Raw genomic sequence first — 576,716 nt, 5'->3', positions numbered from 1 at the left:
TCATTTTCACAGTAAACAGTCTGGAAACTGAGAATCATAAAGAGATGACTGGCAACTCTTTTGTTGTAACCATGTGTTTGATTAAATGCAACCTTTGTCAGGCTTCCTCTTTGAGTTTTCTGCTCTTTTTGTAGCTGCAGAGCCCTTCGGTACTCCTGCACAGACAGGAGGTAGAGCCGTGGAATAGCCCTTTAACGGCTAAAAGAAGGACATCATGTAAATAAATACTGCAGCTAAATGCATGACTCAGACTGATATGATTTTTCTTTTCATGCTGCTTCTTCAGGACAAAAGTTTTTGTTCTGGAGCTTTTAGACCACAGTGAATAAAGCTGCTTCCATCTGACTGGGGAAAAAAAAAAAATCACATTTCAGTCTTTGTCTGTTCCTGATTGGAAGAAATCCATGTCTGGTAAATGTCTTTGTATCACTGAAGCCTCTAAAAGAGTACAGTTTATACCAAAAAGTGAGCCATTGATCAATATTGTTTTGTTTTCCTCTTTCATTTCCAAATGGAAAGATTCACAGAGCGATCTGGACTCTTTTCTGTGTCTGTATTACTTCCACTCACATTCATCTCTCCATACTGCACAGACGTTCTTCCGCAACAAAGATGATTTCTAGAAAACATCCTCCAAAGAAGTATGGGAATATTTATCATTTTTGTTATTCCACATGCGTTCATCCGTGGTATTGGCTTCACATTCTGATTGCTTGGATTTATTTTCAAACTCCAATCAGATGAATGAAATTTGTCTGCAGCAGATAAAAAATCATGAAAACTATACACATGTATCAAAGTACGGTTAAACGTCAGTTTTTGACAATCATACTTACATCTATTGCTGGGAAACTAAACCAAAAGAAGATGCTAGCCTGTAAAATACATCATAGACTTAAACCGGATACGCCCTACGGTTGCTAAGTGATTCAAAACGAGCTCCTGCAGTAACTGTGGCGTCACTAACCTGTAACTATTACATCATTACGTAGAACAGAGAGCAAATTAAAACATCATAGAAGAAGCTGCGTCTTGTGTTGACGTGTCCACAGCAGCACGCTTCTTTCAACATCTGGTTTATCAATTACATTAAATTCTGTTAAACTGCGTGAACCACATCCTGCATAGCCAGGGAAGTAACAAATCTTCTCTGGAAACGCTGCTTAGTCTGGATTGTAGAGTCAAATTAGAAGATCTATCTGACTTCACAACTGTAAAAAAAAAAAAAAAAAATTACTGAATAGCTTAATAATCTGTTCCATATTAGATTCATTGCTGTGAAACATGTATAAAAACCTTTTAAAAAATGTAACTAAATGTAGTTTAGAGTCATCAACTGAAGTGTCTTTTCCCTTATCACGATAATACAGCCGTGGAGAAGTGCTGGGTTTTAAGAAGAAGAGTGCCCTCTTGAGGAAATGTACGACAATTGCAAGAATTGTGCAATAATAATAATAATAATAATAATAATAATAATAATAATAATAATAATAATTCCAATGTCTCCCTTGATGTTATAACTTCAAAATACTATTTAAATGCCTATTAATATGTGGACCTATTAAGGACTAACATATCATGTCTTATAGAAAGGTCTTTGACTGCACATTGATTTTTTTACATTTCTAAATCAAATTCATGCAGTTTTCTCCGTGTCTAGCAGAGGTCAGCACTATCCTTAAGAAAACACAAATTTGTGCAGCATGCTGTTGGAAAGTTTTTTTGTTGTTGCTGGGTTTTGTTTTTATTGTTTTGTATTTTCAAACAATGACAGTCGTAGTCACTCTGTGGAAATAGATATTTTCATATTAATCAAAAATGTTGATTTCTTGAACTGTCAAGCTCGGAACTTCAGCAAATGCTGGAACAACGTTTTGTTCAATTTGATGTCAATATTTCATTCATGGCAGATTATGGGCCAAAACATTTTTTTTTTTTTTACACAGTTTAAATCACACTGTGAAACAGAAATACTACTGATATGTTTGAAGGCCTAGCTGCAGTAATTGACAAGTGAACAAGAGTTTTCCCTGAGTGAATAAAAGCTTAAACATCAAATCATGCAGGGAGGATACAACCTAACAGCATGACTCAGCATCGCATAACAGTAATAAAACATATACTGTGTCGGATTAGTTGGACCGGGTCCAGGCCGGGGACCAGAACGAGCTGAGTGAGTCCAAACCCGATCGATCACTCTGTCTTCAATGAGCCTCGTTGTCTATCTGCCATCAATCAGCTGATGCTAGACACCTCCCAAGGTCAGAGTCCGGCCTCCCAGAACGAGACATGATTTATCACTTTGTCAGCAGGCGCTAACATCGGTCAGCAGGCGCTAAAGTCCAGACGTCTCTTTCAGGCGTACAGCAGATTTATCTAACTGCAGCTGTCCACTTAGGGAGACAGACACAAAAAAACACCAGGGAAGTTCATAAGTAACAAACTGTAGATGAATCTCCAGCCAGCAGGGGGTGCACTTGCTGTATTTAATTTCTTCTGGATTATTCGGTGCTGCTTTTAGGCAACTAGAAGTTGTGGAGGAAACTGGTGAAGACCGGAGAGGTTTTAGAGGACATTTGGTAATTGGTAGCATCATTAAAACGGAGGAACAAACCGGAAAGGTCAGGTATAGAGTTAGCCGTGTACACTACAGATTAACTCTCCGTTTATGATAGAGAGAAAGCAAGTGTTGACGCAAACCCTTAATATACAACAAGTCATGTAGGGGAGACAATAAACATGGCTGTGGCAGCATTATCCTGTGGCAGGGTCAGGGAATCTGGTTAGCATAAGAATACAAATGCAGAGAGCAATCCCGGAATGAAAACGTTTTAAAGGCTGCAGAAGACTGAGGCAGAGTTTCACCTCCCAACTATGTTGCATAGAAACCAGACAATGGGGCAGTTTAGATTAAGCCAAAGTCAAGGTCAAAGTCTAGATCTGAATTCATCTCAGAATCTGTCGGCACGTCACATAAAACCCTAATATAAAACACTTTGTGTAACCAAACGGCCTGGGAAAGCATCACCCAGCACCCAGACAAACTTTGAAAATTTCCACCGAAGTGGGCGGAGCCAGGAGACACTGATGGCACTGTGGTCAGGACGAACAAAAACACTGCTGCCAATTTAATGACTTTACCTTACATTTAGTGACTTTTCAAACTCATCGAGCGAGTTGGGTTTTTTTTCTTCAGGAAAGCGACTTGTGACAAATCTAGCAATTTGTCTTTTCTTCTTAAATTTTGTCACTGATTTTTATTACAACATGTGGAAGCACCAATCGCTCTGCAGCAACTGACCTGAGTGAGACGGTTTCACACTCCAAAGTGGGGCTGTGACGTAAAAATCAACCAAGTTGTACCATTGTTACCAATAAGGAAAATTCAACTGCAGTAGCCACCCTTCAACCCAAAGAGGGCAGCAACCAAAACAGTTTTAGGCCAAAAAATTTCATAATGAAATAAATTCACACAGAACTGTTGCAATTTGCTCAAAAAATATAAAGATAGCACCTTTGAGGCTCAATTTGTACAACGTATCTACAAAAAAAAGTTGATCACGTGTTGGGTTTCTCTAAGTTTGATGCCGTATGTATGAATTTGCGCAGCTCTGGATGGTCGTTTTACAACACAAACGTTTCCAGTGAACAATGAGGAAACAAAACATTTGTGTCCCTGTAGTCGTTCAGCTGTGTCATATTAAAGATGATGGAGCTGCTTTTGTTTTCATCCTCTGGAACCTTCTGGAACTACACTCCGGGTCGGACGGTGGGTTTATCCTTAAGAGAAACTTGGATTTTACAAGATTACATCCCTCTAAGACGTTTCTCTTCCTCTTAAGTGACACGTCATGCAGCAACTGGCTTTAATTGATGAGCTTTGTTTTTGTTAAAGCTCATAAAATTCTCACTCACATGAAAACAGTGGTGAGTACACGCATGATTCTTCATCCAGATACCCTTCTAATTTCAAAATAAAATAAAAAATCATCTGAACCAAATCAGAACCAAAAAGTATTACATTTCTATCAAGTTAAATCTCCCAATATCAGCAGATTATGTTTTCAGGAGCCTTCTTCAGCACAGAAAGTCTGAAAAATGCAGGAAGTAAACGAAATAAAGTGAGGAGAGAACAGCAGTGTGGGCTTCGTAACAAAAAGAAAGATGAAAACAAGTTTTATATTATATTAACTCTAGAGAAAGTCAATGTTGTTTATAGCGGGCCCCTAGTCTGGTAGGTTAAAAAGCCACCAAAATAAAAAGCTTTTGTTATCACTAGTAGAGAAGGATTTAATATGGTCTGAAATTTGAGACTTAAAATGAAACAAAAATATAAATCAGCAAGTTTGAAGATGTTGATTAAAATGCTTATTTACTGTCCTGAAGATGCTGGTAACATTCTGATCTTGTATTGTGCAACTCTGTGTTTGGTAAAATGTTGCCATTCTCTATAATCTCAAGTCATAGGATCTTGTAGCTAACGAGTCAAAGTGGTGTTGAGATTGATGTCTGAAGGAAACTCACATTTGAGGATTTAAAATCGTAACCACTAAAAGACAGGAAGTAGTCCTGAGGTAAATAAGACAGACTCTCTTCGCTTATATAACAAATCTTATCTCAATGTGACAACCAGCAGGCGAAACATTCAAGAAAGGATTTGTGCCGACACCGTGTGACTGTCTTAGGCAGGAAAACCCGGCATGTGCTACTCCTGCTGAGGTGATGTATGCACAGCACTTTTTATCCCGGCTTTTTTAGAAGAAAGTGTAGCCTCAAAAGTCAGACAGCTGACATGGGGGATAAAAATGTAACATCAGCAACAGGAACTGAGAGAGGAGTCTGTCATCGCAGAACCCATCAGTTTTCTAAATTCAGCCGGATACATTGAGCCCCACCAGAGTGAATTTAAAGAAAATTCATCTGAGTCGTGTCGAGCTGTGATAGTCCTGTTGACTGGCAGGTGTAATGTGGCATAGTGAAGTATTTTAATATGACTAATGCCAAATAGTTTTACTAAATGAAGCGTCCCTGATTGTAAAATGAAACTGCCCCGCTCCAAAAGGATTTTTTTCAGACTTGTAGCTTTAAATCGAGGTCCATTGCAGTCAGTTTGTACGAACGTTATTATTTGCTAATAACAGTGATCAAACATTCTGTCAAAATGATACCGGACGCTCAAGGACGGCTGCAACAAACAGCAGCTTGCTGTGTGATATTAGTGGGGCTTTATGTATACATTTGAGTTTATTTTTATTAGCCTGAGCCAGCAGATGAAACCTTTAAGATCTTGTCTGCTGGCTCTGGCGATTTCTGCTGGCAAGATATCCCTCAAGTTAAAACGTGTGCTCTCAGTACGCGCTGGAATTGTTCTTACAGCTTCCAAAAACATGAGAGTATTTAAACTTCTGTCCTTAGGAAGTTTTAAATTCATGTATCTAAAGTTAAGGCCTTAAAATATCTTAAATCCATTTAGAAGGCCTTAAATACACTAGCCATAGGTCTTAAAAGTAGTCTGTAACTACCATACCCCTGCCAGCTAGCTTCTTTTAATACATTTTTTTCATATATTGTGGTGTATGTGTAAATGTATCATCATTTGGAAGACATAAACTTTTGCAAGTGCAACCTGTTGCAAGAAGCAATAAATCAATTAATCACATGATAAATTGAAATGAGCATTATTTTTGTTTTTCTATTTTCTCTTTCTACCTGAAACTGGATGACAAAACTCTTCAGTCTGGTGCTTTGGTTTTACTGAGCCATTTTTTAACTCCAAATTTGTTTACAGAGACTTCACAATTCATTTTATTTGTTATTATGTTATTTAGTTGATTTATTTTTGGATATTTAAAATGTCTTTCAGTTCCAATGTTAAACGTTAATCTGAACTTAAAGTTGATTGATCTTTGAGAATGTGTTCCTGCATTATAATGCCATTAACATAATATTTGAAAATTGTCTCAAAACAACATTATTGTTTATCGCAATAAATTTGAAGATAATTTATCACCCAGCAGAATTTATTACGACAGTCCTGGCAACTGGTCCACTTCTGTTGCCAGAACATGCAAGCTAGCAGGAGCCCACAAACACCCACTATTTTTCTTTTGTCTTAAATTTAATTTAGGTTGGCATTAAAAAGGTCTTTAAAAGTCTTAAATTTGACTTGATGTAACCTGCAGATGTTCTGCGTCCAGAACTGTAAGAGAGTTCCTCTCCTCGTGCAGACGGTAATTTTAGTTAACCAAAACATTGCTTCAAAACGCATCAGCTGGCATGAGCGAGGTTTCAGTGCTGGATTCCAGCGTTGGTACTGAATTTGGAGGCCGGTGTGAATTAAATTGCGAAAGGGGGAAAAAAAAAAAAAAAAGCAAGTGGCAAAATGAACGAAAATGACATCTTCATCCCCCAGTCACAGCGGCGGGGAGGAGAGACCGATGAGCACGCTTTTTTTTTTTTTTTTTCCCCAGCAACCCGTCTCTATCGGTCATCTCGTTTTAACCCAATCCGCTAGAGAGAACACGTCTCAGCCGTCAATTACAGCAGATTTTTACCACAACAAAGCTGGTCAGATGAAAACGCCGCCTGAGCTCGCTTTCCTCCAGTGAACATGTCAAGCCGCTCTCTCTGCTGTGAAGGAGGACTTTCAGAGCTGTTGCGTAACAACGTGTGGAGCAGCTCAGATTAGACTTATTTATTCATAACAGATGTGGGCTTATTTTTATTTTTTTTCTCTAGACTACAGTATGCGCTCAAATATTTGTTAGGCCAACTCTAGCTGTGTCATTACTCTAAATTATGAAGTTACCATTTTCACAGCTGAATCCCTGATGTTCCAGCTATGTTCAGTTTTAGTTTGTTGACCATTTTCCAACGTCTTTGGAGTGTGGGACACTTGTGGGCGTCATGGTTGGTTAACGCTGCCACCACCGTGCACAGTAAATCAGTGTCCTAAAATGTGAGATCCCCACCTTGTCTACTCCTGAATTTCCAGTGTTTTGTACCTAAACAAATAATGAGGGACGCACCATCATTTTGTTTTTGGGAACCGATAACCGATAGTTTTCTCATTCCAAAGGCCAATGAACGATACAAGCTGATAACATTCCTGGAACTAAGACAGGCCAGTGAGCAAAAAGACCAAAAACAGTTACTCTTTAAAGAAATAATATAAAAACTACTTTTGCTGTATCAGCAGAAGCCATATCTCAAATTGATATGTATTTAAGTAAAGGGCCTTATAGTTAAAGTGGGTGCATTTGTCCAAAAGCTGACTTTAGGAACAAATCCTGAAGTTCAACTATGCATAACAATTTATTTGAAAACATTTAATTTGAATTAGCTTCAAAACCCAATTAATTAGATGTTTACTGATCTGCTCCTAACTGGAGTCAATAGGATTTTTATATATTTTTTTTAGATGCATCAAGCCTTAAGATTTCTAAACATCTAATTGTAGCAAAACCAGCTGTAACATATATTATATATTATTATTTATAGGAATATCAAAGTGACTAATGAGCGAGTTAATGAAATCAGAAAAATTCTTGGGTTTGACTGCTGGAGGGAGTGGAAATATGTAAAAACACACCGACAACAGAACTAATGAAATGTATCGATATTTACAATATACACAGACAAGTTGTTCAAAGTAGTTCATGAAATCCAAGATGTCTTTTTCCTCCCTTTATCCAAGGAATTTTACCAGTTCAGCTCCAGATGGGAAGGAGAGGACAGGATGTGACGTTTGTTCTTGATTTGCTGTGTGATGTAGTTCTGGTCCACTTGGCAACAGAATCCAGAATCTGGATTGGGATCAGGAAACAGGAACTGGAACCAGGCTCGATTGATCAACCCTGGATTTTGTCTATCAAAATAATAATAATAATAATAATAATAATAATAATAATAATAATAATAATACATGTACATGTTTTTCTTCTGTAGTGAATGAGTTTGTTATAACAATAATTAAACTCATGTGAGTACTCACAATGAGTTTGTGTTTTAACAATTCAAAGTATTTTCAGTTTAAATGTTTCATCCAGGTGATAAAACATACTCGGACCAGTTTACACCGACCGAACCCGAACGATTTGGGAGCTAGCGCTTAGCATGCTAGCTAGCGCTTAGCATGCTAGCTAGCGCTTAGCATGCTAGCTAGCGCTTAGCATGCTAGCTAGCGCTTAGCATGCTAGCTAGCGCTTAGCATGCTAGCTCCTGCACAAAGCTAAGCAAACCAGTTCCCACTTGTCAAACCGTGTGATCAGAAGAACGATTTGATCCACAATGATGCAGCTAAAGGTCGAGAGGCATATGAGTGAAAGACATCACTATAGACATTTGCTAAAGGCCTACAAACAGATAGAAGCCTACCTGCAGCAGCGTCTCCTACCGAGTCTGGTGAGCAGCAGCTGTCATTAAGACACCGACGTGCCCGACAACCAAGCGATAACTGACACACTGAATGGTGTTTGTTTGGTTTAGTTTTGTGCTTAAGAAATTAAGGAAAGGAGGATTAAAAATAGCGGATGCACAGCCATCGCTATTTCCGTCATTTCCTGCAGTTCATCAGTTTAGAAAATGGAGAGATGGTGTTTTGTTCTTTTATGCATGTTGTGAGTCAACAGGACATCCGCTGGCGATGGTGGTGGTCTCGGCATGCCCTCCTGGCCTACAAAGAAAGAGACTAATGAGGATTTTCTGTGGAGCAAATTGTGCTGAAATCTGGCCACTTTGGGAGCTCACGCCGTTTTCTATTTGTAACGTTTTGCTGACTTCACCCTTTTAAATATTTTGACTTGGCTTCTGAAAATATCTTTGGAGAACATTTGAGTATTTAAAAGAAAAACATAAAGACAAATACATGTAAGAATATACAGAAAACAGGTTACAGTGGGTGGGTCTGGCAGCCCTTTACAGGGAGTTTCTTTGGGCAGTTTGGTGCCAGCTGTGCTTATCAATGCAGAAAATATCCATCGTCCTAAAAATTGTGAACAACTAATCCTTTCCATGAACTTTTGAAAAGCTAGAAAGAAGCAAGAGAGAATTCAAATAGAACACATTTTTGCAATTACTAAATGGATTGTTTTTCTTTTTGATAGATTACAATTTTCATTTTTATTATTTAACACGATTCCACCTCCACTGCATGTCATGTTTTACTCTGCACTCGTCAAATCTTTTTCCTTTTTCTTTTCCCCTCAGGTCGCAAGTTTAATTAGCACATTGAGAATTTCTGAACTTTCTCGTGACTCTTTCTTCACCAGCTACAAGTCTCACAAAAAACATCTGTGATATGGAAGAAAAACAAAACTTTTTTTTAATAGAAAAAGAATGAAACATCTTTTAAAAAATCTCATAAGAGTAGGATAACTAATCTTACAAACCTCACCAGCTTGTGTGTTACTAAAACGTTTTTACAAGTACTAATACAAGAGCACGGCGGAAAACGGGTAAATTACGGCAGTTTCTCGGACAAACCGGGAGACTTGACGGGCGAGGGAGGAAGTTGGGAACCATCAGGACTCTTCCCAGAGCCGGCTGGGTGATCTGGGAGGCGACCAAGAACCCAATCTGCAGGCATCATGACGTGATGTCATTTGAAGAGCTGAGTTTGACTTCTGAGAATCAGCACGGGAGTTAAGTCTCTGCGATTTCGCGTGTAAAAATTTGTAGTCAGTACCGCATCAGTTTGAGGAAAGTTTATCTGTCGTTTGATCTTTTTATTTATTTATTTTTTTTCTTTTGTCTGTGCTCCGTCTCTATCATGTGTTGCATGGAAAGCGATGATTTTCACCTGGCTTTCAGCTCACACCGGGTTTTGGTCCACAGCAGTTCGCTGCTGCAATTGTCCGAAGGCCTGGTCACACGAGTTGAGCCGAGCGCTTTCTGTCTGTCGGTGAAAGCTTCGGGAATCCAAGCCGTATCGCAGGCGGGCCACGTGGAGATCACAGTGAATTATTTATGTGTTTCCTGCCCAGTGACCCGTTCATCTCAGAACGGCATTGAATGTTTGAGCCGGGGACATGCCTTCAAGCTGTCATTACGACAGAGTACTACTAGGGCAGCTTTCACAGCAATCGATATGCTCTCTTTCCACTGTAGGGGTTTATAGAAACAGCTATATATATGTATGTATATTTGCTAAATATGTGTCTGGAATGATCACAGATGTGGTTTCAAAAGGAAAGGGAGCTCAATGTTGGATCTGAACATGTCGTGAAGAAGCAGCTTTGCCATTTATAGTTTATTTCCCCCACCTGACAATCCGTTGCGTCTCAAGGAACACTGGCGAACTCACTCCTCTGACTCTGGCAGTGACACAGACACATTGTTGAAGTGATTGGATTGCAGGAAGTGATCAAATTGGTTTGTTGTTGTCGTCTTCAGCGCCGAGCCGGAGGCCAGCGGCCCAGCGAAAAGGCGCCAGCATCTGATAAAGACCCGCAGCCGGAGGGGAAGCCGGGACGGCGCATGTTACGCCTGTTCCCATGAATCCCGCTAACACAGTTACTGTTGCCACAAGCAGCTTGCAAAGTAATGAGCTAGATGACCCCTTTGTGACTCGGGTCACATGGTATTCTGTTACCCAGCTGGGATTTTGCTCTGAGCAAGAAGTTGTTTATTTTGTTGAAAGGTATGAAACGCCGCAGAGATATTTATATCTCCAAACTGATGCAGAAAGATTAAGAGGCCTCCGGCGAACCTAGAGGACACGCAGTCACGTCTTTATGGTTCAGGTAGAGACATGCTCAGAAGACTGCGAAATAGTTTGTCACTAGTGAAATGTTAGAAAGAAAAGATTTCTAGACTTTTTTTTTTTAGCATGTTTTTATGCTTAGACCAGAATACAGTGATCCCTCGCCACTTCGCGGTTCACTTATCGCGGATTCGCTATTTCGCGGATTTTCATAATGCTTTTTTTTCTTTTTGTGCATTGTGCATTGTGCTCTGCATTCTGATTCGCTAAAAACTCACTCCCGCTTCTTGTATCAAAACATGCTACGAATTGTGCTATCATTTTGTCGTCTCGTGCAGTTATGTGTACGTACATAAAACAGCTTGGCAAATTAACATTAAGTTGGCCAAATTATCTTGTAATTTCGAAGAAGAGAACACTGCAGAGCGCAGTCAGGATGCAGCAGTCTGAAGAGCAGACACGTGAGTCACTGTATTTGTATACAGTACATGTAATAGTTGCTAATTGTAAAAAAAAAAAAGTTTTCTATTTCGCGGATTTCACTTATCGCGGGTCGTTTTCGGAACGTAACCCCCGCGATAAACGAGGGATTACTGTATACAAAGCAGTGCTGGTCTTAAAATACTGTCCTGATGTGAGATATGATCAAATATGCCCATATTCAGGACTTTTCATAGTATGTTTGGGGCTCTTTTAAGCAGGTGTGTCTGTTTTAGGTAAAATAACAGACTCAGAGGTGACTGTGTTGTGCAATCTAACAGCTTTTATCCATCTGTCCATCCATCCATTTTCTATACACCCTTCGTTCCTAATGGGGTCTGGAGGGTTGCTGGTTCCTCTCCAGCTGCGTTCCAGGCGAGAGGCGGGGTTCACCCTGGACAGGTCACGTCTATTGCAGGGCAACACAGAGACACACAACCATTCACACACACACTCACACCCAGGGAGAATTTAGAGAGACCAATTAACCTGACAGTCATGTTTTTGGACTGTGGGAGGAAGCCGGAGAACCCGGAGAGAACCCACCATGCACAGGGAGAACATGCAAACTTAACAGCTTTTAACTCCCAACAAATGATGTATCCATGATATGTTGCATGTCATCTAAATAAACTGCCACATTTCAACATTGACAAAAAAATTAATGACAAAGTATAAAATGTGTGGATACTGATTAGTAAAGGAGTTAAAGGTTACTCATTTAGATACACATTATTGTATTTATTTATTTTTTTTTGGGTGGGGAATTGCCTCATAAGAAAATGGGTTGCTAAGGATACTCTCTGATACTCCGCACCAAAGCAATGCAACGAAATGCAAACCAGTTAAATTTCATCTCCTGCGACGTCCAGAGAGCTTGCTGCCTGATTAAAATGCCTGTTTTTCCGTTTTCCTCTTAGACGCCTGCAGTTTAAACGTGAACATGTTGTCATATTGCAGAAAAGTTAATTTTAGCCTTTTCAGAGGAAGTGTGGCTGCTGTGATGCTTTCCCCTCTTCACTCACAGGTGAAACTGGAGAAATGTGACAAATGACTGCAGCCTGTCAGGAAGTATTACCTGGTTTATTGTGGTAGCAGGGAACTGATCGCTCTGATTGCGCAGAAAAGTCTCTGATGTTCAAACAACATTTGACTGAGGAAACAAAAAGAAATGAAGTCGCCCTCTGATTGATGCTCAAAGATAATAATTCTCTCCCGAATCGTCTTCATGTTTTTCTAAATTTGTCACAAAGGTAGAACATTTAGCAGCTGCCCACTCCCACAGGCACAAATACGCTCAGGAGGAGGTCGCAGTGAGTATTTTCTTTTCTTCACAGATTCCAAGAGGAAATCTAGTTTTTAGGAATCGGTTTTTAAAATCCCTTTTCAAATTCGGATAGCATGAGTTGTGATTACATCCATTTGGGATAAAGTGGTTTGATTGTACTGAATTGAATCAAAACTGTTGTGCAAACATGAATATTTGCGATCTGCAGTATTAATTGCCTGATATTAAAACCAGGAAGATGTAATTTTTCAGTAGAGTTGCTGCTTTATGACAGAAACCTTCATCGGTAGGATTCTCATTTCAGTCGAGATAAAGAACGGAAACATCCTCTCGGTGAACATGTGTGTAAAAGTGTGCACGTGTGTGTAAGTGTCCAGATCAAAGAACGACAGCCTGCCTTTGTCCCAGTCCAGATTCACTCTTATCCTGCGGAGCGTCCTCTGTACTGGGAGCGTAGTGGGAGGAGCCGGCGGCGACCGTGCTTTGTATTCGCCTTCAAAGAACCCCACAACAAAAAGTCCGGACCGGGTCTCTCCTTCCCTCTGAACCGACTCCGCTAACACACCGAGGGTCCAGAACGAGCTGTCTCCAACGTCCACGTCCCAGCTGTGACTCCCCGAGTCGAAGGCCGTGGAACTCAGGACGGACGACCAGCCGTTGATCCTCTCTGGGTTGTCAGGAAGATCCTGCTTCTCTCCCAGTCTCAGGCCGCTCAGGTCCTTAGACAGCTTGACGTCGACATCAGCCGTGTTTGGGTCCAGGACGAGAGGCGTGTAGCAGACAATGTCCCTCATGTTGCTCCAGATGCTGAAGGCCAGGTTGCCCCGGTGTTTGGCCTGGTCTACCAGAACTCCTGAGGGCAGCAGTGGAACCTCCAGCAGGGGGCAGCGCTTCACTCTGTCCGCTGTTGCCCTGTAGTGGCAAAGGAAAAGGACGTCTTCTTCTCCCAGCTCCTCTTCTATGTCTCTGACCTTGTCCGAAAGTGCGGCTATCTCTCTGCTCAGAGCCTCTATCTTCCTTTTCATCATTCCACTCTTCTGCTCCTCTTCCTCCCTCAGTGCTGCCAGCCTGTCCTCCTCTTCCTCTGCAAGAAACCGCCGAAGCTTCTTGAACTGCTCCTTAATCCGCCTCTCCGTGTGCCTGGCCTGGAACTTAATATGTTCTGCCGTCCGATCAAACTCGTCTCTAGCTTTCTTCCCGAGCGTCAGCCTCTTCTTTATGGGTTCCAGATTTTCCCGCAGTTCCCTCCGTTTCCTCTGCGCCGCCTCCTCGATGGGCCTGATCCTGTGGTTGATGTGCCTCGCCGAGTCTCTGCAGATGTGACACACTGGCTGCTCGTGGTGCAGACAGAAGAGTTTGAGTTTCTCAGAGTGCAGACTGCACAGAGCCTCCTTTGACCTGTCAGCCATTTAGTCATCTACCGAAGCTGAGAACAAAGCAGACAGGGAGTCCAGTTAGTCGTGGTTTCCTCCTCTCTGTCTCACTAACATTCTAGAGACTGAGTTGTGGTTTTGGTCAGACTCACCGTCAGCATGTGGAGTTTGAACGGCTAAGAGCAGAAAAGTTTTCTCTGTCCTGCATTTGGAGTCGCTCAGAGGAATCTGACAGTGTTTGTGTCACTCTGGTCGCAAAGTGCTTCCTGTTTGATTTCACCTGGGCTATTTTAAGGGTGGGTCTTAAACCTGTCTGTCCTGCTGATTCACCTGTTGAAGCCTGACATTTCAGTGTATTGTTTATCATGAACAGTTTAACAAGTTTTCTATTTTTTTTTTTTACCTGCATAGATCACCACCAGAGAACAAACATCGTCAGTTCTCGCATCCAGAATATTCCAGATGGAGTCTATACACGTAGAGTTCGCAGCCTTGGGATTTTTCCAGGTGTGTCAGAAAAGGGGCGGGGCTTAAACCTGTTAGACCTCATGTTTTAAATGCTGGTGTCCACGTGTCACTGAGATTCAGTGAATTCAGCTGATTTCCACACCTTGTAATCATTTAAGATTCGAATCTCTTTCACCATGTCATCCTCCACACATTCAGACTCTAACTGTGGCGAAAAATAACTGCATCCACACAGCAGCTTGTAGAAACAGAAAACCTCACAGCACCTTTTCAGTTTCCTTTTATTCGTTTCCCGTTTTTCGTTTTGTGGGCTCTAGTGTCCCTTATTCAACAGGAGGCTGACAGGAAAGTGGGGAAGACATGCGGCAAATGTTGTCAGGTCCGGGAATCGAGCCCGCGACCACAGCGTCGAGGACTGGGGGCCTCCAAGTGTGGGGCGCGCTAACCTCTACGCCACCGGAGCACGCCCCACCTTTTCAGTTTCACATGTCGCTTCATCCACTGCTGTTTTCAGCTGCTCTTCAGTTTATTGAGTTTTTTTTTCCCCCCAGCAGTAATCCATCAAGTAGAAGCCTGGACTTTGACAGGACCATTGAAACAACTTGATTCTATTTTTTTTTTTTTGTTATAAATTTGCTGCTGCGAATCGGCAAAACGATTCCAAATTATTAGAGACTGTCTGTGATTTCCTTAAGAAAAAATTAGTCAAAGTAGAATCAGACATTTTTTTTAGGCATTGAATTTATGTAGATTTTTATCCTGTGCAATTATGTATCAAATGCCGCATTTAAAATGTCGCCTGCAAAATATTTGCAGCTGCAAACTCGTCCACAAATTACGGTTACCTGGTTAGCGTTTTATCTACTTGTGTTTCTGATCAATAAAATTCAAAAGGTTTTGATCAAAATATTTCACAAAAGTATGAATGTCTGCTTTAGTAACAGAGTAAGACATAAAATTAGGCAACTATATGGCTTCTCATAAAAACACTGAATACAAAAACAATTTATTAACATACAAAACATCCAGTTTTGCAAAGTTAGGTAGAAATATGAGGCTCATCTCTGAGATGAGCTGAACCTCCCATCACTTCTGTCTTTGTTTCAATCAGGCATCTCTGAGAAATGAGCCTCCGTGTCTCAGTGAGATTTACCTGTACTTGGAAAGGTCAAATTAAATAAAGAAATCCAAATAAAATGCTGAGCACTTGATCAAATGACTGAACGCCAGTGAGTCAGCGGCTGAGCAGCCCGGTCCTCACAGAGACAGCAGCACCCACTAAGAGAGGACGACAGAGAAGGAGCAGCAAAAGTCAATAAACAGAATCATGAAACCATAATCCTCCCTGCACTTATAAACTGCAACAGCTGCTTCATCAAGGTCATGGCGGATTTCTTTTCCCTTCTTGTATTTGTGATAACGGAATAAAAAGTTTTTTGAGGTTTCTTAAATCGCGAATTGAATCCTAAAAATGCCCCACGCTGCTGATCCCCAGCTCTGTGATGAACTGATCCTTTACTAGTTTGAAGTTCTGCTGCCTTTACCTTGAGGTAATGTTTTATTTCTTTAAGAAAATCCCATCGCATGTCTGGTTCTTTTCGACAAAAATCACAATTTAAAGACTGACGACTCGTAAAAGGAAACAGGGAAACAAAGAAGAATCAAAGGTTTTCGTTTGAGTTTTTCTGTTTAACACTTTTACATTATTCAGCCTCTCCTGAGCACATCAGTTGCTGTGGAGGCAGGCCTAAACCGCAGCAAATTATTAGGCCTGCAGAGAAGATCATTAAGACTAATCTTCCCTCCATCTATGACTTGTGCAGATCCAGGGTCAGGAAAAGGGCAGCTAACATTGCTGCAGACCCCACACATCCTGGACATCCTACAGACCACTGTTTACAAAGAAACAGCTGCTACAGAGAGAGTTTCTACTCCAGACTGTCTTTTATTCTGATGTGCACTTAAAGCCAGGATGCTCAGATGGATACAAGGCAGATACACACCAGTCCAACTTTCTTACCTTTTACAAAGAATACTGTATGTACACATATGAACAAGACAGAAAACGTTTATGTTTTATTTTCCCAAGACAAAGTAGGCAACAAGACATAAAATTATGCAACTATAAGGCTAATATAGTTAGCCTAAAATATGCATATAGGGCTGATTTTTAAAAAATTAATCTGTTGAAAAGCAACAGCAAAGGAAATGTTGAAATGTACAGAACAACATACAAGGCAAAAACCCGTTCTTTTTCACTTTCTTAATGTATCTTTATGTTTCAAATGAGAGCAAAACAGATTTGAAGTCAAATTCTTCGTTTATGCTGATCATGATTCAGAAAAATATGAAAGGAGACATACAAAAAGTAGTTAGACTGTTACAAAATTAGCATTTGAAAGTCAGCTACACATTATCTACAATTCTCCCTGAAATGTATGAGTAATAGCTCACCAGACTTAACATCCTGTCTACTTGGGTATAAATTTATCCGTTGCTTTAAATTTGATATGCAGCGATGAATGACAAAATTCTATTTCTTTCTTTTCTGTAATTTGTTCTTTAGATTTGACACCCCTTTCATATGCCTGAAGCCTTTTTGGAGTCAAGATGCTCTTCTCATTAAACATGATTTAAAATCACAGTTCGAATTTCATTAGCCAAGAACATCCTAACCCCTGGATATGCAACCTCACACAAGAACGATACGAGCGCAGCACCACAGGGAAGAGCTATTTATCATACATGCCCTCAGGAAACAAACAAGGAAATGGATCTAGGCTGTTGTTTAGCACTCTTCTCCTATATTTATCCCCCCGAGGTCATGAGACTGGAGCATGCACTCCAGAGATGCTGGTCCATCCATGCGTGTTACGTCTGCCCACAGAGCCAGAGGTAATCGCTGCTGGGTGGGGAGGAAATTAGGATAGCAAAACATGAAGCAACTGGCAATCAGAGATCGAAAATGTACGCTCAGCAATGCACATTTGAGTGCCTTGAGTTTATTTTTAGAAACCTGAACGACATTTATAGACGAGGAAATGAAATATACAAAAGCTTTTTAAAAATGCTTGATCACAGAAATATGGAAAAAAATATGCAGTGGTTCCAAGAGAGAAAAACAAGCATAGTTTTTTGTTAATAATTATCACATTAGGTACAAATCTGCAGTGTCTGATTGAGAAAGGGGCTGTTGCATTCTGGGTGACCACTTCCTCCACCTCCTCAGTAAAAAAAAAAAATGTTTTCCATTTCCAATCCTCACAAAGGAGATTAGTACCTGAAGAAAGTATAAATATAATACAGATTTTTTTTTTCTTCTTTACTCACAATTAAACGTTTCTGACCGGCTGATTTCAACTTCAGCTAAAGATAACCTGAGTAAATTCAAAAAGCAATTTTCAAATGATTTATCTTCTGTTAAAAAAAATTCATAAACCAACTTGGTCATCTTGTTAAAAAACAATCCAGCTGTGGTTAGCCTATTTTTATTTATTTATTTTTGGTTCAGCTTTTCTTGGCACAAACATGTCCGGCTTTTGTCAGATCCAGGTAATCATTAAAAAATGACCTTTTTAAAACATATAACAAAAGATCTAAAAGGCAACACATTGCGCAATGATCTAGCTTGAGTAACAAAAACATTGAAATCTAGGAGACTTTAAAGAGTTTGTAAGGCTCCGTCAGACAGCCACCATCCTTCAGTACACAGAACATTCCTTCTCAGGTGTAACTAACCTACTAAAATGTGTCTAACAGGGAAATCCACAACTCATTCAGGTCAAGAAGGAACCCAGAAAATGTTAAGCATGCAGGTCTCAGTTAAGATTTGTTTTCATGATTCAACAACCAGAAAGAAACTTGGCAACAACAACAACAAAAAAAAAAGAAGCAAACGGCAGTAATTGGAGACAGGTCACACAGTTAGTTTTTGTTTTACCTTTTGGCCATTGTTCAACTTCTTTAGATGCCGTCGGGTTATTTTGTTTAACACATTTCCTTTAATCCTTTCAGACCATCACATCTGCAGTTATTTTCCAAATGCTGTCATAGGACGTTTGCTAATTTAAAAACTATACCTTCAGCTATTTTTTATATATATATATAACAAAAACACAGAACCTTCTAATTACTTATTCTCTTTGTGTAATGTGAAGATAAAGGAGTGTGCCAGCCATGTTTTAATAGACCAAGAGCCAATAAGGTCATGATCAAATTTATAAGGTTAGGGAATAAAAACATGTGCACGACCCTGAATGTCATCCTGGTTGTGTGTTGCATAGTTATTCTTTGAAAATGAACAAAGCACTTATTCTCGCACATTTTCCTGGCTAGTCTTGCGCTCTCCAAAGCCCTCATTAAACGCTGCTGTTTGATAATTCTGCCTACAATACTTTGAACTGCTGCATTATTGTGAGGCGCTAATAGGACTCTCTCTTTGCGTCTTTGTGCTCACTGCAGCAGCCTCATTGCGTTAAGGCTCTTAAAACTAGCAGACACTTGTAGGTGGTATTCTACTGCATTCATTGCTTTTCTGCTTACAGTATACCGCAACGCTGAAACACAGGCTGACAATATTTCTTCATTTATGAATAAGAGTCAAAACAAAGAGGACCAAGCAGAGAGAACATGACAACTTCCCGCTGCCTCCTCATCCATCTACCTCTCTAAATTAGATGACTCTATAAGCAGATGAGGGTGGGACTGATTCTGACTCATCCTTTTGAGCGCAGCTATTATCTGTGCAGCAACTTTATTTACTCTGCATATTCATCTTTGTGTCCCAGTTCGCTAACTGTTTTTTGTTTGCTTTTGGCATGGATGAGTACCAAAGCTTCACTGGAAACAAGCGGGTTGAGGAGTGACAATTCTTCATCATTAACAAGAAAGATTAGGAATAACTTTATTAGGTGGCTTCGCATACTCTTCGGTGAGCCGGTAATTCAGCACGTGGGTTGCTGCGAGGCAGAATATGAGGAGCAGACGCAACATTAAAAGCCCCTGCTAGATGCCCACTACTTGTCAGATCATGTACATGGTAGCTGGGTCATTGTCTTGGGGACTGAGACATTGGGACATTAGTAGCAATTCCTCCTCTTTGATGGTGAGCTTATTTCATTGAACCCATAGATGCTGTAAAGTTGATGTTTTTGTACTTTGGAGTCCTACGTGAGAGGCAAGAAAAAATCTAGAAGAATTCCAGCATGTGGTTTGTCTCAATCACTGTAGAAGACACAGAGGGTACTCTGTCTAGATCAAACCTACCGTAATATTTTAGCTTACCTAAATGGAGGATGGAGATTCATCTTTAGGACAATGGGTCTGAAAATACAACTCTTCCTTGTATTAAAGTTTGTTTGTGTGTTTGGATGGCCCAGTCAAAGTACAGACCTAAATCCAATTGAAAATCTGTGGGGTCACTTGAAATGTTCTGTTTAGAGACACTCTTCACTTAATCTGACTAAGCTTCAGTGCTGGAGAAACATTTCAGTCTCCAGATGTACAAAGTTGGTAGACACAACCCCCAAAGACCTACAGACGGGAATACAGAGCAAGGTGATGCTACATTTTATGAAAAGTTCAATTGAATTTGTTTTAATCCTTTAAATCATTCCCTGATATGGTAATTTCAGAGTCAGACTCTGTCAAGGTTGCGCCTTGTCACAGATTCTGCTCATAATCTTATGAACAGAGTTTCTAGGTGCAGCCCAGGTGTTGAGGGGATCCATTTTGAAGACCTCAGGATTGGGACTCTGCTTCTAGCAGATGATGTGGTTCTGTTGGCTTCATCAAACTGTGATCTACAGCTTTCACTGGAGTGGTGCGCAGCCGAGTGTGAAGCTATGGGGACAAAAATATGCACCTCCAACTCTGAGTCCATGGTCTTGAACCGTCAAAGGGTAAAGTGACCCTTCAGATAGGCACTTTACCCTCGTCCTGCCCCTAGTACAGAAGTTTAAGTATTTCAGATTCCTCTTCACAGATCAGTGAAAAATAGGTTGGGAAATTGGTAGATGGACCGCTGTGGTGTCTGCTGTCCTGAAGACGGTGTACCAGTCCATCATCAAGGGAGAGAAGAGGCTCAAGGCGAAGCTCTTGGTTTACTGGTCAGTCTGTGGTCCTACCCTCATCTATGGTTGTGAGCTCTGGGCAGCGACCACAAAAACAAGATACAAGTGTCCAACAAGACCTTCCTCTCAACTTGGGCTTTCTCAAGAAAACTGAATAAAAATGCTCACCTTGCAGTTTTGTTGTAAATCCTGTGTCATTCGCCCCTCACCAACATTTGTCATTATGTACTTCTTTGTGTCGGTCTATCAAATCCCAATAGAAGGCAATGCAGTTTATGTTGTGATCTGATAAACAATAGTTCTGTGTTTGAAATGCGACCTTGTGCACTAGTTAGGGTTTAATGTCATTTATTCTCCTTGCTCCGAGTTAGAGGTCATTACTGTTGAGGAAAGAAGCGCAACAGAGAGATTGAACATTTGAAAAGCAGTATTGATCGCATGCCTTTTGCAAGCCGCTGTCTTCTTTCTGTGTCTGTGTCTGTGTCTGTGTCTGTGTGTGTGTGTGTGTGTGTGTGTGTGTGTGTGTGTGTGTGTGTGTGTGTGTGTGTGTGCTTGTCTAATTACATAAGTGGAGTCAGGTGTTTTGGAGTTGGAGGATTGTCCCACCAGCTGCAGCCAATCAGTAATCAACTGCTTCAAACAAAACAGCCCTGCTGCATTCATTATGATCTGGGAGCATGAAATTGGTGCGAATGGAGATTTTCTCAGCTCTAAATAAAAGCGCAACCTTTCCAGCAAACCTGACACCACCTGATGGCCAACTGAATTTGATCCAGTATGTTCTAGAAATGGCTCTAATCACTCAACGCATCAGGAACACTGACCTCTCCTGGCAAAGTGCAAGACTCCAGTCAAACTAGGCGGGTTAATTGCTGGACAGGAGGCGTTTAACGACACACGCCTCAGTATTGCAGAGGCAACGTCACCTTTGTCAAAAAGGCCTCTTTTGGTTCCAGTACATCTTTGATTTTCATCACCAGGTGGTGTTTGAAAAATATTTTCTTTGAAAAAGGTTTGATTCATGGAAAATTCAGGATATGTTTGGCATGCCTGTGTGACGTTTTTGATTTAGTTTGTCGTAACTTGATGGTTTTCATGGCTTCATTAAATAGATGCCTAATTAATGAATGTCTGAGAGACTTTAGAGCATGATTGCATCTGACGTCATTGTTTCATCTGTCAACGTACTCACCAAGCTCAAGTCAACACGTGTTCAGTCCGTAGACTCACTGATTACATTATGATATTCACAGTTGTACAAGAAAACCTTTTTGTTGACTATTTGTCAGTAGAGCCATAGTCTCTGATTTAGCCACTAGTGTGGACATACCAATCGACTAAGTTACGGAAATTACAATGACCACTTACAGAGCACCCAACAGCTAATCTTTTATTAAAAGTTGTGAGTTCGAGTCCAGTTTCCTTGCTTGCAACATATAAATCTTCCCCTGGGCAAGGCACTTAATCCCAAACTCCCCACTCACCATGTATATGTGTGCGATCATGCCTACATTTAAAGGTTGTTCAGTTCCTTGATAAGTGACAAGTTCAGTTCCTTTACCATTTGTAAAGTGCTCTCAAGATACAGATCAACAAATGATTTACAGTAAGAAATAAAAGTAAAGAGTGTAAAAAGCAAACCTAAGACACAGCAGTATTTTGTGAAATCAAAACTGAAGTGAGTTTTGAGCTCCTTTTGAGTCCACAGATTTAAAGCTAAGAGAGTTGCAGAGTCTCAGAGCAGTGAAAGCAAAAGGCTGGTAAGATGCACAGCCAGCGGGCTCTGATCACAGGCCTTCAGGGACTGGCTACGAGGGACATCAGGATGAAAAGTCCTTTAATTTAGGCTGGTGCTTGTCCACGTAAAGCCCTGAAAGTAAAAACTAGAATAAAAGTGGACTTGGAGAATTGAGAGCTGGCCAGTGGAAAAGCAGGGGACTGAACTGTGCTTTCCAAAAACAGTGTTGTGAACGATCCGTACCAGTTTTATTGAGAAAAATAAACAACTAAAATGAACCACGGTGTTAAACGAGTGCATGGCTAACGAGAATCCAAAGAGTGAGTAAATTAAAAAACGTTTCGGCTCGCTTTGACTCTACATCCACAGACTTTTATCTCTACACTTGGTGAAGTTGGCAGGCGTCTGCCAACATGTGAGAGGCAGCAGCAGCAGCAGCAGCAGCGCCGTTATGGAAATAGCCACGTTTCTATACATTTCAACTCCTTTGACAAGTTTTTAATAGTTTATTTTTGTCTTCTGGGTTCGGCCCTGTCATCTATTAGGAAGGGACTTGATTTTTAGCTCTCTGTTCTCCGTCGGCTCCCGTCGGTCCCATCTCGGTTGCTCTGCTTTCATGGGGATGTTCAAAGCCGTCGGTGGGACGCAGAGTGGAAGACATCATTTGAATTTCAAGGGGCTGACAGAACACATTGCTTCTATCAAGTGTAAAGCTCCTTTTGACAAGAACGTGCCCTCGAAATTAATCATCTACATTGAGAGTTCTTTGCCGGCTGCCAACAGGGCGAGCAGCCAAAGAGGTTGTTACAGAGAGCAGGGAGATATAGCCAGACTTCATTAAAAGAAATATATGGCCAGAACCCTCCCACAGCACGCCGATTCCAGGCCCCAAACATGTTTTTACGAGGCAAGCAGCATGAGGTTAACTGGTCCCATTTGTGCTTCTTATTCACATCTGTCCATTTCTTCTGTTTAGCACAAAAAAAAAAGGTTCTTAAATTGTGTCACTACCAATGCACCCTGGGGAGGTGTAAAATGATCCATGAAAACACAAAGCTGGAGCTTCTCCTTAGGCCCCGTTGATGAGACATACGGCGTGCGATGAGCAGCAGACAGCCTCCAGTCATCGGTGCTACGGGCTAATTAGCCATCACTAATGTGTAGCAGCTTGATTTACGGGGCCTGTCCCTTTTATATCTCCATGGAGACAATGTAATCTCGAAGGACCGGTGTAGGCCCACTAGATGATGCCATAAAAAAGCACTTATGGCCACTTAGTATCCTGTCACCGCGTGGAGGAGGGAGTACAAGAGGGTGTGTGTAGAACCGTGGGATAAGGTATTTCAACATTACACATGCTTTCAGGTTTAAGTGTGCTAAAATAGAAATATCTTTGGAGCCAAAGGGATTGTGAAACTACCAGAGCACCACGATTATCCACCGCAACAATCTTTTGGCTAAAGAGCCACTTTTAAACAATCGAGTCCCAAATCCATATAGCAGTTTAATCGACTAGAACATTGAAAGAGTTATGATGATATACATATACGCTAAGAGTGTAGGGGAATATTATTATATTAATAGTTAAAAGTTATGTTAATTGGTTGGTTTGCACTAAAATATGTTTTAACCTAAAAGAAATGTATTGTGTCAAATAGACTGGATCAATCTGACCTAGAAATCAGGAAGAAATTCAGATTTGGAGAGATGTGGAATAACAATCACTAAAGAGAGGAAATACTTTTCATGGAGTTGCTATTCGCATAGGAAATCTGGCGCCGTAAAAGGTCAATTCAAACTAAACTCTCTTTCCCTTGCTTGTGTGCGAAGCACAAGGTTGGATGTATATGGCTTGGAAAGCAAACTGTTAGGATAAGATAAGAACAACACTTTGTGATAAATTGGCTTATTTGGCACTTTTGAAACAGAGCAGATGTGAGGTCAAGAGGGTCTGAACATTTCCAAGGAACTTCCAATACACAACCACTGTGAAATGGAGCCAGATGAACTACGCAAATGGAGGAGAGCAACGCCATTGGTCAAAGCTTCCCAGTACACACCAGTAGAGCTGGGACTCTATAATAACCTGATGTCAGAAGTAGAAGTTAAGAGATTTTGGATTACTGTGACGATGTTTATATGATGTTGTAGATCCGCAGATGTGCATTAAAAATCTGTTCTCGTTCTACTATGAGTTCCGAGTCTTGTGTAAATCTGTATATATAATTATGAGTTTAGACACCAATAAATTCTCTCACAAGAGACCTTAATGTCAGACATTCCTGGACAGTGAATGCCTGCCTATTTGTTGTTTAGTATTGGTACGTTTTTCTGAGACTCCAAATTACTTGTGAAAACTGTGCATATTTCTCTGTCTCTCTATGTATATATATAAATATATATATATATATATATATATATATATATATATATATATATATATATATATATGTATATATATAAATATACTGCTACTTGACATGTTATTGGTTGAATTTCTATCTCATGTGTAATTTTTCTTGACATTCATTGGCTGTACCCTGAAGATAAATAAGGCCGTTGATGTTAGCTTCTGTGGTAGTAGCACCAACATGGTTTTCACCGTCAATATTAATGCATATTAATTCATATTAAACTATTAAAGGGGCAGTATTATGTAGAATCAACATTTTGAGTTTTACATCGTGTCATGATGTTATTCCCTCATCAAAACCGATCTTGGAGCGTTGCCTTGATTCTTTCATGCATGTTTGAGAAATCCTTTCATCTCCATGGTAACCGTTCAGCTGTGTGAACCGATCGCCGCCTCAGAGAGGTTCTTAAAGAGACAGAGGTGTTTGGTTTTAACGCTACAGAAGCAGTCAGTGGTTCTGCTTTTTCTTTTTTAAAGTAAAACATGTTTAAGGAGGGATTTTGTCTTGAATGTTGCCCGTTGTATCAACAGTGAATGCTCCAATGGCGTCCGAGGGTAAAGGGCTATTTCACTTTTTTCTGCTTTTGCATAACGTTCAATTTCAATGGGCTAAACTACAAAGTCAAAAGTTCTAAGTCATATTTTATTTTAACAACTGAAGTTAACACAGTGTCTTGATTGTGCTGTAAAATGGCACCATGTGCTTGAAAACATGTAGTATTGCAGGATTTCTTTTCAGCGTTTATGTTTTCGATAAGCGGTCTGTTATTTTGTTGAAACAAATTGTAAATTTCCCCCTTATTAGAAAAAATACTCACATTAAAGAAAGTTTTTTTTTTCAGATATATTAGTGTGAAATTGTGCTGCTTGAATTAAAAAGGTGAATTTGACTCACATCTTTGTAATAAAACAATTATTAATGTTATTATAAATCTGTATATAAGTAAAAAATAAAATATGAATAAAAAAATATTGAAAGTGTCCAGAGAATGATTTTAGTATCTAATTCAGTGCTTTTGAACCAACTTAAAACTGTATTTACATCACTCTGCTGTGACTTTCACTGCCATCTTCAACTGCAAGTAGTTCAGGTCTGATTGCCAACGTGAAATATGAAGGTTAAATTTAAAACCTTAGAGAATTTGAAGGTCGAAGTCTCAAAATCTGCTTAACATCCATATAATCCTGCTTTCTGACGGCTTGTTGGACATTTAGAAGCTAAACTATCTGAGAAGCCTGTTTCCTTTGGTGCTTCATTTTTTAATCTTCCAGCTCAAGTGAGAGGAATGAACCAGCAGAACAAGCAAAAGGAGAGAAAAACACAGCAGCCATTACACACACACACACACACACACACGCACACGCACACACACACACACACTCCCTGCGCTCCTTATAAAAAGGAAGGACTGTATGACAGGACAGAAAAAAAGTGATTTGGTTGTGTCAGTAGCGGCCGGGATGCTGACAGAATGTCTCCTCTTTTACTTCTCTGATTGTCTCAGTGTCGTTTTGTGAAATGTCTGCAGTCTAATCATATTATTCTGCAAAAATAAAACCCGATCCCGCAGAGATCATGTTGAAATTCTGACAACACATGTGATCTCTAATTTCACTTCTATCATTTCATTGCTAAAGCTTCATGTTCAATATCATCAATTATTCCCTCAAAATAACCACATGAGCTGCTTTACCTGCTGCTTCATAAAACAAAAAATGTGTCTGGCTCACGGGAGAAGAATTTGCACTCCTGTTTCAGGAGGAAACGCTCCTTTTTAATATCCTGTCTTATGCAAGGCAACAAGTAGCTTAATGTTATAAGAGAGCAGCGTTTGCTGTCTGCAGCTCCTGTCTTCCACCAGCAGCAGTCCAGGAGCCCCAGCTGAATATCAAGTGATTTTCAGAGATGCTGACAGGCCAGAGGCCAAAAAGCAACACAAGTAGTAGTTTGTCTTGCGCTCAGTCACAGTACAAAGAACTTCAGAAGCTCCAACCTAATCCCAAAACGGCAAAGTCCTGAGCATCCGCTAGAATGTCTGTGGTTTGGATGCAACCGCGTAAAAAAAACAAACAAAAAAAACAAAACTGTTTGATATCAGTCCATAATTCATCACCCAGAAAGAAAAAAGCTGTTGGAAACTGCAAAGGCAGATAAACACAATTTTTTTCATCATGCAAACCCTGAGGAGCAGATTGGAGTTATTTGCAAAAAGCTAGTGTAAAACATACGCAGAAAGGTGTAAAAAAAATAAAATAAAAAGATAGAAATGTCAATGGAAAAAATACACCAAACTAATTCCACAACACAATGTGGAAACCTCTCTGGATGCTTGAACATAGATTGTTCATTTTGAACATAGATTGTTCATTTTGAACATAGATCGTTCATTTTGAACATAGATCGTTCATTTTGAACATAGATCGTTCATTTTGAACATAGATCGTTCAAAATGCTTGTGAGAAGATTAAATTCTGTTAAAGACATACTTCATTCTGTTGCTTTTCCAGCTGTACTGACTTGCTCTCACTTTCCGAAAAACTCCTAGCTTTGACTTTCCGAGCACACGGACAACTTTGACATCCTCATGTCCCTATCAGATCCCCGAGGTGCTGTGATCAGAGCCTGCTGGCCGAGCTTCACGGTAGGCTGAAGACTGAAGGAATCGAAGCAAACCGGGGCTCTGAGACTCTGAAACTCTCCAAGCTTCAAATCTGTGAACTCTGATCTTTTTTTTTTTTTAAGCAGTACAAAACTTGCTTGAGTTCAGGTAATTCTCTCATGTAGATGTCTTCTGCACAGCTTACTGCTTTAATATAAAGCACTTTGCAATGTTTAGTTTGAAAACTTCTGGAGAAATTACTTTTACTTACCTGCTTCCACTGTTCTGTTTTGAAATTTGCAAGCTACCTTTTTTTTCTAGCAAATTTCTCATTTGCGAGTCTTTTTACGATTCACTGACTTTTTCTTGAATCTCTTGGAAGAAAGAACTCTAACCCCCTTACTTTACCGTTTTAATATTTATTCCGTTCACGTTAGCTGAATCTTCACAGACGTTCAGCTAACGTGAATGTCTCTCCAGCAGAGAGAGAGAGACATGAACTGTATTTTGGGAAATAAGTTTTTATGAGGACATAAATTTATCTAATGTCTTGATATTTTTGTTGCCAAACTACAGACTTATTCTAACGCCTGTAGAGTTGTATGTTTTAAGTGATAAATGTATTTGTAGCCACCTATTGAGTGATGTGTTTGTGTGTTTAAGACTATTACTGCTCATTATTATATGTTTTTCTAATGTTTCACTTATTTATTTTTCCGACAGGATTAAAAAATAAGAAATAAAAAAAATCTTTATTTGCTCAAGATAACCTGCCGGCTCCTCTGTTTAGACTACAAATGGATTAGCTCGACATTGCATTCTCTTTAGTTTTCTCTGTTCTGTATGTAATGGAGCCTAAAATTAAACGCGCCATTTCTACCAAATGTTTGGGATGCTCTTCTGAACCAACACGCTGTCAGAAAGACGCATTTAGTTCAGCGCCCATGAGATGATATTCAGAAATGATTTTTTTTATTAATTGACTTTAGTTGCCTCTGCGATGAACTCTGTGTAAAGTCTACAATGTCAGCCTGTGTGCACCGGTCAAGGGTGTTAATTATAACTTGTCAGATGACCGACGGGCTTCAAATTTTCCCATCGTTTAAAAAGGTAACGGGTCAAATATGGAAAATATTCCGTTGACGCGACCTCTGCTACCTAGCTATCTAGGTATTTGTCTAGTTGGCTAACTAGATATCGAGCTAGATGGAAACCAACCTAGCTACCTAGGTAGCTAGCCAGCTAGCTTGAATCTAATGGAGGAAAGAAATCCAAGCTATCTAGCTGTCACCTATCTAGTTCTAAGTATGAGAAAACGTGTTCCTGGATCTAAAATTTCAAACTGAGCTTGGTGTGCTTTCTAAAAAAAAAAAAAAACATAAGATGTGCATAGAAAAGGAAAAAATGACTCAACATTGGAAAGAAAATGAAACTGTAAATTGATTAACCAGATAGGCTCTGTTCTTGTTTAGTAAAAATGCACAAGAAGTAGATAAGTGGCTTTCATTCATTGTTTTAGTGCAAATCAATGGAAGAAACACAATCAGTCCAAATGCAAATGTCTTTGATACTGAAATGTAAAAAGAAGGGGGAAAAAAAAGCTGAAGCAGACTTAAATCTAGCATGCAGATTTATTCATTTATGCCATTTGGTTTGTGGATAATTGTGTCCTTAAAAGTAGATAATGCAGCCGCATTGGTTGCCTCGAGATACATTTGTGAGTAGAAAGAGACTCTGGAGTTGGAAGCAGGGCTCGTGTCTCCGGGGAAGCGAAATGCCTCAGGGCGTAAGATAATGAAATGAAGAAACGGACTTAGCTTGTTGGCACCATTTTTGTTGTCAAATGTTAAGCTTAAAATCATTCACAAAAAAAACAAAATACATCTTAAAAGTTCCTTGCAGATTGTAAAATTCTGCTGCTTTGAATGTAAGAAACATTTAATTCCATATCCCCATATTTGTGTAAAATCAAATATTAAACAGAAATATATATATATATATACATATATATACGTATATATATGTATATATATGTATATATATATAACTAGAATGAAAATGTATTCATCTAGTTGGCACTATAGTGATTAAGTGTGACAAATGGAGAGTCCTGTTCCTCCCTCTGTTCTGTTATGAATGGATTCATCATGAAAACGTATCATTGAAGAACATCAGGTGATGCTTCCTGCTGCTGTGTTCATTGTCATGAAGAGATTTACAGTTTTGCAAAAGAAAAGAACACCATAACAGAACTGGTATCATCCCATTAACATGCTGGGAAAGGGCTTTAGCCTCGTTAGTACGAGATTAATCCAAAATGTTTGTCTTCTTTAGCTGCTAACAGTTTGTTAGCTTCAGTTTTTCAACCTGGAGATTTCCAAAGTTGCCAATTTGAGGCAACAAAAGTTATTTTAGAGGGCAATTAATCTAGTGCAAGCATTGATCCGTCTACTAGCCTTACGTTGGATGTTATTGCTAAGCTAACAGCTAGCCTGAAACCTGAATTCAGGGCTTTGCATAATCAGTTGGAATTAAATAAAAATAAAATGTAGGGTAAAATAATGTTTTGAAATGCTATGTGTCATGCTCCTCTTTCTGATTGGCTGCCAGTCAAAACCATCAAGCTGCTTTGCTCTTCAAGCTAGCGTAGCGTAGCCTGCTAAAGTCAGGAGGCAAGAGGCAGCACTTATGCTAAACAAATGTAACAATTATTGGATAGAGAATAAAAGTTGATGCTTCTTTATTTATTTTGTAATGTTATTTGTGGGTTTGCAAGGAGGGGTCTCCACCCTGACGCTAATGGAGGAAAAGTTTGGGAAAGGAGAAACACCGAATATCTTTACTGAATTCCTACCTAATGACCTTTCTGGAAGAAAAAGAAAAGACAGAATCTGAAACAAAAATCATAAAGGAATGAATGAGACTCCTAGAACCTTTTGAGATATTCAGACAAAATAATCAGGAATAAAAATTGAACCATTTACACATAATACCTTTTGTTACTATGGATAAAAAAAATTGTTTTTAACTGAAATTGTACAACGTCGCAATTAACGCACACAAGCTGACACGTGTAACATCCTTATTTTGACATGATTTCTACGGGTGATCAACTGCAATATTTTGACACTTATTTAGGGGCTTGATTTCTGCCCACCAAGATTATATCCACTCTTTAGGATTTCTTTAGGGGAAACTGGATTTTCTTTACAGGTGCTGCGTTAATGACGGCTGAATGAATCCGGCATCCATCGTCTTCCACTTCACAACTTTGCACCACTATGCGTCAATCCACACACATCAACGCTTTTTGTTGACAGAAATGGCGAAAACAATAAGGTGGCAGATATATTAGTCAGATATGAACTTTTATGAAAAAACACTTTGTTTTATAAAGCCAGAAAAATTTTCTTTTCTTTCCACCCTCGTCTAGACTAATTACCTGGTACTTTAACTCCCATAATTAGTTTTCCTTGGACACGCTGTATCTCTCCACAGCCACCTGTAGTCATGATGCCATTTGCATTTCTCACACCCATTGCTCGTGTGACTGCGGCAAGGTTCGTCCTGGACACACTGGGCACCTGTGGCAGCTCAGATAGTGTGACAAAAGGTGTCAAACCTGCAGGCGCTGACAATGAGACTTCTTTAAAAGTTACTCAGGGGATGAGAGGCGAGCGGTGGAGGGGGTGGTTCTGTTGTCAACAGCTGTGTTAAAGCCCATCTGCCGTACCGTGTAGTTTCTAACCTACTTTTAATAAAAGAAGAAAAAAAACCCTCAAACAATAGTTCCTCTCCTGGGGTAAAATCACATTGACTCTGGAGCTGGATGCATGGACAGCAGCTACTTTGTGTCCTTCCCCCAGGTCAGATGGAGGAGGCTGACAGTGATACTATTGATTGTCTCTGAGCGTAGAGTAGCTCTGTGCTGATGTAACAGCTATCAGCTCCACAGCCTTCATTTTATGAAGCGTCTCTTTGACCTGGATGGAGTGGAAAGTGGAGCTCCATACAGAGTCCATGCATCCTTAAGAAGTCTGAAACTCACCTATTTAAAAATATAGGATAAAGCTGCAATGTGTTATATTTGGATTTCATATGGTAGGCTAACACAAAGTAGCTCATCTTGTAAAGATTTTTGCTTCTTACAGCATCTCTACGATGGGCATAAAACCATTTCATGCTGGTCCTGTCTGTCCGGTGGATCTTCTTCCTTTGTGCTCTCTGTGGTTTTAGAAAACTAAAAGTGGGACTTGCTCATAGTTTTCTTCCAACAATGGATTTTCTCTTCCTCTCCTTAAATCAGGGGTCTCAAACTCCAGTCCTCGAGGGCCACAGTCCTGCAGTTTTTAGATGTGTCACAGGTACAAAACACTGGAATGAAATGGCTTAATTACCTCCTCCTTGTGTAGATCAGTTCTCCAGAACCTTAATTATTCTATTCAGGTGTTGTGCAGAAGAGGCACATCTAAAAGTTGCAGGACTGCGGCCCTCGAGGACTGGAGTTTGAGAAATCTGTACTTTGCCAGACTTGCAGAGCGCACAAATGTTAGCAATGACAGATCTCCTGTCAACAGATTCTTCCAACAAACTTCATTCTTTACCTTCCTGGTGTGTTTCTTAAAATGATTCATTTGGATAATGAAATGTGTTAGAAGTTATGTTATGTCAAGTTTATTTATATAACACATTTCAGCAACCAGACAAAGTGCTTTATCATAATAACTACTGACCAATAAGCATTACATTTGGACAGAAATCATCAATACACTTCAGGTATTTTGGTCAATGTTCCATTTACTACTAATAAGAGGCGACTCTAAACAGGTGGGGGGGTTTAGCCATGATTTAAAGAAATTCAGTGTTTCGGCTGTTTTGCAGTTTTCTGGTTTTGCAGATTTATGGTGCATAGAAGCTGAATGCTTTTACGTAATCAGCTTCCATGGATAGAATTTACCATAAATTTAGTTTAATCTATAATCCAAATTGAACGTTATGAGTTTATACATCCATAAATTTATGGATTCAACATAAATCCTACGGCTTTATGCTAAAGTCATAGAAGCTGAAAAATAGAATGATTCAGGAAGTTTTCTTTATTAAAAGTGTTTTAGCTTAACTGGTAGTTTTAAAGGCACAATCCAGGCTTTTTGAGGTAGGTTTTGTAAAGTAGTTATTAGTAGTCAGTACTTTACCTGTAGTTGACAGACCACAGCAATTTTTCTAAGGCTACTTCCTGGACTGAGGCCACCATGATGTTTGCAGTGTTGCCGTTTAATTGACTGTTGGTGCAACTTCCTGTGAGACAGAGGAAGTTGCAAAAAGACCGTGATTCAGTTTCGGCTATGAGGAGGGTCTTTTTCTGTTTTGCTCGAATGTTGACGTTTCATCACTGCATTACCTCTGGTTCGGTTCAGGAAGCCATGCTGTCAAAGATCTTATTGCTGCCATGTTGCTATCAAATGGGGTGGCAGTGTGCCCCCATTTGTTTCAGGTAAAGGTTACCTCCATCGTGAGGCAGAATTAATATCCCTTCGCTTGGAGCGAAATCATTTTGCACACATCGGAGCAAACAAGGCAGAGAGACCTCATCATTTGAATTACAAACTGCAGCTGTCTCCAACATCATTTTTCACCGTGACTGTTTTTGGTTTTTCCTGGAACGACATAAAGGTTAATTGTGTAATTAGCTAGCTGTTGCCGCCTTTGCCTGTTGGTGGCGATAACAAATTCTGAAATGCTGTGGAAGAAAACGTTAGAACAAATGAAGCCACCTATGAGTATTGCGTATCGACTTGCTTGGATTGTTCAGCATGTTCTAATATTATTCCCTCATCAAAAACATTCCTGGAGTGATACTTTGATTCTTTCATGCATGCTTGGGACATTGTTTAATCTCCCACGGCAACCATTCAGCTGTGCAAAACGGTTCCGCTCCTCCTCACTTGCAGTTTCAAAGCTTCCGAGCTTCCACATTACAGAGCCGCCGTCACTCCTTCAGACTAGCCTGCAGCAAATAGCAGACACCTGGTGGAGCTGCTGAGCTCATTATTCGAGCTACTTCTCAATGCAACACAGGTAAAAATGTTGCTAAAGGGTTAGTTGAGGAGCCAGGTTATGGTGACTTCCTGTAGGCGGAGTTTCAGAAAGAGCAGGAGTTTTTAAAGAGACAGAGGCCCCATGTCAAGACGTTAAATAATAACAACTGAATGTAACATAGTTACTTGATCATTAAACTTTTTCTGGCGTTGTCTTTGGTTTTCTAGAGCAAATTTACACAAGTAATAAATTTTTTCCCCCTTTTAACGTCAGTGACTTTCCATCTGCGTCAGAAACAGAGGTGTCTTTGGGACATTTCCCCCTAACATCTCCTTCTCCTCCATTCATCATGTTTGGCCTACGGGAATTTCAGGGTTCCTTGACACTTGTTGACGACTTTCAGGGCATCCCTCTGGAGACTGGAATAGCAGAGTTAGGAGGATTAGAATGGTTTTCCCAGCCATGGGGGGAAAAAAAAGGTCAAACATAGTGACTCAAACAGGTCGCGTGTTATCTTCCATTGAGTCTTAAGGTCACAGTCTCATAGCAACGGGTCAAGGTGAAAGGCTGCCAGCCGGCGGCCTCATGAATGTGGATGACAGATGCTCCATCTGCTTGGCTCCAGAATGCAAATGGCCAAGCCGATTCCGCTGCTTTTTGTTTTTCGTTGCCTTGAGAGGGGCAGACCTCGCAGACCTTAGCTGGTATCAGTTCCACTTGTCGGTTGCAGAAGGAAGATTTATGTTAAATCCCGACAGAAACATAGGAGACCGCTTCACGAAACGCCAAAGCCCATGAGCTCTCCACCCAAGCGAACTCTGGTGATATTCAGACGGCTTTACTTCTGGATCGGTTCTAACCCCGTTACACAATGTACGTGTTCCTGTGTTCTGTTGGCAGAGTGTTGATAAGTACATTTGCTAACAGTCCAAGGGAGAAAATCATCCCCTTGAATCTCAGTCCTTTCATCTCGCTGGCATAGTTTAGGTCTTTAATGTCCAAAAAGCATAAATAATAAGAAAAAAAATTATTTAATTATTTCACATTCTTCATAACCACAAGCTTTAATGTATTGGGGTTGTATGTGACAGACAATCACAAAGTGGTACATAACTATTATGTGGAACGTTTGAATTTTTGATTTTTTTGTTTGTTTGTTTTTATGATGTAGAGCACTTTGAATTACCTTATTGTTGAAATGAGCTGTAAAAATAAAATATGATTTGATTTGTAAAGAAAAGGATTGTCAAAATCTTAAGAAAATGGTTGGGGCCTTTTCATTGGACCTCCCTTACTTTGATACTTCTGGATAAACGTTTACCGAATACAATGTGGTTTTTTTTACACATTTGTTAAAACTCTCTCTGTGTTGTGACAGCATAATATGAGACAGAACGAATGCAGCTCCTCTGCCTCCTCCCAGTGCTAACAACAGAAAGATACAGCTTCGGCTAAATGGTTGAAATCAAAGCAAGTTCATTGTTTTAGAATGGCTTAGTCAAAGTCCAGAGCTTGATCCAATTAAAAATCTGCGACAGAGACTTGAAAATGAATGTTCACAGACACACTCCATCCAGTCTGACATAATTGGAACAATTTAGCAAAGAAGACCGGGCCAGACCGAGTCTCTGGACGGACAGAGACACACTAGCAAAGCATTGACTCACAGGTCAATATGAACTCCTTTCTAACTTTCAGATTCTTTTTTCTTTTTCAAGGAAACATTGAAATGAAAATTAGGTATCCTTTTCCTTCCACCTCACCATTAAGCACTATTTTGTTTTTGCCTATCACATGAAATCCAAATGGTTGTAAAAATGGTGTTAAAATTTTTATTTAAACCAATTAGAGATTAAATTATTGTCTTCATGACAACTATAGATATGTTGCAACATAACGTCACACAAGCAAAGTTTCTGCCCTCCAGAGGCAACCGCTTGCCGACAATGACTGCCATGACACTCTAAATCTTAAATGTACGGATGATGTCTAAAAGAGAAAGGAATGTATTGTTTTGCTGATAATTATCAAGGCTACAATTAGTTAACAAGATTCAAATGTATCACATTTCAGAAGTCAGTGAAAAGTTCTGATTAAAAGAAATAACAAGGGAGAGGAAGCTAGGTCAGTTATGCTAGCTTGACTTTGACAACCTTAACATGTAGGTGTGCTGACACGGAGAGAACGGAAAAGAAAACATATACAAGTGGGGCTTTTTTTGAGGCACTGTAATAAATTAGTAATACCTGCATCTCCAAGTTAATTTTTTTAATGAAATTTTTTCTACAGAGAGTATCCCTTGCTGTTCCGTTGACGGCAAGTAAGAGAATCGTCTTTTTGTCCTCCGGCGTTGTGCGCAGGTACAAATTTCCAGGTGTAGACAATGACTTGCCTATATAATTTCAGGGATTAATTGCTAACAGTATACTTCGACATTTATTGTAGAAATAAGAAACTATAAAAGACAAAGCCATCAGACGGGCAGACTGGAATAGTTTGAAAGCTGCATAACCTTCTCAGTGAAGACGACAGGTGAAATGTGAGGCTTTCAGCCGGGCTGCTGCTTGGTTGGAGCTTAAAAGCCCAGAGACTGAAAAGTCCGTCACCAGGGTGTGGAAGCTTAGCAGAGACACAATCCTCTTTTGCAAATGTCTCTTTAAAAAAAAAAAAGAAAAAAAAGCCCCATTTCACCCTGCAGGTGCCATCGCTGCGTCTGTGTTTTGGATTTCGGTGACTCCACCTCGGCAGGGGTTTTCTTTCCATCAATCGGTGAATGTATAATCCTCTACTTTTCTCTAGCAGACAACAGGAGGAACAACACAGAACTGAGAACTGGGCAATCTTGTTGGTTTTCCCCTCAGGTGCAGCACTAGAGCAAATCGTTTTCTTGTTCTTGTGCTGCCAGATTTGCAGTGTGGACCTGTTGATAGTAAAATACGGGATAATTGTGAATTCACATACGTAATTTGAATTTATGTTATGAAAAAAGTCTGTGCCACAGGAAAACAATGAAGAGTGAAGGCAACGAAACTGAATGCAGGAGATAAACAGTGATGAGGTATAGGCAGAATTTTCACATCCTGAGATCGTCACATTTGCTCCTTCAAGCAGTCAACCTCGTAAGATTTTCCACAAGAGTTTGATGCGTTCACTTGGCTCTAGTTGGTCTGATGAATCCTGCAGTCTGCGATCCCTCAGTGGGTCCAGTTGTTGAGTCTGATATCCAAAGCGTATCAGACAAAAAACAGAAACCTACTGAAACTAGTCTTTCGAAAACTTCGTTCTCAGCTGCTTTTAGATCTTTAGGAAGTTTCAACGGTGAGGGACATAACAAATGAAAGATCGGTTTTAACAAAGAACAGCAGATGCAGATAGATCCTGGAAGATTTGGAGCTGGAATTTGTTTCTGCAAAATGTTGGGTGTCCAAAAATGTTTAAGATGCTGATGGTTTTCTTTTCACTTCCCAGGAGCTGTGTTTCCATTGGCCTTAAAGATGCACAGATTGGCAAAACATGTTTCTTTTTAAAAATAAGAAAAAGTTTTTGCGCTAGTTTTTTTGCTGTATCAAAGTTACTCTATTTCTCAAAACTGCAACGGAAACACACATTAACAACCAGAAGTTGCCAATGGCGCAAACCACGACCAAGACGACCACAGGAAGTGGTTGGAGGCTCATGGACCTTCATGTTTTTAATGACACATCATGTGAACAAATTTATTCACGTGACTTTATTTGTGTTTCTTATTTCATGGAAATGTGGCGATTGCAAAATTGTATTTATTTTTTTCTAAATTAGTTGAATATCAACAGAGTTTTGCGCACATTTGTAATGGAAACTCATCAAATGATGCCCTTCTTTCCCCCCCATATAGGAATTCCAGTAAATTACAGATATTTGTCACCAAACAATTTTCAATACAGTCAAATACATTTCCAAAACAAAAATTATATAACAAACACTTTGTAACATTCGTTCTGATAAACGCATAAGATAGTTGGACCACGTCTCCTTTGGAGGAGGAATTCGTTTCCAGCGGGCCGGATCTTATGTACCCGTCCTTCCAGCTTCTTCCCCTCCAGTGCTAAAATTACCTCGCCGCTCTCAGACTGCAGGAGCCTCATTATGAATCTGAAAGGCGATTCCCCCGCAGTGTGGGTCAGGAATCATATCAGTCCATTCACACATCAGCTTCTCCTCCTGCTTCGTCGATCACAGGAGGACTTCCCCCTGCAGGACCGAGTACAAAGTGGGTGAAGCGGCGGTGAAGACGCGGGCAGATTATCCGCGAGCTCTCCGTCCGCCTTTGAAGTCGTCTCCCAACTTTCCTTCGTCTTGATTTTTTTTCCCCCCACTTCTCCTAAAATCCTCACATCTGAGTTGAACGGTTGACCTCTCTCTCTCTCTCTCTCTCCCTCTCTCTCTCTCTCTCTCTCTCTCTCTCTCTCTCTCTCTCTCTCGGAGCTTGACGTGTGTCTCCACCGAGTCCACGGGATTGGTTGCCAGGCAGATTTGATTAATATTTAAACGGTGTTTCGTGCATGTTGTGGCGCAAATTCACAGCTGTCGGTGGGCGCGCGCTCTCTCTCGGGACGACGGGAAGAAACCGCTGGAGACTTTTCTCCGCCGTTGTCACACCGAGCTGACGAGAGTACAGAGAAAGTCACTTTACTGCTCTGTTCGTTCTCTGAACCCTTCACTCGACTTAAAACGGACTCAGAAATGAACCTCCTGGTTACGTTGTTCTTTTCTCTCAAATTGATATTTTCCGTCGGGTTTTTAAGTGGGCGGTACACGCAAGCCTTAAAGTTGCAGTAGAATTTATTTAAAACAAAAAACTTTTCACATAGTTATTGGAATTATCATTATGTCGTGACAGTAGCTATAAGACAGATAATCATGAAAAAAATGAAATGCCTCTTCCACACAGTCGGAAACCACCAATCAGAGCCAGGAGGAGCGCTGTCAATCACTCTCGCCCCTACCCCTTTCTCTCTGCTTCACTACGGATTCACCATAACATAGCCTGCCATGAATGCTAATGCTAGTTAGCACAGCCACAGATGACGGTGGATCAACAGTATTCCTGGAATGGTAAGTTTATTCTCTTCCATTGGAACGTTGAACAGCATGCAGGAGGTTGATTGACAGCCCTAAGACCCGCCCCCTGACTCTGATTGGTTGCTTTTTGGTGGGAAGCGGTGCTTTTCTTCAGACGGCAGTAGCAGCACCGGGAGGATGTGGAGGAGTTCAATCTTTTCGTAGATTATCCGTCTCACGCTGTCCTGTCACGACATGGTGGCAGTTTTAACAAATAGGTAAAAAACATTTTTTTATTTTTACTTTTGCTTTAACGCTGTGCTTTGGGTGAAGACAGTGAGAGAAGAAGTGTCTGAGACTGAGTAATGAAACACCTCTCAAATCTGTTACATGCTGAAAAGCTCAGCTACATGGGGAGAAAAGAGGAGGAGGGGATGGAAGGGGTAAAAAAAAATGGGATGAAAAAAGAGGTAGTGAGAAACTGAATCTGTGTGAAACTGCCAAATCTGCCTGGTAACAATCTTCAGTTTAGCAACAATCAGCCGAGGAGAAGCTCAGCCGCTCCTGCTGACCTTTTCAATCCGGACTGTCAAAGTGAACGGAAGGTGCTGCCGTCTCCACAGGCAGAGAGTCGTAAACAGACTGCAAGGCATATATAACATTGGAGTATTTTTATATTTATATATATTTTTTTAAGGAAAATGGAGAGAGGGTAGGTTTTTCTTTTTCTTTTTAAATCCATTTTCAAACATGCCTAGGATCTTATCATTACAAACACAGCAGGGCAAAAACAAGTCGATGAACGGCTCAGTAAGACATAATAACGTTCTGAGTGAACAAGGTGTCGTCAACAAAAGGTGTGACGCGTTAAAAATAGAAGACACTGGTTTCGTTCTGGCACGGTTTTTAAATGGGGAAACGTTTCCAGCCCCGCCCACTTGCTTCTACCTCCCCCACACTGGGAACTCTGCTGATTTTAATTGAAGTGCCAAACTTCTGATGAGCGACTGAATTTTCTGAGCCTCTTCAGCGACCGCCTTCCCTCCGGCTGCTCAGACTGCAGGGGAGCTGAGGGCTTCAACGATCAGCATGCTGGACGTGTTGGAGCCTGAATCGGGAGGATATTTTTAACAAAACGCACGCACAGAAAATAAAAAACGCCTCCCAACAGATTTAGTTTAAAGGTTTAATAATAAAGCTGGTTGCTTTTGAGAGGTTTGGGTTCTGGGTATGACTCAGCATACTGAAAAGAATAAACCATAGCAAGGAATATTTGGGTTAAAATGAGAATGATTTTTTGTTTTAGTTATTAATGCAATAAATGTAATGACAAAAAACATACACAACAAACTAAAAAATATGATCCTTATTCTTTTGAAAAAACATTTTCACTTTTACAGTACGTAAAAATATTCAGTGAATACAGAAGGAAATAGAGGAAATTAATTAGCGCATGACTAAAAATCAAAAGTTGATTCATACAGAAGGACGTTTTAGAGAAAGCAAACTAATACAAAATAAGAAACAGATTAAAATAGCGAAATAAAATGGAACGGTAAATACAAAATATTAAATAGATACAAAATATGAAACAAATGAAAGAGGAAACCAATTAATAAAACAATAAGATTGGAAATAACTTGTAATATTAAATAATAGTGATCATTTTAAATGAATACTGTTGGAGGTGATAAACAAACATTAATCCACAGATATCACAGTGTGATAAGTTTGGGGATGTTTTTATTTTATTTTTTTGCACATCAACTATAATTACTTTCTCAAAGCATTTATTTATTTCTGTATTTATTGCCAAATTTTTGGCAGCATCAGTCCTCCATAGTGAGAGGAGTTCAGCTAAGTCTGCTCAGGTTGTTGTGTAATTCTAGAGCAACGAGGCTCCTTCTAGTCTCTCCTCTACCCAACAAACTGGGTCGGCGCTTTTGTTCTGAGTTTTTATTTTATTTAAACGGCGTCTGAAGACTCTTTTCCAAACATGTAGCAAAACTCCCCTTTGAAATCTGGCTGTCAACGTGGCGAGTCCCTCGCTCCAGATGATTAAAAGGAAAGAAATGCTCTGATTTGCTTGGTCTCTGCTTCAGGTAGAAGGCTGTAGGAAATATTGGGCCCATGCAAATTTAATCAAAGCAGGCAGAAACTCTGAAGCGAGCAATGCGCATTTCAGAACATCTTGCAGGCTGCAAGACGGATAACCGGTGGGCACAGAAACTGGAAGGAGATGGACAAGACGGAAAAAGTGTTGAAGCAGCTGATAAAAATGTGTCCTAAATCACACTAACCTCTGCGGCACGGTGGGCGAAAAGCGTTAACCCCCACGGCTTGATGAAAACAGCTGGATTCAGTTTTACACCTCGTGCAAATTTGGCTGGATGATCCGACCCGCAGTCATTTTCACACCCGACCCAAACTCTGTCAGCCAGAGTTTCTGCAAAGGGAGGAGGGAGAAGTGATGCTCAGACTTACAACAATTTCCTCACCTATCTTTTTGTTTTTTAACTCTCACCCCTGCAGATTGGACTTAGACTTAGACTGACTTTATTATCATTTTGAAAGCACAGGGTGTATACAGAACAAAATTTCGTTGCATACACCTCAGGACAATGTTTTGAGGTTCCAATGTTATGAGGTTACTCCAGAATAAAATAAAATACAATATAAAATATAAATATTAAATATAAAATGCAGGAATGACAGTAAAATAGAAGTTATTTAGCTATGTACATGTGCAATGTATGAAGTGGGTGCAGAGGTGTTGATTTATTAGAGTAAACATGCTATTAATAAACAATGTAAGGACAGATAAATACGATAAATTCTTTGAAGAAAAGAGTGAAAAACCAAAAACGTTCTCCTCCTTTTGGAAAAAAAATTAAAAAGCAGAGATCGTCCGAAGCTTAGCGGGCGCAATGCTTCACCCTGATGGGAGATGACAGGCGCTGATGAAGCGCAGCGTTTACTGCAGGAGTTAACAGAAGCAATCGATGGCTGCACTCAATACACCGAAAGGAAAACGAAGCGCGGTTTTATCACCTGGGCTGGTGAACAGAAGGTGAGGACTTGCTGGAAAAGAAGTGTGACATCAAGCTGTTTAACAAAAACAAGAATTTCTTTCATTATTGTTATTATTATTATTATGAAATGCTGCATTGCTTTACAGGACACAATGCAACTTCCATATGATAGTTGATCATTTCTATCTTAATCTTAAGTTGTGTCTGTCCCATAAAAGGAGGACGTTGTAGATCTGGATTTCCATAAGTATTTTTGCATGAGTGAAGCCAATAGCAGAAATAAAACGGACACCTGCACAGATATTTATTTGGAAGGCTGCATGTCCAGGTTCCCACAGAGAAACTGACATATGACTAAGAAGAAACTACGTCTATTTTTATTTTATATTCCCCTCATGGGGATGTGATGTAATAACCATTAAGCTGTTCAACACCAATAATCCTCCACTAAAATCTGAAAATCCTAAGTTGCATACAATATGTTTAGCAATACACTATTATTTGTATATTCATTCTATAGTTCTGTTTTATTTTTTCTTCCCTGCACCAGTAACACTTACATATCTATATGTTCTTATAGACACACTTACAGGTTTTTCTTTTTCTTATCCTGTGTACTTCAGTAGCCACGACATTTCGTTGTCAAATTCACTGTTGTGTCTTTGAGCAGTGTGTCTAACCAGTGGTGGGATTTTTTTAATTGAGTTAATTGCAGGGCTGTAATTAATCAGAATTAATCACATTTTTATCAGAAACCATATACTGACGAAATTAACAACATTCTCAGTTCAAAAACCTTTTTTGCTGCTAAATTATTGGATAAATATTGTTTTAAATCTGTTATTTAGGTTGTTCATCCATCAGATTGATGCAGTGTGCTTTATATCAGCTCTCATGTGTTTCAGGAACTCCTTTGAACAAATGTTTTGGAAATGTGGACCCTGACATCAGCGTCGGGGACGTCTGTGCTGCTGCGACACGTTTAGCATCAAGATGCTATTTTAGGTTTGAACAGCTTTACTGTTAAAGCTGTTTAATAGTGCTAAACTCCTTTTAGCTCAATCTGAACACAACAACAGTCCTTTCCAGCTTTCCATCAAATCGTCTTGCTTTTGTAAACACAAATGAATCCCTCCTGGCTTCAAAAGAAGAGGCTTTGTTGTTGTTGTGCATAGGAAATTACAGGTGTACCAGAAACCCGCAAATACAAAGGTTCCGCTACAGAAAAAAGAAAACACAATGAATTGCGCTAAAATTAATCTAAATCCGAAGCAAGTCAGTCACTGGTCTCCCTATGCATTTGTTACGGCCCCTGGCCTCTTGAGGCTGTACATGCTCCTTTTTCTTTTGTTAAGCAGGATCAGCTGTGACAACACTTATTCTGATTGGTTGCCTGGAAGCTGCAGGAGACACACACCCTTGGATCAGCAGATCGTGGCCAGCCAATCAGATGCTGATGAGCCTCACCTGTACCTTTAAAAGGCTCCTGGAACAGTCCTTCGTGGGGACAGCTAGTAGGAAGAGGTTCTGTAAAGCTGTTCCCCTACTTTTTGTTTGATGCTGCTTTGTAGAGCACTTGGAACTTTGTTTGCTACTGCTAAAGCAGTTTGATTGTGTGTGCTGCTACTAGCTTGTGCTAGGGAGGTTTGGTGTTCCCTTTGTGTCTTTTGATTTGGATTGTTTGAGTTACCTTTGGACTGATTTGTTTGAACTTTTGTAATTTAATTTGCACTGCTCAGTCTTACATTTGTTAGTCATTTTCTTTTGTTTCAATTGGGTTATGTTGTACTTTGTTTTGGTTCTGTGAAACCCTTTTTTGTAATAAATCACCTCTTTTATTTAATTCTTTTTCTCTGGACATTTTTATGTTACCGCCCCTGGACCCCTAGACCCTGGGGGCGTAACATAAGTGGGGGCTCGTCCGGGATCCTCGTTAAGAGGATTTCTTTGTCCAGAAAAAAAAGAAAAAAAAAGGGGGAGACATTTTGGGTTGTCTGTATCCAGCAACCATGTCAGTTTCATTTAGTTTGGAGCACTTTTTAGCCAACCCCTCCCTTGAGCTTATTGATAGCTACCACAAGTGTGAATTGCTGCAAATTGTGGAGCATTTTAAGCTGCAGGTCCCAAAACAGGTCCTTAAAGGTGACCTAAAGGCTTTAATAGTGGAGAAGTTGGTGGAGATTGGGGTGATCAAAGAGCCTGATCTGCCTGAGGCTACTTTAGTGCCATGCCAAAAAGCCTTGTTTGTGGAGGACCTCAGAGATAGACCTAAGGTGGAGGAAGCGGTGAGTGACCGGGGGAGGACACCTCGCACACTCCCTCGCTATGACCCACTGTCTTCTGGGAGTTCAGAAGGACGAGATGGAGCTCGTTTGAAGGTGAGGTTGGCACGTCTCCAGATGGAGGCTGAGGAAAAAGCCCAGGACAGAAAAGCTCAATTGGAGCTTGAGATCAGGAGGCTGGAAATAGAGGCTGATAAAGCTATAAAGCTGCGTAAACTTGAGCTGGAGGCCCAGATTCAAGCACCTTCTGCCTCTATCACACCTGGTTCCACCACCATGTCTGCTATGCCGTTTGACATTAGTAAATGTATTTCCCTAGTACCTGCTTTCAGAGAATCTGAAGTGGACTCATACTTTGCAGCATTTGAACGCATTTCTGGTGCTTTGCAATGGCCTAAGGAAACCTGGCCTCTGTTGCTACAATGTAAGTTTTCCGGTAAAGCTCAAGAGGTGTTGGCAGCGCTCCCTTTAAAAGATAGTTTAGACTATGATCTCGTTAAAGCGGCTGTCTTGCAAGCCTATGAGTTGGTCCCAGAAGCTTATAGACAGAAGTTTCGCCAGCAGAAGAAAACTGCTGGACAAACTCATGTTGAGTTTGCCAGAGAGAAAGGCATTCTCTTTGATAAGTGGTGTGCTGCATCTAAGGTGAACAATTATGACGCTTTACGGGAGCTAATATTGTTGGAAGACTTTAAGAAGTGCATACCTGATCGGGTGGTGTTGTATTTGAATGAACAGAAAGTGACCACTTTAGCATCTGCTGCTGTTCTTGCCGATGAGTATGTGCTTACCCACAAGTCCTCCTTTGTTGCTAATGAGAAGTCACATGTTAACTCTGTACCGCAGTCCCACATTGTTAAAACAACCATTCCAAAAGAAAGCCGTGAATGCTTTTACTGTCACAAACCTGGACATGTCATCGCTGATTGTTTAGCTTTAAAACGTAAAACACAGCCAAATTACCAACAAACAAAAGGTGTTGGTTTTGTAAGAAAAGAACCCCGTACTAAGAGCACTGATTGTGGTGACAAATTACCTGATCCCTGTTTTGAACCATTCATTTTTGATGGCTTGATCTCACTGACGGCTGAGCCCTCTGATTTAAAGCCAGTACGCATCCTGAGAGACACTGGAGGTTCTCAGTCAATTATTCTCGCTAATGTCTTACCTTTCTCACCTGAGAGTGCCTGTGGTTACAACTCTGTTCTGAGGGGAATAGAGATGGGCTACGCTCCAAGACCAGTCCACCGGGTTTATATAAAATCAAAACTTGTCACAGGGTTTTTCTCCGTTGCCATCTGCCCAGATTTACCCATAGACGGTGTGGCTATGCTAATGGGCAATGACATAGCAGGAGGTTTAGTACTTCCCAGTCTGGAGGTTTTAGAAAATCCATTAAATCAGCCAACCCCAGACTTTTCAGATCCTGGGCTGTACCCAGCCTGTGTGGTCACCCGTGCACAAGCACGCAAAGGCGCTGATATTTCAATCTCTGATTCTGTGTTGATGTCTCCATTTTCCAGTGAGGGGGATGCTGAGAATAACGGTAACAGCATGATGTTACTTCCAGATTTGGTGGAGCTGGAGGAGCCTGGTTCACTTTGGGAGAAAGCATCCATCCCTATGACCAGACAACACTTGTCATCTGCTCAACAAGCTGATGAAACATTACAAAGATGTTTCAAGAATGTGGTAAGTGCTGATCAAGCCAATAAAGAGAAACAAGCTTACATTGTGGAACAAGGTGTTTTAATGCGTCAATGGTCTTCATCAGGTGCGGGAAGCTCAGACTGGGGTACTGTTAAACAGATTGTTATACCAAACACATACCGACAGAAAGTGCTATCTCTGGCTCATGAAAGCCAGTGGTCGGGTCACTTAGGTGTTACCAAAACATACCAACTTCTGTTAAAGCACTTCTTCTGGCCTGGAATGAAACGTGATGTTTCAAAGTTCTGTCGTAGTTGCCATGTGTGTCAAATTGCTGGTAAACCAAATCAGGTGATACCACCTGCTCCATTGTGTCCTATTCCGGTGATAGATCAACCATTTGACCATGTCATAGTAGACTGTGTTGGACCTTTACCCAGAACAAAGAGTGGAAATCAATATTTGCTCACAATTATGTGTGCTGCAACGCGATTCCCTGAAGCAATCCCTTTGAACAAGATTACAGCCAAATCTGTGGTTAAAGCTCTGACAAAGTTCTTTTCTATGTTCGGTTTACCTAGAACTCTTCAAACAGATCAAGGAACAAATTTTCAATCAAAATTGTTCAACCAGGTAGCTAAGACATTAAACATTAAGCATGTTGTTTCCTCTGCTTACCACCCAGAGTCCCAAGGTGCTTTAGAACGATGGCATCAGACCTTAAAGTCAATGCTGCGCAAATATTGTCTGGAAACTGATAAAAGTTGGGATGAGGGGGTCCCATTTGTATTGTTTGCTGCTAGAGAAGCTGTTCAGGAATCCCTGGGTTTCAGTCCAGCGGAACTAGTATTTGGTCACACACCCCGTGGCCCTTTAAGAGCTTTAAAAGAAACCTTCTTGGTTCCGGCAAACGGTTCTAAGAAAAGTCTCACTAAGTATGTGCAAGCCTTTCGGGAGCGTCTGTGTCAAGCTAATGATCTAGCTAAAAAGCATTTATCTGACTCTCAAAGGAAAATGAAGCAGCATTATGATAAAGCCTCTGTCAAAAGAGTTTTTCAGGTAGGAGATCAGGTTATTGCGCTCTACCTATTCAGCTCGTCTGCCAAATTTGATGGCCCTTATAAAATCCTAGAAAATTGGGGAGAATAGTTATGTCATTGGTACCCGAACGGGGCGTAAAACTGTGTTTGCCATGTGAACATGCTAAAAGTTGTACCACTCTCGTCCTGTTTCAGAACCTAGTGGAGGGTGTTCTCCGGTTGCAGTCATAAGTCAACCAGAAGTAGATGAGCTAAGTAATGCTGATGGCCTAAGAATTAATGATTACCCTACACCCAAAACCCGCCGTGAGCTGCGTAGATTTCTGGGTATGGTTGGCTATTACCGGAATTTTTGCAGAAATTTCTCCTCAGTAGTGCAACCGTTAACAAATCTACTTAGCCCAAAAACTGACTTTGTTTGGTCAGATGAGTGCCAGAATGCTTTTGCAAGTGCTAAGTTTCTTCTTTGTCACACCCCAGTATTAGCTGCACCGGATCTGACCAGACCATTTAAACTAGAGGTGGATGCCAGCGCTGTTGGAGCTGGAGCTGTGCTAATACAGGAAGATTTACAGGGTTTAGACCATCCTGTTTGTTATTTCTCCCGCAAGTTCAACAAACATCAACTGAACTATTCCACCATTGAAAAAGAAACCTTGGCTCTATTATTGGCTCTTCAGCACTTCCACGTATACCTTGGTTCCAGTAGTTTACCTATTGATGTGTTCACTGATCATAACCCCTTAGTTTTCCTTTCTCGCATGTACAACCACAATCAGCGACTTATGCGGTGGGCATTACTTCTACAGGAATACAATCTAAACATTCAACATAAAAAAGGAACAGAAAACGTTCTTGCAGATGGCCTTTCCAGGTTGTGAGTATGGTTTTTGTGTATATATATGTATGTGACATTTAGTAGTTTACAAAACTGGGTTTTGTAATTTAAGGGGGGGAGTGTTACGGCCCCTGGCCTCTTGAGGCTGTACATGCTCCTTTTTCTTTTGTTAAGCAGGATCAGCTGTGACAACACTTATTCTGATTGGTTGCCTGGAAGCTGCAGGAGACACACACCCTTGGATCAGCAGATCGTGGCCAGCCAATCAGATGCTGATGAGCCTCACCTGTACCTTTAAAAGGCTCCTGGAACAGTCCTTCGTGGGGACAGCTAGTAGGAAGAGGTTCTGTAAAGCTGTTCCCCTACTTTTTGTTTGATGCTGCTTTGTAGAGCACTTGGAACTTTGTTTGCTACTGCTAAAGCAGTTTGATTGTGTGTGCTGCTACTAGCTTGTGCTAGGGAGGTTTGGTGTTCCCTTTGTGTCTTTTGATTTGGATTGTTTGAGTTACCTTTGGACTGATTTGTTTGAACTTTTGTAATTTAATTTGCACTGCTCAGTCTTACATTTGTTAGTCATTTTCCTTTGTTTCAATTGGGTTATGTTGTACTTTGTTTTGGTTCTGTGAAACCCTTTTTTGTAATAAATCACCTCTTTTATTTAATTCTTTTTCTCTGGACATTTTTATGTTACCGCCCCTGGACCCCTAGACCCTGGGGGCGTAACAGCATTGCTATGGCAGACACCTATTGTTCTACATCACAAAATAACTGCCGCTTCCTACTACCGTTAATGCAGCTCGTACCGCTGTGTGACCCCTCACAATATACTGTACATATCAAAGCGGGAGGCTCAATCCCATGAGGGGAGCTATTACTTTTGTTGACATTTCCAATAACTGTGGTGACATAATTAACCAAAAAGGAGCCAAATTCAACTCAAAACAAAAGTCTGACACAAAGCAGTGTCAATTAGACTCAAAATAGACATATGAGTTAGTCTGCCTCTCTGAGCTGCTCTAAAGAACCACAGTGATGGCAGAAAGTCAGAACTACAGAAATGGTGGAACAACTGCTATAAACTCATTGCATCTCTGAATGGTGCTGTTTATGTTATATCTTATATGTATATCATCTAGTGGTGGCAAAAGCAACATAAAACTGGTATGCTCTGAACTTAATATGGAGTACATGCACACATATTCATGATATACTTTGATTAAATTAATAAATGGACTTCCAGTACTGAAAAATTAACTTTATACCAGGTGAGTCTCTCTCAGCTGTACTGGGCTGCTTCAAATAATTTTAACAAGGCTCCTGTAGAAGATTCATAACTTATAAGTCTGAAACAGGAACAGGTCTGAAAAAAACAGTTTGTGTGCTGCACTTAAGAGAGAGATTCGTTTGATGCATCAAAGAGTGATGTCATCACTGCTGATGTCATGGTTACCAGTGGAACTGAACATTCTACTGGTGCATTCACACCAAACACGTTTTGAGAGTCAGGCGAGTCTGGTTGATATTCAAAGTCTATGTGGAGTGTTGGATGTGCATCTCAGCGCGCCTCCACATAGACTTTGAATGCAAACCAGTCGACCCTGATGCTCAAAATGCATTTGGTGTGAACGCACCATTATATGTCCAGTGTCACATTAGGTCATCGCTTCTCAATTCCAGTCCTCAGGCCCCCCTGCTCTGCATGTTTTAGATGTGTTTCTGTTTCAGACATGACCCCTTCTGCCAGGTGTGTGGCAGAAGGGGAAACACTTAAAACATGCAGGGCGGGGGGCCTGAGGGCCGGAATTGAGAAACACTGCATTAGTTCCATCATATTAGGACCAAAGACCGGTCTTAATATGATGGACTCATTGTTTTGGGTCAGGGGTAACATTTAGAGGTTAGATGCTAATTAAGTTTTAGTTAATGTTTGAATTAGGAATAAATTGAATAATAAATCGCAGCTACTAAATGAAGGAAATCAATCAATCAAGTTCTAATATGGATCGAAATAGTTTTGACAAACCTGAACAGCATTTTGTTTTCTACATCATTATAAACAATGATGTAATATTAGGGTGTTTTTCTGCCAATTGTGTAGCTGCAGTACATTAGTGGTCTAATGTGTTGAATGTGCTGAGACACATTCAACACATTAGAAACCAATCAGAACCAAAAGTTCATCTTTTGGTTCTGATTGGTTGTTTCTGGACAGTAGCAGAGCCAGAGGTCTTTTTACAGATTCTCTGTTTCATATTCTTCTGTCAGACACTTTTAACAAACATTCATCCATCCATCATCTAACACACTTATCCTTGCACACACACATTCACACCTTTGGACAATTTAGAGAGACCAATTAATCAAGTAATTAATGCCCAAACCCAGGTTTTAGCAAAACCTGGGTTTGGATAGTGACCCAGGTTAGTAACACCTGGGTGTGGGTCGGTGCAAAGGCCGAGCCGGGCATAGATTGGCCTTCATGCCATTGCCAACGTGAAGGCCCTCCATGCAACCAGTGGAGGTTGGTCGCATGGACGCCTGTCTTTCCTCACAGCCCCATGTTTGTGTGGAGGTTTGGCTTTGAATGGACTCCTCTCTTTGCAACCTGGGTGTGGGTCGGTGATAGGAGGTCTGCCTTTCCTCAGACCTCCCTGCTTGATAGGTCTGCCTTTCATCAGACCTCCATGTTTGATGAGAGGTCTGTCTTTCGTTAGACCTCCCTGGTGGATAGGAGGTCTGTCTTTCCTCAGACCTCCCTGGTTGATGGGAGGTCTGGTTTTCATTAGACCTCCCTGGCTGGCAGGAGGTCTGTCTTACCTCAGACCTCCCTGGTGGATAGGAGGTCTGTCTTTCGTTAGACCTCCCTGGTGGATAGGAGGTCTGTCTTTCGTTAGACCTCCCTGGTGGATAGGAGGTCTGTCTTTCGTTAGACCTCCCTGGTTGATGGGAGGTCTGTCTTACCTCAGACCTCCCTGGTTGATGGGAGGTCTGCCTTTCCTCAGACCTCCCTGGTTGATAGGAGGTCTGGTTTTCGTTAGACCTCCCTGGTTGATAGGAGGTCTGGTTTTCATTAGACCTCCCTGGCTGATAGGAGGTCTGTCTTACCTCAGACCTCCCTGGTTGATGGGAGGTCTGCCTTTCCTCAGACCTCCCTGGTTGATAGGAGGTCTGGTTTTCGTTAGACCTCCCTGGCTGATAGGAGGTCTGTCTTTCGTTAGACCTCCCTGGTTGATGGGAGGTCTGCCTTTCTTCAGACCTCCCTGGTTGATAGGAGGTCTGGTTTTCGTTAGACCTCCCTGGCTGATAGGAGGTCTGTCTTACCTCAGACCTCCCTGGCTGATAGGAGGTCTGGTTTTCGTTAGATCTCCCTGGTGGATTGGAGGTCTGTCTTTCGTTAGATCTCCCTGGTGGATTGGAGGTCTGTCTTTCCTTAGACTCCTCTGTTGGTAGGGAGCCTTCTGTATTCAGGGGGGTCTCTGGTTGGGTGGAAACTTTAGAATGATTGTTTTCTAGAGCAAGTTTTAACTTCACCCTCAAGTCTGCAACCTGACCCTGCAGAGATTTCACCAATTCCTCCTGTGCAATGAATTTGGAAGCTTGCTCAGTTTGACATTTGAGCTTCTCCTCATATTGAAGCCTCACTTTGTACTCTTCCATCATGACGTCTATCAGACCTTTGTTACGGGAGGCGTATTTTTCAGCCTCCCTTTTGAAGTGGTCCAGCTGCTGAAGAAGGCTCTTGTCTTCTGTAACTTTGGAAGATGAAGAAACCTTTGATAGATCCTTAACCTCTGCCACGTTTCTTTCATGTTCACATTTGACTCTCAGGTGATGTTCTTTCTCCAACATTCTTTGTAGTTTCCGAATCTCCTCCTGCTGTGATTTGACTTCATCCTCATAGTCAAACCTTCGGTCTCTTTCCACCTCGAGATCAATTATCGTTCTCTGCAATTCTTTTTTAAGATATTTTACCTGTGTTGTAAGATCCATGAGTTGTTGGCTTTTCTCTTCCACAACTTCTACTGGGGGGGTAATCTCGAGGCCAGCAGAGGGAGTTGTTTCCTGCTGGACTTCCAATGATGTTGAAGTCTCTAAGTTGCCGGAAGGACTTGATTCCCCCTGGATGTCTGGTGATTCATCTTCCGGCTCACTGTCATCTTCAAAAGAAAGGACAGCGTCGTAGTCCACTTGGACGTTGAGGTCCATCATTTGGATCCATGAAAGCTCTGGTGGAAAAGCTTCATGTTCACTGACAATCTCTTGTTGCTTCATGTTGATGTTCTGATAAATACTGGAATCGATATTCCGCTCGTTTCAATTAACTTCGAAAGTGCTCTGAAGAGTGATCTGCCGCGATAGAACCGAGGAACAGGTCTGAGAAAACTCTCTCTGTGAGCTACATTCAAGAGAGAGATTCCTTTGTGGTATCATAGAGTGATGACATCACTGCTGATGTCATTGATACCATTGGAACTGAACATTCTATCCACCTTATTCCTGGGAGGCGTACTGGGGAAACCACTATGGGTCTTATTTCAGGCGCCCAACAGAAGTAGCAGTATCTCTTTGTAATTTGGAGGGGTTTTGACTAATCTATAGTCATGATAGAAGTTACATCTCTCTTTTCAGTTACTGTACAATATTTAGTAAACTTGTTTATGGACTCACCGTCTACTATCAGAGAACTGTTCAGTACAGAGGATTGTAATTGTGTGTTCAATAATTGCAATTATTAAATTATAATAACTGTAATTGTTATTACACAGTGTTAAGTTTTGTAACTGAATTTCAAAAGAAAAGCCTAAATCAATCAATCAATCAATCAAATTTTATTTGTATAGCACATTTCAGCAGCAAGGCATTTCAAAGTGCTTTACATCAAATCAAACACAGAAACACAATGCAACATAGAATCAACAATAAAAACACAACATCAAGTCAGATTCCGTCAATAAATTTGCAATTGATTACGTTTCAAATACAACTCTAAACAAGTGGGTTTTCAGTTGAGATATAAAGGAAGTCAGTGTTTCAGCTGTTTTACAGTTTTCTGGAAGTTTATTCCAGATTTGTGGTGCATAGATGCTAAATGCCACTTCTCCTTTTCTCCCTTTGCACTGGCATATGCCTTTTTCATTATATTGGTAGCTCAGGTGAGTATATACCATCTACTCATAGTAGAAGAACAAAACAATTCAAACAACTCACTAAAACCAAGAAGATAGAGCACATAACACCAGTTTTAAAGTCTCTCCACTGGCTCCCTGTAGCTCAAAGAATAGACTTTAAAATACTGTTGTTAGTTTATAAATCACTGAATGGTTTAGCACCACAATACATTAAAGATCTGCTGTTGTTGTATCAACCTTCCAGAACCTCTCAGGTTCTGGTTCTGGGGATGCAGAGCAGAACCAGAACCAGAAGACCTAAACCATTCAGTGATTTATAAACTAACAACAGTATTTTAAAGTCTATTCTTTGAGCTACAGGGAGCCAGTGGAGAGACTTTAAAACTGGTGTTATGTGCTCTATCTTCCTGGTTTTAGTGAGAACACGAGCAGCAGCATTCTGGATCAGCTGCAGCTGTTTGATTGATTTGTTGGACAGACCTGTGAAGACACCGTTACAATAATCAATACGACTGAAGATAAACGCATGGACTAAATAAATGCATAACTAAATATTCCTCTCAGGGTAGTACTAACTAATATTAGCCTTTACTATCTTTTTCTCTCAGGTCATTGCACTGCCCTGATGCTCAAGACAGTGAATTAACATTAGCACAAACCTTAGCATTTCACTGCCCCCATTAGCAATAGCCTTTTCCCTAAAAAACGTTTTTAGCTATTTTTCTACTTATTAGCCACGCTTAGTACACTGAATGGAGTGATGCTCCACATGCTACTGACAACATTTTGGCTAACGTTAGCAATTTGGCTCATTTTAACTTGTACACTAATTTTAACATACAGAATGGCATGAGTCCATATTACTCTATATGTTTGAGTACATTGCTATGCTATTGAGTATACTGTACCTTACTTTAGCATTGATGCTAATTTGTAGCATCAGAACTTCCACGAAATGTGCCAACCGACAGGCACACTTTGGCAGGCCCCGTTTAAATTTCTTCAGAAATGTTCTAGTTGAAATATTAAAGTCTCAGTAATAACTGAAACTATACCAAGTCTGTGTTATTTCATAATTGAATTTGATTCAATTCCAAACTACTTTAGTAGGAGATATTAAATGTTACATAATTTTCTTTAGAGTTGATGTAGACGCTGTGGGCAGGAAGGATCTCCTGTAGTAGTCTGTATTACAGTCTGAATACACTCAGTTCTCATTTATTATTTTTTCCATATTATCATTCATAATCTCCTAAAATGGTGAAAATACAAAAACTCATGGCAAGGTATGTGAACTTGTGAGCATAACTATAACTTGGGGCGACACCTGAGAGGCTGTACACAAATTCTCAACAGAAGATTTTCTTTAAAAAAGTGTCGAGAGGAAGTATGTTGTCATAAACACTACTGCTGTCGCTCACAGTCCATACGCAGAGAAGTGAGACACTGACAAACTGCTTACAAATATAATTAGTTCTTTTAAAGGGGGCATTTATTTTCGGAAATAGCTGTACTCTGTTGTTTTAATTGTGCTGTTAAACAGGACGGCGCGCTGGGAGTTTACTTAAAATAAACTCGTTCTCGGTGGCGTGTGCCACTGAGAAGTATCTGCCATCCTTTGAAACAATATGTCTCTTTTATGTGCTTTTAATAGCTCCTGGTAGCAGTTTCGTGCCTCAGACACAAAGCGAATATGTTTCTGGGATTGGTTTTATTCTTGGAAGCAGATAGTGGGATCGTGGTGAGAAAGCGGCCGCGCTGTCAGCTGTGCTCACTCCAAAAGTTTCAACCTTAAATTTAACTTTTTTCTTGTTTTTTTAACTTGAAAACAGAACGAGGAAAGCTCACTAAATGCAGTCGGTGTCTGTAAAGCCAGTTAAATTGATGGATAAATACTGTGGAACGATTACATTATATAATCTCCTCACAATCCCAGCTGTGGCCCATTTTTTATCCTCATGAGACCCATATTTAAATATAAGCTTGATGTATTTATACTGAGACTAGAGTACACACTATCTGTTAAGGGCGGGCGATATGGACTTAGAATTATATCGCAATATTTTGTGGTACTATTGTGATAATGATAAATATGACGATAAACAATTTATTAGTTGTTTTTTTTAGGTAACTGGATGGCTGTGATTCCATGGCGCAGCGTTCACGGCACCACAAGCTCTTGAAAACCATTCCTATTTGAAATGGTTTCGTCAAGCTGCTGCACGTAACTTTTATAAAGAATATGTTGTTTACATATTTTCTAAAACAGTCACCGTGTCGTGACAGAATTATATGAGACAGACAATCTGGCCTCGGCCTCCTCTCTGAGCTACTATTGCAGTCTGAGGAAATGTCCCGCTCCTGACCAAAAACAACCAATCACAGCTAGAAGGAGGGTCTTAGAGCTGTCAATCAAACTCATGTACTCGCTGCTAAATGTGCAGAGAAACGACTTACAAGAGAAACCGCGTACCTGCCGTCATTAGTATCTTATGCTAACTAGCAGAGCAGGCTATGCTAGCTGCAGCGCAGCAGAAAGCAAAGGGGAGGTTGAGCAGCGCCATATGAGATAGTGATTGACAGTGGTAAGACCCACCTACTCGTTCTGATTCGTTTTTAGTTAGCACTTGGAGCAAAGGAGCTGAAATTTCTTTTTTTGTACAGTGATTTGTCTCTTACTATACTGTCACGACATTGTGAAAATTTCAACAAATATGAAAAATAATAAAATAAAGTTACACGCTGCAGCTTTAAATATCTTAAAGAAACGTTATCTGAACTGCACACAGTAACTGCATTTAATATTTTCTGAAATTACTGTTATTTGTCAATATTTGTGGAGAAAACAATAGAAATAACATTTCCGATAAAACTGCCAGATTTTTCTTTTTTACGTTATTAATTGAAATTTATCAAGACAACAATAAATCAAAAAGACTTTTTCACGATAAATGCTTAACGATGCAATAAACCGCTAATTACTAACTGTGGACTGTAATTGGTTGCCACTCAGTTTTATTTAGGGGTTTTAGAGTACATAGTGCCAACTACAAATAGCATCCCAAATTCTAGATCTTTCTCAGTAAAACATTTTTGAAGCATTTTCTTTGACTTCACAACACAAAATGACTTTAAAAATGGATTCATCTTGCTGTAAACACCGAGAAGTCCCGGTTCACAGCTTCGTATCTTTTTTTTTTTTCCTTCTCCGGCAGTAATGCCTTGCTCTTACAAGAGCAAGGCATTACCGCCCCCATGCACCGCCACCCCGCCGCCCTCCTCCTGCCTTTGTTCTCATCACAACAAGCCCGGAGCAGATGGTGCTCTGCTTTGCTTTTGGCCGGCGGTGACAGACAGTCGCTCTCAGCCAATGGCCTGCTGGGGAATCAGCTGACTATAGTCTGGACAGCGCCAGGTGTTTTCTGCCTCTTTTTTTTTTTTTTTTTTTTCCCCTGCCTCCCCATCTTGCAATCATTATTCCTCGGCATTCGCGGAGAAAGGAGCAGCAGGAGCAGCAGCAGCATCACCAGCAGCAGCAGTGCGGAAGAATATCATCTGAGTGACAAAGCGGTCTGGTCGCGCGGCAGGTTGGGGAAATCTGTCTCTGCAGACCGCATCATGCGTCTCTCTCCGAGGCGCTCTGGGGATCTGACCGACTGATGGGACGCGCCGTAAACAGCCAGAGCTCCGGAGGAGACAGGGATGTCTGATGAACCCGTTCACCTGCAGCTCTGTAGCGTTCCCCTTTTTTCTCTACTGAGGCGTTCACCTGGATAAAGGGGCCGCGCGCTTGGTGAACGTGAAGACCTGGAATGCCAACAAGGTGAGAGCGGCAAAGAATGGACATTCTTTACAATACCCTTGACAAAAAAATAAAATAAAAAGGAGGGGAAAGAAACCCTGAAATTTGATTTGTTTTTCTCAAAGAAAAACAAATCAAGTAGCGTACCGGTTAAAAGACAAACCGGTACGCTACTAAAACACAAGGGCGACGACTGAATACGCAGACGCACTCAAGGGCATTATGATTTATTTAGATAAACAGACTTGGTCGAGGACAGCTCCGTGATTTTTGTTTACATTTAACAAGCCCAAGTCAGCCTCTTGTAGTGCGTCAAATGCAATTCCACGGAAAGCAAACTTTGATCTCCGTTGCGGCAGGCGGCTCGCCGTGCCCGCGTGCGTGTGTGGTGATGTGATTTGCATATTAATGTTAAAGTAGAACCCAGCAGATGTCTCGATGCCTCCTCCGTTTTGAGCGACAAGTCGTCCGGTCTTCGCTCTTGGGGGAGGTGGAGGGGCAAGTGGTGGTGGCCGTATGGAGGGGGATAAAGCCGGGGCCCTTTCGCAGGAGATGCGCCGCTGAGAATGGGGTTGCGTTAGCGGGGGGTCTATTGTGGTCCGCGAACGCCGCTTCTGTCACTGCAGCTGTTGCGCTTTTGTGACGGCCGGGGGTCGGAGGGTGGAGGGCGGCCCCGGCTGCTGACTTGTTATCGGATCGGTTCTGGAAGGTGGATCGAATCTGCACTTCACTGCTTGGTTTCTGGTTTGGTCCAAAAGATTTGTGTTGTTGTTGTTGTTGTTTTTCTGGTTTAGTTGTACATTATTCCAAATTACAAATGTGGATAAAACTTATTCCGCTAATATCGGAAAAAAAACACAATTTCGCAATTTGGTGTTTCCAATAAACAAGAAACGCAAATAAAATCACACCCGAATGAGTTTGGTCATTATAAAACATGCTGCGCCTCATCTTCCTACCACTTCCTGTTTTCTTCATCTTTCCCAGCAGTGGTAACATCCGGCTGTTGATCACGTGCTACAGCCGAAAAACCACATCATCCTAGTGCTTAAACTTTTTATGGAAAAAACAGGAGTTTTCTTGAAATTTGCCTGTTTCCATTAAGTGAATTTATTTTCTCAATTCCAATTTGCACATTTTCGTGGTCGATGGAAACACAGCTAATGAAATTGTGGAACCTGCTTGTCTCTTGTTGTGTTTACATCAAATCAGTACTAAAAGAATTTTGGAAAGGTTAAATATTAGGCATTTAAATAATTATTTTAGTATGGCAAACATATTTTTAAGTGTAAAATTGCTAATTAGTCCAAGATTTTAGTGTAGTTAGACTAGTGGTGAAACTTGATCAAAGTTTTTAATCGAGTTGCATTGTTTGCAGTTAATCTTAGCAAATAATCGCAATTTAATTAAAACCAAATATTGACATAAAAAAGCAACATTATCGATTCAGAACCCCTTTTTACTGGCAAATTATTGACTAAATACATATGTGAACACAGCAACAAAGGTATTTACTGTCTTTCATCTGTTGTTTAGATTATTCAACCGTCAGATTGGTGCAATTTACTAATACAAATCAATCATGATCAGTAAAATCAAGGCTTTTTTGGCTTTTTGAGGAAAAAAATTACAACAACCCCATTTAATGTCAAAGTGAAATCTGATTTCTTCAAAAATGACAATTTTTTTTTACATAAAATAAGTGATTGCATTGATGTTCACCCCATTTAAAGTAGGTGACCTAACTCAACGAAGCTCAAGTTAATTGGTGCTACTGGTCTCCCAGTGAGTGGAATGGAGACCAGCTGAGTGCAGTGACTGTGTCTCGATCTCAAGTGATGGTGCTATAAAGACAGTTGTGTCTGGAAGGCCTATTCACTTTTATGTATAGTCCAACTGGGATCAACAATGTATACTTTGCAGGTAAACTGTAATAGCTGGAAGTTGGGGGAGCAAATTAAACTCAGTTTGTCAGTATTTATCTTCACAAAGGGAGTTAAAAACAAGTAAACAGCAATCCCACGGTGAGAAACAGAACCACAGAATATCAAGTTGAAAAAAAAAAAAAACCCGGGTTAACTAGACCCAACGTTCCACTACTTTTAACGTCTAATTTGCTGTTTAACATATAATAACACATACAACGCTGCACACTAATCCACTCTCTCTCACACGGACAACAAGTGAAATATTTTTATCTTGATACAGACGACTAAGCAGCCACTTTCCCCTGAGGTGCATCGCAGGTGTGCGGGGAGGGGTTGTTGGGGAAACAACAGAGCCGGTGGTTAGGAGCTTCAAGCTCCTCCCCCTCCCTTCCCAACACCACCTTTAGGTCCCAGCGGTGTGCAGCAGACTGGGTTAGCGAACCTCCACGGCTCCTTTAAGACGAATGGTTTAAGATATTAACCCTTTCCCCTGCAATAGGTTGACGCGTCATTATATCTAATGACGGCAACAGCAAGGCTTAATCTGCGACAGGTGTGATTTTTCTAGCAGAAAGAGCAGATTTTTCTAGAAAGTTATGCAGTCCCATTCAATGAGTTAGAGTATTATTAAAAAGTGAAACACATTACATAGATTAATTCCACACAGACGGATGTTTGGTGGCTTTTATTCCTGTTGGTTCCTGTAATGATTTTCCACTAAGGATGCGCCGATCCGATGCAGAAAAGCAAAGCTGAACTAACTTCAAATCTTTCCTCTTATGTAATATAATGTAATATAATCTTCAGAAGTACCGACAGGGAATGTTTAAGTGTGTGGGTATGAAATTATTTGTTTACAGGTAAGAAATTGACATTTCAAATCGATGAAATGGCAAAATGCCTGGAACCCACAGCGGAATGCTAGCGTTTGTTTTAGCCATCACTCTTTATACACATGCTCCGAAGCAAAGTTGTTATAGTTAACTAAAACTAGTGGAAAACAAAAAACAAAAACTGAAATTGAGAAAACTTTACTGTGCGTTTATGAAACTAAAATATACAGAAATGAGAGAAATAACATCCGTTTTGTGTTTATGAATGTATTTATTTATAGCCTTTCTAGCTGATGTGAAGTTAATTTTTTTCCCCTTCTTAAGCAGTTGTCGGTAAGTTACAACATTTCATTCTCCTCCTCTGTAGTCTGTGAAACGGCGACAGCAAAAGTTGAGATGAAACACCAAAGTCAGTTGGTTGTTCAACAATAATCGACTACATTTTTTTGAACGTGATATCCTCTGTTGAGTATTATAAAAATACTTTGGCCTTTTTGAGTACCTAAAAATTTACCAAACTATGAAAAAAACTTAAACTTACATCTGCAACCTGAAGTAAAACTAAACAATATTTTACAAATAACTAATAAAAACTAGCAAACACGCCACTGCTAACTGAATTAGAGAAACAAAAGCTCACAACGAAATAAAAACAAACTGTGACGAAAAACCCAAAACTATTATAACCCTGCTGTGAGGTCTTTTTGAACACACAAAGTCTTCCTCATGCTAGGAATATTCTAATTAAGCTCATTTCCTGGATCTCTCTCCTCATCTTTACTACAAACATATTTAACAAAATGCTCGATTTTTCCATTTTGGTCTCCCATAAGGACGATCCACGCTCGCAGGCATGGGCACATTTCCGAATGTGCACTGATTTTTACGGGTGTCGTTTTGGCGGTGATTAAAATGCTCAGCCAGATAATGTGTCCTGGCATCATTGAAGGGTTCTTTCCTCCATGGGAGGACACAGATGCGTTTTGTCAGATTGCAGGAAATTAATCACAATAGGACAATGCCAACATGTGAGTTGCCTGGAAAGTAAGTGCCAAGCTTCCATTAGTGTGTGCATTGGGTAAGTGTAGCAGGTATAAATGGATGAACCAACATAAGTGGGATCACCAGAGCATGTTTTTCCCAACATGATTATTTTGTACGTTTGTTTCGTGCCGCAAACTTGAAGAAAATTTGTTGCACAGATTAAACAGCAGGGTGCCGACTTTGACTTCTTGCTTTAATCTCGTCTCCGCTCTTCCGTCAGAACGTCGTTTTAAATGCAACTCTTTAGAAATGAACTAACCTCCTGTTTTCACTTACATAACTGTCATGTTTAGCATTAAAGGGATCAGTGACAATGCGACTCTAAATTCCATGAACGCGAAAGTAGACAAAGCCGTCAGCGTTTACCAAAATGGGGAAAATGTAAGATTAGCAACAGGATTAACCCTGTTTTCAGTGAACAGAAGAGCAGAAAGCAAAACAACAGATGATTGTTTACTGCTAAATTTGGCTTATGTTGTTGAATTATAGTATTTTCTGGAATTGTTTGTTGGTTTGTTTGTTTTTTATTACTGATAGATTGTTTGGTTATGATTTAATTTCCAATAGCTTTAGGGGTTATTTAGAAAGCATTTTCATAAAAGTTGCTATATAAACAAGAATACATGTTGAATTAGTTCTCTAGTCAGTTCTTCTGGTTTACAGGACGTCTCTCCAGAGAAATACACAGTTTCAGACGGGGATGTTCTTATCTGGCATGTTAAGAATTCTCTATCATCTCAAAAAGCACATCTTGAAATAGAAAATGCAGAATATTGATTGTTAAAAAGACAACATTTTCTTTACAAGAGTCTTCCAGAGTATCCTTTGGGGAATTGAGCTTTATTGCTCTGTTGCAGTATGATACCTTAATATGTTTTATTAAGCACATTTGAAACCATCTTAGCATTACCAGAGAAGCTAAAATCTACAGTCTTTCTTATGTCCGCTCTTACAGCCAATCGGCGGCAAGGAAAAAATAAATGTCACTTCTGGTTCCAAACACTAGCCAATAGTGTGTCAAGTAGTATTGTGCCCAGTTATTTCAGCTTCTTAAACTCCATTTCCTTTCAAATATTATAGATATTCCCTATTGGAAAATCCCTGACTGGGCGGATTATCTTCTAAAAAAAATGTAATCACGTTCTACAGAAAAGTCTATGGATTGCTGAGTCAGCGAATAGACAGGAGTCCACTGTAACTAATTAAGAATAAAATATTTTCCTTTCATTCCTGCTATGCAATTTGTGCTCCTTTCAGAAAGACAAAAATTTTAATGTTGTCCGTAAAGAGGCCCATTAAATTTTTGATCTGCTTCCCATGCATCATGTGTAAACCGTCATTATGGGACACTTATTCAGCTAAATTTCCTTTGCTACAATGTAAAACATTTTTAGTAGCCTTTTGTTTACAGTTCTGTGACAATCCTGTCCTGTAAGCCCGTGTTCTGGCTTGAAAACAAACAGGCTGGAATAATGTTTTGGTTTCTGTAGTCTCTAAAATCTTATTCCCTTTTTTACTACCATGACTTATTTTTGCTTTAAATGCAGCGGTCAGTATGAAAAATGACATCATGTGCCATAACCCTGAACTTGTTGTTTCCGGTTCCGCACATATGTTGCTTTCTAATTAAAGTGCTGAAGAACCTGTTTCGCTCCTCCCTGGGTCTGAATTCAGCGCTCTTGCTCCGCAGCTAATCGCCTCCTCAGCATCTCCATCTGCTAATCCGAACTGGCACAGCAATAGTCACAATATAAAGTGCTTTAGCTTAAAAACAACATCCTGCCTGCCTCTCAGACGCTCCGCCCCGTCTCGTAGGGAATCCCCGGAATAGGAGGAGAAGTGCACCGTTCTCCTCTCCCCCAGCGCTGTTGCCAGGCAGTTTATGTACATTCCCATGTATTGCCCAGCTTTCTGGGTCCAAAGCCTCTTAAGCGCTATCTTCTTGAGCTGTTGTTTACCCTTAAGAAGGTGGATGCCGCATGGCTCCGGACTAGGCGAGGTGCCTCCTAAATAGACCTAATTGAGTTAGGGATTGTCTTAAGTGTTGGCTTTGTGCTGCAAGTACTCAGGCTTGTTAAACACCTGCTGGCTTCCTAATCTTGCTAACGAGTGAGGCTGTCGCACAAAGACGGTACGTTTGGTCACAATATGCGGAAATAAAATGAGAAAAATTGTTTTGGGGCTTGATGAGGATCTGTTTCTTACAAAGTAAACAAGCTAGCTGATATTAGCTTCTGATAACTAATATAACTAGCTATTAAATTAGCTTCTATGTTAACTAATATTATATATTAGCTAATACATTAGCTGGTTGTTAGCTACCTAACTATTAGCTAATGTGTGTATAGCTAATATCAGCTAGCTTTTAGGTAATATTAGCTCATATTTATTACACATTAGCTGGAAAGCTTGCTGATATCAGCCTGTTATACACATTAGCTAGTTGAGATAGCTGCTCAAGTAGCTAGCCTGTATTCAGCTGCTTAAACTACTGGGTTGGAGATTTTTTCTTTTGTAGATAAAAACATTTGCATTGACTGGTGGTGACACAGTATGACATGATCATTTAGGTTTTATTTACGTCGTTCCAACAGTATTAGCTACATAAGACTGACTGTCTTTTAACTTGACATCATGTTATAATGTTATTACCTCAATAAAAACTTACCTGTAGCGTTGCCTTGATTCTTTCGTGCATGTTTGAGAAATCCTCGAATCTCCCATGGCAACCATTCAGATTTGTATAACGTGTCACAGAGCAGCCCTACCCTACGACTCCCCAATTTGGAGTTTCGGAAAGAGCATGAACTTCTTAAAGAGACGGAGTCCATATTTGAAGGCGTTAAATTGCAAAGTCAAATTTCTTTTAAGTCACTTTTGATATGAACAGCATTTCTATAACAACTGAAGGTAACATAATAACTTGATTGTGCTATAAAATGACACTACGTGGCTGGAAAACACATAATACCACCCTTTAAACACATTGCTGAATAAAACAGGTGTATATAATGTAATTCCATTTATCCATCAGCTGTTTTTTTTTCTTTATTTTTTTAGCAATTCATCCCAACTCTCAGCCACTTAAACCCAGTTTCGCTATTAGTTAGATTTTTGATGCTTCTTTCTGCACAGAAACATGCTTAGTTTAACATGCATACTTGGACCTTTGCACTGGCATATGCCCTTTTTCATTATATTGGTAGCTCAGGTGAGTATATACCATCTACTCATAGTAGAAGAACAAAACAATTCAAACAACTCACTAAAACCAGGAAGATAGAGCACATAACACCAGTTTTAAAGTCTCTCCACTGGCTCCCTGTAGCTCAAAGAATAGACTTTAAAATACTGTTGTTAGTTTATAAATTACTGAATGGTTTAGCACCACAATACATTAAAGATCTGCTGCTGTTGTATCAACCTTCCAGAACCTCTCAGGTCTTCTGGTTCTGGTTCTGCTCTGCATCCCCAGAACCAGAACCAAACCAGGAGAAGCAGCATTTAGCATCTATGCACCAAAAATCTGGAACAAACTTCCAGAAAACTGTAAAACAGCTGAAACACTGACTTCCTTTAAATCTCAACTAAAAACCCACTTGTTTAGAGTTGTATTCGAAACGTAATCCATTGCAAATTTATTGACAGAGTCTGACTTGATGTTGTGTTTTGATTGTTGATTCTATGTTGCATTGTATTTTTGTGTTTGATTTGATGTAAAGCACTTTGAAATGCCTTGCTGCTGAAATGTGCTATACAAATAAAGTTTGATTGATTGATTGATTGATTGACTGATTGAAAAGAAAGCATGAAGGAAGTGCTGCTTCACCAGAATATCAATACAGATTTGGTTTATTTTGGACCTAAATGGGGGGAAACTGGGAACAGACTGGACATATGTACTGTTATCATTACATCACATTTGTTTTACGTCCACCAGTCTGAGACAGATTGCAGCTTGAACTTAATGTGGACACTGTAAAAACATGCTGAGAAGCACATGTGAGGCCGGTCTTAGTTCACTCTAGTTCTGCTAGAAGACGAGAAATGTAACATTCATGGGTTACTGATCCACAACCAAATGAAAGAGGATGGATTTTTTTTTTTATTCTGTGATACCAGGTAGGAATCCATAGTAGATAAAAAGGCTTGTGTTGGTCTGAAACCACAGCTCAGGCTTTTGTCTGTGACTTTTAGTAACATAAAAGTCAGATTTTGCTCCGCTGTCTGAGATTTTTCATAGTTCATCTATTTTTTGTGCTTACTGTTTTGAGTCGTTTCCCCCCCCCCTATAGTTTCAAGTGTCTTTGGAGAGATTTTCATCAAGTTAGACATCATATTAAGGCCATTTATTATTACATTACGTAAAATACTGCATACATTTTCTCATTCGTCTATTATTTTTAGACACTCAATAGAATGATAAAAAAAAAACAACAACTAGACTTTCTTAAATCTTTCCACCGTCTTTAGCCTAATTTCTGAATGCTCACAATATGACAATAAAAATGTAGATGTGCAAATTATTGTTGCTTTCTTTAAGGTTTGGCGCTGACTGACATCTCATAATGTTTAATGATGTTCCGAAAAGGATAATGACGGCGTCCTTGTGGGCCTGGTGGGTAGATGAAAGCCCTCAATGCAACTTGATTTCTTTCCAGCCCAGGCCAGCTTTTTGTACACGGACTGTAATGAGCTGAACTTGCATTTTTGTGAAACTGTTGATGATGCACATTACTCAGTCTCACGAGAATAGCTCCACAGCTAAAGATACTGTTCCCTGTCAATTTTGCTGTCTTATTTAACACACATGGGTTAGGATGAGGACGAAATGTCATAAAATAGTAAAAAACACAAATTCAGGAGATTGGGCAAAAATGTGGGTAAGCGTTGGCTTATGTGTTTACAACAAGTGTGAGATTTTAGTATTTAGTGATTCACATACAACAGAGAATTAGGACCATACTAATAAAAAAAATTATGAGTATAAAGGAAGACAATTACAAGAACGAAGTCATGATATTGCGAGAATAAAGTCAAAATAATCTGAAAAAAATAGTCATTGTATTACCAGAATAAATCGTGCAAGTATAGAGTCAAAATAATATGAGAATATAGTAGAACTTTGAGAATAAAATAATATTACAAGAAAAAAATAATATCACAAGAATAAAGTCATGATGATATGACTTTATTCTTGTAATATTATTACTATATTCTGGTAATTTTATCTTTTTGTTTTCCTAACCTGGCTCTATTTCTCCGTCGTACACAGCAGATCACAAAAATGATCTTTCATAAAAACATTTCTAAATGTGATAAATCTCTGTAGGTACATTGTTCCATGCAACAGTTGTATATATCGGGGCACTCTTTGCTTTTCGATTATGTTCTCAGACAAAGCTCATAACCTTTTAACATTATCTTAGGGAATAGTTTGGAACATTTCCTAAAAATGTATTGTTTTTTATTCAATATTCTCCTCTTTTCCATCACCCTCCAATTCTAACTTCTTTGTTCTTCTTTTCCAGATAATCCTCCATCACCAGAATCCCTGCCTGTAATTTCTACCCCCGACTTTGTCTCGAGAACCTCCCATTTCCTGGGCTTAAAGGCTTAATCGGTAGCAAGTCTGGTTGATGACTGTTACAAACCTTCCTCCAAAGTCCACTGACCAGCCTCCTATCCCTTCCCAGTATGGCTAGATGGAAGATGGACAGCTGTGCTCAGGTTCTTGGTGGCTTGGTTCTGGCATCTGTAGCACTCTCTCTTGTCCAAAGCAATGACTGCCCTCAGCTGTGCGTGTGTGAAATCAGACCCTGGTTCACCCCTCAGTCCACCTACAGAGAAGCTACAACAGTGGACTGCAATGACCTTCGCCTAACACGGATCCCGGGAAACCTGTCCAGTGAAACTCAAGTTCTCCTCTTGCAGAGCAACTACATCGCTAGGACCAGCGAGGAACTGGAGCAACTCTTCAACCTGACAGAACTGGACCTGTCTCAAAATAACTTCAGTACAATTCGAGATGTTGGTCTCACCAACATGTCCCAACTCACCACGCTTCATCTGGAGGAGAACCAGATCATGGAAATGCCCGACTACTGTCTGCAGGACCTTAGCAACCTGCAGGAACTCTACATCAACCACAATCACATCAGCACCATTTCTGCCAAGGCCTTCTCTGGGCTTCATAACCTACTCAGGCTTCACCTCAACTCCAACAAGCTCAAAACCATCAGCAGCCAGTGGTTTGATTCTACGCCAAATCTGGAGATACTCATGATCGGAGAGAACCCGGTTGTTGGAATTATGGACTTTAACTTCAAGCCGCTGGGCAATCTGAGGAGTTTGGTTTTAGCCGGGATGGATTTGAAAGATATTCCTGGAAACGCCTTTGTGGGACTTGACAATCTCGAGAGCCTCTCTTTCTACGACAACAAGTTGGTTGGAGTGCCTCAGAGAGCCCTTCAGAAACTACCAAACCTGAAATTCCTGGATTTAAACAAAAACCCAGTACACAAAATACAGGAGGGGGATTTCAAGAACATGCTCAGATTGAAGGAATTGGGGATAAATAACATGGGAGAGTTGGTTTCTATTGACCGTTACGCTTTGGACAACCTTCCTGAGCTCACTAAACTAGAGGCAACAAACAACCCCAAGTTCTCTTATATTAATCGGCAGGCCTTTCGGGATGTCCCAGCTTTGGAGAGCCTAATGCTAAACAACAATGCCCTGAATGCCCTTTATCAGTCCACTGTGGATGCTCTGCCCAACTTGCGAGAGATCAGCATCCATAGCAACCCTCTGCGCTGTGATTGCGTCATCCAGTGGATGGGTTCCAACAAAACCACAGTGCGATTTATGGAGCCGCTGTCCATGTTCTGCTCGATGCCGCCAGAGGTCAGGGGGATGCATGTGCGTGAAGTGCTGCAGAAAAGGTTACTAAATCAGTGTTTGCCCCTGATCTCTCACGATACCTTCCCCACCCACCTCAGTTTAGAAATTGGAATGACCTTGGATTTGGACTGCAGGGCTATTTCACAGCCTGAGCCTGAGATCTATTGGGTGACACCAATGGGACACAAGGTTATGACTGACACTTTGTCTGACAAGTACCGCCTTAGCAAAGAGGGGACACTGAGAATTTCCCACATCCAAGTTGAAGACTCCGGCAGGTACACCTGCGTGGCTCAAAACTCTGAGGGAGTTGACACAAAAGTGACAGCGATAAAGGTCAACGGCACTCTGCTGGACAACACGCAGCTCTTAAAGATCTACGTCAAACAGACGGAATCGCACTCCATCCTCGTCTCCTGGAAAATAAGCTCAAACGTCATGGCCTCCAACCTCAAGTGGTCGTCCGCAACTATGAAAATCGACAACCCTCACATCACTTACACTGCCAGGGTTCCCGTGGACGTCCACGAGTACAACCTGACGCATCTTCAGCCGGCGACCGAGTACGAAGTGTGCCTCACCGTATCCAGCGTCCAGCAACAGCCGCAGAAGTCGTGTGTGAATGTCACGACGAAGCAAGCGGCCTTCGCGGTGGAAATATCCGATCAAGGGACCAACACGGCTCTGGCCGCAGTCATGGGAACGATGTTTGCGCTCATCAGCCTGGTTTTACTGGGCGTTTACACTGCCAAGAGGTGGAAGAGAAAGAATTATCACCATTCCCTGAAGAAGTACATGCAGAAGACCTCATCGATACCGCTAAATGAGCTGTACCCCCCTCTCATTAACCTGTGGGAGGCAGACAGTGAAAAGGAGAAGGAGGGCACCTCGGAGACCAAGCCCAGCCAGGTCGACACGACGCGCAGTTACTACATGTGGTGAATGAAGGATTTCATCAGGAGACACACAAACGTCATTGTTTAAGTAGCACAAATATACACACTCGCTTCTTTGTCTTAATATATAATGTTTTTTTTTCCATTGCTTAATTATTTCTCTCTTCTGTTTTCTTGGGCTGGATTGAACAATAAGCCAAGATTTTCACATCTAATATCGCACGCTGTTTTTTGACCTCACGTGTTTTTGACACACACCGTGGCAGCTTCACTTAGCCTTCTGAACTTCGTAGTCACGGCGCTTTACTTTTAGCACTCATTTTTATGAACCGGGCATGAAGCATCGTCATGGATACAGTGCGACAGAAAAGGCCAGGCTGAATCTCAAACTGGGTTTTTTTTAGCAACAGAACTGTTACCAGACTTCAGTTTTTCCTTTCTGTTGTAAGACAGTTTCACTATTGACTGTTGTGCACTCAAATATATAAATATATATATATATATATACTAATTTGTCTATCAACTCAAATGTAAACCGACAAAGTACATTTAGACTTGATATACTGTCTACTGAATAATGTTAGAAATTCTACTGTAATGTTGTATCAGCTATGACTTGATTTTACTTTTTGTACATTCAAATAAAAAGTATGTTTGATTTAGACTTTTAAGTTTGCAGGGTACTGTAAACCAGCAATAGAAATATGAATGTTATAACCTCGCTAAGTAGATGTAAGGCTTTTTATAATTCTTACAAAGTTTGTTTCTTACATTGCTAGAGTGTCTACAATCACTGTTTTCTTTCAAGTTTACACAAAGCGTGTAATGAGGAGCAACTCCAATAAAATCTTCTTTTAATCATGTTTTCTAACCTATGACTTCAAGGGAATATGTCATTATTGAAACCCATTCAATTAGACAGTTGTGATCAGAAGTTAAAATGCCTTTTTAGCTTTTAGAAATATTTTTGGACTGCTAAGCTTCTGATGGGAGGCAGATTTTATGTGCGACATCATAAAATGTTTTTTTTTTTTTTTTCATACATTCGCTGAAAGGCTGTTCAGAGAGGAAGAAGTCATTACTCCAAAAACGACATACAAATTCAGATCAGTCTGCAAGTCCATTCAGGGATAAATGCCTTATTCTTTTGGAGATGTTTCCTGTAGAAAGAAATTAAAATAAGTATAAAATAAGTTTTGGCTTATTGTTACATTTGGAGGGGAAAAAGGGAGAGTTTGAAATCTGGAGAACACCGTCCTGTATATTTTATATTTTGCCTTATTTTCCCAAATCTTTACATAGTTCTCGCCAATTCACAACAAATGCTGTCTCAAGAATCACTTCACTTTATTTATCCATACACTCCACTTGCATGTGTTATTGAACTCTTTCATGGTAATTAAACACTTCTTTTGTTGCCATCAATGAGTTTCTGGAACATTGACAGAAAGAGAATAGAGTTCATTTAAAAAATTTTAATGAAAGCTTTTTCAAGGTCATTCCAGATGTATGTCATTAGCTGGCACTATCCATCTCCCTGCACCAGTTTCAATGTGTTTGGGATCATTGTCTTGTTCACACACCCATAAGCATCACCGGCTGCTTTTCTGTTGCAAATGTGCGCAAAACGTTGTTGACATTCCACTAATATAAAAAAAAAAACACAAAACTTTGAAATTGTTTCTAATAACAAATGCAATAGAAATCATATGTGAAGAAGTTTGTTCCCGCAGTAAGTCATTTTATTACCGTTTGTTTGAACATTGTGCTTTTATTACCCTTCTTTATATGTCCTCTCTCTCTCTCTCTCTCTCTCTCTCTCTCTCTCTCTCTCTCTCTCTCTCTATATATATATATATATATATATATATATATATATATATATATATATATATATATATATATATACAATTCAGCCTAGAAAAGATTTCAAAAGGTTTAAAGTTTACCCAAACTACTCTTCATCCACATTCAGAGATAAATATTTTTATTTTTTGTACTTGTCTGGAGTTTCAGTCTTGACTTCCCATTGATGCCATTTGGAACTGATATTTCCTGACAGTTGTTCGATAATTGAAAACACTGCCATGTAAATACAGTATAACAATACTGCATACATACACCCTATTTTAGTTTATTCTAAACAGAGTTTCTGTAGATTATCATCAATATGCTGCTTCAACATTGATTAAATCGCTAAATGAAGCGACTGTAGTTTCCTGAAGGAGACATGGCTTTATTGTTAAACTCTTATCGTTCTCCTACAGAAAGATGTTTTCATACGGAGCAGTTTGCTGAAATGCTATGCTAACATTAGCATGTTCACCCTCTGTTTTGATAGGACTTGTTGATAAATCAGTTTGTAACATAATTTGGGTGGGTTCCGGTAAATTGAGTCTGAAGGAAAGTTCACCAGACAAACAAATCGGGATATGAAGGAGACTTTTACATGACAGTAACGTCATTCAACACATTCTCATGGTTCGCTACATTCAATAGGAAGTCACATTTTTGAACTACAAAATGGCAATTTATTCTTCTTTTCCGCTCATTTTTAGTTGCAAAATATCAGAAAAGGCTGCAGAAATGTGGCTTTTGTAGGCAGAGGAAGGATGACCTTTAGTAAACCTTCCACACTAAAACCTCAACTGTAATGCATCCACTGCCATGCTTTTATCTGCAGGAAACCAATAAGCTCTTTTTCCCTCAGACTCAGCAGGTAACCTAGTAACAGACCGGAAATCAGCTCGGCGGGACAGCTATCAATGAAAGCTTTTCAAAGCGTGTGCTGCTGCTGCTTGCGCTGTGTCCCATCCCAGTGGCTTGTTTCCATGACAACTCCCATCCACCTGCGAGCTTTGGCTGCTGAGTGAAAGACGTCCCCAGTGCCTGGGATCTAACTGACAAGGTTAACGCCCTGCAGGTGGGAAACCACAGAAAAATCTTGTCCATTTTCAAAGGTGTGAAGAATAAGCGGGTTCTGCAGCAAAGGCGAACCTCCCTCTGCTGAATGCAGGAGGAAGTTCCTCAAAATGAAAATAAAGTGGAATTTCTTGGGGGGTGGGGGGCGGGGGGTTGGATATGCTAATCTAATTATGCAAATAATAATAATCATGAAAAAAAACTGAATAAAAATGTAAAATTCCATTTTCAGAACATGAACAGATCCATCTTACTGGCTCAACCCCCCGAATATTGATTTCTGAACTCTTTCTGAGTTAAAACATTAGCATTGTTGTTTCTAAATGGACATGAACTTGTTTTCTTTGCTTTATTTGAGGTCTGGAAGTGCTGCATGTTTTTTGTTATTGTGACTATTTCTCATTTTCTGCAAATAAATGCCAAATTGTTGCTTGGATTTTCACAGACATGTTGTCAGTAGTTCATAGAATAAAAGAACAATGTTCATTTTTACCTAAACATTTACCTATAAAGAGTAAAATCAGAGAAATTGATCATTTTAAGTGGTCTCTTAATTTTTTCCAGAGCTGTACAGATAAACTACAATCCAGTAAAAGTGACCATAGTCAAAATACAGTCACCTTATTGAACGAATCAAGTTAATGTTATCCAAAATGCTAGCTTTAGCCAACATGATAGCAACAGCTGTTAAGCTAACATTAACTACAAGGCTAATGTTAGCTAAACATGTCTTATTTTTAGTTGTCAAAATACGTAAGTAACAAAAGCTACACAGAGTTGAGCCAAAAGTTATTCATAAGGCTGCGCAGAGGATCGCTGGAACACTTCCTTCGTTTATAGCAACAGAATTCCCAGGAGGGCTGGCAGCATCATCAGGGACTTTCCCCTCCCACTGAGTAGCTTCTTTATACGGCTGCCCTCCGGCAGCCGCTATAGGAGCACAGCAGGCGGAACATCCACGCCGAAGTACGGCTTTCTCCCAAATGCTGACAGGCTGGTAAACAAAACCAAGCTACACATATACAGCCTCGTTTATGCATGTGTTTGCTGTATATGTCAGGTTTTTTTCCTGGTCTTACTCTAAATTAGTAGAGAAATCCAAGGTTTTCTGCTGTAAAAAACACAAACAAAAACATGCAGGTGACACTGTGCTAATATAAACGTTGTATAATGTCGCGTTTGGGGTCTCTCTTTACTAACATGTATCTTTGAAGAGATCCATCCATCCATTTTCTGTTCACCCTTGTCCCTGATGGGGTCAGGAGGGTTGCTGGTTCCAATCTCCAGCTACGTTCTGGGCGAGAGGCGGGTTCACCCTGGACAGGTCGCCAGTCTGTCGCAGGGCAACACAGAGACATACAGGACACACAACCATTCACACACACATCACACCTAGGGAGAATTTAGAGAGACCTATTAAATCATATTTTTGGACCGTGGGAGGAAGAACCCGGAGAGAACCAGGAAACAACCCCTGCATGCACAGGGAGAACATGCAAACTCCATGCAGAAAGACCCCGGGGCGGGAATCAAACCCAGGGCCTTCTTGCTGCAAGGCAACAGCTCTACCAACTGTGCCACTGTGCAGCCCGAGAGTAAATACTAGTCGTTTTTAATAATTATTTGCATTATTTTCCTCTAGCTTATAGAAAACTTTCATCGCAGTGGGCTGAACGACTGAGAAGAGGAACCCAAGAAATCAGTCATTTTTGGGTCTCTTTAGTTTTTGGAACTCAAACCCAAATTTTTGCTGCTATCAACTTTAAAGAATGGTAAAACATAAGCCTCTACAGAAACACTTTTTATCACTGAAAGCAGAAATGTACTTCCACTTGAGAAAAAGCACAGCAGTTTTTTTCTTTCTCTCTTAAGCAAAGTGCCACCATCCACTGTCATTTGTAATCCTCACAAGAGCAAAGCTTTGACGGTTCACTTCCCTCTACTGTAACGAAATGTGACATATGAGGAAAGTAACCGCTGCCACTTTTTAGAGGGATCAGCGTCGGTTCTTCTCCTTGTTTCAGCGGAGGTGTGAGTTTACACCTCTTGATGGAAGCAGGCGGTTGTCATGCAGGGACAACACTGGTGAGTTTGTGTTGTTGTTCCAGATCCTCAAATACAAAAAAGTAGAGCTGTACTCCATTAGATAAACAACGTAATATTCTGTCATTAATATCAGCATTCTGGTATTGCAATAAAAATGTTAATTATTTGCCAAGTACCAACATTTTCCTCCCTCTTTTCTTTCTGTTGTAAATTCATTATGCTTCTGTACGGAGTTAAATTTGGGCCACAAAGTTTGTTCAAAAGAAGAAAAAAAAGAGTCGGAAACTGAAAATTTCCTTTCCAGTTTCAGATTTTGTACGATGTTCAAAACTGCTTTTCAGATTTAAGTTTTTCGATTTGAATCTGAAATCAGCAGATTCGAGTAAAAACAAAGTTTTCTCCTATAAAAAGTATTTTCAGATTCAGGTTGGTTTTTTTTTACTTGAATCTGAAAAGTAGTTTGAACATTATTTTTTTTTCAGTTTGAAGACTTTTATTCAGTTTCTGTTTCTTTCCAGTGTCACATCCCTTTTTCCACTTTCAAATCTTTTTAATTTAAATTAGTTTTTTCAGTTTCAAACTTTAAAAAAAATAATTTTATAGATCTACAAAACTAGTTTTAAACTGAAGAAAAGTTTGAAATTGAAAAAAGTTTGAAGCTCTTAAAACGTTTTTAGTTTCAGCTTAAAACCATTTTTCTCAGATCATTTATTTTCCTTTTGAACAAGCTTATTGGCCCCAATTTTGCTCCATACTTTTGCTCGACATACCAGAAAAATTCACCTGACGCTGCTGGTCTTATGCAAAGCTGCTGGAAGGAAACAAATAAAGGCATTTAGTTATTACTGATCCTCTTCACATCCTCAGCTCTTCTTCTACTGACTGCTTTGCTGATTTCTGAACCTTCTTGTCCCCAATCAGAATGTCAATAAAAGAAAACAAGGTTTACTTCCATATTCGATGCTTGCAAAGCTGCTCTTGACCTTCATCTCTCATGGATTTTCAGCCACTTCCCAACAGCTGCAGTCCATAATAAACCAAATAAACTAAATACAGCGTATTACCCACTAAGTCCCACCTGAGCTCCTTTAATTCCTCTCCTGCAAACCAAACGTTCTCACCAGAATCTGTGGAGTTTTCAACAATCATTTTAAATCGTTTGAAACTGTGTTCTCCACTGAGTCTCTTATTTTTTCCCCCCTACCTTGAGACAGTCAAGTTTACGTTTTTACTCTGACAGAAAATCCATCTTATTCCTGTGTTGGTAAAAACATGCAGATGCAACTTTTTAAAATGCAATTGTGAGAAATCGGAGTCTTCTTGTTCCCATAGTTCCTATTTTAAATGAGATTCACGTCGGCCTCGCCTCATCGATCCGGTCTAAAACCTCCCAGCCCTGCTTGTGCCGATACGGAGATAAAGCCGACGTCTTCAGAGACGCAGCAGCTGGGAGAGAAACCCGAGAAATAGATCGGCTACGACATCTGGAACAGACAGGAGTCCCAGTCTTATATTCTTTACATCTAGACTGAAAATCAGAATACAATATGCAACAAAAAGAAATCTAACTTATACTTTTATCATTAGAAAATACACATGTAATCAAAGTAAGGGAGAACAAACAACTCAAACAGTTAGATTTAACTCATTGTTTTTTTAAAAATTATCACGAAGAACAATTAATGCATCATTATTTAAGCTTCGTTCATTCATGCTCTGCATGTCTGTATTATATTTAGCAACACTTATTTACCACAGTGTAGAAAAGAGGTAAGCAGTTTTATTTTAAGAGTAGTGTGTCAAAAAATCTCCCAATAGACATTTCTCTGATCCAAACCGAAATTCTCAAAACTGCTGCAACATTTCAAGTTCTCTGCTGTTTCTAACGTTTTCACTTCCTTATGTCGTCTCAGTTAAAACGTAATCACACCTCTAAAGCCTGAATAACCATTCCACCTAAAACGAATCGTCTTTGATTTATTGCTTGAGTCATTACAGAGAGATGCATTGAACTATTTCTCAAAATCTGTCCATTTCACGTGGTTCTTGTTCTTGTTTAGATGGAACAACGCTGCCAGGACTTTTCATTTTGACACTTTCACTGATGTTAATATTTGCTTCTGAGGATCGAGTCATCTGTTCTGAGCAAAACTCGGACGAATGAGTCGATTGTGTATTTGGGGAAAATAAATAAAATACTAACGTCACTTTCACACAGAAGTTCCCACCAGTACCATTCATTTTGCTTGAAGAAAATAACTCAAAACTGATCCAATTTACTTTTGTCCTATTTTGTCTACATAATGTACAATAGATGCATTACGTTATAAATGTGAGTAAAAAGACGTCTATAGCTGTCCCCATCATAAAGGTATGCAAATAGTTTTACTCCAAGGGAAGCAAAAAGCTGTGAATGTGTGTGTAACGCACCTACACAATGCTTACAGCCAATGGAAATTAATCTGGATAGTTCCTGGTAGCATATTTCAAAATAAATAATAATAATAATAAAAAAATAAAAACAAAAGAATAAGCCGTACCCAGGCTTTGGGCCTGTAGCGTTTAAGAAAGTGGCGAAACACAGAGAAGCATGGAAACGTAGCACATGTCTGTGATGTTAATCATCTGTATGATGCATAATAAATTGTTCGGCGGATTGTTCTGGTGTTTTCTCTCAGGGCCCAATTAAAGGAGTGCTGCGTATTGCCTGGAGCACACTGCCAGGCTGAGTGTGTGTTCGGTCTCGGCGCCGACACCGACGCTCCAATCTCCTTTTTACTGTATTTTTAGATGGAGCTCGTTCTGTAACCGGCGGTGGCTTTTCTCCCAGCAGAAAGCGTTTTGTGTGAGCGTCAGTCAGACTGACAATCTAAACACAAAAAACAGTAGTAATAAGACTATTGAATATGATAACCACTCAGCTTCATTTGCTACTGTGGGACATAGCTGCAATGGTAGCGAAAGTAAAAAGTTATCGGGACAAAAGTAAAAAGTTAACGGGACAAATCAGTCGGTTTCCAGAGCGATTATTAAAAACAACTCATTGTTACCGTGACTACTTCTGCGAGCGAGCACAGCAACATTTCGACATATCTTGGTTTGATTCACCTCTCTGTGCTTCTGACTTCTCCTCCTGCAACAAGAATGACATTTGGAGCACGCTGGAAAAGGTCAGCCAACCAAACCCAAATGGGCCTCACCTTCATAGAGTTGCTCATTTACTTCACAGCATGAAAGATAACAAGTGGGGAAATGTTTTGGTTGCCCTGGTATCTTATTAGAAAGTTCTGTGGGGAGGGATTTTATTCTGCAAAATACAAAGTACAGTGAATTCAGTGAAGACAAACATAAATAATAGGGATGTGCTGATGTGAAAACGTGGGCCTACATCGATATCCAATATTGGTACCTCGACTAAAACGACCACACCGCTGACTGCATCACTATCGCTGTCACATGACCAACCTCCTCCAGAAACGGCAATAAGATGGAGATAAATATCAGCACGGTTTTATTTATTCGACCAACATCAATCTGTTAAAAGAAACAGGACTAATATTGTCCCATACCGATGTTGGTACATCGTACACCCTTAATAAATAAACTTAAAGTCTTGAACAACAGCAAAGGTCTGTAATTGTTCTTGAACCATTCAAAGATTTAGCAAACAGTCTGAGATCCCACACAGACACGCAAACACTGTTTCAATCCATTGTGATATTTAGGTAAATGAAAAGTGAGTAAAAGTTTGAAAAGTAGGATTTTTTTTTTATTTTAGCTGCGTAGAGTCTGGCTCTGTTATACATTTCTATTTTTCCAAAGCTCATCAGGAATCTTGCCTTTGGGTGCTGATGAACACCTCTGACTCCATGTTAGCTGACAGCCAACCTAAACTTCCTAAAGTGTCATGAGGTGACTCCTGCAGCGTAGGCGAATGCTGAAACCGTCCTGAACTGAACCCTGCTGTGTTCACCTACCTACAGTTTCTAGTAATTTCCATGTCTGCCTCCCAGCTCCGTTACGCGGCTAATCCTTGTAGCAACCCCTCTGGTGTTTCCCGGGTCACCGCCGTCGTTAGATTTCTCGAAGTTAGCAAAGCAGATGAGGGAAAGCTTTGAAATTTCCTTTGTTCTCTTCTGTCCTCCTCAACACAGCTCTCCTCCCTGCAGCCTGGGAGAAGCATCACAGCCAATTTAAGGCCAAGTCCATCAGCACGGTATCAGTGGGCAGTTGTTGATAATATCTGCAGAGAACGGCCTCTGATGGGCTTTGGTTTCATTATCTCTCCAACCAGTTGTAGCACAGCTTCAGAGTTCAGCATCCCAGTGTGTCTGTTGTCATCAAACTCCCAAGTATTCCTAACAAGTAAGCCTATTGAAGTCCTCCAAAGACATTCCAAACAAGAGCATAAGTATCACTCTGGAAAAGGTCAGTACCAATCTCACAAATGGGCCATCACCTAAATGGGGAGGCCATTACTTCACAGCATGAAAGATAACAAGTGGGGAAATATTCTAAAACATTCATGTGGGTTAAACCGTTTGATAATCTTAGTCCTTTTTTTTTAAAGGTTTCATTGGCTCTAGTGGTCTTTATTTGATAGTTAATTGACAGGAAAGTGGGTAATGAGAGAAGGGGGAAGACATGCGGCAATGGTCACCAGGCCGGGAATCGAACCTGCAACGGCCACGTCAAGGACTAAGGCCTCCTTATGTGGGTTGTGCTTAACCCCTGCGCCACCACAGCACATCCCCTTAGTCCTTTTTGTGATTGTGGTGCCTATCGGCAATAAGATGGAGATAAATTTAGACGGTTTTATTTATGACCAACATCAATTATGGAAAAGAAACAGGACTAATATTGTCCCATACCCACGATGCACAGGGAGAACATGCAAACTCCATGCAGAAGTCTTGAATCAACAGCAGGTCTGTAATTGTTCTTGAACCATTCAAAGATTTACAAACAGTCTGAGACCCCTGCCCTGCATGTTTTACTGTTTCCTTCTGCCATTGTGATGGATTTAGGTAATATGTGGGTGAGTAAAAGTTTGCAGCACTTGATGGTCATGCAGTCATTTGAATCAGCTGTTCTGGAGTAGAGGTACATCTAAAACATGCAGAGCAGGGGGGCCTGAGGACTAGAATTGAGAAGCGCTTTGGGTGCTGATGAACACCTCTGACTCCATGTTGAATTAGCTTTCATTACCTTGTGGTGTGGATAAAAACGTTACATGCAAAAATGACTGATTCAGCCAAACTAATTCAATACTAAAGTGTCATGAGGTGACTCCTGCAGATTTAAAGGTTAAACTGATTAATATCTCATGAACTGAACCCTGCTGTGTTCTACCCTACATGTTATCTTAATGTAATTTCCATTTTGTGTGAAGTTATTTTGGAAACCCAGTTATTTGCCAAATATGGACTGATTCAGTCCAGGGTTAATTTAACACAACAGGGTCAGGTTATCAACCCAAATTCAAATGTTAAATTGTTCTCTTCTGTCCTCCTCAACACAGCTCTCCTCAGGTAGCTGCCTAGAAAAAAAGGGCTAATATTATCTTAAGGCACATATGTCAGAGTCAGTGGGCAGTTGTTGATAATATCTGCAGAGAACGGCCTCTGATGGGCTTTGGCCCCTTTCATGATCTTGAACCAGTTATTAGAACAGCTTCAGAGTTGCAGCATCCCAGTGTGTCTGTTGTCATCAAACTCCGTATTCCTGAACAAAAATATCTTCCTCCAAAGAACTGTAAGTAGTTCTTTAAATGTTCTTGTCAGATGATGTACTTACCCAATGTATCCATACCCTAACTTTAGGCCATTAAAATATTGCGGAAATTATAAACCGTGAAATATTCTAAAACATTCATGTGGGTTAAACCGTTTGATAATTCAACCCACTAAAGGTTTCATTGGCTCTAGTGGTACTTTATTTGATCACATATTGACAGGAAAGTGGGTAATAAATATGTGACGCAATGGTCGGACCTGATGCCTTACCTGCAACGGCCACTAAACTAACCAATTTTTGGGTTTTGAAGTGTCGGCAGTGTTTGCGAGGACCACAGCACATAAATAATCCATGTGAACATTGTGGTGCCTATCCAAAATCGTCAAAATCAAGAAAATTTAGAGAGACCAATTTACCTGACAGTCATGATTATGGACCGTGGGAGGAACCTGGAGTACACGGAAAGAAACCCACGCATGCACAGGGAGAACATGCAACCCATGCAGAGTCGGGTGTGAGAATGGATCAAACCCAGGACCTTCTTGCTGTAAAGCAGTGTTACAATTAACCCGTGCCCTGCATGGAGGTGTTTCCTTCTGCAGAACACCTGGATTGAATCTGTGGGTGATTACGTGTGGCGGAATTGATGGTCTGCAGTCATTTGAATCAGCTGTTCTGGAGTAGAGGTACATCTAGCACATGCAGAGCAGCCAGCATAACTGTAAAATTAACTTTCTGCTGTAAAGCAAAAATGGCAAAAAGGAAGGTGTGCAGCACCAGAATCCGGGGTTTCAAACAAGGTTTAGAGTTTATAAATTTAGACTGATTCAGTTCCCAAACTTTAATTCAATACTAATATTTGTTTTCACTGCATGTTACTTTTGATGAAAGTGTTAAACTGATTAATAGATTTTTGCACTTTATTTTATTGTATTTCAATCCAATTATATTTTAAAAATATTTCAGTTGTGTCTGTTGAAAATTAAAGATTACTGACAGAGCCATAAGAAAATATTGCTTTATTTATCTGATCATATTGGAATATATTTGTTAGGTTTTCAGTAGGTTCAATTAGGTTCACTTTAAAAAAATTTCAATGAACATTTGATCAGTCCGGCCCTCGGCTTGTAGCTAAATTTTTTATTTGGCCCTCCGTCCATTTGACTTTGACACCCCTGTCTTAAGGGAACAAACTCTGACTTTGTGTAAAGTTCTTAACACAACCTACTGACAATGACATAATTATAAAACATATTACCATCTCCCTGTTTAGTTTTCCATCCTGTGGAAAAAATTCAGAGAAGTTTAGTTTTGTCTGACCTTCTAGCTTCAGGAGGTAAATATTTACTGCATTGTCCTCTCCTGGTTTATTCACTGTTGCAGTATACAAAATCAAAAGGTATTTGCATGCTGGACAGTTTACTACCCCTAGCACACAATTTTATTAATGGACAATGTTTTTCGTTATGCTGACTGGTTTGCATATTAAAGCAAAAAAAAGGCAAAAATACACTATTGTCCCTGTATGTTTGGTGTACTGATACTTTTGTCTTTAAGGTCTCAAAGAATAAGTGTTAAATTTTTAATTATCCTCAAAGATTTCTTATGTTTATACATTACCTTTAGCTAACCACAAATATTCCTGATTTTCTTTTTAATCCTCCTGTTATTCCTTCTTATGTGGAGAGCACGCCCCCTAGTGTTCAAAATACAGAGATGCAATCACTTTACCAGACTTTTGCAGTTTTGGAAAGTATGAAAATTTTCTTTTCCTGAAACTTTGAAAAAGAAAACTTTCTTTTTGTAACAATAATAACCTTCTATTTAAATTTTTTGATCGCACAATGTGAACAAGCAACAGTTACATTCAACAGTCAAATATTTCACTGAATGAATCGGAGGTTCATTTTCTGATATGAGTGGGGGGAAAAAATTGTACACTTTTAAAAAATAATTTTGTATAATTACAAAAATAAGTTTTAAAAAAACCCGCTGATTTTATGTCAGCCTCTTTTTCTCACCTTTACGTAAAGCCAATCCGATTTGTTTCACCTATAGTTTTTACAATGAGTCAAAAACTATTAGACTCTTTAAATAATAGTAGTAATTTTATTCTCCCATTGCATTATAACAATTATGTAAGTTTCCTTATTTTTAATTTACAGTATTAAAAATAAATTACCAGTTCCAATTTATATAGCTAAATTGTGTTTTCCTGAAATATTTTCCTTTGGACCATGTTATAACAGTAGAAGTTTCCTTATAGATTTATTTGTGCAGTTATTGTCCATTCCCCCAGTTTTTAGGGATCAGACATGATTTTTGATAAATTAAGCTTTCAGCCCGGCTATGTCCAGAGGAACGACTTTCACAACTGAGGCAAACTTTATATTTCACTGGAAAGCACTTATCTCTTTCATGAGGGTCGCATAAAGGTTACTTTAATCCTCAAAAAACTATGCAATGATGACTATATCTCTATCATTGAAAGCTTTTTTGTTTCCATACTATGTCTTTACATGGAGAAAAATTGTGCGTATGACACCGTTTCCAAAAGATTACAGCCTGCTTGATGAAACTTTGAGCGTTTTACAGGCAACTTAAAGACAAGTTGCAACTTAGCAAAACATTTAAACCGCTTCCATTTTAAATATGTGGTGTAGAATAAGATTCTGACATCTCAAAACACTTTTTTTGTCAATTGACCTTAAAGATGTGACGTCAAATTCTTTATTGAGACAAAGCATGTATTTTTTTTAAGGTGGTCTCATTCGCCACCTCTTATGAGGATGTAATGATTCCACCTTACCGGTAGGGGGAGATAGTCGTTATCGTCATCAGCGGAAGCTGCCCCTTCTAGTTTTGATTCAGAGGTTGTTGACATGCTGCAGGTAGACAAGCTGGTCCACAGCATGACGGAGGAGCACAGTGTGGATTTGAGTGGCGGTTTGGAGGATGTTCCTGTTTTATGTGAAGCTCTGACTCCTCCGACATTCAAGGTAATGACACCCAAACCCTTTCCGCAGGTGAATACCCACGGTAGCTAACAGTAACTGAATTTTTGCTTTGAGGTAGGAAAAGGAAAGCGCAGAATTGCCGTTTATCGCTCTCGGAAGTGTCATAACCGGAACAAAATTGCTTACAACTTAACGTTTATAGCTGCCGTTGTGAACACTAAAATAGTTTTAATATTTGCTTGGTCTGTGAATGAAGTAGACATTTACTGAGTCCGGGGGATTTCTATTTTATTTCATTGTTGTTATTATTTTATATGAACAATAACGCATAATGCCTTGTGGGTATTAGATTAAATGCTTTTTAAACTGCAGCCATCTGCTCTGAGAAGCCTCGCCTCCATCAGCTGAAATCCCTTGTTTCACCAGCAGGGGTCAGTAAATCATCGCTGCAAACAACCTGTCTACAACTTGTAGCGAGTCAAACAACGGCTGCCTTTCTACAGCCTTAGTAGGAGGATGTAGACTGATTTATGATGCCCACAGGTAGGGTTACGTATTCTGTAAGATGATTACAAGTGAATGACAGTTATAGCTACCGATTATGTTAAATAGTGATGTATCTGCAGATTTAGTTCCTTTTTTATTTCCTGTTGCCTAAAATCCCTAACAGTGACATCTGCGCTTGTCTGAAAAAGCATGTAAAACATTAGCACACCTTTTGTTAAGAAATAAGCTGTAACGTCTTTGAGCTATGAACCTGTTTGACGTATTCACTGACATGGAAATTCAATAATTTCATGAATCTTTATTCATGCACTCTTTTTACACGCATTGTGCCTTGCAGAAGTACTCAACCACAAACATCCACATATTTTATGTAACAGACTATCACAAAGAAGCATGTTATTGTGGTACAGTTGTAGCATTGTAGCCTTGAAGGTCCTGGGTTCAAATCCCGACCTTTCTGCTAGAGTTTGTATGTTCTCCCTGTGCATGCAGGGGTTGTTTCCTGGTACTCCAGGGTAAAACATGACAGCTAGATTAATTGGACTCTCTAAACTTCCCTTACGTGTGTGTATGTGTGTATGTATGGGCATGTGTGTGTGTACGCATGGTTGTTTGCCCTGTGATAAGCTGGTGACCTGTCCAGGGTGTACCTTGCCTCTCACCCAGAGGCCGCTGGTGATAAGCACAGAAGGATGTATCTTTTTCCATCCCTTTCACTTTTAAACACCACATTGTGTTAATCCAGTGTTTCTCAATTCCAGTCCTCAGGCCCCCCTGCTCTGCATGTTTTAGATGTGCCCCTATTTCAGAGATTGCCTTACCTGTTCTGCAGGCATCAAGTACTGCTAATCACTCATAGATTCAATCCAGGTGTGTAGCAGGCAGGGCAGTGGGGCCTGAGGACCGGAATTGAGAAACACTGCGTTAATCTCACAAAAATCCCTACAGAGCATAAATTTATGGATGTAAAAATTCAGAAATTATTCAAGCCATTTGAATATTTTTCCAATTTTTTTATTTATTTATTTTTTTATGAATCTGGTGCAGCTTCTGTAGTTTTCCGTTTTTTCTCCAGTATTCCACAGATAACATTCAGGGCGCAGGATGCTCCTTAGATCCAAGTGAAGTCACCCTTCCTGGTTGCTCCTGTACTTCCCATTCCTGCCACCCGGAGACCTGCTCTTGCCTTCAAACGTCCGGCAAGGCCTATGATGACACGGGCAGGCTGCTGAACCTCGACGCACCTGAATCCGGCTACTCTTCCCCCGTGTTTGAGTGCAATGCCCTTTGTACCTGCAGCGACACCTGCTCTAACCGCGTGGTAGGGAGGGGGCTCCGACTCAGGCTGGTGGTCTACCGCACCAAAAGCAAGGGCTGGGGAGTACGAACGTCGGAAGAAATCCCTCGCGGGACGTTTGTGTGCGAATACGCGGGGGAGGTGATCACTTTTGCGGAGGCCACACGCAGACAGCTCAGCCAGAGAGTCGAGGAGAACAACTACATCATCGCCGTCAGGGAGCATGCGGGGATGGGGTCCGTCACAGAGACGTTCGTGGACCCCGCTCGGGCGGGAAACGTGGGCCGCTTCCTCAACCACTCCTGCGCACCCAACCTGCACATGCTGCCTGTTCGCGTTCACTCTGCCATACCGAGGCTGGCACTGTTCGCCGGACGGGACATACACGCACAGGAGGAACTGACGTTTGACTACTCTGGAAGATATGGCGCCCAGAAGCCCGTAGAGGGCATATCCAGCGACGGACTGAAGAGGAAGCAGTGCCACTGCGGTTCCTTGAACTGCGCGCGCTTCCTTCCACTCGATTTATCTATCCTCAGCTGAAATAAAGTTGTTTTTAACGCAACTGTAAAAAAAGAAACAACAACAAAAAGCAGTTGGTTCATGATGAGTTTCCTTGAACCCTCGGTCAGTTCAGCAGCTCATTAAGACGAGACCGTGGAGCGTATCAGCAGTTTCCAGCACAATCGTTTGGATGAGTCATGGCTTTGCTCGTCACTGTTTCCTGTTTGGTTTTCTTCTGATTCTCCCCCTGTCTTAATGCTGCCTCCCACTCGCTGTAAAAACAGATATGAATAAGATAAGTAAGAATAATAATAATAAAAATAGCTTTCTTTATCTAAGGGAGTAAACCTGTTGTTATTCCAACCCATTTCACCTATCATGGGATATTTATTTCCCGTCCTGGTTGTGTCCCAACAGACTTACAGTCTGTCTCCTTCCATCTTTCACACCACAAGGACTGGTGTTTAATAGGTTTCTATAGATATTTATGTGTCTATTGGTTCAACATTTATCGTTGTGATGTGTAATTTCCTTTTTTCTTCCATATTCTCTCTGCTTCTCGTGGTGCTCGATCACGAGAGGTGATTTTTTTTTAAAGGGGGGGGGTGTACAAGTTTATATAGAAACCGACTTTATTCCCCCGGCAAAGGAGGGGCGAAGGTGTCCTACTTTAGCGTTAACGTGACCATTCCGAAATCAGGACCATCTCCTCTCAATCTGCCCCATTTCTAGTCTAGACCTGCTTTCATCTTATTAATATCCACATTTGGGTTAATTAGGATGGAGACCAGGTTTCATCCTGAAATGGGACCAGTGCTGCAGTCACATCGGGGTGGAGAGGAGGGTGGTGGTGGAGAGATGGCACTGAAAACCTTCTGTCGATCGGAGCGCTGTGGCGAGTTGACTGGATTCTACAATTGTGGTGTCGACCTACAGTAAATTCCCTCCCATCTGAGTTTTATCTGGGACTAGTTTAACACTTTCTAGTTTATTTGAAAGTAACATAAAGTACCTTGAGAATATTTTGGGGGTGCATTCACACTTGGGTTATGCTGCAAGGCAATGACCCAAAGCACACAGACAAGTCCAACTCTTAATAGCTTTAAAAGAACATTTTTGACTATCAAAAATCCTCCAGAAGTGTAGCTTGATGCTCTGGTCTTGTAGGGAAGTGGGGCAGGGAAATGGGAGAAAATTAACACCGAAACATAAGTTCCATCTCCTAATTCAGTTGTTGGATAATTCGGATCATTTTTAGCTCTTTTGTTCATTTGTATTTACTTATAATGAAGAAATGTCATTGGTGATAAACTTTATTTAGCAGGACACCTCGAAATGAGGAATATTTCCTTTTGCCTTTGGATGAATTCAATTCAATATTTCAAACATCAGTGTAAGAAGAAAAGCTTTTATTTTTTCTTTCTTTTTAATCCATGACTCATGTCATTCTTGAGTCAGATGTCCCTGGAATCCCCATGACAACCGGCGGTGTGTACAGGAGGTGATTTGGACAGAGACTGGCTGATTCGGGAGGCGCGCGAAGGCCGATCTCAGATCTGCCCGGCAGAACGGCTGCAAACGAGAGCGGCTCCTCTCCAGCACTGTCACCTAGCAACCGGCACTTAATCACATGAGGTGAACTTCCCTGCAAAACTCCCTGTGTACCCCCCCCCACCTCCCCCTGCCCAAAATCTAACAACACGGAAAATGAAACGTGTTCAGAGCCGGAGGGTGTTTTAGTCGGGATGTGATTGGATTTTGAGAGGCCTTTGCTAAAAATAATTTTCGATGAAAACACAATGTTTTCATTGTTGGTACTCAGTGGAGTTGTCGTAGTACAGTCTTCACACCAAAAGTGACAGGTACTCACGTTTTGCTGTGTTCCCTGTAATTTGAAAAACTGCCCAGAGCCTTTTAGTCATGACCCTTGAACTTTTCCACACTTTTTTTCCAGATTACAACTACAACCTTTTGTGTTTTATTAAAATTTAATGAAATAGACCAACACAAAGAAGTGCATAATTGGGAAGTGGACAGTTGTTTTCATAATTTGTTTTTAAAAGAATTAAAATCTGTGTGGTATGCATTTAAGTCAATACAGCTGTATGTGTTTTACCAGTTTAAAGAATGAAATCATCTTCTTCATAATATAAAGAACATGATGGACAACGCTGAGCATCCTCCTTATGAGACTTTTACACAATTATGTCTTCAGTCAGAGACTTCAGCGGACTTGCTGGAATACAGACTGTTACAGGAGATATTTCCTGCCCAACTTTAACCTTCTCCACAACTTTTTATACAGTGTGTTTTGTTTTTACGATGCTGTTTGTTCACTGAAGTTCTCTTAACGAATCTTTAAAGTCTTCAGAGTACACCTGGATTTCGACTGACATGAAATTACACCAACTCTATTCATTATTTAGGTGGCTTCTGATGGTACCGGATTAAATTTTATTAATTGTAAACCTAACTGAATTTGCTTGGAGCTGTAAGAACTGAAATCCAAGAATGGCCGCATAAAAAAAAAAAAAAAAGAGCAATTAATGCATCACATGAAAGGATTGTATTGCATGGTTAAATATTAATTGATTGAGCTTAATCAAACTTTGCCAGTGTGTCTTTTCAAACTACGTTTCAAAGGGGTACAGATGACAAGACGCAGCATTGATAAAGGGCCCAGACTATTTCGGGGTGAGTGACCAGCGGAGAAATTACTACTGGCAGTCGATTTGTTCTAAACTGGAGCACGTCTCTGATGAGGGAGCAGATGTCCTTGCCTTGAATCCTGCAGCCAAATTAAAAAAAGATTTTAAAAAAAACCTGAAAGCTTATTTTCAGGGTCTCGGCTGGCGAAGACGTTTTACACGTTCCAGTTGAAACATTTGCCCCACTTTTGTTGATTTATTTTATTTTATTTTTTATTTTTTTGTCAGTTAATACAGAATAAGACATCAGTCCATGAAGCACTCAACTGAATTTGTGTTTGTTTCTTTTCCTTCCACTGGGTAAGCTGTAGAGCGCCGGGTCTCTTCTCTGATAAGAGAGGATGGTGTGAAAAGGGTTTCTCACATCGACTCCTCCCATCACAGATGTTAAGTTGAATTTGGCCCAGGACACCTGCGCTGGGCCCAGCAGGAAGTTCTGGAGTGCAGGAGGCGCCCGCCTTCGCAGGCTGCTTTTCACGCTGATCGTTTCTTCCACATGTGAGAGTTTAGATACAGTGGTGTGAAGAAGTGGGTTTCACATTGTCAAAAAGATGCTAATACCGGACAAAAATGACCCGAGTTAAATATAAAATGCTGTTTTGAAATGATCATTTTTATTATTACAGGGGGTGGGGAAAATCAATCGAAAACCAATCTGGTCCTTTGTGAAAATATAATCTCTCTCTCTCCCTATTTTGACGCATGTTTCTTCAAATAATTGTTGTAATTCAGCTTGTCAGTTGGATCTAATGCCTGACTTTAACTTCAAAACTTTTTTTTTTATTCCCCTCCAGGGGGTCTTTTTATGGGCTCTAGTGTCCCTTATATGACAGTAGGCTGAAAGGAAAGGGGGAAGGAGAGGGGGGCAGACATGCGGCAAATGTCGTCGGGTCCAGGAATCGAACCTGCGACGGCCGCGTCGAGGACTCAAGGCCTCCAAACGTCGGTCGCACTGTCCCCTACGCACACCCCTCAACTTCAAAACTTTATGAATCATTGCATGTGGATTTCTTTCATGACCGAAAACGCTTCAGTTTCACTGGGTGATGGGCAGGGATTTTCCTTTTTGGACGTTCTGGAATAGAGAGCAGAATTCATTACTTTCTCAAATTAAATCAAAGTCGTCCGGGCCCTGAACCAACCCAGACCATAACAACAACCCCCATGTTTGACATTTAAGATGTCCTCTTGACTCTGTGGAGAGAAGTCATCTGGTAATATGGAAATTGTCATCTTGATTTATGTTCTCCTTGGTGAAGCACTTAGCCCCAAATTGCCTGCTGATCTGCATATTGGTGTCTGACTGTTTGAGTGCGATTGATGAATGTAGCTCTAGTGTAAAGTGCTTTAGTGGTCATCATAACTACAAAAGCTCAATATAAATTCAGTCCGTTTACCATTTCATTAATGTTCAAGCCCTATGTTAGAGGTAATAGGATGCTTTAAGACTCTCCTCTGGATGCTATTTTTCACATCCTCTTTCTTATGAACAATGAGCCCTAATCTCAGGGAATCTGAGGGAAGGGAATGTTGATGCGCTCTTGCAGGAGTTATGATATGCCGGTCATCATTGGTCCATGTTTTCTGTGGTTTCTAAACTGATGCCTGTCATTGAATTTCTCACCCGTTCTTAAATTTCTTCAGATTGGAGGAGAATGTGGCTATTTAAGACGTTTTGCGGACTTCGTGTTGTCAGAATGGTTCTATTAAAATTACTTCTTTTTTTATTTTTCCACAGGAGTAGGTGTAATCAGTTCTGGGTTCTGTTGGTGGAATTGGACCAAAACAATGTCCCCCTTTTTTGGTCTTGTGCAAATTTTGTTAATGTAAGTTCCTGGTTGTAAATTGAATATATGACTCTACAGTTAATTATGTGTTTAACCTAAAGTGACATTCTTTCATGTTGTCTTCCATGTTTTTTTGTTTTGTTTTAATAAACATGTAAAAACTTTTATTTAAAGACAGATTTTATAAATTTTTTAAATAAAAATGTTTAAGTCTTAGTGATGTAAATCATGTGGTATAAGAATAATGGCAGCATTCCAACAGCTAAATATGGGTGGTAGCTAAGCTATGCTAAAGTAAACTAAGCTAAGCTAAAAATTAACTTAGCTGAGCTAAGCTAAACTCAGCTAAATCATTAATCTGGCACACAGTTATAAAACCAAACTGATTAAAAAGTTTTTGCTGTACATTGTATTTACCACACTCCTGTTACCGTTTGAGCTAACACATCACAGGATAAGAAAATGTGTGACATAAATGCATAAAGTAGAATAGTGGAGTATTTTAAAAAATGTCAAAACAGTCTAATTAAGCTAACAATGCACCTAACTGCATGTAGTCAAAGTGAACCTGAGAGTCCTTTCTTCGCACTGATCCTTTTGGATTATCAGCTGTTAAAGCAGCTTATCGAACTGGTTGGACTCCAGGTTAAACAGATGACTTAAGGCCACTGCCTCCACCTCAACAAAATCAGCTCCAACTGCAACAAAAAATGAGTTTCTCGATGGGCAGCAGTATCAAAAAATCCCCACTCATGTCTGCCGTCACACATCCCGACACCTGTCGCCCCTATCCAGACACACACACACACACACACACACAGTCCCTCTTGGCATGATCTGTCACACTGATTATGCCGTAACCAAGGGGACGTGGTGAAGTGATCCTACGCTCTGCGGACATGTTTACGAGGAGACGAGCTGAATTTGTCCATTTATGTAAACATCTGCGCCGGGAAATGAAGGAAAGACGCGCACACCTGCAGTAATCACTTCACGAGAAAAAAACCTTCCCTCTCGAAACGCTCTGGCAAAAGTCTGGCTTCAGCTTACATGCAGCCAAATCCAACTTATTTTTCAAAGTTCTACGATAAAAATCAGAAGGCCTAATTAGAATATCTCTGCAGCTGCTCTAATCAGACTATTTCCACTGGGAACATGGAGGCCATTAAACCAGCATAATTGTATTTTATTTTTAGAGAGGTACATCATGCTACCTCATGCTGGATTGTCTGATGCCATGAAGGCAAGAACATGTCCCTTTTTCTTAGGCACTCAGATATGAAACAAAGTAATTTCCCAGTCATGGTGGTAAAGCTGTTCCCTTTCCCTCTACCTGTTGAGCAAAGATGGTTAGGATTGGATGACTGTAGAGGACAATACAGAGGGTTGAATAGACTTTTCCTTCATAAAGTTTTAGGCTAGAGGTAATTTCAGTTGACCTATCTCACACTATTTGTGTATGAGTGCGTAAATTGATGTTCCTCTAGATTGTATCTAAGGTGTGATGTCATGCTACTGGGGAAAGCTATGAGATCTAGTGTAAAAAAAAAAAAAAATCTGTAATTTGTCTTTTACATCACTTCGAAAGATTTCATGTTCCTCAAGCAATAGAAAACTTTTATTTCCACAGCTTATAACGTTTTCACAGTCCTTAAACTTTTCCAATCAGATTGCATGGACAACACCCAATTTCAAGTCTTCTCATAGATTCTCAGCTCGATTTTTTTTCTGGACTTTGAATAGTCCATTCTAACACTTAAACCACTTCTAGCTGAATGTTTTTGCGATTTTCCTGCCTATTTGTAAATGGTATAAGTAATTACATACATATTGCAAAGATATTTCTCTACAGCCGTCTGCCTAGCCACTCTGCTAAAGAAAAGCATCCCCATATAATGATTCTGCCAACACCATGTTTCACCATGAGGATGTTGTGTTCAGTGTAACATCAGATCAGAGCAGCTACTGCCACATATTTGCTGTTTCCTACTTAAAACCTTGAAATTAGTCCTCTTCTGACTTTCTTTCAACTTTGAAATTTTTTTTCCTCTTTATTTATTTTTTTTTTTTTTGAAGGAGCTTGAGGGAGTGCCTGCCTGATTGTTTTCTGGTAACAGATTGTCACATCAGATCAGTGAATCTCCTCAGCTTCTCTGGAATTAACTCGGGCCTCTTGATTGCTCCTCCTCTTGGCAGCCTCTCCGGTTAGGTGGACAGTCATGTTTGACAGGTTTCTTGTGTGCCATTATCTTTCTGTTTTGTGTTCCTCTGTGTTCATGACTCAGTTCATTCTCTAATGTTTTCCCAGAAACCTCTAAGGCTAGCCATGTCATTGCCTTCCTATGCAATCTGCTCGGTCCTGAACCCCCTTTAGTGCTCTGTGTGGCATTTTTCCCAGTGAACTCAATTTCCCCAGTAGAATTTCAACCAGATCAATCGGCGAACAGTAGCAGAAATTGTGAACGATGTCGTCGATTTTCTGCGCTGTTTTAGAATTGTGGTCTGCCTGTAGTTTTAGCAGTGACAGGAGAGGAAGTGAACGAAACCATCCAGTCTGCTTTGGCCACTCTTCCAAATATTGAATAATTTTTTGCAGCTTCTGCATTTGGCTCTGCACTTCTCTCTTTGCTGTTGGAGATGGTTGTTCACAGCGCAGGCAACTTCCTGTAAGCTTCATATAGTCGCACTGGTGCATCACCTACGCCATCGCTAAACATTAGCGATTGGGTGAAATTTAAAACTCCACACCTCCAGTAAGCAATCGTTTCTCATTAGCCAAGAGTCTAGACGCTCTGAATGAAGCAAAGTGTAGAACAAGGGGCAGGTTTTTACCAGTCAACTCCAAGGTCTTCACAGCTATATTCATACTAAGACTTTATTTAGTGACATCAGAATGAAGAGTGGGAAAACTTTTGAAACTTTAAATCATTGTCCTTCCACGTCACAATTATGTTCACCGTTTATGTTCACATGTAATTGTGTAAAATTTAATACATTTCCACTAAGATCCATTGAAGTTTGTGAGTGTATCATCATGACCAGATGTGACGAGTTCAAAAGGTACAAAAACCGCTGTGATTCTTTCCTCTATAATGTTTATTACATTTAAAGAAAGACATGCTGCAAATTGGAAAGTGAAAGAAGTTCTACGAGTATGACAGCTTGGTTTATAATTGCTAATGAAATATTGTCTCCGTATGGTGTTTGGAGCAAACGCCATACGTCTTAACATCAAAACGTTTGGGGCAAATACGTTTTCACAGATTTTACAGTTGCTCTCAGAAAACGACAGAACCTTCCATGTTCCCTCTTAACAAGCTCAGACTTAATATGGAGTGTCCAACGAATCATGATTCAGGCAATATTTACACAAAAAGATTAGCTTTGCACAAACTGGCCCACACTGAAAGCCATCTATGCTTCAAAGATTCAACTGTTTTGCCCACACAGAGCTGCCAAGGGAAGGGCCTCGGCCCACTAACTCTGGACTGTACGCGAGGATGACTCTCGGCCCGCTCTCCTACACAGATGGTTACAGCATTCTGTCATCCCACTGTCTCCTTAACATTACGAACATGCAGATGTGCTGTTGTTTGATGGAAGCAGCTTTCCGTGTCACTTTTATGTCAGAAGACCACTCAGGACGCGCCGTTGCTGCCTCCCACTAGGTTTGTGCTCATGTTCATGAGCCCATGCGGTATAAAGGAAATCAATTCGTTTTCACACTCCTCTCCTCATATGAGGCGCTGCTTCTCTTGTACTCATGCTTCATGCTAGGAGACAGCAGACATTGGGTTATGGTGAGCCACTGGAATAAAATGCTGATCATAATACCCTGAGAGGAAAGACCACAACAGGCTCCTGGAACCTCAAACCAAGTTTCACATCCATACTATTGCTTTGATCAAACACAGTAGCAGTAATGTCCAGTTTTAATCCTCTTTTTTTCTGTGTGGAAGCCTTATTGTCTGAGAAGTGTATCCATGACACTGAGTACTCAATAATCTGTATGCAACTACATGTCAGTTTTGAGCCTAAGTCTGGAAATAAAAAAGGTTTGCATGATATTATGACATTACACATCCCATTTAGAACAACAGAAACAAAGCATCTGTTTTCCAGCCTTCTTTCAACAAAGGCTGGAGCATTATCTGGGTTTTTAATACAAAAGCTTGTTGGAAATGTGGTTCCGATGTCCTCTACTGATCAATCCATTTTCTTTTTCTTTTTCAGACCCAGACGGGAGTCTACACTTACCAGCAGCGCAGATACTGGACAGGCCAACCACTGCTCACAAGCCCAAGACAGAAAAACGTAGCCCAGTTGTTACATTTAAAGGACTGATTAATGCAGCATGTTTCTTGTACAACAGAACCCAGGAAACCTTTTTTCTCAAGTGTCAGTGCAACGCTGCAAAGAAAGAAAAGAAATAAAAAGAAAATTTTACCAAGAATTTTGTTGTCTATTTTCTAGTGCAAATATCTTAGTACACTTGAAAAACTAGCTTGTGACTTTTAAGCAAAAAACAGGAGCTTGTTTTAAGTCAATAATTTCTTAAAGCTGTGGTATGTAGCCTTTATTTAAAAAAAAGTTTTTTAACGTGTTCGTTAAAACTGTCAGTATGTCGTGACAGTATGTTATGAGACAGAATATCTGTGAAAAAAAAATCAAACACCTCCTTTCTGTGCTACTATTGCTGTCTGAATAAATGCACCGCTCTCCGTCAAAAATAACCAATCAAAGCCGGGAGGAACAACCTTAGCGTTGTCAATTATATGCCAGTATGTGGGGCCCAATGTGCTGATGGCGGAGAAACAACTTACTCTCCACAAAAACCATTTATCCACTCATTGGTGGCTATGCTAACTAGCCTCTGCATTCATAACAAGCTCTGCTGACGGGACGTAGCACAGAGAAAGGGGAGAAGGGGGCGAGCAGTATGTGTACACGCATGATTGACTGCACTAAGACCCTCCTATGACCAAGCTGTGTATTTCTGTGTAAATCAGATTATTTCATTTATAGCTAGTACTTTCTCATCAATATTAAGGAATTATTAACTGTGGATTCAACAAAAGACTATGTTTTTGTAGGACATGGATACTGATGGCTGATTATCTGACATCACTAACAGTGTTGTTACCTGCATATTTATTGTTTTCCACTGGCTCATTCTGGCCCTGTGTTTTTATGTCTGCACCAGGAGACCTTTAAAACACACAGTGTCCACTACTGAAGGTTGTTCTGAACAGGAACACTTGGCAAGTATTAACATCTCAAAGAGAGTGCACAGTTAAAAAAAAAAAAAACATACATTGAATTTGGAAATAGGCCAGCTTTTATGATAATGGTTACTTATCATTTTTCAAATATTCCATTCTCACCATCTCTCTGGATCCTGCAGCTAAGAAACTAGAAAAAGAGCTAATTAGTGGGTCTGATGAATGCAATTGAGCCCATTTGAGGGAGGAAAGTGCTTCTTTCTTCCTGGGTGCTACTCAGTTTTCATTAATATTGTAATCATGGATGATTATGGATGATGAAGCTTTTATATATATGGTGTACTTCTGACTGTTTCAGTCATTCCTGAGTCTTTTCCCACTCCTCTAACTAAAAATGCCACGTTTACTTTGGCTGAATGGTTTTTGACATTTAACAGCAAATAAATGTTTTTAAAAGGGCAGTATTATGTATTTTCCAGGCACATGATGCCATTTTATGGCTCAATCAAGTAACTGTGTAACTTTCAATTGCTATAAAAATGCTGACCTAAAGGACATTTGAATTTGATGTCGTAATTTAAAGCCTTGAAATTGGACCTGTGTCTCTTTAAGAAGCTCCTGCTCTTTCTGAAACTCCGCCTTCAGCTAATCATCACAACAATGAAAGCAACAAGCATTACTCCAGGCATGTTTTTGGTGTGGGAATAACATAATAGCAGAATGTTAAGCTCAAAAAGGTCAATTTTACAAAATACTTGCCCTTTAAAATCAAATGTCTAATTACATTTTTTTTAAGAGTTATTTATTTATTAATTAAATATCTCTGAGGGCAACATAACTTACCAGATTCACAAATCCATTCCTGACTGCCAGTGTCTGAGTCAGTGTTTCTGACAGGAATGCTCCCTACAGAATTGTCTTTATCTTGTTTCTTTCACATGCACAGCTTGAGTCCCTATTCATGAGACAGTGTGCTTCTGGTTCTGACATTACATACATGATATAAAGTCCACTGACACATCCACCTAGCTAGGTATTTGAGACAAATCATGCTTTCTGTGTTTGCCAGCACACCTGCTAAAAGTTTACAAGAATAAAATGCATAGCTGCAGTGGGATCTCTACCTGAAAAGATTAGAAAAATGTAAAGAAAAATAAAATTTGAGTACGTTTGATTAATAATAAAAAAAAAATAACATAAGAAACAAGAAAATATAAACTTTTTTTGTCTTTCTTTTTTTATTTTTTTATCTAAGCATTTTTAAGACGGTGTCAATATTTTTTCTGAGTTGAAAAGCAGCCTTAAAGGTTCGGTTCAGAAATGTCAGAAGACCGAATTGATTTTTCATCCATTTTCTGTTCACCCTTATTCCTAATGGGGTCGGGAGGGTTCCGAATTGCTTTTGCAATGCCAAAATATTGTTTTGTCTCAAAGTGAAGCTTCAGATTCAGAACTACAGTACCCAGCAAGCTCTGCCGAATATAAATAGTAACTGAATGGGCGTTCCCGTGGTGACATGTGGAGGAGGTAAGAAGAGGATTGTTGCCGAGGACGCATTGAGCTGTCGGAGATAACGCCGCTCATGCGACTCTTACCTACCTGGAGTTTCACTGCCATGGACTTAACCGAGGACAGTGCTGTGGAAATTATCCCGTGCTGACCCACTTCTCGCGTTTTTCTCTCGTTGTCCTCTGACGCCTTCTCTCATTCCTGCCAGGTATGAACTCCTTCTCTATGTGTGTGTAGTTTTCCAGCTCGCGCATTGTTCATATTTTTTCCCACAGAGATGACAGCATCTCTGTCGAGGAAGTAGCCCACGCGCTCATTTGTTTCTGTCACTGGCTGCTGCTCGTGCGCTAAAACGGTGTGAAAAAAAAAAAAAAAAAAAAAAAAAATAGCCGAGGGAAAAATGTACACTGGCTTATGCTTCTGTTTACCTGTCCGCGGTTTAACGTTGTTCCCAGGCGTTTAAATGCACTCACGTTTACGTAGTTTTGTACGTAACAGAATGCAAAGTTTCTGTGTGTAAGGAGTTCAGTGGACCGTCGGGATATGGGTTTATGTGACCTTTACCGTAAGACGTACAGTTTCAGTTTACTGTTTACATGTTTTACGTGCTTTTGGTTTATCATATTGTATAATGTGTCTTAGAGTTCTGTTTATTAACACAAAGCTATTCGTAATTTTTAATTGAAGCCAAGTTATTTTGACCAAAGAGCGCTGTTTAAATGAAATAGAATATTTTTACCTGCATAACTACTGCTGGCTTTATGCTCGAAGCTTTCTGAATGGTGACCCAAATTTAGGATGAACTGGTTTCACGCAGATGACAATAACACAGTCCACACAGAAAGTAGCTTTCCATTTCCCAGCTGTTCTCCTTTAAGGGCTAATTTCTAACACTGGAAGATATTTTTGCTGGATGTCAAACCTGACTGAGCAGTTTACTTTGTTTTAGCTTGAGGGTTTTAATGAAGCCTCTACCACTTTGTTCCTCCTCTTTTAGTTATTACTATGTGAACGATGACAGTGCCTGTACTAATACCTTGCAGCTTGTTTAAAAGCAAAGTACATCTACCCTCTAGAGTTTCTAGTAGGTGGAAGTAAAATATATTTACTATGTACCATTTTGTTGCCTTGACCACTGTTTTGAATATAGTAGATGCCACGGAGAAACAAAAAACAAACAAAAACATTTTCAGTAAAATTATTTTAATTAATGTAGAATTAATTCTGACTCAAAACAGCTACTCTCTAAATTGTATACTTAGCTAAATTTTAGAAATGGTTTTAGCTTCTGATACCAAATTTGTGTTTTCTTGGCAGGCTAAAATTTGATTTCCATAAATTGAAAATATTAATGTCTCCATACATTTTCTTTTAATGGATGCAGCAATGTTTTAAAAAATCACTCAGAAATTCAAGGGACGCATCAAAATGTGTCTATACCCGCATTTGCATTTTACTAAAAAGGCGTCAGACGTGCTATTTGTTGTTGAGTTTGTGAAGAAAAAGTGTGGAACGATTCAGTTTAATGTGTTAAATGAACATGGGGGGTGGGAGTCATTCATTCAAGAGTGTCTTGTCCTGGAGGATTGATTTGGTACATCAATATGTAATTATCATTATTTATTATTTCAAGAGTTCTTGAAATGAATAGTTTGTAAGTAATTGCACTCTTCATTGCATGGTTGTACATTTAACATTCCTGATTTTTTTTTTTTTTTGTAGGAGAATTAACCCAGAGAGACCATGTCAGACAAAATGTCCAGTTTCCTCCATATAGGGGACATTTGTTCCCTGTATGCAGAGGGCTCCACCAGTGGATTTATCAGCACTCTGGGGTAAGAGCTTTCATTCACACATCACTACATCCACTTTCCTCTTCACAAAGTACCTGTAAGGATTCCTCCAAAGATAAAACCTTAGGCAGGTTGTGCAGAAAAGCTAGCACCGTCCATAGAAAAACAACCACAGTGACATGATGCGAGTAATAACACGAGTATATTTTCTTTTTTTTTTCCACTTGAATTACGTTTTAGTTAACGACAGCGTCTCTTAACCAAAGAATTCACTCTAACCATTAAGTTAGTGTGCTTAAAATTCTGGTTATTTAAAATTCTGTTGCGATTCTTCTTTGTTATGCTTCTTTTTCTTAGTTTTGAGATTCGAGATTGGCTTGCTGCTGTGTTCCTTTTCGTCCCTTAGATTACTCTGTGTCTGAATGGCATTTAGGTAGTTGGCATCTCCCCTCCACCCTAATTGTAGGCACAGAGTTAAAAGTGCGTCTCATTATGTGAAAATAGAACAAACCGTGTCATGTAATTACCGGTCAGAAGTAGCAACAAGGAGGAAGAGGGGGAGAGTGTGATTTACAATATATCTAGTGTCTTTCTTACTTCTTATCCAAATATTTTTTGTGTCTCTAAATTGCATTCTGCTTCTATATTGTCCTCCTTCACCTTCTTAAGGAAAGACAGGCATTCTGGTCTTTTTTTTTTTTCTTCCTACTGTGTAGCAATTTTATTTGTCACTCAGAGGTGGCCGCGCCGTGGCCCTATTGTTTGCGAGACTTCAGAAGCCACGCTCTTTCACAGTTTGGCGCTTTACATCAACCGCCATAGCAACAAAACGCGTTTACAGCTTTGATGACTGCTAACATCTCCCATTTGTTAAATTTACGTCCTCTGCTCTCGTGCTTGTGATCACCCACTGCTGCTGCGCCGTGTGTTTAAAGAGGAAAGCATAAAGGGCGTAGCTAAAAATAGCAGCATTGTTTCTGTATTCAATTTTGCTTGTGCTGTCAGCTCTCTGAATGTGACCCCTGACAGACACCTGGATCCACCTGGTGCACTCCTGGCAGCCTAAGCTTTGATGCAGAAAGCAGAAGCAGCATTCTCCTTGACACAGGATAACAGGGAGTCTTGAAACACCTGTTCCCTATTGGACCGTGGCCCATTGTTGCATCATTTTGATCACACACAATGGATCCATTTGTTGATGATACGTAAATTCTTTCAGCATTACAGAAGTGGTCTTCTGCACTTTGGTCAATGGGCTGCAAAAGGATGCAGCTTTTTGGAGTGTCCTTAAAAATTCTTTTAATTGTATTTATCTACCAACTGATATAAAACAATTATTACGTCATGCTAAAATGTAGTTTAACAGTAAGCATTTTGCCATGTACAGTTCGAACCCAATATTTGCATATAACACATAAAAGTCTGGACTCTTGGCTATTGAGAAAAGATTGCTTCATGGAGGTGTGGATGCCGTTTAAGTTTAAAATTTTTCCCAGTAGCTAATGTTTGGCAATGACATATTTAATGCAGTGAGAAGAAAGTGCAGAGCCAAGCCAAATGGCTGTTAAAGTGAATTTAATAACTGGATTGCTAACCTACACAACAGCGCAGAAAGTCAACGTCATCGTTCGCAACTTCTCCTTCCGTTCGTGGATTGGACCGGTTGAAATTCTCCGGGAGAAATTCATTTCAATGGGAAAAAGCCCAGAGAGAGCACTGAAGGGAGGTGAGACTCGAGCAGAATTGCATTGGAAGGCAATAGCCAGGCTCGGTCGGTTAGCTGCGTAAGAAATATCCTGACAAGATCCGTCCTTCCATCCTCCTGTCGTCTTTCAATTATCCAAGATGAGTCGTGGAAAACATATCCATTCCAGAATCTAAGGAAAGTACCTTGTTCTGACCCTGCACTGACATGGCCTCAAAGGCCTCTCAGAGAGGAAGAAGGCGTGTACTCTTGGACAAAGACCAAAAGTTCTGTTTGGTGTTAAAATGGGTTGGCCGTAGTGACCATCATTGCATCAGTAGGAAAAAAAGAGAGAACCTTGCAAGCGGTCATCCTGACTGAAGTACTGGGGCGCTGCAACATGCTATATTAAATGTTTTGGTTCAGGATAGACTGGTAGAGTCCAGAAAACTGACGATGATGCCATCATAAGGACAGAACATTACCTTGACATAATAAAGCAAAATTTCAAGTCACCACATGGCCAACTCAAACTACAATCGTCAGTAAACTCAACTCTTACCCTGCTATGTTTTTATCCTACATTAACAGTCATTTGATAGTTTGCTAAAGATACTATGTTTACACTCATTTTGTCTATGACTCATGAGTACTTAAATTTGTAACATGTTTCAGTGACGTTCCAGTTAATTGTGGGTGTGCAAAACCTTCTGGAGTTCTGTGCTACGTGCTGCTTCACTTTCTTACTTGTAAGTGGACTGGTCAGAGGTGGATCCCATGACAAAGACCAAACCTTATTGTAAAGTTTGTAAAGTGCAAAAAAACACTTGGTTTTTTTTTTAAGGGAAAATCCAGATATTTGATAATCAAAAACATTAAAAAATAATCAAAACATTCTATAAAACTATTTTGGGAGCCGTCCACAGAGTCGTAGACTGATTGTTAAAAGTCGGCTGTACAAAATTCAGCCGCTCCCAGCAGGTGTGGCTGACAAAGTCTAAGACAATACATTAACAGAAATTAGCTGGCCAACACCTGGAATCGGATCAGAACATCCCTACTTAGAAAAACAGCACAACAAGGGGAGGTAGTTGCTAAGTAAGTAACTTTGGTGGGGAAAAAAGGCTTGGTTTTAAGGTTGGGCCTTTATTGCATCGTTTATGATTTATCGTGATAAATTTCTTGTCAATCGCCTCTTTATTCAGCAGTAGCTGTGTTTACTGTAATGTCGAAAAAGCGCAATTACAGTGTTTCCACGAAAAAAGCACAATTAAAATCACACTTGGAAAAAGTTTGTTCACATGACAAGTCATTAAAAAAACATGCATCATCCTTCAACGACTTCCTGTCATCTTCTTCTTCGTGGTTTGCGGCAGTGGCAACATCTGGTTGTTGATCATGTAACTCGTGTGATGTGAAAAAAGTGCTTCCACTTCACTTTGGTAAATGAACCAACTTCAGTGCAGCCAAAAAAAAAAAAAAATCTCAAAAGAGTGTAGGATCAATGACTAGCATTGTCTTTGAAAGAAAATAACAACATTGCGGTGCACACAAGAATTGCTCCAGTTTCTGCATGTTCATATGAATTTTCCTGTCAGCAGAACCTGTAGGACAGGAAGAGGTCTCACCATAGGCATTCAGGATGCCTGAAGGATAAACTCATCTGGAACCGGCTGGACCTTGGAGACTACTCAGAGTTATGTAGCAGAATAAATTTTAGCTAAGCACGAAAATTATTCATTTATTCAGATTTATATTTCAAATAGTTTTCATTCAACAGAAACGCTACAGAAAGTGAGACACACCTCTTAGGGAAAAAAAAAGTAGTGTCAGCTCTGCTTGTAATATGTTTTATTGGAAAATTAAATAAAAAAAAATCTAAATAATTTTAGGCCTCAACTAACGAAGTAATTCGAACACATAACCAAATTAGGTTTTATATACATGCATAGTTGATAGATTTGAAACACTTTCCTGCATCCTGCTTGCTGATAAGTACATTTTTTATTTTTCTAGTGATTAAATCTGGCTTTCTACGCTCAGTGTGGCGGCGATTAAATACTGTATAAATATGTAAAAGATTGGCAGAAATTAGTTTTTGAGTTTGCCCATTGTAATTTGTGATGATGAGTCGGCAGTAAAGGATCTGAAAAGTTACATTTAATTGGATCATAACATTAAATGTTTAATATGGCTCAGCAGCAGTTCTCTTGTATTTTTTCAGTCCTTACTTGGTTTCTTTTGGAAAAGGAATTAGACTGAAAACAACGCACTGATGAAGCTGTCCTGAAACATTGTGGTTTCAGGACGTATTAAAAGGTTAACTGTCAAAATTAAAACCTGAACCTGACTAAAGACAATTACAATTATTACATTAAATAGAAAAGCAACCAGCTGTGAATGAGAGCTCTCTCCATGAATTAATTCACATGGATTTGAATGGGGACATGCATATATTTATATTGATGTTATATTTATTCTACAGTGAGCTGGCATTTAGTTCAACCTGTCGAACGTTATTCTGCATCATAAAAACTGTTTAGTGATTCTGAATGCGACCTACATGTTCACATGCATTAAAAACTGAATGTGTCAGCGCTCGTTTTATCAACCTGTCACATTCACTGTAAATGTCCGGCACTTAAAACACAAATTTCCAGTGGTAAATGTATTTTTACAGTAATCTATCCGGTGCTGTCGACTGATGTAGCCTCTGATCTTCAAGAATACAAATAAAAGTGCCATAAATATAAATCCTTATGACTGGAGATCATTCAGTCTCTAAAATTTAAACGTGTAGGAGGAAAAACTCTACTTTTCCACCGACATGGCGATTAAATCATGAGCTGTTAGTGAGCCTGTTTTTAATTTCTGGGGAGCTTTGCAACAATTATGATGCCATTATCAATATAATTGCGTTAAGTTGGGTGTGTCTTCGTTGGATTTGACAGCATCATTACCCGACAGTCATGTGATATCTCTGTGGTTCTCAAATGCACAATTCTGTGCGGTTTCTAATAAGGAAGAGAGAAACTACCAGAATCCATCTCAACATTTGGTTTGGTCACTTAACGGGTTTTGAGTTGCCTTCTTTCTTTTTTTTGGAGCTAGGGAAAAAAAGGATGTTATACATATTGTTACTTCACAAAATAGTTTACCCGTCTAAGCCTGATACATTTTCTGTTCACTTTTGTTGGTGAATTTTGATTAGTTTTTTTTTGTTTTTTTCCAGTTAATGCATCGTGAATAAAATATATTCCTCATAAAGCACAGCTGCAGAAGCTCAAAACCTTTCCTAACAAATAACCTTCATAAGAAATGCAGCCATTTGTCAAAAATAACTTGTATCCCGTCTCATTTGTAAAGGAAGTAATGCTACTTTAGAATAGACTACGGACTTTGTTGCCACATAGAGAATGAAATGAAGCGACATCAACCAGTGCAACATGCATGCAATAAAAAAAGTTCAAATCTGCTGGAAAAAAAAATAAAAAATACAGAAATCCACATAATACATGCATAGGCATGTACTGATTTATTAAAAATAAGTAGCTTTTAATGTTGTGTATACTCTGTCTTTGCCAGGTTTAAATAAAAACAGCATTTTATACAATCTTGCCAGAGGGGCTGGGCGATACGGCTTAAAAGTAATATCTGATATATATTTTCTTGTTTGAGTTCTGATTTTAATCGATTTTTTTTTTCCTCACATTTTTTCTTAAAAGAAAAAAGTACAAGTATCAGATAATATCTTTAAAAACTGTATTTTATCTCAGTCAGTCTTTTTGTGAGTTGACCTCGGTTCAAAGTCAGAATAAATGAAAGCTGTAAAACACGTTGGTCAAATAAAGGTAGTTGTTGGATGGGGCAACAAAACCAGAATATTGGATTTAATCAAAAAAATGTCTAAGTGTGTTGCCCAGCTCTACTTGCTAGCAGATTTCAGAACCACTGAAACTAAACAAACTGACACCCAGCACCAAGCAGATACTAATTTCTGGCTCTTTAACCAGCCTGACCAGAAGAGACGTGTAGAAATAAACTTGTAGGATCCTCTGGTGTTGTGGCGATGTGTTCTTTTGGCTTCTGTGTTTTGTCCTTCTGAACTGGTCCTCAGACTGGTGCTTTGGGAATTTGGCCAGGAAACTATTTCAGACTCTTGTCGTGTTATTTGACCCATTTCTCAGCAACTTTTGCATAACTTTAACGTGGTGCTCATATTGCGTAAATAATATCTCAATTCTTGCAGTGTTGCGATCCATCGCTAATATTTGGTTATTGAAAAACATAAAAAAGTGGCTAAAAGGTATTTTAAGCTTCATACCCTCACTCATTTCGAACTTGTAAAATATATTCACATTAACGTGTGTCTTCAGGCTGGTGGATGACCGCTGTGTCGTACAACCAGATGCAGGGGACCTCAACAACCCACCCAAGAAATTCAGAGGTAAGCACTCGCTCTCATTCATGTCTGAGTTTTTCATTCTTTAAGATTTACTGCCAGTTTTATCTGCTCTGCGATGACATTTGTTTGGCTTTTTTTTTTTTTTTTTTTTTTTAAAGGCATTCTGACAGATTTCATTTTCTTGTTTCTTTTCTTTTAGTTTTGGACTCTCATGCTGTTTTAAAAATGTACAAAGCAATCATTTAGAAACTCCACAAAAAGTCTCCCTTTTACATTAGGACCGCTTAGATTTCTCAGGACAGCTTGAGTTCTTTGATAACCTCAGACGTGTTTAGAGCTGAAAAGCTGCATTGATTCGATTCGTGCTGGTTCGATAGTTATAGACCTTAAACCTCACATTCATGCTGTGCAGGTCCAGTACAGCCTTTAGACCGTTGTTTTGTTAGAAAGCAGTCAGGCCCACTCTAAGTGTTTCTTTCATTTTGAAACCATAGTGACTTTCTAAAGGCTGTAATATGATATTACCTGGTTTGAGATCTCCTGCCTCCAAATATATTGCTTAGATTAGAAGGGAAAGATTTGTTTTATACCTGCTTAGTTTAGTAGAGAACCTCCTAAACGTTTGTGGGTCGTCCACAATGAAGTATATATGCTCATAACTGCACTCGGTTTTCATTGTTTCTGTTTATTTCTTGTAAACCGAGTATTACTCTCTTTTGAGAGGGTTCTGAGGGGGAAATGAAGTGTTGGTTTGCACCAAAATTAAAGTTGTTTTTTTTATTTCTTTATGGCCTAAAGCACTATAGTTTCTCCTTGGCATATTAAAGATGAAGCAAATACTCATCTACTTTATCCTTCTGCAAATTTCTGAGCTTAAAAATTGATTTGCAACACACAGAATCAAGTTGAATATCTCGATAAGAAACAGAAACATTTACTCTAACATTTCTCATTAAATGTCAACATATTTAACTGACTTACATCATTAAATATACCAAATCAATGGTGTAAGTCCTTAATTACATTACAGACATATTGAACATGGTTATGAATGATTTCTGCAAGGTCCACACTGATAAAGGAAATGTCAAAATGTTGTCTTTAAGTTTATTCCTATTCTGTCAGAATGTTTGCTATCAATAATCTAATCTTTATTGTTTTAGGGGCATCGTAATCTGGTGATTTGCCATGTGGTTTTTTTTTTCTTCTCATCAATCGGTACCAATATGTTTCTTCTGGCTTATTCACCAGAAATGTTTCAAAACTATCTGTGAAAGTTGAATAACTCTAAATGTAAAATTCTTTGGCAACTGATTTGGCTAATTATTTTTCATTCACTCCGCAAGTATATACTTTGTGTGTTTTTAAAATGTATATGCTTAGGATAGAAAAAGTGGACTTTGGGGCACTATCTCGACTTTAACGAAGTCTCATCTTGCTGCTTTCATGCGGCTTGATGAAGTGCAAGAATAGCATTAGCATGTTTACTGCGTTTTGTTTTTAATACAGCTCATTGGTACGGTCAATATGGTTTGGTTGTGTAAAATGTTCTGATTAGGTTTGAATGTCATAAACATAATGACTAATATTCCAGCTGTGGTTTGCTCTTTCTCCTACACTTAGGGGGTATCTGTGGATATCTGACCGCAGATCACATTGACACAGACAGACTGGCATTAACTACAGTCAATAATGCCTTTTTTCCTAAAACATTATTGTAATCTGTGTAAAGTGCTTTAATTCTATTGGGAAAAGCCATATTTCACAAACAAAATAAAGTCATGATTTTTATGAATTATACCAACAGGAAGTGTTGTAAGCTGAGCTTCGTCTGGGACTTTGGTCATTTAAAAGTGATTTGATGGGGAACCAAATACAACACATCTGATCGTATAGACATTATTTATGTTTCATGTTAATGAGTTTGGAAAGAAGAGATATTGAACTCAGCTTAGATGAATATTTGCTAAAGCTTTATTGACGAAATGATTTATTGTTTCATGAACTCTTTGACTAGTGATGAATTGGCACCTAAATTGAATTAAAAAAACAAGTTTGAGTAAAGTAATAAAGTTTACTTCAGGTGTCTAGTTGAAGCTGTGGTCCAATACTTGACTGGAACTCTAAATGTGACTCTCCTTATTTTCTTCTGATGCTTTAGATGTTTCACATTTTAAATTTGCTGAAGTTACGTGTTTATTGTGGTCTGGTTGTGGTTTCTAACGCGGGTATTTTCTGCTGCTCAGTGGTTGTTGAGTGGCTGAAGAAAGGCTTTTAGCTCACATGGATTTTTCCGGGAACTGAGACGACTTCATCCTGCGTATCGGAGAGAAACACAAATCCTTCCCAGATTTCAGCTCTAATTTTGACCAATTCTGCACCAGAAACTTTTTAACAAAATTATTATTATTATTATTATTATTATTATTATTTAGATTCTCTAACTAAAGGATGGAGTCTCCTCCCCAGCAGGCTAGTGCCTGAATAATTTAGCCTGGTGTGCTACAAGGTAATCAGAAGGTAACCTGTTATTATGGGGCAGCAAATCTAAACACAGTTGCACAGTCAAGTAGTGTGAAGTCAATAATGTTTAAATAGAGGACAACAAAAAGCTTGTTTGATTTAAAACAAGTTTCAAACAAGTTAACCTATTTTTAAGTAGATTACTACAGCAACCTTCTTGTCAACGGTCTTGTGATTTGAATGTCCTGGTCAAATTAGGCAAGGCAGGTTTCATTGCAAACCTTTAATACACAAGACAATTTAAAATGATTTACAGCAGATCAAAGGAAAGGCAAAAAAAAAACAAAAAAACAACAACACTATTTTGATTAAAGTTGTGTTCATGCTAAATGCATAACCTCCACAGTGTGACACAAAATGAAACGGTGTAATTTAATAAGCAGTTGTAATATCTTTCCAGTTTAATTTGAAACATGTTTGAGACTATGCGTTTAAGAGAGCTTCATTCACGCTTGATACGTTTGGAAAAATAACAGGGAAGAATAAAGTGGAGCTCTTTAGAAGGCGAGGAATCCTAAAAAACTAATTGCCAGAAAGGCTTATTAGGTTCAGGAGGTAATTAGTTTTTCATAGCACTACAAAGTCAGATTTATTATGTAAATGAAAAGTTTATTTCAGTAACTGTTCACTAATGACTTGCGGTTTAAAGTAACGCCACTCAGGAGTGTTTTCAGATCTTTATTTCATTGAAATATGATTTTCTGTTTACAGCTCATGAAAACACATTTCAGATTATAACATTACATCAGACCAACAAGCAAAACAATTTCTATTTTGAAGTGGTACTAGTCTCATCACCACAAATACTCTAACTCATTAGATAGCGTGTGCTGTGTAAGTTCATATCTGCTGGTCTCTATTGTTCATGAGACATTTTAAGGAACTTTTTGTTTTACTTGCATTTCAATGTGTTTTTCTTAAGCACAAATTATTTAGCATCATGTACTGTCGGTTTAAATGGTAAATGTAACATTGAGAAATGTTATGTCTTGTCAACATTTCAGTAGATTGACACAATTATTCTGATTCCGTTCTGTGGAGATGCATCTGTGAGCGATTAGTTTGGACTGGTCACTCGGTCAGAACCTTTCTGTTTGCAGACAGGTCGCCGTTTCACAAGGCCACTTCTTCCCAGTTAAAGATGCAGAGAAGTGACCTGCTCGCTTCTAACTGAGCTATTCAAATGATATTCAAAGGTGTGGTTTATCGCTGCACTGCTGTAACTGCAGAGCCACACTGACTGAATTTCTCACTGTGTTGACCTACTGCACGCTTTAGTCACTGCATCATAGTACACATAATAATAATTCATGTTTTGCAAATGTTGATCTTTGTCGCCAAATTGGTTTCCGGAAACGCATATCATTTACCTCAGCATTGTGAAGGAATTGTTAATCCGTCGACAAATAAGCTCTTTGTGTCCTCCACCGGAGTTAATCAGAAGCGTTGTGTCGAACCTCTTTGTGGAGTATTAGCAGCACTTGTACGCTATTTAAAAAGTCAGTTCTGCAGGGAGCCGAGTGCTTAATCCAGCTTGTCTCTGATTCGAGGGGCTGATGGAGGAAATGATCAGTTTGTGTTTTGTACACGCAGGTTGTATTTATTCTCAAAAGTACACGATAAACTGAGTATGAAATCAAAGTATCCACATTATGAGCACAGCTCCTGTGCAACTATATCACAGTTTCATGGTTTCATTGCAAAGATCAAGAAATGGAAAGAAATGTGAACTCTGAGAACATGCAGACTTGGGTGTTAATTGAAGACTGAATTGCAAGCAGAGAGCATAACTGCTTGCAACACATTTGAGAGTGTTTTTGAATTTATTTCATAAAGGACAGGGCATATTAACTAACATGAGTACATTAAAACAACCATGTAAATATGCCAGATTTGGCCTCAAGAGCTAATTTCCATTGGTAGTTCTCTGGCATGTTGATGGTAAAATAATAATAATAATATTGAAAATATTGTAATTATGCTTCTTCATTCTGTTTAAAAGATCCCTATTGGAGGCAAAAGACAATCCACAAGTTTCCTAACGCCTAAAGAGAAAATTACAACATGGTTAACTTTCAAAACTCATTGACCGGTTCATGTTCAAAACCCCCTTTTTTTATGTTGCATTAACAAAAAGGTAACTTGGATGTAAGCAAAAAGTGTAAACAGTGTTCACACCGAGGGCTGACAATCATTATTATTGATAGCTGATATCCATCGCTACACTGCTGTTACTGACTGAATTTGTCAATGACAAGTTTGGTTTGTCAAAAAAGTTAAAATGACAAGTTTGGTTTGTCTCTTTGTCTGTTTTTTGCAGTCGATCACACAGCCTCCCAGGACAATTTTTAAGGTGAAATCGACTAAATAAAAGCGATATCAGGCTGCAGGTGTTTGCTTTTTTTGACAGGCTTTACAGGAGCACATAGGTTGTTTTTACATCCATCATGGCGGAGTGGGCAGAGGTCTGAAGCGGTGATGTCACGTGTCTTTGGGTTTAATACACCACTGGACTCTCATTGGTTTTTCTATTTTTTTTCTGTTTTTATTGAGCAAATTTATTTTTGAAATGTCAAATTCTGGAATTGTGGAAACGAGGCTTTTGATGACAATGAGGTTGAAAGTCCAACAGGTGTTCATCTTTAGTAGATCTGTTGTGTGAAGATTTTTGCAGATACATACTGTCTACATTTTGCAATTAACTTTTTAGCAAATGCCTTTCTTCTATAGTAGTATCCCATGGTATTTTTCTGCTTTTAATAACCATTATTGCCCATTTGCAGCGGACAAATGTTCTTCCAGTGCCCCGTTTTCTTTTTTTGGGTCTTTGCCCCCTTTTTCCTGTCCTGCTTCCTCCACTCCAGGCTGTATGATGGGTAATCCCTCGACACTCTTTCCTTTGACCGCATTTCTGGGTACGGTAGCCTAAATGCGCATTTTTATCTCTGTTATTACTCAGTGAAGGTCTAGTTGACACTTGAAATGCAATAGTTCATAGTAAATATTTGAACGGATGAGTCAGTCTATCATTTTACAACTCAGAAAGTTTTTTTTTTTCTAGTTGTATCTTGTATATTCATCAGTCTCTACCAAATCTGATCCAAATCAAGTTTGTGTTTAGGACAGACTGAGTAGAGTAGGTCACCCAAACGTCTCCCTCTCTCCTTTGGAGCCGACACTGATGTATTCTGCTATAACATGTTTGAAACCTTTCCCAAAAGAGTGAGGTGGGCGTCTTTTTCTATATTCTCTGCTCCTTAAAATAGTTGTGAACCACTCGCTGTCCATAAGACTGAATCCCCATTTCAGTCTGAGTTTTTCTTCTATGTTGTGCACATCAGGACTGATTTAATCAATTAACAAAATGTTCTGTTTTTGAACATTTAATTCTGAAAAATCTGGATTTTTTTAATTTATTTTTTCTCCTTTTGAGTTTCCATAGTTCAGAATGTCGACCCTCCAAAGAGCTGCCATCTGGTTTGACAAACTTGTTTTACAGCTTCTTTTTTTTAATCCCTCTCCAACTTTCAATTCAGCTCAACTCTGAAAGATGGACTTCTTTTTTTAGACTATTTCCTCTCATTTGTCTTTTTTTTTTTTTCTTTGTAAGGAAAAAAAACATTGTAGATCATTTGTCAAGTCTGCATAGGAAACGGTCGGCATAAAAGAGCTTCTTGTTTCTTGTGGCTCAGCACTCTGTTGCATGTAATAAGCCAGTTTCCTGCTAAATTTTGTCTTCACTCATGAACAAGAAACTTCACCTCCACCACTCGAATCAGCAGCTCCCTCCAAACTTGGAGTCAGTTTTGTTTCGTGGCTGATATTGGTGCGTCTTTATTTCCATCCCACCAATCACCGTGCAGCATCAAAATCTGTCCTTACAGCTTAACAAAGATTTCTCAGCTATAACAGGGGCTACTGATTCTGAATTAACAAAAAAAACTATAACTGACTGTCATATGTATAGTGTATTGTGACATACACTTTTAATGTTCCAATCTATCTTCTTTTTTGTGAAAAACATTGAACAAAACCTGTGAAACAATTCAGGCTTATTCGATCTGCTCATGAGGTTGGGCTCAGTCTGCCCTCTCTCATGCCAGAGTGAAAAGAGTGTCTCATTTTCAGATGTTTATAGATAAGACTGGTGGATCAGATCGGTTTCATCGACCAATCACCGATTTCAAAAAATGAAGTAAATCAGAGCGGACTGATTGATCCGTTCACCCCCGATTTAAAAAGTCACAAATTGCTGCTTCCCATTTTTCTGTTTGCAATATGTACAGAGGTTTTTTTTCTTTTATTTAAATAAATCATATCAACTAAATTAAAAACAATTTTTCCTACTGAACTGTTAAGTTACGTTTCTTATTTAAATAGCATTCAGCTTCTATGCAGTACAAGTCTGGAACAAACTGCAAAACAGCCGAAACATTGACTTCCTTTAAACCAAGGAAGTCAATCTTTTCTAAAACCCACCTGCTTCGAGTTGCCTTGGATTAGTAGCAAGTGAAACATTGATCAGCATATTTAATGTTGATGGCATTTGGCAAAATTTTATTTTTATTTCATGTTTCACAGCTGGTGTGATATTTTTATGAGCACTCTGAACTATCTTGATGCCGAAAATAAACTTGATTTGACTTGCTGTCATCTATGAATAAAATATTTTCAGAAGATTATATTCCATTAATCCAGTGTTTCTCAATTCCAGTCCTCAGGCCCCCCTGCTCTGCATGTTTTAGATGTGCCTCTACTCCAGAGCAGCTGATTCAAATGATTGCATGACCATCAAGTGCTGCAGAAACCTGTTAATCACCCACATATTCAATCCAGGTGTGTGGCAGAAGGGAAACACCTAAAACATGCAGGGCAGGGGGGCGTGAGGACCGGAATTGAGCAACACTGCTTAAAGCTAAGTCCTGTTTTTGTTTTTTTTTTTTTTTTTTTTGCATGGCCAACATTTATTCTTCAAACCTGCTGCTGGTGAAACAGATTTCCTGCCATTTCTTCATTCTCCTAACTCTCATCTGTGAATCCGCACATATCCTAAACGTTTGTTATGAGCGAGACCAAGTAGAGGCCATTCCGCTTCTCAAAACGACTATTTTTAGTCCCAGTGTACCATTTTCCCCAAACTTGGCTGCGTTTGCCGAGGTCAGGACGCTGGGCATGAGTGCAGACTCTTACGATGAATTATGAAACGTGTCTCTTTCTGTTTGTGCTTTCAGACTGCCTTTTCAAGCTGTGTCCAATGAACAGATACTCGGCACAGAAACAGTTCTGGAAAGCGGCAAAGCCCGGCGGCAACAGCACAACGGACACGGTCCTGCTAAATAAACTTCACGTAAGATCTATTTCCATCCTCACAAACCATAATTGCAGTGTAACTACATGGCCGATTTCCCACCATGCGTGTTTGTGATTCCATCCGTGTGCTCTTGTCGTGACCTTCCAGCACGCCGCAGACCTCGAGAAGAAGCAGAACGAGTCTGAAAACCGCAAGCTGCTGGGGACAATCATCCAGTATGGAAATGTGATTCAGGTGCGCTGCGGCCGACGAGATAAGGGGCTTTGCTGAAATGAACTGCGGCGCTGTGCGGCATGCTTATAGGACGCTGAGCGCTTGATAAAACTGACCATAATTCTGTTTTTTAATCTGAAGAGTTTTAAATAATTGCCACAGAACAAAGAAGTCCTATAAGGTCACCGTTAAAAGGCCTTTTCCTTTCTCTCATTGCTCATGAAGGTTTTGCATTCATGTGCGTTCATCTGAGAAACTTGCTGTGTAACGTGCATAAGGGAGATAGTGTGGGATGTCCTGGCTGCACATACCTTATATAATTCAACTGCTTCTTGGGAAATATACATTTAAAAGCTAGTTAGGAGAAAACCAGCTGTGACTAAAGTTCCCAAAGTAACCCCTTGGATCAATTGTCAGTCTTGCATGGCCTAAAAAGAAAAGACAATATCAAGCATCTCTGCTGTAAAGTTCCTTTAAGGTGTCCCGGTGGCCTCTGTTGCACCAGTTTTTCCACATTTTTCTCAAGCTGTGCAACATTGCAGTGTTGCGTCTCCTGTAACCGTATGCCTTGTTGTGCCAACAGTTGCTGCACCTGAAAAGCAATAAATACCTGACGGTGAACAAGCGGCTACCTGCCCTGCTGGAGAAGAATGCCATGAGAGTGACTCTGGACTCGGCAGGGAACGAGGGATCCTGGTTCTACATCCAGCCGTTCTACAAGCTGAGATCCCTGGGAGACAGTGTGGGTAGCGCTGGGCGTGGGATTCCAGTTAATTATGCCCAACAGGAGGAATCTAGCGTGTATTTTTAGACTTAAACGGGGTTCGAAAACAGAAGTCACATGCACTCGCCACATCTGAGCCTCCAGTTCAGGCTCGACGACGTTTGTTTTGAAATGTTCAGCTTGTCAAGCATGAGGTACTGCTGATAAACAATGATCTGTTCATGAAGGAGAGTCTGTCTGGTTGGATTAGAAGCACTGCGTATTCAAAGTATTTTCCGGTGTGTTTTACAAGCTCAGATGAAAAGCTGGACCATGATGGCATCAAGATGAAGAACATATTCGATACAGAACAAAGAAACTAGGCTGGTTTTACTAAATACACTGCAAAAATACAAAAAGAAAATGGTTGTTTTAGTGAAATAATCTGCCAGTGGTTATTAGAACCTTTTCATCTATGTTAAAGAATTATATTCTTACAATTATATATAAGAATTATTGACTTAAAACATGTCCATAATTACTAAAACGCTACTTGTAAGTTAGCTTTGTCTTATTTCAAATGTACTAAAATATTTTCACCAGAAACTAGAGCAAAAAGAGTTTACGTTGTAGCAGCGTACAGTGAAACAGAGTCTATTAATTACATCGCTCTTAATACCTATGCTGCTATAATCCGATGTACTGACCTGCGGTTTGATCCAGAGAGAGCTGCAGGAAATGAGACGCAGTGTGAGAATTCATTTCGACTGCAGCCAATTTCCTCTGTTCTTGGGAAAAAAAGAAAAGAAAACCACAGGCTGTAGATACGGATGTACAGTGGCCAGCTTTACGTGTCCGGATGCATTGAGGTTATGTTCGTGTTGTCAACTTACAAACACAAAATGTAATGTATTTCATTGGGATTTGATGTGATGGAGAAACAGAAAACAGACCAAAATTATGAAGAGAAAAGGAAAGGATACATAAAACTATACATCACTTTCATTTCTGTCCCCAGTTATATGCCACAAAATATTATATATTGCTATATAAAATATAATGAAAGTATGTTAGTTTGTGATGGCAACACAAGCTCACTAGATGTGAGAAAGTCTCTGGTATGAATGAAAATGGTAGCTAGACACTTAGCTTAGCACGTCTGTTCTGAATTTGTCACAATTTTCTTTTTTTCTTGCAGCAGAAAACGCATTTTGTCTGGAGTGCTTATAAAAGCATCAAGTTATAAAAGAAAATATGGAGACTTCTTATTTATCTTGGTAACGGTTCTTATAAACCTACATTTGTTTAAAGCTTTTTGAAGGGAAGTCGGAGTGACTCGGGTAAATGGAGCATACATGAACGTAACCTCTGCTGCTGGAGCCGCAGTTTCTAATCGTGGCTAATGGAAGGTGATAGAGTTAAGCTGGCTGAATGGCTAATTAAGTTCCACCTAATTAATCCCTTTGGGAAGATTTGTCCTCCACATTTGATTCATCCTTTTAAAAGGACCAAGAGGCACCAGCCTTTCTTTCAGTCTGACCTGTGTCTTGGTCAGCAGCAACGACCGCAAAACTTCAAAATCTGTTTCTTTGAGAACATGCAGATTACTCTCTGTGGCACAAATGTTTGACTTTTGAAATCAAATATGTAAAGACGGTTACTTTTTAAGGTGAATTCTTGCACCGTTGTGAAAAGTTGAATTCAGCTTGTGGTGCATGTAAATAATCAAAGCTTTGGCTAAGTCACTGTTTGTCATAAATTAAGGCTTGAAGGGTTTGTCTCTCATGATGGTAAGAGACAAAAAAGGGGCTCTAGCTCCACCTGGTGTTCAATCGATGGCATCTATAGTTAGAAACAAATCCGAGCTCGTAGAGTTTTTATTTGATTTATAAAATTTAGGTCACGTTTGTAAAATGATTAATTTGTTTTTATCATATTTTAAGGTTTTCTGTGTTTATCTCCTGCTTCTAAGCAGTGTGTTCTTCCTCTGTAAATTTGCGTTGCTCCTGCAGGTGGTGATCGGAGACAAAGTCGTCCTCAACCCTGTGAATGCAGGACAACCTCTCCATGCCAGCAGCCACCAGCTAGTTGACAACCCGGGGTGTAACGAGGTACGACTCTTACTGCATTCATGGCAAAATGGAAACATTAGTAACAACTCTATAATAAATGTGTTAGAATGGTCAGACAGCATTTCTCTGTTTTTTTTTTGTTTTTGTTTTTTTTTTTTAATCAGGTTAATTCTGTAAATTGCAACACAAGCTGGAAAGTTGTTCTATTCATGAAATGGAGTGACAACCTGGAAACTATACTCAAGGGGGTAGGCACAGACACGATTGACATTACTTGATTTTTTTTTTTGTCTACAAGAGTAAAAATGGACATTTACTTGATCATGTCCTCTGGGCTTGTTTGTTTTTGTCTTGTTTTAGGGTGATGTTGTGCGGTTATTCCACGCAGAGCAGGAAAAGTTCCTAACTTGTGACGACCACAGGAAGAAGCAGTACGTTTTTCTCAGAACCACCGGTCGACAGTCGGCGACTTCGGCCACCAGCAGCAAAGCACTGTGGGAAGTGGAGGTTGGTGAAGCGTGTTCCCAAAATACAATCCATCCCCCAGTCAATTAAATGCTGATCCCTGATACAGAAACAATGTTAGCTTTACTTTAAATGCCGTTTCTTCTCTCATCACCAGGTGGTGCATCATGACCCATGCAGAGGAGGCGCAGGCTATTGGAACAGTCTGTTCAGGTTTAAGCATTTGGCCACTGGGTGCTATTTGGCTGCAGAGGTGGGTGAGGTGTGTGTCGGTGGATTACACCCTTTCTTTTTCTTTTTTTCTTTTTACGGTATACCGATTTAGACCAACATTCAATTTCTGAGCTGGCAGCAATAATTAAACACCAAGAGACATCTAATTTGCAGACAGTTTTTTAAAACACAACAAGAGCGACACAAAGTATTTTAGGGAAGATGAAAACAAAAGGTAATAAAAGAAACAAACATATGGCAATAATAACGTAAGCAAGGGTATTATGTGGAAAATATCTGAACTGTTCAGATAACGGAGATAACTGTTGTTTTGAAGGACTCTTGAAAAGGTCCTTGAGGGTTTTGTCTCTCATGTAGGTAAGAGACAAAAAGGGGCTCTAGCTCCACCTAGTGGAGGTGCTAAAGGTGGACATGTAAATATATGATGCACAAGTCCTGACGTTCTTTAAACAATTATAAAGTCCTGATAACTGTTGGTTTGTTGTGTATATTTATGTTTGTATTGTGTTGTTGTGCTTTGTTACTGTGCTGTAATATTTAGCAGGTGTGTTTTGTCACCTTCTGAAAATAATAACCCAAGTCTATTTTTGCCAAAAAAAAAAAAAGAGGTGATGATTCTGTTTTGCAAAAATAACTTCTGGGAGATATATATATATATATATTAGCAGCATGACTTTATTGGAAAAGCTACATATAATTGAATCTGCTCTTCTGGCAAAGTAACGTCTACATGTTCTGCTATGATAAGCAACTAGCATCACCAAATGCATATTATTGTTGTAGAGAGCCCAACATTTGGCTGATATTAGTTGTAGTTCCAACAATTCTTTGCAATGTTGTTGTGGTCAGTAATTTTGCAAAAGCAATACATTTTAGATAATTCTGCTTAAAGGGCATCAAAACCGCCTTATATCTGTTCTGAAATGTCCAGGAAGCAGCAATTTCAAAATTGCAGTTATTTATGTGGTATATATTTTATTTAAAGATAAGTACATCATTATCAAATGAATGATTCATTGGATAATGTTTTTCAAATGGATTTTCCAGGTGAATCCAGACTTTGAGGAGGACAGCGCTGAGCAGCGATCTTCTGTAAGTCAGATTTTCTCTCATTGTTGGAGCTTTGCCTCTGCTTCACTCTTGGGCTTTTAAAAAATCTGCTCTGGGTTTCTCTTTGCTGCTCTAGGTGGTGGACTTTACACCCTTCAATTTTCAGGTATTGTCACACCATCCACTGATGTCGTTTGGTTGCTATGTCAGTGTGAATTTGTATGCATATGCATATAAATTAAAATCTGTGCTGGAATCTGGATTTAGCAGAAAATCTCATTTGCTCTGTGTGTGTCAGTAGCACCTGACTACCACAAGGTGTCACTGTGTAATACCGTACCAGCTTTATTTATAAAGCACTTTAAAACAATCACAGTTGACACAAAGTGCTGTACAATCCAAAAACACAACAAAATAAAAATAATTCTAATTAAAAGTAGTTTAAAAACAAAGACATACACTTTAAACTAGATCTCACTGGTGTTGAAAGCCAAGTAAAATAGATGGGTTTTAAGACGAGCTTTAAAAATAATCATCTTAGTTGATGCACAGCAATGCTGGTAGTTATTGAATAAGAATATATTTTGTTTTCTTTAATAGCACAAATACAGCAGTTCAGCAAATTCCAGCGTCATCTTAGAGTAGAAAGCTTAAAAAACACAGAGGATGCTTGTAAATGTACATAAAATTACTTATCAAATTTAAAGAGCTTCAGTATGATTTACCTTTGCTCACCTTGTTGCCACTGATTCTTAACTCCTGTACAGATCTGTGCAGGGGGTCTTTTTACTGAATTTTTATTTTTGTTTTTAGCTGGATGCTGATAACGAGGCTCTACGAGGCCGCCTCCGTGCTCCACAGGAGAAAATCATGTACACCCTGGTTCCTGTACCCGACGGCATGGAGGTGTCCTCCATCTTTGAGTTGGACCCCACCACCCTAAGAGGAGGAGATTCGATGGTTCCCAGGTATAAACCAAACCTGGTCCAAACTGTGAATGAGTTCAAGCTTCTGAAATCTGAAACTCGTGTTACAACCAGGACTGGGCGACCTGGCTTAAAAACCAAGTGTTATATTTTTTCAATTTAAAATTTAAATCCAGTTTTTTTTCCCCTCATGTTTTTTTCCTTTAAAGAAACACCGACGACGGAATATATTTAAAAGAAAAAGAACAAGTGGATTTTATTTCCCTCAGTGAGTTGACCCGAATTCAAAGTGGAGATAAAAAGAAGTCGTAAAACATGTTTGTCATGATGGTTCTTGGGTGAGTTAACGTCCCTCTGGAAACCAAAGAAGTCCTTTGGTGACAAACAATTCCAGATTTTCTAAAAATTAAATCTTCAAAAAAACAAAGAAATCAATTTATTGCTCTCACCTAGTTACAAATATTTTACATTACAGCCAAGCTTGATTGTAATAAGTGAGAAATTATGTTATAAACAAATTTGGCATTTGTGGAACAGCAGTATAAAAAAAAAACATCTGGGGGGGACGGTGACCGAGACCTGCTTGTGATTTGCCATTATATGACAGCAAATATGTAGAATCAAAGAATATTCATATCTTAAATTGTCCCAATCAAGATCCAGCCCTAAATAGAATTGTGAAACTTTAGGAAGACAAATAGGTTTTTTTATGGATCCTCTCCAGCCAACCTGACTGAGCTGGAGCAACTTTCAAAGATGAATTAAAAAAAACAAAAACCTCCGGTTTCCTAAATGTGCAAAAAAGGGAGAGAGGAACCTTGAGAGACTTGCAGCTGTAATCATCTGCTACTAAAGAGTCCTTACATTTGGAGCAAAATCATTTAATAAAGGAATGAAAAGGAAGCAAAATTCAAGACACAAATTCCTCATAGTCATGAGTTCAACGACACTTTCAATAAAAACAATCTTAAAGTGTGGGGTAACAAAAAAAAACTTGGTGAATGACAACTATGTTGACGAAACACTGTCTCTTCATAAAGACCACAGTGATGTAAAAAAAGCAAAATTTCAAAGAGGAAAGACATGAGTCATGTGTTTTTGTGGAGGGGGAATTTAAAGCATCAGTCGAAACTAGTTTCTGTGGTATTGAGTTTAAAAGTGGGCAACTGTGGACATTTGTTATGAGCTGTCTGTTCTGAGTGTGCGATCGCTTTGTTTTGACTTTTAAACACAAGAATGGTATTGTAAAGACAAAACAGGAAATGTGTCAGGCTTGCCTAGATGAAAACAAGAAAGGGAGAAAACTCCCAGATTTCAAAATATTAACATAATTATTAATGTTTCTAGACAAGAATACAAACCACATATTATGTAAACGCTTTTAGTGGGGATGTTTTGTAATCTGATCTGATCTTGAGTCTTTGGTGGATTTAATAGAAGAAAGCTAATGGAAACTGTTCAAATGGTGGCTAATACGTAAAATTGACCCTTTTTTTTAGGTTTTTTAATTCAAAAAACTCATCAAAAACACACCTGCGTGCTTCCGCTTCGCAGAGCACACCTTCTCCACTCAGTTCCCCACTCAGTTCCCCACTCAGCTCCTCCAGACTAGCGGCAGCAGCATTTAGTAAACACCTGGCAGAGCTGAAAGACTGCTGACCTCATCATATGAACTACTTCTCATCAATGTTCCTAAGAAACATTAATGAGACGTATTTTGTGATGGTATCCTGAAGGCAGCGTGTCGGAAAGAGTAGAAGCTTCTTAAAGAGACGGCGGTCAATTTCAGATTGTGAAGTCTTTTATGTTCTGTTTGATATATGGAGCATATTTATAACAATCGAAGGCAGCATAAGCTTCGTTTCCATTGACTTTAAATTTCACAACTGGAGTTATAAAAATAAATTTACTAAATAAAAACACAACAAATTTGAAAAAACCTTTTTTTTGGCATCATGCCTGTTTGTATGCAGCAGCAAAGCTCTTACTTATGGGCACTTGAACAGTGGGCAGCTGGCTCTACCAGAGGTCTTACAGCAATCTACAGTTCATCAAAACTTGAGTTTCAGTCAAAAGTGGGCCGACTACAATTTCCCCAAAACGTCGCATACATATGTACAAAGATGTCCCAAAAATAAGAAGTTTGTTACTCAAACGCCTCGATAAGATGTCGACATCTCCTCTGATGGCTGATAGATGAGCTCTAGCTCCGTGGCTGAAATGTGAATATATCTCATGTAAATGTTTATATCTGTCACCGCCTTGATTTTTAATGACCTGTTAAGTGAACAAGCTTATTCATGGGTGATTTTAGTTGTGTTTCTTATTTAATGGAAACACAGCCATTGCAAAATTGTATTGTTTTTGACATAAGCAAAATATTGAAAAAAATTGTTTTGCATATTTGTAATAGAAACACAGTTGTAGTTACTTGTGCTATGAAACGGCACCATGTGCCAGGAAAGTATATTACGCCGCCCCTTTAAAAAGCAGTGTTCCTGCCTTTGTCATCTGTGTTCAGGTTTTGTTTTGTTTTTATGACTTCTCTTTAACTGCATGGTATGAGGGATGAATGTTTAGTTCTGAAAGTCTAATGGTGTACTTATCCGTGAAAGATGAAAATGGAGGCTACACAGTTTGATTAGAGCCTTTACAATGTCCTGCCCTGTGTGGGACTACCTGGCACTTCCAGCTGATACAACCCTGCCTCTCAGACTTTAGCCAGCCCAGCTAATTAGCGCCTGACAGAACTGGCACACAAAGGTTAGCTCGTTAGCCTCGGTGGCCAGTTACATAATCTTTGCTAAGAATGTGACTACTATCTGCGTGGTGCGCCTGAGGCCAGGCTGATGACACAGGCGGTCACACATGGGGCAGGCCGGGTGATGTTGCAGTGAAGCCAGCCTTTGGCGTAGAAGTTTAATACGTGCTTACAGGAGCAATAAGGCCACACAAGCCAATGCTAGCTATTCTCTACACATGCAACACAGTTCACCGGGGAGGCAATAAGGTTGCAACAGACACTGACTGATTATTATAGTCATTTGTTATTTATTAGGTGTGCCTTTTTATCACAGTACATTGAGCAATAAATCCTGTTGTGCACTTTCCTCTCTGTTTTACGTGGCACTGTTTCAGGGAGCTGCTTCTTTTTGGAGTTTGTCTGTTTTATTGTCAGGTGCTGCATTTCATTGCTTTAGAGGTAGTCGAACACTTGTAACATGTCTCGAGTTGTCTTGATTGACAACTCAACAATTCATAAAGCTATCTAGAAGATGCCTCTAGACCTCTATATGTGTGATTTACAAGTTTTCTCCTTCACACAAAAACATGATGCTTCAATTTAGGTTTTGAAATCAAAGGGAGACAGTTATTGTTGAATGTCTGAAGTAAAAAATGAAAGGAGTTTGTTCCAACCCAATTAGAATACGAGTTCTGTTTTTAGATGTGGCGATCCACATAGACACAAACATGTGGAAGAACATTCTCTGGTCAGATGTTGCATGAATTGACGTTAGGCCTTCAAAACAACATGCCGCCTTCAAATAACATCCCCAGCAATGATGGGAGGATAAATACATCTAAACGCTGAACAATCCTAGAGGAAAACCTGATGAAGGCTACAAAATACTTGAGTCTGGGGAGGAGGCTCAGCTTCCAGGAGGATGACCACAAACAAATCTATAACATATAAAAGATGTTATAGATCAAACCATATTTTCTGTGTTAGTGTGGTCCAGTCAAAGCCCAGACCTAAATCCAGGTGAGAAGTTTTGAAATTGTTCAGAGCTACTCCACCCAAACTGACTGACTGACCAGTTTTTGCAGAGAAGAATGAACAAAAATGTCAGATCTCTAGATTTTCTAAACTAGTAGAGGCGTACACTGCAAAAACACAAAATCTTACCAAGTGTTTTTGGTCTAGTGTCCAGTGAAAATATGATAACACACTTGAAATAAGACAAAACTAACTTACAAGTAACTTTACAGCAAGATATAAGAGCTTGTTTTAGGTGAACAATTCCTTAAAATAAATGATTAAAAACTATTGGTTTTCTCTTATAACATTTTCCCATTTTATAAGGGAAACAATCTCCCAGTGGAACTCGGACTTATTTATCAATATTAATAAATTTGACTTAAACAAGCTCCCATATCCTGTTGAAAAGTTACTTTTAAGTTAGTTTTGTCTTATTTCAAGTGTACTTGTTCATATTTTGTGTTTCTTGTGGGGTACTGGAAAGGCGAAATGTGTTGGAGATTAAAAACAAATTAATACTACCTTTTTGCCAAAAGTTTTGAAAAACTATTAATTCTGCTTTGTAATTATTCATAATTTATTTTCTTGACTTTGAATCATCGTCCTTCTGGTTTGTTTTTGTTTTTTCTTCAACAACTTTCTTGACTTTCAGGAGTTCCTACGTCAGGCTTCGACACTTGTGCACCAACACGTGGGTTCATAGCACCAACCTCCCAATTGACACGGAGGAGGAGAAACCCGTCATGCTGCGGGTGAGGGGTTTGCCTCCTGCCACCAGCTGACCAAGTGTAACTTTGATCAGTCTGCTTTGACAGGTGGACGTTTTGCTTCATTTTCCAGATTGGAACGTCGGCCGTGAAAGAAGACAAGGAAGCGTTCGCCATAGTCCCGGTGCCACCATCAGAAGTGCGAGATTTAGACTTCGCCAACGATGCCAGCAAGGTGTTAGCTTCTATAGCCGGCAAGCTGGAAAAAGGAACCATTACGCAAAATGAAAGGAGGTATGCTTCTCAGTCCGCCTTACTGTGTCTGGTACTGTGCTATTTAAATGTATCATTCGTAAACATGGGAGTATGATTTAACAAAAATCTGCTCGAGTGAAATACTTTCATCTTCACTTTCCAGGTTTGTGACAAAGCTGCTAGAAGATTTGGTTTTCTTTGTGGTGGACATCCCCAACAGTGGGCAGGACGTGTTGGAGATCATGGTCAATAAACCCAATAGGGAGAGACAAAAACTGATGAGAGAGCAGAACATCCTTAAACAGGTAGGCCTTTAACTCTGTAGACTTGGTATTAACCGTCATAAGATTACCGCTTAACCAAACATTTGAAAACGACAGCTTATTGGTTTTCTTTCCAGATTTTTAAGCTTCTCCAAGCTCCTTTCACAGACAGTGGTGACGGTCCCATGCTACGGCTGGAGGAGCTGGGAGATCAGCGCCACGCTCCGTTCAGGCACATTTGCCGGCTCTGTTACAGAGTTCTCCGCCATTCCCAACAGGATTACAGGAAGAACCAAGTAAGCTGCAAACTGCTGCAATAAAAACCCAGAATCTTGATTTCTCATTATTTTCTGTCATAAGCAACACCGTTTTTATTCTGTTCACAGGAATATATAGCCAAACAATTCCGCTTCATGCAGAAGCAGATTGGGTACGACGTTCTGGCAGAAGACACGATAACAGCTCTGCTCCATAACAACCGGAAGCTGCTGGAAAAACACATCACCGCTGCTGAGATTGACACCTTTGTCACTCTAGTGAGGAAAAATCGGGAGCCGAGGTGATGTTTTCAGACGAACAGAGTGAGATAAAAGCTGTTAATGTGACCAGGATTTGTTTGTAAGGGCTCTAAAAGAATGTTATTGGTTATAAATATATTAATTGAAAAAAATTAATTATTGTAATTCTTACAATAATTAATTGATAGGAGGATATCAATTATCCTCCTGTCCAGTTATTGTAATTCTTCCAGGTTTTTATCATGTTGAGTTTTGTTAAAGGGGCAGTATTATGTAAAATGTATCTTTTTGAGCTTTACATCATGTTATGAAATTTACCTGGAGTCTTGCCTTGATTTATGTTTTGTTTTTTTTCCCCATGCATTTATGAGAAATCCTTTAATCTCCCATGGCAACCAGTCAGCTGGATGGACCTAGCCCCACTTTAGAGACGTAACTCCTCTTCAGACCTGCAGTGTCCAAGCCCTCTCTCCCCCATTCTCCCTCTCAGCTCCTTCAGACTAGCCAGCAGCAATTAGCAAAAACCTGGTGGAGCTGAGCGTCTGCTGAACTCATTATGGGAGCTACTTGTCAGTGTAACGCTGGTAAAAACATTGTTAAACAGTTAATGGAGGAGCCATGTTGTGTTGACTTCATGAAGACAGAGTTTCAGAAAGAGCAGGAGCTTTTAAAGAGACAGAGGCCCAATTTCAAGGCGTTAAACTACAAAGTCAAGTTATATTTAATATGTGTAGCATTTTTATACAAAGTAATCGTAGCATAGTTACTGCCTGTGCTATAAAATCATCCTGTGTGTCTGGGAAACACATAATACTGCCCCTTCAACAAAATTTGAGTCTATCTATGATGCATGGACTTTATTCCAGATATATACTCTAAAATTAAGATGCATAAAATAAATCCATGTTTCGCAGCCTGAGCGTCTCCAATACTTATAAAATAATCTGTTCACAGATTTCTGGACTACTTGTCAGATCTCTGTGTATCCATGCACAAATCCATCCCAGTTACTCAGGAGCTCATCTGCAATGCAGTGCTGGACAGCAACAACGCCGACATCCTCATTGAAACTAAGTAAGACACTCGTTTTAAGAGAGGGAGAGAATTGGAGGAGCAAACATGAGCACTAAAAGAATACGATTGTTTCTCTCCTTGCCACCAGACTAGTGCTGTCCAGGTTTGAGATCGAGTCGACGGCAAATGGGGAGGATCCTGTAGAGGCAGAAGAGGTGGAGGAGGTCTGGTTGTTCTGGAAGGACAACAGCAAGGAGGTCCACAGTAAGAGCGTTCGGGAGTTGGCCCAGGATGCAAAGGAGGGTCAGAAAGAGGACCAGGAAGTGGTCAGCTACTACAGGTGAGATGTCTTGCATGAAAAGACTATTAAAACTTTAGAAGTGCCTTCAAACAGTGACGATACTTCATGTAAATTTCCATATTTTGTCATGTTACAGCAAAATGCAATTTGGTTATTGGGGATTTTAGGTGACATGAGTCATTTTAAAGTAGAATGAAACGTATGAATGGTGTGGCGTGACGTTGCCTTCAGAAGTTGCCTCTTTAGTAAATGGAGTGAAAGTTTGTGGACTGTAAATTCAGTGTGATCTCTAAAGGCTCCTAGAAGTTGGAACATTAGAGGATAAACAATATCCCAACCTTGGAATATCTCTTGAACGCAGTCCATTATTTGAAAGTTAGGAGAATATGACGCAGGTGCATTAATTACCGGGACATGACCATCTACCTAAACTTACAGCAGAACTTTAATCAGCAAAGAGGCCTTTAGTAATTTTGAGGGAAGCCACGTAAATCCAGAACTCAGGTGGCAGAATCTGTTAACAGGACAAGTATCAATACAGATTTTATGCCCATAATGTATCAAATCATTTATTGGATAAGTGTTACTCTCCCAGGTTTGATCCCTCTAACGCTCCCATCTCTCTCCATCCAGGTGCCAACTGAACCTCTTTGCTCGGATGTGTTTGGACCGCCAGTATTTGGCCATCAACAAGATTTCTGGTCAGCTTGATGTCGATTTGATCCTGCGCTGTATGTCCGACGAAGACCTGCCCTTTGACCTGCGGGCCTCTTTCTGCCGCCTGATGTTGCACATGCACGTGGACCGGGACCCTCAGGAGCAGGTCACGCCGGTCAAATATGCTCGTCTGTGGTCCGAGATTCCATCTAAAATCGCCATTGACGAGTGAGTGTCGCTTCTGTGTACTTTTTACTGCTCGTGTCAGAGACGTCTCTGACACGTCATGGTCGTGTTAAACAGCTACGATAACGACGGGACCACCAGAGATGAGATCAAAGAGCGTTTCAGCCTCACCATGGATTTCGTTGAGACCTACCTGCGAGAGGTGGTGTCGCAAAACATCCCCTTCTCTGACAAGGAGAAAAACAAGCTCACCTTTGAGGTAATTCTTTTCTTTTGAGGTTTGCGAGCAGATGAGAGCTGAATAAATATGTTCAAACTTTATTATTTGCAGGTAGTAAACCTGGCCAGAAACCTCATATACTTTGGCTTCTACAACTTCAGCGACTTGCTGCGCTTGACGAAGATCTTACTCAACATTTTAGACTGTGTACACGTCAGCACTGTTTTCCCCATCAACAAGATTGAGAAGGGGGATGAAAGCAAAGGTAAACAGTTTGTTTCTGGAGCCCATCTTGACCCGTTTTACAACCTGAGATATTCCCTGTAGCAATACGAAAGAGACACGAAGCCAGTTTGTCTCTGATCGTCATTATTTGATTTAGTTTGGATGTTGCTCCGTGTTCTTCAGGTGGTAGTAACGTAATGAAGTCTATTCATGGAGTGGGGGAGTTGATGACACAGGTAGTGCTGCGAGGAGGGGGCTTACTGCCCACCACACCAACCCATCAGCCTGAAGGAGACGTGGTGAAAACGCAGACCGAACCCGAGAGAGAAGACATCATGGTCATGGACACAAAGCTCAAGATTATCGAGATCCTGCAGGTACGTGTCGGTGAAATGTCTAATTGTTCAGGAACAAATAGTAGTTTGTGCTGTAACTTTTTTTTTTTCCCCCTGTAGTTTATTCTAAATGTGCGGCTAGACTACAGGATTTCATGCCTGCTCTGCATTTTCAAGCGTGAGTTTGACGAGAGCAATCCTCAAGGAGACAACGCTGCCAGTGCAAACGGAGGCAACAACATTACAACTCAGATGCCAGGTATGGAACCACATTATTTAACAAAGCAGATTTTTTTTTTTATTTGATACTTGGATTCGTAGCGTTGGTAAAAGTGTCTTAACTCTGAACTGTAGGAAATCTTGACTTTGAGAACATTGAGGAACAAGCAGAAGGGATCTTTGGTGGAAGGTAACTCAGATTCTCTGTATTTCCAGACTTTTTTGGGTGAAACCTCAAATGGAATGTTACAAAAAAAAAGAAATAAAGTTCTTCCATAGCTTAGGGAATGTTATCTATTTATGTTTTTCCCAAAGCGAAGAAAACACTCCTTTAGATCTGGACGATCACGGTGGTCGGACATTTCTGAGGGTCCTGTTGCATTTGACGATGCACGACTACCCGCCGCTTGTGTCTGGAGCGCTTCACCTGCTCTTCAGACACTTCAGCCAGAGGCAGGAAGTCCTCATGGCCTTCAAACAAGTAAACCATACCAGATCTCACTTTCTTGCTTCTCAATACATTTCCAGGGTAGTCTGTTGAGTTAATATGTTTAACGTATCTTTAGAAGTTTGGGTTTTGCTGATGAAACCGGTCAAAATTGACAACAATGCACATACTATTAATTTGACTAGACTTCAATTTGTATTTCTGAGTAGGATTACACAGAAATACACAAATTGGTGCCCAATGTTCACTGAATTTCCTAAATATGCTTTAGTGAATCCAAATCTCAACAATTTTTAGAATATGATTACTCAACTAACAAAAGTTATTAGTATCAATTTCAACATCTGGTTAGTGGTTCATGTTGAAACGAGACAAATGAGAGCTAATTTGTGAATAAAGCATGTAAACATTTAGCCCAATGAGGCGCTAAATGTTAACTAGCTACAACTGCCTCAATGTAAATAAACTGCTTGCTAGCAATCTTTTAGCATTAGCACTGTTGCTAAGCTAGCTGAAACTGAGCACAAAGTTAAACTCTGGCTCAAACACAGAAACCTTTTCAACCACAAATCTTCTGACAGTTCCTATCTGTAACTGAGTTGGTTTTTAAGTCATGAAACAACACATTGGACTACACATATATCATTGTTACTGACAGGAATCATTCAACAATTCACAATAATAGTAGCCTGAATCTACATCAACTGCACACCCATTCAGCGAGATGTTAACAACCAAATATTTTTTTTATTTTAATCCATTTGTTATTTTATCCAAATTTAATTTTGCAGTTCTTCCACTCTGTACAGGTTCAGCTGCTTGTTACCAGTCAGGATGTCGAGAACTACAAGCAGATTAAGTCCGATCTGGACCAGCTGCGGTCTATTGTGGAGAAATCTGAACTCTGGGTTTACAAGAGGCAAGGAGAGGATGGGATGGATGGAGATGGCCCTTCAGAGTCTGACAACAAAAAGAAGGTTGCCTTAATATTTCCTAGGCTGCCCTCAGTATTCAACTATAAGATTTAATAGGATCCAAAAATATGACAAAGTAATTTTTTTTTGTCTCTATATAGGAAGATTCTCCTGGTTCAGACAAGAAGAAGTCAGAAAGCACCAGCAGCTACAACTACAGAGTTGTGAAAGAGGTGCACTTTTTTTTGTGTGTTTTGATCAGCAAGTTTAAAAGGGATTTTATTCTAATCTAAGTCCTACTTTGTTTCCAACTTGCTTAGATCCTTGTACGTCTCAGTAAACTGTGTGTCCAGGAGGGCATCTCAGGGAAGAAGAGCAAGAAACAGCAGCAGAGGCTCCTGAGGAACATGGGAGCTCACAGCGTGGTGCTGGAGCTGCTACAAATCCCCTACGAGAAGGTTCAAAAGTCTAACTCTCCAGTGAATTAAGTGCATATTCATAGCGGGATCTTAAGGGATTTGCATAATTTTTACTCAATCTGCATCCACCTCCTTTTCGTTTTTGGTGACTAATAACAAAGTTTTTTGTTTTGACTCCAGGGTGAAGATGTTCGAATGCAGGACATCATGAAATTGGCTCATGAATTTCTGCAGAACTTCTGCGCTGGGAACCAGCAAAACCAGACTCTTCTCCATAAGCACATTAACTTATTCCTCAACCCAGGAGTGAGTGTCGTCTGAGAGTTTCATTTTACACATAAGACATTCTGGGAAAGTTGATTTCTTTTCTTTTTTTTTCCACCCTTCTTTTCATCCTCATAGATCCTTGAGGCTGTCACCATGCAGCACATCTTCATGAATAATTCGCAGCTGTGCAATGAAATCAACGAGCGTGTCGTTCAGCACTTTGTCCACTGCACCGAGACACACGGGCGACATGTCCAGTACCTTAAATTTCTTCAGACGATTGTTAAAGCTGACAACAAGTTCATAAAGAAGTGTCAGGACATTGTCATGGCAGAGGTACGTCTGTGGAAATCGAGTCAATTGAGATTTTTGTTGTTTCTTTTTTTTAATCCTCCTCATTTGTTGAATTGAATAATTTTCTACGGTCTACTAGAGTGGAAAATTACCTTTGGCTCTGAAACATACAAGAAAAAAGGCAAGAAGTATGAAAAGGGATGCACTGATCCACTTTTTTCACATCCGATAAAGATATCTGAGGTTTAGTATTGGCCGATGCGGAACAGGAAAAGTGCTGAATTGATTTAAAACGTTTTGTTTAAACACAGATATAAATGTACTGAATTACAAATTTATTTGACAACTCTGTAACCAATATAGCACAGTTTAACCCTCCAAAGTATTGTGAAGATAATCACAAGTTTGGTCAAACGTGTAAAAACAGCACGACTTTAATTTGTTCAGACTGTAGAATTAGGAATATAGCAGCCAATAAGAAATAAATAATAAAGAAACTGAAACTGACAAAAACAGCGGGTTCACTACTTTGGTCAAATGTAAAACTAAACTGCAGCAAACCTTCTTTCAAACAGTTCAGAAAGTATAAATAGAAATTCTAAATATAAAATAAATATATTTATTTGTCGCTCAAAGCTCAAAGCATAGATTTAGACTGAATAGATCTGCCCACATGCATGGGGAACATTGTCACCGATACCCAATCTAGAATATTTTTTCGATGTCAGGACCAATACAGATATTGACATCAGATTGGTGCAGCTCTACTTTTTCATCTACTCTGATTAGTTTGACCCTTTCAGGCTGTTGCTGTAACTTATTTAACTGGAATACATCAGAAATGTGTGTAAATAGTTTGTACCAAACTAATGATCAGTAATTCGACATTTAAAACATAAAAAGAAGTAATCAATATTGGTAAGAACAAAAGTGATGCTAACCAGGTTAGTGATCCGATGTGGAATCTCAACCATCACACCGTTCTTCTGCCCAGCTGGTGAACTCTGGCGAAGACGTCCTGGTCTTCTACAACGACCGTGCGTCCTTCCAGACCCTCGTCCAGATGATGCGGTCGGAGCGGGACCGGTTGGACGAGAACAGCCCTCTGATGTATCACATCCACCTGGTGGAGCTGCTGGCCGTCTGCACCGAGGGAAAGAACGTCTACACCGAGATAAAGTGCAACTCCTTGTTGCCCTTGGATGACATAGTGCGGGTCGTCACCCACGAAGACTGCATCCCAGAGGTGTGAGGGAAAAGATTTTTAATCATTTCCTCTGAAGAGCAGTTTAGTTGATCTAGCTGTACTCAGATTAGAAATGCAATGTCTGATTGTGGTTTCCAGTTGTTGTAAAAGTTTGACCTACTGATAAACGTTTGAGTCAGTCCCAGTTTCCCTTTAAGTCCTACGTTTGACAGCGTTGAAAATATTTATTGTGAGCCGTTATTACCAATTTATTTCGAGAAGAGGGGCAACATCACTTGGAATGTGAAGGTGGTGAAGTTTGTAGAACATCTGAAATCGATAATTAGTTTTTTGTGGTTAGCATTACACTTAACGGTCTCTGTGTGTTTCCTGGAGAACGCAGGTCTTTACCTTTTACTCTGAGATTAATAGAAGCCTGCCTACATCTCCAAATCCCAGAATGTTACTCAGCAGATTGAGATTAAAAGCTGAACAAAATAAAACAACTTTTTCAATCTTCTTGCTATAAGCTGAAGTTTTCAGCCGGAAATGAGCTAAATGATCTGATGATAAAACGACCCAAAACAGACAACCTGAATTATTTACTGACTTTAGTTTGGAACGTCTGCTTTGGTTCTTAACTGTACGGGGACTGTAGGAGCATTCACGATTCATTTTCAGTTTAGAGGCTCACTGTTCATTGTGACATTAGTACCTGCTGTGTACGCAGCAGTGAGGTCTGATTAGAAGAGGTTGTCTGTGAGTGAGTGTGTGTGGGTGGTAGAGTGGCTCACTGTTTGCTGTGAAAAGGAAGTGCAATTTCTGCTGTTTTTTGTTCAAATCTTCAAAAAACGGCAACAAAAAAAAAAAGTCACGAATTTCTTTTTGTGAAAGTTTTCTGAATATTTTCGAATGGAATCACTGGAAGTCTCACTCTGCTTTAGTAGTAATGATGCTTAGACGCATCATAGAAAATGCAGTTTCTCTTAACAACTGCTTTGGCGGGTTCTCTTATTTAATCTTGAACGCCTTAGTGAAAGTGAAAACAACTCGCCGAGTTTCTCCCTTTCAGTTGTTCTGGGTGATTACACATGGTGCTTTATGGAATGGAAAGAGAACGGATCCTTGAATTGGTGGGTCAACCTGAAAATTGGCAGATTTTCAGTGCAACTCTCGAGGGCCCCAGCGAGATCCAGAGGCTGGTCATCGCCGCTCAGATCCTGAAGGAATACCAGTCATAGGAGCTCTTCTGCACTAAATTGACACTTTGTCCTGGATGAAATGCAATTTTCTAGTTTTTTTGTTGTTGTTTTTTTTTCTCTTATGACCTTTGCTGTACATCTTTCCGGCTGTGATATGAGAAGGTTCAAGGCTCCAATGCTGCCAAAGAGGGTCAGATTTTAACGTCTGACCCTCTTACATGTGACGGATAGGTTGTGTCTGGAGTTGCTTGCTTTTTGTAGAGATGTTTTTGCAGTTATTGTTTCCATTTTTTTTTTTCAACTATAGTTTATGATGATTGTTTCAAAAGAGTTCAAGTGCATTAGAAGGAGGAGAAACATGATTCAGTTGACATTCAGAGCATTTTGAACGGTGAAACTGAGCTTCTTTTTCATCTTCTCGAGAATTAAAAAGGCTAATCCTCGCTGCTGTGAAAGTAAAACCACAACACAGGCAACTGAAACAACTTTTTGAAGCCTTCTCTACGTTTTGCTCCTTCGCAGGGCCGTTGTGACTGGTTTTCTTTCCTGTTAGCGACCACTAATGTGTCTTTTTTTTTTTTTTACAACCACACTTGACGTGCACTATAACCACACGTTCTGACGACTGTACCTGCCAATTCACTCATAAAAAGACAAAGTTTATCGAATTCCCCTAAAGTTCCTTTCTTGCGCAGTAACATAACCCCAAAAAATTTCATTTCATTTGTATAAAGAAAGAGCTGTAAGCGCTTTCTATTCCACTCTAAATGTGCTTTTTCTTTTTCCCATCTAGCATTTAATAATTAGGCCACTAAGTCATATCCTTTTAGGGATAAGTCATATCTAAATGTGTGATGAAAAATAATTATATATCTGCATGGTATTGCTTTCTATAAATCTCTTTTTCTTAATTTTCTTAATAAAAATCTTTGATTTATCCTGACAGGTGAAGATTGCCTATATCAACTTCCTAAACCACTGCTATGTGGACACCGAGGTGGAGATGAAAGAGATTTACACATCCAACCACATGTGGAAGCTGTTTGAGAACTTCTTGGTGGACATTTGCAGGGTAAGCCAAAAACTATTTGACGTTGTTGAAACAATGAGAATAAACTTCTGGGAGATTTTTTTTTTTTTTTTAGGTCCGCAAAGCAATCTGTGCACGTTTGTTAACCGTCTCCTCCATCCAGGAAGTTGGATCTGGTGGCCTTGCCTCACGCTAATCTCTCTCCTCTGTGCTTTCTCAGGTGTGCAACAACACCAGCGACAGGAAGCATGCGGATACGATCCTGGAGCGTTACGTAACCGAAACCGTCATGAGCATCGTCACGTGTTTCTTCAGCTCTCCTTTCTCTGACCAGAGCACCAGCCTGCAGGTAGTGAAAGCTAACACGGCTGGTTTTCGATTTACATAACACGAGCAGGTGTGTTTCTTAGGTTGTTGCATACAGTCAAAGAAAATCTCCTTAAAGCTGCGGTGTGCAACTTTCATATAGTGTTTTACATGTTTGTTAAAACCGTCACCAGGTCGTGACAGTATTACATGAGACAGATAAAATGCGAAAAGATCCTCCCTGAGCTACTGTTGCTGTCCGAAGAACTACAGCCAGTCAGAGCCAGGGGGAGGGTCTTAGTGCTGTCAATCAATCTTGTGTACTTGCTAATAGCAGAAAAACAACTTATTGTTACAGGAAACTGTTTATCCGCCACCACCGGTGGCTACGCTAACAACCCTTAGCATTCATGACATGCTCTGATTGCTACTGTAGCAGAAAGCATGGGGAGGTCACAAAGAGGAATGAGCAGCGCTACATGGAGAGTGATTGACAGGGCTAAGACCCTCCTCCTCCTCGTTGTGATTGGTTGTTTCTTGTTAGCGCTGGGTGAAGGCATATATTTTTCCACATTTTATCTGTCTCAAACCGCACTGTTACAATATAGTGACAGTTTCAACAAATATGTAAAAATATATATTTATTTTTTAACAAAAGTTACAAACTGCAGCTTTCAAACTGACCCACATCACGTGTGCTTTATATCATTCAAGCTGACTGTTTTCCCTTTACACAGATGGCTTTCCATATGTATGTAAGTAGTGATAACTTCCCACCACCGTCTCCAACCCCCTCCTCCACTCCCAACCTTTTGGGTGTGTTGCTGAGTCACTGGGTCTGAATGCTGAGAATCATTCGCTGTAGTTTCAACTTTTCACTGCTTAGTCAGCACATAGACGTCTTCCCAGATCTGAATGTGTAACACGAGGGTGTTGTGGGATGTGGCGTGTACTGCATATGAAACGTTGTTACCATGTGGTGACCTCATAGTAATCCATGTCTGGAGTCCTCATGAGTTTTCCTGGGAATCAAAGATTTAAAAATCCCCTGAAACTGTATTTTTGTGTGTGTGTGTGTGTGTGTGTGTGTGTGTGTGTGTGTGTGTGTGTGTGTGTGTGTGTGTGTGTGTGTGTGTGTGTGTGTGTGTGTGTGTGTGTGTGTGTGTGTGTGTGTGTGTGTGAAATGCTTTTTCCCTGCTGAATATCCTGATGTTTAATCTATGAGTCTGGATGTCTACCATTGTAAAACTCAGAGCAGAGGTTTAGTGATGCATGATTTTTCTCCTGTGACAGGCAGCCATTCTTGGAAAGATAACGGAGGTATTTATTGAACTGTTGGGCAGCTGGCAGATAGATACCGTTTGTAGTCAGTAGGCGTCTGTTGTACATGTTGTGTTATTATCAACAGCTGGCGTGATGGACCTGAAATGTTTTGAGTTCAGAACCTCTGGTTGTGGATGAAAAAAAAAAAAAAAGAGATGCACCAATCCAATATTAATATCTCTATCCGTCCTGGTATTTAAAAATAATTGTGGATTGGGCACATTGTCACCAATAACCAATCTATTCAGTCTTATTCTATGCTTTGTGCTCTGAGTGATGTCATGCTTTCTTATGAATTTTACATTACATTTAAAAATCCTAATTGCACTTTCTGAACCATTTGAAAGAAGGTTTGATGCAGTTTATTTCTACGTTTGACCGACGTGGTTAATCTAATGTTTGTGTCAGTCACAGTTTCTTTATTTCACATTGGCTTCTGTACTCCTAATTAAACAAAATTAAAGCTGTTGTTTTTATATGTTTGGCCAAACTTGTGGAGCTGTTGGGGTGTTTAAGTGTGATATAAAAGTGCTAAGTTATCAAATAAAATTTCAGTCAAGTACATTAATATCAACATTTGGGAAAAAAAAAAGAAACAAATGTTTTTAGTCAATTCAGCGCTGCTTTTTTGTACCTGATCGGTATCAGCCAACACAACACTCAGATATCGGTATCAGAAGTGAAAATCGTGGATCGGTGCATCTTTACCAAAAAATGAATCATGTTCCTTAAAAATGTTTCATTACAACCACAACATTACATTGCAACATAAAGGAGGCCATAACTGTGAAGTGGAAGGAAGTACATGGCTTATATGACGCCTTTTTTACAAATGACAATCTGAAAAGTGCGGTGGTGTTTACTTTTTTAGAACCATCTTTCAGTGAAATTTGTCCTGCGAGTCTTCAAATCTGAAGATGAAACTTTCTGCGTCATTTTCTGCCGACCTCAGTCAGCCTGGAAACAAGAGCATATGGGAACAACAAATTTCAAGTCTTGCATCAGATTTGGATTTAGACCTTGAATAAAGATATCTTAGAAATGTAGATAAATATCAACTTTAGAACATTTACTGTCATTTTTAAAGAACCCAAATTTTATCTCTATTTTTGGATAAACTTAACATTTTCAAATAGAAAATGGTGTTAAATAAAAAAACAAGCTCACATACTTACCCAGTGATGAGGAAAACAAATCTGAAAGTGTCATTCTTTTGTAGAAATTTAATACAAATATTGTAAGGGGGGGGGAGATAAACTGTCTGTATTTAAGACATTAGCTGCTGCTTCTAATTTTTGTAGCCACAGTTAAGAGTTATTGTGATCTCCTTCTCTCTCCATTATTAAGTTGCATTGGGAGAAAGATCTTGCAGATGATTAAAAGATGAGCTCTGGCAATCCATTCTCCACAGGGTTCACTCCTCTTCAATATGCGCTGGACACGGGCTCCTTCAGTTCAAAGTCCTGCACCGGTTGCATATCCCTAATGAAAAGCTAGCTAAGTTTTATCCAGGGACTGATCCCTTATGTAACCGATGCAGATCAGAAGTCGGCTCCCTTATTCACACTTTTTGGGCGTGTTCAGAACTTCACACCTGTTGGACGTCTATGTTCAATACATTCTCAGAAATATACAACGTTGCATTTGAACCTTCTGCTCTAACTGCAGTTTTTGGAGTCATTCCCCCGAATATTTTCCTCTCCAAGTATAATCCAAATACGGTAGCTTTTGCCACGTTGACTGCGAGACGTTTGATACTTTTGAGGTGGAAAGAGATGAACAGTGGCTTTCAGAGCTCATGAGGTTTTTGCATTTAGAAAAGATGAGGTGCTGCTAAATTTATTAAGGCATGGCAGCCATTTTTACAATACATGGAAACATTCAAGATGAGTGTCTCATCATAACCAAACTACTGCTATATTCTTTTAGTCAGCTATGAACAGATCTTTTACATTTTCATCTGTCTTTTCTTTTTTCTTTCTGTTTTCTTTTTTTTCCTTTTTTGTGTTTCCTGTAGGGGTTATGTATGTTAAGAAAGACAGCGTTGTATAAAACCTGAATGCTGTAAAAAAAATATGCTGTGAAAATTGATAAATAAAGTTTTTTTTTAAAAAGAGTTATTGTGGAAGGTCCAAAGCATAAATGAGACGCACCTGAACTCTAAACAGGGGACTTCTGAATGCACTGAATTTTATTTAGGGTGTTCAGCATAAAGAGGGTTGGCAGATACATGCCTCACATTTTTATATACATATAAACAGTTATTTTCCTTCCACTTCACAACTATTTATTACCTTGTGTTGATCCATTGTGTAAAATGTCAATAAAACCCGATGACATCTTGAGGTAGTATTGTGACGTTCCAGCGGTACAAACACTTGTAGTACTTACTGATTTATTCTTCCTACTTGGATCCCTGCGTCTCCTGTCCTCATTCTGCCATGATTTCTACCTTGATTCGATTTTGTCTTTGCCTTACAGACCCGTCAGCCAGTGTTTGTACAGCTGCTGCAGGGAGTGTTCAGGGTCTACCACTGTAACTGGCTGAACCCGGCCCAGAAGCACTCGGTGGAAGGGTGCATCAAGGTGCTTTCAGACGTGGGTGAGTAGCTAAACGCGACGCTTGCCGCCGCCGCTCTCCGCGTCAGACTTGTTAAAGTCGCCGCCTCCATCTGCCTTCCCCAGCCAAGAGCAGAGCGATCGCCATCCCGGTGGACCTCGACAGTCAGGTGAACAACTTGTTCGTCAAGCCCAATAACGTGGTCCAGAAGACGCTGCTCAACTGGAAGCAGTCGGCTAAGAACACGTCCAGGCGAGAGTCGAGCCTCTGCGCCTCCAAAGACTACCGGAACATCATTGAAAAGCTGCAGGTTGGTAGCATAGCTTGCATTTTGGGCCTGAAATGTTGCCTAGCAGCTCAGACGGAGAAAATGTGGAAAGAACAAAAAAAGCAAAAGAATAATTTCCATCAATATTATGGAAGTATTTTGCTGAAAGGTTACTTGTAATTGAATTCTTCTGCCTAGTTTCAAGTCCACTCTAGTTGCCCAAGAAACTAGACTAAAAAATACTTGGGAAGAGTTTGTGTTTTTGGATCTGTTGTGGTTTATCCTTGGAGACCGTCATAACAGATTTCTTTAAAATTTTGAAGTCCTTGAGCCACACCACTCCTTTTCAAAACGAATCTGCAGTGCAGCTAAAAATGATTCATGCTCTTGGGAGAATTGGGTTTAAAGTGATCAGTTAATTTCACAGCCTCTTCCCTCTGAATCAAAGAAATATTAACAGTGTGGCTCAGCTGGATTGTGAAAATACATCGGCAAAAACATACAAAAGCCCATCAGCTCATGATTGGATTGCTGTGATACCAATAAATATATATTTTTGCTGTTTTTCGAGATGGCCATAGATAATTATTTGTTTTTGTAGTTTTCTTTAACTTCGTTTTCTAATATTTTGATCTCATTTCCTCTCGTCTTGGCTAAATGAAAATCTAAGGTATTAATAATTTTTGGGATTAACTGGGTGGAGTAGGGAGCGTGAAAAACAGAAGCTTTTCCTTTCACAGGAAACATCCAGGCCTGGTTAAAATCTCCCTAATACTTGAGGGAAAATGTGTTTGTTACCTTCGAGCCACAATTCCAGAAGGGAAACTTGTCACAGAAACAAAAAAGAAAAGAGCCACACCCACAATAAAACACAGTGGTGGCAGCATTATGCCATCCACTTACACTCCTCCAAAAGGAGTTGGGATGTTATTATTATTATTATTATTATTATTATTATTATTATTATTTGTCTAAATGCATCAAAAAGTAACAACTGAAGCAAAATTGACAAAAGGTTGTCTTTGCCAAACTTAAATTTTGAAATGGCCTGAACTAAATCAAACAGAAAATTTACCTGGAGAGATCTGAAAGAGTTCAACACCATAATAAAAAAAAAAAAAACGGGGCGTGTTGTGGTGGCGTAGGGGATAGCGTGACCCACATTTGGAGGCCTTCAGTCCTCAACGCGGGGGTCGCGGGTTCGATTCCCGGACCCGGCCAACGTTTGCCGCATGTCTTCCCCCCTCTCCTTTCCCCTTCCTGTCAGCCTACTGTCATATAAGGGACACTAGAGCCCACAAAAAAAAAAAAAAAAAAACATTGGAGAAGGTTTGGAAGGTGAAGTTATGATTTAATACCCAGTCAAAATGTGGGGAGATGCTTTTAAAGAAGATTGAAAACTAAAATTACACGGAAAGATGTTTTGAGAAAGTATTTCTTCATCAGCTTAATGTACTTCCTAATTTTTTATTTTTTTTTTTTTACAGATGTAAAAGTGGAAAAAAGTTTGGATATAATTTACTATGGTCTCAACATTTTAATTCTCAAATTATGGCTTTATCATGTTAATACTTTTGAGAACCACAATCGTATTTTTTGTTACTATTTTATCTTTAATCTTCTAGTCCATACAGGGGAACAAAAGCAACATGTTTCTGCCTCAGTTTGAGCCTGGAGATCAAACATAGTAGAAAAAAACAACAACAAAAATCTCAGCCGGCAGCCGTGGTTCCTGTTGAGTAGTCTGACTGGGCCACCTGTAAATAATTAAGACTTGAACGTTGGTACTTCCCAGGAGTGACGTCATGCTTTTCGTAACTCCGTCTCCTGGACGGTTCTGTAGAAGTAGCCTCGCAAGTCAACCATAAAAATAGGTCTTTCAGTGATGGGAAAAGTTGCTACACCCAATTACTTGCAAAGCATGACTCAAAAATTCACTGGAAGTGTGCAAAAAAAAAAAGAAGAAAAAACAAGAAAAACACAGTCAGTGACCTCCCTGGTTCAGATCAGCTGTTATCCGGGACACAGACAGGAAACTCTGCTTGGCGGAGGCATTCATTCGTTTCCTGATAAAGAAAACAGACCCTATCGTGACAGGAGCTCTGGCCTGTTCTGTTATGATGCTCAGAGCAGACTCTGGTTAGTCACCGACCTCCTCCCAGACAGTACATTTCCTCTGGTTTTAATTGTCTTCACTTAATGCTTCTCCCTTCTGTCATTTCCCAGCTGCACATTTAGTGTTTTTTGGTTTTCTTACGTCCTAATCAGATGGCTCATTTAATAACGACCTAAACCTGCAGCTAGAATGATAAAACATTAAAGTTTTTGCTTTTGTAGACTCCATGTACATAAAAGTGTTGACTTGCAGTTTAGCTGTTACCAAAGTAAGTTTTGACAGGACCAGCTCAGTCCAGCTGGTTCTTTCTTCCAAGCACTGCGTCATTCCAAAGTCCAGCTGCTGATAATACTTCATACTTTGGCACTGATGTGTTAAAAGATTAATTATTTCTATGAAGTATTATCTGTAAATCTGATACCAAAGCATAACATCACAACATGCTCAACACTCGTGAATTAAATTTAGTTTTTTAGTGTTGGAGTAATCATAAAATTACTTCATTCTTCTAATATTATAACTTTACTCACATAATATAAAATAAACAGTGTTAGCCCGGCCCGAATAATCCATCACAGAATTGACCTGAATTCAAAATCCAAATAAATAGGGGCTGTAAAACAGGCTTGTTGAGCAAGATGGCCGCCCTGGGCGTGCTGACATCACAAAGAACTATGGAAACGCAAGGAGTGCATTGGTGAAGCATTGAAAGGTGTGCATATTAACTCTACATATGGTGTCAAAAACCAGATTTAGTAACTTGCCATACATTACTTGTAAGAAGAGTTTTTCTAAAATGTAAAATTTAGCTAAAAATAAAATTGTAAAACGTCGACATGACGCTACATCTTTAGACATTCTTGTTTAATTCACTGCCGGTTCCTTTTCGATAACTTTCCTCTTGTGGCGTTACGGCCACGCTCTGCAGGACATCGTTTCCGCTCTGGAGGATCGACTCAGGCCGCTGGTCCAAGCCGAGCTCTCCGTCCTGGTGGACGTCCTCCATCGCCCCGAGCTGCTCTTCCCCGAGAACACGGACGCTCGCAGGAAATGTGAAAGTGGAGGATTCATATCAAAGTGAGCCTCGAGTTTTGATAGGAGTTGTGCGTCGGGCTCATTTTGAATGTTTCGTTTTGCTGCATTGAACGGTTTTAGCTACAGTAGCTCTGATTTTATTGCACAACTCAATGAGATGGTTTCTATGGGTAAGAAGTGCAATTCAGTTTAGATTATGTAATGTTTGTAATTTTGTCATTTGTCCAACTGCACCAGCTTGTTGCGCAACATCCCACAATAACAGCATGATTGTAGGTTTTCCTTCTTTTTTACTAAGTGACCAACTCAGGAAGTTGCAGACTTTTCATTTAATGAAGTGTTAAGAAATCCAACTATGCAAATTGTATTTATTCAGTTTAATTTCCTAACATTCTTTCTCAGGATGTTAGAAAATTAACATGTTGATTAACTTTACCCATCCAATCCAGAAGCCTTTTTTGTCCCCCGCTGCTAATTAAAACAGCATTAGAGCCACAAATATTACCTGAGCTTTTGAAAAAAACACGACATCTTTGAATTTTTTACAAAAATCTGCAACAGGAAGTTTGTTGACATAAAACCTTCCTTCGAGGATGTATTTGCCATCGAACCGAAACAAGTTGCCAGTTTGGTGGGAGAGGATCCTGAAACTAAAATCTGTTCCTCTGATGCTACCGCTATAAACTCTGGGATGAAATAGTTGGGCGGGATTGTCGGAGTGAAGGATTCTTGTTCGGAGAACAATAAACGGTTACATGCAAGTCTAAGCTTGGCCATTAAGAGCTTTGCATGTGATTAGAAGGATTTAGAATCAGAGTCTGAACTTCACAGGAAGAAAAAAACTGGGTTTTCGTTCAGCAGTACCAGTCGGCGCTCAGCCTGACATTTTGGACCAAACGAAGGATTTTCCAGGAACTGTTAGCATAAATGGTACCGTTGTGGCTCAGCCTGTATGGTATTTAATGTTTGGCCCAGTTTTCAACCACTGGAGCAGAAGAAACTTGGTGTTAGTAGTGTTACGAAAGTCCATGATTTACTATAGAAGCCACTTTAGTATGTTAATTAAGAGTAAAGTCTTTACATAAAAAAAGGCATTCAAAGTAAAGCTAGACGTCAAAGCAAAGCCAACTCTCAGTATGGTCATATTCGGACTTTAATTGACAAACTCATTTTTAGTTTGGACCGTATCAAGATCCTGAATGTCCTCAAAGGACATTTAAACATTTAAAATACTTTTAAAATAAGAGTAGACAACTGGATTTGCTAAGTAATTCTTCAAATCAAACAACATCAAACTTCATCTCACATTCATATGAAACGCTGCAATTTTTGTTTTATGATTGAAAGTTTTGCTGCCAGAATGAGGTGGGGTTTTTTAGGCCGTGTTGGAATTGGTTTATTTTGCCAAACTGAAATGGAAACACTTTTTTTTTTTTTTTTTTTTTTTGTCACACGTGAGTCACGTGATCAACAACCGAATGTTGACACTGGAGCATGAAAAAGACGACAGAAAGTGATAGGAGTATGAGAGCGTGGGATATGTTTTAATGACTTATCGTGTTTTAACAGTGTTTCTTATTTAATGGAAATGCAGAATATTGACAAGGTTTTGTGCTCATTGGAAACAGAAACGCAGCAATTAATAAAACAATATTTAAACACACACTAAGTCGGATTTGGCCCCCAGGCCTCGAGTTTGACTCGTCTGCTTTAAGCCTTTAAAAACATAACTGTTTTTATTTGCGATTTGCTCCGCGGTATGAAACTAATCTTTCATTCCTACGTGTTCTCCCCTTGCTGTTGTTGACAATAACCCATACACAAATTTCTCTTTTCAAATTATTATTTTTTTTTTTTTTATACCATTGATTTGGCCTCGCATTTTGTTTCCATTGAATGTTGCTTCGTTTGCTTGTCGTTGGTTTACAGCTGGACACTCAATATCAAAATGTTTCTGATTGTTTCTCTCGCTCTGCAACCAGGCTGATCAAACACACCAAGCAGCTCCTGGAAGAGAACGAGGAGCGTCTGTGCATCAAAGTGCTGCAGACGCTCAGGGAAATGATGACCAAAGATCGGGGCTACGGGGTGAAGGTACGCCAAGCCTTGTTTCTGTTCTGTCGCTTGACTAAAACGGTAACATGAGACTAGAAGGTCTGACTTCTTTCCAGTTTTGTTTCACCAAGAGCTTGACTAGTGCACAGGAATAATTTTATTAGCTTGTACAGAATACGTTTAAAATCTCTGCAGCTGCTACAGGTTGGATACAACTCTAACTTTGTAGTTTGAATATTTCTGTTTTGGGAGTTGAGGGGATAAATTTGCACTAAAAAATGGATTACATCCTACAGAAATAACTTGTTCTGAACAGCAAGACGACACACAGAGGATAAGAATTAGCATCATTAACATTATTAACAACATGCTTGGTTCATAACATTCATTTGCTGCTAAAGATCTTTGTACTAACACAAAGTAACTTTATACTAAGTTTTTATATGCACTAAGTACATAAATATACTTAGTGCATAAAATAGGATTTAGAAATTAGTCACTGGGTCTGAATTTACTTCAGGAACTTTGTAATTTGATTTGGCAACTTTTAGATAATCGCTTTATCAGGTTTTCTATTTTATGTAGCATAGCCCCTAAAAGTTTAATAACATAACAGACATTTGGATGTTCTCATTTTGATCAGTTTGCACTTCATTTTGCACAAAGTCTCCAGTTTCTCCATATTTTTGGACAGACTGCAGGAAAACAGGTTGCTCTCATTAACATTAATTTCTCTTAACGCAGAAGCAGATCTCTACAGCATGAATCTGATCTCCTGGTTTTGGGATCGAGTTTGGTTTTAATGAAGGGCAACATTTTTAATTTGACGTAACAGAAAAGGTTACATTTAGTAGATTACTATCAAAATATATCATCACTTATTTCACACCCCTCCAGAAAATTCTCAAGCTGCAAAAACACAAAATCTTACCAAGTAAATTTTGTCTGCTTTCTAATCCAAATGTCTTAGTACATTTGAAATAAGACAAAACTAATTTACACATAACTGTACAGCAAGAGATATGTTTGTTTTAAGTTATTAATTCCTTAATATTGATGAACAAGTTATTTTTCCAGATTATTTCACTTATAACAAGACATTCTCCTCATGTTTTTCCAAGTACTTTTCCATCAATATTAAGGAATTATTGATTTGAAACAAGCTCCTGTTTCTTGCTGAAAAGTTACTTGTAAGTTAGTTTTGTCTTATTTCAACTGAAGTTTTATATTTGCACTAGAAACTTGACTAAAAATACTCAGAAAGATTCTGTGTTTTTACAACGTGCCCAAAATGTTTGGAAAAACTCTGCAAGAACAATTATTTCCTCTGTCTTTTTCTACGTTAATTAGTCATAGATGAGCTAATGTCATCTACTAACTTGACATGTTTCAGTTCCTTCTGCACTTATTGGTGGCCGTGGTTACGATGTGTGAAAAGCCTTTACATATTTGTGTTTTATTGTAGAGGCATAAGATCAAACTCACAAGAAAAGAGGAAAATCCAACCTTCAAGTATGTTCAATAGAGAATGTTTATTCTTTCAGTAAAATCAGGTTTCTTGGATAAATTGGTTCAAGTTACTTTTTTTTTTTAAATATTTGAAGGATTTTATTTTTTTTTTACACATTTTTGCCACAGGTGCCTATAATCGCGGAAGTCACCGTATGTTTGTTTTTTCTTTTTGTTGTTGTTAAAAAGCTTTCCATGTGCACACGTGTGACGGGAGCTTCAACTCACTAACGAGCTCTACTAACTGTCTGCCTCCTATACTTTCTCTCTTGCAGCTGATTGCCTTTGATGATGAAATGGATGTGGCTGAGGTTGATCATTTTACTTACTATTGTGACGTTCATTGATCTGTCTCCCACTAACAAAATAGACGCAATTGTCCTTTGATTAGACTTTTCGAGCTTCGCAATCCCATCTGCGACAGCGTCAGCCGCTTAGATCATCCCTCCTTGTGCTGTATTTGCCTACATTATTAAGAGTCCAGTTCATTAACGACATTTTCTAGTCCAAATGATCCTACATGCTTGTCTGTCCTGCTTGCACATGTGTAGCTACTTGGCGTATTTGCGTGTGCTCTATGATCAATACTGATTAGGTTTCTTTATGCTTGTGAAATGTGCTGAATACCTTTTGGAGAATATTGAAAGTTTTCCCATTGGTCCACTTAAGGGTTGCTATAGTTTAACGGATTTGCACATAGAAATTTTGTGTATTGATATTAAAATCAAAAACATTTCTTGACTCATCAGCCAGTTGTAATATTCCCATGTTAAGATTCACATTAATCTTCCATTAAGCACATTTAACCCCATGTCAGTCTTTTTTTTTTTTTTTTTTTTAGTACTCATCTTTTTGTTTATTTGAATTTTTCTTAGTTATTTTACATTCCAGGCACGAAATTCTCAACTTCACAATCTTTTCTAATTATTTGCTGGTTGTACATAATGAAATCTAACTCCTCTGGTGGTCAGCTGATCTTTAAATATGAAAAAAGAAAAGAAAAGGGAGCACCTAAAGGTAATGTACCCCGTGCTGAAGCTGTAATTCACCTACATCTTCTTCACACTAAACGCACACTAAGCAAATCAGGTGCACATCAAGAGTGACGGCTTGTGTTTCACAAAATATGCTTCGTTTCCTCGCGTTTACACCCACATGTTTTTCTGTGCAAAATATACAGGAAAATATAGAAAGCGTGATACACAATTAATTCAAAACATGTCTGCCTCCTAGACGTTAGTGCAAATGGCAGCTTTAGAAATTGGATGGAAGTGGACGCTCTGCTCATGCTGTTGTTGACGGCAAAGACTGTGTAATTTCAAGCCACCAGCTGGTTTCTCCCGAATTTGTCAAATGCATCAAAACTGAAAGAACGCTCCGTCAAAGCGGAAGAACTTGTGTGACTCTTTGCAGTACCTGTCCAAACCACCTCAAAACATTGAGAAGTAAAAAAAAATACTGTTCATACAAGAGACTGCTGAGTACGAGGGACTTGGCGAAGACGCTAGGCGTGGAAATGGCGCTTATTTATTGGAAAGGGTCTTTCCAGAGCTGCAGGAAGCTGCATGCTCTCAGTTTCTCTTCTATGTTGCTGCTGTTTTGCTCTCCCTGCTTCCTTTTCCTCCCTTTTACTGACTGTTTGGTGCTGAAGTGTTGGAAATCCCCACTTTCCAAAAAAAAAAAAGAAAAAAAAAGGTTCATCTGACAGAGCAGCACTTTGTTTTGGCAGCTCTCTGCCCATTAGCGGTAATTCAAGAGTTTCCTTATGCGTTCTTGCTCTCATCCTGCGCTAACTGCAAGATACACCGTCCCTGAACCTGTTGCATAACACAAGTGTTTAACCCGATGCTGCTCTCTGACCGACCACACACACACACACACACACACACACACACACACACACACAAGTTTAGGCCCCTCCCATAACCAAACATCAAGCCAAGAACCCCAGGAATGAGTGCAGCTGTTAGTTTCACTACTGTCTGGCTGCCTGCCTCACACTTCTTGTAGCCACTTGCCCAGTTCATGCATCAGATTTTGCATATTCAGTCAGAGTGCTGGATGAATTGGAAGAGGCAGAGTAATTATGATTTTTTTTTGTTTTCCCCCTCAGGTTGCATTTAATTTTTCCTGTAATAATAACATGATGACATCCTGGCCAGGGAGGAACCATGTAAAACCATCCTGATTTATTTCTTGGTTCTTTTAATGAACGCGTTTGGGCTTCACGTCCAGGTTGTAAAGTTGATGATTGATTTTTTTTTTCCCCCTATGCTTGTGTGTGTGTTTTTTTAACATTCCTATTTATTTTGCTTAGCACAATTTAGACTGTCACAGATTTTCCAATGTCAATTTAAAAAATGTTTTTTCCACTTTTGAAGTTTTCTAACATCTTGAACTCGACCATAGGTTCTTCAGTCTTTAAATTTATGTTCAAAAGTTCAACCTTTTTCCTAATGTTCTGGGTTTTTTAGTTTTCTGCTTGCAGTTTTTCCTTTCAGTCAATGGGGGGAGCTCTAGATGTTTCACTACAATGTGCAGCCCCAGTCGTAGTTTCCTTAGGCAGCTCAAATCTTAGCCTCAGTCCAGCTCTCAGGCAGAAGTTACCTAAGTGGCAGCAATATTTTAACCCAGATTTTCCCCGTTTTTGTCTCTGGAATCTAAACTTATCAGACATGTGGGATTCTCTGTCATGAAAAGTATTAAAAGCGCTGCAGATGTAGGATTTTGAACCTTGATTTAAAACATTCTGGGTAGACTACAGAGGTGAGGATTTACTATACTAGATCATCCTTGTTGCTTGAAGACTGCAGAATTAATTTATTTCCCTTATTTTAACATTTTATTGCTGAAGGCTTTAATGTTTCAAAAAGAAAAATAGCTATTTCTGGCCCCTTTAAGAGCTTTTTGTTTGTCGGCTTTTGTTTGTTTGCCGCTCTGATTCTTTGCATCACTTTTTTTTCCACCTCTACTTTTGAGACAATTTAGAGAGTTGCAGGAAACATGACGAGTAGATATGACGCTAAAACTCTTAGGAGGTCAAGTTGAAATGATGAGGCAATTTTAATTTTTTTTATAAAGCTAAAAGTGTCGCAGATGCATTTTTGGGCAAGTAAAAGAGGCCAGATTACTCAAACGATGGACGTCCGCGCAACAGAAAAATGGAGAAGGCATTAAGCTTAATCGCGCTGACAGAGTCTGAATGTGCCTTCATTCGCTTCAAATTGTTTCCGTGGAAATGATTGTTGACGCTAACGAAGAGTTCAGGCAGGGAAATTCCTGTCCAGTTGCACAATTAATCACCTTAAAGCGGCACAACTGGGTTCTCAATGTTTACTTTTCCACGTACCCAGCCCCCTAGTTTGTGTGTGTGTAAACTAATTCTGATCTTATTTGTGACTGAAATGTCCTCATCATGTAACTAGAAACAGAGCCTGTCAGTCAAAGTGTCTCAGTTTCTTTAAAATAGAGTTGCACGCTTCATTAATTTTGTGAATTTCTGGTTCTGATTATGGCAGGTACCTTTTTCTCTCGAATAATTTAATATATGTTAAAAAAGATGAGTTAAAGAGCGCTCTCTTTGCATCACTGAAAATGTACAATCGCTGTCAAGGTTATGGGAAAGATTCCTAAAACCCACTTAAGAGAATGAAAACGTATTTCCTTTACTCTTAAAACAATAAAACTCACTTCCTTTTTTTCTTTTTGCACACTTCAGAATCTAGTTATGGGCTATGTATGTATCCTATACATTCATTCAAAGTAGCTTAATGCTAATGAGGAAAAAAGCTCGGCTTTACTTTTTGGATTGTTAGATTTTCTTAATCTCTTATTAATTTATTGGAAATGTACAGACTTCTTTCTCTTATCCATCATTATTTACATTTGAACCAGAGGCAGGATAGAACAGATTGTGTGAGACTGAGCAGTCATCGTCACACAGCTCCGCAGTAAAACCTGTTTCAAAGCAAAGACAAAATTACATTTTAAGCTGTTTAATTAGCTTTGCGCTCAGCATGATTAGCACAGTTTGCGTAACTAAAAACTCAGTCTCTTTATGGATCACCTGTAGCATAAGTGGAACATTTTTGCAATTTTGCAAAATGTGACTAAATATGAAGACATCAAGAGGAGCAACCTTCCTCTAATACGCTAAACTTCAAATCTAGAGATCCACTTCCTGTTGACGGCACCTGAAACAGCAGCCGGACGCGTCTCTTGAAAATGATTTCCTCTAAAAGAGCTTTTGGGGAATTTGCTTTGTTCTTCCGTCTGTAACCAATTCCACACCGAAGAGTGTCGTTTGTACAACTGTATCCCTGTTTGATGCTAAATTAAAGTCAGTTTAACTAGAGACTTTAATTTTTTTTTATTTTTTTTTTTTTTAGAAAAGAAAACTTATTGTTTTATTAAAACAACTTTAAAGTGGCTTTCTTTATTTCCAGATTTTAATTAATAATAATGTGATCCAATTAGGAGTGAGCATTTATTGTAGCATTTATCATTATCACAACATGTTTTTTTATGATAAAAATTTGGATTTATTGTTCTCACAATAAATTCCAACAGATGTTAAAAAGCTTCCAGAACTGTCTATATTGTCTAGATTGCTAGTTTCACTATTTATTTTCTCTGCTGTTTGATCAGCATGAGCATAAAAATATATAAATAAGTTCAAAAATACAATTAAATCCAATTAGTGTGTGCATTTCAGTGATACAAATCGTACTTCATGTCCTAAAGACGTGTATTAGAAATAGGAACATTTTTCAAGAGCAGCATTTGTGTCTGCGTGTCAACTATTGCTGCGACACACAGTTGCAGCCATACAGTCATCTACAGAAGAAGTAATGAATAGGTAACGTAACTTTTATGGTTATCATGATGATACCACAGAATATCGTGATAAAACTTGAAGTCCATAACATCCACCCCTAAATGCAATAATATAATCTTTCTTCTTTTTTTGTTTGCATTCAGTTGAAGGCAAAACCCAAAATTAGAAGTTGATGTTTTTAATTCTTCCCTTTTCCTGTGGTTTGTTTGTTTTTTTTGGGGGGGGTTTGCCGAATATATCTGGAGATGTTTAAAATTAGATGACTTGTGTAACTCGGTTTTGCACGTTCTGAACATGATAGGCGAGGTTATCTGTGGTTATTTTTTTTAGGGTTTTTTCATATTTTTGCTCTAGTTTCATCTCACCTTCTTTTGCCAGCACTTTGCAAATTGTTCCTCCTTACTTTTTTGCTGTGTCTGTACGAGAGCAACACATCGGTGCATAAATTGGTGCAGATTGCATGCATATCCTGTGTTTTGCTAATACTTGCAGTGTCATTGTTAGGGATGGGCAGGAGGTTAAAAGGGAACCGGGTCAGTAAACGCACATCACCGTGTTGCACCGTAACCACAGTCAATGCGAAAAAGAAGACGAAGCTTTCCCCCCCCGTCACAGTGATTCTGCTTTCTTGCCGTAACAAGTCAATGCTGCTTCTCATCTGTGTTTTCTCATCAGTAAAGCCATGAAAACGATGCAATGTTCCCCTCCACCCTTTGCTCCAAGTCATGCACATTGATTAAGTCCAGTCGTGCATGTTAGTGGATAATAGAAATCCGGTAGATTTGTATAGATATATTATGATGAGGTTTTGTTTTGTTTTTTTTAAAGAGGGTGCTGCACATTGAAGGCAAAAACAACACAAGAGAATTAACCCCTACCCGCTTTAACTAACATCATCCTTTTATCTCCAATCAGCTGGCACCTCCGCCTGAACCCGAAGTCCCTGCAGAGGTGTGTTTTTAAAGACGACACTGCCCGACGATTCGGGTCATTTGTGATGCACCGGTTCTATCCCATCACATTCGTGCTTGGTGTTTCACATATCTTCATCTAAGCAGATCAGAATCCCCGCCCATTCTTGTGCGTTTTGTCTTTGAATTGCCCCATCTGCCCCTACGACTCCGCCTGAGTCACCCCGGGTCTTTGGTGTTTGGCCAAACTCCAGTTTCATGCCAGTACAGTTGGGGTTTGGAATCATGGATGAGGGATTTTTTTCATGCCAAACAGTTGCAACAATGTGTGTGAGTAACTCATATCACCTGCACATTTTATCTTGTTTTATGTTTACTCCCCTCAGGCAGCTTGGCATTCTGTCATGTAAATACTTTTATCTTGCTACTGTATCCATTTCTAATGTTTGGGGGTGGGGGGTGGAAGCGCGACAAATTGCCCCACGTCGTGCTGTGGGCATGAGATTGTGCCGAGCGTTTCACGAGTCAAATTTTGAGATCGGACAGTGTGATATTTTTAATGTTTGTGTGTCACGGGATGAAACACAAACTGCCCCTGCTAAAAATATTGCAGGTGCTGCTTGCTTTTAGAATGAATAGCTGTCCTCCCTTGCATGAAACTTCGCATGAGTTTGACTCAACCTCACGTCTTCCCTGACACAACCACTTCCCTCTTAACTGCATGATCGAATCCGCACCCCGTTTCCTGCATGCTTGTAAAGTAACTAATTTGCACAGGATTAACACACCTGTTTTGTTCTCTTAATTATTTTTTCCCCTAAACCCCCCAGTTTTCCAAACTTTTCTTTCATTTACTTTTTTCTTATTTCAATGCTTTCTGCTTACTCACAACACCTTTAAGGAGCTTGATCCCAACCAGCCACTGAAGCAAGTGGAGGACCAGCGGAGGGTAGGTAAAGTGTTTTGCTGTGGTCTGGTCCAAGACTCCCATCCCTTTTTTTTTTTTTTTTGCCGTGCGACAGCAGCTGACTAACTGATGCGAAGCGCTCACGGTCACGCTGCTTCCACAGCATGGCGCCCATTCACTCCGCTGACACTTCTTTTGAATGCAACATGTGAGGCAGATCAGCGGGAGAGGACATCACCTGCGGTTCTCAATCTTTTTTGCTGGTAAACGCGGTGGTTTTTACAAAGAATCCTTCGATCCTGCCACCGTGCTACTGTGTGCTCCACTGATCCAGGAAAGAGCTGTGGGGGTAAAGAGGCCTCATTGTGGTCTCATCTCTACAAGTCTGACGTTTAAAATATTGTAATTTCTTCATGTATTAAGAGGGTGGTTTACTCTTCTCCAGAATAGTCACATATGATGTAAACATTTACTAAAATGACTCTTTTACTTTCCCTCCAACCGATAAGTTATCATCTAATCAAGTCAACTTATCGACACTTACCTAGTAAAACATACAACTTTGGAGAGTGATATTTATACAAACGGAGACAATTTCTCAACCCCCAATGCTACATTTGCCTCGATGTTAGCTTCTAGCTTGAGGTTAGCTTCTAGCTTGAGGTTAGCTTCTAGCTGCAATGTTAAGGTGAAGACTAAGCTTATAGCTTCATTCTGTCAAATAAAGGCTATTCGGGTGGCAGTGGGAAGAAAATGGGAAATCACTCAAGTTTGCTGTGGCGCCAGCAAATAAAGAAATAAAATCTTGAGAATTCATGCTGTGGTATCTGAGAGGCTAACTCTTGGCTAGCTGTTCAAGACAAGACGACATACTTCCAGCCGCTTTAGAAGTGGACTAAGTCCACAAACCCATATTCTCTTTGAGGTTAGCTTCTAGCTTCTAGCTAACCTCCAGGCAGAGCCAACAGCTACGTTTATAGCTTCATTCAGTCAAATGAAAGCCAAGTTGAAATGCTTTCAGGTGCCATTGGACATAACTGTGGACTTTTTATACCAGCAAATTAAAACAATAAAATAAACAAAAAACTGAGGATACATGCATTGACATCTGAGAAGCTAACACTAAGCTAGCTGCTCTGAGAAGCTAACACTAAGCTAGCTGCTCTGAGAAGCTAACACTAAGCTAGCTGCTCTGAGAAGCTAACACTAAGCTAGCTGCTCTGAGAAGCTAACACTAAGCTAGCTGCTCTGAGAAGCTAACACTAAGCTAGCTGTTCAAGACAACCACTTTAGAAATGGACTGAGCCTCCCGGTTCTTATGCCCAGTCGCTCTCGCCCAATTAGTTTGACAACTGACAATAATTTTCTATAATCTACTCAAAATCCACTGGAAATAAGGTTTGAGTCTAATAAATTATCCATCAGTAGGGAATTTATTTTGGTTTGGTCAGTTTTTGCTTACTTTCCTTACTTTGTAGGAGTAAACCAGCCCAAATTGTGATGTTTTCAAAAAGACATTATAATAGAAAAGTTTTAGAAGAGAATGTCCAATTAAATTGGAAGATTTGAACATGTTTACTTAACAGATGGGTATGAAAATGTTTTACGGAACCATATGAAAGTGGAGTCAATAAACCCTGATCCTTCTTCACATTGATCATCTAAAGAGTAGTGTTAATCAGTAATGACAAAAATCTACCTATTGCTCATGTGATCCAAAAAACGTTTCTTGTGTAACCACTTGTTTTTAATAGTTTTGTCTTGTGGGATTTTTAGTTAATTTTATTGCCACATTGTTCCAATAACTTGGACTGGAGTTAAAATGCTTCAACAAAATGTTGTTTTTTTGTTTGTTTTTTCCACCCTAACGCCAAGTTTCTCCAACAGGGTGAGGCTTTGCGTCTAATTTTGGTCAACCGGTACTATGGCAACGTTAAACCTGGTCAGAGGAGAGAGAGCCTCACATCCTACAGCAACGGCCCACTCACGCCCGGAGCTCCAGGAAAATCACCCACACGTGAGTTAAACAGTATGTGGGGGGAGAAATGAAAACTGATAAAGCGTGTGACGCAACAGGCACGTAGTGCAAGCAGTAAAGTTTTCAATGAACACGTAGATGTTTCTAGAACAGAAGTTTTGTTTTTTGTCTTGATCTGAAGCCATATTATGGGGTGTTGTATAAAGAGATTGTTTTTTTGTTTTTTTTGATTTGCAAAAGTGAAACGTGCAAATTCCCAAAGAGCTCACTAGAAGGGGAAGTTTAGTCAAGATGTTCCAATTACTTTTTCATTTAAAAGTGAAACAAGTCTTGGTCTTTGTAATGCATTGATATGAATATGGAAGTGATATTTTAAAGAAATATCACTTGAATTTCTTATGAACTACCAAGTTTGTTTTTGTGGTTTTTTTAGCTCTATCACAGCTGTTGCATTTGAGTGTTTATGCTTCAAAACTGGCCTTCCCTGAGTAAATTTGAAAAAGAAATTAATTGAAAACTTGACGTCAAAGAGTTGTTTTGAGTTGTCGGAAACGGCTGTCGGTACCCAGATTACACAGAAAAAAGACAGATAACGCTGACACTTTCCTGTGGGTAGCAGGAAGAGACTGTGGGTCGAGTCTGCCAATCAACGTCACACACTTTCTTCACTTCACAAATCAGACTCTCAGACGAATAAACAGAACGCAAACGCATGGAAAACTGCCGTCCAGTCCTCCTCTTGTGGTTAGGCTGACCCCGAAGAAAATAGTTCGTATTGCATCATTTTGTCTGTAATGCACAGAGAAAACAGAGGATCTAATTCACACCAGTGACCTTGCGCTGCTTTCAAGGCTCTCTCCTTGGCCCGACGTTGGCCGTGTCGTTGCTAGGAGACTGGCGTTTCAAGCGCCACGCAGAACGGGACACGTTGTTGATTCAGTCTGCCTGCCCAGCCAGAGATGGCTCTGATGGGTGCCGTTATGTCACCGGTTCCTCCCTCCGCTGCATGATGGCGGCAGCAGTGGGAATTAAAGCACCTCCGTGGATTAAAGGCACTCGTAGTGTTGTGGTTTGTGTGTGGCGTCTGAATGCATGAGTCACAGTCTGTAAACCTCCTCTCCAAATAAATCATTTAATTGCAACCTCCTCTAATAAAGCGACCACATGTTGCCTTATTTGTTTTGATCGTGCATTTATCTGGTTGTTCCGTTCTTTTAACATGAGGAGGTTTTGTTTCTTTCTTTTAGTGCCTTGCGAGAATATTCACACTTCATAAACTTTTTCCCATTTTGTCACATTACAACCACAGATGTAAATGTTTTCTTTTTTTTTTTTTAACTAAAGAAGTCGATGAAGAACAAATTCTCATTTTCAACAGCGACCTGTTCAGAAAACATTTTTTTAAAATCACAACAGAATGTCATAAAGCAGAAAACAGAAGAATATAGTAAAACAGAGAAAAAATATACAAACGTTCATACTGACTAACCGTACAAAGATACACTAAATCCAACCATATTTAAAAACAGTAAAATTGATCACTTTGATATTGCTAAAGTCAACTTACTGAGCGTTGGCGGTTTTTCTAAATTGATCTAATCTTACTAGAGCATAAAGTGCAAGTATTGTTGTCCACTAAGCTCATTCAGACTAGCCAGGAGCAATTAGCAAACACTGTTGAGCTCATTAAATGAGCTACCTTTCAGTGCATTGTTGGTAAAACTTTGTTGAATGGTTATTAGAGCGATGTTGTGAAGACTTCTTGAAGGTGGAGTTTCAGAAAGAGCAGGAGTTTTTAAAGAGCCAAAGGCCCAATTTAATAAATTCTGAAGTAAAGTTTTTTAAGTCATACTTGATACATATATATATATATATATATATATATATATATATATATATATATATATATGTATATATATATATATATATATATATATATGTAGCACTTTTTTACATCTAAAGGTAACATCCTTACTTTATAGTGCCATTTTATAGCACCATGTGTCTGAAAAATGAATTAACGCTTTAACATTAAAAATGTGAATAATTCACATTTGTCAATGTTTTTGGCAAGTTTCCAAAAAATAGCAACATTTCCTGTGATAATTTGGTGAGATGTTTGTAACCGTGTTCTGCCCCTTACACAAACGCTTCAGAATGTGGATTCTGATAGGTTTGACTTCTTCGCCTCCAGTGGTGAGCTCCGGCATCGGAGGTCGAGGGGAGCTGAGTCTGGCCGAGGTCCAGTGCCACCTCGACAAAGAAGGAGCCTCCGACCTGGTGATCGACCTCATCATGAACGCCACCAGCGACCGCATCTTCCAGGAGAGCATCCTGCTGGCCATCGCGCTGCTGGAGGGCGGAAACACAGTCATCCAGGTGAGCGCAGGTTACCGAGCTCTTGCATACACAATCACCTCTCTGTGGGTGAGACGTTTCAGTCGGGGTTAAGCATTTGTGTGTGTTTTGAGTGCATGACTACCCGAAGCATTCCAACTAATAAGGCACGATTAGAATCTGAACTCGGATATGTTGCTGCGCACACCAGGAAATATTGTGGTCAGGTGTAGGGAAGTACCTGGACTTGTTTTTTTTATTCACATTTTGTTTTGTGGTGGAGGAAAAAAAAGAGAGAAAGTCGAACGCAAAAGCATGAACACGGGATTTCTGGGAAAGTTCCAAGCTGTGCAGACAAACCCATCATTGCTTCCCCGCGGCTCGCCAAAGGTTACCACGGCAACCCTAACTCTGGGAGTCTCTCAGACGGAAGTTTTCAGGACAAGAGAGCCACTGTTTGCATTGAAATCATTTCAGCGTTGCAGGGCGTACTGCTGCCCTGTGTGTCTGTGCATGCTTCATGTGCGTGTTTGCGTGCTGCTCGTAAAACCATCTATCAGGGCGTTCTGGTTTGTGGTTTTGTGCAGTGTGTGTGATGTTGCCGGCTATCTTGCATAATGCGCTCACCATTTGCATGTTGCTGTTACCTGATGAGGCCTGACTTCCTTAGGTGTACGCTGGCTTGACTCCCAGTTACATAAGCTGCAGCGCTGCCTGGAAGAGTGACGCCCAGAGCCTCGGGCCGCCTGGCATTCCTGCCAGAATCTTAACTGGGTCATGCTTTGCTGTTGGGTAGAGGGCAGTGTGAAAGATCCAACCCACAGACTTGGTTTCAGCAGGTTCTGTGGTGCGACTTGAGAAAACACCACTTCTTGTGGCCTGAGCTCAGACTTGCTTCTGTGAAACTTTATTACTTGACTCTCATTTTGTTTTGTTTTTCAGCAACAAGTCAGTTGAAATCAAAAAACTCAGTGCTTCAGCAGTTTCGCAGTTTTCTGGAAGTTTGTTCCTGATTAGTAGAGCATAGAAGCTGAATGCTTCTTCTCCATGTTTGGTTCTCCTGATGCGAACCAGAACCAGAACCAGAAGACCTGAGTAATCTGGCTCCTCGATACAATAACAGCAGATCTTTAATGTATTTTGGAGATAAGTCATATATTAGATTTTGGTGTTGCCACATGCAGCTCAGGAAATTCTGTTATTGCTTCTACAAAATGTTAGACTTTTTTTCAAAAACGATGGATGATCAAAAAGGATATTTAGTCCAGAAATCTGCTGAATTTTTGGTTTTGAAGGTTTCATTTTTGGAATATGCTAATTTATTTTATTTTTCTCCCCACCAGTGCACTCCTTGTGTTTTCAAAATAAAGCAGCAATTTTACAGACACTTCCACACGAAAAGTGACAGAAAAGTTAAACGAGGAATCCCGAGTGTCATACTTTAGTATCAGTTTCACAAATAAGGAAGTATTTCATATTTTCACACATCAGCACCAAATTATTATCAGTAGCAGGAGTTTAGATTGATTCAGCAAATCGACTGAGCTGGTTATGTCAGGTCTTGGTAACTCTATAGAAGCTTTTTTTTCTCTCGTTAAACCCACTTCTTTTTCTCTTAAAATTAAAACGCTCTATTGGTAGAATTGCACTTTTTTTCTGATCGTTTTATGACTATATAACATTCAGTCATAAACAGTCATGTAGTCATAAAATTCCCATCGCCTCACCCTAATATCTCATCTTACAAGTCTCAGAAGAAATGATTGAACAGCACCCCTAGAGCGACAATAAGATATTTAAAAAAACCTTCTCACCAGATACTTTTTGCTCCACACCCCATATTATCTCGCGTGCACCAGATAAAATCTCCTGGGCGTGAGATGCTACCAGTTGAGGGCTAGCATGGTCGGACAGAAACCGAATGGTGCAATTTTTGTCATGCTGCTGCGACAATGAGAACTAATTTTTCGCTTTTTCTCCCTTTTCTTTGTATGATTGAAAAAAAACGAAGCCACTTCTGAAAATATTTTCTGCAATATCTTTATTAGAAAAGAAAACGAGGGGGGAAAGTATCTATTTAAAATTGGATATTTTAATTTTTAAGCCACATCGCCCAGCTTAACTCTTCACTGCTGATGAGTTTATTATCCCAAAGTCATTTTCCAGCATGTTGTGGGACGTGACCACATTTCCCTAAACCACAAATTCCTCCTTTATTGACCATTAAATCACTATTGGACTTCCCAACAAACTCTGATCTGACCTCACAAATGAAGAATCTACGAGGTATTGTGAGGAGAAGAAGCGAGAGAGAAGATTAGCTGAATGCTGAGCTCAGCAAAACCAGCCCGGCCACAATCTTGAAGCAGAATTTTATGCAAAAGAACTCATTTTCTGTACAGCACATGGCATACTATTTTAGTAGAACATTTCTGGAATTAAAAAGGTTTCTTTATTGGTCTTCAACAATATGAAAAATTTCTAAACGTGCATGTTAGATTATCAAGGAAGGTTTCATTTGAAGCAAAGATTTGACTATCAAAAATAATGATTTGAATGTATATTACAGGATGTCTTGCAGAAAAGTTCTGCGTTTTGTTTAACTAAAGAAATGTACCACAGTTATGTGCAATGAACTGATATTTTCTTGAACAACATCGTGCTACAATTGAGCTTTGTATAAATATTATCTACGATCCAGAGTAAAATAAAAACTTTACATATCAGCAGATCCATCACATTTTTCTGTCTTGCACAACTGGTTGCATGCCCCGCTTTCAGGACAGAGGGGCCCATTGTTGGCTGAATGGAAAAGCAGAAAAACACAGATTTATGCGAGCGATCTGGTCGTTTGTTTTCAGGGCAATACCGGAGTTGTAAACAAGCCAACAAGCGATATGTGTGGGGGGGGGGGGAAAACTCTGTTTATGACAACTAACTGATTGCTACGGTTTCTTCCTTGTTTTTGTTCCTGTGTGCAGAACATGCTGCAGAAATGCTTCAAATGGTCGATTTTATTGAGAAGCAGAAAACACAATAAGCATTAATAAAATGATGATGTACTCTCTGTTACACACCGACAGAGAAGATGTAAAAAAAAATAAAAAAGCTTAAGTGGGACCTTGAGTTCAGGTTGGAACGAGCCAGAATGAAGCTTGTGAAATGTGACCAGCTGGGATTTCACAGGTAAAGGTTGAAGGCATGTCACTGGAACTCGACTAACTGGATTTTGAGTCTACAATTGAGAAATGTCACAGGGAAGCAGCAAAATTATTAACTTGACAGGTGTGCAGAGATTGTTGTGCACTTAAAAAGCCGCCTGTGTGAACAAGGCCAGCGTTCAGACGGTGAGAAATTGAAGGCGAGGCAGGAAATATTTTCATTAGACAGTTTCGTGCTACGGTCTCAAAGACAAAGCCCCCTCCCCCCACCCTCAGCCTTTAACAAGTCAACCGCTCAAGCCACCACATCCTGTGACAAAATGTGTTAGAATCACAGAACCGGCGAGTTTCAGCAGCATGTTTGGTGATAATAGAGCGCCGCTCGTGACGCTCCGCCCACTTCACACCCGCTTGCCAACTCTGCTCCGGTTGTCTGCTTCCGAGGGGTGACGGATTGATTTCAGCCAAGCGTGTCGCCGCTGCAGTTCTCACGAAAAAACAAAAATCACGCAGAGACGGGCAGAAAGTGTCTCGGGGCCGTTCTTTAAAGGAATCTGTGACAGCTGCTGAGAATCACCATGAAAGATGGGCCGTTAGCGAGCGCTGCTCCTCATAATGTTGTGATTTGTAGGGTACGTGTAATTAGCTTTTATCGCTGGAAGGAAATGGCAGCGACTAACATCTATAACTTGAGACTAAACTGCTAAAATGAGGATAACGAGCATCTGAAGTGCATCCGCCCAGTATTTAGCAACAAATGACATCATTAGCTGTTGATTAAAACCACTCCTCACGAAGAAAACAAGCAAACCGGCTCTTGATTTATTCATTCCTCTTTGATTTTACTTGCCTGACAATCTGTCACTTGCTTTTTTCCTTTATTTAATTGAAATGTATCACAATTTCAAAAGTATCTGCCTTTAATATTCGTACACAACATTGTTTGTTACAACTGGTTGCTATGGTTTCTTCATTTTTGTTCCTGTGGTTAGTACATGCTGCACAAATGTTTCAAACGGTCGATTAAGAAGCAAAAAAACACAATAAACTTCATAAGGCAACGACATGACCATCAAAGCTGTTATATTTGATGTTTATTCAATGATGAATCAAGCAATAAATGTTTTGTCAAATGCCATCATCAAACTACAGCAAAAACACATCAAATATAATGATCACTTTTCCTCTTATTGCTACTCAAAGGCAGCTCTAAACGGGTTGCTTTTTGGTATGGGTTTTAAGGAACTCAGTGTTTCAGCAGTTTCGCAGTTTTCAGATTAGTAGAACGTAGAAACTGAACGCTGCATCTGCATGTTTGGTTCTGGTTTGGGGATGCACAGCAGACCAGAACCAGGAGACCTGCTGCATTTGCAAAGTTGATGCAACAACAGCTCTTTGAAATACTTCTGCTGGTTTATAAATCACCGATTGGCTTGGAGCCAAACTACATTAAAGTCTGTGAGCTACAGGGTTTCCGTTCCTGACTTTTGTCTGCCTGAAGGCTCTTCCATACTTCCATACTTGGAACTGACTGCCATTGACGTCGACACTTAGTGAAAATTATTTCTCTTCCAACTACCCAGTTTTTGTATCCGCAGGTGACAAAAAAGCTTTTCAGGGGCACATTGTGAGAAATTACGTACACTTGTAAGATTCTTCACAAAATGCCTACAGATATTGCTAAATGGCTAAAAACTCTTAGAAATTGTAAAGCCATTGTCCACAGAGAAGACTGTGGCACTCTTGTTTTGTTGGCTGTATTGTTGAGTGCTTTATGCATACTGAAGCCAGAGAGGTACCCTGAGGTGGGGAGTGTGAAAGGTGTGTGTGTGAATATGAACATCCTGCAGCCATGTGACTGTGTGTCAGCTCCAGGTAAAGTATGGAAGACCCTTTACAGGAAAGGCCTGTTCTCTTGTCTTCCCTATTTGAAGAGCGGCTATATAAAGGGCCACAAAATCTTAATTACTGATTAAGAGTTTCCAAATAATCACATCACATTATCAATTATAATGACAAAAAAAACAAAACGCGGTACACATCAAATTCTATTACCGTTGAGACCAAGCATGTACCTACACTGTGTAGGTATGAGCATTTTTAATGAGAGCCTGTTTGTTATTAGACTAATGAAGTCTCCGCTCCTCATTGCATAAAGAACATCTTTTCAACACTTTCTCACTGCATGAAATCCCTGAAACTCATAGGAGCAAACAGGTGTCGCCAATGTTACTCGAGAGGCTTGTTGTGGCACGCAGCGACCCCTTCCCACACTCATCCCCCTCCCCATCTGATTGGCTCAAGTTCACGACTTGGCCACCTCTTGGAAAGCTTTAAAAAGATTCTGCAAAGTGAGTTTCCTGGCATTAACACCGTCAACATGCCAGCTCTCCTTTAGCCACAACATATCCAAGAATTGCTCCTTTTCAGATGTTACACTTTAAGGAAGTTTGCTTATTTCTGGTCAGCTTGTTGTACTTACTTTGTACTTCCCTGACTGTGCTTGGCTAGTTGCCTGTACATATTTCTGAGAAGACGCTTTAAACGATCGGTAAGATGTGGCTGTCTTGTGACCGCTTCGAGGAGTAGATCTCAATGGATGGGTAGCTGGGCGGTGGCAGAGTATCCAAGCTTTGCTGCCCAATAGGAACAGAGATGGCTTTGTCACTCACTGAGGTGTCAGGCTGCCGAGGCGGATAAAACCAGATAGCTGATGGTATAAACAGGCCTTACATAACTGGCTCGTGTTGATGCCAGGAGCCAGAGTGGCATCTGACAGGAAGCGGAGAGAAAAGTAGACGTGCTAAATAATCAGAGAGAAGGTCCCCGCTGCACCTCCCATGTTGATCCCGCAGATTAGGAGAGAGAGTGGCGACTCGGTCTGAGCTTACAAGACCGGCAACAGCAGGAGCTGCACAGCTCCCGGCGGCCTTAATGGCTCTGTAGTGATACACAAAGAGGGTTAATCTTCCCTGTGGAGAAAGCTCAAGCTAATTGGCTGACTGACAGCTTATTTTAAGAATGACTCAACAGGCACTAGGGAGAAGCACGTGCTGAGCACATTGTCTAGAGAGGTTAATCACATTGGAATTGGGGGCCTTTTCTTTTTGATTTGTTCATTTTCTGCCACATGATGTCTTGATGTGCGATGCAAGAAAGTAATTTGTAACTTTTCAGTGCTCTGTGCAGGTTTTCAACATGTTTAATAGTTCACTGTGGTGAATGTGGATCTAAACTATTGTGTTGTATCTCCGAGTATCAGGGTTGTTGCTCTGCTTCAAGATGGACCCGTGTCTCATTAAGTCTTTCTACAGGGTGTATTGCACAATCGCCCTGTGTTTAGCTCAGTCATTCTTTCCATAAATTCTGACCAAACTTGTTGACGCTTAATTTCAACGATTGCTTTCTTCTTGCCACTCTGAAGTGACTCATAGTTTTCTAGAGTGCAGGGCTAACACTCTTCCCATAGACAAACTGATGGGTCTCTGCTGATGCGTCTAACTCTGGAGGAGCTGCAAAAATTGTTACATTTTTGTTGCACATATACAACGACTGTTTTACTTCCGCCCCTACTAATTTGTACGACTCCGTAATAAATCGGCACAGACATCTGTATTGGTCAATATTAGTAATTTTTTTTAACATATCGGTATCGGCCCGATAAATAAAAACGGGATATTAATATTAACAACCGATATTTATTTGCATCTTGTTGCAGTTTTGTTTTATGGGGGTAGTGGAGAAGGTTGGTCATGTGATTTTTGTTTGGTCATGTGACAGGGATAGCAATGCAGCACAGGATTGTGGGTAGATTAGGTAGCTGTAGTGATGTCAGCCATGTTTTGTTTTTGTTTTTTTTCTGAGGCGTCACGTTTGGTGAAATATATAGAATATATACAATGCCGATAAATATCACTCATCTACCATAACACCAATGTTGGGTATTGGTAATGGCACAAATTTTCATATTGGTGCATCCAATATAAAATATGAATGTGCATTCAAGGATTTTTAAATTTGAATTGAATCCCTCTGTAAATCTGTTTTGGTCTTCCGATATAAAATCGCCTCAAAAAAGACATTGAGGTCCTAATGTAAAAGTTAAAGCTGTATGAATACTTTTGTTTGGCACTTTAGCCACTGGACAGAAACTGAACTTGCATTTAAATCAATTACCTTTTGAAACCGTGCAGTAAATTTACAGATAAAAGTGAGGCAGTCCATTCTTGTGTATAAATTCATGCAAACGTTAAAATCAATTTGTAAATCCATCCTTGAACTGCAACTTCATAAGCAAATTGGACCAGTCTGAGCAAGCTTCTGCCGGTCTTACCATGCGGCGATAGTCATCAGCAGATTCACTTCGGTTAGAAACCAATGAGGTTTGAAATCCACCCGGAATCGCAGCAAACAGGGCCCCGATACAAAATTTGTACGCCATTTTTTTTTGCCCCGGGGGCAGAATATGACTGTCGAGTGTTGGCGGAAAGAAGGCCTTTACATTGGTGAAGAAATTGAGTTTTTATGGACACGGTCATGAGTTCTGTTTTTAATATGCTGAATCCTGGAGCTGTTGTTTTTCTGTTCATCTGAGTTTTCCCTCCTTAAAAAAAAAAAAAAAAAAAAAAAGCCTGCTTGTTAATCAGATTGCCATCACTAAATGTCCCAGAAACAAGCAAGAATGGTTGCATAAAGGAAGAGGAGAAAAACATTTTAACATATGAAGGGGATCCGTTTTCCTCAGGACTTTCCATGCCCACGCCGCATGCCTGCACTCAATGGCCTTCCCTGTTCGTTGTTATCAAAGATTCCCTGCGCTGATATGATACTTCAGCTGTGTGTTTCATTGTTTAGACATTTCCCCATCTCAGACAAGTAATTTAGTTAGACTGAACCTGGAAAGAGTCTTATGCAACAGGCTTTCCAAACTTCCCCAGAATCTCTACGTGAGAAGTCCTGCTTACATCAACCATGGGCCCCACCTCCCTTCCTACTTTCGGACTCTTTTCCTCTCACACCACACGTTCCCTTCGTGCCATTCTGGCAATGAAAGTAGGGCAGGGTTTTCCTCTCTCTCTCGGTTTCTCTCTCTCCCCGGCATCTGGCCCATCAGCCTGCAGCTCGCCCTCTGCGGGCTGATGTAACAGTGTTTAGAGCTGAGGTGCTGTTTGCCCTCACTGTAACCACTCAGCTGATTACATGTCTTACGTAAAGGGGGAAGAGGACGGGGGTGGGATTGTTGCAAGGAAAATGGGGCAGAACAGACGAGTGGGTTGCAGGAAAAAATAAAACGTACAGCGCTGTCACACAAGATTCCAGTCTGTGTAGAACATTTGATTCCCTCTCATTTCTTCGGCCAACTTTTCCCACTTACTGAAGTAATTACATCTGCGAAACGTCCATTAGGGTCTAGCCCAGTTTGTGTTTGAAGCCGCTAGCCTCGTGTTCAAAGCATGCTCGCTTTTGAGATGAGTGCATGTGCAGCACGTGGACGAGTTGTGGGACTGGTTGCACGCCTGAGAAGCCTTTAGTAGTCGGCTGCAGGCTAATCCCAGATCTCGTCTTGGGTCCTGCTGTTGAAGGAGAGAGCAGGTCATAGACGTCGACACCCAGCATTGTCCGCAACATGCCACAAATACGTCGCTGGCCAAGGGGTCAGAGGGCGCACAGGGTAATGTCAGGTCAGGTGAGCGAGGAGGAGTGCTAAGCTTGTTTTCCTGTGAAAGGACTCTTATATAACCGTGTCTAACCAAACAACTGACTCACAGCTTTGCCACAGAAGCAATAAGACAATAAAAAGAGTCATCTGCAAGAAATAACAAGGGAAGATGCATTCAGTAGAGTATCAACTCATTAAGTGAAGCACACTGTGTAGATTGATTCCCCTGAGACCGGTGTGTTCAAACCTTTACTTTTGTTAATTATGATGAATTTCTGTTTACAGCTCATGAAAACACAACATTAATGATTAGAGTATTACATCAGACCAATAACTAGGCCTGCTATGTTAACATAATTTGCTTGACAATAAATTGTTCCGGTTATAGTCGCAATTAATAATAATAATAATATAGTTGTTTTGAGACCATTTTCAAATAATACTGTATATTTATGATTGTATTATAATGCAACGTCACCCTCTCAAACGGCAGTAAACTTTAATTTTGTTAAGAACTTTTATGACTGGAACTGGAAGATATTTCAAATATCCAAAATAAAAGACAGCAACCAAAAACAATACATAAACAGGAATAAATAAATTTTAAAAAAGTTATGAATAAAATGTATCATAAATAAATAATCAGAATGGAAATGATCAAACTCATTTTAATTTATCTTGGGATTAACTGCTTATAGCGACGAACTTACTTATAACATTAATTTTAATACAGAAATGTGTTGACAAATGAAGATCATGTTTTGTCTGCTCAAAACTAGTCATTGTTAAAGATACTTTTAATCTGACGAAAGAGCCTCACTGGAACTCATCAACATTTATTAAGTAGAACTGGATATTGTCACTTTAAAGGAAGTCAAACAGAAATATAGTTTTAATAAACAGGATTATTTCAAGTCCTGCATAATACACTGCTGGGTGTAATAGATGGCATTAGGTTGTTGTATTTTGTATAAAAAGAATAAGACATATAGTTTTGAGACATTTTCAAATAATACTGTATATTTATGATTGTATTATAATGCAACGTCACCCTCTCAAACGGCAGTAAACAGGAATAAACACATTTTTTAAAAAGTTATGAATAAAATGTATCATAAATAAAGTAGATAAATACTTAATAAATCCTCAGCATAGTTTTTGTTAAAAATTTTCTTTAGGCTTAACTAGTCCAAACTTACTTATAACATTTAATGGGGTTTAATCCCAGAAATGTGTTGACAAATGAAGATCATGTTTATTCACTTTCACAAACTGAATAAACAAACAATTTGATACTTTTAATCTGACGAAAGAGCCTCACTGGAATTCATCAACATTTATTAAGTAGAACTGGATATTGTCACTTTAAAGGAAGTCAAACAGAAATATAGTTTTAATAAACAGGATTATTTCAAGTCCTGCATAATATTACTTTAGCATGGGCAAACAGTTAGCAAGACATAATATTTCCATAGCTATTAATCTTTTGTATCTTATCAATCACTCTCAGCCAAAATGCTACTGAATTAGTCAAATTTATGTGTGTGAAGTTTAAAGCGGACACTTTTGAAGCTAATATTTAGTATTCCAGTGCTAAATATTGGCTTCATAGGTAATATGTAAAGCTAATATTTAGCAATGTAATGCTAAATAGTAGCTTCAAAGAATTTCACTTTTTCAGCTGCTAGATAGTTCTTCAAAATACAGAGATGAACTATAACACCTCATATCTTTCTTTTTGTTTGTAATTCTGAAAACAAAGAGACAAATGTTGAATTTGGAACAGTGATGTAGCAATTATAGTGCAGGGAAAAAGCTAACTAAACTTTTTTTTTAAATTGCCTTTTTTTCTGCTTCGCTTGTTCTCCCAGAGGTCGTTTTATAATCGTTTAACTGGAGACAACAAGTCAGAAAAATTCTTCAAGGTCTTTTATGAGCGCATGAAGCTGGCCCAGCAGGAAATCAAAGCCACTGTGACGGTCAACACCAGCGACCTGGGGAGCAAGAAGAAGGACGAGGAACCGCCAGACAAAGATCTGCCAACACGGAAGAAAGGTGAGGAAACTTTAAGGAGTTTGAAATATCATCAAATTAGGATTTAAAGAGCCTATAAAAGGAAACATTGGCTCTAAAACTCAAACCCTGATGCAAAACAATGGTCAATTTCCTATGTAGCACTTTATTTCATTTGACTCCCTCATCTGTAAACATGTTTAATGTTGCTAAAATTGTGTACTACAAAATGTTTTGACAGCAGCAATAATGAGGCAGATCTGAGTACAGTGTGGCAATATTTAGGTTGTTTTATGAATACCATACTGCTTGTCAAATGAAGAATCTCATTTCCTTGATTGTCTCTATTTGACTCACTTTTCTATCATTTTTGGTTAGTGAAAGACGTGCCGGTGGTTGCAGTGGTGACCGAGGAGGTGAAGGAGCAGCTGGTGGAGGCCTCCGCCGTCACCAAGAAGGCCTACACCACCTACCGTCGCGAGGCGGAGGCCGAAGAGCACCAGGCGGCCGCCGCCGACGGCGCCCCCGTTCCGACCGCCGACAAGAGCCAAGACGAAGGCGAGATGAGTGTCATCATCACCATCATGCAGCCCATCCTACGCCTCATGCAGCTGCTCTGCGAGAACCACAACAGAGACCTGCAGGTCAGCCGGCGTTTATTGTTTTGACTGCGGGGGACGTTGCCACGCATAAACGGTTCCCCCGACCCTTTATGAGTCGACAGCAGGCCTTCCTCAGCCCGGCGCTTTGAAACTCAATCATCGCGCTCGGTTATACAGAAATGAAACCGCGTTGAAAATAGTTACCGGTTGCAGAACTTCCTGATGCTGCTGTTTCCATATCTTTAATGTCTTGGTCTGGTTTCACTATGATGGTGTGTATTTGTAAGCTCCTGCAGCCCAGACAGAGCACTTCCTTCACGCACAGATTCTGTTTACTCTCTAAACTGGGACGGGTATTTTTAAAACGGGGTGTCTGGATGACCCTGTTTCACTGCCATCTCCTCCCAAAAGGCATAAGATATTAAAAAATCCTTTTGTAAAGCAGTGCTTTAGAAAAGTATGCAAACCATTTCAACTATTGAATTTTGTGTCACTTTAAACTCCCAAACTTAAATGTCTATAATTCAGATATTATGTGAATAATAAGTGCATAGCTGAAATGCATAAGGAAAAGATTGCAAATTTCTCACCTCTGTAAAGCCTTTAGAAAATCTAAACTTTCTATGTCTAAAATTTAGGCTTAAATGTCTCAAATTTATTTTCAGTTATTGCTTCCATTGATTTTTTTGTATAAAGCACTTGTATAAAAAGTAGCTGCGACAAAGTGCTGTAAAGATAATAAACATTCACAATATGGAAGGAACAAAAGACAACAATAGAAACAGTCAAATGCAATAGTGAAAGTAAGAGCAAAAACTTTCATTGCGTGTTAAAAGCCAGTGAATAAAAATGTATCTTAAAGAGTCTTAAGAGTGGACAATAAAGTTAGTCTTAAATACATTCATCACAGATCTCAAAGTTTGTCTTGGCAGGACACTTGAAAGTATCCAGTAGCAAAGATTAATGAGTAAATACTTAAAATATTTTAAACAATAATCTAAGGGGGCTGCATATAAATACGCATTACAACTTTTGTAAGAAAAAGACAGGATTATTTTCCTTCTGATTCTCAGTTATGATCTTGTTATTTTTTACTATTGCATAAAATCCTGCACTGAAATTTGTGGTCGTGTGAGAAAATGTTATTCAAAAACTAAAGAGGTAAAAATTTTATTTACTCTCATGAGGACACAAACTTTTCTTGAGGTAATCTCCATACGCACTGCTTTAGAGAGAATTAAATATTTTCCCACGTTTTCTTGTCATTCTCCAGAACTTCTTGCGCAATCAGAACAACAAAAACAACTATAATCTGGTGTGTGAGACTCTTCAGTTCCTGGACTGCATCTGTGGCAGCACCACAGGGGGTCTGGGGCTGCTGGGACTCTACATCAACGAGAAGAACGTCGGACTGATCAACCAGACTGTGGAGAGCCTGACTGAGTACTGCCAGGGCCCGTGTCACGAGAACCAGGTGATGAATCTCCTCTGAACACTCCTTGTGCAAGAAGGGTTACGGTTTGACCTCAACATTACAATGCTTACCATTTGTATTAAGTTCTAAGTACGTGGGTTTTTTTTTAAAATCATTTTAAGGGATGATTTATGATTATGATTGGTTCTTTTCAAGTAGCTCCGTCAAAACATTCTGGTCAAGTTTGAACCTGGTGACTGAATAAAGCCAGTGGCTGTATGAAGTGATTTCAGTTCCCCTAGACGGTGCTGGAAAGGGGATTGCCAAACTAAAAACGGCTCTCCATTTAAATCCTGCAACAAGGAAAACACTGAGATAAATGTTTGGCTGCATAACGCTGTCAGCAGCAGTATTTCAGTCCTGAATGAAAGCGGCTTTTCTGACACAAATGATTTGTTTGCTACGAACCATGAAGATTCGAGAGAAGCAAAAGGACGTAAAAGTCGTTGGGGTCAGGTTAGTCGTTGACCTGCTTCAAGTCATGTGAGCCCTTGGGCTCAACACTTTAATGTCTTGTTCATTCTTCTGGCTAAATGAATAATCCCTGAATCTTATTAAAACCGTGCAGAAATAAACCTACATGTGCCATTGTGACTTCTGAGTACAATTAGAAGTTGTCCATATTTGACTTCCTGCTTGTGGCCTTCGTTTAGTTGAAAGTTCCTCTGGATTTTCCTGTATTTACTTCCATCCGTCCTCCACCAATTCTGTCTTGCTTACTTCTATGTTGCTGCCACCGCCGTGTTTCGTTGTGATGTCGGTGTGATGTGCAGTAAAACGGTTTAGCATGTAGGCAATAAAAGGTTCGCTTTAGTCTCATGTGACCAGAAGATCTTCCTCCACATGTTTTCTACGACCCCCACAATGATCTTTTACTGAAAATCATTTTATGTCCTTACTTAATGATTTTGTAGCAGTGACATTAAAATTAGTAACTTAAGGCTGCGTTCACACCAGCCATGTTTAGTCTGCTTTAATGTAACCCTAGTCTGCTACCTTAGAAAGTCTGGTTTGTTTGAGAAGGCATGTGTGCGTAATCTATGATGCGACTGCTCGGCCTAAAAGTCTTGGTCTTGCTAGTTTGGTTTGAATGCATATGGGCCAAAACGTGTTCCAAAAGCAGGAAGCTGACTATTTCGCAGGGCATCCTGGGTAAATACAACCAAAACAAACTTGTGATTAGCGATTTCACAAAAAATGTTTTCGTTGTCTTTTGCCGAAGACAATCCTACAACCGTTGAAATCTGACGCTAATCCATTTTATTTACATTTCGTGAAGAAGGAAGTTGCGCTCGGTGTTTTCTTCGGGGGGTTTTGTGTTGTTTCCTTCAGTGATTGTTGGTGCACCATCCTCAGTCGAGGGGAGTAAACAGGTTTTTCAAAGGGTTTTGTTCATTTGACATGGTGCAGTGTGAAAAGAAACCACACCATCTGAAAAGGTGATAAATGTCACCAATCGAACAGTTTCTATCAGGTGTAAAAACAACCCATCTTCAGGATTTCTGATTTTTTTTCTTGTATATTTTTTTATAGTATTTGTTTTTACTATTTTCTTTCCTTAATGAAAAAACTTAACGAATGACTTCATGGATGTGGTTTTATTAAACTTTTGGGAGAGGAAGCAAAAGGTTGTACTGTTAGTACATCGTGTCTCTCTGGAATAAAGACGGGTCAAAACTCACCTCACAAACAACCTACTCCCAAACGTTGATGAGTCTTCACAGCCCAACCACACCACTGTGGCTGCATGTGCAGCGTTGCTCCTGTTACAGCCGTCCTCATGACTCTTAACCCATAGAAATTATTGGGGAATATAAAATCAAGACTTTAAGTAAATTCCAAGCAGAGGAATTTGTGTTTTTCTTTGCAGCGCAGCCACACAAACATTTTGAAGTGCTTTTGTTTAGAACCCTGCTTCACTTTGAGGTTATGCAAAGCTTCTCTAAATGTCCTGACACAGCATTTCCTTTGAGTTGAGATCTGGACTTTGTCTTGTAGCAGCACATATTGACCCTCACATTTGTCTCTGTAATAATTCGGTACTCTGAGGATTTAATAGTGGAGTCAATGACTGCAGCTTGTCTTGGTCCTGTAACTGCAGACCAACCTTGAGTCCCCCCCCCTCTACCATCAGTCATTGTCATATGTATTGTTCATTATCTTCAAACATTATCTTCTTTATCTTCTGTGGTTTGATCTTTTTTTGTGTTTTAGAACTGTGGTGGTTTGCTCAGATGAAATGTGCAACCCAAAGCCCTGTTAGGCCAGTACTACCCTACTTCAAGTTCACACTTGATGTGTAACATTTAAATGGTTTTAGATTTGAAAAAATCTGTGTAATTTGTAAAAAATAATAGTAATTTTCTTTTGCTTTCCAGAACTGCATAGCCACTCATGAGTGTAATGGCATTGATATCATCATTGCTCTCATTCTCAACGACATCAACCCGCTGGGTAAGAAGAGGATGGACCTTGTTCTGGAGCTCAAAGTGAGTGGTCTTTGGTCAATTTAATGGTTTTCAACAGAGAGAATTATCTAATGAAGATAACTCACTTCTTCAATCTGAATTCTTGAAGTGGTTCCATCTGACGATAGTTTGATCTGCTTTTTGATCAATTCACCAAATAGTTTTTTGACCGCTTGGGTGAATCCCACACACTCAGAGTCTGGTAAAAAATAAAAAACAAATGTTGAAGCAACTGGTTATAAAAAGAAAAATAACGTGGCAGAATGAAGTAAAACACTGTCCATTTCACACCTTTGCAGAGCAAGCAACACACACACAAAAATGTCACTTTATCTCATCATGTATTTATGATGAAACCTGTTTTCCAACACGTCAACACATGCATCAGGACAAGAAAGGATGTGATAGCAACTTTATCTTCAGTTTGACATTTTACAACATCTTATCTGGCTGTTGTTGTAAAGTCTTCAAGCCTGTATAGTAAAATATACCAATAATACCTCTTGCAGAACTGGTTCCATATAATACTGGCACACAAAAAATTTGTAAAAATGTCTGCTACCTTTTCATTCACTAATTTCTTCCCCAGAACAATGCCTCTAAGCTGCTTCTTGCAATTATGGAGAGTCGCCATGACAGCGAGAACGCTGAGAGGATTCTGTACAACATGAGGCCCAAAGAGCTGGTGAGCATACACCGCACATAAAATCATCAAACGTTGTTAATTTCATGTTCTTCTGACCTTGCGGGGCCTTGCAGGTGGAAGTTATCAAAAAAGCCTACATGCAGGGTGAGATAGAGGTGGAGGAACCTGAGGAGGGCGAAGATGGAGAGGAGGAACATTCTGCGTCTCCGCGGAACGTGGGACACAATATCTACATTCTGGCACATCAAGTAAGCCCCAAAAAGAGAGCCTCTGAATTGTCATACATGCTTAAAATACTCAACAAACTTAGGTGACTTTTTCAATGTGTCATTTCCTGTGACTGATTGAGAAACACATGCAGGGTGAGATAGAGGTGGAGGAGCCTGAGGAGGGCCGGAGACCGCTCCAAAAGCAGGTGGCGGACAATAGTGCAGAGCATTCTGGGTCAATAGAGCCAAAATAATAGAGTCCAGAAGTACAGGGAGAAAACGACTCGTGGTCTTTTATCAGAGACAAAAAGGAAGTCCTACAACCGCTAAACTCTGACGCTACTCCATTTTTTGTTTACATTTTGTGAAGAAAGAAGTGCCTCTCGGTGTCTTCTTTGGACGTTTTCATGTCGATTCCTTCAGTAGTTCTTGGTGCAACGCCACCACAGGTGAGAAGGTGAACAGGTCTTTCAATTAGTTTGGATCCTTTGACAAAGTGCAGTGTGAAAGCGAACGCCACCAGCTGAAAGTGTAGCAAATGTTGCAAGTTTAGTTCCCAGTCGAAGCGAGTCTACTGGATTATCAGGTGCTAAAACTCCCTCAGTCTGACAATATTCAAGCTGAGACTATGAGCTTAATCAAGTTCACAACATCTTCTTAATACAGCCAGAGCCCTGCCCATATTCTTTACGACAGCTTCTTGACGTAGACTGTCGAGACACACAGAAGATTACGAAGACTGTCATTGAACTTAACTCCAACAAACAGCCATTCTTGGTGCAACACCTTTGAATAAACGGCAGCTACGCCTTTCTGAGGACTTCACAAATAATGGAAGTGCTAATTATCTGTGTCTGGTCTGTTTCAGCTGGCACGTCACAACAAGGAACTGCAGGCCATGCTGAAGCCTGGGGGGACGTACGGAGTGGGTGACGAGGCGCTGGAGTTCTACGCCAAACACACGGCTCAGATCGAGGTCAGCCGTTTAGCCGCCGTGCCTCGGCCACGCAGAGCTGCTTGTACTTGAGTTTTATACATTTGTCATCTCTGGCAGTCTGCCACGCTTTGATGAAGAGATCACCCGAGGCGTGTCGTAAAAGGGTTTTTGTTTTTGTTTTCTAGCACAGTTGTTAGGTTTAATCACAGCTGGATGCCAAAAACCTTTGGAATGCTCGCTCATTTCCCGGTGCGGCCTCGTAAGACAAGGAATGCAGATTGGTAACACCGATTTGTGTTCCAGGAACACAAATCGGTGAACACGGTGGAGTTTTTTCCTTTGCAGAGAGTTCCAATGTTTTATCAAACGCAGTAAAAGACATCGAACACCCAGTCAAAAGAGCTCAGAGCTAATTGTTGCATGAAGCTAATTGTCGTGGTTGTATTCAGATCGTACGTCTGGATCGCACCATGGAGCAGATAGTGTTTCCGGTCCCCAACATCTGCGAGTTCCTCACACAAGAGTCCAAACTGCGAGTGTACTACACCACAGAGCGGGACGAGCAGGGCAGCAAGATAAATGACTTTTTCCTTCGCTCTGAGGATCTCTTCAACGAGATGAACTGGCAGAAGAAGCTGCGTGGTACTCAAGAGGCCACTGGTAACACAAACACCGTACCCTGTGCGTTTTTCTCCTCTACCTTTTTTTATATTCTACTGCATAGTTTGCACTCCTTCCTTCTGCATCTCTCCAGGCCATTATGGGAAATAAATAAAAAAAAAAAAAAAAAAAAAGCATTAACAAGATTTTTTGAATACTCTGGGTTTTTTTTTTTTTTTTTTTTTTTTTTTTTTTTTAACTTGTGACCTGACTGGATTTCCCAGAACATTTTCTTCTTCCTTGATACTCAGATGATCACATCACAAGCACTTGAATTATTTATTGTGAACCTTTCTTTGAAATGACAAAATCACTGTAGATAAATCACAAGCTAAAATGTAAACAAGAGTGATTATAGCCTGATAAATCTGTTGATACTTATATAAAATATTTAAACACACAAAAAATCATTAAAACATTTCTTAAGGCTTTTTCTGAGTTCACTGACTTTGGCATCAGAGGAGGAAAACTTAGAAAGTTGATCCAACATCAGTTTAAATCCTTATGAAAATGTTGAATCACCTCTGTTACTTTGTTAAAAACACTGTAAGAAATCCTGGCTGTGAAACAATTTGTATTCAGATGACTATACTATAACAAAACAAAGATGTAAAAACTGAAAAGATCTAAAACTTTTTATTTAGAAATACCAACATCAGGACAATTGAGCGGTTCTGATTAAAAAAAGAAAACGTTCCAAATCTTTCCTGAAACAGCAAAAGTGTGACCAGTCAAATCAATGTTTGGTTGAAATGGCTTGCAGAGAATTTATGATATGTTGTTTATTTGTTGTTAGACAAGGAAAAATGGTCAGACAAAAAAAGCTTCAGTTTACAACCATAGCAATGCTTTAAAGCTTTTAAATGATTGTTTGAGAGAACAGTCAGTCTGCTTGGTCTGAATTTCAAAGGGGGAAAAAAAACAAAAAACAAAATGAAAACATTGTAAAAAGAAATGATTTGAACATCTTGGGAAAACAATTCAAAGTATAAGAAATCATTTGAAGGAAATAGGATTTACATTATGAAATAAAAATGAAATGTGATTAACAGCGACGCAGACAGAGTTAAAGAGAAGCAGTCATGGACAGGGATTTCTGTTTTCTTTTTTATGCACTGCATAAAGAGTCTGGAACATTGGTTTTGTCCTGTAAAACGTTAAAAGATGGCCGTGTGAAGAGAACATAGTCATTGATGATATTGGGTTATATGTCAATGAAAGTAGAGGTAGTGGTTAAAATTCAAGAAGTGAGAACTCTTTAGCTGTTGTTGCTCACTCAGAGGAGGATTTATCAGGTTAAAGTTTAAATTTATAACAACATTACTGCCACATTACTGTGTTCTTTTTCTATAAAAGATGAGAAAATAATTCACAAAAACTCAAGCTGATACTACTGCTTAAGAAAGAATGAATATGAAAACACACATTTTTATACATTTAAGCTAATTTTCATAAGACTACAACATTTAGATCTCTAATAAAGTAATTCTATGTCCAATTTGCAATAATAATAATTTGTTTCCCCACAAATACCGCAACTGAATAAATGTCCAGTCAGAGCAAATATTATGTTATTGATTGGAGGTTGTGATGCAGTACTTCCTGATTTTTTTTCTTTGTTTTGTTTTTTGACAAAATTCAAAATTGAATGAAATTTGTCATACTACATATGTATATAAAAGAGATGAACTCCTTTTGTCATGAAACCTGGAGGGATGCAACAGGAAATGCCAAGTTAACCTTGATAGAGTTAATGTGAACATATAATGTTGTTGTTGTTTTATTAAACTGTAATGAATATTTAGCATTTAACAAATTCAAGCTAAACATGATGCATCAAGAATCATTGCGCAACCTTTGCTACTCGTAACAAGTTGGGGAATTTTAAGTTGCAGTGGACAGTTAACACACTGTTGAATTCAACTTTGGGTTTTACGTGTGGTATCTAGGATTGATACAATTAGATAAGTGTCTGAGTGTTTTCTCCTCTGTCATGGTCACCTGAAAGCAAATGGCCTTTCTGGCAGGATTTGGCTTATCTGGGTCCTTTGAGTGTGCTCAGTTTAATGGGAATCTTATGACCTCCTTCCTGTTCTTGCCAGTTGGAGCGATCAGAACCACTAATTGTCACCGAGTCTGGAGACGAGTCAAAGCAGCGTATTTAATGTTTCAGTGTAAAGCTACATATAGACACTAAACCAGAGCAGAAAGAACATAATGAAAACAAACAAACAAAAAAGTAGGTTTCCTTTTCAGGTCTGGACATGTTCCTGTTGACCTCTGACTGATTCGGTTCTCAGACGTCGCTTTGTTTACGCTTCTCTCTGTATTGAGGAACATGTTTTGGCTTGTCCCATGGTCAGGCGTGTAGGAGTGTTGCTGGTCTGCAGGGTGAAAGCATGTGAGAAGCCACCTTCTGTTTCCTCTACGAGTGAATCAGCACACCAGGAGATTGTGCTCTTTCCGCTGGTGCAAACCACTTGACATGAATATAGTGCCTTCAGCTGCCAGTTCTGCTTTTCTGCAGAAAAGCTGGGCCCGAAATAGTGTTGGCCCACGATACTGATCTCCTGACCAAGAGCAGGGCATAGGTTGTGACTAATAACCACTTTGGTGCAAAATGTCATCATGCCATCTGTTTGTGATCCAGACTGAATTTCCTAAAGTTCAGCTTGTTTTGTTTGGGTTAATATTTGAGGTTTAGAAAATAGAAGGAATTGCAGTTCAGGCTGTACATTTTGACACTTGATGTCAGGATGAGGAGCACTCCTGTTTGGGTATAAACATTAATCTTCTTGGCAGTTTTACTAAGTAAGTTGTACTTTGTTGAGGATGTTTGCATGCTGCTGTGTTTTCTATTGATGAAATTACTCAAAATTGTGAAAATCTATTTCAGCTCAGCCCATCCTTTACTGGTGCTCCAGGAACATGTCCTTCTGGAGCAGCATCTCCTTCAACCTGGCCGTACTCATGAACCTCCTTGTGGCCTTCTTCTACCCTCTGGAAGGTTTCCGTGGAGGTCAGTCAACTTTCACTTTATTACGCCAGAAGTGCTGATACCTCACAAACCTCATTGTTTTATTGCGTTTTTAAAACTTCATTGTTTTATTGAGGCTCATGTCCCGGTGGAAGGTGCATCTTTGCTGAATTCTCAATTCTTGTTGAAGAAAAGCAACGGTGGTTTGTGGCCAACCACCAACAGAACTTTTTATGGCTGTTTTCCGGTCATTTTTCCCCATAAACGTCAGATTGATGGAGTTGACGAGCTATAGTTACCCTCATCTCCTCCAGAGTTGCCATGGGCCATTTCTCTGATCATTGATGTATCTGGTTGGCATTTCAGTTGAAGTAGACGGTCTTTCATTGGTGTCGACTCTCAGTTAGTTGGGAAATGGTTGGAAGTAATTTATAAATTTTAGTTTGAATTGGAAGAGTGACCCTAACACCTTAAGAGTGGTGCAGATGTATGAGAAGATGGCAATGAAACCTTAAGATTACTGCAACCGTCTTCATTTCAGCATTAGATGGATATTGTCCAGGCATCATAAGCACTGGTTGCTCCCAACGATAAAACACCCAAACACAAAGTCAGAGGTTTGGTACATACAGGCTAGTGCAGTGAGGAACATTCAGACCTCTACATTGGAGAAAGTAAACAGTGATGAGGGATGAACCAAAACTAAAGAGCAAACTCTTTTAGACAAGAATCAGTGGTTCATTTCAATCACAAGTCTTTGACAACACTTGTATGAAGACTGCAATCTTCACAAAACAGAATGCAGGTGGCTTGAGAGGTGTGACAGAAGCTGTCTCTGTTAAATAAGAAAAACCACCAAAAAAACAGAGGATGTGGCCTCAGATCTCATCTCGCTAACACGTCCTCTGCAGCCCTGACTTGTTCCACGAGGCAATTTTACTCTAAATCACAGCCGGGGACATGTGACCAAAACAAATTGTCGTTAGGTACATGTTTGCGTTGTCAAGCAATTATGACCCAGACATTGAGCTGAATAGAGGGGGGGGGGCAGTGACATGCGTATCCCACATGCCCCACGACGGATCCTAATGGCCCTAAAAGTGATTGTTCTGATTACAGGTTAGGAGCCTATTACTTCTAGCCAATGTTTAGAACCTTCTGGTGGAGAGTTGAAATGTCTTCAAGCAACAAGAAAAGTCTGTTCGCCTTCTAGAAGTGCATGTTCAGCGTGCTACTAGAATTGTCATCAATGAATTGATTACATTGTCAATAAAACCTTAAGAACAAAAAATGTTCATCAAAATCTCTTTGTTGTGATGTATTGAACATATTTTTATGTTTTCATTGATGTAGCTCCTACAACATGCAGCCTTTTGATAATAACCACATGGCGGTATATTTGAATGCCGCTTTGAAGAGGTATTCTTTACTTTTCGTGTGACCGGGACGTTTACAGCCATCGGTCGAGTGAGGTTACACATCAAGATGCTCACACCACAAGGCTGCTTTTTTTTATTTCCATCTCATCAACCTTTTCTTCTATGTAGAACAACAGATAGTTTCTCAAAGCACCGCTTGTGATCTGCAAGCATCTGTTGAGTACCCTGTGGTTAACACAATGAGTGTGACAACTAGATTACAACACAGGAACTTGAAATGGCACAAGCAATAACTGCTGAGGTCAGGGGTGAAGCAGAACTCTGACGATATGGAGCGCAAGATGTGAGTTTTTCAAGCAGCTCCCATGGGGTTTATACCACCAGTACCATGGCAGGTGATGCTTTAGATTGACTTTTTGAAGTTGGACATTTCATTTGATGCTTGTAGAACTCATGACGGTGATACATGTACACTGTGTCAAATTCTTAGACTTTCACAGAGCTGTCTGTGCTCCTGAATGCTTGTGGTTTGGGTGCAGCTTCACACTTCTCTAGCTTTACCACAGGCAATGAAGTGATGAGCATGTTCACCAGTCAGAAGATATGGATGTCACACTGCTAGCTTATTTCAAGAAGACCCACTTGATATCTCCCTTAACCTGTTTCCAGAGATATATCTGTTCCTGCTTAAAGATGCAATATGTAACTTTTATTTTTTTTAAAGTGTATTTTTATACATATTTGTTAAAACTGTCATAATGTTGCGACTGTTTAACATGAATCAGATAATCTGTGAAAAGCTATTTGGTTAACTATGTAAGCTAGTTCATTATACAAGTTTGGAAAATGGTGTTGGCTTACAAACAAATAGTGAAACAAGGGGATTTAAAATGTGCTTCATACAAAAAAAACATTCAAAAAATAAAGCAATTCAAGAGAGATTTTAGGGTTAAAGTTTGTGTCTTACTTCAAGTGGGGCCCCAAATTAAAGTCAGCTCAAGGCCCTAGATAATCTTTGACCGGCTCTGCAAAGCCTGTCTGAGGATTCTGCTGTGAATGGAAACCAGAAAAACGTCATTTTGCCTAAATACAACTCATACTTTTGCAAAAGAAGCCATACTCCTTCAATGTTCGTCAGGAAAATGGACGACCAGATCACTTTCTAAAGCAACGCTGTTTTTGAAATGAGTCATATTTTGATATTTCAGGTTATGCGTTATTATTAAACCAGGCAATCTGGAGAGATGACCCAATACAGCCTCCTCTGTTTGAAAAGTTAAACATCATACGCGATGCGGACCAAACGCCACGTACACAGAGATAAACGGGATAATTGACTTTGGTCCTACACTATTATTACCTCTAGTCTCTCAGGTTATGTCTCACTGCTTTGAAAAATAGATTTAAGTAGCCTCGCAGGTCATAAGGTCCAGCAGATTACTACAGCAAAAGTATTTTAAGTGAAACGGAGTCGTCTGAGTGCTGGCAGTTCTGCACGACAGGCGATTCTTCACAAACAAAGGGAGTAAGTGACAGATCCCAGCATGTTTTTACATGTAGTTTCAGTTTTCCTTTTCTTCTGGTCTCTCCTCTTTTTCTTTTTCTTTTTTTTCCCCCCTCTGGCCCTCTGCGAGGACGGCGCTTGTGGAGATGTGAAAAGCCGCCAGTCATTAGGGCCTCTTTTGTTTGAAAGCAAAGAGAAGACTCACATTGTTTGCATAAACTTTCAATTGTTCTGACTGGGGTCAAATGGCGAGGTCCCCTTTTGTTTGTACTTCCTCAGTTATAGAGACAAAAAAAAAAAAAAAGATTGTTTTGCTTAGCTTTAGAAACCTCATGTGGTTTTCAGTTTTAAAGGATCATCTGAGAGCTCCGAGTCAATCCAGGACAAAAGCTGTTTCTGCTAACTGATGGTGGCCTCAATTTGTGGCTGGTTATATCAAGTATTAAAACCAAAGTTAATAGACTGACCTGAAAATGAACACAAGACAAAACAAATCTCCCCAAATTGCGTTGTGGTGTTTATTTTTTGATGATTTCTCAGACAAACTTTACACTTTACCAAAAGCACATTTCTTACGATATTAAAATAGTTTCTTAAAATGGCAAACAGTTAGAAATATCATCACATGGTTTGATGCTTGGACTCTGTCAGCTACAAATCTAAACACTTTATAAACAAACTTAATATAGAAAACCTCTTCTTTTGTTGTGAAGGTAACTATTAATAAGGAGTGCTGCATAAATGTGGCGGTGCAGAAGCAAACATAGCAACACCTCAAGCTTTTCACTGTAAAGAGACCAAAAAATAGTGCAAGTCTAGAGCACGGGTCAGTGTGTTTCAGTGTTGCTAAACTTTACTATATTGATCTGGTGAAGACTTCTTGTGCGGGTGTCTAAACACAGCTTCGTGTCTGAAACATTTCCTGTCGCAGTTTAACCAGCGTGAACCAAGTAACCTGCAACAACCTCACACCTGAGCTGTTTCCGTCCTCTGAAAGTCATGACTATTATTGCATATCAATAACACAGGAACAACCGACTAAAATGGTTGAGATGAAAAAACATGTTGCTTCAGTTGCATTTTCTCACTTGTGGTGGCCCAATCTAAAATTTTGAAGAAAGCAATAGGTTTCTAAAATTTAGCTGCAGTTTATTTTATTTTATTTTTACTTTTTCTACCTTTAACTTGGACTAAACGAATGATAATAACCGGCTTTCAATATGCAAGGTAAGGATAACTTTCTTGCAAACCTTGAAGTGTTTTTATTGACATTTCATGTGAACGATCAACAAAAGCAGAAGACTAATAATAAAGGTTAAAAGTTTGTTGGAGAACAACAAAGTTGTGGAGAAGCTGAAGCAGGGTTAGGTTGTTGGCGTTGGGGAAATATATAGCTCATAAAAACAACATATCGCCCAAAGTGCTTTATAATTCAATGAAACAACAAGAACAAGAAAAAAATATAGAGAGAGATCTAAGACTAGAACAAAATACAAATATACTCCATGACTGCCATTATAGCTAAACAAAAAAAAGGAAAAATTGTTACTTAATTGATTTGAGTTTTTGGGGAAAATGCTGCAACTGAAATGAACTATTTCTCAGTTTTGATTCATATCATTGTTTTTTCTTGGCATTTTACTTCCAATTTTATGCTAGTTTTTCTTCAACTAATTTTACTTCTTGTATCATTTATGTGTTTATCTATGATGAAAGTACTGTGAAGCACTTTGTTCAGCTGTGGTTGTTTTTAAATGTGCTACATAAATGAACTTGATAGAAGAAACTCGTTCTGTTTGAATCAAACGCAAAAGAAGACAAATGGGTCTTGAGAAAAAATTTAAAACCTTGACAGGCTTGAGTCTTAACATACAGTAAGAGTTAAATGAAATGGTTTAGATTTGTCTGTTGGAATGGCTCAGATAAAGTCTAGCCTTTAATGAAGAAATTATAAATAAAAACATAAAAAGTTGGTCTCTAGATGTTCAAAAGTAGTTGATGCAAATCCCTAAAACCTTGCAGTTTAAAGTGGTACTATAAAGTGTTGACTCAGGGCAGCAGAGTGTCGCATTGTTTAGTTTAAAAAAATAAAAATAAATTCCCTAATGCTAAAAAACCACCTCATTTAGTTTCATCAAAAATCTTGAGCTTTTTTTTCAAAATAGCCATGTTTCCATTAACCAATTTAAAAAAAAATTTTTTTTTCATATTCTCAATTTGTGCAATTTTACAACCAATGGACTGATCTAGATGGGGAAAGTGAGGCAACTGGGTGGTTCAACTTCCTACAATTTACTGAGATCCTTAACTTCAACACTTGTTCATTTAGATTTTTTTTTAATTTATTGAGGAATGAAGAATCCCTAAAAATGTGGGAACACTGCAGTTTTGAGCTGTGCCTACTCAAGTCAAGTCTACTCAACAAACACAAGCCTGGTAATATTATCATGCTTGACTCTAATGCAAATGATAATTAACCTGGGTGTTTTGTGGTTTCTGTAGGCATTGTGGGTTGTGACTACATGAAACGTGTGGGAGAACAGGACGCTTGTGCGTCAGCACTACACATAAAATCAGCGTTGGAAGTCTTCATGTACCGTTCTTTTAGCATAAAATATGAATGGAGGAGGAACTAGGTGTAGCAATTCCTTTGGCCGAGCAAATGCTTCAGATTTGATTGTATAACTCTCCTTAATCCTTGTTTGCGGCTGACTGATCAAACAAACTCGAGCTTGGCCTCAGCACGAGTCGGCTGTGACTACATTGAGAAGACGCATGGAGACGGCAAAGTGTTTGATGACAGAGGCTTTGGAAAGATTGTCGAAGCTGCTGGTGTGGCATTATAGCCCATGTCTGAAGATCCTTCAAAAGCAAAAAGGCAGATAAGCAGCCTTGGATGGTGTGTTACTCTGTCTGTATCGAGCGTTTTGAGCTCCAACGCAACAAAGCCGTACCTAGAACCGTCGCTGACAACTTTGGCTGCTGCAGCGTCTATTTTTATCCAGCAGAGGGTTATGTAACGCATACCTGACGAGCGTTGTAGACGCCGGAGATGATTAGGGAGGTCCACTTGGTGCCTTAGACAAAAAAGGAATGTGACTAATCTCCTTTTGTAATGTGTGCTTTGTGAGGAATGGGAATCCCATTAACAAAGCCACCCAGTCTGTCAGCTGCATACTGATCAGGACTCCTGCGATAATAAAGCCCCACGCACTAAATATAAAACTAAATATAAAAATATGTGGGCATCCAAAAGGTCTGGGTAGAAGTTGGATGTTGTTCCTGTTGTTCATTATTAATATATGTAACTCACTGTAGCAGTAAATCAATTAAAAAAGGTAAACCTTCCTAGGTAGCAATATTATGGCATATTGCAGTGATTTATATTTGTTGTTGTGACAGACCTGGCCTTCCACGTAACAAAACTCTGAAAAGTTTGGGACATTTATCTGACGGAGAAAATTACAAATTCTTTCAGATTTTAATTAACGCTGGAACTCATTTTTAGCCCTCATTATTGTCTGTTTTCTCTCTTTTGTCATTGTTTCAGCTTTACTATTGTATTCATTGTTCTGTTAGACAATATTTTAGCTGTCCCATCGTACAGTGTGGAATGTATTTTGCTGTAAGAGAAGAAATAATCACCATCTGTTTTAGAAAAAAGCAAGTATTTGTAATAACAGCCGTGACTTGAAGTGAACTGACTGAATGGATTTTTTTTCTTCTGCCTTTCTCTAACCAAATTCTTCTGTTTTTTCCTTCAGGGACCCTGGAGCCCCACCTGTCTGCTCTGTTATGGATGGCCATGCTGGTGTCGCTGGCCATCGTCATCGTGTTGCCTCAGCCTCATGGAATCAGGGCGCTGATTGCGTCCACCATCCTGCGGCTGATCTTCTCTGTGGGCCTGGAGCCCACGCTGCTCCTGCTGGGCGGGTTCAATGTAAGCCTGCATCAGCCTGTTTACCAAAGCGGACGTTTTCTGGTTGCGATTCTCATGTTTCTCTGAGTCACAAGAGGTGTTTTGTTGGTTTTCCCAGCTGTGTAACAAGGTGATCTTCCTAATGAGCTTCGTTGGGAACCGAGGAACCTTCACGCGCGGATACCTGGCCATGATCATGGACGTGGAGTTCCTGTACCACCTGCTCTACCTGATTATCTGCTCGCTGGGGGTCTTCGTCCACGTCTTCTTCTACAGCTTGCTGGTATTTACGCAAATCACATTAGCTCAATAATATTAGTAGTATTAAAGACAAGTGAAGGAAACAAAAAGAGTCTCCTTTTGTTCCTGTGGTTCTCAAAGATGCCATCACTCATTTGTGAATTTTCATCTTTTTCAGCTCTTCGATCTTGTTTACCGAGAAGAGACCTTACTGAACGTGATAAAGAGTGTCACCCGGAACGGACGCTCCATAGTTCTGACGGCCGTGTTGGCCCTCATCCTCGTCTACCTCTTCTCGATCGTGGGATACATCTTCTTCAAGGACGACTTCATTTTGGCCGTCGACAGGATACCCAACAAAACTCTCGGTATGTTAAAGTCTTGGCTGGAGGCATCAAAGTGTTTCTTGCCCTTCTTGACCCAAGTACTCATGGAATGATTTTCATCATTATCAAAACGCCTTACATGAAGAAATATCAGTGTAACCAAGATGTACGATCAAAATTTCTTCACATTTTTGTCAAAATCCTACAAGTTTTACAACGTTGGTTTTGTGACCAACACTGCCTTAATAAAGTATTCACACACCTTAAACTTTTTCAACTGCAAACTTCAATGTTTGTGGGATTTTATGCAACATACCAATATAAAGTAGTTTGTGATTACGAAAGGGAAGGTTTGTAATATTTGGTTTTATTTAGATTTTTCAGAAGAAATCTAAAAGGTGGACTTCCCCATTTTTATTCTGGTGAAATCCGGTCCAGTCGATTGCCTTTAGAAGTCACCTGACCATTACATCTGTAGATAATTTTGTGTCGGTATAAATTCAGCTGTTCTGTGAAGACCTCAGATCTTTGTTAGAGAACATTAGTGCATAAAGCAGCATCACGAAGCCTAAGGAACACAGCAGACAGGTTAAATATGGAGTGAATTTTAATGGATGTTTAGGGCATAAAACAATGTCCAACCAATAAGGTCTTCGTTATATTAGAAGAAAAAAGAGTAAATACAGACTCATAGCTACAATGTATTGGTGTAGAATGAACCACATTGTTAGAATCCTTCACTGATAGTTCTGATCTTAATCCACGTAAAGATCTGTGGCAGGTCTTCTGCAGCAGAAGGTTGATCTACAAATGATTGACCTTGGTATGGAATACCAAACTCTCACCACACTATTCAGATTTTTTTTCTTTGTTAAAACCTTGTATCATTTTCCCGTCACTTCACATTAAGAACTACTTTCAGAATTGTGAAGTCGAGGTCTATCACTTCAACCCAAATAAAATATATCGCAGTTTGTGGTTGAAACGTGGCAACATGTCAAAAAATAAATGAATAAATGAAGGCACCTCAGTACTTCTGCAATGCACTTGTATGCATTGTGCTAATATATATGCGTGTGACTTTGTTTATGCACGTGCATAATCATGCACGTTCTGTTGCTGAACAGAACATGGAGCCAGCATGATTGGAGAGTTCTTCTCAGGCGGAGCGTGCCAGAAGGAAAATGGAGAAAACTGCTCGACAGAAGCCGTCGTGGATGGTACGTTGACGAAAGTATGAACATGTTGGAGGGAGGATGTTAAAGTTCAAAGCTTCTGTTAGGTCTGAAGCCACGTGTTGGTGCATGCATGAGATTCCAGGTTGTTGGTGTGCGACTGTGCTTGTGGCTTCTATGTTTGTTTTACGACGGCTCTGCGTTTTCCTGAGTCACCAAGATCAGCACAGCTGAACAAATCACGAGATTTAGTCAGACGGAGCCACCTGGTGAAATTGGGTCCCTCGTGCTGCGAGAGAGGGCCGATACTCGGGCCTGAGGTGAAAAGGTCAAGGATTAAAAACCATCAGGTACAAGTGGATTGAACGATCCATCCAGTGATGGCTCAGAAAGCCTCCAACTCCAAACAATAAGTCTTTGGAAGCGACTAATCTTGATGGGAAAAACCACCATTCAATCACGAACACATTCAGCAGCTTAAAACCGATCAGTCAGCCATATCCAATCCCCAAATTGCTTGACCCCCGACCTCGCCTAAGCTTCCAAAACCCTTCATCACTGTTCAAGTATGGGATAGTTTTTGTCGCTAATTGGAGAAAATCCTATACTTAAAGTTCTCACAGCTTCTTTAGCAAGCCAGCTCTAAAAGTATGGATTTGGTGATCCCTTATTCATTTCTTCTGTCTTCATCGAAGGTATGCGGTGCCAAGTCCTAAAAGTAAATAAATTAGGCAACGTTGCTATATGCCACAACACCACACGGCTCATTGGAAGGATTGCACAGTGGTTTGCCTTACTTGTTTACGCAAACTCGTTTTTGAGAAAAGGTTTAAAGATTTTTGCTCGTTTAGCTGCATCTGTTTCCAGAACTTCCCTCTTTTACTTCTCCATGCCACTCTCATTCTGTCTACCCTCCATCTTCTGAACAACACCGACTGAGAGCATTGATGTGTCGCGCCAGGATGCGTCTCTGGGAAGGAAAAAAAAGGGGGGAGGACTGTTGTGTCTTTCTGCTCTAGAACAGAGCATAATCTATCTTTATGTTTTTTTGCATTAGCATTTGCTTAGTCTTCAACTCAAAGCAAAATAGTATCCAAGCAATGGCCAGGCCACCTAGTGGTAACAGTCATTACAACACAATGCACCACCGCTACAGGACAGCAGCGTACATGATCAACCCCGTGCCATGATTGCACACAGGCCTGATTTAAATAATTATAATAAAATTACTCAATGGAAATGATTTCAAATGTAATTGAGTAAAATACTTTACTCAACACGTGCTAAATTAAAAAGTTCAGGTTTTGTAAAGTTCTTGAAAAAGAACAAAGTACAGACAAATTGTATTAATTACAGTAACAAGAGTAAACGTAGCTGGTTACTTTCCACTCATAAACTTGTAACTGGAATTGGCTGACCTTCAGCTTTACCTTCTGTGATGTGGACGAAGCAGTTTCAACCTCACACCCTTACGTAATGTCCGCTTGGCTTCCAATAACATTTTTTACTGTTCATGCTTTTCTTAAATATTCTCACGTTTTGATTGTACTTTAAGAGAAATCTGCAGTTATCCGTGGGTCAGAGCTAGAAAATCGATCATATATCAGATTAATGAATCCAGTGTGGTTCCGGCTCTACTCAAAATGACCCTGGCCCTGTCTGTGTTTCGAGATTTATTGATTAAAAACAATGTCTCTCCTCCAGCAGAGCAACTTTGGCATTTTGCCGCAGACGGCAGGTATCTAAAAACGTAACATTTTCTTTCTCTTCGTAGCTGCTGTTGCTGTCCAGCCATCAGTGGTGATTGAGGACAAGGAGCGAACATGCGACTCCTTACTCATGTGCATTGTCACAGTACTGAGTCACGGCCTGAGGAGTGGAGGAGGTGTTGGGGACGTCCTGCGCAAGCCGTCCAAAGAGGTACGGAGTAAACAAACTCGGCAACAAAGAGATCATGCGGAGGTTTCTGAGAGCGTGATCAAATAAAGGTTCACTTGAAAGCACAAATGTATATATTTTTTAGCTCTTTTTTTGTCACATTGCTTTCTTTTCAAACAGAAAACGGCAGCACACATGACGTGAATTCTTGCCCGTTTTCCCGCCTCGCAACCAGATTGAATTACGTTGAATTGAATTAAAGTAATTGGAGAAAAACGAGTGGTCTTAAAAGTTGCATTTATGATCTAACAAGACCATCAAGCTGTTAATTTTCCCCATCTTCAAAAAGCATGTAATAAATCTGACCCAGTAAGTGCACATTGACCAGTTTATTTCCTGAGAAATGGTGTAAGGGCTGCCCCGTGCATAAAGAAGCTCTGTCTGACTGAGAGAAGCGCGCCGCTGAAAGGTCAAAGCGGCCGCAGCGAAGACTCTTGTAACGTCCGGCATTCCAGAAATAACAATAAAGTTATCTCATAAGGGAGGAAGACAGGCTTGTATCACAGAATGCCTTAGATCTTCAGTCTAACGTAAAGAATGAGGGAGTGAACTCAAAATTAGATAAACTTAGATGAGTTTTTTTTTTTCCCGTGACAAAAACCCCCAGCAGGACAGAGGCCTGTTTTCACTGAAGCACATTTATGATTAATATTAGACTAAATAGTTACAGCATAATGGCAACAAACAATGCATCTATTAAATATTTTTGTTTTAACCCTGAAATGAGCAGTTTCTGCAGTCAGAAACGACCAATCAGGAGAAGGGTTTAACGCTGTCATTCACTCTCATGCTCACCCACTCCCGTTTACTCTCTGCTGCTTTACCACAACCTGCTACAGATGCTAAAGCTAGTTAGCACAGCCACCGACGACAGTAGATAAACTGTTTTCCTGTGACGACAAGTTGTTTTTCCACCATTAGCACATTTAGCAGTGTACAAGAGTCTGATTGACAGCGCTTATACCCTCCCCCTGGCTCTGATTGGCTGAATTCTGATTGACCAGAATTAGTTCATGGTTGCAGATTGTAATTGTAACGCAGGAAGGAGGACCTCAATTTTATTTTTATTTTTTATTTTTTTAATACATCATCTGCCTCCTATAATACTGTCACAACATGGCAACAGTTTTAATAAAGATGCAGTCTCATGCAGAGAGCCTTCTGTCAGTCTCCTGTGTTCATTTCGTTCCTGATTTATTCCTGCCCCACCCAGAGGTAGTTTATGGATACACATTCCAGTGTATTCTAGTGGAGACACAGTAGATAAACATGAGTCTTGTGAATTTTCAAAGCAATGCCACAGCAAATGTGCTCTATAATCAAAGTTAAAGGCAGTCCAACAAAATATTAGTGTGTCCTTTTTATTTATTTTTTTTTGGTTGCAACTTTTTTTTTTTTTTTTTTTTTGGGGCCTGGCAGTGACATTTGTCACTGGTTTTTCAGTTCTCAGTTTTTTTTTCTTTCTTTCAACAGTTGTAGACTTCTCAGGTGTTATCTTGTACGATCTTTATATATATATATATATATATATATATATATATATATATATATATATATATATATATATATATATATAGCATTGATTTTTCTTTCTCAGAAGTTTAGTTGATTCCATAAATATGGGGAAAACAATGAGATGATGAAATCACAACAAAACTAATGGGCCAAAAAAAAAGTTAACTCACCTCCTTACATTTAGACCCACATAGCAAGAATTAAAATTTATTTAATCATTTTTTTGGCACTAGTGGCCTTTATTCAACAATACTCTCTAAAGGAAGGGGGGTACAGATGCAGAGGACGTTTGTCGAGGTCTGTAGCCTTTGAATACAAAGCGCCCAATCTAACCACTGCGTCATGTGACTCCCCTTAGCAAGAATTTATCAGCATGTCGATGACCAAAGCAAACAAGAAGAGGCTTAGAGGCGATCTTTGATGCAGTCTCGCCACCACCTTGACCTCCTTTGCCACTCCTACAGCACACCTCACTGCTGTCCAACAGCTCTCATTCACATCCTTCACTAATCTAACATACTTCCCTGCCACTCTTCAACATCTTGTGGAACAACCAAGTTAAAAGCTCTACCTCCACCACTCTTAGACACTTCCACACCTCCACCAGTGTGTCATCGGGACCAGCTTCCTTTCCCTTCTTCATCCTCTACAAACTTTCCTCACGTCAACCTTACAAATCTTACCCACCGTACTTCTACTCTACATTTTCTCTCATTTTCCTCAGTCATCAAAGTTCTGGTCAGAACGTTTCCATTTCCATCCTTAATCACTCTCACCTACTGCATGTCTTTCTATCTCTAGCTCTGTCTCGGCAGACTGAAACAACTGAAACAACAATCTTATTGTCCTCCCTAGCATCATACGCCCTTTGTTTGACCTCTGCCACATTTACCTTTAGTCCACTTCTCAGTCCTCTTTGTCTCACTTCTTTTTGGATAGCTCCTGTCTATGTATATGCTTCTGGACTTTTCCACCCCACCACCACATCTCCTTCTCTACATTATTCCCTCCAGATGACACACCAAGGATCCTCCCACCTGTCTTCCTTATCAGATTAGCTGTAGCTGTCCAGTCATCTGGGAACAATTCCTGACCAAGAACATGTCTCAACTCCTCCCTAAAAAACCCACAACACTCTCTTTTTTTTTTTTCAGTTTCCACCACCTGGGCCTCTGTTCTGCGTACTTTCTGAAATTTAATGGAAATTCATTGTAAAAACTCACAAAATATTTCCACTGAGAGTGAAATCAGCTCAACGCTCATGGTGCTTCACTTGTTTTCTTCCCCGTCTCCCTCAGGAACCCTTGTTTGCAGCCAGAGTCATCTACGACCTGCTTTTCTTCTTCATGGTCATCATCATTGTCCTCAACCTCATCTTTGGTGTCATCATCGATACATTTGCTGACTTGAGGAGCGAAAAGCAGAAGAAAGAGGAAATCCTAAAGACGACATGTTTTATTTGTGGTGGGTAAATAATTTATTTGTTTTTTTTTTTTGTTTTTTTTATCAGTGTAATCGGAAAATAAATGTTGGGTTTTCCTTGTTTTTATTTCTGCAGCCAGTTTTCTGACCAGACTTTACTTTCGGTGGTTTAGGGATATTATTGCTGCCTTCTTTTTTTTGTCTCTTTTTACAATCATCGGCGTATAAAAGTTGTAATGGCTGCAAAACAAACAAACAAAACAAACGGATGTCTTTCAGTTCCAGTTGCGTCAAAGCTGCAATCGATACCTGACGTGTTGCATGAAGCTTTAGTTGAGCAGAAGGTGTAAGCTTTATGGCTCTCAGCCAAAATTAATGCAAGTCATGCGAGTGGTCTGGCCTGAGTGTGAGCGTGCCACTGATTCACATCAGGGCTGCTTGCAAAATGGGGGCTGTTTTTTCTCTGTGTAAAAAAAAGAAAGAAAAAAAACCCTACGCCTCCTCTTCCCAGAATGAATGTTTAGTCACGGAAGGTGCTGCTGTGGAGGAGGAGTGTTTCTTCCTGTTGCCATATGAGGCTTGACCACGTTCAACTGTACACACGCTGCAGTCACTGGCCCAGACAGTCACTTGTTGACATTTTGTAGTGAATAATCCTGGCTCTGTGAAGCCTTCTTTTTTTGTGACTAGAATCCAAGAACACGAGCGGATTACTGGGATTTATTGTAACAGAAAACATAAAAAACAAAAAAAGTCCTTCTCACCTCTGACGTTTTTTCTGTCCATTCCCCGCATGACCCTGTTTCCTCTTATTTTCTCAGTCGCCCCCACGCACAATTATATCATCCTCTAATAGGGCGTATTTCTCCACTTTTTTCCCAAGAATTGAGAAGGAACGTGTGTAATGTTTATTTTGGGTGTGTGGTGGTCTTGCATCCTTTCCTTTGTAGGACTGGAGAGAGATAAGTTCGACAATAAGACGGTCACTTTTGAAGAACACATCAAGGTGGAGCACAACATGTGGCACTACTTGTTCTTCATTGTCCTGGTGAAGGTGAAGGACTCCACCGAGTTCACGGGGCCCGAAAGCTACGTGGCCGAAATGATCCGGGTAAGAATGTTGTCCTGCACAAACAGGTCTTCCACACAAAAACCACCGTTTCTTTGTTTTTTGTTCTTTTTTGTTTTTTTTGGTCATTCTCATTCTTTTTTTCTTTTTTTCTTTTTTTTTTTTGGGTCGTTCTCATTCATTTTTATTTATTTTTTTTAAGTAAATTGTAGAATTATTTGAGAAACTACGTACAGTCAAACATTTTTCAGATTTATTCACAAAGTCTTGGATTTTTTTTTTTTTTTTTTTTTTTTTTGAGGAGTTCTTCATAACTTTTTTTTTAAATACATTCCCAGTGTTGACAAAAAATACTTTATCAACCATAGTTTACGTTTTGTTTTGGTTTTTTTCCCATTTCATTCATTTACAGATTAAAATGAACATATCACTTGTTAACACAAACCAAAGTTTTAAATGAAAAAGAGAAGTCTTAAAATCTTAAAAACCCTCAAGTCAATTTATCTTACAATGAGCAAGATACAGCTAGCCTGTATGGATACATCTTTAAGCATAAAACAAGCAATGTTTTGCAATGTCTTTATTATTATAAAGATAATAACAATAAAGAAAAAGACATTATCTTTGTAATGATACTGCACTCTGTTCAATCAAAAATAATTCATTATACCTAAAATGAATATTATATTTTATTTATTTCATAAAAGTAAAAATAGATCTTCTCCCTTTGGTTTCATTTGACTGTTCCACAGATTTGTTCCATAAACACATCATTTTGATAAACTATAAAAGTAAGAGTAATACTAATAATGATGATAATAATAATAATAATTGAATAATCCCTGGCATTTCATTTTCAGGCGTTATTTTCCATTTCTCAGCAACGCACCAACAAAATCCCAATAAAATGCAACAACCTTGTGCTTGTGGCGAGGCGTTGTATGCTTGTGTGTTTTTTGTTTTGTTTTTTATTGCATCGGGTATCTTTAAAGCCACGGCGCCTCATATGTTCAAACACCAAAAATAGACGACAGTGGAACTTTGCCCTTAAGAGTAAGAACCAAGAAAGATTCATTTTGATTGTTGCAACCGAGTCGTAAACCTTTAGAAAACATTTCAACTGCCAAAGGAAAGCCCCACTTTGTGAAGTGGTTGCTTCATTGACGCACTCGCGCTGCTGTCGGCTTCTGACGGTTTCTTATTAGATTTAGCCCACTCTCTTCCCCTTTTTCTCTTGATCTGCTGCAGTCTTGTGAGGAACCACCTGATTTTAGGATACCCTTCCCCCCCCACCCCCCTCTCTCTTTCGCCACCGCCACCATCACTTCCCTCTCATTAACTCTGCACCATGTTGAGCCAAACTCGGATTGTCAAGCGTAGCGTTTTGAAGAGCGGCTTTCGGGCTCAGCAGAGAAGACCGGTTGATCTGTCAGGTGACCCGTTCTTCCTCGGCGTTCAGTCTCAGTTCCAGCTCCGATGTTCACTTTGCTGCTTTTTCATCATCTTGTCTGAAAGCAGCTTTTGAGAAATGAACTGCTACGTAGACATTTATCTTTTGTCTGTTCTAAAATCATTAAATGGGCTCATTCTGTTGGCACAGACGTCATTTTCATTCATTTGGGTTTAGGTTTCCTGTGTAGAGGAATGAGAACCAGAACTACATTGAACATGTGTTTTATATTTTTCTTAATAAACCCATATATTGTTGGAAGAAACCGCTGAGAGAGATTCTGAGGTATTTTAGTTAAATACACTTTTCCTGTGAAATACGTTTAAAAAATAAACTACTTCCAAGTGTTGCAGATATCAGTGAGTAAAATGTTGTCTGCAGACGAACAGTTTAACCCGCCCAGTTAACGGTTTCAGCTCTCCTGCTGCAAGACGTCCTTAGAAAAAACAACTTTACTACGTTTATCTGGGTGGTTTGGAGATGGAAACAAAATGATACATGGAGTGCACACATGAACATGTAATCTGCTTTGGATGTTTGAATAAAGCTGCAAAAAAAATGTTAAATGTTGAAAATCACACTCTTGAGTGTGTTAATTTCTTGTTATTTTTTTATTAACTCTGTAGTCAAAAGCAGATAAACGTTCACTAAACAAAGACACTTCTTTGTCTTTTTTCCAGACAAAGCATTACTTTTGGTTTTGCTAGCTAATTTTTAATTTTATATATTTTTGCAACTTTCCTGAATAATAATAATTATTACTATTCTTGTTCCTATTATTATTCATTTGGAGTGCACCAGTACATCGGCCCCAGTTTCCTTAACTTTGGGAGCTCAGTGATCGGCTGATACTTACTTGTGAAGCCGATCTCATCTACCTCAGTGAAGGTCTAAAAATCAACCGCTGTCCTCTTCTGCTCTCCTGTGAGAGAGGCTTGACTGTTGGCGCCGCCCACCAGGTCATTTCCGCACATTTCCAGTTAACAATCGTCACCCCACTTTTGCAAGCTCAGCAACTGTCTTGCTATGTTTAACCGCAACAAAATCTATATCAGTCAAAATCTGAATCGGCAGGTCAGGCTTTTTTAAGATCGGTATTTGGAGACCTGCAGTCTTTGAACCAGTGTTATTAATATTGTCTCCAAAGTCTGAATTTACGCACATTGCATTGCAGCTAAACGGTATAAGTTGGGTGAAGTGTTTTGGGAATCCTTCATAAGAGTCTTACTATAGTTTGCTGGAATTCTGGCCCGTTCCTCATGACTGAACTGGAGTGAATGAGTCAGGTGTGTGTGTGTGTGTGTGTGTGTGTGTGTGGCTGTCTACCTCACACACACAATTTCTCTAGGGAGGAGGGATCAGGACGTCTACTAGATATTAACTGTGGCATGCCTAGAGTCACTGTGCAAACTCTGTGATGATGTTTCAGTATTTCCTCCTGTTGTTCTTTTCTGATGGTGCCGTCTGTTTTGTGATGTGCTCCAATGCTTCCTGTGACAAAACACTCCCACAAAATGACCCTTTTGCCCTTCCGTACTTCACAGTAGGGATTATGTTACCTAGCTCTAAGCTTCCCACTTTTTCCTTCAAATGTAACGACGTTTTTTTCTTCAGCACCATATCTCACAGGTTTTCAAAGTTAGCGTAAGTGACATTCAAACTGAACTCTCTCTGTTTCTGTAATTTAAGAAATATTAGTAATCCTGTCTGGTTTTTAAAAAATAGCTCCCAATTCTCAATCGCTTATGCCTTTGAACATGCCGAAACATGTTTGCCATCTACTTCTCAGAATCGGTAGAAGTTTTGGTCGAGGATTTCTCGGCTGTCTGGGAAAACAAAGAGCTTGATATGAAATTATCAAAACACAACTTTATATTACTGCTTAGCGCTACGGCTAGCTTTAATCAAAGGGAGTGTTGGGAGGAACCCACACCCTGAATGGCTACATGCAAAACCACATTAGCTAGGCATTTGGCAAGCGCTGCAGAAACTTTCCAGAAGACTTTTATTTCCCCCCACACAACAATAAATCATGCACTAAACTGCCACACCCCTGACCCCACAAAAAAAACAAAAAAAACATACATTTAATATTTTAAAAGACAAACAAAAAACCTCAATCTGGTTAAAAGAAAAAATTGCATTCAGTTTGCAACCAGAAACCAAATATTCATAAAAAAAAAAAAAAATTCCCCATATTAACTGTTTTTTTTTTGTTTTGTTTTTTTTAAGTACATCTATACATATCTGTATAATAGTCACATTCACCAGAAATAAGTTAGACAAGGCAGCCTTTTTCAATCTGTTCAGCCTCTCTCCCACCGCGTTTTGCTTTTTTTGATGTGACTGTAAGGTGGAAGAAGCGATAAAACAGAAGGGGGTGTACAAGGCAAACTACTCCAACAATGACTGGGACTGACGTCAATGATGAAGGGCTCTGGGTGAAATGTCACATCTAAGATGTAAAAAGATGATGCATGGTTCACACTCATTGCTCTAATTCTTATTTTGTCTGACACCGAAAGACGCCTCTGCTCCTTTGAGGTGCTTCCCAATGTCTGATCGTAACAATAAAGCAAAAAAAAAATCTTCCTGTTCTTAAAGGTGTAAAAAAGAAAAACGGAAGGGAAAACAATCAACCTAGTTCTTTTTTCCCCTTTTTTTCAGACTTGTAATTTATGTTTTTTGGGGTTTTTTTCTTGGTTTTGTTTTGTTTAGGACATATTTGGATATTTGCAGGCTGAGTGGGCTGCGTCAGGTGTCTCTGTGGCATGACTGTGACGTTTTCTGTTGCTGTTTTAACCACACAGCATCCTGTTTCTCAGTGATGACTCGTGCGGTTTTAATCATGAAAAATGTGCTTCCTTCATTTCCACTGAACCTGTGTGTTGTAGCGTCTTAATTAAAGTGCCTGCACTTATCAGTTTACTGGAAGCGCTTTCATTTATAAACACTGGAAATGGAAAGACAGTTGAACTGCAGGTGACAGTCGTCAAACGTGATGGTTTTGGGGTTTTTTATTTTTTTGTTTTCTTTTGAGTGGGAGGTGAAGGGGGGGCGTCAACTGAAGCAGAATTCAAAAGGTATTAATGACCTTTGCCACAGTTTAATATGCTTGAGTTTTATTTTTGTGTCTAAATTCTGCGTTAGACCTCTAAAATCACTTAAAAAATGAAAAACAAAAAATGTGTGTTTTTATCGGAAAAATTGATTGAATTGACAGATTTTGGTTTGTCTGCATGGAATACTGAAGCAACACATATTTAGTTAAAACTTTGGCATTTAGTTTTTTGTGAAAATACTAAAGGAAGTCTTAAGGATGTACAGTTAAGAATTAGCATAAAATATGCAACTCAAAATGATTGTACAACAGGCATGCATTGTTTTTCTGTTATTTATGAAGAACTGGTGGGAGAAAAATTACAAAAACTGATTCTGAAGTGGCCAAGTTAACCTTTTGGTTTAGGGAATTTGAACATTTCTGTAATATCCCTTTGCCATGGCTCATCTTATTTAAATGGAGGCTAATGGTTGAAGTGATATATTCATTCATGAGACGAAGCAATGAACAACTTCGTGGGTTTGTGAGAATATTTATTGCGGTACTTTTGGGAAAATTGGAAAATAAAAATAAAAAATTCTGTTTTCTTAAAAAGATTAAGGCTTTCACACATCAGACACCTAATGTTTTAAAGAATCTCTGAGTGTAGGTTTCACCTGTCAATATGTTGTGTTTTTCTCTAATGAGAGCAAAAACACACTGTTAAATTATTCAGAACCTTTTAATAATTTTAAATTTTGGACAAGAGATGGACTTTATACCAAAACCTGCCGGGGTCTGACTAATTTTCGACTGAACTATATTAACTCTTAAAAGATGTAATGACTGTACAAGAGCAACAGCTCATCAATAGTGTGAACTTACACACGTCAAGGTCTGTGTGTTTGCTCGGTTTGCTTCCCTCTTTGGCATTCACCAACACAAGAAAGTGAATTTCATGACCTTCCACAGTCCCAGTCAAAATCAAAAAGAGGATTTGAATGAACGTGAAGCTTTAGCATTAGCAAGCCAAGTGAAGAACGTTCCTGAGGCTGTCAAGGTCTCCTCTTGGGTGCAGCAGAATAAAAAGAGCATCTCCTTCAAAGTACCTGACACAACAAATTTGTGCCTTAAATTTTTATTTTATGCAGACATTTTGATTGAGCCGCTATATGCAGTCGCCAACTTTGTAAATGTTTTGGCAGCGTCATCGAATCCAAAAGGTACAGTTGAAGCAGGAGGGATATAAAATCCCCTCAGTGAAGAGGAGAGAGCTTGTGACGTGAGCTGCTATGGTTTTAGCTTCCCCCCCCACCTCAACTCTTTCTAACCTTCAGTCAGTAGTTTTCCAGGGTTCCTGAAGGTCTTATTATCTAATCACAGCAGGGAAACTGCATCTAAAAGTCCCATTTTAAGAAACAAGAAAAGAAGAAATCCAGCAAAGGTTTGACACTGAATTAGAGAAAGACGCGACCCTTCAGTTCTACTTTGTGACTAGATTCAGACGAAACATTTCACATGTCACAAACTACCCTGCTGATGCCAAGATGCTTTTTTTTTATTGTCTCTCAGACTTGTTCTCCCGATTTATCTTTAAAAAATCAACAACACAGGAACAAAGGGCGTTGGAGACATGCTGCTAGTAAAACAGGGAGGTCAAAAGGTCCAGTTTACAGTTGGTTCTTTGCCAGGTTGTTATGCATAAATTCAACAATATTTATGTGGGCGTGCTGTGGTGACGTAGGGGATAGCGCGACCCACATTTGGAGGCCTTCAGTCCTCGACACGGTGGTTGCGAGTTCGATTCCCAGACCTGGCCAACGTTTGCCTCATGTCTTCCCCCCTGTCCTTCCCCCTTTCCTGTCAGCCTACTTTCAAATAAGGGACACTAGAGCCCACAAAAGACCCCCTGGTGGGGAGAAAAAAAAAAACTAGATTTATGTAACTATTCATTACAATTCATTACTAAGTAATGAATTGTAATGAATACATATTCATTACTTATGAATAACTATTAATAAGTAAGAGTTTAAGAGGCTTCACAAACAGAAACGTCTAAAAGTGGTCAAAGATTAGAACAAGGGTGGCAAAAGCAGCCAAATCTATGAAAGACTTTCAGAAAGAAAGAAAAACTATTTATTTAAAGTAGTGTTTCACAACTACTTTAAAATGTTACACAACAGCCTGTGATCTTGGAGGAAAAAGTGACCCTACAAAAAGGGGGATGGAGTCATGAATCTTTTTCACAAATAACATTTATAGTTTTTTTTTACACTACTAAAGACTTCTTCACATTTTCCCATTTTAATCTGAAAGCATGTGAAACACCTGAACCTCACCAGATCAGATTACATAACATCACATAATCCTGAGGTGCTGGTTATAATCTAAGATAGCTCCCCCAGGACAGATTATAGCAAGTAATGAGATTAGTTGCCATACCTACGCAGATGATGCACAGCTTTTAAATTACAATGTCAATGTCAGGTGACCAGACCCATTTGAGCACCGAGAAGATACTCAGAACAAATCAGTGCACGGATGTGCAGTAAATTTCTTCAGTTGAATAGAAATAAAACTGGAGTTATCGTCTTTGGACCTGAAGAGGAACGATCAATGCGGCTAGAAACTACTGATCAGGACAGAAATCTTGGTGTAGTGATGGATTCCAACTTGAACATTTGGAGACGCATAAAGACAATTGCAAAGTCAGTCTTCTACCACCTGGAGAACATTTCTATAATTAAAGAAATAATTCCCAGGCAAGATCTAGATCCACGTGTTTGTCTCTAGTTGCATTGATCACTGCAACAGTGTTTTCACAAGTCTGCCCAAAACAAAACCAAACAAACGCTTCTTCTCAAATTCTCACTAATCTCGCTAGAGTGCATGACCCCAGTTCTAAAGTCATCCGACTGGCTCTCTTTAACTCGGAGAACAGATTTTAAAATACTGTTAGTTTATAATTCCCTGAATTGTTTAGCATCAAAAGATTTGTTACTGTGGTATTAACCTTCACGACTGTCTGAAGTTGTCTTTGATTAATAATTGAAAATTGGCTAATTCTGGTCTGAATCACAACTTTATTACTTCTCTTTATTCTGCCACTGTAATGTAATGTTTCATTTTTATTTGCTTTGTTTGCCAATTGCATGTTTCCATCGTGTGAAGCTCTTTGAACTGCCTTGTTGCTGAAATGTGCTTCTCAACTCAGATAGATGTAGCGTTTTAAAACCATTTAAAAACCTGAATGGGTATTTTTTTTTTGGACTATCTCCTAAAGGTGCTTCTCCTTAGTCACAAGATGATGATGCAAAACCTTAAAAGGGTAGCAGAACAGAATACAAGCCGTGTTCATTTTTAAGAGTAACGTCTCCTCACAGTGGATTGTATGTGGTGATAAACTGTCAGGAAACTGCAAACAGACAAGAGCCAAAACCTCCATATTGGGTAGCTACCAGCTAGCTGGGTATCTGTGGTTGCTGGTGGGCTTTAGGACGTGAAGGTCACTGCTGAATGGGAGACACAAGTCATCCAGTGTTTCCACCGCTCTGTTCAACACACCCACCTTTAATTTTTCAGTGGTCTCGTATTCAGAAGCTAGTTGAGTGGGTTAGTGGGTTGGAGTGGGATTGTGATTCAAGTCATTGCTACTAGGCTGCTGATGTTTATCAATGAGTTCTGATAAAGTGAAATGATGAGGAGTTTAACTTTCATCTGCGTTTTATTTGAGTAAAAGAGACTATACATTCTCTAAAAACAACACCAGAGGTTTTTTCATTATTATTATTATTAGTTAAAAAAACACGAGTTTCACTTACTTCCTGTGAATTACATCTAAATTATTTTCCTCATATAATTTACTCATCAAAAGCGGCGACGATGGACTCAGCCGTCCCGTGCTCTTCCGCATGCTGAATGGGTGGGGTGCAGGCCAAGTAGGTAAACACAACCTCTGTCTCTTTGCATTCAGGAAGTGGAACATTGTCGCAGTCGTCCTCTGGTTCTTTCAGAATGACTGCAAGCTATTCATTATTTTAGTGTTGTGTGATTCCCCTCTGCCTGCCGTCTGACCCAGGGCTGGTTTGTGGTAAACACGGCCACCTCACTTGCCCCACTGTCTCCAAATCAACCACTGAAACCCAGGGACTTTTTCAGCCGCTTTGTTTTGCTCTGCACCGTTCCAACCCAGTGGCCACAGCAGCTGTACGCTGGGTCTTCTCCTTGAGTTTGTGCACCTTCGTGCTTTTCTGACTGGGGATTCGTGAAGGTGAGATGTGTCGCTGTGTATGAGGAAATAAAAATAAATGTGTTCATACTATTTGCCTATTTTTAAGAGAAGCAGGTTTCAAGTGTCATGAGGAAATAGAAGTGTGAAAAAATTTATATAAGTGCAACAATATTAGAGTAGTGGCTGTTGGTCACATCTGGGGTTTTTTTTTTTTGTTTTTTGTTTTTTCATTTAGAACCTATGCAACTTTAAAAGTACAGAAATCACCTCATAAATTATCTCCCTGGCTGGAAATTGTGTTCAAATTTTCCTAATAGTAATAATTACATTTATGTTGATTTAGGATTCATTCTGAAATAAATCCAGGAGAAAGGTCAAGCTTTATGAAAACCAGGAGATAAATTCTGATTGGTGCTTCTCTTTGAACTCGAGGTGTGGCAATAAATGAATGGAAGTATCATTGAATATGTCATTTATTTCTGCACTTCAATTCAAAATATTTAATTTACACTTGCAGTGCAAATGTATTCGTAACTCTTGCAGATTTAAATTTAAACCTAATTTTTTTTTCTACCATCAAAAAGAAAACAAGACTAAATAAATCAGAGTTTTAATTGATTTTTTTTTTTTACCCTCGGTTTTTATATACATTTTATTTTTTTTAAATTTCTCTTTATTCAAGGGGAAAATCTTCATCATCATTTCAGCAATCCAACTCATACTAATCGATGAGCTGTTTTTGTGTTTCTATGTTGCTTGTCGGTAAGGAGCTCCAACTCCTCTGGGGAACCTCTTTGCCATCACACTAATCTTTAGCTCCGTCCACAGATTCAACGATGGACTCCAGAAACAACAAAGTGACTCCCAGTCAAAAGGAACTTGAAAATCAGCCAGTGGTAATAATTGTGGGGCTTACCTGTGAATCCATCACACAGATAGCGGTGTATGCATTTCAAGAAATTCAAATTTTGGTTTCTCAAAAAACTAAAAAAGCAGAAGTGTGTTTTGAGCCTCACAATTGTGGCGAGCACTTTTAACTTGATGGTTGTTCTGCAGAAGGTCCTTAACACTCTACACAATTAGTGTAAGACGAAAAGAAAATGTTTACAACTAAAGTTGCTGGCTGTTCAGAGAGCTTCATCTACACAGATCAATGGAAAGTTAAGTGAAAGAAAAAAGTAGGAGTGAGACTTTGCACTGGAAGTTGGGATAACTACAGCCTTTGATTATATTTTTTTACGGTACTATGAAAGGTTTTCATTAAAAAAAATTTTGCCAATGTGTCATGTTCATTTTAAACATGAATGAAATAAACAAATAAAATGAATGTGACAAAGTAATGTTATGAAAAACTTTTTTTTTTCTTTCTATTGTGCAAGTTTAAGTTATCTAAGCTAGCATATGTAAATGATTATAATGGTAGTACTTTATGTAATACACATAGTAAATTTAATGTGACAAATTTTTGGATTTAATTACTGAAAAAAAACAAAAAACTTTTCACTCATGGACTAGATTCCTTTTTTTTAAAATGCATCTATATAAACTAAATCCTTCAACAGCCAGCTTTCTCCAAGTTGAACTTCTCCTTTTCATTTGAAAGTAAAATGTTTTTTCTGGAAAATGTATCTATATATATATATTTTTTTTTTTTTTTTTTTTAAACAAAAAGCCGTTGATGAACTGACCTCAGATCAAGCTAACGTGCTTTGTGGTTTTTTGCTTACACTTGTGTGCCAGAAGTGATGTCAGAGGTCTCAGTCACGACACACCGTGGTCCCTTCTGAGTAAACTTCACACCAGGCTGTATTTTGGAAAGTCATATTCTAAGCCTTCACACGTCTTCAAAAAAAAGAAAAAAAGTGCCATCGCATTTTACAGCTGCAGCTCGGCTCTCGCTGCCCTGAAACTGCAGCTCTAGATTTCGAAGCAGCTGGTTATCTGAGAGTCTTCACTCTGGCTGATGAAAACGCTCGAGTGTTTTGTGTTAATATCAGCGCTGCATGGATGAGGAAATCTTCTGCCCGGCTCTACAGTCTGCTGTGAGCGTATCAGACTTTATTTTGTGTGTTGGAAGAAAAGAAAAAGAAAACTAACATGTCACCCCTGAGTGAACTGCCTGTTTTGAGTGATTTCAAGAATGTCTAAGTATCCCATGTGATTCTAATACGGAAAGTCCCATCGTGAGTAGGTTGATTGAAATCACTGCGCACACAGTCAAAAGCAATTAAACCCAGTCTGAGGAGACGGGTCCAAATCAAACGGGACCAACAAAATCGTTCAACAGAACCTATTTTGACTTATTCAATGAATCAAATTATAACATGAAAGATGTTACTTCCTAGAAAATATACGGCACACAGGAAGGGGGAAAGAAAATCCCACAAAGACGGTGTTTTCTGGTTCTGCTGCAGTACTAACCATGCTGTGTGTGTTTGTTTCATACTAACCCAGGAGCACAACTTGGACTGGTTTCCTCGGATGCGGGCCATGTCTCTGGTGAGCAGCGACGCCGACGGAGAGCAGAATGAGATCCGAAACCTGCAGGAGAAGCTGGAGTCCACCATGAAGCTGGTGACCAACCTGTCAGGCCAGCTCACTGAGCTCAAAGAGCAGGTTGGTGGGGGAATCAAAGAACCAAGCGATCTCAGTCGCTCCGTCACGGGGAAAGCTTTAGAAGTGAGACGTCTTTCCTGACATATTCGCACACCTCACGTTGCTCTTAGTTTGTTGCAACTTGTTGCCCTTTACAGAGCTTAGTAAATGCCAGTGAGTCATAGTTCGCAGCACAGCTTGTGAGCTTTTCTGTCTCAGTTTGTTTTAATTCCCAACAGCTTACATGTGTTTTTTTTTTGGGTTTTTTTTTGTTTTTTTACCAATTTCAAGAATATTTTTGGAGTTGTATTGTTCTATTAACTGAAGGAAGTTGCTGTCCCAAACTGTTCTTTCTCCTTATGATGGCAAAGAACTCTTAAATCTTCAGAACTATATACTTTGTATTCACATGTCGTTCTTCGACAGAGGAAAAACGTTTTGCTGAGTCGGCATATAATCAGGACTGTGGTTGCACAATTGCTGCAATCTGCTGCTTCTAGTAAACAGAATTGTAAAATTGTCCTTACCCTTGAAATGAGAACTATCTATGAGGAAGTGAGTGTCTCTGAGACATTTTGACCCAGACAGGGGGAAATGATTATCGTGTTACTGAAAGCTGCGAAGGACACACAAACATTGGTCACATTTCACCGCGGATTCAACATCTTTACAGGCTGGTTTTGATTTATGTTTGCGCTGAGAATGACTCAGTTTTCTAAAGAAAAGTCTTAAATTCCATTTATTTACAGATTAAATGTACAGGTTAGTTACCTAAGGTTTGTTTTTAAAACTTAGTTTAAAACCAAACTTTACCTAAAAGGTTCAGGTAAAGTTATTAGGTAAAAAAACAAAAAACAAAAACACTTTACCTAACTTTTTTTTAAGTTTTTTTGGAAAAAAAGTCTAAACTTCAGACAGAGGATAGCAGATGTTTATTGTCGCAGTGAAGATTGTCATTTCCAAATGTTTCATGGTGTCTAGAAGTCTCTACAATGAATTATTGCAGAGCAGCAAGAGTTGCAAGCAAAACTGGGCGTGGCCTAGAGCGCAAAATTTCCAAACCTTTGGAGAGAGAAGAAGTTATTATTGTCGCTCAGCTGGCCTCTACTGGAGTTGAAGTGTCAAGGAAGACGGTTGGGTGAGTTTTCATTGTGGAGGACTTTGAGGTCAATGTCCATTGCTGAGACATCATTATATCAATATATGACTAAAGTTTGTCCAGGAATATCTGGAAAATGATGACTTGTTTTGGGAGTGTTTGGTCTGAGGAGACTAAACTTGAGTTCTTTGGACACACAGATGTTTTTTTTCAAAGGTTTTATTGGCTCTAGTGGCCTTTATTTGACAGTTAATTGGGTAATGAGAGAAGGGGGAAGACGTGCGGCAACGGTCGCCAGGCCGGGAATCGAACCTGCGACAGCCGCGTCGAGGACCTTATGTGGGTTGTGCTTAACCCCTGCGCCACCACAGCACATCCCAGATGTTTTTGTGTGGAGATGGAAGTGTTGGACCTTCAATCCCAAAAACACAGTTCCCACTGAAAAACATAGTGGCGAGGGCATCAGTTTGTGGGGTCATTTTGCTGCTCCAGTCACTGGGAACCTTAATTGTGTTCATCGAACCATGAAAACATTTTGGAGAGTAATTTGGAGAAACCTGCTGCAAGTCACGTTTCTGGCCGTCGCTGAGTCTTTCAACAAGACAATGACCCAAAGCATACCTTCTAGTCAGTCACAAACCTATAGAGGGACGTGGAGATCAGGGTCCTAGAGGATCCCTCAGAGATCCCAGTTCTCAATCTGCAGCGGTCAGTGTTTATGCTCATAGACCACAGAATCTAGATGAGCTGGATCAACTTACCATGAAAAAGTTGCCCCGTCTACCTCAAGAGTCATGTGCCAAGATAAGAAGAACTACATGAAGAAGGTGAAGTCATTTATAAGACAGAGAGGCCACACTATTGACTATTGAATGTCCCAAGGCGTAAGGATCTAGGCCTTTTCAGTTTTCTTGTTCTATTTTCAGCGCATCAGTAAAATACACAGATCAAACTTTGTGGAGTCTTTCTTTTTCCTGAAGCCATACAAATATAAACAGTGTTTGTTACGGTCATTTCCATGGAAATATAAAGAGTTTTGTGTGATTTCATCCAGGGGGCTAATATTCATGGCCTTTTGCTGTAGTTGTCACACATGTGGCGCCAACAGTTGCCATCATGTTTGCCATAAAAGTCAATGAGTTTTTCCATAGCTGTGGAGGAATTTTGGCCCAACTTTATTTGTAGAATTGTTCCAGTTCAGTCACAGCCAGAGGTCGTGCTACACCATCTCAATCAGATTTAAGTCCAGATTTGTCTGAACACTCCACTTTTTGTTTTTTAAGAATAGAATATACTTTATTGTACCTCAGGGGAAATTAGTCACAGACTCCAGGGTGTATACTGCATAGTAGTAGCTGCCCATACAAACATTAAATATTGTTTAATAGACGGCTAGAAATGAAAACTACATACACAGCAGTTTAAAAACAACAAAACACCAAAGTTATTGCACACCTTCCAGGCCTCAACATAATGTCTATTTAAAACATTAATTCAAAATTTTGATGGAGGTCTGTTCAAAAGAGTATTTAAAATTGTCTAACATACACTGGTGGCTTGAACCCTCTCCTTAGGTTCCCTAGTTTATGAAGTAGACTCAAACCATCACCATGATTGGCAGTTGGTATGATGTTCCTCTTCTGACATGCTGTTTTACTCCAGATGGAACAAGATGCACACTTTTCCAAAAAGTTCCACTTTTGTGTCATCAATGCACAGAATATATCTCCATAGTTTTTGGGGATCATCAGGTTACTTTTCGGTAAATGAGATTGATTTTTTTTTTATCCATAGTGTTGGCCTTGGAAACCTCCGATCAATGCCACTCTTGCTCTGTCACTTTCTCGCTGAAGAATCATTAAAATTGATCTTAGGTGAAGCAAGTGAGATCTGTAGTTATTAAGATCTTACTCATTGTTACTTTGTAAATTCCTGAATGAAGGATTCCTCAGGAATGGAGCTAGAAAGTGATGTTTGCCTATTAACCCCATTTGCGTTTTTTTCCTGGCTAACCTTCAAATGCAAATGGCTGTTGGCAGTAGCTTAAAGGACGCTATGATTCAGTAACTGTAACATTAAGGGTTATGAAAGTCATGTAGATGAAGTAGCTCTTTCAATTAAATCATTTAAAAACTGCTTTTTTGTATTCACTGAGTCTAATCTTTGATATTAAGTTTGCCTGAAGATCTGAAACATTAGCTGTGAGGAAAAAAACCGGAAGACGTCTGTAGAGGTGCAGATACTTTTTCACAGCTTTGTATGTGTAAAGTGAATGAACTTCCATGACAGAACTGCAAAAGTACCAACACAACAAAGAAAAAAATTATTCTACATTGAGTAATTCTCCATTAATTTGTGTACTACTTTCATTCCATTATTTTTAAAAACTGTACCTTGCTAACACTTAACTTTAACCTCTGAAATATACAAAATTTGGCTTTTTTTTTTAAATCAACTTCACTGTGATTATGTAATGCCAAGGAAAATTGGCTTAAGCAGAATATTAAGGCTTCTCCTCTGTTAGCTGAGCTAAACTATCCACTTTATGAGTATCCTCCTCCAGCCATTCCTTTCCTAAGCACAACTATATCCGTCGAAACACTCATTGCAGGACCACTTTGTCTTTTCACTATTAATACGATTGTTTTCAGTGCTGCGCCGTATTTCACAACCTTATGTTAATTAAAGTTATTTCTGAGCAGAAAGGACCTGATTCCAGCTGCTGCAAAGGTTGCCACTAGTGTTATGAGTCAGGCTTTGCTTGATCTCTGAAATTCTAATCAACTCGGTTTCAGTATCTGTCGCTCGTATTGAGCTGCTGTCGTCAGACGAGCCGGCAGGGTGGATGACGAAGCTGGCAGGATTTCAGAAGAATCGGTTTCAGTTGCACTGCGCGTTGCATTTGTGTGCCGCAGATGTTAGTTTCTGCAAAGTGGTACGGAAAACCGTATCATCAACGAAGGTAGTTCAGGGAAGCTCGAGCCAAAGATGATGATCATACTAGCAAAAGTGACCTATCAAAAAAAACAACAACTCATCTCTCTATGATCTTCAGATGACAGAGCAGAGGAAGCAGAAGCAGCGGATTGGCCTGCTGGGACACCCTCACCCTTTGAACGTCAACCCCCAGCAGCCTGCTTAGGGTCCGACTGCCGACGGAGTCCGGGGAGCCGCTCGGCGTCTGGAAAGGAAGCCGTCGGCTCCTGGGACTGCGGTTTCACGATAATGTATGCAGCACTGCGTGTGAAAGTACCTTACAAACGGTAGGGAAACGCTGTAACATAGATAGCTATAAGACGATGTGTAGCTCTGCCCCACGCAAAGTGTGACTCCAGACAGTAACACACACCCACCTCATTCTGTTCTGTTCAATCTGTGCCAAATTTTATTTTTTTTGTCTCCCCGAAGAAAGAATCTAGATTTCTCAACAAACAGTCTTTAAAGGTTCAATTGGAAACACGATAGAATTGTTGTTTTTTTTGTTTTTTTATTTAAAAGTTTTCTTTTTATATTCATAACACTGAGCAGTATTTATTATCTTATTCTTTTGTATGTTGTGCAATATCTGAACTTAAATATGCAACCAAATGGTGTGTAGATTTAAGTTTTAAAACTTAATTTAAATCCACTGGGGAGTGGTTTAGCCTGTTCTTTGTCTCTAGACAATTAAGCTGTTATTCATCTGTACTTACACATAAACTCAGATAAAATAATAAGTTGGGCTCCATAATATTAATTTTCTTTTAGTTTGTCAAAATGTGCATACTGTTTTGAGTGGCTTCTACACTCAGTAGATAGGATTTTGTGTGAGAGCAATATAAACTAATAGATTGCTTCCATTATATGGTCAAATATTTGTGTTAAGTTACTTTATGGGGGAGTAGCTTCATGATTTAACTGGGTTACAAACAGCCATCTAAAACGTGTGTATGCTGTTAGAGGGTTGCTCAGGAGTCATGTAGTTTCTACAGTAATAATTACCACTGGTGTATTCTGACATGTGGCCGCTGCTTCTGTGGGAACTCTGGTTTTAGATTGACGTTTTAGTTCTTTCCATGTTAGGAATGTACCTTTCGTTTTCGACGAGGGACGACTTTGTGTATATAAAGTTTGTTGCTTTAACTTTGCTTTTGTATAGAAAATTAAGATGGACAAAAAAAAAACTATTACTGTTATAAAATGTTTAGGGTAAACAAAGCAAAACATTGTCAATTTGTACATAGAGGTAGAATTATTTATTAAAATTGTAATTATCCTTTATTTGTGCTGTCCTTCTTTGTTTCATGTACAGACTGCTGAATGCAACAATTTGTGATTTTTTTTTTTTTTGTGGTGGAGGGATGACTTATTGATACATTTTTATGTTACTGGTCACATTAGTAGACATTTAAAAAATTTAAAGTGTGCAAATCACCGTACTTTAAAGGTAATATGTAGAATATGATTATACAAAATACTTGAATGAGCACCAATTGTCAGTTTGTATCTAGTTTGGACTCGTATTATAAATATGTCACTGTACGTATACAGAAACAAACAGAAATTCCTGGGGGGGTTGATTTTGGTCCCACATCACGAATTATTCGCTCGCATTTCAGGAAAGCCGTGGACGTCAACCAAAAACTCCCATCAGTTGTCTGACACATTTTACATTCAGCAAATGTAAAGTGTGTAAATGCATTGGAGCGTTTGGATAGTCCAATCTATTACCCTGGTAATATCCATTTATTATGGGTTAATATAAAGAGCAGCCACAAGGTGAATTAATGCACTGATTTAAAATGGGACAATGGACAACATGGACTAACCACTGGAGGAGAGATGCTACAAATACTCATTTCCAAGTGTCGCCCCCAAAACACACAATATTATTAAAAATCAACACAATAGTACAAAACATGTGGACTAATAATCACACCATACAGGCCATAATAAAAACAATATAAAAAAAAGTTAAACGGTCTCATCTAAACACAGAGACTACTACTTAAATATTCAGTCATTTTGAGCATATGCTGTAATATGAGCTAGAACTTCTAAATGAAGTAGGTATTTATTCCACATTTAAAGTCTAAAAATCAGATAGCATTAAATGTTACTTCATTATAGATGTAGCAATTAATGTGTCGACAAAGGAGCAGAAAAATGCTCACATTTTTTAAGTATTAATAGTTCTTAGTGAATGAGTAAGAACTATTTAGTGAGGTAAAATGTGAGCTTACGTTGCCCTGATAATATTAATAAAAACTTGAATATATCCGTCTGAAACATTTCCTGCCCTCTTCAGATGACGATCAGAAAATACTGCTGAATTTGTTGCCCATTTCCCGCTTCCCCGCTTGCAACTCGGCCGACTGCGATGTTTTGAAGCCCTTTCTAAATATAGCCAGTCTGCTTCGGGATGTCGGCGAGTGGGACCGACTGACCAGTCGGCCACTCTCGGTTGTCTGCGAGCCTTACGTCAGCGGCAAGGGATCCTGTGTGCCGAGACCATGAGGAGCTCAACGTGACGGGCTGATTTAATCAACACAGCGGCGGCTTTGAAAAAAAAAAAAAAAAAAAAAAGGAGGGGTGGAAAAAACGCAGCTATAACAAACTGCAGCCACCGTGTCACCCTGCCGCAGGTGCACGTGCACGTGCCAAGCAACAATCGGGCACGGTATGAAATTACACGCGTGACACTTTGGCTGTCTCCAGAAAGACCAAAGTGACTTGTGTAGTAGCCACCATAAAATTAAAATGCGTTTCAGTCTTATGGTAGAACTTTCTGTCAATAAAATGAATTTTATTTTTTTTTTTACATCCTATTTGATGAAAAACAGTTATCAAATTATTCTTTTGTGCTTACTATGTTTAACTTAGACTGCGGGGTTTTTTTCGCAACAATAAAGCGACTAAAATTATATTTTGCTTACTGTGCCTGTTTCTGTTGTACACAGCACAACAAGCTCACGAGCCCGTTACCACGCTAATACTGGCGCTATTTTTATAATAACCAGCTGTCCTTTAGTTAGCTATGCATCTGGTGAGGCTGCATTGGTTTTATATCCTAACCCTATGTCTGAACGTGTAACATAAACAGCGGCATATTCGCAGTTTTGGGGGTAATATTGCACCTCATGTCGGCGGTGGAAGCGTTGCTCCACTTTCTGTTGATGTAAACACACCGAGGCTCTGAGAAAAAAACAACAACAAAAAAAAAAAAGAGGAAAAGCTCAGCCAGCCGGAGGAGCGTGGTGCTCCACGGGACTCAGCCCGGAGTACTACAGAAAGAGGTGGGGCTATAGAAATCTGTTTTACCATCTAATAATGGCGGAAGAGTTGCATTTTATTTTTGTGATGTATTTTTCAAATATTTGGTTAAATTAATGGTAAACAGTGTTTTTTTTTAAGCTAAAATTACGATACTACTGACTCATATAACCAATCTGGCTGTAAATTTTCTACACCTAAATGTGAGGATTTTAAGATATCTTAACTAATGTGATAAAATTGTGTTTTGTACCAGAAATGATGCAATGTTGTATCGCATCCATTTTAATGTTGACTTGTAGATATATTATCTGAAATTTCAAATGGTTATCTGAAAGGCCATTTCTCATTATTGTTTTGTCAAAAAATAATATTTCTAACCCTGGATATAAAGATGAGCACTTATATACTTGGTAAAAAATAAATAAATAAGTAAATAAATAAAAAACGAGCGGTGGTAGAATTTGTAAGCAATGCAGTATCTAAACCAACTAATCCTCAACCATTCAGCCATTATCGATACTAAGGAAACTGAGACTACATTAGTGCATCTCTTGTTTAAAATCCAAAGGGTGGTCAGACCTGAACATAACTCTACTCTGAACATAGATCATTTAAAGCGAATATTGATGATGTTAAAACATCATCCTATCATCTCATCCTCTTTACAAAAAAAAACAACAAAAAACAAAACATAATTAGACAACAGAACACTGAATATGAACTTGTCAAATCTCAACTTTAGCATTCAGCACTGATTAGATATTATTTAAGACAGTTTGTGGACCATTTTATTCGTGAAAAGACAAAAAATATATATATTTAAAATCTCATCTGCTGCTCAATAACTCGGTACATTGTATCGAATTGAACATTATTACAAACTACATATGGGTGCGTGTGTTGATTAAATATAAAAACGGCTTGCCATTCACGGCTTCTCCTGGCGGCACGAAGCGGGGAGGGGGTGAGGATTGCTGGGAGGGTGAGGAGTTGAAAGCGCCGTCCAACACGTGAGGCTCATGTGACGGAGGAGAGGCAGTTTCTCTCTCAGGGAGAGAGAGAGACGTGCCTGCAGTCACAGGGTTTATTTAACACGTAGTCACCAACCCACCCAGCTCTCACACATCGCGCGGGGCGTGGAGCTTTCCTCGGCATACTAACGAGCCCCGACCTTAGGGTGACAGCACTCTAGACCGCGACCAGCTTCAGCGTGCAGCAGGATCACACAGGAGGAAGCGTGCTACTTCTTCTTCTTTTTTTGTTATTCTTTACTTTTTTTCGCCCTCTGCCTTCCTTTTTTTTTGTTGTTTTAAGGAGCGAGCGCTTTTCAGGTTATTTTTTCGCCCGTCAATAAAGCGACATGGAGCGGATTACAAGTGCGCAACCACCTCCTTATGTTCCGAAACACGCATCAATGGACATACCTGACATGAGCCGGTAAATATACGATGCGTTTTCAAAACCTAAGCCTTCTGTTCTCTATGAAACCCTTAAATCTCAAATGTAATTTTTCTTCCTTTCCTTTTGCAGACTAGAATATCCTATTTATATGTGCAAAAGCAGGAGGGGTGTGAAGGGCAGAGATGAATGCAAGGTAAATTTCAGTTCAAAATGACAAAGAAAAATTATTGCATTTATTTAGTTTGAGTTCCAGATCTTAAATATTACTGTTTTAACTTTGTCCAGGAGACTTACAAGTTGCCACACAGACTGATCGAAAAGAAACGACGGGACAGAATAAATGAATGCATTGCCCAGTTGAAGGACCTGTTGCCAGAACATCTTAAGCTTACAGTGAGTAATGTATTGTTTTCGTCTGAGACTGAAATCCAATTGATTGCCTCAAATGTTAGCTTTAATTTTCTTTTTTTTTTTGAAAAGCTATAGAGAAATACATGAGCAACATTTAAAAATTATATGTTTAACAAATTTAACAACAGTTTAAATTGCTGATTAGCATGTTGTAGAGTTTAAGATTTAATCTTGTAAGGAATAATCCTTGTGTGCATAGTTTGCGTAGTTTCCCCTGGTGTTGGCCGCTAGCCCTCTGTTCAGTTGCAGAATGTGTTACATAAGGAAGATCAACATGCTTATCGAAGGTCTTCCTGTTTTAGACGCTGGGTCATCTGGAGAAAGCCGTGGTGCTGGAACTCACACTGAAGCATGTGAAAACTCTGAGCGCCGTCCTGGAGCAACAACAGCAGAAAATAATGGCGCTCCAGAAAGACCTGCAGATCGGTAAGTTGGATTTCTAATGGCCTTGCCTTCAGTTGGGATCATTAACAAATGGCTTTTCTTTGAGAATTTGAAGGACAAGTGTGATTTTTAAAAGCCAAAGTCTTAAAGAAATTGAGTTACATTTTGATTGTGTTCATTCAGGTGATAATGTAGGAGATGGTGTTGAGACCAGTGAGGAGATGTTCCGCTCTGGCTTTCACCTCTGTGCCAGAGAAGTCCTCCATTACATGGCGAGTCAAGAGACCACCAGGGATCTGACCCCCTCACACGTCATCAGTCACATCCAGAAGGTGGCGGCTGAAGTTCTCCACAACGGAAGCAGCCCTCAACCCGACAGGTCCTCCCCCCGAGAGTCTGATGAGGCAAAGAGGCCAGTTGGGCAGCCGTCGGCGTCATCCGAGGCCCCGGCTAGGAACTGCGTCCCGGTCATCCAACGGACTTTCCACCACGGGACGGGGGAGCAGAGTGGCAGCGATACGGACACTGACAGCGGCTACGGGGGAGAACACGACAAGCCTAAAGCCCAGTGGTCGGAAAACGAGAGGGAGGGCGAGGCAAAGCCTCCCGCGTCTGAGCGGATGGTCGGTGTCGTCAAGCAGGAAGGCGACCAGCCCCGGGCAAAGAGGTTAAGAGTGGACTCGGAGGATGAGATGCTCTCCTTTCACCCAGCGGGAGCTCCTGGCAGTTATGTAAACCTCTCCCCCAACCAGCCCCCTTTTTGCCTCCCCTTCTACCTCATCCCCCCATCGACGGCAGCCGCGGCATACCTCCCGATGCTGGAAAAATGCTGGTACCCTGGCAGCATGCCCATCATGTACCCGGGCCTGGCTGGTCCCACATCAGGCCTGCCCTCAGAGCCGTTGCCCTCATCTCTGTTGATGTCTCCGAGGGCAGGGTCTCCGGTGGCCCACCGCATCCCAATGGATTCTCCCACTCTCCACAAAGCTTTAAGGCAGGTCTCTCCTTTGAACTTGGAAGCCAAAGACTGAACAGATGGTTCACCTATCAGCTTTGGCCCACTGAATGTTGAACCAGAGGGTACAGTGTTGACCCTCCTTGGTAACTTGGCCCCTCAGAGCAGGACCCTTTAAGGTCAACACTGTCAGACATTGACCCTCGGACTATTTTTGAGGCTCATATTAAAGACTCTGTACAACCCCTTCAACACTGTGAAGTCGGTCATCTTAAAGAGCGCACAAGAGATTTCAAAGGTTTATACTTTTTTTGACTCCAGAAGTGATGAATGTCAGAGGAAACCCCAGAATGTACCCTATATTCCTCCTTTTATTTCTTGTCCCAAATCAATTTGGACCTGTGTTGTTGTTCCCCACCCCTGTAATGAATGTAAGGATGTATAAAGAAGAAAATAATAATAAAATCTCCTGTGAATGCTGCTGTAGATCGGCAAATGTCAGGTTCTTACCCTCAGAGTTTGCTACCCCCAGGGACAGCAACAAGCCATTTTAACCAAAAAAAAAAAAAAAGAGAGAAAAACAACCAGCATCTCTGGGTCCTGACCTCCCAGACCTAACTTCTCTCACGTCTGCTTGTGTAGCCACTGAAAACAAATGCAGGAATTCATGAAGTTCAGAGAATTCAGGGTGTTTGCCCACCGTAGCCTGTACCAGGTGCGTCACCTAATCTGTCGAAGCGGGCTTCTAAAACCTAATCTGTGACTCAGTGCTATTTTCATTTGATTACTTTTTTTTTTTTTAAATCGCATTCAGATGGAGCTCCAGTGAAGTAACGTTTTGGTTTTGCTTTTCTCTTTGTACATCTCTATTTTTGATACAAGACCCGCAGAGTGGTTTTTTTTTTTATTGTGCATGTGTGTGTAGCTGCCGCAGGAAGGATGAGGCAGCAAGTTTTGTAGACGTGCATCTGAAGCTCCTGTTCCCGCCTTCTTGACTCGTTCAACCCAAACACCACGATGACTGGAGTCGCAAACAAATTCGATGTTTGTCTTTAGCGAGAGAGCTTGAATGTAAAATTCCCCAAAAAATCTAGTTTTGTATAGAAAGAGGTACTTTAATAAGTTTTATTTTGACATTGTAACAAAAGGTTGTACATATTTTGTATATAAAGTATTATTGATATAAATATATATATATTAAAGTAATAATAAAGCTTTTGGTCCTTCTGTGGAGTCTGTGTTCGTCCGCCTGTTTGGCTTCAACGTGTTGCAGCCAGCCGCCCTGACAACTCCTCAGCACACCTCTTACATAACACTTACATAACACATAAAGCTGCACAGTCTCTGTAAATCAATAGCACGTCTTAGATTACAGGCTGGGACCTGATTCTAAAGGCTTTCGGGGGAAATGATATTACGAGTTAGTTTTACTTCTTAAAAAGCTGGCTATTGTGCATAGCAGTCGCTTTTCACACTCGTAAAAAAAGTGGAGTTCTAACGCTGTTGAGAGACGGTCATCAAGTCTGCCTCAGTGGAAACAAATCCTCCCTGGTCGGGGTAGCTTGATATTTAATGATGACAAGTCTCCATTCATCTTAATGTCTTTTTCTTTTCTTTTTTTGTGGATGGTAACGTAAGCCTGGTTAAAAGTAAGCATGGAAAATCAAAAGGTCCCTCCCACCGTGCCTCTTTGAGATATGTGGAAGTTTTTTCTTTATTTCCAAATCACAACAAAAGTTTGTCACCTGAGCTGCAGATCAGTGAGATGATCTCAGCTGCTTTCAGAACTTAGGGGTAGTTCCCACAAACCAAAACATGCAACGCGAGCGCCACCATGTGGAAGCTGCTTTTCCGCTTTCAAATCAGAGGACCCCGCGTGTAAAATCAGCTTTCGACGTCCAGTGATTTGATAACGCACCTAATGAGCAAAACCATCTTGTTTTGGACATTGTGTGTGTAAAAGGCTCTGTACTCTGACTCTGTACAACCCCTTCAACACTATGAAGACGGCCATCTTAAGGAGCGCACAAGAGATTTTAAAGGTTGCCGTCTGAAAAAGTTTTGAAGTTCCTTTTTATCAGCGGGAAAAATAAAAATGAAATGGAACTTTTTTTTTGATCTTGCAGAATCTCTTCCTCCTTCTATTTTCAAAAGTGCAAAAGTCTGTTTTCACGTTAATCGTGATTAATTTGACACGCTTTACTTTGCTAAGCCACACCTTGATTTTAAGATTTTCACTATCACTGATGGTTTTTTTTTGTTTGTTTTTTTACCTACTGACTTAATGCAGACCAGTAATAAATGAAAAACAACTTTGCCATCTTGCTTCTTGTTTATTCTCTTGACAACTTTGAAGAGATCTGATTCTTGAATTAAATCTAAACTGCCAAATGAAGCCGTAAAGCTACTATGGCCGTCCTTATATATATATATATATATATATATATATATATATATATATATATATATATATATATATATATATATATATATATATATATATATATATATATATATATATATATATATATACCTGCTCAGATGAATTCAAATCCACAACTTTCTTGCGCAAGGCAACAGTGCTACCAAATGGACCATTGTCCCACCATAGTTTCTCATATATTATTATTATATATTACATATATTTTAATATATTACAAATAAAATAAAGGTTCCAATATTCACAAACTGTTTTGACCAACCTCCATAATTATTTAAAATATCCAAGAGTTAAAAAGTTTAGAAATGTAGCAGATCTAATTTGGTCCAGCCGTTAAAGAGCAGTAAATCTATAGCACAGACTAACAATATGTATTCCTTTGTGTAAACTACAGATAAGACTAGAGAACTACTCAAACGGTTTAGTGTTAAAGCGTTTAGCGCAGGGATGTCAAACTCCAGTCCTCAAGGGTCGCTGTCCCGCAGTTTTTAGATGTGCCACAGCTACAAAACACTGGCATGAAATGACTTAATTACCTCCTTCTTGTGTAGAGGTCTGCTAATGACCTAATTATTCTATTCAGGTGTGGCGCAGCAGAGCCACGTTCTACTCGTCCAGTTAAAGTAGCTACTTTAACGTAGAAAACTCTTAGTTGCTGCACATTTTGAGCTTTATTATAGTTTTACTTTGATGTCTTTAAATTTCTTTACTCGAAAACAGTTTTTCAGCTGCTTCAGGGCAATATTTTTTCAACCAAATCTCACAGTGAATAATGCCATGTAGTGTTAGCTATATCTCGTATTTAAAATTAGCCTCCAGCGTGTCTCCAGTATTGTTAAGCTTCCTGGTCAACATTTTTTGTTATTTCTCACATGTTTTTGTCATTTTATGAATCTGCAACCTCTGTCTTCACCTTACCGCTTTCTGCTCCATCTTTACCTTGAAATAAACAGGTGTGCTGCTTTCTTACAGCTGTCGGTGGTTGCTGCTTTTACATGTTTGAACCTGTGATAGATCCGTGACTTGGTTAGCATCCATGCTAGTCAGACTGGACTGCAAGTGTCATCCTGAGACTACTGGCGGAATCGATCCAATGCCTCGCAAAGGTAATTACGCCACTGTAATGGCGTTGCTATAAAGCACATGGATGTAGAAAAACTCGAGGTGTATGAATAAGTTTAATGAGGAAAGAGATGAGATTAAATGTTGGCTTCTTCTGCCCCCAAGTGGCTGAGTGTTGCTAAAACAAAAAAGGGGAAAAAAAGAAAATGTTTTAATATTGTTGGCTCTCTGTGGACACTCAGTAGTTCAGATCTCTTTCTTGGTGGCTCGATTAGTAACTCAAATGTCATAAAATAAGACCATCTGATTAAGATGGCAAAGCCCTGGAGTTAAAAATGAAATATTAGGCAGCTAGAGGGGAAAACTCAACTGGGTTTTATGGTCGTTTAGAGGAATGTGTAGCAATAATTTGAAAACAATTTGTTTCAGAATGACTAAAAAATAAATCCTCTTTTATTTCCCCTTCATGTAATTTATTCCGATAATTTTATAAACTATGTAGGTAGGTAAAGAATGACCAAAGCATACAAAGGTTATGTACTCAATAACTACCAGTGCTTTGTCAAAGTAACAATACCCTTTTAACTTTTTTTATCACATTAGTTAACCTATCAGAAGTTTCCCAAACCATGATGTCACGACCCATTGTTTAAAAAGAAAGTAATTATTTTTAATTCAAACTTCTGATTTTGAAGACATTAATACATAGATCTTTGACATGTTCTTTCTCGCTCTCATTATTGTGGCATTTAAAAAATAAAACAATTGGCCCCTGCAAAGCACTTTTTACACCTCGACAGTAGAACCATAAACTTTCAGAAGGATCCAATCAAAGTTGAGACCTCAGTCCAATTAAGAACTTCTGGCAGCACTTGAAAACAGCAGTTCATAAATATTCTCCGCCATATTCTGACTGAGAATGTTCCTTTTTGCTAACAGAAATGTAGAGAAATTTTAGTCTTTTCAAAGCTGGGAGACAAACTCTAAAATAATTCTGCAGTCATAAAAGCAGGATACTGTTTCTATATGTTTCTATAACAAAATGTATACTTTGAAAAAAAATGTCAAAACTATGTAAAAAAAATTTAAACTTTATAATTGAGTTGGTCTATGAAACTTGCTTTTTGTAATTAGCATGCACATATTCTGTTATAGCCATTAAAGTTTGTAGTTGTAATGTACCAACAAAACAAAGTTTGATACTTTTCTACGGTACCATAAATACAGCGTTAAAACAGCCCTGTTTTAACGCCCTGTTTAATATTGTTTAAACACAATATTAAACAGAACTCAAGTACATTCAGTGAAGTGTGAAATAAGTGGTTGTGGTTAGCCTATAGCTGGTCTGCTAGTAGCAATAGTCATAACGAGGGACACACTGACACCAACTCCTTGTTGGTTCCTCCCGTTATCTCCCTGTCCGTTCTCTGTCATCATTCTTGGATTTCTATGTTCAACTCTTGTGTTCTCCATGGGTTTTTTGTTCTCTTCACTTTGTTTAACACACACAAAAAATCTACTCTACATCTCCGCCTGTTGTATTTGAGTTCAACAACAAACTACATATCTGAACAGTTTTACAGGTGTCTACAAAGTACCACAACATATTAATATTATTAATAAAAACAATTAAAAAATACATTTGTATGCAGTTTTTCCCAATTAAACAATTAAAAATCAAAATTAAATTTCAAGAAGGAATCTCAAACTAAAGAAATTGCCTTACAATGCTAGTATCGAACAGATACCGACTTGGTGTAGATATTATTGATATTTTTACTTCCAAAGTAAAGATGTGGCAATGACATAAATGCTACTTTAATTCTGTTTGAAGTGGGCTAGACCAGATTTTAGATAACAGGGATCAAGGTTTTGTGTTCTGAGGTTTTGGGGGCCCTAGAAAAGTCCTATTTTTCATATATCCATAGAACAACATAAAGCTGAAATCAATGCAAAGGATTTAATTTGGGTAGATTTTTTTTTTTGGTGTAAGCAATCCACCTTATTCCTAGCCCCCATGAGGCTTTTGCGTGATTTATGGGCGCGACTTCCGCCACAATAACAGAACCGCCATTTGTTTACATGTTAGCAACTCGCTAACCGCTTTCGTCGGAGCTTTTAGGCTATAAAATATGTGGGAACACCAGCTATCAAAGCTTAAATGTGACAATATTGGTTTATCGCAACCTACAGCTATTGCGGGGAAGGATGGCAACACTAGCATATGTAGCTACCCGCATTAGCACATGTAGCTGCTTCACTGACTCAGTTGCTTCCGATGCAGATTCGGGTTTTCTTCCGTTGCCTTTTAGCCACACAATGAAATGAGCACACATAAAGCATTTTGGGTTCTCTCTTCAGATTTAAAATTTTTTGCAAAATTCTTTTTTTCTTATCTGTCGGTAGACAATGAAAACTACCGCTTTTGTTTTGGGAGCCCGTTCAAAACACACTTGCTGCAGCCACAAACTAAATGGTCTGTTTACAGGCTCGTTGAGTCCTTACTTTTGATGTCAGCGCCTGTGTTTTTTGGCCATATGTTTATATTTTCTGACGGATTGTGGCAGCACAAGCTAACAATGCACAAAAATATACCTTTAACATAACTAGCAACACGTTCACCTAAGGAACTTCTGAAAGAACCACAAGTAAACAGTTTGTTACTATGGATATTACTAAATTTTATATGCAAGGAGGCTATGTTGAATTTTGAGGTCAGAATGGGTGAAAATGCTTGAACTTTTGCTTATTGCTTTTATCCAAAATACAGTTCAGGATCATTTTAGTGGCTTTTACTTTAAGGTTTCTGTTGTAGAGAATAACCTTGTGATATATTTTTATGTAATTTTGAAAGGAAATTGTACGGAAGAAGATTAGGGCCACCGAAAAAAAAGAAAACCCAAAAAACCTTCTGACTTTAAAGTCAAAAGTCTTTTTTTTTTTTTTTTTTTTTTTTTTTTTCGGTGGCCCTAATCCTCTTCCGTAATATTGTCTTCTTGAATATCATTATTAGATCAATCATTGATGCGAGGTAATTTTGGTAGGCCAGCCATCCTGAGTAGTTCACCACTATTCTGTTTTGTTTGTTTTTTTTTACATGTGTAGATAATGTTTGCTGAAATCCCAAAGCCCCCCCAAAATGTCTCTTTTGATATTTCTAGACTCTACTCCTCTTCCCTGTTCTTAAATTTTCTTAGGTTGTTGTATATATGTCAGTTTTTGACACCTTTAACCTTCTTTATGTTGTCAGACCAGATTCTATTGGTTATACTTATCAGATTTCTTTGTGTGCAGGGCAATATTACAGAAAATGAGAAATGATTTTATAGAAGGGCACTAATATTTTCACATAAGTTGTTGATTTAATTTTTTTATGTATATAAAGAAGAAAATTGTCTTTTGAAAACCGCTCTATTATTAATTTGGGTTCATCTTTACGTGGTATTTTTGCTGTTGTTTTATTTACTGACACTTTAAGTCGACTCGTGTGGCAAAAAAGCAGAGAAGGAATACTTAATCGGATACCTATTTTATTTTGAAAAGCATTTAGCGGAAGAGATTTTTTTTTTATGCCTTAGGTTTGTTGTTATCTGAACTCTGGTTTGTTTTCTCCGGGTGTTTCTTCTTCCTCTGACTGCAGCAGGCCAGGATGTCCCGGACCGCGGAGCTTCTGCTGCTGCTGCTCGGACTCTGCGGCTCCCTGCGGGCTCAGCTTCCTTCTCCTCCCACCGTGGTCATCAACCTGGACGAAAAACCGGAGCTGCGATGGTTGGTTCTCAAAAAAGTCTTTGACATTGACTACCTGAGCAAAGCCGCGGCAGAAATCATCGAGTGAGTCTTGTTTACGCCATTTTTTCAGCGTATTTTGGTAGTTTAGCTCTGCCTTGCAAAGTTTAGTACAATGTTTTTACAAGCTACGTTGCTAAGTGACGTTCACAGACCAGCTGAGCTAAGTTTAAATGAGTGCTTGTGTTCAGGTAATTAATAAAGTATTAGGACAGTATTACGGATGCAGATAGCAAAAATTGCCTTTTGCTATCTGCAATTTCTTCACGTCTTGTTTTGTTTTTGAACAGTCTGGTTCAATGAATCCCAAGATGTATTTTTTCACAGTGATTTTGCTCAGACAAAATTTTTTGTAGTTGTAATATTTTATGAGCTTGTGTGGGGAAATTCTATGCAAATTCCCCATCCAATAGCATTACACGACTGAACAATAGAGTTCAACTGGTACGTTTGGAGGACGAAACAAAATAAAGGTCAACATTTTTACATTAGAGACGTACTATTACAATTCTGGCTCTTACTGGTGTAATAAAGGTAAGGGTAAAGGTAATTTTATTTATTTAGCACATTTTCAGCAACAAGGCAATACAAAGTGCTTTACAGGAATTAAAAGGAAATATAAACAAAATAACAAACTAGAGAAAAGAGCAAAAGAAGGAAAAGCTAATAATGTTGATCCAAAGTAAATAAACTAGATAATAAAGATGAGTAACCTCTCATCTAAACCACAAAGCACTGCATAGAACAAAATATATACAGCAAAGTTGCACGTAATGTTATATACTGCAGTATTATGAACTCTATTTTCAGTAAGTGCAGCATTAGATGTTATACATGTTTACAGTTTACTTTTCTCTAATGTCTACACATGCTTACAGTACCAAAGCCCGTTGAATTTTTTAGTCTCCATCTTTTTTCCTAAACAAAAACACTTTTGTACTATTTGCTCATTAAGTGTTGTGAAGCTCGGGTTGTTGACCTTAGAGACTAAGGCCCTGGAGCCCGAGGTTGTTTTTTTTTTTAAAGTCACATCTGAACTGTTGAGTTGCTCTTTGTCCATCTACTGCTTCCCTCAATCTTTGATGCTATGGCTGTAATTATGAGAGACATTCGTTTTGGATTTCAACTGAAACCTGAAGCTGTCACACTTTTCCCTGGGTTCCCAATAAGTTATACAGTGGATTACCATCTATTCTGTGGAGCCTTACTCCAAATTATTTGTGCAAAATCATGGATTGTTTGCATAGACAATATCTAAAATATTCAACAGAAATATAGCTTGAGAAACTGAAACACTGGCACAATGCTACTTGACCTTCTATTGGCAGTCAATTTGGGAGTGCAATTTATTTTCCTTGGCACTGATTGGCTGTATTCCCAAGGGAAGAAATAAGGAAGACTGTAGATGTCAGCTTCTGAGGTATTGCTAAGATGGTTTCCACTGTGCATATTTCTGTACTAAGGTGCATTTGGTTTTAGATCTATTAAAATAAGCAATATTTTAAGAGTTTCTTTAGAAAAAAAAAATCCCCAAAAAATATTTAGGGTAAGTGTCACGTATTTTCAGATTTTAGCTATTACGTAGAATTTGGGGGTGTGGGTCCTTCTCCTCATTCTATGGGCCTCTGTGCACAAGGTGCCTGAGATCTCAAATGTCAAGCTAGTGCACTGCCACAATCTCATCACAGAGGTTTTCTGATACCAGTCCGGTGACTTTCATGCTCCGTATAGCATAGATTTTCAAAACAAAACAAAAAAAATTCATTTTGGTCTAACCTTACTTTTTTGTTGATAAAACACTGAAACTTCCACTCTTGGGCAGTTTCAGAGCCTTAAGGCTCTACGTCCATCTGTTACAACACTTGTACACAATTATAAAAAGCATGGGAAGTGTCCACCATTATAATGTTCAGGAAGGAGAAAGGTACAATTTTCCAGAAGTAAATAATAACAAAATGTAGGTAAATTTAAAGAAAAAATAATGAACTTTTATCTCAAAAAATATTTTATTCCTTGATGTAGCGAATGGAAGAAATGTTGATGATCCTAATTTACCCAAGACTGGAGAAGTTTATTCTGATTTAATGTGAGACAGCCAAGAAAAAAAAGCTTGTTTGTTTTAGCAATTGTAAATTGTGTTTGGCTGAGTAACATTATGCTGCCTTGATAAAAGCATAAAAAAAAGAAAGTAATCTGAAATCATCAAATTTAATTTCGGTAAAATCAGAGCCGGCCCAAGACACAAAATGATTACAGCGACTGCTGAAAGTCCCTCACACCTCTAGGGGGCGTCCACAAGCACCAAGCTAGTGTGAAAAAAACATGTAGAATATCAAAAACAAAAAATACAAACTAAATACTATTACACATGGAAAATTATTTCTGTGTTATTTTAATAGTTGTTATACATATGAGTTAACATTTTCCTGCTCTTGGTTTTTGTCAGTGTTAGGAAATTATAAGATATCAAACTTGTTTGTTGTAAAATCAGTGTATCTGATGTTAATTTCAAATAATTAAAATAATATGGCACACTTTATTACCACTCTGCACTTCAAAATCCCAATTTTTTATTTTAGTTGGCTATTTTTTTGTAAGCTAATACCAGTAATTTAGTAAGCTAATACCAGTAAAAACAAGGCTTACTGGTATGATGTAAGCTAATTACAAATGACACCAGTGATGGTTGGCATGTTACATATATAGAGCACCTCAGAAATGACAAATATTCAACACACCAACAGGTCAACATCTGAGTCACTCCATTTATGTTTTAATTATGATCATGTTTACAGTAACTTACACAGTGGGGTTTTTTTTTTCAATGTATTTATTCATTTATTTTTTGCTTCTACAGATCAACAGTTCCAAAATGGGTGCATCAGGCAGCGATCCCGATTGTGAAGTCCATGGAAAAATACATTCCTCCGCCGTACGCTGGCGAAATCCGCGGCCTGGCCTCTGTCCTGGGAGGGAACCTGTCTGACGCCATCATTCTTAACTTTGCCTATGAATTCACTGCGTATGTACAGTTCCAATTATATGTCTTTATTTGTAAATGAACAAAGCCAGCTTGTAGTATGTAGACGGATACACCATTGAAGCCAAGGAGTACTAACAAAGACCGACTTTCCGCTTTCATAGATTTTGCACCAGCATCGTGGCTCAAGATAAAAATGGGAACGTGTTTCACGGGAGGAATCTCGACTACCCTCATCCTGTTCTGAGAAATATGACTATGAATTTAGTCTTCCAGAAGAATGGAAAGGTATAATATGGACTCATAGTGATGGAGCATGGTAGCTGTTCAAAGGAATTTATACAAAATGTTCGTATATCCACAAGCTCTTTTTCTTCTAGCAGTTTTTGTTTGTGTGCAATTTCTGCATGTTCAGAATGGTGTTTTTTTTGTTGTTTTTTGTTTTGTTTTGTTTTTTATGCTTCCATGTTTATATTGGAAGTAGAGCCGACTTCACACTGTGTGTGTTGAGTTCTACTTGTTTAACACAAAGAGAAGGTTACCATGGAGCTGACATTTGAAACTGTCTTCAGAGTTTTCTAATAGCGATTAGCAAAGTTATACTCTGTACTTAAATCAGTCCAACGCTCATAAAAATGCTGTAATTTAAACTTTTGACCAGTGGACGGGGAAACTGTGATGCACCTTTATTGATACTGACTTTTAGGCGGTGTACTACGGAACGTCATTTGCTGGTTATGTCGGCTTGTGGACGGGAATGAGTCCCAACAAGTTCACCATATCTGGAGATCAGCGAGGTGAGACAATCTCACGGTCGGAACAGATGCTGCATCTGATTTTATTCTGTTCCCCATTCTTAATGTTTGTTTCCTGGTTCACCAGGGACTGAGCACTGGTGGAACTGGTGGAAGAACATTGTGTCCGCCTTCCTGTTTCACAGGTCGCCGGTCAGCTGGCTCATGAGGGAGGTGAGTCCATTTTTCACGAGAAGGCGGTGGGGAAATGTGGCGTTGGCAGCTTGAGGAAGTGAAACGAATCGTGTGTGACTCATTTAGACCCTGGAGGAGGCCGAGGACTTCCTGGATGCAGTCATGCGTCTTTCCAAAACCCCGCTCATCACCGGGGTGTACTACATCGTGGGTGGGGTGCGAGCGGGGGAGGGAGTCGTCATCACCAGAGACCGAAAGGGCCCCGCTGACATCTGGCCCCTGGAGCCTATAAATGGAGGGTGAGGAGGATCTGCAGTGGGGTTGAGTCGATGGGATTGAAGGAAGGTGTAACCTTTCCTCGTTTGTTTAGATGGTACAGAGTGGAGACGAACTTTGACCACTGGCTTCCTCCTCCTGCAAAAGACCATCGAAGGTCAGTCATCTCTCATGATGAGATGATCCATAATGTTTGCTAACTGGTTAAGCTGCGGTTTTGTGATTGCATCTTAGGGAAACGGCAAACAAGGCTCTCAACGCTACCGGTCAAGACCACATCAACATGGACAAACTTTATCAGGCAAGTAGGGTCTAGTCAATACCTAAGGTATTCATTAAAGTACCTCATAAACACTAATCACAATGGGCTTTATTGAGATTTCATGTGATAGAACATTCTTCTGCTTCCTCTGATCCACTAACACACATTTAGGTCTGAGCAGATTTCCCCAGTTTTTATTGAGGGAACTCCTTAGACCATCTTGTTCTGCACTTAATGCACTTCAAAATATAGTGAAAAGTCCATAATGATGAGATGTTAGGTTTAGGTGCTACTGGTTGTAGTGAGAGTCTCTTCACATTTCAGAACGGGACACATTGTGAAGGTCTGATAATAAGTGAGTCTTGTCCTGCAGGTCTTGTCACTGCATCCCGTCTGCAACAGGTAAGAACCTTGTTTACTGCCGTCTTTAATCTGTTAGCATCTAGTAATCACACGAGTGTTGTTGTTGCTCTGCTCAGAGCAGTTTTACTTCCTGTTGTTCAGCAGACACCAAATTACCGACGTGCTATTTATCAGGTTTTGCACGTTTCTCATGTGAACCATCCAGACTTTTCCAGAAGTCTTGGTCCTTTATGGTTATTCTGAAATGTACCACACCACAGTTCACTGAGGTTCTAGCAGAAGTAGAAAGTAAGGGAAGGAGGGAAAGAAGAAAGGACACAAGGAAAGGTATGAGATGAAGCTGTACCAACCTCACAAGGTGGCATCAAAATTGTTGGGAATCAGAACTCGCGTCAATGCTTGTCTTATGGAATGATTAGTCATTCTAATCAATAACTTGTTAATAATTAAATTAGTAATCAAATTCTTTAGTTTAAGGGGGACAACAACTCCAGAGTCATAAGCCAAACTTAGTCTCTCGTGAAAGCAGTGGTGGTTTCTGAAAGTGGTGACATGGGCACCTGCCCAGGGTGGCATTTTGTGGGGAGCAGCATGAGCAGGAAACTGAGAAGAGACTGGCTGGGAGAGAGACAACGAGGTCTAGTAGGGCTGGAACAAAAAGAAGAAAGGAAAGATACAGGGAGGAGGATAAAGGCCAGGGAGGAAGGGCAACAAAGTAAAGAATGAAAGAGCAGGAATGTTAGGAGGAAAAAGAGCTGAAGGACGAAGGGAGAAATGGATGTAGACAACATGGAAGGAGGGACATAAAGGGGACAACCTGGAATTGGTAATAAGGTCTAAATATGCAAATATTTCTCCTTATTCTGATTTTTTTCAATATTTATCCGGACATGGGTAATATATTATTTTCATGGCTGTCAGAACCCTGGCAGCTGAGCTTTGAACCTTTTTACAAAGTCCTCAGACATATTTGAACTGTAACCTCTTTTTAATTCTGTCACATTTGACGGTGTCCTCTGCCTTCTGTCTTAAATCCTCACAGAATTACAGTTTATACCACAGTTATGAGTGCAGCATTGCCTGGGAATTACACCACATTCGTCAGACCACAGGTATGGAAGAGATAACGGTCGATGAAAAATGACCAGAGTAATTCACTCACTCATCTACATCTGGTGATCTTTTTTTTTAATTTTTATTTTATTTTATTTTTTTAGGGCTGCTCCAAAACCGGCTGATCTGGCTGTGTGTGAAACACAAACACATTTCTGCTGATCACATGCAGATATGTAGAAGTGAGACTGAGGAGGTTTGACTTCTTTTTTTTTTTTTTTAGGATGAAACTACCTTTAAAGAAAGAACATTTAATCTTGTTGCTGCCTTACCCAGCTAGCTTGCTACTGGTCCATTTTGAATCACTAGTTATTAACTTCTAGTAGGAGAGAAAAGAGACTTTTGACCATAGTCTCTCATCTTTTTCTTTTGTCTTCTAAAGCACAAAATTGAAGAAACGGTTCTTTAATTGCCTGAAGGTGGATTAAAATAACTCGCCTTGTCTAATGAGACTTTTAATGAAAAACGACTGAATTGAATTGTGGGTAGACATGAGATAACCAAACACACAGTTTGATATCGAGCTCATTTATCCAACAAGTGTTTTCACCTTATCTCACAGAAAACAGCTTGACCTTAAACTAAAGCCACTGAACTCTATCAGGAACCAGAGCCATATAAATAATGATGGTCTCCAATCACTCACGCCATTACATTTGTCCAGCAATAGAAAAAAACACAAACAAAAAAAACTGGAGTTCTTTAGTAAGTGCACATACAACTGAATGTCTTATGCAAATGGTGTAAATAATGTAATTTTACTGATGCTTTTTAAAAATCATACAAATGTTTTAACAGATTTTTAGGGATTTCTTCATACATGTCGATTATTTCTGTGCGTTTGCAATAAAGCTTTAATCCATAATGTGAAACGTTTCAAACAGAAAAAGTAGATTGGGATTATTTAACAACTGATTGTGAGAACATTTTCATTGCACCATGTCATAATGGATGTCTGGAAATCACTTACTGTTGTTAATAAAACCCAGCCTTATTCACCACAAGTGTCATTGTTTATTAAATTTAGTTGAATATATATATATATATATATATATAAAACATGCTATAAAGAGGAAATGGGAAGTCTGACCTCTCTTCTCTTTTCTTCTCCAAAAAGTGTCTTTGAACTATATCTTAGTTGCAACACCTCCCGTGGCTTCAGTTTGGACTTTAACTTTAGTAACAGGGCAACAGTGATTTTAACATGCAGCTGAAGAGGAATTGAGCGTTAAGTTTTGTTTGGTGAAAGATTGATAAGAGCTGAGGGCAATGAGGATGATGAACGATTCTCTGAAACGATTCAAACTACAGACTCTTCAGTTCTGTGGAAACCCAAGTCAATCATCAACACAAATTTTCTCCAAATGTGGAAGCAAATATTTACACATAGTAATAAAAAAAAAAGGATTTTTTTTTTTATTGTCTTGTATTAAATCTGAATTAAAGTTTCCTATTTTAGTCCAGTTAAGATTAGTATAATTGTTTTCATTTGTTTAATGCAAAATTAAAAAGAGAAATCATTTTATTTCTTTAGATTCACAAGTCTCCATACTACTGAAGAATTAAAGAGAGGGAATAATCAATCTTTCTGATAAAAATAGAAAGAAAACTTCTCAGAATGATCTGACAAACTAAAAGATATTTAAGCTCACATGGTGATTGCAGAACAAGAGAGATGTGGTTTATTAGTAACGGACAAATGAGGGAAAGCAGAGATCTGGAGATAAGCTGAAACGAACCAACACAGAGAACCAGAAAACCAGAAAAGCGTACAAATGGAAACAGGAAACAATCAAACATCAAAAGGTGATGTAGAAACTCAGAATAAGAGGTGGCGAGGAGAACATGTACATCCAGGAAAGTCGGGTTCCTAAATAAGAGCTTACAAAGGAAAGCATAACGTGAAGACTGAAGTGCACATCCCAACCTAAATACGAGGAGGAATCTAAAAGGTGAACTGAAAATGAACAGCAAATGGTGACGACACAAATCACAACACAAGACCGCTAAAGAAAAGGGAGACAAAGTTCAGATCATTAACACAGAAGCAGTTAGGTGATTCTAAATCGTAGAAAAATATTCACTTTCCACCTCAGTCCAGTAGGGAGGACATGATGCACAGAGTGTGTGCCCAGGGGCTGTATTGTACAGTATTATGTATTTTCCAGGAACATTGTGGAATTTTACAGTACAATGAAGAGGCTATATGTTACCACTATAGCCTACTAGCTGACTGTCCTTCTAGTCAGACAGTCATGGCTGCCTTATAAAAATGCAGCACAACTTAAAAGAAACTTTTTTTCTTTTAAAAAGTTTTTTTTTAAACTACTTTTGCACAAAGCATTTTAAACTATTTCCATTTATTCTTTTTGCAATTTGATGACTTGAAATCGGGCTGCTGTTTCTTTAAGAAGCTCCTGCTCTTTCCAGCATGGCGTTGTTGTGATGACGTGGTGTTCACGTCATCACAACTATGCGCCTCATTATGCTGTTTACCAGGGACCTTTACTGAGAAGTAGTTAGCATAATGGGCTCAACAGATGATGAGGGAATAACATGATACAAAGCTCAAAAAAGTCTGTTACATAAAACCTCCTTACCCCTTTAACAGGAAGTGGTAAGGCCAGATTCCAACCTGAGTAAAGTAACCAAACATGTGCCAAGCTGTTCTGCAACACTGCCATCTACAGGCTCACTTGTGTCGCTGCTAATACATGTAAAAGTTGTCTCTCCTTACAGCTTTTAGCGCTTGCTCTGTTTTATCTCACAAATGTGAATATCTCAGCAGGCTGCGTTATATTGTTGGAATTTATCTTTCTGTTTTTTCCAAAAGTCTCCTTTCTCAATGAGAGCACTCTCTAGCAAGACACTGATTGCAGCGTACAAGGCAGATAGTCACCAGATAAGGACATATTTGTTTTCTGGTTTATCACGCAAATATATCGAAAGAAGTGCAAATGGCCTTGTCCCAGAAAAGCTGAAAGATAAAATATCTTCCAATGAAACATGTAAAATGAGGAAACACCAGTCAAGTTGCACAAATGTCCTGTGGAATGATGCTGAGGACAGTGAGAGTGAGTCAGCAGTCATGGCTGCCTTCAAATGACGGCCATGACTGTCGTGTGAATAGAAAAAGATCTACGGAAATAATAACGCTAAAAAATAAAACTAGTCAGAAATGTTGTGGAAAAACACAATTCATTTTCTGAGTTTCAAAAGTTGAAAATTTCTCAGACATTTGGTAGAAGAAAACAAGGACATTCCTTTAATTTTCATTTTTGAAGTTAATCTCAGACATTTTCTAGACAAAACATTTAATTGAAAAATTTCAACTTTTCAAACAGATTTGAATTCAGAGATCAATCTGAAAATGTCTGAAGTTTTTCTCCTTCTGTCAGAATCACAACAAACCTGTTATGTTCTCCATCTGTGCAGAAATGACTTGTGAATGATTGCAGTAAACTTGGAGACAAACCGGTGCTTACGGTGCAGAGAGTACCCATGTTTTTCAGTTACATCACTGCTGCTCGCTTTCACACAAATGTATTATTCCTTTACTGTTTTAGATTTTTAAAGCTGGATGTTTCTGAAGCACATCTGCTCCCTTGTCAGCTTTATGCTGACATGCACAAGGCAGGTCATATTTAAATGTGTTTCTAGCTTCCTGTATAAAAACAAAAATGAAAAACAATTCTAGATATTTTAGATAATTTTAAATCAGATCAGTGGAGTGGTATCATTAGAATTACCTTTGTGTAGATCTGATTATCATATTTCAGAAAATAAAAGAACCTAGTTGAAAAATCTAAAACCTTCCTAAAGTACATATTAAATCTAAGAACTGAAAAAAACAAAAAAAAACTTGGACGTTCCTAAATGAGTGTAACGCTCTGTAAAGCTGGATCAAGCATCTCTTACACCTCACCATGAAAACCGTTGGCAGATATCAACCCTGACCCATAGAGTGTCTCTATTTTATTTATTTTATTATGAAAACCTGTTAAAGGAAGGCGGTTTGGGTTTTTGTCTGCGTTTCATTATCAGCTTACAGCTGCCAGTCTCGCTCAGTGTCAGGCAGCTCATTCCTCTGACTGGCAGCTCGCAGTCATGATGCTGTGGAGTTCAGCGGTGCTGGTTCTGCTCGGACTCTCTGGGCCTCTGTGGGCTCAGCGGCCGCCTACAGTGTCCGTCAATCTGGACCTGAGTCCGGAACAGCGATGGGAGCATCTTCAGGAAGCTTTTGATACAGATTTAATGAAAAAAGCTGCGCAAATCCTCATTAGGTAAGTCCTTGTATGTTTATGTATAAATAAAAGTCATTTATTTACATAAGTAGACACCAGTTTGGATAAAAACAAAAACAAAAAACGTGGGCTTAAAATGTTTTGACTGAGGGAATGTAAGCAACATCTTAGCTTTCAAAAGAAAGTCTTCAACTCAGTTTAATATTTTAGTTTCCATGAACACCTTTGTAGAAGAGAGAGGTAAAAATGTAGATTTATATTGAACTTTTTCCTACTATCTTTATTCTGCCAGGAAATATTCTATAAATGGAGCTGGCTATTTTATTCCCTTCTAACACAAGTTACTATTTTTGTTAGTAGTATTTTTGTTCCAAGCTCCTTTGGATGTCCTACAGGACACCGTTTTATCTTAATGGTAAATCGGTGAGATTTGTTGACACGTAATCACTGTAAAAGGACATCAAGCTGTGTCAAACTTTTCGGAAATCTTGAAAACTCAGCGGATAAGACATCAGAAATGTGACCTTGACTGTAGTGTGTGTGGCTTTTTGGGAGATGTCAGAACAAGAAACAGTTTCCCATGGCTGGTTTGAACTTAAACGCTGCATCGCTTGACGAAGAAAGAGTCAACATATTGCTTCTTATGGATTCTTCTCTAACCCACAAACTGGGTCACAATTTTTGATCCAAGTTAAAGCTTCTCCATCTTGCTTCCAACAGTAAAGTCCTCCATGTCCAACCGGTGCCTCTGATCACTCCGCCTGCAGCTAATGCTACGCCAGTTTGCAATCAGCAGGATGCCGTGTGATTTGTGCTTGTAGAACACCATCAAACTTCATCATTGTTTCAAATGTGACAATAAATAAATGAGTGTGTAATTGCAACAGACAGATTAATAATACATACTAATATATCTTTAAAACAACTTTTTTGAAATTTATTATCTCTCTATTCAACTTATTTTGTGAAAAGAAAATTCTGTTTGGTAGGCCTTTACTCTTAGACACTGAGACAATATCTTCTATCATCCATACGTAAACAATAACCACGATGCTTTTTATCTGTGTTGATAGTTCACAGGTTCCAAACTGGTTGCATAAAGCAACGAGCCCTATTGTGATGTCCCTGGAAAAACACATTCCCCAGCCGTACGCTGGGGAAATCCGTGGAATAGCCAGCGTGATGAAAATGAACCTCGCTGACGTCGTCATCCTCAACTTTGCGTATGAATTTACCGCGTATGTAAGGTTTCAAGTCTGTTCATATAGTTGTGAGTGCATCCAGGACTCAAATGTTCACAAAGTCTAAGCAGGAATGAAAGCAACATGTCAGAAAGCTCATGAGGCTCATCCACCGTTTCCATCTGCAGTTACTGCACAAGCATCGTGGCTCAGGACAAGAACGGGAACATCTACCACGGCAGGAATTTTGATTTTCCACATGCAGTTCTGAGGAATCTGACCATGAATGTTGTCTTCTTCAAAAACGGAGAGGTATGATATGAGTTTATACTCATTGAGCAACAGAACTGTTAAAGGAGCCATGTTGATCATAAAGTAATCTCCCGATTTTGAGATACCACAATGTCAAATTCATATCAACATTCAAAATGCTTCCTTAATAGCTAAACCCCAGGTGTACTGGAACAGGTGGTGGCAACATAAAACGTATACAGAGAAAAGAAATTGGAGTTTAAAAGTGTTTTATCTCCAAGAAAAAGTTTTACAAACAAGCAAGTCAGAGAGTTTAACCCAATTAATTTCAACCCAAACAAACTTAACTTTGCAAAAAATCTAAAGTGGGTCAGATGCAGTCTCAACAATTAAGTACTTAGTTTATTACACTTTATTAAATTGTGCCTTTCTTTATTGATATTATTGGCCAAAATCTTAAAGTTTAATGTTATCTTAACTGGCTTTCTGCTGTGGAATAATGGCCGTAACATAATCAACTGACATTAACATTATTCTGCATTGTTTTTTATGTCATCCTAAGATGTTCAGTGATGTCAGTGAATCATGGTGGCCTGTGAAAAATGTTAAGGCTCCTTCTAGTATGTTCTCTAACCAACAAACTTAGTCACAACTTTTGTTTGCTTACCCAGCATATGTCTCAACAGCATTAAACCAGCATTTGGGTTAAAGAAAAAACTGAGATATTTTTGTGTATAAAAAGTAACAGCTTGTTAGTCATTTTTGTGAATGATAAAATTGTCTCTGTTACAAAGTTAGCTCCTCAACCATCAAATGAATACTATAACTTTTAGCTAGTGTTGAAGCTAAGTACTCTTAGCTTCAATCTCCATGACATTATCTAGCATCTTCTCTGTCTCTTTTTTAATCCAGCAGTTCTTGGCACAATGTTTGGTGAAAACCAGCTAAAAAAAAATGTGCTAGAGGTTGTGTTGGATAAGCAATAAGCTAATCGTGTCCTGATTATTTCTCTTGTTGGAAAGCAAGACAAAGCTAGCACAGTAGTTGTGCTCATATTCATGTTGCATTCATTTTCACAGAAATTATTTCCTAAGTTATCGTTAACTATGACTTTGCATACTGTATTGGTGAGCAGTACCTTGCTGTTAACTTACTAGACGACAGCAGGCTAGTCTTCAAGACACAGTTGGCTAAATCACCTCATAACTCGCACGGCACCGTGAGACCATCGCCAACAGACATGTTTGTACAATATTTGGCTGGGCTTGGTGTTTCACTCATAGCTTCTTTGGTATTCTGAAAACGTATCTCTGTGGTAAACCCAGACAAATTTCCCAACTGTTAATTCTTCCATCAAAAACCTGGAGCTGGATGAATGACACATAGTTACACATATTTGTATGGGTATTAAATTATAGCTGGTGAACTAAAATGCTTGTGTGATTATTTCGTTGATGCAACTTTCTAGCCAGCGTACTTTGGAACGTCATTGGCCGGTTATGTGGGGCTATGGACCGGAATGAGTCCATACAAGTTCACTGTGTCTGGCAACCAGCGAGGTAAGACTGCTAACAGTAGCTGCGTTTCCATCACAAATGTGTGTGAATCTTTTCTGCTAATGTTGATAAACCTTAGCAACACTGCAATTTCGCATTTGCAGTGTTTCCATTAAATAAGAATTGAAATTAAAATCACATAAATAAGCTTGTTCACTTGATAAGTCATTGAATAGCAATGGGAAGTAAATAGTTACATAAAATATACGGTATTCATAATTCAGCCATGGCACTAGTGCTCATCAGGACGTCACCGTCTTCTTCAGGCATTGGAATGACAGACTCCCTATACTTGGGAGCGGCCTCATACGCGGCGTTTCGGGGAAAATGTAGCCTGCGATTTTACAGAAGAGCTATGGATTCAACATGTTCGTATGACACACAATTTTTTATGAGCTGTGCGATTCTATGAGAGCTCTGGAGCCAGTTGCACATTGTTTAAAATAAAATTTAAAAAATCATCCTCCTACTACTTCCTCCTTCGACATTTCATCAGTAGCAACATCCGGCTTTTGATCATGTGATTCCTGATGCGAAAATAGTGTCTCCACTGTAGTTTTGTAAAATTGATCAATTTCAATCAGCCTCGTCCTTCCTCGTCATGTATCAAAAAACATGAGGGTTTTTTTTTTCTGAAATTGCCCTGTTTCCATTAAGCATGCTTATTTTCATAACTTCAATTTGCGCTATTCTGTAATTAATTGAAGCGCATTTACTTCCGACACTGTTTCACGCCTGTTCATCCCTAAACTTCTTTTTCATTCCTAAGAAACGCAGGTTTGGTCAAACTGGTGGAAGAATGTTGTGTCTGCCATCTTTGACCACAGTTTCCCGGTCAGCTGGCTTATTAGGGTGGTGAGTAAATTACAGAATATTACAGGATAATAAAACGACATGACATCACATCAAAATCAAATTGTTGGTGTGGTAATGACGCAGACCCTGGAAGAGGCCAAAGACTTTGAGGATGCAGTCACGCGTCTGTCCAAAACCCCCCTCATCACCGGGGTGTACTACATCGTGGGCGGCGTGCGAGCGGGGGAGGGTGTCATCATCACCAGAGACCGAAAGGGCCCCGCTGACATCTGGCCCCTGGAGCCTTTAAATGGAGGGTGAGGAGAATCTGGTGAGAGTCGGAGCACCAATGAAGCAACATGTAACCCTTCCTCGTTTGCTTAGATGGTACAGAGTGCAGACGAACTTTGACCACTGGCTTCGTCCGCCTAAAAAAGTCAATCGAAGGTTAGTTGACTCACGGGGTGATGACACATCCATGATGTTTGGTTTCTATTGTTACACTGCTGTCATGTGTTCACTTCTTAGGGATGTAGTCATGAGGAAACTGGATGCCGTGGGCCAAAATCGCATATGTATGGATAAACTTTACCAGGCAAGTAGTGAAGAGGTCATGCGAGTCACAGCTCATTTTATGAATGTGTGGATTAATACAATAATGGAGCCCTTTCCTCCAGGTTCTGTCTCTGTCTCATGTGTGCCTCAGGTGAGGGTGAAATTGTTATTATTTTTATTCCTGTTGTCTTTTGTTACCCAGTAGTTGTTGTTGCTAAAATGGTGAAGAACCACACAGACCAGCAACGGGCCATCAACCTCTGTAGGAATGTTTGTGTCTCATTAGCTTTTTCAAATTTTGTCACAATATAATCACAACATTCATTTGTCTATCAACAGGATTGTTCTGACATTTGAATGAAAAGCAGTTAATTTAAAACGGGTGTATGCTGGTCATGCATTCCACAAATCTATAGAAATAGTGGAAAAAAGAAAGAGCTATGCCTCAAAAGACTGAGTTGCAATAAAAAGTGATTTTGCATTCAACTTATTTAGGTTGAATGTGAATGGACTCTGCATTCATCATGCCATATCTGTAAATAAAATCTGAAACCTCTGCATTATGCAATACTTTGTGTTATCGCCTAGAATCTTATTAGAAAGCCCTGAAGTTTGTGGTTACAATATGAAAAACTTGTAAAAATGTTTAAGGCATACACATACCTGTGTTTCAGTCACATTTTAATATCTATAAACATCCTTAGACATCTTCTTAGATGTGTAACGGTATATCAATATTTTCTTGATCAAACCATCAGAACTACAATCTACACAGCACTCATGAGTGCAGCAACCCCAGAGGAGTACACTGCAGTTCTCAGACAGAAGGTATTGCAGTTACATCTAAAATGTTAATGTTATTGAAAATGGTTGGCATTATCCCACGCAACTCACGCTATTTTTTTTCTCTCTCTCTTTAAAGGGCTGCCCGAAGAAGACAAAAAGGAGCAGGGAGTGATGAGTGAATGTTTGAAAATAAAATTAATACAACTCTTACAGGGACATATGGCTTCATCCCAAAACATCAATTAAAAAAAGAAAAGTAAAAAAAAAAATAGTGAATGTTGTGGTTTCTTTCTATTTTTCCCCTTCGGCATGAATGGAATGTTTGATAAAAAAAAAACTAAAAAATAAAATTGGTTGCCACCAGAAGATGGCAGTATAGCAGGGCGGTTTGGTAAGAACGTGAGGCGAAGAAGAAGCGGGAGTGGACGCCTGTCGGTGGGTCACATGATATGACAAAGCAGTAGTTAGCGGCTTTCTTCCAGACGGCAACAGACTGCGGTTACTGACTCCTCCAAGATGCTGGCCCTCATTAACAGACTGTTAGATTGGTTCCGGTCGCTTTTTTGGAAAGAAGAGATGGAGCTCACGTTAGTCGGGCTTCAGTACTCTGGAAAAACCACATTTGTCAACGTGATTGCTGTAAGTAGCCAGCGTTAGCGAAGACGCATAAAGTGGGCCCAGGCTACTACCTGGGAGAGGGTGAAGGTGTCTGTAAAACAATACATGTTTTGTTTTTGTTGCAACTTCTAGGACGGTTAAAAAAAGAGAACATATTTGCAAGAAAAGATGCTTTTGGTAGTGTTTGGGTGAGACAAAGTGCGGGAGGAATAACTCTTTGAAACAGCTGGTGTTGGAGAATGACGAAGTTCTCGGTATGACTGTGTGCTTACTAATACACCGGGTCATGTGACCGCGCTGTCACAGCTTTGTAGCGGCTCCCAGTGTGTCCACAACACCGGTCTGGGCTCATGGCTGAAAACAGGCCGTTTATATTTGCTCTGGAGTGACCGGGGCTAACGATGACAACCATAAGTTTTTAGGTTCCTTTTGAACTTGTAGAGAAAAATATAAGAATACTCTGTGCTCTTTTAGTGCCTGGTGTTTCTTGAGTTTTTGTTAGCACCTGTTTATATTCTCCACCAAGAAATGCTGCTCACCTCGCCCACTGTCACAGTTCTCGCCAGCGACTCTCCAATGCAGTTGGACCTGTTTGGTAATCCTTTGGAATTAGAGGAAAGGCTAAACAAGTTTGAAGAAATGGTGTGAGGCAATAGTCACTTAATTCCAGGTTACTCAGCTGCTTAGGTGTACCAACCAGACTTTCCTGCAAAATGAATCAAAAATAATGCCACATATTGCCCTGTCACCTATAGAAATACATATCATACGTTGTCAGTCCCCCCTCACCCCCCACGTGTCTCTGACGTCACACCAGGCAGCTGATCAGAGTTGTTTTCAGTACTCCATTTTCTATTTTTTGAATTGTTGTGGTTTCCAACAGGATTAGTTTTGTGCTTCGGTTTTTTGTGCATCCCTCATAAATGTTTACTGCATTGTCTTTGACCCAAGTTCAAGACATGCTTCACTGTCGGTTCTTATTTAATCTACTGATTAGACTCTTCAGAATGTACTGTCATGTTTTATAAGCTGAAAACAAAACAAAAACATTTGATTTTTAGGCCAGTTAACATTATGATAGGCTAGGTTTTAAAGTTTCTTAACCTTTAGACTAGATTAGTGCACTGCCTACCAGCTGCCTGAAAGAGTGCTAATGATGCACCTTTTATTTATTTTTTGCTCACAAGAAAAGTGTAGAAAATATTTCTGATTGCAAAAAAATAAAACATTAACAGCGACAGGTGTGGAAACTACACACTCATCACAAAGGTAGCTACTAGCTGCATGTTAAGTAGTTGACTGCAGGCTAGCGACCGGAACTGATTCATAATTATCCATCCAACACCAGCTTATTAGACTTGTCACTGAATGAAGATTAGGACAACAAAAATCTTTAATATTTGTTGCAATAAGCTTAAAAAGTATTATTACATTTAATTCTGATTATAATGGCAAAAATGAATAGTGTATGCTACTTTAGCAACATCAAGAATAATTGTTGCTTTTCTGATGGGGGGGGGAGTCATAATCCTCTACATATTGTGCATATCAGTGCTATTCTGGCTGATATGTTTAAATTAAACTGGTTTATTCAGTTCACTTAATAGCTCAAAAACATTCATAAGTGAGTAAAATAACACGAGTCTGTTTGTAGAACTGCTTTTCCCTGCAGGCTTGCCTCAGTTTGACAACAATACTTCTCTTCCATTCTCTCTGCTTGCCTCAGACTTTCTGAGCCGTTTCTACCACGAGACAAAAAGACGGTCTCTGCATAAAGCTCGCTCTATAAAAACATACAGATGATGAAGACGTGTCCATAAAACGTTAAAAATATAGATTTCTTTTTAATCCCCTCACTCAGTCCTGCATACTCACTGGGTTCTAGCCAAGCATCTGTTTTCGTAACTTATCATAAATGTGTTTGAACTAGAATGTACAGAAACAAAATGTTGAGGGAGCGTTCATGACATCACACCAGCCGTCATATCAGGGTGATTAATGGAGGCAAAACGTTTCCCAAAGCAGCTGGGGGAAATGATGTCCATCGATTAGAAACTATTACTGATCTAATTCATATCCACAATCCTGCTCACTCATAGATTTGAGATCAAATGACACCATGACGACTTGCTCAGAGATGCAAGTCATCCACATCTTCTATATTAGAAAACATTCTAATAACATATTGTGCTTTATTTCTCTCTCTCTCTCTCATATGCAGTCAGGGCAGTTCAGTGAAGACATGATTCCCACAGTCGGTTTCAACATGCGGAAAGTCACTAAAGGCAACGTAACAATAAAGGTAAGCCAGTTAACATGGAGCCAATTTCTGTTTTCCTAAAGCTTTGGGCTGTTGATCGTAAGTTAGAAATGTGAAAGAAATTCTACTGTGAGCACAATAACAAGCTAAATGTGCAGTATTTTAATAAGACACAAGAAAGCAGTCTGATTGTTGTAGGTGAGGATATGAGTCGCATCAGATTGGTGAACCTTTCTCTGCTAAAGTCACTGGATGTTTCTGGCCTTGTTTACAATGAGATCAAAAGACAACAAAAACAGGTAAATAAGAGTTTTCTGTAGCCCTGTGACAATAAATCAATGGCTTGATAAATTAGGCCTGGCTCAATGATTTCCATCTGCATGATTTATTGTTTTTTCTGGATGACTAAAGTCTTCATCCTGGGGCTTTGGTCTCAGCTAGCTCTTTTTTGGAAGGACGGTTTTGTTTACACAGGCTTCATAATTCATTTTACTTGTTTCTGTTGTTTTTATTTATTTATTTAAGATATTTTCCAGTTCCGGTGTTAAATGTTCATTAGAATTTAACATTCGATTTTTGAGAATGTGTTCTTGTGTTATTGGAAATGGACTGAAAATCATTTCCAAATCCAACAGATAGAGTTTGGAAGCTCAAGAGGTAAAAAACGAAGCAACTTTACTGGGATACGTTCAGCCTTCCTGGTAGTTACCCACAATCTTGATTTCTTAATCCAATCCTGAATGAACAACAAAAAAATGTTAGTTTTTTTTTTTTTTTGTTTGTTTTGTTTAAATACATTCTTACTTCTCTGACTTTGTTCACGGTTTACGTGTTCACTGACTGGAAAAATGTGTTTTTATTTGAGTTTCTGACCAGCGGGTTACTGATGTGTCTCGTGAGATTCTGGATACATCAAGAATTCTCAGGATGCCTCCAGATGACCTCCAACGCTCAGAGCAGCAGGCGGCTCATAAAGAGCAAGTGTTTGGTGTTGACTTTGTGCTCTGACGTTTCAGATATGGGACATAGGCGGACAGCCCCGCTTCAGGAGCATGTGGGAGCGCTACTGTCGAGGGGTCAACGCTATCGTGTAAGCTACCGCCGTTCTGCTAGAACGCCAGGCAAAAGTTCAACATGAACATTTCATAACGTCTCCGTTTTGTTCCTTCAGTTACATGGTGGACGCAGCAGACAGAGAGAAAATAGAAGGTTCCAGAAATGAATTGCACAACCTTTTAGAGAAACCACAACTACAAGGAATTCCTGTGAGAAATGTCTGATCTTCGGAGTAAAACATTGACGTTAGCTTTATCCCGAAGGGGTTCTGATAAAGATTCCTTTTCCTTTCTCCAGGTTTTAGTCCTCGGTAACAAGCGGGACTTACCCAACGCACTTGATGAGAAGCAGCTCATCGAAAAAATGTGAGGAATGCTTATTTTATTTAGTTTCTGTGACTCTAAAGCACTAAAACACTCGACAACATGTGACACATTGCGTTCTAAAGTTAACGTCCGTCTGTTGTTTTGCTTTCATGTTGACTCCTAATTAAATGTACCGTCCTGATCTGTGCAGGAACCTTTCTGCCATTCAGGACCGGGAGATCTGCTGCTACTCTGTGTCCTGCAAAGAGAAAGACAACATAGGTAAATATCAGAGGGATGTTTGTCTGGTCAAAGTTGAAAGCCAGACGTGAATCTTAACATTCCGTTGTGTTGGTCAGTGGGACTAAAGAAAAGTGACATTGTTTTGTAGGGGTGCACTGACTGCAGTTTTTTGGCCGACTTTTGATTTTACTCTAAAAGGTGTGTTTATAAGGCCTTTTCTTGATACGTTTTCTGCAGTTTAGTAGTTTGTCTTTATGTATTTAAAGATTACATTAGATGTAGTCTAACTGTGACCTAATAACATTTCTGTCCATAAATATTCAATGGGGCTAAAGCAATAAAGAAATCATTTTTGAGCAGTTTGCACCAATCAGTTTTTAAAAAATGTTTTTTTATTTTGCAGATTCTGATTCCAGCTAATACAGATTTTATTTTTATTTTTTTTTAAGTTACCTTTATTTTGCTTGATGTTTTTTTATAAAGCCTTTTCTTGACCTAGTGTCTGCAGGTTGGTTTATCTTTACCTTTACAATAAGGGTGCACTGTTAAATCGGCCCCAGTTTGCTTAAGTTTGGGAAATCATCGATTGACCGACGTTTGCATGTGAAAAGGTTAAGTTTTTTATTTTTAAAGATCAGAAAACTGCAGTCGGTGCACCCCTAATTTTTGTTAGTTTTCTTTCTACATTGGCATGTTTCTATTAAGCGAATTTTGTTTCCGTAATTCCAATTTGCGCAATTTTAAGCCCAATAGAAACACAGCTGTTGACTCCAAATATTGTCTTTTCTTAGTAATGCCAGTAACTAAACCATCAATATGTTTTCCTTTGACCTCAGATATCACACTGCAGTGGCTCATCCAGCATTCAAAGTCACGAAGAAGCTGAAAAAGCAATCTGCCTGCCCTCCTCCCCCACCCAAACACCACCTCTGCCCTGTTGCAGCGCTGGCCTCGGCCCCCACACCACACCCTTCAGTCCAGGGTCGTCAACAGTCACCCTTTGCACTGCCTCTGTGAAGTAATCCAGCTCTCTTTGCTCACTACCGCCCCCTTTACACTACTGTAGATGTGTATCTTCCTGTACAGCACTACCCCATGTCCTCCCCACCAAACCCCACCCGACAGACCTTGTCAGGAGGTTTCTTCCTCTAATCAATGATGTCCAGGAAGCTAACGGTATTACAGCGTGCTGTTACCCCCGCTCCCAAACGTCAACCCCCTACCCTGTTCCTCATCAACATTCAGTGCGTACGCGGCATTTAGTGATTGTATCTTTGAGCAGTTATTTGCCAAAACGACAACGGTTGCTTCTGCCTATTCCTTTTGTCATTTTTTTATTTTTATTTTTTTAAATCCTGATCTTTTGCGACATTGCAAAAACATTCTTCATTTGTGTGGCATTTGAAAGCGTCTCCTACTCGGCTGTCTTAAATTCAAGTTTACACGTAACTTTTAAATCTCGTTAAAAGGTTAAGGGTTTTCGGTGTGCAAGATTTCCCGAGCCAAATTTTAAGTGCCTTTGACTGCGAAAAGTGTCCCAATCAGACGGTTAGTATTCCTGGATGACTCCTGTCTTAACAGCACCTATAGACAATCTCGTTTTAAGCTCCCCATAAATCACGTAAGCGCGTCACGATGTCTGACAACGGAGAACGGAGGAGAAGATGCTACTTTTCTCATGGTTGCCGGGGCGTCCGAAAGCCTTTTTGAGTTATGTCTGTTGCGTGGAAAGCTGGGACAGATTGATGGGAGTGTTTTTACACAAAGGGCCGGGCCGGGCCACGGCGCAAGTCCAATCAGGTGTCTCTCTCAAGGTGAGTTTTCTGTGTAGGGGTCGGGTTACGGAAAACCAGTGTTACGGCGAGGTTCTCCCTCGTTTGAGTCACCTCTGTTCAGATTAAATGTTTCTCATTTACTCGGGTTTGTTTTTTAGTAACAAGGCTAATCGGTCAGACCACTATCGTCCTGGTTGATGTATCTCAATCAGGGTTTTTTGGGGTTTTTTTCCTCCTCATGCTTAAATCTCTGGAATCATGTCCCTGCAGGATGCCACTATAGCCACGCCCACATCACTCTTATTTTCTCCCATGTAGTCCATGCATCCATTGTCGGGACCACAGCAGCAGTGAGGGAGGGGGAGCTGTTCATTTGGCTCATCTTGCAGAAAGCTTTTTGTTACCTGTGAAATAAATATAGCCTATTCGCATTATTTGTACCTGCATGTGCTGGGCTTGCTCACACTCATTGGCAGACTTTGTAAATAAGACGTTAGCAATTTTATTTGAATAAATGCTCTTGTAGATGTCATGCATTATCTCCCTGTGATTGCCAATAAATTTTGTTTTTATTTATAAGGATTTCCGACATGTGCTGTCTTTTGTGAAAGCGTCATTTTGCTGTTTCGCCACTAGATGGTAGCAGAGGGCTTTAGGACGGAAATGGTGAGGCTAACGTGGAATATTTTTGAAAGTGATTTTGAAGCAAAATGAAAGCAGTCGCTGAAAAGGCGTGGTTTGTTTGCAGTTTTCAAGACGAAGAGAAAATATAGTAACATGAACATTTTCCGCCGTATCACTGATGAGTTCTTCCACTTCCATTTGTTCTAACTATTCATTGCAACACATTTAACCATGTTGTACATGTAATTTTTACTCACTGTTCAAATACCAAATGCTATTTTTTTCTTTTCTTTTATTTTTTACTTTGACAGGAAAGTCGTCTGCTTGTCATGTACGTCACATATCGGAGTGTCAAAGAAAATCCAAAAACACACGAGATTCTTATTTCCTTATTCTTCAATATTCAGTGTTAAAAAAAAAAGAATTTCTTAAACAACAACCTTATTTTCTGATTTTCTGTCTCCTGACATTAGCTCAAAGACATATTTTTGCTGATTTAGTTTCTTGCATGCCCTACTAACTTCCTGTAGCAACTGATAAACATCAGTGCGTTATTTATTTTTTTGTAATCAAAAAGTACTGCGTAATTGTGCAGTGCAAGAAAATTAACATCTGAAGCTTGATGTCAGACTAGGTCATTGCGCAAATGAATATTCTGTTTTGATCTGCATTTTAATCCTTATTATTTTAATAATCTGAATTTGACCAATGAAAAACCACTTCAGCCTGTCCAGATTTTCTTTACTTGGTTCTCAACCAAACATTTGTTTACATATTGATTCTACTGGAACCTTTTTCATGTTTTTTTTGTTTGTTTTTTAAGAAATGCACTATCTTGAAAAAAGAGAATGGAGCTCCAAATAAAATAAAAAAAAAAAGTTTGTTGCATGCAATTCAATTACCAATAAGTTTGTGAAAACTTCATTTAGTGACGTTTAACATGACAACTTGATAAACTTAATACATTCTTTAAGCTTTTATACTGACCTTAAATTACATGTGGATACAGACTGTTTAATAATTAGACTATTTCAAAACGCAACTTATGCCCTCAGACATTATTTAGACGTGTCAATGTAACACAGGCAGAGTGCACGTTTAAAGTTTTGATTTGTTAAAAAATGTGTCTTATTGTTGTCCCATTTCACAGAAACACAGTTTTGTGATGATCTCTCAAATTAAATCCCAATGGTTTCAAATGCAGAGAAGTTCCAGGCATGTGGATACTGAACAAGCAGAAACAGTACCAATAGTTCTAACCCCCATCCAAACACGTAGTGCTTTATTGTTAAAAACAAATAAAATAAAAAATGTGGCAATGTACGCAAGTGTGTTTTCCAACTAGGGGCCAATAACTAGAGTTCTTTCCAGGTGGTGTTGGTTCAACAGGAACACTGTTATTAATCTCATTTCTTAAACACGGCGTCACATGAACATCTGCAGGCCTTGGTTGTATCCGTGTTGGTAGGTGGAAGGTGTGGACAGACGTGGGTGTTGCCTGATGAAACCCACAGAATGCGGCATCGCTCCAGAATTATTACTGGCTTCTTTAATGTGGCTTACAGCTCGAGTAAAAAGCCTAGAGACTGAACAGTACTTGGAGATCTATTCAGAGAAGAGGTCATAGAGGTGACCTAAAGGTGTGACATATAGTTTCATTCATTATGTAACGAGACATTTAGTAGTCAACTACATAATGAACCATCGCCAAAATGACAAGATTCCTCTTCAGAGATGATCTTTCTCTTTGATGAATCTTCTCTGTCAAATTGTGGTGGATGTGCTAAGAAGGGTGTAGCTTAGCTGTCAACAAGTCTGTTCTCAGTAGTATAATCAGAAACATCAACCCCACCTGGCCAATAGCTGTAGACAGTAACAAATATTGGCCTGTCTAAAGCCAGACTTGTGCTTTTTAAAACAGCAGTGAAGTCAGAAGCCATGAAGACTGAATCAGGTTCATCTTTATCCTTAGTAGTACAATCTTATTTTCTTATTGTGCTTACAATGCGCAGCCACAGGGGTGTGCCCACTCCAAAATGACTAGACCTGGAAATAAGCAATAGAAAACTGACAGCCTTTTGTTGTTTTGGAGCATCTGTGGCATCCCAAAAGCCATGCCACCCTAGGTGGAGAGCCTACTGGCATTCAGTTTGGTGAAAGAAGCTGCTTAAATGAGAACCATAAAACTTAAAAAGAAAAAGCCTTCCATAATTTCATTTCAACCAGAGACTCACCACGTTGTTAATTATCAACAGCGTGCGCCTGCAGTGTTGACTGAACTGCCTCCATCAAGGCTAAAGCACTTCCTCTCCCTCCCCACTTGGCTGTCTCACCATAAACAGTTTTTATTTCTTCCAGACATGCCTGCAATAATATTTACCTCCAGCACTGAGACTTTCGGGTCGAAGTGTTTACACTGCACATTCGCAACACAGCTACGCAGCATTTTGCTGGATCCCTATAAGGCGAGAACATGCATCTTGCGAAAGCGTTGGTGAGCTGGTGCAGGTTTAAAAATCCTGATGAGAAGACAATAAATGCAACGGCTGTAGTTGAAGAATCGGTCCGGATACGTCTTGTTTTGTTCTCACAAAGTAGAGAACACATTGGTTTTTGTTTTTCTCTGCTTTTAAAAAGTGCAGAGAAATCATTCAATTCCAAACGACTTTATTGATGCTCAAGAAAAATCTAAATCTTTAGGTCTGTCCAGTTTAGAGTTAAACTAAGAGTTTAACTAAATATGGGCTAAATAGCTAAATTTGAACTAAAAATTAGTCAATTTTTGTTAAATGGGTCAAAAATAGCCCTTCAGTACCATAAAGGAATCCAGCGTCACTGATTTCAGATGTGTGCAGCTTGTTTTCTTACAATGCTTATGTTGCATTACAGTACTCAACTAAAACACCTTCCGAAATTGAATTTCCTATTGGGGAACTGGGAGGAACTCCAACTACCCCAAATTATGACTTCACATTTCAATATGGCCGCTCCTCGCATCAGCAGTAGTAAGATGTGGTGGAAACATATTTATTTTACAAGACACGCATGTAAAAGTGCTTCTAAAGTCAATCTTACATGTACAGTCAGTCACCAACTATAAGTGGTGTTTGCTTATGGAAAGTAGAGCTTAAAATGACATTTGAAAGAGCGTTTGGAAATAATACCTACGGGCTTCGTCATGTTGAAATTCCGCCTTCTTGACTAGAATAACTAGAAACTTCGGGTTTGTTGTCAAACCCACTTCCCGGGTGACTGGAATGACGCCCTGGGCATTCGGGTCATTGAGCCATTTTGACCACATTAATAAATACCGCATACATCATGAGACTTTAAAATCCATATTTAATAAGTGATTTTCCCCCCCACCCCCCGTTCATTTATCCAGAGATCTAAAAGATTTGTTTTGTGTGTTTTTTGAAGAAACTGATGTTATTCAGAATTGTTAAAAGGTGCAGATTTGGGGTGAGATGTTTTGGAGAACTGGGATTGACAGGCATCTGCAAGCACTTCATTCAGTTCCCCTTCGCAGACCTTAATTTGGCACTAATCGCCGTGCGGAATGTCACATGATTCATTCGCGGCCGCATGGCACATATCATCATTCCTCAGCGCTCTACACCCTGTTAAAGACAGATGGTTACAAGCAAACACGCCCTGTAATGATCCAGTGCAACGGGCCTCTGTGGACGTCGTCCCTCCACTTTACAGCTTTATGGTGGCCATTAACTGTCGTTTATGATATTGAGTTAAATGAGTTCTTAATTTAACCATGTTTAAGCTTAGTCTTGTTAAAAACGTTCATGTTTGGACTTCGATTTTGGAATGAAGTAGCAGTCGTTGTGAATTGATAATCCAAAATTAATTAAGCAATCTTACTTTAATTAAAGGTAGTATTTAAAAAAAAAAAATTCCAATTTTTTTTCCATCCAAAAAAAGTGGACATTATAAATTAATTTTTATAACTCATCATGTTTACAAAATATGAGCTTTGTTGAGATTTTATTTGATAGACAAACACAAAGCACTGCATTATATGTACCTGTTTTACCCATCATCCAGTTGAGTCAAAAACTATGGAATTCACCCACTGGTGCAGTGATCAGGCTAACTACTGTTATTAAAAGCTAATGACAATATACACAATCTTGTTATGCTCTGCAAGTAAACATTGACCATCAAAGAAGCATGGAACTATAAATGTGTGTGATTTAAAGTTACATAAGCTATAGGAGAGATCAATACAATGCTAATACTATGCAGTTAATGATACTGGGAAAAAAAAGTCTTTTCAGCAGTTCTTTTAACTCACTTTCTCATTTTTCTAAGTTTTAGTTTTGTTCTTCTGCTTTTGTGTGGGCAATAAGATGGACAACCCCGAAATGTTTAAATGCGTTTAAAATCTAAACTTGAAAAGCCAACGTTTTCCAAAGGGATTCTGTTTTTCGAGGCTGCTGCTGTTCACCTAGGCGCAGAACAAGAAAAGTTATTTCCGCCTGGCTGTAATCCACAACTTTCTCCTCTCTCCTGTGATTGTGGGAGTGCAGAAAAGCTGCTGAGACCTCCGAAATGCAATGTTTCCATTCCCACTGGGTGAGAGTAATCTTACAGGCCCACTCTGTTATCCGGTGGCCCCTCAGATAGTCGGCTCCCGTGTGAACGCTTTCACACTCTCACCTACCCGGTGCAACTCTCCTCCTCAGATTCCATTAAAAAAAATCTAAACTTTAGCTCCTGGGGTTCTGATCAAATAGAGTAGTTATTACATTTTTTTTTTCTGCATTTTGATTCCCTCCCCTCAACCATATGCCTCATATTTACATATAGATTGGGTATTTATCAGTCTGCATTTTACAGCAGATTCACTGTAGTCCTCTTTATTAAACCATGATGGATTTATGTATATTTAATGAAGAGTTGATGTCGAGGGTGTAATTCTTTGAACAAGGGAGTGTACATGTGATGTGAGCTGAATAATAAAGCATGTGCACTACTGAACTTAAAACCTTTGTGAAAATCTTTGGGGTGTCCGCCATTATCATTTACACCTCTGTTTTAAGTGGTTACATATGAACATGTTCTCCTTAGGAATCCAAAGCATTAATCATCACTATCTTTATCCTGCTGTAAGATGAGATACACAATCATAAGAGTTCGTAGCACATAAAGGCTAGGGCAGTTTTAGTTCAAGTTTTAATGGGGTCATTGGCCATCTTAACTGCCAAAAGCATTCTTTTGCAGTGAAAAGATAACACTCAGAAGTCATTTCTTTTACGCTTCTTTTGCTATATTTATAACTTTAACTGAGTAGTTCTAAGCCGGAGAGGGGACAAATGATTTCACCACGGAGCTCATTTTCACCCTCGGGTCTTCTGAGACGGGTTACTCATTTCTAAATGGAGCGGAAGCTAGCGAGGTGGAAGCTAACGGTCAAAAGCGCATGCGCGTTTCAAGGACGTGTTAAAATCCCGACCCCATCTAGTGGCCTGACATGACAACTACAGGAGTTTCATGATGGCGGCCTCGTCAAACGTGAAACTTTTCCACAACCGATATCCGAAAATGCTGGTAGGTTTCCTGGCAAGCGGTCTTGTGTAAACGGAGCCTTATACACCGTTTGGTGCCTTACAATAACTGAACACAGCGACTCTTGGCCTGTTTCAAACAATCGATATAGTTGGCTGAAAAAGATTTTTTACATCTGTTTCTTGGTTACGTAAGCTAGCATCAATCAAACAAGGCATATCTTGCTGTAAAGCTGAAATATCATCAAATATCAATAGTCACAAATATGTCAGTCCTAAAACTGACAATAGCAAATTTAGTTTAAAAGTATATTGTAGTCCATTTGCAAATTAGTATGTGAGGGGAAATAATTGTAATACAAATTTTTTGCATTTGCTTTGTTTTATTAATTGTTTGGAGCCAAAATCAAAATTGAAAAACACATTTGATTAGTTTCACAGCCCCACTTGGGTAATTTAAATATAACAAATAACATTCATTTGCAGTTATTAATTAAGGAAACAATTATACGATTCAGATTATTTAGTGTTGAAGGTTGCATTTTTGAAACGTGGCCAGTCTGACGTTGAAAGCTTTTCTAAATTGTAATGTTGAAAAAGTTGCACTAAATTTGAAATGGTCTCACGTATTTGTGTTGCAGATGGACTTGGAAGAGGACTTAAGGCAGAAAACAATTTAAAGTCGATACAGCTTTGTAGGTGACCATTATCGCTAATATTGGGGAATTGACATAGATTGAGTTCCATGGCTCCAAGACAGTGATCTCAAATTACTCTAACTTTTAGATTTCTCTTTGCTTCAGCACAGCTGGCTCCAGTATTATCTCATTAACAGAGCTCTGTAGAGCTTGACTGCATTTTAGTGAGACATGGTTTAGTCTTTGAAATCAATCTGAAAGTTGCAGGGCACTGGCCCTCGAAGACAGCAGTTTGAGACTGCGGCTCTAAGATATGTGCCATTCAGTTCTAAAATGAGCTAATGTGATCTAGAATATCAGAAGACTAGTTTTTCCTCATATTCTGAGTATGTGTACGTCACACGGCGGAGGTCGAGATTAAAGTGAACGCTCGCCGGACGCATCTGCACAAAGGTAAGTAGCTTATATGCCACGACTAATGGTGACGTACTTCCATTTAAATTTACAAAATTTCAGCCGCGTACGTTTTCTTGTTGTCGCATAGTAACGTGTTAGGCAGGAAAGAGTGTTCGCTTTGAACTGTTTTGTGTCCAACGTTGAGCTGAAGTCGGCGCAAACAGTCTTAAGGACGCGCAGCAGTTAGACTGCCATTTGTGCTGTACAAATAAGTGTACGTTGGCTGCCCTGGTGCAGAAGAAACTGGGTGAGGTGCTATCATCCATTTGGATTGTGGAGAAATGACAGCATTTGTCCCGAGAATTGAATGCAATAGGTACGCTAGACTATGAAATCTCACCTGTCCGCAGACAATGGGTCGATAGTCAGTGCGGCTCACAGAGTACGCACAGTAGACCTGAGTGTATAGGAACCTCAAGAGTTTTATACTGATTTTGGTATCTGTTTTCATTACTGAAACTGATATTAGCCAATTTCGAGGAATGCTTGTTACACGGTGTTAACAACTCAACACCTCACTAATGCACATATTTTCTGAATAACGTTTCCCGCAAAGCTTTTCTTCACATTGAACTTCTCGCCTGCATGGCTAGAGAACGTTATTAGCTCCTTTTTGTTACCTTGCAGCATCAGGTATGAGTGTGTTAAAAGGATTATGAAAGGCTATGCGAGTCCTTTTATTCTTCAGTCACCATAGTTTCAGACTGACAATGGCTGAAAGCCTCAAGGTTATGAATGAGCTTCTGATAGGATAAATGGTGCAACACAAGCTGGAATGTAGGAGAAAAGTGATTGTGTCAAAATAGTAGAAGAACTGTGGAAAAAAAAGAGATTTTACTGTGATTTCTTCTGTTTGTTCTGAGCTGTTATAGTCAATCAGACGGAATTGGTTTTGTTCAACACTTAATGCTCAAATACTTATACAATATTTCCTTTAGGGCTCTCTCTAAACACTGATTCCGGCTCCCTGAAGGAGCTACAGCTCATGCCTGCCGCCTGTCCATAAGCAATAAGGGCCTTGATGAGACTTTGGACTCAGTTCAAGGAGTCGGACAGATGCTCCTTCAGGCCAGATGAAGTGGAAAAGCGGTGACAGCTGGATACGGACCAGGTAAGCTGCCTTTCATATCAGCACAGTCACTGGGCTGCAGGTACAGTTTGCAGACAGCATCAGGCTGAAGGTAGAGGAGTCTTTATCTCTGTCTGATCCCCTGCCAGGGCAACTCTCTCTCAGCCCAATATGACACAAGGTGATTGAATATTCATTACAGTTTCATGCCTGGGCAGCAGTGCTGGATTTAGTGAAGAGGCCTCAGCATCAAGTCAGCCACTGATGTCCCTAGATAATCCCACTTGCTTGTATTTCTGTTCTCTTCCTTTGGCTTTTTCTTCTTCTGTATTACATTCTATAGTCATATGTTTTACCTCAGAAGAAATGTACTTTATTCTAGCTCAAAGAATAAAAGTTGTAGCTGTACCTGTGGCTGTATGCTACATTGTAACCCATAAGCATTGGAATTTAGCTAATGAGAAGCAGCTGAAAAACAAGCCTTTCAAAGTGCAGCAGATAATTAAATATTTCATAGAAATCTTTCACATGCAGATTTCAGAACCTAACTTGGCACAGATGTTCCCCAGAGGTTACATTTTTGAAAAGAAAAAGAAATACCAAAGACATTAACTACTGAATAATTCAAGATGGCCACCATGATCATCAAGGAGAACTCATTTTTACACAAAATTTTCCAACATTTATCACAGAGGAACACTTTTGGTGTCAAATCATAGTCTATATATTTTCTTGATATTTTTTTCTTTTTCTGCTGGACATTTTTCAAAACGGCCACCATAGTCGTAACGGAGAGTATATGTTTGTGCTAAAATCAGCAGTAGTTATTGTCAGTGATGAGCACATCTAACTACTAATTGGCTAGACAAGGATCTTAGCTGTGCTAATTCTAATCCGCTAAACATAAAATAAATTAGCAGAGGCTAACAATAAACACAAAAAAAAATTACGGGAAGCTAACACTAAACCACTAAAAAGGTAAAGGAAAATCGCGGAAGACAATGCTAACCATGAAAACGACTAACTGTGTCACTTATCTTAATCTCCTTCCACGTGACGACAAATGTATGCATACGAAAAAGTGTGCAAGTCTACATATTGTTACATGTCATTGTAACAATATGTTGTTGTTACTATAGTCAAAAACAAATGATACAACATAAAGTTAAAGACTCACACCTAGGGAGAATTTTAAAGAGACCAATTAACCTGACAGTCATGTTTTTGGACTGTGGGAGGAAGCCGGAGAACCCGAAGAGAACCCACCATGCACAGGGAGAACATGCAAACTCCATGCAGAAAGATCCCGGGCCGGGAATCGAACCCAGGACCTTCTTGTTCCAAGGCAACAGCTCTACCAACTGAACCACTGTGCAGCCCCATTCTGAAATCTAAGTAGCAAAATACTTGAAACCTGCTCAGTTTTCAATACAACAAGCAGCAAACAACAGTAAACTTTATATTTTTGGAGCTTAATTTTTCATCCTTTGAAGCATTTCCACCCTGTTTTCTGACTGGTAGTTTGACTGACACACTGACTGGATTGTTCGTCCCATTTGTGACAGTTCTGGCTGTGTTGTGTTGTCAGTGAGACAGTTCCAAGGCAAACTTTCCACTGCGTAATTCCTTTGCCGTGTTTTGTGTGAAGGATTGCCTTTTCAGCCACCTCGATGTGTTATGGTGTAATTAAAGAAGTGTTTGAACATGATCTGATGAAGGAAGGTGTTTGGGTACACAGAATAGGCGGAGATGAGGCATGGTAATCATAGCTGAAGAAAGGGTTGCATTCTTGGACAAAGACTGTCCTTCACACTTGCCATGCTGCCAAATAAATAAATAAAAAGTTAAATCTTAAAGCTTGATTAGAGGGTATAGAGAGTACACACGCCTTAATGCAGAAATTCCTTCCATAAAACAGGATGATGAAGCAACGCAGGAATGCTATTGTCTTTTAATGCTCTTAATGTTGCTTGACTCTTAAATCAAGACTAGTTGCTATTTCTGGCCGAGATTGATCCTGTGTCATGGAGCCAGGCTACAGTCCTCTCTGAAGGTGACACTTTATGGAGGCATGTGGTAAACAGTAACCTGGTATTTCCAAGCAACCCAAGAAATAAAAAATAAAAAACATTCAAAGATATTATATCTAACAGAAATGTAATAGCCTATCACCCCTCCTACAGCATTTACACAACCTGCATGTTGTGTAAATGCAAGTTTACACAATATGAAATATTGCAGCACTGACAAGATAGTGCCACTTAATCTCATGCAACAGGATGCTAAGTGTCTGCCTGATGAAGATTTTCTGCATACATATTAAATCTACTTTCTCCTAAAGTCAGTGATTTATTATTTGACCACTTGGCTCATAAAGCGTTGAAATTTCATTCCATTGTTGGTAAGTTAATAGTTGAGAATGAAAAAAAGAATTTTAACCCCCCCCCAAAAAAAGTTAGATGTGAGACGTAATGGCAAAGGCAACATACGTCATCCTGACAAACATTGTATTCCACACTTTGGATCCCAATACCCTCAAACATTTCAGCCTGGGAGAAGATTAAAAGGGGAAAGACAAGGTTCAGAAATGTGACAGGACTTGACTTTCCACAGAATCTCCTTCAAATCCTCATTCTTTGACAGAAATAATACACATTGTTCATTACACTAGCATACATGGGACACAACGTGACAGCATCTTTAACATTTGTCGACACATTGTGACAGCAGATTTATCAAACTGCACTAATTGCTTTAACATTTTGAAATGTTTTGTGCTGTTGAAGAGTGTTTGCTTGGCGCATCTAACAAAAGAATCTCTGTAACCACTAAGACCTGATGGCATTTAATTTTTGGTCCCCAATTGAACAAAGTCTACTGGACTATCAGGTGTGAAAATACTCTTAGAAGAAGCTGTCATTAAAAGGTCTTGCAACAGCGCTTGTTGTTCTGTGCAGGATGTAGTCTAATGGTTTGTATTGGACTAAACATATAAATTAGAAGATTTTTAGATTTTAGATTAAATTGCTATGGTTTTATCACTAGTTTGGTCACTGGTTGTGTCTGATTGGACAGGACTGAAAAGAACAGGTATAGATGAATTGGGCTGCTTATAATGCTCCACTTATACTCAGGGCAACACTGAGTAAACGCGAGAGGGAAATTTATATTTGTTCTTGTGATGTGGGTTCTATTTTCTTAAGCTTGGTACAGTGACATGTACCTTGGAGAAAGAAAACGGAGATGGAATGAAGAAGATGGAGTGACAAGAGTTGCTCATAAAAGACGAGCTATAAAAACAAATTTCGGTGAAAATGTTTACGCACTATAATGACAAATACATTGTTCTTCCCTCAAAGCAGGCTGCCTTTTGTACCTGAAATATTGTCACCAGTTGCATGCGCGCATCTTTTCAAAATCAAAGTTTGAGCTCTCTCCCCCCACCCCCGTCCTCTTGGCACTTGCATTGTCAGCGCTGACATGTGGAATGTGATATGTGACATTTGCAGTCTTCCACTGCGAATTGTTTTCTCATTACGGTATGACGGTTGTCTGGAGCTGCCCGGTTGTCAGCCACCGTGGTGGTCCCTTTGGCTATAAAAGAAGTTGTGTGGCAGCCATTGTCAACAACCCTCTTCACCCTTTATATTCATAGACATGGCACCTCTACCTCTCAACAGGGCGGCACGTCACACACTCCCACTAACACCAATGCACGGCTTCTCCAATGGGTCTGCGGTCATCTTTGTTTGTTGCCACCGCTGCCTCTCAAGAGCAATAGCTTCCATTGCATTCCTGCCAGAGTTGGTCATTAGGGTGCTTCCACTTTGGCGGGCGAACACCGGAGAGCTTTCTGTCTCTGGCCTGATGGATGGCCTGTCTGACTTTATCTGAGCAGGACGGACTGGGGCCAAGAGATTGTCACTGCTGACTGTTTTATCAGGGCCTGACTTATAGAGCTGTCATCCTCTTAGAGTAAGGTTCCCAGGCACTTCGTCCAGCCATTCCCCCCTCCTGTCCATCATGCTTCCTCCTCAAGACCTTGCCCTGCAAGATTGCCTGCTGGACTCTGCTGATGCCGGCCTCCCCATAGCCCCCCGGGGACACGTTAACAAAACTGTTCGCTGTGTTTAACAGTCCCATTGTAAGAACCTCTTTCCCAGAGACAGTCCAGACTTATTGTTCATTGACTTGTCTTATATGGTGCCTTCCAAATCAGTAATAGCTCTTGAACTTTAAAAAAAAAAAAATAAACCGGTTTAAATCCAGCTGTTCTGTGAAGACCTCAGAGCTTGGAAAACATTGGTGAAGAAACAGCATCACACAGACCAGGTGACACCTCAGACAGGTCAGCGTAAGATGCGTCAAAAGTGGACCAATAACAAGCAAGCATTCAAGATGGACGTTTGCCAGAACAAATTGGAACATTTTTCATCGGTGCTCTCAAAATCATGGTAGTCATTGATTAAATTCTGACACTATCCATTCACAAAAATATAAAACATCCTTCGGGGCCCCCGAAATGCCGGGCCCCGGTTGCAGCAGTAAGCCCTGCTAAAATCCGGCCCAGGGTACATGACAACATAAGAAAGAGATCAAAGGATTTGAGTACTTTTACAAGGCACTGTGGGAAACACCGGAGCAACATCTAATCTTCACATTATACATGTGAAGAGCTGGATATCTGGTACAAGAGTGGCTTGGTAAGGCACTGTCAGTTCAACAGATGTATTCTTACAACACATTTCAAAAGAACAAGAAATTATAAATGTTTTTTTTCACAATCCAAACCTTGCATAAAAGCCAATTGCACTGCAGTTTCTCAGACGTTCTCTCACGCGCTACATCCATGTTTGAGCTTGCCATGAAACAACAAGAGTCCTTCCTTCCTTTCACCTCAAAGACCTATTGGAGAGGTCGGGGGAACGCCAAGGAAAGTCTGTGGGCCTCTTTCACATTCTGGTGTGTTCTTTCAAACAGGGCAGCCTTTGCTTAGCTGTGCGCCAAGAGCCTGTTAAAAACTACAAACACTCAGCAAATGTTTAGTTTTCTTATTAAAGATGTAGCCAAACTTATATAGACTCGATGTGGTGTGTGAGTCATACTGCTGCTATTAATTTGTTTCTGTAGGATCAAATCAGACGTGTTGTTTAAGCCAGATATTTACAGACATTATGGAGAGAGACTGACATTAAATCTGACTAAATCTTTCATGTTTTAGGTCAGTTGGGTTCGAAAAAATTAATTATTTTAACCACGTCCAGAATAATGGCAGGTAAAAGCTTTCATTTTTTTTTTGTTTGGTTTTCGCTTTCTTCAATTTCAGAATTTTACATACATGTTAGTGTTTGGTACAAATAACTTTTAAACAACATGACTTGGGTCAGATGTTTTGATTTGCTTCTCATGAAGAAATTTTGGCCCATTGCTCCAGACAGAACTGATCAAATCGAATCAGATCCGAATGTTGCCTGATTCTTGCACACATTCCCAGCTCTTCCCAAAACTGTTCTGAAGGTTGAAATTGGGACTTTGAACCCACCCCCCAAAAGCTCGACTTTGTTATTTTTAAATCACTTTGTGATTGATTTGGCACCACGCCGACAGTCATTGTCCATTTGGAAGATCCAGTTTTAAACAAAACCTCAACTTCCTGGCCAATGTCTTAAGATGTTGCTTCACCATTCTCTCTTAAAGTTCTGTCCTCACGATGCTATCTGTTTTATGAAGTCTACCAATCTCACAACAGCAACACAGCTCCCACTCCTCTACCTTGCGGCTAGAATTTCTGTTCTGAAAGTTTCCACTTTGCTCCTCCAAATGCATCAACGGGCATTATGGCCAAACCCCTCTGTTTTAATTTTGTCAAACCACAGGAAATCTCGGCAAACATTAAGGTCTTTGTCCCTGAGTGTATTTTCAAATCTGTAATTTGACTTATGTATCTTCTGGACTAATGGCTACTTCCTCACTGAGTGGCCTTCCAGTCCATGTCGGTACAGTACTTAACTTCCTTGATAGTTGTTTTTTCCAGTTTCAGCCAACATGTCTGCAAGCTCTTTTGCTTTTTCGTGGGTTTGAGCTGCACATTTCACACCAACAGACATCAGATCTGGCACACAGAATCTGTTTGTTAAGTTGTGTTATGGTTCCATATTCCCATGACATATTATTGTTTGAACAGATGAATGTGGCGCCCAAAATTAAATCCACAATTTCCTTATTATTTTGCCTAACTTAGAAGGAAGTAGTGTTTATTAGCATACCAGCCATTTTAGCTTTCCCAGATTAACTAAATTTATTGCATGTAGCCTTTGTTTATAAACTTACGAATTTACAAAGAAAAAAAAAAATCTCTTTCTGGAATTTGGAAAATATATTAATCTTTATAATCTGAACTGAATTAAAGTAGGAAATGTTTAGTGCGATTTAATCTCGGACAGTGAGAAAGAAAATGGCATTTTTTCCGAATTTCCCCTTTGTGGGACAATAAAGCATATGTCATTCTATTGTTACTTATAGTATGTAAATATCTGGCATGCTTGGTTTGTGTGGAGTTTTTTTTTTTGTTGTGATGAGTTTTCTCTAAGAGAAGAATACATAACTATATTTGATGATCAAAACTAGAATATTAACCAAAGTCACACAAATGAACCACAGATTTCCAGATGTTGGACAAGAGGAACATAAAAAGTATTTTTACTTTACTTCAGATTCCTGGCACGGACGTACAAAGTTCTACATGTGGTTGCTATAACCTACATTACATTTATATTGTGAAGACCTTTGACATGTGATAAATGTAATATTCTATGCGATATGTAAACTTCCACTGTTAAGCTCTTTGTTTTTGTTAGTACACCTGTGGCTGAAACAGGAATAAAGTAGACGAGTGATGATAATCATTCCATAAACGCTTACAGTCATATGTTACATCTGCAAAAACAGATATCCTCCATGGTACTGTGGAGACTGTCCTGTTGACCTGTGTGATGTTGTGTCATCCTCTTACCCTGACAGCTCATCCAGCGCGTTCCCTCTCCTGCATTCTGCTTTATGTTATGTGCAGAAACATCCACAAAACTAGAAACATATGATTGAAGGAATTCATAATTCAAAACAGCTTAAATATGCTGCTTGGTAATATGTAGTTATTTCTGAAAAGCTACTCAGAGAAAAGCTAAAACATTTTAGTTTTTCTTCTTTGGTTTTCTGTTCTTACTTTGTGTTTTCTTCAGTTTTATTGGGCTGCCATGCTACAGGCAGACATATAGTCTAACTATATTGTTATTTAATCAGGGAGATAAACCACAGGGACATTATGATTAATTGAATATCTGTATACAGTGAGTAGTGCAGAGACATATTTTTTCTTACTAGAACTCAAGACTTGCTTTTAAATATAGAGGTGGGCACACTTGAGCAAATCCGCTAATCGCTAATAGCATAAGCAAAATGTTTTGATAGCACTTTAGCATTTTTGCTAACTTTGAAAACGTTCAGTGCACTTAGCTTCCCCTGAACTTTTGTTTTCAGATAAATTCTAAACGCTAATTCACGTGGATGCTTTGTAACCTTTCAGAATGGTAAAGTTTGAAAACCTACGGCCTGTAGAGCACATTGAGACAGCATTGAGACACTCAGGATATTGATATGGTGGAATTTAGCATATTAGCTTCAGCTAAACACCATATTGGTATATTAACATTAGCAGAACTAATGTCTATAATTATTAGGGTTTTTGAGTTGGTGGAAGTAACCTTTTAGCTAACTGAGAGCTAGCTAAAGGATCAGTTCTGCATCAAATCACTTCACGTATCCAGACGTATCCAATGCTGCCAAATCTGGCATCTGTTTGATATGTTGTTGTAGTTATTGCTGTACAGTCACATGACCTTTTCAACACACTCAGTCTCTCATTCCCACCAGTCCCTCTAAGTGCCTGAATTGTCATAGCGCGCATTTATGAACAAAGATGAAAAAGCGTTTCTCACCGTTTCCGCTTTTGTTTCATAGCTAAACCATGACCTCCTGTTAAGCTTGATATACAGGGCTAAAATATTTTTTTTGTGTTTTTTATTTATTTATTTTTTTACTATGACCAATCATCACTAACAGGGCTTTTGTAATAAATCTCCTGAGAATGGGGAGCAGAATGGAGCCAATGTGTCAATGAGTCATTCCGGTTGAGCTTGAGTTTTTCCTGTCGCCCCTCTCTTAAACCCTGCTCTCTGTCTAACCTGAATCATATCCCTTTAATACTGTGTAATCGCTGAAGGAGGTGGATTTATGTCCTCTCCTCCTGAGTAGGGGGCCAGGGATACTTGGGTAGAGTGAGGAAAAGCTCCTGGAAGAAGAAATGGTCATTTTGTGTCAGAAAATAAAATGTGGGATGTATATTTCTCCCCAAAGTTTTTATAGACTACTCAGGAACTTTATATTACCAAAGACGGAGTGGGAAAAGAAAAGCAGAAAATGTGCTTTGCCAAAGAACACTCTTCTAGTTATAAAATTGAACGTTTTTGGAGTTAGCCTGGTAAATATTAGAAAGCGTGGTCAGCACAGACTGGATGGCTTCGTTCACTTCTTCCTCTGCTGTTGGTAAAACTACGGGCAGACTACAAATCTAAAACAGTGCAGATCATCATCATCATCGTTCATAACTTCTCCTTCGGTTTGCTGATGGGCCATTTGAAATCCAATAAGTTTGCTAAATACTCCCTCAAAAACATTTTAGCATTTCTAAACATTTTTATGTGCCAAAATTCAATATATTGTTATTCATACATATCTATGATGGGAAAACTAGCAATTGGATACCTAGAAGTAACTAAATAACACAAAAGTGAGCACACAAGGATTCACACAGGACACAAAAGTGTCTCTCCAAACCAAAAGCGACAAGGTACTAGGAATTTTGAAACAGGTTACAGGGAACAATGTATTCAGTCTATAAATGAGAAAAATAATGACATAAATAAAATGATGTAAATGCTGAACCAAATGTAGTGAAAAACAACAGTAAATGAACTGGTGTTAGCCTTCTAAACAGAAAAGAAGCTGACTCATCAAAAAGTGAAGATGGTCTGATTCCTTTGGGACAATTTAAATATCTTTTAAAGGGAAAGCGTTATGTAAAATCAACTTTCTTGAGCGTTACATCATGTTATATTATTCCCTCATCTAAACCATAATCGGAGTGTTGCCTTTCATGCGTGTTTGAGAAATCCTTTAATCTCCCGTGGCAACCATTCAGCTGTGCAAAAGGCCTGGGTGAACTCAGCACTGCCTTCGAGGACGAAGCTCCTCCTAGGAACTGAAGTTTCCAAGCTTCCGAGCTTCTGTCTTGCAGAACAGTCCATCCCCATTATCGCCTCCACTTCGCTCCTTCAGACTAGCCAGATGCAATTAACAAACATCTGCTGGAACTGCACATCAGCTGAGCTCATTGTAGGAGCTGCTTCTCAGTGCAACACTGGTAAAAACGTTGTTAAAGAGTTAATAGACGAGCCATGTTGTGATGACTTCCTTACGGCGCAGTTTCAGAAAGAGTAAGAGTTTTTTAAAGAGACAGAGACTCAATTTCAAGGTTTTAAATCAGGCAGCAAAATTTATTTTAAGTCATATTTGATACATATAACATTTTGATAACAAATGAAGGCAACAGTTATGATTTGATTATGCTAAAAATGGCCATATGTGCCTAGAAAATACATAACACTTTCCTTGAAAGACAAAAAGAAAAATCTTCTTATGAAACTTGCTGTTATTTTTAGCTAATTTTTATCAGCTATTTATTTTCAATTACTTAATTTTGTTTTCTTGCTGTGTTTGTAATTTTGTTTTTGTTTGATCAAAACAGGTCTTGGCTCTTAATGAGACAAACTGTTATTGATAAAGGTAAAAAATCCATCCATGACCATCTGACATTTGTGTAGAAATTGTATTGAGAAGTCGTAGTCAGCACTGAAACGCACAACCTGAAAGTCAAAAGCCGTCCACAATCCCATGAAACCACTTTCTCCACAGGTGAAAGTGGTTGGCGGTAAGTCGTCCTGTCCGCCGTGAACAGTTCTACCGACTCCGATGAGACGTTTCGTGGTCCCGTTCTTTGATCAAGCCAGCCTGGCCTTTCTCACAGGATCAAATGAAGCCCTTAACGTACTAATCCGGAGCAGTCGGCTGAGCTTATGGCCAGGAGAATGTTTTGTGTAATGTCAGCTGACAGCGCGCATACATCACCGGCGAGCACATTTCTGGACCTGTAACATTAACCGGGACGTTGTACGTATCGGCTCTCTACGGTGTTCCCCTGTGAAATCCAAACCTACAACTCTTAGGTTTCTATCCACGAAGGGGATGGATAGAGGGGCTGTCCTGCTGAGCCAGGAAACTTAATTAACTGTGGATAATTCATGAGCTCGTAATGTCTTTAATGGAATAACAGCTAAACCATCACAAGAGGCAGTAATTAGTCACTGAACTTTATTCGTCTTACCTCATTGTAGGGTTTTAAATTACTCCAGGTGGTTTAAGTTATGAGTTTTGCCTCATTCGGTCCTGCTTCTTGATGGAAATTGTAAATTAATTTGATAATCTTTATTAATTTTACTGTTATCTTTGTAACATATAAAACCAACTGAACTATTCCAGTGGATATTTACCTTTTTTATGATGACCTTATAAAACCAGGAAAGACTCGCTGAAATTTAAAGGGACAGTGTTATGTAAAATCCACATTGTTGAGCTTTACGTCATGTTAAGCTCATGTGCTATTTGTGCTTTAAAGGATGAAGCACAAATATTACAGGAGTAAACTTGTAAATAGAATCAAATCATAATGCTACGAAAATAGTCAAAAGAATATGGTCAATATTTTGACAATAATGCCAAAGTAATACAAGAATAAACTTCTAATATTTCCACTTTATTCTGGTAACATTTTCACTTTATTCAAAGTTAAGGAGGAAATGCAACAGAATGAAAGAAATCCTGGGCAGCCTTTACAGGTGAACATAACTTTATTTAACCAAAAATAACAGCTTGAACATTGAACTCAATTCCCATTATCTTACGATTTTCTGCTTTGTAGTCTTAATCATTGCATTTATTTTCTAGAGAGAGAAGCTAGTATATGATTCTGCCAGAAGTAGCCTTAGAAATCAAAAAACAGTATTTTTAATTCCTTATAGCAAACTCCAAAAACTCATGTAAGATTCCTCCGTCTCCGACTCCATCTTGCCTCTGCGGTTCCACGTCTGACCCCAGATCTGAGCCGAGTGCCAGAAGTGCGCTCTTCCAGGGGAAATGTCCCCACAGGCGTTTTATTCAGGCCTGCCTGGGGTCCTTTGTTGCCCTGGGGGAGCTGTAAATGTGTTCTCACCATGCTCACTTAGGGTTCAGTTATTAGGGAACGGCCTGGCCAGAGAGCGATCCACCTGTTCACATGATGACGGCTCCCGAGGGACGCTCTAACACGGCTGCCACAAGTACAAGACAGGTGGCAGCTTGTTGTTACCATAAAAACTGGTCCCACTTTACATATTTTATCCCCACTGTAGTTTAGAAAATCTGATTTCACCACAATAAATGTCATCGTTTTACCCACCACGGCCTCAGAAGGCACACATGTCATATTGTTTTAATGCAACGTCTTGTAATACTGCGTTGATTTTGTTTGTATTGCAAAACATTTGTCGATGAGCAATCAGACGTGTTGAAAGTGGATTTAATGTGGGGGGAGGAAAGTCACTTTTTTTTTCTGTGCTGGATATGATTCAGTTTCTTTTGGTCTACGTTGAATTTCAGAGAAATAATGTAATCAGGCGGAAAAACGCACAAAAATACATTTGGTTTTAGTTTGTGCAATAAAAGAAAAATAACTGTTTGGGCTTACCTTGGTCCATCAAAATTCAATAACATTACAACCAACAGCTAAGTCTGTCTCAGTAAATCAATTGATTGCCTGATAAATCATGCCACTGGAAGAGACTGAGTTACTTTCAATTCATCTTTTCTCGTTTCTCTTTCTTTCTAACAAAAAGTGGATGACAAAAGTCTTCATTCTTCTTCCTTTTTTTTTTTGAAGGTCAATTTTGTTTACAGAAACTTTATAATTCCTTTGAATATTTGTTTTTGTTTGGTTTATTTTGGATATTTAAAATGTCTTCCAGTTCCTGTGTTAAATGCTCATTAGAATCTAAAATGTATTGATCTTTAAGAAAATGTTGTTGCCTTATTACGCCATTGTTATTCTATTACTTGGAAATGGTCTCAAAACAAACAATATTATCGTTTATCGCAATAACTTCTGGGACAGTTTATCGTCCAGCAAATGGAATTACTTACTTAGAACAAGCTTCTAGATCTTGCTGAAAAGTTACTTGTAAGTTAGTTTTGTCTTGTTTCAATTGTACGGAGATATTTGCACCAGTAACTGGAGCAAATCTACTTGGTAAAATTGAGTGTTTTTGACAGAGTGCAGATTGACTGTGCTGTAAGAGGAGCTGAATGGGACAGTGATGTTGAAATGGCAGAACTGAGGCTCCAGCTTCATGCTTCCTGCTCACCTGTAAAGTAAAGGTGCACCTTGTTCATGTAGTAGCACCTTCCCCCACTGACTGCTCTGTGCTACGTTGCCTGCCTGGATTCCTAAATTTGGGTCAACAGCAGCATCAATTTCTGTCCCATTAATTTCACGTAAAAATACCTGCAAATTGCTTTGGATGTGTGTATTTTTTTGTCTTCTTCTTTTTTTTTTTTTTTTCCAGCCATAAATCATTTTCCTTTAACAAAGAACCAATCTACGTGTTTTCAAAAGACAGATAGGTACTTGGTCTTTCTGTCGTCGCCCGCTGCTGTCCGCGCATATTTTAGGGAAACGTTATAAAAGAGGAAATGAGAGATTTTCTGAACCATCACACCTTCTTCTGTTATTCTGTCTTCACCTCAGCGGCGTTCGCCAGGTCTTCGTCACCAGCGCGTCGTCGGCTCTGACTAAAATGCTTCATTTCCATCAGTTTAGTTCCTAAAAGAATAAAATGAAACACAGGGTAGGTGTGGGGAGAGAAGTCCCTTCTCAAGCCAAGTTTAACTCCGGTGCAGCTGTTGGTGGAGCCCTTCCTTTATAGCTGATTACCTCATCATAACCGGGTTATGAAAATATCATCACTTGGTATGCGTGAGCGTGTATGAACAGGGAGAACTCTGAGTTAAATCAGGCGGCGGGAGATCGATTGTAAAAGTTGTACAGTAGCAGAAACACGCTGCTGCGGTTGGATTTCCAGCTAATTTTGTGTCTGTTAATATTTCTTTTCCTTATGTTTCAAGTAAACAAAACAGTTAATGGGGACGTTTGTTTTTCCCCCCTCTTTAAAATCTTCACTTCTCCTTCATATGATGTCACTTTATGATGTCCTTTTTTTTCATGCTTCTTGTTTAGTTTTTCTAAACGCGGCTGCCTTGCGCCAAAAGCAGCTTGTCTAGTTGATACATAGTCTGCAGAAGAGGCTCTACCTGCTTTGTATGGAGGAAATTAGCCCCAAAAATATCTTCCTTTTCAAAATGATCTTCCATCCTTTCTAACTGCTGTCATAGGAAATCACAGCTCTTGAAAAGCCAGAAATAATTCTATTTTGACAAATTTACAATTTTCCCCATTCCACAAAACATTCTTCTAAAAGTAATAAAATCTTGTAGTTGTGTCGGTTTTGATGGTCGGCTTGCACATAAGCCGTTTCACTGGATTCTGGTGTTGCTTTAATGACCTGCTTGGGACACGCAGAAAAAGTAAAAGTTGTCCTTTCAAAGTCAAAGAGAGCCGAGGTCTTATAATTCATGTTTGCTGCTGTGATGGAGTGAAGCATGCTACAGAGAATCAGCTCCAAGACTAAAGAAAGCAACATTTCAAATAGCTAGAAGTCCATAAACAAATCGAGGTTTTTGTGTTCCTTATTTACATTTCTTATTTTTATATTTTCATGATGAGTAGTTCATGTACAAAATCCTTTTGCATCCCTGTATAAGAATGCAGTGAAAGTAGCAACAGGGCAAAATTATATCAACGTTTACCTTTATCATTATTTTCTGTTCCTCTTTAAAATATTGCATTCAATTTCTCTATTTTTTTTATGATATATTTGTTTGGATTTCAGAGTCAAAATGACACAGAAATCCAAACTATGTTTTTGTTAAAGCTTTTTCTAAGAGAGAGTTTAGAGAACAATCCTGAGCAGATTTTATGATCCTGTGAGGTTTAGACTTTTTTCTTTTTCAGGTATTTCCTCTTCTGATTATGTCCTTATTGTATGTTTTCTTACATTTTGCTTTTTTAGTTTATTCCTTAAACCGAAAAAAATTAGAATGAAGCTCCAACTTAAAAAAAAATTGTTATACGTAGCCAAATTAACTTATTTACGTTTAACATGACAACTTAATAAACTCAATTTGATTGTAAAAAAATTTAGTTTTTTTTTAAAGTTGGATCACCTGTTTTCTTTTTTCAGTTATTCTCAGTTTGCGTTTTGCTTTTATTCCATTAAATTAGTCTGTATTTCTGCTACTGTCCAGTTCTTCTTTCCCCTGACACTCTCTTTGTTTCTGTCTGGTTTTTTTTCATCTCATCTCAGCTGTCGATCATTTCCTCGTTTGTCCCCACCTGCTCCGTTCCCTGGCTGCATCCACTTACCTGTAATTAGTACTCCTGGTTCTTTTGTCATTTCCGTTCCCTTCTCTGTATATAAACCTTCCTGCTCTCCTCCTCTGTTGCTCTGCTTTTTATTCGGTCCCAACTCAATGTTTGTAAGTTTTCATCAATTCTCATTAAAGTCTTGACTTCACTGTTTCTCTGTGATTGGTTCCTCCTTAATCCAGCAGTCACAGTAGGGACGATAATTTATGCTTGAAGGATTTAAAATGTCCCATCTTTGCAGTTGATGTGTAGCATTGCTCAGGTTTGTTTTGTTTTTTGTTTTTTTTTCTTCTGAGGTCAATAAAATTATTATGGACCTCAAAGTAAAACTCACACATTCCAGGTATTTTAAATGATTATTTTTTTGTTCATTTATTTATTTTTTCCAACAGGATGGGCTTGGCACCATGCCCTCAGAGCGGAGAGGTCCTCCTTTTCAACTCCCACATAAACGACAGGAGCAGGCGCATGACCTTGCAGCCAAAGTGGAGCATAAATTGGACAGAGGTTGTGATCCGGGGCCCAGATGCCCGTCAGACAGCAGGGACCCGAATGCATCTGCAAGCAGAGCGGTGAGTAAAAGACTCCTATCGAGTCAATATTTTCATTGAAAGTGGTAAAAACACCTTTATTGTAAATCATAGAAACCATATTAAAGTTTTTTTTAAATCTGCTTAACTTGCTCAGATTATACAAGAACAATAAAAGATGTGAGATTTAAAAAAAAAAATAAAAAATTATTGAACTGTAAGAAAAGTTGACTTTTTTTTCTTTCCAATGTTATCAGAAAACTAATCTAATTATCTTTTAATTACAGTAATTTTATTAATAAGAATGAAATTTAACGTCCCAATTAATTGGTAATTTAATTCCTCATTAGTTTTGGTGCACCAAAGGCTAAAAGACATTAAAAGGTACATTAATTTATTTTTTACAGATGGTGGTTTTGCATTGTACACTCTCATGAAGTGATATCTTCCAATTTTTGATGACAAACTGTCAGAAGTAAAAAGTATCCTGTTTTTTTTTTTTTTTTATTACAGCCTTTATGAAGCTCTAGAGATGTATAAATTAATTAAAATTAATTTTAATTAATTTTATTAATTTCATGTCTTTCAGGTAAAGACATGAGATTTTGCAAATTGGAGGTTTTTCTGCTACATACGTACTTCTCCACATGTACTTAGTGAGATTTTTAAAAGTTAAAATTTGTCCAGTTTTAAATTTTACAACTGGACAAATTTTGAATTTTAACAGTAAATTTTTCTAAACCCTAATAGCTAATAATTTCTGTACACTGGGAATGTTGGCTGCAGTAGAAATGATGTAGTGTAGACCCAGTTACACACAATCTTCATTGGATTTTGTGGTTTAAAAACTGAGCTCCATTAGAAACTCAAGAAGGTAAGAACTTGTAAAATAACATTAAAGAAACCATTAGCTACAATTGTTCTGAGAGGATCTTGTTTTTGCCTAGCTTTTGGGTTCTTCTTCTAAACGTTGCGTTTCTAAATGTTGACATTATATGATAATGTCGACATGGATAAGATGTAAGTAATGTCACGTGTGGCTGTTTTGAAGCAGATTTCTTTCAAAACTGAGAATAAAATACCTTGAGTAGCATAACTGTTAGCTTGGTTAGCCAAATTAGCTCTGTTGTAGCTCAAAACATAACTAAAAAAAATCACACTTAAATTTCACACAGTATAAAAATCATCCTTTTAGTCGAATTTAATTTTAGCTTAAAATACCTTAAAACATTTACAAGTTCACCAAGCTAGCAAGAGTGTGCTAAAGAAGATATAAATTTTTCCTTGCTTCAGAGTGATGTATGCATGTGGATATTCGTGTAAGCTTTAAAATACCAGAAAACCCACTCATGAGGATGAAATGGAAGGGGGGGGAGGCTCAGCGAAGGGACAGAGTCCATTAGCAAATACCTGAATGAATTACCTGCATTTTAACCCGGCTGAAACAGAACCTCTTATCTTCGAGCTGTGAGCCTCGTATATCTTAAAGTCATGCAGCTGATGAAATCTTTCAGTGCAGCACTTCAAGAAATATGAGCCAATAACCGTTAGAGGTCCCACGTACTTCAGCCACAGTAGCCGCTGAACAAAAGTGGGAGAGGCGACCCTGGGGCTCTGACTCGACATTCTTACCGTTAATCGAGTGCTTACTGTACATTCATCATTTGGCACCAGGGGCTTTATCGGCACTTGGGAGTTGAATTACAAGCCAGAGGCGCCTTGTTGTTTGACTTTACCTGTGTGGGGACTCGCGATGCATCCTGCGTTCGGGAGAACGTAGACATGATTGTCACAGACTTCGTGAAAACCAGACATGACGCTGTACGGCCGACATAGAAGAGTCTTCGAGCAATATCTGAGCCTATTTGAACCCCATTTGGTTTAGCTGTTTATATTTATCAGGTCGAGACAATGAGTAGCTCGCCAGTGTCTCACTGCCTTTTGTTGCGCCATTGTAATCCAATCTAAATTGGATCCAGCATCTTTCAGATCTACTTATCCAGCTACTCAAAATGTTACTCATCACAATAAGACAAAACAGATGGATATCAGGGTTTGTCCTTTTTCTTTTAGTGATCCCATCGCAGTAAGAACTGATTGCAGCACTCTGCTTTGTTGAGTTTTCCCTTAAATCTGGATTACTAAAAGGAGGAATTTTGTTTTTCATCTTTTAGGATGATATGAGGTAGGAAACGCTGTGATGTTTTTGTTTGTCTACTCGAGCAGAACTTTCTTGTTCCATCTCTTGTCAGACGAGTTCTGTTCCTTAAACTACTGTAGATGCATATTCCTGTTGGATATTTAAGAGACGTTTTCAATTACATCATGTCTGAAGGGCTGACCTCTATCTACACACAAGGGCATAAAAAATTTTAAGATTCGCACAGTCTACAAAATAAATGAAATTCAATCTGTGATGGTGTTGCCTGTGTGGTGATGGCAACATAACACACTCTACCAGAGGGTGGCACCAAACATAAGGCTGATGAACATAATAATTGGTCAGATCATGAGCAGAAGAAAAATGAACACTTCTTTAAATTATATTTTATTTTATCTTTTTTGCTACTTGGCAGTACATTGGTTTTATTTTGGTAGAGGGTTTGGATTTAGTACATGTGACGTGAGATCCTGCCATGACTGTGTCCAGATATTTGTGGTACAGTCCAATTAGAGTCCAGGAGACAAAGCATATTACATGAAGTGTAAAATTATCAGAAATTTTGGGATTCTTAGAAATTCTCCAAAAAAAAGACATTTCTGAGTTTCAAAACTCCAACATTTTCAACTTTTTACGACTGAAATTTCCATGTTATTTTCCAGAAAATTTCAGATTTTTTTTTTTTTTTTCTTCCCAATTTTTGATTTTCTGCAGTTTCAATTTGACTTCAGTGAAATTATTGGCCATCCTATAAACTGAATTTTCTATTGATATTGATCACGTGTCTATCACATTATATATGACTATTGATTTATTAGCCAGCCTTGGTTTCTATGTTGCACAGCTCTAAATACTTTTATTGTGTGGTTTGAAATTAGTCACTCTATTTGCAGCTTTTTCAAGCAAGAAAACGATTTAATGTTTTTGGTTGGTCTACATGTAACAAAGTCTGTTTCATGAGAACTTTTCCTCATGGCAATTTTCCTTTTAGAGCCTGAACCTGGCAACGAAGAGGGACTGTTTCTTCTAGGCTCGTGCCAGACATGAACACCTCTGGGTCATTTTAGAGACATCTCTCAGAAATGTAAGCATGCACTGTCTTGCATATGCCAAAAGACACCTGCATGCACGCAGGCTGGGAGAAAGTTTGTTCTTTTTCCTTTTTCTTTTTTTCTGCACTTCTTTGGCACACATGCCCAAAGTTCTAATTGTGTTCACTCTGAGGAGTTAATTAGGCTTGTCAAACGGGACTAAAACATGACGGGGGGGTTCCAAAGAAGTCTAACCTTTTCAAAATGACAAGCTGTTTCAGCCACACCTAAACTTTGATAACAAGCATCGTTGTTCAGTTCCCTTTGAGGCTTAGTTTGAAGTTCACAAACACATAACATTAGTGGTATAATGGAACAGCAGGGATTCTGAATGCTGGATTTAACCCCTGGGTTTGCTGTGGGTTTTTTCCACTTAATCTGCTTATTGGATCTTGGTGAGAAAAGGAATTATAGTTTCTGAACACACAAAATATCAAAAGGAGAAAATGAAGTCCTCCATCGCCTCTTCCACACTCCTGCTGGTTGGCTAATAAGAAGCGACTCATTAGGAGTCCGATATTTTCTGCAGACGACCATTTTAAATAAAAACAACACTGCAATGCAGCTAACTCGTTCTCTGACATCTACAGTCCTGTTTCTCTGTCACTCTGTTTTTTTTCTGTGTATTACTCCTTATGTTCACATTTGATTCAGGGGCTGCACACTGGACTTGTTAACTCTTAGGCTGCATTCACACTAGGCCTGTTTAGTCTGCTTTAATCAAACTCTAGTCTGTTTGCCTGGAAAGTCGTTTGTCGAGGTGTGAATGTGGAATCAAACTCCGATACAAACTCCGGTCCGCCTAAAAATCTGTTCTGCTGAAGTAAATGCTGGTGATTTGAATGCATATGTGAATGCCAAGTGAACCAGAAGGCTCCAAAAGCAGGAAGTGAACTATAGCGCAGGTCATTATGATTAAATAATCCCAAAGCAAGAATGTAACGTTAGCGGGACCAATGGCTTGTAGTCTTTTGCCAAAGAGAAGTCTTAAAATTCTACGCCACTTCTGTTTACATTTTGTGAAGAAGAAAGTTGCGCCAAGTCTCATCTTTAGAGGTTTTCGTGTTGCTTCCTTCAGTGGATTTTGGCTCTGGTGCGCCACCACAGGTGAGGGGGGTGAACAGATTCACAGACTCACTCTTTGTGGTGGTTTCAATCCACTTCCAAACCAACTCTGGTGTGAATACAGAATGGCCTCGATCTGAATCAACTACACCAAATCTTTTTTTTTTTTTTTTTCTTTTTTTTTTTGCTTAGAGCACATTATCCACGCCAGGACTCATAATTGGTTTTCATAAGCAGAGGAGCCAACACTGCTTATACATCATCGGATATTGTTGCGCCAAAGGTTAGATGAATTTACAAGTGTCGTTAATAATCACTGCAACATATTAGTCTGCCCTTTGGAGGGGGCTGGCTCTATGTCATCCCTCCGTTCGACTTGGGAGCAAAAAATGACACCACAGTCATGTGGAAGTCATCAGCGTGGCACTGCAGCGTGACCAAAAGCTTTCCAAACATCCTTTTATTTGTTGTTGTACAATTTTAGAAATGGAGGAAACACAGGCGACGTGATGACGGTCAGAAAACATGCCGGACAAGTTGTCCTCCTAGTCCTTTATGTCAGCAAACTTAAAGTTGCAGTATTGTGTATTTCCCAGGCATGTAGTGCCATTTTGTAGCACAATCAAGTAAATGTTGCCTTCGGTTTTCCTAAAAATGCTGAATGTATCAAATACAAATTTTAAAAAAATTTGACTTTGTAATTGAACCTCTTGAAGTTGGGTTTCTCTCTTTAAAAAACGCCTGGTCTTTCTAAATCTCCGCCTTCAGGAAGTCATCACATTGTTGCTCCTCTATTAACCCTTTAACAACATTTTTACCAGTGTTGCACTGAGAAGCAGCTCATATAATAAACTCAGCAGATGTGCAGTTCCACCAGCGGTTTGCTAACTTTTGCTGGCTATTCTGAAGGAGCTGCGTGTCCAAGCTGTCAAGCTGGGAAACTGCAGCTTGGAGGTGGAGCTTTGTCGTCAAAGGCGGAGCTAGATCCACTTGAGTGTTTTGCACAGTTGAATGGTTGCCATGGGAAGATTAAAGGATTTCTCAACCATACAAAATGTTTCTCAAACATTTCATGTGAACGAATAAAAGTAACACTCCAGGTACGTTTTTGACGAGAGAATAAAATGACATCATAGAAAACTCAAGTTTTTACATTTAACTGCCCCTTTAAGATTTTTGTTATTCAAATCTTTTTTTTTTTTTTATCAGCAGTTCAAATGCAGAAATATCTATGTGGAAGATTTACTTTTTAAATTTATTTATTTTTACCAAGAGACTATTTTAGTTAAAAATACAAAATAAAAGTATTCATATGCACATTTTGTCATGTTAAAGGTGCCTCTGTTGAATTTTGTGTCATAATACAAAGTAGAGCATATTAAGAAGATGGAAGGAAAAATAACTTTTTAAAACTATACATATATTAATCTGCAAGTATAGCGTATTCTCTTAATTAATGGTTCAACAAGTGGCAGCGTCAATCAGGTATGGTGGAGCTGAGAATGGAAACAAATCCTGGAGAGAAAAAGAGATTACAACAGACTCCTAAAGCATAGATGAAAAACGTACCCCCCCCCACCAAATCCCTCTGAGAATGAGGCACGTTCAGAACACTCGTGTTTAATGCCTTCTTTTTTCTTTTGACTCTCGGCATGTTTGGATTTGTGGAAATGTGTTGGCTCTTCAGAAAATGGCCGCAATTAGAGACTGATTTATCAAAGCGTTCCCCAATCAAGTCATGGCAGAGGTAACTGAACGTACCCCAGTCTGAACATAATGATCCACCTCACTGTTCAGCCAGAGTGACTTCATCCTGATGAGAGAAGCATGGTATATAGGAGTGCCCGCTAATGGGCGTTGTTGGTGATTATGGATGATTGACGGGCAACCAGGTTAATCCAGCTTTGCGGGGAATGTTGCTGGAAGCTGTTTTGGTGTTCTGGTACGTCCACGTCCTGAACACATGTGGTTTCCAGATGTGGCTGTTGCGATGGATGCCGCCAGACACTTGTGAAGCAAAACCATAACCATAACCGCAGCGGTTAAGAGAAACTGCGTTCGTCACATGCTCTGTGTGGTTTTTTTTGGGAGCGATGTACACAAGCATAGCCCAACTGATGGCGCAACAGCAGCGAGCTCACTTTTTTTATTCATGCTGTCTGATTCTCCTTTTGGGTTAGGTGAGATTTATTGACTGGGCGTTGTTTAGCTGTGAAGCTTCAGATGAGTTGGGTTCTTTTTTTCTTTTTTCTTTTTCTCCCCCCTCCAGGGGGTCTTTTTGTGGGCTCTAGTGTCCCTTATATAAAAGTAGGCTGACAGGAGAGGGAGGGAGGGAAGAAGACATGCGGCAAATGTCACTGGGTCCGGGAGTCGAACCCGCGACAGTTTGAACATCTACTGGCAGCAGTGGTGGGATGTAACAAAGAACTGGCACTTTGTCACTGTAGTCAAGTACAAGTTTATGCTTCTGTACTCGAGTAGATTTAAGTGAGTACTTTAAACTTTACCTCCACTACAGTTTACATTAAGGGTCTGTACTTTCTGATCTGCTCCATTTCTATAATGTTGCATTACAAGTTACACTAACGTCACATTGCATTTTTTTCCCCATTAGTTTGAAAGTAATCAGATTTATTCAAGTTAACTTTCAAAAATCAACTTTAAAAAAAAAAAAATGCTGTCAGGGAAATTAAGATATTGTTCACTATTGACCCTTTGCTAGACTAAGTATGAAATATTTTTTAACTGTAGCGTGTCAAACTGGAGCTGAAATGTCAGTAGAAATGACCAGTCCTTATTCCTTTTGTCAGGTTTGTCTAATTATGCCACTTTCTTTGCAGACAACTTTTACTTAAATGCATTTACTGCAACTAAATTTCAAATTAGAAGGAAAAATTTAACACAAGATCTACTGTTTTTGGGGTTATTTTGACATTCATGATTTAATACTACATGCAAATCTTCAGAACGATTAGATCAAACTTTTAGACATAGGAAAATGCCCTGTTTGGTTTCTTTCCAAAAAAAGAATCAAATTGCAAACACTCACACAATAAAATACTTAAATAAGACAGGGGAAGTATCTGGGGCTGTAACGATTCCTTAAATGATTCAAGTACCTCAATTATTAAAATTTCTCAAGGCAAATTATCTGCCTTTACGTTGGTGCACTCTGACTTTGCGTTGGTGCCTTATGAGTTGTTGACGAATGCTCAGTTCTAGCAGCATAAAGTAAAATTTTCAAGCTCAGTCCGAGACATCCGGGGGGATTTTATCATTTTGTTTAGGCGACCGAAGGGCATCCTTCAAATGACTGCTGCCTGGTGGCTGGTTCAGAGTGAATGGTGGCAAAGTGCGCGGCAGGTGTATTTGTACAGGTGGAGCAGAGACTCATGCAGATATAGATGGATCACAGTGGGCTGTTGTAGCTGATGCTTGTTATAAGTGTACCTTTGCGAACAAACCAGAAAATGTATTCATTAGCATCCTGGTTGCAACAAATGGCTGGCGGATTAAATTGTGTCAGTCAAGATGCCAAATCCCGTTGCTCACATGCACAAAAAACTATAAATTGCTGGGCAAAGTGAGAGTTAATTTACATTGACTGAAGATGAATAAATAAACAAAAACCACAGTATGCCTTTGTGAGCCTGCTGCTTTATTATTATAGATAACATATTTGTATGTAATTTTTGTCCAGGTTAACTTACAAAGTGAGCTATTATTGAAGCTGGTAAATTTTTTTGACTACAGGAAATTAACCTGCTAGTGATGCACAAATACAATGTTTATATCCTATAATATTGATGTTATTTTATACAATATTTTATTGTATACATTTTTTTTATTTGATTAATTTGAAGAGTTGATTACTCAATTCCTAAAACTACCGCATTTTGCTAACCAGCAACCCAGTTCCTAAATCACTGGGTCAACTGATTTGCAAAGCTTCGAACATCATCACCTGCATTAACACAAGCTTTAGCCAATATCACTAAATACTGCTACCCCTTTTCTGATTAATTATAGATAAATCATAATTGGCTAACATTGGAAGGTAATCAAAGATTCACAAAAAACGGTTTGGCTCAGTTTTGGCTGAATTCAAGGACGAACATTAAAACGAGTAACCTTAATATCAGGCGAAAGTATAAAATAACCTTGAACTTCTAAGTGCTTTGTTTTTGTATAGACATTCATTCACCCAAGTCAGTGTAATTGTAAATACTTAAACAGAAGGCATCTGGACTACTTGCCAAACTCTTTCTTTAAAACAAGCCAGAGAGGAACAGCTGGTTTATATTTTGTGTTTTGCAACTCCAAAAACCTGGACATGTATTGTGAATGGACACTGAATAAAAGCACACACATACACACACTGAAACATAAAACCTAAAGGAAAACAAGTGTCTCCAGACAGCATTGTAAAATTAGGAAACTGGTTTAAAAATAAGTCTTGTATGTAACTACAAAAAACATCTTTTGTAGTCTTAAATTTTCTTTATATTTCTCTGCTGCAGTGATTACTATTTTTTTGTTTTTTGTCAATGAAGTCACCATCCACCCTTACACAAACTCAAAAAGTACTACATCTTGCCATGTTCTCATTTATGAACGTTCTGCCAAAAGACTATGCATCATTGCAAGGAAGAACCAAAGCTAAAGTGTGTGCTTATGCATGAGGTTTGGCTTTAGAAGTCTATATGTTGGCACTGCCTCTGATCATGTGGTCTTAGTTATGTTTTTCCAAATGGTTAGTGGTCTCAGAAGAGACCTGTCCTGAATCCGGTTCCAAAACCACTCAATTGAAAAAATATGAGCTCCATTTAATATATTACCTGTGGCGTGCCACAAACACATTGACACTATGAGTTTGTGAACAGAGGGTAGCAGTATTTAGTGACGTTTAAACCTATCCAGACAGAATGAATTGAATAAAAGGAAGTTTTAAATAATAAAAAAATACTTCTGATTAAAACAAGTGTTCAGCTCTGTTTGGTTTGGTTCAGTTGTTGGTAATCCAAATGTAACTCTGAACCGTCCTCAACATGTGTATCGGTGCATCCCAGTATGAGAGAGAGGCGAGCATACACCTCTGATCTTGACAGACGTCCCCAGGGAACAAGTTCACATCTCTATTCCTGAAAACTTTATGAACAGAACTAGACGGTGGGATATTCTTCAAAGGAAGGCTGGGAAAATCCAAAACCCATCTGGGCGGAGTCCTCCATCAATATCGCATGAGGATCTCGCTGGGTTTGCTCATATGAAGCAGACTAGTGAAGGGGGCTGTTTTTCCCACCGAAGCTTTGACTTGTGGAAGGTTTGGGTTTTTAAGAAATGTGGTGGTGAAAAGCACGACTGAAAGAGTAGGTGTTGATGGGATGAATTGTAATGGTTTGATCACAGCTGGAGCTCTTTTGATAAGTAGTCAACTCAGATTGTAGTATAAAACAGAAGTTGACCAAATAGTTGTTCAAGGTGTAAAATCTCATAATAGAATGAAATACAGCTACCCAAATTATCCGTCAGGTGGGACAATTGAGAGTTGAGGATTTTAAGCAAGTCTCTGAAACACACAGGCAGGTAGTGCAACAATGACAGGGTTGAGGTATTGTGCATGCTTGCTACATGTCAATCTGCAGTATATTGGACCACCTGGGGTTTTTGACTGTACTACCTCAATAAGGTCCAAGCAGGATAGAAGGCATAAGAAGCATTCACACCAGCATTGTTTAGTCCGAACTGGAGTTTGTTTGCCTTGAAAGTCCGGCTAGTTAGGGGAGATGTGAATGTGTAATTGAACTCTGATGCGGACCAAATAAGAAGGAAACTCTTGTCCGCCTTAAAGCCTAGTTGTCTGTCTGGTTGAAGTGAACTCTAGTGCGGTTCAAATGCATATGTGAACACCAAGTGGACCACAGACTGCTCCAGAAGCAGGAGATTACTGTAACACAGGGCATTCTGGGTAATTGCAACCAAAATAAATGTGTCCAAGGATGTCTTTATAATACAACTTGGTAAATTCCAAGATGCTACTTATTGTTGCTGTTTTGCAACTGCAACCCCTGGGATTTTCTCTTTTTTTTGCATCTCTCACAATCCTCACTCTTTTCACTCATTGTGGCAGAGAAAGTTTGGGTTTTCATAAAGACTGCTGGCATTCTCTTGCACAATGGGTTTCATGTGGTAGACCAATATAAGGTAGTACAGAACTGTAAAGGGGGAAAAGAAAAATCAAAAGATGGGTTTCCATTTCTTTACAAGGAAAAAATCTGAAAGTCATGAAAATAAGTATTTTTTCTCGTATTCCGTCTGAAAAGAACTTGAGTGAAGTTCCCCCCCAACTTCTTCAAATTAAACAAAATTAGCATCAAACGTTTGTGCAGCAAAAAGTTTTGTTTGTGCGGCTATCATTTTAAGAAATTTTGGTAGAACTTAATACCAATTTTGGGTACTAGTTTAGTCATTTATGACACTTTTGACAATTCTTCTTCCCTTGCCCTCTCCTTCCTTCTAGTCAGAACTTCATAGGTTGAGTATTTACCCTCATTCAGGATGAAACACCTTCCCATGAAGCAGGTCCAGCAAATGGTAGCAGCAGGGGTGTGGAGAGAAAACCCTGTGGTCCAGTTTCCTATAGCCCTCAGACTGTCTGGACAGGAAGTCACAAAAAAACCCTCATATCCTGGTAATTTAAAAAGACGTATCTAACCTACAGTCAGTTGAAGAATGTTTGTTTCCAGTGGTTATGGGCATCAGAGCTTTGCTTTTTAAAAATCCTTGAGATTTGTGATCTCTGGTTGTTTTATGCCTCCTAAAAATATAGATATTTAATCTTATAGATTTGTGAAACCAAGCATTTTTCTCGCTCTTTGTGTAGACTAAACGTTAGCTTTGTGTAGGAACAGTAGGGGGTGGGGGCTCCTCACATTTTTTTGTTTCAATACTCTAACATTTGTTAAGGGAACAGGTCATGTCTACAAGCAAGACGGACCAGCATTTTATTTTCTGCATCATTGTTATTTGTAATGTTTTCTCAATGTAGTTTTGCTCTCGTCTCTGGACAAGTTGCTTTAACAGATACACGTTGTTCTAAAATCCTGTCATAGAGAACACAGTGTCTATTTTTCCAAAGCTCATCTGAACATGAATCTTCTTAATGCAAAACATGTTTCCACAATGTGACGGTCTGTCCCATCATTGCCAAGCTCAGAGACGTGAACAGTCAGTTTGAACATACGTGTTTTTTTTTCCCTCCACCTTAAAGTTTGTAGTGGCAGTTCTGGATGTAATGTTATGCCACAGAGCTGTGAAAACTTTCCTATGGTAACGTCTTCCCACTCGGCGTCAAGAGTTCCACAGTTTCAGCGCCATCTGAAAGACTGAAGGTCACAACAGTCATTCTAAGTTTCCCACCCTCACTTTCTATACTCTGAAATGCCCAACAAGTCTGAACTCAGTCAGGACTGTAACTTTCATGAATTTTGTTTCTACATACAACACATAATGTGTCATCAGCACCTGTTGTAAGTGATAGTTTTGCTGTTTGACCTTTTTTTATAATGGTAAATGCGTTTTAAGCTTAAGACAGTAAGGCAAGAGTATCGAAGGTGCAGCCTTTGATTCACGACTGAACTAGTCTTGAAACATTCCAAAAAGGTTATGGATGTTTAAAATGTGCTGCCTTTCATGACAAATGGCCAAAATAACCATCTGCCTGAACCAGCTGATTGAAAAGCTATTTTATTGCCCTGTTTGGGTTTTTAAAGTCTGTACAAACCAGCTGTTGGGTTAGGGGTTTAGGATACAAGATTGAGTGTGTAAAGTAAATTTCCTAACTATGCAGTTTAAGTATTTGTTACCCTGGAAGGGCCTCTCTCATTCAAGTCCCCAGGTTTGATTGTATCCAATCTTCTGATCCAAACTTGTTCCTGTAGCCATCTTTCTCTTTTGGTCCAGTTGGGGTTGTGTGCCACTGGTCTGGCCCTAATTCAATCAACTCGATGCAATAGAAAATGCTTCACTATGGTGGTTTCCGTTTTTTTAAATTGTATTTAATGTTTGCTCTGTGTGCACTCAGTCGTTTAGGCAGTGTATTCCCTGTTTCCCCGACATATTGTAATCTACATTTCTTTTACACCAGATTACATAAATGATGTTCTCATGCTTCCCAGTGATTCTCTGTGAGATAGTCCAGTGTTGTTATTTGTACTCCAATGAATGGTAAATGGTGTGGTTGAGTTGGTGTCCGGTTCCGGTTGAAGTTTGCATGCACTAACAGGTCTTTGAGGCTCTGATTTTTCAGATAGGCCGAAATAATTCTCCAGTTTTGGGCCTGTGGTATCTCCCTTTGTAGCTGTTCAAAAAATTTTTTGTATTGCATTATGACTTTTTTTATTTGAATATATTTATTGGTTTTCTACAGATAGAGACATGGCCACACAAACACTCTTTCAAGCATTACGTGAACAGGGATATCCAAGATCACTTCTACAGAGAGTAAAAAAAAAAAAAGAGGTTTTTCAACCTAGGAACACCAAGAAAAAAGAAAACAAAAACGCAAATTTACACACAATTCCACTAATCAGACCATTCTCTCAATTCACTTTTTTGTGTGAGTGTAGCACAAAGTGTATCAGTGTATGTTGTTTCAGTGTTTTCTGTGTTTGTCTGTTATTAATCCCTCTTACTTTTGTAGGTTTAACTTGGTTTTGTTGAAGCACATGTGTCCGAAGGGTTAGGGTTAGGGGAACTGATTCCTCCTCCTGAAGGAGGGAGGTGCACTGGCTCTCTAGTCTGGAGGTCCTCCTCGGCCCCAGTCCCTGAAAGGACGGCGAAACCCTGGACGGTGACGTCGTCGTCCTACTGTGGTCCAGTTGTCATCCATGTTTGTTTTAGTTTGTTGTGTGTGTGTATATGTCCAAAAATGTGTAGTGTGATGTGTTTTTATTTTTTTTTTGTGCTTTTGTATATAATAAAGAACTAAGGGAGGGTTTCCTTATTTGGAAACAAGACGTAAAAAAAATGTTTCTAAAAAACTTTTTTTTTTTTTTCTCTCAACAAAATGTTTTTCTGCCTTTTTTATATATATATATATATATATATATATATATTTTTTTTTTTTTTTTGGTTATTTTTTTTAACAAATATTAAAAAAAAAAATAAAAGTGTAAGTGCCCTTCACGACGTTTCGAACCTCTCACGGTTCTTTTTCAGCCTGGGCGCACTTGTTTAAAGAAAAAAAGTCCAAAAAAAATTTTTTTTCAAAAGATAAAAGTTCAAAGAAAAAAAAGCCAAGCTCTGAGGGAGATGCTGCCGCTTTGCTGGCTGGATCAGAAATGAGCGGGAAGATGCACCGTAGCCCTATTTATCTTCTGACCGAGGTGAGGCTCCGCCCCCTCTCTTTTTTGACTCTCTTTTTTTCAAAAACGAATTTGTTTAAAATATTTTTAGTTTTCCTTACTTTTGTAATAGGTTAGGGGTGGAATGAATTGAAAACCTTTTTTTTAATTAGGGTTCAAATGTTGAAGGTCAATTGGTTAGGATAAATGAAATGTTAAGGTTAAATAAAAAATCAGTTGATTAGGATTACAAAAAAATAGGTAAGGCTTAATTTGAGAAAGATGTGTTTTGGTTGGCCAAATGGTTACGATAAGAGTTAGGGTTAGGAAAGTTAGGCACCTGTGTGTAAAACCTCTTATTCTAGATTATCAATGGCTAGATTTGCATGACATTCAGAGAAGTCTGGTGTAGAAATCACACAGCTTATGTTGTGCACCATCACCTGGAATCGGTTCCTTTCAGAACCGTTTCGTCTCTGATCTTCCATCCATCAGCAGTTGCAGCCCCCACCTGTGTGCCTGTCAGCATTCTGACCTCCCCTTTTAAACAAAGACCTGCGTTGTTTGAGAACAACTTTGATTCATCCTTACCTCATTCGTTCACCTTGTTCTCCTTCAGCCACTTCGCAAGAGACCGTCGCCAGAAGAAGGTCGTTGCTTGGCAGAGGGTTCAATGGGCCTTTGTTGACATTGATGAAAATCACAACAAATCTCTCATTACCAGAATGCAGCAGTGCAGTCCACTAGCTTGGCTCCCACGGGCAAAACATTTTAGCAGGGTGACCTGGAACTGCCACTGTTCATGGGACGACACAGAGAGCAAAACCTCACTCCTATCATTTATGCAGTGGTTAGTTCGTGTGAGTTCTTTAAGTATTCTTGCTTCAGAACACTTCCTGCCGTAAATGTTACGCTCCGGCACGCGCATTGTCAAGAAGAAGATTAAGCATATTAACGATAACAGCACCTGACTGCTGGCTATACGTGACAGTAAACAGTCTTAGCCCAGCATTGCGTCTATAAAGCGACAGGGAAGTTCAAGTTCATTGGTCCTGTTGTGGGTTCCCTGGGCTTGGTATGTGCAGAATGCATAAGGAGGTGTCTAAGATCTGTGCTGTGACTTGACCTCACTCTGGGTCTCATCTGGGGGTCTGCTGGCTTGAGACAAGCATGCAAGGCAGTGGGCAGGATCATGTCGCCTGGAAGGAAATAAGAGGAAAGGCTACCCAATCCCTGCTAACCTCTGTTGCTTTACGCTGTCACTCAGAATGACCCCAGAGAGCCTGATTATAACTTGTATGTCTGTCAAAGAGGCCCATTGGAAATCCTGAATGAAAGGAGCGAGACTCCTGGTTATAAAACGTGAGCATTTCCTTTCCTAATTTGACTTGGACAAATTTACTGGCGCTCTTGCTATGGACATGCACAAAGCCTTCAACTAAATTTATCCTTCTAATTAATGATGCAAGGATGTACGTTAACCTTTTTCTTTGTAGATATGTTTCTAATGGGCCTGTTAACAAGAAGTTCAAACCATATGCCCAGAACACACACAAATAAGTCAATAAATCAGGTTATTTGTAGTAAAGGAATAAGCGTTGATCAAATAAATAAAAGAAACCACAGACTGGCACAGAGCCAAGAAAGCTGCTGAAATTGCAGGACTTAGAAAATATTCATGATCCGTATCAGTGGAAATGTATGTAAGTTGGTTTAGTTCTAATTTAAAAGTCCTAGTACGACAAGTTATGCATTCAACAACATTCAAAAACGCCTGGGTGGACCCAGCTCCTCCTTTGGATGTACCTCTTCCTTGGAGCTACAATTTTCAAGCGTCTGAGCTTCCGCCTCACAGAGCAGCCCTCCCCCACGATTTCCCCAGTCAGCTCCCTCAGACTAGCCAGTAGCAATTAGCAAACACCTGGTGGAAGATCAACTGAGCTCATAACATGAGCTACTTTTCAGTGCAAGGTTGGCAAAAATGTTCTTAAGGGGTTAATAGAGGAGTGATGTTGTGAGCAGGGGTTTTTAAAGCGACAGAGGCCCAATTTCAATGTGTTAAATTAGGAAGTAAAATTTTCTAATTTATAACATTTTTATTACAGCTGAAGTTAACATAGCTGAACTTGACCAGAACACTTTCTCAAAACTTGTTCGGGTCACTTAGAAAACTGCTGCTGTGACATGTGTCCAACTCATATTCCTAGAACTACCCATCTCAAGTTGAGCCCAGAGCTTACTGCAAGTTTGTCAAGCTGAAATCCTTGTCTTTGTTTTTTTAGACAATGGGTCTCTGATTATAGTTAGGAATAGAACAAAGCCTCATTATTGAATGATAATTACTGCTGGGACATTTTGTTTGCTGCGACTGATTAGCTGAAACAAACTTCGGTGGGGAAATTGGTCAGCTGGTGGCTGCAACAGATTTCAGAAAACCAAACTGAACTGTGACAGTGGAGGTCTGTACTTATTTTTTTAATAAATCTCCAAGTAATGACTATTTACAGCATTGTAATAATGTTGGTGATCTAGGTTTGCCCCTCAAACTTTTTCAACCACAAACTTTAGTGTGTTTAATTGGGATTTGAAGTGGCAGATCAACCAAACCTAGAGCATAATTGTGAAGTAGAAAGGAAACGATTGTCTGAAATAAAAATCTGAAAATTGTGGCATTGACTTGGAATATAAATGCAACTGCATCTGCAGATATTTTGGGGTAGCTATGTCCGTACCGGCTTTGCACATGGAGACACTAACAAGTTGGCTTGATTTCAATCAGATAGGATGGAGATGGTCTGTGAGCGTCAATTTTTCAGTCTTACTACAGACTCCAAATTGGATTTAGGTGTGGACTTTTACTGTTCATACCTTTCCAAGACATTGATATGCCTCAGTCCATATGGCTTTATTTTCGAGTTTATTCTCATTTTATGGATTTATTCTCATAATTTTATGCCTTTATTTTCATAGATTTTTATTTTTTCTTTGCACGACTCAAGTACTCTGCCATGTGACCATATTTGTCTCTAAAAAAAATAAATCCATCACTGTGGCACTTTTAAAAAGGTCAACAGCATGCAAATCAATACCGTGCAGTAATAAGGGCATGTCCATTTAACTAAATACAGCTCAGATGTAAAGGAATAATAAACCTCCAAATATGGGTTGCTGAACTTTGTACCCAGGCTGTAATGCCCAATTTAAAGTAAGCGAACAGCAGCTGAGGTGATTCAGTTCTCCACGAGTTCAGCTGAAGAAACTTGTGCATGATGAACGTCCTGCAGGGCGTTTCATTTTTAAAGCTCCTTTATTGCTTTAAAAATGACAAAGGAGTAAAGGTGGCGCAGAGGTGACATGAATAGAACCATAGGTCTAGTTGTAGGTCAATGAACATTGAGACATTAGCCCTTCACCCCCTCGCAGCACAGCCGTGGCCACTTGACCCCCATAAAATTGATGAACAGCGTCTCCACAAATCCTGACTCATGTTTAACACGGCGAGAGCTGGAGAGGTGGGACTTTCACCCTACAACTGTTGCTTATCCACGCGCTGACAAAGCTTCAGCTCTTCCTTTAAATCAGCGTTTAAAAGCTCCCCATTGTCATGTCAGTCCGTCATCAAGGAGCTTTAAAACGTATCTGCGCAGACCGAGCTATTGCTCAACAGACGTTTAACGGGCGGCCGGGACGGTTTCATGGAGTTCACTGTAAGGCAACACCACAAACTCGGGGGGCATTTACTCTGCTTGTGATTTTAATGGAAACGAGGGAGGGAGGAACCCCCCACATTCAGTTTTCAAGTCCTGCAATTCATCACCCACCAAGTTTTCTGTCCTTTTCCGCAAAAGACGTATTGGTGTCTGCTAACAATGACTTTTATAGGTTATACTTTTCAGGCTGTTCATTTGGTTCTGCAGTGTACTGCTTCATGTTTCACACTTTAAAGTCTGCCATGTATCCGGTAAGCCTCGATGCATGTCTGCAAACAAAATGGCAATACCAACAGTAAACACATCGTACTTTAAAAGACAGGAACACAACACTCAAGCTGTCAGGTTCCTGATGTGTGTTTTTTGAGTATGTGTGAGGACTCTTCCCTGAATAGAGGATCTCTGCTGGAGGGCGTGGCTTTTCCTGGTGGCAATTGTCTAATCAGTCTTTGGTGATTAAAGGAGCAGATAATCAGACTGTGTCCGATGGTCAACCTTTTTTGTCGGCTAGAGTTTTGATTTTATCGTGAATTTTTGTCCTCTTTGTTAAAATCATTCATGTTCTTCAAGCTTTCATTTGTGCGGTCTCTGTTCAGAGTTCTTCAATCTAATGTTTTACCAGCCCACTACAAACAGGAAAACTCTTAAAACACACACTCGGGGCGTGTTGTGGTGGCGTAGGGGATAGCGCGACCCACATATGGAGGCCTTCAGTCCTCGACGCGGCCGTCGTGGGTTCGATTCCCGGACCTCGCGACATTTGCCGCATGTCTTCTCCCCTCTCCATCCCCCTTTCCTGTCAGCCTACTGTCATATAAGGGACACTAGAGCCCACAAAAAGACCCCCTGGTTGGGAAAAAACAAAACAAACAAAAAAAACACACTCACAAAACGCCAACACGTCGCCTGGATTTCCTCTTCAATGTTAGCCTTCGACCATTATGTAGACCCCCTTCTGATTCATAGTTTCACACTGAAGCTTCATCTTCAACCCCAATCATTTTGAGCTTGCAGATGAAGGAATTTAATAGGAATTTAGCCCAGTAATGGGCTGATGTACCCTACATCAGACTTTTTGGGGGTCTAAAAAAAAATTGGGTCGTTCAGACTACCATGAAAAGTCGGGTATGGGCAAAAAACGTCAGTTCCTCATAACTCTAGACATGCAAGGAATCAAAATTAAGTATCTTGCTATCCTCAGGTGAAACTAAGATCAAAAATCTGACTTGGGTTCCATTCACCTGCTTTGTGGACGTACCCTACATGCTAAAAGCTAAAATAATCTTTGGATTCCAAGCGAAAGCGCTCATACTCCTTGAATCTTTTCAACTTTTATCAACTTACAACTACAAAATGACAATGTTTTTGGTGGGGGTTGGAGGTGGTTTAATACATCTGACCAGTTCAAGGCACTGGAAGCCCTTGCTGTACCTTTTGTCAGATTTGCTTTCAAATCTTAAATTTAATGCAAATTTTCTGCCACAATGTAGAAAATATTTCTTTATCTATTAAAAATATTATGTGCTTATTTTTGTATAGGTTCAGGCTACAGGATGCAAACACTTCTGTTGAAATCATCCACTTCTTAATTGGGTTTTTTTTTTTTACTTTAATTGCAAAGTAACTTGAAACCAAGCAGCTTCACCAATAAAGACATGCATTCCCACCCTTACCTGATCCAGTAAGCAAGCGGCGCTAATGGAGGTGGGCTCATTACCTTGGTACCACGCCAGAGCTCATAAAAACACACATTCACTGCAGCTGTGGGGGGCTGCTCAGCTCACTTACACAGGAATTATTCATGCTGGGGGTGTGCAGTGGGCTGGTAGCTGTAGTTTGGGGTTTTAACTGTCAGGCCGATGAGGCGTCCAACCTTTAACTTTATAAGTCCTTGGTGCCAGGGGCCCCTGCTCACGCCAGTGTGGGAAAGGAGCGATCATTAAGTCAGGAAGTTCTTTCAGGGCACTGCCAAAAGCAGGTAGAAGTGGAAGGAACACTCCACTGTACACTATATCTATCAGAGTATATGCATAATTTCTCAATCAAAAGCTCAGTTATTTCTCCCGTTTGTCGCATTGCGCAACAGAAGCTATAGACTACTTTTGCACTCTAATCGAACTCTAATATGGACCGAAAAGCCAACTCTGGTCCGCCTTAAAACCTAAGTCTTGGTTCGGTCAAAGTCAAGTCTGACACAGCTTGCATGCATATGCGGATGCAAGCGTACCAGAGACCGCACCAACAGCAGGAAGTGAACTGTAGTGCATCGTATTCTGGGTAAATGCAACCAAAATAAACACTCGAGTTTAGCGCTAGAGGGAGAAATGACTTGTAGTATTTCATCAAAACAAGAACAAAATTCTATAAGCGATTAAATCTCACACCACTCCATTTTTGTCTGTTTCATGAAGAAGAAAGTTGTGCTCAGTGTCTTGTTCAGAGGTTTTTGTAATCTCTTTCAGTGTTTCTTCGTGCAGCGCCTCCACAGGCAAGGGGGGAGCAGGACAAAAGAGCAGGCTGGGTACTACTGGGTAGTTATTGAGTGAGCATGGGGCTCTTGAGCGATAAGCCTGGTGGATCAGGGCTCTCCAGGGTCTCCCTTTGGGCCAGATAAGAGTAGGTCTTGCTTCTTATCCTTGACCCAGTCACTAAAACCATGTGTGGAGGCCTTGGCAGTACTCTCTCTCTCTCAAAGAAAATGACAGCACCGGTTGGTGGGTTGATGTCTGACTGACTCTGCCTGTGGTAAAGGGTCCCATTGAACCGGGAGCCAGTGACGGCCTCCGTAGCTATAAGGCCTCAGATTTCTAATAAGTGGAACATATTTAAAACTTAATTCACTGGTTGACTTGCACACCGGCTGGTACATGTGATGTTTCGTAGATAAATGTGTAAAAAATAGCAGATTTTATGATTTACTTAGCAGTGTAATGCATGGGTTTCACTGAAGTTGCCAGTCCGAAAATACAGGACTGTGAGAAAACGATAAAAATCGATTCATCCTTTCGAGGAACATTAAGGCAGACCCGACTAATTAATTTTAACTAGAGGCCAGTGCCCGACATAAACCCAACATATTGTAATCAAGATTTTACAGCTTTGATTTTTAGACCTCCACATAAGTAAGAATTGCTCCTTTTCTTGTTTTTAGCTTTGGTTTAATGTCACACAGCTCCAGCTTGTTGGTTGTGGTAACCGCAGGATGAATCAGGTGCAAGTCATCTGGGATGTGTGATAGGAACTGATCTCTGCCGCTGCTTGAGCAAAGCAGGGTGGAGCCACATGCACATATTAGTCTTAACTTCTTCCTCCTGCTTCCTTTATTTCCTCAACAGGTCGTTGAGGAATCAAACTCATGATGTTTATTTTTATGTTTTCATGATGTAGAACACTTTGCACTGCAACCTATTTTAATCAATGAACTTGATCAAACAGCTTAAACTATCTAATCGTACTATAATAATCAGCTGTATATCGCTTGGTTTTCTCTGTGCGGTATTAGATGTGCCACCGAAGCCCGAACCGACCATCAAACAGAAAATTCTGGAACGAATTTCAGATGGTGCTCAGGCCGTAAATCTAAACCACAGGATAGGCTTGCTTAAAGAAAGCCGAAACAATTTCTGAATCCTTAAATGCTTTTAGTGAAACCAGCAATCCTGCGGTCTTTGCAAGAGGACAGCAAAAAATTTGAATAGTCCCATTATCTCACCACGTCGGACTATTAGCCCTGGAAGACCGTCTTCCAGTCTTAAAAAAAATGGTTAAAGTTTGATTTACAGAGGAAACGGGACATCTTCCTGGTATGGTTGAGGGGCTTAGTCTAAATCCTAGCAGGCGTCCCACCTTCCTGTAGTCTTCTATGTCCCACATGCTCGCTCCGTCAAACCTTATCATTTGACTGGGCACCAACACACACAGTCAGTTATGTTTCCAGAGCAGAGCATGAAAAAGCCTTTAGCGGGACACGTGTGTGTGCACCTGTTGGCGTTTTAAAACTCTCTCTGTCTCCTGTCCAGTGTGTGTTTTGTGTTCTCTGGTCGAACAAGCAGATTCAAGAAGGCTTGAATCCTGATGTCTTAAGATACGTTTTGATATTTTTTCCACCAGCTGATGTTGATTGGAGTTTCAGCAATCACTCTCTTCTTATAGTTGCTGATGCGGTAATGTAATTCACTGCTTTTGCCAAACTGAAAATTTGGCAAATTAATAATTAATTCCTCTGATTAATAACCGCTAAACACACATCGAAGGTTGTGTCTTAAAATCGACAATGTGTGGGGGGAAAAAAATCCATAGAGCATGAATACTTATGCAAGGCTTATGCAAGTTTTGAGCTCATCTGTGTTGCATCACGGCGTACATCTGGGACCGGAGGCTCGAGGTGAGCAGATGGAACCCGAGACCGCGTATATGTTCCCATGAGTCCAGGATGAACCTCGTCTCGCCGCGCGCTGCCGCAGCCCTAACCGCAGCAGATGTTTCTGAGCGCACATTTGTAAATATTTACCCTGCTGAGGAGCGCGTGAAGCTGAGGGAGGCTGCTGCAGACCTTGGCCTCTGAGCTCGCCTAGTCTCTTAGATTGTGTTAAAAAGGCTCCATGTGCAAATGGATATAAAGAATATCTTAAGGGTGGCTTTATATTTGGATCCATCTGTATATTTTAGTTCCAAGGGATACACTGAATAAAGACAACAAGTATTTAAGTCTCGCTTATGATTGCAGAGAAATGCGTTAAAACGTCTTGGTTAAGACTGTCATGAACAGACGGAATTTAAAAATTATGGGAAAATTTGCAAAAAAAATTAAGATGATATTTTGAATCTAAATGTAAACCAATAACTAGATTTGTAATGGGATGTTGACACCTCTACTTACTTGCATGACTATCTTTTCAGTTTTTCTTAGTTTCTTTCCTGTGTTTCTTAATGCTAGTTTCATAGTAATTTGAGACGCACGGATACAGTATTAATATCTGTATCGGCCCCGATATCACAAAAAAGAACAATCTAGATCGGGAATGGATGAAAATGTGCTGCCCATAAGGGCAGATCTACACTTTGTGCTGTGAGTGACATCATGCTTTATTTATTTTACATTATATTTGGAATTAATTTGGAGTTTCCTTTTTCTGTTTATCTAGTTCACTGTTACACTCCTAACTGCACTGACTAAATGAATTAAAGTCTTTGTTTTACATGTTTGACCAACCTTGTGAAGCTATTGGTGTATTTTATTGTGCTTGACTGGTACACTAAATGATAAATGTACTCTAATTCAGTACATTTATCTTTTTTAAGTTTTAAGTCAGTTCATCAGTGTTTCTGCATCGTATCGGTATCAGCTGATACAAAACCTCAAATATCGGTATTGAAAAAGAAAAAAGTGTATCAGTGCATTACGATTTGCAATCATTTGTGATTTTCAAATTGACATAGTTGCTTAATATTAGCTTTTTTTACAGGGTTATGGTGTATTTGAGGAAAATGCATTTTTAAAGTTATTTTATTTTTTTTGTCTTACATCTGGAATGTCTAGAAGGCTTGTGTAACTGCTTGTTTATTTTTCTCCAAATGCATGGCAGAGAAAAAAAAGTACTCCAGTTTAGGAAATATCTTTCTTTTCTTTTTTTTTTTTAACTTCTCCCGTGAGATTCAGCTGAAATTATGTGATCTAATGGCAACAAATCGGAGGAGGAAGAGGAAGATGAAGGGATTACCTTTAAGTCTGATTCGAAGCACCGACCTGCTGCCAAGCCCCATCCCTGGAGTAAGGAGCAGAAAATGTGCCTCGTTGCACTCAACTTCCCTCCACCTAATGAAGATAAAACAAGCCTGCTGCTCTACAGGCTGTCTGGATGCAAGCCATTACTGCAGCTAATTGGTAATTACCAGATTAATCAGCAAAACAAGCAACTTTCAACAAGTTCCAGCTAAAAAGAAAAAAAGAGCAGAATTTTTTTTTTAGTTTGCTGGAGTTACAGATGAAACCGCATTAGCGCTAAAACAAGCCAAGCGTCTGTATTTGACTTTAATGAGACATGAATCTCATTTCCATGAAGGACGCTCTCCACGCCTCAGGAATGTCGGGAGCCTTTTCTGAAGGAGCCTACAAGCTGTTCGACATGAAGTTGCGTGTTGGGCTCGCGCAGCTGCCGGAGACTCCTCGGCTACCGGCGGGAAGCTCCAGAGGAGAATAAAAAGCATTAAATATGTATTACCTGAATGATTACAGAAGCATGCGGGACTAGGGAGCGGAGTGATCCTTTCGTGTTGCAGTAACAGCCCGTCTACGTTGGTACGGCTCTGTCTCATTAGCGCCGTTCCCACAGCTCGGTGTGGGCTAACAAGATAGCCGACATTCAGCCTCTAATTAGCTCCTTTGGTACCCCTCTGCTCCCGCTCTCAGAGCTCAGCATCCGACTTCGCTGTAGTAGTCTTGCTTTGTCGGGCGTAGGGCGAGAGTTATCGATTGCTGCTTTCATGATAAATTCCCTTTGTGCGATGGAAGCCAGTTAGCGAGGACTGGGCAGACCTTTCTCTCAGAGAAAAGGGTTTTGGTGCAGTGTAAGAAATTTATTCTGGCTTCCTTCAAATTAGGAAAATAATGAAACATTGTGTAGTTGTTAACCAGCATGAGTCGAAAGCTCATGACTGAAGGGAGGAGGTTAAATTGTTCGAGCACCAACAAACAATCCTTTAAAATGCACCACAAATAATGAACTGTATCATTTTGAAATGGTGCCTGGAAAGTTCTTTGCATCTATTGGACTTTTTCCATTTTTGACACAACTGTCAGAATAGCTTGCGATTATTTATTATTATTTTTTTAAATTCAAATTTTTATAGTTATCTGAAAATATCTCCATTTATGTTCAATCTCACTATGCAAATACTTTGTATAAAGTTGTTGTTGTTTTTTTTTTTAGGATGCACATCTAAAATTGCCTTAATTCAATATTTTGAAGAATATTAAGATACAGCTGTTTCATCATGTTTCGACTGCTCTTTGGGTAGATTCTTTCGGTGACTCTTTGCAGGCCTCTTGGCTGCCTGGTCTGGTTACGTCTCTCTTTGTGTGGCCCTTTAGTCTTTGTGGATGGCTAAGCATTAGGTTTGCCTACTTTTTTTTGTCAAACTCTAGTTTGTTTGTTTTAAAAGTGCTGTTCCTTTGCGGAGGTGTGAATGCTCAATTGAATTCTGATACGGACCTAAAAAGCAAACTCTGCTCCACCTAAAAACCCAGATCTCGATTTGATTAAAGTGTAACACTGGGCTGTTTACATTTGTATCCATTCGAATGACACCAGAAGCGATTCCAAAAGCAGGAAGCGAATTATAGTGCATAGCTTTCTGTAAAGTAAAAGCTAAAAGAGAAAGGAGAAATAGGTCTTCCAATTAAATTGGTTCTTTTCACAGTGCAGTGTGAAGGAGAACCGCACCAACTGAAAATGTAACAAATGGCGTAGTTTTGGCTCCCAATCGAACCAACTCTAACAGACTACCAGATGTCTCTTTAACATCAACAAAAAACCAATTAACTCTATTACAAGTTAGTGGTTGTGAAGTGAGAAAATGTGGAAAAGTTATAAACATACGTCTGAGTTGCTCCTGATCAACAAGCAATGGTCACAGTGAGCCAAACAATCGTTGGCAAGTTGTGTGGGAGGAGTAAGACTGGCAGCCCACCGGTGGGAGAGTGAATGACGAGGGCAGGGGAAGGTTGAGAGACTGGAGGCCGTGAGCAACCCTTCCACCCCGAGTGTTTGGTGTCCCTCTACAACATGCCAGCATTTATTTAGCACTAGGCAACAAGTTGTAGGGAAATTTAATCTCCTTGCGGGCAGCTGGCCGGCTGCTCCTTCAGAGGGAGCCGCTGCGATCTTCATGGCGTCTTCTCACTCTCACGTCTGTCTTACCCTGCATGAAGTCTCCCCCTGTTAGGTGACGTTTGAACCCTCTTTTAGTCTACCAGTCAAGCTTCTCTTATGTGACCAAGTCGCCAACTCTCAAGTTACAAGGGACGGTGGGTATCTTGTCAATGATAGCCTACGGGCAGATGCAAAGCTGCTGTGTGAAATTGGAAGGGTTCATCACTCACTTTCCAAGTATTGCCCTTTGAAAACCCAAGATTCTTGATGTGTGAGCTATCTGGACCCAATTCAAATTGAGTATGAAACCAGATCATGAACACATGGCAGAGGTTTAATCTCACCAAGCAACAGTATGTTTGACCAAACGCATGGATGAGAGATGATTGGCGAATTTTAACATCAACTCTAGCTGTGCTTCCACTACAAATGTGCGCCAGTCCTTGTCGATATTTTGCTGTTCTCAAAGAAACACAATTTCGCAATTGCGGTGTTTAAGAAACGCAATTAAAATCACCCTTGAATATGTTTGTTCGCAAGACAAGACATTAACATTCTGCGCCATGGTCCTCCAACTGCTTCCTGTCGTCTTCCTGGTTTGTACTAGTACTAGTGGCCACATGCGGTTGTTGATCATGTGACTTGTGTGACGCAAAAAGTCTTTCCATTGCAGTTTTGCCAATTTTGATGCGACCAAAAAAAAAAGCCACCTGATCCTAATACCAAAACTTTGACAAGTTTTTCCAAAATTGGTGTGTTTCCATGATGTGAGTTTATCTCCAAAATGTCAGACTGCAGTTATACGGTCAATGGAAATCCAACTAGTGATACAACATTACAAACCTCTTTTTAAACGGTTTTGATCAGAGGTTGAACTTCACCAGCAGTTCTGTAAATACTGCTTTTCATAATTTTCACAGTTTTGTTGGATTTACTGTCGACCTTAACTTTAACCAACTGTTAAAGGTCCTAGTGACGTGTGTTGCAAATTAGCCAAGGCTGCGCACTCTGTGGTGCAGACATTATATGTTTCTTGTCCTTACCAAATAAACAATAAAATAAAAAAGTCACAAATCATAAATGGGGAAAAAGAATCTTTTCGCCATGCAGAAATTGCAATGGAAGATCCATCCTATCTCATTAGGACGTCGACATTGATTAGAAATGACCTGCACAGTATTTGAAGGCCTCACTGTAGTCGGGTGTTGGTGTCAGAGCCTCACAGAGTCTCGCCCTGCCTGCCTGATTAATGATGGGAAAGGTCAGCCAAACAAGCTGCGCAGCTCTCCATTTCCAGACAACAAGCAGAGGTGTAGGGTTCGCTGCTTTCAATCAGATTTATCAGGACCATGTTATCGCCTCCGCCTGCTCCATGCAGGTCAGTGAAGTGGCTCCAAATGGAAACCATAGATGGGCCTTAGTGTCCGGTCTATTTAATGTGATGCCAAGTGTTAAATACAATTTATATGGTTTGCTTCTGACCTGAAGGAAAAGGTTTTCTGTAACTTGTGTTAAAATCTTTAAAATCCGACTTGGAACCAAGAAAGCTAAAACAGTGAAGTATTTGTGAATTGTAAGCCAGGTGAATGAAAACTGTCTTCAGCATTTTCGAATGTTTTTTATAAATCGGGTATTCATGTTATAGTGTGTTCTTTGGAACGTCCCAGGCGGGTCGCAAAATGAGATTATGTGCATCTGTGGCATTTACACCGACTATGAACTGGTTCTGTTTGTCTTGTAAAGACGCTTTCAGATGACATTTGTTGTAAAATGGCGCTATATAAATAAACTGAAGCGATTTGGCAGTAATTTAGAATATGGGGTGATTAAATATTTCACCTTCCTATTTTTTCTAATCACAAACGTCTTAATCCCTAATTAAAGATTCACCTCTGACTGGTTCAGTTGGTGTTTTTCTGAACAAATATGGTTTGTTTCCGACTAAAATTACTGGAATGCTATGAAATGTCATAGAAATGCATATAAAAAACATGTTAAGACCCCAATACCTGACCCTCTATCAATAGCTACAATTTCAGGTGTTACTGTCCTGAAATCTGCCATCTTCTGATTTCTAGAGCAAGCTCTATAGAAAGTGTTCAGTAGCACTTTTAATTAGTTTTCCGTTTCTTTGAAAGACAAACTACTTTTGAATCCCAGCCAGTTCCAGTTTCACCTTGTTAGGTAAATGTCAGGGGGTGGGAGGAAACCAGTGCAGATAGCAGTCCAATAGGAAACAGATGTAAGAAAAATATAAAAGTTGAGCTGTAAAGATGATTTACTGTGTAGCGAAACCCTGGTGAATCCATCGGACTCACAGACCTGGTTTCTCAGGCACATAACGGATTGGCTGTGATGAGGCCTGCAGCCTGATCAGACAGGCTTCATCACGGCGTGGAGCTCTCCCAGTAACAGGCAGGAGAGCAGATATCACTAGGATCCCACCATAATGATTCATGATGCATGTACCTGCAACTGTACACAGTGTAATGCACACGTATTCATATCGTCACGAAACTATTGGATTACATTCACGTGGACTGTTTTTGAAAATTAGTTGAAATGTAAAGGTAATTGGTTGCCCATGATTTTATTTAGGGGTTTTATACACACTTAGTTTTCTGATTTAGATTGGTAAAAAGTGTTAAAAATTACACTTGCTCAACATCAGTGATGATCTAATTTGTGTTTGACTGCCTGGTATGTGAAATCCCCATAAATCCAACTGAATGTTGTATTTATATGACAAATAAAAAAAAATAAAAAAATTAAAACAATAAAATTTTAGATATGAATGCTTTTACAAACTTAAGACAAATCAAGAAAATTCACTTGTTTTAGTTTATATTTATAGGTCACTCTCACCACATTTTCACGTCTCTTATTTTACGTTTTGCAGAGAAATTATTAATGGCAACACTGAGAGGAAAGCGATTCTTCTGCAAAAGGCAATTGAGCGCCGCAGCCACAGCCCACAAGTTATCGAGTAGATCTAACTTAAATACCCCTATTCACCATCACGGAACAACAAAGGGCTTTCCCAGCAGTCACTTGTTCTTCCGTGCAGAGGACTCGCGTGAAAACGCCTCGGCCCACAGCGGGACCGCGCCGTTGTTTTTACATACGTCTCCCTGTTGTGTGTTTTTATTTTTTTGAAAGTCTAGAGATTAAAGCTGGTCATGAACAAAGCCCACAATGCTCACAGCGATAAAGGCAATTAAGGCAATTTAATGATAAGATCAATGAATTTATGAAATACGGTTGTTCAATGTGAGTCATCGCTGGGGGATGAAACCGAAGAACTCCTGAGACATGCAGGTAATTAACAGGCCAAGATGGATGTAAACACGGAGCTCTCGCAGGGGAGCCATGCTCAGATGGAGTCTTGTTGTTTTCCTTTTTTTTAAAATTCATTCTCACGAGCAAACATTGCTCTCCGACTCTGGGCAAACTCCAGACAGAATATCACCACCAAGATGCTGCACAAACATTCACTCAACTGCCAGGAGAGACGTTTTCTGAGTCTGAGGAACAAAATTATTAGACCCACATCGTGTTTGTTGGATCTACCAATTTATTAACCCTTGACACGTCTGCTCTGAGAAAAGACTCTTCCCTTGTTCACATGAAATAATAAGACTTCACCAGATCTTCATGTTTCACGTTACGTTGGTTCTAGTTCCTCTCTGCCAAGATTTCATCTTATTTAATCTCCTTACTTCAGAGTTGTTCGTCCTCCACTAACATACATCATGACACACAGCAGGGCAGCTTAGTTAATGGGACTCTGGATGGAGCTAAATATGGGACAATGCTGGAGGAAAACCTGCTACACTCTGCAAAACAGAGGGAGAGATTTACTTTCCAGCAGAACCCTGAACACACACCAAGATCTACAGCAGACTGGTTTAGATCAGAGCATGTGCCCAGTCAGTAGCCGTGTTTCCTTTGACCTTATAATTGCACAATTTGGCATTTCAAAAATAAATTTGCTTAATGGAAACATGCCAAATTTGAAAAACTTTTTATTTTTTGTAAGATGTTTTGCCACTATATGAGCTTGGTGTTTTGGCCTCATTGAAATGGGTTTACTTCACAAAACTGCAACGGAAATACCTTTTTCACATCGCACGAGTCACATGATCAATAACCAGATGTTTCCACTGGCGCAAACCACGAAGAAGACGACGACAGGAAGTAGCTGGTGGCTCATGGCACGGCATGTTTTTCAATGACTTCTTGTGTGACAAACGGTTATTCATGTGATTTTAATTGTGTTTCGTATGTAATGGGAATGCTGCAAGTGCGAAATTGTTTTCGTGGGAAAACAATTTCTGTGGGAAGTGAAATTCAGAAACTTAACTCTCTAGCTAAGATTATGCCTGTTTAAAGAGAAAATGTAATTCTGTACAATTACATTCTACAGTGTAATTCACAATGTGAAGGACTTGCAGCTGTAGTTGCACGCATCATGCTAAAATACACCTACAGCTTTCAGATTTCTGTTTGTAAAACCATACAAATAGTTCTTGTCAGTATTACACACTGTTGTGTTAATCTCTCGCATAAAACTCCTCTGTAAAGGTCACTCACTGACTTTGTGTCCATTCTGTTGCATATAAAAAAACAAATCCAAACACTAATGAAAATGTCAGCCATTGAGTCTGAGTGATCGTTGCATGCTGGATGGGGTAAACATACAGTAGCGTGCCTTGGATTCAGAATGAAATTGTTTTGCCTTCAGGACATGGCTGACTGATAAGAGCTGAGAGATGACAGCGGCGATAGCTGGCGACTTCACAAGAGCCGCGGGGAGTCATCTGGAAACGGTGCGTTCACCGACTGTCCTGCCAAATGTGTTTCCAAAAAGGCATCAGAGGCCAGTTGAAACCAGAAGTTTGCATACACCGAATAAAAAGGCACGTTTATGTGTTGTTGGGTTTTTTTTTTCTCGCTGTCTGAAGTTGAATCTGACCAAATTTCTCTCATTTTAGGTCAGATAGAAGAAACAGAAATATTTCTGAGAAAATGTTTTTGAGATTGAGAAGTTGTCTTGGGAAACCTCAGATAGGCTGACTGTCAGATTTGTGTCAATTGGAGGCTTCTCTTAAAGATGTATTTTAAGGCATTTACATGATGGGGAAAGTCAGTGGATATTAGGAAGAGAATTGTGTTGCTGGTTCTCCCAAATACTTGAAGATGCCACAGTAATCTGTCAAACAACTATATGCAAGCATAGACAAAATGGAAATGTCCAATCATACTGCTCAGAACACTGCGGTGTCCCTGACAATGGATGCATAGATGTATGGACAGCTGCCGACTTAAATTCAGCCATGTTTTAAAGAGGCAGTATTATGTCAAAATCGACTGACATAATTTTAGAGCTTTACATCGTGTTCTAATGTTATTCCCTCATTAAAAACATACCTGCAGTATGAAAGAGGATCACCAAAATTGCAATATTTGTTTCATTGAAGTAAATATTTCAATGAAAATGAAGCAAATATTGCAATTTTTGTCCCCAATCGAACAAAGTCTGCCAGTCTATCAGGTGTGAAAACGCCCTAAATGTATGTGTCAGTCAAACCAAACCAGATTGGAGTCTGGACTTGAAGTATGCGGCTTGAAAGCAACAAAAAACTCTCCAAAGGCTACAGCCAAGGGTCTGTAAACTGTATTATGATTAACTGAAACAAATGCAACCACCTTCTCTGAACATAACACCGTTTGCATCTTCCGTTGGACAATGAAACTCGTCTAAATGCCAGGTCAGACCTTTACCATCAGTCCTGTTTTTCCACTCGTCCCATTAACTTGACTAAATTTCCCTCCTTAAAGCAATTGCTTTGACCTTCTGGTAGCATGAGTCTATTGAGACTGCTTCAGGTCGCACAGTGCAGGCTGCATCGCATGTTTTACTCATGAATGCTAGCTATCCTTTAAAAGGTACCAAAAAGCCCTCATGTTCTCATTTATCCCCTTTGGTTGAACACGTCTGCCATTAATGTTTGCTACATCTGTTACTGATTCCCAGGGGAGAAGAGGAATAATAAATTATTTTCCATCGGGAAAGATTTCCAGGGACATCGTATTTGAGAGATGAAGGTTTTAGTATCAGTCCCGTTAAAGCATTTGTTTCAGTGAGAGTAAAAGAATAATGTCTCACTTTCAACCATTACTGCATTTTTCTGGTCCAGAATCAGAAGTTTCAAACAAAGTTTCAACATTTTAAATTATTCTGTCATCTTACTGAAATACCATGTCATGACATCATAAGCGATATTCGTATTTTTAAAAAAAGGCTCAGGTTTATTTATTTATTTATTTTTATCGGGCATTTATCGTATAGTTTATTTATCGCAATCATTTTATCGTTGCGATAGGAATTTTGATTTATCGTTGTCGCCATAAATCCCAGTAAATGTTTAAAACCTCCCAAAATGGTCCATGTTGCTGGGCTTGTTTTCTATTGTCTCCCGCGTTTGTTCATTGAGAGTACCAATAAATATCAATAAGTTAGAAAATACATTGTTCGTAGTTGGTGATACAGATCAAACTTTTATTTATTCTTTTTTTTTTATGGATCTGGTGTCCTAAAGGAGAATTGATATGTTTAGTGTCCTGGTTAACTATTATTGGTAATGTAGGCAATAAAAACATAAGATTTTGTTTCACGTTTCCACACTGCAACATGTTTACTGAAGAATGTTGGGTGGTGCTTCGTTGATTAAAAACTGTTTAATGAGATTCAAATTATCCCAAGTGGAAAGAAATCTATAAAGTATCCTTACCCCTGGAAAATAAAAAATCTAAAGCTATACACAAGTTCAAATTTATAATCCACAGAGTCAAATATATACACAGACTCATAATTCAATCCCCGCTTAAATTAGGTATAATCCACGACTTTTACATGGGGTTTAGATCAGGGTAAGCCTGATTGCCGAGGCACCATAACAAACTAGTTAGCCTACTTAAATATTCCCAGAACATGCATTTTATGATGGCTAAAAATGCCCAAATTTATACTGTTTTGTGCAGTAAAGGCAAACATGTCACCAGAACTTATTTGACATCGACATCAAATAAGATCTGAGATCTTAATGATCTGAAATCATTTTGAGTTTACAGGCAGCAGGCCTGTAAAGAGTTACACTACATTGTTCCAATTAAGACTAAAGCAAACAGTCTGTGGGAGTTAATTGCAGGCGGTAAGTCGGTTCTCGTTTTTGGAACTTGATCCGGCAAAGGGCATAAAGCATTTTCGACAAATCTTTTGTGCATGTACACACAGCCTAAATCCCTGCTGACAATGCAAGCTTCTTCATAATGATGTGACTACAAATAATTAAAACATTCAGTTTCCATTGAGACTGGCTAAGCGGTGGCAAGTGGATTTGATCTCCCAAACCTCAGTCATTGTAACTTTAGCAGAGAAATATGAAATGTAAATAAAAAGTAAAAGAGTAGATGAACTACGTCCCACGCCTAGCTTAGCCCAGGATTATCCACCTTTATCTCTACCCACTGTCAACTGAATTCGTGGTGCATCAACTTTAGCTTTGAAGTGGTGAATTAAGTTTGCTCTCGTTTTGTGAATTGGAATCAGAAACCGAGACAGTGAGACAACTAGTAATGCTGAACCTCTGGAGAACAATGCACAATATGCGACACCTAACTGTAACGGGGAAAAGTACGGTAATGTAAAAAGGCTTTGTTTTCTTTTGTTTTGTTTTTTTTTCAACTGGATGAAGCCATTAGCATCTACATCTGGACATTTTGAGCATGCGCACAATGCTGGAGAAAATACGTCTCGCTGCAACGGTAGAACAATTCCACTCACAGAATGAAACCTGGAAATGTAGGAATTATTACGTTAATTCCTTGTTGCTGAAAGGTGCAATGCAAATAAAATTTGATTTGATACCAGTGTGCCACAGCAAAGAAAACAATAACGTAAAAAAACCATCAAAGAACTCAAAACCTCTCGTATTCTACGCTACACACCGACCAGTTGGCAAAGCAACTGACCGACACCACTACTCAGATACCATACGTAATGTGGCAGCAATGACCTGGTAACAGATATTACTTAACCTCATTCTACACCACGCATTTGCTCCGTCTGCACTTATGTCCTCATATCAGCAGGTCGAATTCTCAAAGGAACGCCGACTGACGGCAGCCTGACTAACATTCTCATTCTTCCTGCTCAATAGTTTTCAGCTGCTTCAGCCACTCGGTGTGTGAGATAGTTGAACTTCCAGATGTGACATTAACGGCAGCATTCATCCTCTGGGCGAACACGCGAGAGTTGCTCCCCTTGTTTTGAAGTGTTGGTGGTAGAGTCGTTCAGTCACTGAAGGTCAAAGTAATTACAGAGTGGCGGGAGGAGAGAGGTCAGAGTGAAGTGTCTGGATTGGTTTCAGATTACTACCTGCTGCTACAGCGTGAATGTCACCGTGAATGCTGAAAAGGCCTCTGTATCTGACAAAAAGCACTTGAATACAATGCTCTGCATTTTGATGAGGTGAAAAACAGATTTTATTTTTACATCCTGGGTTACCCATTTGCTTAATTATTACTTTTTCTGTTCTTTTTCAGTAATCAATCCCTGGTTTGTGAAGTTCCAGTCTTGACATCAAACCTCCCCTTTATTACACAGTCCACACCATCTTGGTCAAAATTACGCTAACGTTTTCCTGAAGTGCAGTTAGCTGAGGTGCTAGGCTAACATTAGCATGTTTGCCCCATTTTGTTGACTCATTATTAGCGTGGCTTGTTATGTACTTTTATTGCAGTTTCAGTTCATTATTGGTGCTCAAACATCTGTTCCGCTCCATAAACGTTGTGCTTTATGCGTCATAAAATGCTACGACTATGTTCCTGTTGCCCGAACAGCCTTTGCTTCACTGTGATTCTCATTGTAGATGGTTAAAAACGCTTCAGCTCGGCTGAAAATTAAGATTTAGCACATGAAATATATGAAGTTCACAGCTATGGTACAGTTTTGTAAACTCCTTACACAAAATGTACTTCTACCTTGCTGGCACTATGGTTACGAGATAAAATCACCAACAAGATTTTGTAGGGACTAAACTAAAAAAACTATTTAAGAACATAGCTTTGGCTTTAATGTATGAACAAAAACATTTCATTAAAACACTGTGCAGCCTGTAATCTAATTAAAAATCCACTAAAAAACAGATCAGATTTTTCTGTCTAATGCAAATGTTGAGTTTAGGGTAAACAAAAACAAACATTAACGGTATGAAGAACAAATTGAAGATATTGAAAATAACATCATTGTATTTTTTTTTTCATGTCCAATAAATTAAAAGATTGCTACAACTACAAAAATATCTCATTTTCCTGCATTGTTTGTCATTTTTATTTATTTTTTCTTGGTGTCCAAGCTAACGGGATTTCAGAAATGGATAATGAGGCAAAATGTGGGGGAATGAAAGGGAACTCTATTGACTTTTATTATTCAGACTGCTTATTATGACAGAGCGTGCTTATTTAGAAAGGTATGCACATTTTGTCCACTACGGTGTGCATGGAAAGCTGGATGTAAGCGTGTGGGCCCCGCATGTCAGTTGTCCATGTTACGGTCCTGCTGAGCGTGACGGAGCCGCTGCTCCACAGCTGTCCTCTGACTTGAAGACGTCGTCATAAATGACCTCAGCGTGCAACACTGTGGGAAAGCACGGGAGCTTCAGCGAGCAGCATTAGTCACGTTCTCTTTGTTGCTTTTAATATCCGCATGCTAAAAATTCTTTGTTTTAAAAATTCCTCTAAAAAAAAAATAAAAATTGTTTGCGTGAAATGTCAGCAATGAGAGAAGCGACCGACTCAGTTTTTTATTTTTTATTTCCCCCCTCCAGTCCTCCGTGTGAGGTGGAGGTACGTTGAATGAAAGAGCCGTAGATGAAAGGAGATGTCAGTCACCATCTGTAGCGAGGCTGCCCACCTGCTCTGAATACCACACAACCCCACGGCTAATGAGATACCCGGGTGGACAGGCGGAGGGATGCGGGGATACAGTATTTCATTACGAGCCGCCGCCGGTTGGTTGATTCCTGCTCAGCTCTGATAAAGAGTGATGGCAGGACGAGGCTGCAGGGACAATGAGGTGATTATCTGAAGCTGCCAAATACCGGCAATGCCACGCCGACCCGACTGATATCAATTACTGGGATCTGGGGCTCAACTTGACCCAGGTGGAAAATGCATACCAAGCTCCTGTTGGACATTTATATATATATATATATATATGTAGTCTGAATAAGTCAATAGAGTTCCTTTTTAATCCCCCACATTTTGTCTCATTATCTATTTCTGAAATCCTGTTAACTTGGACACCAAGAAAAAAAAAAAAAAACAATGCAGGAAAATGTTATGTTTTATTTTCAATATCTTCAATTTGTTCGTCATACCGTTTGATAATGTTTGTTTTTCTTTATCCTAGACTGCATTAGAAAAAAAAATCTGATCTGCTTTTTTGTGTATTTTTAATCAGATTATAGGCTGTACAGTGTTGTAATTTTATCTCCTAGCTCACATATTGTGAAAAGCACATTAGGGTTGTCACACCCTACTCCACTAATGAACCTCACAGTCATGGGGAAGGCGGCTGTCACTGAAGGGAAGCCACAGGAGGACATTACTAAAGAGGCTGGTTGTTCAGAGTACCACATCCAGGCATATTCATGGGAAGTTGAGTGGAAGGAAAAAGTGAACCGGCGACTTCCGTTCAAGAATTTATGGGAGCTTTGCGAAGAATTCTGTGAACACAGTTTTTAATTAGTTGTGAAAATTAGAAACAGTTGCTCATGGCAGCATATATCCCACAGCAGAGAAAATCGTATTTTATTTTTCAGGGATTTCTTTATGTTATTATTTCTCTACTTTGGATTATTTGATTCATACATCTATAATCTATTTAAATCTCTCAAAAAATAAGATTTAAGTGAATGCTACTGGATTATTTAGTGGTAACAGTCCTCTGTACTCTGTTACCACTAAATAACTGGCAGATGGACTGGCAGTCAACATTACTTATTCCATTAAATAGCTGGTGGATAAAAATATTCACTGTAATATTACACATTCATATTTAAATATTGCAAAGACAAAGTGGAGGTTCTTTGGTAGATGCTTCAGATCATTAATGCCAAGAGAGATGGTTTTAAATTCTTTAACTTCTTTTGTTTTGACAAAAATAAAAAGTAAAAAATCTCTACAGTCCGTTTGATTTTGGTCTCACTTATGCCAAACATCAACAAAAGAAGCCCGCTGTTCCTCGTTCACCGGTTGCTGTGGCAACCGCACAATTAAAAAGGAGGCAGAGTTCGAGTGCTGCTAAAACTAGCATTAGCATGGCTCTGATCTCGCACATGAAAGCGAGGCACGTCAGACTCGCCTCGGTCGACTGCTGATTCCTCCTGCGTCTAGACACACAATGCTCTGCAGAGAGTCCCTCTTCTTAAGTATGGGATGGTCGCCATGGATACCACACACTAAACACCGTCTTCTATTCGTCTGCCCAAATGGGAGCGCGTGAAGGCCACGCCACCTCAGGAATCCAATACAAAAAGCATCAGAAATAAAAGCTGTGAATCTTCCTGCCAGGTTAAAAAAATAAAAGGGGGGAGAGACGAGAGCAAACTGACTTTTTATTAACCTTCTCTTATCAAACATAAGCCACACATATGGCTTCAAACATGGAAAAAGCTGAAGGTGTTATGAAAGGGTATTAATTTTGGCTTGATTTTCATTTATGAGGCATGTGCTATTAATTGAAATTTGAAGGCAGCCCCCAAACCTTTGGATATTCTCTTTGCTTCAGTCTAAGTGCTGCAGTTTTATTCGTTTTCCTCCCTTTCTGATCTCAGCTGGAAGCTCCAAATTCCCTCCTCATCTACGGCCGACGTTTCCTTTCTCATTTCAAAAGTTGGATTGGTTGTGTGTGTGTTTTGTTTAGTTTTTTTGTTGAAAGTGTCAGATAATAGGTTAATTCCAAAAACACTTAAATTGAAGTCTTTTCACAAGGCGAAAAGTTAAGTAGTGTGGCAGCCGCCATTATCAGCGATTGGGGAGAAAAACTGCCTTCCCTCTCAGAAAGACTATTGAAAGGGTTGTTTTTGAAGTGAGATTGTGCTAACTTATATGGAGTTACTGTACCTGTAGTAATTAATACAGCTGGTGTTTATTATAATTTAGCATTACGTTTAGTAAATTAGCTGGTTCCGGAGATCGAAGCCAACGAATGATCCAAGAGGAGCCATGACCAAAGCAGACTTGAATAATCTTAAAACTCTGTCCACATAAAAAGCAAAATTATTTTATGCTGTTTTACCCAGAAACAGCCATCATGTTAGCATTTAGCTAGGCTTGTTTAAAAACTAGTTCCTTGATCTATGCGTTGCTTCATACAGAGGGTTTCAGCCACTGGCAATTGAAACTTTAAGGTTCAAATAACTGGATCTAATTTCGGCCAATTGCTAATGTCTAGGTGTGACGGTAATGAGCTAGCTTCATAGCAAAGGAAGCTACCTAATGAGGTTTACCGGAAATGGTGTGCACTGTAAACAACCACTCCCTACTGCGAAGATATAAAACTTCCAGCAATAAAACGTCCTAAGCGTTCCTCTTGGCCTGTCTTTGATCGCTTGGTATTTGCCAACACAACCTGAACGGCTTCATTCACTTCCTCTGCTGCCATTGCTGAAACTACAGGCAGACTACAGTTCAAAAACAGTGCAGAAAATCAACATCGTTCACAACTTCTCTTTCTGTTTGCTGACTGGCCTGGATGAAATTCATCCTGAGAAATCAAGCGCAATGGGAGAAATTCCAGAGGGAGCACCAAAGGGAGATGAGAATCGAGAAGAATTGCATAGGAAGGGAATTATTATAAGTCACAAAAAAAAAAAACGTTATCATTTCATGCTAACTGGTGCTGGGCTATAATGGTAACCTATAATCTGTTGGTATAAAAATGGTAAAAACAATAAGAAATTAATTATGAGTAACTTGATATTTTTCCTTTTTCACACATCTCTGCTTTTACAAGATTCAAACCAATTTCTTTTTCCTTTTGCCCTAATTTCCTAGTAGACAAAAACTCTGATCAGAAAGGTTTTGTTCTCGTAGTTTTTCACACAGAATTATGTGATTTTGTGTAAATATCAACTCAATCCAAACATGATGAAAGTTTAAAGGTTCATAAAATGGTTTCAAATTTTTAAAAATGAGATTCTGAGAACGAAGTAATTGTAGAATACCAATTACTGGCCACTGCAACTTTGGAAAAAATAAATCAAAAGTAAGAAATGAACCTATTTTGAGATTTATCACAAACTTGTGACCTTTTTAACAAAACCTCCGTTCAAAAATCATTAACTAAGCATAATTTATGTATGCTGCTGCAATAACACGTCACTTCCTGCTGCCGGGTATGTATCCCTGTGAAAGGATTACCACCACCCTCTGGTTTGTGGTGCAAATACCCACAGTGGGAAGCCCTGGGGCCGGGATGCAAGTTGTGCTCCTTTGTGTTTGTGTGTGCTGTAAAAAGGGCCAATGTGGGATTTGAGAGTGTGTGTTTGCATAAATGCACATTTAAAAAAAAAAAAAAAAAAGCAAAGAAAGACACCAGGGTAACCATCAGAAAGATTGGGCAACAAGTTCACTGAGCAGCCCACACACCACAGCCTCAGAGGAAGTCTGCTGGCTTCGGTTCAAAAGGCAAACATAAACTGTACCGAAGCTTTTCTTTTCTTTTCTTTTCTTTTTTCCCCCCCCTGACTCATAAAGCCTTAATCTCTTCAGGCATTGTTAGATGTAATTACGTGTAGCACACCTTGCCTAAAAGATCATTTATCTGCTGTCTGAAACCTTGATTTCTTTAATTTTCTGTAACTGCGTTACGTTCAGTCGACAATACTTTAGCATCGGTTTGAATTCTGTCTGACTGGAGTCTCTGTTTCATTTATGAACAAACAATGATATTTAATTTTCTGCTGGTATTTTTTTTTTTTTTCCTAAAAGGAGAGTTGGAACAAACTGTCCTGAAATAGAAAAACATTTTAAAGGATGAATAAATGTCTTGGCACGGATGCATTTAAAATTGAATTTTATGCACTTTATAAACACCAATATGCTGGAAAAACTGATGGAATATTCAGATTTTTTCTTTTTGACTGATGAGGAGTACTTTGTCATTTTTTAAGATTATGAATTGGAGAGAACAAACGTCACACATGGGGTTCCTGGAGGCTCCATTCTCATCCCACTTTTATTCCCTATCTATATTCTTCCGTATGTCTGATTACGTAGTAAAATATATTTTCCCATACAGTAAGATGTTGACATGCAGTTTTATTTTTACGTCACCACATGACCACAGTCCCTGAGACTCTATAAATAGTTGTGTTCTTAATATATGAGGTTAGACGGGTCAGATTTTCCTTCAGTCACAGAAAAAGCAGAATGTGATTTTTTTTGTTTGTTTGGTTCCAAAAAGGCATCAGGACTCGACTCGATTCAACCACTTCTGAGAGCAGCAGAAGAATAGATGTTGCCCCACTTTGAAATTTTGTCAAAATAAAAGTTTTTTTAAAAAAACCAAACACACACGCATACACATGGAGAAAAACATGCTTTTGTTTTCCAAAGGTTAAACGACTGTGATGAGATCTTTGCCGTTGATCCAACATGCTTAGTCACTCTCAGTGGTATGATGTAATTACAATGCATCCTCCTTAATCCAATAAACGGATCGGACTCTCTTTGGTTTAGAGGGATTTCTGTGCGTCCCTTCATTGATACGTTTATGTAGGTTTTTAAAAACACATTCCTTCTCCAAAATGTTCTCCTAAGGAGGTCAGAGCGAGAAGAAAGCCGACATGCCCACTGTGTCTGCTTGGCGGGGTGGTCGAGTTAGGTGGACGCACATATGCCATACATTAACATTTGACTCTAGGCGTGCCAGGAATCCTATTAGTAAACCTCACAATGAGTCATTGGTGCCTGCCCTGCTACTTTAACTTAAACTTCTGTCGACTTCCTACCACAAATAGAAATGAAGTCATAGGAACAGTTCCGAAACATTTAATTTCAAGTGAACGACAAATGGCGAATGACGAATATTTGTAAATATGTTAGAGTGCTGCCTCTGCAGAACTGCAAGGGCTCGACGACGAGAGCATTTAGTTAGAAAAGCAGTCAAAGAATCCTTGGAGGAGGAGCAAAGATTTTTGGAATTGCAAGAAAAAACAAATCAAAATTCATTTATTATATTTCCCTGTAATGTCTGACTTTGTGTTGGTCTTTCACACAAAATCCCAGTAAAACACATTTAGGTTTGTGGTTGTAACGTGACAAAATGAGAAATGTTTAAAATCTTGCAATGCTAGATTAGAAAAATCCACCAGCTCAACAGGTGTTCGGTGTTTAATGCTTAGAAAGTAAATGCTATTCAGCAGCTTAGATGGTTAATGTGATTCACGTTATCACCAAAACATCCTCTCAAGATAACATCAGCAGCCAAAGCGGGCTCCGCAAACGGCTGCTTGTTTTGTTTTCAAGCCAGTCGTGCTGGATGTACAAAATGCTACATCTGTTGCATACTCGGACGTACCATTTTTGTTCCGGATTATTTTGATTTATTTGTTAATCATTTATACGGAGCATGTCACAATTACTTGAAAGAAAAGTCGTAGTTCCTGATGTCAACGCCCCTCCCACCCTGAGTCTTTTGTCGTGACAGAGGATGTTTAATCTCCATCTGTCCCGTCTCATCGCTGCGCTGTGTTGCTATCCGGACCTCCATCAAAGCGATGCTTGCTGATACCTGAGTGTGCAGCTGGGGCCGCCTGCTGGGATACGGGGATTATCTGATCGCCTATTCCACGCTGCATTCCCTCGCTCCGGCTAGCCGACCCGCAGGTACTAGCATCAGGTGCTGCATATTTATATATAAAAAATTCCCTTCTCACCCACCGCGGGTGGTGATTCTTCTTCCTCTTAGCTCGGGTCCTCTACCAGAGGCCTGGGAGCTTGAGGGTTCTCTCACAATCTTGCTGCTGCCTAGGACTGCACATTTCTGGACTGAGATGTCTGATGTTGTTCCTGGGATCTGTTGTAGCCACTGTTCCAGTTTGGGGGTGACTGCCCCGAGGGTCCCGATGACCACAGGCACCACTGTGTGGTCTTCACCTTCCAGGCCCTCTCCAGTTCCTCCCTTAGGCCCTGGTATTTCTCTAGTTTTCATGCTCCTTTTTCCTGATGTTGCAGTCACTTGGTATTGCCACATCCACCACAACTTTCCTCTGTTGTTTATCCACGACTATGTCTGGTTGGTTCGCCCTCACCATATATATATATATATATATATATATATATATATATATATATATATATATATATATATATATATATATATATTTGTACATATATTGTTTTTATTTATTTGGTCACCTGTTTACAAGTCGGCACAATATTCCAGAGGGTCACCGCTGCAGCCTGCCGTTGTAAATTTTAACGGCGTTTGTTTACTTAAAGGGAAGATGTCCCTGTATGTGGTCCTATAACTAAACAGATCCTAGCATTCTTTCTAATTCACAAGGAAAGCCATATATGCTCTACATATGCTAACATGCTGCCACTATGCATCACTTCCTGCTGTTTTACGTGCCATAAAAACCCAGATTTAGGCCAGATGGTGCATTGTCTTGACTCTCTGAGTCCTGTCCTTTATTTAAAATGTTCTTATACATTATACATTTCTCATTATGAGATTTTTTTTTTGGTCTTTTCTGGCCAGATCCCCAATATAAACATTCCCGTACACCTCATAAAATGATAAAGAAACAGAATTGGACGGACATATTTTTCTCTGAATTTTTTTTGCAGTCATTGAATGTTGGCAAGTAAATTGACCCAGATATTGATCAACCCAATTAGTTTATAAATTTAGGGACCTGTAATGGTCACATTTTAATGACCTAAGTCTGTCTACTTCAGGGGCAAATTTCCCCAAAAACATTTAAATTAGAACTTAAATGAAGCTGTTGGTCAACTTTATTCACTTTTCACTTTAAACATTGAATGTGTTTTTTTTCTGAAATATGGAGAAAGTGAAGCAACTTATTTGATCTGTAAAAAAAACCCTGAATCATCTCTGTGTTACAAACTTCTCATTAAGGACAACAGCTATTGGCCTCCAGAATAAACCTGTCAGAGTATTCAAACATAATTTAGCTTTAAACTCTTTAAATTATTTTAAGAAATACTTTGGGGTTGTTTTTTTTTTCCAAAAGTTATCGCACATTTTATACCATAATCAGGCATCCTTGGTTGAACTTGAATGTCATTTGACAAAGGAGTTTTTACATCTTGGCGCTTCCAAAGTTTGTAGCTACTTTAACCACAATGCTAATGCTAAAGTCAAACTTGCTACCAAGATTCTCACAGTTGTGGGACTTGTTAGCTTTTGGCTCCAGGGTGAAATGTTTGCATGCGACTTAGACTATATTATAAGACGTAATGACTTCAAAAGTGTTTATTTTTAAATGGACTACAAACCAAATGACGGCAAAGTTGTTAGTAACTTGTTATGGAGGGTGAGAAAACAGATTAGCAGGTCAGAAATAATTAACATCTAAGTTGGAAAGTAACCTCTGTACGTCACCGTACAGCAGAATAGCTGCAACATGAGTATTTAGGTTGTACAAACTGAGTGAAGTTGTTTAAAAAAAAGTTAAGTGAATGAAGTGAGCGAATGTTTTTTTTTTTTTGGGAGGGGGGGGTTTCTTTCTCAAAGTGTGACTCATACTTTAATCCCAAAAGTAAATTCCACTCGTTAGGCTGATGTGTGATGCCAGTGAGTAGATCCGTGCTGCGAAATCCTCTTTTCCTGACGCCTCTAATGGGTCGTATGAGCTGAGAAAGAAGCAGAAATCCAGCCAGGCCTGAGAACCAAAACAGTTCAGAAGGTTCATGCAGACGGCAGTTTAATGAAGCCTTCGGCGTTTATGTATGCCGGGAATGGAAGGCGTCATAATTTTTTAGCCCCGTTTTTGCTAACAAGACTGCAGTGCTAATGCTAAGCTGAAACCTATTGAAGATCATGACTCGTGGTGTTTAGGAGAGCGTGGGGAGTCTGTCCAACGCAGGCATTTAGCACAGCCTGCTCATGCAACCATCTATTGGCTCTCATCACCATTAATTGTTAGGAGTGTATGAAACTTAATGGTTGGTTCATGGCTTTAACATGTGTACCATGCAAACAGGGGATGATATCTGATCACCATGGCTTCTCCAGCTGTCTGCTTAGTCCTCAGATCACAGCTCAACACGTTTTTTTTCACACTGGCTCTTTGTTATTGCAGCTGATAAAAACGATATATGTATTTCTGTCTGGAGAAGTCTGCTAAAATATGGAGATCCTTTTCATTCAAAATGAAATAAGTCCTGTTTTTAATAAACTATTGAATATTTAACACAATGAATCCATTTTCCTATGAAATGAAACAAATAAATATTTAGAAAATAAAATTTGACAGTCTTTATCTCTCATTTGTTTAATTTATTTCAAGATGTATTTATTTATATTGACATTTATTGATTTCACTGTCGTTTCATTTCATAATGGTTTTTTTTGGTGACTTTAATTTTGTAAAGCTACTTTATGCGTTTAATGGGCTTTTAATATTAAAAAAAGATTTGCACAGAAACATAAAGATAGAACCCTAAATAGCGTATTGAGATTGGAGTTTATTTTGGGGGTGAGTTTCACTTTAACCAGACTGTTTTTGTTACTACCGTCACTTTAAAGCAGCCGATGTGTTAAAATGTCTTTAGAGTACAATTAATAAGGATATGAAGAGTGGAGGAGTCTTTTTAGACTTCAGTGCATGTCTTTTGTTTAAAATGTAAAATCATTGTGATCCTCAAAAAATTGAGAAAGTAACGATGGACACCTTCATATGAAAGGAGCATGTAGTGAACTGATAAAATTAGCATTGATTTAGAAGAAATTGGCTCAGATATTTTGTAACTTGCAATGTGAAAAAGTGTAGCTCCTCCTGCCTTCTCTCAGTGCTAACTAGAAACAACCAATCAGAGCCAGGAGGCGGGTCTTACAGCTGTCATCACCACCCTTGTTCTGGGCCACGCTACAACTCCCCTCCCCCCCATCAGCAAAGCCTGCTATGAATGCTAATGCTAGTCTGCACAACTGCTGATGACAACGGCCAAACAGTTTTCCTGTAACGGTCAGTCGTCTCTCTGCCATTATCACATTTAGTAGCGTGACCATGAGGTTGACAGACAGCGCCAAGACCCGCCTCCTCCTCTCTGTGCAATCAACCTGTCAGGTTGATTGCACAGAGAAAAGGAGACAATTTTTCCATTTCCTCTGCCAAATTACAGTCTCTCTTGGTAATTTGGTCAACAGAAACATTATCCAGTTAATTTTTATGTCGTGGTAAGTAACTCTAACTCATGCAACTGTGTTTATTTTTGACATTTCTTGCCTCAAGTTCACTTGGCACATTTGACATCACCGCAGAGCGCCGTTCACTGAAAACATCCCAGAGGCACTCGGTGTTCACAGCCCAGCAGCCGCTCCCATCACATCATGCAGTCCCCTCGGTTTAGTTCACACCCAAACGCAGCAACGGATTGGCGAAGAAGTCGAGAGGAAAATTTTCCAAAATTCTGCTTTACCAGTTGGCGATGAACACAAATATGAATTTTCACGCAAAGGTGTTTTTGTGTGGCGCTTCGCTAATTTACCAGTTATTCAGTTCCCAACGCAAACCAACACTTTTTAGTGTTCCTGCTGTCGAGTCTAAAAAAAATAATAAAGAATGTGAGCAGCCTGGGCATGCAGAGGACCCACAACCCCTGAAGCATTACGGCAGACAACACAAGACTCGCATAAAGGCCAGGAGTTGTAACACAAGGTTACCGAGTCTCCAGTCGGCCTCAGAACTGCCATGCAGGCATGTAGCTCCACTTTGTTGTACACTACAAGGGGATGAGGGGTTATTGTGCTGAAGGACATCAAAGTGTTCGCACATCCTGAAATGCCACAGTTGCAGATGGCTCTGCGATAATATTGAGCGCAACCTTGCACATCCGTTTGTTCAATCTATATTGGAATCTTGCTAAGATATTTGAAGGCGATACCGAAGTGCAGGTATGTGTGGGTTTCCTCTGGCTCACGCCTACAGAGCAGCAATCACAGAAGCTCACTAAAAGAAACATGAGACAGTCATGGAGGAGATGAACACCAGCTTCTGAAACGTTGCATCTGGTCCTGTGCAAAGTAAAAAGTTACTTCACTTCCTGTTTGGGTGGCTTGTATGGAGGTTTCACCCACGAGTGTTTCGTTGCACACACACCCTTTATACCTGAAACTGACTCTCAGGTGGGCTGGAAAACTGATTAAAAACGTAGATGAACACTTATTCAAAATGTAAAAACATATTTAAATTTCCTGAAGATATTGGTATTTCTGGCACAAAAATCTCAATAAAAAAATCCCCTGCTGCTTTGCTGTTTCGAAGCTTAAATTAAGGACTGTAAAGGTACTGTAAAAATCCTAATACTGTGTACAAGCATAAAAATTACCATGTTCACTCCTCAGGTTGCATGTTTTTCATATTTCATGGCAGCCATTTTCCAAGACGGCCACTGTTTTTTTTTTAACCAGTTACTGACACAACTTGTAACCCACTTTTACGTTTGCATCTTTTATCATTCTATTCATACAACTTTAAAGTAATATGTCGCAAAATCACAGGACTTTGCTGTTTGAGAGTTTCATGCCAGTTGTAACATGGAAGGAGATGAAGATGGGTGGCAGACTGAGAGCCACTAGTCTTAATATTTAGTGTTAGCTTCTGCTGATTTATGTGTTCAGCATTAGCAGAGCTAAGATTCTTGTTTAGATATTTAGTGGTTAATGAACCTCACTTTTTGGTTAGCTGTGGCGATAATTAGCCATTTTTCATTACAACCATGGCAACCGTTTTGAAAATCTCCACCAGAAAAAGGAAACACAATATCAAGAAAATAGACTGGTTTACCACCAAATGCATTCATCTAATTTTCTATGATAACTAAAGAGGTCATCATCCATCCATCCATTTTCTGTTCACTCTTGTCCCTGATGGGGTCGGGAGGGTTGTTGGTTCCGATCTCCAGTTATGTTCTGGTCGAGAGGCGGGTTCACCCTGTACAGGTTGCCAGTCTGTCGCAGGGCAACACAGAGACACACAACCATTCACACACACACTCACACCTAGGGAGAATTTAGAGAGACCAATTAACTTGACAGTCATGTTTTTTTGGACTATGGAAGGAACCTGGAGAACCCGGAGAGAACCCACCATGCACAGGGAGAACATGCAAACCCCATGCAGAAAGACCCCGGGCCGGGAATCGAACCCAGGACCTTCTTGCTGCAAGGCAGCAGCTCTACCAACTGCGCCACTGTGCAGCTAGTGGTCATCTTGAAAAATCAAAAAATGATCATTATGTGTGATTATTGTGGGTCCAATTATGTATGATTTGACACCAAAGGTGTTAATTTGTGATAAATATTGGCAGTTCTAGTGCAACAATAAGCTTTTCTTGTTGACCATGGTGGCCATCTTGAATTTTTCAGTGGATAGCATTTATTTTATATATTTCTTTTTTTTTCAAACAAAGCGTACCTCTGAGAACATCTGTCTGCAGTAGTTACTATTTTCACATGGCACTAGTTTCAGTTGAAACATTGTTTAGGTTAAAACATGTTTCCCAACTTGTGTGCTTAAAGGTTTTTTTAAAGCATCATCTGTATGCGTTTCAATTAAATCTGAGACATTCTTGGAGGCTTACCTGACTTCACTCACTTTATCCAAGATCAACAAGACGGGATGCAGAGGTTAAAGCCACCCAACAGCTTTTAAAAGTTATGTTTACCTCAACTGAACACGGCGACCGGAGCTTCGGCGAACCTGAGAACGGGTTCAACAGATGAGGTCAGCGCCTCATTGTCCTGTTGCAATGCAGGAAGTGAACAAGATTCCAGGGGAAGTGTTGCACTTTTACCCTTCACAAGTCTCATGACATTCTCAGGAAGCATCCATTGCACAGCGTTAGGGTTACAACAGATAGCAAGTGAGCCGCAGAGAGTGCAAAGTTTAGCTTGTCCCTCATATCTCGACTCCCAACAGCATCTGTGTACACTTTAGCTGATCCATTATTGGCATCGATGTCGGAAACTTTCTGCTTCTGAGATCTTTTTGAGCCGACTTTTGCTTTGAACTGGAGGGTTTTTGTTGTTGTTGTTGTTTAGAAATAAAGCTGTTGTGTTTCCAGAGAATGTTTTTAGGGAAATAAAAGTTTTTATGAAGAAAGATGTTGATTGAGGTTTTGGTAGATGAATGGGTTTTTGGAAAACCAACAGCTGGAATAGGAAGGATCAATGTCACATGGTTTGCTTGTCGATTGAAGTAGTCATGCAGACCCAGCACAAACAATGACGAACACAACTTTGACTTAGTTTATCAGCCTTAATCAAACAACCTGGAGTGCAACAAAAAGCACAGAACAGATTGAAGTACTTGCTACATAAATGAGTCTAGGTCTCCCTGTCATGACGTAATTTTGTCATGTTACACCTACAATGTATTTTATTGGGATTTGTTGTCATTTTCACATTTTTTGAGTCAGTACCTTGATTTACACCATACCACTACTAACTGTTTGTTGAAGGTGATTGTCCTTCTGGGAAGTCTCAAGTCTTCTGCAGCCTTTATCAGATTACCTTCCATGACTGCCCGTTTATTTCACTCCATCTTCCCATCAACTACTTCCACAAGTTTGCTGTGTCTCCTAAATGGATTTTGTCAAACTGCAAATGGGACGACTTATGGTTTTCTTTCAGAAGTAGCATTTTTTCTTTCACTGCCTTGATTGGGCCGACGAGGTCCAGCTGTTGGTGTGAAAGACAACAAGGACGGAGAATCAATGAGACTACTGAGACAGGAAGCACAGTGAGGTGGGGATTTGTTTTTGGAAGACAGTCACCTTCAGCTAACCCACCTTTTTAATAGATAAGCTAAACTGAAAGTATGTTAATGTGCTGACTGCCCAAGGAGGGATGAACTGAGCCGTTGGGCTTACAGGAGAGAAGCAGCTCAAAGAAAATGGAAGTCCAGCTGACCATGCCATTGTTTCACAACCCTGCTGAAACCAAACCATTGTTTCCTTGCCTATTTCCATACAAGAGTTTTGGCATCATTCTTTTTTCCATTAGTCCGTAACGATCTCTCGTGTCCCATTTGACCTGCTGCCGCCCAGTTGTTCTCACATTCAGTTGACCTTTCACAAAAAGTACTAAATAAAATGCATTCATAGCTGCAACAATAATAGGACAGTATGTGGAGAAACACATTAATATGGTTGGCTACAGTCATTCTGCGACTCCATGTAGGTCAGATTGACCTGTGCATATCCTTTGTGGGTCAGTCAATACCGATTGGCTTTCCACTCATTCACGTTACTAAAGATATTGAAAACACTGACCTGCACCATGTGTAACATGAACTGTTGTGTGTATTTCGCGGCGCTCAGCCACGTGAACATACAGACTAGACAGCAGCAGTAGTGGGGAAATGAATCCAGGGAAACAATGAGACTGATATTGCTCTCTGGGGGTTTTTCACACTTAATTGTCGGAAATCATTTTACAGTTTTCAGCTGGTGGAGTTCATTGTCACACTGCACTGTGTCAAAGGAACTAAACCGTTTGAAAAACATGCTTACCCCCCCTCACCTGTGGTGGCGCTGGATCAAGATCTACTGAATTGGAAATGAAACAAAAAACCTCAGAGTGCAACATGTGTGCAACTTCCTTGTTCACAAAATGTAAACAAAAATGGAACGCTGTCAGACAGTATGGATTTCTCTTTTGTCTTCAGCATAAGACCAGGAGTAATTTCTCCTGCTAGCGCTAAACCAGCAGGAGAAATTGTTTGGTTGTATTTACCCAGAATTCTCTGCACGATGGTTCGCTTCCTGCTTTTAGAGCGGTTTCGGGTCCGCTTGGCATTCACACATGCATTCAGACCGCACCAGTTTTAAAGTCCCTCCACTGGCTCCCTGTCGCTCAAAGAATAGACTTTAAAATACTGTTAGTTTATAAATCACTGAATGGTTTAGCACCACAATACATTAAAGATCTGCTGCTGTTGTATCAACCTTCCAGAACTCTTAGGTCTTCTGGTTCTGGTTCTGGTTCTGGTTCTGCTCTGCATCCCCAGAACCAGAACCAAACGAGGAGATGCTAAACGGCATTTAGCATCTATGCACCACAAATCTGGAACAAACTTCCAGAAAACTGTAAAACAGCTGAAACACTGACTTCCTTTAAATCTCAACTAAAAACCCACTTGTTTAGAGTTGTATTCGAAACGTAATCAATTGCAAATTTATTGACTGAATCTGACTTGATATTGTTTTTAATGTTGATTCTATGTTGCATTGTGTTTTTGTGTTTGATTTGATGTAAAGCACTTTGAAATGCCTTGCTGCTGAAATGTGCTATACAAATAAAGTTTGATTGATTGACTAGACTTCACTTCAACCAGACTGAGGCCGAGGTTTTTAGATGAAACAGAGTTAACTTTTTTTGGTCCGCATCAGACTTTGATCGTTCGTTCTCACCTCCCCAAGCAACCCGGACTTTCTAGACAAACTAGATCTACGTTTAAGTGGCCTGAGCAGAGCTGGTTTGAATGTACACCTGGCCTCATCTGCTGTTCTCTTGAAGACCTGACTCCCAATATTCCTCAGACTTTTATTTTTATGTCCTTGAGGAAAGCTTTGGATAATGCTTAAGGGAAATACTTTTTCTATTTGACTTCAATGCACTATTCTTCAAACTGTCTGAGATGCATGTTCCTCAGCTGCATCACATGAATTCAACATCTGCTGACTTATGCTCTGCAACTTCAGTGCGGTCAAACACACAACCGAAGCAGTGTGTGAATGAAAATTATTCCGACTGCATGCACAACAAAATGTACTGGTGTGGTTGTTGAGTGATGTCATCACGCTTTAATTCTCCGACGGATCGCAGCAACACAAAATCAACTTTGTCCTAGCCTGGCACCTCCCAGAAAGTTGGTGTGAAAAGGAAGCATGACGCATATTAGAGCGTGACTCAAACACGACCCACCTCAAGGACTTGGCCGCTGGTGTTTCGTATGTATATAATCAGATTGACTCGTTCCTCCGCTGAATAAAATCACCATTCAGACTTTGTTAGACTGATTGTTTGTCAAGATCCTCTTGCTCAGGTTTACGGTGACGGCTGAAAAAACTCCAGGCCGCCTTCGTTGGAGAACAGAGGTGTATTGAGAATCTGAAAGCGGGCCAGTTTCTTTTCTTTTCCTTTTGGACATATGTCTGGGATTTTATTCAGTTACAGACTATTTTCCTTTCACATTAAGTCAACACTGATGGAGAGCAGTGGCTGGAAAACGTACTCACCTGTTAACGCGGCTCGAGCGTAAGATGCTGTGTAGCACACACGCTCACGCGGCGTTTGTTTCTTTTCGCAGCTCAGTTGAGACTTATGGAAGGTCGTCGTTCCTTTGGCCACATGACGTGTGAAAAGTGGCAGAAAATCAAAGCGGTTTCTCTGCTGTGGGTAGTGGTTCCTTCAGGCAACTGGGCCGATACTGGCAGTTACGTATCGCTGGGCCTATAGAGACTAAGAAATTTATGGAGCTCCACGTTTGGCCAAAAACAACAGAGGAAACTTTTGCTCAAGGGCCCCAAACGCAGGTGGGGGCAGAGAAAGGTGGTCCAAGCGCTTGATTGCTTCGAGAAAGCATTCAATGTGAAAAGTATTCATATATGTATATAGTTGGTGCTTTATTCTTAATGTCCTATTATTTCTTCTTCTTTTCCTTTTGGCTTTTTCCCTGTAGGGGTCGCCACAGCGAGTCATCTGTCTAATATTGTTTCTCCACCTTTTTATTACACACTGTAAAGTTTTATCTAGCATCTGAAATCACCTCCCCATTCCCTCCCTCCTCATTTCCTGTCTAATCCACTGCAAATAAAGTCCAAGAAGGCCAGAAAACCTCTAAAGACGATTGAGTCTCTCCTTTCAATTGTTGCCACATGCATGCTTGCTCTCAATTTGGATCGCTTGCGTCTCCACTCTGCTCCGTCACGAAATGGACTCGCCAGTAAATTTGCAGTCGTTATAGTCAATGAGAGCGTTTAAAGTTTAAACCGTCACCGCAGCACCTCAACACGTCAGGTCTGCTTTTGCCGGGCGCCAGAGCAAAGATCATATTTCAGCAACTGCAAAATGAACAAGAAATACATTTTCTCCAAAATCTTGATTATATTAATTAGGATACAGTTTTACATACATGCATACTGTAAAAGTTTTTTTATGTATAGCTATATAGAAACAAATAATGCAAATAAAACATGGATTTATTTTCTGAAACCAAAGTGGACTCATTATGCAGAGTTGACATTTTGCACATTTTTTGTACTTTCATTTGGATTTCCAAAACATCTCCAGTGCTTAAAAGAACCACCCAGCCATTGTTTTGCCAATAAGTTAATGTTTTTTGGTGTCTAGAAAATGAGCCATTACAAAAAGGTTCTGATGTAGTCACATTTGACAGGCACTGCGCCGTAACCTGGCAACCCTAACTCCGTCAGCTGGCGCAAGCTAAGACCTTACGTGTTTAGTCACTGTATAATGGTAAATCCATTCTACAGTTTTACAGTACTTTGTTTTTGACTTACCATTCAGAAACCACTTTCTGCATTCTCGTTGTCTGTGGAGGAGACTCCTCTTCTGCTTTTCAGAGATGTACTGTTGGGTAGTTGTGCATCTGTTTGCAGCCATTCTCATGGCTCAACTCAACCAGTGCAAGAGTTGAGTTGTTGGGACGTGGCCAACAGCAGCTTATTTAGGTTTAAAGTGAGAAGATTTTAAATCTTCTCACTAAAATGGCTGACCAGACTCAAATCCCATTATCAAAGAATGATTTTTGTATACAATATAATGAACATGTTTTGTATAGACCTATACTTTTCTGTACAAGAAACCGTAATGGGTCACCTTAATGTTGCACTGAACACTCCTTTCCTGAGCTGAGACGTGTGCTGGTGTTATCATGCTGTCGGGATGCTCTTCTCATCCAGGGACAGGGGAGCTGTTCAGGACTGACGGAGAGATAAAAACACAAAATAACACAATATAGATACCGGACCTCCCTTTTCAGAGTTTATTTGTAAAAAGCTCCTCCATCATTTTCCTTCCTGTTCACATTTAGACTTGGTCTAATACTTTAAGTTTGTGATTGTGAAGTGAGAACATGCAGGGGGGAGTTGAAGGGGGCACGAACATGTAAGGCCCTGTAGTGCGCTTGTTGAACTGACTGCACTCAATCAGGACGAGAAGAAAGTTTGTTCTGAACAGACGAGAAGTGTTGAACAAGTTCTCCACTCGTAAAGACTTTTTCTTTCTCTTTGTAATCTAGATGGGACACTTTTCTTTTCTCATTTAAATGCTAATAGCTTTGAGAACACCATTGACGGAGAGAGTGCTGGAAGCGAAGCTTTGCTCCTATCTGTCTGCGGCACAAGGTGAGCACCTGCCTGCTCAATTCAAAATTCAGCTAAATCTTTATTGGAAACCCGAAGCGGTCGCAGCTTTGTTTAAAGGACTTGTGTGCGTTTGTGCCCACGAGCATTTGATTTTGTTTATCGGTGTGTTTGGAAGCGGCAGACTTAAACCTTTCCGGGTTCGGAGTAATTCCTGGCAGTGAGATGGAGTGAAACATAGAACTTTATAGCCAACAGATTATTATTATTTTTTAATTTTTTGTGTCTTGCAAAATTGCCAGAACATTTTTACTGATTTTATCTAATGAGGATGTACATGTGGAATATTAGAGAGCAATAAGGAATTCAAATATAGTTTAACTTGATTTTTTAAAAATATTTCTGGGTTTTTATATCCGTTTCCAAATGGATCTGACAGATTTATTATCACAGTTCAAATTAACTAAAGTTTATAACCCTTTAAAAGTGGTAAAAATAACAGGTTAGTATAAAACTATTATTTATTCTATATTTATATTGTTAGAAATAGATTTGTAATAATGTTGTATTCAGAATTCAGATCCCACTGAAACAGACTGTGGACTGAATTGTAAATTTTCATGTAATTGTTTAAAGGACTTTATTTACTTTCTCTATTCAGTTTCCTAATTATACATGGCAGTGTCTTTAAGTGAATGCTAACATTTCCTTCCATCTTTGCTAAATAATGTTCACAAGAAAGAATTCAGTTTTCCTTTCGAGCCAAAGTTGACGTATGATTTGTAGCATCTGAAGTGCCTGTTTCAGCTTTTCAACCACAGAGCTGGAAGCTTCAAATCAGATGCTAACTTCAGTGTTTGCCACCTAAAACAGATTGTTTGTAGCCAAATACAAGATACTGTCCTGAATGTGTATTTGACAGCATTTCCTCTGTAAATGACCCAAAGAGAAACATTGACAGGTGAAAAAATTAAGAATTGTTTTCAAAAAGCAGATCACTAGATCACAATACTATTTATGCATATGTTCTTTAGATGCCAGAAATGACAGTATTATACCTCAATAGTTAAGCATTTTAAACCTGATTCATCCTTTCCTCAAAGCATATTTTTTTATCTTGTCAAACAGGATTTCTGACACTTCATTGAAATTCAATGTTGATGGCAAAAATCTAAAGCGTGTAACGTCTGAACACTCCTTGTGTGCGGCAACACATCCGTGCACTTGATGGGGTCTAAAAAGAGGTGAGAAAAGCAGGTAAAGAGTTGTGAAATGAGCATAACGGGGTGCGAGTTCATCACTTCGTCTTGAACCGAGAAAGAATCTCGGCTTACGTTTCACGGTTCAGTGCGACGCGGCAGCCATGAAGCACGGAGTACGGCCTCGTCTCTCTGCAACAACTGCAACTGGGACTGTGTTTGCAGGTGATCTCTTGAACTGTATAAGAATCCCAAATGCAGATTCAACACCTGGCATTCATTCACGCCCTGCAGGCAGAGCCAGAAGATAGCAAAGTTCACACTTCAGCTGGAATGCAGGCTCGTTTTGCAGAATGTTACAAGTTCATACACCACTTGGATAGATGTCGGTGACGGCGTGGGATCATGCACTCGCAAGATTTTATTGGAGATAATGGTTCCGGCTCACTAAAAAACAAGAGATCCACCTCTAATATAACATGTCTTTAGATTCCCATCAAGCAGAAGAGTGTTTAAATAGAAATGCGCTCTTGGCTGGTAGCAAAATATTTAGTTATTTTAGGAAAACTGCGCAGGAGAAAGTACAAAGCTGTGAAAATCTATTCACTGCCTCACAGATTTTGTTTTATGTTTAGATTATCATACAACTTTTAGCATCAAATATAACGTCATTCAATTTAACATATGATTTTCAAATGACCTTATTTAGAAGAAAAATGTATCTAAATCAAAATGGCCTCCTTGTTAAATCATCAATTGATTAGATACGCCGTCTTTTATAATATTATAGAATAACAGAATAATTTATGGGTAGCGTGATCTCTGAAAAGCGTATCTGAAAAGAAATATAGTAATACGCACCTTTACTTTCTTTCAAATTTCTTTCTCTGAATCTTGCATCTGGTCCCATAGAAATTAATACTATTTTCTTTGACTCCCCCTAGTGGTCTGGAGTACTTCCGTTTTCAACACTTTTTGTTTGCTGCATTTCATTCGGAGGTGTCTTCTTTTTTGTTAGCATTTTATTTTTTTTTTGTTTGCCGCATTTAATTTGTGCGCATCTTTTTTTTGTTTGCATGTTTTCTCTTTTGCTGCGCATTTGCACCTGTCGGCCACCGTAGTTTCTTAATTAGTATTATGAAAAGTAATTTCAAATAATGCATTGAGATTGTATTTGCCTTGCTCCTGGCCAAATAAAATCAGAAGATATGAAGCGGCATTTATGATAGACAAATGTAGAAATTATTGAATAAAAGTGAGAATAAGCATTCTAAAATACCTTGATTTTCCAATTTCAACAAAGTCCAATTTCTTTTAAGTCATAGAAAAGATCTCCAAAGCGACACAGAGAATCTGCTGTATCCTCATTGAATAGAAAGATGACCGCTTGAAATCAAGTTGAATCTATTCAACCTCTGCCAAGTCCCTTTGTGCTGAATCAGGCTGCAGAGGGCTGTACACGTCTGGAGGAAAAGTGAAACCTGGCAGCTCCTTTTGACCTCAGTGAGCCGACAGCCAAACACATCACCAACTTTCCCTCCACTTCTCCCTGACGGGCTTAATGGTGTTTCGCCACCAAGACTCCAGAATGAATGAAAGGCAGATAATGTAGGTGCAAAGGGAAATTGAATGGAAAATGATTAAAATTGAGGGGAAATGTTTAATTTTCTCAATGAGCTTTAGAAATTCTGCCTGGGCCCCAACTCTGACTCTCAAGCATCCAATCAGTGTTTGAATAGCTGAACAAATTAGGAATTTTCATGTCATTTCCTGCGTGCCATCAAACGAATGATGTTTCTGCTCCAATTTTTCCCAAATCACCGGGGTACAAATAAGATAAGAGTTTTAATTTGTGATAACTCTGACCTAACAGTTGTTGCATTGTCTGCACTCCAAGTCATTAAACTAAACCTGACAAGTCAAACATTCAATAGAAAGAGAAGTCGATGTAATGCTGCGCAGACCTTGTTATGCATGAAACTCTTAGGTTAATGGAAGTTCTTTTTATCTTTTTTAATACACACCTTTTTGAAAGTCTAATTAATGCACTGCCACTCACTTGGTGGGGTTGGTGGGTGGGGGGAACCGTGCCAGCACCACTTAGGCCTGTTCTTGTAGAAATATGTTCAATCCTCACCTTGAGTGTGGGTGGCAGATGGTAATGCATTGGTTGTCACGGAAATAGACGGTGAAAATACAGGCGAGTGATTTAAAGTAAACGGCTCTCCTGTCAAAGACAATAGCAGCGGGAGGAAGGAGAACTAACAGAAAATTAATGAGTCCAATAACTACTGTAACATGTCGGTGTTTTTATTCTCATCAGCATGGTGCGTAGTTGTGAAGTGAAAGATAAAGAACACTTGATACTACAGCATGTAACACGTTCATATTTTAAGCTAGCCAAGCACCGAATGTACCCAGAAGTAATGTAATATTAAATAAAAACAATTCATATTTTTATAACTAAAATAGTTAAGAAGTCATTTTTCAAAAGCATTAAAAAATAAAATTGGGAGATTTTATTGTAAATACTCTGAAAGTACAGCACTTCTAATTTAAGGTAACAAAGCGAGAATCTCACGCCAGCCCACACCTTGGGGTGGCATGAGCCAGTATTCATTTATTTAGCTTTCGTCGATGTGAGATAGACGTGAGGATCAACATGATTGGATCCCTCAGGTGGAGATGACTTTGACTTCTTCTCTGTTGCTCTCTGCTCGCACGCGCTGCTCTAAAGCCTGCGGCGGTGAATCGTGTAGCTCCCCCGGCAGACCGAGACCGAGGGGCGGCTCGGTACGCTCCAGCCCGCCCCGTGGGTGTGTTCACAGGCAAATGGGCCTCCGCATCCACCTGCTAGCGCCCTGCCTCTCCCCCACAGTCACACAGGAGCTTCCAACTTTCCAGCGCGCCACGCACAGCGCGCTGTCGGACCTTATCTCTCACCGCGGGGACTTTTTCTTTTACCTTTTCTGCTCGTTTTTTTTTTTTTCTTTTCCACTTCTCCCACGAGATGTTGGCTGCGCTCGTGCGAGGAGAGCATGTATTCGCCTCGCGCTCTCGGACAATGATGAATTAGAGAAACATTTTATGTTCTCTCTCCCTGACTGCTCACTGACAACTCCGGGGCCAACACGCGCGCGCTCTGCGCAGGTACTCAGACGGCCCCGCCACCGCACCCCTGAACGCAACACTGGCCGCTGAAGAGCCGCGCAGGGATTTTCTATTATTATTGATTTCAGCTTAGAGAGAGAGAGAGAGAGAGTGTGTGATCGATCTGTTGGGATTGGCTTTTCCAGTGGCTTGCAGGGTTGGATCTGAACTTGTATTACGGAAAGCTGTGAGGTAAGACTGATTTTACTTCTATTCACTTATTGTTGTAATTATTCTCTTTTGGTATGGATTATATATAATATTAAATAAAAATCAATAAATGCGTATGAAACACCGACTTGATTAAAAAATATATATGTCATGTTTTCCAATATGTCATAATCTCATTCCATTCAAAAAAAATAAATAAATAAGAGTAAGGATTCTGATCAATTTCTGAATGGATTCCCACAAGATAATTTGAGAGTATTTGTTGAATGCCTCTGCATTCTATTGTGCTAATACCACACCAGACTGTTTACAGTTCTGCCTCCCATGTGTGGCCAAGGCTGCCAGTCTGTCACACTCTGATTTCAGTCTACAGCGCTTATTTCTCAGGAACACTGAAACATCCCGCCTGGTTTTCTCTGTGTTTTTCTTATTTTAGTTGCAAGTGAAGTGCTGTGAATTGTCTCTAAAATTGGAAGCAACTCTACCCACCGAGCATTAACCAACCAATATCTTATTTGTCTCAAAATATCTTAAACAGGCAAAATGAAACAATATGAAACGTTGATGTGACAAATGTGGTATTTAATGTGCTTTGTAAATTTGATTGTATATTTTCTGAATGCATGGTACTTTCTGAGGGAGGAGGCACGTTTAGTTTAGTGATATGATGTACAAGTGCACCAATGAGCCTTTTACTGGCTGATGCCGATTTCTGATTTACTTCAGGTCTGACCTGCTGATTTCATTGTTTTTTTCTTAGGACTATAATAAAGATACTGAGATTTAGAGGTGATAGTCTTAGAGAACTGCTCCACAGAGCAGATGTTATGTCGTTCCTGTAAATGTTCAAAAATTTTTTCGATTAATATCAAAAAAGTGTATTAAAAACTATATGGTTGTAGATGTGTTTAGAAACAGGAAATTGTGTGAGTTCTTAGTTTTGATGGATTTAAGAAACAAAACAGAAATCCTAATTTTCAGTGTTTGCCCTGCCCACCGGAGTCGATACGGAAACAAAATTGGTCGATACCAATCTCTGGTGGATCTCCAGTAAAATGCAAGAGTGTGTGTCCTTTACACAGTCCACGGTGTCGTTTCGGGGCGCAGCGCCCCGTTTGATGTTGTGTGCTTGTGCGAATAAGGACTTGGCCTCTGTCTCCGAATAAACAGCTGGACGGTTAACAAATTATCTGTAAACAGTTGAGGTTTAAACAGCTGCAGCATGCTCATAAATCGACCCACGTCTCTGAGGCCCACGCAGATCTGCCGGGGTCTATGAAAGTGGGTCCAAACACTGGAGACTGGATGAACCCAATTAGCCCTAACCCTCAAAAAGTTTAATCAAGGACAGGAATGGAGACTTTTTGTTGATCTATGAGTTATGAATCAGCAATCATCCCTCGTGTCCATTAGTCATTCCCTGAAGATTAATTGATGCTCCCTTCTGAGTTGTTTTCAAGACTGTTGAGGCGCGCCGGTCAGTTCTTTCATCATTTATAACCCAGCTATCCAGTTCTTTCTGCAACAAGTAATATTTATTGTCTTGATTGCACCAATCAGAACATTTCAGAACAAAAATTCCATCTTTCTAGTAATCTCAGTTGTAACCTGGCATTAGGTAAACCTGTAATCACAGGGCAGGAGCGGCAGCACACGTGTGCTGTCATGAGGCAGGAATGCGTTCTGGACGGAGCGGGGAGGAGAAGGCTTCTCCCAGGAGAGTCGGCGCGCTCTCTCTCCACTGGTTTGACACACTCTGGGAAACAAACATAATTTTCTCCCAAATGGAAGTGCATGCACATTGCTAAAAGCTTGGCCCCTCTTTGTCAGGGCTCATCAGTTTTTATGGTGCCTCCAAGAAAATCTGGGCGTCATTCCTGCACCTCAGCTCTCTCGCTCTCTTTCTGCCGCCCAAAGCAACAGTCGATGGGGCCCCTGGGAGCCGCTGGTTTGACACATCGCATAAATTGATAAACAAAACCAGACTTTCTGTGGGAGATTTTATGGAGCACTTGGTTGCGCTGTGCCAGCATCTCCGCTTCTCACATGTTTGTGTTTGTCTTTGCAGATTTAAAGAGAGAGCGTGCCATTGGAGGTTTGTCCACCATGAGGCTGGATACTATGTGGACGGTGCTCGTCCTCCTGGTGCTGTCCAGCTTGACTTCGGGGAATCAAATCAGCAGTAACGAAGTAGTTGCCGCACCCAGAGTCTTTATCTCCTTCAAAGGTAGGAATACAATCTTCTTCTTTCTCTGTCCTCAACTTTGCTTCCTTCGGGTATGTCTGATAAAAGTATTTACACCCCTTAGTTCTTGTATCTTGCTACCTTACAACCACAAAATAATGCACTCATAAAATAAAAACCAATAAATATTTTTGAAGTGGAAGTAAATGCAAGGTTTGTGATCTTTCAGCTTCTGACAGGTTTTCCCTACAGTGTGATTCTGCTCACATCAGGTTTCAAGTTTGTGCATTGTTTTTCTGCAAAAGAACCTCCATTTCCCTTCTTCTTTTGCTTTCTTTCAACACGATGGTCTTGTACCATCACCAAGGTTCACATGATAGTTGTACTTCGACAAACCTTCCCACCTGAGTTGTGGATCTCTGCAGCTCCTCCAGGGTTACTGTGCCATTCTTGTTCTGTCTGTGATCAATGCTCTCCTTGCCCAACCTTTCACTGCAGAGGAACAGGTGTACTTTTGGGTTTAGCAGTTGTACCATACACTTTCCATGTCCACAAGAAGGATTAAAATTGTTCTGTGAGGTGTTTCAAAGCTTGACATATTGTTTTTGTCTTTTTATCTAAACTTGCTTTAAACTATCCTGACCATTGCCTTCTGACGCACTGCCTTCTCATCTACCATCAGTGCTATGTATGGAATTTGTCGCTTTGATCTCGAATTTCTCAAGTTACACTTTATCCTGGCCAGTCGGTAAACAAAAGGAGTTTTTGAACAAGAATTTCTGAGTTGCTTTAGATTTGTAGTCTGCCTACGGTTGTAGTTTGGCAATGGGGAGAAGCCACACAGTCCGTGTTGGTCACGCTTCAAAATGTTGAGCGATTCAAGTTGGAGCAAGAGGAATGTTTAACCAAGATGTCACAGCCCTACTTAAAACTCTGGACTTCTTTCTTTGCATTGAGGGAGGGCTGATTACAGTGCATGCAATTTCCAGCAAGCTTTATAGTGTAGCTTCCTTCGCAATCAAGTTTGCGAATTACATATGTCATGGTCAAGCATTGGCAACTGGAAAAAATCTGATCCAATCATTTGATGCCTCAGTAGAGCCCACGCCTCCAGCAAACAATCATTTCTCTATAGCCGATGGTTCACGCACTCTGGGTGAAGCAACGCTTGGAAGAAGCTAGCTGTAAATTTTGCCACAATTTTCTCAATCGTTGTGAAGAGAACAACCAATACTGGGTTTTATTCAGAGGTACACATGCCAAACTTTTTGTTTTTTTTTCAGAGAAACCGGCTTCAACAAATTTTGCATTCTTTTCCTTTCACTGCATAACTATGCACTGCTTAGTTTGTGTCTCTCGAATAAAATCCCAATTAAATGCATCAAAGTGACGAAATGTGAAAAAGTTCAATGGATTGTGAATATTTTCAAATGTTTGTCAAGCGTTTCCATCTGTTTGCTGCTTGAATGAGTGACGATGCACATTGCCTAACTGCAGAGTTTGTGGCTTCGAGTTGTGATGGGTTTTGCATGGGAATAGCTTGTACAGCCTCGTCGGAGCAACACTGAGCAGACCGCAAACAAATCATTAGATTCCTGTAAGGCCCCCATCGTCACCACCGTCCCCCTCTTACCCAGACCTCAGGCTCTGTAATAACCACCAGATGCTTCCTCTGGCTTATAATCCACAAACAATTAAAATACACAATAACCAAGGAGACACAAAGGCGATTGTGTATGACTCCTTAAGATTGTGAATACTCTCTTTTAGAGAATATTTGTGACGATTGTTATTCTTGTTGTAAGTGCAGCATCCTTGCACAAACCAGTACTTGCACCACCAAGGTTGGAGAGTCAGCAAGGAGCGTGCGGTGACCCGCTGGGTCTTTATGTGTTCCCTCCGTCAGGCTGAGGCAAATGTGTATTTCAGGTGTCGGCATATGTGTGTGTGTGTGCGTTTCAGCAGCAGAGCAGATTAGAAGAGACACGTCGCTGGGGGACGCGTCTCCTCTGGGGTTCCCTGGAGAACCTCTGGGGGTTCGCCGGGATGCCCGGGCGAGGGTTGGCATTACTGAGAGCAAATTGCCGGGATCCGTCGTGCAGAGTGTTGTCCCCAGGACGCCGATCGAGTCTTTGATTAGCATCCAGAGAGAAGGCAGGAGCGCCCTGTTTGCTTTGCTCTCCGTTTCCCAGAGCTCCTTTGGTGTAGCGCAAGTTGACTTAATTAAGTGGACTGGCACAGCTCATTGTTAAAGGCGTTTTCCTGCTTTAATCAAGTGGGATTTAACACTTCAGTGAGCACATGTCCAGAGCGCAGCAGATTTCAAACAAACCAAAAAAAAAAAAAACCCAACCAGATATCATTTCTGCCTAATGCAGTGTTTATCTTACAGAGATGTGTTCGATTGCCCTTTTATTCTTTCATCTTTGAGGCATCTGATTAAAGGAGCTGCAATTTTGGTTGATGTCCGAAATCATTCTGAATATATCTGAAAGCAGCAGACTACAGTGGTGGACTAAAGATCGGGGGGGGGAAAAAAGCTCCACTCTGCTGCTTACCTGTTTGTGTTTGCCTCTCTAGTCAATATGAATTTCACAGTCTACTGCTGCTGCTTCTCTCGGAGGAATACTCCCTTCTCTCCATTCAATAATACGGCTCTCTCTGCCTTAATTGCTTTTTGAGAGGCCCGTGTTGTCCTTAGCTTGGCAAGCTTGCTGCACTTCCCCTGATGCAACTGCGAGGTGTTAAGTTTAGTTTATTTTTTCCTATTTGCTTGAGCTGTTTGGGGAAAAAAAGGCGGTCTGAGGTGGAGCTTTAGTGCAGTACAACATGAAGACGAGCATAGCACTGTTACTTTCTTTGGGTGCCGGCATTTATACAAAAACAGAAGGAAAATGTAGAACAGGAGCTACTGTTAATTTATTAGTGAATAATTAGTACCCAAGTAAACAAATATTGCTTTAGATTGAAGCAAAAAATATAGAATTGATACCTAATTTAACCGTTTGTGCTAATTGCATGGAATATTATAACCTTTTACTGCTCAGCTCATTGTAGGATAATGAGCCAGTCAAACAGGACGTGACGACAATCCGATTACTTTCCTATGAAACTTGCAAGTAAGAAGACAATCAATTGCCCTCCTTCAGACAAGTAGGTAGCAAAATTCATGAAAGTGAAATTTCAGGCTCGTATAAGCTGCTCTGTGGTCATGAGGCGGTTACCAGAATGAAGGTATAGCCAGGTTTGAAAAAGCTCCAGTTCTGAAACCACCAAAATGTTTCCTCATACAATTCCTGGGGTTTAAAGTCCTATTATTGAGATTGCAGATGAAGTTTTGGAGTGACCAATATTGCAGCATTGTCCCTCCCCTTCTTGTTGCTGCACAATGCTGGTCAGCTTGCTGAAAGAGGGCTTCTAAATTTTTTATTTTTTTACAAAAAAAATAAAAAATAAATGAATTTAGCTATTTAGAAATCTTTTAGGTTGAGATAGATGTGGAAATGCATGGTGTGAAAGCCAAATGCGCGGCAGCCATCACTGGTAAAGCAACAGTTGGCGAGCTGTGAGCAGCATGTCCGTTAAGCGGCCATCTGCAGGCTGGCCGCACGTCAGGGCTAATTACGCCGCAAATATCAGCAAAGTGTATATGTGACTTCACAAAGAGCAGGTCAGCTAAGAGGGTGAGTTAGCACTAGAAAGGTAGCATCTCATTCAGATGGTGTTAGTTTTGCATTTCTGCTAAGGTTTATGGATCAAAACAAAACAAAAAAAAAGCAATTTATGTTAAAAAAATGTTTTAATAATAATTGTAAACATGATAGAATATATCAATAGCGGGAGGAAGATACGTGCTTTTAAATGATCCTCACCACTCTTTACATTTTTTTAGAATTAGGTGTTAACATGTAACGTAAGTATTTTTCACTCAAGGTTATTGCACAGAGTTTAGATCAGGCCTAAAAATAGAATAGAATAGAATATAAAAGGGCGACCCGAACCAACTTGAGGCTATTGGCTTTGTGTCTGAGCCCGATCCGACTAATTAAGATTAATAATAGGCCCGAGACTGAAGTAAACCCGACATATTATTTTAAGTGACGTTTCACTGCTTTCGTTTTTAGACCATTATTAAAATAAGCGGTGTAACGTCTAAGCTGCACGCTCCTCTGTTTAGACTTGTGTTAACAAGTAGATGACTTGACGTCGCACATTCTCGTTTCGGTTTCTATGCGCTGGATGTTCTGTACGCTTATTAGACGAACCACAGAAGCTCGACCAATCATCAAGCAAACAGTTTGGCCCAAATCATCCTGAATTTCACTTTGGGTTTGATAAATCGTACTATTAATATAAACTTTATCATGTCCTGAGAATCTCAGACCAGCTGATCCCTAAGGCTGTTTTTGAACCCATTATTATGATTGTTATTATTATTATTATTATTATTAGTATGTTTTTAAGCTCGTATACTAGATCTTGGTAATCGGTTCGTAGGTTTTCAGTCAGTCAAGATTGATTGCTCTGGATAGAAAAGGCAACAGTTGTCATTGTGAAAGTTGCTTGTGCCGCTCAGTGTTGTTCTGAACACATGTTCCAAACTGATTAACTCGGTAGCTGAGGGATAAGGTTAAGAACCGTGACCTCCATCTGGGAAGCCCTCACTTTCCTATTAAAAGCAGGCAAAGTAAATCATGAAGCCTAATTGTTTTTGCTTTAACTGTGCAGGCTTTGTTTTATGACAGGAAAACACCTTTTATTATTTACATAGAACCGCCACCCATAAAAACCCTCAGCGAACACAGGAATCGCAATAAAAATTTGCCTGTTTACGCTCATTTTAATGAGATTGCGTGTTTATAAAGTGTGACAGATGAATCTTGGAACTGGACTTTGTTCAGACTTATCATGTCTTCTGTCCAATAAGCTGAGGGGAGAGAGAACAGGCTTCCTCGGTTTTAAAACCGTCAGGTGAGGAAACCGTGTTTCCAATAAGCAGAGGGAGTGGAGCAAACTCACGGCGAGGTCCGCTGTCGCCAGGGACCCCCCGGCCTCCCGAGAGGCTCATATTAAAGAGAGAAAACCTACCTGGACCCTGCAGAGGGCTAATGAGTTTTTCCCCTTCAAAACGACAGTTTAGACTAGGGCAAACTCGATGACCCTCCATGAAGCTTTGTGCCTTTAAGATCTTTTTTTTTCCTCTTTAAACAAGCCAATTAAATCCGTCCCCAGTGTCGGCCATGATGTGTTTACCGTCGGCATGCTGGGGGCTAAAACAAACACGGGGATTACCCTGTAAGCTCCGGCGCCAACGGATGGCATTACGCTGCTTCCTGTTGGCTTTAACAGGCCTCGGTTTCTGAAAGTGAACCAGTTATCTCACACAGGTAAAATTGATCAGCCCTGTTGTTTTTCTTTGTTCTTGTAAATATTAGTTAGTTAGTTAATTAATTATTATTGAGCTGTGCCCAGTCCTGCAGCTAATACATATCCACAACTTCTGCAAAGTCAAAGTAATGCAGGATCATCAGTTCAATGGTGCTCAAGCGCTTTTCCGCTGCACTCCGTCGTCAAAACGCTGCAGAAGGTGGAAACTGTTTCATTGATCAGAGTAAAAAAATAAATAAGAAAAAAGAGTTTCTAGAGAAAGGGCGAAAAAAATATGCAGTTTTAAAGGCTTTAAAAGTATTTATATCCGTGGAGAAGTTTTCCATTTTATAAAGCGAGTCTCAAACGTCAGTGGATTTTATTGCGACTTCATGAAACAGACCAACACAAAGTAGTGCATAATTGTGCAGTAAAAAGAAAAGTCAGCATTGTTTCTCAAAACAATTTTGGTAATAAAACCCTAAATGTGTGGTGCGTATTTGTTCTCTGCCCTTCGGAATCATTGCTCTTGTAGAACTACATGTCGTTGCTGTTGAGCGTTGCGAGTCTTTTGGGTGAGTGTTCCTACCAGACCAATGTGGTGAACAGTTCTGCTTTTAAAACGGATGAATCTCAAACTGGCTGCAGAGAGTCTGTGAGCAGCAATTTTAGTGTGTCGCAGCAAATTCTCAATTTGACTTTGGTCCATTGTAACACATGGACATGCTTTGATGTAAGCCGGTGGTGTGCAGACTTACTAAATTAATTAAAACTTTTCTTTTTACCTGTGCAACAACTGAGCTTACAATCATTTAATTAAACAAATAAAGTAGTCAGTAGTTTGTTTGGAAAGGACTAATTGAATCATTGCAGATCTGAAGCTTAAATTGATTTTGCATGTTTTCCTTATTAAAAAAAAAAAAAGGCATCCAGTTTGCAAATTGTTTTGGACTCGACTGGAAAAGAAAAATAGGAAAATGATTAGATATAAAAATGATTATTAGAACTGCTTTGGGTCACTCTTTCTTTCAATTAGAAGCAGTGACACTTTGGCGATCCCAAGTCGTTCCACTGCAGCTCTAGTTGTACGTTTATAGTCCTTATTCTGCTAAACGTTGAACCTCTGTACCAGTCTATAATTTTTTGCAACCTCTAATAGTTTTTTTTTTGTCTTTTCAAAATGCCCCTATTCACCTCCATCCATTTTCTCTGATAAGCCCCACTGTACCATCCCCATATCATGATGCTGCCACCACGTCTTAACTGTGGGGGAGGAGTGTGCAGGGTAGTGTGGAGTCTTTTTTTTTTCTGCGTTTTTCATCCAGGCCATAAAGTTCAGTACTGATCTCATCTGACTAGATATTGATAGTTTAATTTGTTGTAACCGGTTTCAGACGGAGAATGGTCACCGCTAGAAATGCACCAATTAGATATTAATAACTGTATCGGTCCCGATACTGAAAAAAAATTCTAGATTGGGTGACAATGTGCCCAATTCATAAGGGCAGATCTACTTAATTAAATATCTGTTGTTTTGGTTTTTTTTTACAAGTTTGACCAAGCTTGTGAAGCTATTGGTGTGCAGAGATTTAAAATTTGTAATTCTGTACATTTATGTCTGTGTTTAACAAAAGAAAGTCAATTCATCGCTGCTATTCTATATCGGACCAGAATTGGCCAATACTACATCTCAGATATCGGTATCGGAAGTGAAACGAGTGGATCGGTGCATCGCTTGTCACCACCAGTTTATACATAATATATTCATGCGTTGTAATGTTTTCTATGACTTTACCAGGTGCCTGGAAACGAGGTCAAAATTTCCTCTCAATTATGGTCATTCTTTCTGCTCTGTGCCCCGAAACAGAGCAGTAAAGACATCACTCTTGATTTAATTTGATCTGAATTTAGAGCCACCAGATCGTCCCACTTTGTTTCGCCTCCCATCACCGCAGTGAATCGCTGAATTAACATGAGAAAGGCACTCGCCTCTCCGGGACTCCCCCAGTCAAGCAGGGGTTGTTGTAGCATGGCTCCATTACGTGCTCGACTGATTTACATGTGCCACCTTTTCTTTTTCTTTTTCTTTTTTTTTCTATTTTCACATTCCTCCTCATGGATCACACTGTGAGGCAAAGAAAACATGACATTTTCTAAATGGAAAAAATAAAATAAAATAAAAAATCGCTCCCTGGGGGGAAGTTTTTGCCATGCCAGGTTGTGTGTAGAGTGTGACATCATTGCTCTTGGCCCACATTCCAGCTATGACATATGCGACTTCATGCATTAAGCAGATTTGAATCTAAATCCACTATTATGCCTCTGCTATTGTAAGCTTCCTACCTCACATGAACCCAGTGCCTCATCTGGACTGCCAGGAGTGCTCTTCCACTCCCAGTGCATTCACTTTGTACGGCTTAGCCTTTTGGAGCTGTTTACATAAATGCCTTCAGCGTGGAGCTTTTCACACTCCGCTTAGACAAACGGGCAACAGGTAAGCACCAGTTTAGAATAAACAGGCACAGGGTCATGAATCTCCGCAAACGTAAAATATGACCTCCGAAAAGCCACAAAGACTACGGTAGCTCCATAGCCGAGGGTGGAGCAACATGGGAGAATTAACGCCGTGCTCTACTCACCTCCCTTTGGCTTGGTGTTAATAAAATTGGATATTCACAACCACAGCCATGAAATTATGTTTTTGTCAGTACAAAGGAAAAGTCCTTTAAATGCCATAACATCAGAAGGATTACTCACATTCCCTCCTCTTCCTCCGCCTCGTTCTCCGCCTGGTAACCAAGCACACGTGAGACCAAAATCCACTGGGATGACACATGAATGTGGGTCAGCACATGGCAGTGCAGGAGGCAGTAAGAGAAAGCAACCATGGCTTTATTGATATCGCAAATATTTCTAATCCCATCCATGTTGCCTTTTTATGAATGGTTGCTTTACCCATTGACAAAGTCTGCAGTTTATTGTCTTTTCAAAACCTACTGCAGCCAGTAGGTTATCTTATCTTATCTCTAGAAGGTTCTGCGTAAATTTTTAAATAAAAAAAATCTACTTAATTTTTAAGAATCTAATGTAAAACTATAGAAATTTGCCTTTTCAGTTTTTTTTTTTTTTTTGGCAGTAGGGTCACCTTAAAATGATATAAGAGTTGCAATATATAGAAAGAACAAATATCGTTTACAGATTCTTTGATATTAATTTGAGATTTACTAAAACCTTTTTCTTTTTATGAAAACTAAAATGAAAGGGGTTTCTAGGTTTTATTAAAAATTATATAAATAAAAGAATTTATAAATAGTGCTGCTTAGTAAATAATTGTTGGTGAATTCAGCTTAGGGTTTGGCCTTTTTACTGCTGCTCTACGACATGCAGGTAAATGTTTAAACAGTTTTTACTGTTGTTTTCTCAGCATATATCCATGATGTCACTTTTGTCTTTGTTCAGAGGTTCACATTAGCCCCAAGCTGACCTTAACGGTGTTGACAGTATGCAGTTTTGAGGCTTAAGTCTTGAGTGTTTACTCTGTATTCACTGTCTGGCTTCAGAGTGAGAAACACAATTGTGTGTGTGTGTGTTTTACATTCCTGCCGCAGCACTTAAAAGCAAATGCACTGTTATTAATGTGCACTCTTTACCCTCTGCTCACCATTTCTTGTGCAGATCTCACCACACTGAATCACTATTATTTTTGTTCCGTTATTCCTGTATTGTATGACCAAATGTAAAACCTGTCAAACCGCCGCCCCAGCATTTTGGCATGACTGCTGGTGATTGGCTGTAATTTCTATTTGCAAGGTCAGAGATGGCGTCCGTACAATAGAGAAGAGTTACGACTGAAATCATTGAAAACTTCTATAACTCTGGCCATGTCCCACACCTCAGTGTGTCTAGCAGCTAAGCTCACTTATTTTTAGCATAAAACTCTCTCCTCCCTCGGTGGGTCCACAGAAGTCATTCAGAGAACCGCGGTTAGCCACTGAAAGCAATCGCCAGGGTAGTGATGGTGATTTAAGTGCAAACGCAGCTTGGTCCCCAGCAGCTTGCACTCTTCTGTGACCCATCTGTCTTAATTGGAAGGAGCTGGACGGCCAGAGGCCATTTTCAACTGCGAGACTGAAACATGTAGAATTTGAGTGGGTGTAGAGAAGAGTGTGCGTAAATCAAAAGAAGGCTGTGCTCCAATCTCCAGTCCGAAGCGCACTCTATCTTCTGGTGTTCACGACTTGAAAGATGCCTTTTGAAGAGTTTGGAGGTGTGTATGAGTCTTTATTCCAGTTTTAAACAAAGATCTTTTGATCAAAACCTAAATGTTTTGAGGTTTTCATTCATTTTCCGTCAAATTTCCTTAAGATAAAGTGTGAGGTTAGCGAAGACCCGACGTGAGTGAATGTTCAGTCGAGCAGTCAGAGGCAATCTCCGAACGGCACACATTGTATGTCCAATAGCCACAGCGCGACGGGTCAGTAATCGGGGATTGATTATCTGTCTCCCTATGAGGCCCTGTTTGCTTTCAACTCTGCCCCCTGCTTTGGTGGGAGACTGATAGGACTGTGATTACATTTTATTTCCAGACCAGTTAGCACCTTGTCCTGATTGTGATGAGCTGAAAATTAAAAGTAGCATTGCATTCAAACTGCAACCTTGCGAAGGTATTTGAAGTCCTTCACCTCTAAAATAGGGAACTTCTAAATGCAAGTGGTCACACTGGCTTTTATTTAGGAGCATCAGAGTAAAGGGAGGATCACATTTGTCCCATATTTTAATTATGAAATTTTGAAAACAAATATTTTCCTTTCACTTTCAATGATTTTCTACTTTATGTTAGTCACAAAGTGACTAAACTTTGTGTAGTCGCATGAAAATTTATTAAAATCCATTCAAGTTTGGATTTGAATGACAGAATGGAAATGTTTAGATGATATAGATAGTTATATGATCCTCTGATTGTTAACTTGGAGGTTTTTCATTATGTATATTATACAAGTTGCTCAACTACATTTCATCTTGTGCTTGACCCGATATAAAAACAACGATTTGCTTCTAACAGATGGATGAATTTAAACGGAGACAGATGATTTTCTCCAATGAAAAATGGTTCATCCCATCCAAAGGTGCCAGTTTTTCTTTGGAAATAAAACCCCGGTCATCTCATTGCGATGTTGTCCAACCTTTACCTCCGCCTGCACCTCCCACCTGACGCGGTGAGGCTTTACTTTCTCCTCTCTGTGGTTGTTAAGCACACACAGGCCTTTCTTTATGGTGGTCCATGAATTGAGACATTGTTTTGCTGGTATAGAGTGTAGCCACTTGGCACTTTGCTCCGATTGCTTCCAATGCCATATGGCAGCGAGGTTGTAAAGTGTATCACGGCTTGCTTGGGTGGTCCTAATGTTTGATAAAAGAGGAAGTAGTATCAGTGCTTGGATCGTCTTTCCCCAACATATGGAGAATGGAGGCGTTATAATTGTAAGCATGCAGGCTCTTATTCTCACTCATTGTGGAATGAAGAAAACTGATGAAATCACCAACCTTTTAATCAATATTAATTTCCTTCCTTAATGGATAAACAATTTCTCAATAAAGGCTTCAAAAGTTCTAAGATAGGAACTTCCAAAAATGATGCAAACTTTGCAGTGACATAAATGTGTCCGGAACCGTGTTGAGTAAATGTGTGTTTTCACCTCCGGTCCCTTGACCTTATACACTGTCTGTTATTGATACATCTGACCCTCAGGGCATAGACCTTACCTAGCCTTACATAAGTCAGTGTTTATAGTGCTGTCTCGGCAAGTTAACTTCATTGTCTCTTCTAGCTTCAGACCTTTTGGAAATCACATCCGTGAAAAGCCATCCGTTTTGTGAAAAGAGGCTGACAACACATATGTCTGCCTAATTTTTGCTTTAAGGTAAATACTCCAACCGCAATTTTGTTTTTCCATTTCCTAGTGATTCTTCCTGTTCCTCTGGCATCGGCACATCAGTAACTATACAGAGATGTCGGTGTCTGGAATTCCTGGCAAAGGAAATCCACAATCTCTCTCTGGACTCTGTAGATACAGGGTTATGTGGCGATGAGAGCAGGATCTTCCCTTTTAGATGATAGTTTCACCTGCTGAACACCCGCCTGAGTCAGGTTTCAGGCCCTGTCAGTGGAAACTGGAGTCCTCTCTCAAGGAGACACAGGACCCAGTGTTGTCTGTCCATGTAGACCTTCACAGGCATGTCTTTGCATCTGATCCACCCTCCCCCACCCTCAATTGGGAAATACTAACCAAATGACTCAAGATACATGTTTTCCATCCTCTGATCCGTCATTTCTCATACTCTATTGTACAGTTTTGTTCCAGTTCCGGCTCTTAAATAGGAAGCAAGAGCTCATTGTCGGCCTAACTATCTATGATCAGGTTAGTGTACTACACACCTGCCATTCACTAAGGCGGGTCGGCTTTTATTTAGACTTCCTGCAGGACTTTCATCTTGTCTCACCTGTAAAGAAACGAGGCATTAGTGGAGACTGGCTGAACAGGTTGAAGTCTCAGCCAGGCTTTGTGTCTGCTCTGCCCCTGCTGTTGGACATTGTGTATTCTTAGCACTCGAGTTTCTTTTGTGGCAGAGTAGTGTGTCAGAGTCAATAATAGACCAGACGGATTACGTGAACCATTGTACCCGGTTCATACTTGTACCCGTCCTCACAGAACATCTATGCTTCATAGACAGCAATGTCATGTAAATTCCTATGCAAAACTGCACCTTTGATAGTAGGAGAGAGTTAATTTTTCTTTTGCGTACTTACTGAAATGTGACATTTTTGGATGTAACCATTCACCTACATTCTTTATTACTGTACTTACAGCTCTGTCCACTCCCACTATCCTCCTATAAGACTGGTCGTTTGTCTTCATCGTCCATGGAACTGTAAATTCTCTTGGTATAAAGTAGAAAAATGTTCTACCTCGGAACCTCTCTACTTCCATGTTTGATTGTATGGAGACCCTTGATTTGAGGTGTCTAATTATTCACAGCAAACCACTCACTGCTAATAAAACAGAGTCCTCAATTCTTGACTGGAGTTGTCACAGTCAAATACCTGCATTTTACTGACCTACATGTCGACCATGAACAGTTCAGAGCTTATAGCTGGTCATTTGTTGAACTGGTCCAGAAGGCTAAATCAGAGCGCTAAGCTTACGTAACCAGAGGAGACCAGTCAAATACACATCTCTGTTCCTCTGTTAACCCACTTGTTGTAAAGAGTCACAGCAAACATTTGGCTTAACTTTCCAGTCCATTCCTGAGGTTTTTCTGAACGTTTTAAACCACTTACGGGAACGTGGTTTTAGCTTTGACTGAATGTTGTTGGTGGTGGTGCTGTTCATGTTCATGTTCATGTTTGTTTTGACCACATCAAGTGAATTTAAAAGACATAGAATGTGAAACCACTACCATTTATTGCATTCCAAACGCTCATCCTCTTTAAAAGACAAAACAATGTTGATCCATCCTTATTGATTCTGCCCCACCCTCTCCAAAATGTATTAAGAATACTGGAGATTAAAAAGTCAATGTCTGCTAACTCTAATGATGATGATCTATTGCACATGGGTTTAAAATTGCTGTTGTCTTTTTGGCGCTTGGGAAAAAAAATCTGCTCAGTCTTTATTACCTTTTTTGGTAAATACATTTTTATTTCAAATAACTTCTTGTGCAACTTGGCTGGAATACATCACATAACTTTGAGAAACACCCCCGCCCCGTCTTCTTTAGCCATTAGTAATTTAAAGCTCGGTATTTAAGCTGCAGTTTAAGCTTGCCTTTGAACGTGTATGTCTGCCCTGCCTCCACCCCGCCCTTTACCTTCGGGCTCAGGGCCTGCAAGGTGCTTGGCTCAGTCTCAACCACAAATAGCCAAGTTCTCACTTGTTTGCTTCTGTTACTTATTTTGAGCGTCAAAATGGTTGATTGGTAGAGGCACTCCCTTTCTGCAGCCAGAGGCCTTAAGGCCATCTATCTCACATCTCTCTTCACTCTTTCTGCAAATATTTTGCCAACACGTTTAATCTATGAGATGACAATTCTTCATCACTTTTAATGGACCTTTTTAAAGCTTGTGAAAAAGACCTCTATACATAAGTACATTGTCTTAGACACTGAGTTGTTCTGGTTAAGTGACTTAGTCAACCAGATGGGAGCCTTTCAATTAGAAGATATAGAACCTCAGATCTTTTGAGTTAGATACTAAAGAATTGTGAAATACACTACCCTTGTATACAAAAATACAGTTAGTGACGCACTAAATGAACACGACTTGTAGTTGTTTGTTTAAGGCTTTTCTCCATATATGTGTTGATCCCTGCAGACATTAAGTATAGGGGAGTTCCTCAGAAAGGTCAAGGTGGGAGGTCAGGTGCCTAACTGAGGAGGTCAAGGCCACGGCCCCCCTCTGGTCTCTAACGTCAAGGTAATTTCTCACCCTCTGTCACTTGGGGATTGAGTTTCAGAGGTGTCTCACTGCCTGCACCACTCACACTTGTGCACAGTGACGTGTATTTAAGGTCACAGGGAAATACACTTGGTTTAGGGGGGGGGTGCGATGAGTTCATGGGAGGAAAATCATTACATTTACGCGCAATAAATCTATGAGCAATAAATGCACTTGGCATGTCATAAATTTCGTCTGACAAAAATTCACACTCAGTTGTAACCCCACCATTCTGTTGAATGTCTGCCTTTAGTTTCAGTGGTGTCTAGCATTGCCTTGTTTTGCAATTTAGACTGTAGTATAAACGATTTGATTAGCACTTCACTTGAAACAGGCAGTCACTCTGGGTCTGGTCAATTCAACTAATACTTTTTCATGTAAGAACTAACATACCTGGTCATGACGGAGCAGAAGACTGTGTATTGGGGTATTATCTCAGTATACCCCAACGGCTCAGAGTTGAAAAGCATATAAAAGTGACACATACTTAAACAATGTGGCATAACTCTGTTCCAGAAAATCTCCTTCATTTTCTCATAATCAGACCCATACACCATCTTTTAAAATCACCATTATACATGATAAGATAGGAATATTGTAGCAGCCTTTTGTTAGTCAAGAGTTTACTAAAAATATAGAAGTACTTTAATCAGGAAAAGCACTTTTATTTTTAAAAAAAAAAATTCAAACTTATTGGTGCAAAGTCTGTTTTATGCCTGGCCTGACACGTTTTTTGTTTGGAACCGTGACATTTTTACCTAAGATCATCATAGTGTAAGAATCTCATGCTGGCCCAATCCTACCTTTGATAGGATTGATAAATTTGGAAGATTTCATTGCCACTTAATCTTTGTCGTATTAATCTGGGTAAGATTACATTGTTAAGCAAACACTATGTCAAGCTTGTGATGTTAATTTGCTGATATGTGGATGAAGTCACTGTTGGCAGGACTGTGTGTGCTTAAAGCTTAGAGCAATAAATGGCTGCTGTACAACAGCAAAACCCCTAAAATGAATGAACTTCTCAGCTGGGGCTTGTTCTGCATGTATGGTGTACATGGCTGCTAACGGCCAGTGGTTAATGTGCACAGTGGGTTAGGCTGAACAACATGGGCCACTTAGAGACACTGGCACTGATCAGAAGCAAACTATGGTGGCATTTAGCTTTTAAATACAGAGTACCATGTCTTGTGAAATGATTCAAACTCCTTGAACCTTTCCTCAATTTGTCTGTGTTTACAAACTCCAATGTGTCTATCGGGCCTGAGTTATAGACCGGCACTAAGTAGCACGTAACAGTTAAGTGAAAAATAAAGGCTATATGCAAGTCCTTTATAAATACAAAACTTAGTTTGGCATGCATCTTTATGGAGTCCCCTCTACTCTGACACCCCTAAATAAAATCAAGTCCAAACAACTGACTTACTCAGTATGAATCCAGTTGTTCTTTGAAGGACTCAGAGGTTTGCTGGGGAACATTAATGAGCAAACGGCATCATGAAGACCAAGGAGCAGACCACGCAGGTCAGGGAGAAAGTTGTGTAGCAAAAGTTGTTCAAGTGAAGCTCAGACAATGGAAAGTGTATTTCACAACTATCTACCTAAATTAGCAAACTGGAGAACAAGTGTATAAGCAGTCAAAAGTTCCGAGGTAACTTTGGAGAGAACTTTTATCTTTTTGGGATGTGCAATAAGGAAGTCTTTGCTGAAAGAAAGCCAAAAAGATTTTCTACATTCAATTTGACATATAGAGGCTACAGCAACTATGTGGAAGAAGGAGCTCTTGTTAGAGGGGAACAAAATTTAGATTTGTGACTTACATGCAAAACATGGCGTATGTCAGAAAGCTAACGCTGTACATTACAAAATATCATTATGGCCAGGTCAAAGTTCAGATCGAAATCCTCTGAAGAATCTTTAAGAATTGAAAGTTGTTGTTCACAGACGGCCGGCATCCAATCTGATTAAGTTTGACTAATTTTGCATAGAACGATGGGTGAAAATTAGATAATTCAAGCCATAGGTGAAGTGTAAAGATGGTCCTACTTTCCTTTGACGTCCCAATATGAAGATCTCTCACATAAAGTCCCCATAAAGTGTATTGATTTTTGAGGTTATGCACTTTCTTCGGCGCAAAAGGAAACAAAGTTGTGTGAAAGAGGGACTGAAGAGTTCAGCCATCCTGAGCATTCAGCCCGGGAACAATGCAATTACTTTGATGTCTTTGTCGCGGTCTGGTTTTTATAAGTGCTGATTTGAATATTTCTCTTTCTGCTGCCTTCTGCATATTTGGCAGAGTAGGTGTTAATTGCAATGTGTGACTTTTTACACCCACTGAAGGCCTGTGCAGGGTCAGTGGTGCCCTCCCAAACCCCCTACAGGGGCTGTTTTTGTCAACAGCCCATCCTTTCAGGCGCCCTCCTGCGGTGGCGCTTCCTCCTGATTGGCGAAGGTGGGGAAAAAAAAAAAGAAAGAAAGAAGACGGGGGGGAACCCTGGCATTCAGTGCGATTTTCCCCCGTGTTGTTGTTGTTGTTTGCCGTTGCCCACACACTCCGTTAGAGTCCTATAGCCGCAGGGGCGTTTGTGTAGGTTTGCCTCCTATTCACAGAAGTTCATTCACATTCTGGGAGATCTGGGGGTGGGCATCAAACTTGCATTAGGCCTTTTTTTTTCTTCTTCTTCTTCTAATGAATGCAGGGCAGAGCATCCTGCTGGCCTTTCTATGCGCTGCCTATAGATTCCTCAGTGCAGGTCCAAGGAGCACCACAGAGGAGCCGCAAGAAGGAAGACGGCGGTGGAGAGTAGAGGTGAAAAATGAGATTCTTGGATTGGGAAAATAAAAGTCCAATAGGAGCAAAGAGGAATCATCCATTCTGTTTTGGCATTCTGCCACTGCAGTGTATTGTAATATAGGAGGATTAGAGGCATGCAGGGTTTATTTGCGACACTATTTGCTAATGCCCCGATGTTGCTCATTATGTTCAATCACTTTCATCCCTTTGTTGATTCTCTGATCGCTCTCTGCGTGTCTGAGCAAGATGTACACACTCTCGGGCTCTTTGTTTTCAAGTCCCCTTTTAACTTCTTAGCTTAGCTGCTTGTTTTCCTGCTTATCCCCTCAATAAGAGGGTTAATGAATACTTTATTGCCAGTTTACTTTATTGCGAGGATCTATTTAATTTCAGCCCCCCGCCCCTTGTCTCAGAGATGTCCCGTGGCGTTTCCCAGAGTTTTGAAGCAGCCTGCTTTGCATTTCCTTTCTGTTTCTGAGACAAACGGACCAAGAGTCCAAGGCTGAAGCGCTTCAACAGAGGGAGGGTGAGATGCAGGAGACGAGAGTGAGGCAAGGGTGCAGGTTAGGGTCTCGTTCCTATTTTGGTCCCTCCAACCTGTGAATGAGCCGCTCTCATGGGCTACACTCTGCTTGACTTGTCCCTCCTTCTTAAAGTCTTTAAATTGATTGTAATTTCGTCACCCAGGGTGGAAATAAATGTTTCTAAAAGTGAATGAGTAGAGATACGATTTGCTGAATAAACCTTTCAGTAGGAGTGTAACAAGATATCCAGCTCACCAAAAGAGAAAACAATCAAATGCTCTTCCTGCTGGACAGTTGAGCAAGACGAGGTTTTAACACTTTAGGAAAAAACTTATAATCCACCTTTTTTATTTTGTCAGGGAGCAAAGGTTTAAGACAACGTATGCTATGTAATCAGTGTAGACCAGGGGTCCCCAAAGTGGGTCCTCGAGGGCCCCAGCATCCTGCATGTTTTAGTTTTCTCCCTGGTGGCACCAACAACCTTTTCAGCAGGTCAATGTTCTTCTTAGGTCTTCTGACGACCCGTCATTTCAGCCAGGTGCGTTAAACCAGGGAGAGAACTGAAACATGCAGGAGGTCGGGGCCCTCCAGGACCCACTTTAGGGACCCCTGGTGTAGAGGAATCTGGTTGTTCAGTTTTGACAAGTTCATATTATTGTGTTTTGATACTTATCTAATTTTAATAAGATAATAAAAAAAATTTCACCTTTTTAGTTTTCACAGAGATTTCTTTCATAGACTTGAAACAATATTTTATGCTATTTAAAAAAAATATATGATTTATGACAAAATTGAAAAATCATTTAATGGAGAATTCAGCCCTCCTTTATCTATTTATTTATTTTTTTCATTTGAATATTTGACAAAACTGTAGATAAAATAACTTAGTATAAGGTTCTTGCTCCTATTGAAGTTATTTTTTTTATTGACAATATAAAGGAACTAGTCAATTCTCTGAAAACACATTTTGTGTTGGATGCTTGTTTACCTGTGTAGCCTACATACTTAGGATTCCTCATGAGACCTTGTTACACTCCTGTTCATGTTTGCCTGCAGAGCTCACTGTAAAAATCTGACATTCTGCATTAATAAATACTGGTTATTGATCATCACTGCCAATCAAAAACAAGCACTCTCATTTCCAGGGCCTATAACAGGCTGAACTTACTTCATCAGACAAAGTTACGCTGACAAACTTTAATTTGACAAAATATTTTGAGCCGTTTTAATGTTGTGGTATCCTCTGCCACACCCCTACTTTCCAGGAAAAAAAAAAAAAACTTGCTCAAAGAAGCTTTTCTCCTGTCTGCAGCTTTTCTCCATAACACATCCACCGTTTTTCACATAACTAGAGTAGCGCTCCAATGGTGCGCAATCAGGGACCCGTCTGTGCATTTGTCATCATCGAGGTTGTATTTACGCTACAATAAACTTGCCAGCCCCACCTCAGGTGGTTAATGACTTATACAGTCACCCACCTTTTTCAAGGGGTTCTTTTCCTCTCCTCATAAGTCTGTCAGACACAACTCAGAACTGCAACTGGACTGTGACGATTGTTTGCTGTTTTAAAGCCTGTAATTAAGTCGCCCAGCCTCCCTGTTCGTTTTTTTTTTCATCAGAGCTTCCCAAAACACAGAGAGGTTCCTGAGGGTCCCGGTGCCCACCTCTGTCACGCGCAGGACCCCATGGTGAGCAATGGCTTTTTAATGGACGCCTCCCTGCGAGAAAAAAAAAAGGAGCTAGTGGAACCAACCCGAGGGAGTATTTAAAAGACTGGCAAAAAGAAAGAGAGAAAGAAAAAAGAGCAGTAATGAATAAGCAGTTCTTCCTGTTTTCTTAAACGTGGAAGCAGCATTGAGTAAAGGTAATTGATCGGAACTAATTAGCAGTGGAGAGATAAACGATGGTTAGGTGAGATGTGTGGCTTTTAATGGGCACCAGTGGGGAAGGAATGCTGGCTGGAATTAACTCTTGAGTGACTCTCCCAGCGTTTAGTCCCGTCATGTTTTAGGGTTTTCCCTCTGTGGCACTTTGGTCTGTGCTTATAACAGCATACAAGATTTTTAAAGTTAGGTTCTGGTAAACAGTCAAAACCCTACTTACAGTGGATTATTCTTTTTGTCTCATCATTAAACTAACCAGGCAAATGTTTGATTTTGCCATCGTGTACCTGAATGATTTGGGTATGAAGAGTTTTGTGCCGACATTGTGTAAGTTTGAACCTAACGGGGGACAATTCAGACTGATAAGTTAAAACATTTTTTTTACAATCTCCTCATATTCTACAGTAAGGAAAAGAGGCTTATGCAAGAAGTAATACTGAGAGTTATGAGCTCTAAACTGTCATATTTCATTGGCATCAAGAGGACCGAATTGGATCAGAACCAAGATAAATGACAATGAGATCTAAAGCAATTATGAATGAAATTATTGCATTTTATGACACTTAACCTCCAGTCATGAAGATAAGCTGATTTGCAGTGATAATACCTGAGTTCAAATGCTTGGTTTACTGGTTTAAAATGGAAGTAGGAAAGCACTAAATGGTAAAGTTAAGACAGAAAATATTGGTACAAATTAGGATAAAATTTACTTTGATTCAGACAAATAGGACTTCTACCATTTCAAAAACAACTACATCCTCAAGAATGTGCTAGCAGCTTTTGCAAACTGTTTCAGGAGCCTTAAGCTGTTGACGTGTTTCCATTGGACGCTCCTAAGAAGCAAATGATTTGAAATGAAAATCTAAATCTGTCAAAACTAAAAGCGAAGTGTGGTTAATTTTTTGTTTGTTTTTTTTTTTAGCTAAATGCTATTTTATGGTTTATTACAGTCTTACATTTCTAATAAGTTGTTGCGTTTGCTGGAAAGTGTGTTCCGTTCTCTGTTCCATACTGGAAGACCATTTTAGATGCGTTGCCTTCAACCTTAATTTCTGTGTAAAAATGCAACGATCATGCAAACACTGTCGTGGTTTGAAGATGATTAAATTATCCTTGGGCTGACCTGAGTGAACCCAGGCAGTAAATACTCTTTTATCAGAGCACAAAGTTAAAATTTTACTGTTCCGCCATGTGATGCTGTAGCTTTTGTTGTCAGTCTTGACTTGGGTCTTTCTCTCAACAGTATTTTTTTTTTTCTTTGTTTATTTTTCCATCACAGAATCTGTAACACTCACACAACCACAGCAAAGTTTGTATGATTGCTTCATTTGATTTGATTTGTGTGGCTCCTGGAGAAGCTCGAGCTTGTTCTGATTGGAGCTGAACCAACAGTGTGCGTAAGCTTGGGGAATGAAAGTCAATACCGGTGCAAGAGACCATGAGATTTTTCCCAAAAAATAACACCCACCTTAAGTACATAATCCCAGTTCACTGTTTCTGCCCTGACAAAACATGACAGGAAGAAAAGCAGAAGCAGCAGAAAAGAACATTGTGTAGAATCCAGAAAAACTAGGTTGCTTCAAGTTCTGACAAAGTTTTTTTTTTTTTAGCATGCCGACTTTGGATTGGCTGAGAGATAAAAGCAGTGATGAGTCTTTTCACAGCTGGAAGCGACCTCTGCCTCCCTACCCTCCCAGGTTTAACACGTCCCCAGTTCTCTCTCTCCAAGCAGTGTGCTGTAGCTGCCTGGAGGGCGGCGGCTGCCTCTCGAGATGTCAAGAAAATCCACTTTCATGTGTTAAATCAGGAGGGTGGAAGTCTAACACACACCTGAAAAGGGCTGTCATAACCCCAGACAATCACTGTTGCACCTGATGGTTTACTCGTCAAAGCTTTCCCACCTCCAACTCTTTCTACTCTGAGGTGCTTTCATGGGATCTCATACCTGTGGATGTGTCTGAGCCTCAACTCTGGCCGTCTCAAAGGTGAAAGGATGTCAGTAATGTCGATTTAATTAACGAGAGTTATAGGTCTGTACCTGCACCTTCAATTACTCATTCTCTTTAATTTGTCCTGTTAATAAGCTGGAACATTTGAAGTGGTGAATGTAATGAGTGTAAAGATTTCTGCTAAAAGCTTTGATCCATTCACATGGGATTGTTTTTGTTACTAAATGGCTTTGATCCTTGTGTTCACAAGTAAATGGAATCTGAGGAGCTCTGGAAAAAAAAAGCTTTATTTTTATTAAAAAAACAGAAATGTCTATTTTTTTCAATAATGTTTGTTACTTCATGTAACTACTGCTACATAAATTAACATTAGCTACATATCAACATTGATATGTAGCTAACATATCAACATTTACCACATGGAACAAACATACACACCAACATTATGGTTGTCTGCGCAACCTAATTGAGAAAAGATAGAATTTTTGAGTTTTATATCCTCGGTTGTGACCACGTCCATCTAAAACTTGCGTGGAAGAAGCAAAAACTCTTGAAGCCGAATTTTAATTCTGTCCCAGATAATGATGGCTGAGAAGCTGGGCATGCTCTGGACAGGTCAACAGAGCATGCCCATTATTATTTAACCCAGTATTTATGTTTTTGGATTATGTGAGAAAGCCACAGGGCTTTGAGAAAGATCTTGCGTGTACAGAGAGAATATCCAGACTTCACACCAAAATAAAAATAATTAACCGAGTCAATAGTAACAATCTGATCCCCCATGCAGGTCAATTATATAAACAGTGAAAAGGAAAACATAGTTTTAGAGAGCAATTTAATGTGCAAGTCTGATAATTGCATGTTTTTTCAGCTTTTTGTTGTAACTCCAAACTATTAAGGTATTATCTCTGTAAACAGCTGTTTTTACAAACTGCGATCTCCATTCAGAGGGGGTGTTTTTGAAGCCATTTTAGAAATGATTGCCCATGTCTGACATTCACAACATTTACATTTAGTTTCTTGTTGCGTGTTTTTGTTTCAAATGGCCCTAAAAGCAGCTCGACACTGTAATTATGCACACCAGACAATCTCCCATGCTTCTCTGTGTTGATACGCCGAGGCTAATCATCCACTATTCCCAAATATTTTCCCTGCGCCGAACTCCCTCTGGCTCAGGTACAAGCCATACATCTCTGATAAATTTTCCACATTCTCAGGATAGACTTGCCGCGGGAACTACAGTATTTTTCTCCTTTGCAAAGAGTCTCCAGGAGGCCTCTGTTTTGACTTGTCTTGCTTAATTGCCAAGCCAATTAAAATGTTCTTCAGTAACGTGGCGCAGGCGGTCTGAACAACTGCAAGGTGCCGTGGCTTGTTCGCAGCTGCACGTTGCCTGCAGTGTTGGGGAGGAGAGTCTGAGAGAAAGTGTGTTTTGAGTTATCGAAGATCTGAAGGGCTGAGCGGGAGAAAAGGTGGGAGTTTTTTTTCGTTTTTGTTTAGTTTTTTTGCCATGGGAAAAGAAAACTTCACTGGCTGTCAGAATAGTACACCTCTGCTGCATCCATAAGATTTAAGAGGGAAGGCGCAGTCAGGTGTGGCTAACCAAATGCACTTACCGGGTAAATAGCAACGGTGACCACCTCCAAAACACCTGGAGTTCGCCAGTCAGTGTGTGTATGCCAAGGAGAAAACAGCTCAGCAACAGCTGTGTTTCCATTACAAATGCGCGCAAAATTGATGTCGATATTCTGCTAGTGTCCAAAAAACCCCCCCAAAAAAACCAATGTCACCATTGCTGTGTTTCCACTTAATAAAAATTTAAATTAAAATCACACATGAATAAACTTGTTCACTAAAAAACAAGCCGCTCCACCATCCTCCCACTGAATGACCACACCAGAGTAGGTCTGTAACAGAATAGAGGTGGAAGCAAACAGTCGAGTTGTGCCAATAACCCAGTCAAAGTTCGCACCTCAGCCTGATTAAAGTGATGTGACGGGAGCTTAAGAGAGCAACATTAGTGAACCTGTGCAGTGGTGCAAGATCGAGTTGGTCAGAATTACTCTACATTCATCTAAGAGACTGACGGTCAGATAGAAAATCACAACTGATAGTTATTCCTGCTAAAAAATAACTGTAGAAGAAATAACGTTACAGTACCAGAAGTATTAGCTCACTGGGATTACTGTCCAATTATTAGAGCAATAATGGGACAGTAGTTCCAGTCTAATTACTGGAAGCTAATAGACCAGTAAAGCTTTTCTTCTCCTTACGTTGTTCTGTGGAAGTGAACAAAGATTCATGCATATGAATGCATTTTGCCACCAGCAATGTTTCCATTTTGAAAGATCGTATTAGAAAAGGTTGACTGAAATGGCCAGATTTCAAATTACTTCCTCAATTTGGCCAAAACGTTTTTACGCTTGTTTGAGGTGATTTTTGGCTTTTCCAAAAAAAAAGTTAAAAGTTAAAAAGGGAGATGGAAACACAAATGCCAAATACAGGATTTCTCCCAGAGATCCTTCTGAGGCAGGCGATAGGGGCAAACTACCAGCGGCCCACCATGTCTTTGTGTTAAAAAAAGCTAGTTATAAAAGGCTAGGAAACTTCAGAGGCATCGTCATTTTCACAACCTCTCCTTCCTGTTTATGGCAGCTGTTTGTTGCATCTACATCTGACAAAATAATGCTTTGCGTACCCTAGTTGACTTGGTTTCAAAAAAAAGAGGCCAAAACTAAAAGTTGGTCATTTTTCAGTACACAACAAAAAATATACATACACAGAACACCAACATTTATTTTCCTCTTCTGGTCCCGTTTGTCTGTGCATCTCTATACAAAATATATTTTTCCAAATATACAACCTGTTGTGTGTTTTGCAGTGATAAATTGACTGCTTTCTCCCTAAAGGGAACAAATGGTAGTGCAGAGGTTTTCCCCCGTTCCTTTCATGTTTCTTGTCTTCAACATCCAGGATTCCTTCTTGAACAGTGGCTGTTCTTCAGCTTCTTTGCTATATACTTCCGGCCACTCCTGCAGCTCGTTACCTTTATGCCCGAACTTTTCCAGAAGCGTGCGGCAGGGTCACAGAGTGAGGCATCCAGCCTGTCAGTCAAATGTCAGGACTGTCAGGTGTGTCGAATTTTAAAGCCAAAGTGAAGAGAGACTGACTGGTCATTAAATTCTCCCAGGGAGGTCGGGTTTGGATTTTGCCCAGTCTTGGTGCATTTCCACAGCTGTCAAGCCGTCAGTATGTCTGCGGCCGTGTGTGGATGTCACCTCGGGCCTGACTGAGTGGAGAAGATACACAGGTCTCCTCTGGATTAATGAGGAATAATGATGGAGGGGTAGACATGTGGAACTGTGGGTTACGTTACTCTCTCTTCTGTTATGTTTTTTTTCTTGAGGTTAAATATTGATTAACAGAGTTATCGCAGAATGGACGTACAAATTAAAGTGATTATAAAGTAAATACCAGGCTGATATCTGATTCTGATGGTATGACAACCTTCAGTAAAAATACAAGAAATTATTTCTACTGTTGCTCAGAATTACATCACATTGACTATTTCAGTAATTTACTTTTATACATATACTTAATTAAGAGTCACGTATTTGTATACACAACACACACTTGCTAAATGTAGGTGTAGTTTTTGAGTCGGTGTACTCATTACCATTACCACAAGTATTAGCTTAGATGATTAGCTAGTCTCGCTATCAGCTCTGGCCGAGCAGTTCCTGTTCGTAGCGTGCTAAGTGTTTGTAATAAATCGTCACACTATCAAGAGCACTGACTGGTACATTTTTAGTTTCCATGACAAGACTCTCTGTATTTTGCATTGCTGTAAATATTCCCAAACAATTTTTGTCTTTTTTTTGTTAAAAAAAAAAAAAAAAAAAAAAAAAGTGTTGGAACTTTCTGGATTTTACAACCGCGCTAGATTAGACAACCGTTACACTATTGCTCATCTGTTCTTTGTTTCAGAGTCTTAAGAAAACATGATGAAAAATAATTCTGTGCTATAGCTAAGACTAGCATACACAATTTGATCACCAGATTAACCCGACAGCCACCGATGTTTTAGGCATGCAAACAAAACTCCATCCTGCAGCTTCTCCATCCAGCTGGATGTCACACATGACCACTGGTACAGCACCGACACAACTGAACAATTGCACCAATGAACCAGCAGCGACATTGGTCTCATACAATACACAGAGGATTGTCTCACCTCGGCATGCTAGATGTTTGCAATTAAATGTGAAACTATGACTTACTGTCTTTAGCTGACAATTATTTTACCTCTTTGGGGAATAGAGCATTCACTCCAGGTCATATTTGATTACCAAATATGAAGCAGTCTGGTTTATTTATATAGGAAGTGCTTTACACCATAAAAACACAATACAGCAACCAATTATGAAACAAGCAATAAACAATATATTTTGTCAAATGCCATCATCAAAATCATCAACCAAACATACATCAAATACATTGATCAGTGTTCCAGTCATTACTAATCAAAGGCAACTCAAACAGGTGGCTCTTCAGCCTCCATTTAAAGGAACTTGTTGTTTCAGCATCTTTGCAGTTTTCTGGAAGTTTGTTCCAGATTTGTGGTTTGGTTGTAGTAAACATGCTGAAATAAAGCAAGATATCTTCATGCCAACACTGACGTACACTATCCTGAATCCTGCAGTATTGCACGCAAGAATAAAACGCACACACTGTACTTTTTAAAATCCCTGTATATTTACAGTACTTCATATTGTTAAGTTCCTTCTGGCGATGGACTTTTCTCTGTTTGCGTTTCCAAATGAACTATGATACTGTTTAGAAAGAATTAGCTACATGCACATGGATTTCTGTCTGTTTGAACAGTTTTCTTACGATGTGCGAGTCTGAAGGTTCACATCATTTAGGCCAAAGTGTTTGTACTTGTGGTCCTTAAAAAATCTTTAATCTCAGTAGTGTTAGCCATAGGGGGAAAACCAGGCAAGCCGCGTTGCCAGAGGACTTGTTGTTCTGTATAGTGAACTTGTTTCCTCCCATTTAGACCTTTTATGTTCTCCCCTTCCATCTCCACCTACTCCCTGTTGCTTCCACTGTCATGCCAGCTTTCAACGTTATGAATCTTCTTTTCATGCTGCTGTCAGGAGGAATCCCTTTGTAAGGTTCAAATGTTCAGGGTCAAAGCCAGGTTATCATGGACCCAAAAGAACTGTGGATGTGTGAAGTTTGTTATTGAATTGTCTTCTGAAAAGGCCTATGGGAAGACAAATGTTTGATAAAGCGAGTGCGGGTTTGTTAAATAAGAAGCGCAGGAGTCCAATTAAAGCGTTTCTCTTGATTTTCTTTTGTTTTGTTGGTTATTGTTTAAAAGCAGCCGGTTATCATCACGGTTGACCTTTAAGTGTCATGTTTTCTGGAGATTGCTGCCTGATCCCATCCCATTTTCTGAGATAAGATTGGTAGAGTTTGGGAGGCTCAAATCGATGCGTTATTATGAGGAATTGAGTGTTTATTAATGCTTGGAGTTGTACACACACACACACACACACACAAAAATATAAAAAAAATCCCTTAGTCGCTTTCCATCAGGCCACAGTGAGGCCCATCCTAATGAAAAAACCCAGCAGGATTTTCTGTGGATTAACTTTTGAGTCCATGTCAAATATGCTATCCAGGAATAATGAGACGGGGCAGCAGCCTTTTCCTGACATTCACAGGTTTATTACCTTGGGTTGTTCTCCTTTATTACCTATTTGTGGGTTTTGCTTTTCAGTGGAATGCAGTAGCTGTCCATGCGGATCAAGGCTCTCTTTTGCTCCACGGTCTCTTGTGCCAAACAGGATTTAGCTGTTAGTGAAAAGTAAACCAGTTTCTGAAAACAAGATACTTATCAGGTGTTTCCAACCAGCTGAGAATCCTCTTTATAAGAGTTTTATGGGTTAGCTCCCATTTACTGAATTTAAGTGTTGTTGTTGCAGGTTTTTGGTTCATATTTTCTTCAAAAGTGATATTTTTATGGATGAACTGCCGAAGTGCGAGTGTTTTTTTTCTTGTGTAATATCCAACAAGGTTATATTTGGGCAGTTCAGGCAATAATTCTTACCTGTTGACATGAATATAAGCCTGTGTGAGATTCTGACTATGATAACCTTGAGAAAAAACCACAACATCACAGCGTTATGATGCAACAATGAAGAAAGTGAGCAACATGATTTTATTGCTTTGATTTAAAACAGTTGAAATGTATTTTACTATCACCACGTATATAAAAGTACATTTTAACTTAAATGTAGTTATAGCTATGATATGTACAATAACTGATATCTGGATTTTGATACATGTGAATTTATGTGGATTGAAGGGGTTACATCTTGACAATTCCTCTTAATATCAGCCACTTCATAAACTATTACCGATTTGTTTTTCTGCTGTAATTTTGAAAGTCAAATTGAAAATTCTAAATCTGAGACTAACTTTAAAATTACCATCAAGAACCAGCAAAATCATTGCAAAATGTATTTCATGCGTTTTCTAACAGATACCACGAGGTAAGAAACGACAACGACAATTTCTGGATGGTGTGCTAGCAAATACGTCTTGTGGTAAATATACTCTTTAGTATTCAGATGATTTAAAAAAAAAAAATTCTATGGGAAATATTTTCCACTGAGTAACTTTGTCTTTCATTTAGACCAGAGAACGTTGCTAGCTAGCTGGCATTATTTTCAATCAGCTAGCTAGCTAGCTAGCATCAAGTAACCAGAAAATTTCAGTCACACTTGCTGTTTTGTTGTGGTATCTTGTTAAAATTTTAGCTTTTTTTTTTTAAACATGACTTTTAAGACAATTGATATGATACATTACTGTTCAAAATATGTGGCTTCCACTGCTAAAATTTAAAACTTCAATTTCTTTCTATCTTTTTTTATTTTTTACCTTTCTGCTGTTGCTATAAGGTGCTAACAACACCCCCTGCTGTGTCTCTAATTATTTGATAGATTTATCATCCAGTCTGTGGTATCTGGGTGCAAAGGTATGCTTGACAGAGCATATAAAAAGGCTTACACATTGGATTTGATTGCAATGGGAAATTTTGTGGTGTAAGTTTAACAAGCTCAATCACAATAATGAAAAGAAAGTATTTTTATTGTTCTGTGTTGGTCTGTGTGCATGTTTCAGCAGTGAAAGAGGGAGAGAAGCAATGTTGTATAACTCAAAGATGTCCTGCAGGCATCGGGCCAGTCATCGGTATCTGCCAAGGTTTTAAAACGTAACCAATTTAAGAAAACAATAAAATTTTACAACATAACCTTCAAACAATTTTAAGCTCTTTAAATGAGACGCCAGAGCGCGGTGGACTGACTGAAGTTTTATTCAGCTGTATGGAGCCTAGGAGTGGCAGCGCCTTGCCCATCCACCACCTGTTGCTGCGCACAGCTAGTCAGCTGGCTGTAAGAAGAAGATTCTCGTCAAGTTTCCTCACTTAGAACAAAGGTAATCCGTCTGGAAATTTCTGACTGAAGTATTTTTGCTTTTTTTTTTTTTTTTTACATAAACGCAAAACTGCAGAAACACAAAATCTTACCAAGTATTTTTTTGGTCAACATCTTACTCCATTTGAAATAAGACCAAACTAACTTCCAAGTAACTTTTCAGAAAGAAATATGAGCTTCTTTTAAGGCAATGATCCCTTAATATTGATAAAAAAAAGTTCTAGTTCTATTAGCAGATAATAAGACATTTTTCCCTTGTTATAGGTGAAATTATGTGCCAGTGGAACTATTACTTTCTCAAAAATACTTGGTAAGGTTTTGTATTTTTGCAGTGACTATTTTTTGTTTGGGTTGTTTTAGATATTTGCATAAATACAGTTAAATCCTGGCATATTTACACATAGTTGTCATACCATGAGAATCTCAGTCCAGCCAATGTCTACTCTCTCGTATAAGCTCAACCTTTTTCATCGCCAGTCTCAGTGAAATCTAGAGTTCCCTTTAATGGCCACGCCTTGGTGTGAGTCTACAGCCACATTTCAGCTGATATTGATCAAACCTGAAAGGGGAGCCTCTAAGTGAATGTGTAAAAAGTCCTGGCAATCAATGATTGACAGTTATTATTTCCCTCATCGGGGTCACCTTGCCAATTTCGGCTTGTTGCAGAGCTGCAGGACAATCAAGTGATGAGGAGGAAAGAGGCTTTGTGGAGTCTTCTCTGTACCTGGGGGAGGATAAGCTGTAGGAAGGACTTTCAATCAGAGCAGTACTTTAGGTCCTAGAGGACAACAGCACACGGCTAACAGGAGAAGAGGAGAAATGGATCTTTGTTTCCCCCCTGGCAAGCGTAATGCTGCTGGGATGTGCTGTTTTTGCCCTGAAACTCAAGCGATGGCCTGGGTTTATATTCTCTGTTTTTTTTTTTATTATTATTTATTTTTCCCCCACCCGGGGGTCCTTTTTGTGGGCTCTAGTGTCCCTTTTTTCATAGTAGGCTGACAGGAAAGGGGGAAGGAGAGGGGGGAAGACATGCGGCAAATGTCGTCAGGTCCGGGAATCGAACCCGCGACGGCCGCGTCGAGGACTGAGGGCCTCCAAGTGTGGGGCGCGCTAACCTCTACGCCACCGGAGCACGCCCCATATTCTCTGGTACTTAGCAGAGATTGGGTTGCCAGTTGGCTCTGCAAAACTAGCCTCATTTTGAACATTAGCCTCATTCTTTTAATCTTTCATTTTATACATTTCCACATACATTGCTGCAGATATCCCAAAACAGGGAATATTCCTTTTTCTTTAACACAAACACCTTTTTTAAACTTATTTTTATCTAACACAACAAATACCTGTAAGTACTGCGGCACAATACATCTAGAAGAACTCCACCCAATTCTCACATGTAACCTTTCATTTACCAAAATCAAATATCGCTTTGACACTTCCAGACTGACGATCTGGAATTACATGAAAGCTTACCTTTTGAGGATAGAATAGTCCTTATGGAGCTAGAATAAAGAAAAAGACTAGAACTTGACTACAAAATGGATCAATATAAATGCGCCACAAATTCTGTATTCACAGACTCCTTTTGTTTTTCATATTTTGTCACAGCTACATGTTTCAGATCATTAGGCAAGCTTTATTGTCAGAATAAATTAGTTTTCAAGAGATGATTTCATTCTTTATGTCATCTGACCTTTTAAAAAAGTAAACCTGACAAATGGCTGTGGCTACAACTCCAGTCAAGCAGTTTCGGAAACCAAACTATTAATTTTGGCCCATTCTTTGTTACAGAACCGTTTTAATGAACTTACACTGGAGGGTTTTTGAGCATCAACAGCCTGTTTAAGGTCACAGCAGGCGAAATCATAGCTGGACTTCAATTATGCCACACAGAATAGTTCTGAGGTGGATCTGCTGCTGGGTTTGCTAAGGTCAACCGATGGCTGGTCATCCGTCTTTAGGATGTTTTAGTAGAGACCAGATTTCACAGTTCCCTCAGGTACAACAAGTCGTCCAGATCCTGACCACCGTGTTTGATTACTGGGATGATATTATGAAATATCATCCCAGTAATCTCATCGGAGCCCACAGAATACCCTCACAGGGAATCAAGATGGGTTTTTAGTTGTTGTTTTTTTTTCCCCAAACATGAGACAGAACTTTGTGTTCAGAGATGTGGTTTTCCCCTTGCAACTCATCCATAGGCAACAGTGGGTCCCAAAACCTCAGAAATGGTTTTTTAAACTTTAACAGATTGTTCTGTTCTCAGATTTCTTTAGATTAGGACATGTGTTGCTTTTTGTGATTTTTTTTTTTTTTTTTTTTTCCTTATCTTCCCTCATGTCAGACAGGTGCTGTTGAAGCGATTTCTTTATTTTAAAAGAAACCCGCAGGAAGTGAAATGCTTTATGTCAGTGATTTGAACTAATTCAGATGAATCATAATGGTGACGTCCCAGTACTTTCTCAAACCACCAAATTCCTTAGTCAGGAAAATCCCTCCAAAATGCAGTCTCCTCGATTTATTTTGGAATTTTGCATCATGGCTCATACGTCTGGAGACGAGCACAGAGCTATTTGCAATCCAATTCTCTGCCAGTCAGTTATCTTTACAGGAGTGTGTGTGTTTATCCCAGCCATTGGATTCCTGTAATGTGCTTTTATTGTTGAAAAGAAAATGCATGACTGTACAGTCAGAGGAGAGCTCAGACAACCTCTGGGCCTGCATTTCTTCCTCCAGAACTTTCTCCGTGTCACACTTTCGCCTGTTTGCACCTGAAGTAGGTAAATGCTTTCTGACACGCACATTTCCTCCCAACATCCCCCAGTAAAAGCTGGCTGCTAAATGAGGTCCTGCCGGGCTCTGGGCGGAATGTGAAACCCATCAGCTTCACCGTTTTACGAGGTCTGTTTCTTTACGCGACATGTCGGTTGAGTTTTGTTCATAAACGTCCCACCTCCTAGGTTTAATTCTGTTTGGCTGGGAATGTGAGAGAATAACTGCGCAGCGCTCCGATGATTTAGAAAGCATATTTCCTGAGTTGGGGAAGAAATGAAGTGTTTATGGTGGGGCAAAAAGAGGCCGAACTAGAGGGGTGGAAGACATCGGGGATGCTTTGGCCGAACGTCGCTCTTTTTAGTTTTTATTTTTCCCGTCGCTTGAGGTTTTGGTTGAGGGTGCCAAAGGAAACACCTCCATAGTGTGCCTCAGAAGAACAAACCTGAACTTTTCACACACTTCCTTATAGCATGTGTCTTCCTTCCAGCTCCAGAAATGGAATTGCTTCATCTCTGCACTGATTTCATTTACAATGCTTTGCAAAAATATTCATACCTATTTTTTTGCATTTTGTCACAGTAGAACAGCAAACAAAGTAGCCGAGCCATGTCTTCTTCTGCAAAGAAGAATAAAAAACTAGGGGAGGGCAATATGGACCTAAAGTTTTATCACAATACTTTGTAATATTGTGATATTGTAATAAATGACTGTCTTTCTTTTTCCTTTTGTTAAGTATGTGTATGCCTGCGACTGCATGGCACAGTAATGATAGGGACTCCAGTCACGTGTGATTTGCATTACTGAGATCCACACATTTAATCACATTTAATTTATTGATATTTAAACCTTTATTAAACAGGAAAGAAAAATAGTAAAACTAAAATTTCCCACAATACAGCTTTTGAGCATTTAAAACATCATTCATTTGAATTTATTGTGACCATGATACATCAAAGTTGCGTCGTGACATGAAATTTATAACAATAAATGATAAATTCCCTCCCCTGTAAGAATCGTTGCCAAAAGACTGACTGTGGAACAAAATGGATTGTTTCCACTTGTGTCCTTGGCAGGATCCCTGATGGTGTTCAGCACCGTTTGAACCTTCCTGCTAGGCACTTCACTTCCTTGTGTATATACGCAATGTGTATTATCAGCATGTGCATGAGAGAGAGGGTCGAGGTCCAAGAGGCCAAGCAAAGACATCTCACTCTCACCCACTCAGTCTGCCTCGTCCTGTCCATCTCCCGCGGTTATCGGGCTGATTTTATCACCCTGCTTTCTGCCGAGGAGATTACCAGTGACAAACTGGGATGGCTAAATCGGCTTGGTAAACCTGCTGACCCTGCAAAGCTCCAACCAGTGCCTCGGACACTATCTCCTTAACTCCACCTTCATCAGGCCGTTATGGCATGTGGTCGTCCAGAATAACAGTCTTAACGAGATAAAGCTCAGAGGAGCTATTGAGGCGATAGCATGGGAAGACATATTTCAAAGCTCCGGTCGGGCCAAACTCTGGATTTATGCAGCACAACTCGAGCTGCAGAACAGTGGAAAGCATAGTTGGGCACTGTTTCAAAACCTGCTTTATAAAAAAAATGCTGTTAATTTCCAACTTTTGTGTGTGTTTTTAAGGGTTTTAAGCAGGTTTATTTTGCGTTTATGGAAATGGAGCCTCAGGAATCGGGTCTCCTGAGGGAAAACCGATCCCGTCCGATTGATTCCGTGCTTCTTAAGGAAACCTGATTATCTCATTCTGACTCAAAGAGGATAAGATTGTGAAGCTTTCGAAGGTCCTTTTTAAAACTACCGTAGTTTACAGACTCTGGGCTTACAGCTTTAGGGTCCGTCTCATGGTATCGATGAGTTTACCCTCTGTTGTCCAGGTGGGCATTTATTGTATCTCTTAGTGTTGATCATCATCAATTTCTTATCACAATAAAATTCTGATCTATTGCGGTCACAGTAATTTCCAATTAATCATATTTAAAACCCATAAAACTGCCTGTCTTGTTAGGCTTGTTAGTTTTGCCATTTTCCTCCACTGTGTGTTCAGTAAAGGTGTATCAATAAATATCAATAAATTAGAAAATATGATTAAATGCCGTTACTGTGGGCAGTTTTGATAAAAGTCACACTTTTTTGTGACTGGTGTTCTAAAGGAGATATAATTGTGGTCCCATGCATGGAAAAAAAGAAATAGTTCTTATTGTCACTTTAATCATTTTTACAATAGCACCATGAAATATTGTGATAAAACTGCATCTGCATATTGCCCCGCCCTACCCTGTGGTGCTGGTTGGATGCTGATGGGTTTGCCTTAGTGTCTGCATCAGTTGGGTTTGGAGGAAGTCAGCTATGTGAGCCTTGATTCCCATGGGTGTTCATGGTGCAGACCCAGTGAGGCAGGCCCAAAACACAATGCTGTTTGAAAAAGAATTGATCATCTTTATGTCAGATGAACGCCCAGTTGCATAGAAAAAGCGTGATGAGACAAAATAGACTAAAGCTGCTGGTGTACACATGACAAAAAAACTGGGATTAGCTTCCTAATCCCACTTCCTATCCCCCAAAGCCTGGGATTCATGGACAGGTTTGAACCCAGCTGATTGTCTGCCTCTGTTCAAAACGCCCCATCAGCTTCCTGTTTCTGTCCACAACGTCAACCTCTTGACAAGCGTGACTGATGACCGCAGAGGCTCCAACGCATCAAATTTTCCTTCCAACGACTCGCATCTTACTCTGCCCACCCAAGAAACAGGAAAAACGAGCGGTGAGGTGGGGCGCCGGTGAGGACGAGAGCGCAGTGGGAGACCGGTGGGAGGAAGAGGACTAGAGCCAGGCCACAATAGCTGCTGTCACAATGTGTTGAGCATCGATGTCATTCTCAGGAAGGGCCTGGAACAACTGGCCTCCCTCACTTTGACCCCCTACACAAGTAAGGCATTCATTGAACCCCTCCGGCAAAACAGTGGGCTACTGCTGTCGGCTACATAGCTGCTGTATCCTGTGTCTTTGCAACTGTAAATCTTCCTTTGGCACTTTGAGAAAACACCTGAGAAAGACGGAGATATACGACGGAGAGGCTTGTTCACACAACTCAAGCAAGGCCCTCAAGAAATTAATAGTTTTTTTTCTGTATTCCTTTTTAGACTTTTGAAGAACAAAGATTTACTTTTCACAGAGCCAAAGATTGGGAAATAGTGAAAACTGTACAACTATCAAAGACAACTTTAATCCTTAGCAGAGCTTAAACTTACTTTTTGATTCCCTTTGATGAAACTGGTTGCTTTTATCATGCCAGAAACATCAGAGATGAGTGTTTATCAGCGCTTATGACATTCTGCGTCATTTATAATAATAATAATAATAATTTTAAAAATCCACCGTCATTTCAGGAATAAAGAAAATAAGAAATCACTTTGTTCTTGGCATTTGACAGCCTCGGTGCAGTAGAAGGTGAAAACTTGAGTTTTAATGGGTTTCTCTCTCCCTGCAAGGCACTGTGATTCATGCAGTGAGATAGGTTCAGTCAATTGGTTTATGGCCAAGGCAAAGCATCCTGTACAGAGTACTTTAGCTATCACAAAGCCCAGAGATCAATACTCTATTTTCTGACCTCTCTTTCTGAAACAAGTCGACATGCTGAAGAATCAGCTGTATTTGACTACTGCAGCGTTTTTCAGTTGTGTGAACACACCTAAAGATTTTCTGAAGATCAAACATTTCTTCTGCTGTAGTTCCTTTGAGTTGATCTGATCAGGATTTGAGGCAACATCAACATCCATCATTTGTGCGTCTTTCAAATAATTGGCTGATATTTGCATATTGTTTGTTCAACCAAACGCATATAATTTAGATTTCCAAAACAAAAAAAACAACTATCTAGTACTTCCATTGGAACAACTATACCTGTATAATCAGTTGGACTCTTTTAAGCTCTCTGGTTGTGTTTTTTTGTTGTGGTGTAAAAGGACATCATGAATTTGACATCATGATGAATTTACTTCCAATAACCCAAAAGCTTGTACACCTCTGTGATATAGATGGATGTGATCGAATGATACTGACAAAATGATTCTTAGGGAGAGTCTGTTGTCATGGGCATTATGGTCTATCAAGGGCTCTCGTTTGACTTGTTGAATTTTTTACTTTATTTTCAAAAGTTAAAAGAGAAATTCCTAGTATTCCGCAAAACATCATTGGTTTAACTCTTTTTTTCTTGTGAACCTGATGTTGGATATTGCCTTATCTGGGAAGCTGGATTGACCCCTTGTTTTTGGTGAACTCGGGGAATCTCACTGACATTTAGCACAAGCTTAGAGTGGCAGCGAATCATCTTCCATAGTTTATCGCTGTTCTGGCTGATGGTGTGCTCCGGGTTTATCCCAGTCTGGACTCAGACATCAGAGCCAGACATGGCAACAATTTTTTTCTCTGCCTCCAAGTGTGTCCAGCATGCAGGGATTAATGTCTGACATTCAACTCAGGCATGTCGAGTTAAGATAAGGGAGGCTGACGGTATCACAGCTCTCTGAGCCAGGGTTTTAGGTTTAGTCTTAGTGGCGTCTGTTTCGTGAAATATCAAGTTGTTGTTTTTTTCCTACTACTTCTTTGGCCACTATATGAAATCAGCTTGAAGATGAATTCACTTCACTAAAGGTGCTCAGGGAACCTGAATGGACTACGCATATTACTATGGCTAGACGGAGTCACCGGGCCATGGGGCAACACACACTTCCACACACTGTGGGAGTGTGTGTGAGGATTTCTGGCCCAGCTGGAGTTCTGCATTAAGACGAGTAACAGCAACGGCAGAAAGTTTACGACCTTGAGTCCATTGAGCCACATTTTACAGAATCGGCTCTCCCTGAAGCGGTTTACCCCACTGGGGCGCTCTCGTTGTAATTCAGGACAGGCGATGCAATAATGCTACTTTACCCCAGGCGATCCCTGTTTTCTGATTCTGCTTGGGTTGAGGAGGGATGACCCTGACCCTGAGTTAATCCGAGATTAAACCAGGACATAAATCGCCAACCGCCGCCAACAGATGACCCTTGACCTCCACCGTGTCTCCTGGCGGCTGTCCGAGCATCCCTGCTGACTGTCATTAGCCGAGGCGGGCGTTACCAAGGCGTCATCCAGGAGAGACAAGCAGCAGGTCTACCATTTTTTTTCTGAAGATCCCCAGAATGATTCTCAGGAATCACGAGGAAGAGGATTACCAAATTGGACGTGTGGGATGGGAATGTGTTATTTTTTGATGTGCGGACTGTGAAAACCCCGTTTCCATTAAAACAGAGCTCTGCGATTGCAGATGGGTGTTATTAAACCAGGACACTCGAGGGATGATCTCTTTCCTGACCGCATCTCCAAATTCCACATGCATCTGTTTTTCTACGTTTCTACCAGACTGAGGGAGACGGACGTCCATTTGTTTGGAGAGACGCAATGAGCTTGACGGAGCTCGTCACCTTTTTTTGCGGCAGGGCTTCTTTGTCACACTTTGTTGCACCAAAAGCACATCTGTCTGCTGTTAGGAGAGTTTACATGAAAAAGGAGACAAGGTGCCCCTCCTCCCGCCTCGCCGTCTCCCTCTGTCCGTCAGTGAGCGGGGCTTAGGTGACGGGAGCCAGAGGCCCCCGCGATAAGGCCATCTCTCCGCATGAGGGCTCATCGGACCTGACAGTGAATACAAATTGGTGCCATTAGCAAGGATGGGGGAAGGGTACGACAGTGGGTCCTAATTATAGAGTGACTGAGCCCCTCCAGGTCGGCACAGAGCGCATAAGGCCATGAGAGGTGAGGGTGGCAGTAGCAGTGAGGTGGCAACCGGGCTGAACATGCGATACACCGTTGCGAGGTGTATCGCAACAGGGCGATACACCTCGCAGGGTATCGTAGTGCGACTTGTGGATGCAGGAAGGTTGAACAATCTGGTTAATGATGTGTGATGTGGGGCGCGCTCTTGCTGTAGGATCCATGTTGTTTACATTCAACACCAGTTGTGACCAGAGGGGGTCACACCCTTTCCCAGTCGGGCAGAAACTCATGAACAACCTCACTTTTAGCATCACTTATAATACTAAAACACACACAGGATACACCTCACAATAGCATTCCTCTCCTCAGAGTTTCAGGCTCTTTGTCATAATCAGTGGGTCAGATCATATCTCAGTCAGTTGCCCTTGCTTAGTTATTTACTAAGTGACACATCCCTTCTGATTTGGCACTGAGCGGCTGCTCACTTTTAATGTCCTCCTCCTTCTTCAAAGGGGTGACTAAGCCAAGGCAAGCAGCTGTTGCATTCTTATGCCATTATCGTTCCTTCTCATTTAGCAGCGCAGCTAACCTCATGCCCACTCTCCACACACATTCTTTAGCAGCTCTGTCACCTCTATGTTAGCTTTGAAGCGCACAGCTTACACAAACCCAAATTACTCGTAACGTTTGACACGGAGATGAGTCGTGTTAAAAGTAGCCGCTGCTGAATGAGGCTGCGAGCCTCAAAACCGACTGATTAGAAGTGGCTCCACTAACGAGATAGGAGTGCAGGTGGCCTATCAGGCATCCAGCGGGCAAACACTTGTCCAAGAGGAGATGGCACTTTAATCTCCGTGTGTGTCAGTATGCCTGCTGATTGCCCCCATTTCAGGTGCTTCCTTATCCTGCGAATACAGGAAGTCATTGTGAAAAAGTTGCCACTAGATTAAGATAAGAGAGAAGAGGAATAAAAAGCAGCGGCAGTCGGATATGGTCATCTGGATGTAAGCCAGGAACACTCTGTAAACACACCACCTTAATTTGCATGTAAATTGCCTTTCTTTGATTAAACTGTAATGAAAAACTCTCATGTGAAAACACATTGTCACGTTGCATTAAAGAAACCGTTGCAGACGATTTGTGACAGTTCCTTGTGTTTTTTGTTCAATTGCTAGATTGCAGGAAAGTGAATAATCATTGACACGCAGCAGAGAAATACCACATGGCAGGTCAAAAGTTGAGCACTGAACTATAAGACCTAGTGTACAATGTCACAACATCTTTATTTCAAACTTTTTTTTTTTTTTTTTTTTTTGAAATTTGGACTTTTTAACTTGTCTATACCCAACCCTAGAGATTGAAGCCTATTCTTCAGTGTTGGAATGCTTTTGGATTGGAGATTTGCATACAAGTTCCTCCAACAGGAAAACAAACTACAACTTGAAAAACCTTGGCTAAGCAAGATCTCTGTGATTCACACTCCCAAATTAAACAAAATGAAGTACACAGAATATCCTTAAAAAATTTTAGGTGATCATTTCAGTGTCTAGAACTTGCAAAATTTTTGTGCACCCCTTGTACAAAATGCAAAGTAGAGCATGTTTAATACTATATTTAAAGGGTCATTATTATTTAAAGTTGACTTTTTTTTTCTTTAGCTTTACATTGTGTATCTCAATAAAACCACACATGGAGTGTTGCCTTGATTCTTTCATGCATGTTTGAGTAATCCTTTAATCTCAACTGTGCACAACGCCTGGTTGGGTCTAGCTCCGCCTTAGAGACACAGCTCCTCCTCACAGAGCAGGGCTTTTTAAAGCTAACAATACACAATACTGCACCTTAATATTTGGAGATTTTTATAAAAAAGATATGAAAACCTTATACTTTCATTTCCAAAATACTCCTGCAAAACCATCTAAAAGGCTGAAGTTTATTTTTCATGTTTTTCTATGTCTGGGTCTTCCAGGGTAAGAGCTGTACTTGCTCAAACAAAATGAGCGGTGCTTGTCTTTCGTAATTTTTAAAAAAAAAACATATTTCCAAATTAGAACAAAGTAACATCTGCAAAGAATTAATCTGGAGCTCAGGAGGATTAGCTTGTTTGTACCGGAGAAGTAAACAGGAATCTACTTAAGAAAACAGCAGGTTAGAGAAAGATAGACAGACCAAAACAGGTTTACTAGATCATGCAGCAGATTGCAGTTGTCTGTACGCTCAATCTAAATTTCAACAAACATACAAACCAGAGAATATCCACACAGGCCCGGAGGCAGCAGACAGCCGAGGCTCACCTGAATTAATGGAAATGATTCCATTGAGCAGGTCTGTGAAACCTGTGTCACTGTCGCCTGTGGCGTCTCGGCTCATTAATGCACCCTATTAAAAGTTGACCCAACTGCCTCCTTTGCCGTCCCCCCACTCCCCACCACCTACAGGATCTCTCTGAAGTTGCCTTGTGCTGTTCTATGAGTCCTGTTTGCAGAAGAAGCAGGTCTTCAGAGTCTTTGAGGAATAATAACACCCTCTTAGCTGCAGTCTCGCTTCTTTGCATTGACAGCGTTCAAAATATTTGGTGAGGTATCTTGACAAGAGCGGCCTTTGATGTGTGAGAGCATGTCACCTCTCCCGCCCTCTCTTAAACACCCTAATTATCACTCCTGCCACTCCGGTGTGTGAACTAACACACCTCTCTTTGACGGCTTGGAAAGCGCTTCGGGGCGATGCGCAGGTAGAGCAGCTTGTTTGTGATGTGCCAGCGGCTCATAGGGTATTTTTGTCACATTATGTCACCACCCAAAGAACAGTATACCCTTATTGAATACAACCATTTCTAATTTATACTTGTTTCAGTTTTGAGTGCAACTAACTTTTCTGTCTTTGAATATCTCAGAGATGGATGAGGTTCTGTTTGCCCATTATACTAATCATCAATGTGAGGTCCAAACTTGGAAAAGCACCACATGCAACTTCATCTAACAACTGTTATATATTTATGAGGCCTTGATATGAAGGTGTGTGTTTTAAGTGTGGCATCCAATGAGATGCTTACTTTGAAGTAATTCAATTATCCTGTTGTGCTGATAGAAGCGACAAATGAAGAATTGTCATTGAAGCTGCCCAACAACACTTAAGTATCAAACAAGCCTCCAACATGGGGTGCTGTGGTAACACAGGGGCAAAGCACGACCCACGTATTGAGGCCTCAATCCTCGTGGCGCAGGTTTGATTCTCAGCTTGGCGACATTTGCCGCATGTCTTCGATCAAGAATCAGACTGCAAACTTCTCGTTCTCCCCTTAGCCCACAATTTATCCCCCCTACTTATCACACTCCTCTGCAGGGAGTTCTGCAGGCAGAGACATGTCCTGCGCTGGCAGAGGCATTGGCCCGCACTTTTAATTTCTCCCAATTTGAAACCTGAGAAATATGCAGCGTGGAGGAACACCCATTTCAGTGTCAAGTTGTGAGCACACACACCCCACTGTCAGGATCAAGGATGTGGATCTGAAGCATCTGTTTACTTGCATCGGTTCGGCTCCATGACTACGTCCGTATCATATTGTTCTCTGTTGCAAACAAACAGAAGGGGGAGAAAATGAAACGGTGGCATAAAAACAAATTCTTTTTTTTGTCTAAAAAGTGGAAAATTAGATTTTTCCCATCAGTAACCTGATGTTTTGTTGAGAAACGGCCAGGAGCGTTTTGAGTGGGATTACCTGTGTACTGCTAAGTCACTTTGGATTCAGTTATCCTTTCTTAATGGGAGGAAGTCCGGCCCGGTAACCGAAGCACACTGCGGGGTACGAAGCACGAACTGAACACGATACTTGAAATTCAGCCCCTTCTTTCCTTTGGATAACATCATGGGAGAATAATTTCCTATAAACCTCCTTATTTCTTATTTCGCTCATGAGAGCGAGTTCTGCCTGTGAACTTTTTCAGGACGAACATATTTCCAAAGTAAACGTGGCCCGTCGGCTATTAATTTAAGATGGAGAGATAGGCTGTAACATGCAGGCCTTGCAGCCCCGGAGATCATCGTCAGCAGCCAAGTATTCTCCTAGACGGAGGGATGGGGGGGCTGACTCTGTCTGACAGTGTGCCATATCTCTTCTCCATTTCCACAAAGTTACTTGTTATGGTCTGAGGGAGCGCTTCTCAAACTTTTTCAAAGAGCACTACCTGCCTAGATACAGATAGTCCTCTAAAAGTTTCTCGTTATCACCACAGAGTCGAGGCATTTTTATCTGCGAAAACAGTTGTGTTTTGTCACAATAAAGAGAGAGAAAAAAAACACTTAACCATTTGCAAGTTTCAATTGAAATAAAAACATTCCCAAGCTGGAAATACAAAAGGGAAACTTGCTCCCTGCATAAAGATAAATGGATGTTTCTCACAACACAAACACTTCAATCCAATATGGCTGCCGAGTTTGGTGCAAATGATGAACTGTTGTTTATTAAATACACTTACAGCCTAAATACTTGAACTTTTTTCATTAGTTTTTGGACACATCTAATGTTGAGACTTACTCTAACACTAGCTTGTACCGCTAATATTCAGAGGTGTCTCAATCAGCTATCGTTTTTGAAATCAGTCTATCGACCGGAAAAACGGGTGTCTGATTATATCACACTGCATCTAAAATTTCCAATGTAAACAGTCCGCTCCAGCATTTAGCATTTTATTAGCGTTTCATTCAAGGATCATCATTCATATCTTGCTAGGGCTGGACAATAAATCAATAACAATAGACATTGTTGTGGACAGGCGGAGCGTGGGATCACGTGGGGTTATTAGAAATTATAGATCACCTGTTGTGCACCTGGTGGGAAATGAGTGGGTGATGGGGGAGGTTTTACTTTTGCTGACCGCCGCCGCGCCGCCACCTTAAGCTACTATGGTGTTTTTTTGTCCTTGATCATTATTAAACTGTCGGATCCGTTTATTTTTTGCCTTTTGGACACTTTTCTGTTTTTGGATGTTGATAAAATAAAACCCTTTTTAATTGCATCCTGCCTTGGCGTGTTGATCAGCTGGCGCGTCAACAAGATTTCCCCATTCAGCCGCTCAGCGACTTTATTTGATAGTCGCCTATAGACATCATAGAGATGTGATGTTTTCAACCATATCGTCCAGCCCTTTATTTTTGCAGATCTGTGTAGTTGCAGGCTAAGAAACAATTGAAAGGCTCTTCACGTCGCTAATGGGTAGATTTAGACGTATAATCCAGGTAGGACTGGTGTGTGTGGGGGGGATTAAAGGCTTTTTAAGGGTTTATGTGTGTAGAGAGACTTTGGGGGTTTAACTGAAGCATCTAATACTTGTATTTACATCAATGTAGTGACCAAGCTCTCAGCGGAAAACCAAGAGAGTATCACATCCTACTTGTTGAACAAAGGTCGCACTGTGGACCTGTAACTCTGACTTTGAGGTTAAGCTGCTTTGCACATCTGGATGCAAATTGTAAGTTGCTTACCTTACAATTCATAAAGCTACTGTGTCTTGGTCTGTTTCCCACATGCTGTGTGATCAATCATCAGCTCTGCATTTATCATTTATCGGGCCTCTGATTCCAGCATTGAGCTCGAATGTCTGGAGGAGCCATTGAGCTCTGGCTCCCTGTCCTCCAACCCCAGTAATGACCTTCCTTACAGCCGCGGTGGAGTGTTGAATTATGGGAACGGGCAGTGGGCCGTGTCGGCCAACATCGCCACAAGATGCTCGGCGAGAGGCCTGGATTGTCTGTGTTCAGCAGACTGAGGAGTGGAACCCGATCAGGACTCGCTCGTACCTCACTCTGTCCTCCTGTAGAACCACTTAGAGTCCCGTGAACAAATTCAGACATGCAGCGTGGTGCACAAACTGAACCTATGTGCAGAAATGGGCTTCTTAAAGTGTTAATCTGGCTTCAATAGACACATTTATGCTCTACTTCCAGTTTTTAAATCTCATGGATAAGACTCTTGTGTTGCTCTAATGTGTGTGACAAAGAGCAAAGCAGCTCAGCTTGCCTGAGCCTTTCCCGTAATTGTAATCTGCAACTGCAAATTTTGTAGGCGAGTTTGGGGAATCAGGGTGCAATCTTATACGTCTGCTTCAATAAATGGCAAAGGGATCACTCGCAAATTTGATTTAGCTGCCAGCGTTTAAATGATTCCGGGAGCAAAAGCGACTCATTTTGCCGTCCTCTGGGAATGACGGCTCACGTTAACACAGCGGCATGATTAACAGCTTCTTGACCGTGTTTTTCTTGTCTCATTCAAGCTGATTGTGACACGCAGCTTGGCAGGCAACAGCCTCGGCCCGGAGACCTGCTGGGCTGCTGCCATTATACATCCTCGGTCAACATTTCAGTGGAGCACAATGGCGTGTGGCCCCGCCTGAGGCGAAGGTTGACTTTGAGGTTAAGCTGAGGAAAGTCTGACAGAACGGGGAATGATGTCTGATTGCTGGACCAACTTTTCCGAGAGAGTCCAACAGCTTTATTCTCATTCTTAGAAAGCAATCCAGTGTAAAATACTGTGCATACTGTGAGTTACAAATGTATTGAAGTATCCACAAGTCAAAACTTTAAGGTGTTTTATTGAGATTTTATGTGACAGACCCACAGAAAGTTGCACCAGAGGAGGAACGAGAATTTGTTGGGAGAGGTTTTGAGACATTCTCAAAGTCACTCTAATACCCCTAAATAAAATCTAACTAATTGACTGCAGAGCACCCCAGATTAGTAAATAGCGTTTAGTTTAATATTAAATCCAGGTGTTCTATGAAAGCCTCAGAAGTTGCATCATACAGACCAAGGAATACATCAAAACACAGGTGGTTCTCCAAAGATTGTTGTATTCAACCTCCGTACTGTTGGTCTGTCACATAACATCCAAATAAAATGCATTTTAGTGTGCAGTTGTAATGTGATATTGTGAAACAGTTGAATGGGTATACATGCTATATGAGACATTTTTTATCCGATTTGGCCATAATGAATGATCTACAAGGTTGAGTTTCTTCAGTTTAGTTTCTTCAATGGTATGGGGAAAGACACGTCATTCAGAAACCATCACCGAAGTTTGAGCTGGGGACTCGGGATTCAAACACGCTGCATTATAGATTTAAAGGAGCCTTTGCGCTCGTTATCTGATGGCTGTGGGATTAGATTACACGTTTGTTTCCTAATGCGCAATTCTCTGTAGGGCGCACTGTTGCTTTGCGCTGCTCACATTCCCTCCTCAGCTGACAGATGGTCTTAACCAGCTTCTCTCTGACAACAAACACAAACCGAAGAGCTGCTGACAACCTGCTTCAGGAAGGACTTGAACTGGCCCTCGGGAAGTGTGTGCACTTGCGTGTGTGTGTGCAATCGCAGACACACACAGGGACTCATCATTCAGCTTAAGACTCCTACACAAATAATCCAGGGGTCCAACCTTATACGAGAGAACTGTGACAGATGCCAATCACCTGGCCAACCTGTAAACATTCCTTCGGCGGACACAGTTATTAAATTGAACTATACAAATATAGCCAATTTAATGCTATTAATCCTTGCTTATTGATGTAACCCCCATGGTAAATTTAGATCTGGCTGGAAAGACGGCTAAGATCAGATTCCTCGGGGGAGTCTGTTTGGAAAGGTCCAGAGATGGTGTTTATTTTAAGGCCTCATGCCGGACTTGTTGATGGCTATGCATTCTTACATTCAGACCTCTAAAACGCCTCAAAGGAATGTTTCTTGACAGTTTTAACCACACAGAACATGACTTACACATACATGGCTTGCAAAAAATACAGCCCCAAAACCTTTTTAAGGGCTGGTAACCCCCTGTGTTCAAAAACTACTCTACAGGCCTGACGTCCCACATTTCCTCCTTGGCTTCTATCGTTATATCCTAGCAGACCTCTGTTTGGATCCCCGTGTAAAAGCCAAACACAGCTAACTGCATTTGACAGCTTATCCTTCTGGTTTCTTTCCACTGTAGCTTGGCCACACAATTAGTGTAAAAGAACCTCAAAATATTCCTCGAAGGTGGTTTGAGAGTAAATCTCACCACTGAAACAGGACATTCCTGCTCCTTGAGCGAGCACTCTTGTTTGCCCACAAATGTATGTGAATGCCATCCATCCCTGCCTCTCATTATAGATGGCAGAGGAGTGTGTTTGTCTATGTGTGACCTCTGCGGTTGGAGCGGCAGCTTCTCCGCTCTGCCTGTAGTTGGTCGCTGAACCAAGGAGAACGTATCAAACACTCAACGGCGAGCTGACAGAAGAGTTTGTACCTCTCGGCGTGCCAGTACATGTCCGCTACGTTGTGTTGCCACAGGCTCGCCGCACTTTTCTGACCTTCAGAGAATGCCATTCTAGCAAGAACGGGAATGTTTAAACCCTTCACGGACCCCCACTCTGTGGTACAGAAATCACTTGTTGACCTCATATCAAAGTGCTGCATCTGTTTTCTCTGACTTCCCACAGAAAGTCACAGGCAGTCTCTGGTGGGAGATTTCCCAGATCTTTTGATCCACTCAGGAGGTATTAACCCATCAACACAGTGTGACAGACCCTCGGTAGCACTTATCTCTAATGTGCGGTGTTAGGTTACCGTTGTGTTCATGGAAAACCATCAGATAAGTTCATGTTGCTATGCCGCAGTGGCATGAGGAGTATGTCAGTTGTGTGTATGAGAAAATGTGCATGCATAAATGTGTTCAGCTATCATAAGCAAAACCGTTTCTGTTTCTATGCAGAGCTGAGGTCCACTGGTACAGCTCATCACTTCGCTTACCTGCTGAATGCGTCCGACTACCGGATCCTCCGTATGGATGAGGACCATGACCGAATGTATGTTGGCAGCAAGGACCACATCCTGTCCCTAGACCTCCATGACATCAACAAGAGTCCACATATTGTAAGACTTCTATTTATGGCTTTCACTATGACCCTAATCTGGGATAAACATCTTCACCTCAGCAGCTGCTTCCAGGCCAAAAACACAACACAAAGAAGTGCAACTGTGAGGTGGAATCAAAATAAAAGCTTTTAGACATCTTTTACAAAATATATTCTTGCGTTTGCAAGTCTGCTAGGGTATGTCTCTATCAGGTTTGCACATCTGGAGACGTAATGTGGTTACCTGTTCAACATCTTTAGCTCAGTATGATTGCATAAAGATTATGAGAGAAGATACATTTTCAAGTCTTGACTCAGATTTGAACTGGGTCTGAACTTTGACTAAGTCATTGTAAAACATAATTAGTCATGTCTTGAGATGGCCTAGTGAAAGTTCATTTGTTAGGTCTGAACATACAGTCAGAACTGGATCAGATTATACATGTATGATTCATGTATGATGATGGCATAGTCAAAGTTTTTTAGATCTAAACTTTGACTAGGCCATTCTAAAACATAGAATAGTCATGTTCAAAGTTATCCTAGTGAAATTTCATTTGCTAGGTCTGAAATCAATAGTCTAGTCAAAGTTTCAAGCAATTTTGCAACCTCCAGCAGGTTTTCTTCCTGTTTTTTTTTCCATGCTGAAGTAGAGCATCCCCCTCTTCATGACTTTTCCACCATCGAATTAAGGGAATGTAATACATAGACATTCCTTACTTTTCAGAATTTTACTTTAATGTTTAAAGCAATGGATATTTGTCCTTTCACTTCACAATTATGTGCTACTTTGTCTTGGACTATCAATCTCAATAAAATGCATCAACCTTTCTGGTTGTTTTTATTGGACTGCACTTTTTTTTTTTACTTTGGTTTCTCTAATGTGATGTAAGACATGTTTTATTAAACCATGTCAACATTATAGCCATTTCAACAGAACTCATATTGACATTTGTGGATTTATCTTTGGAGCTTTAATGTAAAGATTCAATAAAAGACACTGATGTGTAACAGGTTGGATTGTAGCAATGAAACACATTCTGGTCTCGCCTTTGCAGATCCATTGGCCAGTGTCCGAACGAAGGCGGACAGAATGCCTCGTGAGCGGGAAGGACGCCAGCGTAAGTATGCGTGATGACGGCGCTTGTAAAATCTGCAGGGTCGTTCCGTTTGGGAGATTCCCACTCTTTCAGAAATATGGAGCATTGAAACTATGCAATTCTCTCCGTTGTTGTTATTTTTTTTTTTCATCTAATGTGGATGGCAAGTTCAAAAGTTTTTGAAATCAGTTGAGTAAAAATGGATTTCCTCCTGCCTAGCCAAGCAGACGTCAACAAATTACAGAGTGGCTTCCACTGGATGATAGTTTATGGCATATTTCTACATTTTGTACTGCTTCATTTTGGTAAATCAGCAGACGGTTAATAAAATGACATGAATTGCTTTTTATTTGGATTTCATTTCAGGAATAATTTTACTGCGTTTCCTGTTTCCAGGAGGAGTGTGCAAACTTCATCCGTCTAATTGAGCCATGGAACCGGACTCACCTGTACATCTGTGGGACAGGAGCCTACAATCCAGTCTGCACCTTCGTCAACCGGGGGCGTAAACCTCAGGTTAGAAACTGGAACCTGAGCAATGCGGAGCCAAAGAAGGCAATCTCAGCAGATAGAAACGGTTTTCTCCACCTGCAACATAAAGGATTCAGCTTGGCTTCCTTTGTTGCCTCACCTGTCAAACCTCTCCATCCTACCGCCTTACATTGGCCCTGTCCCAAAACACTCAGCACACCTTATGCTCCTCTATGAAGTGTGTACTCTACTCAAAGTGCACATAAGGGTTCAAGTGCACATGCAGGGACGTACCGATCCACTTTCTTAACGTCCAAGACTGGTACAGACATCGGAGGTTCAGTTTCAGACCAGACAGAAAAATGGTGCTGAATTAAAATGTTGTTTTTAAGCACAGAGCAAAATGTACTGAATTACACATTTATTTGATAATTCTGCACCAATACAGCACACTGTAATACACCAATAGATTCACAAGCTTGGTCAAACATGTAAAATCAGCACAATAGCAGTATAACAGCCAATGTAAAACAAATAAGAAAGAAACTGAAAGTGACTAAAACAATATGTTGACTTCTTTGGTCAAACGTAAAAACTAAACAATGACAAACCTTTTTTCAAATGTTTCCGAAAATGTAATTAGGAATTCTAAAAACAAAATAAATATTAAAGAATGATGTTGTTCAGAGCACATAAGTGGATAAAATTAGATTGAATAAATCGGCCCTTTTGGATCGGGGACACTGTCACCGATACCCGATATAGAATTTTTTTTCACTCTCAGGACCGATGCAGATGTGAATATCGAATTAGCGCATCTCTGCCACAATTCGCCATGGAGCGATGAATTGTGGGTAACGCACTTTGCCGAAGTCTGTAATGCAGGCTTAAGCCAAAGTGTGGGTTGAATATCAAGGGGACGTGGCAAAAGAGAACTGGGACACAACGCACTCGAATCCTTCAGCAGGAATGCGCGTTTGAAGGACATAAGGGTGGAAGTGGGAGTATTGGGACCGGGCCAAAGTCTACCCATTATGACGGCTTTCCTCCATCATTTGGAAACCAGCTCTTGGTGCCATGTGTCCACATGCAGTAAAGCAACCAGCCTCTCAACACACAGCAGTTACTCCCTCTCTGGTTAGTCTCAGCATTTATTGGAAGCCTGAACTAACGACACTCTCCTCACACTCCCCAGCAACGCCTCACTGTTATTTTTTACTTATTTTTTAAAATATCACACTTGTTCCCAAACAGCAATTAAGGGAATATCCATTTTAAAAAGCACTAAATCGCTGCATTACTGCTTCCTCTAGAGATCACAGAGAGCACAGTTTGCATGAGTTTCCTTTAAAAACACACAGTTTGTCCTCCACCCCCAACACCACAGGCTAATCCAGGACCTCCATCCAGTCGCTCGCATATCCATCCACCGCTTCATGCATTCATCCAGGCAGGCCACCTGCCAGAATCTACCATGTGGGACTTTTGGTAATTGGAAGTGGGAGCTCCCATTATGGGGTGCAAGTGGAATGTTCCATTAATGAGGCCTGTTGTTTTCTCTGGAACAGCAAACAGACGGCCCGAGTCATGCCCCCCGACAGCACCTTTTCTGAGGCGGGCCAGCTCGTAAACCAAAAGTCAGGAATCAAGCAGTTTTTACACGTGCCTGGTTCTTATTAATTCAGACGGCCTGTTGTTCTCTGATTGGACCCTTTGAGGATAGTTTTGGAGCGGTGTGCGCACGTGGGTTTGGGGACTGTTTGTAGTGAAATATTTTTGCTTTTGCTGCAGATTTTAGCAGGTTGTTGGATAATTTGGCTGCCATTGATTTAAATGGAGGATAGGAGGGCTGTTGTTGTTCAGCTTTCCTACAGATATGCAATTACAGCAACAACTTCCAAGCACGACCATATATAGTTTGCTAAAAGTCACTTAAACTTTTTCACATTTTGTGACGGTATAACCACAAACTTTAATGTACTTTATTGGGATTTCATGTAATTTTGAAAATCCAGTTTTTGGCCTTTCACGTAAAATCCCAGCGAAACACATTGAAGTTTCTGCTTGTAACGTGACAAAAAGTGAAGAAGTTCAAGAGGCATGAACACTTTTCTCCAAGGCAGTGTGTCTGCTTTTGCGGTAAATGTTTTACTTGAGGAGTTTCTCATCATGTTTTGCAATCAGAAGTGCCCCATGCAATTCACCCGACTGTACAAGGAGGGCCTCGATCCTCCCTCGTCAGCCGCGTAACATCCAGACTGTATTGCTGTTTCCTGTTTTAGACGTCCATGTATCTGCAGATGGCCCTGGCCAGGGGAAGGGCCAGCCGCGCGGCCGACCCCAGCGCGGTGCACGACACACTTGGACTGAAGGTGCGATGCGGGCCCCTGTTTGCGCCGCGGCCCCAGTGGACTGCCGGGGCTCGCGGTCACCAGCAGCATGCCCTCCATTCTTTGTGTCTGAGCACATCCTGTCAATGCCATTTTAAATCTAAAAGCCATCGTTCGTTTATCTTTGTAACATTTGGCATGCGCCTTTTTTTTTTTTTCTTTAAGTTTGTGCACCATCCTCAAAATTGAATTTCATGTTTCATTCGTACTTTCTTTGTGTCCTCCTCAATGTCACAGCACACCGTCTTACTCGTCATCGTCCTTTGTTCGTTTTCGCTTCCTGTATCTGTGTTAAATGCCACGTTTTGCATGAGAGCGGGGTTATCATGTGAAACGGGGCTGATCAGGCTGCTAAAAACACAGGGCACAATCTGAATTAAACAGGCTTTTTGTTCCCTTTCAGCACATGGCATTTAGTTTCATATTAAGCCTCACATCAGGAACGACGGACATTCTACTCACTCACGTTGCTTGTTTGAGTGAATCCAGCTTGCCCCACCCGAGCAGCGCTACGCCCCACAGAGGCCGAGTCAGCATCCGACCCACTCCCACAGCAGGGCATGTTATCCCAGAGCAAACACCAGCCATCTGTATCCAACTGGCTGCGCTGTGAGGGAAAGAAAACAGCGACATACTTGAACATGTCTTCACTCGAAAGACTTTGGAACAGGCTTAACGTGAAATAGTTCACTTCAAAATTAGTTCAGTTCCTTTTAAAATGTATTCAAGCCCCATTGGACTTGATTTCAATGTATTGTATTAGGATGTCTATGGTAGACCGACACAAAGTAATAGAGTATCTTTTCAAACATATTTATAATTCAAATACTATACACTTTTTTCCCCCTTTTTTTCAAATTAAAATCTTAAAAGTGTGGCTTGCACTTGTATTCAGAGTCAATACTGTCCAAGTTTTTGTGGTAAAAATCTTGCTGGGATTTGTTTCTCATCGCTGCTCCATGGAGGCAGGATTTGTGGAGTTGGCGACCCAGTAGTTGTCATAGCAACAAACTGCATCTCCTCCAAAGTCATCCAATGGTTGCTTCGTTGCCCAGGCTGCATCTTTAGGTGGTTGACTGTGTTTGCTTATGTTTGCAGTTGAACCACTCTACCTGTGCTCCCTTGAACCTCATACTTGCGCTGGTTGGAATTACGAAAATAAATTTGCTCAACGGAAACATAGCAGTTCCAAAACGTTCACATTTATTGATAATGATGAGGTGGTTTTTCAGCTGTATCAGATTAATGAACTTCACAAAACTGCAATGGAAACAGTTTTTTTGTGACCAACAACCAGATGGTGAGGAAGGCGACAGGAAGTGGTGTGAGGATGACGGCACGGCGTATTTTTTAATATTTCACATGAACAAAAGTATTCATGCGTGATTTTGTTTGAATTTCTTATTTAATGGAAACATCACAATTTCAAAATAGTTTTTTTGACATTAGAATAGTTTTGACAGTTTTGTGCACATTTGCAATGGAAACACAAATTGTATTTTCTTTGTGCCAGTTTTTTGATAAAAGCAACTGTTTGCAGTTTGTTTCATTTCAGGCTATCAATTCAAAGGGTCCTGAATCCAAATATCCTCCACAGACTCCCTCCAAACATTAAAACCATCCATCGTACCCTTACCACTTTAGGATTATGTGCCAAGTTGTGTTGGTCTGTCATACAATCCTAATAAAATACCATAAAGTTAGATTGTAATGTGACAAAAGGATAGAGGATTGAATACTTTTGCAGCGTTTGTAATTTGTTTTGTCCAGGGCGGACTAGTTTGGCTTGGAACTCGTAAAGAACTGCCTTCAGCTCTAGTTTGATTTTGATTTTTTGACTTTTCTGCTTTTCTGCAGGATAATTATGTCAACTTTTTACACGAATCCATATAGACACATTTTTTCTTTGGGCGTACATAATTATATGGAACTTCTTTTTTTTCCCTGCACTTCACTATATGGCATGACTTTGAGTCAACTAGCCTGCACCTTCTCTTTTTTTTTTTTTCTTTGTTTGTTCGAGTGGTGATTTTAATCAAAGATGAATAGGTAATTGCAAGTGTAGTGTGTTTGGCACAGAGCCACAGTCTCTCTCACTGATGGGAGTGGAAAAAAAAAAAGACGATGCACTGAGGCTCGGCCACAGGACATGTCATCACATGCCACTGCTTTCATTTTACCCTACTCATACGCAAATTTTTGCCAATCACCCACACGTGCTTGTGTGCTGGGAAGCCACAAGCGTCGAGCATCAGTCATCCTGCCTCCATGCGTGGCTTGTTTTTTTTTTTCTTTTCTTTCTCCCTCCTCTGGTGGATTACAGGTGTCAGCAGCCCGCGCTCCCACCCGTTCGAACGCACCGCGAAGAAGCTGAGAGGTTTTCAGCTCACTGTGTAGCGAGGCGCGGCCCACAACTCGTTTCTGAAGTTAGACCCGGCACGGGGACGTTGATTGAAAATTCCTCGCTTTCACTGCATGCATTTTTCTGTATGAACTTACACTCATTATTCTAACACTTCATCCCCCCACCGGGCCCCGTGGGTCCCACAGGTGTCAGAGGCAGCGCACACGCTCCCTCCCTAATCCTTCCCCCTCCAGGGAATCACAGTGGCAAGATGAAGAGTGCTGAATTTATTGCCATCTCTGTGTGATTTATTTTTTTTTTACCGTTTTTTTTCTGTTTCAGGAAGAAATTTTCCACTTGGAGCCGGGAAAAGTGGAATCTGGGAAGGGGAAGTGCTCCTACGACCCGAAGCTCAACAGTGTGTCAGCTTTGATTAGTGAGTATTACTGTATTATGTGGGTTTGGTTGGGTGAGGACTCGGTTAATGTCCTTTCAAAAATGACCCGTGGGATATTTTTGGTTTCATGCCCGGTTTATGTGACATTCCTCTGTCATATATTATTAATATTTCAGTATAGAAATGCTAGTGTTCAAGTCTTCTTTATATGGTTTAGTGTACTGTGTGGTGGTGTTCATTTTAAGGCTCCACTTTACCTTTAGATCTTTCCAGAAATTGGGTAATTTCAGTGTGAGGTCGATATTTACTGGAATGTATAACTAGGAAGTCACCAGTATGAAAATTGGGGCCAATATGTTACGGACCGGCTCGGATGGCTGCAGCAAACAATAGGGAGGACACGGCAACCAGAAACATTTTCAGCCCTTCAGAGGCATTTATTTTAAAAACCTGATTGTCTACGGGAGCAATGGGCGGCATCCTTCCCCCGTCATGGACCCGGTTGGCCCCCACAGGATTCAGCTCCCAGCTCCCACAACGTGTCAAGATATCTGCCGGCGCCGCCACCGAGTCCGGATCTTGGCTGAGCCTGGATCTCTGGGTCGTCAGCGCCTGGTTCTTGCGTCGGCCATGAACTCATGAGTGGATCGGTGCCCTTTACATACAATCCAGGTGGCCACATAATCAGAAGTGCCTCCCACAATCGAGGACCTTAATTGACAAATAATTTACTTGCCACATAGCACACACACAGGACCGCAGAGCAGGGGCCGTCACAAATATCAATAACCAATATGGATTATTGATACTATATTTAATAACCCACATTTACTGATACGTCTTTTCCGTCAGACTGGCCCTTTAACAGTTTATCAGGAAGAATGGAGTAAAACTACAGCTGATTGAGACCCATCCAATCAGACGCCACGCTGTGATTCCAGCCAAAGGTGCATTTGGTTGAAGGAGGTGAATATTTATGGACTTTATGTTAACTAATTGCCACTATTTTGGAAAAAAAAAATCTGTTGTCACGTTGTCATTAAAAGGTTTTTTGTAAAATTTTCTCAGTCATTATTGATTTAAAAAAAAAAAACAATAAAAAGGGTAAAACATCCAAAGGGGCGAATGCTTTTAATAGGCACTGTAACGCTGACTGACAGCTTTCAGCAACAAGTTGGGGAGGAGGGACAGGATTACTGCTCCTCCTTCATAAAATCTATTTATTTTGCATAAGGAACAAAATAGCTGAATGACTTTGAAACATGACTGAGAGTCACATTTTCATAGACTGAATTTTTGTTGTCTATATTTCAGACCATAGACAAACTTGTTATTATTCTGCTTCCTCTATTCGACATTTGACCTAAATTGCAGTGTTTTTTGATAGTAAGGTTCAGTGTGGATGCAGTAATTGATCACGATGCAACGCCATAAGAAGGTCCTTTGGTACAAGGTCTCTGAACCAGTTGCCACCAGTGGAAGGGGGCTCTTCTTTCTGCGGGGTGTAAATCACTGGCACCCCTATCCCACATTAGCGCAGTACCAGCTGACCAGCACGGTACCGGGACCGTCTTCTAAGATGGATTAACCTCCCACTGTCATCCGTTAGCTCCATACAAGGGACACCGTTGTTAGTGTTGATAAGGATTAAGAACCCTGCGCCACAACAGAAGATTTACCATTGACCACCAACTGCTCAGCTCGCCGCCACATTAGACACGCAATCATCTGTGGACGTTTTAATGATGCATCATCAATCTCCCCACAGCGTCGCTTGGGACCATGACATTGTGTATAACGGGGGTAGAAAAGTGTCTGGTTTCTCCTGCTGTCTGCGTACGCAGAGCCGTACACCTGCTTCTCACAGCGGCACCATCAGAGCAGATGGAAGAACCAACACATTCAGATCAACAGGCTCAACTAACTTACAGCTGGGATTTTTCACTCAGCTACTTTTCTGTGTGTTTGCCAATTGCAAAATTTGAAGTTTATTGTAAAAGTACAAACTTTTTATTTTTTTTACATTTCTATTCCGACTACTTTCAGGGGATTTCGTTTTCAGTTGCATAGTGCAGCTTTAATGAAAAAGATGAACTTTCCTGAACTCTGCTTCACACCCAGACATTTTGCTGTGTATTGTATAGTGTCTATGTGATATTTTGCTATTTTGCAGTGTAGATATCAGAGTGTTAACCTGAACTGGGCCGGTCTGTTTTCTCTCCTTGTCAGATGGAGAGCTGTATGCCGGCGTCTACGTCGACTTCATGGGAACGGACTCGGCCATTTTTCGTACTTTGGGGACCAAAACTGCAATGCGAACAGACCAGTACAACTCCAGATGGTTGAATGGTAACGACCCTCTTTCATCACGTTTTCCTACGTGACTTCTTAATATACAAACGGGTTTCGAAATGTGCGGGATGGTTAAAGTCTATTGTGGTGGTTGCGTGTGTTTCGGGTCAACCAGCAGCGAGATTTTAAACAGATGTGTCCCCCCCCTTTTTTTCTTTTTCTTTCATGACGTAGATCCCACCTTCGTTCACGTGCACCTCATCCCGGACAGCGCGGAGAGGAACGACGACAAGCTGTATTTCTTCTTCAGGGAGAAATCCTCCGACATGGGTCAGAGTCCCGTGACCCAGTCCCGCATTGGACGCATCTGCCTGGTGTGTACACACACACACACGCAAGTATGGAGTGGTTTCGGTTAGCTTAATGAAAAGAAAACCTGGAGCGATTAAACGAAGAGCCTGCGCTGTCCTGAGGCGAGTCGCCCGCTGTGTTTGAACAGCTACAGCCTTTGGCTAACGCTAACGTGCTGGAATCCACATGTGTCTTTAACCTTCCTGTCTACAATGCATCCTTCTGTTGATGAGTCTGCTCTCTGACCTATGACCTCATGGTCTCCCTGGCCTCTTCTCCCTGGTAGTTCTGATATTTGTAGGTGATTTTTGTCTGGAGGGGGAAAAAAACGCCAGAACACTGTTTTATTTCAATTAAAGTGAACTTCCTGCGTAGACGCTGGAAACTGAACGCAAACTGAAGCAGAAAAATAAATCACAACAGAAAGCTGGTTGAGCGTCATCGCAGAAAAACTAAATCTTACCAAGAAGTTTTGGTCTAGTTTCTAGTGCAAATGTCTTTGAACATTTGAAATAAGACAAGAAAGAAGCTTTTCAGCAAAAAATAGTTGCTTGTATAAAGTCAGTAACATCTAGTTCTGCTGGCAGGTTATTTAACTTATAACAAGACATTTTTTTTCATGTTGTAACTGAAGTAATCTTTTTTTCATTAGTGTTGAGGAATCACTGACTTATAACAAGCTTGCATATCTTTCCTAAAAGTTACTTATAAGTCAGTTTTGTCTTATTTCATGTGTACTTAGATATTTACTGTAGAAACTACACTAAAAATACTTGGTAAGATTTGGTATTTTGGCAGTGATCTTGGTGAACTGATTGTTTGTGTTTGCACGGCTTATTTTAAGTGTGTGTGTGTGTGTGAGTGTGTTTCCACCTCCATGAGGTTTATATTGTTGCGTGACCATAATGGCGGGGATATGTACTTGCTTGCTTGTCGCCTCAGCTGTTCTCTGTTGTATTTGTTTAAAAGGGAGGGTGTGGGGGTCGGGCAGTGACCCCACACACAAACTCTCCCCCACCCTCTCCCAGCGGACACAATACGCCGGCGCCCTCCAGAGGCACGGCCTTGTCACTCCTCGTTCACGTCACGTCTGGATGCTCTTGCCGCTATTCTTTATGCTGATCTTACCCGGGTGCGTAAACGCAGTCAATACTGTTGAAACACTTTCACTTCTTACACCGTAGATGGTTGGAAAAAGAATGTGAACCAACAGATATAGCTGAACTCGTCCTCACCAGGATGAATTCTGTCTTCTCTCAGTAACAGCTGGAGGAGATAATTGTTTGTTGACCCAGTCATCAACCCCTTTCTACCTTCCAGATCTTACAACCAGCCCTGTGTGTGTTTGTGTGTGTGTGTGTGTGTGTGTGTGTGTGTGTGTGTCTGTGTGTGTGTGTGTGCTCCTGCATGGTGGTTTATCCATGTGAAAAGCAGTCAGAGGGACGTAGCTGATGGAGAAACTGTGTTTTGTGCTCACTCGATCTCTCGTAACAGAACGACGATGGAGGTCACTGCTGTCTGGTCAACAAGTGGAGCACCTTCCTGAAGGCCAGGCTCATCTGCTCAGTGCCCGGGACCGACGGCATGGAAACACACTTTGATGAGCTCCGTGAGTGTATACGCATTTCCATCTGCAAAGTAACATCCTTAATATTTTAGATGTAATCACACATGAAAGAACTAAAAGTTCAAGCACTTTTGTTTTCCTTTTTGAGAAGAAACAAAGAGTTCAAACACACAAACTGTACACCCCCACGTGAAGCTCAAGTCATTGATAATGAGTGTGAACAGCACAAACAATCCCACTACTGTAGGTCTTGAAATGTTTGTGGGAATATACATTCCTGTGTGTTTGCAAGAAATAGGTTGATGTTGGTGAGTTCAGATCAATGACCTGGAGCTTCAGTCCGTTCTCCAGGGGCGTGGCTTCAACCTGTTTCTCCCCAATCGGTCGCTGCCAGATTTGTCTCCATTTGCAGATCTTGTGTTGTTCCTCTGTATTTTCTGGAACCTCTACAAGGGCATTGCAAGCCAACTATTGTGTTCAAGATTACATTTGATTGGCGGCAGACTGCATTCGCTGATTGGACTGTGGATTTACACCACTGGATGCAGAAGCGCACAAACAGCATCAACTGTTTCTACATCCTTGCCCAAATTTACGCCCACATAGCGAGGAAGAAACTGCCAATGGTGATTAACCTGCTAGAGTGAAACTTGACTATGGAGAATCATACATAGACTATGGAGACAATGTATGATTGACTATGGATCATAGTCAATCTTTTCCCTCCCGCTGGGCAATATATGACTGTGGAGGTAACCCTGGAAAACCCTTCTTCTTCATCTGTCTGCAAGGGTTTACAGAACCAACAAGTTAACCTAGGAATAATACGTGAGGCTGCGGTACCTCTAACTAATCTAAAAGAATAAAAAGCACCTTACCAGGATTGTTTCTGTAATGGCAACTCGTTGGAAGAATGCACACCGGCCCTACCTGTCTAGACTGGTGAAAACACCATCGTGGTTTTATCGGCAGGGTCTTGGTAGTCCATAAACTTGTAAAATGTTCATGTGTGGAGTCAGTTGACATAAATGACCAAGTGCTGAAAAGGTTCTGGCTCTTCCTCTTCCTCTACTGGTTAGTTCAGTGTTGACTCAGACACGGCAGTGCAGAGTGATTCTGTGAGATGGATGGGGATCACTGTTGGGTACCCATGATTAATTGTAGGATATTGTAGTTAAAGGCCATAAATGTGGAGCAAAGCAGGGCGGTGAAGGAACAAGGACAGACATGCCGGGGTACTGAGTGGGAGAGGACGCGCGTGTCCGATTTCAGAGCTGCCGTTCCTGGCAAGGACTCGAAGAAGGAAAGGTAGAGAGGAAATGATGGAGTTTTGTATTTTTTATGCTGGCTCTGGCAATTTGTGGTTATGGAGGAAAAATCTGCCTCATAGGATGCACAAAGACAAATAGACCGTTTGTAGTTTATAGCAAAAGTATTTGCATAACTTTTACACGTGTTACGAATGTATTCAACTTAAAGTTTTGGTGCTATATTAACAGAAGCTGGGGCATAAATACACAGTGGGATGGAAGTCTGGACCTAAACACAACTGAAACAGCACACTAAACCAGTTAAAACTGGAAGAACCTGAAATATTCAGGAAAGAAAAATAATTATTTCTTTGTCTATCAGGTTTTTAATTGCCACTTTATTGGTATTGCAGTAAATACCACAAAGTATATAAAAGAATTTGCAGTCTGTCTCACCCCACCCTAATCCAGATTGCTGCTGTAGGAGTCAGATTTGGGAGGAATCACAAGAATCCTCCGATTCTATAAGAGTCGTTGTAAAATGTCTCGTAGTCTTGTTGCCAAAGGAACCTGGAATTCTCCTTTATATTTATTTCTGATTTGAAATAAACCTTTTCAGAAAAGGCATGTTCTTTAGTGACATCTGAGATATTTAGTTTCAGAGATATGCTGAGAAACAAATTGGTCGAACAGAAAAGAAGTGGACCTGAGTGATCAAAACCCAAAGGCTGACCAAATTTTAAAGGGGCGGTATCATGTGTTTTCCTGGTGCAGAGTGCCATTTTATAGCACAATCACTTAGCTATGTTAACTTCAGTTGCTATAAAAATTCTACATACAAATCAAACATGACTTAAATGAAGTTTGGCTTTGTAATTTAAAACCTTGAAATTGGCCCTCTGTCTCTTTAAGAAGCTCCTCGTACAGGAAGTCATCACAACATGGCTCCTCTATTAACCCTTTAACAATGTTTTTATCAGCGTTCTCCAAAGAAGTAACTACTATAATGAGCTCAGCAGCTGTGCAGTTCCATGAGGTGTTTGCTAATTGTTGCTGGCTAGTATTAAGTAACAGGATGTAAGGCTCAAAAAAGTTGACTTTACAAAACATTGCCTCTTCAGGTAGAGTCTTAATGCTTCAGAAACATAGAAAAGCGACAAATGAAATGGGACTTGTTGTTAAAGCTGTTATTAATATGCGCGCTCCAGAGCGAACACGTCACCGACGCATTGGAAGAACTTTTCAGTTTCCTCCCTTTGAAGCCGCGATCTGTTTCTCTTCCCAGACGTATCTCTCTTTCCAGTGTGCGCTTGTGTTTCCTTCCATGCAGATTCACAATTTCTGGGACAGCTGTGTGTCATGACGAGGATCGGGTGTTGTGTGACGGCCGTGGCAGCTCGTTGGTCTGCGGCCATTTTAACCCATGACCGTTCCGCTGCTGGGTCTTTCTTTGGGGAGAGGAGGGGTCCGGGGCAGCTGCGAGAGAGATTGGGTGGGTGGGAAGATGTTTCTGAGCGACGTGGTTTTCTCCAGAGAGGAGCTCCGGGCTGCAGACGGTCCCTGGAGGACGCCCGTGCAGCCTCAGTACTGGACCAGAACCCAGCAGTTGACAGTCAAAGACAATCCTCACACCAGCCGTGTATCACAGCATCTACACAGGAAGCTGACGGCTCATTCCTCATGCCGCTCTACATGAGACAGCGAGCGCATAAATCTGGATTGGAATGCGTATTCTTTTCCTGCATATGATCGGTTCCTCGCTTTCAGAGCGCTAACGCTGTATTTTTAGCCTGACTTCTTTTTTTCTTTTTTTTCCAACTGGGTTATAGCAGCTCGTGTTGACGGCCTTTGTCCTGTCGCAGGCAGCGAACAGGGCTGTCTCCTGGGAGCAGTATTTAGGTCAGGTTCTGAAACAGCAGGAAGACTTATCACCTGTACTTGGCATCAAACAAAGGATGAGCTAAATCAGGCAGTGCCGGCGTCAGAGCTCTGCGGGACAACTAGTGGGAATGTTTGGGATTCAGGGACCTAAAGACCGGGCTTCAGCCGTTATGATGCTGCCGTCCTATGAGATGAGAGATTCAGAACCTCCTAAAGTTTTTTTATACCCTTTGAAATGCTTTTGATTTTGTGTCATTACAGCCGCAGCTTTTAAGTCGAGTTTATTTGTATGGCACATTTAATCAACAAAGCACTTCAAAGTGTTTTTACAATATAAAAACATCAAATAATCACCAATCATAAAATAAGCAATAAATATTACATTTTGTCCAGATCATCAAGGAAATGCATATCAATTATATTGATCAAAACTCCAGTTATTATGAATCAAAGACAACTGGTGTCAGCCTTGATTTAAAGCAGTGCGTCTCAATTCCAGTCCTCAGGACTCCCTGTACCTTTGTGCTAATCTCTTCTGTGATTTATAAACTAATGGAAGTATTTGAAAGTCTTCAGTGATTTTGACAAACGTAAACCTAAAACGTGTTGCATCTATATGCCTCAACTTCTTAGTCAAGTCCAGAGACTGAAAAGTTTTTCTAATCATTCTTTATTTGTAAAATATCTCAACCTCCATTGGTTTGGATGAAAAACATGTGAAGAGCAAGTTTATTTTTGTTGTTGTTTTTTTCCAAATATGCAACAGATTGTCAATTGGTTGTAGGTCTGGACTTTGACTAGGTCATTCTACGCAAGTTAAAATTGGTCAATCAAAAGAAATTCTACCTTTTATAGTTCTAGGTAGATTTAACTTTTTGCTGCAGGAAGGTAAACCTTTTATTCCAGTTTCAAGTTGTTTGCAACTTATAAGATAATTTTTTTCTGTTATATCCTATATTTACATTACAAAAACACAATTCTCACCAAGTAGTTGTGGTTTCTGTAAATATCTTGGTACACTTGAAATGAGACAAAACTACCTTTTCAGCCTAGGTATGGAGCTTGTGAAGGTCAATAATTCCTTGATATTGATAATAAAAAGTACTAGTTCCACTGGTAGATTATTTCACTTATACCAGGTTTTTTCCCACATTATTTATACGTCCAGCAGTGTTGAGATTCATTCATAATAAACTACAAACCACAGTTTCTGCAGGTTTCAGTAACTCAAATTTACAACTTTTGTTGTAAGATTTTTCTAAGACCTTTACAAACGAAATTTAAGACCTTAGTTTTAGTGATTTGATTGGCTCAGTCCAAGATTAAATGACATGATGACAACAGGAATGAAAGCGCGAATGTAGCGCGACAGAAATACTGTTTTTTTCATAGAATGCACATTGGACACTCAGGGGTTATTATTTTTCCAATATTCTCTGATTATCCAAAAAGAAACATGGTTCTGTGAATATTCCTCCAGCTGAAAAAGCAAAGGGACCGCCGAATGGCTGGAGATGTTTTCTAGCCTGTCTTTATGTAAAGCAAAATCTGTATCTTTATCACTGCATTAGTCTGACTGCTGCTGTTCTTCCTTATAGGAGATGTTTACATCCAGCCAACACAGGACACAAAGAACCCCGTCATCTACGGAGTCTTCACCGTCTCCGGGTTTGTTCCCTTCACTGAAAGCGAATCCTGCTGTGTTTCCGTCGCCTGTGAGGCGAATTTACCCGCTCTGACGTTTTCACCGCAGGTCCGTGTTCAAAGGCTCGGCCGTTTGCGTTTACTCCATGGCCGACATCCGCATGGTCTTCAACGGGCCCTTCGCCCACAAGGAGGGTCCTAATTACCAGTGGGTGGCGTACACGGGGAAGATCCCCTACCCTCGCCCCGGCACTGTAAGCCCCTCCTCTGACCCCTCAAAGCAGCTGAGCAACACCCAGTCATCAGCATATCCAAACTGGAGTTATAACTGTTGTAACTGTGGGGGGAGACCTTTAAGAAAAGAAAAAAAGTTACTCTCCTGCTCAGGTTGTTGTTGCTTTTCTCCCCCAGTGCCCTGGAGGAACATTTACGCCCAGCATGAAGTCCACAAAGGACTACCCAGATGAAGTGATCAACTTCATGAGGAATCACCCCGCCATGCACAACGCCGTCTACCCAGTGCACAAGCGCCCCCTGGTGGTCCGAACCAACGTGGACTATGAGTTCACCACCATCTCAGTGGACCAGGTGACAGCTGCAGACGGCAATTATGAAGTGCTCTTCTTAGGAACTGGTGAGTTGTTCTTTTTTTTTTACTTAAGATGTGATTTGATTGGCTCAGTCCAAGATTAAATTACATGATGACAACAGGAATGAAAGTCAAAGATTTATTGAGATGATTTTTTACTTCTGATTGTCTTTGTGTCACATTTGGGCTGGAAAGCAGCTTTTGTGAGGAAAAGATGAAAAGCCAAAGGTTGGTTCATGCTACATGAATGTAAATGTGATTTGAGGGAATATTTGCCCGAAACGATGGACAGAACCAGCATTCTTCACGTTTAGTTTCTAGTTGATAAAGGTGAACCCCTGAACCCTTTGACCCGCGTCGACACACAGAGTGACACTGTGGAGAAAAGGATCTGGGGTATGTTTGTGGAAACAGACCCCATGGAAATGAGGGGCTCTCGTCTCCACAGCAATCTGTTGTCTTTCAGACAAAAGCATTCTTTCCTTTTTCTCTTCAAGTGGAAACTGAACCAATCAAAGGGTTTTTCTCACCTCTCTCCGCTCACATGGAGCGAACAACAAGATGATTTGTACCTGGAGGGCCGAGGAGGAAGAGCAGCGGGAGGGAAAAGAACAGTGTGGGAGGAAAGAGGGTCCAGAGTTAGCGTACCCGTCACCCTGGCCTGCCCTGCTGCTGGGAGGCTGACCATCGGTTCGCCTGGGTAGGCTGAGCGTCTGATGAGGCCGCGTCTGTCACCGTGCAGCTCGCTGCCCTTACATGCTGCGGGTGGCGCCTCCTGATTCTTTTGTGCTTCTGAGCGCCACTGGGATGCGGAAGAATGCACGTCATCATAAATCTCAGGTGTCAAACTTCCTGGATTTCTTCACAGAAAGCAAACGGAGCAGAGAAAACCGCCCAAACAGGTGAGAGACGCAGTCAGCAAGAAGAGAACTTTACGTCATTGGAGAAAATAAAAGGTTAACCTGGTGAGAGTTATGTCTGCAGCATGTTGATGCTGGGATTATCCTCACTGATGGCTGCTGAGAGAGTCAAACACGCCTCCGAGGGGCTGCAGAGAGACGGGCGGTGGGGGCGGCAGCTGCGTGGCTGATGGGTGTGTCTTGTGCTCCGCAGACAAGGGAACAGTTCAGAAAGTCATCGTCCTGCCCAGGGACGACCTGCAGACCGAGGAGCTGGTTCTGGAGGAGGTTGAAGTCTTTAAGGTGAACCCTCTGCACACTGCATCACACTTTCACGTGTTGCTTGTTCTCAAAGAGAAAAGCTCACAGAGCTTCCTTGCTTCTTTGCTTCTACGTCAAGGTTCCCACTCCTATAACGACGATGAAGATCTCATCCAAAAGGGTAAGCGAGCGCAAACGCAGATTTGCTTCTGGTTTTCTAAACTGAGCTGGAAATAACGACTGACGAACTCGGTTTACTCCATATGATAACAGTCGGTAGATACAGAGTTGGGGTCAAGTGCAACCTGGCAGGTGGATGTACTTCAAACCTCCGATCATGAAACAAATTATGCCTACAATAATCTTCAAAAGAATTTACCCCTTCTTCTACGCTCTGGGTGGTCAGTAACTCTCAGTGCCGTCCTCTTTTGCGTCCACAGCAACAGCTGTACGTGTCCTCTGCGGTCGGCCTGACCCAGTTGGCCCTCCACCGGTGCGACGTGTACGGCGAGGCGTGCGCCGACTGCTGCCTGGCCAGAGATCCGTACTGCGCCTGGGACGGCAAGTCCTGCTCCCGGTACTCGGCCTCACAGAAGAGGTAAGCAGCAGCCGCACGGTCAGCGAGCTCACTAACCGGATAATTAGATGAACTGGTTCAGCAATACTGAAATCGACCTGCCTGTATGGCTGACTGGCTGTTTTGGTGACGGGTCAATTTGTTATGGTCTGTGGGTCCACTTAGCTTAACAAGACTAATATATATATATATATAAGAAATGTAAAGTCATATGTTGTTATCCGTTTGTATTTTCCTCTTCATTTGGTTTTTATGTGTTACTGAATGGCTTTGAATGGCTTCCAGTTGCTTTATGATGTTTTTCTCTCCTTATTTGGCAATACTGGTCTGACCCATTTAGACGTAGCCGGAGGCAGGACGTCCGGTACGGGAACCCCATCCGACAGTGCAGAGGCTTCAACTCCAACGGTACGCAGGCTCCCGTCTCACTGTCGAGATGTCGTGACTGCACTATGGCAGGTCAAAGGTTACCGGAGAAAAGCGAAAGAAACCGTTAGAAAAGTCGTAAACATGAGTTTGCCGTCTCCGCTCTGCAGCCAATAAGAACACTCTGGAGATGGTGCAGTACGGGGTGGAGGGAAGCAGCACCTTCCTGGAGTGCCAGGCCCGATCTCCGCATGCCGTCATCAAATGGCACCTGCAGAGAGACCACAGTGACCGCAGGAAAGAGGTTGGTCTCCCACACACACACACACACACACACATCGGTCTTGTCTTTAACTTCTGTGTATCGTTTGCTTGGCCTGTCATAACTTTTTTTTTTTCGTGATAAACGATAATATTGTTGTTTTCAGAACATTTAAGTATTATTATTATTATTAATGCGAGTACAACGTCTCAAAGATCAACAAACTTTCATTTTTAGTGAATATTCAGCACTGGAACTGGAAGACAGTTTAAATATCCAAAGTAAATAAAGAAAACGCCCGAAACAAAAGAAAATGTTTACTGAAGTCTCTGTTAACAAAATTGTTCTTCACTGAAGGACGGAGTTTAGACCAAAGCACCAGACTGAAGACTTTTATCATCTAGAAAGAGAGACACGAGGAAAACAATCATGCAAGTGACAATTATGGAGCTTGTTAAAACTTATCAGGTGATAAATTGATTTATGTCTTATAACAGGCTCACTGTTTGCCATGAGCTGCGTGAGAAACAAAAACCTGTTGGGGGCTCAGAAAGACTGAAGAATGTGGTGAATTTCAGTCTCTAGGGGCACAAAGCACAAACATTTCTTTTCAAAACATTTCCTCTTATTAAAAGTCTTTGCCACATTTTTAGATTTTTATTTAAGCATCAATAAAATACATTGAAGTTTGCATGAAACATGCCAAAGCATTCTGTTAAATACTTTTTGCCAAGCGTTGTAAATTTCCCATTGAACTCATGTGGTTCCACTGCCCTGGTTCCTTTTTATTTTTGAAAGCGGAACCCAAATTCCTCCCTTTGCTTTCATGTGGGGCTGCACAGTGGTGCAGTTGGTAGAGTTGTTGCCTTGCAGCAAGAAGGTCCTGGGTTCGATTCCCGGGGTCTTTCTGCATGGAGTTTGCATGTTCTCCCTGTGCATGGTGGGTTCTCTCCGGGTTCTCCGGCTTCCTCCCACAGTCCAAAAACATGACTGTCAGGTTAATTGGTCACTTTAAATTCTCCCTAAGTGTGTGTGTGAATGGTTGTTTGTCTTGTATGTCTCTGTGTTGCCCTGCGACAGACTGGCGACCTGTCCAGGGTGAACCCCGCCTCTCGCCCGGAATGCAGCTGGAGATTGAAACCAGCAACCCTCCTGAACCCATTAGGGACAAGGGTGAACAGAAAATGGATGGATGGATGGATGCTTCCATATGTGGAAAACGAAGAAATCAGCGTTTCCTCTGGGCGTTCGCACCCCACATACGTTTACAGATTTATTCACTACGTGACACATTTGGGGAAAAAACAACCCCAGAATAACGTGTTGTTGATATTCAGATTAGCTAACGCTACGGCTAGTTGTCCTGAGGCCAGGGGGAAGGACGGACTGTACAGGTCAGCTGTGAAAATGCTTTAATACACACCCTGAGGCAGCAGCTTTTATTGTGAGACCATCTGTGAACAAATGCTTCTCTTTTATTGACTCTCCTGTTGGATGTTGGTCTCTCCTCACACAGGAGGAGCCAACACTGGGTTTGTTGACAAAAACAAAACACAGACACTAATTAGATTCCTGGGTTTAGGTGGAAAAACAGTTGCAAGTTGAGTGTATATAAGAGATCACATCAGTATGACTGTTGTTTGTTTTTTTCTTGTATCTTTGACGTGATTGTTCAGAACTTCAGAGGTCAGCTGCGGGTCAGCAGAACCTTTAACTGAAGCTGCTGTTTCTCCATACTGCAGGGAAACAGTGATCATGATGTATCTGCGTTGTGTATTTTGGTGCTAGTTGAATCCAAATGCTCCCACACTTTTCAGATTTTTTTGTTTATACTTTGAAAATCCTGCTGTTTTTTTTTCCTTTCCCTTCTTCTTTATGCGCCCCTTTATGTTTATCAAACTCCCGCCGAACGTTCCGACGCTCGTCGTTTGACCTCTCGCTGTCCTCCTCCCTGCGTAGATGCGCTCCGACGGGCGGATTCTGAAGACCGAACAGGGCCTGCTGCTGCGCTCCCTGCAGCCGTCGGACTCCGGCATGTACCAGTGCACCGCCACCGAGAAGAACTTCAAACACACGCTGGTCAAGCTGCAGCTGGTCGTGCTGTCGGGCCGCGCCGTCAACAACGCGCTGGTGGACGGCGGCGGCGGCGGGGGGCTGGTGCCGTCGTCCCTTCACTCGGCCGGCGCCCAGTGGACCCCCAGCGCGGACCAGTACAAGGACCTGCTGACCATTCTGAGCCAGCCAGAGATGAGTTTGATCAACCAGTACTGCCAGGACTACTGGCAGTTCGGAGACCCCCTGCTGGGAGCCCTCAAGGCGAAAGACCTGAAGGAGCTCAAGGAGCAGAAGAAACCCCGCAACCGTCGGCATCACAGGGAGCGACATGAGGAGGAGGAGGAAGAGGAAGAGGAGCAGCAGGGAGTAGAGACATGAGGAGGCTGACTGTGTGTTTGAAACACAACCTCCCCCCCAACCCGACCTTCCACCACCGAGAAAACTGGGAAAGACTCCATGAGATGAGAGAGAAGCAGCTTCAAAGAAAAAGATGAAAAAAATCTGCAAACTGAATGAAAACGGCTTCCAAACGAAACCCCAGACACACACACACACACACACACACACACACACACACACACCTCCCTCAAGCAGTAACATATATAATACACAGTATTTATTGTAGGTTGTAAATAGTACCATTCTGTGGATTTCTTTGTACTTACAGTAAAAAAAGAAAAAAGAAAGAAAAGAAGACAAGCTCTTTGTGTATAGGTACCACTTTGGGGCGGGGAGAATATTGTTATTGTCGTTGATTTCAATGTTGCTGTTACTGTCGGTAGGAAAAACCCCATTCGTCAGCATCGTGTGAACTTTGACAGCCTGCGTGCCAGGAACGCGTTGTTGGAGCGCGAGCTGTTCGGACTCAGAGCGGACTACGATGAGGAGCTGCTGAGAACAAGGTGACGGGAGAATTATTCTGTTTTTTTACTATTATTATTATTATTATTATTATTATTATTATTATTATTATTATTATTTGTGGATGCTCCAGAAGAGCCTGTGTTGCAGCCTCCCTGTGGCTGCATGCAGAGAGAGAGACTTCACATTGGAAGAGGGACCACTGGACCTTGGTCCCAGTTATCTGTCAGGGGTCAGAGGTCGAGGGGGGACACACTGCTTTTCTCAGTGGGAATCTTTGTGTTTCTTTTCTGTCATGTCTGTGTAGATCAGAGGGACTGATTGTAAAAGCGCTGCGTCCCACGCCAGCTGCTAATCAGGATCCAAGAGATTTATTTAAAAACAAAAATGAATCAAATGTTTACTTTCAAAAAGTATGAGACTAACTTCCACTGTGCGGTGCCTGGCTCAAGGGTTCACACAGGCATGAATTATTTCACATTAACGTTACAACTAAAGGCCTGAATGTATTTTATTGGGATTCAGTGACAGGACAACATAAAGCCGTGCATAATTATAGAGTGGATGGAAAAGATTTTTTTAAAACTATTTTATGAATATAAAAGTGCATTAATGTCCATCCTGTTGTGTAAAACACGTTTTTTCAATGTTATTCAATAATCTGCCAATGGAACTAGAACTTTTTCATTAATATTAAATAATTATTTCCTTATAACCAGCTTCTATAACTTGCTGAAAATGTACTTGTGAATTAGTTTTGTCTTATTTCAAATGTACGAAGATACTAGAACAAAAATACTTGGAAGATTTTGTGTTTTCATAGTGAACCACCTTTTTTTAACTGTGGTTTTGAGGGGAACGTTGAATATTGACTTACGGAAAGTTTCTTTCTTTCTGAGTTACATCTATGAACAACAATTTTTGAGTCTTGCAGCAGATTCTAAACTCGAGTCAAGTTTGTTTGTACAGCACATTTAAGGAACAAGGCAGTTCAGAGTGCTTCACATCATAGAAACTTTTTTTCATTTTAATTAACCTGGATTTAACTTGGTAATTTGATTAAGGACAAATTCTTATCTTCAAAAATACATTTAAAAAAAATCATACACCAGAGTATCATACATGCAAAAACAAAATATCAAAACATCTGAGAAAGAAAATAAAAAACAAACCATATTCATACTGACTAAATGTACTACAATACATTTAGTCAGTCTTCAAAAGCAATTATATTGATTATTTATTATTGTTTTTACTGAGTCGATAAAGGTTGATATTGAAGTTGGCTTATTGAGCTTTAGTGGTTTCTGCAAGTGAAAAATGAAACGAGGTTTTGCCTCATTATGTACATAATATAGTGACCAATTATGAAACATGTAATAAATCTTACATTTTGTCAAATGTTATCATCAAAATCAAGCAAATGCACATAAAATATATTGGCCAATGTTCCAGTTATATATTGGCATCGGTTTAAAAGGACCTCAGTGTTTCGACTGTTTTGCAGTTTTCTAGAAGCTTGCTCCAGATTTGTGGAGAATAGAAGCTGAATGCTTCTTCATAGACTAGAACCAGGAGACCAGAGTGGTCTGTGAGGTCGGTACAATAACAACTGATCTTCACTTTAGTCCATTTAACCATTTAGTTTAGGTTAAGGTGAATATTTTGCTGGAAAGTGAACCTTTATTTTAGCTCCATTTATTCTGAAGACATTTTCTTGCACTGGATTTTATGAAATCAGACTAAAATATTTTAGGAAGCATACTTTTCCTTCCACATCACAGTTATTCACTGCTTTGACGCCGTCTGACACGTAAAAGACCAATAAAATACATAAACGTTTGAGGCTACATGGTGACAAAATGTGCAAAAATTCAAGCTTTTTGAACCCTTTTTGGAGGGACGGTGCCCCAGCTGCTGCTCTACATTCAGACACGCCAGCTGTCTAAATCGGTAACCATGACATCACCTTCTTCAAACGCAGACCTCCTTTGGACGGATTTTGAGGCGTACAAGCTATAAGGATTTGCACACGAGGGCATTATTTAGTTTTTATTTTTCAAGGGACATTGGCAGGGGCCAAAAAAAACAAAAAAACACACCAAACAAGCACAAGGTGGGTAAGATGAGGTGGAAGAACAAAAACCGGCTCGCAGTGAAAGTTGTTCCAGTGAGGAAGCAAATGTTTGCAGTCAGCAGCTCTGAGCACAAAACAGATTTTTCTTTTGTTCAATTCATTTCCTCTTGAGACTTTTGATATGTGTGAAAAAAAAACAAAAAAAAAAACCTATACACACACAACAGAGCTTTGTAAAAAGAAACAAAGAAAAGAAAATATTGTGACACCAACCAAAATACCCGGAAGCTGGCTTTCATTGTGTGCATGAACCTGTGTTTGTCCTGTGATTCCCATAAGGCAGTGCGGTCGGCCTTCTTGTTGTTTCTCATCTCGGTGGTTCTCAGCGCAAAAGCCGGGGGGAAGAAATGCTTTAAAACGTTGGGATTTTAAAATGTTTCTGGTGTAAAGCATGGTTCAACTTTCCATCGACATCAAGTCCAGTAAAATTATTTGGTAAATCACTTTATAATTACAGAATGAAATGATTGTTCTGAATTTACACTCTTGTGGGCATGGGTCTGTTTTAAATACCAGGGTCTGAAAATATGTTACTGGTTTTCTCCTGTCACCTGTTGGCACTCTGACTTATTACAACGAGCTAGCAGTTAGCTGTCTATGCTTACTGGATATTACCAGTGAAAAATAATTACACAGGCAGCTGTGTAATTATTTTGGATATAAAAACAGAGACATAATTATGAACAACCCCATCCATCATGTTTTTATTTTTATTTTTCTGCTCAGAGAAGGTTTAAATTTTTTTTGTAGGAATGCACCGATTGCAGTTTTCTGGACGATCACGGATTTTTAAAAAGCCTGACCTGCTAATTAAGATTGAAAATTCTGAAAAGTCGCCAAGTGTAGCATGAAAGTTGGCGACAGTGGGGTAACCGCGCGCATGCAGACGTGACTTATGTGTGGCGGGTCTGTCAGTCAGCGATGTGACACCAGAGCAGAAGGAGACAGAGGCTGATTTTTAACTTTAGATAAGATCGGTTTGCTATGAAAGAGATTCCTGACTGAATCGGAGCCGATTTATCCTTTTTGGAACTGGGAAACTGTTTCAGACAGATTTCATATCGAAACCGGTTTTCAAAAAGGCAAAAAATAATAATAATAATAATAATCTTAATTGATTTCTAAACAACTCAAACCAAAAATATTCACACAATACTACATTAGTGGATATTAAATATCTCCACTTTCACAGGAGGGATTGTTAAGTTTGCCTCCTGACCATGCTACGCTACATCAGGTGGAGTGACACAGCTAGCAGCGTAGCTCAGAAACACAAACACATTGTTGTGAAATGACCAGAACATTCTCTGTTTCACTACAGCCAAGGTTATTGTTACTGATACAGCTTTGCAGAACCTCTCTTCAAAAAGTTTAACCTGTGTCTTCAAGCTAACCATGTTTTAAAACAAACTAAGTTAGTAAAATAGACAGCCTGTCACAGGTGAGCTGAACAGAGGACAACTTTTCAACCAAAATTATTATGAATTAGCTTTTTTTTTTATGTGATATAGTTGAACATTTTCTCAAGAATTCCTGTTTTGACACCATATTACTGTGAAATTATGTTTTTATGTGATTCTGTTGTCTCAGTCATACTGGCCCATGCCTGCACTTTAGAGAACCATGCTACCGAAAAGTTGCTTTAGCCGATCTTCCCGAAGTGAAATTCTTGTCGTTTTTATGTGCAAGATTATTCTACAGAAATAAAAATTATTTAGAAGAAACTAAACGCAGATATTTGAAACGGAAAAAGTTTTGAAAGTGTCTTTCCAGGCTTGTTTACAGTCTGAATGAAAGTCGCCATGGATCCATTGATAATTCATCCACGTTTGTATTGCTTTCACTGTGGTATTTGTCGTCATCACCAGAGTCGAATATAATCCTAAAAGATTAAGTCTTTATCATCAAAAAGCACAACGGTTGTAAAATTCCTTCTTTTTTTTTCTTCTTTTTTTTTATTATTATTTTTTTTAAGTCTGTGTTTTTGGTTGTGGTTTTATTTTATGTCACACTTTCTGATAAGAGAACACAACATCCACAGAGGTGATATTATGATTTGTGTAGATCTTCCTTTTCCATTGTTGTTACTGACTAATAAATTAAAGCTCTATATTTTATAAGAATGGTATGCTCCAACTTGTTCATTGTGAATTGCTTGATGCTGAATGTTTTTTTGTTTTTTTTCCATGTTCTGCCCGGAAACCTCTTGATCCTTGGAATAAAGTTGTACTTGTCAAAATGATGATGTATGCACATTTGTGTAAAATAAAAATACTGCGTTTGCAGATTGCAATGAAACCTCTGTAATGAGTGTGTAGTGAAATAACACGGAGTGGGACTTTTTCACTTCATTTCAGTGGCCTGAATGGTGCAGCAAACTAACGTTGTATGACTGTTTCTTTCAGCTGTTATAAAAATGCTGCGTCTATCTTGTACATTTTTTTCTTTTCAGTGAGTTCCTGATTTAACATCTTGAAACTGGGCCTCTGTTTCTTCCTGAAACTCAGGAAGTCATCGCAACATTCCTCCTCTATTAACCCTTTAACAATATTTTTACTGATAGTAGCTGATATAATGAGCTCAGCAGATGAGCAGTTCTACCAGGTGTTTGCTAATTGCAGCTGGCTAGTCTTAAGGAGTGGTGGGAGGGTTGCTCTGAGGTGGAAGCTGCAGCTCCAAGGAGGACAAGAATTTCTCAAACATGCATGAAAGAATCAAAGCAACAGCCCAGGTATGATTTTGATAAAACGTAAAGCTCAAAAAGGTCAATTTTGCATAATACTGTTCATTTAAGATATATTTACAAATTGCATCGTTTACACCCCTCTGCTCCCTTCTTTCATAGGTTATTTTCATGTCTTAAAAAGCGAATACATCCAGATTTAAAACTACTTCAAATATTCTGCAAGATTTTGCACGTGCAGTATTTTTTGTTTAATTCGGTTGCCGTTTGTACATTTATGGTTTACTCATTCTGCAGCCGGTTTTAATACGTAGCGTCACAATTTATTTTATTTATTTATTTTGTTTTTAATTTGTCTAAAATGGAAGACGTAAAACATCTTCCCGTTTCAGTGTTAAATGTTCATTAGAATTTAAAGTTTGTTGATTTTTGAGAATATGTTCTTGCATTGCTAAGTCATAACCATGAAAATGGTCTCAATAACAATATTGTCATTTAACTCAATGACGTCTCGGACAATTTATCATCCAACAAAATGTGTTATCATGCCAGGCCTACTTATTATTTTCTTTGCTGTTAGATAAACTAAACCATATTTAGTTTTCTTGTTGGGTTGAACGATGGTTCAGATGGTGAAAGAAATTATATCTCTTCTTCATTACTTTTTTCCCCGATTATGTAATGACTCAAGTCACAGATAGGATGAAAAACATATGAGGGTATGCTTACAGCACTAGATGAAAACAGGCTGTCAATGGCTCACAATTCTTTGAGTCTCTGCACCTCATAAAGTTCCTAATGGTAGTGTTGACCGTTGGGCACAGACCAGGCCATGAATGAGTCACACGCTCCAACACAAATCTAGGCCAAAAGTAAAAACAAGAGAGAAATAAAGCTGGCAGGGAGGAAACAAGATGGAAAGAACGTGTATTTCTAAACTCTACAGAAGGGGTCCCCAAAGTCTGTCCTCAAGGGCCGGCATCCTGCATGTTTTAGTTCTCTCCCTGGTGGCACCAACAACCTTTTCAGCATGTCAGTGTTCTTCTTAGGCCTTCAAACGAGCCATCATTTGATCCAGGTGTGTTAAACCAGGGAGACACCTGTGTGTCCAAACATTTGGTCTGTACTGTATATTATTGTAAAAAGAAATCACTTCATGATGGTGTGTTTTTGTTTTAATACTGACATAGAAATCATTACTAAAAAAAGAAAAATCAATTCCTCTGACGGGGCCCCATGGAAGCCTTGGAGTGATAAGCGGCTGCTTAGTTTATTTGAGCCCTGTACCTCTGTTGTACCTACCTGTCATAACTACAACCGGCATCTACCTGATGTACCTACCTACCTGACATCACATAACCTGTGATGTCACACATAAACATCACAGGTTATGTGTGACCTGTGATGTTTTTGGAAAGGTAAGTATGTGATTCATTGATGTGTGATGTCACATATACCTGTGATGTGATATGATATCGCACACGTATCACAGATTATGTGATGTGACATCACACACATATCACAGGTTATATGATATGTGTGACTTGTGAAGTTATGTCACATTACATCACAGGATGTGGTTATGTGTGACCTGTCATGTTTTTGGACAGGTAGGTACCACTCGTATCCTCCAGTACCTACCTTTCATATCCCCCTGTGGTAATTATCTTTTGTATTCACCTCTGGTACCTACCTACCTGATGTCACTCATCACAGGTTATGTGATGTCACACATAAACATCACAGGTTATGTGTGACCTGTGATGTATTTGGACGTAACCGTAACCACCTCCGTTACCTACCTGTCATATCCACCTGCAGTACCTACCTGAGGTATTCACCTCTGGTACCTACCTACCTGACGCGTCACTTAACCAACCTGTGACGTGACGCGTCACTTAACCAACCTGTGACGTGACGCGTCACTTAACCTGTGGCGGACGCCGTCCACTTAACCAACCTGTGGCGTGGCGTCACTTAACCAACCTGTGACGTGACGCGTCACTTAACCAACCTGTGACGTGACGCGTCACTTAACCAACCTGTGACGTGACGCGTCACTTAACCAACCTGTGACGTGACGCGTCACTTAACCAACCTGTGACGTGACGCGTCACTTAACCAACCTGTGACGTGACGCGTCACTTAACCTGTGACGTGACACATAAACATCACAGGTCACAAATAACCTGTGACCTCACAGGTTATTTGTGACCTGTGATGTTCTTGGACGTAACCGTAACCACCTCCAGTACCTACCTCCGTTACTTTCCTGTCGTACTCACCTCTGTTACCTTCAGTGGGGAGAACAAGTATTTGATACACTGTTGATTTTTCAGGTTTTCCCCCTTGCAAAGCTTGAAGAAGACTGTAATTTTTATCATAGGTACTCTTCAACTGTGAGTGATGAAATCTAAAACGAAAATCCAGAAAAATACAATGTATGATTTTTAAATAATTAATTTCCATTTTATTGTGTGAAATAAGTATTTGATCATCTATCAACCAGTAAGAATTTTGGCTCTCACAGACATGTTAGTTCTTCTTTAAGAAGCCCTCCTGTTCTACTCTCATTACCTGTATTAACTGCACCTGTTTTAACTCGTTACCTGTATAAAAGACACCTGTCCACACACTCAATCAATCAGACTCCAGCATCTCCACAATGCCCAAGACCAGAGAGCTGTGTAAGGACATCAGGGATAAAATTGTAGACCTGCACAAGGCTGGGATGGGCTACAGGACAATAGGCAAGCAGCTTGGTGAGAAGGCAACAACAATTGGTGCAATTATTAGAAAATGGAAGAAATACAAAATAACGGAAAATCTCCCTCGGTCTGTGGCGCCATGCAAGATCTCATCATTGATCTTGAGGAAGGTGAGGAATGAGCCCAGAAATATACGGCAGGACGTGGTCAATGACCTGAATAGAGCTGGGAGCACAGTCTCAAAGAAAACAATCAGTAACACTCTACGCCGTCAAGGATTAAAATCCTGCAGTGCACGCAAGGTGCCCTTCCTCAAGCCAACGCATGTCAAAGCCCGTCTGATGTTTACAAATGACCATCTGAATGATCCAGAGGAGGAATGGGAGAAGGTCATGTGGTCTGATGAGACAAAAATAGAACTTTTTGGTTTAAACTCCACTCGTCATGTTTGGAGGAAGAAGAATGATGAGTACAACCCCAAGAACACCATCCCAACCGTGAAGCATGGCGGTGGAAACATCATTCTTTGGGGATGCTTTTCTGCAAAGGGGACAGGACGACTGCACCATATTGTGGGAAGGATGGATGGGGCCATGTATTGTGAGATTTTGGCCAACAACCTCCTTCCCTCAGTAAGAGCACTGAAGATGGGTCGTGGCTGGGTCTTCCAGCATGATAACGACCCAAAACACACAGCCAGGGCAACTAAAGTGTGGCTCCGTAGGAAACATCTTAAGGTCCTGGAGTGGCCTAGCCAGTCTCCAGACCTGAATCCAATAGAAAATCTTTGGAGGGATCTTAAAGTCCATGTGTCCCAGCGACAGCCCCGAAACCTGGAGGCTCTGGAGGAGATCTGTATGGAGGAGTGGGCCAAAATCCCTGCTGCAGTGTGTGCAAACCTGGTCAAGAACTACAGGAAACGTCCGATCTCTAATTGCAAACAAAGGTTTCTGTACCAAATATTAAGTTTCATTTTTCTGGTGTATCAAATACTTATTTCACACAATAAAATGGAAATTAATTATTTAAAAATCATACATTGTATTTTTCTGGATTTTTGTTTTAGATTCCATCATTCACAGTTGAAGAGTACCTATGATAAAAATTACAGTCTTCTTCAAGCTTTGCAAGTGGGAAAACCTGAAAAATCAACAGTGTATCAAATACTTGTTCTCCCCACTGTACCTGTCTGGTACCTACCTGCGTGACATCACAAAACCTGTTATGTGACACGTCACAAATTTTGTGATGTGTGACATTACTTAAGCTGTGTTGTCACACATAAATATCACAGGTTATGTGTTACCTGTGATCTATTTGGACGTAACCGTCACCACCTCCTGTACCTACCTGTCGTATCCACCTCCGGTACCTTCCTCCGCTGCCTATCTGCTGTACCAACCCATGTTGTCTACGTCCGGTACATTCATCTGGTATCGACCTTGGGTACCTGCCTATTGTACCTACCTGTCGTGTCCACCTCCGGTACCTGACACATCACTTAACCTATGATGTGACACATCACAAGTTATGTGATTTGTGACATCACTTAATCTTTGTTGTCACACATAAACATCACAGGTTATGTGTGACCTGTGATGTATTTGGACTTAACCGTAACCACCTCCGGTACCAACCTGTTGTATCCACCTCCGGTACCAAACTATCATGTCCTCCTCCATTACCTACCTGTCGTGTCCACCACCGGTACCAACCTGTCGTGTCCACCTCAGTTACCTAAGTGTCGTGTCCACCTCGGGTACCAACCTGTCGTGTCCACCTCGGGTACCAACCTGTCGTGTCCACCTCCGGTACCTACCTGAAGTATCCACCTCCGGTACCTACCTGAGGTATCCACCTCCGGTACCTACCTGTCTGGTACCTACCTACCTACCTGACATCACATAAACTGTGATGTGACACATCACAAGTTATGCGATTTGTGACATCACTTAACCTGTGTTGTCACATAAACATCACAGGTTATGTGATGTCCACCGCTACTCCACCCCGTCGCGGTCCACTGCTACCTACCCGTCGTGGTCCACTCTGTCATGTCCACCTCCGTTACCTACCTGTCATATCCACCTCCGGTACCAACCTGTTGTATCCACCTCCGGTACCAACCTGTCATGTCCACCTCAGTTACCTACCTGTCGTGTCCACCTCCGGTACCAACCTGTCGTGTCCATTTTCAGTTACCTACCTGTCGTGTCCACCTCCGGTACCAACCTGTCGTGTCCACCTCCGGTACCAACCTGTTGTGTCCACCTCCGGTACAAAACCTGTCGTGTTCACCTCCGGTACCAACCTGTCATATCCACCTCCGGTACCAACCTGTTGTATCCACCTCTGGTACCAACCTATCATGTCCTCCTCCGTTACCTACCTGTCGTGTCCACCTCCGGTACCAACCTGTCGTGTCCACTTCAGTTACCTACCTGTCGTGTCCACCTCCGGTACCAACCAGTCGTGTCCACCTCCGGTACCAACCTGTCGTGTCCACCTCCGGTACCAACCTGTCGTGTCCACCTCCGGTACCAACCTGTCGTGTCCACCTCCGGTACCAACCTGAAGTATCCACCTCCGGTACCAACCTGTTTTATCCACCTCCGGTACCAACCTATCATGTCCTCCTCCGTTACCTACCTGTCGTGTCCACTTCAGTTACCTACCTGCGTGTCCACCTCCGGTACCAACCTGTCGTGGCCACCTCCGGTACCAACCTGTCGTGTCCACCTCCGGTACCTACCTGAGGTATCCACCACCGGTACCTACCTGTCTGGTACCTACTTACCTGACATCACATAAACTGTGATGTGACACATCACAAGTTATGCGATTTGTGACATCACTTAACCTGTGTTGTCACATAAACATCACAGGTTATGTGATGTCCACCTCCGTTACCTACCTGTCGTGTCCACTTCCGTTACCTACCTGTCGTGTCCACTTCCGTTACCTACCTGTCGTGTCCACCTCCGTTACCTACCTGTCATGTCCACCTCTGGTACCTACCTGTCATATCCACCTCCGGTACCTACCTGTCATATCCACCTCCGGTACCTACCTGTCGAAACTACCTCTGGTACCTTCCTCCGCCGTCTATCTGCGGTACCTACCTGTCGTATCTACCTCAGGTGCCTACCTTTGATTTCCACCTCTGGGTCCTTCCTCCACTGCCTCTGCTGTCTACTTCCAGTATATTCATCTGGTATCGACCTTGGGTACCTGCCTGTTGTACCTACCTGTTGTATCCACCTCCGGTACCTTCCTGTCGTATCCACATCCGGTACCTACCTGTCGTATCTATCTCCGTTTCCTACCTGTGCGGTACCTAAGACAAGTAGGTACGACATATACGAGATACGATATATCCACAGGGAGATCTGTCGTATCTCCCTGTGGTACAACTGTTACCGGTACCAGACAGGTAGATACCTACTTGTCTGGTACCTTCCTACCTGACATCACATAACCTATGATGTCACACATAAACATCACAGGTTATGTGTCACCCGTGACGTTTTTGGACGTAACTGTAACCACCTCCGGTACCTACTTGTCATATCCACCTCCGTTACCTTCCTGTTGTAGCCACTTCCATTACCTCTGGTACCTATGTGTCGTATTCACCTCTGGTACCTACCTATCCAGTACCTCCCGTGCATCACATAACCTGACGTCACATAACTTGTGATGTGACACGTCACAAGTTATGCGATTTGTGACATCACTTAACCTGTGTTGTCACACATAAACATCACAGGTTATTTGTGACCTGTGATGGACGTAACCGTAACCACCTCCAGTACCTACCTGTCGTATCCCCTTCCAGTTCCTACTTGTCATATCCACCTCCGGTACCTACCTGTCGTATCCACATCTGGTACCTACCTGTCATATCCACCTCCGGTACTACCTATCTGTGGTACCTACCTCCGCTATCTCCCTCCGGTACCTACCTGTCGCATCCATTTCTAGAGAGACCAATAAATTTATTATGTGTGACTTGTGATGTTTCTGGACTGTGGGGGAAAGCTGGAGTACCTGGAGAGAACCCACTTATGCACGGGAGAACATGTAAACTCCTTGCAGGAGGAACCTAGGTTGGTTTTTGAGCCTGGAACCGTTTTGGTATAAGGCAACATTGCTAACCACTTTTCCACCGTGCAAACTTTTTAGCATGACGTACATGTTTCATGTTTTAAGGGATACCGTGTTAATCTGAAAAGCATATTTAGGATAGTTGTGACATAGAAAAATAAAATATAAATGAAACTTGAGTGAGTGTGTGTGTGTGTGTGTGGGGCGGGGAGTGTCGGTGTGTGTGTGTGTATGTATGTGTTCTTAGTGTTTTTTTTCTGTGATGCTCACTATTGTGTCTTTGCACCTCACAGGTTTTTATTTAGTTCTATTTAGTGGGGTGTCTTCTGTTTCTATTGAAGCCTGTATTTGGGTTTAGGCCTGGGTTTGCATATGGGCCTGGGTTTGCATATGGGCCTGAGTTTGGATATGGGCCTGAGTTTGGATACCGCCGTGCGTTTGGATAATGGCTTTGTTTTGGATGATAGCCTGGGTTTGAATAGTGGCTTGGGTTTGGATAGAAACCTTGGTTTGTGTTAAACACCGGGTTTCCCTGGGGGCCCCTGTAAGGTGGAATTCTTTTGTTTCCATTCAAGCTTCCATTTGGGTGGTGGCTTTTGTGTTGCTGGGAGCCACTAATAGTATGAAGTCTTGTGTTTGCATGGTGGCTTGTCACGATGGACTCCTGTAATTGTGTAGAGGCCTCTGATGGCACAGAGACCTCTAATGGGGTGGAGATCTGTGATTTCGTGGAGATCTGTGATTTTGTGGAGACCTCTGATCGATTAGAGCAATCTTTTTGAGAGGGGACTTTGTAATTGTCATCTTTTAAAGCAAGGTTAAGATCTACAGTCAGATTTACAATGTAACTTTGCATAGATTGGATTTTTTTCTCCTGTTCCTTGCATTTGGTGTCAAGGCCAAGGTAAGTCTTAAGGTTGTCTTCAGATTTCAGTCTTAGTTGGCGTTCTTCTACCAAAGCTTCTTCCAGCATTGCTTTGTTCAAGTCATGTTTTTCAGCTTGCTTCTTTAGGAGATTGAGCTCATTAAGAAGGTCCTCATGAACTGCTGCTTTTGGCATGTCCTCCGCAATTGATCTTTCTTGCTCCTCCTCTTTCTGTTCACATTTGGCTTTCATTTGGCGTTCATTCTCTAAAGTTTCCTCCAGTTCCATGATCTTTTTCAGGTGAGCTGTACATTCTACTTGAACTCTGATTCTTTGTTCTCTCTCCTCTTCAAGATCTAAAGTTTTAACTTGGAGTTGCTTCTTAAGGTCGTACATCTGCTTTGTGAGACTGCTGATATGTTTGTTAGCCTGTTCAATGTACGTAGAGTAGTGGTTAAATGCCAAGATATTATGGGGGTTTCTACTCTGCTTGGGATGTTGACAGTGGGGATCTTCATATTGAGAAAAGGCCTCTGTCAACTCACTGTTTGAGTAACCATACTGGGAATCCTGGTCTGGGTGGTACGAGCCTGGTGCCAGATTGGTTGAAGGAATAGGAAGAAAAACTGGAAATGGGTTGCATGCTTGGTGGATTTCCATTGAGCTGACCGGCAATGGGTCAGCAAAGGAATCTGAATCCTGCTGGTCTTCGACTGAGAGAGAACTCTCTAATTTGGCAGAAGATGTAACCTGCTGCGCTTCCCCTGATGAGGAAATCACTAATCCGTCAGATGGTACCTGTTGTGCTTCCCCTGATGGAGAAATCTTTGATCCAGCAGAAGATGTAACCTGCTGTGCTTCCCCTGACAGAGAGATCTTTGATCCAGCAGAAGATGTAACCTGCTGTGCTTCCCCTGACGGAGAGATCTCTAATCCGGCAGATGTTACTTGTTGTGCTTCCCCTGACAGAGAGATCTTTGATCCAGCAGAAGATGTAACCTGTTGTGCTTCCCTTGACAGAGAGATCTTTGATCCGGCAGAAGATGTAACCTGCTGTGCTTCCCCTGACGGAGAGATCTCTAATCCGGCAGATGTTACTTGTTGTGCTTCCCCTGACAGAGAGATCTTTGATCCGGCAGAAGATGTAACCTGCTGTGCTTCCCCTGACGGAGAAATCTTTGATCCACCAGAAGATGTAACCTGCTGTGCTTCTCCTGATGGAGAAATCTCTAATCCGTCAGATGTTACCTGTTGTGCTTCCCCTGATGGAGAGATCTTTGATCCAGCAGAAGATGTAATCTGCTGTGCTTCCCCTGACGGAGAAATCTTTGATCCAGCAGAAGATGAAACCTGCTGGGCTTCCCCTGACGGAGAGATTTTTGATCCAGCAGAAAATGTAACCTGCTGTGCTTCCCCTGATCGGGAAATCTCTAATCCGTCAGACGTTACCTGTTGTGCTTCCCCTGACGGAGAAATCTTTGATCCAGCAGAAGATGAAACCTGCTGTACTTTCCCTGATGGGAAAATCTTTGATCTGGCAGAAGATGTTCCTGCGTCACTGACCCCGGGGAAAATAACGGCTTCATAGTCAACTTGGATGTCAAGTTCGACCATGTCTTCCCATGAAAGTTTTGCCTCAAAGGCTTCAAAATCAGTCCTAATCTCTTGTTGCTGCATGTTTAATTCTCGGCTGTGTTCAACGTGTGTCGATTCAGAAATTCAACAAACTCTCTCAAAAGGAATCTCTCTCAGAATGAGGTTATGACAGCTATGACAGGTCTTTTAGTCAAATGTTTTTTCAAAGAGGCCTATGATGTATTAGAGAGTGATGTCATCACCTCTGTTGTCAGATTCTTTTGACGTTCAACATTCTATTTCCACTCTGTGCAAATGGAACAGCACGCAACAAATGCTCAAAACAGAGCTTGTGTTGCATTTTAAATTATATATTTTTTTGTTTATGCCAATATATTTATTTGCTCAGTGGAAATATTTATTGGAAGGACAATGTGGAAAAAGAAACTTTCAGATACACAGATTGGGACATTTTTTCCATTTACAAGGTAATTCACAATGCTCAATTATTCTGTGATAACATTGTGTAAGCTTTATGAAATATAGATTGATAAAGGTGAATTTTATTGTGACTTAACGATTTTTTAAATTTGTATAGTTATTTTGATCACTATTATTATTTTTATTATTGTATTGCTAATTTTATTTAATCAATTTCATCATAACTTTGCTATTTTTATCACTAAGTTCATCGATAATTTCATAACCTTTATCGTTATTGTTCGTTTTATTTCTGGCCATTAGCTACATCGTAACTGTTATCTTTATTTTTTTAACGTTATTAATTTTATTGTAACTTTTGTTATTATCTATTTTATTGTTCAACACGATTGTGATACTACACACGCAACTGACAGCATTTTAATTTTAGCTTATACACTATTGTTTACATACTGAATAGTTACGTCAACAATGTTACCCCAACATGCCACCGATAAACAAACACGCTCGTGAGAGCATTTTAGCTAACATTAGCATGTTAGCTAATTTTGGCATACCTGCTTCCTGTCTGTACAGCATGTCCAGTGTCAGTCTTTTCCGTTCATTTATGAGCCTGCGTGTCTCTCGATCCATATCACCATTTACTGTTTGGCTTCTATCCCTTTATTTTGACATTTATCACCTCACGGATGATATCACCAGGGTCCTTCTCTGAATTCGCTGCATTTTGTGTCACACGTTTATCCAAAAGATTTTCATATAATGCAAACCACATTTTTGAGAAAAATCAAGAAATGGAAATATTCTTGTGTCTTGGTAGTATAACATGCAAATATATTAAAAAAATTATGTTTTGAAAATTTTATGGGTTGTTGAAGCGTCGAGGTCAGTCAACTGAGCATGTTCCCACTGACCAATCTTAATTTTTCACTGAATATAAAACAAATAAAAATAGCCAGTAACTGCAAGTTATTTCTACTACTATAAACAATTTTTGGTATACTTTAACCTAAATTTTAAAAAAATATGAGAAGAATACATTAATTATTTATAAAATCTTACATTTTAATCATGTCCCTGTAGTTTTGTTCAACCCCATAACAGCGCACCAATCCCTCCTTTTTATAAATAATGGTTCAGTCCAATTTCCTCAGCACCCTGGAAGTGACATCACTTAAGTCTTTTCTCGCTCACGCTGTAAAAGAGATTTAACCTAACCTATATTTGATTATTTTTTATTCAAAGATCTTCATCGTCAAGCGCAACTTTTTAACACTGTTACGCATAAATGATATTTATTGTTGTTTGGGGAAAAAGTAAAGAATTGTCTTTGAAACATATATTAATTTCCTGTTTTCATCATAACATATGTTGCTCCATACCCTAGCTGATGTGGACTTCAAAATCTTCAACTCTGTAACGTTCACCCTGTTTTTGTTACGGGATTGAAGGTTGGACTGTTGTTGAGCCAGTCAGTGGGTTCAACCCCGTTACAGTCTGGTCAACTTTTACACTGGGTTCAACCCAGTTACTTGATACATTGTTATACTGGTTTTTTATAATAACAGCAAATATTAGACTAATATTTGTTGGACTGTATGCAAAGTTTAAAGAATGAGTGAATGATTTAATGTTTATGTTAAAGTGTATTTTCATTATTTATGAAAAACGCTTTTACATCACGTTGTCATATTCTACTTTGTCCTCCTGCCAGATTCCAGAGACCACATCTGGGGTCATGGAAGAAACGCCACAGTGACATCTAGCGGTAAGAAATGTATTCTAGTACGTTTGAATCTGTTCACAATTTGTTCTAGGGTTTTTAATGAGACGTGGGGTAATAACTAATAACATTTATTAGTTAAGTTTACTTGAAAGCATTTACACTTCTTATCTAGTCTCCTCAAGCTCTTTCTCTTTTTAGCTAAAGTCTGCAGTCCCAATCCATTTAGAGCCACTTTTGACACTAAATGTATCAGTGAATGGAAAATGGCAAAATAGACTTTTAGATAATAGAGACTGGAAATGCAGAAATATATCTATGCTATTTTTATTTTCAAGGCGCCTCCAGATCTGGGAACTCCTTGTCCAGTTGGATGTGTAGAGCCTCCGGTTTGAGTTGACGGCCTTCCAGAGAGAGAATCGACTTCCTGTTTGTAGAGACATATTTCCTGTCGGAGGTTCACCTGCAGCAGCTCATTGGTTGCCGTGAAGCTGCACTGGAAGTGAATGATACTTTCAAAAAAGAAATCTGATTATTATTTTAGGAATATTTTATTATATCTGTGGACATCTTGTTTCAATCAACAGGTTAAATTGCTATGGTTACATTTCGGATCAATATGTACAACAACAGCAACACAAAATGTGAAACATTAAAACTGCTCCTTGCAGAGCCTGCTCTACATCGCCGAATGTGTCTAATAGTTAGTCCTCCATCGGGTCGGTACCGGTGAGCGTCACTCCGTCTGAACAGTGATAAACAGAAGTTGTCTGGGAATATCACCAGAGACCTGCGGGCTGCTTTTCTGATGAGATCAGTCGCAGTACAAAGTTTTGCAAAGTACAGAGATGAATAAGCCAGCTGGGAAAAAAAAAAAGCTGTCCATTTGCTTTATTTTGGATTCTGGCAGAAGGTGTCGGCCATTAAACATCGGCTTCTTTCCGAGCCGGCTGTGATCAGATCAGCGGTAAAGTTGGCATCTTGTTGAATAAATATTTTAATGAGTATTCTGTACAGGAGCTGCCATTAACTAAGAACAAATCTGACCCCTACTGATCTGAGTATTTGTTGAAAATATAAAACGTCAGCGTATGAAAAAGTGCCGCTCAATACAGGAAATGCACAGACGGGATCTATAGAGTAGTTCTGCCTCCGATAGAAACGATCCAGTCAAACAAAGTGAGTCACAATTTAAAACTAAAGTTAAACCGTAAAAAAAGAACACCTAGAGGTGTACAAACAAACAACTTTTTTAAAGAAATGATTCTACAAAACTTAAAAAAAAAAAAAAAAACGAAACCAGAAATGTCTAGAATGTGTGTGTGTTTGAAGCTGGTTCTGAGGGCACATATATGCACTTAGTGGATGGAAGCAGCTGAAAAGCACAAAGCGAACATCACTGATGCAGCTCAGAGGGCTGAGGTAGAGCGGTAGCAACTTATTCTACTGATGTTTGATTATGTGGGATGTCAGACCGAGGCTTTGTTTTCACTTCTACATATAAAATACAACTTAAGGTCAGTTCTCAAAGTAAAGTAGCCTTTATATTAAGATCCAATGTGTTGCTTCCAGCACTAAGTACCATTAAACTTGAAATGAGACAGCTTACAAACAGGAAAACATGCCCACACACACACACACACACACACACACACACACGCACACACACACACACACTCGACCATACAGCAGCAACAAGCACACAAAGAATAAGAGCTGTGTCCTTAAACTGACTCTGGAGAACGTAACACTAGATCAGTCTTCAGATCAGCTCAGGTTCTCCTCTTCTTGGCTTGACCTCAGCAGAATGAAAAACATAAAAACCTCGGTCCAGTGACAGCAGATCGCTCCTGCTTCCATCTGTTGTCCGGGTTTTTGTTGGGTTTTTTTGTCCCGTTTCTACTCAGGACTTCTAGAGTAGCTGGAGTGAAGATGCTGCAGAGAGCACCAACACCATCCCGTCTCTTCTGTCACAAGTCGGTGACTTTGTTTTCCACAGCAGCAGCTATCTGCTGCAGCCGGTAGCCCAGCTGCATCTTCTGGGCTGTCGTGTCTTCTTCCAGAGCTGTGATGATCTGCCGAGATTATGACCAGAGTTAGCGACACTCCATCTGGGAGCAGTGGAGTAACTTAAAATCTCTGGATTCTCAACCCACTGGATGAAGAACAAACATGTTTTAATCCAAAATTCACCAGACAGACACACAGCTGCAGTTTGTGTTACAGTTTCCTAAATTTCTCTGTTGAAGGAAACTGATTTGAGAAAAAAAAAAAAAGTTATTGGCTTGATTGTATTTTATTTTTATTTTGTTACTTATATGAATTATCATTTTCATCCTTAAAATACTAAAATTTCCACTTAATTTTTATATTTTGGTCCGTCTGATGATGTAACTTTTAAGTACTAAATGATTGATCATTTGATCAGTTACTTGCATAGACTGACAAATACTTGAGTAATTTCTTGGACGGCTACTTTTTACTTTTACTTGAGTAAAAATATGTTGAAGTGGTGCTACTCTTTCTTTAGCTCAATTCTTCGCTACCCTGCCTGCCTCTGGTCTCTGACCAGTAAGAGTGCAGAAGCCTAAAAGAACCACTACGCCTAAACGCATCATTTCAGTAAATCTTGCTAAAGGAGCACAGAGGGGTTGAGTTGTTGCAGAGACTGTTTTTAAATCGACTTTATGCTATATTGTAACTTTGAGAATATATATATATATATATATATATATATATACACACAGTATATATATATATATATATACACACAGTATATATATATATATATATATACATATATATATACATATATATATATATATATATATATATATATATATATATATATATATATATATATATATATATATACATACACATAAAATATATATATATATATATATATAATAATTTTAGGTTTTCATTATCTGTAAGCTGTAATCAACAGAAATAAATCCATACGACACATAACTGTGGGAATGAAATAAATAACTTTTTCATAATATTCAATTTTAAAGTATTTCATGAATAATCCCAACATCTGGACATTCGTTGGGTTTAAGCTTTTTCTGCCTATAGAAACATGTTCTGGTGCTGGAGGTGAAATGGAGCATTTTTCTGAGCAGCTTGTGGTCGGACAACAAGATGTCCATCTGGAAAGGAGCTCAGTTTGATTCCACTGCGGATGTTCAATAACAAAACGTCATTATGGTTTGTGTTTTCACTCCTTGTTATTCTTGTCTGATATTCTTTTCTTTGACAATCTGAAACATCCAGATGTGACATAGAAGCAGAAACAGAGTCTCTGGTTCCGATGAGATTTGTTTTATCAAGTGAAAGTAGCTTTTAAAAAAAAAATACTAAAAAATCTGAGCTAACTATTAAACATACTTTTCATTAAGCCCACGTTTCTGTATTTGAAAATAAAAAAAAAATGTAATTTTCTAATCTTAAGTGGAGCGTTTTCCTGAGCAGAAACTCATTCTCAGCTGTGTGGGTCTGGGTGTGGGATGCACCTGGTCGTAGTACTTGTTGATGTATTTGTAGAGCTCGTGCAGTGCCACCAGGTAGTTCAGCTCTCCGGAGTAATTCTGAAACACAAAGCCTTCAGGTGAGTCGGCGCCGAGCCGCTTGGCGTCCTGCGGGAGAGGAAGTGAGGCTCCACTCACCCTGGACAGCTCGGCCAACGCCGAGTTCATCTCCTGGTCGCTGGCTGATATAGTCTGCCTGATGTCAGCGTAGTACCTGCAATATCATGACATCAACTCAAACTACGTACGAAATCAGAGTTTGACTGCAGTAGTTCAGAATTTCATTCATAAGAAGTACTCCTTTCCATCCTGATCTATCTGAAGCTGCTAAAGTGGAGCAAACCTTTCCACCATCTGTTTGTAGCGGGGAATGTCTCTGGCATACAGCAGCTTGTTGATGGGAGAATCCTGTTCCACAAGAGAGACGGAGAGAGAGAAACGATCACATCCACATCCAGGAAGCATCTGAAGTGGAAGAGGGAAAGAGGAGCGACGCCTCACCCGCCCCAGTTTGTGGTCAGCGATGGTGCAGGAGTCCATGAAGGTCTGAGCAATGACCGAGAGGACGGCGTCCACGTGGTCCGACACCTGGACGTCAAAGATGAACTGAGGGTTCTTAATGATGTTGATCCAGAAACGCAGAGGGAGGCTGGAGACAAACAGAACGGCACACAGAGGAAATAAACTCTCATTTTCAAAAATATTCCAACATTACATCAAAGTTAGTTACAAAACACCAGCATAGTGAATATTAGAGTATCAAAATGTGATGAGTAATAATGTAACTTATATTGGTGCAGCTGATTCAAATTAAAATTCAAAAATACTTTATTGATCACAAAGGGAAATTAAATGTTGTTGTAACTCATATTAATTCAAATACTTCAAAGAGTTATTATATATTGCAATGGCTGTTGGCAGGAAAGATTTCCTGTAGCAGTCTGTATTACAGTGAATCGGAAGAGGCCTCTGACTGAGGAGACCGTTTGGTCATATTGGCCATAATTTTATTGATTTTATGGAGAATCCATCTTAGGACCATCAGCTGATGTTGCAGCTGATGTTGCTAAAGTAGAGACCTGTAGTCAAAAAGGGCTTCCAAACAAACCCCAGATGATCATGGAGATAAAATGTCAAACTGTTTCCATAGTCCTATGTTAGTCGTTATCGTGGTTCAGATCAGTAAGTAGTCGGTCTTGTGCGTCTCCTTTGTCACTGGGAGGTTTGAGCACGTTTCCTAAGCTAGCAGGTTAAACTCTGGGGTCAGCTGAGTTCAGCTCCAGCTGATAACACAACCAGGTTCCATCTCTGACTTCACTTTTAAGATGAGCTTTCTTTTCTCTGCAACAACTTCAACACCACAGAATGTTCCGGTCAGCGGAAACTGTTGGCTCAGGTTTGTAGATCCCGGCTGGTCCTTTCCCCTCCCCTACCTGTTAGTCTTCCATATGTGGATGGTCTCCGGGTCGGTGATGCTGTGCTGTCCCGCCTGGTCGTCCAGCAGGTCAAAGAAATATTTGACGGCTAGCGGGACGGGGCGGCTGGTGCTGAGGATCACTGTGAACAGATCGTCCACAAACTTCTGTAACGTCCCCTGACAGACACAAAGGAGGGACAAACGGATTCAAAATCAAACCAGATCATCGTATTTAAGGACAACAATGGATCCCAGGATCACGTGGTGTTCTGGAAGATTACGCCGACTGTTTACATCGCCTGACATCAACATGTTGGCAGCGCTGTTACCTGGTGTAACTTGCCGACTAACAGGCTAATAACAGCGAGTCAACAGAAAACAAGCAGCTGGCATTCTAGGGATCAAGTCACCATATGGGATTATGAAGGTATGGGCACAACCAACGCTACCAGTACCAGGATCAGAGTTGGTTCTGCTGCTGACGCAGAACACAGTTTTCTTTGTTCTACAGTTACTGTCCCATCTGACTTCATGTCTGCACATGTTGGAGCATGTTGCAGATCTACCGTCCTGCAGCATTCGGCTGTATCCCCACTTCTACATGGCTGAATCAAATGAATGCCAGCGGCTTCTGCACGCCGATAAGATGCTGGTGAGCTGCTTGGTTCAGGCGTGTTGGAGAGAGAGGAATCTGAAAGCCGGCTGCTAGAGAGACTTAAAGGTTTGTACCTGTTCAACTGTGTAGCATAATAGAGTAGCTTCCATCTTTATGTGTGGCCTTGTATGTTCTAACAAATGCTACGTTGTGGAGAGCGACTGCTTCTTATGGGGCCCAAAGCTGAGGCTCCATAAGAAGCGGTGCTGTTGTTGGGTTAGTGGTTTCGACTAAGACTAGAGTACCGAGTTTAAGTTAGGGTTAGGCTTAGGCATGTACTGGTAATGGTAATGGTTAGGTTTACGGTAAGGATTAGGGTTGGGCTGTAGAAATAAATGACAAATGTAAGCAAGTCAATGCAAAGAAATGAAATGAAATCTGACAGCGTTTTCAACCCTCAGTGGACGCTCAAAGACGCTCTACTATGAAATCAGTCATACGAAATACTGCCATCGCCCCAAAGAGTGTGTGTGTGTGTGTGTGTGTGTACCTTCATGGAGAGCAGGCGGGTGAGGTAGATCTCAGGGATGGCCTTGGCCCGCTCCCGCTCCCTTAAGCTCCCTCGGCGGTGTTTAGGAAGCTCCGGCTCCTCGTTGGCCTTCACCAGGTGCCACAGCTTCACGCCGCCCTCGTCTGCATCCTCCAGCATGGGAGTCTCTGTTCACACAACGGGAAGCCAGTGCTGAGCAGAGCTGCTCAGCTGCAGCAGCTGCAGCTGCATCACCCAAATGATTTCTGCAAAGGAACTCACTCTCTCCGGCGATGTAATCATGGTTGTCATGGTGAATGTTTTTGGTGTGTCTCGGCACCAGTGCCACAGTTGCACCATCGGGGACCTGGAACGACACACAGCGGCGGTTAGGGCCTCCGTTCGGGCGGCCCAACAGGGCGGCTCTGGCCGAGGGGGCGTCACCTTGTAGTGCTGCAGGGTGTTGAGGCGCTTCCAGCTGCCCTGCACCACAGACGTCAGGTCTTCGTCCGACAGGATGAGGTGCCCCGCAATACCAGACCTCCACTCTGAACAGGAGCAGCAGGGTGTTGTTACACTCAACTCTCCCTCAAATGCAATATCAGCATAAACATTACTTAGTTTCTATTCATGAATAAAGGTGCCATCAAATACGCAAAGATGAACCAAGTTCACCAGTGAACCGCTGAGTGTGTTTGGAGTGACGGGATGCCTTTTAGCGCATTGCTGCCAGTTTTTACACTCAGACTGACACTGAATTCATCAGTTAAAGGTCAATTAAAGACACCAGAAGAGAAAAAAAAACCATGGCAGCACCCAGAGTTACTGATGCAGATATCAGAAGACTCTTTCATTAGGCTTTTTATCATGTAATGTGTCAAATTCAGAAAACTCATCAGCCAGTTCCCAGTGTAATTGAGGTCAGAGGACAAACACTGAGATCTCACAGCTGCCTTGTGCTGCGTCCTGCTGCTGTCCTGCTGCTTCTCAGCTGCAGGGAAAGAAATTGGGGCGGCGGTTCAGGGACCAAATCAGGTCAGCAGGTAAACGTGAAGCACATCTGATCAGATTTTTTCAGACTTGTGCCACTTCCATATGTGCAACTAAATTGTTTCCGAACGGCGTTTGCCTTTGAGATCCGGACTGTAAATTTTATTTGCTCACTTTTCATAGCAAACTGGAATCAATAAAAACTCCTCGAGAGAACAGGAGCAGCAGCAGAAACAGGGGGCGCAGGAAAAGAGTGACTGGGCAGGCACTGATCATGTAACGCAGTTATGTTTCTTTTGCTGTAGGGGGCGCCACAGCTCAACAGTTTGAAATTGTGTGAACATTGAAGTTGAACTTTTGCTTATCCTTCCCCAGATACTGTTGGAGGGAGTGTGTGTGTGTGTGTGTGTGTGCGTGCGTGTGTGTGTGTGTGTGCGTGTGTGTGTGTGTGTGTACTCACCCAGGTCCAGGGAGTCAGCATGTGGCCGATGGGAGAAGGAAGTGCTCTTGTACACCTGATCCAGGAGCTTTTCCTTCACCTGGGTGATGGTATCACAGTCCAGCACTTTGGAAGGCAGCGGTTGGGTCTCGCTCACTCCTCCACCCTGCACCAACACGTTCAGCGTCTGGAGGCCAAGAAGCAACGGGGAGGAGTGGGGAAGAATCCTTGCTGAAGGTCATGGGAATGTTCCCCAGGATGACAGAGCTGGTTCTCACCAGGGTCTTGTACTCCACGTCCTCCCGCAGCAGACGGTTATCATTCAGAGTGTACTTGGCCTTGCGAGTTACGGCGTCCACCGGCCCTTTATCTACCTGGTGTTTTATGGCCTTGAACAGCATGTACAGAGACTCGCCAGCAGAGTCCTACACACACACACATACACACATACACACATACACACAGAGATATTAGTATTGGCCAAACACGCTCTGGAGGAGAGAGTGAAGGGCCCAGACAAGGACAAGCTGTTAAGGTTCTGGTTCGTTTTCAGCTGCTCCCTGAATACAAGCACAGAGAGAAACCTGAACTAAACGTCCGACTGAGTCGATGTCTAAAGCCGCTGCTGCTCACAGGGTCCTGGGACAGGTCGCCAGGGCAACACATGCACACCAAAAGGCGTTTAGGTCTTCATCAGATTAAGAATACAGTGCCTTGCAAAAGCCTTCCTGCCACTTAAAAAAAGTTGGGGTTGAATGTGACAGACAAGGAAAAAGTAGTGAGTCACTGTGAAGTGAAAGGAGGAAACATGACTGTTCATGTACATGATACATGAACTGAAAATCCTGCTGAGTTTTTTATTCATCACTCCCTAAAAAATTATGTTCAAAAGTTTGATTAAAAAAATGTATTGAATTCTGTTGATGAATCTTTCTGGGCTTTATCCTCTTGCATCGTCTCCGGTAGATTTTCTACCAATCAGTGGACAGAAGGCAAAGTTGTTAATGATGACGTCGATTTATGTTGTTTTAGCAGGAAGTGAACAAAGCTGTTTAGTCTGTGTTGGCCACGCTTCCAAATATTGAGTTAACTTTAACAGCCGCCTCGTTCGGCTCGGCACTTCTCTCTTTGTAGTGGAGGATGGTTGTTCACAACGCAGGCAACTTCAGGTAAGCTGCATAGCATCAAACTGGCGCATTACACATGTCACGGACTGGGTGAAATTTAAAATGATAAATTATAAATCGAACTTCTTTGATCGAAGGATGAACCAGCCCAGTTTGACCTCCAGCAAAACAGCCAGCTGGTCACAAACTGACTCCCTGTCTCTTCTTTATAACACGAAAGTTATTAAAATGAAAGGAGTTGGACATTCTTAGGTTCAGGAATGTCTAGCCACGTCGTCGGGGCCTGCAGGGTCTTCAGAGAAAGACTAACTACTTCTACTAAATCAACAACAATAAATAATACTTTATGAGAGCTTCAAATTAATTCAAACAATCAATTCAAACTGCTTTCATAAATGTAACAACCAGACACAAAAGCATAAAAGTTGACGATTTTCTCTTTTCTGTAAGACAACCTTCCTTTGGAGAAAAACTACTGGTCTGAAATTTGTGGTCTGAATGGCGCAAAATCACGCAATTTGTCTCAAGATCCCAACAAATTTCTCACCAACAATTTGAACAGAAACCTCTCTTCCTGCTCTTACTGACCCTGAGGAACGTGTAGAGACAGATGGACATCCAGTTGGTCAGCAGTTTCTCCACCACCGTCTCTGTCCTGCAGACACACGCGGCCAAGATCTCAGAACCGCTTTAAAGGCTCAGTGTACCAAGAGGTTCTCCCCCCTCTCCTCCCTTCTTACCTTCGTAGCATGAGTTTGGGGTTCTTGGCCACATACTGCTCCACCAGGTCGTTCAGCAGAGTTTTGAGGATGTCTGTGAAATACTCCAGCTTGCCATGAAGAGCCACGGTCAGCAGCGAGGCCACGTAGGCTCGGTCTCTGGGGGAGAAGGTCCGCTGGCTCTCCAGAGTATGAATGAACTGAAGGGCAGAAAGCAAAGGTGAGATGTAGCTAAAGAAAGAGGTTATTCATGGAACAATTCAGCTGTAAATCTGGGATAGTTTAATCAATTCTCAGACTTGATTAGACATCATTCCTTGTTGTGTGAAGAGTTTCTTCTGCTGGTGGTCTGAATTCATTCTTTCACGAGAGACTGAGTTTGGCTTATGCTCCGACTAAAGAATTTTTACGTTATTAATAATTACATGAGCCACATATCGACACGGGTGCAGATTCCCAACAATTTTGATCCCACCTTGTGAGGTTAGTACAATATTTTTGTACCAATTCTGGGGCCCAGAGTTGGGGCCATGGCCATGGTTTTTTCAGGGATGCTAACGGTGAGGATGAGTACCTTGGTGAGGAAGAGTTTGCTGTTGAGCAGGTTGGACAGCTGGACCAGGCCCTGCTCCACCGTCTGCCGCCGACACTCCTGCATGTCCAGGCCTCGCCTCAAGGGCGACTCCCGGTGGCCGGGGAAGAAAATGCGCTCTGCATACATGCGGTAGTCGAGGAAAGGGATACCCGAGCCCACCAGGTCGCTGGACATGTCCATCATCTCTGTCATCAGGTCTGGGTGGAGGCAGAAAGGTGGAGGTCGGCTCAATCACCACCTTCTCATGTTTTTTAAACACTCATGTTTTCATTCTTATACTCAAACAAGGAATTAGAAGATTATCCTTGTTTAAGCATTAGACCCAGAAAATGTATCTGATCTTTGTTGAACTCCAAAAACTCCATCGTAGCAACGTTGTTTGTTGATGTGTTTGTAAGAGAAGTTCTTGAACGTTACCTGTGAACTCCTTCTTGCATCGGTCCCTGACGCTGGTCTCCAGGTTCTCCAGCTGGATCTGGACCTTCTTGTAATCCCTGAGAGCCTGTTTACTCTTCCTCCTGACAGCCAGCAAACAGAGAACGGGGCAGAATGGTTAGCAACACGTTTCTGAGGCGGTTCTTCAGATGTAGCCTGGATATGGGTTGGATCGGATCGCATGCATGATGCCAGAAACCAGCGGAGCTTCAAGTGGGTCGGACCCTGGACGCTGTACCAGCACTTCAACATGTTCCCCTCATCATACGGCCAGGAATAGTAATAATGATAATAATAAAAATAGATCTTAGATAATATATCCAAGGTAAACTAATACTGGTAAAATGCTGCAGACTTGAGATGCCAGACCAGATATTAAGAAGAAATGTGTTTAAAAACTGTAATATTAATAAGGAATTTATCACTTTTATTTTAATTTAAGTTTGATTGATAGGAACAGACACACATCGACAAAGACAAACTGAACAGAACAGCAGTCCAATGTTTGCATCATAGTGCTTACAGCAAAAGCTAGAATTGTCCTTAGACGGGCTTTTTAAACAGCACATCTAAAAACTAGTAGAAAGTGAAATAATAATGATTTAAACTTACGCAACATGATGTTGACAACATATATATAAAACAATGAAACATAAAAACACATGTTTCTGTATGGAGTACCGGCCGTCATAAAGAACAGGAAACACAAAGAGCCAGGATCAGCATGAAATGGATGAACCCAACAAAAGGAACCAAAACAGACGACATGGAAACACCTGGTTTAACAAAAACTGCACATTTATCAGCTGAGTCTAAGTAATAGAAATGTCCACCTTCCAGGGTTAGTTCTTCTACTGGGTTCACTGGTGCACAGCTGGTCCAGTACTGCCCCTCCATTAGAGCCAGATTATAGCAGGAAGCCTCACAGCTCACGACTACAGGTAGACTACTTTAGTCTGTTTGAAGTAGTCAAACAAAGTCTCTAGAAATGTTCAGGTATAGATAAAGGTCAAAGCAATGGAATATTCACTGCAGTTGGGGAAAATATAAAGGCGAGATTCGCGCTCTGTTTGCTGCATGTCGGCGCCTCCTACCATTCCTAACCCGACTAACAGATTAAGACTACAGAAATCCAACTGGAGCACCTGGAAAGGGTAGTGGGGTTAGGGTTATTTTAGGGTTGGGTGAGCTGACAGTACTAACCTGTAGATGAGGACAATCATGAGGACAATGAGGGCGACTATGGACGCCCCAACACCCACTCCGATCTGGGCCTCCAGAGGGAAGGTGGGCGAGCTGAGGTTGTCGTACTGAACCTTACCAAGAGAGATGTTCAGGTGGCCCATCTGAACCTGAAACACACACACACACACACACACACTCTCCTTTAAGCAGACGGTACTGAGGATAGACCGACCAGCTGAAGGAGCGTCTCCTCAGTAGGAGCTGAATGTACGGCGGACTCACGGTGAATTCTGGGAGATTGTCGGAACCCTCACACTTCCTGCAGCTCGGCTGCTGAGGCGGCGGCTCACAGTACAGATGGTTTCTGGTCAGGGTCTTCACAGCGCACACACCCTCCCCTATCAGCACAACCACTTCTTCTTTGGTGATGGCCAGGTCCAGGTTGTCCCCCTGAAAACACACACAGACCCATCGCTTACCTTCAGGTTCTAGCTATGTTTGGGTACAGTTCTGTTCACTAAGCAGATTTCCTGAAGGGTCTGGAATTGACCTTTCCAGTCTCGTGCTAGATATTCCAGTAACGGCTTTAGAAAGCAGTTTCCTGGTTCCTGATGCTGGAACACGAAGCCTGAGGTGAGGAAAGAGGGCTAGTTCTGACCTCCAGCTGGATGAAGCTGCCGGGGTTGTAACGGTACGCCTTCAGCGGCTCCTGTTGGTTCAGAGGCTTCAGGACCGGGTTGGGCTGGTAGGTGAAGGCCTGGGAACTCACACTGCTGAAGTTAAAGCACAGGCTGTCCAGCAGGAACTGGACAGAGATGCTGGAATCCAAGATGGAGGAGTTGACGATGGGGGAGCGGCAGAGGATCAGGGAGGAGTTGGTCACCTCACAGAGCTCCAGGACCTGAGGAAGAGAGAAACAAGGTGGTTTCTGGGACGGGGCTGAAGCTAAGAGGTGACGGAGCATTTGCTGTTGTTACTCCCAAGTTATGGAACAAGTTACTTTTGAGTGTCAGACAGGCCTCCTCTCTTCCTGGTTTTAAATCGCTTTTAAAAAAACGCTTTTATTCTCTCACTTTCAACACACTGATCATGTCTTGTAGGAACCTGAAAATACTCCTGCCGTGTTCGATGTTTGTGTACGTTTTGTATGTCTCTTACATATTTCTGTTTTAATGTAAAGCACTTTGGTTACCCTACCATTTTTGAAATGGGCTACAGAAATAAAGTTGATAAATTGAGAACACAGATGTTTATATTTCTTTTTTTTCCCATCAGGGGGTCTTTTTGTGGGCTCTAGTGTCCCTTATTTGAAAGTAGGCTGACAAGAAAGGGGGAAGGAGAGGAGGGAAGACATGCAGCAAACGTCGGCCGGGTCCGAAATTGAACCCACAACGGCCACGTCGAGGACTGAAGGCCTCCAAATGTGGGTCGCGCTATCCCCTACGTCACCACAGCACGTTTGTAGACGTTTGTATTTCTACCCATACTATGACTTTGTATTGACTTCCATTTATGCATAATCCAGACATTTTCCCTAACCAGTGCTAGTCTACTCCTAACCACTAACCTGGACTAAAACCTGATTCACATCACACCTCTAAGGGGCTCCACCATATTCGGACCAGGCTTTGGTCCTCATAGCACAAGAAGATCAGTAAATATGCCAGAAATGGTGTTAAAGAGGATAGGTAGACATGTACACACACACAAACACAAACACACCTGTGCAATGGGGCAGTGTGGCTCTCTACAACAGACTGGGTCCTGAAGCGTCCTGGGAGCCCGCCCCGGCCCTGCTGTCCTCCTCCTCCTCCTGCTCTGGCTGACGGACGTGGTTGAGAAGACGTTCACCACCATGTGTGGCTTCTGCACCACATCCAGGTTGTGGCCGGACACACTGACGAGGCGGCCGCCGCTAACGGAGGGAGAACAAGAGCTTTAGAGCCGGTCTCAGGTTGAGCTGGGGGGGGCCACGGTGAGGCGTGGTCAGACTTACTCCAGGAAGCTCTTGGCTGGCCAGGCGCTGCTGATGCTGGGGTTGTGTGTGTAGTTGTAGAGGGGGGTGTGGAGGTGCCGGAGGGTGCTGCCGTAATGCAGCGTGACCCGGAACCTTCCTGCCTCACTGCTGCTGCCGGTCACACACTGAACACTGGAACTCTGCACCGCTGACACACTGAGGACGAGACACAACCGTCACCAGCAAGGAGTGGGCTTTTCTTCTATTGCCTTACCAATAGAGGAAGGTCAAAGGTCAGTCGGGATTCAGACCGGAGTATGACAATGTCTTTCTTACAAATAAGTGACAAATATGATCCAGCGAGAAACGGGGTCGACGACAAAATCTAAAATACTACACTAGTCAATGAAACCTCCTTTTGTCCAGAAGGGCCCGGTTTGGGGCTCAAACCAGAGTCCGGAGATTTTGAATTAGATAGGGCAGCCAGTGATTGGTGCATTGGCTGCACCAATCAGGATGCAGGACGGGGGCTGATCTTCCACATCTCAGTAAGAGAAGTGTTAGAACAGCAACGCCAACGGCAACAATAACCAGCAGCCAAAGCTAATAGTTCAGACTTTAAACAATGAAAACTGGGCATCTCCTCACATTTTACAGGGAACCTGCCCCACTGTGATGGTGAGGTCAGAGGGCAGGCCTGTCAGCAGCTTCCGGCCGCTGATGGTCAGAGTGGTTCCTCCGGCCATTGGACCTCTTTCAGGTGAGACGGCGGTGACAGACGGGTCCTGAAGAGGACAGGGGGACAGATCAGAGGAGGGACAGCAGAATTTTTACCTTCATGTAGACCAAACACAGAGCAGCGACAGGGACAGCGACAGTGACAGAGAATTACAGATAAAGCATTGTTTTTCCTAGTACAGATAGCCTTCTTTTTGAAAATGAAATCATTTTTAGCTAGGTTTGCACCAGTTGCAGTTTTCTGGCCAATTGTCGATGTTTAAAAAAGCCAGACCTGCCGATTCCCTTTTTTTTGACTGAAATGTCACTAAATATAACAAGAAAGTTGATGAGTGGGATGACAAACGAGCAGACAAGACTTGGTGGGACGGTCTGTCAGTCAGACCTCTCTTATAGCACAGCAGAACAGGACAGTGGTTGATTTTTAGACCTTTGCTGAGGTAGATAAGATCGGCTTCACATGTAAGTATTGGCCGATCACAGATGTCCCAAAGAAATTAAAGAAACTGGCGGCGATAAATCGGTGCACCCCTATTTTTAGCCACAAAAGAAACAAAGAAAACTGCCACTGCAGTATTTTCCCAGAGGAATATTTACTTGAGTTTTCCTCAGATGTACAAAGAATATTCAACAATATGCAACAAGAGCAAAGCATAAATCTAGAATCCTGTGTAACATGTAGAGAGGAAGATTTCTGACAGGACAGAAATACATGAAAGCATCACTATCCAAGCTGTCATTTCTGCTGGGAGCTTGGATAATAAACCGTCTGGAGCCTTAGAATATGGGTAAGAGATCCAGACAGTACAGACAGATTTAGGAAAATTTAAACCTCATTTAATTGCAATTTATGTGGCAATAATAAATCCAAATTCTTATAATAAGTAATTTATCATGATAAATCAGAAACACTTTCTATGCGGGTAGCAGAAAGACGTACTCTGTCTTTATCTGGCTGGAAAGTGATTACAAGCTGACTGAACTTTTACCTATTCCACTAGAAGTTTTTATTTTATGTGAAAGACATTTTATTTGAAAATTAATACATTTACTGTTTGCACAATAAAGCTGTGGGAGCCATATATACATTTTTGGATTTGATAAGCATCTGTAATTGAATCGTTGTTAAGCTTATGACGTGGAGCCTTTTGATTGGTTATTGAATTTATGAAAGAAAAAAGCACTTGCTCATTGTAGACGTCTGGCACCTTAAGAGAAACAGTCTTTTGACCGTCACTTTCTATTCGTTTTGAATCTGTTTGTTATTTTTAATTTCTTTTAAGTTCAGTAAAGACCTAAAAATGAAACGTGTCGCGTTCGAAAGAGCTTTAAGGGGCTAGACTAGTGAGGCTTGTCGCACTTACAAAAGCAAAAAACAAAACAACAAAAAAAGCAGCTAGCTGACTGTACCTGGTAGCTGAAGAGCTGGCTGGAGCTGCGCAGGGCCCCTCCACTGACTGTCACAGACACGGGGCCGTCCTTCTCTCCGCCGCTGCTGCTGCCGGTCCGGCACACTATCCTGGAGGACAGACGTCACACACAGCTCACACACATCCTCAGCATCAGTACTTCCTGTTAGAGAGCAGCAGGCTGTGTGTAGAGCACCTGGAGGAGACCTCGTACAGGTCCAGCAGGACAGCACACGGCACCCCGGCTACCGTCACCGAGTGGACGATGTCCTCAGCCTTCTGGCCCAGGTTGGACCCGGAAATGGTCACCATGGTGCCCCCCTCCAGCAGCCCGGACAGCGGCTCAATCTGGAGGAAACACGGCAGAGCTGCTCACCACCATCATCACCGTGGAGACAGCTGATGGTTTTTAAAGACAGCTGACACTATGCTACAGGTTAGATGAGGTTGGTAGACGAAAGGAATCCAAAATCAACACTGAGATGGGTTTGAGGAAAAAAAGAGATCCAGATTCTTCCCCAGAAGGATGTTCTGTCAGGATGCTGTTGGTCTGCCACAGCTACAGGTACAGGCAGCAACAGATGGACTCACTGAGTGGATGACGGGAGCTGGACACGTCTGCTGGACTTGATCACTGCAGGAGTCTGAGTACAGGCATCTGGAGGTGTGGCCGCTGCACCACACACAGCCGTAGCGCTGGTCAGCGGTGTGGCAGCGGCTGCAGTCCGACCGGCCCACGGAGCAGTTGTACAGGGTCACTGACGGCAGAAGAACAGAGCGGTGTCACACCAACGCAGGGTCTGCAGAACTCTCTAGAAAACCTGGATCTGAACCGCCTGCAGACAGACGTGCCAAAGGTTCTCTGCTGTTACACAACCACGGATCCATGGTTTCATTTAAACCTACAAAGCAACAAACGTTCCTGGCGCTGCTGCTAACATGCTAACTTTTACTTCTGAATTAGCAACAGCGAGCTAAGGCTAGCACGAATCAACACCAAGTAGTTTCCAGGTGTTTTAGCTGCTCTGTTGTTTTTCTGCCTTCAGGCAGATAATCAGTCAGGCTGTCTGCTCAGGTAGCCAGCCTGTATAAATGCAGCTGTAACCGTGACAACTGTAGTTTTAACTCAGTGGTCGGTGGCTCTCTTGGTTTCTATGCTAGGACTGGGATGCTTTTGAAGCGCAGATATTTCCAGACATTTAACCTATCGATGACACTTTATTTGTACATATTGTCATAAAAATGACATAAAACCAGTTATGAAAATGAAAGTCTTCATGAATATTTATGAATCTTGTCATGTTAGTCGGTAAGTAATGATACTTTTTATCGACTTTTACTGCATGTTTTAATGCAAATTTGCATTAAAAGTGTCATTATTTACAGACTGACAACAGTCACAAACATTTGTGAAGACTCCTTCATGTTTACAACAGGAGTTATGTTACGTTTAAGACAGTGTCAGTCTTATGCAAACTGCTTCAAATAAAGTGTTTCCAAGATTTTTGTCATTTTTGTTAGTGAGGAAATGTTGTTCCTTTCAGCCAGCTGACTGGCAGTATGCGGCAGACTGAGAAAACTCTCCTCCCATCACGTTGAACATAATTGAAACAGAACCGACCTCAACAAGCTGTGCCGTCTGAACGCAGAGCAGAGCAGGCAGGTCTCACCGTGTAGATTAGGAGCAGTGTCCACATGAAACGTGTTCCTCCTCTTCACATACACCATGGCGCTGTAGTCTTCCACCGCAGCCGAGTACGAGTACTGAACACACAGCAGGGTTGGGTTCAAAGAAAAGCATTCCACACGTTCATCGTGCCTCAGGTGAGGCTGGCGTCGCGTCCTCTGGCCTCAATCTGACTGTTCTTTACCCAAATCAGAGCCTCCTGCAGCTGCCAGGACCCACTGATTCATCCACACACAGAGTTCAGTTAAAGTTCATCTGAAATGTTGGAGGGCGACTGAATCTTTTTGGGGCATATTAAAAATACAAAACAACACTACTGTCTAGATCAGGGGCATCCAAATCACAAAGTCAACAGGACTTTGTTTATCTCCTCAACAATAAACGAATCATCTGATACTTTAATGAAACCAATAATGTAATCAGATTTGATGCTGGAAAGTAAGGTGCTGCGATTTATCGGCCAGCCAATTTATTTTTCTGTCGACATTTCAGACAAGAGAATTGGTATTTTCCAAAATCAGAATCAGCAGGTCAGGCTTGCTAAAGATGGGGAATCGGCGATTGGCCATAAAACTACAATCTGTGCACCGCTACTGGGCAAGGAAGTGTAAATTATCTTAGAACATTAAAACGGTTTTGCAGGTTTGGTTTTTTTAAAGATAAATTTAGCACATTTTCTAGGTCTCAGTTGAAAAAAATAAAAACACAATTTTGTCGATTCTGATAAACAAAATCATGAAAAAATTGAAAATTGTTACTATATTTAGCCCAAAAAAAAGGGGGGCAAAAAATGAGCTCTTATATGCAAAACACAAAAAGGACTCATCTGTAGGAACCCTGCTGCACATAAACAGTGGAATGTGTTTCAAACCTTGTGTAGCTGACAGGTGATGTAGAAGCTGGATGGATTCATGTCATCAGACTCCACAAAGGCTTCCACCACCACCGTCTGGCCCTCGATAACCAGCACACACTCATAGTCCAGCTCTGCATCCTGAACACACACACACAGCGAAAGTTTAACAAATACATTTGGGTCCAGTGTGGTTGCACCGACGGACCGGGAACGCTGCTCTGCACCTGATACAGGTGGAGGTTGCGTGCCAGTAGCGTGATCTTCCTCTCCACCTGGACGGGCAGCAGGGAGGAGCCCTGGACCTTTTCCACACAGGGACAAGCGGAGGAGCCCCAGCTGATGTAGGAGCCCTCATCGCCCTGCAGTGAGACACAGTCACACAACGTAACGACCCCGTCGGCCCCGAGCTCCCGCCTGCAGCATGGACTACCAGCTACGTGAGGACAGAGGTGGGTAGAGCAGCCAAACACTGAACTCAAGTAACAGGAGCAACACTTCAACGTGTTTTTACTCAATTAACATTCCTCCAAGAGATTACTCAAGTAAGAGTAAAAATGGATTTGGTGAAAAAGTCTACTCACATGATCAATCATTTATTCAATCATTAAAAATTACACGATCAGATGAATCAGAGTATTAAATTATGTGGATATTTTGGTATTTTAAAGATCAGAATGGAAATAATTCATATAGACACTTATTAGACAATTATGAAATAACACAATCAGGCCATAGAAACATTTTTCCAAGTTATTTTTTACCCAATTCAAAATGTATGAAACTTTACTGAAAACTCCTGATGTGTGTCTGTCGATTTTTTAGTTAAAACATTTTGTTTTTCATTTGGTGGGCTGAGAATCTAAAAATCTTACTCAAGTAGGAGCAGCGAAACGTCATACTAAAATTACTCAAACAAAAGTAAAAAGTTTCCAAAAAGCTACTCAAGTAACTGAGTAAATGTAGCTGCTACCCAACTCTGTGTGAGGATGAGTGCTCTGAAAAAATGTGTTTTAATAAAGTTTTAGACCAACTAATCCTCCTCCCCCATCATCTGTCGGACTTGTCTCCAGGCACACAAAGATCTTAAAAACTCTCTGATCTCCTGAGAATATTTTGTTGTTTTTCTTTTTTTTAACGTTGATCTTTTAAGCTAACCACGCTAACTCCTAACTTGATATGCTAAGGCCAGTTTAAAATGTTAACTATGTCATTATTTCGTCTTTGTTTTGAAATAATAGTATCCCATGTAAATGACAGCTCATATCTTAGTTAATTTAAATTTCTGGCGGGGAAATCTGGATTAGCAGGTCGGACAGAACATCGGTCATCAGCGGATCGTTGGGAACCGGCTCAGTGGCAGACAGGAGCTCAGATTACGGTACTATGTTTACTGTCCAGGTCAGAGGCATCGTCTTTTCAGTCAGGCATATTCTCTGTGTGTGTGTGTGTGTGGGTGTGTGTGTGTGCGTGTGTGGGCATCAGGACGGACTGTGTGGCTAAGTTGCTACAGAAACCGACTGATTTACAGCATCAGGTAGGAAAGAAAGTGATGAGAAAAGGTCCAGAGTGGAGCAGAGCAGCTGGTGTTGTGTCGTCTAGACACAGCAGACAGACAGGAAGAGCAGCGGCAGAGGAGACGACTGGAGCGTTTCAGTGGGATGTACAGTTTCCAGTTTGAATTCCAGTTAGACGCTGGGAGTAAAGGGAAGGACTGGCGAGCAGGTTAAGGAGGCACAGCGGGCGGACCGAGCGTCAACTCACCGGTAGGAAGGCATCAGCTGGATCATCCTGGTAATCCAGTTCAGGGTTTGAGTCTGTTTCCCTCAGCTGGGCGTATGAGGGGGGGTCACGGTCTTCGCCGTCACCTGACAGCCTGGCTGTGTCCTCTTCTGCGTCCTCAGCCAGCACGTCTGCTTGCTTTGACTTCCAGGTCTGGTCAGGGTCAAGGTCGAGGTCATAGTCTGGGTCGGTGCCTCCTTCTGGGCTCAGTGAGGGACTGGGGGTCAGGTCCAGGCTGGGGGAGGGGTCAGTAATAGCAGCTCCACCCACAGAGGTGGTTGTGGGCTGGGGGTCATCGTCAGGCGAGGTCACGTTCAACGTTTCCTCACTAGGGGGCGACTGTGTGACCCCGCTCAGGGTGGAGGCGTCCGAGACGACCAGAGGCATCACGGCTTCCTGATCCCCACTAAGGCCGTCGGCCCCGGTGACGGGCAGCACCTCAGCCGCCGCCATGGCAACTTGGTCAGATTCGCTCCGAGTGACGACGACGAGCCCCCCCACTGCAGTGGACCTCTCCGCCCTGCTGGGCGGGGCCGGGGGCGGAGCTGAGCTGGAGGGCTGTGGGCGCTCAGTGCTGGGCACGGGGGAGGTGGCTAAGGCCCCGCTGGTTACTATGGCAACAGGAACAAAGCTTGTCGTGGCGGCAGTGGTAGCTGATGGTGTTATGAAAGGAGCGGAGGTTGTCATGGTGACTGTAGCGGCTGTGGTAGTAGAGATTGGGATGGTTTTCATGGGTTTGGCGGTGGGGGGGGGAGATGTTGGGAGTTTAAACTGAGGAGGGGGGGAGACACATGAAGGAAGGGGGGGGTGGGGAGACAAATCAAAAACTTACAGAAGAATGGAAAACAGAACTGAATTTGCTGTGCTAAACGCATGCATGGACACATTAGCTGCGACAAACATCCAGGCTAGCTTAGCCTGGATGAACGCTGCCTTAAAACGAGCTCATTACGTCACAAAAGCACAAAATGGCTGCGAGTGAAATGGGCCTCGTACGTCATTGTCACGACTTGCGGAGCTGCAAAGCGTTAAGGTGGAGTGTTTGTGGAGCGCTGGCTGTGAGCTGAGAAAGGTCCTCTCGTGGCGGAGCGAGCGGCCACAGAGTGCCGCGCTCTCCTCTGCTGTCACTGCGACTTACGTGCTGGTTGTAGATGATGGCGCCCTCCTCACACACGGCCTTGTGGGTACAGGAGTGCTGGTGAACGCACCAGTTACAGCCCCATTTGCTAAGCACGCATCCACGGCAGCTGCACACAGACATAATACCAGAGACATTGGGGGAACCATCAGCACACAGCAGGAAATATGGCAAGAAAAAGCTCTAAGTGAAGCTGCACAGCCTTTAAAACACTTTGACATCCTCGTTCGCACCAGGAAGTGTGGAAAAGTAAAATCTGAAGATGAAACCAGGCTGGATATTTCAGCAGGACAATGATCCCAAACACACTGCCACAGCCTGGTGGGGCTCATTTCTCCATGCAGGAGTAATGTTGAAGTCTCCAGTACCAAAAGGTTCCACAACCAGTTTCTTCCTGTGGCGTTCTACATTATTTCACATCAGCTAATTGTGAACTCAGCTGTATCAACTACTATTGCTGTTATTCAAATCTGGCAAAGACATGAAGTTACATAAAAACAGGACGAAGTGTTAAGATCAGCAGCAGACAGAGGAGACAAGAGCTCAGCGGTGACTTACGGAGAGCTCCCAGACTGCTGCTTCACGGCCATGCAGTCGTAAAAGGTGAAGTCCCTGGCTGTTACCGTGACGTCCCCGAAACGGACAGACAAGGTGAGAGTGATGAAATCTGATGGCAGAACACACACACACACACACACACAGACACACACACACAGACACAGACAGACAGAGTGATCATCATCTCTTAACCAGGAAATCAGGAAAGCTTTAGCCAGGCTTATCAACCCTGAATCACAGAGTTTGTATATATATCAGTACTAGGATGGAGCATCATCATCATCATCAACATCAACATCATCGTCATCATCCACTTCATGAAGCGCTTTAACACCAGTCACAGCTGAAACAAAATGCTGAACATCAGTAATAAGTAAATAAACAAGATTAAAAAAAAGCATAAAAATAAAGTAACAAAACTAAACACACAATAATGAATAAAAAATTCAATTCAAAACACAATCAGACGACACAGATAAAATCAACACCAACGAATAGCGGTGCACTGATTGCTGATTTTTTGGCCGATCTTTAAAAAGCTTGACCTGTCGATTCTGATTTTGATAAAGTAGCACAAAAGTTCAAATCAAACATCTTTATGACATTACTAAATCAAAATCTTCATGTCTGTGTGACAGCTTTTGGAAATATGTCCTGATTTATTGGACCTTCTTTATGTGCAGCTGCTTGTGTTGCTACAATGTTTTTATCACAGCCTTGAAGGCTGAATGAATAAATACAACCCAAACAGAAATAAAAACATAAATGTGATCATGCAGTGGACAGTACACAAACAGATTGAAGCAGAACTGTGCATATTAGGATGCAGATTAGTGGCCACTGTCCTAGCTGGTTTAGGTGAGATGGAGTGGGTTCGATTTGATTTAGCTGTGTGTGCACATGCAGCAGTGTCGATACAAATACAGCTACACACACACACACACACGCACGCACACACACACACACAGAGGTTAATCCCAACACAGCGGGGCTCCAAATCCCTATGTCACAAAACCAAAAAGCTCATACCAGTAATTAAAATCCCTCAGTCGGAGGTTCAAAGCGATCAGACTCAACAAGCAGCGAACGCTGGTGAAGAAAAGCAAACAACCTCAGGACTCTAAACAGAACAAGCTGGACCCACCCTGTCCAGGAGCCACCATGGGTATTCTGCTGGAGTCCGGAGATTGGCAGGTGACTCCGGCCTCGGTGATGGCAGCAGGACTGCGGCTGTCCTGGAACAGGCAGGAGTACGACTCGCCCTCTTCCAGCACGGGGAGTCCTGGGACGGACAGGGACACCTGAGGACAGGGGAGCAGCGGCACCGCAATTAGATTGTTACGCATGGTTCAAAAGATGCAGAGGAGGCGGCTCGGTCGCTTTTCCGCATGGAAATTACAAACAAATGTCTGGAGAGACAAAACTCAGCACCTGCGCTTCACTAAGCAAATAGCTGGGAGCCTCCCTTTGGAAGGCTGCAGCTGTGTAAGCCTGGACAGGCGGGCGTGATGTTCCAGCTACTGACAGCAGAACAAAGAGCAGATGACTCTATCAGAATCAGCCGGACTGTGTGCATAAACACAAATACTACACTGCAAAAAACACAAAGCCTTAAGTACTTTTGGTGAAGTTTCTAGTAAAAATGTCTTTAGTACATTTGAAATAAAACGGTAAACTAACCTCCAAGCAAGTTTTCAGCAAGAAATTTGAGCTTGTTTTAAGTAAATGATTCCTTAATATACATTTTTTTTAAAGTTCTAGTTCCATCACCACTTATAGGAAACATGTCTTGTTATAAGTGAAATAATATTGATGAAAACATTCCCTTGAACATTTTCATCAATATTAAGGAGTTACTGACTTAAAACCAGTCAGTAATGGAACAACTCCTCTCATGGTGCTTTGGGCCCCATGAGAGGAGGCACCGTTTTGGGGTTAGCAGTTAGGTTTAGGATTAAGCTGCGATTGAATTTAGATTCAGGGCTAGATATGTTCTGCTAATGGTTAGTCTGCAGAAATGAATGAAAGTCAATGCAAAGTCCCTGTGAAGATACAAAAAACATACTGAGTGTGTAAATGTGTGTGTGTGTGTCCATGTGTAAGAATGTTTAATAGCTGGTGTGAAGACCCACATGCCCCCGTTCCCTGTTGGACCCGAGGACGACATGAGGACATCCAGAGCCAGAAAGAGTCCACATGTTCCAAACGAGCCAACCAATCAGAGCGGGCCCAGGCCGGAGCAGCTCCAACCCCCACTGAGCTCTAATCTCATCTCCACAGACCTCCATGGAGTGTAGACTGCGGCTGGACGGAGGTCAAGGTCACGACTCCCAGCGATTATCTCCCAGATAAAGTGACTTTTTCCCGGGCTGGTTAACTAAACGGCAACGTTAAAACGGGCCCACTAGTACTGGCTCTGTTCACAGAGTCTCTACTTTGATAAAAAAAAAAAACAAGTTTCACCATGTAACTAAACGTAGTTAGTTACTTTGCGTTGTGAAAGTAAGTGAACCTACCATCCTGCTCTCCTCCCGGCTGATGTTGAACGGGTTCAGCTCCTGAACACTCAGACACTGCTGCTCGATGTCGAAGCTCCACAGCCACTGGCCGGGTCGGTCCCCACGACCGCACTGGGACCTCAGCATACACCTGCAGAGGGAAGACAAACACACACACACAGTGTCACACTACATCATTCTGGAGTCAGACTGTCTCTCACCGCGCTGCTAAAAGAGCTACAGCAGGGGTGTCAAAGTCAAATGGACGGAGGGCCAAATAAAAAATTTAGCTACAAGCCGAGGGCCGGACTGATCGAATGTTCTTTGAGAGGGGGGGCGCGTTGTGAGGATCGAACGGGGCGTTGTGAGGATCGAGGGCAAAGCAGGAGGATCGAAGCGCGTTGTGAGGATCGAACGGGTGCGTTGTGAGGATCGAACGGGTGCATCTCGCATTTTTTCAGACGGGGTGCCGGCTTGCTGCGGGCCGGTTCTAATAATAAATCAAGATCATCCCAGGGGCCGTAGAAAATCTTCTCGCGGGCCGGATGTGGCCCGCGGGCCTTGACTCTGACATATGTGAGCTACAGTAAACTGGACCCCTTTAACGCATAAAATGAACAAAAAAAAATTAGATGGAAAAAAAATAAGAGGTGCAAAGAAAGAGAAAACATAGAATCTGTTTCCATGTCTTCAATGTTCTTCTTCCAGCTCTTTAAGGGCGGGAGTTTCCCCAAACACAAAATATTTCAAAAGAAAAATGAAGACCTGGATTACATCGAGATAATAAATAGACGATTCATGCAAGAAAAACATGGTTGAATTAAAACAGCATCATTCACTCCGCCTGAAGGAGCATGAAGCAACATACTGCAAAATCACAAAATCTTACCAAGTATTTTTGTCTAGTTTCTAGTACAAATATCTTAGTACAAGACAAAAATAACTTCTAAGAAACTTTTCAGGACGATATAGAAGCTTGTTTTAAGTAAATAATTCTTTAATATTGTTCTAGTTCCATTGGCAAATTATGTTATTTATAAAACGGGTCAAACGTCTTGGTACAAGTGAAAAAATCTAGAACTTATTCATCAATATTAAGGAATTATTGACTTAAAACAAACCCCAATATCTTGCTGAAAAAATACTTGTAAGTCTCGTCTTATTTCAAGTTTCTAAGATGTTTGGTCTAGAAACTGGACCAAAATTACTAGGATTATTAGATTTTGTGATTTTGCAATGCATCAGAAAGGAATGGATAAACGAATACATTAATATTGTTTGAAAACGGCTTTTTAGTATTTATTGAGTTTATCGCTCTCTGATGTTGATATTAGTTCAATCATCTGACATGCTACATGGAAAGGGGGAAAATAAGTAAAAATAGGGAGAAATCTCCATTGTCTCTTTTCAGTGAGACGGAAAAAGACCAGTTTCCAAAATGTTTCGTGAAGAAGAACACTAAAGTTGCGGACGATGAAGAGGAGGAAATGTCAAACATCAGACATGCTTCGACATGGAGCCCAACAGAGTAACAGAAGTTTGGGATTGGTTGTGTAACGATCAGTGACTGAACTGCATTCATGTTAAAAAGACAAAAGATAAAAAACTCTGAGTCATGACTGCTCTTTCTGAATGAACATAATCACATCAAATGGCTGACTAATTACTGGGTGGTTATCGTTTCCTCGTCCTACTAGCGGCTCTCTCACCTTCCCTCCAGGATGCACCAGCCGCAGTAGGGGTCGTGGGCCAGCAGACAGGAGTGGCAGTCTGGGTGCTGCTGGCATTCGGCCACCGGCCTCTTCTGGAGCTGCAGCCAGGACAAAACAATCACCCTCATTTGTACAAATCAGCCACACTAAGCTCCTAAAAAAATCTGATTACAAACAATAGATGGCCCACATTCCCCGGCGCAACAATGAAAAATCGAGAATACGGTCGCCGGAATAATCCCAACTGCACGCACGCTGCTGGAATAACTGGAGCAGAAAGCAAAGAGTCATTTCCTGCTTTGCTTTGCGCCCGCAGCGCGGCCGAGGGGCGGTGTGGGACGAGAGCGCGGCCGGCATTTGTACCATGTCGCGGGTCATGATGAAGAGGTGCTCCTCCTCTTGGTCCAGAACCAGGTCCGAGCTGATAGGCGTGTTCGTCTGGATGGAGACCACCGAGTACTCCACCACCTCGCCGTTTGGCCCCAGGAAAACCTGAGGAGAGCCACAAGAGATGTTTCTGATCCATCTGTGGAGCAGCAACCTGTCTGCAAGTTACAGAAGGCATGGCTGGGCCAAACGTCATCAGAGCTTTGAGACAAAAAAAAACAAAAAACTACAAAGCAGGACAAGAAGGATTTCAGGCATGTGGCTGAGGAACGTACTTTCATCACTCATAACTGCTAAACAGGGTTCCACCGATTTATCAGCGCCGATTTCCTCAATTTTGGGAGATCAGTGATCGACCGATACTTGCATGTGAAGCCGATCTTATCCACCTCAGCAAAAGTCTAAAAATCAGCCACTGCCCTCTTCTTATTACCAATGAGAGAGGTTTGACTGATAAACCGGCCCACCAGGTCATGTCTGCATGTTTCCAGTTAACAATAGTCACTCCACTGTTGCCAACTCCGCAACTTTCTTGCTGTATTTAGCGACATTTCAGACACAAAAATTGGTATTGGCCAAAATCGGAATCAGCAGGTCAAACTTTTTAAAGATTGGCAATTGGTGAACGGCCAGAAAACTGCAATCAGTGCATCTGTACAACCAAACTTCACTATGAATTTTAATGTTATTTCTCCACAGTAAAATTAAAACCATCTGAAAAAGACAGATTCACAATCTCTTGATGAAATGAGAGAATCTTTTCCACCTCTCAGATTTTTGTTTTGTTTTTACTGATCACAACAAAATTAAACGGCCAGAAGAAAGTGTGTGTGTGTGTGTGCGCGTGTGTGTGTGTGTGTGAACCAGGTTCTTATATCCTTGTGGGGACCCATTTCTGTCTACAATGTGAGGTTGTGGGGACCATTGCTCCTTGTGGGGACATTTTCTTGGTCCCCATGAGGGAAAATGCTGTTTGTGGGTTAAAGGTTAGGTTTAGGTCTAAGGTGTGAATTGACCTTTGGTTAAAGTTAGAGGCAGGGTAAGGGTTAGGCTGTAGAAAATGAATGGAAGTCAATGTAAAGTTCCCTCAAATACGAAAACACGACTTCATGTGTGTGTGAAGGTGTGCAGCAATAACGGCACACGACCCCAAGTACAGTATGCTGCTATGTACAAGAGATAAAGTCCCATACACGCTGAATCTGACGTAACTGCATAGAAACACATTAATGGAGTCAGTGTTCCTTTTGTAATGCTCCTTCACTGTGGCTAGCCACTGAGGACAAAGACTCCAGTGTGTACAGGAGGTCGCTCAGCCTGTAAAATCCTCATGTCATCACTGGTACCCAGGTCCTTCCCTGACCTCCAAGCTGACGCTATTGAGGGAAGTTTCAGACACAGACTCATAGATTTATTGATGCCCCGAGGGAGAACTGTCCAGTCACAGCAGCAGAGCAAAACACAATCTAAAAACAACTAAACACGGTAAATTCATCATGGCTAAGTAGTGTTGTGTTGTGCATGTTCATGTGCTGTGCCTCTGGAAACGAATCACGTCGCTTCACTTTTTCCACATTTTGTCATCTTCCAACCTAACTTAATCCTAATTTGATTTAATTCATTTCTTTTTTGTGCCTTTCACATTTATTAAAAATTGAAAATGACACCTGCTGCGGCCTCGACGCGGCCGTCGCGGGTTTGTTTCCCAGACCCGCCAACATTTACCGTATGTCTTTCTCCCTCTACATCCCCCTGTCCTGTCAGCCTACTGTCATATAAGGGACACTAGAGCCCACAAAAAGACCCCCTGGAGGGGAGGGGGAAAAAAATTTAAAATGAAGAAATGTCACGGTGCTGGAAGCATGCAATGTACTCCGTCAAGAGTCAGTCTGATTTCATCCAGAATGTGAAGAATGTGTCTTCAAATATGTGGTAGTCGTTTCAGGTGATGTTTTGTACAGCCATGTCTCTGAGCTCTGAACATCTTCAGCTACAGTCATGGAATATGACAGAACTGGAGGATAATGGCTCCCTGGTAGCTTCAAGCATCATTATAATCAAATCCTTGGCAGATAGTTTGTGTCTTTGTTTCTCGCAACCCCGTTGACAATTGGCAACAAAAACCTTTGATTCTGTGATGATGCCCCGATACCTTCTAGAGCGCTGCATCCCTCTGGAAGACTTCTGGTATATTTTGACAATCCAGAGTCAATTAAATCTCTTTTGAGCCCATTTTGACAACAACAACAACAAAAAAAAAAGGATGTAAGGTTGCAGTGATTGCAGTTTTCCAACCGATTGCCAATTATGATCTATAAAAAGCCTGACCTGCCAATTCCAGTTTTGGCCAATAAAATTATTTTGTCTGAAATGTTGCTAAATATAACAAGAAAGTCACTGATTTAACTTTCTTGTTATATTTGCTATCTATCTGGATGAAGGTTAGTTGGGTCTCAAATCAGCATATAAACGTTCCCCAGAAGAACCCGAATTCCAGTAAGAGACGTCACTATACGTTTCTTAGATGGACATTATTTTGGCTATTGATGCCACAGTTCTTTGCTTCATATCCAACATAATCATTCTTCTGCAGGACTATGCAGCGTTATTGGCTGGATTGTCACCTTGTGGAGTTTCCCCTTGGAGTCTCCAAGGAAGGCGATGGTATATCCCTCCCTCATGCTCACAGCCACAGCAGTGAGCCTGGCAGACGGGCTGTCCAGTATGGTGTCCACTAGCACCGGGATCCGGCTGGCCATGGGGCTGGGAGTGTGGTCAGATCCACAGGGGTAAGCATCCAGGGTGTTCTGAAATTCAGAACAGAACTATAAGAAGACTGTCGCATCGACAAGTCACTTATCCAAGGCTGAAGACTGAAATAAAAGAATTCACTTAAACATAAAATACTTTGATACCTAACTACCTACCTGCCTACCTACATACCGACCTAAATACCTACATATGTATCTACATACGACCTATTTATACGTCCATCTACCCACCTACCATCTCTCCCTCCCTCTTTCTTCTGGCTCATTTGGCTCCAAATAAAATCTTTGAACTAATTTGTATTGAATTCCTCTGCAGCAACACCAAAAGCCAAAATGATTCCCAAAGTGTTCCTAATGGGGCCCATAAAACTCTGGCAGGACTTCTTGGGAACAGTTTGTGGTTTGAGGACAAAATAAAACTGGACACAATCACTATAAAGCTGAAATAGGATTTGATTTTGCCTTCCCAGTTTGGGAAGAGGGAGACTTGACTCTTCTTCTTCCTCCACATTGGGTTCATTGCCTCATCATTAGAGATGAAGGCAATGAACCCAAGAACTCTGGCTTCTGGAAGCAACTTGTTTTGATGGATTCTATATTAAAATGGTGACAGGAACAGCTTTTGTGGTAGCAATACTCAACCTTCATCCACTAAACAAATGAAGTTTGAGTGCTTTACAGGAAAATTAGATTCCTGCTCTTTCCTGTAGAGCACATTCAGTAAAGCAGAATAGATCTCTAAAAACAGCAGAGCAGACATCAAGAAAGGAAAATATATTATGGGATGTAAAAAATAAAGAGCCAGGTCTGGGAATATGTCATAGCAGCTTAAGCGGTGCCTGGACACTGGCTGGTTTGGCTGATGGAAGCCTGTGATTACGCTGTAACAACTAATGAGTTCTGAGTAAATCCGGAGAACCTATACCCATAAATATCAAGGCCAGACCAGAGCCAAGATACATCTTGGTTATTCATTATCACTGTGAAACTTCACATTTCATCACCAGGAACAAATCCCCACTCTTAATGGCTTAAACCTTTTGTCCAAATCCACCCAGGGTGCAGATGGACCTTCCTGGCAGAGACGGAAAGTTGAGAGATTGTTTATTTGCAGGGATCAAGTAAAGATTTAACGTTGTAATCATGTCGTAAATCTACTTTTTGGCTTTAATTCTCAGAGGTTTCCTCCATTCTGCAGTTTGCTATGGGCTTTTCTATTATGATTTCTCTACTATGACAGAAACAATATTTTTCTCAATTCTCATCAAATGGTGATCTTATGCCAAACAATATACATTTGAGAAAACAAGCAAAGAGAAAGAAAACAACAAGTAGTCGACTAAGTAAGAGTCGTCTCAAGTTCAACTGTACAACAACTATCTCAATCCCAAAGGTCGCCACAGCGGACCCCCAGGTATTCATGGGGATTAGGGTCTAAAAGTGACTTCCTATTTTTATAGTTCAAACACCAAATATACCTTAAACACAGAGGAAACCATATTAGCACTCTTGTAGTAACTAGCATCCAAAGATCTTCCTTATCTCTGAATTTGGGTGTACAGCCAATCAGCAACATGGAATGAGAATGGTGCTTCTGGATTGGCTGTCAGTCAGCCAATAGCGGCAAAACGCCAAAAGTGGCATTACACTCAGATATTTCAGCTGCCAAAGCTGGCTTTTCTTTAGAATATTTTTACACATGCTCTCTGAAAAAATACCCCCAAAAGCATTAAGACAATAAGTGAGTTCTCTGAAAAATTACAAATTTCAAGAAAGCTGTCAATATGAAACTTCAGTTGGACCTAAAGTGATTTGGATTGCATGTACAGATGAAGCCCACTTTCCCCTCAGACATCCCCCTTACTAGTTGAGTGTAGTCACAGAACAGATTTATGGTGCATTGTGCTTACCTCTGGAAGGTTGGCACAGTTGGATTTGACTTCATATTCAATGTATGCTGCCTCCGCTCCTCCTTCTCTACCCATTTGGGTATAGCACAGGTCTCTAGTTGAGTTAATCCTGCGGTCCACATCTTCAAGGTTGAACATGCACAGAGCGGAGTCCTCGCTCGGCCGAGACGATGAGGTCAGATGAGTTGAGAAGACTCCGAGAAGGATCTCTGAATCTTGACCCTTAGCCCTGTTCTTGGAGAACCCGAGCTGGACTGCTTGCAGGAGGTTGTACATTTTACCGGCCCTGGAGCGACACGTCAGCGGCACCTCTACATACGAGTAATAGGCCTGGTCATCCAAACATACTCGCGAGACGTATGTGCGGTACTCCCTTGACTGTGACTTCAGGTCCCGCCTGTAGAAGAAGAAGTACACATGGTGCCGGTGGGCAAACGAGGCCACGAAGTGGTGATCGTATTCTGAGAGACGGCCGGCGACGGCCAGCTTGGCGGTCTCCTCGTAGGAAAAGATGGGGGCTTGGGCTAAGTTTCGGGTGGAGATAGGTGGATGGCTGCTGGTATAACCTCGTCCCACAAACAAAACCGGCTGTCTGCCAGGATGAGAGCGAACCACAAGCCCCACGGTGCTAACATTGGGGTGGTTGGCTGCTACATACTGAGTGTCCACTGGCTTGTCTGTGGAAAAAAGCACTACATTGATTGATGTCAGGTTACGCTTCTGGCATATTCCTTGGTTGACACTCCCACAGGTAATAAGTTCCATAGAGTAAGGGTCAACCAGCAGGAGCTTGTTGTGGTTGCTGGTTTCCTTCGCTTGAGGGCAGTTGGTTTCTGTCACAGGGGGCAAACAGTCCGGGCTGTCGATAACGGGCCCTGTGTCATTCCGCAGCTTAAGCTGAAGTAACGGATCTAGCTGGAACAGCTGATCTCGCGCCCCAATGTAGACCCATCCTACACTGGGGTCCGGATGGAGGGCCAGGTGCTCGAATATCGTGTTGTTCCATTTAAAAGTGGGATAAAGGCCAGAGTGGGAAGACACCGATCCCTGTGCAACACCTCTGGATGGCGAACTAAATGGCCGAGCAAAGATGGCAACAAGCAGGAGACACCGCAGAGCGTGGAGCATTAACGCTGAAGCAGAACACGCTGTCGCAGGAAGCATGGCAGTAGAGCTGAGGGAAAGAAATGATTTCAAACATCAGAAAGCATGTCTACTTCCAGTACAACAGGACTGCTAAAGGTTTTTCCATCGTTTCCTGTGCACCTTTGGAATATTGGCAGTGCTGCTCATTCAGCAGGTCAGGCATGAAACATTTGCTATAATAGCACATTATCGTAACAAGACACATCACAACTTGCAAAGATATTTAATCTGACTGAGACTCTTATGGTCTCCAAGACACAAGGACCTATTGCAGACTTGGATCTATGTTCAGGAAGATGCGAGTTGTATTTATACTTTGGTTCTTTGCTTATAATTACATTCTATAACCTACTCAAAGTCAAAATCTTTCTACAACGTTTTCTGTTAATCGAAGAGCAAAAAGTTTTAGGGGTTCACCAAGGATGTGACCTCTGACACTACAGGACTTTTGGCTTGTTCTTAAGCATTTTATTGGTTCTGGTGTAAAACTCCACATGTAATTATGTTAGTAGTCACTAACTACTACATGTTCACTGGTTCCAGGTTCACTGCAAAAACACAAAATCTCACCAAGTGGTTTCTACTGCAAATATCTTAGTACACTTGAAATAAGATCAAATTAACTTAAAATTAACTTTTTAGCAAGAAATACGAGCTTGTTTTAGAGTAATATGTGCCATCAAAATTTTAATAATAAATGCCTCTGAAAATTTACTTCCATATTTAGGTCAATAATTCCTTAATATTGATAAAAAAAAGTTGTTCCATTGGCAGATTATTTCACTTACAACAAGACTTTTCCCCCATGTTTTTAGTGAAATAATCTGCCAAGGCAACTAGAACTTTTCCAAAAATATTAAGGAATTATTGACTTAAAACAAGCTCATATATCTAGCTGAGAAGTTATTTGCAAGTAAATTGTGTGTTATTTCAAGTGTACTAAGATATTTACTTCAGAAACTGGGCCAAAAATAAGATGTGTTTTTGCCGTGTTTGATGGTTTCAGTTTGTTAAATAGATTAATCACACATTGATCACTAACAGGAAAGTAAAGCTCTTGATATTTTATCAGGAAAAGAATCTAGAAATATTTGACTTTAATCGGTAAAACAGCATCTGAGAAACTCTGCAAACTTAAAATTCTCTCTTTCTGCACAACGATCTCACCATTTGTTTCCAGTGGTGCTTTACAGAGGTATGTTACCTCTTGACCTCCCAGATGCTCAGGCTCGGGTCATAAACGCATCCTTCTGGATAGCACCTGCAGCACAAGGAAAGACAAGATGAATCAGAGGTCTCAGTTCATAAACAAGCTGTGATTCATAACCAAAGCCCAGAGTTATGTCATGTTTAAACTACTTCAGGTTTTCCCCCCCTGGACTTCATTCATAGCATTTTCGTACCCTGTTCAGACAGGATTTTAAGTCGAGAAGGGGCAGAACACTACAACAACCAAAAACACAGTTTCCCATGATACCTCTTCAAGCACATCAGCTCTGGATGAGATTATCTGGCGCCATCTTTGTAGTCGTTCATGTTGCTATAGGCTTAGACTACTGGAGAGTAAGGAAAACTAACCACTTTCCTCACTCTTCCTCATTTCTGCTCCTTCTCTTCAAACTGCATTATTTGCTGTTATTTCAGCTGTTGTTCCTCGAGACATTAACTGTAAAAATGCTGCTCTAGAAAAAGATTTAATTGAATTTAGCACACATCTGTCCTGCATGTGGATCTCACCCAAAGCAAACAAAGAGGGATATCTCCCTTATTCACAAAGATTCTGCAAGATTTTACAGTCATCTAAAACTTGAGAGAAACATGCTGATAAAGAAGCATTTAAGACAATAGGTTTGGACAAGCCAAACAGCAAAGACAACACACCACACAGAGATTTCAATCAAGAATGTTCAGTTGTCAGACGGGAAATCTCGCTAAGCTGCTGAGTTCAGAGTAAGTAAAAATGACCAACAAGGAAGAAGCCAACAGATAGTTTGTGGACTATTGTTAGCAAAACAACTGCACATTGACAGTGCAGTTTTTTGTCTTCTGTACTTTGGATTCCTCTCTGTGGTCCCGTCTCCTCGCTTTCTGATTGCCCACATGTCACATTCAGCAGGATGCGTTCCCATTTGTCCTCATGGGGGAACACCATGGGAGCAGTCCCATCTCAGATCTGGTCTGAGCATACCAGATCACTCTGGACACTAGTCAATGGAAGATCTCTTACGATTATCTTTAGAGCCATCGCCATAATGGGGGGAGTCCTTCAGATTGTCAGATGGGGGAGATCGGCTCAAAAAGTCAGCGTAACTATCTAGTTGTGTGAACCAAGCTTAACACACTTCACTCTGACGGTTCAATGCATTTCATTTCCAGCTCTCTGCAGAGGAACTGCCTGGTGGGAAGGTGGCCCTTTAGACAGGGCCCGTGATGTGTTAGAGCACACACACTCAGCTCATGTACACGCAGCTGCTCGGAAAAATGAGAAACTATCTAGTACACAGATTTCTTTTGTGACATAAGTATTAAATGTCATTCATAATAGTCTTATAAAGAAGTGGTGCACCGGTTGCAGTTTTCTGGCTGATTGCCGATCTCCAATCTTTAAAAAGGCCGACCAGCCGATTCTGATTTTGGCCGATACCAATTTTTTTTGTCTGAAAAGTTGCTAAATACAGCAAGAAAGCTGCTGAGTTGCAACAGTGGGGCGACTGTTGTTAACTGCAAATGTGCAGACATGATCTGGTGGGCCGGTGTGTCAGTCAAACCTCTCTCACGGGAGAACAGAATCAATCAATCAATCAATCAAATTTTATTTGTATAGCACATTTCAGCACCAAGGCATTTCAAAGTGCTTTACATCATTTCAAACACAGAAACACAATGCAACATAGAATCAATAATCAAAACACGACTCTGGAGTCAAGTTCCATCAGTAAGGATGGAACTTGACTCCAGAGGACAGAGGCTGATTTTTGGACCTTTGCGGAGGTAGATAAGATCAGGGGATAAGATAGGCTCCTCCTATTTTGGAAGCTGATCACCGATTTCCCAAAATAAAGAAAATCGGCACCAATAAATCAGTGCACCCCGATTTAAAAAGGTCATACATTTCAGTTGATATGACCTGCAGAAACTGTGTGAAAAGCACCCACTGGATGGGTATTAGTCGCTAACTAAATTATAACCTTGGTATTCCTGGAAAAGAACAAGAAGTAAATTAGAAGATTAGGAAGGGAAGCTGAAGAGATCATCTCTGTTTTGACACCTAAGTGTGCGGTTTTATGTTAACGCAGGGAAACGGCACAGGATGGTGCCTGGCTGTGACAGCTAAATTGCACTAAATTTTCCTTTTCTATCTAAACTAGACACATAGAGCACATCATTCCCCACCCCCCGTTTCCAACTTTCCCAACGTGATTTCCTTTGCCTTTCGGCATTCCATCACTTGCAAAATGGATTTCTTACAAGTTCAGGCAGATCTGCTGAAAGCTCATAGGATGAGGAGCTGGACAAAAGTTGAAAAAAGAAAAAAGAATGTCTGAAAAGGACACCATTCATCCCAGCAGTGGAGAGCTTACTCATGCAACGCACATGCACAGACACACACACACACACACACACACACACACACACACACACACACACACATGCACAGAGTTCATTCTCTGCCACACAGGGCATTAGAATGCCTGCTTTGTTGGGGTAAATCTTCTGAATGTGGGAATCAGGGTAACAGCTTGGCAAGAGGCCAAAGGCCCCCGTCTCCCCAAACCCCATCCAAAAAAATGGAAAAGTATATGAGCGTCCAATCGCTGCATGAGCAAAGACAGGGAGCTGGAGCCTCTTGATTACCAGACAACATTCCAAAATAATGAAATCTAAACAGGAAGGTTCCTTTGATCCTCCTGGAAGAGGCATTAACGTCTGTTGTCAGAGGATGCCTCTTGTGTCAGCAGAGTCCGAACTGCGGAGACTCACAGGATTGGCCGTTTGATTACAAGAAAGACTAGAAGCTGAGAAAGCAGAGAGGAGCCTGACTGGAAAGTTAATTGACACGAGGACTTTCCCCAAACAATCAAACCAAGTAGTTTGGAATGGAAGGAAGTTGGAAAGGATTTTCAAAAGAATGAAAAACAAATATTCAGGTACTAATTACCTGAATATTATGGAGCTGTAGAACTGTAACCCAGCATCAGGAGCATGGATTTTTAAAAAGGATTTTAACTTTCAGAGGGCATCCTGCTCCTCCTTCAAACTTTGCCCTCAAACTTCAACAAAGGTCTTGCTTGCAGATGTGCTCTACTTCACACATCTACTGCCCGTTTCAACAACTGAGAAAAAAAAAATCTATTGTCCTTCTAGAGGTCAGGGGTCAGAAACAGCCTGCGGTGGCCTCTGCTAGTTGTGAAGAAAAATCTACGAACAAAACGGGTGGAGGCATCACAGTGATCACACACTGTTTTTATGACAGATTACCACAGGTTAAAGCCGAAAACACCAGCAAGCAGAGAGAGCATTTTGGTTAGGAGAGCGCTGGTTTTACTTCTGTCCAAAGACAGAGACTCAAACGGGAGCAGAGGATCTGCTCAATCAAGAGAGAACAGAAACAATCGCTCTGAAGGAGATCAAGCTAACAAGATGCCTTCAAAGAGAACAGTATTTTGAAACTATTCTTCTATAATCTCCTTTTACAGCCCACAAAATACAAACTTAAGACATGTACATAGAAGCTCAGGGGGAAAAATAGCACTAACTTAACCAATCAAAGTTCTTGGTTACGGCACATAATTCCACCTCAAACAGAAACTCAAAACTACAGATGACACTCTGACACTAAGCTCAGCATCCTGTTTGAAGCCCCACCATGGCATGGTGATGTTAATCTCTTGCTAAGTGTCACCTGGGCCTCTGGATGTCAAAACATGGACAGCAGGGTTGTCGAAAGACTGGTTTTGTTTAAAAATGAACATTTACTGGTGGATCCAGGAGTCAAACTGTTGGACATGTCTGTTCAAAAGTTTAGAGAAGATAACGTTAAGCCACTTGGAAAGGTTAGAATGCATTTTCAGGTTATTTATCCATTTAGCAGGATAAATGTCACATTGTATTTAGAATGACTTCCAAAATTACTTAGATTGGCATCCTTTTTTAACGTGACAAAAACCTAAAATAAGAAAAAAAGAAAAAAAAGCTTTTCAGTGCCACTGAACATGTGTATGTGTTGAACTGTGATCTGGGAAGTTTAGAGAAACACTAGACACACAGTACATCCTGGGGGACATGTCCCTGTAAAATGACTCCAGTTTCAGACGCCTTCCCTTCAAGCTTCCAGCTGTAAAGTGTAGCTCCATGCATTCGGTGGCAGACAGGTTTGACCAGCAGCGTAATGTCGAGCAGGAATCTGCCAAACGACACTAACAAGCATTCCTGGGAGGCACATTAAACCGAGGCATCATCCACTTCACCGACTCCACCGGGTCAGGCTCTTTCAGCTTTCCCTCAAACTGACAGACAAACGAGAACATCTTCGGGGAGGGTGACCGACAACGGCCAAAGAGCCAAACACCCGGCAGAGTAATGGTCATAAAGACATTAAGAACTTTTTCAGAACCCATAGAAACAAGTGGCAGCAGGATTCAGAGGTCACCGAGCACTGATGGAATGTGACTCCTGAAAAGGAACCAGAGAGAGGGAGAGGTAGCGAAGGAAGAGGAGGATGAGGGAGCCATTAATTACCCACAATTCAACACCCACTCACAGTGAGTGGGGGGGGGGATTTCTAATTAGCAACATTACAGGGTGCATACATAATCCCATGAAGGGCCCTAGTCCTTATTGTAGAGGGAAAGCTGACACACGCATATGCACACCCACACACACAATGTGGCCATAAGTAAACACAGACATTTCTAATCAGTCCTTTTATCAACAAACAGAGTTTATGCTTTAGTAGCTGCGACAGCCCATGGTGTACAGTTACACAGACACTAGTAATCACCCTCCTGCGCTTTCTGCTCCACACAGATGTGCTGAACCACAGCAGCTGTTACCATCACTACGTAACCATTAGACACAACGCCACTCAGCTGACGGCGGTGGCTACATGCCGGTCCAAGACGAGAAAAGGCTGCAAGTCAGGACTCCGTGCAACCTGCTGGGTTTCCTCAGACAGAACCCCCGTTTAACCCGACTGCCCGGTTTGATAACTGATCAGATGGAATAAGATGGAATTGAACCGACCATTTGTTGCGAATTGTTGCGTTCTAAATGAGCTGAATTGAATTGGGCAGTCACAGGGGACCTGTCGCTGCTACAGTAGTATCTGGGCTAACACTGTGTGCTTAAGCTAAGGCTCAGCAATGACAAAAACAATAGCTACAAGATTGAGTTAAAGTTTTACTGAGTTGGCGAGAAGGAGGGAGGACCCCGAGATGACGGCTGCTGCGCTAGCATGGAAAGCTACCTGACGTGGTTCGAACAAGCATGCAGGTTCTTCTGATTGGTAGTAAACAAGGTGGAAAAACAACAACAGCATTGAAATCCATACTGAGCCATCATATCACAGCTCCCATGGTCAGCACAGCAGGAGTTCTCAATGCCGGACTTTACCTGAAGCGCTGCGATGAGCGTCAACAACCGCTCAAATGTTAAAGGAAAATACATTGCACTCTGAAATTGAGAGTGCCACTTTTCCATAGAAATAGAAAAAAACAATGTTTCAAGAAAAACTGAATGAGCAAGTTAGATGCAGATACAATCAATGCAATGCTGTAGAAAACCAGAGGGTCCATTGTCTATAGTCCAGACTCTGGGAACTAAAAACATCCTCCATGGCTACACTGTACATTGTTGGAGCACCAGTGTGTGCAATAGAAATAGAAATAGTTTTTATGTAAGATATTTAAAGGGCTTTGAATTTGCATTATAGCATTACAGTATATTTAGCCAGTCAGAGTCTCATGACAGTAGAAGTTTGAACACAAATGACATTGCTCAAAATGCTAAATGTAAGAAGAGCTAGGTTTTTTGTTTTTTTTGTAGAACAAACTCAAATCTTGATTGTTCCTAAAGAAATTGGCAATTAATGGGACCATTATTGAAACAGACCACACTCAGAATATTAGAAATGTGCTCAGTCTCTGTGTTATTGTTCATTTAGGTTTGCTATGGTGAAACAAAGATGCGAAACAGCCTTTAATACCAGAACTGATTGATATTTGGGTCACCAAACAACAAAGCTTTGAGTGTGAGAATGCTTAAAATGTTGCTTCAATCCCTTCAGTCCCTCTCCTGAAGCGGCACTGAAAACACTGCTGCTTCACAGCAGGAACGGCACCAGAATGAGAGGCGCACCAGAGGAACAGTCCTCATGCACAAAGGTACACAGCTTCAAGTTACAGCTCCAAAGTCACGTCAGAGGAGTAAAGATGGCATTAAAGCAATGGTTAGTATTTTTGAGCTGCTCAACCCGACATTTGACCCCTGGGCAGAGATATATAAAAAAAAATTGGTTAGTGTTCAAGGATCCAAAACCAATAATAAAGAAATGATCCACTAGTGCATTAGTGAGGTATCAATTTCTGACATCTGTATAAGAGAACACATGGGACGTTTACGGTGCAGCGTATAGTTAGGAGCTCCAGATAAACTTTTAACGCCCCCCTGCCCTCTTGCCATGTTTAAAGGTATTAGCAGGCGTTGCCATGCCAACGCTGAGCTGGTGCAGCTGCAGCATCAGTCAATCTGTTGGAGCTGGCTGACGACTTATTTATAGAGCCATGGTGAACAACTGCTGCTCATCTGAACGGCAACCGTTTTTACCCAGTTGATGAAGAGGAGGAAGTGGAAAACAGCCATCCTGGGATCTGTTCAGAAAACAGGACTAAAACACAAGGAGAACCAAGTGTGAGCCGTGGCGCAGTCATGCCAGGAGAGCCACTCACCTCCGAGTGGGTAGGAAGTTCTCACGGCACTTAAACTTTATAGTCCTAAAGCGATGGCGCTGGTGTGGCCGGTTGGGCCTGGACTCCTGACAGAACACATCCACAGGACTTGTGGTCCGTCTCTGTCTTCTGAACTCCGACCAGCAGAGTTCATGTGTTTCCTCCCTCTGCAGCATCTTTATTCCCTGCTCACTTCCTGGATTGTTCAGACCAGAACGGGGCAAAAGGCAGGTTGGTACTTTTGAAGAAGTTTGGCTGCAGGATTTTGTTGTTATAGAGCTTTGGAGTGTGACGTCACTGCTCTAGGTGGAGGGATCTGAGCGCCATATAGTATGGCCATAAACATAACCGACTGTCTCACAGATATTTAGAATTTTTGAATATTTTAAGTTACTTAAAATTGTTTTGCAATGGTACAAACTTGCTGCATTACTGGATGTAATGTCCGATCACACCACCGAAACGGTAAAAAGATGGAAAACGGACTTTCGTTTCACTTATTTTCTGCCTGTAAACAATGCGAGGAGGCTAAGCTAATGGAGCTAACAAAAAGGAGACAATGTCCTGGGTATCAACGGTGAGACGTCCTGATATTACGTTCTCCAACATCCAAAGTTATCTACGAGTTTGCTCCAGACATTTCCACACCTCATTTGAGAGGCCTGGGCTATACGATTAAAGAGCCAAATACTTCTACCCGAAGCACAGGAAGGGCCTGTAGGGTTCTCCTACAAGGCTCAGTAAGTGGCAACTGCGCCAGCCAGACCTGGCAGAGAGCATAGACAAGTGTGGACAGCATATGTTCAAGCTCCCTGGTCAAAAGATCAAAGGCCTACAGAGACACATGAACCAGACCTTTGTGGTCAAATGGAATAAATTCCAAAGAGGAGGACAAGGCCAGCATCAGATAGGAGAGGGAATTCCCAGTCTGACCATTGTAGGCCCTGGAGTCTCATGGCAGAGAAGGTCATCCGTAATACGATGCTAAGGCCACGGACAACAGGCATTAGGCCGCAAAGCCTCATCCGGCGGAATAAGAAGGGAGATAATGCCTGGTTCCAAAGCTGGCATTTGCCCCAAACCAACTCTGGGCAACTCCTGCATGGCCGACAGGGCCCTGCCATCTGTCAGCAAATGTGAAAAAGCCTTGGTGTCCGATCAACGGGCATGCAGTTCCCGTATGTACTCCTCTGAGAGAGGATCGACAAAAGCAAAGTCAGACTTGCTGTACAGAAAGAAGGAGCTAGAAACTGCAGACTGGGACCGCTGAACATCTAGATGCAAAAGAGCAAGACCCATTCTGATTGTGGCTGTAACTGACCTCCCAGCATCCTTCTGGGGGGCATTGAAGTCAGAACCAGAGGCCCTGGAATCCATCTCCGGAAGGTTCTCAAAGAAATAGGTACCAGAGGCTGCCACTGAAACGGCATCATCACCAGTGACCGATGCTCCATCCTGCTCAGAAAGGAGAGCCACGCTGCGACCACCATCAGCCTGGAGGAGGGCCTTCATTGGGGCAACTTAGTAGTGAGATGATCCACTCCAATGGATAACTTCCTCGAACTGGTTCGTCAGACCCACTTTGCCGGGACCGAAGGTGCAGCCCCAGCAGGTCGCTTTCTGCATGTTGACTGTTCCGGCGGCAACCAGCTTTGCTGTGCAGCTCCTACTCAATCATGAGGCTACTAGCCACAAGCAGATAAAACAACAGTGGTAAACACAGATGCTACCAACTTCGCATAACCACACCTGCAGTCAATACATCTGTGTGTGAGAAGAATAAAAGGGATTGTGCGCCAAGGATCATGTGACCACACAGAGTCAGATGGGTCACCGACAGGCCACAGGTGACTCTGTTGTGATTAACACTCGACTTGCACATGCACAAGAACAATCATTCAATGCTTGAAGCGCCGCCTCTGATGGTCAATAGGAATGAAGTAGAACTGTGGTTAGATGTTTGGATTTCAGATCAGAACGCGTTGAATGGGTCTTCACATGGATCCAGTCCTAGGTTCTGTGAGAGACAATCACATCGGATTTTTCTCTGATTGCATTTGGCCAGAAATATAGAATCTGACAGCAACTATCATTAAATTTGAAACTTTGGCTGTCAGTTTTCCTTCTGAATGTGGTCAAATACACCTATTATTCAATGACGATTGTTAAAAATTGTCAGTACAATAAGCAAGAAGAAAATAAAGGAAAAAATAGGACTGGTCTTTGAAGTCAAAAGCTCTTCTGATCCGCCAGTGGCCCCAGTAGGCGGGTTGGCAGTTATCCTGTGGCAAATTGACTAAACACAACCTCTGACACTGGTTCACTGTGTCCCACCAGCTCTTGTACTGCCCACAGCAGATCTTAGAATAGTTGTGGCCACAGCTGTATGCTCCTAGCCTTGTTGGACCAAATGTGTTTCCAGATTGTTGGCCATCTTGTACCCATGCAGCGTGGGATTAAAGAAGACTTGGAGGACTAGCTGGCTGGTGCAGGCTGTGAGTTTCCTGCACTTAGCGGCGGTTCAGTTGGTAGTGGTACTCTGTAGATGGTCTAATAAACCATCTACAGAGTATACTCTGGTAGATGTTTAAATATTTTTGTCATTTATTTACTTAACAAAATTTGAAAAAAATAAGACAGAAAAGGCCTGAAGGCAAACTTTAATCCAGCCAGAGTGGAAAGCTTTCTGATCAAACAAGAGAAACTAAAGTCTGAGAACTTTTCTGGACCTTCAAGCTCATAAAAACAGTGAAGTCATGGGATGGGAGTGGGAGAATGAGTGTGTCTGAATGTGTGTGCCTCCACACACCCACCCCCACACACCCATACACACCCACTTATCCCGGTGCATATTTAGGCTTTCATGAGTCAATGTCCTCACAGGCAAATTATAGCCTGTGTTTTGACATGCTCATTATGGGAAGCAGAACTATGCACACATTATCAGAATAAAGCCAGAGGTTTTTCACAGACAAAGTACAAGGAGAAAACCCAGATGCAGTTTTTATTTTATTGCTTCCCTTTTCCATCTGTGCAGTGAATAACAGTATTATGTTATTTTTGGTATGGGTATACCAAAAGTTTTCACTTTTTTCAGGTATTTCACACAACGAAAGCTAACAAGCACTTTGTGTCGCTGAGAAGAAAAATTCCTCTTTTGGAAATGGGATAAGAAAATGTCTGGGAGTGTGGGACAGTGGCCAGTCACCCTGATGGACTTTAGGCCCTTCCATAATTCATCCGAAGATGAACAGTTGACTCACGGTCAATCGTACTCACACCCACGGCGCAGACCACCCGGGGACACACCTCCTGCTTCAGTGTACATCAAGCCCAAAGCATCAGGAAGAGGCCGCAAAGAGAGGGCCACACCTTTATGCAGACAACCGCAAAATTTCCATCCAGGAGTTTTTTTGTCCTTTGACAATCTTTTAAGTACAAATGTACAAGATAAATACTCATCAAAAGTATTCATGTCGTCAAGACACAATAACTAGCAAGTGGAAGCGGATTAACTGAAGTGAAAGATCAACATGGCTGTCCAATGCCATTTCTGCATAAAACATGTCAGCAAACATCTGACCGATCAAACAAGTCATCGGACAGAGCTCTGTCCTAACACTTCACCCAGTGACTAAGGGGAGGAATGACGCCTCCCTGCGAACATAATGAAGTAACTTTTGTTGCATGACTACATTAAGAAGAACCAACTTCGACACCTTGGATAAAGTCTGGGAGAGCCTTAGTGTAGAACTGGTAGAAAGAAAGCAAAGACAGAGAGAGAAAACCCAAATAACAGAACGTGGTGGGTGTCTAAGAACCAAGGGTGGTGCTCGAAAGATTTTAAATTCAGGGTTTGATCTTGTGTGAAGCACTAAGAAAAACTGGAGAATCTCACTGGTGTTGGTTCATTTTGGGTTAGCTAAAAGCATTCCAGGTTGCCTCTTGTGCATTTGATAGGGGAAAACTGCTAATCATTGCTGAGCAGAGGTTTAATGTGGCCTAGTCAAGGGATCCTTTGAAGATGCTGTGGTACGACTTTAAGGAAGTCATTTCTAGTTGATGTCACAACCAGTTCCTCTCACACACAGCCAGGTTGTCTAGTTAGCTCTTTCCTCTTAAACAACACCATTTGAAAACATTATTATTCCAGTCATCTTCATTTCAAAAAGTAAAAACACTGGATCTGCAAGGTGGTGAATAATTGCCCCCAGTACTATGTATGTAATATACATTTCCACTCAGCATATGAATGTCCTGAACTCATGGTGCGGTTCAGGAATGTAAAGCCACGCATTCTGTCTTTCACCTGCAGAAACTCAGAGCTCTAATCCTCTTTTCCCTCACAACACCGGCCTCTTTCTGATAAACGGTCAGCTGCTGCTGCAAACATACGACTGGACCAAAGCTCCTTTCCGCCCTTCGGTCCCGAATAGGTGGTTTTCACACTATGGAGATAGCAGCATGCTCTTGTGAAAAGCCTGCCCGAGCTTACACACACTCACACAAGACGCATACGCATGTAGACGTAAATAAAGGCTCCTTTCTGTGTCTGCCAGGGCAATAACAAGGGCAGTGCAGGGAGTGAAGGGTAAATGTTAGTCTGGCTTTGCTGTGTTGTCTGCCCCTCGCTGAAGGCTGCGTGTAAAAACCCACGGGAGCACAAAGAGTCCCTTTGTGGTCCGGCCAGCTTAATGCTGCTTTTCCATAGTGTTGCTTTCATAAAACATCAGGGGTGTGTTGCTTATGGAAGCAAGTTTGTTTCTGAACATGTGGAGCCGAAAAAGTATACGAAGGAGCTCGGCTGGAGTTCTTCTAACCGGATAGCAAAGATGAATAAAAAACTAACGAGATTCTAGAATAAACACTTCAATCATAAAAATAATTACCTCCAAACAACAGCATGCATGATCCAGGATCAAAGTAGTACAAAACACAGATCATACTATGACAAGCACAGAATAAAGTCAGTGGATCAGTAGGAGGGTTGAGTTAGGTTCCTCAAAAAACAAATCCTCAAACTGGCAGTGTTCCTCTGTAGTGAATCCTCAGTGACAAAGATGAATCAGGTGTGGAGTGGAGTTTCTGGAAACCTCCAAGCGGACCTTCCTCTGGCCACATACAGATGATGGAACCCACTGGGCTCTTTCGGACCTCCAAAGCAGCTGAAACTTTCCCCAGATTGTGCCTTGAAACAATCCTGTCTGACATTACAGACGATTCCTGTGTCTTCATGCTTACATTGTGTTCTGGCCTCATATAGACAGATGTTAGCCTTTCAATAACCTGTCCAATCAGCTGGATTCACCACAAGTAGAAACTGTAGAAACGATCAGACAATGAACCTCAGCTCAATTTTAACCATAATGACAGATACCATGAATACCTCTGCAGATGGGATAAAATTTATATATATATATATATACATTTGTAGAAAACAATAAAAATAAAAAAATGAATGTGTTCACTTTGTCTTTATGGGTTGTTGTGTGGGGAGTTTTGAGTGAAAAGAATGAGGCGAGAACATGAGACGATGTGCCATGAATACTTCCCCACAGGAGAGAATGAAACGGTGACAAACATGCATTTCTGGTGGATGTTTTAATAATAAGGAGATCAGAGGTTTGACGTACAACCGTTGTGGAGGAATCGAAACGTATCAGTGGTTTCATTTGACGTGGAGCCCCCACTTCCCAGGGAGGCTGGGAAGACGCTGTGTGCGCCAGAGTTTGATAGTAACTACCGTAGTTACATTTACTCCATTACATTTACTTGAGAAACATTTTTTAAATTTTTACTATGAAGAACTTCATAGTAAAATTACTTGAATAATTTTAGTATGAAGTATCTCTTCTCTTACTTGAGTAAAATGTCTGGATTCTCGACCCACTGAATGAAGAACAAACATGTTTTAACCAAACATTCACCAGACAGACACACAGCCGCAGTTTGTGTTAAAGTTTTATAAATTAGTTATGTTGAAAAAAATTTATTTGAATTTTGTTACTTATATGAATTGTTATTTTCGTCCTTTAAACACCAACGTTTCCACTTAACTTTATATTTTGGTCCATCTGATTATGCAATGTTTAAATTTACTACTACTTTTTTCTTTTCCTTGAGTAAAAATATGTAAGTAGTGCTCGTCTTAGGTACTCTGCCCACATCTGGTGCGTGCTGAGGTGGCTTTAATTAAACTGTGTGAACATTTCTCTGCACGATCTTTTCATGTTTCAAAGGAAGAACAACTACATAAAGAAACAGCCCCCATTCGCTGCTCGCTGGTTCAGTTAGTGACGCATCAGGTGGTTCGTTACACCAGGTGGGGGTAGAGGACACTCCTGGGAAAGGCGCCAATACATTTATGAATAAATTTGGATTTTTGCGTACCGCTGTGCCTTTTGGATGCAATCCGAGCTTCGCACAATTTCTAACAACTCCTTTTTTCTTTTCTTTTTTTTGAAGAGGATCAGTGTCTGTTTATTCAGGCAATTTAATGTTTAGCTGCCAGGTGGTTAAGCGCAGGTGCAGCAACTACAAAGGGGAATGTTTTCCTATTGCCTGCAGCAACATGTTAACCGTCAGCAAGCTGAAGGCTCAGCACCTCACTTTTATCCAGAGAAAGGAAAACAAAGCATGTTAGCAGCAAGAAGAAGAGCATTCCCTGTTTTTATCTGGCCTTGTTATGTTTTAGAGAACTGACCAGAGAGAAGAGCTGGCCTATCGCAATAGGATCGGAACAGAAGAAAAAACATCTATTGTAGAAGGTGATACACTGAGATCCTGAACAACCCAGTCAGAAAAACAAGGACATCAAGGGCCATGAACATTCTGTACAGAGAATGCATCGATGTTCCTAGAAAGACGGCCTGGAGGCATGTGAATCAGTCCATCTCTACTAGATAACCATCTCAAGTTCTCAGGCTGAAGAACCAAGCTCCGCTTTCATCCAAACTCATCTTCTACAGAATAGTTTTGCTTGCAACATGGGGTAAATAAAACAGTGACATAAAAAATTGTGACATGGAACGTCAGAAATCAGAGATCCCATTTGGACGATGTTTTCCTGAAACGACAAACCCACAGGTTCATGATGTGGGGCTGCTTGGTCTTTGGTCTTTATGACAGAATTAGGCCTGTCACAATAAGCATTAAATCAGTTAACTGAATGATAAATTAAAACGAGCTCAATAATTTCCATTTGCATGATTTATCTATTTTCTATCAAAGACTGGATGATAAAAGACTTCAGTCTGGTGTTTTGGTCTCAATTGGCCATTTTTTGATGGACAATATTGCTTACATAGACTTTATAGTTCATTTTATTTGTTGTTTTGTTTATTTATTTGGGATATTTTAAATGTCTTCCAGTTCCAGTAGTAAAATGTTCAACAGAATTTACAGTTTATACGTTTTATTATAAATGTAAGAACACATTCTTGCATCATTCTGCCGTTGCTACTATATGACTTGAAAATGGTCTCAAAACAATAACATCATCACTTATAGCAATAAAAGTCTGGGACAATTTATCGTCCAGCAAAATTTGTTATAGCGATGGGCCTAGACAGAACACCTTCAAACTGAAAAGTGTGTGTGTGAGTGGGCTATGTGTGCGTGTGTGTGTGTGTGTGTGTGTGTGAAGCTCCAGTCACAGAACCCAACCACACCCTGACCCTTCCAGAGACTATCAACAAACATCACTGTTTGCTCCGGTCTGCAGTGTGTCTGTTTTTTTCACGTCTGTCTCCCAGTTTCAGACCATGACACACAGAGCATCACCAGCACAGCTGCTAGCACTGATGCAAAGGTAATCTAGAAATGCAGTACTTTATAAACCTAACATTATTCTCCAGAACCTTTGTTTGATTATATATAAAACAGCTGTAGCATCTTTGTGCTCCATTTTAAATGTGTTGGTGTCCAGTAAGTAGAAAACGTATATTTCCTGTTGGAGAAACAACAGGAGCTACTGAGCTACACGTACAAATAAGTGTTCAAGAACATCACTATTTATATTCTCTAAGTTCACTACTTATTATTCCAATTCTTATGAGTAGACAGTATAGGAGCCACCACTTTATCGCCCCCTGTGGCGATCTGGTCAGCTGAGCTAATGATAGTGAGTAGCTTTCATATACAGACACGGACACAGAGAGGTGAGACTTTAAGAGGCAGGGTGAGGACTTCTGTCCTCTGAAGCAGAGCTGCTGTTTCTTCACACTAAAAAAAGTCAGATGAGTTGGTTCAACTGACCACAATTAGAGCTCCTCAATTTCTTTTAGAAATTCAGGGCAGAGGAAGGGTTTCCCCTTTCATTGTGTGCTCACCACTTTTCCGCCTCACATGATGTCATTTTCCGGTTTTCTGCGCTCCCGTTTATTTAATTTCATCGGCTGCAGTAGACAGTGTGAGATCCTGAAATCTAACTGTGGACTCGGACATTGGTTTTCTCAGTCAGAGACATATTGCCGCTGTGTGACGCCAACTCACAAACCAGAGTTGTTGAAAACTAAATCTTCACCAGCACAAACAGAGAGCATGCACAACGCAACATGAGAGGGATATTGTTGGGTCATTGCTGTGACATTTGAATAGCAGTTGTGTTGATTCAGCAGGAGGAGAGCAAATGTAAATAACCCACAGCACCTCTAGAGGAGCTGGGACTTAGCAGGAGGAGAAGTCATCTTAAAATTTGAAAGTTGTGGGTTCAACTCTATAACACGTGTGCTCATGTATCGCTAGGCAAGACAAATACACAAGTTTCAGAATCAGCCCAAATCTGAATCGGCAAGTCAGGCTTTTTAAAGAGCTCAATTGCCGATCAGCCAGAAAACTGCAATCGGTGCATTAAGTTGTCATTATGAGTAGAATTACACTATAGAAGCTCATTCCATAAACTTTATGTCTCAGGTTTGTAATGGTCATGTCAGATGTCCAAAAAAACCTAAAAGCAAAACACAAACCAATGGAGTTTTGGCTTTTACTGGCGTATTAGACAAGTAACAAGACGATGCTAACTTAATAAAGCCAGATTTTTTTTTTCCACCATGGTGAGGAGGAGATAAAACAATAACTCTCTCAGACATGCTTTCATTAAAGAGCCAGGAAAGTGAAGGTCAGACAGCGACTGAGATACCGGACTCTACAAAGGTTGTCGTAAACAAATGTTTTCTTTGACACAGAAACGAGGATACAGACCGTCGTCTCTCAGATGGTTGCTTCTGTGGAAGTCATGTGAAGTTCAGCCATTGCTTGTGCAGTTCAGACACAGAAAGACAGTTCCAAAAGGATCAACGGTACAGAGAGCTACACAACATGATTTGATTACATTGTTCTGCTTGCTGTGAGCGTAGCGGCTGTCTAGCTCCGTGAAGAGTCACCTTGTCTCAATGTGCATCCAGAGATAAGCAAGGTCGACCGCTCCGGGTCTTTCACGTATCTCATTTGGGTAATGTTCTGATGTAATGTTAGACACTGGGAGGGAGGGAATAAAGAGAAACGGTGAATCTAAAAGTAAATGTAAACCGTTTCAGACAATGACTCAGGCTGAAACTCAGATAAATTAAGCAGCGTCTTATAGCATAAGAAGTTATCTTTGACTTTTACTGTTTCAAATACATGTACCCTTGTAGAAAATCCACTTTCATGCTTTTCAAAAATGCTACCTTGTACAAGAATCTTACATCCCCCTCCCCATACCGACTTCACATTGATCTCATGATAAATTCTCGAAGCGTTGTTTGTAGGAGACGGGTCCATGTTTTGTCTGCGTCAGGTGGAGCGTGGTCACCTCACAGAGCAGCCGACGGCTTTCTCACACACATCTTATTTCCAGACACTAGCTAGTCTCCGGTTCAAGTCTACAACCATCGTTAAAGAAAGCAACCAAGCCGATGCCACTGTGAAACTGTCTCTACAATCTGTTGTTGTCTAAATCTGCACTTTGACACCAGACTGGTGATAGTGGTATGAAGTCATGAAGGGAGATAACCGGTTTAAACTTGTCGACAGAAATTCAACATACAGCAGGAGGATTAAACATTAACCAGAGGAGACCTTAAGGTTGCCGTGACATGGTGCCATGGCGACGGTTTGGGTGTGAGAGGAAACAAATCAGTACTTTTCTTTTTTAAAAATAGACCAACTCAGAACCAGCTCAGACATCGTATGAAAACCACTCCATGTGCTTCTGCACGGCAAAACAGATCCACTGGTGCACACAAACAATCACACACCAATTCACCAACATGCAAATCCACACTAGTAATTAGTTACACTTCCTTTAGTTCATTTCTAAGCAATCCTGTTGTTTCCCTGGATCTCTTGTCTCAGTTTTGCCTTTTTTTGTTTTTTTTATTTAATCGGTTATTTTTATTGTTGATTTGCATCCACAAAAATATGTGCAACACATCTCAATTTGTATAAGTCAAATAAAAACTAGAAACATAAAATTACTGGTGTGTGGCCCCCTAACACGCCTCCTCAAAGCTCAAAATAATAGCTATAAGGGAAGTGGATAGTTGAAAAGATTAAATTATAACCAACAGCCTCAAATTTAGAAGATCACACAGTTTTTCCTCCAACCAGTTTTGCCTTTTGAAAGTTATTTATTTGTTGCAGGTACTTTCATACTCTCTACCCTCACAACTCTGGATTACTTCAAAATTAAAGGGGACACAACATGGGAGAAAAAAAATCCACTTTTTCTACCCCTTGAGTACTACAAGTGCAAAAAATCAAAATTAATTTCTCTAGCTTGTCTCCACTATGACAAGTTTCTCCAGAGAATTGAAGAGACAAAAATGATAAGTCACTGACAAGTAAATGTGGAAGTAAATGGTTGAAAATAATGAGGCGACCCACAGCTAAACTCTCATTGGGCACATTGCCAAAAAATAAACGCTGTAGCCTTCAAATTGGGGAAGGATGAACGATGAGCGTAGATAAATCAGGCTGGCCAGAAACATGGTCGTTCATACAACTAGATAAATGCGTCCGCAGTCAGACCTCTGTGTGAACGGTTTACGGCCCCAGCGTGACCCGCACGCGCAGAAGAAGAATGTTTATTCAGCAACGGGAGCCGACAGAATTGTGAGAAGATCATAACGAGACGAAGGAAGCCAAGAAGAGAAAGAACAGCAAACGGCCTTCAGTGGAGCACTGACTGTAACTTCTGTAGAGAAAACCTGGAGTCTGAACCATGACTGTGATGTGATGCACTTCACTGACAGACTGCTTTCAGAAGTTCATAATAATCATTTTCATTTGCTTGCATCCAGACGTATTCCATCTGGCTTCTTGTGCTGCAGAATTACGACTTAATATCAGTGACTTAAAACTCGTACAAAATTCGGCATGATCGTTCAGGCAGCAGACTCTTTGAAAACAATCGAATATGCGTCTGATTTAATTCCACATACAGAAGTGGCACAGATTGGGTTTTATTTTTTGGGGGGGCAGAGGGGTGAAAAGATCAGAACTGGGTCATTCAGCTTGCCTTGAAAAAAAAAAATCGGATATGGGGCGCATTTGCCTGCTGTGGGAACGCAACCACATATTATATTGAAATCATATCTTCCCCTGAAATAAAAGTTATGAGAAGACAGAACCTTCACACCAGCCACTCAAAGCTCCAGCAGCCTGGGAATTAATCACCCAGACTGAACTTTCACAGCATAATCAAAATTCTTCACTTTGTGGGGAGCTCTGAAAGGAAGGCAGGCTGGCGAAGTGGTGGATTAGGAAAGAGAGGGGAGGGCGAGGGCAGAGAGAAGAAACATGGAAGGGGGGATCAAGTGTTAGTTTATGTAACCAAGGTCAGCTAAAAGGAAAAACACTATCCACACGGCGAAGGCAAAAAAAAAAAAAAGAAAAGCAACACCACAAAGGCAGAGGGACTGATCCTGGGAAGGCAAGTATGAAAACAATCATCTCCACGTCACAGCAGGGAGGCTTCGGTTCGCCCGGCCTCAGCTTCTGGTTTGGCACAGGCGCAGCAGTATGGAACAGCCGCAGCCACTTTAAATAGCTGCTGACTGTGGTGGGAAGTGGGCAGGCTGGGCGTGAGGCTGGGTGGGGGTGTATGACTGTGCAGAAGAAGAAAACTAAACTCGTTTATGACAACAGAAGAATAAAAGGCTTCTGGTTGTTGTTGTTTGGGTGTTTTTTTTGCTAATCGTTCTTGCATATATTCCATTTAGCAATCCAAAGATTTGGCAACACTTTGCTTGAAGCGGTGAGCACAAGCCTGACATGACACCGTCGTCAACATGAAGGAGTCTTCATAAATGTTTACGACTGTTGTCATGACGCGTCGTTCGGTCAGTAATGACACTTTTAATGCAAACTTTATTTTAAAAACTTGCTTTAAAATCGTCATTATTTACCGAATGACACTGATTAACAACAGTCATGAAGACTCCATGTTTACGACAGATGTTATGTCGGTATTATGCACAACCCTTTAAATGAAATGCTACCAAAAATTTTACGTGCAATTGTAAAGTATTCTACACATTCGACTACAAATATTTACTTTGCGAGTTCAACAAATCGTTGTGGACACAGCGCTGAAGTTGGCCCCTGATTCACTGGAGCGTTTAGCTCATAGAGTTTGGCAACGGAAGACAAATCAAAATATTTGACATCTAAACTCTAGATGAGTCCAATCCTACTGTGAGTGCAGATTGTTTAAAGCTCAGTTCGTGATTTCTGACCCCTGATTTTTCACTGTTAGAAAAATATTTAGTTTCACGTTTTGGTTTTTTGGGGGGGTTTAAACCTCGGATCTTAGAGGACCTGGAGGTCGAAAAGCAGCACAGATGCCACCAACAATCCCTTTTTGTGTGTATTATCTGTGATAACAAACAAAGAAGGAAACTGCATCCAAATTTAGAGAAACACTCAAGTTGGGATACTGCAATCAAAGACTAAAACATGCCATTTAAGCATAATATTAAAAAAGATCTTTCATTATTCAGGAAGTCGCATTGTTATTTTTATATATTGGAGTAAAACTACTGCTTTTCATATTCAACTTTCTTTTTGTTTTACAGGCTGGCGTTGGGTTTCCTACCTCTGGACGCTCAGTGCCCCTTTCCTGCCATTCCAGATTCATCCATGGCTGCCATTTTGTTTGGTCAAAACCTGCAAAAATGCACAGAGTTAGATAAGTGAACAAACATGTCTTTAAAAGCTACTGTGACCATTGTTAAGGAGACCATTTCAGTTCAGGCTCAAACTTTTTTCTCCATCCAAAATGAGTTTGAATTTCCTGTGAAGGAAGTGTGCGTGACAAAACATGATATAGTTTGTTATCTGCAGAAACTTGTGGGGTTTTTTTCGGTTTTTTTTTGTGAGTCGGTGCCAAAGCTTTAGGTGGAAGGCTGAGTGGAGGAATCCTCCTCACAGCTGTTCTCCCATCTACAAAGCCTCTCTCCCCGCTGGGAGGCGGATTGAGCGGAGCTTATCCAAGCTTGATGCGGCAGTGGGTGATTGAGTTTGCTTGTTTGTCTGGAGGTTATCCCTCCAATCTTATTAAGATGCTGAGAAAGAGCTACAGTTTGTCCAGGAAGCGCCGGTTTAAGGGACGATTTTGCACAATCCACCGTGTTTGGGTTTACAAATGACCTCAAACAGACGCAAAGGAGAACTGCAAAACGTTACAGTTCCTGTCTTAATCAACACAATGCTGTTTCACCAATTAGTCTAAAATGCATCTCAGAAAACAGTAACTTTATTAGAAGGGGTGTGCATTAGACTGACATGGCTCCGTTATAAACATGAAGGGGTCTTCACGAATGTTTATGACTGTTGCCATGAAGTGTTAGTCAGTAAATAATGACATTTTTAATGCAGAGGGGCTTTGAACGTTGTATTAAAAGGCCATTAAAAGTGCATTAGCATTATTTGGTAAATGATAACATTTTATGTAAAGTTGTATCAAAACTTTCATTAAGAGTCAACTATTAATTGGGTAAAGTGTCATTATTTACCGCATGACACTTCATGACAACAGTCATAGACATATTTTTTTAGTTTTTCTTCTTTTTCTCCGAAGAGTTTTTGCGGCGCAAGTGGCTCGTATTTTTGTGACAGTAGGCAGACAGGAAAGAGGGCGAGGAGAGAGGGGAAGACATGCGGCGAAGGTCGTCGGGACCGGGAGTCGAACCCGCGACATCCGCGTCGAGGACTGCGGCCTCCAAACGTGGGGCATGCTGACCCCCTGCGCCACCACAGCACGCCCCAGTCAGAGACATTTCTGAAGACTCCTTCATGTTCATGACAGTGTTATGTCATGTTTTCTGCAATTCTGACCTCAAGATGTAATATGATGCTAAAAGGCGACTGTAGGACACTTAAGGCAGAAGAAAGGAAATGCCCGGTGTGAATATTAAAATGGCTGGACTCTTCATTGGATGAAGAGCGGCGGTGGCAGCATCATACTGCTGGAATGGTTTTCAGTGATAGGACCTGGCGGGAGAGCATAAAGGCAAAGATAGAAGAAGCGATGTACAGAGACATCCTGGGTGAAAACCTGCTCTAGCAAATTCAAACAGCAGAGACTGTACTTGGTGCCAAAGGGGCATCAACAAAGGCTGTGAATACTCATATGCATGTCTTCTTTTCATTGGAATTGCAAAAATCTATAAATAAGTAAAATGAAGCATCATTATGAGATGTTAGGTTTATAGTCTGGAGGGGAAATGAGACAGAAAGACAATATGAGGGAAAAGTGAGCCGTTGTGAACACTTTCCAAATGCACTGTACCTTTAAAAACAACATGCAGCAACACCTACTGCTGCTGGTACTACTACTACTGCCAGACTACAGTTTAATCTCTGCAAGAACTAAGTCACTTCCGCTCACATTAATAAGCATATGAAGCTCAGATATTCAGCGACTAAACTTCATGTTTCATATTAATCAAATGACCCAAACTAGGCTCAGAACCAATTATGATAAAACGTCATAGCAATATGTGATTGCCTGTAGATGTGCATGTACTCTAAGCTTCTTTTAAAATATAACTAGATTTAACATTTATCACAAATCCTTTGACTACCAAGAAAAAGAGAACTGATGTGAACTGGTTCATGCAAACGGCATATATGATGTTTTCTTAACCAATCAGTTGTTTCTAGTAAAGGTTAAAAACCACATCACATGATGATCCATCTGGTGGAACAAAAAAAAGTTGAAGATGATTATCCAATAGATTAAAAAGTACTATATGTAGAAAGCAGATGTGATCCACCCATAGGTGTGGAAGACAGAACAATCAAATCATGGTTTACTCTTGATTTGGTCAGCACCACCTCAGCAACCTCGAGTGCCTTTTACATTTTTACTGAAATCTTGTTTCCGTCTGCCCAGTGGCTGTGGAACCCTCACACGCCCGAGGCCACACATACCAACAACGCCACAGTTTCCTTGCCTACCAAGCCGTCCTTTAAGAAATCAACAGCGATAGTGTGCCTTCGGGCAAAGCTGCTCTGTAATTAAACTACAGAAATTTCAAGTTTTCCTTTCTTCGGATACCTAAAATATACACTTGGTGGGAAGTGGATCGGGGTTTTCTGCTTCATCTTTTAACCCATTCAGCCAATAGGTTTGGCACCATATGAACCTGGGTTTAATTCAATTCAGATCCCTCCAGCCTAAATTACCATTTCCCCCAAACATGGTGTGTTGCTAAACTATAATGCCAATAGTATTTTGAATGACATCCCATTCTTAATTAAAAGACATTAATGCGGCTACAGCAGCTTCGCTTCCTTTAGGAAGAAGCTCATGAAGTGTGTCTAAGACAACATCTCTCCTCCAGGAGAGTCTTGAGCTCTGGTACCGGACACGTTTTCACACCAATTCATCCCAACGATCTTCTATCAATTTGAGATCAGGACTCAGCCCAGTTAAGTTCTACCAAACCAAACCTGCTCAATCATGTCTCTGAGGTCTTCTCCTCTATAGGTTCTTTTTCTGCTTGCATCTTCTCAGCAGTGACATGTAGCGTTTAAAATGAAGCATGCATAGCCTTTAAAGATGGATAGTAGACGTGAAGTTGGTGTGATCAGTAAAAATAAAACAAGAATAAACAGAAATATATTAATGCCTTTAGGTGCATAAATCGTGCTTGTTCACTGGGTACAAATGTAAATCAGGCCACTTTTAATTATCCTCTGCTATGTTGGGTATTAGGTCATGGGATTACTGTAGTAATCAATATTGAGTGCAATAAGCCTGTGCTGGTGCGGGGGTAGATGTGGGGCTGTTCTGATGATACCGCTGACATAAACAATAACAATAGCAGACATTTAGAGTTTGTCTAGTTTAGCATAAAGCTTTATTATCAGTCAGTCATGTTCATTTGTGTAGCACATTTCAGCGGCGACACATTTTGACGAGCGCCATCAGCAAAAATCATACGCAGAAAATATGTTGGTCAGTGTTTCATTTATCATGGTTCAGAAGCAGCTTTGAACAGGTGGGTTTATAGTCTAGATTTAAAGGAACTCGGTGTTTCGACTGTTTGGCAGATTTATTGAAGTTTGTATGTTACACCAAACAAAACACACATTGCCTGTTTACACTCCTGTTTCCATAAATTTATATGGTTAAACTGCAGGCAGAACTCTGATGTAGGACGATCTAATTGTTTACACCCAATATAACTGCAGAGTTTCATTTTAGCTGTTCGCTGGTGGATGTGGTCCTCTATAGCCAGTAAATATCAGTGTAAACAAAAATGTACATTTTCTTTTACCGGGATACAAAGAGTGAACAATGTATGGAACAGAACAAACTATTTACCAAGTAAAAACTCTCAAAGAAAGGATTTTCTCAAGGAAATGAAAGAAACTGTAAGCTTACTAACAGAATTATCAACCCTTTTTTGTTTTAAACAGATCTTATCCCATACTGTGACAGTTGTACAAGTATGTAAAAAAAAAAAAACTGAATTATTGTAAAAGTTATAGACAGCAGCTTTAAGTATTGTCAACAATGTCTTACCATAGCATATAATTACCTTGTCATATTTTTTCATTTCCTGTCAACTTTTAACTTTCTTTTTTCTTTTTTTTTTTTTACAAAAACCCATTGGGTTGCTGGTGGACCCCCACAGGGCTTAGCAGGTTTTCTGGGGGAAAGCCTGGTTCTTCAGGGTGGGGTCCAAACATGGTGAACTGTATCTGACCCAGTCCGTTCTTTGTGTTCAAACTGGCAGCCCGTTTCAGCAGCTCTCACCTTTCAGCATGCATTTTCTTGTGTTTTTAAATCTATTTTTACACGTTTCTGTGCTCACTACTATTCTGTTCACATTTGGGATGACTATCCTCTGGACAGCTCTGTTTTTTGTTTTTTAACCTCTTTTTTTTTATTTTATTCACAGTGACCGTTGTTTACACCAGGTATGCTAGCTTTCAGTAGCTCCACTGTACCGCCTCCCACCGAGCGACCCGATATTCCCCATGAGGTGAGGAGGAAGACGCACAGGCATCCGGCGCCACAACCAGGGTATGGACCCGTCATCCAGTCCATCATCAAGGAAAATGTGAGATCGCTTCCCAACAGAGTAGTGGAGCTAGCGGCTCTAACGGGCCATCAAAGGAGCTACCAGGAGATCAGCTTTGATGGCCCATGGGAGTCGCTAGCTCCAACTCTGGAAACAAAGTACAACAATATTTAATACTGCAAACCACAGTTGAGTAAAGTTTACTTTCACTACTTAATGACATTACTACAGGCTGAAAAAAACTCATAACTGAGACACATGTAGTTTTTTTTCCCCCCACAACCAAAAGCAGAGCTGAGTAGAGTATCTAGAAAATTGAGCTCAAGTAAGAGTAGCAATACTTCAACATATTTTCACTCAAGTAAAGGTTAAAGGTAGCCGTCCAAGAAATTACTCAAGTAAGAGTAAAAAAACAGTATTTAGTAAAAATGTCAACACAAGTACTGAGTAACTGATCAAATTACCAAATATTAAAAAATTACATAATCAAATGGACCAAAATATAAAGTAAAGTGGAAATTTTGACATTATATTGATGGAAATGACACTAATTCATAAACAAAACAAAAAAACAAAAAAAAAATCAGGCACAAAAATGTTTTTTGTTTTTTTTTCAGTATGAAACGTTAACAAAAACTACAGGTGTGGGCGTGCTGCGGTGGCATAGGGGACAGTGCGACCCACGTATGGAGGCCCTGAGTCCTCGACGCAGCCGTCGCGGGTTCGATTCCCGGACCTGACGACATTTGCCGCATGTCTTCCCCCCTCTCCTTCCCCCTTTCCTGTCAGCCTACTGTCATATAAGGGACAGTAGAGCCCACAAAAAGACCCCCTGGTGGGAAAAAACTAAACTGCAGGTGTGTGTCTGATGCAGTTTTGGTTAAAACATGTTTGTTCTTCATTCAGTGGGTAGAGAATCCAGAAATTTTACTCAAGTAAGAGCAGAAATACTTCATCATAAAATTCAAGTAAAAGCGAAAACTACAGTGTAGCAAAAACACTCCCAAAAGTACCTTCTTTTTTTTTTCAAAAAAAGTTGCTGAAGTGAATGTAATTGAGTAAAAGTAACTAGTTACTGCCCAACTCTGACCAAAAGGTTGCATACTTTAAGCTAGGTAGGGCAGTCTTAGGCACCGTAGGCTAACTGCTGGGTCAATGGAGAGCCCACCAGCTGGTCTAAACTTATATGCCTTTCAAACATTTGTTTTTTTTTGCCCTCCATAGAAACTCTCCTCGTTTCCTTATAAAAGAAGTCCTCCCCCCAAAGCATTTAAAGGAAAGGGGTGCAGGGTGTGTGAGGGGAGTCAAATTAGAGCATGCTGTCTAGAGAAAAAGGGCGTTTCTAGGGAAACTGAGTGTTCACTCTTCTCCAGGAGCTTTCATGGTTGCCACTGGACGACATCTAACTGGCTGCCTTTCAAAATGCTGCTTTTCATGCCTCTCCTCTGGCTGGGAAAAGCCACACACATTCATGCTTGCATGACCAAGAGGAAAAAAAAACACACCTTCCCGGTGTAACCACAGTACACTGCTACCTCTCATATCCCTGCCTCTGGCTGCAAAAGCCAGAACCAGCGAGCAGATGTCAGCTAGAGACGGTTTAGTTTCACAGAGGCCTCCCAGAACCATTCTCAGAAATTCAAATCCAGGATTAAAGGCAATCCTGCCATCGACAATCAGCGAGATACGTCGCTGTAATTACAGTGATCCAAATCCAACAACAAACCCTCAGGTTGCAGCATTGGTTTCACCAAGTTGACCAGGATTGGATGATGCCGCCTGGGAAACAAATAGACGGCGAACATTACCTCTGCAGCCACACCCACTCACCTGAGCTGTCTCTGAGGAGTCTGAAGGAAGCACCAGCCGTTTTCCCACCGACAGACAGTTTTCCATCCTCACCCCACCCATCCTCCACCCCGCCCCACACCCCCGCCTGTCAGGACCCTGAGTTGTTGCAGGGTTTGTTTATTTCAGCTTTCCTCAGTCTCTTATTTTCATCAGACCAGTCCTGTTCCTTTATTTACTTTAGTTCAGTTCTTTCTTAGTGATTCTAGTTTGTTTATTTCTTATGTCTAGTTATTCTTTGTTATTATAGTTTAATTATGTTCCTTGTTTTTTTTATTTTGGATATTTATAATGTCTACCGGTTCCAGTTGTTAAATGCTCATAAAAATTTAAAGTTTATTGATCTTTGAGAATATGTCCTTGCATTATGATTATTATTATTGTTATACAACTTGAAAATGGTCTCCAAACAACGACATTATCGTTTATCGCAATAACTTCTGGGACAATTTATCGTCCAGCAAAATTTGTCATCATGACAGACCTATTAAATACTTCAACATCAGCTCCATGCCTCAACCTCTCTGCACACGGGTCCATAACCTCCACCTAACGTGGCGCTCCTTCAGCGGCCGGTTCTTTTCAGCCTCCTCCACAACAAAAGAAACAAAGGAGAAGGGGCTGCTTTTCCTCGTCATCTCCCCACACCCACTCCACTCCCCCGTAAAGTTGACTGTGCACAGACAATGTAGCCTCTGGAAAGAAAATTCAAAAATAAACCCAGTTGAAAACATCCAAACAGTATTTTCTACATTCTCTGTGTGAAGGTTGCAAGGCTACATGCAGGAGCACGAAGGCAAAACACACACCAGTAAAAATATGCTGACTTCAGTTTGCATGTCTGTGGTTTAAATTTGTCTAGATAAAAAAATAAAAAAAAATAAAAAAATCTCTTCTGAATTCTGAATTTCCTCCTAAACTCTTCAGTTTTATACGATTTTGTTGTTTTTTTCTTTTTCAACCTTTTTTCTTTGTTTGGTAAATGTCATCCTGTTTTCTGCTCAGTTTTATTAATTTAACACCATGTGTTATGATTCAACACATTGTGTATATTCTGCAGTTTTTCCTCAGCATTTATAAAAAAAAATTAAATAAAATGAAATAAAATAAAAACTTGTCCATCCTGAATGAACTTTATGTAAAACTGAATAATGTGTGTGAGCTTCTCTGAACATCTATAATCTCCATTTTCTCTAAAGATAAATTCAGGAACTTTGTCAGAAGAATTATATTCTTCTTTTAAGCTGGTTGTATCCATTTTATGATTTCTAATAATATCCAATTTGTGTAAACATGTCAAAATATCCTTTGTCTCTGTTACTATTAAATACGATTTAATTAAACATGATTTTGGGGGTGTACATACTTGTTAGTGCTACTGGTTCATTCTCTATTCTTGTTTTTACCACAATGTATCTTTCTTTTTTATCCTTAAAATCCTTCTCAATATCCAGTTGGGTTCTATTTGGTGTCAAATAGCTGGCACAATAACACAATTTCAGGATGAGAAATCGTTCCAGAAGTTATAGCGATAAACAATAATATTGTTGTTTTGAGACGAGTTTCCAATATTATAATGGTAACCGCATAATTATGAAAGAACATATTCTTAAAGATCAATAAACTTTAAATTCTGAAGAAGATTTAACCCTGAAAGACATTTTAAATATCCAACATAAATAAACAGAAACATCAAATAAAACTAATTATGAAGACTCTAAAGAAAATTATCACTCAAAATAAAAAACAAGCTGATACCAAAGCACCAAACCGACGACCATCTTTGGTCATGTAAATGGACATTAATGAGCTTGTTTTAATTTATCATGCGATTAATTGATTTATTGTTTATTGTGACAGGCCTAGCATCAATATTAACCCGTCTTCTACTTCCTCCTCCAAGAGATCTATGGTGTGGGTTCCTGCAGCCACATTTCTTTACCTTATCGTGTTCTGAATGTGGTAGATGAAGAAAAATTATTTGAGCTTCTTTAATTTTTGAGTTCTGTCTTTTGTTTAACCGGTTGTCTTTACTTTGATTATGAACTCGTCCTGTGCTTTAAAGCACACTCCCAAACATATCTGAACCAAACCATTACAAACAAATTGCAACAGCAACAAGCCTAAAACTTAATAACTTCAAACTTTGGGGAAGACCGTCTCCCCAAAACCCAGCAAGTGGTTGAAGGTGGAATCAATCACCATCCCCAAAGAGGAACTGTGCCTAGACTAGCTATCAGTTTCAGAACTGGAATATGTCGAACTAAGAGAGAAAGAGGAACACTCAGTCAGGTTAAACAGGATAACCATTTAAGAACTATATTTACTGTAAGTCTGTAATGTTACCTCTCATCTCCATTCATATATATCGTTCTGAGAAACTTCAAGAGTCTCTCTGTGGCTCGCTGCATTTTTAGTTGTGATGCAGTCATAATCATCAACACTGCTTAATGTTCATGTTGGATTAAAATAGGTTGCCAATACCATTATGTTACTTGAAAATGACTTTGAATTAAACAATATCATCATTTATAGTAATAATCTATCCATTGCCAATTTAAAAGAAACAAAAAACAATGGGTGAGGAGTTCTTTTGGAATATTACAAAAAAGCAAAAACAAACAGTGCTTACATGGAGATAGATTCCATGTAAGATGTAAAGCAGAAGATAACATCAGCTTTTATCTTGTCCTAATCTGAGGTCTAATTAGGCTCAATTAAAACTGGATTAAGATTAGACCCTACTGTAAAACAGAAGAGCGGATTAGAGCTCGACTTGAAGGATTCTGCCTAAAAACCATGTTCAAAACAACACAGAACAAAGTCTGCAACTTTGTGTAGGTAGGCCTGTCCGATAAATAAATCAATTAAACGCACAATAAATTAAAACTATCGACCTTATTTAATTATCGGCTTTATTGTTTCTTCCGGTCTTTTTCTCTTTCTGTTGATGACACTGAATGAAAAAGGCTCAACTCTGCTGCTCTCCACTGACCCTCCCTTCTTCATTTCCTTAGTATAAGGAACCGTTGTACCAATCCTAGGTATAACGGTTCGATCAGTTCATCCAGCCGTGTGGTGTCCAACAATGGGCACAAAATAATGGCTACAAGTCCAGTTAACTAATTTTAAAACCAAGCATTAATCAATGCTTTACTACAATCTACCTGCAGTGCATGTGGCTGTAGTGTCACTAGAGCCAAGATTGTACTAAATTTAGAACAATCTTAGAACGACCAACGTTCCAAGATTGTCTTAAGGGGAAAATGTAGGTGTGAACTAACGTGTAGTGTGAACTATTGCATCAGGTAGTCGATGTGCTCATCTTCTCTATTTAAATCTAATGATTACTGAAGGGCAATATGGTAAACAGACTTCATAATCTGAACTCTTTTGGTTGAATACAGTATTTATTTACACTTTGGTGTTTTTATTCAAGTACATTTTTGTTAATGGAGACTGAGAATCCATTTTACTTTATTTTATTTCCCTCCAGGGGGTCTTTTTATGGGCTCTAGTGTCCCTTATATGACAGCAGGCTGACAGGAAACGGGGAAGAAGATGGGGGAAGACATGCGGCAAATGCCGGTCGGGTCCGGGAATCAAACCTGCGACGGCCGCGTCGAGGACTGAAGGCCTCCAAATGTGGGTGGCGCTATCCCCTACGCCATCACAGCACACCCTTAATTTTGTTTTTGGTTGTTTTGTTTATTTTATCAGTTCCAGTGTTACGTGTTCTTTTGAAAATAAAGTGTAACTATCTTTGGCAGGAAATCGCATGCATTATTACGTCATTTCCATTAAATCAGTGTGAAAAGGTCTTCAAATAATATTAGCGTTTATCGCAATATTTTAATCGCTCAACAAAATTTTTTATCGTGACAGACCCAAGTGTAGGTTTCATCAGGAAGCCATCAGTTTTTCTCATTGGCTCTCTTTCCATCAACAACTGCTTCACAAACCAAAAAATTAAACGGTAAGCAGGAGCATGCAATGATGCAGGTACAAGGAAAGGTTTATACTGGGTTCTAATAAGCGTCCAACATTGAATAAGAAACAATAAAGTGAGGAATTAATCTACCAAGTGACAATAAGTAAATTATCTCATGAACCAGAGCAAAAAGGAAGAAAGCAATGCTCAACACCGAGTTACAGACAAAATCAAGATGACAAACTTCTAGCAAGCAAGCGTGAGCGACCATTTATTGTGCGACAAAACAACGCCGGAGGCAGAGTAACAATAACAAAACAGAAAGATGCCAGTCAGTTGTGAGGTTATGAATAGTGGTGGATAAGACTGTCTAAATGGACTGTATATTTCTCTTCAAGAACTTTCGAAAGTGTTCTGCTATGTGGTGGTTTGAATTTTAAGCCGATATACTACGTCGCAGGTTTTTCCTGAAGATTCTTGGTTTACCACATCTGGCAGTGCACTGCAAAAAAACTAAATCTAACCAAGTAGTTTTGGTCTAGCTTTTAGTGTGGATATCTTAGTAAACGTGAAAGAAAAACAAGTACATTTTCAGCAAGATATAGGAGCTTGTTTTAAGTAAGTCCTTAATATTGAAAAAGAACTAGTTCCCCTGGCAGATTATTTAACTTATAACAAGATATTTTTTCCAATGTTATAAGGGAAATAATCTGCCAATGAAATTTAAACTTTTCCCATCTATATTAAGGAGTTATTTGCTTAAAACAAGCTCCTTTTATCTTGCTGAAAAATAACTTGTAAGTTAGCTTTTCTTATTTCAAGTGTACTAAGATATTTGCACTAGAAACTAGAACAATAAAACTCTGTAAGGTTTAATGATTTTGCAGCGTGAATATCTTGGAGGTCATTGTTCTGCTACACCAGAGCAGCTGTCCCACCAATGGTGGCAAAACACGTAAATGTCTACTGAAAATAAACCTACATTTCATCAGACAGAACTTGCTGCTTCACCTGACCTGGCTTCATGTTGGACTAATTAACGTGAAGCGTTGTTCTAAACCTCGCTACAAACCAAGTCTCTCTCATTGCTACAAACACACTGACTTTGCAACAGGGAGATTTAGAGAGCCTTTGCACTGCAAAGTGAAGATGCAAATTCTACCAGAGACTGAATGCTTAAATTCAATAAAACATTCGCTACAAAAAAGTAGTTCAACTCTGGAACTGCAATTTTTGAATTTTTCTCCTCCCAACAGATTTGTTTGGTTTTCAGTGTGGAACAAGTTTCAAAATGATCTTTTTTTTTTTCTGATCCTGAGTGCCTGGCGGTTTGACAGAGGTGTGGACACTTTTCAGAACCATTGCATGACTTGAACTGTGTACCCTGTTCTGTTCAGAAAGAGCTCAGTGTTTAAGGTGAAACTTTCACTGGTAACAGTTTCACCAGTTTCAGTTTTATTCAGGACTATTCGTACACCAGTAAAGGTGAATTCAAATCATTTCAGGAAATTTCGCCATCAGTTTCGGATTTCACATCAACACGGAGCAGCACAGAGAGTGGTGAATGAAGTCTAAGAGGAGAAAACCTTTGACAAAAGCCGTCCTTCAGACCCAAACAGCTGAGCTCATAAAAAAGCAGCTCACTGCTAAAACACAAAATCTTACCAATTATTTTTGTCTAGTTTCTAGTGCAAATGTCTTAGCACACTTGAAATAAGACAAACATAACTTAGAAGTAACTTTTTGGGAATATATAGGTGCTTGTTTTAAGTCAATAATTATTTAATATTGATGAAAAAGTTCCAGTTTTACTGGCAAATTATTTTACTTATAGAAAAAATTTATTGTTATAAGTGAAATAATCTGCCAATGGAACTAGAACTTTTTTGTCAATATTAAGGAATTATTGGCTGAAAGATTACTTGCAAGTTAGTTTTGTCTAAGGTTTACTAAGATATTTTCACTAAAAACTAGACAAAAATGAGTTGGTAAGATTTTGAGTTTTTGCAGTGTTTACAGCAGTGTTGACTGTTCTGCAAAGTGATCAAAAAACATCAAGCAAACCGCTTCTGGAAACCAAAAGCACACCAACCTAGTTTAGTAATAAACACACTGAAACATTTGTTCATTCCCACTCAACCTCTAAAACGTGCACGCAAGCCTTCCTCAGGTTCTAAGCGGCTCACTTCTTCCGGAGACGGAGCTCCTCAAACCCGTTTCAGCGCCGGCTTCACACAACCGCACCTGCCGCTTCCTGGAGAACGCACTGCCGACACTTAAACACCATGAGCGTCAAGGCGTGGGAGCATACAGCGAGTTAATAATTCACATGCTCACAGAGCACTTGATCTTTCAAAGATCTCAAATCTCCTCCACATTCCACAGCAGCGGTGCGTGCATCTGGGTCGCTTTATTTTCACTGGGAGAGTTATCATCAGTCTCCCTGATTTCAAAGGAAATTCTCAACACCTCCACTGCCGGTCTGGCAACCTAAACATCAGGTGAAAAAAAACCACAAAAAAAACTACACTAAGCAGAGTAATAAATACAAGTAGTAAGACTGTGGGAGTTGAGCAGAGCACACTTACTGTTTGATTATTTCTTATTATTAGTCCCTTATTGTCACAGCAGGGCTTCCGTTACCTGGCACACGGCCTGTTTGGTTAGGCAGGTGTGTTGGAGAATAATGGCCGTCTACTAGGTTGAGTTTCCAGTTTCTGCAAAGGCCCACTGGCAAGGATTATGTCAGAATACCGTTGAATATCTGCATCTCATTTTATGGCACAAAAGAACAGGAAGAGGTCAGTTATGCTGCTTTCGCCCAAAGAATGGTGAACTTTAAGGCGTTAGCAAATTTTCACATCTGCAACCTGGATCCCACGGACTCTTCTGAGAACGCAGGGAAAAGTAGCTCCGGGTACGGTCGTTCCTAAGCAACAACTAATTTAGATCATTTTTGGAAACCTGACGAGGTTAAAGACCTCAACACAGGCTATACCGTGAACAAGAAAAGACTTTCCACTGATCTTCTTTACCCATTCACTCTATAGAGCATTGCAAGGAGGAAGGTGCCCATCTTGTTTTAGATTCTAGAATTGCTGATGGTGGCAGCATGTTGGGGCAGAGTTTGCTACGCAAGTTCTGATCTGTTCTTTTTGAGACTATGTACATTTTTCCGTTGAGGAATCGAATTGGACAGTTATTCACTGGTTCTGGACGGATTTTTGTTACTGCTTTTTTACTTTCAGACAGTTGCTACGGTGCACAATCATGGCAACAGGGTTATTTTTTTTGGCTTTTCTTTTTACAACCGGGAGCAGCTAGTTAGCATCTCGAAAGCTCAACTAATATCTGAACTATGACCCCAAATCCAAGAGGAGGTGGATGTAGAGCAGGACCAGAGAGCAGAGAGACAAGAAGGAAGTTCACACCAGCTCTTCCATCCATCAGAATGGTCAAGGATCATATCCCCTACTCCAACGTCTTCTCTGCTCAGCTTCCTCTTAACCAAACTGCCAGAAAGATATTTGAAGAGAAACACGTTTCTACTTGAGTTATTTCGTTTCAGAGCTGAGACTTCATATGTGTGAAATCTTAGCTCTAAACATTTCCAGACTCCTTGTCTTCAACCCATATAAACACAAAATGCCTTCATGAAATCCCTGGTCACACATCGACGTCTGAGAAGCAGAGTCATTTTCCCATAATGAAGATATCGGCACACTGGTGATCAGAAGGTGGGGTCGCTGGCTTAGCTGAAGCAGGCACAAACATGGCACCGCCATCACCATATTCTCTTTTTTTTTGACAGGAAAGAGGGTAATGAGAGAGGGGGAGGACATGCGGCAAATGTCGCCAGGCTGGGACATTTGCACATTAGTCCACCGGCACGAGGACTAAGGCCTCAATATGTGGGTCGTGCTTTGGCCCTGCACCACCACAGCAGCCATCACCATGTTCCCTTACACTCTCAAATAACGTGTGGCCTTGCTTGTGTTGAAGAGACCAGGTGAGTACATTTTGCATACGCTGGTTTGTTTGTGGAAAGCAGCGCAGTGATGAAAAGGCTCTGTGGCATCCGAGCAGCTGCCGACACCCTTCGTCACATTTCGCACCTTCACTGACGATTCATGAGCTGGCTATTGTTTAGTGTAGACAGAGGTGGGTGGAGTAGCCAAAGACTGCAGTCAAGTAAGAGTAGAACTACCTCAACATATTTTTACTCAAGTAAAAATAAAAAGTATCCGTCCAAGAAGTTAGGCAAGCAAGAGTTAAAAAAAGTATTTGGTAAAAAGTCTGCTAAAGTACTGAGTATCTGATCAAATTATCATTTAATATTTAAAAATCAGATGGACCAAAAAATAAAGTTAAGTGGAAGTTTTACAGACCAAAATGACAATAATTCATAAAAGCAACAAAAAATAAAATCAGGCGAAATACATTTTTTCCAAATCAGATTCTTTCAATAAATAAACTAATGGAACTTTAAAAACTGCAGGTGTGTGTCTGGTGAATTTCTGATTAAAACAGGTTTGTTCTTCATCCAGTGAAGTTACAGTGGGCAGAGGATCCATTTACTCAAGTAAAACTAACAATACTTCATGATACTTTGTAATAAAATTACCCAGGTTCACGTAAGAAGCACACTTTTTCAAAAAGGTTACTCAGATAAATGGAAGTGAGTAAATGTAACTAGTTACAAACCAACTCTGAGTGTAGAGAACTAATAGTCACAGGCTTTTCACCTTGTGTACCTAGAAACACCACAAGCAGTCATTGACCCACAAATAATCATATTTTCATAAACAATATTTGTTTGATATTGACTTATTAAAAAAATATTCATATAATAAGTACAAACAAAAAAAATGTAGTACAGCCTTACAGGTCAATTTAAAGATGTTTTTTTTTAATCTTTGAATAAAAATGTACTTTTAAAATGTACTGGTCTTCTCATAATGAGTATTAATCTTTTCTTAAATTTTTTTCTTTTAAAGTTAAAAGGCAAAAAGCAACCATGTTTTCTGTTTATCTTGATGCATTTAAAATGATAGGAACATCTTTTTTTGTTTTTAAGTGTAAAAAGTTTGTGTCTGTATTGAATTTCAACAATAAAATGCAGTTAGTCTGTCTGACCCACAAGCAGCTTACAAGAGTTAATTAATTCTACGAGCATTATTATTAAATGTCTATGTGGATCAAGTATTGAATAATAAAACTATGGGCCCCAACTGTTTCAGTCAGTGCACTCATGTTTTATTATTCTGTGCTTTAAAAGGACCGACTGACTCATACATGTAAAAAAATAATTTTTTTAACTTATATTACCTTCATAATTCCTAAATATTTTCGTTGGAGTAAATAATGGAACTAAAGGAGAAAACTGCTGGTACACAACAATAGGTCTGAATCTTCCTTAAATTTGAGTTTTCATTATTAAATTCCTGAACAATGCCTTTGGCATGTGGAGTTCAGGCACGGTCCAAACAGTAGATATAACACGGTCATAAATGTTCTAAACCTGACCTCACTCTGGCTATTAAAAACAAACAAACAAACAAAAAAAAAACAAAAAAACAGGTGCCCGAAATCACATCAATGGCTACTTGGAGATTATTGTAATGGAGGCCTTCATCATTTGCTTTGTACTTTGGTAATAAGTGGTTTAGAACCAGAACCACCAGGGGGGTTTGTTCACCCAAAAGCAACAACTGCCAGCTGAAAGTAGTTTCTTCACTGAATCACAGAGGATGATGCACATCCTCATAATACCCGTCTCAAAGACAGAAAGAAAGACTGATTCTGGTTGAAAACATCCTGTTCTCAAGGGACGCTGCCTGTACAAACATCCCAAACATGTTTCACCATGGGTCTTATTGTCAAAAGAGCACAGCGTTTCACTAGACGAATTTCATCTCCCTCTTTACAGAGAAACGTTTGGAAATTTGTGATCAATAAAATCACAAAAAAATTACTTAATTTTTTTTTTTTTTATGTTAAAAACTAGCTGACTTCTGACTTTTAGTGGTTAGGTGACAGACATGTCACGGTTCTTTTCATTCAGTTGAAAAGTATTGTTTGTGATTGGAATATAATATTTTTCCTATCCAAATAGCAACCAATAATAATTAAGATGTCTTAAAATGAAACACTGATCTAATTCAGAGGTTTCCAAAGTGTGGTCCAAGGACCGCTCGTGGCTCTTGGAGCCATTTTGTGTGGCCCCCAACTGGAGCTACAGATTGATACAAATTTCACATTTTCAGCATCAGAATTTAAATGACAGATGGGATTCATCTTTAGGCACAACATATTTTTCTTTAGTAGCCGTGTTTTAATGTCACAGCACTTTATAAATGAAAGTGAGCCAAAACGCTAAAGCAAGCTGACACACTAATGATAACATCTAGGCTATCATTAGCAAGTTGACCCACAGTAAAATACCCCATGCAGGGTGAAGAAAGCTCATGTGAAAGCTATAATTAGGTAAAAAGCTAAAACTAGCTGAAACAGTAATGATAGCATCTAGGCTAGCACTAACTGCCTGTTATTGTAGGACTCACACCAGTCTACTCCATGTACCATGCTTACGACAGCCCATATGATGAAGTCTATGAAAAGACCCTTAAAAACAAAGATTATTAAAATCTGATTAATGATAAGTGGGGCGTTGATTAATTCTGATCTGGATAACAACTTTTCATTACTTTTTCATTATTCCAGCTTTTTCTGCCATTGTAATGTAATGTTTCTGTTTCGTTTATTTATTGAGTTGTGTTTTTATCATGTAAAGCACTTTGAATTATCATGTTGCGTAAAATTTTCCATACTAATAAACTCGACTTTAATTACAACATATTAAAAATGAAAGTATTTAAAGCATATTGATGTACAAAAGCAACATTTTTATTTGAGAAAAAGATTAATCTCTGGCGCAACTCTATTCTCCCTGTGGTGGCAAATTCAGACCTGTTTGTTGGGTTTTGATGGTTTGCATCAAACACATGTGAAATCAGAACAAAAATAAGTCATATTCTAACATCACTATACAGGATGGGGCCTACTTCTGTGTCACACTCCCCATTGCTACAGTTCATTCAGTAGACTTTATTTGCTTTCTCGTTTTGATACCACTTAAAGTCTTTCTGAGTCTTAATTTTTCCACCACGAAATGGTTCCACATGAAGGGCACCACAAAGCATTTGCGCTCTGGGCACCCAAATGGCTAGCACCGGCCCTGCAACGGGTGTTTAGCAGACGTTCTGCTGTAAAAATACAAACCAAAGAAAGGCCAACATCTTCAACGAAAATATTTTAAAAAACAGCAAGTGGTTCATGATGGGAAACAAGTGGGAAAACACAAAAGGTTGTTTTGTTAATTGATGCCTAAAATACACACAGTTGAGAGGAGCGCGGTGTTAATTCAACACACGCAAACACAGAGCCAGCCACTCACCTTACTCTGAGTTCAACTTTCTCCTCACTAATAGTGCTTCTTTATTCCAGCTCAGGTCAAGTTCCAGTAGTTCCTTCAAACTGTCCAGTGTGGCTGCTGGCTGTGTGCAGAGACCAGCAGCGTTTTGTTTTTTCCACCGACGTAACAACAGAATATCCCAGAGTCCGGTCCAGCACCAACCACTTTCTGTGCTTCACACACTAAAGCGCTTCACGAAGAAAACACCGCTTTCCTTCTCTGTGTAGCGCTTAAAGAAAAGTCCGACGAAGTGAGGCGGGTTCCCTCCGGCTCCTCCTCAGCAAGCTTCGACCCCCTACCGCAGCCGGTGAATGGTGCCTGAAATGCTTGGAGTTGCTCCGAGTTGCCCAGATTTCCACCGGCGTCAAAAGGGGATGGACAGAGGGGAAGGGACAATGGTGCTTTCAGGTACCCATGGGATTCTCTACAACAAGCTGCTACTAAATTCATCCCAGGGGAAAGAAATATTAGGGGTTGTACTTACCCGTTGTGCTAGCAAGACATATTAAGAGATACTTTTCAGAACCAGAACAAAGACTACCCCCATTATTAGAAAAAGTTGTTTGCTGCAGATTCAGCCCGGTTTGCAAATATAATCTAATATCGGAAGCTAGCGCTTAGATAACAATAAAAAATGGTAACAATGATGATAATAAGAACAGTATCCTATTGATCACTTGGAAGAAAGATGTCCCGTCTTGTGGTTTAACATTGAAAGTATTAAATCGAATAAGCACCTGTGGGCAGAGTACCCAAAAATTGTACTCAAGTACGAGTAGCACTAATTCAACATATTTTTACTGAAGTAAATGTAAAAAGTATCCATCCAACAAATTACTCTAGTAGTAAGAGTAAAAAAGCATTTGGTAAAAAGTCTACTCAAGTTCTGAATAATGTTTGAAATGGTCAATCATTTAATATTTATACAATACATTAATTGGACGGACCAAAATATAAAGCTAAGTGGAAATTTTGGTATTTTAAGAATAAAATTGACAATAATTCATATAGTAACAAAAAATAGCTAAATCAGGCAAAAGACAAGCTTTCCAAATCAGTTTCTTTCAATAAAAAAAACTTGTGAATTTTTTTTTTTTTAAACTGCAGCTGTGTGTCTCTGGTGAATTTTTGGTTGAAACATGTTTGTTCCTCATTAGAGAATCCAGAACTTTTACTTAAGCAAACGTACCAATACTTCAAAATAACATTATTCAAGTAAAAGTAAAAAGTATAGCGTGGTAAAAAAGAAAAAATATTTCCAAAAAATACTCTCTTTTTTTCCACAAAACTTACTCAGGTAAATTTAATTGAGTAACTAGTTACTTTCTAACTCTGCGATCATCTTTACCTTTGTGTAATTTTTCACCACATTCAAAGGTTTTCAATCAGTAGCTTAAAAGACATAACAGGATCATGTATGCGCTCTCTCTGAGGTTCAATATGAAATAGTGAAATGCAGCAGCAGGTGGTGGAGAACTGGCTGAAGCGGCTTCCCCCTAGTGGCCGACTGGGAACATGCATCTGGTTCCTGGGCCATAGTTTGACCTCCCAGTCAGATTGTTTGGACAAAAATAGCAAAGGATGAGTGTAGATCCACTGCCTGTGGCTCTTTGGACCTTCCACAATGGCTTTGAATTACTTTGATTAAAACTTTAAAAAAAAAAACAGTCAATTATTTACAGACATAATAACAAATGATTTTTATTAAAAAATATTTAACTGCAATATTTGAACTAACTGTTCACAAAGAATGACCCTAAAAATGCCAGATGTTTTCATATCTGTTTTTCTTGTCATTAGGTTGTCATATTTAGATATTTTCTAAATATCTATCCTCTTTTATATTTCTCTTTATTTTGAATCCTAAAAATAGAAATAAAATGTTGGTTGTTTAAAAATGACAAGAAATTTCCTAAATACATTTTCTTTGTGTAAAACGTCTCTAAGACCGCAACCTTTAGATCGTAAAGGTTGCGGGGTCCAAATGAACGAGAACAATAAACACCACGGCAAGGTAATGCATGTTTTAGTCAAACCTTTTTATTTTTACTCTAAACTCACACAGCAGTCTAGAAATGGCGATTCTGGGAAACAAGAGGGAGAGGGGGAAGCAAGCATTCATAGCAGGGTGGCAGGGAAAAGTTGGAGAAAGCAAAAAAACGGAGTGTGAATGAGTGAGCCTGTCTGTCAGAGGGCAGCGCTCTGCATTCACATCCCTGTGAAAAACACTGAGCCATTCATCGTCAAGCGCTCAGCAAAGAGAGAGGCCGGCCGGTGATTGGATGTGATGGGGGATGGAGGGTCAGGAGGCTGGCTTCAGGAGGGATGGGAGCCTGCATGGGGGGAGGTGTGGAGCAGAGGGGAATCTCTTTCCTCTGCCTGCTGTCTCACAACCACGGACAAAACTCTGTCAAACACGAGTCTGAGATGGAGGGTGATTCAAGTGGTCACCTCTAACCTGCAGCCATTGTCTGTTCCTGCTTGTGTTTGCAAGGCTTGCAGCAGGTTGAATATCATATAAAAAATAAAATGTGAGGTGGTTATATTAATATTTTCCTAAGCCTGACTCTGACATCTGATGGATTTTGACTAGTAATTAACAATAACCCAGTAATAACACCTGGATAATTTGCAGTTATAATTCAAATCCAGATTCAAATATACTTTATTGATCCCCAAAGGGGAAACATTTTTTGTTGTACCTCATATTAATTCAAAAGATTTTTTCAAAAAGTTATTGTAGATAGCGATGGCTATTAGGATAGATCTTAGCGGTCTGTATTACAACACTCTGCTTTTCTAAGACAGACTCATGAAGAGGATGGTCAGGGTTGTCCATAATTTTATTAATTTTGCGTCATCATCTCCAGAGAATCCTGAGTCGTCCCCAGAACAAAACCAGAATTAGAACAGAACCAGCCTTCTCTATCAGGTTGCTTCTCCCCACAACAGATGGTGGCAGAAGAGACGACTCTCTCAACAAAGGACTTACAGAAGAAATACAGCATCTGAAGTAGTCACATCCAACTCATGGTAACAAACTATGTGTAAAGTCTTGAAGCATAGTGCAAAAAATTATGGAGCCAATTATAACTGTGGCATAACCACTCTGTCTTCGGATATCAGCTCAGACAGAAATTTCTACCTGAGAACTGTGTTGCTAAAATGATGAAATATCTCCAAACGGTTTTGAAATGTTCCAGGTATGCATTGGCTTTACATATATGGCTAATTTCTCCAAGTAAAATTGGAAACTTAAAACTAAATTCAAGATTAAATCAAACTTACCAAATGAAAACCTTTTTTTTTTTTAAAAAAAACTGTGGGACAATACCTCATTAACAAGACTTTGAGGTCTCATGACATGTTTGGCAAGAAGTTGAGTTAAGCAAGTAGAACAATGAATGTACCCATTCAATTCCATCCAGTTTATTTATGTAGCACCAATTCAGAACAAATGTCACCGCAAGGCAAGAGGAAAGTTTGAAGAAATAAAGGAAAACAGTGTCTAGAACTGGGAGCTGGTTATAAAGCTCCCAGTTTGATAAGCCCTCGGTTATAAGCTGGCAGCTCCCAGCTCCTGAAAACTAGGCTCCCACTCTACTTTTAGAAATTTTCTGAATTAGAACGAGGGAATTAGTCCAAATTTTGTCGTTTATTGAACTTTTAGAAATTGCGGCGATTGCAGTGCACCACAACATAGGGAAATAATGCCGAAAGACAGGTGTAAAAGAACGCAAAACCACTTCCGTTCTGCGTTTCCTCGCTCCCTTTTAGGTTTTCCTCCACGCAGACATGTTGTCATGGCAACGGACAGGCGTTCAAGCGCATGAGGAGGAATGAACACCGAAAAAGCACAAAAATGTTTCCAATCAATGCGAAACAAAAAGCGTACGTAAAAACACCAAAACCAGAGCATTCAGACCGTCAACATTTTGTAACATCTGTGTTCAGACGTTTAATTGGAGTGTAGGTGTGTGTGTTATTTTAACTCAGTGTTTCTCAATTCCGGTCCTCACGCCCCCTGGCTGCCCTGCATGTTTTAGGGCAGGGGTGTCAAACTGCAGTCCTCAAGGGCCGCTGTCCTGCAACTTTTAGATGTGCCTCCGCTGCACCACACCTGAATAGTATAATTAGGTCATTAGCAAGGCTTTGGAGAACTGGTCTACACAAGGAGGAGGTAATTAAGCCATGTGGCACATCTAAAAACTGCAGGACAGCGGCCCTTGAGGACTGGAGCTTGACACCCCTGTTTTAGGGTGTTTCCTTCTGCCACACACCTGGCTTGAATCTTTGGGTGATTAACAGGCTCCTGCAGATGACGTCATGCAATCATTTGCATCAGCTGTTCTGGTATATCTAAAACATGCAGAGCAGGGGAGCCTGAGGACTGGAATTGAGAAGCACTGAAACTGAACCAAAACACACGGAACTGTGCTGCACAGGACAGGTATATGTTAAAGATGTCAAAGTCAAGTTGTAGCACAACTGACCTACTTCCCATTTTACTGACCTGTGAAATGTGATAGTCTTGGATCTTTGTTACCTACCTGTCGTAGTGTTGACAACTAATGACAAATCATTGCATCCTTCTTTTAGATTTTTTTGCCTGACCCTAATTCCGAATCAATGCATAACAGGAGCGCATGTTGGGCGCACTATAGGTCACATGATGTCCAATTCAGTAATATCAGTAAATATCAATGGTGCTGCCTTTTGTCTTCTCGCACTTCCCGCTATACACTCAAAACGCCCCCAGCGGGAGTCAAGTTACATAGAGTTGCATTTAATGTTGTCGGAAAAAAGAGGTTCACGTTCGTAATGTGTGATTTCCTGAATTCAGTCACCAGCGAGGGTGGCAAATCAATAGGGTTGCAAGGCTTTATGTTAGGGGAGCAACTGTTACCCCAGTATTCCCGTAATGCATTGCGGTAATGCGTTTACATTAACTTGCCAACCGCCAAGAAAATCAAAACAAGCACGGGGTATGCGTAAGCGGGAACGAGCATTGTACGTGCGCGCTATCACAGCACAGTGACAAATATGGCGGCCGCCGCCGGATCAGGTAATAATTCTTTCTGTTCTTACCGACAGTTTTTAATAGTACGTTGGCAAATATTTTCCTTCCCGGCCCGGTTTTTAACGCGCACCGGTTTTCTCTTCATTGGTTATCGGCTTTGTTAGAGTCCAGCAGCCCTTAAGTTAGATTTCCTTCGTGATTGAATGTGGCAGGATGCTGTCACCAAGGGTGCTATAGCTAGCTAGCAGGTCGAACCGGTCCAGGGTTTCAGCAGCTGTTTCATAGCTCCGTTAGACTCGTTGTCCTGGTCCATCTAAGCGCTCGGGGGGAAGGCTGAAATATTCCACCGTTTAAATCGGGGCTGGCATGAGCCAGGGATTTTTGCGGCTTATGTGGTCTCTGAGTGGTGACGCCCCCTGTTATCTGAGGCGGCAGCTGTATCAGTGGACTCCTCAGAGATGAGCCTATCGGAGCCGCGACATTCCTGATAAATCCTCGTAAAACTTTATGCGCATGTTTATCTTTTTAAAGCTCTAACAATATCTGTACCTGAGTTAAAACTTTTGTTTCTCCCAGTTGGACAACTTGAAACTGTGTATAAACATTGAGCCTCTGTTGCGGTTTAGACACGTCTGTGTACCTCTTCGCATTTAAAATATTCATTAAATTCTACCACCTGTGCAGCTTATGTCCTTGCCAGCAGAGGGCGCACTCACCATTAAACGAAGGAAGTCTATGGAAACGCAACTAGGAAGAACATGTTTGGTGCAAATCCGTCAAACGAGGAAGAAGATAATAATAGAGATATGGTTTTAATGAGTCGCCGAATCTGTGGCGTTCTAATTGAAAAGTTATGAATTTAAAAATTAAAAAAGAAAACGGGAAGTCTTTAGTGAATAAAGACGAGTAAATTTTTATCCACATACAGCACCAAGTAACACTTTTTGACCGCGGTTACATCGGATTAGCAAGTATTAAAAATGTTTTCAGATATTCAGCTATTTTTCTCTCTGACATTAAAACACATGTAAAATGTACTCAAATAAAATGGAAAACCAGAAAATAAGTCACACAAACATAACATTTGAAGCATGAGGATTTGTGTTACTTTCCCTTTTTATTTTCTGAGCCTAGTAAACGTGCCACATTTTATACATAGTTCCTTAGTAAAGAAGGAAATGTGGAAACCACTAGTTGAGAGTAGGACTATATAACATCAGAAGATCATGTGGTTAAAATATTCTTATTCAATATTGATATTGGTGATATTAGTGTGGACACTGTCGGTAAAGTGATGTGTTTTCAACACATTGTGCAGCTGTGGTTTGAGACAAACGTAGCTTCCTTCTCTAAAGGCTCTGAAAAAGCAACGCCTACAGGTATCATCTACAGAAACGTTTCTCTTCATCGAAGACTTGTCTGTGTAAGCCAGAGTTTATCGTTTTGCGTTCATGTTTTAGAAGGTTTTCTGCTTTGACACACCTGACTCAGATGATTGCGGTACAGCCATCAATTTTTATCAGGTGTGCTGAAGATGTAAAAAAAAACAAACATCAAAAACATGCAGGTTCGGGTGTATCAAGGGCTGGTGTTAAAAAGTAGTGCTGTATTTATTTTTCAATGTGTTTCTCTCTCTCTCTGTGTGTGTGTGTGTGCGTATAAAAGGCGTTGTTGTTCCTCGCAGCTTTCGGCTGCTGGAGGAGCTGGAAGAGGGTCAGAAAGGTGGTGGAGACGGTACGGTGAGCTGGGGCCTTGCTGATGACGACGACATGATGCTAACTCACTGGAGCGGCATGATTATCGGCCCTGCTAAGGTGAGCCCCCCCCACCCCTCCGGCACACACACAGAACACGTTTTTAAAATGGAACAAAGTGTTTTAACTCTGAATAAATAGGTGATCAAACCAACGTCGTAGCTCCGGAGTTACCACATCTAAAGGTTTTTGGCTGCCAGCACATTTTTGTCTGGATGTAAACTTAATGCTGGTGAACTTGTATCAGCTGACCCCACTTGGCTGAAGATCTAAGCAGTGTACCAATCAGAGACATTTTCACCGTCCCTGCACTGAAGGTTCCTGAAAATAACTTTGGGGAACAAAAGTTCAGGCTGGTTCTGGTGGAAATCCCTGCTCTCTCTCATTTTTTGCTCTGCTGGACCATGCTATGGCGTGAAGCTTTGCGAATAATTATGTGAAGAACTAACATACAAGTGTGATTGTTTTGGCAACTCTTGAGTCTTGATGTCAGGAATGAGACTCTGAAGTTCAAAGGCTTCTGACTGCAGAAGCCTTTGTCCATGTGGGGGAGTTTCTCCCTGTTTTATTCATGTGTTCTTTTTTCTGTCCTGTTTGTATTTCAGACTGTTTATGAAGGCAGAATATACAGTCTGAAAATAGACTGCGGTCACAGATACCCAGAGTACCCGCCTATGGTCCGCTTTGTTAACAAAATCAACTTGACTGGTGTTAACAGTTCAACTGGTGTGGTGAGTGTCTTTTTTTTTTTTTTGGTACACATTTTTGCTTTTCTGATTACACAATAATCTTCGATGCTAGCCCATGTGACTTATGGCGAGTGTTTTGTGAAAAGTTACTTATTTGAAAGGCTTTCAGTAATAGAAAAGCACATCTTCCCTCATTTGTAAGGTGTTGCATGTAGGGATGCACAATAGTATCGGCATCAGCCGATATTGGCTGTAAATTTTAATATCGATCATCGGCCATTCCGTGAAAATAACTCACTGGTGTAAAAAGAGTTGTTTTTCTGACAAACCAGTGACGATGTCGGCAGCACAGCAGTGATGATGTGCTTGTGAGCAGGTTGAGTTTAGATTTGTGAAGATTTACAAATTTGCACTGTTTGAGTGTTGTCATTTTCTTAGAGAGAGCAGATGTCATGAATAAATTTGTCATTAAATATAATGCAAGTTGAAAGTGTGGCATCTCTTTCAGCCTCCTTTTTAGCTTTTGCGTTTGGTATCAAATGCAAAAATAATGCAGTATAGAAAAGCCATATAGGTTCAGTAAGTAGGTATAGGAAAAAAATATTAGTATTGGGATCAGTTATTGGCAAACTGAGTTTTAGCATATCGGCAAATCGACCAAAAATTCAGTATCCTGCATCCCCAGTTGCATGCATTTAAAAAGAAAGATCTAAATAAGTATACAAACAGTATTTAAAAAGACGAACACCACCAAACAAAACCACCATTCTTTTTATTCTTTTGAAATGACAACACACGATGGTTTGTCATCTCCATCTGATGGAAATTAAATGAAATTTCCACAAAATCAGTTGCAACAGCAAAGCCTAAGCAAATTGAGTTGTAACATATATTCGACGCTGAAGTAAAAGAGATGAAACGAAGGGAGCATTTCTTCCCTCAGGTGGACCTAAAGTCTGTGTCGTCGCTCTCCCGGTGGAAGAACTCCTACAACATCAAGATGGTGCTGCAGGAGCTCCGGCAGCACATGATGATGAAAGAGAACAGCAGGCTCTCCCAGCCGCCTGAGGGTCAGGTCTACAGCAACTGAAGCTGCTGCTACTGTCAACACTCTCTCACACACACACACACACACACACACACACACACATGCACAGATATACATATATATATATATGTATATGCACACTCTCTCTCTCTCTGAAGGTGTTCAACCATCATGTTATCCAAGACTGTCAGCCCCAACTTCTTCCTTTCAGAGCCTTCCGTTGCCCGGAGAATCCAGCCGCCTCACCCGCTGCCCAGCCGTCTATCATGCTGACCAGCGGTATAAAAAAGAAACAAAAGTCAGCTTTTATTTTTTCTCTCTGCATCCAGATCGCGACCAAATATCAAATGGTCTGACGGATTGTATTGGTGTATTCTGGGATCATGTGAGGCTGTTGACGTTTTGTGCATGACGAACCACAATCTGCTGCAAACAAAAAAACAAAACGGACCATTTACCACTTTGCTTAAGTTCCCTTCACATTTCCAATCGTTCCCGTTTCTTCCTGGTGTAAACTTCTCGGGACCTTTCTTGAACTAAGCATGTCCAATACAAGGAGATGAACATCTTCTTGACGTTATGTATCAGAGTGTTGCTGCTTTGTTTTAACTTGTTTTTGTTTTCTTTCTTTCTTTTTTGCCAAACTTCTGTGCCATGTTTCATAGTGCTTTGTGCTAATTGTTAGCAACCACTGGGAAGAGGGCCAAATAGGTTCTTTTTTTTTATTTAATTTTTTTGGGCGGGGGGTGGTTCTGTGAGGATTACCACTGGAGAACGTTTTCGTTCAGCTTTGTTTTTTTGTTTTTGTTTTCCATGGAATTGTCTCTTCTTTCCGTCGTTCAGTGAACGCTCACTGAAGACGCCGAATGGCTTTGGATGTTTATTTTGTAATGGGGTAGATCCTAATCAGGGCGACGGTCACCTGTTGCATGGTTTTATTTGAATTAAACATTACTACTTTTGCACACAGTTGTATTTTGTCTGACTGTCTATACACTTTGTGTGTTTAAAAATTATTCATATATATATATATATATATATATATATATATATATAATTAACAGAATAGAGGTAATTCTACCAAAGCTCATTCTCTTTAATACTTTTATTGTTCAAAATTGGTGGACGTTCTTAATTTTGGTTCAGGTAAAAAAATGTATCTCTTAATTAGGTTCACTGATCTGATGTCTCTTAATTACCTTTAGGTATAAAGCTTCCATCACACAGCAGGTCTTGATGTTCAATTCCAATTAATTCATTTCTTTTTTTATTAGCGTGATCGTACTGTCGCAGTGAGACTTCTGCGCACAAGATGAACGTTGTTATGATAATGGAGAAATGATTGGAGGCATAAACGGAGACAAAAATGTGACTGGAATAAATCTAAGTGGTTTCAGTGTCATCATCAAAATTAACTGACCTAATTTGGATTAATATCTACAATCAAAATCACAACTTTGTTGAGCTAATTTCTAAACATTAGCAAGGAATCTTCAATATTTGCGCTTATGTATGACAGTAAATGTGACATTTTGTTCCTCTCCACATCGATCACTGGCGATAACTTGACCTTAAATAAGTAAGTAGCATAAGAAAGTAAAAATGTATTTCTATAGCACCTTTCACACACATGGATCACAAAGTGATTAACAAAAGCAAGAAACTGTCTAAAAAAATACCTTCAGTTGTTTCCTAAGAGTCGGCGCAGTGTGGGGACCGTGGGAGTGCGTCCACGGGTTTTGAAACGGGTTCAGGATGCAGCCAGTAACATTTGACTGGGAAGACCTCAACCATGACAGTTCAAACCAGAATTTTAAAATAAATCCATAAGTGCAGGAAGCCGGTACAGTGAAAGCAAGAACCGGAGTTATCAGAATCACTATTGCTATTGAAAGTAAAAAGGTATGCAGGCTAGGAAAATATTTTGATGATGTGATGAAAAAATAAATATATCAAAGGAAAAATATACAACATTTATGGACTTGTAGAGTAGCAGGTGACTGTGTAACGCCACAGCCTTAGGGCTGAGCAACGTGGCTGAAAAAACGTGACGATGCAAGCTTTCCATGTCGGTCGGTTTTAAGGAGCCTAGTAGTTGATCGCCTACTTTTGTTTTGATGAAATGCTGAAATTGCTTTCCACGGGTCAGCAGGCCCCAGGACGCCTGCGGCAGCGTGACGCTCTAAGCAGATGAGGTGTTTAACCCACAAGCCAATCAAACTGAACTGCAGCGTTTCAGAGTCGGACCGGAGAGCCGACTGAAGCAGCTTCAGTCCACGGCTCAAAGAGAAACCTTCCTGCAAGGCAGAGTGAGGATGTAACTGGAGGAAGACTGCTGTAACGGAGCGCGCCGTCATGGGGGCTCTCCAGGGGATCTTTACCTTCACAAGCTGTGTGAGTATACACACTTTTTTTCCTTTCATGTTAGTTGGCATTGGTGATTTTTATCTTTAGCAATGGTGCTGGAGTCAGTGTTTTACTGTAAAAGAAAATGTTTTAACTTAAGGAAAATAATATATTTAAAAAAATAACATGAAAACGACCTTAAAAATGAATGCAAAATGTACAAACTATAAAACAGTTTTAAATTGTTTTATAGTTTACTGTCGTTTCCTGTCAATTCTCGCTGGTAAATATACAGATTTATTTTATTTTTTTTACAAAGCTCCATTATCTTCTCATGTGGATTTTCATGTGACAAATGAAAAGCAAATGATTTTGTCTGAGATTTTTTGGTGATTATGTTTCAGTGCCAAGGCGTATGATAAACTGAGAATACTTCAATAGTCCTCATTTAGATCCCATTGAGAACAATTGGCGATGAAGAGATGTAGGTCACAGTCCACAATTTCCATATAGCTCAATCTATTTTTTTTTTATAATTCTTGAACAGCAGTCTTCAGAAATTACAGCTATAAATCGAAGCAACCCATTGTATCCATAGCAAATATTTAAGCTAATGATAACAATAGCAAAAAGAGGAAGTCTCTAGATTACTGAACAACCTAATATAACAGCAGTAGCTCTCTGTGCTGAGTTGTCCACAGTGAAGGAGTTTCTTGCTTTGTATCTATCTTCCAAAAATGTCTTTCTAGTTCTGTCATGGCTGATTGGGTGTGTCATGTGATCTCCTTTAAATTGCCATGGCCCAGTTTGTAAGAAGATTAAACTGACTTTGTTTACCTGCCAGAGGTATTAACAATCCTCTGGTGCCTTTCTTCAACTCCACTCAGCTGTTGCTGCATTGAAGAAAACAGAAATCCTTGTGCAGAACTTATGTTTGTTGGCTACTAAGTTGCGCTACGTGCCTGGTAGAAATCTGTCAGTTGTGTCTGGTATTTATTAGCATGATGAGTATCTACTTTTACATTATTGGCAGCAACAGCAACAGATTTAGTTGTGTTTCAGCAACTTTGATTTAATCTGAGCATTTTCTGGATTAAACATCCTGTCTCTGCTCCCAGTGTAAGCAAGTGTTTTTGTCTGATGCAACTTTCAACACAGTGGCCAAGCCCTGTTGGCCACTGTGTCTCTTAAAACAGAGAAATCTTCAAAAGATAATTGGTCTGCTGGGTCCAGCTGGCTGGTTTCGTGTGTTGTTGGTGGACCCAAACGCAGCAGGCGTTAAGGTTGGGCAATGTGCAAGATGTTCCCAGTCCAACAAATGACAATAGGCGATATATTCGCGCAGGTGATGTTTGAACCTTTTTGAATAAGAAATTACAAATGATTTTGAGAAGCCACCCTTTTAAATGACGTGGCAAAATAGTTTTTATTAAATAATAGCGAAACACTGAGTCAATCAAAGAAATGTGCATTTATCTTTAGATATTTTTATTTCGAAAGTCAGAGTAAAAGAAAACCAATGAGATTCTCGGAAGATCAAACCCAGAGAATGAAACTTAAAAAACAAACATTTCTGTATGTTTTTGCTTACGTGACTAAGGGAAATATAGTCAATCAGTCATGTAAGTATGGAATTTTCCATCAGCTTCCCTCCTTGGGGAACAAAGAAACTTTGTTTTTGTTTTGTTTTTTCACATCTCCGGCTTGCACCTATGTCCTTGGACGGAGCGGATTCAGTAAGTTCAAAAAGCAATAACAACTTCTCAGAAGTCTTTTATTATCGGGTTCCGCTTCCCCAGTACATAAAACAAAGCTTTCTTTTCCCATCACAATTGTCATATGTCTCAAGTAAATCATTTCGAGATAGTCCGGTGGAATTGCATGAACTCCAACGACTTCAAAAAATTCAAATGAATGAGTAGACTAAAAGACATTGATTGCAAAATTGTACTTTAGAAAGTAGATGAAGATGAAAAAAGAAATGTTTTCACAAGTTTCACTCCTAATTTTACATCATTAGGAGGGATACTCCTATAATCTCATTGGGAGAGACAGGGGGTAAAAGACCTAGACTGGGTGAAATGGTTACATCACTTCTGAATAAAATCCATTCAGTTTTATTATTATTTAGGTGGAGGAATTTTTGAGAGAGCCCTTCCTTAATATCTGTCAATGTAGTATAAACTAAATGACATTGAGGATGCACACTTGTTTAGGAAGCGAAAATGTGTTCCTAGAAATTCAATAAATCTATCTTCAGACACATGTAGAGAGTGCTCCTGTTCTTATAAAATAATGGTTTGTACATTACAGATAACCACGTTTACCCGTATCTTCTGGGCTCCTTTCTATTCGCCACCATTGGTTTGTTTCCCCAGATGTGCAGCAATGCTACGTTTCCAGTTTGCGGCTGCTGTCCAAGCAGCAGGAACTCCACAGTGACCAGAATCATCTATGCTTCCATCCTGTTGTTGGGTACCATTGTTGCCTGCATAATGCTCTCACCAGGAATGGAGCAGCAACTCAGAAGGGTACCAATAAATTATACAATCACAGCGTAGATGGAGTGGTTGTGTTTCTGAATAAAATAGATAGACAGACAGACAGATAGACAGACAGACAGACAGACAGATAGATAGAAATACACCTGAATGTGCTTTAATATTGACAGTGGAAACCGTCTTAGCCCTACTGTTGAAGCTAGCATCCACTGTCTTCCTTAACTCTACCGCTTAGGGTTTCAGAGTGTTAACGACACTAAAAGCCGCTCTGGGTGAGCTGCTTTGCAAACGCCACCCAATCGCATTTCAAGCAGCATGGTGCCCAGGTTTTTCAGCTTCCCAAGCTGAAAAAAAAAAGTCCCAAGTGGATTTTTTGCTAATAATAGAGTTATGTTCCACACACACACAAAAAAAACAATGAATAAGTGAATCTACAAATACTGAACCACGACGAGGCGCATGTCCACTGAATTGATCTATTTAAGAAAACTCCTGGCAAGACCTAAATTAGTTTTAGATACAGTGCAGGTTCAGGTGTCAGCCTTGTATAAATGTGAAGTGCAATGCTCAGATTGTTCCTCTTTATTTATTTATTTTTGTCAGGTCCCAGGTTTCTGTGACGACCCGGAAGGGTTCTTCATTCCAGCCCATCAGGCATACTTGAAGTGTGAGATGCTGGTGGGCTACAAAGCAGTGTACCGCTTCTGCTTCGGCATGAGCATGTGGTTCCTGAGCTTCTCCATTTTTACACTTAACATCAAGACCAGCAGAGACCCTCGTGCTTCCATACACAATGGGTAAGGACTGAAATAGTGGCAGGAATATTTAGCCTATCATGAAACAAACAACAAATTCTCAGGCTGGCCTCACAGGGGCTGGAAGTTCAGATGCTATGACCTTTGAAAGCTAAAGACGAAACGTGGCGAGATTGGTTCGCAACTTATTTAGTAAGGAAGACTGTTTGAGTCTTTCTTATTATTATTTTAGTGACACTGGTTCAGAAAAAAATGTCAATGCATCACATTAGAGCTGTCCTATCTGCTTTTAGAGATTCTGGAACTTACTTTTGAGCACTGGGACGTCTTTGTCTGTGAAATATCTCTGTGGGATTCCATGTCAAGAGAATGATCCAAGGCTCAAAAATCTGGGCTCTCAAACACTATGTTTTCAAGGGATAGGTATTTTACTATCAGTCTACAAATGACAATATAAGAAATGGTGGGTTTTCTCCTCCCCCAGTCCAATAATGGTGAAATGGCCCCTACATTGTCCTTAGGTCTGAGTATGTGAGTGGATGGTTGTCTGTCTTGTGTGCCTGTGTTTCCCTCTCCTCTCATGGAGAGGGAACCATGAGAGGAGACTTGTTTAAGATATTTATGCCTTGTATTAGGAACCACTCGCCTCGTGACATTGCAAGGAAAGCAGTCCTTAGACTTGGGGGTCCCCAAAGTGGGTCCTGGAGGGCCCCGGCATCCTGCATGTTTTAGTTCTCTCCCTGGTTTAACGCACCTGGATCCAATGATGGCTCATTAGAGAGAACTAAAAAGTGCAGGATGCCAGGGCCCTCTAGGACCCACTCTGGGCACTCCTGCCTTAGATGGATGCATGGATGTTACTATAGAAGTGAGATTATGGATGTTTGTCAAGTTTCAATATTTTTCAGCTTTTCACAGCCCAATATGGCATGGGTTTTATCCACTTTGCCTTGGGTCGTGTGACATTGCACGTTCTCCATGAGCTGTTGGGCTGCCACAGTTCTGTGCTGCTGAGTTCCTCAAAATTGTGTTGTCAAATAATGTTAAGATAATAGTTTAGAAAGTTTACTTGTCCGCTAATCTATTCCCAGCTGGAGAAATTAAAACATACATAGTATAGATGATCATTAAGCCTGGGCTGGAAATTTGAAATAAGCAATGACAAGGGATTTCAAATTTTAAAATTTCCGCACTTGGGATTCCTAACAATTTTTCATAGGCATGAGTGTGTGTGTGTGTGTGTGTGTGCGTGTTTGTGTGCGCGCATGGTTTCGTTTTGCTCTAGGACAAAATGTTTCTCATTATAAGATCTGGCGAATTTATAAATACAGGTAGACTTTGTCTGAATCAATCAGCAATATCAGATGTGGTGTGTCAAAAAACAACAAATCAAGCTTTGGGTGTTTTCATCCCTAATAGTCCGGTAGATTTGGTTCAATTGGGAACTAAAATTGCAACATTTGTTAAATTTTCAGCTGGTGTGTTTTCACACCGTAGTGTGTCTACTGAACTAAACCCTTTGAAAACCTTTACACTTGGGCTTTTGTTTTGGTTGTATTTACCCAGAATGCCCTGCGCTGTAGTTCACTTCTTGCTCTTGGATGGCTCTCCGGGCCCCTTGACATTGACTTAAGCTGAACCTCGGTTCAGCTTAAGTCATCTAACATCTCGGGTCTCGGTTATTAGTAGTAACCTATGCCTACTAATAGGTTTGAAGGCAGGCAAGAGTTTTATATTTTCGGAGTTGGATTGTACTTTCGTACCTCCCCAAATGAACTGGACTTTCAAGACAAACAAACTAGAGTTTGATTAAAGCGGAATAAAAAGGGATGGTGAGAGCACAGCTTTGATTTTGGTGAATTTACCACACAATTATAACCGTCTTATTATCTAACTGAAACTCATCATATTTATTTTCAGATACTGGTTTTATAAGTTTGTTGCCTTGGTGGCAAGTACAGTTGGTGCCTTTTATATTCCAGATGGGCCTTTCACCTACAGTAAGACCTTTATATTTTTGCTCATTACATTCCCTGGCAGAGGAGTAACTGAATGACCTGTGTGGCTTTGTGTTGTTGCAGCATTATTTGTCATAGGCTCTGGAGGAGCTTTCTTTTTCATTCTCATCCAACTGGTGCTGCTGGTGGACTTTGCTCACTCATGGAATGAGTCTTGGGTGGAAAATATGGAGAAAGGCAATTCCAGAGGCTGGTACACAGGTCTGTGTCTGCAACTGCAACTCTGTTTAATAATGTCCTTTCAAAGATGTAAATTGTTTCTGCAACATGATTTGTTTTGTGCCGTCTGTTTGTAGCTTTGCTGGCTGTCATGACCCTTAACTACGTCACTGCGTTTACTGCGGTTGTACTGTGCTACATCTTCTACGCCAAACCTGATGCTTGCTCCATCAACAAGTTCTTCATCAGCTTCAATGTGATGCTGTGCATCGTGGCCTCTGTTGTTTCTGTGCTGCGCAAAGTACAGGTACAAGAGATTTGGGCTTCGTCAAACATATTTCAGTATCACTGAAGCCCTAATATGGGAGGTTCTTAAAAATGTACAAACAAAATTTAAATATTGATTCCTTTCTTAAATAATTAGAAGCATTAAAATTAATGTAATAATTGTGTCCTTAAGTCAGCATAATGCAAAATCACCAAAAAAGCACGGTCTCAATCTCATTGTAATCTGTTGATGACAATGACAAATAAATCTTATCTTATCCTAATATGGTTAACATCTTGACTTGTAGTTTACAAGAGGGCCCCTCGACAAAGTGGGTACCAATCTTGCAAAGCAGTCCAAAATCAAAGCTTTGTCTTGTATTTGAATATTTTAACTTTTTTTAGTTTAGTTTTAGTTTTGTTTTTCAAACAAAAAGCAAGTCTAGCAAGTGTGGGATTAATAGATTCATATTCTTTCCATTTGTATCCACAGGAATTTCAGCCACATTCAGGTCTACTACAGTCATCTTTCATCACCCTGTACACAGTGTTCTTGACCTGGTCTGCTATGACGAATGAGCCTGGTGAGAATATATATTTATGTCTATGTTTTATTTGGCAAGGAGATTGCTCCAGATATTGATTTATAGATTCCAGACTTCAACAAAGCTGACACTATTTCTTGAATTTTAACAGAAAGCATGTGTCACGATTGAGTTGTGTTGGATTGATAGTTTGGATTCATTTGCTTCATTTCACCGTATTAGTCTTATTTTGATTAGATCAACCTTGTTGAGACCTGCCATAGCAAAGCATAGGAGGCATTTCAGCTGACTGTTCAGGTTCAAAGTTGTTGCTTTTAGAAAAATATGCCCATGTTCCTTAAGGTCTTCTTGTCATTTAGTTTTACTACTTTTGCCTGCTTCTCGTGACGAACTCAAACAGGGTGGTGTTTACAGCAGTGTGTACAGGCATAATCAGTTGCTCAGTGACCTGGCTCTGGTCTGCTCACTCGTTCCCATAAACTTGATCTTTCAGGCTGAATACAAAAGTGATTCCATAGAAACAACACAGGGATAACACTCATTTGTAGATGCGGAGAACTAGAGATGGCAGAACACTCAGGTCCTACAGAGGAGGGCAGAGCTTCCAGTTAGAACTACAGAGACGCCACGTTGGCGGAACTATTACTCCAGACTAGTATATATGTTTTATTATATATTTACCACCAATGACAAAAATAATAATAATAATAATAATAATTTCACTTTTCTACCAAATTCACTAATTTTTACTTTTGTTTTGAATGTCTGTTTTATAATATTTTCACCACCAGTGACAAAAAAAGAATGAACTTTTCTGACAAATTCACCAAATTCACAATTCTTGTTAAGAATTATAATATTAGTAGTATTTCAAAAGAGCACAAGTCTCATGTTTTTTGAACAATAATAATATTTGTTGTTAATCTGTTGCTAAGAGATGAGCACCTTTTCTGGTAACCAAGTGCCACGTAGTAAATATCTCATTTACTTTTGTAAAATTTACCAATTGTAAATTCCCTGTCCAAGAGATGCAGTATTTCAAAAGAACTTATGTTTTATAAACAATAATATTACTTATCAATTAGAGGTTAAGAGATTAGCTTTTTTTTCTGGTAACGATCTGCCACAAAGTATAAATCAGATTTTTACTTTTTGTTGAATCTCTGTTTTATAATTTATTTATCATCAATGGCAAAAAGAGAAACAAAAAGCATTTTCACAACTGCACAATTCTGGTTAAGTAGTATGTAGCATAAGGTAAGTAGTATTTCAAAAGAGCAGAAGAAATCTTTAGTTTTTTGAACAGTAACAATATTTGTTGTCAATCTGTTGCTAGGAGATGAGCGTGTTTTCTGGTAACCAAGTGCCATAAAGTAAATGTGATTTTTCCTTTTCAAATGTAAAAAATCAGTAGCTAGGCAGTGCATTAGCATAAACATTGCTAATGTAGCTGCTGCCCTCGTTAGCACTATCTTTTCCCTAAAATAAGCTGTTTGTTGTTAGCTATTTTGTTTATTAGCCATGTTTAGCACATGCCACTGCCAGAATTTGGGCTAATATTAGCAGTTTGGCTAATTTAACTTATACACTAATTTTAACATACTGAATGGTGCAAGTCCATGTTACTCCACATGCTTGTGACTCCACAGGCTGTCGAGTACATTGTAGCTTCATCAGCTTCAATGTGATGCTGATGAAGCTGATGAAGTACATGCTAATTTTTAGCATCAGAACGCTGGGTTCCAACTGACAGACACATTTTTGTAGGCCCTGTTTAAATTAATTCAGAATTTTTTTAGTTTCTGTTCTGCTTTAGTTCAGTCTGTTCTTAGTTTTTTTTTCTAGGCTTAGATTATTTCTATTCATATTTATTTCTTGTGCTTAGTGTTTTATTTTGGTTCGATTTCCCTGTTTGTGTTTGCCTGTCCTCGCTCACAGGCACATGGTATTGTTTTGCACCATTTGTTTTGAATCATTTGGGGCAAAACTGTAAGTGCAATATTTTTCTCAACGTGTGACTTAAAAATAAATCGTGTCTACTTGTTCGGGAGAAGCGGAACCGCTGTTTAGTGTTTGTGAAAGACTGGGAAAAATCTCTTCAAAGTTCCGATAAAAATGTATTTCTGACTTCAACTTCAAAATTATGAGGCATAAATACTTTTGCACCAAAAATACCTCCAAAAACGTAACAATTATAGCCACAACTGTTAACTGCTAGCTTCGTAATTTGAATAATTAGATTGCTAGGCGTTTATAAATGTCATCCTTGTATTGAATCTGGACCTAAAATGCAGCATCTTACTTCCTGCTCTCCATCTTGAATCGCCTCATTTAAAACCATGTGACTGAAACCCATGAAACATTTTCATGGTTTGTATTAATACTTCCTTGGCAGGATTTGGATTGCCATCAGTATTGGAACCACTGATTTCAACTTTGCTTAAATCCTCCCAAACAATATCTTTCAACGATTGTTTTTGCATTAGCAGTCTTCTCTTCTTGGTGCAGGCTAAATATTTTTGCGTTGCCGTGTACAGATCGAGAATGCAACCCCAATCTGCTCAGCATCTTCCAGCAGATCACTGCTCCCACAGTTTGGCCCCCGGAAACAGAAAACCAGACGGCCGTGGTGATCATCGGAGCCGAGGAACCTGTTCAGACGTCCCCCTACTTACAGTGGTGGGATGCCCAGAGCATCGTGGGGCTGATTATATTCGTTCTGTGCATTCTTTACTCAAGGTAAAAATAAAATAAAATTAAAATTTAAACCAATTCATTTCCATGAAAATTTGCCAAGGGGTTATTAATATTCCTGTTAAGGGCAGAAAGCTGTACTTGTCCAGATTGGGGAAAATCAGCTTAACTGTGAACCAAAAAGCATTTTGTGTCCCGAGTAAGCCTGGATGAAATCTGACTTCCTGGTTTGTCAACGTAGGACGTTTAGTTTTGTAAGCTTCACTCAGTACAATTTAGGAAACTGGGTGGACAGGACAGATTGCCTAAAAACTTTGTGACAAATAATAAGGTGAAGGAAATCTAAATCAAAGTAAAACAAACAAACAAAAAAAATATTCGCTATCCAGAAATGATTCATTATATTCCTTGAAACATGAAATAAAGGACAGTCTAGAAAATCAAACATCTGTCCAGACTCACTTCTCATTTTTCATACTTACATGAAGATTTTGATTGCCCTATTTTGGACTCAAATGACTGTAAACAGTCAAACATTAGACACAGAGGTTATAGAAACTGATGAAGTTATATATATTTTATAACTGTTCTCTGTCCTGGTTTGTTTGGTTAGGTTAGGCCTGTTGAGGTTTCTTTAGGTATTTTTTATTTTTTTAGGAAAATATGAAATTATCTCACCTCTGCAGCAAACAAATTGCTATTAAGAATGTGTATCAATCAATGTTGTTGCTTTTAAACTGTTTCGTAGTTTGTTTGAAACTTGTGCTTTGGTGTGACCAGGTTGTCGGATGTTTCATATTTCTGCCCAGGTCCCTTTTGAAAATTAGATCTGGCTCTCAATGGGGTTTTACCTCCTTAAATAGAGGAAATAAAAAAAAAAATAATTCCAGTTTCACTGTTATCATAATTTATTGTGTCCACCTTATTTGGCCGTGTGGCAGTCTGACACCAAACAACCCAAACAATCTAAGAGAAAACTGGAACATAATACGTCATCCTGCTGTTACGTTACAAATAATCTGGTCGTGTGAAATATTTCGGAGACCGACCGTCACGATATCTCTTGTCCGCAGCATACGCTCCTCAAACACGAATCAGGTGAACAAGTTGACCATGGCCTCCAAGCAGTCGGCTGTCCCCATTCAGGGGCCCAGCAGCAGCAGCGGCAGCGACATATTGGAGGGCCCCACGGGCCCCAGGCGGGCGATGGACAACGAGCGAGACATGGTCCAGTACAGCTACTCCTTCTTCCACTTCATGCTCTTCTTAGCTTCCCTCTACATCATGATGACACTCACCAACTGGTACAGGTCAGTGACCCCTGCACTCCTTCACATTTAGCTCGACTTTAAAGTTTTCATCGGGGACAGTTTGTTCTCCTGTTGTAGAAATATGTCTCATTAGAAAAATGAGTTTTCTGTGTGTGATTCTCCATTTCACAGCCCAGACGCAGACTACACCATAACCAGCAAGTGGCCAACAGTTTGGGTAAAGGTCTCCTCGAGCTGGTTGTGTTTGGCCCTTTACATTTGGACCCTGGTGGCCCCTATGATTTTCCCCAACCGAGACTTCAGCTGATGCTGTGACGAGGGACGGAATAATTTCTTGTGGAGATGGACCTGGAACGGCTGATCTGTCTGACCAGGATTTGTTTGTAGAGAATTGGTGATCAGGTTAAGTGTGCCAAACCGTAATGTGTAGACAAGCATTTAAAGGGTGTATCTCTGCACTATGCTTTTATTTATATATACAGTACAGACCAAACATTTGGACACACTTTCTAATTGAATTCAATGAGAAGGTGTGTCCAAACATTTGGTCTGTACTGTATATGTATGTATCGCTTGTGTTTTTGACCTTAAAATAAGAAGTACGCTACGCTTAGGTAAGACAAAACCAGAAATATGACATGTATTTCCAAACAGCTTAACATACACCTAAGAAAGAATAGAGTCTAACAAGGGAATAATAACCCAGAAGTCAATATGAGAGCCTAGTGTCTTCCTGCAGTCAAGAAGGGGAAGTGGAGAACTACAGCCAGATTAAGTTAAGATTTGTATCGAGATACGATAGCTAATCAGAAGGAAGATGTTACTTGGATACATGGTGATGGGCTACTGCTGCACGTAGGCAACGCCTGATACTTTCACAGCCTTGAGATGTTACTCAAGGCCGTGGGACGGAGTCTGTTCCCTCGCTCCCTTTCCTTCCAGACTGCTTCAAACTAGTTTATGAACTCAGGAACAACTGGGAGTTTCTAAGATCAGAAACATGCAGCGTACAAAATATTCTGTCACAGACATGAGAACGAGTTCATCAGCCGCCTCTCTTATGACCCTGCACAGAGTTAAAACAGCAGCTTTAATGACCCGAGATTAACACACATCCCATACAGGATTTTCAGACTCAAACATGGTCAGCTGGAAGATTTAACACTTGAGCACCAACTACAAAGCCTTACAAATGCAAACATTTAAAAAAGTTCATTGTTTATTCACATCAACAATGTTAGCAGAGATTTTGGCTTCTACTGTTAGCTGATAATGGACACAAATGAGCGTAGTTAAGGATTTATTTTATGTAACCGAGTAAGCAGAGTAAAAAGCTCATGTTGGATGATTAAAATAAGTCCATAACCATCTAAAGTGCTTAACACTCAAAATAATATTCAACTAATTTATCATATCTGCAGTGATTCCTTTGGTGTTGTTATCTGTGTTCCTGACAAGTTCCTATTTTGTATTAAATTATGGAAAATAATGTCACTGTTGCTGCTTCGTTTTTCGACCTCATTCCATTACGGTTTTCCGTAGTTTCTGAGGTTCTGTAGGAAATTTTAACATTTCTTTAAGAGTAGCAGAACAAATAGTTTTTGATGTTTTTAAAGCACTCTGCAAACCAGGGATTTGACTTTAAGACTCCTGCCTGTTGACCACCCAGACTTTATTCCATGTTAATCAAATTTATGCTCTTCATGGACGAGTCTGATCTACACACTGTAATTGTATCGAAAGGTGTGGAAACTTTTAACCACGGTCTTAACACACAGATCCTATCGATTTTTATGGAACAACAAACAAAAGGAACCTAAATTTGCAATGTAACATCCAGTACCAATAAAAAGAAGCATTAATAACTTGCAACATTTTATTAACAAGTCTGCTTATTTCATTTAGAGCACAACATACAGATTAATAACTTCACCCTGTCCAATCGTTGACCACTGGTCTGAACCTCAAAGTAAGTGTTCGTCCGTCCACTTCATCATCACCCCACCATGGACCTCTTCCTCCCTCTCAGCCGTACCTCGTCAAGTTTTTTGATGACTGCCGCCGACATCTTGGAGGTGGCAGCGTAGCTCTTTAGCAGCTTCTCAAACAACACGTCTGTGTTTGGGTGAGTACTGAGAAAAGCCTTCTCCAGGACAAACAGATCCACACCCTTGTCCTCGGGCAAAGCCGAAATGTAACTCAGGCCGAAGTCGATGAAGACGAGCTCCGGTTCCGTGGCCTCTGGCCCGCGTCTCAGCAGCATGTTGGAGGTGGTCAGGTCGCCGTGGATGACGTTCTCGTCGTGCATTTTGGCTAAGATCTGACCGACTCTCTCGGCTAGCTCATGCAGACCTCGGTCTGCGCAGGAGTCGCACCGCTGAACGGAGTTGATGTGATCACGCAGAGTTGAGGAGCCAACGATTTCCTCCAAGAAGATGCAGTGGTACTTGTAGTCCACGAAGTAGACAGCTGGAGCCGGAATACCTGGTGAGGACAAATAAAACATTACATCAGTCTGTAAGAAAAAAAGGGAGAGTTTCTATTTAAAAAATATTAATTCAATCTGAATATAGAACTCAAAATATTGGACAAAATTGTGCAAGCAAAAACTTACAGTGAATTTTCTTAAGTTTATTTATGAAAGACAGCAACCTAAGAGGTTTATGTGTTGCTATATTATATTTCACACACGTCTAAGTTTAATAAGGTGAGAGAAGAAATTAAATTATGGTTTTTGTTATTGAGCATATGAAACATTTAGCCCTTCATGTTATGAAAAGACGGTCGGCCATCTTGATACAATAGAAAACTCGGGTTCATAAGAGAATGGCCGCTTATCAATTAATCGTTAGTCAATTGATAAGATCAATCAACTTCAGATGAACTACATGGATGTTTACTTGGAAGTTGTTGTTTTTTGTTGTTTGTCTACTTGTTTCCACTAACTGTAATGCTATCCATTTATTTGGGCAGAGACCAACTACAACATTTCATCAACCTTTTAAAAGAAGAAATGCATGATACCAGGTTACAGGGAAAACACTCATTTCCTCCTGCAGTTCCCGGACAGGCTGATGTAATAAAATATAACTTAACAGATCACGGTTTAAAGCCAGTACACACAAGCACACGCACCCACACACACACACACACACGCCCACACAAAATGTGTGTGACCAATTACGTGCATACTTGATAAGTCATTCAGATCTCACTAAAATCAAGCACACCAAACTACAGACCAAGAGGCAATTCATAAAACAATTGATTCGCCTTCATCAACAATGAGTACAAATCTGCTTATTTATCAGACATATTTTTGCCAAATTACTAGAACTTTGTTGATGGTCCTTAAGGGAAATACTGCGTTACTGAGGGACTTAACACATGACATGAAAACATGGCTGCACGTTTTTTTGTTTGTTTTTTTGTTGTTATATATATATAAAAACTGGGTGAACGTCTATCGAACTTCACCGAGGACCCACCTGCTTTTCTGCAGCGCAGGATGGAGCGGACCTCATGAGCTGTTCTGCGAGAGTTCAGCTTGTCGTGCAGCTCTGGATGTCGGTAGAGTTTAGGAAACCTTTCTTTGATTATTGTCGGCCTTCCTAAGAACTCTGCCCGATACAAGCGAGCTTCCGCTCCTTGTTTGATCAACTCCGCCGTAGAGAGAAACTGTGGGACCGCCATGTCGCTCCAGTGGGTCCACTCAGAGAATGTTTTCCCTTTTTCTTCTTCTTCTGTTTTTAAGGCGGCTGGCAAGCAAGGTTTAGATGTGCATTACCGCCCCGAACTGGAATGGAGGACCAAAATTAAAACTAAAAGCGGAAATATATATATATTGTTTTACTTTTTCCTTACACACCCTTTTTCATCAAGAAATTTATTGTTTCGCCTTTTTCTTATGCAAGCGTTTGTTAATGCAGTTATGTTACCTGCTGTGTGAATGTAGCCTCAAATAATCTTAAAGTATGGCTCGTGATTAGGTTTTTTTTGCTATAATTATCTGAAATACTACCAAAATGTCTGTTTTATCCAGTTTCCTCTCCACGCCGTTGCTGCACTGAGTGGAAAATCTCCAAAGGACGATCGAGTGCTCCAAAACTGGCAGTAGTTGCAGACAGCAGGACCTGCAAGCAAAGAAAAAAAGTCCTTCTTGCTTTCCCCCAAAGTGTTTCTAGCTTTCTAATTTGGTTACTTAAGGTTTAGTCTTTTTGTCTGAGTCTATGTCCCTCTAGGTAAGTTATTTCTTTGTTTAGATCTAGTTATTCTAGCTCTATGTTCTTATGATTGTTAGATCAGCCCTGTTTCTCAGTTTAGGTTTGTTTGTTTTTTTCCCTCATGTCTTTTTCTCTTCAAGTTTATCAAGTTTCATTTAGTTTTAGTGTTTCTTTAGTATTCTGGTTTGTTAAAAAAAAAGTTTAAGAGGTCGAAATTATTATTACGTCTGTTGTATCTAGAAAGTTTGGAAAGCAGATATTCTTTTTCAGTGGATTACCATCTCAGATAGAATATTCTGAAAAAGCTGATTTCAAATGAGTGAAATATTCCATGTCTTTTTTTCTTACAAATAATAAAAACTAAAATAAAAAAAAGGGTTTTGTAATTAAATATTGTCAGCTAATTTATCTTGGGAAAAGCGCTGACTTGACAGATGTCCAGAAGATGTCATCGACACTCGACCCAAGGAGAGGAAGCCTCAAGGGACAAGGCCAAAGAACTAGACTGAATGAATCCAACAGAGTTATCAGACAAATAAAACATTTATTTACACAGACACACCTTAGAAAAACTCACCTTCTCTGTCAATGTATTCATGTTCTGACTTATTGAAAAAAGGTTTGGAAAGTTCCTCAATCCAAGGCCTGGGAAAGAACCATCAAGTGTGGTTCCACCTCACAGCTTCTGTTGTGTTGGTGAAGCCAAATCATCCGACCAAACGACATGAAGGAGTTTTGGCCGGCGGTCAGTAGAAAAGGATCATTGTCTCACAGGCAACAGAGACACGGTGCGAAAAAAACTCAACTTAAATATGCGTTTCTTCAGTCTCTCCTTCCGACTAGTGGATGAAAAAAATAAAAACAAACAGTTGCATAAAATGTTTCACTGTAAAGATGGTTTGTAGTTTTGTTGCAACCTGAAGTGTGAAATAAACTCCACTAGTAGTTTGAAAACTACCAATGGAGTTTGAAAACAAAAAAATGTGTATCAGTTTATGTCTGGTTGAACGATGTGTGTGCCCAGGTGATTTTTTATTTTTCCTGTTTGGGGGGAATTTTACTGTAATCTGTGTAAATCTTTGGGAACCACTGCTATGTGGCATGGCAATTCTCCTTAGTTATGGAGTTAAATAATGTGGATTATTAATTCAACTGTATAGAATGCGCTCCAGGTGGTCCTAAAAACGCTTCCATCTTCTTGTCCCCGGTCGTTGCTGGTCTTTTTGACCAACCCTGACTCATAACGAAGGTGACAGTCAGGACTGTTGAGATGTTCTAAACAACACAGGCTCTTGAACTCAACGTTCTGCATGTCATAATACCCCCACGGAGGCACTGAAGTACATTTTTGAAACAAAATTTAATTTCACTTATAAAGTTAACATTTTGGATCTTACTGGAGAAGTAACATAAATAAATAACCTAAACAAACAAAAAAGTTATTTAAAAAAATAATAAAAAGAAATGTGGCCTCCTGTTCAAATGGTTATGTGGCGCAGCAGCTGCCCGCTCTGGCCCCTTCCGCATTCGGCCAGAGTCCTGCTGGACTGAGGATGGAGAGGCTACGCTGGTTGTCACTGCGGAGCAGCGGCCACCGGGCTGCTCATGGAGTTTGTGTTAGCCGATAAGACTGTGGAGCCGCTGAGAGGGCCGAGGGCAGTGGAGGCCGGCAAGGCAGAGATACCTAAAGCAGGTAAAAAGTGGACAAAATAACAAGAAACTATATCATGGCGGATAGAAGCTGTTGACAGTCTGCTAAACTAGAAACAGGAGCTGCGCAAATCTTTGTCTCTATTCAGCTAACGTAGAAAAAAAAAAAAACAAACATAATTTCGCAATTGCGGGGTTTCCATTACATAAGAACTGAATTAAAATCAGACGTCAATAATCAAGTTCGTGCAATAAATCTTTAAAAATCAAGGCAGCGACGGATGTTAGTTACATAAGATATTCATAACCTAGCCAAGGCGCTAGCGCTCATCATCTATCAGCCGTCAGAGACGTTAACGTCTCATTCCGGGGTCGGAGCGGCAAGCCCCGCCTATTTGGAGCGGCTATGTATGCGGCCTGTTGGCGGAATTACAGTCTGTGATTTTAGATTAAAGCTGCGGATTCAACACGTTGGAATGAAAAAAAGTCATTGTCTGAAAAAAAGCAAAAACAAAAAATATTACAATCCACGAAGAAGACTACTTCCTGTCTTCTTCGTGGTTATTGCCACGAAGTAACTCTAGTTATTTATCACGTGATTCGCCCAAAAAAGTGTTTCTATTACATCCATTTTGAAGAAATGGTGAAAAATCACCTTCTTCCAACGCAACAACTTTTTAATAAAAAAATATGTTTGTTTGTTTTTTTGTTTTCGAAATTGCATTTTGTTTCCATTAAGCAAATTTATTTTCATAATTTCAATTTGCGCGGTTCTATTAATTACCGAAACGCAGCTACTGCTATGCAGCAATGGTCGAATTTCTCACAGTTGGAAAAAATGCAAAACATCTTTGTCAGACTCCACCTATTCTACTTGAAACAAAGAGAAACTTGAAGATGCATTGAACCTGGTAATGAGCCGGAATAATTAAACAAATAAAGGGAGCAGCAATGACGAATTATAAAACTCCTCAACTTCTCGTGCCCCAGTCGGTCGTGGCAGATGGCCACTCATACTGAATTGAATACAACTGTAGTTTGATACAGCAAAATTAGGAAAGCCTTTTTTCAGAAATGTGACAATAAGAGTTGAAGCATGTGTCCTCACCAGTGACCATGCTGGCTGCAGTAACAGCGGAGTTATCGCCTGGAAAGTTGGCTGATCCAGCCATACCAGACTGCTCCTTCACAATGGAGACTGCGTGAACAGCAAGCAATATAAATGAAAATGTTTTTTTTTTAATTCTGCTCTCATTGTGGATTAAAACTGCACTCTGGGACTCTTACAGAAGTACGGGTGGTCCATTGCCTCGCGGGCGGTCACTCGGGCCTGGTGGTCGTAGCGCAGAAGCTTGTCGAGGAAATCTAGAGCCTCGGCGCTGACCAGGTGCTGATTCTCGCTGTGGACGAAGCGCTCCCACCGTTTACGAGAATGTCTGCAGGGAAAGAGAAATGAATTCCAAACAGGCTGCGCTTGCAATCAAATTATCTTAAGGAAACTGCTTTTAAACACAAAGTCTTACAAAGTACTTTTGGTCTAGTTTTTAGTGCAACTATTCTAGTCCACCTGAAATAAGACAAAGTGACTTATACGTAACTTTACAGCAAGATATAGAGGCTTGTTTTAAGTCAATATATTCTTTGTTTGTTTTTTTTTCCCACCAGGGGGTCTTTTGTTGGCTCTAGTGTCCCTTATATGACAGTAGGCTGACAGGAAAGGGGGAAGGAGAGGGCGGAAGACATGCGGCAAATGTTGTCGAGTCCGCGAATCGAACCCGCGACGGCCGCGTCGAGGACTGAAGGCCTCCAAACGTGGGTCGCTCTATCCCCTACGCCACTGCAGCACGCCCCAAGTCAATATATTCTTAATACTGATGAAAAAGTGGCAGATAAATTAACTTATATCATGGGAAAACATAATCTGCTAATGGAACTAGAACTTTTTCATCAGCATTAATGTATCATTTACTTACAACAAGCCTCTATATCTTTCTGGAAAGTTACTTGTAAGTTATTTTCATCTTATTTCAAAAGTACTAAGATATTTGAACTAAAAACTAGACCAAAATTACTCGGCAAGATTGTGTGTTTTTGCAGTGTAGATCCAGCTTTCCCAGTGAATGTTATGGTCAGAAAAGGCCAGCAGTGACCAGGAGGCCATCTTTAACATCCCGTCTCTGAGGGAAACAAGTCGTACCTTCCCAGAATGTCATTGAAGCGAGGTTCCAGCTCGATGCTGTACTTGTCAATATAATCGTAGAGGTCTTCTGTTCCCAAAACTTTGGCTATTCTCACCAACTGCAGGAGAACAAAACAGGAACAATCTTGTCAGTACAGATAAAGACGCGCAGAAAAACAAACAACAAAAAACTTGTTAATAAGAAAGAAACGCCTCTTGGAGCATCTGAAAATTACAAGAATTATTGTGAAGGCAGTAGGCCTAAAAACATCCTCAGAATATATTTCTGAGATTATGTGATATACACTGCTAAAATTGAAATCTGTTATTAATCAACTTTATAATTCCAGTGGTGAACTGTGACTCTCTGGTTCTTTTCCAAACTGCCGCAAAGAAACAACAGCAAAAAAAAGGTAGTCGCTCTCTTCTCATACATCCCGAGGTAACCGCTAACCAGTTAGCTTTAGAAAACAGAAGCTACAGTGCAGATCAGCCTCTGCTTTTAAACACTGTAGTTGTGACAGGGAAAAATATAAAAGTCCCACCAAACAAATAACGACAACTGAATTGTCAAAGATCAACAACCAGCCCTTTGCTGTACACTTTAATTTTACTTGAGTAAAATTTCTGGATTCTCTACCCACCGAATGAAGAACATACCAAAAATTCCCCAGACGCAAACACACAGCTGCAGGTTTTGTTAAAGTTCTGTAATTTCTTTTATTGAAATAAACCGATTTGGAAACATTTTCTTTTTGCCTGATTTTGTTATTTTTTATTACCTCCGTGAATTATTCTCACTTTCATCCTTAAATTGCCAAAATTTACACTTGACTTTACATTTGGAAATTGTAAAGCTAAATCCAATTTTGACTGATGCCTTTTTTTTTGTTGTCAGAAATGTTGCTCAATGTAGCAAGAAAGTTACTGAGTTGCAAAAATGAGGTGACTATTGTTGACTGCAAACTTGCAGACATGACCTGGTGGGCGGGGCTAACAGTCAAACCTCTGGAATGGGAGAACAGTGGATGATTTCTAGACCTTTGCTGAGGTAGATGAGAGTCGATCTCACATGTAAGTATCACGTAAATTAAGGAAATCGGGTGCATCCTTACCTTACACTAGAGTCACTTTTAAGGGCGCAAATTCCAGTGCTAAATATTTTTTGTTTTTTTACTTCTAAATCAGAATGCGTGTTTTTGTAACCGTGTAAAATAAAATGACTCGCACAACTATTCTACCTACTGAGCTCCGGTCGTCTTTACAGACATCTGATTAGCATGTCGCTAACCAGAATAACACATGATTCACTATAAAAGCATTTAAAAGTTTGTGGGACTCAAAGACGACAAAGGGACAGAAAGAAAAACATCAACCACTGATAAAAGCTGCATGCGTACTTCTCACTGCAGGCAGCGGCTAAAGCATCATAGAAAAGAAATGCAAGGCACTTTACCTGGTCGTAGTTGTCATGACCGTGGAAAAATGGTTCCTTCCTGAAGATCATGCTTGCCAACATGCAGCCCAGGCTCCACATGTCCAGACTGTAGTCATACATCTGCAACACAGAGTGGAAGAGTTAAAGTACCTGAACCGTTTAAAACATGAAACAAACCCAAACATTTCCAACGTCGCTTTACATTCATTTCAAAATGCCTATTCATTTTCTTTAACTCACTTATTTTGTAGACTCGACGTGCGAAACAACAAGAAGTGACGGTAGTTAAAAAGTCACACAAATGGGCGGAGCCTGGAATAATTCTCAAAGTTTAGATCAGTATCTGCTTTTGTTGTCCTCCCACCAAAGGGAAGACACACTTCTTTAGAGCAGAACTAACACATCAGTCAAAAATAATCCAGGCACCAGTCATGCTTGATGCCACAGATTTCCTTTCCGATCCAATACTGAGTAAAATCGAAGCTGGTATCGACGATACTGATCCGATACTTTGTGCAAAAACACTTAATTTGCCTGTTAAATCTAAAATAAAAAACATGAAAAAAAAAACATGTTGCAATTCAAATCCTGGCTTCATAAAAGGAACACAAGACATCACTCTAATGTATTCATTTTAAACTTAGAAGTACTTTGAGACAGCGGCATCATTTATTATAGCTAAGTTATTTCAACAACAGTAGAAAATCACACAAAATATGTGAAAATGTTTCAAACTTCAAAAAAATAGGAGAAAATTATTTACTTAAATAAATCCTTGTGTAATTTGGGAACTACTATGAAATGAAAGCTGAAACAGATCCATGTCTGACTGAGCAGCAACAGCATGCCGCGTTTGGGCACCACGTGTTTATGTACTACACTCTTACCAGGCGGAAGAAAAAGTAGTTCCACGTCAACCCTGTGTTATTTAGGCAAAATATCAATAATTTAGTCTCTTTCTAACATGTTGTTTGGCTACATTATCTCAAATGACTGAAGTATTGAAATGAGAAGTATTGATATTCCAGTATCGATCCGGCCAACCACCTTCTCTGTCACTCAAAAGAAGCAACAAACGGCGCCTAGCTCGATATTGTTCATTTCAAATCTCTGATTATTAGTTGTTGGTTTTTAGTACTACTCAACAGGAAACAGAGTTTAAATGATCATTTTAATTGGCTAAAAGTTTTGGATGGAAGAAAATATATGCCATCAGAATTTCCATAGTTTTGCTCTAGTTCAAAAATATATGCATATTAATTGTTTTACATGCACCACATGATGCAGTATAGGGCTCAGTGAGAATTTAGCTGCTGGCTCCCTAAAACAAGCCAACATGAAATCCCTCCCACAGCCGTACCTGGTAGTCCACCAAGAGCTCAGGTCCTTTAAAGTATCGCGAGGCGACTCTCACGTTGTACTCCTGTCCTGGATGGTAAAACTCTGCCAGGCCCCAGTCAATAAGCCGCAGCTGTGAGAGCAAAAACAGGACGTTACGATGCATCATGACAGTCCTGCTGGGTTTTTACTGGCCAGCAATGACTTATGTTCATCCTCGACGTCTGATTGCTCAGGTTTTTCTTTAGCACATGCAAACTGTTTTTGTCTCATTCAACAGTTCAATGTAACCATCATAAAACAGAAGCATATGATAGAAAACGCTGGTGTCGATCACACATTATGGAGCGTGATTTTGGTATTCTTGTCGACCTTTCGATGCTCGTGATCGATCATGACGTTATGTGGCTTCACGTCTCTGTGCATGATTCCCATGCTGTGGCAGTAATCGAGTGCCTGTAGACAACATGAGATAAACATGACGTTTACACACACACACACACACACACACACACACAGGATAATGCACAAAAGCTAAATGGAAAAATAAATAAATAAATTTAAAAAACATAGCCAGATGTTTTCACTGAGTAACTGATCAAATTATCTTCATCTAATACTTAAAAATTACTTTATCAGACAAGTAAAAATATATAGTAAAGTGGGAATTTTGGTATTTTAAAGACCCAAACGAAAATTTATATAAGGAACATAAAATAAGAAAGCATGCAAAAGAACATTTTTCAAAATCAGTTTCTTTCAATAATAATAATAATAATAAAAACTTACAAAACTTTAACAAAAACTGCAGCTGTGTGTCTGTCTGGTGAATTTTTGGTTAAAACATGTTTGTTCTTCATTCAGTGGGTCGAGAATCCAGAAATTTCACTCAAATAAGAGTCGTTATACAACAAGACCGCTGACATTTAATGAAATCTAAAAGGCTAGACAAAAGACAGATACTTTTGACATTTAGTCCTGTTTGGCTGGTGAAACGTCCGTTTTTATCCGAGCGGCTGAGATGCTTCGTTTAAACCGTAGTCTTCACCAGCTATTGCTTACGTTTACAGACTGTAGGAATCTTATCATGGTAGTCAATAAAATCAATAACTGTTTCATTCCTAGCGTGAATAATTCGAGGCTCAACTGTTAACGCAAACACAATGTTGAATGTTGCTTATAGTTGTTTGAGTGCGTCATTTTCCAAGCAAACAAAGCAAAGCGCTCCTCACCTTGAGGATCTCGTACATGTAGAAGCGGATGTCGGAGTCTGTCAGAGTTTGGTACAGTTGCTACAGATCAAAACAGTCATTAAATGAGCCATTTTAAACTGATTACACACATTCATGAAGCACGTGCAGTAACAATACTCCGCATCACGACACTTGAAGTTATCAAAAGTGAAATCAAAAGACAACCCATCCACCCACACACACGCACACACACACACACACACACACACACACACGCACACTGGAGAGCAGCACATGAAGGGCAAAGAAGACGACTTCCAACGCCATGCACCACAATGAAGGAACAGTTAAGTTCGAGTTCTGTTCTTACCTTAAAGTCTGTGTTGTTTACATGCTCAAAAACCAAAGCAGGTGTCCGGGACTAAAAAAAAAACAAAAACAAAAAAAACAACCCAGAATGAAACTGGTTTGTATTTGAGTTTTATCAATTTAATCTATGTTTTATCTATGTGGTCAGAGCCTCTGCGTAAACTCAAACAGGAAGGAAAGCTGTAGACACTAACAGCACTGGGTACAAATCTACTGGGACGCTTTTAAGGTTTATTATATTGATAAGCATAGTGACTATTATTATTAGTCACCCGTTTCCTGGGTGACTAATAATAATAACAGGGCTCTCTCCGGGAAACATGCAACACGATAGAAAGAGGTCAAAACGTGAGCACGGTGCTGTGATTGGATGAGACGTATGAAACCGTTTGTGTTTGAGACTCTCTTCTTGATTTGATCCCATTTCTGTGTCTTGAGACCTTACTGGTTTATTCTAGCACATAAACACGTTAAAGATATTTCCTGTTGCTACATTTACTTTTTGGCGGCGACAGAGCACTGGCTCTGTCCGTCTCTGTCGTTGTGTCTTTGGGCAAGGCACCTCACCAACTTGACTGAATGTAGTGGGAAGCACATTAGAGTGCTCTGGACTTGATAAAGAACTATACAAGTACAGGTCAGTTACCATTTTGATGGTTCCGTGTTCCACATGGGTTTGGGTCAGGTTAAGGGCTTATTAGCGTAGCGCCAGCTTCGCATCCGTGCTACTGTTGCTACTCCTTCTATCTCCTCCTCTCCTCCTCTCTCTTGCTCTGTGTGTGTCAGATGTTTAGCTACTCCACTGCCTGCATTAGTGATGACAATAATGAGCTTTCTGATTGGCTGCCAGTCAATTTATCAAGCTGCTAAACTCCTCAAGCTAGCATAGCAAGCCCAAATGGACACCTTTCCGACGTAAAACAGACAGGGAACCGCCCGTCCTTCTACGGAGAACACTGCTGCTGCTCTCCAACCAAAACATGTCTGTGTAAAGTGACCAGAACTATACTTTTCAATCAATTAAATTGGGGATAGTTACCCATTTTTTAAATGTACTTCTTATGAGAGAGCCCAGGAACATTAAGACCAGCGGTGTCCAAACATTTTAGGCTTTGGGGCCCCAAATTTATTGTAGTTGTAAGTTACTTGGGTGGGACACAATTCTTTTATTTATTGATTTTTGGCTGTTTTTTTTTTTCTAAATTAAAATTGCAAAATGTATTTACATTTTTTCATACTGATGATCATCAACAAACTAAACACATTATTATATTATTTTAATGAAACAAGCAGAGTAGTTTGATTTCTGTAGAACAGTGTTTTGTGGATTATTGTAGAATAGAAACTTTAAAAGAAAAAATAGAAGGTTTGATCAATTAAAAGAAAAAAAAACCCCAGCAAACATCATAAATCTTTTGGGTTGATCTTTTTTTTCTTCACGATGTATGATGATGATGATGATGATGATGATGATAAATGTTCAACTACTGAAGGAATCATAACTATTTGGCTGTTATAAAATGATACGATGTTGCTGGAAAAAACAGTACTGCCCCTTTAAAAATATGTTTCTGCACATTGTCTGAGCTGGCGAACCAAATTTAGGTTGTTATGGAAACGTCAGCAAGGACCGCCCGCAAATGTTCCGAGGACCGCAAACGGCCCCTGGGGCCACACTTTGGACACCTCTGATTTAAAACTACCTGGATTGCAACCACATAAATCTATCCATAGCCAGGACTCACTTAACCATATACTTACAAACCCAAGCCCCACAGAAAACGATAAGCTGGTACAAGTGGTAGGTTGGCAACTCTATTGGTACAGCAGTGACATTTCAGAACCCTAACAATAATTACTGTCATAAACAAAAAAAAAACTAAGTGTGCAATATGTACTTACTACAGGGTCCTTTACTATATCGATGAGAGAAATAATATTAGGACCTCCACGCAGGTTTTCTAAAATCTTAATCTCGCGTTTGATTTTCTTCTTCTTCACTGGCTAAAAGAGAAATTGTTAAGCAGCGTTAGAAAAATTGGCCGAGTGACCTTTTGCCTTGTTAAGGCATTGTCCTGGTAGGGCTGACCTTTAGGATCTTTACCACCACCTTCTCGTTGTTGGTGATGTTGACTGCCTCGAACACTTCGCTGTACTTGCCGCGTCCCAACTTGCGCACCAGCTGAAAGTCATCTTGATTTCTTCGAAGAAAGAACAAGAGGAAATGTCATTATTCTAGAAGAGGACTTTGAAAGTTTGGATCATAAAATGCCCCGAGTCATTTACCCCCATTCCACAACATGTGACTCATAGTCCCAGTATTCCCTCGGGCGATGAGTGTTGACCTCTGTGTACACTCGCGCCCGGCTTGGCAAAGGTCCTGACATGTCTGACAGCTTGGCAGTGGCAGCTTTGGCTTAGGTACGGCTGGAAAGAAGAGAAACAGGGGAAGGGTGACGGATTTGCCTGAGGGGAGGGTGAGGTCCCCCCAAAGGTACGGTGAAGTAGCTGACAAAAGACAACATAAAAGAGATGGAGCAAAGTATTAGATTTTACTGGAAGAGAAAATCAGTTCACTACATAGCACCAACACACAATAAACGTAGAACAAGTTATTTTAATTTTATAATTCAATCACATATACAAAGATCCTAATCATCATTAAGTTAAGTTCATTATTGAAATGAGATTAAAAAGTTTTCAATCGAAGGAAACCCAGCAGTTGGCATCAAGTCAAAGACTGTATTTCTGATTCATAATTATTTCTTTAAGTAAGATTTTCCAATCTAAAAACCTAATGAAAAATTTCGTGAGCAACTTTTTAGAAGCAGGGTGACTTCACTCAAACCCTGACTGTCACTCATTTCTATTCAGCATAAAAAAAATTCTACTATTCACTAGCCGAGGAACAAACTGCTGAGGTCCCCGCCTGCGGCCACTACCCATCCCACACTCCACCCTATCCCAACAGTCACAAGCTTTGGGTAGTGACCGAAAGAACGAGATCACGGACACAAGCGGTCTAAATTAGATTCCCCCGCAAGGGTGTCTGTACTCTCCCTTTGGGTGAGAAGCTCGGCCATCAAGGAGGGACTGAGAATAGAGCTGCTGCTTCTCCACATCGAGAGGAGCAGGTTGAGGTGGCTCCAACATCTGGTTAGCAGGACGAAACCGGACAACCTTATTTGACGTAGGGGCCGTGTCTATTCAGGTAGTTTGTGTTTTTCGAAATCTTCGATATCTATTTGTTTTCAGATCGCTATCTACCAAGCACGCAAAAGAAAGAACCGTGTTTTTAAAAAGGGGCCTGTCAAAACCTTATATTTACATACAGTGATGGCACTTGGGGAACTTGTGTATCAAAACGACAAAGTATGACAGGCTACTGCATGAGCCTAAATAAGGAAGGTCCATTAGTCTCTTAGTAGCAGCACCAGCTGCTACTATATTGGAGAGCGTATACATAAGACAAAAGCTATTTAACATGGATGGTCTTGATTATTTAGCTAATGTCTATGAGGACAATTAAAGTACCATATCCTTTGCAAAAAATTCTGTATGTCAAAGCTGTAGGCATGTTGATATTAAATATGACTTTATCAGACCAGCTGTATGTGAAGGTACAGTTATTCTGGAGTACTGTCCAATTAATGAAATGGTTGCAGCCGCACTAAACAAACCAACAACAAAGATTAAGTTGAGGAAGTATGATATGTTTATGTGTTTGAGTTTGGTGCGCTAAAAATGTATTGAAACATTAACAGACTGAGGCGGTGTATGTTCTCTTTGTAGTTTAATGCTCTCATTTGTTATTCATTTCTGTTTTTTTCTATTGGTTTGTTTCACGTCACATGATGACATATCTAATTTAATGTGAAAATAAAAGCCGTGTGCTCCTTCAAACAAATGGGAACAACACAAAGACAAAACACGTTTCATGCGCGTCACGTTTAACATGCCGTTAGTGGCCTCTTTTCAGGTTTCCTCCCTGATCCAGCCAAGCTCAACATGTAGCAATAAGCGAATAGCGCCATCTAGTGTTCGCGACGATTCTTAAAGCAAACTTTAAAAATAGCGGCACTCTTGTTATCTCTGCGTGCTTTAAAGAGACATTAGATACTAGGTAGTAGTTATCACGATAATGGATTATCTGTGGACACGCAGGTACAAAAGCAATATTTACTAAAACTTTCAATTCCAAGAAGAAGGATATCATTATTATTAATATAATAACTTGGATTCCCACAGCAAATTCTGCAGAGTTAAATCAACACTATGCAGATTTATTTGGTTCTTATCAGAATTGGTGTTAATTTAACTCTCTTCAGAGTTATTTCAACAAGAAATTGAGTAATTTTAACACTTGAAGAAGTTATAACTACTCAAACTATTGTTGAAATAACTCTGAAGAGAGTTAAATTAACACCTATTCTGATAAGGACCAAATAGACTCTGCATAGTGTTGATTTAACTGCAGAATTTGTACTTTAGTCCCACGTTGTCCAGAATATGGATGTGCTAGCACCCGACGCAGTAATCCTGCACACCGAAAAAGTCCATTCGTATTTTGAAAGCTAATAATGTTTTCCTTCTGGCACATGTGAAGATGAGCAGCAGATTATCGTCTCGAAGCGGCCCCATTGCAGTAGCTGCTAATCACAGGAACACATCTGACGCTCATTTCCAGTCATTCCCTGTCACATACAGCGCGTAGGCAAATATTTACCCTTTATTTATCAATCCGCCGAGCGAAGTCGATTTCGACGAGCCATCAGTCCTGTCCACAGTTCAGTCCAATGGGCCAGGTTATGGTCTCTGCCGTATCAAAGACAAATCTGGCCCACTCCATAAACCTTCCTAAATGTTGTAACGGGGGCCGAGGAAGGACAACCTTGCTCTCAGTGGCGAATCATCTCCGCAGGAATAACCTTTCACATTTACGTATTTGAACTAACCGACTATTTAATCGTTTAATTTGCTTTTATTAATAAATCATTATTCCTATGCAATGTGTCTTCTTTACAGTGTTGTTATGTATTAAAGAGTGCGAAGTTTTCGCACTAAAACGGCGCATATATATATATATATATATATATATATATATATATATATATATATATATATATATATATATATATATATACATATATATATATATATATATATATATATATATATATATATATATATATATATATATATATATTTACAATACATACATATGATATATGTGGGCATGCGTGCGTGCGTGTGTGTGTGTGTGTGTGTGTGTGTGTAAATTTTTCCTCAAAAGACATTTTAGTTCCACTCTACTTTTTTTACTTTTAACAGTATTTAGGTTCATGTTCTGTGAATTCTCCAGTGCTTTTAAAAATGCATCATAAAGTAGCACCTCCACCTGTGTGTAGGCATCAACAATCACTTGCGTTAATGGTACCCAGCTAATAGACCATAGTTTGTGACACTGAAGTGTCAATCGCTTACAGGTGCAGTGCGGAAAATGTGTTTTGATCAACAGTTGGCGTTTTTGTCCCCCATAAGGAAATTGGTTTGCATTTCCATAAAAGACAAACATATATAATGACATTATATGTGCTTGGCAATCTATGATACCTTTTTACTGTTTAATGATTTAATTGCTTTCGGTATGAAAGAAAATGCTATCTTGTTTCTTGATAATAAGAAAGCAGCTCAAATGAGGATTTCAAGGGATGTGCATTATCTGCTATAATCTTTCTCACCTTCCTCATAATTCTGTTTTCGGTGTATTTTACTTCTTAGAATAAAGCAAAAATAATGAATCAAACCTAATTTATTTACAAGATTAATGCAGTCGTGGACATAAAACACTTTCGGGATTTGGGATAAAAATAAACAAAATCCAAATCTCTTGATGAAAGCATTTCATTTTATTTTATTTACTTATTTATTTGAATTGTCCAGGAAAACCCGTGGAAGCTTCTGATGCCATTATGAGAATATCACTCCGTCCGCCAGGGGGCAGCATCCGATACGCAGAGACTAAAGGCCTCAAAATGGAAGAATGGAGTAATATAACACAGAACACGGAGAGAGCGTCATCGAAAGCAATTTTATAAATAACTTCATTTTTTGTGTGTTGTGTAATACTAAAGCTTCGGAGAAACTTAATCAGCGCTGCTGTTGCTGTGTAGAACAAGCTCTGACAAACAGGTAAGAATAGCTTGCCTAGGTTCTGCCTCAGGCTAGTACTCTTGCCGCTACTCGGGAAAAATGGCTAGTTAGCTACTTGTTAGGAAAAAGCGTTGTGATAAATTTCCTGAAAAGGTATAAACAAATGTTAGCAAACGTTAACATGAAAGCTAAAATGTTACTGGCGCTAACTTCAGTTTTGAGCGAACAGGGGCTAAGTGCGCAAAGCGCTGCAGCTAACCTAATGTAGGCTACAGCTGCTAGCTTTGTGTTTAACGCTCCCATTCATTGGAAGTGTGATGAAAATCCCGTTCACATTTTAAAAGTTAATCAACAACGCATTATTAGGGAGACTTTATTAACGTTTACTCATATAAAAAAAAAAAAAACTTGTCTTTGTTAAGACGTCACGCAGTTGACCGTTAATTATTGGTTTTTTTACAGTCCTGTCTGTCAACTGCCAATTACATTTTAAATAAAACGTTTGTTGCCAACAACATCAGTGATGAGCGGATTTACACTTATTGGCCCTTTCAAGCAGCTGTGGGCTGTTTTCAGACACCCCTCCACATAGCTTAGGGAACACATTCCAGTCAATTTGCACAGCTCTTCTCACTGGAGCTCTGTTTCTGCAGTTAGTGATGGAGCCATCAGAGGACACTGGATCGAACTTGGCTACCCAGGAGGTCAACCCTGTGTTCCTGCAGCAGCTCCGAGAGCTGGACATCCCTGAGGAGGCAGCAAAACAGGTGGGGCAGTACTTTTTGACATGCAGACTTCAGCAAATAATACATACGTACAGTTTTTCCTGATCTTTCTTATTACTTCTCCTCGCTCCAGGCACTACTGCACACTCGGAACGTGTCGGCTGAGGAGGCGGCCATGTACTACTTCAACAAACTGGAGAATGAGGTGCCCATAAGCTAGCCTTAGTCCTCTGCAGGTACACATTGGTACGTTAGACCCAGTAGAGTTTGTCCAAAACCAAATCTGAGTGTGTGTCTGTCTTCGGTCTAACACACAGGAGGAGGGGGACGAGGACCTCTTGTTCAAAATGGTGTTTGTGGTTAACATGGACCTCGGCATGGGTGTTGGAAAGGTAATGGTGAAAAGAAAGCACACCTTCTGTCAATTAAGCAGGTTTTTGCCTAAAATTGCTGCTTCTGAGTTCTGAAATCGTTTGAGTCTAACATTAAGTCTCCACAGCACAAATTCCAACAAGAAATTATTTATTAAACAAAGATGAGGGCAAAAATGTAAAGTTTGTGTAGAACTGAAAGTAAACCCAAAACCCCTCAATTTACACAGAATACAATAAACAGAGTCAGTTGAAGGGGTTTATTTATTTCTTTTTTTTAACACAACTGAATGAATGGAACAGAATGCTAAATGCAATTTAGCCGATTCTTTTCAGCATCCAAGCAACAGCACCCACTTAATGGAACTCCATGAGATTAAATAAGTTTTGTTGTTTTTTTGGTGGGGGACGGGGGGTGGCTTTTGTCTGTTGGTGTGTACTTTAAAATGGCATTTAAAAAAATATATATTTTGGAGTTTAATCAACATCGGAATAATCTATCCTCATTTTAAAACTTGAAAATAAACCCACACAAACATACAGTACCGAGAGCTGTGCTCAGTATTGGTTAAATGTCATTCCCTGTGGTGGTTTTGTGTTTGGGAGCTCCTGAAGTCGGTGCTGATTGTGTGTGCAGATTGCTGCCCAGGTGGGCCATGCTGCGGTGGGTTTGTACCAGGCTCTACAGGAGAAGAACAGCTGGCGGGAGATGGCCTGGAAGTGGGACCAGAGTGGGTAAGACCCATGCAGATCGTGGCTGATTCAAAACCACGACCTCATAGATTTTGTTCATCCTGCCAATATTTGTTTTCAATCTTTTTGCGCAACGGGATAATTAGCAACTCGTATGATTTTTAGTTTACATCTCTCTGTAAAAGCGAAGTTTTTCCTGTCAGGATAGCATTAATATGTTGGCGTGATTCTCTACTCGTCATTCCTGTTTCCACGTGCCGCTGTGGCTTTTGGCTCCCCACGTTGGTTTGGTTTGCAAAAGGGGCAAAATAACATCAGCTGCAGACTTGTGTTTAAAATGTCGTTTTATTTAACAATTGCAAAAGTGTTCTTAGTGAAATTCTTCTCATGATGCAAATGAGTTTGGCGTTCATACAGGGCCAAGAAGGTGGTGCTCCAAGGCACTAACGTGGCCCACCTGCTGGAGCTGCAGGCCCTGGCCCTGAGCCTCAATCTGCCCACCTACCTGGTCCAGGATGCAGGTCTCACCCAGGTAGTCATTGTTCTGTCAGATCAGCATACGCCATCAGATCGTCATACGCTTAGCACGAAGTGACGGCTAAATCTGTCAGACAAGTATATGCTGTCATTACCATGTGATTTTATTTAATCAGCAACATCAAATCATAATGTAGATCATCATACACTTTGTTATTAACAGAGGTATGAGATCCTGATTTAGCAGTTAACTAGTCAGACCGTCATCAAGCAACAAGGAGGTGAGTTTTACACGGGCGTGTGTTGTAATTGACTTTAGCTTTAACTAGTCCCTGCTTTAAATACACTTTTGTATGTATATCTATCTAGTTGTCATTGAAAACAATTTATTGACTTATTTTCGTCACAGCTTGTCGCGTATGCTGAACTGACAACTCATCTGAAGGTCGGACTTCTTAATGCGCAGGGATGCGTACTCACTGCATGTATGCTATTCTGACAGCGTATGATGATCTGATAGAACACCGTCTAAAAAAAAGTCAAAATTTTAATTGTGTAAATATCGCAGCGTGTAACAACGAGTAACAACGCATGGAGTAACAACAGTCTCTGCAGGTGGAGTCCGGCTCCCGCACCATCCTGGCCATCATGGGAGCAGAGGAAATGGTGAACAACGTCACCGGTAGTCTGAAGCTGCTTTGAGTTGTTTGGAGACAAGTCTCTGCAGTGGCACACAACCACCAGGAGGGGGCAGCCTTTCTTAGCAGCAGGAGAACTGCAGTCAAGCATGACCTAAAACCCTTTCAGAATAATAATAATAATTTAAAAAACACACACACAGAAAACACCTCCTCCCCCAGCACCATTCCTCTTTCTGTCACTTTTCCCCTCAGCTGCTTAATTGGACATTCCTGTGAGACCACCTACTAGCAAAACAGTTGATTCCTTTGGTTCATTTTTCTTCCTTAAATGGTAACGGTTTAATATAAAGTAACTGATGGGATGTTCACATGAAGATTTTAATGGTGGTGTTTGTGTACAGCTGAAGTTCCCTGTTGATATCATTTCTGGTGTTATGGTTGTGTACGTGTTTTTTTTATGGCCATGTGATGTGCCATTTTTATCAAAAATAAGAAGCTGCTGGTTTTTGTTTGAGATAAAATGAGTAAATCTTCCATTCTGTTTTCCAGCTTAACATTTAAAGAAGCCACAACCTGGCCCCAAAGCTTACCCTGCAAACATTTGGACTTGCTCTAAAAACTGCTGCCACAAATGGTGTGTCTAGGTTCTTTAAAAAAAAAAAAGTGTATTTGTGGGGCATAATAAAGAATTCATGGGTTCAAGCCCATGTTGTTGATTATAGTGTCACAATGTACATTGAAACTACAGTGTTTGTTCTGCAATGTTAAAATGCATGAAATACAAAATGTTACAATGTGAATTATAAAGTTGACAGACATTCATTGCTTTGTTGTGTCAGGTGATCATTAAAACACCTCAACATTACAACTACTCTGGACTTTGTGCTTATTTTACTCCCATAGACTACGCTGATGAGCCATTGGCACTGCGGGTATGGAAAGGTTGTAGGAAGGAAATAACTGTTGCAGTGCCATTTTATTTTATTTTTTCCCCCGCCCTTCCCTGCAATACGGCGGTTGTGTTAGGAGTATTTTTATTTTTATGAAAAAAAGGTAATCACATGTACATTTGAGACCTTAAATTCAGAAAAGCGAAAAATCTTTGTCCAGCTAGTGTCACTGGTAAAAGACTTCACTTGTGTAAAGGACATTTAAATTGCACGTTAACAAAGCCGAATCCGTTTTTTGCTGTTAAATCTGATCGCAGATTCTGCAGTCAGGCTTGGTTCAATCCGCTGACGACACGTGACAGTTTCACTGTACTGCCAACGCCTCTGCAACAAATGACGTCGGCATTTTTCAGCGTGTCCAATCCAAAACTGTCTCCCAAGTCTCATGACATGACAAAAATCCAATCGCGTCACCATGACAATTTGCATAATACCTCTGGTAAGTGTTGAAAGGCGTCGGTTCAATGATCTGATTATTGTGTCGCCTTTCTACAGAGTGCCAGTATGTAAGATGAAACACTTTATAGCTCCTTTCTGTAATTTAGAGCCGAAGGACACCATGTTCCTCGGCCAACCTCAGAAAATTCCTCTAAAATCTTACTGAGCCACTCGTTTCCGTCCTATTTATTTCTGCAACGGGGTTACAAACAAGAGTCCAAGACAGGAAAGATGGCCACTTTCATCGTCCAGTCACTCAATAAACGCACACAACGCCACATGTAATACTCCGTTGAACTGACAAACCGGTAGGTGGGGCTGACCTAGTGGGCGAACCCTGCCTCTTGTAGCCCTGAAACTGAGCCCAAGAGACCCCGTATGGCTAACCGTTACCATTATGTATCAACAAGAGCGATCCTTCCAAAAGAAATATATCTTATAAATAAAAAGAAGTAATCCCACTATAGAAATGAAGTTAGCTCCATTGGAATGTTATTTTTATAAAGAAAACGTCCCGCATCGTGGTAGATATAAATCCTTTGCTGAGCAGAAATCTGCCTTGCGAATCCAGCTACTCATGCTCCTCTCCGTGTGCTTCACCACTCTAATACAAGAGAAAACAAGATCCTCACTGAAGCCGTACTCGCCCTATTTTACTCCGCAAATGGAAATAAGTAACCGACAGCTTCATTCGCCAATAGCTTCAAGGTATTTCGGGTAAAACAAATAAGCCGCATATTACTGTCGAATCAATGGCAAGAGGCGGGCCATCTGGAAGGGCCGCCCAAACAGCATGCCCCTGCACGGCCGCCTGGGAAGCCCCGTGGCTTGATTGTGTGTCAGTTTCGATGGTGCCTGTGGTGAATGCCGGCGAGGAGGGGGATGGGCGCTTCGGTGAGCGTAAGGACCCGACACAGAATCGGAGCCCCGTATCACATACAGCAGTGTATACCCCATAATAAACAGCAACTGTAAATATACAAGACACTAACATTATTGGAATTGTTCACCGGGGATTTATAAAAGACACCAATGGATGTCGCGCACCCGAACAAGACAGGGGATTTAACTTTCCGACATTTTTTGGGAGACACTGAGAACTTTGTTTCTTACCCTTGAAGAGGGAGCTACTTGTAAGGGCAAAGGATACAGGAGACTCCGAGGCGGATATCCAGGCCTACTGGTCTAATTGGAATTAATGTTGGGATACTCCAAGGACTTCCATAGTACATTATCGTTGCCTTGTTTTTAACGAATTTGGAATGACTCTTTAGGTAAGCACTTTGAATATGTAATATCTTAATGTACATATAGTAGTTTTTACCAAGATCTGAAACAAATCAACCATGTTTTCTGTGCCATGACTACACGGCTAACTAACTTAGCAAGCAAATAACCTGCGTCCACTGAAGTTTCTTCAAGCAAGTTGCTTGTCTTCACAGTATTTCGAGCATTTCTCCAGTATTTCTATATTAATGTGAAATGTTTAGCCAGCTGAAATGGGAAGTAAAATAGATGTTATGCCTTGCAGGGGCGCTTTGGGCTGTGACTGGAATGGTCCTCTCTTGGGTGTTTGATCAGTCCCTCGTGTTGTTTTCTAGTTTGCTTTCATCGTCACAAATTATTCTTTTTGCCAGTTTTTCAAATATTCAGCGTTTAAATATTTTGAACAATCACGGTACGGACGTCACACTCAAATTATACAACTTTTATGTCTTTAAACATTTTTGGTTAAAATATATTTGTTTTTTTTAAAATCTGAAATCAAATTTAGCAGTGTTAGTCGAGTGAATTGTCCTTCTTTGAATTACAGACAGTAAAACTCAAAATTAGTGCAAACTTATATCATAATATTGAATTTTTTTCAGTGAGTTTCTTTACTGTTCCCACAAAGGGACGAGGCATTATACCATTACAGAGTCCAAACAGCGTTAGTTGACAGTGGCTAACCTGTTTGTATCTTTTTAATATTAATGTAAAGCCTTAGGATATTGGATGTGTATCGCGTTTATTATGTTTGCTAGTTCACAAACAGGCGACGCAGGTTAAACGTTAAGAATGTTCCCAAAGTAACATTTAATGTCCCTGGGTCTTGACAACAGGGTGTTAAATGTTCTTTAGGTGTTCAATATGTCGGAGTTTTAGAAAAGAACCCTTGACCCAATCTGCTGTTGGATCTTTCTCGACGACTCTTAGCCTAGCTGCTAACTGCATCTAGCACAGCAGCAGGGCAACAAATGTTGCTAGCCCTTAGCTAACTTGGTGAATGTTCTTCCGCTGCGTGTGCTCTAACATTCAGTCCTTACCCAGCACACGGCATGCATTGCTATCCTTATTTTTCTACTTTTTCTGTGTAGACACGGAAGGGATGCAAGGTTTTATGCGGCCTCGTCGTGGTGTTTCGCTACATGATGTGAATCTATCTTTGGCAACACATTCGGTTTCAAAGTCAACTATTTGCCACATTTATAGTTTTTATCTAGTTAATTTTCTTTTTAGAACGCATGTGTTTAGTGTTGAGAAGGCCAGAGCTTTTGGTTTATTTGCTCTGCTTCACCTCCCCCACCAACCAGCCAACCCCCAGCCTCTGTGGCGGTTGAGAGAACTGGGTGATATTATAGTAGAGAGCTCCGTATTCCATTATTAAGCCTCCATATTTGTTGTTTCAGAGTGAGGAAATATTGTAGGGTTGCTGTTTCTGGGTCCAAAGCCAGCTATGGAATGTTTTAACTCGAGCTTTATTAAAGAAGTGTGCAAATGGGTTATTAATTATACATTTTATTCATCTCAGCTTTATTTGGCCTTAAAGGAAAACATCCCGTTTTAAACACTTCATGACCAACTATGTTAGCAAAACCAGTAAAGGTATTGCATATGAAAGCAAATATTTTCATGATACCAAGGTTGGACTGTGTACTTAGGTGATAACTAAATGTTCTTTAGATAATGCTTTGAAATGGTTTTAATGAATGTTCCTAAATGTTGAGTGCTTTTGAAAAATGTTAACCAGTTTACTCTTGTTTGAAATGAAGGGTGTTTAACAGTGAAAGGTGCTTTTTTTTCTGCCACTTGGAGCCAGAAAAATGTGATAGTCATAATCAACAAACCCTTAGATTTCCTGTTGTTGGTACTTGAAATTGAAATTCTTCTGTTTCCAGTGGAAGTAGAAAATGAGCATGCGTCAAAATTCTTATTTGTGCATTCTATTACCATCAGCCTGATACAATTGTTTAATATTTGGAATACACATCAGTGGGAATCATTAGAAAGGAAGTACCTGGTTTTTTTTTTGGTTGAGAATCTTTTGTGATGTAATATCCAACCCAGCCACAGCCTGTGTGCCAGGGCCTCGCTGGATTACTCCACGTAGGCTTGTTATTACTCGTCCTCAGCAGTATACATGTCAAACGTGCCGCTGTTCTCTGACCGGGCCGCTTATCTTTTAGTCTAAAACTGGAAGCATGGCTATCTCGCCTCAGTTTAATTTTTGTTTGCTCTGTCATTAACTCAATAGGTCATATTCAGCTTATCGTTGTGAAAACATTTGTGTCGGCGCTTCAGGATCAAAAGACAATGTCAAGTTGAATCATTAAGTCACCCTTGTTGCTTCGTCGCGTGATTGTTTTCCTTACATCCAACATTAAGAATAACATGTAAGGCTTCCCAGAACAGTGTTGTACACCCAAAACCAAGTTGGCTTTTACTTTAAAAGTGGAAAAACAACAACCTTCCTCTGGCAGGGTGTTGAGTTGGGACTTTGCCATGTATCTGGTTTGATCTTGATGTGTGTTGAAGACCTGATTGGCGGTGTCTGGGGCTGACCTGTCATTGGTTGGAGCTGACATTCTCTGAATATGTTTCACATCTTTTAATAGACTGGGTGGGCTGAAGATTTCCAACCTGGCCACTTGGAACCAGTGGTAACATGAGCCTCTCTAACACGCCCCCCCCCACTCCCTGTGACCTGTACCTTCTTGTTATCTCGAATAAACATTGTGTTCACTGACAGAGACAAAGAAAATGTACTCTGCTCTGTATTTATTGTGGTTACATTTTGGGGCACAGACAAGCCTATACGGCTGGAAGTCTACTGAAGTCATCTAGCCACAACAGGAAATCTCAGAAAGCTCGTTCTCTCTGAACAAACCTGAGCCTCCCTGCCCACCGTGACTTCCATTTCAGATGCCAATTCAGTCTCTGCATTTTGTCAGCCTGTTCTTGTTTTTGTCAACATGTTGGACACTTCTCATATGATCAGCAAGCTAATTTGAATGAAGCAAGGTCAAGCAGAACCTGATGTCTGGATTAGGGCTGATAACATGTGGGTTACATTTAGTTTTTTGGGGGGGTATTTGTAATTCGTAGAAATAGTGTAATTATCCACAAGAAATGGAAGTCAGAGCAGTGTCCTAATAAGGTTGGCCAAGAAACGAGTGTGTGTGTGTGTGTGTGTGTGTGGATGGACCTGTGTACCGGATGTACACCCTTCTATGGGCCTCTGAAAGTTTGGAGATAGATGGAATGTGCAAACATTCAGGGTTAGTAGGAAGACATTTCTTGTTAGGAAGGAAGTCCAGTGTGCCCAAAGTGTTCGCATGAGCAAAGCAACAATTTCAGTGTTTTTTTTTTCTTTTTTATTAAGGCCTGTTCATCATTTCAGCTGTGTTGACAGCAGGAACTGTTTCCAGAAACTCTGGTCCGTTTAGTCGTGCTTCCACCTCGAAGACCGCGGGGCTGACTCTTTGTTTTCCATGTTGTGACTGCCAGGTTGTCGATATAGAGCTGGTTCTCTGACAGAGAGAGGATTGCTCCTCCTCCGTAGCTACAGCTGACACAAGTGTTGCTGCTTCTGACTAAAGAAACACAATGTACACTAAACCCACAGACTGTGGCCTTCTACAGCCTGTACAGTGAATCCCATGTTCTACGGTGGGAGTTCTTGTGTGTTGTTTGCTTTAAAACTCGGCCATTTGAGAGAGTTAGACACCCAGAAACCCAGGAGATTGTACAGCCAATGCAGCGATCTTGGGTTCTGCACAGTCTATATAAAACTACCAATCTTTCCGGAAGTCTCCAACAGATTTCAGATAAATTGTATTCATCTCAAGGTCATGTTTATGTCTGGGATATTCAGCACAAAACTTAAAGATTGTGTTACATTTTTATTACCTCTTCGAAAACATACTTGACATGTTGTCTTGATTTGCTCATGCATGTTTGAGGAACACTTTAATCCCCCATTGGGGATTCCCAATTTCAGGGTGTTTATGTTTCAGGCTGGGGTTTAAGGTATTTCACACTTGACATTTGTGCAATAGAAGGAGGAGTAATAAAATTAACTGGCAACATGTACTACAATCAGTAATATAAATTTTTATGAAGTGACATTACATCCAGTGATTACTTTAAAGTATGAATGAGCACTGTTACATAGACTAGTTTCTTATTATGAAGGCTGGGATACAAGCCTGAGGAACACTGCAGTGATTAGCAAATACTAGCAGTTTTGGGGGGGTTTAAGCATCATTATTCTAAATTTGGTATGAGAGCCATAAATCAAAGTTCTTATTATAAAATAATTTGTCACAGTTAGTGATAAACATAAATGCCCACCCATAGATTCAATCTACATATTGAGATTCATGCCTCATGTCTCCCATTAGCATCTTACCTACATTCACAATGATTCTTGGTACAATATTCAAATTGACAGCCTTTAATTAACTTGCTATCAAAGAGCAAGACCACATTTTTGTTTTACAACTGGATATAAATTGAAGCAGTAATGGTTAAAAGTGAGAACTATGATCTACAATCCAGCAACTTCTAGAGAAACTCAACCATGCATTTATCTTTAGTAATAGAAATTATTGGAACGGTATCTTCACAGGTCTGCCTAGAAAAATCAAGGTCAGTTCTAAATCAGTTCTAAAATCCTTCCACTGGCTCCCTGTAGGAGTGGAAGGACTTACTAAATGTTCTTGTTCAAATTACTGAATGTCTTGGCACCAAAATCAATGAAAGACTTGTTGTATTAGCATTCCAGATCACTCAGGTCTTATAGTCTACTCTGCATCCCCAGAACCAGAACCCAACATGGAGCAGAAGCATTCAGTTTTTACGCTCTGGTAACCTGGAACAAACTTTTAGCAAACTGCAAAACGACAGAAATGCTTGAGTTCCTCTAAAGTGGACGTACCATGCTTTTGAAACCTTCCTTTTAACATTTAAATTATTCAGTAGTGGGCTATGTGAAGTGGAACTGCAACGTGTTACTCTGAATTTCTCTTTTTTCTTTTTTTTTTTACCTTTGTTCTGATTTGCTGACCTGTCTCTTTAAATGAAACTCAGGCACTTTATGCCCTACCCCTTCAGGTCCCATTTCCCCATTTTTTGTAGTTTCATAGCAGTTTACTAACTCTTTATTTCCAAATTTACTTAAAAATGTCAAACTATGGAAGACTTGCCCATCCAACTTCACATGCTGGAGCCGGAAAACGCTACCACAGTAAGAATGAACTCGCCTTGTAAATGAGGCCTCAACATAGTTAGCGAATAAACTAATCCTAGCACCAAGAGCATCACTGAATGCATTTGGATCATGTTCCCCAAGACAAAAACGGCAAAAGCAATGTTTATGTAATAACACTCAGTGCAACTAAAAGCTAGCACACAAAGCTAACATACTGCTGCTTGTAGCTAAACCATCGTCCCAGATGTCACATCGACACAATAAATTAATGTCTAAAATAAAGTTTATTGTCATTGTAGCATTTTCTTTTGCTGTGTCCGTCATTTCCATAGAGAGAAGGAACCGACAGTCAATGAGACAAAGGCTAAGTTTACACAAGATGAGTGGAAACTGCTGGTATTTTCAGATGTTGATTGAGGAAAAGTTCCACGTTTAGATGGGACTGCCAAAACACCTTTAATCCGTTGTAGTTCCATTGCCAGGCCACTGTATGGCGCTATGATTTTTAGCGCCATAAAAAATCTTAGCTTCCACCTCATTTAGAACTAACCCTTCTCTGCGTCCCATGAACCAAGGGCCTGTGTTACACATAGATGGTCCTTATCAAGAGTTGTTCAGTCAAACAGGTTAAGTAGTTCACACAGTGCATCGCTATCCGCCATTGTTTTTGTTGTTAGTTCCTGAAAGGTTTCACTCATGATACCTGGTTTGAAAATGTCCTTGTGTGAGAGACTGCGAGATCACAACAAAATCGTTAGGGTTTTTACACGGCGCCGTGTAAACGGGGCAAAAATCTATCGGTAAATCCCTCTTGATCCTGGCGGAGTTTGATGAATCAGTCGTCCTTGAAGTGCTTCACACTAAAAATGGGGATTTCCTCCACTGATATGGGAACATTGCTTGGATAAATAAAGTTTTATAGAGTGGATTAATACACCAACCAAATGAACATTTTCAAACAGCTTCTGCATCTTTGAACTTGGACTCCAAAATTGCTGCGAGAAATAAAAATGGCGGATTTGTAAAATTGCTTAGCTGGATGTCCATGACTTTGTGTATAAATACTGATGGTTATTGTTAAAAAAAATGCAATAATTAATGGAGAAAATGACCCAAACTGAAAATAAAGATACTTATTCTGCACCGGTACACACTAAATTCAACTCTCCTGCATCCTAGAGACGCTACACTAAATACATTTAAGTATTAAATGGGTTTTGCATGATAAATCCCCTTCAAATTAAGATTTAAAACCCATTTGTTTATATCTGCCTTTGATTAATAACTGGAACACCATAAACTGTGGTCTGGTTTTTAACTTGTCGTCATTTTCCCTCACTTTCCTGCTGCTAATTAGTTTAGTTTTTTTGTTTTTTTGCCTGTTCTATTTTCCTTTCAATCACGTAAATTGCTTAGAATTGTTTTGTCACTGAAAATGTGCTTAACTAATAAATTGATCTTGCCTTCAAATTAGGGCTGTGTAATTGTGTCGATTCTACGATATTTCTCGATTTTTCATCTGCGGGTATCCATACGTTAAGCCATAGGGGCCCATAGGCTTATACCGTCTTTTTAACAGCTGCAAGGAGTCGATCACTACGGGGTGAGGCAGAGCCACTCCCCCAGCAGCTAGTAGTAAACAGCTTACACCCACGGCCAACTCCGGGAGCCAAGGTAGAAAAGCCTTTTCCCTATAGTCCAAAAGACCTTATTTTTACTTAAAAACGCAGGCACAGAATGTCCAAAAGAAAAACATAAGTACAATCATTTGCATATTGAGAGTCTACAGAGGCTGATAATCTCCCCACTCAGCTCCCGGATCACTGTTGAAATTTAGAGTTTTATGTCAAATCCACATGAATTAAATAACAGAAACTAATTTTATCACTGCGTTTTTGATTCATTTTATCTAGCTGTAGACTGTTGGACTCCGTCCAATCAGAGTCAGGTTTTGTGTAGTTGGTGCCTTTAATCAGTTTTCAGTTAATTAAATCCAAGTCTATGGAACACAAAATGTCACTAAAATCACTCTGTCCTTCTAAAACCTTTCAGAAAATTGTAAAAGTGCATCAAATCGTATCGAATTGAAATGTAGTTTGCCAAATATCGCGATACATATTGTACCGTGATCAGCATATCGTATATTGTATTGTGTCGTGAGATTATTGTATCGCTCCAACCCTACTTCAAATAACAAATTTAAATATCTGACGCTGTTGTCTCTGCTTGTGGAAACACCACAGTCTGAATGTGTCGTGTTCAAGCTGCACGCTGATGTCAACGACAACATTTACTAGACACAAATGTTTGACTTGGAAGGCGGAAAAAAAAAAGTACAATATGCATTTCAGCATGTCCATCTTCCTCATATGCAAATGCTAAAGTGGAAAAGTCATTAAAACTTTCGGCTCTAGCTGAAGTCCAGATCTCGTTGTGTACCAGCATTACAGATAGAAGTGTACAGTTTTTCCCTTTAATCTGGTTATAATTTCTATACTTGAACCCTGAACTGTCCAAAAATCACTACCGGTGGTCTGACACAGAGCCATCATCCTCCTAAGTTGTGTGAGTAAATGGGTGTTGCACATGTGGGGATTGTGACTGTGTGACCATCTCACTAGGAAAAGTGTAGGTGTTAAACGCTTTCACCTTTCCTGCAGTTTTCCAGCCTGGTCCGTTGGTATTGCTTTGCTAATAATTATGCTGTCATATCTGTGTCGCTGAACGCACAGTGAGACTGATGTAAGGTCATATATCTATGTGAACAAACTGTGCTTGTGTGTTTGACTATCACACACACCTGCTTGATAAGTGCTCTGGCTTTTGTTCGACCTCTTCTTAAAAAGCCCCAGTTTGACTCTTCAGTTATATCTGACTTTAGATATGTCTCCTTTACTTTCTCTTTCCCAAATTTGAGAAAGAGGAGGTACAATTTATACAACTGTGAGCTTAGAATCAAATGACATTTTTGAAAAATTTAGTCAGGTTTCAGATTGAGACAGTAAAGAGACCACCTTGTTAAAAATACATAACGACATTATGTCTGTTGACAGTAGGTGTTCTGTCATTCTGGTTCTTTTGGACCTTACAGCAGCCTTTGACATGGTGGACCATTCTGTCCTCCCATCTAGTTTGAAATACTTTGTTCGTATTCGTAGCACTGCACTGAAGTGGCTTACTTACTGTCTGACAGATAAATTCTTTGTGGAGTGCCAGAAGGCTCCATTCTTGGTCCCCTTCTCCCTTTATATGCTGCCATTATTTGAAGTTATGTCTGTGCACAAAGTGTCCTTCCACTGATATTCAGATGACTTACAAATTTGTCTCTTAAGCCAGGTCTAACTAATGTGGTCTTATCTTTTGCAGATTAGGTAATAGCTGTTAACCAGTGGCTGTGTTAAATCTTTTTTTATATTACTGAAATATTGAATGTTTTTCATTTGGTGACAGTTCCTGCCAGTTAAGTAAATATGTCAGAAACCTTCTCAGGAGTTTAAATTTAATAAACAAATTGACTCTGGAGTCAAATCCAGCTTTTGTCATCTGCATCTGCTGACCAGAGTTAAATCTTTTTTAAATTGGATTGGCTTAGAGAAGACCATTCATTGTGTTTTAGTTCTAGACTTGTATTAATGGACTTTATATTGGTGCCTGTTGGCCTCCACCTGTTTCTCTGGACAAAGCAAATCTGACTGAATTGTGTTTAATGTACTTGAGGAATTAAAGAACATGATCCTCACAGTGCTGCCTGCTTTGTCCAGATGACATTGGGTTTGTTTATCCAGTACGATGGCATCTTCAAGTCCAACTCTACTGAAATGAGGAGACTGCAGGACCTTTGTGATGTGTAATGTCAGGGCAACAGGTCTATAATTGTTGATGACTGAATAGTGAGTTTTCTTTAGTACCAGAACCAGGCAGGATGTCTTCCACAACATTGGAACTTTCCATCGGGTCAAAATAAAGTTGTAGAGATGTTCTAGAATCCCACAGAGATGAAATTGCTCTTTAGGACTGACACCATCTGGACCTGCAGCCTCGTTCCCGTTCAGTCTCTCCAGATGCCTCTTCACTGAACTTCTAGAGACAGAAAGGTGGGAGGAGAGGCACAGGGAGCAGCAGCACGTCCTGATTTGTTTGAAGACAAACTTGTTGAAGCGGGAGAATCCATGACTGAGGTAGAAGATAAAACATCTGAGGTTTAACAACTTCAAAACGTTCTCCATAGCAAAGTCTGAAATATCAGTCAAACTACACAGCATCCAAAACGGGAAGGAACAGTTGTCCAAAAATAAAGCAAGTTTCCCCCAGAAAAGCAAGAATTAAAGATTGAAAAAGAAAAAGATCTAAATGAAAGTACAGAGCTAGTCCAGTTCAAGTCAATGTTGTCATTATCTTCAAGCTGGCATGTTTAATACGATACTTGTTTAAAATTTGGGTGAACCTAACTTTAGTGCTGCTGCACCAGAGCTTAGAGTCAGCCTGGAGGGGTCATGAAGGAACATTTGACCTTTAAGCGATTCAAAATGGCTGCCAGGCTTCCGTGTTATTTAAGCCTCAGTGAGTAACACCTTTCAGTATTACACTGGCTTATGCAACATGTGTTTTAATGCGTCTCCTGTTGAAATGTAGCTGTTGCCAATGTGTCAGGAGAGGAAGATTAATCTTTCAACCCTCAATTAGAACCAAAAACACATGAAATACCTGCTGCTATATCAACATCGGTTCTTTCTGTCTCACAAGAAACTAAGATATTGCTTTAATAATATCGTCTTAAGCATTGCCGGCAGTATAGACGCATCCTTAATGTTGATGAATTTGTTGCTTGGCAAAGTTTTTGCTGACTATATAAAGACAGACATGTGTTTAGACCTTGCAGCAATTCTCTAACTACTTCCATAAATCAGAATATCCATCCAGACAGGAGCTACAATGAGGCATGCTGGAGACATTGGTGCTTGAAAAGAGGACAAGGTTGGTTAGCAGCTAGCTGGACTGCTGCTGGTTGAGTTGGGCAGTTGAAGCGGGGATCAGGATAGAAAGTGAAAGTTGTGGCAGTTTTGACTTTAGTCTTTGGGCACTGACGTGTTCTGGCCGTAAGATGAATATTTAATCATTGATTAAACAATTGATCATTTCCATTTTCTTCCATATTCGCAGCTTGCGATATTCTTTGGTTACCTGGTAACTTCATTATTACCTGAAAGTGTCTAATCAGTTAGTAAATTATTTACTATTTCAACATTTACCATTAATAAAAGAAATTACATATTTACTGGATGAGTCTTAAAGTGTTAAATGAAACGTGTCAAATGCCTGATTACCTTTGTTAAGTCCTTCGTATTTAAAATGAGAAATGCACCAATCAGATGCCAGTTTGAGCTCATTAAAGGGGTCTAGTATGTAAAAGGGACTCTTCTGAGCTTTAACATTATGTTACGATGTTATTCCCTCACCAGACCACACCTGGAGTGTTGCTCGGATTCCTTCATGCATGTTTGAGAAGTCTTTGACTCTCCCATGGCAACCATTCAGGGATGTCTAGTTTTTTTGTTTTTTGTTTTTTCAGATGCATCACCGTTTCTACTTTCTAACCACCTTTCCTTTGTTGTTTACCTCTAACATTGTCTTGGACGGTTATTGGTCAGAAGAGACGGTCGATTCTAAAAACGTTCTGTTGCTATGAAACAGGAGTGAGAGAAGCTGCTGTACAACAAGAGCGTCTTAGTAAACACATTTAGTAAGTGGTTAGGTTAGTATGAAGGACAGAGGCTGATTTCCAGTGGCTTTGTGAATGTACTTGAACACTTTGGCTAGCAATTTGATATAAATCTCTCCTAGATCTCGTTTTGATGAACTAGAGTTGTGGTTTAGTTTTTAGTTATTGGCAGATGTACATGATGCCACTCTGTGAAACAATCAAAAATCTTCCTATACCAAAACTTCAAACTTTTGATCATACTCTCATCACCTTTCATGTCATTTTTTTTTTTTCTGGGATTCATATATAACTTCTGGCTCACTCTAAAGTCACTAGAGGCGATCCGTGACCCAACTCTAAAACTGACCCTAATGCGACCTGCTTTGAAATGTCATTTGAAATCACATAGCTTTTATTCAACCTTAGATTCAGAACATCAAGTCTTTGTTGTTCCTATTTTTTAAATTTATGCTATTTATTTACGCATTAGTCCATTAATGGTTGTAATGTGATTATGTGTGTTTAGTTTGTTTCCCCCTTCATTGTGGTTTATGGAGCTGTGGACACAGCAGAGTTCATTTGAGCGTGCAATCTTGATCCAACATGGCTGCCAAGCTAAAGCCACATGCTTTCCTGTAGCCACGTGTTGCATTGTGGGTGGTGTGTCTTTCTTTGTAAAGCCCTATCCATCTTTCCAGATATCTTGGTCTAAAGGAGAAGTGTTTTCAGTAGGAATGTCCCAATACAATTTTTTCACTTCCGATTCAACACCAATATTGAAGCTTTGACTATTGACCAATATACTAAACCAATATGATATCGGCACAAATCACACATACACTTATCACTTACTCTGTTATGTGGAATGTTAGAAAAGGCTTGATCAAGTGATGTTCAAATAAAGAACAATAATCAACAACGACAGCTGCCACGACTGGCAAAGAATGGTGGCAGGAGAACGACAGACAGGAGAAGAAAATTAATGCAGTTCTTGCAAAAGAAAGTTTTAACAATGGATTGTCTTCTGACAAAGTTTCTGGACATGATGGAGACATTAATAATATAAATGTAATTAACAGTCCTGCAGTAAATATCAAATTTGCGAAGGTTATGCTGTTAAATTCATTTTGTTCAGATGTTTTGATTCAGCTCTTATTTTGAGACCTTGTTACCTTTGTAATACTTTGTATGCAACATGCAAGTAGTTCACTGAAATTGTTCCCATTACCTGGAAAATAGATATAAAAAAATTACTCAGACCTCTCATATGACAGATATATAACTTGAGTTTGATCTAAAGTACTATGTAATTTACGTAAAATTACGTGGAACTAGAAAAGCAAAGACTGAGCTAGAAAATTACTAAAGTGAACTGAAAAAATTACCACTAGAAAGGCTAAATGCTTTATAGTTTAGGTAGATAGATAGATAGATGGATAGATAGATAGATAGATAGATCTTTATTGTCATTGTCACAAGAACAACGAAAGGTAGTTCAGTAACTGGAATTTCCTCAAAAATAAGAAAAGGATCAACTTTCAAAATTTAAGCTGCAATGGATATTGTAAAACGCTGAATTAGACAGCCTGAAATAAAATTATTTAAACTTGTCATGCTCGCAATGAGCTAGCTGCAGTTAAAATAAAACTAGCAACCAAACATCCTGAATTAGCAAAAACTGGTCACTTAAAATATCACTGTTGGTAAATTGTGGTAAAGAGCAGTCAGCAAGAAAATATTTTCATCCACTTACTGGAGGAACTGATGAAATACAGAGAATGATCTGCATTCAGTCCTGGAACTATTTGGATCTCCATGACCCAAAGTGACTTCTGCAGTCCATTCTTTCTAGGGAAGTCTATGGGAGTGTCTGAACTCTCCTTTTAAGGCACTGATGCCTCCCACCTTGATTAACTGGGCTTGAGAAGTTGATCAACTAAAGTGTTTCCACTGCTTACATCCCGCAGAATCCTGTGGGATTCTAGATCGGAGTTTGGTGAATTTATCAACATTCTACCGAACGTATTGTTGATCACGTGTCTATCGCGATAGATATGGTTATTGTTTCGTCGCCCAGGTCTATTTCCTATATTGTTTTTTAGCAGCAGTTATGTCCTGTGAAGAGAATCAGACACCAGCCCACGACTACATTAGTCGATTATTCAGTGTGCTCAGCTGGGACCATCACCTTCTGGCTAATGCTCCATGCCATAATATCTCCCTAGTCGTTCTCTGATTTGTATTGGCCTTTTGTAATCATGCACACTGTCTCAGTTAGTCTGATCTACAATCTTCATGCTACCTTAGCCGCTTCTTAGACTCACGTTAGGATTGTTTGAGAATGGAGCAGTCGATCTGGCTCCCCCTCTGTCCTCCAGAGGCCCGGGATTCAGCTCAACCGGCGTACTGTCATTATGGGATAGAAATGGCCGTGTTCTATTCAGATCCTCCCTTTCAGAGCAGGCATTGCGGATCTGCTGCGGTGTGTTCAACTTTCTAGCTGTAGATGTGAGTGAGAAGGGATCATGTTGTACGTTACAGGCATGTAATATTTTTTACCACCTCAGCTTCCTCAGCCTAAAGGTGATTACAGCATGTTGCACAATTCTTTAAAGGAGTTCCAATGATGACTATTGCAACAGATGTGTATTATGTTAAGTTAGACCAGCACAAAATGTGCTTTTTTTTTTTTTTTTTTCTGAGTGGTTTTCCCTCAGCATGTCTCTTCCCTGGCTTTGTCTCTAAAATGGCCACTTGTCTCGGTGTCAAGCTGCTGGTAATCTGAGCGTGGTTGTCATGGCCACTCAGGTAAATAAGGAAGTAAAGGAGTTGGAAGGTTTGTTGGAGAGAGGGAAGATAAAGAGATGGCCGTTCTGCTTTGTGTGGAATTTACCTCCTTACCCCCCGCCGTCTGTATTTGGAGTAGGAACTTCCTTTCCTGGCTAATGACCTCGTCTTCACAAATACCCAGCATGCAGCGGGTTACTACAGGGCTGAGTCAGCAGTAACTCACAGACACCCAGAGGCTGAATGCATGGCACCTGAATAACTAGGCAACATTTATTGCAATCCAAGCTGTTCTTTGTATTGTGTTTTGTAAATAATAAGAAATTGTTACATATTGTGCAGCCATACATGCGGTATTGATAACGTGAATGTCTCAGCAGACATTACAAAATGTCTGCTGAGACCCTATTAGTGTGAGCAAATACATCATCAGGATTTATATGCATCTCATGTTGTCACAAAAAAAAAAAAATCTAGAAAACAGTTGTTGGTTGCTGCTTTTCATACTTCCACGCTTCAATGTGCAAAGATTTCTGCTGCCAATCTTGTTACAGTTGCCATGGTGATGGAACATGAGTTCAACCATGTTTGTGTCTCTGGGAGCATGCATCCTTGTGCTGGCCTTCCAGGTGGCAACGCTTCGTCTGTCTTTCTGCTGGGGAACCTTGTTCTCTTGTCCAAACTTGGCCTTACACTCAGGGGGATGTGGTCAGACATTTTTGATGAGCGAACATTTCCAGGGGAGAATGAAGTAGGTGGAGATTAGAGCAGGGGACCATGCCCGATAAATAAAGGGGACAGTGAAGCAACCGTCCCTTGCTTTACGGTGCAGGGAACGGTGGAACGGTGGAGCAGGTGTCGGTGCGTGGTGGAAGGCTCTGCATGTCCCTGAAGAACAGTGACCTAAAGCTCAGTGTTGGTTTGTGAACGCTGCAGCAGAAGCAGCTTGTAGACAGAGTTTGGGTCAGTGTTTCAGCAACACACAGTCACATGAGCCAAGAGCCAAGTGATTACTCATCCCTCCAGTTGTCTTGGAACATAGTGCCCCCTGCTGGTTCTCTTACTTACTACAGCCCATATCTGGAGCTCTAGAAGATGAAGTATGTTTTCTGTACATTACATCCTATCTCTCCTCTTTTCTTTTGGAAGCATTAAAAGTGGGCCTTCCCTGCCACAAGCATGTCAGCTTCTCATTTTAAACACAGAGTCTCTCTTTTTTTGATCATAAAACTTAATTGTGAGCATGACTCAGCGCATGCTAAACAGCTGGTGAGGGGGTTGACGGACGGTGTGAGTTTTCTTGATACAAGTACCGTTCCCCAGTACTTGTGAAATTTGTGAAATGGTAAAGAATGAATCGTCTTTACTGGATCCTCTTTCTCTATAGTCTGTCCTCAGAAAGTTTTATTTGAAGCTTTTAATCAACAATTAGACCACACATTGCAACCTGGTGCAGTTTAATAGTATCTTGTGATTGATTTCCTGTTACTGAGATTGTCTCCTTCCAACTCGTTAGTGTTTGAACATTTTTAAAAGTTTGATGTAGGTAGGAGGATTGGAATAAACTCTCCCTGAAATTCCTTATAAAATTCTGCTGTGTAAACCGTCTGACGCTGGAGATTTACATGGTGTTAATCTACTTGTGTTTTTATTTCTTTTTCCTTAATATCTAATTAAAGCTGAAGTGTGTAACTTTTATAAAAAAATAAAAATAAATTTCACATATTTGTTAAAACTGTCTTTATGTTGTGACAGTATGGTATGAGAGATAATCAGTGAAAAATCTATTTCTTCTGCTTTCTCAAAGTGCTAGAAACAACCAATCAGAGACGGGAGAGTTCTAATGCTGTCAATCACAATCTCATGTGGCTGCTCATCCTCCCTCCCCCTCGCTCAGTGCAGCTAGCATAGCCTGTTGTAAATGCTTAGTCTAGTTAGCATAGCTACCAGTGACGGCAGATAAACATTTTTCCTGTAATAATATGTTGTTTCTCCACCATTAGCACATTTAGCAGTGAGTGAATGACGTTGATTGACAGCACTAAGACCCTCCCCCTGGTTCTGATTGGTTGTTTGTTGCATTACTTTAGCTGGCAATAGCAGCTCAAGGAGGAAGTGGAGAAGATTTGATTGTTTTCACAGATTATCTGTCTCATATCAAACTGTTACAACATTGTAACAGCTTTAACAAATATGGAGAAAACATTTTTTTTTTTAATTGAAGTTATTTACTGCAGCTTGAATAAAATGCAACTACATAGCATTTGCCATGTTGCCTATGACTGTTGCTCATGGGGAGAGACATTTCAGTAAACTAAAACTAACAGAAAAAATGTAAACATCCTACTGTCATACTGTATGCAGACTGTTGGATGTTAAATTCATGAGCTGTAAATATTGTTATCAGTATTGGACCAAAGAAAACAAGCCAGTTGCAAACCTTTAAAATTGTGACGCTTTCTATGGGTCAGATAGAATCAAAAAGCAGCTGTGTGGGGGGCCCAATTTAATTTTTTGTCTGGTGGCCCAAGATTCCTGGCGGCGCCCCTGGTGCTCTGTAAACAGCAGTCTATTTGTTACTAGTAGCTAAAGACATTTATTTTAAACTTTGCTGGTTGTCCAACAATAGCATTTTAACTTTTGTTAACCTGTTTACTACAGTAAAACTATTCTTATAATTAATCTAACATGCTGACATTTGTTTAGACGCTATGTTTGTCAATGATTAACCTGCTGATGTTGGGTTACATGCTGATGCTAGCATTCTGGCTAACAGCAGCAGGTCTAATAAAGAAACTATGTTTAGGTCTTTATCTGTTCACAGTCAGTTGTATATCCAACAAAGACTTTTATTTTGAAGAGTATCTAATACATTCACATGCCTTTTAGTGTCGTAACCGTGGCTGGGATGACAGCCTTAATTGACATAAAAAGCGAGTAGCCACAGCAGCACACTGAGCGTCTTTGTGAAAGGTAAAAAGGACTTAATAAAAAAATCGAGATTTGATCAACAGCATAACCGACATGAACTATAAAAGCATTTAATTCACAGAAAAAGAGTCTATGAAATGTATAGTTGGCTGTTCTAAACACAGCTGATTGTTGACATGATCACAGACATACAGCAGGAGCCAGAAGCCATTTTGTATTTGCTAATCTTGAACAAACATTTGTGCCCTCCGTCCTCAGGTCCCCCATGACCGTGAGCCGTGGGCTGCGGCTCGACGGCGCCCCCCTTCTGGAGTGGTCCGTTGCTATAAGTTGGACCTTGTGAATCCTCTTCTCATCCTCCTTTCCCCCCATCCCATCCTGTCTCCCCTCTTCCCCTTCTCGCCCCCTCCTCCCCCCTCGTCCCCCCACTTCCTTGCGTCGCTGTGCTGGACGTCATGAGCATAGTAATCACTCTGGGAGTCACCACACCTGAAACGTCTTACTCGGATATGGCTGCTGGATCAGAGTAAGTCAACACCAGCTGACTGGAACTGGCTGATGTCTGTTACTCTTTCAATTTTTTTCACTGGTAAATGGTCTACATTTATATAATAACTCCTTTCCAGTCAAAGCGCTTTCATTATTATTTCTCATATATGTATTTTGTGTTGACTGTATAAGCTGGACCTTTGTTATTTTGTGCTGCTAATGGCTCTTTGAATAAGAAACGTTCCAAAAACATGTCTAGTCTTTCTGGCGATAATGCCATTAATTAATTCCCATTAGAGTAGAGTTTGCTAGAAGAAAAGCCTCTCACCACCAATTTAAAAACAAGTAAAAAATAACAACGTTCAACATTCTCTGGTTAAGTTTCACCAGCCCTGTTCAGTCCGCTGTAATCAAACTTTGTAGTTTATTTGTCTGGAAGGTCCGGTTCATTTGGGGAAGTGTAAATGTGGAATTGGACTCTAATATAAAGACACGAAAAACATGAACTCTAATCTGCCTAAAAACGTCGGTCTCGGTTCAGTTGAAGTGAACTCTGGTGCGGTTCGAATGACTGTGGATGCAAACCGACCGGAGAAGCTAGAACCAAATAAATGCACAAATCCAGCATCACAGGGAGAAATGGCTGGGTCCGGGAGTCGAACCCGCACCGGCCGCACCGAGGACCCAAGGCCTCCAACTGTGGGTCGCGCCACCCCCCACGCCACCATGGCACACCCCAACATTTTTTTTTTCTCCCCTCTACGGGGTCTTTTTATGGGCTCTAGTGTCCCTTATATGACAGCAGGCTGACAGGAAAGGGGGAAGGGGAGGGGGAAAGACATGCGGCAAATGTCGCCGCGCCGGCCTCGTCGAGGACTAAAGGCCTCCAAATGTGGGTCGCGCTATCCCCTACGCCACCACAGCACGCTCGTCTGACCTCATCTTTAAACACCTCACTGATGTTTGTTGAGGCTTCTTTACTCAGTGGTGGCGTTCACACTGAAGAGGGCAGAAGCTAGCAGAGTCCAGTCCTTCATAACAAACCTCTTCATTTAAAATCAGCATTTTTTTAATTTACTTGTGTTGTTTTTGACAAATTCTTAAATTGACTTTCTGAAAGTGTGACAAACCAACGTAATACAATAGAATAGAAGCCTCATTTTAAATATTTCATTCCAATGTTTTGCGGTACTATTGTGGTAATGATAAAAATCACGATGAAACCTATTTATTAACTACTTCTCTAGGTAAATTTCTGAGTTTGAATGCATGGCACAGCATTCACATCACCACTGTTCTCTTGAAAAACCTTCCTAATTGAAATACAGGCACCGACTGAGAAACCAGTAGCATCATAAAGGGCCATCATAAAGACCGTCAATACAAATCACATATGATGGTCAATGTTCCATGTATTATGGTTCAAAAGCAACTCTAAACAAATAGATTTTTAGCCTGGATTTAAAGGCTGCTTTGGAGTTTTCTGAACGTTTGTTCCAGATTTGTGGTGCTTAGAAGCTGAAAGAAGCTCCATGTTTGATTCTGGAATAAATCAACGTCCTTATAAGAAAATGTTTACTTATTTTTGCCAATTCTTAATGGACAGTGAATAGAGTGAGTTGTCTTAAGTTTGTTTAGCAGACCGGTTCCTGACTGGTTCTGACCTGGGCTCAGTCTCTTCCTTATCTCTGGTTACCACGGCGACTTCTCCCCTCTGCTGGGAGTTGATGCAACACTCTTTCATCTGGTTTCCTTCAGCATGTAGACTTGCTGCAGAGTAAGAGTGAAGAGGAGCTCTGGTGCCATCTAGTGGCAACGTCCCACCATTAATCAGCCGTGGGAAAGCCAGCCATGAAATTCTGTGTTAGATTTTGTGTGTGTGTGTGTGTTTTTCTGTGTGTGTTGACTTGTTTTACCTGATGAAGTTTGTTTGTGTTTTCAGCCCTGAGTCAGTTGAAGCAAGCCCTGCAGTAAATGAGAAGAACTACAACAACCACAGCTGTGGTAGTGCACAGAATCATGGGTATCGGGGACTCCCATATGCTGTGAGTTCAGACAGCTTCTTCCTCATCTGCAGCTCTGATCGTAGCACGTCTTGTAGTTTATTGTATTACTCTTTCTTAATGACAAGGCTGCAGTCGTGATGACTTCATATTGTAAATAAGAACTAATGGATTCTGCCTCAGCCTTTCTATTTTTCCTAATCTTTTTTCTGTTTACTTGGTCTGTTAAGATGCTGTTGTCCGAGTGAAACTGTAGGCCGCTAATGCATCCACTTGAAGTGAAATAGTCCTTCCTGCTGTTAGCCTGCCGTACCCGCAGACCGCTTCTGTTATTAACAGCTGTTACTGTTTTCACATACCTGGTATTTTGCCCTCATTTTCATTTGTCTCCATTTTCCGTTTCCCTTTTTTTTTTTTGTTGCCTGAACACCCCCGTTGTTTGAAGATGCAACAGTCTTCCGTTGTATGTTGTCAGGATCACAACTATGGCGCGCCCCCTCCCCCTACCCCACCCGCCTCTCCGCTTTCCCAAACCATCATTCCCCGCATGGAACTCAACGGCATGGTCCGCAGCTCCCATTACCACGAACCCCGGGCCGAGCACTCCGCCGACAGCGACAGCTCCTCCGAGGAGGACGCGGCGGTGACCAGCTGGTGCCGCTGCAGCCCCACGCCAGACGGCGCGCACCTCAAATGCACCTGCAGGTTAGCGCCCGGTCCGACTGCCGGAACCAGCCGGCTGAGGCCCAGACGCAGTCGCACGTTTCCCCAAACAGCTTTCGCCCCGTGCTGACCCACTGTCTTTGCAGGGAGCTGGACAGGAGGAAAGGAGTAGAGGGCGCCCACAGAAAGCAAGAGAATGTTTCAGGTACACTTCATGTGGTCGCCCTGGTAACGACCCTTTATGTGAAGAGGTGTGCATAAGACTGACAGGAACATGACATAATACCTATTATGAACATGTTAATGAATGTTTGTCATTGTTGTCAAGAAGTGTCATTTGGTAAGTAATGACACTTTTAAAGCAGAGTTGCAGTAAAAGTCAATAAAAAGTGTAAACTCTGCATTAAAAGTGTCATTACTTACTGAATGACACTTCATGAAAACAATCAAACATTCATGAAGACTCCTTCATGTCTACGACAGTCAGTCTTTTTCACATCCTTTCAAATAAAGTTTTACTGTTGGCTGTGTTTAAAACATTTTCAAACGTGTGCGAAAAAAACAACCGTTTTATTTATTTATTTATTTATTTATTTATTTATTTTTTTGTCAGCTGGGGAGAGCAGTGCGACAGAAAGTGGTGATGAAGAGGTTTCTCCCTCCACCGTCTCCTACACGGCTACCCAGCACACCCCCACCAGCATCAAACTGACCGTCAACCGGGTTAAGAGGAGCAAATCCAAGAAAAGGAAGAAGAGCACGGAGCGAGGCCGCGGAACGCCCAAGCCAAAGAAAGTCAAGGTGTGTGTGCGTGTGTGTGTGTGTGTGAACCGCAGCAGCAACGAGATCAAGTCGAGCGCACAGCGGATCCTGCTGTCAGACAACAGCTGTTTACAGGCTTTTTAGACAGCATATCTAAAATGTATTAAACATCATGTAAAATAGTACAACATAATGTTGACTACATACACAAAATCATACAAATAAAGCAAAAAAATATGAAAACGTGACAATAAAAAATAAAGGCTGCGTACATATATATTTTATAGCACTGCCTGGAAAAGTTGAGGGACCTCCGGTACAGGGAGCTGAAAACAATGGCACACCACACTTTTCAGACTTTTATTGATATTTTTTTCTTTTCCTCCCACTTTGCAATTAACAACGACGCTGTTGATCCATCGCATGAAGTCATAAATAAAATCTAGTCAGCTGATGGTTTCATCACGGCAGCGTTAGAAGCCTGGTTTGTTTCCGTTGTTTCTAACCGTTGCCGCCTCGGCTTCTCGTTTCCAGGCCTTCAGACAGGGATCAAGGAAATCCATGAGGATGAAGGTGAGCGTTGCATCCATCCTGCTTATCCCTCCCACGCAGCTGGAAGCTCCTGGTCACGTCCCCCCCCCTCCCTATTTGCTCTCACACAGAACTCCACGTCTGAGGCCAGCGTGCTGGACGAGAACACAGCCGAGGGCTGGGAGAGCCGCATCCGCCAGTGGACGGACCAGTACGAGGAGGCCCTCTCCAACCAGTACAGCGCCGACATCCAGACGCTGCTGGAGCTGCACCGCTCCGCCTGCGCCTCCGTCTCCAAGGCCGAGAGCGGCGCCTCCACGCCGCCCTCCGACACGCAGACGCAGGCGTGCGTGAACGGCCTGGACACCATCAACCGCACGGAGCTGGCCTGCAACAACACGGTGCTGGGCTCCCAGATGCAGGTCCGCTCACGCCCCGCTCCCGTGCCCCCTGCTGGGGGGAATAGGGGGGCGTCCGAGAGTTTGGCGAAAATGCGAGCCAGGCGTGCTGCAGCTCTGCTGTGTTTTGTGTTGCAGCTCCAGCTGGGGCGGGTCACCCGGGTCCAGAAGCACAGGAAGATCCTGCGCGCGGCCAGGAACCTGGAGGCGGACACGCTCATCATCGAGTACCGGGGGAAGGTCATGCTCCGACAGCAGTTTGAAGTCAACGGGCATTTCTTTAAAAAGTGAGTCATCACCGGCCGGTCGCAGCTGTTCTCTGCCACCGCAGCGCGTTCTGCTCTCACTGACCCTTGTCGTCCTCCAGGCCTTACCCCTTCGTCTTGTTTTACTCCAAATTCAACGACGTGGAGATGTGCGTTGACGCGAGGACGTTCGGAAACGATGCGCGCTTCATCAGGAGGTCCTGCACCCCGAACGCTGAGGTCAGCCTTTTCCCATGTGTTTTTTTGGGGGTTTTTTTTCCGTATTAAACTTTTATTCAAAAGCGAGAATGCGTTTTCTCTCCCTCCAAGGTCCGACACATGATCGCCGAGGGGATGATCCACCTGTGCATCTACGCCGTCTGCCAGATCGCTAAGGACGCCGAGGTCACCATTGGCTTTGACTACGAGTTCAGCAGCTGGTGAGTTGTGCTCATCGACGGTTGTCACAGTCGCGGCTGGGCGTTTGTAACCCACTCTCCTGATCGCCCTGCAGTAACTATAAGGTGGACTGCGCCTGCCATAAAGGCAACCAGAACTGCCCGGTGCAGAAGCACAACCTGAGCCCCATGGAGAGCTTCCTGAACCCGACTGCTCTCGCTCTTCCCTCTCCTGCTGTTGGCACGGAGACGCGGCGCAGGAAAGCCCAAAGGAAGGAGCTGGAGAGCTGCCTGGCTAGCAACGGCACTCTGACCCCAGACCAGCAGCCTGAGGGCAAGGACCTGCAGGGAGTCAGCGACACCGAGGTGGGCTTTTAGCTCCGGCTCTTTGTCTGGATCACCAAGTGAAGCTGAAGTGTCAGGGAGTAAGTGTGTTGATGTGTGTTAATGTGTTGCTGTAGGAGAGAACGCTGACTGAGGTCAAAGCAGAAGACGGAGAAGTGGATGAAAATGGGATCGGCTGTAGTAAAAGAGTATGAGATCTTCATTTGTTTTCCTGACATTTCTGCTTCGTCTGCATATTTCCACCAGAAATCCTTCTAAACCCGGTGATGGGAGCAGCCCACTAGTGGCCCAATTTGTTAATTTTTTTTCTTTTAAGTCACCAAAATTTTGAGGTTCGGGCATCATAATTTGGAAATAATAGCTTGAGGCCGAAGGGCAAGTGAAGGGACGACACAATTGGTGCGGACCCCTTCGCGCCGAGTTAAATGCGATAACTATTAAACTAGCTTAATCCATCTTTACTGTCGCTGTTACCTATTTAAAATAAGCAAGCATCGCTTAATCTGGTGGGAGAGGCAAGTAGAGCCTGGTGGCCCTCCAGGTTTATCATGCGCTGGGGGAAACCCTGTATCTAGTCTGCTGACAACAGGGTTTCTGGGCAGCGATGGCGGTTGATCGGTGGATCGCTGGTTCGATTCTTGGTCTGCCCACCCTCATCATTTGTGTCCTTGGCATTCACAGGCCTTCCCTGCGGCTGATGTCAGACTACCCCAGGGCAGCCATGCCTACAATCCAGTAGCTTGGCCTCTGAGATTTCAATTTGAGATATAAAGGGCATTATAATTATATTTATTAGTCTGAAATGAGCCCACATGTCCCAGGTCAGGTCTTAAAACGTTTCAGAAGCTGGATTGCTTGTTTCTGAGGGCTGCTTCTCTCTGCCTGAAGGCTCCAACCAGGCGAAGAGCGACGGGAGCTGAAGTTAAGGACGAGGCGGTGGACACTGAGGACAGGACGGGAAACGCTCCAGAGACGCCTTCTGTCCCACACGGCTCTGGAGTCGGAGTCAGCACACGCCGGACCACCTACTTCACGGTGAGACCAAAGACGCAGCCAGTGTCTGAATCTCGTCGGGCACAATCGTCGTGGCAACAGGTTCAACATGTTGTTTTTCCACCTTCCCTTATAGGACAACCCTCCTGGTGAGGACAAGCCACCAGCAGCCACCCTCCCTGCCCCGCCCGCTCCCCCTAAACCCACCAGGCCCACCAAGCCCCGACCCAAGAGCCGGATTTCTCGCTATCGTTCGAGCTCGTCGCAGCGCGCTCGGCGCCAGCGCCAGGCCCTGGCCCACCAGGCGGCAGCGGCGGCAGCCGCTGCAGCAGCAGCGATGTCCTCGGCGCAGGCGATGACTGACCAGGGGGCCGCTCTGCACGATGAAGGGTCTCAGTGCCAACATGGGGCCGAACACGGCCATGGAGACGGCGGTCAGGGAGCTCACCTCCTGGATGGAGATGCCCAGGGTCCCAACAGCATACAAAAAGGCAGTGTGCGCTACCCCAAGACAAAGAAGGTGAGGCTACGCTAGCATGGCGCTTCTCAGAACCACTCAGACCTCTCTGTCACAGCATTTGAGGTCTTCTCTGCCGGATCAGCTAAGCAGTCTTTTGTCTCTCATCAGTACCTCGTCACAGAGTGGTTGAACGACAAAGTCCCTGGAGGGGAAAAGCTCCAGCAGGAGGTGCCTGTTGAGCGGCCCCTGCGGATAACCACAGACCCCACAGTGTTGGCCACCACCCTCAACATGCTGCCGGGCCTGTCCCACTCATCACTCATCTGCACAGCCCCCAGACACTACGTCCGATTCGGCTCTCCATTCACCCCCGAGAGGCGCCGACCCCGCCCGCTGCAGATGGATGGCACCTATGGCTGCTACAAAAAGGTCAGACAACCCTAGAAACACACGGTTAGTAGTACAAGAAGCTCTCCTATAGGCCGCTTAGCTTCAGTTGTTACAGCTGGAAACTATATATCAGGCCTGAAATTGGGGTGTGGTGATGAACCTTTAAAAATGTGAAATGTCTAAAATCTAAAATACTTCTTATTTTTCCAGTTTGTCACAGAGGATTTAGAAAGTGTTCATTGAGTTCATGTACCTGTCTCTGGCCTTCTTCTCCTCACCTCATTGTTTAAATCAGTTGCTGATCTCATCACACACTCCGTCCCATCTGCATCAGTCTCTGTTCCGCTTCATATTTGTAAAACTAGAGGTTGACATGTGGGTGGTGTTGTCGCCTTGCAGAGATGGATCAAACAGGTGGAGGATGAAAGCTGTTCTAACAGTGTGGAAGACGGAACGGAGTCCACCTCCTCCCAGCAGAGCACCAGCAGCCGCTCCACCCCCAACCCGCTCTGCAGCGGTAGGTCACAGCCGCCTATTGACTCCCACACCCACTTCTTCTTGTGGAGCTACGAATATGAACCATGTGTGTATGTCGTCCTATTTCTTTAAATCAGATGCCGCTGCACCGTTTAAAAAGCGGCATCACAAGTACGCAGCTGACACCACGCCAGCGTCCTCGGACCACCTGCTTCGCCCGCTCTCACCGATCACGCCGCCTCTTCCCGAAGACTCTCTCCACCTGCTGCTTCACCCGCCGTGTGGCTCTGTGATGCCCAACGGCCTGGTGTACTCCCCGATGCCCTCACAACCCACAAGCCGCTGCAACACACCGCTCCAGTTTGAAGTAAGAGTCCCGACAACCCGGAGTATCTTACGAGGCTCGTCGGCCATCTTGTAGCAAACAATTCATTTGTGGTTCTCTGTGTCACTCCTGTAAAGGTTACAGTAACTTCATCCAAACTAGAGCCATAGAAATCTGTGGTAATATTTTTACTGGGCTGAGAGTGGTTAATATTTATATGAGGATGAGTGGTGATGTCACACAGTGTGGGTGAGAGAGCTTTTAATCTTCTTCCCTCAGTAACAGCTTCGACAATGAAGACTTATTTGCTTTCAGAAAGATTGGATTGTTGATTTTGGAACTGGCCAGTCAGAAGTGAGGATTGGTGAAGCTGTAAATGGGTAGAAGGGAGGATTTGTCATTGCATCTCTGCGTGTCCTTAGGATTCAGATCATTGTGTTGTGCTCATCACATTAAATAAACATCTCATCCAGAATGAGTAGGAATGCTGAAGAGTTTTGTTGGATCCTGATTAATGTACCCTTTCTCTTTGACCGTAGGACATATCGTCCTCTGAGGCATCGCCTGTACACCGGCCTGAGTCCATCTCTCCAGAAGTATGTTCACATTTCTTTACTCAGAACAGCTGATATAGTTCTTTGTCTTTTAATCACCGTTCTCCTCCATTTATCCTCTTTGTTTTTTATTTTATTCTCTATTTCCACTCTACATCTTGTCTACGTCTCCTCCTCAGCCGTCTCTTCAGGCCGACTTTGACGCTTCTCGACCTCCCTTTCTGGACCTGTCCCTCCCGTCCAGCCTGGAGAGCCCCAGGGCCGTGACCTCTGACGACTTTCCCGGGGCCACTTCAGGCCAAGATTCCCAAGGCCAGTCGTCCGTGGGCGGCATCTCCCTGAACCTGCCGTTATACTCTTCCTCGGACTCCAAAAGCAGGGAGAAGGCCTTCAGGACAGAGTTCAACCTCATTTACACCTGCTCCCCCCTCAACGCAAACCTGGGGAATCCCCTGAGCTCGGAGCGCCACCATTCCCAGGTGGACGGAGCTTTCTCTCCCGCAGATTCCTTCCACAGTTCGCTCAGTGGACAGGGCCTGGTCGGAGACGTGGGCTCCGGCTCGCTGTCTCCTTTTGGGGAGAGCCATTACGGAGCGGCCTACCCAGACAGGAGCACTTCGCCTCATACCAGCAATCCCCCGCAGAAAAAGAAGGCAAGTCCTCCACACCTCAGAGATGGGAGCTGCAGATGTTTTGAGCATTTGTCGTTAAATGTTTTAGACGTCATGAGCTGTTCCCACCAGGCTCACCAGTTTAAGTGGCTTTTTCTTGCTGAAGGAACTTCTGTCCGTTTAGACGGAAACTTTTCTAGTTACATGTGTGTATCTGAAGCTCTTTAGATCTGTCCTTCCTTCCTCTCCCTCCTCCTTCTCCTTCTTTCTCAGCCACCCCTCACCCTGATGCTCCTTGACACTCTTTGCCAAGTCTCTCTTCCGCTTTTCTTCCAAGGCAGAGGGCCAACCAGCATACCATTAGTCTGCTGACAGGAAAGGCAGAATACCAGCCTATAGCTGTAAGAAGTGAAAACAAGCCAGTACATAATATGGTGAATATGCTCCCTACAACTACATCTTTAGAAGTGTGCATGTAAATATTGTTTTTTTTTTTGCATCTGCATACAGCACCCTTCCTCCCCACCCCCCATGCTCTGACCGCTTCTCCCCGCCCCTCCTCCCAACATTCAGCTATGAGCCTCCAGCTCCCCAACAACTTCAGAGTTCTCAATCCATCTCTGTCCAACCCATCTACATGTGGAGAAGCTCATCCATTGCCACCAGGCCAATGGTTCATGGATTGTCATAATGGCGTCAGAGTGAAGCCGTCGTGTGCTTGCTCCATAACAACCATGGCTCTTTCTCAGCTGTAGCTACTGTATCAAACGGCGTCACTGTGGTGGAGAGGGCACGCGGCATGAGCCCTGCCAGTGACTCTACCGCTCAGTTCAAATCATCTCTGGTTGAAATCAAACCAACCAGGAACAATGTTTGAGCCAATGGCGTAGTTCAGTCATAGATGGCTAAATATTCAGGAGGTGATGTTTTACCTCAGTAGATCATATTCTTTCAACATTTTTCTGCAGAAAGTCATGCTGTATCCCCAGCTGTAACTTTCTAAGTTTAAAATCAATATCAACCACATTGTCTCATATTTTATCAGCTTAAAACCAGAAACTTCACTGTGTGTTTTATTGGGATTTTATGAGACAGACCACAGCCAGAGTTAAGTGGAATGAAAAAGTTACTTGAATTCAACAAAATTGTGTTGCATTTAAATTTGTGATGTCAATCGATTTTAAAAATGTAATCAGATTAATCACTGTGCCTAATTTTGCTAACTTGAAATATAAATATGCAGGCAATTGTGAAGCCCCTCCTGTCACTCTCCAACCAATTAAAATGCAGGCATTTTTTTATTTTTTTGCAGTAGCAGTAGACCTTGTTCAGGGGACAACTGTCAGATAAGATGTCTTTTCTTTTCTAGTTTTTGGAAAAGAACTAGAATCAGGGCAGTATCACCCCTTTCTGATACCGCCCTGGGCAACTGCCCATAGATCCCACATCAGAAACTGCCACTGTATGCACATTGTCAAAACAAAATGTTTAATTGTCTCAAACCGAGCAGATTGGCAGCTTTCCACGTTTTTATATTCAGGAAGGTTTAAATGAGGTCGTTCTGTTTTACACATTGATTTCGAAGGCTCCCTCTCCATTTATTTCCTATGGACCGTGTGCGATGAGGCGGCAGACACTCGTCACTCCCGCACGATGCTGTGAACTAGGTAACCACCCAAGGCATTTAGGTCAAAATAGGCAGTTTGAATAATCTGTTATGTAATATTAAAATGTTCTGATTAATCGCATCCGTTAACATTGACTGCCCTAATTTTTCTATATATTTATATATATAATCTCCCCCATTGTTGCCGCTAAATAAAGTCCAGTGCATGAGAAGTCACCTAAGTCATAAACAGGTTTCATCCAAGTATAAACTACTGTGTTGTATGGAGGCCTCAGAGGTTCTTTAGAGAACAATCATAATAGAGACCAAAGAACCCAGCAGCAGGTCAGGGGTCAAGTTTAAAAGAGGATTAGGTTCTATATCAACATCCTTGAGCTCTGATCATCCATCATCTGGACATGGAGAGAGAACAAACCACCTGCAGACGTGGACATCCATCTGGACTGACAGGAGAACATTAATCAGAGCAGCAGCCAAGAGGCTCATATCTCTGGATGAGCTGCAGAGATCCACAAGCCTCGCAGCCAACACGCAGAACAATGCACAGAAGAAGGCCAAAATGCAAACAAAAGGTTGCGTAACTTAGAACTAGATCTACACTACCCACCCAAAAACTTCCAAACGTGAGACATGGCGGTGCTAGCATCATGCCGTGGGAAGCATATATGTGTTAAGAGTCCAGAGCGAAATCCATTCAACAGGCAGACAGGAAGAGGGTTCCTTATTTTTTCAGTAACAATCCATCTTTTGCTGTGGCCTAATTTAGGACAAAAACATGAAAAAATTTTAAATTGTTTGTTTGCTCTTGAACCTCGCTGGTTTTTGTTAGCTGCTTGTCTGTATAAACTGTGTAAAGTTACTTAACAACGAAAACTGTACATAACCAAAAAATGATAGTAAAGCAAAGCCAGAAACCCAGAGTAATGCATTAGGCCACTATGATGCACTAGTGGCCTAATGCATCACATGGTGGCATTAGGCCACTAGTGTCTCTGGCCTGCTCTAGAATCCCTGCCAACAGTAGCTGAGCACAGAAAAGTAAAGGTTTGTACTGTAAATGTAACATCCAGTAGGAATCACACCAGAGGAACTCAGCAGTCATCAAGAGTATCCAGGCTGTTTCCAGGAGCCTCCAGCAGTCGGTCAAAACACACACTTTATACAACAGGACCAACACTGGCTGGTTTGGTAAGAAACGGTTTGGGCCACATTACAGAGGACCCTAGGATTCCCGTAATGCTGGCCTTACAGTGAACTCTTCAAGTGGGCTCTTCAGTGGGCCCTAGAGTTGGCAGTAGAGTGGACTCTATAGTTGATCTTAAAGTGCGCTGTACAGTGGCCAAGAGTACAGAGTACAGTAAGCTCTACAGAAGGCTCTACCATTGACTCCACAGTGGACCATACAGTTGACTCTACAGTGTGCCCTACAGTGGTCTATACGATCGACCCTACAGTGGTCTATACGATCGACCCTACAGTGGTCTATACGATCGACCCTACAGTGGTCTATACGATCGACCCTACAGTGGTCTATACGATCGACCCTACAGTGGTCTATACCAGTGTTTCCCAACCCTGGTCCTCAAGGCACACTGCCCTGCATGTTTTAGGTATTTCCTTGCTTCAGTGCAGCTGATTTCAATTGATGACTGATTAACAGGTGTTTGTTGAACTGCAATCAGTTGAATCAGGCACATTAAAGCAGGGAAACCTCTAAAACATGTAGGACAGTGTGCCTTGAGGACCAGGGTTGGGAAACACTGGTCTATACGATGGACCCCACAGTGGTCTATACGATGGACCCCACAGTGGTCTATACGATGGACCCCACAGTGGTCTATACGATGGACCCCACAGTGGTCTATACGATGGACCCCACAGTGGTCTATACAATGGACCCTACAGTTGGTTGTAGATTGGGCTATAGAGTGGACCATGGAGCTCGCTATACAGCAGGCTCCACAGTAGAGTGTTTCCTAGCAACCAGTCAGCCTCCGTGCCTGCATGCCAAATCCTAAAGGTGTCCCGACATATTTCATCCGAACTACCAAAATCGGTTCTCATTGATGTGGACGTGTGATGAAAATTGTTTTGTTTGCAGAGAGGCATCCACCTGCTGAACTCCAGGTCCTGGTTGAACTTTTTCTGTTCAAAGTGTTATCTGATTGGTCAGAAGTTCATTGGTGTGTTTTATGCAGAAATGCGCTGAGACGGATGAAGTATGTTGGGGCCTTAGTGGTCTGGTAATGTGACGATCTGGAAGCAGAGTGGGAGCTGTGTCCACTTTTGCATCCCTTATAGCAAGACTGTGATTCAAACAAATAAAAACAAAGTCCCACCTCTGCTGCTGTGTGAGTCGAGGCTTACTAAACACTTTTGCAACTGATGAGAGCATAATGGCTGCTGTTGGTGCTCTGTGGTGCCTCTTGACTTCCACTGCTCCTGCTCAGCCTTCGCTGGTTCTTTCTCAAGGCATAAGATTCAACTTCAGACAAGAGCCATCCATGTCAGTGTCTGACCATCCCACTCGCTCCTGATCCTCTCGTTTGTTTGTCGTGTTTGCTGATGACATCCAGTTGGGATGAGTCTTCTCGTTGTAAAGGTGTGTGCGTGCCTGAACTCCCATGTGAACGTTGACGTGTGTTTTTTGTGGATTTTTTTTGAGCGTGGTTGCATCATGCCGTGGTGCGTCTCGTGTTGCTTGCGTTCTGAGCCGAGGGGTGGTGACGTCCAGTCATTCAGAAACCGGGCGAGAACAGGGTTGCACAGTGGATCCCGATGGTCATGAAACGGGATTTGAAAACCTTTCTTTCAGACTGGAACCCTGAGCCGTGCTGCATGTGGCTTGTCATCACTCAACATCGCAGTCTGGGTGAATCATGGGATGGATTTTGGTGGCCTGGCATCAAACACAACAATGAGCGTTGATGTAGTAGCAGAGGCAGCAAGTGTTGACGAGAGCGCCCTACTTCCTTCTGCCGCTCAGGTGTCTCTGCTGGAGTACCGGAAGAGAAAGCAAGGAAGCAGCAGCAGAGCATGTGAACCAGCAGCCAGGAATGCCGCCCCTACTCAGCCAGACCCTTACTGCAGCAAGGAAACCCACCCGGCCCGCTCCTACCAGCAAATGCAGCCCCCTTCATCCCCACACTCCACAGCTCCGGTCCCTCACCTTGAGGAGGTCAGCCCGCCGGACCACCACAGGGCACCTGTCAAGCCCAGGCGGCAGGAGTGCAGCAACCAGTGGTGAGAGTGGCTACTCTTCCTGTTTCTCTGTGGTCAATGCTGGGAAAGTACCCCTCTGACAGCTTCCTGCTCCTCTGTAGGATGGTCCCCACCACAGTGGAGCGCCTGAGGGAGGGCCAGCGCGTGCTGAGAAGCATCAAGATGGATCGGGTCTACAGACGGAGTGACGGATCAGCAGACGCAGAGCCAGGTACGGCAGCAGGTTCGGGGTTCAGGTCAGTGGAAGAAACTAACCGGACCGGGCTGTGACGCTCCTGTCTCTGTCTCCAGATGTGGAGCGATACGAGCGGAGAGGAGGAGCCCTGGTTGCTTCCACCAAGAGCCCCCACAGATACAGCCCCCCCCTCTACGCACAGCAGGTAGGACCAGGAGCAGCACTCACCAAAATGATTTGTTGGTTTAAATTCCTTATTTCACCTCCGTTCGTTTTGAACAAGTAGATGTCCTTCGATAAGCGGAGAGTCAAAGTTCCTAATTCCGAAGTGTTCACGCTCCTGGAAATTGAAATTTAAAATGTTTTTCATTCTAACAAGATATTAATTTTATTATCTTTCAAATGACAATAAAACAATGTGAATATTGTGTGTATTAGGAAGAAACTGCAGCTGGGAAACCCTCTCAGCAACCAGTTGAGATATATGCTGCCATCAGAGGCCTTTCCTGGTGGCTGAGCAGCTTTTTGCTTTTTTCACTGATAACATGCAGCCCTCTGTCGTCTGTTCTCTGTCCTCTATCCAGTCAGCAGAAGTCCTCCCAGAGACAGACGGCCCATCCTTCACCCATCCCACAGCCAGCTCTCCGTTCCAGAGCTCCTCCACCCAGAGCTTCTACCCTCGCATCTCCTCCTCTCACCCGGGGCCGTCCCAGGATCCCCAAAGCTCCTACTGCAGTCCCCCCCCCACACAGCCCGGCAGCGACGGACCCCCCAGCTACAGCAGCAGCCGCCTAAAGACAGGCTTCCTCAGCAGCAGCAGCCTGTTGGAGGGGGCTGCGCCAGGCCCACGGACCCAGGGACAGACTAAGGTAGACGTGGGCCCTCAGGCCTCCAGAGGGAGTCAACAACAGGTGGCTGTCAGCCTGAAGGTGAACAGTCCGGGGCAGGCGGGGCAGCCGGCCGGCTCCAGGCTAACAGGACCCTCCCCACACTACCCCCAGCAGTTCCAGCACCCCCCCCACCAGGGGCCTGGAGTAAGGACACAGTCAGGAAGCTTTTAGGACCTTCTTCAGCTGTGTGTGCATGTGTGTAGGCGTGTGTGTGTGTGTGTGGGGTGGGGGGGGGTGCGTGAGTGTGTGTGTGTGTGTGTGAAGCTAAAGGCCCCCTAGGGGTTCAGGGAGCTGGAGGGGTCACATGTACAGACCTGAGAGGAGCCAGCCTGGACTCTGGACAGATTCCTCCTTTCCCTGAGTTCTATTTTTTTTTCTTCTTCTTTTCTATATTTTCAGGAAAAGAACTTGACAGCAGTGTGCTCATAGATAAACCTCTGACTCCTGGATGTCAGGACAGAGGGAGACGGGAAGCAAGCAGCCTGGAAAACACGGGAAACCCGGATTGAAAACTCCTGATTATCCCAGAACTTTCCTATTGTTCTTCTTCTTCTTTTTCATAAAAGGAAAAATATTCCACGTCGATGTCTGCACAGAATGCTAAGTTAACCTTCCCGTTGTCATGGTTACCAGGTTGCTCAGATGCTGACAAGCGTATTTAGTAAAATCCGACAGATGTTCCGTTTTCTTTTCGGTTTACTCTGAGGACGGGGGACTGATGACAGGCAGATGGGGGCGGGGCGTTCTCCAGGATCATTCCAGAAGCGTTCTTCACCATGTGAGCGGCGTTGTGCTGCTCCTCCATCCAGCTGCAGGCCTCCATCTCCATTTCCTCCCACCAACGTCTGATCCAGTTGGGCCCACCACCACCGGATCAGCTCTCCATCCGTCTGGAGTCATCCCGTTCAGGAGCAAAGGGATCAGGGTTGCAGACGCGTCTGGATTTGTCCGACCAATCTTTGCATTCCATGTGACAGAGAGCAGAGCAAGTTCACTGCCAGAGGAGATGGAGCTGCTGCTGACGGTGGCAGCTGCTGCGGCGGCGGCAGCTGCACTTCCTGTGGGGCGCTCTCTCTCGCTCTCTCTCTCTGTCTGCTGCTTTATTTGTTCCATTTTTTTCTCTATTCTTAAACAACTGACGTGTAAAAAGAGACGGTTTTCTGCAGCACTCAGACTGAGGTGGAGGAGACCTGCGAATGCCCCCCCCCCTCTCTTTATGTGACTGGAGTTCAGGGCCTGAAGTGGTTGTGGGTTGTGGGGGAACTGTATTTGTAGGAAAGACTTGAATGACGGAGGAAAGGAGGAACCCCCCCACCCCCCACTCCCCTCACCACCCACCGGCCACTACACCCCCTCCTCAGCCCCACCAGATTCCATGAATGTGTGACAGAACAGCAACATGAACGTTGCTAGCTAACACGAAGCAGCACCTTAAAAACACATCCACCCTGAAAGCACCCAGCAGCAGGACTCTGTGTGTGATTCTGTGTACCTGTATAGAGAGAATGTGATAGAGCTGTATGGAGAGAGGATCTAGTACACTGTATTCCCGGCGTGGTGTCAGTACAGTCTGACTGAGCAGCTTGGGTCAGACGCTTTGGAGATCTGACTTCCTGGGTCCCTTCAGACGCCACTTTCTTTCTCCTGTTGTTTTTCTAAGAAGTTTTCTGTTGTTTTTCTTCTTCTTTTTTTTTTTTCTCCACAGATCATAGTAGAAACTATTTCAATTGTTCTCTAAGAGATTTAAGAAGCAACAGATGTAATGCATTTTGATAATAAAATAATCATAACAGCAAAGTATTTTGGAAACCAGGCTTGTCATTGTCATGGTTAGGGGGGGTTATCTCAGATTCCACAGCTTATCGACTTCTTTTCCTTTCTAGTACACAAACTTAAAAAAAAAAAAAATTACAATTAAAACATAATTAAAAGTAGATCGAAGAACATATCTGGTGTCAAAGGGATGGCTTCCCATTGTTTTAAAGAGGTTCTGATAAAATAATTTAATCAGGTGTTTTACCAGCAGTGGATGGATGGTGAGTGTCTACATGAGAAATTAAGCTAGCCGCAAGGATTTTTACTTTTCTGTTAGGTGTTCACTCAGATTCCGTCAGTAGGGCTGCCCCATTAGAGTTTTCTGGACGATCGCCAATTACCGATAATTAAAAAGCCTTTCCTGCCAATACCTTTTTTTTTTTGTCTTAAATGTGGCTTAATATAGCAAGAAAGTTGATGAGTTGGTAACAGTTGGATGACCATTGTCAACTGCAATCGTGCAGATATGACCTGGTGGGCCAGTCTACCGTCAAACCTCTCTAACGGGACAGCAAAGAGGATGGGGATTGATTTTTAGACCTTTGCTGAGGTTTATGAGATCGGCTTCGTGTGTATCAGCCGATCACAGATCTCCCAAAATTATGGAAATCTCAGTGTGCGTTTCAGACAAGATGGTGGTTGGCATTGAGCCGCCTCCTACCAGTGTTCAACATTTATCGTGAGCAGTGAAGGAGTTAAAGGCTTATAGAATAACGTTTGTAGAAACGGTTGATATTTTTGAGACTGGAAGACCATTGAGAAGGTAAAAGTTTTAGCTTCCTTCCACTCATCTGGATTGATGCTGAGAGTTTTATTCTCTCGCTCAGATACCTACAGGATACAATGTAAAGAGGCATTTTCACCCTCACTCCAGTCAATTTAAACTCTTCAGAGTTTACATGAACTTTGTGGAGGGGAAAGATAACTATCTACTTTTGGAATTTTTTTATCCCAAGGTGGCTTTCACTGCTGAACGGGTTTTCTTTTTTTTTTATTCAGAACACAATTATTACCAAACACGTCAACCTATTTAACAATCCTGGAAAACGTTTGGTACAGCATACAGTAAAATCATCTTTATAGCATAAACACTTCAGTAAAAATGCAATAAAATTTTTTAATTTCTTTTAAATTTTGTTGTAAACAGGCTCACATCTATCCCAGTGACTTTAAATCAAAGTACATTTTTGCTCCACCCAAATCTGCTTAATTTGCTTAACTTGACTAAATACAGAAAGAGTTATCCAAGTCTCTAAGGGCAGTTTTATTTTATTTTCATCAAGTCCAAACAAATTGCAAACTAGATGTAGATTTTCTTAAGAGAAATGTGTAAGCGGGGTGCAGAGATTAAACGAACAAGTTTTGCGGTCACATTACCCTTAATAATTTGGAACTAATAGACAAAAACATTTATCTATATGTTTATGTTGTAAACCCTTAACCCAGGGGTCTCAAACTCCAGTCCTCAAGGGACGCTATCCTACAGTTTTTAGATGTGCCACAGCTACAAAACACTGGAATGAAATGACTTAATTACCTCCTTCTTGTGTAGAGGTCTGCTAATGACCTAATTATTCTATTCAGGTGTGGCGCAGCAGAGGCACATCTAAGGACTGGAGTTGGACACCTGTGCCACCAGTAGGTGGCGGCATGGCGCCACAACGTTGTTTGCCAGGGTGGTCGTCACGTGATTCAATCAACTTCCTGTTTATCACTTGTTTTGTGCAACTCGGACCGCTGGACTGTCCTGTTGGACCTGTCGGTCACATTGACTGCTGCCGCGTTAATTTCTTCTGAGAACTATTTAACCTGGTACTGTTCGTCGTCATAGTGATGTTCCACTGAGCGGGCCTGGGAGGATCCTGGAGATTTCCTGATTTCAAGTTCGGAGAGGAGCGCAGAGGGAGCAGGAATAGAAACCAGACTGAAAACATCAGCATCGATGTGCTGAACTGGCTTCACCGAAACACTTCTAGCTCTGTAGCTGCGTAGTTAACCCCGGGGCCACCGGCAGGTCGCCGCCTGCGGCCCGACAGCGGCTCGTGTCTTCCTGGGGTGGAGCTGCTCACCGCTGCCGTGAATTCAGGACGACCGCCCGGCTCTGGCCCCCTCAAGCGGGCAGTCAGGAAGAAGCTCGCCGGGAAGGGATGGCCTGGTCGGGAGGCGACCACCGCGGTTCGAGACGATCGATCTGTTCTCCGAGTTTGGTATACTCAATTACATTTACTTGAGTAACATTTTTGAAGAAAAAAGCCCAAAAACGTTTTGGAGTATTTTTACTATGCTGTACTTTTTACTTTTATTTGAGTAATTTTATTATGAAGTGTCGCTGCCCTTACTTGAGTAAAATTTCTGGATTCTCTATCCACTGAATGAAGAAGAACAACAAAATATCACCAGACACAGACACACACCTGCAGCTTTTATTAGAGCTTTATAGGCTTTTTATTGAATGAAACTGATTTGGAATTTTTATTTTTACTTGATTTTGTTATATGTTGTTACTTATATGAATTATTTACATTTCCAACCAACTAAAACTTCCACATAAATGCATATTTTAGACCCTCTGATGTCATTTATAAATATCAAATGATAATTTGATCAATTACTCAGTATTGAAATAGACTTTTTACCAACTACTTTTACTTGAGTAAAATTACACTGAAATATTTACTTTTACTTGCGTAAAATTTATGGGAACTCTACCCACCTCTGATATTAGTTCAGCATTTGTCATGTTACCCTGTCCCTCCCCTTCAGGTGGAGGCGATAGAGAAGCGATGTCTGGAACTGTTTGATAGAGACTACAAGTACAGCATCATCTCTAACTCCAGTGGAGAGGTCTGCGGCCACTACCCCCGTCAGATCGTGTTCCTGGAGTACGAGTCTACAGAGGTGGACAGAGACAGAGACAGGTACGTCCCCAGTCAGAGAGCAGCCAGTGTCTCTGAGGCAGAGGGAGGAAGTGACAACTGTGTAACGTGACTTTACACTGCTGCAGAAACAGGAAACGTGCAGTGATTCAACAGATCCTCCTGTTTATGTATATAACATTAAATAAGTCAACCTAAATGCTTCTACACAGTTGTGGCACAAATAATGGTTGATCTCGTTTTGAGAAAATATAATGTATCAAACATGTTTTCTTGTTTGCTGTGAATTTAGTGTTTGCCAGCTGCTGTTACTTAAATACCACTCTGCATTTTGAAATCACTTTTTTTTTTGTTTATTTAATTTTAGTCTTTTACTTCTGTAAGATTAAAATCAACAGGCACTGCTATGGTATGAGATGGTTAGAAAAGATGCTAGCAGATGATAGTAGGTATGTTACACAAATGAAACTGATTTGGAATTTTATTTTTACTTGATTTTTATATGTTGTTACTTATATAAATTATTTACATTTCCAACCAACTAAAACTTCCACATAAATGCATATTTTAGACCCTCTGATGTCATAAAACAAATTGATAATTTGATCAATTACTCAGAAACATTAAATAGAAAGGCTTTTACCAACTACTTTTACACTTGAGTAAAATTACACTGACACTTATTTACTTTTACTTGTCGTAGAAACCAGACTTACATTTATTTTCAGCATTTGTCATGTTAGAAATATTCTGAATTTCCTCTGGTTTCAGTCCAGATGTTGGTTGGTCATAATTGGAACTGTTTGATAGAGACTGTCATGATCATCTCTAACTGTGCTGTAGTCAGATTGTTCTGTTCCAGAGACTGTTTTCAGAGAGCCTCAGAGACAGAGAATGGAGGCTCCCCAGTGGAGCAAAAAAAGTGTTATTGTAGAGGAGGAAACAACACAACAGGGTAAAATTTAGTTGGATGTTACACTGCTGCAGAAACAGGAAACGCGGCAGTGATTCAAACAGCCCTCCTGTTTATGTACATTTGTTGGTTTATATATATCTGAAAATGTAGGTTATAATTAGTCCTAAATGCTTCTACACAGTTGTGGACACACAATAATGGTTGATCTCGCTGCAGAAAATATCATGTTCAAAGTCCAGTTTTCTTGTTTGTCAGATTATGACACATGATGAGCTGCTGTTACTTTACCACTCTGCAGTTGAAATCAGCTTTTTGGTGTGTGTGTGTGTGTGTGTGTTTATTTAATTTTAGTCTTTTACTTCTGTAAGATTAAAATCAACAGGCACTGCTATGGTATGAGATGGTTAGAAAAGATGCTAGCAGATGATAGTAGGTATGTTACACAAATAGAGTGGCTTAGGAATAATGAAGCAAGTGGTGTTTACATGTTGGTGGAATCAATGCCACAATAAAAATGTGCCCAAAGTTCCAGAAATACTGGACATCCCTGGTAACAAATTGTTCGAAAAACTTTTTACCAGCTAGTCTCAAGGAAAGGACGTTCTGGCCTGCTGCTAGGCAGAGTAGCTGTTTGTTCCAGTATTCAGCTGTTGTTAGAAACCAGGTCTGTTTTACATTTATTTTTTTCAGTGTGCTGATTTTAGAAATATTCTGAATTTCCTCTGGTTTCAGTCCAGATGCATCTTCTCAGGTGTGCTTTCCATAATTGGTCTGCAGAGATAGTTGGTTCAGATTTCAGCTGTTCCTCCATGTTTTAACCACTGGCTGTATTTGCTGTTTCATGAGATTGCAGTTCTGCTCCCAGCATTTTAGCATCCTGTTTTCTGTGTGCCTGCAGTCAGTGGAAGCTCCTGTGGGAAAAAAAAAAAAAAAGTTTATTGTAAGAAAACAACACAACAGGGTAAAATTTAGTTGGATGTTCCCATGACAACCCGACAGGTCCTCTCAAACAGCCCAACCTGTTACCTACTTTGTTGGTTTAAAAACACTGAAAATGTAGGTTATTTAGTCGTGCTGACCACCAGCTTGGACACACACTGCTGTGGGACGCTGCAGCCCAAATTCATTTAAGTCCAGTTTAGTCCAGCTATTGTCAGATTATGACACATGATGAGCCGCTTCCAGCTGACCACCCATGCATGTCTTCAGTTTCTCATAATTTGCGCTGGAGCGTATTCCCAGTTCTAGGTGTTGTTGTCACTGACATCTTCAGAAGTCATTGGCCTTGCTGCAGTGTGTCTGCCCCTCATCCTGAGAAGGTGGACTGTCTGTCTGTCTGTCCCGTCCCGTCCCGTCCCGTCTTGTCTTTGTTTTACCAGCTAGTCTCAAGGAAAGGACGTTCTGGCCTGCTGCTGGGCTGAAATTTTGTTCCAATTTCAGCTGTTGTTGTCCAGGTTCAACAAATGAGAACATTATTGTAAAGATAATTTCTTCCACTAACTCCACTAGGTCTGTCTCAATAAGCAATGAATCATTTAATTGCATGATAAATGAAAATGTTTTAATTTATCATTTAGTTTCCCTTTCTACCAAAAATTGGGTAACAAAAGTCTTCTTTCTCAACTAGTACTTTTTCTTTTGAAGAATAATTTTGTTTACAGACACTTTAAAATTAATTTTATTTCCTTTTATTTACTTATTTTGGATATTTATAATGTTTTCCAGTTCCAGTTGTTTAAATGTTCATTAGAATATAAAGTTTGTTAATCATTGAGAATGCATTCTTGCATTATTCTTATGCCATTATCATTATTTTACTTGGAAAAAGATCTCAAAACAACAATATTATCGGTTATCGCAATATCTTCTGGGACAGTTTATTGTCCAGAAAAATGTATTGTGGCAGACCAAAACTCCCAACACACTACGCAGATTATTTCCACAGATTGTCTTCCAGTCTTTTATTTGAGGTAATTGTGCTTTCAGCCAATGGAAATGCCACATTTCGGTTCAGATTATTTCATCAGACCAATAAGAATCATGTTTAATAGTTCGTTAAAGGAGGGTGGGGGCGCAGCCTGTCGTCTTTTGGGAGTAAAAGTCTTTCTCGTTCTTTTCAGGCTGCGAGTTTTTCAAGGACTACAAAGACAATGACTACACGGCGGAGGGCCTGGTGTTCAACTGGAATCAGGTACCGGTTCTGCTTCTTTGTGTGCTTAGGGAACCTGAACATCGACTGGACTCGGTACCAGGTCGGCTCTCCTCAGCTCTCTGTCGCTGCTGCTTTACTGCCATCTAGTGGCAAAACTGGGAAGGGTCTTACTCGGCAGCCTTTCTAACTCCACAACTCGATCTCAAATGACAAGAAAACGTAAAATGTATTTGTTTTCGATTTTGAAAAAAAAAAAAAGTTAAACTCGTAAGTGTAATACAAACAGAAGGATATATTCTGTTTTTGATTATTCAAAATGAATAAGTAGCTTGTTGTTAGCTTTGATATTAACTGTTAATCGCTTAGGATAAAATCGTCTAAATGTAAATGTTATAGCTTAAAGCTAAAACAAACGCAAAATTCAGTCTCCCAGAAATAGAGAATAGACCAATAAAATGTTCTCTTATTCTAGATTTGTTTAGTTTTGTCCAGAGTTGAGTAGTGTCTTGCTAAATTTACTCAGTAACATTTATTTGAGTAACTCTTTTGAAAAAAATTACTTTTAGGAGTTTTTTTTTTTTTACTACCCTGTAGTTTTCCCTTTACTTGAGTAATTTTATTATGAAGAATCGCTACTCTTACTTGAGTAAAATTTTTAGATGTTTTTTTTTAATCAAAAGAAAAATTTTCTTTTTCCTGATTTTGTAAAATCTTTTTGTTACTTATATGGATTATTGTCATTCTGGTTCTTAAAATGCCAAAATTTGGGCGTGCTGTGGTGGCATAGGGGATAGCACGACTCACATTTGGAGGCCTTGAGTCCTCGACGAGGCTGCCGCGGGTTCGATTCCCGGACCTGGTGACATTTGCCGCATGTCTTCCCCCCCTCCTGTCAGCCTACTGTCATATAAGGGACACTAGAGCCCACAAAATGACCCCCTGGAGAGGAGGGGAAAAAAGGCCAAAATTTTCACTTAACTTTTTTTTTGGTCTGTCTGATTGTCATTTTTATCTATTAAGTGATTGATAATTTGATCAGTTACTTAGTACTTGAGTAGATGTTTTACCAACTACTTTTTTACTCTTACTTGAGTAAAAATATGTTAAAGTAGCGCTACTCTTCTTCACGAGGAAGACTACAGACTAGTGCGCCAGACCAACTACTGAGAGCAGATTCTGTAAAGTACCTGATCAGAGGCCCACATTTCTCTAGTCATTTCTTTTTCTTTTTTTTTATTTTTATAAAATGCCATATTCTCATGTTTGATTTTTAATTGCATGAAATAATTCAGTTGAGTTTTTATCGATCCGAAAAGGAAATTAAATATTACACCTTCAAGTTTCCTTAGACTGATTATAGAGGCTCTATAATCCAGTAGCAGATTCTTCCTCCATGTTTTAACCATGGAGGAAGACTTCCTGTGTTGTGTTGTTGCTTGCCAGTGTCGTGAACTTTAAAGTAGTCTCACTTTTTGAATTGGATTCCAGAAATCAAGAACTTCCTATGATATTCCTACTTATAGAGACCCAGCTGTTTGTGACAACACAGTGCTGAGACTTTCCAAGTGATAATTTAAACACAGAAAATGTTTAAAATGTTTGATTTTCACCAATCATGTCTACCGTCTGTAATTCTAGAGTGGGCGAGGAAGAATAGCTTTGGTTTGTTTAGAGCCGTAGCGTAGAGTTGCAGAAGGGGCTCCGAGACGATTGTTTTCATTCTCTGATGTGTCTGTGTGTGCATGGACGGATCCAGTCGTGGGACCTGGTGGAGCAGACCCAGAATTACCTGAAGCTGCTCCTCCACATCATCAACAGCGATGGTAAGGGAGCCTGTGGCTGCAGGGGGCTGGTTTTGGTCGCATCCGCTCATAACCTCACTCTGCGTCATTCCCACAGCGCCGGCTCACGACATTTCAATTCATTTCCAAACGATCCCAGTAATCCAGTATATTATTCAAATCAATTCAACTTTTCGATCAAAGGGAAACCCGGTAGGGCGTTCAGTCGATGACGCCAGCATCGGGCGACAGCAGGGCAGTCGCTCTGGGCGATGACGGCAACGGTGGGGGAGGTTTGATTCCGCTACGTCTGTCAAGACATTTCACCTGCCTGCTGCTGGTGGTCAGAGGGCCCAACAGGTGGCGCTGCTTCATGGCCGCCTGGCAGCCTGGCCTCTGTCATTCAGCTCCACGATGACATCTGTCGCTGTTAGCGAGTCGACTGCTCGTCTGCTGAGCCGTGCCCTAGGGCCCCATTCTCTCTGAAGTGTAACCATCGGGTCATTGAGGTTCTGGTGTCCATGGTTACCATTCTGCATACATGGCGACTCAGCTGACTATACGACCAAAAGCAGCCGCTTCCTGTCAGAGGAGGAAGCTGATCAGTTTTATCCTCTGGATGACGCGCTAACCTCCCCGTGTTGACAATGTTCCAGATGGCTCGAGTTTGTCCTCGTTTCTTGTCCTAGAGGCTCGTTCCTGAAGGGTGTTTTGTGTTTCAGATGACAGCGGGCTGCTGGTGCACTGCATATCAGGCTGGGACCGAACACCGCTGTTTGTTTCCCTCCTCAGACTCTCCCTGTGGGCAGTAAGTCCTCTCCTCTCCTCTCCTTTCCTTTCCTCTCCTCTCCTCTCCTCTCCTCTCCTCTCCTCTCCTCTCCTCTCCTCTCCTCTCCTCGACTCGACTCGAACGCTGATACGTTCTGTTGTCTTCACAGGACGGAGCCGTGCACGCCAACCTCCAGCCTGCTGAGATCCTCTACCTGACCATTGCTTATGACTGGTTTCTCTTTGGGTAAACCGATCCCTTCATCTGCAGCAGTAGAAGCTAGCAGCTGACTGGTACCTCAGCCAATCAGAACATAACTGAGAGAAAACACAGTTAACAGTTGAAATAACAGCAATTAATGCAAATTGGAGAGTAGTAGAAGAAGAAAGTGAGGAGGTTAGGTTGTTCTGGCTAATATGTTAGCATGAGTTGCCCATTGATGTTGTATGGCGTCAGTTTGTGTCTTTTTATTTTTCCAGTCACATGCTGCCAGATCGACTCTCCAAAGGGGAAGAGGTATTCCCGCTCCACACCTCTAAGCTCCGCTTTCGGGAGTTTCTTTCCGTCCGTAACGCAGAATGTTTCTCTCCCTCAGATTTTCTTTTTTTGCTTCAATTTTTTGAAGCACATCGTCTCAGAGAAGTTCTCTGCTGTCAGGAAACAGAGGTGAGGCCCGCTTTCCTCCCTCTCTCTGTTTCTGGTCGTCCGAAGTCCGTCGTCGCTTTGACACATTTCCGTTGATCTTTCGTCACTTCTCAGGAGGAAAAACTCCCACTTCAAAGACAGTGACTTCACTGTGGAGGACCTCTGCCAGCTGAGTACGTCCACCTGCCACCTGCTCTGAAACGTGACGGCTGCCCCCGAACCCTAGAGACAGGAAGGAGACCTTAGTTACGCAGCTGCTGAAGGAACCTTTTTTCTATTTAAAACTTGCATTATTTTGAGCAAATAACATTACAAAGAAAGACTTTTGACGCAATGAGTAATAACAGATTACATTAAAGGAAAAGAAATGGAAGAATAGTATAATGACAATACAAAATAGTAACCACAAACACTCAGGTTATTGGTTTTACTCAAAGGCCTAAAGTGTAAAAGTGAAATACATTTATACATAAATAAATTACATGCGTTGTCCCTGCACAGTAAGCAGTACGAGATTAAAAGTAGAGCTCTGCTTATACACAAATGGTCAAGACTCATAAAACTGGAAAGAAGTATGATCTGGGGAACAAAATCTATAAAATAATAGTACATTTTATTCTACGCAAAAATATTATCTTTCTGTACTGAAGGATTTGTTACAAGAATTAAAAAAAACAAGTAAACAGAATAGCAAAGGGGCCTGCTTATGAGATAGTTTGGTTTTCCACGTTTGTGATCATTTCAATTAAGTTTAGCAACAGAGGCAACGTGGGATGATTAATAAAGTTTCTTTACATGAGGGGATTTTTTTTCCACTCCTTTACACTTTTGCCAGGATTATAATTAGATTGACTATACCTGTCTCCTCTGAACTCTTAAAGATGCACGATGTTGATAAATGTTCCATATCTTCACCGTTATGCTGACAAAAAGAGCAGTAGTTGTTGACATTTGGAAAGAAGCGACGGATATTCTTTTTAAATGGATTTTACGTGTGTAAAATTTAAAATCAAAGTTCCTGTTGGTACGTATGGAGCATTAGCGACACACTGATGAACCTTGGTGTGTGAAGACTTTTGTCCGTTCAGCTGTGAGGTCTAAATGACGAGTGGAGGGTGTTCCTCCCGTGGTTCCTGTTGCCGTGGTGATAAGAGTTCTGGTTCTGCTGCTGTGCTCAGGGTCCAGGGACCGCGGCAGCATCACCAGTCTGAGCAGCGACTTCTCCCTCATCACCGAAGAGCTGGCTGGAGCCTCCTGTCCCAACGCTGAACCCATGGACCTGTTCTCCGGCCAGCCCCAGGCCTCCAGCGGGTCAGCCTCACACACACACACACACACACACACACACTCACATATTTTCATCACCTGCATTCAGGCAACAAATCAGTTAATCGCACAATAAGTTAAACGAGCTCAATAACTTCCATTTGCCTGATTTATCGTTTCTCTCTTTCATCTCTGTTTCCACTGAAAACTGTTTTCAGTCTGTTCATGCTGAGCTGCTGCCTGGATGTCAATGATGGAAATGTATTCATTTTTTGTTCCCAGGAGGAAAGTACATGCCTCCTCTCCTCCGATGGTGTCCTGGTGTAAACAGAACCCTCTGGATGAGATTCTCTCTCATCCAGCCAACGAGGCCAAGTCTTCCAGCTCGTCCTCCTCCAACCAATCAGACCATGGCGTCACTCGCTCCGGCAGCAGCCCGCTGGCTGTCCCCACAAGAGGGTAAGTCTGGAGACGGAACTAGTTGGTTTTTAGATCCTCTCTGCATCGGGGCTCTGGATTTTGTATGATGTCCTTCGTTCACTCGCCAGCAGCTGCTCTGCGTCCTTGCAGCACTGTGGGGCTCAGACAGCAGCTTCATGCATGGCCTGTGGGCAGAAGTCAGGCAGCTGCAAGAAAAGTGAACATTTTCACTGCTGAAATATGCAGCGACATGACGAGCTAAGGGATTGTAGAAACCCCAGGTCGTATTCCGCCTGGTTACTCAGAGAAACCAGGCCGTAAAGCTGAACAGGAAGTTGGTCCCTTAGAGTCGGAGGTGCTCATTTTCAAGCACTCTGGCTTACTTCACTGTTCTGCTCCTCTGTGACCTCTCAAGTCACTTCAGCCTCCGTCCATATTGTTTCCATCCATCTTCCCGTTGGACAGCTGTCTATTTAAACATGCTTTGTATAAAAACTAACTGGATGATTTAATGAATCTTCATTGCTTTCCTCTTTCGATTCTTGTCATTTCTGTTGAGAACGTGAGCGTCTCTGTCCTATGATCAACCCCTGATAACTGCGTGACCTTCTGCTCGCAGATGCACTATATTGCCAAACGTTTCTGTACCTTCACACACATGAACCTGACTGACATCCCACAGTCGAACCACAGGATCCAATACCTGATTGCTCCACTTCTTGCAGCTAGGACACGTTTTGCTCTTAAAGGGGTGGGATTATGCATTTTCCACCCAGATTGTGCCATTTTATAGCACAATCAAGTAACTGTGTTGCCTTGAGTTGTTATAAAAATGTTTTATGTATCACATATGACTTAAAGGAAATTTGACTTCACAATTCAGCACTTTGGGTCTCTGTCTCTTTAAGAAGCTTCTACTCTTGCCGACACTCCTCCTTCTGCACATTGTCACAACAGCGTTTCTCCATTATGCCATTTACATCCATTTTTAGGAGCACTGCAGTGAGAAGCATCTTGTACAACGACCTCAGCAGATGCGCAGTTCCACTAGATGTTTGCTAATTGCTTCTGGCTAGTCTGAAGGAGCTGAGTGGGGAGGGCTGCAGATCCTAAGCGGTACTTTGTGAGAGCAAATGTTTAGGGACTCTAAATAGTTGCCATGGGAAATTAAAGGATTTCTCAAACGTGTGAAAGTATTTTTGATAAAAGAATAACTTTATAACATGAAGGATAGCTCAAAAAAGTCCATTTGACATAATGCTACCCCTTTACTGGGACTCTTTCCAGAGGGTTGCGAGTGTATTTCTGGTTTTCTTAGACCGTTTTCCTCTGAAACGTATATGTGAGGTCAAACTCTGATGTTGGATGACGGGCCCTGGTTCACAGTCCCCACTCCGGTTCATCCTCAAAGGTGTTCTATCTGGTTGAGGTCTGGACTCTGCGCAGGCTAGCTACTCTGAACTCATAATGTTCATGTCTTTATGGATGTTTCCTTGGTCATTCCCAAACGAGTCCCTAGCAGAACATGAAACTGTCCAAAACGTCTTGGTGTGCTGAAGCATGAAGTCAGGGAAACGCCATGAACATTGGTGATCTGGGCTCACTCTGCAGTGCACCACCTTCTGACCGTGCTTCATGTTTGTGCTTGGCCTGCTGTTCTTCCCAGTCCCTTCTACTTGGTTCTAACCCCCTGACGGCCGCCTGCGGCGTGTTTAGCAGATAGGACGCGTTTCGATCCCGTCACCATCCTGCACTCTGAACCGAACGTGAGCCGCTCATTCACTACTGTTGGTAGAAGCAATCTGGAAGTGACTGGAACACCTGAATTCAGTGATATGGAGGGGTGACCCAACACTTTTGGCAATACAGTGTATTATTATTTATTGGGATCGATTCCATCATGGACAGATTGTAGTGAATGTGTTTGATTGGGCAGCTTCCTATAGGATTTCCTGCCGCAAGACCCTTAATTTTGATGCAGTTCTATGTCTATTCTCACCGTTTCTCTGGATTTAGAGTTGGTGCTCAATCACTGGCCAACATTCATTACTAGCAGACAAACTTTTAACTCAAGTCAACGTCAGTAAGTAGGTCATAGCTGTTGGTTTCTACTGACGATGATGCCTGGATGCAGACTTTAACCAGCGTCCTGCTTAGCGCAGATCAAGTGGTGTGAGACTGCTTTTTCCTAGAGGTTTACAGTCAACGTGTTAACATTAGCATTGTAGCTAGTGATAAGTTCTGTCTAACCTTTCTGGTTGTGTTGCCTTTGTGTGTCAGGTTAGCAGCAGAGTTCTCCAGATCAGGCTCCTCCCTGTCCACAGAGTACGGAAGCTGGCAGATAGTTTCCGGTTGTGGCAGCATCCACGACCACGGCCACTTTTCTCAGCCGATGGCCTCGGTTTCCTCCAACTCGTCTGCCGTCACCTCTGCCTACGATTCCCCACTGCCCTTCAGCTTCCAGGACGAAGGGCCCAGTGGGCGGATGTAAGTTAAACCGGAATAGATTCAAGTTTTGGAATGAAGTCCATGTGAATTTCAGCTAGTGAAATTCAATGACGGTACCGCATGTCGCAGAATCTACACATGAAATTTAAGCTTCTTTGACATTCATCTGTCTTTCTGGGCTCAGTTTAGTCTCATTTTAGAGGCGATGATGGGAGCCTTCTAAGTGCTTCAGTAGAAGGAGACTGGAAAACGTTTTTTTGTTTCATTCAAGACATTGCATCTTTCATCCTAAAGACTTCTTCAGTTCTAACTACTGAAGAATTAAGCTTGTATTCAGGAAACTAATGATCAGTAGAAGGACATTTAGGACGTGTGTCGCTGGTCCTTCCATCTACGATATACTCAATGTTTGGATCGTTGTTGTCAGGCAGTCCAAGCATGTTCCTAATGAAACCATGTGAGACTTTCCAAGGTGTGAATTGTCTTAAAGCCACAAGTTGAGGCTGTATAGTAGGTGTTAGAAAGATAAAACCTGTGGTCACCACTTGGTTTTTATTGTGTTTAATTTAAACCACCTCTCCAAAATGTCTCCAAACTTGTCCTTGAGGCATAAATTCTGAGTGGTTGACCTGATGGGTTTGGTCTTCTGTGTTGGATCATCTGTATGCATAACTGTTAAGTTTCTTTAATGTAGTGATCTAAACATTGCTCACTGCACTTAGGACTGCCAGATTCTGAAATAAGCCAGAATCTATACCAGCTGTTTGGGGAAACACCATGGTCACGGGTATCGGGCTTTTGAAAACATACAGTCTCAAACTGCCAATGGTGCGTTCACACCAAACGTGTGTCGCGCGTCAAGTGGTTATCATTTAAAGTCTATGTGGAGGTGCGTTGAGTGCCCGTTGTGGCGCGTTTTGTGCATTTATGGCGACACAGTTTGAAGCTTTTGGAGCATTTTGACGCGTCCAATGCATCAGACAAATGGGCCAGCAATGGAAAACAACAACTAGAACAATTTTGACGCATCTGATGCGCGCTTGACGTGCCTCCAAATAGACTTTGAATGTAAACCAGATGCGCGAAACGCTAGGTGTAGAGCAAACATGTCAAGTAATGGCTTTTAAAGTGCAAACCCTTGAACTTAAAGCATCAGACACATTTGGTGTGAACGCACCATAATACCTTCTGTTATGATATATTGTGCTTCCCCTCTCACACCTGTTGCTACTTTCATTGTCTGTGAGCCACCTCACTGCTCCTCCAGGCAGCTGCATGTGTAAAGCACACCGGGCCGAACTCCTGAGTCTGAGGAACGTTTTCCAAGCAGGACCTCCAGGCAGTCTGATTAAGCTGGTGTCTCACCAACGACACCCGAACGCCTCACCCTTCTTCAGCAGGCAGTCTGCTCCCACTGAGCAGCGCAGCAGTCACTCCCGTTTACAGCGTGGGCTGGATTTGTTTTAGTTGCCAAGACAGAACGCTTCAAGAGAGTCCTTTTGTTTTTCTGACCGTCGGCTTAAGGCAAACCTCTTAAAACCTCGTAAACTTGTATCAAACACAAGAACCAGAACTTTTTACCTCTAGTGAAAAACCCATGAAAATTCAAAAACTTGAAGATCGAAGGTCCGCAACTTCCAAAATGATCTTGATTTGCTTCTTTAATTGCAAAGCTTAGTGGGTACAGAGCAGAAATTAGTTCAGCAGCTCTGGAAAATGACATCAGTCCATTAAATCATGCCAAAACTATTTTTCTCTAAAGCTGAACTGCTGGAGTACTAAATTGTAAGAGACACATTCTTACCTTCATGGCAGTTGCTTCTGGGGGTCATCTACTTGACCTTCAAATGGATTAGCATTATCCAGATGTATGCTTATTTAATTAATAAAAAATCAGAAGGTACAGCTTGTACAGCTTGATTCAGTGGTGTAGAAAAGTGATCAACGTAGTCTAATCTTTCCCATATACTCCAGCTGAAGGTTAGTAACTAAAGGGTTTTGGAAGACGGACGGGTTTTTCACACCCAGTCAGACCAAATCTTCTGGACTTGAAGAACTTGGAGCTTCTTTGATGGAACAGGAGCTCTACAGCTTGGTGATCTTCAACTTTCTTTGATTTGACGGCTTCAGAAGTCTTCACCGGTCACTAACGGGGCATGGATGCTGTTCTTGGGTGGAGTGATGCCGTAGATTCAGGCTTTCTTGCTGTCAGTCTGAGGGATCTGAGAGGGATCAGTGAGTTGGGGGACAGAGGTGGAGACCCATACTCAGAGGACGCCTGTGAATCTTCTCTTTCTCTCCACGCTGTGGGTCTTTAATTGGACAGTTTGTCCTGATTTTGCCTTCAACTAGTCAGTTTTCGCCGAATAGCTTTGGTTGGTGAGTTAATTTTGTTGTAACGATTGAACAGCAACAACTCCTACGTCGTCTCCTTCAGACCTCAGCATTCTTCCTGTCTGTATCTCTTGCTGTTGCTTTACTGGAACTCTGGTGTGTTTTCTTGTACTGCTGGCCCAATGTTCCCCTCTCTACGCCGTCTCTTCATATGAATTTCCTTTGCCTTTACCACAGGACCACAGTTCAGGCTGCTGCAGTCCCCATTCCCTGCGTTATTTCATAATTAACACCTACTTTCCATTAAATGCACAAAGTAGAAACAAACATTTTAAAAAAATCATGTCATGTTTGGTTATTATGGTAACCATTGATTAACTTGTCAGTCCTTAGACCACCTGCAGGTTAGTGGTTATAATTACTGTACACACTTGAAAGAAAATAATTGAGGTTTATTGAAATTTTATGGCGAAGAAAAATTACTGAGCAATTTCTTGATTGAGAAGAACAAATATACGTTTGAATAAAGAGAATTTACTGCTAAGATTATTCAAAACCAAACTTTTTAAAGAGCAAAGTTCAACCTGAGTCGAGGCTTCATTAGTCTTGGGCAGGGGGACTTTTAATGTACGTTTTAATGCAACTTTGGTTTAAAAGTGTCATTATTTACCGAATGACACTTCATGACCATAGTCAAACATTAATGAAGACTCATGTTCACATGTCAGTCTTATGCACACCCCTTCAAATAAAGTGTTCCCGAAATATTCGTGTTAGCATAAGTGCCGGCGAATGAGGTGAAATGAATGTTGACTTCAGGCATTTGTAAGATTATTCAACAGAGGAAACACTGCAGTAGCTTCCCTGGATTGATAGCATTAGCTGGGCTGGAAACCTCCACCAACAGTTGCAGTTCTGGGAAGAAGAGAAAGATCCAATACTTGATCAGGGGTTGGAAGGCTGGACTCTTCTGGATCCGTAGCTGGAATTCGACACCAAACTTCTTTGTCTCTGTTAAATGGGACCAGCAGCAGCAGCGCATGTGGGCAATGTGACAGGGTGTGCTGCGAGGGGGCGGCCCAGCTTGTTTTTTGGAACCGTGTTTTAAAAAATAAAAAAAAGTTTAAATCAATGCTTCAGGAGAACTGTGTTGGTTTGTCTGACTCTAACCCTGTGGTTCTCCTGCAGGTGCTCGCTGCCGTCGGAGCGCCAGGCCCGCCTGGAGGCGGTTCGGGAGATCTTCCTGGCCGCCTACAGCTCCACCGTGGGCCTCAGGTCCTCGACCCCCAGCCCCTCCGGCGCCATCTCCGGCCTGCTGGAGCAGTTTGCCCGCGGGGTCGGCCTCCGTGGCAGCAACGCCATCGTTTGAACTCTTCCTCTGTGACTCCATCCCCTAACCCCTTGTAGCTTCCATGTTTCACCCCATCCTGGGGCCAGATGCATAAAACAGTTTCATGATCAAAATGGTTGTGTTCACACAGATCAAGAAAATGTGTTCATGCACTGTTATCACTCATAAACTGCAAGTTACCTGAAATTGCACACACATCGGATGCCATTTTTCTCTTTAAAGCAGACTTTGCTCTGCACAGCAACACAACGCGACACTTCTCAGTGGTTCCTGTTTTCCCCTGCCGTGTGAACAAGCTCAAATTGGAGAGTGACGCTCAGCGTTGACCAGAGGTTGAGCTTCACAGTAAACCAGACCACCATGTAGAAGATCCGACTGTGTTGCTGCAAGACGAAAGAAAGTGTCTTTAGAACTGATCGTGGTCTAAGTGAAGCTTCACTTCTCCAGTCGGATGTTTGGAACGGTGATGGAGAATTATCAGCTGCTCCATCACCACAGGCACGTTCATCCCGTCCCAGTCTGCTGCCGCCTTCACTCCAGCAGTTTGGTAACCAATAGCAACAATCCCCATCCAGGAGCAGCCAGAGGTTTTTTGCATGTTTGTGTGAAACACAAAAGGCCACCGTTGGTCTCAAACGGTGTCCGCATCCGATGATGGTGTGAAAACATTGTTATGCATCTGGCCTCAATGACGTGCCAACCAGCTCTGCTCAGGTAATGCGCCCTCATTGTATTTCCATCCTGGAGACGTTCTCGCATTCAGGGAGAGGATTAGCTTCCTCCAGGCTGACTGACTAAAAGGGACGGTGGGAAATGGAGACGAGCCTATAATCCCCCCAAATCCCCACCCCAGTACTAAGAGTTCTGTCAGCAGAATGGTTTTACTTTTCTTCCGTGCTGCTATTGTTTCCAAAGCCAGTCCAGAGGGAAGAACTGTACTTCAGGTGGTTAGTGTAGAGGGCAACACTTCGTCTTCTGTTTGCTAGCTCATTGAATTCTTTGTCTCTCTTATTTGCTGCATTAGTTCACTGATTGGGCAGATGTGAACCCAGCTGTGTTCTGCCTGCGTTGAATAGATGAAGGTACACACCATTAAATGCAACGTCATCTGCAATGGCAGACCTGGCCAGAAAAATGATGACTATGGGGAGAATATTGGCTCATCCTGAGTTAAAAGAAGAACTTTAACAGGTAGAGGGATGTGTGTTGGGATCATAGAGAGTTTTGTTCAGCGCTCTTGTATTAAATCTTCAACATGAAGAGAAGCGTAACATGACATGAGACTGCAGCCTCATCTCATGTCTCTCTCTCTTGTTTCAATAAGTTTGCATTTCATGGCGGAATCGGCCTTGTCCAACATGTTCTGTGTACAGTTGAAACACTGTCGTCCAAGTAGAAATCACTCTTATGTCAGCCAATCTGTGATCCTGCTAGAATGTTTTTTCAATCTCTTGTTACGCTTGAGGAAAGGCCCTGGGTCAGTTCGCCCTGTTTCTAGTCGTAAGCGGTTAGAGACGGATGTCTACCGAAACCGAGTCACTGACGCTTGATGGTTTGCTGGTTTAGCATCGTCGTGTTGTGGATGTGCTTTGTAAACCTCATGGCAGAACTTGTCTGAAGTGTTGAAACCTTGAACTCCATCACTGGATGGAGCCAAACGGGTTCATGTTTTTGGGCTTGCAAGAGGGATTCCTCACCAGTCCCTCTTCTCTCTGGGATGACACAACATGCACCTCTTTGTGTCCAATAGCTTCAACATTGCGCGACTGTCTGCCATTTGTACTCCCACAACGGTGGGGAAATTCCACAATGTGACCACCGGCCTACGACCCAGGAATGCTGTCATCTGTGTCTAGGAGGGATCCTCTGATTCTGGTGATAGTCATTCTTTTGACTCGCTGCAACAGCTCCCTGTAACTCTGTTACCCTCTTCAATACGCCAACACATCTGCCTTTTTAGAAGCTATATGCAGATTAAATCACCGACGTCTGCATTTGTACCAAATTATGTCCAAACTGAACTGTTAAAACTGCCTTGTTTGCCATTGTGTTTAGCTCTGACATCTCGTGTGTAATTTTGCACCCAAGTTCAATGACCTTCAACCTTTTCTTTTACGGACGTCTTTCATCCGGTACAGTCAGGACGAACTGACCTAAAACCATGAAGCCAACACCAGTCTTGTCTAATACCTGTTCTCTGTGATGTTTTCTTTGGTCTGTAGTTGATTTTCTCAGTAAAATCAGTTTGATTAGGTGTGTGAAGGGACTGTTCCCTGGTGGCCTTATCAAAATCTTAAAGCGCTAATCATGCTGGTCTCTAGTCAGTTACATGCATATCTTCTTGAGTCTAGATTATTGTTGACTGGCAGTCTGGAGAATTTCATCTCGAATCCAAAGGCCTTCTCAATGTGGGTTGGTTGGGCTCCCAGAATGTTCTCAACACTGTGCCTTTAAGGTCACGCTCACCAGACTGTATTTTTGGACTCTAATTAAAGTTTTTAACCCTTCTTCTATGTTTTATCTGGTTAATGTGTTGCTCAACGTTGCCACAGTGTGGATGGCTGGTATACCTCAGGACCTTTTGGTTGTGCCTTCTTTTTAACCTCAGCAACGTTTCCACCTCATTGTTGCTCCTTTAGATAAGACAGGCATTCTTTCATGGTCAGCCTTGTTAACTTGCATTACTCTGTGTTGAGTCTTCCAGCCGACCCAGAGGACACAGGAAGAGGTCCTCTCAGTTTGGCCTTTGAGATCAATTTGGCAGAGTAATGCTTATTTGATGGAAAAAATGTAGTTAGATAATTAAACAACCTCGGTTTGTTCAGTGATGAAAACACTGACCCGTGTTCCCGTCTGGAATCTGCTGTGAGTCTGTGTTTCTATCTGTGTTTCTATATTCTGTCAGGTGTTTGATGAATCAGCTCAGTGGTCTGGTAAAGCATTTTGTTTTCAAAGTAAATCTAAAACAGAGAAATCAGTGATCAGGTGGTTCAAATGAATGTCTCAAAGTTAGATGAGCCGTCTCAGCGCTGCTCATCCTCATTCCTACCATTTCTGTCTTTTGTGGCCTCACTTTCAGGTCCTGGAAGTAAGGCCTATCACAGAACACCTGCTGAAACCCAAATATTCAGAAATAACCTTTTAACCTTTTAGGAGGTCTATATTTACCGGTCGGTGTACGTTACTATCCCCATCTGTAGTCACAATCTCTGGGCAGTGACCAAAAGAATGAAATCATGGATACCAACAGCCTAAATGAGTTTCCTCCTCAGGATGTCTGGTCTTCAAAGGAGTGTCTAGGGCAGGGGGATTGGCAACTCAAGGCTTTGAGGGCCAGCGTCCTGCAACTTCTAGATGTATCTCTACTTCAACACACTGGAGTCAAATAATGAGGTCATTAGCAGGACTCTGGAGAACCTGACTGCACTTGGGAGGTGATTCAGCTATTTGATTGAAGTGAGTTGGACCAGGGAGACATGCAGGAGTTGCAGGACACTGGCCCTCGAGGACCAGGATTGCCCACTCCTGGTCTGGATAAGAAGTTTTGTCAGTCGGGGAGTGACTCAGAGTAGAGCTGCTGTTTCTCCACGTCAAAGCGGCTCGGGACATATGGTTAGGTTGTCTCTGGGTTTGGAGGAGTCCTAATCTGGAGGAGTTAGGTCACCTCCTTATCTGAACGAGTCCTGATTAAGAGGACGCCTCCTGGTGAGGTGTTCCAGGTCCATCCCACCAGGAGAGCCGGAGGAAGATCCACGACACTTTGGAGGGATGATGTTCCTCTGCTGACCTGGGAGGGATGTCTGGTTCTGTCTGCTTAGGCTGCTGTCCTTGTGATTCTAATCCAGATTAAGCAGGAGCTGATGAATGATTCTCAACTGTTGTCTGCTTCAAATCATCTTGTCATTCATCAATTGTTGGGTTCGTCTTCCCAAAGGGGTCACATAATTGTTTTAGAATGAATTTAGAGGGTTGATTGAAATGCTGCATTGCACTTGTCCTTTTTTGTTCTCTGTAAGGAAGTGTTTGTTTCATTGTACAGATGGTGCATTTTAAGAGTTTTTCTTTAGGTTGTATATTGCTTGTAATTGTTGCCAGGTGACAGATTATGATGAAAGCTGCATATTCTCAATAAAGAAACCAGACAAAAGTGTTTGAGCTTCATTTAAGTCTATTTTCTCCATCATGTTGGGTTGAGAGTTTTGCTTCTGGCAATCAGCA

The 576,716-nt window shown here is 40.7% G+C and overlaps 17 protein-coding genes across 53 annotated transcripts; 13 read left to right on the top strand and 4 right to left on the bottom strand.

Annotated features, from left to right (window-relative positions):
• Positions 1–12,249: 12,249 nt before the first annotated feature.
• On the bottom strand, positions 12,250–14,088 carry LOC122833726 (E3 ubiquitin-protein ligase TRIM35-like). The gene is made up of 2 exons (XM_044121552.1): positions 13,996–14,088; positions 12,250–13,896 (listed from the first exon to the last, which is right to left on the bottom strand). The coding sequence occupies exon 2, from the start codon at positions 13,877–13,879 to the stop codon at positions 12,719–12,721; it is 1,161 nt and encodes a 386-aa protein (XP_043977487.1). The 5' UTR covers positions 13,880–13,896; positions 13,996–14,088; the 3' UTR covers positions 12,250–12,718.
• Positions 14,089–55,634: 41,546 nt separating this feature from the next.
• lrrn1 (leucine rich repeat neuronal 1) lies at positions 55,635–68,450 on the top strand. 2 transcript variants are annotated; one of them, XM_044121550.1, is made up of 2 exons: positions 55,635–56,006; positions 65,322–68,450. In XM_044121550.1, the coding sequence occupies exon 2, from the start codon at positions 65,488–65,490 to the stop codon at positions 67,633–67,635; it is 2,148 nt and encodes a 715-aa protein (XP_043977485.1). In that variant the 5' UTR covers positions 55,635–56,006; positions 65,322–65,487; the 3' UTR covers positions 67,636–68,450. The 2 variants fall into 2 exon arrangements, with proteins under 2 accessions (XP_043977485.1, XP_043977486.1); XM_044121551.1 differs by lacking the exon at positions 55,635–56,006 and adding an exon at positions 61,829–61,921.
• Positions 68,451–81,101: 12,651 nt separating this feature from the next.
• Positions 81,102–83,891, top strand: setmar (SET domain and mariner transposase fusion gene). The gene is made up of 2 exons (XM_044121549.1): positions 81,102–81,292; positions 82,833–83,891. The coding sequence occupies exons 1-2, from the start codon at positions 81,176–81,178 to the stop codon at positions 83,595–83,597; spliced, it is 882 nt and encodes a 293-aa protein (XP_043977484.1). The 5' UTR covers positions 81,102–81,175; the 3' UTR covers positions 83,598–83,891.
• A 10,909-nt stretch (positions 83,892–94,800) lies between these two features.
• itpr1b (inositol 1,4,5-trisphosphate receptor, type 1b) lies at positions 94,801–204,693 on the top strand. 12 transcript variants are annotated; one of them, XM_044121537.1, is made up of 63 exons: positions 94,801–94,992; positions 96,507–96,619; positions 102,638–102,708; positions 110,421–110,536; positions 110,648–110,734; positions 111,297–111,455; positions 113,429–113,527; positions 113,653–113,736; positions 113,849–113,995; positions 114,111–114,206; positions 115,235–115,279; positions 115,374–115,403; positions 116,051–116,205; positions 120,576–120,675; positions 120,764–120,924; positions 121,049–121,190; positions 121,286–121,444; positions 121,535–121,707; positions 122,621–122,740; positions 122,829–123,020; positions 123,615–123,866; positions 123,942–124,083; positions 124,156–124,309; positions 124,453–124,646; positions 124,725–124,863; positions 124,959–125,013; positions 125,139–125,304; positions 126,081–126,248; positions 126,347–126,418; positions 126,506–126,643; positions 126,785–126,910; positions 127,007–127,207; positions 128,160–128,411; positions 130,500–130,625; positions 130,804–130,932; positions 131,627–131,644; positions 134,694–134,814; positions 134,898–135,082; positions 138,085–138,233; positions 140,174–140,285; positions 142,031–142,066; positions 147,508–147,543; positions 148,405–148,452; positions 150,298–150,427; positions 152,583–152,767; positions 163,417–163,600; positions 163,937–164,202; positions 165,434–165,634; positions 168,013–168,123; positions 168,692–168,787; positions 168,862–168,996; positions 169,826–169,933; positions 170,344–170,575; positions 173,451–173,573; positions 180,179–180,354; positions 180,452–180,616; positions 180,752–180,941; positions 182,027–182,119; positions 183,849–183,994; positions 186,826–186,991; positions 187,900–188,060; positions 199,194–199,355; positions 203,489–204,693. In XM_044121537.1, exons 2-63 carry the CDS (start codon positions 96,528–96,530, stop codon positions 203,573–203,575), a joined length of 8,364 nt encoding a protein of 2,787 aa, XP_043977472.1. In that variant the 5' UTR covers positions 94,801–94,992; positions 96,507–96,527; the 3' UTR covers positions 203,576–204,693. The 12 variants fall into 12 exon arrangements, with proteins under 12 accessions (XP_043977472.1, XP_043977471.1, XP_043977476.1 ...); XM_044121536.1 differs by having other exon boundaries at positions 114,111–114,215; XM_044121541.1 differs by lacking the exon at positions 115,374–115,403.
• Positions 204,694–207,667: 2,974 nt separating this feature from the next.
• On the top strand, positions 207,668–210,325 carry LOC122833723 (class E basic helix-loop-helix protein 40-like). The gene is made up of 5 exons (XM_044121548.1): positions 207,668–208,125; positions 208,219–208,282; positions 208,375–208,482; positions 208,803–208,926; positions 209,068–210,325. The coding sequence occupies exons 1-5, from the start codon at positions 208,049–208,051 to the stop codon at positions 209,913–209,915; spliced, it is 1,221 nt and encodes a 406-aa protein (XP_043977483.1). The 5' UTR covers positions 207,668–208,048; the 3' UTR covers positions 209,916–210,325.
• A 2,511-nt stretch (positions 210,326–212,836) lies between these two features.
• On the top strand, positions 212,837–224,049 carry LOC122833720 (N-acylethanolamine-hydrolyzing acid amidase-like). 3 transcript variants are annotated; one of them, XM_044121535.1, is made up of 14 exons: positions 212,837–212,902; positions 213,252–213,385; positions 216,982–217,172; positions 219,985–220,149; positions 220,272–220,395; positions 220,814–220,904; positions 220,990–221,075; positions 221,163–221,335; positions 221,407–221,469; positions 221,547–221,613; positions 221,948–221,976; positions 222,980–223,049; positions 223,155–223,182; positions 223,274–224,049. In XM_044121535.1, the coding sequence occupies exons 3-13, from the start codon at positions 216,991–216,993 to the stop codon at positions 223,173–223,175; spliced, it is 1,071 nt and encodes a 356-aa protein (XP_043977470.1). In that variant the 5' UTR covers positions 212,837–212,902; positions 213,252–213,385; positions 216,982–216,990; the 3' UTR covers positions 223,176–223,182; positions 223,274–224,049. The 3 variants fall into 3 exon arrangements, with proteins under 3 accessions (XP_043977470.1, XP_043977468.1, XP_043977469.1); XM_044121533.1 differs by lacking the exon at positions 212,837–212,902 and having other exon boundaries at positions 213,197–213,385; positions 223,155–224,049; XM_044121534.1 differs by lacking the exons at positions 212,837–212,902; positions 213,252–213,385 and having other exon boundaries at positions 216,926–217,172.
• A 3,084-nt stretch (positions 224,050–227,133) lies between these two features.
• On the top strand, positions 227,134–232,637 carry LOC122833719 (N-acylethanolamine-hydrolyzing acid amidase-like). The gene is made up of 11 exons (XM_044121532.1): positions 227,134–227,333; positions 228,368–228,532; positions 228,664–228,787; positions 230,196–230,286; positions 231,053–231,138; positions 231,223–231,395; positions 231,463–231,525; positions 231,607–231,673; positions 231,756–231,784; positions 232,392–232,461; positions 232,556–232,637. Exons 1-11 carry the CDS (start codon positions 227,158–227,160, stop codon positions 232,589–232,591), a joined length of 1,080 nt encoding a protein of 359 aa, XP_043977467.1. The 5' UTR covers positions 227,134–227,157; the 3' UTR covers positions 232,592–232,637.
• A 171-nt stretch (positions 232,638–232,808) lies between these two features.
• On the top strand, positions 232,809–239,258 carry LOC122833718 (ADP-ribosylation factor-like protein 8B). The gene is made up of 7 exons (XM_044121530.1): positions 232,809–233,058; positions 235,259–235,339; positions 236,314–236,387; positions 236,469–236,562; positions 236,651–236,718; positions 236,870–236,940; positions 237,738–239,258. The coding sequence occupies exons 1-7, from the start codon at positions 232,936–232,938 to the stop codon at positions 237,785–237,787; spliced, it is 561 nt and encodes a 186-aa protein (XP_043977465.1). The 5' UTR covers positions 232,809–232,935; the 3' UTR covers positions 237,788–239,258.
• A 6,768-nt stretch (positions 239,259–246,026) lies between these two features.
• Positions 246,027–405,997, top strand: LOC122833716 (semaphorin-3F-like). 8 transcript variants are annotated; one of them, XR_006371043.1, is made up of 22 exons: positions 261,718–261,936; positions 262,067–262,246; positions 321,686–321,844; positions 367,606–367,766; positions 368,806–368,868; positions 369,244–369,363; positions 371,601–371,690; positions 374,395–374,488; positions 376,679–376,798; positions 376,976–377,115; positions 378,587–378,701; positions 383,389–383,458; positions 383,544–383,688; positions 383,846–384,068; positions 385,137–385,225; positions 385,323–385,364; positions 385,624–385,781; positions 386,077–386,168; positions 386,297–386,430; positions 388,348–389,345; positions 405,535–405,588; positions 405,882–405,997. XR_006371043.1 is itself a non-coding variant. In XM_044121524.1 (21 exons), exons 3-21 carry the CDS (start codon positions 262,201–262,203, stop codon positions 388,819–388,821), a joined length of 2,535 nt encoding a protein of 844 aa, XP_043977459.1. In that variant the 5' UTR covers positions 246,027–246,232; positions 246,855–247,027; positions 262,067–262,200; the 3' UTR covers positions 388,822–393,739. The 8 variants fall into 8 exon arrangements, 7 of the variants coding, with proteins under 7 accessions (XP_043977459.1, XP_043977460.1, XP_043977462.1 ...); XM_044121524.1 differs by lacking the exons at positions 261,718–261,936; positions 405,535–405,588; positions 405,882–405,997 and adding exons at positions 246,027–246,232; positions 246,855–247,027 and having other exon boundaries at positions 388,348–393,739; XM_044121525.1 differs by lacking the exons at positions 405,535–405,588; positions 405,882–405,997 and having other exon boundaries at positions 261,717–261,784; positions 388,348–393,739.
• Positions 405,998–406,075: 78 nt separating this feature from the next.
• Positions 406,076–476,788, bottom strand: plxnb1b (plexin b1b). Of its 2 annotated transcripts, XM_044121521.1 has the most exons (39): positions 476,354–476,788; positions 458,678–458,748; positions 438,821–438,914; positions 436,508–437,681; positions 434,451–434,633; positions 431,803–431,931; positions 431,437–431,537; positions 429,746–429,878; positions 428,374–428,530; positions 427,230–427,338; positions 426,672–426,780; positions 425,516–426,304; positions 423,979–424,113; positions 423,770–423,892; positions 422,882–422,975; positions 421,803–421,969; positions 421,408–421,559; positions 421,213–421,321; positions 419,713–419,849; positions 419,104–419,280; positions 418,830–419,022; positions 417,766–418,008; positions 417,390–417,557; positions 417,126–417,274; positions 415,905–416,005; positions 415,467–415,684; positions 414,914–415,092; positions 414,762–414,828; positions 413,325–413,471; positions 413,068–413,233; positions 412,062–412,165; positions 411,900–411,984; positions 411,639–411,805; positions 410,510–410,670; positions 409,578–409,725; positions 409,420–409,484; positions 409,215–409,290; positions 409,062–409,136; positions 406,076–407,618 (listed from the first exon to the last, which is right to left on the bottom strand). In XM_044121521.1, the coding sequence occupies exons 4-39, from the start codon at positions 437,669–437,671 to the stop codon at positions 407,514–407,516; spliced, it is 6,585 nt and encodes a 2,194-aa protein (XP_043977456.1). In that variant the 5' UTR covers positions 437,672–437,681; positions 438,821–438,914; positions 458,678–458,748; positions 476,354–476,788; the 3' UTR covers positions 406,076–407,513. The 2 variants fall into 2 exon arrangements, with proteins under 2 accessions (XP_043977456.1, XP_043977457.1); XM_044121522.1 differs by lacking the exon at positions 425,516–426,304 and having other exon boundaries at positions 476,354–476,787.
• A 3,942-nt stretch (positions 476,789–480,730) lies between these two features.
• Positions 480,731–485,847, top strand: LOC122833714 (ubiquitin-conjugating enzyme E2 variant 1-like). 4 transcript variants are annotated; one of them, XM_044121518.1, is made up of 5 exons: positions 480,731–480,821; positions 483,057–483,205; positions 483,751–483,876; positions 484,778–484,904; positions 485,041–485,847. In XM_044121518.1, the coding sequence occupies exons 2-5, from the start codon at positions 483,161–483,163 to the stop codon at positions 485,292–485,294; spliced, it is 552 nt and encodes a 183-aa protein (XP_043977453.1). In that variant the 5' UTR covers positions 480,731–480,821; positions 483,057–483,160; the 3' UTR covers positions 485,295–485,847. The 4 variants fall into 4 exon arrangements, with proteins under 4 accessions (XP_043977453.1, XP_043977454.1, XP_043977451.1 ...); XM_044121519.1 differs by lacking the exon at positions 480,731–480,821 and adding an exon at positions 481,342–481,436 and having other exon boundaries at positions 485,094–485,847; XM_044121516.1 differs by lacking the exon at positions 480,731–480,821 and adding an exon at positions 481,342–481,436.
• A 1,201-nt stretch (positions 485,848–487,048) lies between these two features.
• On the top strand, positions 487,049–498,927 carry si:ch73-267c23.10 (serine incorporator 1). Its single transcript, XM_044121514.1, has 10 exons — positions 487,049–487,276; positions 489,607–489,759; positions 490,333–490,526; positions 492,405–492,484; positions 492,566–492,703; positions 492,799–492,968; positions 493,422–493,512; positions 496,011–496,212; positions 497,241–497,477; positions 497,610–498,927. The coding sequence occupies exons 1-10, from the start codon at positions 487,238–487,240 to the stop codon at positions 497,743–497,745; spliced, it is 1,440 nt and encodes a 479-aa protein (XP_043977449.1). The 5' UTR covers positions 487,049–487,237; the 3' UTR covers positions 497,746–498,927.
• Positions 498,928–499,300: 373 nt separating this feature from the next.
• On the bottom strand, positions 499,301–501,634 carry tp53rk (TP53 regulating kinase). Its single transcript, XM_044121515.1, has 2 exons — positions 500,927–501,634; positions 499,301–499,922 (listed from the first exon to the last, which is right to left on the bottom strand). The coding sequence occupies exons 1-2, from the start codon at positions 501,129–501,131 to the stop codon at positions 499,435–499,437; spliced, it is 693 nt and encodes a 230-aa protein (XP_043977450.1). The 5' UTR covers positions 501,132–501,634; the 3' UTR covers positions 499,301–499,434.
• Positions 501,635–503,002: 1,368 nt separating this feature from the next.
• Positions 503,003–514,742, bottom strand: LOC122833524 (casein kinase II subunit alpha-like). 6 transcript variants are annotated; one of them, XM_044121154.1, is made up of 13 exons: positions 514,555–514,742; positions 512,115–512,255; positions 511,918–512,029; positions 511,731–511,832; positions 509,830–509,880; positions 509,499–509,558; positions 508,639–508,722; positions 508,289–508,399; positions 506,947–507,048; positions 505,509–505,609; positions 504,599–504,747; positions 504,420–504,509; positions 503,003–503,345 (listed from the first exon to the last, which is right to left on the bottom strand). In XM_044121154.1, the coding sequence occupies exons 2-13, from the start codon at positions 512,213–512,215 to the stop codon at positions 503,236–503,238; spliced, it is 1,173 nt and encodes a 390-aa protein (XP_043977089.1). In that variant the 5' UTR covers positions 512,216–512,255; positions 514,555–514,742; the 3' UTR covers positions 503,003–503,235. The 6 variants fall into 6 exon arrangements, with proteins under 6 accessions (XP_043977089.1, XP_043977090.1, XP_043977091.1 ...); XM_044121155.1 differs by having other exon boundaries at positions 512,115–512,336; positions 514,555–514,728; XM_044121156.1 differs by lacking the exon at positions 508,639–508,722 and having other exon boundaries at positions 514,555–514,728.
• On the top strand, positions 510,009–519,753 carry si:dkey-19e4.5 (UBA_like_SF and PTH2 domain-containing protein). 2 transcript variants are annotated; one of them, XM_044121162.1, is made up of 7 exons: positions 510,009–510,465; positions 516,635–516,748; positions 516,840–516,911; positions 517,024–517,098; positions 517,715–517,812; positions 518,188–518,302; positions 518,863–519,753. In XM_044121162.1, the coding sequence occupies exons 2-7, from the start codon at positions 516,641–516,643 to the stop codon at positions 518,947–518,949; spliced, it is 555 nt and encodes a 184-aa protein (XP_043977097.1). In that variant the 5' UTR covers positions 510,009–510,465; positions 516,635–516,640; the 3' UTR covers positions 518,950–519,753. The 2 variants fall into 2 exon arrangements, with proteins under 2 accessions (XP_043977097.1, XP_043977095.1); XM_044121160.1 differs by lacking the exon at positions 510,009–510,465 and adding an exon at positions 515,797–516,020.
• A 1,362-nt stretch (positions 519,754–521,115) lies between these two features.
• On the top strand, positions 521,116–555,525 carry setd5 (SET domain containing 5). 6 transcript variants are annotated; one of them, XM_044121712.1, is made up of 25 exons: positions 521,116–521,550; positions 538,426–538,693; positions 540,599–540,701; positions 541,135–541,364; positions 541,469–541,527; positions 541,936–542,123; positions 542,619–542,657; positions 542,747–543,037; positions 543,152–543,300; positions 543,381–543,498; positions 543,589–543,698; positions 543,773–544,022; positions 544,118–544,189; positions 544,890–545,036; positions 545,131–545,514; positions 545,623–545,883; positions 546,244–546,361; positions 546,459–546,688; positions 547,186–547,242; positions 547,380–547,853; positions 548,153–548,245; positions 552,425–552,681; positions 552,762–552,871; positions 552,952–553,040; positions 553,420–555,525. In XM_044121712.1, the coding sequence occupies exons 2-25, from the start codon at positions 538,623–538,625 to the stop codon at positions 553,894–553,896; spliced, it is 4,377 nt and encodes a 1,458-aa protein (XP_043977647.1). In that variant the 5' UTR covers positions 521,116–521,550; positions 538,426–538,622; the 3' UTR covers positions 553,897–555,525. The 6 variants fall into 6 exon arrangements, with proteins under 6 accessions (XP_043977647.1, XP_043977646.1, XP_043977645.1 ...); XM_044121711.1 differs by having other exon boundaries at positions 541,114–541,364; XM_044121710.1 differs by having other exon boundaries at positions 541,105–541,364.
• Positions 555,526–556,172: 647 nt separating this feature from the next.
• On the top strand, positions 556,173–575,005 carry mtmr14 (myotubularin related protein 14). Its single transcript, XM_044121735.1, is given in 15 exon segments — positions 556,173–556,203; positions 557,555–557,715; positions 558,304–558,519; positions 561,434–561,532; positions 561,534–561,584; positions 563,241–563,307; positions 563,988–564,073; positions 564,204–564,280; positions 564,514–564,550; positions 564,630–564,700; positions 564,794–564,852; positions 565,858–565,990; positions 566,228–566,404; positions 568,646–568,852; positions 572,336–575,005. Coding segments are annotated over 15 exon segments (1,653 nt in total). The 3' UTR covers positions 572,517–575,005.
• Positions 575,006–576,716: the final 1,711 nt, after the last annotated feature.

This window comes from Gambusia affinis, linkage group LG07 (assembly GCF_019740435.1).
Source record: "Gambusia affinis linkage group LG07, SWU_Gaff_1.0, whole genome shotgun sequence".
NCBI classification, from domain to species: domain Eukaryota; kingdom Metazoa; phylum Chordata; class Actinopteri; order Cyprinodontiformes; family Poeciliidae; genus Gambusia; species Gambusia affinis.
This window is presented reverse-complemented; position numbering and strand designations above follow the sequence as displayed.

What these genes read in the sequence shown, in the direction of transcription:
- si:ch73-267c23.10 (XM_044121514.1), top strand. Translation starts at nt 487,238, where the DNA reads ATGGGGGCTCTCCAGGGGATCTTTACCTTCACAAGCTGT. An exon ending in TCTTTACCTTCACAAGCTGT is followed by an intron (nt 487,277 to 489,606) that starts GTGAGTATACAC and finishes TTGTTTCCCCAG; the next exon opens with ATGTGCAGCAATGCTACGTT. An exon ending in TTCCAGAGGCTGGTACACAG is followed by an intron (nt 492,704 to 492,798) that starts GTCTGTGTCTGC and finishes GTCTGTTTGTAG; the next exon opens with CTTTGCTGGCTGTCATGACC.
- LOC122833720 (XM_044121535.1), top strand. Translation starts at nt 216,991, where the DNA reads ATGTCCCGGACCGCGGAGCTTCTGCTGCTGCTGCTCGGACTCTGCGGC. An exon ending in GCCGCGGCAGAAATCATCGA is followed by an intron (nt 217,173 to 219,984) that starts GTGAGTCTTGTT and finishes TTGCTTCTACAG; the next exon opens with ATCAACAGTTCCAAAATGGG. An exon ending in CCACATTCGTCAGACCACAG is followed by an intron (nt 223,050 to 223,154) that starts GTATGGAAGAGA and finishes TTATTTTTTTAG; the next exon opens with GGCTGCTCCAAAACCGGCTG.
- setmar (XM_044121549.1), top strand. Translation starts at nt 81,176, where the DNA reads ATGCTGCAGGTAGACAAGCTGGTCCACAGCATGACGGAGGAGCACAGT. An exon ending in TGACTCCTCCGACATTCAAG is followed by an intron (nt 81,293 to 82,832) that starts GTAATGACACCC and finishes TTTTTTCTCCAG; the next exon opens with TATTCCACAGATAACATTCA.
- LOC122833719 (XM_044121532.1), top strand. Translation starts at nt 227,158, where the DNA reads ATGATGCTGTGGAGTTCAGCGGTGCTGGTTCTGCTCGGACTCTCTGGG. An exon ending in GCTGCGCAAATCCTCATTAG is followed by an intron (nt 227,334 to 228,367) that starts GTAAGTCCTTGT and finishes CTGTGTTGATAG; the next exon opens with TTCACAGGTTCCAAACTGGT. An exon ending in TGTGTCTGGCAACCAGCGAG is followed by an intron (nt 230,287 to 231,052) that starts GTAAGACTGCTA and finishes TTCATTCCTAAG; the next exon opens with AAACGCAGGTTTGGTCAAAC.
- LOC122833524 (XM_044121154.1), bottom strand. Translation starts at nt 512,215, where the DNA reads ATGTCAGGACCTTTGCCAAGCCGGGCGCGAGTGTACACAGAGGTCAAC. An exon ending in TTCAATGACATTCTGGGAAG is followed by an intron (nt 504,748 to 505,508) that starts GTACGACTTGTT and finishes CTTTCCCTGCAG; the next exon opens with ACATTCTCGTAAACGGTGGG. An exon ending in AATGGACCACCCGTACTTCT is followed by an intron (nt 504,510 to 504,598) that starts GTAAGAGTCCCA and finishes CTGTTCACGCAG; the next exon opens with TCTCCATTGTGAAGGAGCAG.
- lrrn1 (XM_044121550.1), top strand. Translation starts at nt 65,488, where the DNA reads ATGGCTAGATGGAAGATGGACAGCTGTGCTCAGGTTCTTGGTGGCTTG.
- plxnb1b (XM_044121521.1), bottom strand. Translation starts at nt 437,671, where the DNA reads ATGCTTCCTGCGACAGCGTGTTCTGCTTCAGCGTTAATGCTCCACGCT. An exon ending in TGGTGCATCCTGGAGGGAAG is followed by an intron (nt 429,879 to 431,436) that starts GTGAGAGAGCCG and finishes TTCCCTCTGCAG; the next exon opens with GTGTATGCTGAGGTCCCAGT. An exon ending in ATGATTGTCCTCATCTACAG is followed by an intron (nt 416,006 to 417,125) that starts GTTAGTACTGTC and finishes GCTGGCTGTCAG; the next exon opens with GAGGAAGAGTAAACAGGCTC.
- LOC122833726 (XM_044121552.1), bottom strand. Translation starts at nt 13,879, where the DNA reads ATGGCTGACAGGTCAAAGGAGGCTCTGTGCAGTCTGCACTCTGAGAAA.
- LOC122833714 (XM_044121516.1), top strand. Translation starts at nt 481,415, where the DNA reads ATGGCGGCCGCCGCCGGATCAG. An exon ending in GGCGGCCGCCGCCGGATCAG is followed by an intron (nt 481,437 to 483,056) that starts GTAATAATTCTT and finishes TGCGTATAAAAG; the next exon opens with GCGTTGTTGTTCCTCGCAGC. An exon ending in TGATTATCGGCCCTGCTAAG is followed by an intron (nt 483,206 to 483,750) that starts GTGAGCCCCCCC and finishes TTTGTATTTCAG; the next exon opens with ACTGTTTATGAAGGCAGAAT.
- si:dkey-19e4.5 (XM_044121162.1), top strand. Translation starts at nt 516,641, where the DNA reads ATGGAGCCATCAGAGGACACTGGATCGAACTTGGCTACCCAGGAGGTC. An exon ending in TCAACAAACTGGAGAATGAG is followed by an intron (nt 516,912 to 517,023) that starts GTGCCCATAAGC and finishes TCTAACACACAG; the next exon opens with GAGGAGGGGGACGAGGACCT. An exon ending in TCGGCATGGGTGTTGGAAAG is followed by an intron (nt 517,099 to 517,714) that starts GTAATGGTGAAA and finishes TTGTGTGTGCAG; the next exon opens with ATTGCTGCCCAGGTGGGCCA.
- setd5 (XM_044121710.1), top strand. Translation starts at nt 538,623, where the DNA reads ATGAGCATAGTAATCACTCTGGGAGTCACCACACCTGAAACGTCTTAC. An exon ending in CCTGCACCCCGAACGCTGAG is followed by an intron (nt 543,499 to 543,588) that starts GTCAGCCTTTTC and finishes TCTCCCTCCAAG; the next exon opens with GTCCGACACATGATCGCCGA. An exon ending in CCCCCCTCTACGCACAGCAG is followed by an intron (nt 553,041 to 553,419) that starts GTAGGACCAGGA and finishes TCCTCTATCCAG; the next exon opens with TCAGCAGAAGTCCTCCCAGA.
- LOC122833718 (XM_044121530.1), top strand. Translation starts at nt 232,936, where the DNA reads ATGCTGGCCCTCATTAACAGACTGTTAGATTGGTTCCGGTCGCTTTTT. An exon ending in CACAACTACAAGGAATTCCT is followed by an intron (nt 236,563 to 236,650) that starts GTGAGAAATGTC and finishes TCCTTTCTCCAG; the next exon opens with GTTTTAGTCCTCGGTAACAA. An exon ending in AAGCAGCTCATCGAAAAAAT is followed by an intron (nt 236,719 to 236,869) that starts GTGAGGAATGCT and finishes TGATCTGTGCAG; the next exon opens with GAACCTTTCTGCCATTCAGG.
- LOC122833716 (XM_044121524.1), top strand. Translation starts at nt 262,201, where the DNA reads ATGCCCGTCAGACAGCAGGGACCCGAATGCATCTGCAAGCAGAGCG. An exon ending in CAGTGTGTCAGCTTTGATTA is followed by an intron (nt 374,489 to 376,678) that starts GTGAGTATTACT and finishes TCTCCTTGTCAG; the next exon opens with ATGGAGAGCTGTATGCCGGC. An exon ending in GGAGTCTTCACCGTCTCCGG is followed by an intron (nt 383,459 to 383,543) that starts GTTTGTTCCCTT and finishes TTTTCACCGCAG; the next exon opens with GTCCGTGTTCAAAGGCTCGG.
- tp53rk (XM_044121515.1), bottom strand. Translation starts at nt 501,131, where the DNA reads ATGGCGGTCCCACAGTTTCTCTCTACGGCGGAGTTGATCAAACAAGGA. An exon ending in CCTGCGCTGCAGAAAAGCAG is followed by an intron (nt 499,923 to 500,926) that starts GTGGGTCCTCGG and finishes TGTCCTCACCAG; the next exon opens with GTATTCCGGCTCCAGCTGTC.
- itpr1b (XM_044121536.1), top strand. Translation starts at nt 96,528, where the DNA reads ATGTCAGACAAAATGTCCAGTTTCCTCCATATAGGGGACATTTGTTCC. An exon ending in AGAAACCCGTCATGCTGCGG is followed by an intron (nt 120,676 to 120,763) that starts GTGAGGGGTTTG and finishes TTCATTTTCCAG; the next exon opens with ATTGGAACGTCGGCCGTGAA. An exon ending in TCCAGGAAAATCACCCACAC is followed by an intron (nt 150,428 to 152,582) that starts GTGAGTTAAACA and finishes CTTCGCCTCCAG; the next exon opens with TGGTGAGCTCCGGCATCGGA.
- LOC122833723 (XM_044121548.1), top strand. Translation starts at nt 208,049, where the DNA reads ATGGAGCGGATTACAAGTGCGCAACCACCTCCTTATGTTCCGAAACAC. An exon ending in GACATACCTGACATGAGCCG is followed by an intron (nt 208,126 to 208,218) that starts GTAAATATACGA and finishes TTCCTTTTGCAG; the next exon opens with ACTAGAATATCCTATTTATA. An exon ending in CAGAACATCTTAAGCTTACA is followed by an intron (nt 208,483 to 208,802) that starts GTGAGTAATGTA and finishes TTCCTGTTTTAG; the next exon opens with ACGCTGGGTCATCTGGAGAA.